Raw genomic sequence first — 576,716 nt, forward strand, 5'->3', positions numbered from 1 at the left:
CTGTTTCCGTTTTGCAGCAATTAGCATTAGAATATAGCTACGTTTCATCATTATTCACAAATCTATTAAGAAATGTGAGTAAATTAGCTTTTTTTCCCAACATGGCCCTGGTTGATCTCTTTTGCTCTGCTGCCACCTGCTGGCCGTTTGTGTAATAAATACAATTTATTCAATCGTTATTTGCAGTTGAGAGGCTGTATTTAAAAAAAAACCCATCTAAAACGTATAAATACGTCTTTGGGACACTTAAACCATTTAAAATAGAACATATTTATAAGTTTTTGGGAGCAAATGAGTTAACAGATTGTTGCTACTTTCAAGCAGGATAAGTATTCTAACTGTAATTTGTCGTGTGGGAATATGAATCTGTTTTACTCAAAGTAACGTCTAATTTCTTTACCTCTTTTCGTATTCCTTCAAAATAATACTTCCACCCTACAGGAAGTTAGAAATTAAGGGGGCGGGTCACTTTGGGTGGAGAGAGAGAGAGAAGGACGCGCGGTAAGAAGCCATCTTGTGACCTCAGAGAACTTTTTGTTTTTTGGCCATACTAAAATTAAGTAATTGCTCCTCCACTACACTAGGTGGCAGCGTCACTCTCATTGTCAGAGAGTGTACAAAGTGTAACTTCTCTGCACAGGTGTACTTACAAGAATTTTGTAAACAAATCATACTATTTATAGACCTGGTGGAAAGTTGGGGAGGGGGGGGGGGGTATTTTCTTCTTCCTGGTGGGCGTAACAAAAACAAACTGAGAAGCGTATTGAGAAGCGACAGCTTGTCATTTTTTTCCCACCGAGAACAAAAGTGTAAGGTTTTGTTTTATTCAACATGATTGCTTGTCTGTGAGTTAAATTTAAGGATTAGGCACACACACACACACAAAGATTAGCATCTAATTTCCATAAATTGTTTTAAAGGGGAGGCACCAGCCAAGGACGAACCAAGAGCACTTTGGTATTAGAAAAAAAAGGTGTACCTGGAGGAGTTTATAGTCTCCTTGTAAAGAAGCCAGTTTTGCTTGATACAGCATGTTTAAAAACACTGTTATGCCACTGACAGTGGTTGGGAATGAAACCTGCACCTTCGTTCTATTAGAATTTTAGTACATACAATACAAAAGCTGGGCAATTGTTCCACAAACGGTCTTTATTCATTCAATGTGTACATGCGGGTATAGTGAAATCATCTGCTAGAATGGGATGCAGGCTAATTTGACTAAAAAAACATCGTGACTCTATAACACACCTTTTGCTCCATCAACAAACACAATATTGATTCATTTGGGAACTATTAAGGTTGGGACGAGAACAAAAACATATCCCATCACACTACGTCATGAGCTAAGAGACAAATACAACAAGAACAATTTTTTTTTCATGTTTTCTTCCAAATACAGCAGTTGATTAATAACAAATATGAGCGTAATAATAGAATGTTTTTTTTTCTTTCACAGACATATGTTTCACAGGCTATTGCATTCCTTCACTTTCCCCCAAACCCCATTACAACCAGTGGAGTTCAAACAGGTAGGACTCATGCAAATGTCACCGTGTGCTCACAGTGGCCGCCAACTAGGACTTCTCGTCACGCTTCTTCTTCTGGAACTTCCTGAATTGCGACTGGATGGCTACGGCCGCCTTCTCAGTCTCTGGGTTTTCCATGTCGATGTCAAAGTCTTCCGGGACGTCCGTCTTGGAAGCCTCTGGAGGGGAAAGGGAAGGAGAAATGTGACACAACAGCATGGCTACGATCACCAACATGTTAGCTTGTTTTATAAAGACTGCCACTGTTGTCATGCCCCCATAAAGTGATCAAGGAGAGACGCAACCGCCGGTGTACTTTCAATCGCTTTGCTGAGCAAACTGTAACACAACAAACACATAATACGAACAGGAACACATACTAAGGCCAGTTAGCTAGTTTACATCCAGCTGCTAACCTGAGCTCACAATAGCCAACACTCCTGTCTCATTCGCTGACTCCCACATCACTCACCAGGCCAGGCCCCACCTTTTGAAGCCACACACTTTCAATGTTACAGATATTATAGAATGCGCGGTGAGAAAGGTGACCGCAAGAGGATAGAAATAATACCTGAACCTCAGATGCACATTTTGATGTTTAACCCATTAAGCCCTAAAGCTTATTTTGAATATCACATATTAATTTCCATCACGAATGATGCATTATCTCATTATTATGCTTTACACTAAACCAAGAAGCATCACTTCCATGTTCAATGAATGCAATCAATTTGCTCTGTGGAATATTTGTGTATATGTACAGTAAAATGAATTTCAAATATAAATGACAATTATTAGAAACAGCAACCACAGCAATTACACAAATGTATATACAGTTACAATCACAATATTGTTAAATTAATATGTCACTGACAGTGTCAATCAAAACAGAGCCTGACCATGCTATGCTAATATAACTACTAGGATCAATGTAAGGTAAAAACGTTTTTTTTTTAAAGAGAGAGAGAGAGAGAAGCTACAATATGAAAAAAAGAGAAAAGCTACAATATAAAAAAAAAAAAAAGTATGCTTTGTTGTATTCTATGTTTGGGCTACTTTAAGTTTTATGGACTGTTAGCATAATATACGAATTGTGAATACATATGGGAAAGGCAGAAAGCATCTGAATGAGTTATGAATCATTTAACAGTGCTGTCATGCAGCACAGCCTTCAACTCATTCCACGTTAATGTATGTAATCATTAATTTCTTATTAAAGATTTCGTGAAGTGTGACAAAAATGTTGACAAAAAAATATTTTTAATGAACTACAGTATATGAGGTTGCGTACTGTATATGAGCTCCCTTCCTTTCATTAATATAAACATACACCATAGCTAAAAAATAAAATAAAAATAAAAATAAACTCACAACAACAAACCACACAAACCTACTTTGTGGCTTTGCTTAGAAAACAATTAAATAGCACACACAAAAAAAAGGTCCATCACCCGTTCATTACCATGGCAGTTGTTTCTCAGGTCAAAGGACACATGATGAAAAATATTTAATCAACTGAAAAATCTGACCAAGACATCTGTGGTCCACACACATTCGGTATCGGGCCGATACCAGTCCTTATTTCAAGATACCATAAATGTATATATATATTTTTTCAGGTACTAGAAATTAGAAGAATAGACAATTGCCATTCATTTCATGCCATTTTAAGGAAAATTGTTATATTAAGATATATACAGTAAGCAGGTGCTCGTACTGTTATCGGTCACACAAAAATAGTGGTGTTAAATGTCTTTAATATATACAAACTGATGATGCCAAACTTTGTGTCCACATTTACTCACAAAAATTGACTAATAAAACGAAACACAAAATGTATTTGGCATCCTCACATCTGAATGTGAATAAGGACTGTAATCCACAATTGCTTCAGCACCAATTAAATGTCATCAATTCCCATTATTGCGCAAGCAGAGCGCATATGTCAGTGTAACTGGGGTCTCTTTAAAGGTCACGGCACACTAACATTTACGCTGTGAATGCCACTGAGGTTTTAACATCTGTCAGTTTGTAGCTCCACCAAGCAGAACCAGGGAGAAATGAGCCTCCATCTACAATATTTGTCCCACAATGATCATGCTGCATGTGTTTTATAAAAATCCTGGCTGACTAATTAAGGAGCAGCAAACAGCGGAAAACACCGAAGTCCATAGAGGGCGAACCTGCTTGCGCATCAACAATGTAGCTAATCCTCCACGATCCCTCATGGCTGCTCCTGATTCTTTCTTTCTTGCTGCTCAAAGGGTGACTCACTAATTAATCACTGTGTCAGGACAAGATTCGAATGCTACATTAATTGCTATTGAATTTTCCACTGTTCCAATGATGGCTGTTTGGAGCCCCAGAAGGAAGCACTGACTATTGAGCCGTGCTCTTCACTGTGACAACACCACACGTACTGTACTTGCGCGTACTTCTCATTTAGAATGCAAACTGGAAATGACCTGCACCTTCAAGTAAAACAAAAACAAAACAAACAAAAATCCCTTTCGTGACAATGACAAAATTTCCATAAGAAATCATGCAAAGAGACATCATTTTTTATTATTATTAAATGTTTTCAATCAGATTTTAACATTACTATCTCTACAAGTATAAAGTTCCAGCTCCCAGTCAGCTGTAGAAAAGATTTTCAAATTCTGCTACTGGTCTATAAATCACTGAATGGTTTGGGCCCTGAATACATAAAAAAAATTCTGATTGAATATAGACCCAATACGGCTCTGAGAACTGCACTTAGTGGAGCCAAGAGTTCGAAGTAAACAAGGTGAAGCAGCATTTAGCTGTTATGCTGCACACAAATTGAATAGCATGCCAACAGAACTGAAGTGTAATGACGAGTGCAAATGATTTTAAAAACTTTGCTTTCTTCCCATAACTTTCATTTAGGTCTTCTAATCATTATTTAAATGTTGTTGTTTTTCCGTTTGGAAATTTTAGAAGGCCTCTGAATGGCGTTAACTGTTATTTTTGTAAGGTGTTTTTTGTTGTCTTGTGTATAAAATATGTGCTATATAAATAAAGCTGCCTTGCTTTTCCAAAGTAAATATTCACATTTCCTGTAATTTTCATGGTTTTACTGATAATATGCAGCCATTCATCCCCAAATCAAAATGTCCTGTCTTTTTTTCCGGAATTATTGTTTCTTCAGAAAAATACATGATCAGGATTTGTCTTTTGGCACAAACATTTATTGTGGCGAAAGTCAGCACTGATAGTCCCATTTGCCATTTTTCATTGTTTTCCAGATTTACCTGAAACCTGAAGATGTGCCCAATAACTCCAAACTCCACCTCTTTTCATATATCAGCCAATCACAGTGGCCATTCGCCTCCCTGCTCTCACACGCAGGTGTTTGTCTACTTTTAAAGGGTTAGGATCACATTTGATTTGCAAATTTGTTAGATTTTTGAGGCATGTTTTTCATGACATTTTGGATAGAATTAGAATTTCCGTGGCATCGGATGTTCCTCTGTGCTTCGACTTTCCTGTGCATCGTGTTGACGAAGGCCTGAGGTAAGTTCTCACTCAGTGACAATGATAAATCGCTCTCACTCTGAGGATGTGCGATTCTCCCCCAACTCAGACGATCAGCCTATTACCTCTGGCAGCACCATCAGTGTCCCTGTCTTCACCTAATGAACGTGTAAAATCGGCTGTCAGAGGGCCATTTGGATCCATCTCCACTTTTCTATAAATGGGGATGTACAGTATGTATGTATAGTGTCGTTTAACCGCCTGAATGCATGCGCCGGGAGATGCACGGCTTTAAGGATTTACTTCAGACATGATTCCCGTGCATGGCGCCAATTTTTCTACCGAGTTGGGCAGATGGAACGGGTTCACAAAGTGACATGATAAGGCCGCGCTCGCTTGGCTGTCTTTCAGGATGTCTTTTAAAAGTGTCTCTGGAGAGGCGTGAAATGTGGGACTTCTTATTGATTTCACCGCTTTAAAAGCAGTTGAGCCATGAGAGGAAGAACGGGTGGGGGTTGGTGGGGGGCGGGCATAAAAGAAAGACTTACAGACCTTGACACAAGTGAGGCAGATTTGGAAAGTCAAAACTCATCTTCAAGTCATATAATGCAAGGTTTGAGACAGTGAGAGGACATTTTTATGTGATTTATTTTTAGTTCCTGTAATGTTGCATCAAGTGCAATGTTAAAGATGACCATTTATACACAGTATATTTACAGGACCGTACCAGGCCATCGAGTGTACTTTACAGGGGAACCTCTTTCCAGAGATGTTGGTCTTTTTTGTGCGTGTTTGGAAACTATTCTTCCCATATAATTTTTTTTTTAAATATAGTTCTACCTTGACTTATCAACGAAATTTGTTTTATGGCCACAGTTGTAATTCAAATCACTTTTTTTTTCCAAATCTTCTTTCCCAAATGAAGGGAAAAGACAAAACACTGAGAATTTTTTAAACAAGAAAAACAGCTCTCTACAGTATTGTACTGTGTAAAAACATACAATAATGACATAATGCACCTTCTGGTGTTTATACATTAGCCACCAGGGGGCAATATAACACATAAAGACATGTTGATGAATGCGAAGAATACAACGCTGCAGTAATATTAGCCATTTAGAATATTAGCCAGTGAGTACTATAGTAATAGTAATTATCTGTCTGTATGTGTTGTGCTGTACTAATAAAGTTTGATTTAATTTGCACAATTGTGTTTTGGACTGGACTGGTTTGAACACCAAAATTTCGACACATACACACGTCAGTGTAGTTTCATAGCTAAAGCAACTGATGGTTTATTCTAAAAAAAATGCAAAATAAAAATAAATAACATGCATACAGAAGGATGCAAGAGTTGACCTCCAAGAAAATAGTAGAATTTCTGGGTATTCCCACACATTAAAAAAAGGCATTGCATGCACAGATGCGTTTGTATATGGAATGCAGGCAGCCCATTTTTGTGTTTCAAGTCAACATGAGCAAACACCGACGCCCTCCAAAATCCTTGAAGTGCCAGTGTGTGTGTGAGAGACCTGCATCGATCAATACGCACATACACACGAAGAAGCGTATTGATTCCTACTGGGGGCTCGGTTGCTCACATCGTGTCAACCTTTACTTTGCTTTCGGGTGGATGCACATGTGTAACCTATGGACTAAATGTGGTGTGTTCAAAGACTCAAAAGCGACTGATGCGAAACGATCTTAAGAGTCCCTCCGAAGTTGTGAAGATGTGATGCATTCAGCACAGCAACAACTGAGTACAGTAAAGCTCATTAAAAAAGGATGCAGGAATTGGGTCATTATCACTGAGAGCCCCACTGCGATCTATTTATAAAAAGAATAACTTTGATCTCTAAAGGTGAGCTAAGTTGAATCAATCCTGGGCCTTTTCAAAAGTGTGGAGGAGGAGGAGCACTTACTCAAGTAGATTTTTGCTGAGACTGTAAAGCAAAAATTAATGACAAGAAAAACTTCTCGTCTTCCATCTCCTGCATGAATTAACAGGGATCATACTATTATCATATGCTGTGGTATCAGTGGTGGCAAGTACAAACGCTCACTGTACTTAAATAGATTTTTAAGATATCTGTACTGAAGTGTTTAGTTTTCTTTTTTTCTGCATTCCTTCCCTACAGTTGAAGACTACGACGGCGTACTAGGGCCACGTATAAATATATAATTTTTTTGTGCCACTTTTTTGTTAAAATTGCAATGTGACAACTTACCCTTGATACAACTAGCCTCGATCTCCCCTAATCTTAAAAAAACATATTTGCGCCACCCGGAAGATGCCGGAACCAATATTTCGTGTTTCCGCGTGGACATTCATTGCTGACGAACGGCAAAGCAGAGCTAATGGAGACTTAAACACGGAAATGTGACGCGCCTGATGGCGAGCCGATCTGTTCGATGGATGCCCAATGCTGGAGGTAACAACAACACAAGTTTACATATCTACCGTTTTGTTAGCATAAAAGTTGAGCCAATGCAAGCTAGGTCTTAAAAAAATATATTTTTGTGCAAGTTTTTCCATTGTGTCAAGTTATCAACATTTGTTGTGTATATAATTGGCAAGGCAAAAAAATAATAATGTTTACTTTTCACTTTCGTACTAGATTACATTTAAGTCTACTTTTATATTTTGAATCAGCATCTTTTTTACGTTTTATAAAAGTATCTTTATTTCAACTTTAAAGAACACAGATTACAGTAAACCCTTACAGTATTGTCTCTGTTAGTGTCGTGTGTCAGTCGGACAGTTGAGTGTGAACTGTAGGTCAGGGAACATATGGTGGACTGTAAATGCACTAAAACCCACAACATCTGGACAGTGCTTGAGATCACCAAAGTCACAGAAAACAACTAAAGTCTTTTGTGTACATAAAGTAGAATAATCAAAGCATTGGCTTTGCACGTTTTGCATTGTTTTCTTTGGCTTATTTGTTGCAGTCATTTTTCCAAATCTAAAAAGGGAGTGTTAAGAGAAGACTGGTCTGATCTTTCACCCCTTCACTCAAAGCAGTATCATTTTCCAGTGTCTTCTGTGTCAGTGACCAATCATAGTAATATATTTTTGTACTTGTAATAAAATTAATAATCATTTGTTGTAACAATCAATGACCAACAGGAGGAATAAAAAAATTGTTTTTAATGATGGTGGCAATACTGAACCATTTTTTGTGTTTTCATGATTTCCTTAAGGGCTTTCTTTTAAAATAACTTTACACTATTCGTAATATGAGCCACGATTGTAATTGCGTGTAGACGGGGGCATTTGTATGTGACATTAAATGTTTGGGGTAAGTAGTTCAGTTAATAAAATAATTATTTGGCAAAGCCCATTCCTGCCAGTATTTCTATGTGTTTTATTTTAAGAAGCCAATGCACCATTGGTTTAAATGCAAGCTAATTGTCAGGTGCTTAGCAGTATGTAAGAGGCCTTCACACCGTTAACAATGATGGAATGTTAAATGCATAGTTACAGTTTATTACGTTATATTTGGAATGCGAGATAACATTTAGTATTTTTATGCAATTCTATGAGTACACTTGATTACTATTGTTGAAGTAAGATGCAAAGAATATCTCGCACATCCTCAGACGATACAAGCACTTGGATTTAAATAGAGCGTCTTGAGGAAGCGATGATGCAGCAAAGTGATAGAGGTTCAATTCCACTGCAACCACTGGATCAATATTCACTTTTGCAAAGTAATCTTCTCCGTCCTGGTGATTCCCAGTACTTCCGTAATGAGGCAAACAGCCTTGCTGTGTAACGGCGGGTCACGCGCTGTGATTGTCTCCTCTCACTTGAATGCTTCCTGTTAAAATAAATATGAATACATTTATATGTTCTACTGTCCTTGAGCCTGCAAGAGGTGATATGGGGTCGAGTTTGAGTGAAAACCACATTGTTAATACTTTTCTCCTCACTTCCCACAAGCATCTCTTTATTAAAAAACAGGACCAGGCATTCGGATGAAGTGGTCTTTCCAGACGTTAAATGAACTGTCAAGGTCAGACAACAAGAGTCGCATGTATACTGGATACTAAATAGTATACATTTCCTTTTCTTTTCTTAACCCTATAAAGCCTGAACCATGAAATATATAAGAGAAAATTCAGATTATTTTCAAATAGAGTAGTTATTGGTCCTTTTGAAAAAGTTTTTTAAATATTTTTAATAACTTTTGATTTGTGTCATATTTGATACATCCGGTCACAATGCTTTAAATGTATCATTTATAACTGTCAAAAATGTAATAATAAACAGACATATCAAACATATTTCCAAAAATCAGAAAAATTATTTCCCACTATTAATAAGTCTCTCCTTTCTCAATTGGGGCGATCTTGCAAGGTCGCTGGAAAAGCCATCAGCTGCATGATACTGCCCTCTAATGGATTATCCGTGCAATGCATGTGTGCATGCATATACGTCAGGGTTTTAATGGGGAAAAATATTATACTCATGAAATAGAGGGCTTAAAATGTCTTGTATTTAATATAATACGGTTGGTATTATAGGTTTAAAGTTTTCAAAAATCCAAGTTTCTGTTTGAAATTGGAAAGCATTCTATGGTCGTTTTTTTTGCTTTTCTGCCTCACAGCTCTGAGGTTCTGAGTTTGAATCTTCTAATGATGTTTTAAACACACGCCAAATAGCACTGCCTTACAGATTGTTTTGCCCTCTTTGCATGAAATGATTATCTGTCTTATTGTCATGGAACAGCAGCACATTCCAAATCACTGCTGTAATTAACAGCACGCTAAATTACAAACGATATTACCAGTCCATGTCTTAGTTTGCTTTGCTTCTGCTTTGTTTTGACAGAGAGATTAACAGTAAACATGATTGGTGAAGTCATTTATTTATTTTTGCTCCCCAAGGCTTGAGCAAATAGAGTAAATCTTTGTCTAATGGTGCACATTCCAATCAGAGGATTTAAAGCTTGAGGGCCATCTCATCATTGTGTCGTGGCGTTTGCGTTATTTTACCCGACTGAGTCACAGCATTATAGCTCAGAGTGATTTATGACAAAACCTTAAAACCCGGCAACGTAAACTAACAAAGGTTACTTCAGAGTAAAATTGACTTTTGTTATGCGGCAGCAGCAGAATACGGGCTGAAAGGTCCCACAGATGCAAAATGTATTTTGCTGAACAATGTGTCATTTGAAATAACGAACAGCGCTCGCAGTAGCCTGCTGACGGATGGCCCAGCTCTCCCCCAACTTCAGGGGACAACATATTACCAGCGAGTGACAGATGGGCTCTTTTTCAAATGTGTGTATTGTGTGTCGCTGACATGTCGACAATGATGTGACACTCTGCTGTGGTCGGTTTGTAATCAGATCTGATGGCAAGCCCGCAGGTCCCGCAGTGTGTGTGTGTGTGTGTGTGTGTGTGTGTGCGTGCGTGCGTGCGTGCGTGCGTGCGTGATGACAGCTGTCCTTCAGCCTGTGTTACTGTCAATCATTGGACGTGTGCCTTTAAAAGCTCATCATGAATACATGAGCCATCATGTTCTATAAACTCTGCTGGACTTATCCTTCTTCCCACTCTATCCGCTCGCTTCATTCAATCATTGCCTGACGTTCCTCTTCCTGCAATCTTCCAGTTATTGCTTTGATTTTGAAAAATGCTGTTAGATATGGGCTCTTTATTGTTAATATCCCGATTTTCGAAATGGAACTTTTAGCATTTTTCACTAATGAAGCGTTTCGGACTTGGGAAAATCGATTTGAACTAGTCGCTAGAGGGACGCCAATCTGCCCGCAAGCAAGATAGAACACCCCAAGATTGCTCAGGGATGTGCCCTGTCACTCTGACATGAGGCCAGCTGCACTCGTGCACAAGGATTATACGAGCTGGAACAAATTCTGGTTCAACTTCTCTGCTACTGTGACTCGTATTGAGACCCTCCTTTACCTATATGTGAACATATTTATTTTAACTATATAAAAATACATACTGGGATTGAATGCCTAGATTCTTAAAATACATAAAAATGTGTCACTGGGATTGTCTCGACACATTTGCAAATATAACACCATATAAGACCAATGGCACGGACTAGTTTTAAACTGAAAGTGACTGTTTTGTAATCAAGAGCAGAGCGCTATTGGGAGTTCGGTTGTTTCTGACTTGGGTGCACTTGCTATGAGCTAAATGATCGGTCAATGCCAAAAGCGACCATAAAGGCCTTGCAATTAACTAGTAATCAGTCACCTTAAGTCAGCTGTGATAGGCTCCTTCTCCCCTATGACCATGAACGAGTGGGGCAGTAAAGAAAATGGATGGATGATGCGAACCATAAGACATTCATTTAGCTGTTCACAAGAAATGGTTGTATTTTTTATTTCATTTAACTCATTAGATAATCTTTTAATTGATATATAGTAGAGCAGATGATTCAGATTATTAGTCAAATAAATAGTTTTTGATTTTTGTATGCATTTTTTTTTAAATTATTTGTATTTATTAATGTTTTCTTTCGAACATGTTATTATAACAGATTCTAACACAACATACTGCATACTAAATTGCAACATCCGAAAAGAAAAAAAAAGCTAACGGGATGAAGCACGTCAGCTTAGTTCATGAGTTCATTGATTACAAATAAATAAATTATAATAAAATATAGTTTTAATGGCAGAATTTTTTTTTTGTTTTATTAAGGCAAACAATTTTACATATTCATTTTGACAGATTGTATTTATTTTTGATCTGGTAGATTCGTGTTTTTTGTTGTTTTAACTTTTTAATGTAAAATGTGATCCTGTATTTTATACATGTTCACGACATGATATGTTTGCATGATATATGTATAAGTATTTTAACCATGTGACACACTTTGTGAGCCTTTTCTATCAAAAGTGCGAAATAAATTTTATATAAAACTTTTCTTCTTGTTGTTTTTACCTCATCTACAAATGACCTGGCCCCTCTGGGGGGAAAACATTGCCCATCCCTGCCTTAGCTAATTAAAAACAAACTAAAATCTGCCACCATCTTCAAAGAGCATTCCCGCACAACTTGCTTCAACCACCACAACACTTCTCACTTCTGCATACCCACCAATAACGCACAATATCTTCTCTTTTCCTCGCCGTTGAATCCAAATGCAACAAAAATTCCTGCTTAAGTGAATCACCATCTTTAACTGTTTTGTTCAACTTTTCAAACTGTCAGGGCGGAATCAAGGTTGTGGAGAGTGTTTCAATAACCCGTTTAACCTCTTGTCGCCTGCATTACCTTATACGTAAAGTAACAACATCTAAAGTGTGCCTAGCGATGTTGCCCACGTGCATTTTATTATTAGATGCTGGTAAGAGATTTGTTGTGTGTGACTTGCTATTTGACCTCATGAATGGGAATGCAGCTTACCTTGTCCTCCGGAGGTTTTGTTGTTGCCAGCAGCAGGCCCAGATCCTTGCCTCTGCGGAGAACAAGCAATCATTTGGTTAGCATTAGTGGTTTGACCTCAACAAGTATACAATAGCTGTAATAAAGCACATTCAAACATCATTGTTAGTTGGCATATTTCCTTTAGTCGGAAAATAAAACCTGAAGATTGAGATGTTTTACAGTCAAGTTATGTTATGCAATTCTGCAGTATTACATTCAAGTTTAGCCATATTGCTAGAAATTGAATTGTATTGAAGTTATGCAAAAAATGGCAACTTTAATTTAGAGCCTAATTTTGCACTCAATGTCCATCTCTTGAAAACATTCTCAACACCAATAGGTTGTGCTATTTGCTTTGCAGGCCAAGCACTCCATAGTACACTATATATACCTGATTGCATCACATTCTGCCCTGTTTGCTTCTCCTCCGCATCTGCTACTTGTTAAATAATTCAGCATCAGTTATCCATCTCTCACAAGTGATGTCCCTGAGCATGTGTTTGCAAATGCTGTGATAGTCCATCTGTCTTCCCGAACACAACTCATAAACAAATTTACCCTGCAAGCCACACATTTTTCAACCAAATTACAATCGTCATGTAAAATTCACTACAACTCAACCAACAATACAGCTGATGGCGTTGGCTGCCAACGAATGAATGATCGGTCAAGTCGAAGAAAGCTTTCACGCAATCAAATTAAAGTTTCTCTCTACTTATCACCAACGTGGACAATTTTATAGCAGTCTGGCCGGCTTGGTTGTCAGTCTGGGTGGGATCAGCAATGAGAGCAGGATCAATACTGTCCCCACCCTTAAAACTTGCTCATAATTGGCACTGGGAAATTGATGGCTAAAAACTCTTCAATTAGAGCGAAAAGAAAACAGGAAAGGAGGCAAAGAGCAGCGGGAAGAACGAACAGTGGATATTCCAATTCTTTAGTCAAACACATCTGTTTGTGACAAAAAAAAAGATTTTTCCAGACCTTCAAATGCCTTTCAGCCAGAAAGAAATATTCCAAAGTGTAGAAGTATCAGTTTAAGATATCTTTGCCACATAAGAAGTACACACATGGACATGAACCATCATTGAGGAAGGGAGTTTCCAATTGCCCACTTCACAGTCATGATCTGTGATCGCATCAATCCATCCATCCATTTCCTTATAAATTAACTTCTACTTACGCAATATCAAAGACTGCGCCTCTCGCTGGACGAATTTAATGAGAGGAGCCGCTTGCATTGGTTGTGAAGCTAGTTGACTGTGTTCACACCCACAACGGCGCTAACCAGCCATTTCAAACTGCTGCATCTGCACAGTTAATAAAGGTTTTATGAAAGGGGACAGTTTGACTTCCATCTTACTGTTATTTGAAAAAATGTGGTAAACTGCATGCAAAGTCGGTAACATTACGTCTATAGTAGTTATGAGTTTTTATTTATTATTTTATTTATTATTTTTTATTTTTTTTTGTTTGTTTTTATTTTTTTTGTTATTTTTTATTTTTTTTTCTTAAGAGCTCAGTATTGTTCATTCGGTAATTTTACCGATTTGACATGTCATCATCATTGCTCTTTTTATTTTTATTTTTTTTTCATTTTGTATGTGGGTGAGTATGTGCATGTGCGTGTGTGTGCATGTGTGCATGCGTGTGAGTGTGTACTCATTAGTTCACCTAAAACCTATTAAAAATCCCATACCGTTCCCCTCAACCGAATACTTCAGAATCCAGCTCGAGTCGTGAGGTTGTCAGGAGACCCGAGGAAGGATCAAAGAAAAGAAAGGAAAGCGAAATCCAGCACCGACCAGACATTACCCACTACCCACCGGATTACCAACCAGAATCTTTCACCAACCCCAGAAACATCTAAATTCCAACAAATTAGGGAGACCTCAAGAGACCAAAGGAGAGACTGAGGAAAGGAAGGAAGTAGTTATGAGTTTGATGTCTAAGATATGTATTAAGATCTGCTGAATACACTTCTTCTAAATAAAAACATAGAATTGTTTATTTGACTATATTGCCGAGATTCCAAACTCAGAACACACTTGGGGGGGATGTTTAAGGCAACCAAATAAAGACGGGGAATGATTCAATTTCAGCTCAATGTATGTGCTCTCACCCTTGGCTGTCACTGCAACCGCGTCGTTGTGATCCCCCATTCGCTCTAACGTTTCCTATTTGTTCATGTCAAGGCTTTAATAGCAGAGGAATCGAGAAGGCATCATAGTATTTGTCCTCTTTTCTCAGCTTGTCTCCCGACATTATTAATTCAACACTTTCAATGCATTTCAAACAGCTTGAGCTGCACTTTGATGCTCGGGGGGTAAGGGGGGGATGAGCTTGGAAGCTTCCTCTTTTTTGTGAGGATTAGATTTTTGTCTTGCTTCTTTTTTTTTTTAACCTGTCAACCATCATTCTTACCAGCTTACTATTTATGAGAGTAAATGAAAGGTGACTTTAATTAGTGTTTTTGTCAATCAGGTCATGATAACTGTATAACTGATATTATTAGTCTCCCCTTGATGCTTGAGCTACGTTTTCGGGAGCTCAATCCCAATGGAAGGGTCCCCCTGGAAGGCCAGGAGGAACGGTACAGCCCGAAGAGACAATGTGGGCTCGCCATCTGCGGAGGAGCCAAGGGGGGTGGGTGCATGGTGACCTGGCAAGAGCCTGATTCTTCAGGTCGAGAAGTACCTTTTCGATAGCTGGGCTCACCTCGACACACAGGTTGTGCTCTTTTCCCAGACCTCTTGACTAATTCAAGGTAATTTGATCCAATTTCAGAAGTGTGTATCAAACCGGCAGCACTTCACATTAATCAATGCCCAAGTAGCTTACAGTTAGGGCTGGGTTTAAAATATCGATATATCGATATCTAATCGATATTGCCTTTCATAGCCCAATATCGATTCATAAAACCCTGTATCGATAAATTTAATACGGCTTTTTCCGGTAAAATTAATGTGCCCTAGGCGAGCACGTACTTGTTCAAAATCTTGTGGTAGTGTTGTTCAAATGTGCCCTTCTGTTAATCAGAGTACCCCAAAAGGAGCCCAGTGCTTACAAAGAAAGGAAATAGCTCAAGCATGAGTTGCTGATTGCTAATTTCACTTTAAAAAATGGGCTGCGTTTTAATGCAAGCGGATCACCGCATCGCGGATCTCGCTCTCGAAAAATACACATATGCAAACACACGCAGTTTAGACAGAAGCACTATGGAAAAGCTTTTCTTTTTGCAGTTTTTGAAATGGCTTACTTTAAGTGAAATTCTGCGTCACATTGGAGCCAAAAGTAGACTCCTGATCGTTTACTGTGCATCTTGCTGCTCTAAATAGGAAATAAGTTATACTACACAATAACTTACACAAGACTACGGACTACTTCTTCTACTTCCATTTGATGGTTGTCAAATACTTTTGGTTCATTAGCGCCCCCTTCTTTAGCATAGATACCTATGGCTTTGAAGAAGGCCACTGGCGGCAATGCATGACTTCTTCTTCTTCTTTCTTATTGCGGTTGGCAGGTGCTTTTGGTGCATTACCGCCACCTTATTCAACGGAGTGCATGCATGTGGCAGTAATTAAACTGTACATTCAATGAAAGAAAAAGCAAAAGACTGAACACAAATACCCCCCAAAAGAAGTAAGGTAAGAAATTGGACATAATTATGCACTATTAGTGTGTCTCTTATGTCAATTTGTTTTATTTATTTATTAACCACTAGAACCTTAGCATATAAACCGTCACAGGAATATGAATGTCCACGTTGTGGGGCAGGTGACATTGAATTTGAGTGTCCCCATTTTTGTGGCTGCTGGCGGCTTATTGTGTATTGTGGGCAATTCAAACCTTGACTCGGGACATTAAGAGTCAGTGCAGAGAATTCTCAAAATATACATCAATAATCATGCACAAAGATGTACATTAGAAAATGCACCAACAGCCGTCACTTACTTTAGGCGTAAAAAGCAGGATTGAAGAGGATTTGACATTCATTAACTCTTGCAAAAACTAGGGTGAGTTGAAACACTGTACTTCCTGTTTTCAATTGTCTACTTTAGTCAAATTTACGAAGTCAAACTAAATAATGTGCCACCATCTAGTGGTTGGCAGTGAAATTACACACAAAATAAACAGGATGCACAACAAAATAGTTGTGAATGTTACAAAAATAAATACATAAATAAACACTTCTTGAGTAAAATTCTAAAAATTAATCATGGATACTCCTCAAGCAACTCGGTAAACGTTACTTATTTTCTAACAAAATGTGTAAGCATTTGTTTCGTATGTATATCAACTGATTTTAAACTGGATGTGTTATCCAGTGGCGGGTTTATTTACTCAACTATAGAGAAGAACAGGCATTTATTCAGGGCATTGTATTTATTTGCTGGGAGGCCTTCGGTTGGACAAACATCTTTAAAATAATATCAAATGTTTTTTGAGGGGTTCTTTTTGCTCAGTTATAATTTAAATTTGCAACTAGTTTAGAAGGGCTAGAAGTCATCTCATCCATCCATATGCGTCTGTCTGTCTATTAAAGAGAAAATGCAGAGGGGGAAAAAAAGAACATAGGCAGTCTGGTTATAAACGTTCTTTCAATTTAAAAGGATGCGCAATGAACAATTAACGGAGACGTGGATTCTAGAGTGAAGGCCAATATTTGCGCTGAACACAACAAAATGAAATTGTGCGGAACCAACAGGAAAACACAAAAGTCACTGACAGTTTTGAGCCCGTTTACTTGAGGACCAATTTCTTTGTGTATTGGTATTTCCTGAAGCATGAGCGGATTGTAGCGCGTTTAAAATGTTGCAACTAAGCTTAACTACAAGCCATAACTTGAGGTCATTTAGTTTACCGAACATGCTCCGTGCATTGAGGTGTTGAGTGAGGACCTCTCGCGCTTATCGAGGCAGGAGGGAGGAAGAAGCGTTCTGCCTCACCAGCTCTGGGACTGAGCCAAGTGTAAATTGCCATAACAGCGCCTTGACGAGCAAGATTACTGAGCCCACACACACACATGCACACTGGCCAACAAATCAGCTCACCTGTCAGAAGAATACACACACACACACATAAGCCGTGAGAAGAACAAATAAGTGCGTGGATGCGAAACCAATCAAGTGGAGGAAAAAGCTGCAATTACACTGATGAGGGTGATGGAGAGCGGTGAAATTCAACTTGAACCTCTCGTTTGTCACGAATGGCATCGAGGGACACAAGGTGCTTTGGGGTAATATCCACACGCACACACATACGTAGCATGAGTCTGGCATGCAGTACAGCCTGCATGAGAACTTGCGCCTCGGGGCTCTCAATTAAAGGGAATATGAAACCACACAAATAAAGGAAATAAATGTGCGCACACAAACAAAGGATGAGTCAAGCACATTTGAAAGAAAAGATGCACTCTGCATGTGCTGCAAGCACGCAGCACATCTGTGCGTATATCTTACCTGACATTCAGACATTCATCAGATGACAACAACATCCACCTCCATTTTTTTTTTTTTACTTTACTATTTGTCCCTTTCTTACTGGATGAAAGCTGCCATCCGCAAATCACCTTGTTTGTTTGTTTGTATGTTTGGTTAAGTGCACTGAAGCACAACAGACTGTTTCAGTGCAATTCCGCTTCAATGAATGCCAAGTACTGTATATGCGCTCATGTCCACCTATCACGCATGAGTTTTGTATTGTAAACAATAGGAGCAGATGAAGCTAACGACAGCGACTCCTTACATGTCCATGTGACTTTTAGGGACGGTTATTTGACCTTTGAGAGGGGGAAATTTTAGGTATCAAAAGTACGGCAACATATCTGCAGTTATCATCAAATCCAATTTACTGCTTTTAATGCCGTTTTTTCCCCCCAATGTAACTTAAATCTAATTTAATGCCCACTCTGTACTGCATATAAACACATGCACACACATATACACCCCTACAGGCATATACTTAGATATTAAGGCTGTCAGTCGATTACATTTAATCGTAAATTAATCGCACGGTTTATCTGCTCTTAATGTAAAGCAAATTATATTTTACAAGTTTTTCATACTCTTGTTAATTAACAAAACAGCGAGCAAATATACCAAATACAAATGTGGTTGTATTTTTTAGTTCCTTGATACAGTAATTTTATAGTAAGTAATTCATAAAGTTACAGTTAACATTTACGGTAAGCATTGAGTCATAGATTTGTGTTGAGTTAATTTTCTGCCACTATGTGGCATTAGTGTTTCATGTTTGATATTGGTGACAGGAACACTACATTTTTCTTTTCAAATTCAGAGCAATTGGTTTTTGGAACATGAAGCAGCTCGTGGACTCCAGGCCATTTGGTTTATTGTAAATTACAACCAGTTCCCAGAGATACATCATTTTAGCACAATTATTTTTGTTAAATTGTGTTAGAGTGACTCCTCTAGACATTGTTTCATGTAAAATAAAGCTTGAACAATTGTATTTAAATTGTTCATGCCTCTCGACATCATATTCAATTTACTGCAGTTGAGTACTCGTTTTGGTATCAGTCGAAAAAAAAGTGGTATCAAACATCCCTAATTCTTTTTATATATGAAAATAATGTGTAAAAATAATCTTATGTGTAATTATGTAATCATATATATAACCTATTAGATTAAGGCTGTGTGCTGTTGTATTTTAGATTCATTGTGCTGGTGTATAAAGGCAAAATTTGAAAAATGTCACTAGCTGCAAAATTGAAAAAGACTACGGATGTAAAAAAAAAAAAATCTGTCCTTGGTTTCATAGCAACATAGTGAATGCATGTTGGTGTGCTTCCCAATGTCTTGTTTCCATGACAGTGACATATTGCATCATACACCATGATGTGTCACTCACCCGACTCAAAAAAGAGGACGTCCAGAATATAACGGGTGCACGAAAAGCCGCCGTGTTACAACTTCCTTCACTCCCCTGCTGCCTCTTCATTTACTCAGCAGCAGCTCACCACCGTGCGAGTGAGTCTGTATGCAGCTCTTCACTACAAGCACTTTGTGTGTAAAACCCTCAACACACATTTATCTGCGTGAGCTGTATTGGCGGTTACATAAAGCATACTGCCATAAAGGCCACAGGGCATCGTGAAACATGGCTAAATCAGTGCTGGATCAATAAGTCCACACTGCATTTTTTTTTTTTTTTTTTTACATCCTCTTCTATTTGTTAAACTCAAGAACAGGAAGTAGTGTAGGTGAGTTCTTATTGTAGTACTGCAAGGAGGTGCAACACTGAATTTCCTCTTACATCTTTATCCTCGGGAAAATGGACTGAATTAAACCATGACGTAATGTTAGCTGCTCACAGTAAAAAGGAGACTTTTCATCTACGAATGACTTTAATAGTCAAAAATGTGTGCGGTCATTCCTAAGAGGTTCAGGCTGAGGAGAATTGTGGGTAACATTTGGGGGGAAATGAGCATACTGTAACAATACGCGGTGTGTGTAGCTATAGTGTCTAAGGGATGTGTAACAGTGTTGATATTTGACCTTAATTTAATCTCACTCGAAGCATAAATCATAAAGTGGACATTTGTGGTGATAGTAATAATTCTGCCACACAGAAGGTGCATTCTTTAGTAGACGTCTTCATCTAATGATGACATCGAGGATCAATCGTCTGATTTCCCCAAAACATTTCTACTTCCTTCCATCTCGCTCCTTTGCAAATCTCCTCCTCCCTCCTTGATGGAATTCTCTGCTAGCATGTAAATAAGAGGAGCGGGGACCTAGGAAAGTGAAATTGGAGAGATGACATGAGCCCCATAATTGGAACTTTCGTCTCCAAGAGCTGCTTTCTGGCAGTCTGAATGTGGCCTCTTACAGGTCAGTCTTGGTACATTGGCACAAATGTATCGTTATGAATGTAATATGCTGTGTAGGTCATCTCAAGTCCACTATACACACCATTCGAGCAGTAAGATCACGCCTCTCACATTTAAAAAAGCAGTTCAGATGTGGAAATTTGGTAGGGAGGGAGACCGGGGCTAGTTGTATCACTTTTTATATTTTTACATATTTCTTACACATCATTCATACATTATATAGAAACAAAATGTATACCAGATGAAAGACCAAAGTCTTAGGTATATTTTTTGTATTCATGTTATTTTCATATTTTGTGTCAGTGCCGAGTTATAAGCCATTAAATAGAGGAAGTGAACATGTGACATGTTGCCCCACCAATGGATAAGTTGTCACACTATATGGGGTAAGATGTCACATTGGATTTTGCAACTAATAAAACAAGGACAACGTTTTCCTGGTTTTCTTTGTTTGTTTGTTTGTTTGTTTTTAAAGCCAGAGACATTGTTTATCATTGATATTGAAAATTTAAGAACAATTCTGGAATATGTAAACAGATTTTTCATTGGCCCATTCTTTGCATACGTGACAAACCCCCAAATGACTGAGACAAGTTGCTCCAAACTACCATTGTGACTAATACTTGCTCTAGTTTAAAGTTAGCTTAAAACAGAGCAGTGACTGAGGCATGACAAGATGCCTGAATCTCTCCTCTAACAAGTCCACATGATTTACTGCTAGAATTTGTCTATATATGACGCCCGTTTCAAAATATATTAAGTTGACATTTTTTACTTTGACTTGTGCAAAACAGATAACTGGCACTCGTCTCAGCTCACAATGTGCTATTCTCTTCTCAGACAGTACACAAACCCTGACCATTTATACAAAGAAAACTGGTTTTCCACTTTTTTGTTGCGCCCTCTGATGGAGAAAAAAATTGCAATGTGACAACTTACCCGTGATACAATTAGCCCGTTCTCCCTATGTATGCACCCCGCTCATCAAAGTAAGGCAACCACTGTCGTGCAACCATGAAGATTGGTCAAAGTGCCTGAACTGAGTCATACAAACTGTGCTCGTTCAATAAAATAAATATTATTTTTTCTTTGAATACAGCCGGTACTAACTGGAAAACATTTTTTAATCCACAGCAATTCCCACTGAGAAAAGAGAAGAGGAGGAGAGAAGCAGCGAAAACACATTACATCGCCTCGTCAAATTATTTTTTCAAACTCCCCGTCTGTTACACAACTTAATGAGCCTTGAAATTGACGAGATTACATTTTATGGTGTTTCTTTCATTAGTGCAAGCTTTGCTTGCGTCTGGGGATTACTTTCCCCCATTTGGGATTGCGGCGATGTTGGGACCTAACAAAGCAGAAGGCGAGGGAGAGATGAAGTTCTGCATGGTCAGGAATCACGATGGCTTCAGGTTCAATCAACCAGTCAATTTACAGAAACCAGTTACCGTGATTCTCACTGACACACTTTTAATCACGAGGTCATTCACTGGGTTTTTAGTTAAGGAACAATAAAACCAATCTGCGGAGAAGCACTACACATGCTTGTTTGTGGTGATTAAAGGAATAGGAATTGGAATTTGGGTGAAGTAAAGTTGGAAGTGGAAACTACAGTCAACAGTTCATCCGTGGTGGGTGGCGGGTGTGAGTGGGGGGCGGGATCAGGGGCTGTGGGCCGGTGGGGCGCGCCGGGCTCCTGGGAATGCTTTCCGGCCGGTGGCCCCCGTGGGGCCCTGGGGGGTTGCGCTTGCCCTGCCCTGGCCGGGGTCGACGGCTCCCTTTTTTGGTGGAGGTTTTCATGCATGCCAGATCCACCACACCAACATCTACCGAAATTCAAACACAATCTGCTTCTTCCTCTGGTCGCTGAGGTGGAGGCTGATGTCTGTAGATCTCACTCTGCTTCATCTATCCTTCCTTCCTTTCTTCAGTCTTTCCTCTGGTCTCTTGAGGTCTTCCTAATTTGTGCTAATTTAGATGTTACTGGGGTTGGTGAAAGATTCTGGTTTGTAACCCAGTCAGTAGTAGGTGGTGTCTGGTCGGTGCTTTTCTTTCTTTTCTTTGATCCTTCCTCGGGTCTCTTGACAACCTCACAACTCTAGCTGGATTCCGAAGTATTCGGTTTAGGTGAACGGTATGGGATTTTTAATAGGTTTTAGGTGAATTAATGAGCACAAACTCACACGCACGCACATATGTACACACGCACACACACGCACAAAAAAGAGAGCGAGAGAGCAATGATGATGACATGTTGAATCGGTAATATTACCGAATGAACAATACTTAGCTCTTTCAGAAAAAAATACATTAAATTCATGTCACACACCACATCAATAAAGTAATCGGTTTCCTTTTGTGTGCTGCTTTACTCATTTGCCATGTTTCGCCATTTGTGTTTACCTCTGTTTGTGTATTTCTGTTGGCTTGCATGCCAGACGCACGGACTTATATACACGTAAATATATGTGTGTATATGTACCTGTATACACTGTGGCATTTTTGCTGGAGTGACAGAAAATAATGTGAAGTCGAAATCACTATTTAGTTTATTCAAGTTAGGCTCGTTTAGCAAGCGGCAACGTAAGATGGCCAGACAGTGAAAGTGGAAGTTTCTCTTAAAAGCTGATCTGTGAAACAATGTTACTAAATTATATTTGTCATTTCATTTATTGACATTTCCAACCGCTCTTGTGACTGCTTTTCCATGATCCCCTTCAGACTCATAGATGGTTGCAGTGGACATTAAATATCCGCGTGACTAAACCAATAAAACGTATCATTTGGATGATGTCAACACTTCTGGTTCATGATCGTAACTAACCAATCACAATTGCTAGTTGATTTGCATGATGTTCAGGTTAAAAATGTTGCATATAAGCTTGGTAAGGTTACAGCACGTTACAGCCATATTATCCTGACGTCCACTTTAACAACTAAAAAAAACTAAAAATAAATCCATGTTGTTCTTTTGTGGGAAAAGAGTCAAAATCAGCAACAACAACAAAAAACACATTTTGCCCAGCAGAACTAATGCGTGTCTGAAGCGGCTACAAAAACAAAAAAGCAACGAACGACATAATCAAGCCCTTCTGAGTTAACCTTTTTACCAGGTAACCCCCACCCACCATCATTGACATCTGAAGTCTCATCATATTTGCTGATTAAGGAGAGCTATTGTTGTCACGTTATCTGGCGAAAACTCACGTTAATGATCCGTCTCACCTCCAGCTCTGGCTGGCCAAGGTGGTCCCTTTTCAACAGCCACAAATATGACCACTTTTCTCTCCCTTCTCGGTGTTGCCATGGCAACAACTTCAGGTGGACGCAATCTGATGAGTGATGACACCATGATGCTGCTTTTATGTCAAAATTGTACAATAAAAATATGACCAATAACGAGAAAGAGCAGAATGCACATTTTGTTGCCATTCTGTCCAAAAGATTATGTTCTTACAGTGTCCAAACTAGTTTCGCATATACTCACTTCCTGTTTATAAGAAGATGAGAGCATTAAAGAACCAATAGGCTTTGAAAGCTTCTTAGTTGGTTAATCTGCAATATCTGATTCATAAGCGATGTTGGCATCGAGCAATGATAGATGTTTTGGCTTCAGCTTCTCCATCTGGATCAGCGATGTTGACCTTTTGGAGAGGCTGGCCTGTTGGCGGTTGAACTCTGCTACTTGCTGCCATCTAGTTCCAGGCGGACATCAGCTGTGAGCAGATCCACGTGACATCATGCTATGTAACAATGCGACCCAGATAACACTCCCGTCTGCTTTTGTGGGCCAAGCAGCAGGAGAGCCCAGGAGTGAACTGTAAGGAGCAAGGTGTTCAAATTAGGGGACTAATTATGAGAAGTGATGATGAATCTGTCCTCTGCCTGTCCTTCCGCGCCAGAGATGTTCACACATGCTGGAGGAGCCCACAGAAAAGCGTCACACGGAAGAAGAAATAGGAATTCAAATAGATACCATAATTCATCTAATCTGTGTATTTTTTTAAATGGACTGTAACTTGGCAGCATACCAAAGCAATAGTAGACCATAATCATTCGTGTTCAATTATTCTCCTCAAAACGTATTCGCTCAAAAGAGGTCGCCAGACTGTGTCATAAGACCAATTCCTCAAAAGCAGCAAAGAAGTGCCACTGTCAAGTCACGTCGAGGTCAAACTTGGCCCAAGACGGCGATGCTTTGAGCACAAGAATAACAATGACAGCAAATATCTGCTGGACATGGGAGTCTAGTAGAATTAACCAAGGAATAACACTCATTCCACCAGATTCTGTCTAGGGTTTTTTCTAGCCTGCCAGGTTCCAGTAGTTTGGGGAATTTGACGTCCATTAATGACCAGAGAGTAAAATAACTGCCAGTAATCGACATAAGAATAATGTTGATACCGGTAAAATATCTTATTTTTTAGCTAAAATAAAAAGCCACAATAAATACCTAGAGTCTAGTGGTTCTTATTTTCATTGCAAATCTCTGTTTATTCAATTTTCATCAACTGATGGGAGAAAATCATGAAATAAAAAAGTTAAATGCACTTTAACAAGTTAATAGCACTTACAGTCACTCTGCTTCTCCATTTAGTTTTCTACAGTAAATAGTTTTACAAAAACTTGCTTCATTTATCCACATTTAAATTCAAACAAAAAACTAACTGGCACACAAAAAAAATTGGGGGGGGGGGGGGTAAATATTGAACATTATTTAGGATTGCCGGCCCGACTCGTTTTAGATACTATTATTGGGACAAATCAATCAACACACCTCAGCTAAAAGGATAAGGATAAAACAGGGTTTTGACGTCCTTGTTTGGGAAGTGCGTTTGCATTCACATATTGAAAGACGGAAGAAAATCTTGTAAATTTCACACGTGTATTGTGGTCATCTGCATTTCTAGTTTTAACTTATGTTATGTACACAGTTTACAATGCCACATTTACGGTCCCACTTTTCCATTACATTAAGTATGTGGTGGACTTCTTTCTTTGTTTTATGTTCCTGCATGTTCTCTTTCTCTAATGACTTTGATTCCCCCTGCCATCCAATTAGCCTTGGCTAGCCCTCGTTGAGGGTTTGATTACCCCGTTAGCCCCACCCTGATCATTCTAGGCTACCCAATCAGTTGTGAACTTGCAAGCTGTTGTGAACTTTCACAATTCGGACTATTTTTGACAAATATGTAAACAGTTGTTTTCCCCAAAAAAAACATTTTTTGGGGGCATCGCGTGCGCTCAAAAGCATCACATTAGAATGAATCAAAACAAAATTCTTATTACATCATCACAGTAGCAGCTCCACTCTGAAGGATCTTAGCGTAACCTTCTTTGTATGTATTTTGGCCACAAATCCCCAAAACAAATCTTTCTCCGGCTTACATCATAAAATCTATTTTTCTGTGCCAGCATCTGTGCATTGAAGTTACTCTTACATAACCAAACTCACTATGAGAGTTAAGAAGGGAAAGGTTGCACATCATTATTTGACATAATCTTGGGATTTACTGGGGCAGAGTTGGTGATGACTGAAGGTATGCAAATGCTTCCCCTGACATCTTTCCACTTGTTCTCACGTTCAAACCCTCTTAGGCTCAAACCTGCTTCTGCAACCTTCCTACTTATTAGCTTGCCCTGCAGTCCCCCGCAGTCTCTGAAGTGCTATTTTCAGCCTCCAATCTCTGGGGTGTGATGCTGTAATGATTTTTAGGTGGGTAAATTTGCAGCATGCAGCAAGAATGTCTCTTCGCTAATTCAGCCGCTTGCAGCCTCCTCAACTTGTAAGGTACATGACTGAAACATTGTTGACAGTCTTCTGCTCTGATTTAATTATAACTGTTTTGATTTTAGTTATAACTGTTTAGATTTAGTCATAATTGCTTTAATTTCCTCAGCAAAGCTTGATGAGTGTAATAATGTGACGGAACGTTTGAAGATTCTTCCTTCCTTTTCCCACGTAATTAGCCATCTGTTTTTTGGGGAGAAAATGTGTTAAAAAGGATTCCTTTGTAAAGTTTTATTTGCTGCAAAGGTGCCATTTTATCTGAGACCTACTATATTTCCACATCAATCGGCCATCTGTCAATGTGTATTGAGTGCTGTCTGTCTTGGCTGAGAAAGAGGGGAGGGGTTTGGGGGGACCGCTATGCTGAAAGTATAAGACGACTGCAAGTGGGAGGGATCGACACACTGGCAAGGGGAACTGCAGCGTTTTGTCTGTAACTTGTCTGTGTCCAGAAATTTCTGTAAAATAAATCCTTCGAAGGACCTGTTCACCGATCTCCAGTCTCTATTCAGAAATCAACATTCTCATTACCCGGAACAATAGGACGAACACGCGGAAAACTTAAGGATCGTTTTCTAACAACATGTACACTGGCTGCTCTGTTGCTGAGCTTGCTGAAATGTGTGATTTACATCGAGTGCGATATGCACTGTGAGCAAAGAAGAGATTTTTAAGGGTGTTAGGAGGAGACGATTTAAATACTAATATTCGACTGCGTTCTGTAATCATTTTGCTTTTTATTGCCAATTTGACACTATTACCTGTCTAGATCAATTTATGTTTGCATGCTTGCTGCTTCCCTATGATATGGATTCATTTATCAGCCACGGCAGGGGAAGCACTCCCAAAGCACTTCACCTGAGTAACAGGCTTAATAGATATGCCTATTTATTTTATTGATTCACTATACATTGTGGATTGCCTGTGCAAGTTGCAGTCCAAGCTGACCAGGCAGGAACAGCATCTTGCATCCCCCCATCATCCCCCCCCCCCCCAGCATGTGCACAGCTTGTGAATTGATGGCTTTATAATAGTAATCAGACTCAGATGCATTATGAAAAAAAAGCCCAAGTCGCTTAACCAGCCAAGTGTGTAATAGAGGCAATTTCAGTGATGCGCAGTTGCAGGTGAGTTTGTCCTCTTCTTTGCTGTGTTGGCTGATGGCGTGATTGGTAATTAGACTCAACCTAATGGGAGTCAATGTTAAGAAACACCAATGAGCTCATGCAGATTGTTTGATCGTGGAAAATGGGAGACTCAAGCTTGACAGTAGGCGTCCTAAAGGGGAAGTCAACCCAAAAAACATTCTGCTTAATATCACATTTGTGGAATTAGAGTTAAGCAGCAAAACCCAGCCCTTTTTATCCATCTGAGGGGGCGGCCATTTTGCCATTTACTGTCGACTGACGATGACATCACAGTTGCTCAGGTCTCAGGTAACAACCAATCACAGCTCAGCTTCAGAAAACAGGTGAGCTGTGATTGGTCATTGCCTGAGCCCAGAGCAGCATTGATGTCATCTTCAGTCGACAGCAAGTGGCAAAATGGCCGCCCCCTGAGATGGACATAAACGGCTGGATTTTGCTGCATAACGCATATTCCACAAATGTAATATTAATCAGAATGTCATGTTTAGACTTGTGGTCATATATAGCATATTATTGTCAAGAAATGTTTTTCGCAGCCCGGGGGCCATTTACTAACCTTGCTCTGCAAAATGAATTCTCGCGGTATTTGTGAGTTCACAAACTCCGGAGAATACATCTTGTACCGAGCCCGTTGATTTCCACCGATCTGAACCACTGGTGGTTCGGAACAATCGCAGAGCGACATTGCAGCTGTGACGAAACCAGAAAGTCAGCGCCGACGCCGGGGAAAACAAACAAACCTAACATGGACGAATGGACGCTGAAATTCAGATTCAGAATCTGAATCTGAATTGGTCAAAACAAACGTGCACAATGTCGCATCGTTCAATCAGCTCTAAGTATTACAGAATGTCCCGCCTTTCCCGAGAAAATCAACTTGGAGCAGTCCCAGATTGATATTGTGGAGAACTCCCTTCAGTGAATCACAATATCAATCTGGAGTATGCAAAGTACCAGGGAGATGAGAAAGATGTCACCAATCTTGCTCACGGGTTAAATAACTTTTCATGTTTAATAAAGATTGGAATGGTTGTACTTTTTTTGTTATAGTTTTTTTCCCCCCTGCATACTCGCAATTTGACCACCATGGATTTGCATATTTATTAGAGCTGTCAAACGATTACATTTTTAATCAGATTAATCACATCTTAGAATTTTGATTAATCACGATTAATCGCTTAATTAAAAAGGCTTTTTTTAAATCAACATTTTTTGCCCGCCAAATTTAAAGAGCACCTGTCAAACACAATGTCACACGCAAACATTTAATAAATGCTTTACTTTAATGTAGTTATGTTTATTGCTCAAACACAACCTGTGATAACTTTAACGTAACCATCCGCTGTCAGGGTCATCTGTGGTCAAAATAATAAATGACTTATGCGATCATTTTTTGTGATTTAGCTAACGCTTTAACTTTGACAGCACTAATATTTAAGGATTTTTCCCCCCAGGTTTCTTTTTAAAATACATGTTGTGTTCTGTTTTACTTTCGGGAGACCCAGTTTATCATGAAAAACTCTTTTTCCAAGAATAAAGGATTTTCACTTTAGCAAATATCTGGAGTTGACTGTATGTGAACCCCTTTTTGTGGAATACTTGATGCGGTCCAGAATCATCCAGACTTTTATCTCCAGCGGACCCCACATAGTTCCAGTATGAGAGCTTTACAGCATATGCATAGTGTCCATAAATGTAATATGTTAAATAATTTAGGGCGTTATTAAAACAGCACAAATGGCATTAAAAAGAAACAAAGACAACTCAATAAAATGCAAACAAGTCTCTGTCCAAAGAGAGCCTCTTGACTGGTGACCAGTCCGGGGTGTTTTGAATTGACTTCCTGAACAGGAAAAACAGTATGCAAAATGTTTGGATGGATGGATCTCAGATTGTGAAGATAATTATTGCATGATATTGATCAAGCATGCTAAACAATAATGGCTGTAGCTCAAATCAAATGCCGTCTGCACATTTGATTCATGAATACCAACAGTCCACTAAAGCACACAAGTCAAGCGGTCTCTCCGGGAGGGATCCATCTGCGTGTTCAATGGCAAATGAAAACGCAACCAGCAATGTGGGAGGCCACGATGACACAATCCACAAAAGTCCCCTAATCTTGCAGAACAGGCTCGAAAGCTGCTTAGCATCTTAACATAGTGACACACCAGTTTCTCTTGGGGCTTTGCCAGTCAGAGACGAGGGCAGAATTATCTTGTGGCCTCCACGGGGACATAAATGCAGATTTCCACCCTCAGATACAATTGGTGGATTAAACGCTTCATGACGCTGGTGGTGAAAGCCATTAATGTCACTCTTTTAATGGGATGGCGAGCAAGTGCTTGAACCCACAGATGAGAAGAGGAAAACAAAGGGATGATTAATGCCCTAAATGTACACTTGTTGAATAATGAGCCAAACCCACATGCGTTGTTTTTTTCCACCCCTGCAGCACTGTAATCAATAAAATAGAAACAGATACGTTTTATGAATGTCCCAAAAGAATGTGCTCATTTGTGCCAACTATCAATGTAATGACCTCACTCTTTACATCCTGTCTAAAATATTTAAAATTAAATAACATTTTCTCTTAAATGTATGGTTCCTGTCTGTATGTTTAATTTAGGCCGGGAACAAAACAAACACAAGGCAGATTCTGAATAACCGGAAAGCTCATCATTAAAAAAAAAAGTTTTCCAGCCAGTCCTGACAATATTGCACACATATAGCAGTAAAACACTCACATTGTATCGTTATTATGATATCCAGCACCAGCACACTCACACACTTCCTTAAGTACGCTTACACAATCTATTGGAATACTCAAATGAAGTCAACTTTATTTATAGAGCAATTTAAAAACAACCAATAGCCGCATACAAAGTGCTGTACATAAAGTAACAATCATACATAATACAAAGACAGTTAAAACAATAAATCAATAACATAAAGACAGCAAATACAACTAGAAAAATTCCCGCGGAAATTTTGAATGGGCCTGCTAACTCTTTTCAATGAGCTGAACAGTTTAAACTTTCAACCATTGAAATCGCTCAAGAAATGTGCAAGTTAACAATAATCAACAGTATGTTACTGCCCCTTTAAGAAACATGCACATTCACGCACACACATTTGATTTTAAGTAATATTTCAATGAGCTGAACAGTTTAAAATTTAAACCATTGAAATCGGTCAAGAAATGTGGAAGTTCAACACAATCAAGTATCTTACTGCCCCTTTACAAAACATGCACATTCACGCACACACATTTGATTTTAAGTTGTGAGGAGACGTCACGCACCAACACTCCATTGATTTGTATAGGATTACGCTCACCTCAAACAAAAGCCTCTCGCGACTTAACGGTTGAAGATGCAGATTCCAGAAATGGCTCGTTAGAACGGCAAGGGTTTGGGGAACGCGAGCATGTTGTCAGATTTTTAATCGGATGAAAAATGACCAAATGAGAGCAGGTTGAAAACTTATGATTGATCGAAAATGAAGAGGGAAAAAACGGCGAAATTAACATGGAGGAGATAGGCGAGAAAGTCCGACTTCTCCTCGCTTAAAGTGAAAATAAAGGTACTAAATGACACCTTAGCCAAATAAAACTTAGTTTTTCAGAAAGCAGAGGCTTGTGGCTACAAAATGTGTGAATTTGATGTCTAGTGAGCAAAGATTGTGGCCATGGTGACGAGTTGAAGTGAAACTTTTGGAAATAGATTTTTTGGTTCCCGTCACTGAAGCCTTAATTGCATATCAGAGTGGCGATTACACTCACTGTCTTTGAACCCGCACAGGGGGAAGAGCTTTCATTCCTTAATATTTTTTTTGACACTGAGCTAAAGATGGGAAAAATTCCAACAAAATGAGCTAAAATTCATATCAATCGGTGAACGTATGCGCGCGCAGCGTGTCTTGGAAAAAGGTGCTCGTTTGGAGTTGATATCCCATTCATTCCTATGGGTTTTTCCTTCCTTGAATTTTGGGTGGTTTTTTGGGAATAGCGTCGCCATGGTAACTGGGAATTCTTATAAAAATAATAGCGCAGCGAGTCAGAGCGAGCCGCATCGTTTGATACCTCATTTGTCCCGGTGCGATCTACGGTTCGGGCCGCATTTTTGCGGAAAAGTCGGTGGAAGAATAAAAAAGAAAAAGAAAAACTAGAAAAATTCCCGCGGAAATTTTGAATGGGCCTGCTAACTCTTTTCAATGAGCTGAACAGTTTAAACTTTCAACCATTGAAATCGGTCAAGAAATGTGCAAGTTAACCAAAATCAACAGTATGTTACTGCCCCTTTAAGAAACATGCACATTCACGCACACACATTTGATTTTAAGTAACATTTCAATGAGCTGAACAGTTTAAAATTTCAACCATTGAAATCGCTCAAGAAATGTAAAAGTTAACCATAATCAAGATCAAATAAAGTATCTTACTGTCCCTTTAAGAAATATGCACATTCACGCACACACATTTGATTTTAACCAACATTTCAATGAGCTGAACAGTTTAAAATTCAAACCATTGAAATCGCTCAAGAAATGTAAAAGTTAACCATAATCAACAATATGTTACTGCCCCTTTAAGAAACATGCACATTCACGCACACACATTTGATTTTAAGTAACATTTCAATGAGCTGAACAGTTTAAAATTCAAACCATTGAAATCGGTCAAGAAATGTGGAATCTACCATAATTAACAGTATCTCACTGCCCCTTTACAAAACATGCACATTCACGCACACACATTTGATTTTAAGTTGTGAGGAGACGTCACGCACCAACACTCCATTGATTTGTATAGGATTACGCTCACCTCAAACAAAAGCCTCTCGCGACTTAACGGTTGAAGATGCAGATTCCAGAAATGGCTCGTTAGAACGGCAAGGGTTTGGGGAACGCGAGCATGTTCTCAGTTTTTTAATCGGATGAAAAATGACCAAATGAGAGCAGGTTGAAAACTTATGATTGATCGAAAATGAAGAGGGAAAAAACGGCGAAATTTACATGGAGGAGATAGGCGCCAAAGTCCGACTTGTCCTCGCTTAAAGTGAAAATAAAGGTACTAAATGACACCTTAGCCAAATAAAACTTAGTTTTTCAGAAAGCAGAGGCTTGTGGCTACAAAATGTGTGAATTTGATGTCTAGTGAGCAAAGATTGTGGCCATGGTGACGAGTTGAAGTGAAACTTTTGGAAATATATTTTTTGGTTCCCGTCACTGAAGCCTTAATTGCATATCAGAGTGGCGATTACACTCACTGTCTTTGAACCCGCACAGGGGGAAGAGCTTTCATTCCTTAATATTTTTTTTGACACTGAGCTAAAGATGGGAAAAATTCCAACAAAATGAGCTAAAATTCATATCAATCGGTTAACGTATGCACGCGCAGCGTCTCTTTGAAAAAGGTGCTTGATGTGTGATTTTGTCTTTCCTTTTCCCATTCATTCCTATGGGACTTTTATTTGGGAGTTTTTTGGGAATAGCGTCGCCATGGTAACTGGGAATTCTTATAAAAATAATGCCGCAGCGAGTCAGATCGAGCCGCATCGTTTGATACCTCATTTGTCCCGGTGCGATGTACGGTACAGGCCGCATTCTTGCGGAAAAACCCGTGGAAGATGATATAATAAGTTGAAAAATAACTAGAAAAATTCCCGCGGAAATTTTGAATGGGCCTGCTAACTCTTGCAACTCTTTTCAATGAGCTGAACAGTTTAAAATTTCAACCGTTGAAATCGCTCAAGAAATGTGCAAGTTAACCATAATCAAGATCAAATAAAGTATCTTACTGCCCCTTTAAGAAACATGCACATTCACACACACACATTTGATTTTAACCAACATTTCAATGAGCTGAACAGTTTAAAATTTAAACCATTGAAATCGCTCAAGAAATGTGGAAGTTATAATCAACTAAAAGTATTACTGCCCCTTTAAGAAACATGCACATTCACGCACACACATTTGATTTTAAGTAACATTTCAATGAGCTGAACAGTTTAAAATTCAAACCATTGAAATCGGTCAAGAAATGTGGAATCTACCATAATTAACAGTATCTCACTGCCCCTTTACAAAACATGCACATTCACGCACACACATTTGATTTTAAGTTGTGAGGAGACGTCACGCACCAACACTCCATTGATTTGTATAGGATTACGCTCACCTCAAACAAAAGCCTCTCGCGACTTAACGGTTGAAGATGCAGATTCCAGAAATGGCTCGTTAGAACGGCAAGGGTTTGGGGAACGCGAGCATGTTCTCAGTTTTTTAATCGGATGAAAAATGACCAAATGAGAGCAGGTTGAAAACTTATGATTGATCGAAAATGAAGAGGGAAAAAACGGCGAAATTAACATGGAGGAGATAGGCGTCAAAGTCCGACTTCTCCTCGCTTAAAGTGAAAATAAAGGTACTAAATGACACCGTAGCCAAATAAAACGTAGTTTTTCAGAAAGCAGAGGCTTGTGGCTACAAAATGTGTGAATTTGATGTCTAGTGAGCAAAGATTGTGGCCATGGTGACGAGTTGAAGTGAAACTTTTGGAAATATATTTTTTGGTTCCCGTCACTGAAGCCTTAATTGCATATCAGAGTGGCGATTACACTCACTGTCTTTGAACCCGCACAGGGGGAAGAGCTTTCATTCCTTAATATTTTTTTTGACACTGAGCTAAAGATGGGAAAAATTCCAACAAAATGAGCTAAAATTCATATCAATCGGTTAACGTATGCACGCGCAGCGTCTCTTTGAAAAAGGTGCTTGATGTGTGATTTTGTCTTTCCTTTTCCCATTCATTCCTATGGGACTTTTATTTGGGAGTTTTTTGGGAATAGCGTCGCCATGGTAACTGGGAATTCTTATAAAAATAATAGCGCAGCGAGTCAGATCGAGCCGCATCGTTTGATACCTCTTTTGTCCCGGTGCGATCTACGGTTCGGGCCCTATTTTTGCGGAAAAGTCGCTGGAAGATGATATAAAAATAATAATATTATTAAACACTTTTCCTGGGTGGATAGTAATATGTGCCTGCTTGCTCCGCAAGCAGCAGCTTCGCTGCTGCTTGCTCCGCTTAGCAGGCCCATAATAAACCCCTTTTCTAGGATAGTAATATGTGCCTGCTTGCTCCGCAAGCAGCAGCTTCGCTGCTGCTTGCTCCGCTTAGCAGGCCCATAACTAGAAAATTCCCGCGGAAATTTTGAATGGGCCTGCTAACTCTTGCAACTCTTTTCAATGAGCAGTTTAAAATTTCAACCGTTGAAATCGCTCAAGAAATGTGGAAGTTATAATCAACTAAAAGTATTACTGCCCCTTTAAGAAACATGCACATTCACGCACATACATTTGATTTTAACTAACATTTCAATGAGCTGAACAGTTTAAAATTTCAACCATTGAAATCGCTCAAGAAATGTAAAAGTTAACCATAATGTACAGTATGTTACTGCCCCTTTAAGAAACATGCACATTCACGCACACACATTTGATTATAACCAACATTTCAATGAGCTGAAAAGTTTAAAATTTAAACCATTGAAATCGCTCAAGAAATGTAAAAGTTAACCATAATCAAGATCAAATAAAGTATCTTACTGTCCCTTTAAGAAATATGCACATTCACGCACACACATTTGATTTTAACCAACATTTCAATGAGCTGAGCAGTTTAAAATTTCAACCATTGAAATCGCTCAAGAAATGTAAAAGTTAACCATAATTAACAGTATGTTACTGCCCCTTTAAGAAACATGCACATTCACGCACACACATTTGATTTTAAGTAACATTTCAATGAGCTGAACAGTTTAAAATTCAAACCATTGAAATCGGTCAAGAAATGTGGAATCTACCATAATTAACAGCATCTCACTGCCCCTTTACAAAACATGCACATTCACGCACACACATTTGATTTTAAGTTGTGAGGAGACGTCACGCACCAACACTCCATTGATTTGTATAGGATTACGCTCACCTCAAACAAAAGCCTCTCGCGACTTAACGGTTGAAGATGCAGATTCCAGAAATGGCTCGTTAGAACGGCAAGGGTTTGGGGAACGCGAGCATGTTCTCAGTTTTTTAATCGGATGAAAAATGACCAAATGAGAGCAGGTTGAAAACTTATGATTGATCGAAAATGAAGAGGCAAAAACGGCGAAAATTACATTGAAAAGAGATCAAAAATGTGCGACTTCTCCTCGCTTAAAGTGAAAATAAAGGTACTAAATGACACCTTAGCCAAATAAAACTTAGTTCTTCAGAAAGCAGAGGCTTGTGGCTACAAAATGTGCGAATTTGATGTCTAGTGAGCAAAGATTGTGGCCATGGTGACGAGTTGAAGTGAAACTTTTGGAAATATATTTTTTGGTTCCCGTCACTCAGACCTTAATTAGTCACACTCTAAATAGGCGACTTTCACCCTTTGCTCACTGTCTTTGAACCCGCACAGGGGGGAGAGCTTTCATTCCTTAATTTTTTTTTTGACACTGAGCTAAAGATGACAAAAATTCCAACAAAATGAGCTAATTTTCATATCGGTCGGTTAATGTATGCGCGCGCAGCGTGTCTTTGAAAAAGGTGCTTGATTGGAGTTGATCTCTTTCGGATTCCCATTCATTCCTATGGGACTTTATTTGGGAGTTTTTTGGGAATAGCGTCGCCATGGTAACTGGGAATTCTTATAAAAATAATAGCGCAGCGAGTCAGATCGAGCCGCATCGTTTGATACCTCTTTTGTCCCGGTGCGATCTACGGTTCGGGCCCTATTTTTGCGGAAAAGTCGCTGGAAGATAATATAAAAATAATACTAGAAAAATTCCCGCGGAAATTTTGAATGGGCCTGCTAACTCTTTTCAATGAGCTGAACAGTTTAAACTTTCAACCATTGAAATCGCTCAAGAAATGTGGAAGTTAACAATAATCAACAGTATGTTACTGCCCCTTTAAGAAACATGCACATTCACGCACACACATTTGATTTTAAGTAACATTTCAATGAGCTGAACAGTTTAAAATTTAAACCATTGAAATCGGTCAAGAAATGTGGAAGTTAACCAAAATCAACAGTATGTTACTGCCCCTTTAAGAAACATGCACATTCACGCACACACATTTGATTTTAAGTAACATTTCAATGAGCTGAACAGTTTAAACTTTCAACCATTGAAATCGGTCAAGAAATGTGCAAGTTAACAATAATCAACAGTATGTTACTGCCCCTTTAAGAAACATGCACATTCACGCACACACATTTGATTTTAAGTAACATTTCAATGAGCTGAACAGTTTAAAATTTAAACCATTGAAATCGGTCAAGAAATGTGGAAGTTCAACACAATCAAGTATCTTACTGCCCCTTTACAAAACATGCACATTCACGCACACACATTTGATTTTAAGTTGTGAGGAGACGTCACGCACCAACACTCCATTGATTTGTATAGGATTACGCTCACCTCAAACAAAAGCCTCTCGCGACTTAACGGTTGAAGATGCAGATTCCAGAAATGGCTCGTTAGAACGGCAAGGGTTTGGGGAACGCGAGCATGTTCTCAGTTTTTTAATCAGATGAAAAATGACCAAATGAGAGCAGGTTGAAAACTTATGATTGATCGAAAATGAAGAGGGAAAAAACGGCGAAATTAACATGGAGGAGATAGGCGTCAAAGTCCGACTTCTCCTCGCTTAAAGTGAAAATAAAGGTACTAAATGACACCGTAGCCAAATAAAACTTAGTTCTTCAGAAAGCAGAGGCTTGTGGCTACAAAATGTGCGAATTTGATGTCTAGTGAGCAAAGATTGTGGCCATGGTGACGAGTTGAAGTGAAACTTTTGGAAATAGATTTTTTGGTTCCCGTCACTGAAGCCTTAATTAGTCACACTCTAAATAGGCGACTTTTCCCCTTTGCTCACTGTCTTTGAACCCTCACAGGGGGGAGAGCTTTCATTCCTTAAATTTTTTTTTGACACTGAGCTAAAGATGACAAAAATTCCAACAAAATGAGCTAATTTTCATATCGGTCGGTTAATGTATGCGCGCGCAGCGTGTCTTTGAAAAAGGTGCTTGATTGGAGTTGATCTCTTTCGGATTCCCATTCATTCCTATGGGACTTTATTTGGGAGTTTTTTGGGAATAGCGTCGCCATGGTAACTGGGAATTCTTATAAAAATAATAGCGCAGCGAGTCAGATCGAGCCGCATCGTTTGATACCTCTTTTGTCCCGGTGCGATCTACGGTTCGGGCCCTATTTTTGCGGAAAAGTCGCTGGAAGATGATATAAAAATAAGAAGAATAATACTAGAAAAATTCCCGCGGAAATTTTGAATGGGCCTGCTAACTCTTTTCAATGAGCCGAACAGTTTAAACTTTCAACCATTGAAATCGGTCAAGAAATGTGGAAGTTAACCATAATCAAGATCAAATAAAGTATCTTACTGTCCCTTTAAGAAATATGCACATTCACGCACACACATTTGATTTTAACCAACATTTCAATGAGCTGAACAGTTTAAAATTTAAACCATTGAAATCGCTCAAGAAATGTGCAAGTTAACCAAAATCAACAGTATGTTACTGCCCCTTTAAGAAACATGCACATTCACGCACACACATTTGATTTTAAGTAACATTTCAATGAGCTGAACAGTTTAAAATTCAAACCATTGAAATCGGTCAAGAAATGTGGAATCTACCATAATTAACAGTATCTCACTGCCCCTTTATAAAACATGCACATTCACGCACACACATTTGATTTTAAGTTGTGAGGAGACGTCACGCACCAACACTCCATTGATTTGTATAGGATTACGCTCACCTCAAACAAAAGCCTCTCGCGACTTAACGGTTGAAGATGCAGATTCCAGACATGGCTTGTTAGAACGGCAAGGGTTTGGGGAACGCGAGCATGTTCTCAGTTTTTTAATCGGATGAAAAATGTTTCTTAATTGGTCCGCTCTAGCTCATGCAATACACACACATGGGATAAAGGATATTTCACTCACTGTCTTTGAACCCGCACAGGGGGGAGAGCTTTCATTCCTTAAATTTTTTTTTGACACTGAGCTAAAGATGACAAAAATTCCAACAAAATGAGCTAAAATTCATATCGGTCGGTTAACGTATGCGCGCGCAGCGTGTCTTTGAAAAAGGGGCTTGATTGGAGTTGATCTCTTTCGGATTCCCATTCATTCCTATGGGACTTTATTTGGGAGTTTTTTGGGAATAGCGTCGCCATGGTAACTGGGAATTCTTATAAAAATAATAGCGCAGCGAGTCAGAGCGAGCCGCATCGTTTGATACCTCATTTGTCCCGGTGCGATCTACGGTTCGGGCCGCATTTTTGCGGAAAAGTCGTGGAATAATAAAAAATAACTAGAAAAATTCCCGCGGAAATTTTGAATGGGCCTGCTAACTCTTTTCAATGAGCTGAACAGTTTAAAATTTAAACCATTGAAATCGGTCAAGAAATGTGCAAGTTAACCAAAATCAACAGTATGTTACTGCCCCTTTAAGAAACATGCACATTCACGCACACACATTTGATTTTAAGTAACATTTCAATGAGCTGAACAGTTTAAAATTCAAACCATTGAAATCGGTCAAGAAATGTGGAATCTACCATAATTAACAGTATCTCACTGCCCCTTTAAGAAACATGCACATTCACGCACACACATTTGATTTTAAGTAACATTTCAATGAGCTGAACAGTTTAAAATTCAAACCATTGAAATCGGTCAAGAAATGTGGAATCTACCATAATTAACAGTATCTCACTGCCCTTTACAAAACATGCACATTCACGCACACACATTTGATTTTAAGTTGTGAGGAGACGTCACGCACCAACACTCCATTGATTTGTATAGGATTACGCTCACCTCAAACAAAAGCCTCTCGCGATTTAACGGTTGAAGATGCAGATTCCAGAAATGGCTCGTTAGAACGGCAAGGGTTTGGGGAACGCGAGCATGTTCTCAGTTTTTTAATCGGATGAAAAATGACCAAATGAGAGCAGGTTGAAAACTTATGATTGATCGAAAATGAAGAGGCAAAAACGGCGAAAATTACATTGAAAAGAGATCAAAAATGTGCGACTTCTCCTCGCTTAAAGTGAAAATAAAGGTACTAAATGACACCTTAGCCAAATAAAACTTAGTTCTTCAGAAAGCAGAGGCTTGTGGCTACAAAATGTGCGAATTTGATGTCTAGTGAGCAAAGATTGTGGCCATGGTGACGAGTTGAAGTGAAACTTTTGGAAATAGATTTTTTGGTTCCCGTCACTGAAGCCTTAATTAGTCACACTCTAAATAGGCGACTTTTCCCCTTTGCTCACTGTCTTTGAACCCTCACAGGGGGGAGAGCTTTCATTCCTTAAAATTTTTTTTGACACTGAGCTAAAGATGACAAAAATTCCAACAAAATGAGCTAATTTTCATATCGGTCGGTTAATGTATGCGCGCGCAGCGTGTCTTTGAAAAAGGTGCTTGATTGGAGTTGATCTCTTTCGGATTCCCATTCATTCCTATGGGACTTTATTTGGGAGTTTTTTGGGAATAGCGTCGCCATGGTAACTGGGAATTCTTATAAAAATAATAGCGCAGCGAGTCAGATCGAGCCGCATCGTTTGATACCTCTTTTGTCCCGGTGCGATCTACGGTTCGGGCCCTATTTTTGCGGAAAAGTCGCTGGAAGATGATATAAAAATAAGAAGAATAATACTAGAAAAATTCCCGCGGAAATTTTGAATGGGCCTGCTAACTCTTTTCAATGAGCTGAACAGTTTAAACTTTCAACCATTGAAATCGGTCTAGAAATGTAAAAGTTAACCAAAATCAACAGTATGTTACTGCCCCTTTAAGAAACATGCACATTCACGCACACACATTTGATTTTAAGTAACATTTCAATGAGCTGAACAGTTTAAAATTTAAACCATTGAAATCGGTCAAGAAATGTGGAAGTTCAACACAATCAAGTATCTTACTGCCCCTTTACAAAACATGCACATTCACGCACACACATTTGATTTTAAGTTGTGAGGAGACGTCACGCACCAACACTCCATTGATTTGTATAGGATTACGCTCACCTCAAACAAAAGCCTCTCGCGACTTAACGGTTGAAGATGCAGATTCCAGAAATGGCTTGTTAGAACGGCAAGGGTTTGGGGAACGCGAGCATGTTCTCAGATTTTTAATCGGATGAAAAATGACCAAATGAGAGCAGGTTGAAAACTTATGATTGATCGAAAATGAAGAGGGAAAAAACGGCGAAATTAACATGGAGGAGATAGGCGAGAAAGTCCGACTTCTCCTCGCTTAAAGTGAAAATAAAGGTACTAAATGACACCTTAGCCAAATAAAACTTAGTTTTTCAGAAAGCAGAGGCTTGTGGCTACAAAATGTGTGAATTTGATGTCTAGTGAGCAAAGATTGTGGCCATGGTGACGAGTTGAAGTGAAACTTTTGGAAATAGATTTTTTGGTTCCCGTCACTGAAGCCTTAATTGCATATCAGAGTGGCGATTACACTCACTGTCTTTGAACCCGCACAGGGGGAAGAGCTTTCATTCCTTAATATTTTTTTTGACACTGAGCTAAAGATGGGAAAAATTCCAACAAAATGAGCTAAAATTCATATCAATCGGTGAACGTATGCGCGCGCAGCGTGTCTTGGAAAAAGGTGCTCGTTTGGAGTTGATATCCCATTCATTCCTATGGGTTTTTCCTTCCTTGAATTTTGGGTGGTTTTTTGGGAATAGCGTCGCCATGGTAACTGGGAATTCTTATAAAAATAATAGCGCAGCGAGTCAGAGCGAGCCGCATCGTTTGATACCTCATTTGTCCCGGTGCGATCTACGGTTCGGGCCGCATTTTTGCGGAAAAGTCGGTGGAAGAATAAAAAAGAAAAAGAAAAATAATAAACCCTTTTCTAGGGTGGATAGTAATATGTGCCTGCTTGCTCCGCAAGCAGCAGCTTCGCTGCTGCTTGCTCCGCTTAGCAGGCCCATAACTAGAAAAATTCCCGCGGAAATTTTGAATGGGCCTGCTAACTCTTTTCAATGAGCTGAACAGTTTAAACTTTCAACCATTGAAATCGCTCAAGAAATGTGGAAGTTAACCAAAATCAACAGTATGTTACTGCCCCTTTAAGAAACATGCACATTCACGCACACACATTTGATTTTAAGTAACATTTCAATGAGCTGAACAGTTTAAAATTTCAACCATTGAAATCGCTCAAGAAATGTAAAAGTTAACCATAATCAAGATCAAATAAAGTATCTTACTGTCCCTTTAAGAAATATGCACATTCACGCACACACATTTGATTTTAACCAACATTTCAATGAGCTGAACAGTTTAAAATTCAAACCATTGAAATCGGTCAAGAAATGTGGAATCTACCATAATTAACAGTATCTCACTGCCCCTTTACAAAACATGCACATTCACGCACACACATTTGATTTTAAGTTGTGAGGAGACGTCACGCACCAACACTCCATTGATTTGTATAGGATTACGCTCACCTCAAACAAAAGCCTCTCGCGACTTAACGGTTGAAGATGCAGATTCCAGAAATGGCTCGTTAGAACGGCAAGGGTTTGGGGAACGCGAGCATGTTCTCAGTTTTTTAATCGGATGAAAAATGACCAAATGAGAGCAGGTTGAAAACTTATGATTGATCGAAAATGAAGAGGGAAAAAACGGCGAAATTAACATGGAGGAGATAGGCGCCAAAGTCCGACTTCTCCTCGCTTAAAGTGAAAATAAAGGTACTAAATGACACCTTAGCCAAATAAAACTTAGTTTTTCAGAAAGCAGAGGCTTGTGGCTACAAAATGTGCGAATTTGAGGTCTAGTGAGCAAAGATTGTGGCCATGGTGACGAGTTGAAGTGAAACTTTTGGAAATAAGATTTTTTGGTTCCCGTCACTGAAGCCTTAATTGCATATCAGAGTGGCGATTACACTCACTGTCTTTGAACCCGCACAGGGGGAAGAGCTTTCATTCCTTAATATTTTTTTTGACACTGAGCTAAAGATGGGAAAAATTCCAACAAAATGAGCTAAAATTCATATCAATCGGTTAACGTATGCACGCGCAGCATCTCTTTGAAAAAGGTGCTTGATGTGTGATTTTGTCTTTCCTTTTCCCATTCATTCCTATGGGACTTTTATTTGGGAGTTTTTTGGGAATAGCGTCGCCATGGTAACTGGGAATTCTTATAAAAATAATAGCGCAGCGAGTCAGAGCGAGCCGCATCGTTTGATACCTCATTTGTCCCGGTGCGATCTACGGTTCGGGCCGCATTTTAGCGGAAAAGTCGTGGAATAATAAAAAATAATAATATACACTTTTCTAGGGTGGATAGTAATATGTGCCTGCTTGCTCCGCAAGCAGCAGCTTCGCTGCTGCTTGCTCCGCTTAGCAGGCCCATAATTAAACCCTTTTTTCTAGGATAGTAATATGTGCCTGCTTGCTCCGCAAGCAGCAGCTTCGCTGCTGCTTGCTCCGCTTAGCAGGCCCATAATAAACCCTTTTCTAGGGTGGATAGTAATATGTGCCTGCTTGCTCCGCAAGCAGCAGCTTCGCTGCTGCTTGCTCCGCTTAGCAGGCCCATAATAAACCCTTTTTTCTAGGATAGTAATATGTGCCTGCTTGCTCCGCAAGCAGCAGCTTCGCTGCTGCTTGCTCCGCTTAGCAGGCCCATAATAAACCCTTTTTCTAGGATAGTAATATGTGCCTGCTTGCTCCGCAAGCAGCAGCTTCGCTGCTGCTTGCTCCGCTTAGCAGGCCCATAATAATATACACTTTTCCTGGGTGGATAGTAATATGTGCCTGCTTGCTCCGCAAGCAGCAGCTTCGCTGCTGCTTGCTCCGCTTAGCAGGCCCATAATAAACCCTTTTCTAGGGTGGATAGTAATATGTGCCTGCTTGCTCCGCAAGCAGCAGCTTCGCTGCTGCTTGCTCCGCTTAGCAGGCCCATAATAAACCCTTTTCTAGGGTGGATAGTAATATGTGCCTGCTTGCTCCGCAAGCAGCAGCTTCGCTGCTGCTTGCTCCGCTTAGCAGGCCCATAATAATAAACCCTTTTCTAGGGTGGATAGTAATATGTGCCTGCTTGCTCCGCTTAGCAGGCCCATAATAAAACTCTAAAGCAATGCAAAGTCTCATGGTGAGTTGAAAGCCCAAAAAGAAACTGGTTTTAAACCATTTTAAAAATATCTGAAATTCTGCCTTCACGAAGAAAATGATGATAATAATAATAATAATAATAATTATTATTATTATTCTGACACACGGCTGCAGTGTCCTTGAGCAAGACACTGATACCCCCAATTTCTCCCAGGATGCTTAAGCAGGTCCTGCTCCAGTGTGTGCCACTGTGATGGGACCAAAAAAAAGGATACATCTTCATCTTTAAGGTGTAGCTCAATTATTATAATTTGTTTTTATTAGATTGCCAAGTGAAACAGTAACTGACTAGATCCAGTAGATGGGGCTGTGCTGGGAAATAAGCCAGTGAGTGTGAGTTCGAAACTGGCATGGAGTTAAAAAGCAAATAGCAAAAAGTTAGTTTAGTTGGTAATTTGTTAATTGTATCTCCTGACTGGCCCTGTGATTGGATGGCAGCCAAAGTGAGCTGCTATAGGCTCCAGCTCACCTGGGACCCTCGTGAGGACAAGTGGCAAAAAAAAAAAAAGTTGGATCTTTCAGTTGACTCTTTAGGGTTCTCCTCATGCCTGACAGTCTTCAACCAGGGCTCCAATTCCCATATAAGCAATGTGTCCGCGGAAATGCGTCCACACAGTCAGTCAAGCGGAACGCTTACATGAAAATATGGTAAATTTAATGTATGAATGGGGCAGCGGGTAATGACTCAATATGGCGGAGTAAGTGTAGCGTTTCATCTTCACACATCTACTCAAGTAAAAGCAGGGGTGAAAGTGGGCCAGAACGGTCCGGAACTGTGTTCCGGTAAAAAAAAATTCTACCCTAACCCAAAAAAATATGATGGCAACTGTCAAAACCCCATGTTAAATAACCTGCCAGGCTGCCACCCAAGAAGAAGAAAAAAAATCTACCAACGTCAGATTTACATACACAACAAGTCCCCAAAAGCGGGCGCATGCGTGGGGCGGCGCGGAGGACGCGTTTGGAGACACGGTGCGATGCGGCGAAAATTCGCATATTCGCCTTGCGGCCTGATAGGCTGAAATATGTGCCACATCGGCTTCAGGGATGACTATGTCACACACAGCGTCCTGTCTGTTGTCACCTGCGTGCAACAACACGGGCAGCCACTTAATACTCCCGTAAAAAAAAAAAAAATCCCCTCCTGCGGGTACAACGCGTGTTTTTCAATAAATACATAATAAAAACACACGTGGGCTTTGTTTTGAAGCTAGAAAAAAGTATTTATCGCGGAGAAGCAAAAGAAAAGCAAGCACTTGCGCTGCATTCAACGACCGCAAACGCAATAGGAAATTTTCAGTTATACATAGATAAAGCTCAAACGACTGAATGTTACTGTTTTTCTGTTTTGTTGCAGATGTTTGAAGTTGAAATATCTGTTTATAAGGAACCTTTTCGAAAAATCGCAACTTTTCCGTTGTAAAAGTTATAGGGGATGCAATTTTTGTACGGGGGTAAATACTTCCCCCTACTTTGGTGTGAACATAGCATAAAGTGCTTCTGAATTGTTCCAGTGTGCTTGTGTAGCGTAATCCGTTTCCAATTATATCTACTATTTATTTATCCCACGGAGTTCTGTCCACCGGCTCCATTCTCTGTGTATCTGACGAGACACGTCGATGTGCGCACGTCTGTGTTTTTGTTATCTGCTATTTTGCACATCATTTAAAATAATTTAAATAAAAACATACTGGATGTGCAGTGACCTTTATGTCAGGGAGTTCCGGCAAGAATTTCTAGCCACTTTCACTGCTAAAAGTAAAAAAGAGTAAAAGTAAAAAGTATTGTGTGGTAAAACTACTCTTAGAAGTATTTTTTTTTCAAAAAGTTACTCAAATAAATGTAACTACTCAAGTAAATGTAACTACTACCCACCTCTGGTACTGAGTAGCCTTCATCATACTGAGAGTTTGTAATATTTCTCCCACTTACGTATTTACTGTAAAGAGATTTTTTTTTTTTTTAGATTAATTTATTATGATTTCGTAATTAATGCATTGTTTTAATCTCGCCTAAAAAATACTGAGGAAAGACCTCAACCACAGGTATTTTTATTTGTTCACATAACATAATTTACTCTTCATTGATTGTCGTTCCACTCACAGTCACTGGTGATAAACTGCAGGAATCATCATTCATTGCAATGTTATGTCAACACAACATACTCAAAAGGATGAAATGTTATTTCCAGTAACGTTATTCCGAGTAACATATTTTATAGTGGAAGCCCTTGATGAGTGCAACAGTGTTATTATGATGTCTAGAAACGGTGTCAGTAGCTTAACCTCTTGTCTGTGCAGAGGGGGGGAAAGGGATTAAAACATCCCAGTCAGCCATTTTCCACTATCTGGAGCAACTGACATTTTTTTCTGTTGTCAGCTCGTTCATTTCTCTTTGACATGCACACGCTGACAGAAGCTTTAGGGACTTGTTCTGTTGGATTTTTAATCGTTTTTGAAGTTGTTGACTTGCTTCTCTGGTAGACACAAACTGGGGGCCTGGGGGGGAGTGGAGTATAATAAAAATTAAAGAATGCACCTTGGGGACCTGGACATTCGGCACAACAGCAAAATCTTATGATGCTCATTATGATAGCTGGACGTATGGGATTTTTTCTAATAGATTTTTGGTGAGCTAACAAATACACGCACGCACGCACATACACATACTCACCCACATACAAAAAAAAAAAAGTATATATATATATATATATATATATATATATATATATATATATATAAAATTAAAATAAAATAAAATAATAAATAAATAAATAATAAAGAGCAATAATGATGACATTTCCGAATGAACTCTTTAAGAAAAAAAAAGAGAAAAAATAAATAAATGAGAGCTGGACGTTTTTTAGAAGATGATGAGGTATTCCTTTAACTATATTCCATTAATGATAACTGTACTACATCATATGGAGGGTGCTTTCTCTTCGATTACCTTATTTAGTTAGTTGGGCGGGGCATAATAATGTAGACGCCTCTGAGCATGATACAGTAAGGGGTAGTCTGAAGTACTCGAAAGTTGAGCCAACCTTTGTTGCTAAGAAACCATTTTCAATGACCATGTGGCTGTGTGAAGCTAAGAGGCACCAAAAAAATAAAAATAAAAATTTCAAGCGTGCAAGCAAAGTCAAATTTAGTACATAAGTACATAATTTGTTTTATACATCAGTACTGTACTGCACTGCAAAATTGGGTGCTAAAGCTAGCAGGAAGGTGCATCATATTAGCGGTGGTGGATAATAAATTAAACATGGTGGTAGCCATGTGGTAAGCTAACCCGGTGGAACAGTTTATCCTATCTACTGTAATTTATTAGTGTACTTTGACTGTATAACAACATAATAAATGTAAGTTCCAACACAGCTCCAGCATCATTGTACATCAAATGTCCAGCATAGATCTACAACCTCTTATTAGGACATGTATCCAGACTAAAGGTCCTCAATGCTAATTCAGAATTGGGTATTTTTATGACTAACCTACAAAGTGGACATCAGGCTTAAAAAATAAAAAATAAAAAATAAAAAAAAATAAAAAAAACGTGTCTTATATTATTGGTGAATTGTGGTGAATCATTAACTCATTCACTGCCATTGACAGCTATAGACGTCAAAAATTCATTTGAACTATTTCTATTAGTTTAAAAATTGTTTTCCATTTTTGTTAACAAGAGTATGAAAACCTAGAAATTATTATTTTTGTACATTTAGAACAGATATAAAATGTATGATTAATCGTGAGTTAACTAGTGAAGTCATGCGATTAATTACGATTACAAATTGTAATCGCCTGATGCCCCTAATTTTAAATATTTTTTTCTTAATTTTTTTTTAAATCTTTTTTTTAAAGAAAAGAATATTAAAAATGAGGGCCGTCAGGCGATTACAATTTTTAATCGTAATTAATCGACTCACGATTAATCACAAATTTTATATCTATTCTAAATGTAAAAAAAATAATAATTTCCAGGTTTTCATACTTCACAAACCTACTCCAGTCTTCCCTACATGGATGGATGGATGGATGGATGGATGGATGGATGGCTGGATGGATGGATGGATGGATAGATGGATGGATGGATGGATGGATGGATGGATGGATGGATGGATGGATGGATGGATGGATGGATGGATGGATGGATGGATGGATGGATGGATGGATGGATGGATGGATGGATGGATACAATTCCATTGAAAAAGAAACAAAGGAAAATATTGAAAAATTAAAATAATCCATAAGTGTGTTGTTGGGGCAATTTTGATGAACCGCTCATTCAAAAAATACCACCTAAAATAATAAAAATAATACCTAATGTTGCTTGTTTTATGAAAGAGAGCGAAGCGTGCCAGATAGGCTGGCGGTGACTCATTCATCTCCAACTTAGTTCCGATTCCTTCTGGTCATGTTTGGAGACTAAACATATTTCAGACATTCATTCAGCATTACTCTGCTCTTCACTGCATAATCATCTCATTCTCACCTCATCCTGCTTGCATTCACACGACATCCACTCTATATGTAACACCTATATTAATCAACAGGAAGTGGCAGCGTCTCTTTACTTTGCATGTTAACGACAAATCAAAGGCTGGCGAATTTGCTGCGGGTGAAAAGGATTCAATTATTCAAACAGCTCCTGTTGTGTGTGTGTGAATGTGTGTGCGCACACCCAGTATGCATCTTTTATTACGCTGCCCAGTGAACAATTTGTTACAAACAGCTTGCGGCGAAGTGTGCTGATGTCTACATTTGCCATTTCAGGTAATGACGGACATACATTCTAATGGAGTTGTGCACCGAAAGTAAAACTGACTCCCGAAGGTTGCTATCCGTGTTACCGCACTTTTCCCCTGACCTGAACCATTTTTTTTTTTTTCTTTGAATTGCACAAAAAATAATAATCCATGAAGTTACAAAATGCTTCCAAAAAAAATTCTACATGAGGAAAGTCTGCAAATTGGATGCAAAAGCATTTTCCGGTTGCAAGCTTCACTTCACTGTATTCCTTCCATCCAAACCCCCAGAAGATTTTCTTGCCATGTATGACTATAATCACATTGCTGCCTCTTTTCTGCAGTAGCTCGCAGACATCTGGCTCTTTGGCTGTAATGAGGGAACACATTTCAAAAGCAAAGTTTGGGTTTTTGCAGCTGTGTTGACATACTGTGCCAGCATCATGTGTTATCAAACACAGACTCAAAATTGGCATTTTTCTTTCAATTTTTGAATTTACCTGCATGTTAAAATATGCCCAGTTAAATAGGGGTTTTCTAAAAGGAATGTACATTTTCCTAATCAACAATGGAAACTATTAACGACTATTTTTTTTAAAATATGGTTTCTAATGATATGTGCGGATCTCTTTCTCTGTTCTGAATGCATATTTCAATGTCAGTGTTTAATTGCATAGATTAATGATGCCCAGAGAACTGATGAAGTCAAATTTCCAATATCGTTATGCTGTACTTTTGACAGCAAATTAGATGAGATGGAATCACTGTCAGCTCCACTGGTTGCTTGAAGCCAGATAGTGCACTCCATTTTGTCTCAATTGCTCCAACACACAAATGATCAATGATTCATTCTACATAATTGTCAACATTTTCAATGATCAAATAATTGACAAAGAAAATATTGCCCAGTGTAAAAATGTAAATGAAAAACAGAGCATCCTTTTCTTTATAACATATAGCTATTTATTTGAGCTATATATAGTATTGAAGTCCATTAGATTTAACAAATGTAGTAACATAGCCAATGTATGTTTCCCTCATATAACCTTGTACTTACATTGTGCAGTAAAATGACACACACACACATACATTCATGTACATACAGTATACACAAACAAGATTATTCTCTCAACTAAAACTCCCATTAAAAAAAATATTCCATGATTATGTTGACGGTTCTGCTTTGTGCAACTCGAGACACTCCTCTCCCCTGAAACCATTCACAGCCAACATTTTCACACATCACTAGAATGCACAGCAACAGCACAAGATGTTCTCAAATGCCCCCCCCCCCCCCCCCCAATTTCTTTTTTTATTCAAATACACCCACTTTGGTGTCAGCAGATACTTGTATGAACAATATTCTAATTCCCTACTGAATGGTATTGTTGCTCTAAAAAAAAATAACTAACTGGTTATACAGTATTTCAGGATGAAGGGGAAACTCGGTAACTGAAAAGTTCTGGTGTCTGATAGACCTTCTTAGACCATCTTGTGACATTGTATTTCAAAAATAATATTCAGAATAAAAACAGCCTGAAAGCAGCAGCAATTGTTTAAGTCACCTTGATTTCGGATCAATCATTGCAAGTGTTAACGTTTGGTGCACAGTCATATGAGTGCAGTTCTACACTACGCTTATTCAACTTGCAATGGTTTCCAGTATCGTCCAAAACAGCTCCCAATAAAGCCCATTGTATCACTTTTTTCCTGGTCAACATGGATCGGCAAAAGAAGCAGCCATGAGATCTGTGCGTAAATCCGATTGAGGAGAGCACACGCGAATGATGCGTCCTAAATAATGTTCCACATGTGAGTAAAACATTAAAAAAGTGGCATCATATGACCGCGAAGAGAAATCGACAATCGCAACAGAAACGCTCAATAATCCTTGCTAATGATGCTTCTTCCACCGTGCGCGCGTTACGTCAAAGCCGTGCGTAATAATCACTCAAAAACGCGTCAAAATAGTCTTACCTCGCTCATGGTGCGCCTTCAGGTGGAGGGTTGGCGGTTCTTTAAAACGGGCTTGGTTTTCGTGGAGAGTGGCTCGCCGCGCGCACGGAAGCTTTTATAAAGTCGTCAAGCCGACTCCTCCGTGTCATCACGTCACGGATAAACCAATAGCAGCGCCGTGGGCGAGCGGGTCTCCCCCCAAGTTACCACCCAACTTCTTCAACTGTTCGTCACGTGGCCGCGGTGGAAGCCCCCTGCCGCGGTGATTGGCCTAAGGGGGGAGGCAAATAGTCATGAATCAGTTGGAAATATGTCACGATAACATTTTCACGCCCACAGCTTTCATTTGTAACAAAAGCTCATTTGTCCTTCCTTTGCAACCGTACTGTTATTAAGATACATATTTCTCTATTAGTCTAATGAGATCCAACCATGCGACGAGCTGTGTCAAATGTGATGCTTTTACAAAAATAATGCTTCCATTTTGGTTGAGGGGTAATTTGACAAAAAGTCTGTTATTATGGTGGTTTTGCTATTACATGCGATCGAGTGGTGGCAGCCCGGGTCGGCAAAGTGTACTCTGCTGGACTAAACCCTTATGAGAAGCATGAGCTTACATTTACAACCTAAATTCAAATATTTTAACCATAAAATAATAGTATTATTATTTTCTTAATTTTCTTATCTTTTCTTGTAACCGCACTGCTTCCAAGCAAAAATGGCGATGCAGCATTTAGCTGTTATGCTACACACAAATGGAATAAGTTGCCAAAAGAAATGAGGTCAGACCCAAGTATGAATGCGTTTAAATCCAGAACATTAAAACTTTTTTCCCCCTCATACCTTTGATTTAGTTTTTAAATCAACTACAATATTTTTTTTTAATGTATTTATTTCCTTTGCTTTTAAATGTCTATAAATCTGTTGTTTTTATATTCTTTCAGTAATTTTAATAAGCTACCTTTGTTCTCAGTTGTTGTGTTGCCTTGTGTTAGGGTTAGGGTTAATTCGGTAGTGGATGTGGCCTTGTCGATTTTTATTTTATTTTTTTATTTTTTTATTTTATTTTTCAGATTTCTCTATGCTAAACTGCCAAGGACCAGTAGAATCAGTATTGATGGCCCATCTGGCTTAAGCTATTAACAATGAGAATGTTTCTATAAATTTGTCGTCATAGGGCCAACAAATTAGCCCTCAATGATGTCAGCATTTTTGTCCTCATATTGATTGTTTAAAGCAAAACTTCACTACAGTTTAAGAACCTCATCTGCCCAGTGACTTAGTTGGGCCATCGTTTTGGAGTCACATTATATCCCAACCGGCTTGTATGCCTATTTTATGAGTATAGCCCACCTTATCTATTCCATTTTGAAGCTGAACCTCCTATTGTGATTTTACATTGTGTGTATTCACTCTGCTTTACATTGTATTACACTGTGTTCCATTCCATTAAGAAATGACATACAGATTGTTCCCTACAATCTAAACCGAGATATCGATAGGAGAGCAGGACCACTCATGCAGAGGTGACTTGTACTGCAGACCAGGTGACATCCCAATGGACTATTGATGGAGTCAGTCGATTAGAAGTGAGGTTCAACATCTTCGAGCGCACCAGCATATCCCTGACTTGTCAATGCGTCTGACAAGCTGGACTTGCTCCTAAAAAAGGCTTTGGGCTCTCCATTCTACAGAAATATTCTTCAAAATTGTTCTGCGGAAATAGTTGAAAGGACAGAAGTTGTTTATTCTTTGCCAAATGTAACAGATGGCAGCAGAGCTTCTATAGTTACCAATGTACAGTACATTTTGTGGCGCTTGCAATGATGGTTTATAACTGTGAAAATGTCCTTCGCGGTACACATCTCATATACTAACTGCAAACATGAAGAACATGTGAGGAGATTGTGTAATCACCCCTAAATCGTACTGTATGTTTCTGCAACCTCTGAAATGTTTTTTTTAAATCGTGAAGATGACAGAATTGAGGAGAGGATCGAAACATATGCCATTACCCAATGGTTGCTTTGAAGTAACATGCACTGGATGCACTGTACAGCGTTTATCTTCAAATAGAATACCGTCCATCTAGCCATGTATCTAACCTATCCAATATGTGCCGGGCAACATAAGCAGAGCTTGTGTAACAGCAGCCATTAGGGGAGGAAGAAATCGAGACGTGAAGAGAGGGGGAAAAAAAGAAATATTGATTTTGTCTTCAGGGAGGCAAACAGCGAAATATTTCAAAACAGGCAGCATTGGTAAGCAAGTGGATTAACGTTTTGGGAAACGGCAGACAGTCCCACAGCAGAGAAGATCGCCACGAGGCAGGTCTCAGCACAGGATTGTATAGCGTGCCAAGTGTATCATGGGAAGACACAAGAGGGGGCACTTCAAGGGAAAAGCGCACAAGCGTTTCTTTCTGCTCTACCTGGTAACTGCCTGATTAAAATAGCTACGTGAACAAAACACACTGCTTATACACTGTAGAGGGAGGAAGCGCTGCTCGGGTCTCTAATGTGATGGAAAATGTTGCATCATTCATCTGATTATTGTTAACAGGAATTGTTTCACTGAGATACGCTCAATGGTAAACAAAGGCAATGTCTCTTTTCATATGTTACCATATAAACTAGGTGAAAAATCCGGGTGACATGATTTGAAGGCTTTTGTGAAAAAGGGGAACAGAAGCCATTTGTTCTGTTTCAACAGCAACATTCACAAAGAAAAGTGTGAACTGTCAGAGTTGTCTGGACTACGGCGGAGCTAGCTGCTAGCCCGCTGCACTGCTAACGTAAGAATTTCACCCCCCGTCACAAATTACCCACAGAATTACTATGAAACACCAACAAAAACATGAATAAAAGTGTTTGTTTTTTTATTATCATCATCATCACTGTATCATAATTTCAGTGAGTGTGCGCGTGCATGTGTGTGTGACGGGATTGGGTGGGGTTTAAGCTACCGCTAATTGCAAATGTTGCCTTTATAAACTTTATTTGTCCTCTTTTTCCATTTCACTTGTTATAACAACAACTACTTTGTTGTGTATCTATCTATCTATCTATCTATCTATCTATCTATCTATCTATCTACTGTATCATGTTCCCATAAGAGACTTTTCAATGTATTTATACTGTATCGCAATGGTAAACTAACGTTATTAAATGCTTAATGATGATTTGGAGTTTCCCTTATTCCTTAGGGAACAAATTATGTTTTTATTTTTAAACCCTGCTTGAATATTCTTACTGCGAAGGTATATTCGTGTCATACCAGTCGCAGCAACCATGTTTTATTTACAGTGTCTTACAGCCAGTAAATATTTGATGACTTAACAATATATGTTTTTATGACTGGTCAAGGCAGAAAGTATGACACCAAGTACTACAGTATATGTGTATGTTTGCAAGCATGTTCATAGTGAGTACATACTATAAGTGCATTCTATGCAGGGTAAAGCAACATTAGCATAAGAAAACTATTGTATGGCACCCTTTGCATGAACAAATAGCATGACAGTCGACAATACTGCCTGGTGAAAACAGATTTGTGCTCAATTGCGTGTCTTCTTTCTGCCGATGTCCCCTACAGTGCACATTATTCTTTACACTCAGCTCCTGTGCCCCAAACTGTGCACGCTGACATTAAATCTGCATCCTTCTCAGCAAATCTGTGTGTAATTACGGCAATAAGTGATGTTAAGGGCTGTGAAGTGTCTTACAATTTAGACTAATCTGAGCTGAGATGCATGGAAACACTAATTCTTTTGAAAGGCCTGAGTATAACCTCGGCTGGGATGGTTTAGAAACTGCTACATTAAGCATTGAAATTGCAGGTTTAAATTATACAGAACAGTATATTATGTCTCGTTATAATTATCATGTATGATATACTGTATAATAATACATACAGTATTGGATGGTGGGTAGCGTGAAATTATATTTTGTGGTTGGTGGGGTTTGATGCACACACAAACACTTGGAACTGAAAAAATGGAAAATAATAGTGGCATACGCACAATGTGTGATAAAGTACTGTAATGTTTTGCTTTGGTAAATGAAGCATGGGTCATATTCAGTAACGCAAATATATTTTATCCATATCATTTAATGGGATCAATAACGGTACGGACACTTGTAAAAAAACAAAAAACAAAAATTTTGATTTATTTTTCTTTAGGCATTCATAGTAAGTGCAGTATTTGTTGACAGAGCCCAGTGAATTACACTTTTTGCACAATATCAAGTTTATCAGCACATTTCATATGGCAAGCATAAACTCAATGTGTTGTTGGATTAAAAGAAAAGATGGCAACACATTTAAAATGCATATTAAAACAAACAATACAATACACTAACCAAATAACAAAAAAAAGCTAGTGAAACGAGATCAGCATTTCGATTACATTTTAAGGGAGATATTATTGGAGATGAGCAGAGTTCCACAGTGTTGGATCAAAATAAGTAAAAGCACCTTCAACTGCATTGCTGGATTGGTCTTGTATTCCAGACAGTCAACACATGCTTTAATCATTGAAGTGTAGGTTGTAGAGTTTCCGCATGTCTTTGAAACACAGTAAAGCAACAAGCTTCAGAAGAGAGTCAGCCTCATTTCCCCTCATATCAAGTTGCTCATTTTGCAAGCCTTGGAGCATTTTATGGCTCAATTGAACATTTCTCATCTTCGCGCGTTTGATTAAAGTACAACCGTGCAGCGCTCACCACAGGCCCATTCCAAATGCAGCTTTTATAATTCAGTGTTATTTTTTTTTTTAAGTCTGCTGCCTTGGCTGAAATACTGTAGAAGAATGAGCTAGAATATGCTTTGATGATACAGTCAATGTAGCAGCAATAATCCGCTCTTCTTTATGCTTGTTTGTGAGTTGGAAAAAAAATATGTTATATGATCATGCTGTAGGAATGTTAACATAAAGTTAGTAGAGGTTCTAATCTACAGTATTTGTTTGTATCGAGTCATGAATGATAGCATTGCCTGAACAGTTTTACGATGGCAAAAGTTTGACTCCAAAACTATTTCTAAGCGTTTCCAAATTTGAATATATGAAACCAACATCCCAGAGTGTTCAACAATGGCACTGCCATTGTATTTCAACTTTAATAGTCCTAGGACTCCTAGAGTGTCAGATCTTGCAGACTTTCCGCGTTTAATCTTCTCCCGCACGCAATCACCAGTGGGAAGGCAGCAACATAATGAAATCTCACACTGGGACAAGCTGACAGCTCCGCCTGCCTGTGATCATCTTCATCATGATCCACTGTCATTGAAAGCCCCCTCCATTCTGACTCCCTTCCCTATTGGTCGGTGTCATCTCTCCTGTGTCATCCCAAACTTCCTGCTGCTGTCACTCACCTCATCACTGTTGGTGTCCTCAGCATCCCAGGGATGCGCTGCCTCCTGTGGTTATGCAGTCCAACTGCATCATATAAACACAGCCAAAGAGAGTGAGATATTAAGCGGTGCACCAACGTCACAATAAGACAGAAATTGTTAAATGAATAGCACTCTACGCTAATCGTTATGGCTTTTAGTCAGATGGATGCAAGGTGGGGAGTGGAATAAAATGTTAAGTGCTCTGAGCTAACAGTCAAGGCATGATCAGATACAATTACATTCAAGAAAATAAATGATAAAATGCATTACTAAAATAGCTCAACATGATGAGATTGACCTTGCTAAATGAGATTTAGTTGGGTGATTTAAAAAAAAAAAATATATATATATATATATACAACAACGTGTGCGTGATTGGAATAACAGTGCATACACAAAAGATGCAGACTGCCATATACAATATGGAATAATATATGAAGCAATTTTTGATGAGGAAATTATTTTTGAAAAATGCCTCAGGTCAGTATTTACATTTACATACCAGGCCACTTGTTGATCAGCAGAAATTGTAGATCAAACTCATTTGTGGCCAAAACACAGATGACAGAAACCAGAAGTCAGATGACAAAGGAAATTGCTCCAAAGATTTCCACTTTGAACCCTGTTACCTTAAGCATTCTTTAATTTTATATCATTCTTGATTTGAGAAGTACAGGTACTGAGCTTTTTGGTACCTCGCACAGTTCAATCTGATATTGTTTAAAGAGGAAGTCAACCCAAAAATGTTATCTACAATAATGTGTTGCAAAGTTAAAGTCTTAACACTGCATTTTGATGAATATTGCGTTAGTGTAATATGAATTAAACAGCAAATTCCATCCAATTTTAACCCTTTCAGACGGCGGCCATTTTGCCACATGTTGTCGATTGAAAATCACAGTTGTTCAGGGCTCAGGTAATGATCAATTGGTGAGCCATGATTGGTCATAAACGCCATTAAATACCACAAATTCTATAAAAGATGGATTGAGAATTAACAAATATTTGAGATTAACTGCTGACAAAGAGAAATCTATAGACCTGGTGGGTGGAGCTAATATAGTAAAAAAAAAAAAAAAAGAAGAAAAAAAAGATCAACTCTAATGCAATGAAAACACAAGGATTATGCACCACCATTTTCAGCATCTTTCATGCAGTAGCAGACAAGTCAAGACAATTCACATCATGTCTCCTCCGCTCCCCACGCACTGCTAATTAGCAGGAATGATGCCAGACAAAGAAAAGTGAGGATCCTCGGTCTTGATGTCTCACACCAGATGAATGTCTTCCAGTCAAAGACAGACAGCAACAAATGAAGTGGCGTCAGTCAGCCTGATTCGCTGTGAGTGAAATTAGTCCTCTTTGGATTCACTTCATCATTCCTTGGCTTGACTCCTGATCAATGCCACCTGTCTTACAAATGTGCTAAGTCATGGAAAAAGAAAAGAATGATTGAAGCTGAATCCATCCTAAGCCAATCTCAATTAGCAGACAAACAAACATTATTAATCATACGGGACAAGTCATATTTTAACATTCTTAACTGGAAAAAAAAAAGTATAAAATCAAGATGCTCAAGAATATGCCCAGAAAATGTGTGCGTGCAATTACGCTGCCCTTGACTCGCCCGAAAGTGCGGAGGCGATCGAGTTTGCCATTTACAGAAAAATGATGTATTTCACGCAAAGAGCAGAGCACAGGCACGTATAAAAGACAGAACCAGGAACGTCCACAATAAAGAGCAGACATGATGAGTCAGTGCTTGATTAGAGCCCAACCAGGAGACCTCTGTCAGCCCTGCAACTTCCAAATCATAAATTAAGCCACTGGATATAAGGATTGCTTTAAGCTGCTGCTGCTGTTGTTTTTTTCACCAGACAAAGCGAAGGGCGTCCTGAGCTTGTGACACAAAAGACTGCAGCAGAGCACAAGGGAACCACAGCAGTTGATCAATACCCAGGAGCATGGAGACTAATGCATGATTAGTCTTTTACTATACGGACATGAAAGAAGGCAGCATAAAGTCTCATTGTGAAATCAGTTCAAGTACAGAGCATGAAACATATGAATAAAATACACCTCTTAGATTGACAACAGTATGCACGCAATGGAAGTGCCCCCCGACTCCAAAAATTGTTCCGCCGCCTCTGTCCGATGCACTTTCAGCCATTTATCTAATGGAGTAAACAGTCAAACACACAAATACAAAATAAAAACACTAGCAAATAGAAAATGCTAATGCTAAATTTGTGGTGAACAGCCATTCATTTGGAACATCAACACATGAATACTACTGTCACAGTGTTTGTGTGTGACTTTCAGCTTGTGTTTTTGTTGTTGTTCTTATTTATGAAAATCACGTAAATTGTATTATCTTTGTCCAGTCTTCACGGTATGATGAACATTTGATGGATTCATTAAACCCATTCCAAGAAAACTAACGTGTGTTTGTCATGCCAGTGGGGGAATTACAGAACGGTGGACCCCAGGCATGAGTGTGGAATGTACTGAAAACAAAGAGTATTTAGTCAACAACAACAAAAGAAGAAAAGAAAAAAAGCTAAACCAGGCAGTTTGACACGGTCAAAGTTACAAGTAACAAGTAACAATATTAGGAATAGCATGACCATAAGTGGGAATATCACATGACTCGGGGACATGGCAGAAGACAGCAACAGAAACAATAAACTTTAAAAAAAACAAAACTATATGAAAAAAAAAAAGGGACTCAGGAAAACCATGAAACAAAACTAAATCCAATCAAAACAAAATCAACAAAAACACAAATCATGACAGGTTCAATTTTCTCAGAATCACTCAGAGAGATGCTTTGCAGGCATACATAAGAAAAGTGTGAGAGCATGTTACAAGTGCATGTTGTGTTTTCATTCCCAGTTTTTCCTTGGTAAGTCAAGGGGGGGGCGGGGTCTTGTTCAGTACACCACAACTGTTTAGTTTTTTTCTGGCAAGTATAAATGACCGAATGTGAACTGACATAACATAGTGAGTCACAAACCGAGTGGCGGAAACGGAGACAGCATGGGATTGGAAATGGCTCTGAGGCAGTAGAATTACTCCGCTCAGCCAGGCAGCAGAATTCGGTCAGTGATGATACCCGTTGCACTGTCGCCAAGGCCACAAAATCCGCCCCATAGAAAAAAAAAAAAAAAGCTTATATCTAGATTTCCTCTTTTTTTTTAGCTCCACAATGAACTGCCCTCATAATGTGCCCGTATTATGTGATGGATTCTTGTTGTATGGATGTTGTCATTCACATTGTTGACAGGTTGCATCAAGGATTTTAGCCCAATCAATGCTAATTGCAGTTAATGACCCCGGACGTAAGACACAGTGGCACAGAGTTCCTTTCACTGAGTGTGAGCTTGAAAGCCGAGGCTGACGCTTGAGAGGATGTGCTAAGTTATTCATCTGTGCTGCTGTTTCGCTTCTAGCCTGGGAGCCCAAACAAAGCAACGGTCACCTAATTGGCCCTGACCGAGGCTAAATCATCCACAATAGAAGTGGCAGAGCTTTTACACATTACTAGGCACTGTTAGGCACCATTATGCATAAAGCTGACAATGCTCCCTCAGAGTTTGTTTCAAAGTCAAGTTGGTGGACGAGCATTCTTAAGTTTAGGGCTAGCACTTTCAGCTGGGTATGATTCAAATCTGTGACATCGCCTGATCAGACATGCGGAATAGTTATGTCAGCTACGTAAATTGGATGCTTTCATAGCAGCATGACAGCAATCAATTTAATAATTAAGATAAATGTGACATTTGTGGGGGGCGCTCCGGGCTCCTGGGTTTGCTCTCTGGCCGGGGTCGACGGCTCCCCTCTTTGGTGGAGGTTCTCATGCATGCCAGATCCACCACACCAGCATCTACTGAAATTCTAACATAATTTATTTCTCCCTCTGGTCGTTGAATCTGTGGAGGCTGGTGTTTGTCGATGTCACTTTGCTTTCTCTATCCTTCCTTCCTCTCTTCAGTTTTTCCTTTGGTCTCTCGAGGTCTCCCTAATTTGTTGGAATTTAGATGGGTCTGGGGTTGGTGAAAGATTCTGGCTTGTAACTCTGTGGGTAGTGGGTGGTGTCTGATCGGTGCTAGATTTCACTTTGCTTCATCTTTCTTTTCTTTGATTCTTCCTCTGGTCTCTTGGCAACTTCACAACTCGGTAGCGGTATTCTGAAGTATTCGGTTAAGGTGAAGGGTATGGGATTTCTAACAGGTTTCAGGTGAAATAATGAGCACAAACTTACGCGCACACGCATGCAGGCGCACACACACACACAAAATGTATATAGATGTACGTATAAAAAAAGAGAGCAACGATGATGACATTTTGAATCGATACTGAACTGAGATAAATGTGACATGCTAGAATGCTTTCCGATGTCATGTACAGTAATTTCGTTTTCTTAGTGTAATACTTCTCAAACTAATTTATAAAACACACAGATACAAACATGTTATGTTTTCTTTCATTTTTTCAGCTTTTTGTTTGTTTGTTTACCGTTTAAAAGTTGAAAGAAATCTCCCTTCTCTCCAGTCCTCTTTCATTTCTCCCACACTTTCATTTCCCTTGGCTCACTCCGCTCCACTCCTCTTTCATTTCTATCACTCCGCTCCACTCCTCTCTTTTCTCTCCACTCCACCATACAACAGTCTCCTATTTCCCTTCGCAAAAACGATCACAAACTCATCCATGTCAGACAGTCTGACCGACAGCGATATGCAGTCACTGAGTGCACCCCCCCCCCACACACACACAGGTTTGTTTTACTATCTTTGTGGGGCCATTTCATTGACATAATGCATTTTCTAGCCCCTTACCCTAACCCCAACCATCAAAAATGATTGCCTACCCCTATTCCTTACCCTAACCTTAACCATAACCATAACCCAATTCAAACCTAAACTCTAAATTCAAGTCTTGACCCTCAAAAGAGGTCTAAACTTGTGGGGCCCAGCCCTGAATCCCTGAAGAAAGCATGATAATAATAATAATAATAATAATAATAATAATAATAATAATAATAATAATAATAATAATAATAATAATAATAATAATAATAATAATAATAATAATAATAATAATAATAATAATAGGGCGGCACGGTGGCTGACTGGTTAGTACGTCCGCCTCCCAGTGCAAAGGTTGTGAGATCAAGTCCGGGCTTCGGCCTTCCTGGGTGGAGTTTGCATGTTCTCCCTGTGCTTGCGTGGGTTTTCTCCGGGTACTCCAGTTTCCTCCCACATTCCAAAAACATGCATGGCAGGTGAATTGGACACTCCAAATTGTCCATAGGTGTGATTGTGAGTATGGTTGTTCGTCTCTGTGTGCCCTGTGATTGGCTGGCAACCAGTTCAGGGTGTACCCCGCCTACTGCCCGAAGCCAGCTGGGATAGGCTCCAGCAACCCCCGTGACCCTTGTGAGGACAAGCGGTACAGAAAATGGATGGATGGATGGATGGATAATAATAATAATAATAATAATAATAATAATAATAATAATAATAATAATAATGTAACTCTATGGAACATAAAACAATATACAGGTAGTCCTCTAGTTATGAAAATCCGAGTTACGAACATTCGCAGATAGACTCATATGGGGAGAGATTTGTCTCAAAAATATACACAGAAATAAAAATATTCACGTGTGTTTCGGATCCACAAACATTTTCTTGATTTTCACCTATTTTTCAGATCCACAAATATATCCGTGATTTTCACATGTCTTTTTTAATTTTGTGTGTGCATTTTCCATGACTTTTGCTTGCGAGTTGTCGAAAGTGCGTTTGTGGATAGTGGCACACGCGCATTTATTTTTGAGACAAACATCACGCTGTTTGGAGATATTCACACAAACACACAATCGCTCAGATATTCACATGCGTCTAAGGCCCGTTCCTCAGCCGTCCACGGGAGGCAGTGTTACTGTCTCCAATGAACGGGAACGAGCTTTCTGTTTCTCGTTTAAAATTGGACATTGAAAAACAGAAATCTGCTGTTAAATTTTCTTCATCTACGCCACTGAAGCAGCAGACTCAATTTCTGTTTCTCAATGTCCAACGAGAAACAGAAACAAACGCACTTTCACCAACTCGCAAGCAAAAGTCATGGAAAATGCACACACAAAATTAAAAAAGACGTGAAAATCGCGAAAATGTTTGTGGATCTGAAAAACACATGAAAATCACAAATTAATTTGTGTGAAAAATTTTTTGACTCCCCATACGATGAGGGCGCAACCGCACCTACTCCACATCTCAACACGGAAATGAGCGGTAGAAGAAAACTACGGAGATTTTTTTCTTTCACATTGACTGCGCCCTGTGCGGTCAGCCATTGCTCATGACAAAAACCGCTGCTGCACGTATATTAAAAATTTCTGATTTGAGGTGGCAAGACATTTATTTGAGAGAGCCCCCTTTTTGAAATAAATGTGCTAATCTTGTTTTGAAACAGCCTGCTGTCATTAATGTGCTCCTCTGCATTATGAAATTATATTAGTGGCCCAATTCCATTTTGTCTATAACTGGTCTTTTTGTGGCATTTGTACATTAAGACAAAATTATGAAAGCTAGGCAATGGTGTACTAAATACTTTCATATGGTATGATTATCACTTTTTGACTGTGCGCCGTTTACAGCTATGCTGTGGACACTAATGAGCAGGAACTGGAAAGCAGACTATAACAAGCCACTTGAGATAGCATGCTGGGCCCCAGAGAGCCATTACCCAAAGTTTCCATTTTAAACATGGACCAAAGAGTGTGGTGACGTAGCCTAAAGCTAATTGCTAACAGGAAGTTGTTATGGTGTCTTGGGAATTGCATTCCTCTTTCATTGTCTCTGATGGTTCATGTACAGTGTGAGGTAGGTACCTTGCTGGTTATATTTGACAAATTGCATGTTGCTTTGACACAGATGGTTGTAGCATAGCTATGCAGTATCCAGTAGACTTAGCAAGAATGCTAACTGTAGCTGTGGATGCTGCTGAAATATTATTGAGAGCTAAGTTTCTTTTTTTTCACTTTTACAGTCCGTTTCTGCCACTAGTAAGTGCAACGTGGAAAACTGTTTGTAGTTTTATCTTCAGTCAGCCTTTATCCTACCTAGCTTAAACAATGACAGCTCTTAGCCGCCAATAGCAGTAAGAGTAAGACAATAAAGCAGGACAATATTAACCATAAATTGAAATAACCTAAGTGCTTTGTGTTCATTATTGATGTGAGATTTCGATAAGAAAATATCGATAATGAGGACAAGTGGTAAGAAATAGAGAAAATAAATGGCAGCCAATGCACCCATGAGCAGTACGTGTAGTGACTCAAAGTGCTAAAATAAATAAATAAATAGATAAAAAGGAAATAAATCATTTATCTGCATTTTTTTAAATCCACATTTGCGCCAAAATGTAATGGTTTCCCTTTAGCTTGTGCGTCTGCCACACCTTTAAAATTGTGTGGAAACATGCCATGCAGGTTTTTGTTTTAACAAACAGACAACCCAATCAACAAACATTGTTTATAAACAAAACAAAAAATGTACACACATTTGCCAATGCCAAGCAAAGCTGACAGCGCACATAAGTCTTGCTGCCCCAAAAATTCTAATTGACTTTCTCTTTTTTGATCAGCGTAAACGACACCTATCGAGTGCCCTGAGTAAGCCCCAGGGAGGTTTAATGTTAAGCACAAGCAGGTCATATAAGAGGCATCTCAGCTTCTGCCTATCTCTGTCAGGCCCACTGGAGGAAATCTAATTTGTTTAATAGCCTGCCGCTTCGACGCCAAGCTTTTGGGTGCGAGGAAACAGAAGGTAGCGATGATGAAAGCTTTGCAGTACAGAGAGAGAGCGAGACAGACAGGGAGGGAGGGAGAGAGAGAGAGAGAGAGAGAGAGAGAGAGAGAGAGAGAGAGAGAGAGAGAGAGAGAGAGAGAGAGAGCAAACACTCTCTTCTCACATTCACTGATGAGTTGTGATTTCCAAAGTCAAGATCTGTGTCAGCCATCTGGTGACAAAGAACAGCACAGAACTATGCCAGGATTCTATTTTCTGTTGTCCATAATTCAAGATTGGATTCCGCATTAGTGTCACAGCTTCATAGATTTACATTTAAATAAGTGCTCTTATCCGGTTTCTGAAAATTCCTCAGAGCCAATTTGCTACAAGATAACCTGTTGGAAACACTTTCTTCTAAAAGCTTTTTTTATATTAAAAAAATAATTTATTTATTTTTTATTATTATTTAAATAAATTCATCCACGAATAGACCGTACACCAGGCTTGCCCAATTCTGGACCTAGAGGTCCTGCTGAAAATTCCTCAGAGCCCATTTGCTACAAGAAAACCTGTTGGGAACACTTTCTTCTCAAAGTTTTTTTTTTAAATACATTTTTAAACATTTTAAAAATGTTTACTATTATTATTATTATTATTATTATTTAAAGAAATAATCCACAAATAGACTGTTTGCCCAATCTCGAGGGTCTGAGTCCTGCAGTGTTTAGATGTTTCCGTACTCCAACACACCTGATTCCTATAGTCAGCTCATCAGAAAGCTCTGCAGAAGCCTGATAACGATCCTGATCTTTAGAATCAGTTTGCGTTGGAGGACGCAAACATCTAAAACCTGGAGGACTCCGGCCCACTGTCATGTTTGGGTTCTGTTTTTCCTTGTGCGTCTCCCTCGGTCTTGTTAAGTGTAATCCTGCCCTTCCTCGTGTCAACCAATCAGTGCCACTTGTGTTAGCCCCAGGTGTGTTGATTCATTGTTGTTTTCCTCCCGTTATGCTGCCAGTTTTTTTGCCCTGTTGTTCCCCCCGTGTTTTGCATTGTTTGCCTTCTTGTAGTTTGTTGTTTTTGTTTCTGGACAGTACATCGTTGACCTCCTTGTTTTTAGTTGAATTCAATCCCTCTTTTGACTGAACCTCTGCCTCCTCGCTCTGCCTACCCGCATTTGGGTCCAGAAAATGGAAATTAATTCAAATAGATTTGCTGATCCCCTAAGGTTTTGTAATTTACTCTTCTTTTTTTTTCTCCCTGTTATATGATATGCATATGAGCTTGTAGCTTCCAACGGAGAACGTGTATCAAGTTCTGCCAAGAGGTTTGACCGTTAAATATTTATGTATCTGCTTTGGGTTGCTGCCCGGTTGATCCTGACCCAGCACCCACTACGCCTCTCCCTGATAGGCTGAGACGTATGCAGCTAATCAATGTTGCCAGAAGAGATCAATCAAATGCGGAAGCGGAGCTCCAATCAGCATATGCATCGGCCTACAAAGAAATGAAAGTGTATTCTCCATTCAACAAAACACACGCCGATGATTGCTTTTTTCTTTCAAGCACTTCCAGGAGGTGACAGATGACGACAAGGCGGTTTCAATAAGGTCGCAGCGTTTCCTCTCATCATTCCGTTTTACCCTTTTGGATAATCATATGTCATGCAAAATCAAATAAACTTGGACCTTGGCTTACTCCTTGGAAATAAATAGCAGAAATATGAGAAACTGCTTGTTTATGTGAGATGCATGTCATTTCCCCTGATGAAACTATGTGACGAATGCCTGGAAGATTCATAGACCTTCATCACCAACACTCCACTCTTCATCCTTCGCCATTATGAAATGCAAATGTTATGTCACCCTCTTCGTGCCGAGATAAATCTGTTGTTGTGTACGGAGATACTCACGACCCTGCCACTGCTCAAACAATCACACTGTGTTGATTTGCACTCCACTGACAGCTTCTCCTCAAGTCCTCCGTGACTTGAACAATGAGTTGGAGGCACATAAAAGAGCGAGAAGCTCATATTTGCTTATGGCTGTCCTGAAAACGCACTTAAACACTGGAACAGTCTTTCCTCTCTGGATTAAATGACGGTGAGATTTACAGTTCAGATGCTGAAATGTGTCTTTGTCTGCCTCAGCATGCTTATAATCAATCCAAGCTAAGAGTAGCACAGAGAGACATGCTCGCCTCCATCAGGGCATCAATCAATGTGTAGCAGAGCCCCCCCCCCCCCTTGCAGTGGCACAGTGATATTCTTAGAAGCCAATTATTGAGCAAGTGAAGACAAGAAAGGAAGAAGGAGCTCCACACGCACACAATATAATAAATTGGCCAGTTTGCTTGTTTCTTTTACTCCTCATTAGCAAGAGGAATGCTGCTGCAAAATCGGTACGTCCACCGTGAACCCGGCTTGGGATATGCTATAAAAAATATATAGTTTTAAAGACACCATTAAAAGATTAGTCATACTCTGGACACATTTCAAGGTCAAATGATGAAAATGACTCAAAAGGTATGATATATTTGCTGTTGTTTTTTTTTTTTTATTTTATGACAAATGTTACATGTACAACATTATTCACACCCTTTTTCAATAACTTGTATAGCCAAGGTTCTAAATTTATATTGGATTTGAAAACTCTATATTGTGAGTACAGGAATTCTTTAGAATTGCGCAAAGGTTTTCCTCAACATTGTCATAAATGATTTATTTTAATATATTGCTCACTTTAAAATATATATTTAAAAAAAAAAACATTAAAATATCCTTGCTTGTGAGTATTTAAAGCTTTCTCTTCTATTTTTCCATTATTCCTTGTCAAAAATAAAATTCAAAATGGTAGTCAACCAGCATCCCGATTCCTGAGCGCGGCTCCTGCTGCTGCTCACCGCTCCCTCGGGGGATGGGTCAAATGCGGAGAAAGAATTTCGCCCCTTTTAGGTGGGTGCGGCAATCAGTGGTACTTTAACATGAAATATGTTTCAAACTGTCGTAACTCTCCGGATGTTCTTAGAGTTCCCATCTGAAAGGCCGACGTGGGCGGGGCCGCTGCTATGTAAGGACAGACTGCTTGACGTTACGACATCAGGGACCTGAGGGACACAAAAAAGGTGGCTTTAGTAGAGAAGGGAAGTATAAAAAGGAAACTCCCTGTCTTGGTTGGTATTTTGTAAAATGTTGAGAGCAGCAGTGAGTCTGGAGATGTTTGAGTTTGTACATCCAGGATAGGTCAACCCAACTCATTAAATCAGTGGTCCAGTTCTTTCAACACGAGCAGACTTAAAAATCTTTCTGTCTCCCTGTTGTGAAGTTGTCCTTCTCTAGCTTACCTTATCAACGCTGGCAAAATCCATCTTGCTATGAATTCCCTTCATTAACTCTTTGTAAACTGCATCTGAAGGGTGGGAGAAAAAGTCATTTAGTCTCCTCTAACCTTCCAGCCGCAGATCAGCTACTTTTATTTTAGGTTTAATGCTTCAGAGGACTTTAGTGTGAACACTAAATTTGCCATCATGGATAGATGGGAATTATTTAGTGTAGATTAATTGGGCCTGTATTATGTCACTGCTGCTCATGCCGCGATGCTTTGGACTAGGGGTGTCAAAATTAGTGCATTAATTTTGAGTTAATTTAAAGTTCCTTTAACGGCGCTATTTTATTTTATTTTTGGGCGATAACCTCCCCTTATCTGGAAAGCCTGTACTGAGTGGATTATGGTCGCAACGCAGCAGACATGTCCACGTCAAAATTTAGCAGTAATAAACTTCATAATAATGCATATCTTTGTTGAGAGTGGGGTCGTCATATTTAACAATTTTAAAAATGTGCAGAATTTCACAAGTTACTTGATGTTAAAGATTAGATAGCCCTTAGTATGAACTGAAAAATGCACTGAGCTGTCACCAACGTCTTACAAATGCAATTATGCCATCTAGTGGCAGAAAAAAATTACCTCAACACAAATCAATATCACACGCTTCAATCTTTTTAATTTTAACTCAATTTTATGATTATGAAATTACTTGTTTTGATCACTAGAAGATGCAGCCATATTTTTATTTTATAGTTCAGCATTTTTTTCCACTTTTATGTTAATTTTTATGTTAGAACAGAGATAAAACTATTGAAGTTTTGCTCTTAATTACGATTACGAAATTTTTAATCGCCTGACACCCCTACTTTTAACACTTGGAAGCATAGAAGAGAGAACAAACAAAAATGGTCAGGGACAACAATTGAATCTGGTTTCCACATGTAATGCAGCAAGTTTGTGCTGGTGCCAGACTTCGGAATAAATACTGCTTTACTTATTTCGTGCCATTTTAGTCTGCCTATGTTGCCTCTCATAAAATGCAGGTCAAATCTTTATGTGTGTACCAGGATTAAAAACTAAACAGAAGAAATATAGAAAGAGACTCAGAACTAATCCGAATTGTTTTCTGGAAATCCGCCTCATTGAGCGTCAAAAAAAGAATCCATCAGAGGTTTAGGAACATTCATTGTATTGGAAAATGACTTGGTTCATAAATGATAATTAACAAGATGTGAATTTGTGACAAGAACTCATTATCAGAGGTGGGTAGTAATGTTTACGTCCTTTTTGGATGAATTGTACTTTGTCAAAGTAGTTTCAATATTACACACTTTCTACCTTTACGTGAGTATTTATTTTAATTTTCATTACATTGACCCACATATGGCTCACTAATTGTATTCTTTATTGTTACTTCTGTGCTATCGATTTACTTTGGTTTGGCAGAGAGATTTCAGCCCTACAATCCAATGTGACCACAAGTAGCATTTGACTCCATTTCACTAATTAAATGGAGCCAGTCAGTCACATGACCACACACACAAGGGGTCCTATTTTCATGCAAAGTGCAAGTCTAAATCAAAGTGCATCTAACTGTGCATGGATGGAGTTTTCTTTCTTTTGGTATGGGTACAATTAGAAAGAACGCCGTTGTGAGAGTGAACACAGCCAACTTATTTTCTGGCCAAAGAAAGCAATTCCACTCATTCCCTTTAAATTCAGCAACAGAGGGGGAAAAAAACAAAACACCCTCGGTTCACTGGAACTCGGTTCATGGTGCAACGCGGTCCAACTTACCAAGCGTCCAAATTAGACTTGCACTCCAAGAGACCAAAGTCTCCGTGGCTCTAAACTGAAAAGTTTGAAAATTGACTTATTTACATGAAGTGTGGCAGAAAACAATGGAGGAAACGTTTTTCCTTAATTTATATTATTTAGTTAAAATACTGTATGTATGTATATATATATATATATATATATATATATATATATATATATATATATATATATATATATATATATATATATATATATATATATATATATATATATATATTAGTATCTTTATTATTATCGTTCGATTTGAATTTGCCGTATTTGCCTACCGGTATTTTATATTTTTGTCTGATATAAATGAGCTGATTAAAAAAAGCAATAAATTTGAACTTGCTCACCACTTGAGCAGTGTTTTACTTTCACTGAATACTTTCAATCTTACTCAAGTAATTATCTGGAGAACTACTTTTTCACTTGACTTGAGCCTTATTATTCTAAAGGAACTGCAAGTCTTACTTGAGTGCCATTTTTGAAACTCACCTGTTGTGCTCACATATCCCAAGTTGACCCTGCCACCTGTGGACTCAGCGGGCAAACTTTGTCCATTGTTTGATTCCGCACACCTGCAATTATCCAAATGCATAAGCAAAGGTCACGTATAGCGCAGAGCCACTTATCTAAGGGAAAGCTTTTGATGCTCCGCAACTAAGGTAGTTTACTATCAGATGTGCTAATGCAACTCCAATGGCCAGTGTACTCCAGGCCAATCAAGTCCAGCTTTGTTTAGTTTTTTTAATAGACCCTTATTCCTGTATAACAGATTGGTGTTGCATATACAAACATCCCTCCTTGGTTAGACAGAACAGTTGCCATGGGTTACCACCTCCACTCACCGTAAACAGTGCTTACTGAAAGGGCCATACTGCTTCGGCATGTCAAATAGTCGGCAATTGCTCACAGAAATCTGTCCAGGAATTATTTTTTTTTCTACGGTCTCCACACAATCTTCACGTCCTGTTTCTCAGAGCCACTCATGTTCCAGGTCACTTGATCCCCGATGCAGGCCTTCGTTCCGAGGGACGCCAACTTGGGGCATGGCGACATCAAGGGCTATATTTAAAAGGGTGCCTGTGAATAATAATATCTGGCGAGCCTCACCGCACACATTGGTTGAGTCCTATTGATTGAATGTAACTTCTGCTCCCCGAAGCAGAAGAATGAGGTGAAACACGTGATTGCCCCTCTGTGTATGTGAAGTGCAGCAATCAGGCTGAGAGATGAGCGTGATTGCAGATCATCTACCAAATGGTGGTTATAGAGAAATCTTGTGTCAGGCCATCGGAGGGCGTGTACGGTATCTCATACCACAGCTTTTGTACCTTGTTCCTCTCATTCAGGGAACCAAAGAAGATATTAATAATGTTCACGTTTAGCAACTTTATATGTGAATTTTCCCTGAAATTTTCAGTTTAATTTTGAGGTTCCACTGTATTCTGGGAGAATGGATAAAACAGTTTATTTTACGAATAAACCGAGTTCAAATTTCACATCATTAGCATTACCGTTTTAAATTGTAATCATCGCTATTTCATTATTTGGCACAAAGTAATCATTTTCCGACTTCCGCCATCCGATGTGTGCCACAACAGCAAACCGATGGGGAAAAAAGAAGACACAAACCGTGGACGTAGTAGCCAAACAAGAAAGGGGACATTACTCTGATGGCAAATAAGAACAACAAGACCTCAGCTGTGCTGCCAACTTTGATGCAATATTTATTGAGCAACTTTCCCGACCCGTGTAACGACAACTTTGAACTCTTGTTATGGACTTGTGTTGATTTTAGGAATATTGTGATCGAGCTGATAACAGTGATTTTCAAAAAGATTCATCTCTAGTTGTGAAGAAACAATTGCCTCACTTGCAGTCATTTATCATGGGCCTTGTTTTTATCATTAAGTGCACTGTCAGTAAGGAACATTTTTTTTACGAGACTCAGTCCTCTCCCTGAAAACACTATAAAATGTCGTTCAGCAGTGGAGAAAAATGCTGACATATATAATGTGCGCTTTATCTGCCTCTTAAAGAAGCCAAAGGCATTCATGTTTATTTAGTGCAAGCTATTTTAAAATCATAATTTATTTGCTTGAGCAACAATAAATGCCCCTTCACTTTTAAGGAAGCTTTATTGAAAATGATTTGCTCCCGCACCTGTTTAAGGAAATACCCAAAGACATTTAAGCTCTTACCTTATTGCGTCTTGTGTGCTTCTCTCTGAAAGGCAAAGAGAGAGATTTTTTTTGTTTTGTTTTGTTTTGTTTTGGGGTTGTTGTTGTTTTTTTAGCACAGAAACTACTGTTACATTGACCATAGAGACACTATGCTATTTCAATGCGTTGAAAAAAGAAACAGGGCCTCCATAAAAGACATCAGAAATTATTAGTTTTGGATTCTGCTCAATAGCCTCCAGTTAGCTGAGTGTTAATGAGTTTTGTAACAAGGCTTGAACATCGTATAACAAGGGTGTAGACAATGTTAGCCCCATGAGACATATAACAATTTTACTGTTGAGGGGAAAGAAACTGCCTTCGCCGTTATATAATACCCCCCCACCACAGCCCCTTGCTCAAGTCTCTGAGGGGAACCAGAGCAGGTTGTTGTATTTTTCCAATAATTGCAAAGCACACATTACTCTCGCGTATGGCTCGATTAAATAGAGCGGCAAAGCACCTTCATTGAGATGCAAAACATTCCTCTTGCATTTCTCCAGCTCAAGCTTTAAAATGTAAGAATCACAGCAATGGTAAACGGAGCACTCGGGAACAGCATCAGCTGCTGGAGATAATCCCTCAGCCTTGAACCACAGCCGTGAGTCCGTTACACTGCTTTCCAATCAGTTACAGGGATTACGACAACTCTTAAATGTGTGACTCAAGGCAATTTTTTTTTTTGTTGTGCTGTGGAGAGACAAGCTTCCCCCCGCCTTCAATGATTCCCTGAGAGTGGACGCTCCACAACCGATTCTGCAACACCCCTACTTCTTGCTGTATATAAACTCCCCAGCTTTATTAGATAGACACTTCCTAAGTATTGACCACCATGTCTGACCACATCACAAATCAGATTTGAAGTTACAGTAGAAGTGTCACAGTGAACAGTGACTTAAAATATCAGTAATGGGGCTTGTAGACTTTCTGTTACAAATTACTTTTTATACAGTGTAGTGTTTTTGTAGTAAAGTGGAATGTATTCAATCATATACCGGTGGTTCTTAACCTGCGTTCAATCGAACCCCTGAGGTTCAGCAGAGGTCAAGACACACACCCGACGCAAATGATAACGCCCCGCTTGGTCATCATTGGCTGCAGGTAATCACGTAACATTGCTTCTTGGCCTAATTTCGTGGACTCAGGAGTCAACTAGTGGCTGTTTTGATGGTACAATATGTTTATTATTGTAATCTCTTCATACTATGTCGAAAGTGGTCGGATGAAAATGTGCAATATGAATTCACATGTATAACGGAACGTATGGTGTTCCACAGGGTTCAATTCTGGGACCTCTGCTGTTTTCATTGTATGTGTCCCCAGAATATTTTCACCGTTTGGAACTTACATCTACAGTTTAAACCATTCATATATCGTCCCCATCTTAAAATAATTGCCTAAGTCGTTTTTTTTTTGTGTGCCTAAATCATCTCCACGTTATGCAAATGGTTACTTTTGTGTTTCCTGAAAAATCTGAGGGAAAAAATACTTAGGCGATTATTTTAAGAAGGCGTCGGCGTATGGGAATCTATGAAGAGACTTCAAATCGCTCTTTGTTGCATCTTGCCCAAAAGTCTCTTGTGTTGATCTCGGGTGACTGCATCGAACCAACCCGGCAGTCATCCTACTTACAAACTTACTTTCATGGAAAAGTATACAGTTCTGCTGACGACTAATGTTCTTTATACAGACAGAAAAAAAAATTACGTGTCCTTGGTGAAGGCCAACATCACAGAGTGTGACCGCCTTGCTTCTTCATTATGCTTTAATCATAGTCTCTGTACAGAAATGAGAAGGGGAGAGGCGATACTTTTTTCTTCCACTCTAAGCAATTCAAAGAAAAGTGCATACTTGCTTGTCTCCTTCTGTACCAGAGGACAAAGCAGATGCCGAGCAGGAAGAGCAGGAGAAGAGCAGTGAGGGAGGACATTACCGCCAACGGGACTGTGCAGTCATCTTCATCTTGCACCACCTCTGCAACTGAGGAGGGAAGGTCACATTGGGAAAGAGATGGCAACTTGTTATTGAGTACGTTTGATCAACTGGATATGAGGAGAAATAGTGTTGCAGCACCGTACAACTGTACAAACCAGAAAAAAAATATGATGCTCTTCCTTGCTGTCTAATTGCCATTTAATTGTAAAAGAAGAAGAAAAAAAGTGCTTTTTCTGGTTTGTTTACTTTTTTTGCGACTTGTTGCTAGGCAGAATTCATGCAGATTGAGCCTACCAGACTCACACATTTTCACCTATTACAGACAGGGCTGGAACATATATGCCCAAGTTTTACTGTAATGACTCTGCCGGTGTCTCACCGACGGTCAGACGAATGCCGCCCATCAGTGGCATGGGGAGGGCGGACACCGAGGCCAGACAGTCAACGCGTGAGCTTTTTGTCGCAGTCATGCTGAGGTTGCTGCTCACAGTGAAGAGGCTCTTTCCCGTCTCTTCGCTGATGAGGTTGTATTCACTCTGGCTCAACTTCACACCATAGAGACAGACAAACACATGATTATTTGCTGCATAGTACCATACTGGAAACATTTTCCTGAACAAATGGCCATGTTCTTATTGAGGCTAATTCTTAATGCTTGTAAAGGTTTAGCACCAGGACACGATGTGAGAGATCCACCCGGTTACTGTAGAGATGTCAATAAACAATGTTGTGTCTTTTAAAACTGCAACAATGGCAAAAATGGGTTTGGGGTTGCAGTCCTTATTATCAATCACCAAAATAACTAATTAATGTTAAGTTAGGGCCATTTACAAATTATGCTAGCATGCTAGTCTTTAGGCTACACCATGACCAAGGTTTTAGCATGCATAGTTTTAGGCTACTTTGTTTTCTCAATGGCTCTGCCTTTGTCAAATGACATGGAAGATTTTTTTATTATTTTTTTTTTTACCAGAGGCGCCACCGGAGAACGGTTCAGCTTTTACCATCCAGAAATAGTGATGTCATTGACCCATTGAGTGTTTGTCGCCTTCATCCTTCAGTCCAGCAAGAGGCAATGCTGCTGGGATCAGTTCATCTGCCACACTGCCGTTAATCGACGTAATTCTGTGGCCAGTGGATGTTGAGACGCAGCAGCAAGGCAGCTGGGCCCATCTGCGGCACCCACGGATCACCGGCTACTTCCTAAGGGCCAACATCCAACCTTGCTTCTTGACATAAATATTCATGTGGCGTAGTTAAGGAGACAAGTGCGGGCCAGCTTTATGCAATCAACAGCCAGATCCACACGATGGAATAAAAGCGGAATTAGACATTTAAAGATGACTAGAATCGCACTCGAAAATATATACATGGCTATCTAACTGAATGTTTGTAAAATCCAGACTTGCTTGTTACTTATTGCATTTCTCCATAATTTGTGTTTCACCACACTCAACAGGTATGTGAGCCGTGTTGTTGCAAAATGTTACTCAGACTTTAGTATGATATCTCATTTTAACTGATAGTGGTGGTATCACAAAAATACATTATCCTTTTTATTTGTTTACCTTTTTACCATTGACTTCCCAATCCAAAGAAGGTTCAGGGTACCATCCCACGGCGTCACACTTAAACTGGACCAGCTGTCCTTTTAAGGCTACCACATTGTCTTCAAAGACTTTCACAGTGCCCTTTTCTGAAATTAAGCAGAACAGGCAGTCACGCTCACACATTTGCATACATGCAGGTGTCATGGTTTTATTTATTTATTTATTTATTAGCCATGTTTGGTAATTTGGCAACTCCAATATTGCAAGTGTGATATGTGATTTCTCTCAGAATGTAGAAATATTTTCAGAATATAGAAATACTTTATTATAGCTAGTGATTTCATATATTGTACCGTAATTTAACCTTGGGTTTTAAAATGACTTTCTACACATCTCATTAAAATCTGTGATGATTCAAGCAAGAATTTGTTATATCATTATTACCCACTGAAGCAAATCAAAAGTCACAATACTAGATTACAAAAGCATCCAGTATTAAATCTATAAAGCAGTATTAAACTTGCAATAATGATGTTCCTTAAAAAGTGTTTGTCACTGACAACATCCGAATGTGTGTAAAAGTTGAGCAGCAGCAGCAGCAGCAGCAGCAGCAGCAGCAGCAGCAGCACCTCGGTAGGCCTGTTCACTTATAGGAAAAAACAGATGTAGTTGATTGATTGAGCACCTTAAAGTGTCAAAAGCCTGACAAATGCTCCTCATCTTTTCCCCCTCATCTAGGACCCTGCCAGCCAAATAAGCCTCTATGGAGTACAGAGGTACAGCGTGTTGTCAGGCAATATGAGTGGCGGAGCCAAATACTATTTGATTGCTGAATTTGGAGCCATAAGGAAAAACATACTCTCCAACTGTAAAACTGTACATTTTCAGTGTGGACTCCAGATGTATTTAGAGGGTGGTGAGAGCAAATGTTGGCACGCAACCAGCAGCTTTTTTCCTAATGACTGATGAGAGGCTGAGGGGCCATTATAACTGAATAAGTCTATATTGCGGTTCATCGTTCGTGCCACTGCTAAATCATAGATTTGTAAGCAATTATGTTGTTGTTGTTTTATAGGTTGTTTTTTTTTACTAGGGATGGGAATCTTTGAATATCTCACGATTCGATTTGATTCCGATTTTTGGGTCTGCGATTCGATTCGGAATCGATTTTCGTATAAGAACTATTTTTGATTCAAAATGATTTGATTGACAATTATTTTTGCTTCAATTTATAGATGTGCAAGGAATTGTAATGATCTACTCCAGTTTGACTCGCTAATGCTGATTAGCGCGCTACTCGCGGCACTTCACTCAAAAGAACGGCTCCACACTGGAAAAAAAAAAACTTTTGTTGGAATAACTTGATCGTGACTTTTTTCCTTCTACTCTCTAATGTGGCTACAACTTAACAGTGTATTAGACCGCGTGGAACCACACTGCCCCTCGGTGGCCAAACCGGGTACAACGAACAGTGCTCCAAATAAAGGCACACACAGACAAAGGCAAGACAGTATAAAATTATTTTAATAAAATTGATTTTGGGACATTTAAAATCGATTCTGAATCGTACTAAATGCGAATTGTGATTCTTATGAGAATCGATTTTTGGGCACACCCCTAGTTTTTACAATGTACATGCATGTCCAAATTTGATTCATTTCATATATTCAGATATTGTCTATATAGTGCAAAATTACCACAGAAATTGTCTTTACTTGGAGTATCGAGGTTTATAACAACATTCCTCACACAACGGAGTCTGATTTCGTGATCTGCGCAGGGGTAGGTTAGACTTTATTTTGGTATTTAAATGCACGGAGCTTGGCGCCGTGGGTTTGAACAGAGCTGACTTGAAACGACGCTTCTCATTCTCTTTAAAATCTGTGTGTGAGAGGCGCACAGTCAAATTAGAAGGAAAAACTGAACTTTCCTTTGGTCTCTTGAGGTCTCCCTAATTTGTTGGAATTCAGATGTTTCTGGGGTTGGTGAAATATTCTGGTTGGTAACCTGGTGGGTAGTAGGTGACGTCTGGTCGGTGCTGGATTTCACTTTTCTTTATTTTCTTTGATCCTTCCTCGGGTCTCCTGACAACTAAACGAATCTAGCTGGATTCTGAAGTATTCGGTTTAGGTAAGCAGTATGGGATTTTTACTAGGTGTTAGGTGAATTAATGAGCACACATTCACACGCACGCACATATACACACTTTTTTTTTTAAAGGAAAAGAATAAGGAAAAACTGATTTGATGGAATCCCTTTAAAATGATGTATCAATAGGTCAGACTTTGAACAAGTTTAAACATGTTAAAAGCGTGTGGGAGGGCTAAACCCTTTTTATTTATTTATTTGTGTTAGTTTTTTTTTTTTTTTTTTTTTTTAAAGAGCTCAGTATTTTTCTTATGATCTCAATAGACGATCACCTATCACAGGTGGGTCAGGAATATACCCCAATGGTAAACAGCATCTCACTATAACACATTGGAAAAGCGATCCATGAGGTTTGTTAATTACTGTCTGCGGAGGATTTTTGTGTCGATATGGTGGGCTGTAATTAGAGAGCGTTGAGGTCTACATTGAGAGAAGTCAACAGCACTGATTAGTTCACATAAGCATTATTAAGATAAAATAAAAAAAAGACCAAGGAAAAGTGGCTGAAGACATCCTCCCTATCTGGACAATTAAAGGCATAGAGGGGGTCTGCAGCAGATTTGTGGCTTCCTTCCAACGTTCTATGTGAGGCTGCAGTACACAAATCATAGACTTGCTGACTGTTAAGTGGACGTGCCAGGATGCACCGTTAATTCCAAGGCTGTGTCAGGTCAGAGCAATCGTCTGCTTCCAGGGGTGTGTGGTGTGTGGCATGGAGGGCGGAGTGCCGTTTCACTAACAGTACTATTAATGAGTGAACATGTCAGCGGGGATTTGCAGTTCTGGCAGGCGATGGAGGCTGTTTTTATAATATATTGGAAAATGTGATGGTTCATTGGCTTCCTCTTGCTATTTTTTTTTTGTGTGTGTTTTTGCAGCAGGGTATTTTTCGCACAGTTTTTTTAATGTATTTATTTTGCTGAGTTCTCAATTTAAGGGCAAGGATGCAAACAAGCAGAAGGATAAGGTCACTGGAGCAAAAGTCCATACAAATCTTGTGGCATTTAATGACTTGTCAACTCATCTGAGATATGCCATTTCCATCAGACTGAATAATGCTGTGTCAGCAACAATAGTCACTATATGTTTCAGGACGTCATTTATTTGTGATTAGAGGAAATATGGTGTATTTTAATCAAGTAGCCTATGTGACTGGATATACAGTATGTAATGATCTATGCACGAGTGTTGTATCATTTTATACTGTATTTAAAAAATAAAAATAAAATAAAAAGGTCACCATTATCACATGGAAAGCAAAACTATTAATAGTATAACAGTCCTTATCTTACAAAACTGTCAATTTACTGTGAGAAAACATTCAGTTGTATTTGCTTGCAGTGAGTTTTGTATAAATTGTATAAAAAAAAATTAAAAATTAAAACGTAAAGGACACCGTTATTAAATTTAATGTACACATTTGACAACTATTTCATAGCTTTATATTTAAAGTGCAAATATTTTGTATAAAAAAAAAGCCATTAAAAAAAACTGTCCTCAAAAAATACTGCTCCCAGTTTTACTTACACTATTATAACCCTAACTACATCTTATGACCATTATTGGTAACTTTAATAGTAGTCAAATACAGAATCATTTTATTGAAAATTTTGATTTCCCTTGAGTAAAAATACAAAGTGTACTATATTCCAAGAAAACAATTCATCTTATGTGCATATAACAATCATTAAAAGGTATTAAAATAGATTGAATTTTTTTTTTTATTATTAAGATTAAATATTGCTACCAGTGTTATAAGCTGCAACACAATTATTAGTATCTTTCAAAACATTTAATTAATTAATTAATTAATTATAACCATCGTCATGGAAAAAGGTTGTTCCTACAATCGAGCAATATCAAAACAAAAGGACAAATACATATTCTAAACAGGACACCATTAATACTGCATGTGCAGTTGTCATCAAAGCCAATTGATATGCTGTACTGTATTCAAATGCTGAATGTATTAGTTGGAATGTTGAGTGGTTGACTTTTTTAAACAAGTGTTATATTTTCTGGAGGAACATTATTTTTAAACACACTGGAGAAAGCCAACGGACTGCAAAATTGAGACGTTTCTTGCAGAATTCAAATGATTTAAGAAACTCAACCTTGGTCATCAGACATTGTGAACATGTTCTGTCATTTAAATTAAAGATGGTGAAGGCCAGTGGCACGGTGGACGACTGGCGAGCACTTTTTTAGTTCTACTTAACCTCACCTGCATTCCATTTGTTCTATTTAAATGTCTCTTTTTGTTATTCCCAACATGCCTCTCTTTCTGTCCACAAAACGGTTATAATTACATGTAATTCTTCAGTTCCTTTCAAAGAAAACGAGAGACAGAGCAGCTTGAAAGGCAAAATGCATGTTTTTCTCTGGCTGAGCTCATATGTTGAAGCAGCAGGAGTGTGTGGGTGGCTCCAATCAAAGCAACATTTGCTACTTTATTTTTCCCTTATCAAGGTTATATTCTGTGTGTTTTGCAACCACTGGCAGTGCAGCAGATTTTTGTGCTTGCAATTTATTCTATATGCAAGAAGACGAGAAGCTGAGGGGAAACCTTTTTATTTTGTTCTGTGGATGACCTTTTTACGTCATCGAGTTCAAGACGACGTCCGGCCGAGTCTTTTCGTAAATATTTGCAAAGCAAGTCGTAAAATTTAAAAGACTTAAGTCTACTCGAGTCTTGTTGTCATGAGACTCGAGTAACGACGTCAAAATGGGTCTGTTAATGTAAACGTGAAAAATATATATTACGAACTGGGGCACAAATCTGATACTGACCTTGAACAAAGAGGCTTGCTGTGTTCTTGTCATTGCCTTCGAGGTTACAGCTAACTTGTCCCTCGTGGAGCCTCTCCGCACTCTTGAGAACAAACACCCAACCATCTCCATTCTGGCTTTTCTCTGCAGTCACGTTTGCGTTGGGGGAGGACAGCATGCCGTGAATTCGGGAGATGGTGACCACCACTGTGTTGTTCAGCTCCCACAGCATAACGTCCCACGTTGCACTCTGGACGCTGCAGGTAAAGCGGGCCTCGTCCCCACTGAGGACAGTCAAGCTGACGGGCGACAGCTTTATAAGAGCGGAAACTGCAGAAGATTCAAAAAAAGGAGAATGCTGAAGTTTAAGAAAAAGGAAAGTAGCTCACATCTTAAGTATTGCATGTTAACTTCTTCACGGGTTCACATGCTAGCGAAATAAGATGTACAGTTAATAAAGGTCTCGTGATTCTTTTCCATTTGTTCCTCTGGGAAAATGTTTTTTATCAATCTGTAACTGGCAAGTATTCTCGAATGGATTAGGAGTCTGAACGCAAGCTTGTATGAACGTGCAAAGAGAGACGTGGACTAATTGGTTTACGCCACCATACTCAGGGTGATGTATAACTCCTTTGCGGTGAACTTGGCCTACAGGATCATAAATTATGCATCCATTTAGGAAATGAGGCCTGAGAAGAAGAAAAAAAAGATCTGGGCCAAACAAACAGTTAGCAATCAGAGAATGGCACATTAATGAGCATCATTTTAACGTGCTCCTATTGGGAATTGCAATGACTACGAATTCCCATGGCCACATGGTACCATCTTGCTGATATTATTTGCGAGGAAATTCATAAAGTGCAACAGGATCATTAGGGGCTCCTCGAACTGGATGGTCTGTGGGTGTAAACAGAAGTCGTGCCGCACTTCAACACAAGCACTCTGGCTGTTAATGCATACAGTATTTTATTGGCCTCCGTGACATCATCATCAACATCACCAGTCAGAGAAGCAGCAGTTTGCTTTATGCTCAACTCTCACCTTGAGTGCTGCACAACAGAAGAACCACAGACAGAACAAAATTGTCCATCATTATGCATTTGAATGGAGGTAATCCATTAATCATAGCAGAAGGGACCTGGAGGGGAAAAAAAACAATCAATGACTGCATAAAAGCATGAAAAGGCATCATATGATTATTTTCATAATAAATAAAAAAAGTCAAACTACACTCTCCAGCCAAAACATTAGGTATGCCTATTTACACGTTAATGAGATCTATTCCAAGAGATGCACCAACATTTCTGACTTAAAAAAATGTTTTCTCAGTTATTATTATGGTAATGTGGTTGTTGATGACTTTGTCTCTCATAGGAGATTTTCTAGAAATGCAAACTGCAAGCACACTATCTGAGAGCATCACTCAAAACTGAGCAATATAATCGGCACAAAGACAGAATTTCTGATCAACACTATGTATTGGGTCATATTAGAAACACTTACAGTGCCAACTGAAGAGACTCATTAGCATAAAGGTAAATCCAATGAGGCAGAAAGTATTACACCATTTAAAGACAGAATAATTACTCAACAATAATAAACCTGGCTATAAAACAATGCATTAAAATAGCGGTTAAACCTGAAGGTTTAATTAAAGCAATGGGAAAATGTGGCCACTTAAAGGACTGTACAGCAAGTCCTATGGGAAAAGTAAAATGAAATGGCGGTTCTCTTAAAATGTTGTTCATCTTAAAAGTAAATTCCATTGCGCTAATGGGAAAGCATTAAATGACATACACAGCATATAATAACTTGTCACTCGGAGAAAGTTTTGTGATTTACTTTTTAATTATAACTATAATTATTTCACATTTGTATAGCCTACATCATTGTTCTATAATTATTTTCCTTTTTGTATTTTATACTTTGGTATAATACAAAGATCAATTAATACAATCTAAACACATTGAAATTTTATTTTACAAAGCTTGACCCAAGGAGAAACTCATTTAAATTCGAATGTGCCTGTACAAATGGTGATAAGTCAACATTCTCGTCTCTTCTAAAGTAAGATTAAATGTGATGACTTACCGCATTGTCATTATGGAGCAGAAGTAATAATCCCACATATTTCAATGGTACCGGAAATTCTTTATGTGTGGGGCTCCGCGACATCACCCAAAAAAGTCCTGTTAAATATTAGCAAAATGAACTTTGCCCAGCAACCCAAACTGATGCAGATACGCACACACACACACACACGCAGTGTAATTCAAACAGCAAACAGTGGCCCTTGTATAGACACACTTCCCACGGTGAACAAAAATAAAACTCAATAAATGAATGGAACACTACAGTGAATAATGATGCCTGTGTATTTTGTACACAATGCTAAAAAAAGTTGAATTAAAAATCCTGATTTGTCAATTTTGCGGCCTCTCTCATATGGGATCTTGCGAGATTGAGAAATGCGAAAGAACAAAGGTTTCTTTGCAGAAGGGAGGAAACGGCCTTCTGCTGTCAAAGAGCACAAACATTGTTCCGCTCAGTGAAGGTCAGTCGGCAAAGTAATATTTACAGCAGAGATGGAGGGTGTGGCTTAGTTTGCTGTGACTTTCTGCTTGTCCCATCAAAGGTGATTTCCCAAGTCGATTTCATGCACTTTGAGGACACTTTGTGTAAGCCCACACTTGAGGGAAAGCACAAGTGAATTGCTCCGAACAGATGCAGTGTGCAGCCTTTTGCCCAATGTGCTAGAATGATGCATGTATATATTAAAACTATGTCCAGATATCGATCCCCTCCAAATAAATGCATTGTACTTTGCATAAAATAACTACAATTCCTTCATCAGAATGAATTTTATGAACCCCCCCCCCCCCCCCCCCCCCCCCCACCACCCACCCCCACCCCCGGCATTACATATTGATTGTTGTATTTCACATCTATCCATCCGTCCATTTTTTATACAGCTTGTCCTCAATGGCAACATGGAGGCTATTCGAGCTCAATTTGGGCAAATGATGGAGTGCACCTTGGATTGGTCGCCAGTCAATTGCAGAAAACTCTCATTTATAGTCACATTCACAATTTGGAGGCTTCTGTTGGTGTTGTTATAATTCAGGAAGAAGCCTCAGTATCCTTAACTCATTCACTGCCATTGACGGCTATAGACGCCAAAAATTAATTTAAACTATTTCTATTAGTTAAAAAAAAAAAAAATCCACTTTTGCTAACAAGAGTATGAAAACCTAGGAATTATTTTTTTTGTAAATTTAGAACAGATATAAAATGTGTGATTAATCGTTAGTTAAGTCATGTGATTAATTAAAAAATGTAATCGCCTGATGGGTCTAATTAAAAAATATATATATTAAAAATAAGGGCCGATTAATCGTAATTAATCGCATGATAATTTTATATCTCTCATAAATGTACATTTAAAAAAAATTATAGGTTTTCATAAAAAAATTAAATGAAAAAATGTTAAACTAATAGAAATTGTTCACATGAATTTTTGACGTCTATAGCCGTCAATGGCAGTGAATGAGTTAATATGCGCAAATTTCACACAGGAAGGCCGCAAGTGATTCTTAACGTGAACCTTGTGGCAGACATGCTAACCACTCGTCCACCGTCACATCCATCTCATTCAAATGTGTCATTGCGTTATTACTTCCTTTTAAAACTAAAGCAGCTGTTTAGTTACATTCAGACAGCATTCAAATATTATTTAATTGTCTTCGCTATAAATTCAAATTTAATAATTTTCTTAGGGCAGGGCCTAGAGACAACATAGGTACGAATGATGATAAAGATAATGAAACCTGCATGGTCCCATCATTCTTGCCAGGCTCTGAATAGTGTTCCATTGATCTATAAATATGCAAATACTTACTAAATATAGCCACTAAATCATGATCTTTTTTTAAAACCACTTTCACTTTATTGCATTTTCCATTTGCATCCATGCCTTAGTCACATATTTCTTTTAAGAAAGTGCATTGTTTCGACAACAGTTTTGTCAGAGGTCATTGTACAGGGTGTCCACAAATTCTGGGTACATAAGGGATTTCACAATGTTATGTATTCATATTAGTTTTCCTCCACAGACTGAAGATGGCTGTCTAAAGAACAAAACGACTTGGCACTCTTAAATAGACGAAAAGGATAGTCTTGCTTAAGAATTTAACTTTCGACCTATTCCATCCAGTTCACCTGAATTTTGCAAAGCACATCAAATTATGCATTGAAAATGATGTAAAACATTACAATTGAATACAATTGTTATGTTTTAAGAAATATGTGGGGTTTTTACCATGTACCCAGACTTTATGGGCACCCAGAGTAGCTTGTAGTCTTTCAGGATGTGCTCATTAGAAATCATAGCTTGTAGTATCCATGCAGTTGTGTGTTTGCATTGTGTCGCTATCACAACTGGAGAGAAAAAAATTAAGAGAGGGAGAATCTCTAACCCCGAAACAGAGCTTGAGGTAACAAGAAATTGTATAGAAGGTCATTTTTTGTCTTTAAATGTAAAACATGCTAAATGTGTTAGTCACAATAACATTAAAGACATTATTTGCAGCACTATGCTACTCTGCACATATGTGTTTGTCCTATAGTAAGTGTCTAAATGTAAAATATAAAAATTCAATCCATCATTGCAGTCAAAAGAGAAGAAGATGATGACTTTTCACTTGACATCTTCAAGCACATGACCAGTGTTTTGTTTTTTGGGGGGGGGGGGGGGGGGGTGGTTCAAGGCGGGTGCAGCGCTGCCTTGGGGGAGGAGTCAAGATGCTGCCCGAAGGAGCCAAAGTGGCCAATGGTCAGGGGTCAGGGACAGATGTCACAGGAGGATCCTTCAGGCTGGACAAACAGAGCAAAACAAAAACGAGGTCACTCATTTCCCAAGTGGATGTGACGGCGGAGGCAGCCGCCACCACTCTGCCAGTGTGCCACCCAATCCAGCCACTCCTCCGCGAGCGCATCCGAATCTCACTTGGCAGCTTCCGCTAACGCACTGTGACAGGGGCTCGCAGGGCTCGGGAGGGATTGCAATTTCTGCAAAGCTCGCTCTTCCAGAACCTGCGTATTTCCTTGAGTGGGTCACAACAGCCCAACATGCAAAGACTGACGAAAAAGAGAAGCTCTGCAGAGTGGGATTATGTGGGATTGTTAGCATCACTGCCTGACAGGAGCCAAAATTGAGACTTTCAATGTTCCGACAGATAATCCGAAAGGCCTGTTTGGGCTCAATGAATCTGCTAGCATGTGAACTTTAGTTTGGTTCCGCTAAGCAAACTGACCGATGCTGAGGGAGACTAATATTAAACACCAATGGCATGTGCCGCAAATAAAATATAAAACTGAACACCCAACAGTCGCGTAATTTGGAGTTCAAACATTTTCCGAAAAAATACAAAATACACGCTAGCGGTGAAACAAGTTCTCGAGTAATTGAAGTGCCTCCATTTTTTAAAAATGCTCACGGATTGTTTTTTCTTACTGGTTAATTAGGTGTGCATGGTCAGGAAGAGTCAAGCTAGCCTTAATAATGTTATGCATGACTGTAACACAGCTTCCAAATAAAATATTCCCAAATGCAGTGCAATGCTTGGTAGGCTTTCATTTTGAAGGTGTTCATGGCAGCGTGTGGGGACATGAAAGCTAACCTGACTCGTCGGAAGACTACAAATTGGATAGTTGAAGCCCAAGTTTAAATTACCATCGCAAACTGTGCCACCAACTTTCAACACGTCATCCTGAAATGATGTTCAAATCGTTAATATTAGGACGTTCATTATTTTATTTTTAATTACACAAGAAATTGTTGCATACGGCACCTGTTCCAATCGTTAGCGCACTTATTGGCTAGCAGCTCGAGCCGCTAGGCGAACGGCCCATATAGGCTGGCAGGATCCGTCTGACTTGTTTTCAAAGGCAGTTTAATATGCGAAAATGATTAGCCCAAAATCTCACTTAATAAAGTTTCTCAAGAAGAAAATACTGCTTTGAGCAGTTTAAATTGGGGGGTGGGGGATAGTTGATTACCTAAAAATTAAAACCAATAGGTCGTCATTATAAAATATTTTCTTTAAGGTCACTCCATTAATGATGCCGTTTTACATCTAAATAATAAAACTGGTTAACTTAAACTCTCTCTCTCTTTTTTTTTTTTTAAGGCTTAATAGTAGCTCCATCGCTCAGTGGATTGCATCTCAGTCAAGGTGTAAACAGTGTGGCCTGTTTGTTCAGGTTCCACTATAATAAGATTAACTATGAAGTCATGGGTAGAAAAAAAAATAAAGACGCAATTACAGTAGGCTAAGTCATGGTAATACATTCAACCCCTGATTATGCATCCAATCAGATTGCTCTGAAGTCACCCATATTATACTCATAGGTAGGGGCACATTTAGCAAAGGCAGAATTTTTTTTATCTGTATCACGGGGTCAGATGTGTAACTAGTGTAGTGGCTCATGATGGTAAATAAAACTCTACTGTCACCCAGTGGTAGGGAACGGGAGATGACGTTTACCTAAAATGGGAGGGCGTCAGTGTGTTCCCTTGACTCAACTACTCAGTCTCTTCTTCCTGTTGGGAGAAACACACTGTTAGATTAATGACAAAGTGGTTAGTGAATTAACAGCCGACTACTGTTAGTCAGAAACTACCTGTGTTTCTTCCAAGTATTCTCCCTGTTGGACACATAGAAGGAGAGCAAAGGGGAAAAAATAAATACAATGTGATGGTGGCACAGGGTTGCATGTTAGTGGTTATTCAATTAATATGTAGAAAAAAATTTGAGGTAAGTCAAAGGCAACATATTTCCACTTGTCTGGTCCACATGCGCTACGTTTGTGTCAACAGTCAAGAGCAGCACAACAAAATGCTGCCACCTGCTTTTAAGGTATCAAAATAGAAAAAAAAAAAAAAACATTGTCCTGGCAATAAAAACCTTCAACAGATATGTAGAAATTGGAGCCTTAGGGGAAAACGAAAAAATAAAGAAGATTTAGTAGTAGGAGTAAGGTATCATTTAATTAATGGACACCAGGATAACTACACTTGTTCTGCAACCAAAAGGTGAAAAACTCAAATGTACGAATGCAATATTATTAAGGACACCATCTGACAACAACAGATACTCCTGAAGGTACACATTTTTGGAATACGCATTGAACACAACCACAGCAAACAAATATCCACAGTACAGGTACCTCTTCGTCAGCGTCAGCCTCTTCTTCCTCCTATCAAAAATAAATCCACACGGTTAAAAATAAATATTTATATATATATATGCATGTTGAAAAGGTCACATTTTCAAAAGCATGGAATGTTACGATCCTGAATAAAAGATACAAAATGTATTGTATTAATGATGCTTGTAGGAATTTATGAATCCAGGTCATGCAGCATCCACACCGACACAGAGGGAAGAATAAAGGACATGATGACTTTTTAAAAAAAGTTTTCTTCGTCAACCTGCAATAAAAAATGGTTTAACAGTGATAAAGGCAATAAAGACCAGAGGAAAGCAGCCAAGCAAAGCAGGGAAGCGTGCGGCCAAAAAAAAACAGGCAAGAATTTGGAATGTCTCAGGAAAGCGCACAACCTTTTTTCAATTTTGTGACTAGTTCAACTCGTATTGGTGAATTTCGATGCATCATAAAGTTGTTGCTTTTTCAATATTGACACCGCAACTTTCCGGAGTGTCTGATGTGTTTGTGTTCAGCAAATTGTCAATCAACATTTAGTAGGAAATCCTAAATAGGTTATAGAGTGTAATGTTTGAACTTGAAGTGGAGGACGAGCACCACTTTGTCTGCAAAAACTTTTCAAACCACGAAGTACAGTACTTAAAACAAGTGATGTTGGATACCACTTTTTTTCTGACCGATACCTGTACGAGTACTGACAGATAATTTCAAAGAAATACTTTTATAAACCAATATAGCACTTATCCTTAAAATTGCATGAAATTAATGACAATTTTCTTTTCTTGTCATTTCTAGTTCCTGATTGTAAAACAGCCACAAGGGGGCAGACGATTGTGAGTATCAAAACTGTGAAATAAGTCCTGGTACAAAACATATCAAATATATGTCAAATGCAGCTGCAGTTTACTTCATTAAATTTCCTAATTAAGAAACTGTTTATATTTGTTGTTCTATGAAATGCTTGAACCGTTTTGTATGGAAACAAACCGTGTTTTAAACTAGTTATTGTATTTGTCATATTACTGCTCACAAATACAATATTAGTAAATTGCAATATAATGCAAGTATATGAAATGATCAAATTACAAAATAAAAAATAAGTCATTAAGTCATTATCTTGTAAATGGTAAGTTGTGCGATTTATATGTTGTCGCTTTTGACAATGATGTCAGATTACAGGTTTTAATAAGATGAGGCATGGTGGAGAAATTTGGGGAAATTCTGATCAACTGGAAAGTGACGGGTGATCGAGGATAAGTAAGATATGAATTAAAGAAGTTGTGTTTCTACCTCAAGCTGCTGTAGCTCCTCCTCCTCCTATAAGGAATAATAACAGATCGCAGGTTAGCAGACTTTGGGGAGCAAAAGAGCAGAGGCACGTACTATCGATAAGTCGTCTACTTAAAAAAAAAAAGATAGGATAGTTGCAGTTGTCAGGACTGAAATGAAGAAGATGATGTTAAAGGGAAAAAGAGGGGAAAAACACAAGTTAACTAAAGTAACGTATAAAGATGAATGGGAGGACGAGAGCAAGACCAAAATCCTCTTAGCCTCAAAAACTGCCAAGAATTCTGTGGCATCAAACTCAGATGTGTGATGACTAGTTCACAGGGATGATGGCCAATGGACAATTACCTCTGACCGCAAATCCTCTTCCTCCTGGGGCAAGCAAACCAAGAGTTGGACATGAGGCCACACACAGCGTGCATGAAGAGGCAGAAACAGGTTGTGTCAATAAAGTTTTGAAAGATACGAGCCGAGCGCTGTAAAATGCGCTTCGAGTACATGCGTTAATTCAGACCTATCGGCCCTTGCATGTCAATTATGCCATTTTAATAGGTATGTGCATATTTAAATAATGTGACTAAATTATACTTTTATTTGCTATACATTTTATTAATAATAGTTGTTGGCATCTTTTTAAACTTGTATGAGTTAAATATGTTAAAAGTTTGCATAAAATATTCCCTGTTAAATGTTGGCAATGGGAACATAATTATTACCATTGCCCTATCTATAGTGGGGGGGTCAAAATCTAAACAAGTCCAGCACCTACAAATAAAGGTTGTGTCCAACCTTAGAGATTCCACCACAAAAAAAGAGAGAAACTAAAAGTTGCAGCCAAAATTGGAGGACCAAAAATAAGAGCACAAAATGTAGATACTAAACTGTCTCAGCTGTGAATTTCTCCACACATTAAAGTGGGTAGTTACAGTTTTTTTTAAATAAATAAATAAATGTCTTACTGTCATATTGGTTAATACTGTCATCAAAAAATATCTGTGGGGGGGGGGGGGGGGGGGGGCAGCCATCTCTGGCTCCATCTAGTGCCTCTAATTTGAATTGCAAGAAATCGAAGACAGAATACAGATCTGACTAGGTAACCATCAACTTTGATCTTCTGCATGGACACCAGAGAGTCTATTTCTGCTTCCATCATGTCAAATTTCTCGCGTGCCAAATTTAAAGGGAATAAGAGGAGCTGCTTCCATTGGCCGTGAAGCTAGTGGGCTGTGTTCACGCCTACACTGGTGCAAACTACCTGTTTCTAAAAGAGCGTGTCTGCTAAAATATCAAAGCAAAGGAAACCCTTCCCATGCTTACAATTAGAACGTGCTAAGCGCCAGACTAATGTTTTTGTTTTGATATTCTAATATTTTCCATAATGGAGAGTAAAGGCCATACTAGAATATGTTAGAATGTCTTTCATCAGTTTATAGGTTAAAAGTAGAACATGCTGCACAATAAAATAGCACAAAGAGGAAGACATTCAGCACGTTGTCATTTTGTGCATTGGAATCAGGGGATTGTTACCTTTTATTTTTTTATTTATTTAACTGAATTAATGTTTTTTCTGCCACACCCCCCCCCTCCACCCCCAGCCCCTCCTCCAAAATGTGACCAAGTAAAGGACAAGCAAATTGGAATTGCATTTCTAGCAACTATGGAAGAAAAAAAATACATACCTGTTCTTCATCTTCCTCTGCATGACCCTGTTAACAGAAAGACAACATGGACTTAGAGAATGAACATTGACCTAACAGAATCACACACAACATGGGATTGGTGATGGCCTTATGAGACGGATAGACAAGGACACAAGGATTTTTTTGATACGACATTATCATCAACTGATTGACAATAAGACATTGAGGAGGAAAAACAAAAGTGAAACAGCGAGAAATCCTGCCACTTTGACTGAAAGAGTAAGAATGTTTGAGGATTGGTTGAAAAAAAAATCCAACTAAAGAGAATTGCTGCGGAGACGTAGTCACCAGGAACCAGGAAACAACAGCTTAGTAAAGAAAAAAAGGACGTTAAAGGGATCTTTGGGATACTGAAAGTGAAGAACATCTTTGGAATGTTTGGTTGAAAAGCAAAATAAAGTTAGAGGTCATCAGTTACTGTATCTTCGGGTTCTTCATCTTCTCCTCCTTCCGTGACTTCGTTTTCCCCAAGCTCTGCTCCAGCTTCCTCCTCGCGACCTTCGCCTTCCTCTGTCTCATCCTCATCTCCATGTGGGTCCCCGTTCCGATCTGCCTCTGGAACCTCCTTTTTTTTTTTTTTTTTTTGGTGAAAACAACAAACTGGTAATCAGGGTAAATACATTAGGTTTGTTAGACAGTAAATGCAAAGTGAGTGGCACACACGTCAACTGGAGACATTCTGGAAATTGAAAAAGAGGCTTTAGTGCACACTAACAAAGAATACAAAACAAAAGTAGAAGCAGATCACGTGAGTACGCCAGATGGTCAGCTTACTTTTATAACCTTGACAATAACATAAAACATTCGTGCATCACATTACATTTTTTTTATCATGGTTAGCTGTCACTCGCATCCCCAAAGGACAACATCGCATGTCATTGCCAACTTGTAGCAATCAAAACAAGTTGATGTGGGTGAAGGGTGTTGGGAAAACAACTCTGCATCATTGTGAGTACAGTGATGGTGTATTTAGTGGTTGTGAATTCAAACGTCTCAGCCACTGAGTAACACAAAAAGAGGAGTTAATGTGAAGACTTGACAGGTGCACCTGAAGGAACGTGAGAGTGTGACAAGACATGAAAGTAAAATGCATCAATAAAACGTTACTATTAAGTCATCCTGGGTTTCCTCTTCATTGGTTTCTTCCGTGTGAGTGCCATTCTCCACAATGTGTTCTTCTTTGTCAGCCTGCAGTGCTTCCTGTGTTGAGGAAAGGATTTATATAAACAGAAAGGCAACATGCTGAGTGTTTGGAAAGTTTGGGAGGAACAGTCCAGTGACTTTAGTCCAGTTCATGAATATGAATGCCTCATATTGATACATTACCAGCTAAGTGAAATGTTAGCCATTTGGAAAGAACATCATTACGTCATTAACCCTATAACGCCAAACGTATTATATTAAATACAAGACATTTTGATAATATTTTTCTGCCATTAAAACCCTGACGTATATGATCTGACGCATGCATTTCACGGATAATCCTTTAGAGGGCAGTATCACCCATTTGATGGCTTTTCCAGCGACCTTACAAGATAGCCCCAATTGAGAAAGAAGAGACACCTGGACTTATTTATAGTGGGAAATGATCTTTCAGATTTTTTGAAATACTAATATGCTTGATATGTCTGTTTATTATTATATTTTTGACAGCTATAAATGTACGAATTTAAAGCACTGTGGCCGGATGTATCAAATATGACACAAATCAAAAGTCATATGTGGAACCAATAACGACTCTATTTTCAAAGAATCCGAATTTTCTCTCATATATTTCAATTTTATGGTTCAGACTTTATAGGGTTAAGAGCGAAAAGTACAGCAGATTTAATTATTTCTTTATTCCAATTTGCTTAACTTGTCAGATGTCTGAAATGAGACGTGTACAGTACTTCATATTTCGCTAAATGTTTCTGTAAATATGTGCATTTCTAGGAAATACTTAAGAATTTGTCTCCGGAGGTAAAGTGGTGTAATATTCTGGTAGTTGTCACGGGAAGCTAACGTGAAGCTAGCATCATGTAACAATAATAATAATGTCTGCAGTATTTAAATATTTCAATGTGGAATTCGGAGACAGTGCACCGGTGACTTGCAATGTCTGCAAATTGAGCATTTCGTGTGGCAGAAATGATAAAACCTTGTTTAACACAACTAATTTGGTATGGCACATGAAAAACTGATGTGCTTAAAAAAAAGGGGGGGGGGGTGTTGAATGTTTTTTGCTCTACTAGACATATAAAAGATGCTGGGATAGTTTTGTTCAGATTTTAAAAATAGATAAATAAAAATTAAGACAATTTGGATGCACTTTCTTCCTCCTCAATACATTGTATCGGATTTCGACTCGGTATTGGCAGATCCTCAAAATCATGTGACTCGGACTCGGGTAAATGTGAACAAGATATCCCTATTCAAAACTGTTTCAAATATTATAAACAGCTCTCGGCATAATGAGGTACGTCAAAAGCAATGCAAACTGCAGTAATACCTCTCTGACAGTGTCAATTAAAATTTATTATTTGATGTCCGTCCTTTTTGTAAAGGTAGACTCCTTGTTACAGCCCCCACTAGATAGTGCTGGTTGACGTAATGTTGTGGTGTTTAGTTAAACATTAAACAAAATGACCATTTTAGGGACCACCAAGGTGTTGAGAGAACAATTGAATACAGAGAGCATGGGGAGAAAAAATTAACTGATGAAAAGAATTAAGAGTCTTGACCTTTGAACCAGGAGGAGGGGCCAATCCCAGGAAGGCATATACAGAGTTATCTTCCTTGGCATCAAAGAATGTCTCATAGTCCTGAATAAAAACATCAAATTATTCATCAACAATTAATCTCATAAATGTACAACGTGAGTGTGAATGAATGACATAATTATCACATTGGTGTTGCTATTTTACACTGACCCCACAGTAGCTCTCTTCATTGAAGATCTGAGGGGGCAATGGGATGCCGTTGGAGGGTTTCTTCTCCTCTGGTACATTCTGTCTCATCCACTTGCGGTTGTCCTCATTGCAGGCGATGTCCAGCTGAGTGTAGTCCACCTTCAATGCTTCCAAGAAGCCCACCACATCTTGTTGCTTCTTCTTGATCTGGAATTACAGGGAACACTTTTGCTTTCTAGGACAAGAGGTCCAGCGCGATATTAAAACAAAGAAAATAATGTAGTGATAAAAGTTTTTGAGTGGTAACTAGAAGTAAGTCAAGTCAAGTCAAGTTTATTTATATAGCCCTGAATCCCAAAAGAGTCTTAAAGGGCTTTACATGCCCACAGTTGACAAATATTAACGACAAGTAAGGTACAGGTACAGGGGTCACCAACTTTAATTTATATTTTTGAAAATTGGGAGCTATTAGTACTGATTAATGCACATACATAACCCTAAAATAACAAATTTGCTTTAGAATAATTAATGGTAATCAAACATCTATGTTTTAAGAGCAGTGATTCCCCACTAATGTGCATGGCGCATTAGTGGGACATGAGCTCAACACGTGTACTGCAAGAAATGATTCAATTTCACTTTTTTTCATTTTTTATTTCTAGCAAAGTCTTATTCTTTCACTTTGAATAATATTTTTTATTATTTATAGTATTTTGGTTAATGTATCAATGTATCATAAAATGCACTTGATGGCAAACGGTAGACCTACATATTGTAATGTATCCACTTGTATTTATGTTGGGTGGGTTACCTGAGATGTTTTTTTTTTCTTCTCTAATGTGTCTTGGCTCGATAAAAGTTGGGAAATGCTGGTTGGGAAGCCCCACCGCAGGCTCTCCCCACTCATGCAAACAGGCCCGTGCACGAACGGGGATCGGGCAACACAACAGCGCTTTCCAAGAGTTTCAGCCGCTTCACACCACAAACTGAAATTATTGCCACAAGTGACCCATTCGCCACTATGAACATTCGGTCCGGCACGGTCCGTAATGAGAACTTGCCTTGCGGGCCTTGGTCAAGTCATTGGGCTTCGCTTGCAAATGTGTTACCAAACATAGACCCATGCCAAATCGTTGAAAGGCGACTGGCGTTGCATTGCGTTTGGGAGAATACAAGCAAAGAAACATCGCTGCAATGAGAATAAAACAATAATAAAGGTCCAAACTTACCGCCGTGGATCCCGATGAGGTGGCGAGAAACACTTTGATAACCATGATGTTGCTATTTTCTTATTAGAGTAAGCAACAAGTATGCTCTTAAGGGAGAAGGTAGCCTCCCTCCTCTATTATTAGAAGTAGCAGCGCCACATGCGCGCACGCACACAATCGCGCGCGCGCGCGCGCACCGCTGAGGCTATTTTTTGCCACCGGGCTCCATCAGTGAACGATTGGTGACTTGTCCCCTGGAGGAGCAGCACTGATTGGCAACTTCAGCTGTCAGTCGGCCATAGGACAGTGAAGTTAGCCTCCAGCTCCTTGCTGAACATACATGGACAGAAATAGCAACGACGAATAGTAAGTCCGTTTTTGTTAATTTCTTTGCTTTTTCTTGCCCGTGTAAGTCACTCGAATTTTCTCTTTGCTTTTTCTTGCCCGTGCAAGACACTCGAATACAAATGTTAAAATGGTGGCCTTTCACTTGTAGCCTAAAGCGCTTTTCTACCTGTTGTGGCCCTCATAACGCTTCACACGGATGACGCAGCATCAGCAGCAACTGGGGGTTCAGTATCTTCCTCAAGGTCACAATTAGGGATGGGGATCAAACCCTCAACCGCTGGGTTGGGAGATGATCACTCTACTGAGCCATGCCAGATTTATTTATTTTTTTCAACACATCCTCATAACAACCCTGTTTTGTGGCTCACAATCACCAAGCCAAGCAAATAACTAATCCATCAGCACTAAATTTTAATATTTGTTCTATGAAATTGTATTGATTTATTCCAATTCCAGCAATCTATTCTCTACATTTAAAATTCTTCACTGCTTAATTTAATAGTGGATATTTTGTCATCAACTCTACTGCTAGAGCTATTTTTCCATGAACGGCTCTGATTGGTCAATCACCGGATGGAGTCACACACTAGGCGTGGTTCCTGCCTCACTTCACCCAGTTCTGTGTCTAGGCTGCTATAAGCATTACCAGCCGAACCTTAACCACAACTCTGAGCCTATAGGCTGTTGTTAAAAAATTGTAGTAAATTATTTTTTAATACAACATACCAAGCAGGATTCAAACCCATTTCCCCACATTTTCACACTCACCGGCGCAGAATTCTTACTTAGTTCTCGCACGACTCACGGCAAAATAGCACTAGGTGGTGAATTGCTGGTCATTTTTGTTTTTCCTGAGAAGTGCAATGGAAACTGGAAGCAGCAGCAGTCAGATAAAGCAAGTTCATGCCAAAATGTTATTCATATCATTGTGTGTGTAGTGCAGTTACTTCTGCCAGATCAGCAGCTTTATTTAAGAAAAATAACAGTCCTTTCATTCCTTTACTGTAATTTACTACATACACATATACCAGAATACACACATGCATTTACAAAGGGAGTGATACGACAGTGAAGGGGCTGCGTAAACAGTCAAACCCTAAACAGTTGGAGGTTGGTTCCTTGCTCAAGGCTCCTGGGCAGTGCCAAGCACATCGTGTTTCCATTGATCCATAGCAAGTCTTCTGCTCTTCTGTATTTTTTTTCTCCTTTAATTTTAAACCTACATCTTTAGGTCCTCAACCCGACAAGTCAAGTCCTTGGTTATATATGTCCTACAAAGGAGTTGGCAACAGTTTGCCATGTCTAAACAGGGTATTTTAGCTATCAGTTCCCCATTCACAACCAAGAGTCAAACTTAAAATTGCTCTTGGACAGAGAAAGAAACTTACAGACACAAGAGAGCTGAGGTAGATGAGGTCAATGGTCAAATTAGACTATCACTAATTTTAACCACTTTTTTTTTTTTTACATGCCAAATGAGTCCTATATGTTTTTAATGTAGGACTCAAAATGGCTGAGGTAGCAAAGTAGAAGGGAAGATTGTCAAGATTATACAATCCATGTCAAAATAATTTTTTAAATAAGCTTAAAACATTCAAGGATCATCTTCTTCAACCCAAGCTATACAAACACAGTAACCTAACAGACGAGGACTGAGGTAGCAGGTGTTATCATTAGTACATTTTTCAGCGCCCTACCAAAATTCAACTGATTCATATTTTTAATAGTAATCAACGCTCCATTGGTAGAGACTATACATGAACACCTTCTCAGGTTCATTAAATGATACCTTGAATACTTGACTTTTTTCGTTGTCCGTGTTGAGGCGATAACATCACAGAATGTCCAATAGTGTTTGTCAAGCTAAATCTTAGCTTTTATTAACCCCTCAAGAGAGTGATTGTGTGCAGGTGTATTCGCATCTAATTTGAAATTGGGAGTGTGCATTTATCATGCTTAGGTTCAGTTTTGATTCCAAGTGAGTAAAAAAAAGAATAAATCCTGATCCTTAAGAATGAACTGCTGTTAAAACCAGCTGGTACAAATTGGTAGCAGGGCAAATACTCAACAGAGTTGAGTAAAAATAGAGCTCAGGTTTGTGAGTCAGCACGGTTTGACTCCAAATCTGAGCCTGGAGGTGGCACTAAAGGGGTCACTTGAGACCGGGGTGTATGGGTCACACGCGGGGAGCCACTGTCTACGGATTCTGATTTCCATGCTGGTGATTTTGAAGAACGTGGTCGACTCAAACTGACCCCTTTCCTCTGTCTCAGTAATTGTCTGTATTGATTTAGGGTCAGCCCGGGGTAGGCTGGTTTCCCCTTATGCAAGTTCTCAACCACTGGTGAGAAAATGTATTTACGTTTTTGGAGTTTGCGTTTCACCACTTTCTTTACAGGTGGCGTTGGGAACCAAACCACCGTATTCTCTTCTTTTTTCACTGGCTGCTCCGGGACCACCTCTGATTTCTTCTCTTCTGACACGTCTTCCTCAGTAATTAATTTACTAACCTCAGGTGGCTCAGTGGTGGCCTCGGTAACCTCTGAAACTAACAAACATTCATGCATGGTCTCGTGTTATTGTGATATGGATTGTGCAAATTGTTGATTGTTTCGTAATGATGTTGGTTTACACTGAGAGACATTAGTAGCTCACCTGGAGTATCGGCCAAGTCACTCCTTGGACCTTCAATTGTGTATGATTCCTGAGGTCCACTCTCCTGGTAAACGCGTCTCTCAGTGGAAGCATTTCCGGCAGATTTGCCACAGGTTTGCAGCTTGTCTTCAGAATCCGAAAGTTCTGACTTCTCATGAATGTCAGACTCACTGCGTGGTGAGGAGACTACTACCTCAGTCTGGACCAACTTGTTCAGTTTGCCTGTGAATGAGAAATTAATTTTGAGATATCACTGACAATATCAACTAACTTGAGTTTTTGGCCTCTCTTTTGTGTACCTCTCTTTTTTGGTTGGTTCTGGAGTCTCAAGGCATAAATATTGTGTATCTCCAGCTCTCTTTTTATGTCCTGTTTGAAAAAACAGTGTATTCTTAATCATCAAACAGATATATTTACTTTTTTAACCTTCCATTTCTGTTGTGGTATTCAATGAATTCTGGCTGAATTGGAACAATAAAAATCGATTTACCCGAGTTTCCTTGGATAACTCATAAACTTGTGTTTGTAGACAGAAAGATGTCTTTCTGGCCGTGTTGATTTTTTTGTGTTCTGTTGCTGCCTGGCGATTGATGGAGCCTCGTAGCAATTTGTTACACCTCTCCAAATCCTGTAACATATCAAGAGAATAATTACTAGAAAGTAATCAAACTAAGTAGTGTTAACATGACTCATTTTACACGCAACAAAACCAGATATGGTATAAGTGAAAAACACTAAATAGCAAGGGGTTTAGTGTCTTGCTCATGAAAACAAATCCAGATTTCCAATTTACTGGTTGGCTGGCGCAAACCACCCTTAAATCACCTTCTCTGCTGCCCTATTCCCGTATGCTCTGTTCTCAATAACTTCATTGCTGGTGAAGTTTTCCAGTATCTGGTACAGCGGTGGTTTTGCATTAGAAGTGCTCCAACACACTCCGCAGTTGACAGTATGGTACATTTCAAAATGTATAGTGCTTCTTAACTCATTCACTGCCATTAACGGCTATAGACGTAAAAAAATCCCTTTGAAGTATTTCTGTTAGTTTTAATTTTTTTTCCAATTTTAACAAAAGTATGAAAATCTAGAAAAAAGTTATTGTACATTTAGAACAGATATAAAATTTGTGATTAATCGTGAGTTAACTATTGAAGTAATGTGATTAATTACAATTGAAAAATGTAATCGCCTGACGACCTCATTTCTAATAATCTTTTTTCTTTTTTTAAATGATCTTTCCCCCCCCCCCACCAATTTTTTTTAAATTAAAATTAGGGCGTCAGGCGATTAAAATGTTTAATTGTAATTAATCGCATGACTTCAATAGTTAACTCATGATTAATCACAAATTTTATATCTGGTCTAAATGTACAATTTTTTTTTTCTTACTCTTGTTAACAAAAATGGAAAAAAAATGTTAAACTAATAGAAATAGTTAAAAATGATTTTTGACTTCTATAGCCGTCAATGGCAGTGAATGAGTTAACCTGGGTTTAATCGAACCCCAGGGCTTGGCAAAGGTCCAGGCACACACCCAAGTCATGATTCGTGATGACACGCCCCGCTTGGCTGTCCTTGACTACAGGGAATTTGGTGCGATCAATCGTCGACTTGTGCCTGTTGTGATGGTACGTCGCGTGATTTCTTTATTATTGTAATGTTGAGCAAAAATGGAGCCTGTTGTTTTCATGGTATCTGATGCCCCATCTTAAGAAATCAGTGGTGATTGTTTTAAAAAAATGCTCTAAAAATGTAGAGTTAAAGGTGAAGTCAAGCCCCCAAAAAAATTCTTAATATGTTCTATGCAGCCCCACTAGTCTAAATACGGTAGTCTGGTTAATATTGTGTTTGTGAAATGTGAGTTAAGCAGCAAAATCCAGCAGTTTTTATCAATTTCAGAAGGCGGCCATTTTTCCACTCACAGCTCAGCCTCAGAAAACAGTTGATCTGTGATTGGTCGTTGCCTGAGCACTGAGCAACTGTGATGTCATCTTCAGTCGACAGCAAGTAGCAAAATGTCTGCCATGCTTCAAAACTCATATACCACAAATGTAATATTAACCAGATCGTTTAGACTAGTGAGGTCACATATAACATATTATTGTCAAGAAATGTTTAAGGTTGACTTCCCCTTGTCATCGTCCAAACTGCATGATTTGCAATGTCAAGTTGAGCAATTCTGGCCCAGCACAACTAGCAAAACTAAAGTGACACTTCCTTGAGTTGCATGGAGCTGGACCACACTCCTAACTCAAAACATTCATATCTCAAATCGGTTTTCCCCATTGAAATGAATGGAAATGCAAATAATCCATTCCTGCTTTTGGTGGAAGCCGTGTGGTTGCACTACTCTTTGTGTGCTGTTTAGTTTGACAGTAACCAGGGGCGGACCGGCCATTGTGAATTTCGTGATTTTCCGGAACCTCCATTTTCGGGCCGTTACCCCCCACCCCTGTCTATCTGTGCGTGCCACTGTCCGCCCACAAAAGACGAATAGTAATGGCTGTATGTAGGCCGGCATCCCCCACATGGTGTGAAGTGAGTTGAGTCACCAGACACCAAGCAGCGCTCGTATTTCAAATTAAAGGGATACTGGACTCATTGAGCCATTTTCAGCAGTAATAAAAAAGTTATTGAATTAATTCTGGACAAAATATTAACTTTTTATTGCGGAAAATGGCTCAATGAGTCAAGTCAAAGCAAACAAAAATGGGCCGATCAATGGGTCTTATCTGCCAAAAAATTGTAACTCATGTCACTCATCTCATGTTAGTACTGTACATGTAAATTAGAAGTCAAATTCTCTAAAAGTTGTCTGAATTTAGTTATTGCCAAATCTTCGTTTCCTTTCTCTCCTGGATGAAGCAGCAGAGACCTTTGCCCCTAATTGCCCCTAGAATCCGCATTGTGACCTTGACAGGCATATGGCAGCTTGTTTGGTGACCTTAAAGGGCACATATGGTTGCCTCCTGTGAATTCTGTCTGTCAACAAGCAGTCACTCAAATGGGATCTGACCAAACTATACTTGAACACCTGAAAATGATACAATCCAAGCAATGTGTCTGCACCTGCAAGCTAAAAATGAAAAATAGCTTCATTAAACAATCTGATATTCATCTTCAATTTTGGTGCGGTTAATGGGTCTGGTACTACCTTCACCTGGTTCTTAACATACATTTATTCGCTTGTCCTTCTCCTGCAGCTCTATGGAGACTTCATTTAGCTTGCGTGAGAGTTCATCCTTCGCCGGCAAGGCCTGCTCCTTGATGACCCTGTGCTGGAGGTTTTGGATCCTGTCTTTAACATTGGTCAGCTCCTTCTCGGTAACCTGTAGCTTCCAGGCTAGGTTGTTACGGCAGGTGCGCGTTCCACAAAGCAACTTTTGCAAGTCTCGGACCTCGCCGTCGTTTTGATTTAGTACCTACGAGGAACAGTTTGTTGTGCAACAATGACTTTTTGCTTCTTCTTTTTTTTAAAGACAATATGGTTTTGTGGTTAACAGTTAATTTACAATGAAAATACTCGCAACCAAACTCTTCCAATTATTTTTTCCCCCCAGATGTGACAGATTTCCGTCACCAACCTCAGAAACTCCCTCCTCAGAATCTTGGAATTGCTGCAGTGCCACTGTGTGGCGATGTTGAACTTTCTTCAACAGCTTGGTCTCTGTCTTGACCTCGACCAGTTGCAGCTTCAGGTCATAGTTCTGGTTTTTCAGCTCGTTTATGCTGTTTGAGTACGATGAATGGATCCTGGCCTTTGTGCCACTATTGATTGGAGGCAACTTCAGCTTTATTTCTGAAAAGCATTCAAGTTGTTGATTTGGATTGGGCCTCTTGCAATGCAGTATATAAAAACCTTTTTATTTGTTATTATATTTTTTAAATATTGCTCTTCATACATTACATTAATTGTTATCAAATCAAGAATGTATTATGTATTTTTAATTTTTTTTTAATGCTCTTTCCACAAATGTTAACGGGTACTTAGATGAGGGCTTCTAGTGCAATGTTTGTTTCCCCCGCCTTAGCCATTCTTGGGGTATTTTTACAATCTTGTTGTAGGACCCTTTCAAATTCAAAACTCCTTGTGTCAAACAGCCCCCGAACATACTTTAACTGAGCCTCCTCCAGGTTTCCACAGGTTTGTATGGTTATGTTTGTATGGTTTGGTTTTGCATCTATAGACAAACTAAGCTAACTTGCCTTTTTTTTTTTTTTTTTCGCTAACTGATGTGAGATATTCTCTCATGAGCAAAACAATACCAGAACAGAACGCTGTACCTACTGTGGAACATGGAGTGGGCTGTTTTGTTTTGAGGCTGCTTTGCTACACCCTGCACAGGGTGCCTTGAACTTGTGGACGGTATAATGACATCTGAAACTATCAAGCCATCCTGGAGAAAAATGACCCAAAACACTGAGACACATAAAAATGGCTAAGAAAAAAAAAACACTGGACTTCGAAAGTGTCTTTGTATGAGCACTGATGTAAATCTTATTGAACATCTGTCAGAGGAGCGTTAACATTAGTCAAGACAAGGTACTGTTCAAACCTGAGACAGCTAGAGCAGTTAATCCACAAGGAGTGGGCCAAAATACTAGTCGATAGGTGCACCAGGCTCATTGAGATACAGATGCAGTGATTGCCTCAAAAGGTTGTGCAACACCATTTAAGGGTACCTCATTTCACAAGTAAATTTTGATTATCTACTTAAATCAGTTTGTAAGATATTTCAGTGACCATTGTGGCTTTCTCTTTATTCAAGGGTACCCACAAATTGAGACGCCTGTTGCATGGTCACTATTTATTTACATTATAATAAAAATTGTTCAAATAAATCAAAATTTTCAGTTTCAGTTTAAAATGGTTCTACAGAGTGTTTCTTTTTTATTATGCTGACTATGTGGCTAGAACACAAGGCAGTTTCTCTTCTTGTCCCCTAACCTTATTGTGTGGAAACACAATAATTGCCTCATCACACCTGCATTAGATTATTATAATTTGCATTGCTAGTTTTGAATGGAAGTCAAGGAAAATTATGTGGAAGGCAAGATGTGGATCGTGGACCTTGAGTTTGACATGTTTTAAGTTATATTACATTATAACAGCATGCGCGTATGTTTTACATTATTACAACAAATGTCCACAATTTGGGTAATTCCAGAATATGGTGATATTTTCTGTAACTGGTCATGTTTCTATTGGTTATGTATAATAGAGACAGTCTTAGGACTTGTTGGTATTATGCATCAGTTATAGTATAGGATTAGCCATTAGCCAAACTATGTATTGTGGAGTCAATACAACCTAATATCTTCATATTGTGTGAGTGTTTTCAGTATTGTGTCACTCAAGCAAACATAACAGTGGTTACAAATGTCATCAGAAAAAAAGACATACCAAACTTTATTTTTATTATTATATAGCTAAATTAGCTTTTGACCAGTTGCCAATGGCTTTAACATGTGAAGCAAATACCTCACACAAACAATGATTTGCTACTCTGATACTTGAAAATTTAATTGAAATAAAGTGTAGCCTAATATTAATTTCAAAGGTTTCACTTAGATTTTTTTTGATGAATGTGTGTAACACAGAAAAAAATTGTGATGTGAAAAATAAATGTCTAACGTTCATGGTTGAGATGGACGATTCACATTAAATTGGGTGTTACCTAAAAATGTTGGTGCCTAAATGATCCATCAATTTTGGAATGACCCGTTTATCACACTATAGGCAACAACGTGTAAAATGAACATACCTTCGGTTTTTTTATATGGATTATATTTCTTGTCCGGACTGCCTTTGTGCGTCTGTGTTTTGGTTTGGAAGACGACGGTGCGTGGCTGTGTGTTGAGTTTGGGCAGAGAAACCGTTTGCGTGTTGCTTTTGCCTCCTACAGCGTCTACCCGTGTCTTGATTGAAAAGGCCCTCTGACTCATCCTCAACGCCTTGTTGCAGACCTCCTCACACCGGGAAAGGGCACGTCGAAGCCGAGAAAAGCGGCCCGAACACGGCATCGCATCTAGCGGAGCACTCGTCAAGGCTGTCACAGGCCGAATGCGACTTGGGTGCCGCTTTCATTGTCGCCAATGATGACGCCACGATCCTCATATCAGAGCACAGAGACAGATGACACCGACAGACATACAGCTGGACGACAGGCGTGACGTCACGGTAGGTGGAAAGAGCTAATGCCGTCCAAAAGTTTGTGAGCGGGTGTGCAGTTCAAATGCAGGCGGGTGGGTGGAAGCATAACAATACGGCTTTAAAGACGAAGTAAACCCAAAAGTATTCTCTACAATATGTTCGATACACTTTCACGAGATGTTGCTTTCGTGGACTATGACTTAAGCAGCAAAATCTACCCCGTTTTTACCATCTCTGGTGACAGTCATTTTGGCACTTGCTGTCAACTGAAAATGACATCACAGTTGCTCAGAGCTCAGGTAACGACCGATAACAGCTTATCATGTTTACTGAGTTTGGTCATGTGACGTTCGTAAATTGTGGGGTAAATGGTTGTTACCTGAGCAATTTGTGTCACTTTCAGTCGACAGCAAGTGGCAAAATGAAAATGGCCTTCCAGAGACCGGACTTATATATGAATGGACTGTCCCAAACATGTGGACGGGACCGGACCCTAGCGCCTTAAGCCAGAGGGTAGCCATCTTACATTGCCACTTTTACTGACAACTTATTTTTGGGGGGCTGAAAACACTGCAATACGTGTTTTACACTCCTGAAAGCCTTGCAAATAAGAGCGGACTGTTTGCATCAACCATTCCGAGTATGTTATCTCAATATCAGCAACAACAAAAAGTTGATTTGGTGTGGGGAATTTCACTATAAAGTAGATTTTTCAGGTAGGCTATCTATTTTAATTGAGCATTATTTATTTTTCCAATGACTTTTTATTCCCTGCTTCTGAACTCATATCCATGGAGGACCAAAACTGCCAAAATTATAAATAAATAAATGACTAAAATAAATAAATAAATAAAAACAGATAAGGATGAATGCAAATCTAAATTGTTTAATTCCAAATTTGCAAAATAGAGGGCAGTGTATTATGCACTCAGCCCTTTTCCTGATTCATGTGCAACAAATGGGTGAATTTCCATTTCCAAAATGGCCACGCCCATGAAACCAGGCTTCCGCTCCCACAAAAACATCCAAGTTCGTGAGTTTCACAGACTCACATAGTGCTGAGCTTGGATAGAAATCCATGTTGGTATAAGCACATTCATCATCATCATGAAATATTGTTAGATTTGATGGGATGTTTAAAATTACTAATAAAAAAAACAAATCAGTAAAACAGAGGAAGTCATTGTTGCCATAAAAACACACCAAGATATACACCCTCAGATTTCATTGCAGCTATAAATTTAAAAGGCTGTCCTGCAAAATTACAAAAATTGAGTTAGCCAGTTATCAGTGACTCAATTATCATTAGCTATATGATTAGCATGGGAACATATTGTTTTAATAGATATTTGATATAAAAGGTTAGCTCCTACAGAAGAACATCATCCATCCACTGTACCACTTTTTCTCACTAGGGTTGTGAGTATGCTGCAGCCTAGTTCAGGGTATACACTGGGTATAAACTATATACTATACAGTATATGGGTATATGCGGGTATACGGTATATACCCACTTCTTTTTCAGTCAGCATTGCGTATACCCACTTCTAAATCCCCCCCAATACACACCATTCAGTTATATACTATGTGAGCCAGATGACACATTTTTTACTCAAGGATGGTCTGTGTCATTTCTTCTAATAAAAATGATCAGTCATATGCCTACTAGTTATTGCAGCAGTGTTACACTACAAGAGCAGATTGTGGTTTTTATAATTTATTTTACATTTTGAGTGATAAAGCATCAAGTAAGATACTTATCACAACATTGGCGTTCCAAATTTGTATAATCATAAATAAATGCTTAGCATAGGTTTGGCATACTGTAGGCCATTGTAACATGTAGTTTAAAGATTGGCACTGTACTTAAAAGGGGGAAAAAAGTAATCACAATAACAATTAGTAAAATTTATTGCACATAAAAGTTAAATACAAATTGTACCATAATACGTGTAAAAAATATATAAAGATGAAAATATATTGAATTTAAGTACAACTGAGCAGTCATTCGTTTGCACACCATGACAGGAAGCCTGTATTTCACAGTCACTGAGTAACAATGACAAACCAACAAAATATGAAAAGCTCTGCTTTATTATGTTTAAAAAAAAAACTGCAACAGCAATGTGAAAAAATAATTTGTGCAATCAAAAATACAATCATATATAACCTAAAATGTACAAAAACGGGGGGGGGGGGGGGGGGATAAATAAATCAAGCAAATAATTGTCACTTACCAGACAAAAGGTGAAAATATGGTTTTAAAAATCTACTTTAGAGCTATGTAAAAATGTGCAAAACTGCCTAAATAGAAATATTTTAGTTTCTCTGTTCCTCAGCACTCTAGGCTGATGTCTTTAAAAATATGTTGTCTTTAAAAAATAAATTAAAATGAAAAAATCTGAATACAGACTGTTGTCTTCAATTGCTCTTGGAGTTGCTTAGTTCACGTATGTCTTAGGACAACTTAGACAACTTACATCTTAGAAAGTACATGGTCAGTTAGCGCCGTACAGCGAATTTGCTGTTCGCCAATATGTATTCTCTATGCCTGTGGGTTACGTATCTTTTTGTATGTGTTGCGACTCAAGTGGAAAAACAGTAAGAACAGACAGCTATCATTTTAATCTAGTAGCTTTTAACTTTAAATTGCCACAGCTGGGCTGGAACATATCCGCCACAACAAACAGGAGGTCACTTAATTATTGTTTTTCATTTGAATGCTTTATGTTTATGGCCTAGAAGTTTTTTTTTGTTTTTTTACTTTACTTTTTACTCCTCTGGAACCTGAAGGTAGTAGTAATTCAATTCGCAATACAAAGTGATTTGCTTCCTTGGTCCATGTCATACCTCTCCACAGTTTCATTGAAATTAATTAGGTAGTTTTTGCATTATCCTGCTCTCAAACAAACCAGGAAGTTAAAAGGGAAGTCAACCCAAAAATATTCTTTGCAATGTTTTATGCGCCTTCACTAATCTAAACATGGCATCCTGATTACTATTGCGTTTGTGGAATATGAATTAAGCAGCAAAATCCACCTGTTTTAAATCCATCTCAGGGGGCGGCCATTTTGCCACTTGCTGTCGAGTAAATATGGCATCACAGTTGCTCATGGCTCAGGTAACGACCAATCAAGGCACATCTGTTTTCTGAGTTTGGTCAGGTGACGTTTGCAAGCTGAGCCGTGATTGGTCGTTACCTGAATCCTGAGCAACTGATGTCATTTTTGGTTGACAGCAAGTGGCAAAATGGCTGAATTTTGCTGCATAATTCATATTCCACAAACACAATTTTCATCAGAATGCTGTGTTTTGACTCGTGGGGGCGTATACAACACTACTGTAAAGAAAAAATGTGGGGGTTGTTGACTTCCCTTTAATGAAGTAATAATATACATATATACAATAAAATGGCTTGTGCCCTAAAGTGTCTTTACACATCCCAGATAAGCAACGGAGTTCAATTGTTACTATTGCTCTAAGTCCATGTAGCGGAATCATTATGTGTTACATCCAAATCCGAGCAGTCACTGGCGGCATCTGGTTGGCTTGCCTGTTCGTCACTCAGATAGAAGTCGTTTATCATTTCAGCAGAACGTCTCCGATTGCGACAGTAGTGCGTTTCCTCTTTGGCAGGCAGGCTTGTGCCTTTGTGATACCTCACGTGCACGCCGCTGTGGGCTGGCTTGCCCAAATGTAGGTTCTTAGTAATTGGGGTGAAGTTGTATTTACGTCGAGCTTTGGGCCGTGAGCATCGTTTTGATTCACGTTGAGAGACCTTTGGCTCGTTAAGAATGCTCGACAAAGAGCATTTTTTGAATGTCCTAATGTCTTTCTGATCTCCTTTCTCCTTTCTCTTTTGTTGTTTTACCTCAACAATCACCACCGCCTCATCCTCTTCCTCATCCACCTCCTCCACCTTCTCTTCTACCTCTTCGTCATCCCTCTCCTCTACCTCCAAACTCTCCTCTACCTCGTCCCTCTCTTCTACCGCTTCTGTCTCCTCAACCTCTCTGTCCTCCTCTACTTCTATGTTCTCCTCTACTTCTATGTTCTCCTCCTCTTCTTCCACCTCATTCTCCTCCTCCCCCAGTTCCTCTACCACCTGCTTTTCATCCTTCTTCCGGTACATCCTCACTGAATCCTCCTCCTCACACACTTCCTCCTCCTCCTCGTACTTCTTCTCCACATGCTCCTTCTCCTCTTCTTCCTCCTCCTCACTTTTCTTCTTCTCATCCCCCTTTTTGTAGTTCTTCTCATCCTCCTTCTTGTAGTTCTTCTCATCCCCCTTCTTGTAGTTCTTCTCATCCCCCTTCTTGTAGTTCTTCTCATCCCCCTTCTTGTAGTTCTTCTCATCCCCCTTCTTGTAGTTCTTCTCAGCATCCACCTCCTCCCACACCTTCTCCTCCTTGTTGTTGTTATCCCCCTCTCCTTCCTCATAGTCCCGCTCCTCCTCTTGTTCCTCTATCATCTCCTCAAATGTTTCTTCTAACCTCGTATCCACTGACTTGTCTTGTTTTCCTTCAGTTTCATCCTCCTCCTCCTCCGCCTCCTGATTTTGGCCCTGGTCCATTCCCTCATCCTCATAATCTTCCTCATCATGTTCCTCCTTTCCCTCATTCCTTCCACTGTTGTTCTCTTCTGACCTCTGGCCCCCGCCTCCATCATTATTCTTCCCCTGATCCTCGTCCTCATCATTTTCATCCTTACGCTTTTGGTTGTACTCATCCTCTTCCTCCTCACCCTCCTCTGACTCCTGTGTTTCCTCTGATGAGTCCAGTCTTTCCTCTTGGCGATAATCGGTATCCTCAAAGGCTGAAATAAAAAATAAAAAATGTTTGTGAATGCACAGATTTTTGTGACATTTTCAAAATTCATCATAATTAAAATGACATCTGTTAGGCTCACCTGCACCTTTCTCAGAATGCCTCCGGTTCTTTCTCCTTTGTTCACTTGTACGAGACTTGCGTGGCACATAATCCTGGAAAACACAAACAGCACTTTCATTTTTACTTTCTTGATATGACTTGACAATTATGGTTATTAATACATGCATACACATAAAATACGAATGAGCCAAAAATCAAGCACTAGTTATTTAAATGGCCTACTGGGCTGCCAGGGCTCTGCCACGTCCGAAACTTCTCATCAGTGTCCGAATTGTCCGACTTGAGTCGACTGCCCGCCTCACTGGTGGATGAGACAATTTCCTCCGTCTGGATCATCTTGCTTTGTTTGGCTGCCAATCACAAATTTGTATCAAACAACACTGGCAACTAATAAGGTAACAAAAATGACGAAACCGAATCTTTATTGAACATTACCTCTTGATCCATGTTTTCGTGATCGGATAATATTAATATTATTAGTCTCTTCTTCGTTTGGTCTGTCCATCTTGAATAAAGAATTAAAGGAGAAAAATACAAATAAATATTGTATGACAACCCAATGTTGTTATCAGTAGTTAAACTATACATTGCCACTCTTCTTTCAACTTACTTGAGTTTTCTTGGATAATTCAGAAACTGCGCATTGTAGACCAAGCGACATCTCATTGGTCTTGGACATTTTTTTGTTTTCTGTTGCTACGTGGCGATTGAGTGAGCCTTGAAGCAACACATTACTCTTCTCCAAGAACTATCATGCATAACGGAAAAAAAGAAAACAAATAAAGAAAAACTAAATCATACAACCATCTCTTAGATTGTTGTAATTTATACTGACCAGAAATTCTAAAGGTTACATCTGCTACCACTCGGCACAAACAAAGAATGGTGGCTAGATGTACTATCATCAGGAATTTATGGGATTCTCATCATTGCAGTTACACACATTAAGACAATGATAGATGAAGACTAGGCATCTACAGTGAGTCAAAGAAGTATTTAGTCCGCCATCGAGTGTGGAAGTTCTCACACTTAAAATGATGACAGACGTCTGTAATTTTCATCACAATTCAACTGTGAGACAGAATGTGGTGGGGGAAAAATCCTGGAAATCACATTGTAGAGTTTTTAATATAACTAACCTGTTAGCATTTTGATTTTATCTGACCACATGAAATTCTCCCGATCCTCTTCTAGATCATCCATACGCTGTCTGGCAAACTTCAGACAGGCCTGGACATTTACTGGAGACACGTCGGGCTCTGCGGGATTTGATTCCCTGTTGGCGTAGTGTGATACACTAATGGTAACCTTTGTTACTTTGGTCCCAATTCTCTGCAGGTCACCAGATCCCCTTGTGTGGTTTTGGGATTTTTACTCACCATTCTCATGATCATTTTTCACCCCATGGGATGAGACCTTGTGTGAAGCCCCAAATCATCCCTTGCGTGTTTATTTACCACCATAATTTACAAATATTCTTTAAAAATCCTATAATGTGATTTCTATTATTTTTTCCCCACGTCTCATAGTTGAAGTGAACCATGATGACAATTAGACCTCCATCATCATTTTAAGTATCAGAACTTGCAATATCGGTGACTAAATGCTTTTTTGCCCCGCTGGACGGTGCCAGCCTGCTGAAGAGGAACAAAAAAATAAATAAAAACATGTCCAGGATCAAGTTGAAGGACATTTTGGTACACTCTGCGGTGGAGTTGTTTGAACAATGCTCCACTCAATGGCCACAACATTAGGTACACCTGCATAATCTACCGGTAATGAAATACAGGAAGGCAAATCAAGGTACGTATACAAATGATAATGAAATAAATTGAAATAACAATTCTCAGCTGTTAGTGATGTAAGTATACCTGTTTGAGACTACGCCAAACATTAAAGTAAGATATTTCCTCAGTAAGCACATTGTAAATAAAAGTAAAGAAACCCCCCCCCCCCCCCCCAACAGAAAATTGGCATTTTCCGAGTAGTTGCCTAAATAACAGTAATCTCAAAAAGGTCAATTATAAGTTAGGAAAGCAAATCAAATGAAAGCAAGACAGTATTATAATTGTAAAGGCACACCGCTCTTGTAGATCTTATTAGATAGTGCAGGTGTACCTAATGTTGTGGCAGGTAGCGTATGTTGGTCATTTCTCCCCAACCTCCCGAGCCATGTTGCTCTTTAAACATACCTGTATCCTCCTGTCTTTCTCTTCCAGCAGCATGGTAAACTCACTGAGCCTGCGGGTGAGTTCCTCCTTCTCCAGAAGGTTAGGGTTCTGGTTGACCCTCCACTGGAGGTGAGTGATCCGGTCTTTGTTGTCCAGCAACTCCCTCTCTGTGCACTGCAGCTTCCTTGCCAGCTTATCACGGCTGGAGCGTGTCTCAGTGAGCAACTTTCGCAGAGCTTTCACTTCATTTCTGTGCTGTTCTTGTATCTAGAAAATCAAAGGAGACGTCTGGGAATATTGACAATCAATGCACACACACCTGCATACCTGAAGCAATGCTGACTTTTGGGAAAAAGGAGACTCATACCATGGGGCGGTCGCCAGTCAATCACAGGCACATACCAAGTGAGAGAACCATTCTCAAATCGCCATAAGTAAGAACTAAATCCATGTGGCCTGCACGGAAGCCTGGCAAGTGAACCACTATCAGTGGCCATTTTATTTTTACAATAATACTGGCTTTGTACTTCTCTATATGCACTAACACTAAGCACATTGGAGTACAAATACTTTGCTATTGTACCAAAGTAGACATTTTTCAAGTATCTGTAACTAACTTGAGTATTCATTTTTCTGAGAACTTTATACTCAAAGCGCTTTAACATTGGCTCCTCATTTTACCTACTGATGGCGCAGCATCAAGAGCAAGTGCGGGTTCAGTATCTTGTTGCTCCAGGGCAATTCAACATGGCCACAAAGGTTTGAAGATCGAATCCACAACCTTGGGGTTGGAGCCGGCCACTCTACCATTGGAGCCATGCAGCCCTTGTAGGATCATACCTCTTTGCAAAAAAAACTGAAATGGGGCATTTTTGACGGCAAGATTCAGAGACGCAAGATATTACCCATCCATAAGAGCTATTTATTTTAATGTTGGCTCTGGTAAAAAAAAATTTTTTTAAAAAGCCTGATTAAAAATTACGAGTGACTAGTTTTCAAAAAATCGTCATCGTAAAAAACAAAACAAAACACTGTTAAGGCTTATTTTAGATTTTGCTTTTATGGTGCTATAGCCGCATTAGAAAAGAAAGCTGTGTAGCCCTACTTAAGCCCCTCCAGCATTTTTTTTTCATATTCTAAAATATGTTGAAAAGTTTTATCCTGGGCCCCCCATGTATCATTTTTTTAAAATGTACTTAACAGTTATGGGTTGTTGTTGTTTTTTTAACTTAAAGTTGCAATATGGAACTTTTTTCCCCAAAAATAACTTTACAATAAGCTTTTTATTTGACCATTTATGACTGAAATGCCTTCTAATTAGTAGATTAACACCTTAGCTGTTCACAATGGGTACTCCTGCAAGCCTCTGGCCAATAGTTTTCAGACTGGATTCGGGTTAGAATTTCCCACGCCCTGTCTGCGAATGTGACGTAAAGTGCGTGGTGGGTATGTGAAAAACGGTATGTGCAGTTTCATTTTTCGTCAGCAGGTAGCAGGAGCGATTTGAAATTGAATATTCTACGTTCAGTAGCTTTGAGTAAAATGAGTTGAATTCTTACACCAAATTTTATCATGGTATTTTTCCACACACATATATAGTTTACTTCTACTTAAATACAGAGTGTGGGTACTTTTGCCCCCTGTTGGTGCATGATGTTTTGTGCCGGGCGCAGTTCCCAGCATCCTGTGTGTGTAAATATGTAGAAAACGCCACCCACCTGAGCAATGCTCCCATCTAAATCTTGGTACTGCTGTAGCGCCACAGTGTGGCGATGCAGAACATTCTTCAACATTTTGTTCTCAGACTTGGAATCTTTCAGCTGCTGTTGTAGCACATAATTCTGGTTCTTTAACTCCTTGATGTTGTTTGCAGACAGCTCCCTCAATTTTGCGGTGTCCCTGATTGGTGGCAACTTCAGCTTCGAGGCTAAACGGATCACATGAGTCACACGATAAAGTTAGTGATGTGAACAGATTTATAGCTAAAGTGCGCCGTGTTTGTTGTTTGAATACCTTCACTTCGCCTGTAAGGATTCAGTTTGTCCTCTTGGGCTTTATATGCATATGACTTAGTTTGCAAAGAGCGTTGGCCGGGGAGGAGTCTGGGCAGAGCGCATGCTTGAGCTGGGTCTTTAATGCACTTTGCTGCATCCCCCTCAGCCCCTGATCGCAATGAAAAGTTCCGCTGGTTCACACTCATCGCTCCCTTGCAGCAGCGTTTTCCTCCCTTCTAGAGACGCATTGCAACAATTCAACGTAGACGCAGGAGCGGGCCAGACGCCAATAAAAAAAATCCACGGCTAACGTTACATGGCTGTGAAGCTCCAAATCCGATTTCGGTGTTGCTTTTAATGACGTCATCGGTTGTAACCTCATATCAGAGCACAGATACAGACGACGCCTATTCTTATTACAGGTGGACGACGCGGGTGACATCATACAGGTAGTATGATGTCAACAGTTGGCGGGTTGCCCTATCTCCTGAATTAAGTCATGTAAAAATTACGCAAAGTTTTTGTGTCAGGATGAACCAATTAAGTAGTCTGCTATTCAAAAAGTAGTGAAACAACGAACTCTTGATATGCATTCAAATGTTTAGGTCAAATTTCACCTGCAAAAGGTTACAAGTGCATTTTAGATTCAAATCAATTCGTTGAAACTATCCCTATTTTTGTGAGTAGTGCTTTTCTCTGAATTTTAGCTCCTCAACATTAAATAGTCTGATTTATGTAGACCTCGACGAAAGCAGACTGATTATCTTTATATTGAACCAAACTTATTTAGTGGAAGCTTAAGAATTGTGAAATAAATCTGAAAATTTTAGTGTATAAAGTTAAGCATTGTCAAATAAAACAGAACATTAAGTAAGGTACAGCAACTCACTCATTCACTGCCAGCCATTTTAGAATTTTTTAAATACCCACGTGATATTATGTTCAATAATTATTTATAAACCAAATCTGCCAAATGACAGAATAGACTATTTTCTGCCTTATCAAATTATTGTATAATTGACAGTAAAAAAAAAAAAAAAGAAGTAGGTTGCACAAAATGCAGCCATTACTTCCATGGACTCTCAAACTGTTTTTGTAAAAAATGTAGCAATGATGTCATCTACTGGTGGTTGTAAAGTTGTTTCTAAGTTTGACATTTACAGTGGAGCAAAATCGGATTCTACCCGTGCACCTGGCCCCGCTGAAAAAAAATTTTTTGTTGACAAGTACACTTGTCAAACACCGTGAATAAGTAGGTTTTTTGCTTATCACACATTATCACTCTCTGCCATCACTGATATAATTTCATGGTAGTCACAAAAAGCCAAAGAAAAAGCTAAACACACTTGGGGCTCTATCCGTGCCCAACATCTGGCACACAAGTGTGGCGTAAATATTTGCAAGAGAGGGCAGCAGGGCTTAGACTAGTAATGTCGCACCACGTGCGCCAAAACTTAGACCTGGTTCATGTGCGCCGGGGTCATATAAAAGATAATGCCCTTGGTCTGCCAGGACGCCCAGCATGGCGCAGAGCCATCTGCCAAATTCCCAAACTCGCAAAACAAAAACTTGTCAACAAATATAGAGCCTTTGGAGTTAATAATATTGGATGCAAACTTAGCTAAAAGTCTAAAGATGTTAACTGACATCTTGCAAGATATAACAAATTTTAAGTTTTATTTTACTTTTGAGGCATACAAAAACATTTTGGGAAAATGAGGATTTGGGTGGTGTCCCACTGAACTAACAATATTATGTTTAGTTGTCATTCCATCATGAAACATGACATCAGTCTGCTCTTACAAGTGTCACAATTATTTAGATTTTAACAAATCCAAACACACACAAATATGCACAGTAAATTAGGGTGACAACTAGCGCTAAAATTAAGAGCGCTAATTGTGACTTTCCTTACTGAAGAGTTGACAACATTGGTCAAAAAATACAAATGTCATCTCCATGATCGTGTGCCACCGAGAGAGGTAAAAAGACCCAGATCAGATTGGAGCGTTTGGTAGTCATATGGTGGATCATCATCATCATCATCATCATCATCATCATCATCTTCCTCTTCTGCACTGACGACTGATTTCCTTGGTGATTGTTTATGAGTCTGACTCTCAAGTGACTTCATTTCCAAACGGCTGTAGGCTGGTTTCCCCAAGTGCAGATTTGTAGTCACTGGCGAGTACAAATACTTACGGCGAACTGGGGTGCATGTGCGTCCTATTTGTTGAGGTGACGTTTTGACGATAGTTTGAGCCAATCTACAAGAGTCTGGATATTTTTGTGAGGGTATCGATTCCTCATATAGCTCCTCTTCCACAGACTGCTGTGACGCATCTGTTGCCTCGTTTCTTTCGCTACAGTCTCCTGCCATTTGGTGATCACTGATTTCCTCAAAGTCTGAAACAGTTTTTTTTTTTTTAAAGGAAGGGTTATTTTTGCAAACATTTGAGGGCAAAGGGAAACAAAAGTCAAATATTTTGTGCATCAACAATTGTATATTGCATATACCGGGTATCCTAAAACTACATAAAGTACCTAAGGTATCCTCAAGTAATGGCCTTAGCCTTAGCCATGTCTCAAGTCACCGGGGCCCTCGGGTCAACAAGCAGGCAGTGCCACTTAAGTAGCTATAATTAAATGATTTATTACATTTATAGTCCTGATTTGGATCGGTTCACCACACAAGGATTTTCTTAGTGTTACCAGCGCCAAGTGTCACACAGGAAGATGAGAGCCAAGATTTTAATCCAGGGAATTTGAATTAAATAGTACAAGATTTAATCATTGTAAATGGGTTTGTTTCAGACAGAAATCCCTACACAAGCATTTGTACATATGAAGGCCTTATCAAACAGCAACCTGATATTTTGTTAAGCCAAGTAAATCATTGCCCCAGCCATTAAGTCTATGAGAAGTTCTATACTGTGCTGATTTGGTATCATTTTTGTATTCTGACCAACAAGTAAAACCCAGCCTCTTTTTTTTTTTTTATTCCTCAGTGAATTTTTAAGAATTTCAATGATGACTTGACTCATCTAAAAAATAAATTGTTGCAAAAGTGCAACATTAACATATTAGTTTGTGTGTGCAAATTGACAAATGTCTTTGGAAATCAATAGCTTACATTTATTAGAGTATTTTTATGTTGAGCACAGTTTAATATTGGTAGCATTGGTGGCTTACCTGTTAAATTATTTGCATGTTCTTTATTCTTCTTAAGGTATTTAACTGCTGCTCCCCCTGGTACATTATCCTGGAAAATAGACAACAAACAATCAGCATTCTATTCCTTAAGATTTTCTCTGCACAAATGACTGGAAAATAACAATTGTATAATTGTGGGTTAAAAGGTGCATTCCAGAAATGAACACGTTTTTGAATCACATACTGCGCTGGTTGGTGTCAGCCATTTTTGCAGCTCATCATCAGACTCAAAAGAGTCTGGCTTGATCGAACTCTCATCCGCACTCACTGGAGAGTCTATTTCTTCAGTCTGGACCATCTTGTTACATGTTTCTGTAAATCAAAAATAACATTAACACCTAATAACACCAGCAAAGTGGAGATGTATGAAGATACTGTACCTTTTTTGTTTGCCAAATGTTCAAATCGCACAGCAGGTAGATTGTACTGTTTTAGATCTTTCTTTTGTTCCTGTTTGAATAAAATAACACCAATTGTGTATTATATTCAATAGCTTGGAATCAGTTTTCTCAGAGTAACTGAGATAAAATTACACATAACCTAATAAAGGTTTTGCGGTGACAACTTGTTTTAACTAACTTGAATTTCTTTGGTTAACTCATAAACTCGTGCTTGCAGACAGTAGAACACGTCGTTGGTCTTGGACATCTTTCTTTCCTCTGCTGCTATGTGGCGATGGAGTGTGCTTTGAAGCAAATTGTTATTCCTCTCTAATTCCTATAACAAAATATTCAACGCAAAGTGGATAAATGAATACAACGATTCTTTAGACACTGCTCAACATTATGAGCACACCTTTTCTGTCCTGTCCAATAAAATGATCTGATTCTGGGTGACTGACAACATTCACATTTTACTAATTTCAGATCAAGTGATTTACAATTATACCCATCACACGCATCCTATAGTGCTGATATGCAGTCTGGTACTCTACCTCCTGAACCCTGCTGCTCTTAAACATACCCATATCAGATTGTTTTTCTCCTTCAGCTCTACAGTAGCTTCATCCAACCTGCGGCCGAGCTCTTCCTTTTCCAGCATGTTGGGATTATGGAAGATCTGCGATTCGAGCTGCAGGATCTTCTCTTTTGAGTCCAACAACTCCTTCTCCGAGTCGTGCAGCTTCTTTGCCAGCGAGCCACAGCTAGAGCGCGTCTTGCCGAGCAACTTGCGTATGGTCTTGACCTCATTCATGTGCTGATTTTGTATCTAGGAAGGAGATGTATTGAGATATTCTGATGAAACTTGCATTTTTGTCTGGAATCGTACAAGGTGTCAGACCTAAGATAAGTTCTCTCATATTGTTTCAGTCGGAATGGAATGTGTCACTATATAAAAAATAATAATAACCCGTCAGCCATATCAGAAAAAACCTTATTACCGCATATCAATCTTTTATTATTTCATTCGTTAGCCTAATAGTATACAGCAAAAGGTGGGAGATTCGAGTCGTAGCTGACTTTTTGACTTGCGATTTAACTTGGCAAAAACTTATGACAAACTCAACTTGACTTTGAGTTCAACTCCATGATTTAACAAGTCATTCTGCTTACATTTGGAAAATCTCTACTTTTTTTTTTAAATATATATATATATATATATAGAGATGATGCTCCAAAAATGAATACTTTTGAATCGGCTATGGCCAGACAGGATATAACTCCATTTAGTTTTTGGCTGTGGGCAGGGATGTGTATTTTACAAAGATCGGGTGTGTATGTATGTCAGACTGATAACTAGAGTCTATTGCTGTAGGTCTGCCATCATTTGAGATACTACCAGGTTTGTACTGTCCTACAACTTTATAAAAGTTACTCTTTTAGCAGCTGTTATGTAGTGGTCATATTTGGACATCACGTGGTATGACCTGAAAAAATATACAAATTTTGTCCAACAAATACATGTGTTCATTATAATTTTACTTGTGTGGCTAGCTAGCTTGTTTTTGTTTAGATAGGCAATTGTTGTGGTGTGAAATTGTTACCATTACGTCTTAATTTATAGCTAATAGTAAAGAATAATAAATATTTCTTCCATCCATCTATCCATTTTCTGAACCGCTTACGCCTCAACAAGGGTCGCGAGGGAGGGTCGCGAGGGTGCTGGAGCCTATCAGCTGTTTTTTTGTGTTTTTATAATTAGCTGTGCTCGGTCTTGTATCATCCCTTTCTGTCAATGACCCATTTAAAGCAGTCATGCTTATTTCACACTTCACATGAAGAATGCTAAATAGTGAGAGTTCGAGAGGGTTGGGTTGATACAGTGATAACCAACCTGAGATAAATTGCCTTCTAATCGATGGTAGTCCTGCACCGCCACAGAGTGGCGATGTAGGACACTCTTCATCACTTTGGACTGCGTCTTGAACACTATCAACTGCAGCTGCAGGTCACCGTTTTGTCTCTTGAGATCTTGAATGTTGAGGTTTGTTGACAGCTCGTAGGCGTTTGGGTTCTCGTTGATCGGAGGCAACTTCAGCCTGAAATCTAAAATGAATGCTGCGTTATGGATAGCATTGACAATGGAAGCTGAAATTCCAAAACGCCGTGTCACATTACCTCCATTCCTTCTATATGGAAGTAGCTTGTCTTCTAAGGTTATGTGTGCATGGCACTTGGTCGGCCCTGTGAAGACTCCAGGCTGAAAGCGCGATGTAGGTGCCTTTCCACTGCACATCGCAGCATTACCTTTCTCCCGAGTCTTCTTCAATGCCAAGTCCGGCAAGTTCCAACTCATTACCTCCTTGCGGTACAAAAGACAACGACTACCTACTTTACATACCACCAAAGCAGCACTTGAAGCTTGAACGCTTACAACCCCCCGAAACCGACTCGAGCCTTTATGTTGTCATGAAGTCAAAACAAAGAGTGAGGCGAAATGTCACTAATGGCCGTAAATGGGTGTGATATCACGTGACCACGTTGCTGACGAAACAAGACGCCAAATTTGTTGTGATTTTAAAACGGACACCTAGATCAGGTCATGAGGCGCGCGGCAGGTAGAACTGTTTAAAAAACAGAATTGTCATTTTATAATTGGATTTATAACTAGATATTTGTTTGTTTTTTGGATAAATTGTGTGAAATTATATGGAATTACATAGTATTGATGTGAAATTATATTGAATGTAATGGGTGTTTTTAATGTGTCTTTGGGACTGAATGAGGATTTTTTTTTGTGGGGAGCGGACCTTTTGGCATGTTGAAAATCATTCCCGGCGAATTGCATGAGCTGAACATAAATCTGCTTGGTTGACTGTGTCATTTTGTGGTGAAACATGTTTTGTTTTTCTTACAATAAATTTTGGTATGTTCGAAATCATTCCTCAAATTAACTGAATGAGCTGATCATTTTGAATTTAAAATGTTGAATATGTTATTAGGAATTTATAGATTTTTTTGTGGGAATTGTAGTTGTGAACATTTTTAACGTTTTGGATGGATGGACAGAATAGGAATGATAGCAATGAATCTGTTTTGTTGAATTAGGAATGAATAGGGGCTTTTTTAGGAATTAGGGAAATTTTTGGTAAATGGGAATTTTTGTCATATTGAAAGTTATTCCAAGATTAATTGAATAAGATGGACATTTAGAATTTGGGAAGGGATCAATGCAAATCTGTTTTATTGAATGTGCCATTGGGATTTTTTTTTTGTGGGATTTTTACAATGAGAAAGTACTTGATATGTAGAAAAGCCTTCCTAAGGCAAAATGAATAAACTTTTAAATCTCAAATGGCAACAATGTGACTCTTTTGTTGAATGCATCGTTGAGAATGAATGGGGAATATTTTGTGGGTCATAAAATTTTTGGTGTATGGGAATTTTTGGCATGTTGACAATTATTCCGAAAGTGAATGTTTTGAAGTTCAACATTGTGTGAAGGTGTTTTCACAAAAAATCTGTCTCAATAAAGAAAGCCTGTTTTTAGATGTTTTTATTAAAACATATGTTTATTAAAAACACACACAATACAATAAATTATGAACTTACAGAACTAACAAAAAGTGCACAATAGTCACAGCTAAATTTACTGCAATTTTTTTCCCATGCCGACCAAGCACATGTAGCTTAACATAAGTGTATTGGGATTTTACAAGTGCCTCTCCAGTTTCTAGCTGAAGGCATGCAGACCCAGTGTTACCACCTTATTGCAAACTACCAACCAGCATGTAATTCCCACTCCACCTGGAAAAGCAAAAGATCTGTGTTAGGATTTGATTGTTTATCCCCCACCCACCACACTCGATGATGCTGAATGGTATTCACAACTGAAATCAATACTCAAAACAACGCAACCGGTGAGATAATTACCTGCAACTCCAGTTGGGAAAGCAACAAGACGTTCAACAGGGGCAATCCATTTACTGGGAACCACCGTCACTGGGTCAGAGTAATACTTCCAAATTAAAGAGATCATCAGAGCAGCCTGACAACAAAAATACATACACAAAGTTAGACCAAGCGCCATCACTTTTTTATTTGTTTACATACGTTCAAATTGGACTACAGTAACTGTACATTTTAATAATTAAAAAATAGTAATAATATAATTAAGTTATTTAGTTAGTTTTTCTGTCTGAAATTATGTTGTCCTACCTGTAGTAGGTAAAAGACTATGTTGACAACCCATTTCATTTTGGCCTGTTGTGCAGTCCTGGATTTCACTGTCAAGAGGAGAAAACAATTTCTTAAGTACTTCACCCGATTTTAATATGGTGTCTGTCTCCAAACAATTGTGTGCAACCTGGGAAGTCGGGCAGTGGTTAAATTCAAGGTCTTGGGAATGACAGGCATGTGATTTGACCAAAGTGAAATTATCTGAAAATTTAGCCGGGGGTCTGGGGGCCGCGGGCACTCAGCTAGGTCCAGAGCTCATGGGTTTTCCGTGTTTTTGAGTACTTTCAATGCACTCAGATGACAAAGAAATAGACAAAACAGCATAAATTTTCAATGTATATTGAACTATCCCATATAAAATTGCAGTTTTAGTCAACTCAAAATCAGTCACATTCAAAAACATTGGACTGCCTTTGCTTTTAAAAACTATCACTGAGAATATCATCATATATATTTACCATGCAATAAATCATTTAATCAATCATTCTTAATTTAATACATAATGCATAACAAAAACATAAAATACCTCATGCAGCAAGCTCTGGTAAAAACACAATCATGCATTCGGATTGACTAAGATCATCTCTGTAACTGCATACATCAAGATAGTCAACATATTGAAACCTGAAAAGTGCAAACATGCAGCATTCATTTGAGTTTGTGTCAATGATTAACCATGTTAAATATTTATGACCATTTTTATTACGTTATAATATTTTCGAAAATTTGATTTCGATTAATTTGAAACGTTTACCACCGACCTCAAAATTCACGACTCTGTCAGCAACTGGTACAGGTTGTTGGGGTGGATCACGTCTCTCTATTACCGCTTCCGATTGTGATGTCAATAAGGGATGGAGGCCGTAAAGTTTTGGGAGTTTTCGTTAGGGCACCGAAACTTCCAGCGATGGAATAATTTGTTGTTCTTGACTGGAGTTCTTTCACGTGTTTTTTGCTCTTTGCGTGACTTTCAAGAGCTTTGAAACCTCTCCCACCATAGTCAATGGTATCATGGCACCAAATGCAAAGCGCTTTCCCGGCACGATCGATCTTCCGAATAAAGTCACTGAACAAATTCGTCACAGTCTTCTTTCCAACATTTGTAGATATATCCTTCTCTAACCAGTCCCATCGAAACTTGTTTTTTACGATCTTGTCAATTTCCTTAACTCGCGGAGCATCTTTGCGTTCGATCACGGACATTTCTTTAAACACCCGGCAAAAACGTCTGAGAAATGAACAATGGCATACTCCTGTGCCTTTATAACAAGCGCGTTTATTGGTCAACAAACAATGGCATACGCCTATGCCTTTATAACAAGCGCTCTTATTGGTCAACACGGAGACTTCCGCCAATCGCAAGATCGGTTTCATTTCAGTTGCGGAAACACTAAAACGGAATGCTGTAGAGAGACGAAATCGGATTTTTTTTTGGGGGGGGAGATAAAAAAAAGCGGAATTCCGCGAATTAGCGGAAAAATCACATGCCTGGAATGAATGAAACGAAAAGTATTACAAAACAGTGCCTTTCCTAACAAGTTAAATTAATTCCGTGACTAGGCTCCTCCTAACTTAATTTATATATAAATTAAATCGATTTTGCCCACTGAAATTAATTGAAATGCCATTAACGGTCTAAAAAAAAAAATCACGTTTTTAATAAAGAAAACAGGCACTGTGTAAAACAACAATAATAACAAATTGATGATGATAATAATAATAATTATGTAAAGAATTGGTTGCATAAAGTGTAATTACTGTAGTAGGCATGTTAGATATGTGCCTTTAAGGAGTTGGGAGTTACAACACGAAAAAAAAAAAAAGTTACTTTGGTCATTCCTACGTTAAATGCATCACAGTATGACAAATTTAAAATTACTAGTTCTTCATCTGAAATTAAATCAAGTGACTATTATTGAGGCTAGACAGAGTTGGAAGGATTTTATCAAGCGCAGTTACCGTGTGTTTTGAGCTTATCCGTCATCTTGTTTATTTTGCGCTCTAACCGGGCATATCTGGCGAATTCATCCATCATATTTATTGAAGACTGCTCTTTCTTCATCGCCTGGGTTTCAGCCCTCATCTCATTCTCTTGTTCAGCATCTTTTTGCACCACCTTAGTTAGCTGGAAAGAGAGATTCGTTTCAAATGAAGCAAGTCAACATTGCCGTTAACATCCCTTTATGATGACAAACAACACACGGAGCCGTATATTATATTTACATGACAGTTATACTTACAAACGAAGAAATGCTCGGCAAGAGTGTTTTCATGAGATTGCAAAGCAAAACCGACAACAGCACGAGAAACCAAGCGTAACCGGCCGCCATGTTAACTGCTGATTTGTCGTCTTCTTCGCAAACGAATTGCGACTCCTGATGCTTCCAATTGGGCGCATCAGCGCCCCTTTGAGGATGGAACGCAATGCTATATTCAGTACTGAAAATGATATTTATATTTTATTACATTACATTGTTTATCAACCTACGTGGCGTGGCCTCATTTTCACTTTTGAGTCTGATTAGGATTGATGGCGTGTGTGTATTGGGGGCTGAATCCATACACATAATATGTTATGTTAGATTAAGAGGTAGAGATAGGATTGCACATTAATGTATTTTCTAAGATAGATAGATCCAAAAGGTACATATATATCCAATGGATAGATCCAAAAGGTACATACATATCCAAAAGGTGAGTGGCATGTGGTCCTGTCCACACAGGTAAGTTGCTATGGTTCAAAAATATGTTGCCTCCTCCTCTAAGCCAATTGGTACAAGAGGGGGGCGGGACATGACGTTTCCTGCTCCGTCGATAGGCTAAGGTTGAAATCACATTGAACATTGATCCAATCCGATTTCGGCTAGTTCTGTTACTCCTTGGACGTTTATTTGAAGTTACAGGCAGAGTGTTTTGGAGGTAAATACCTTCAAGGTGTGGTGTGTGCTGACTTATTTATAAGTGTCAAAGGCTCTCTACAGGCTTGACAATAATGGGAAAAACGAAGGTATGTTACATCCAGCCAACTTGGATATTTATTACCTATATCTCCGTGAGAATGCCTTTTTTTTTTAAGATTAATTTATGTGTATTTCCGCGTCCTCGATCCTCTTGAACCACGCTGAGTTGCGCCTTTTTACTTAATAGGGGTTATGTGTTTTTAAATCCAGTGTGAATGTACTGCTTTTGAAATGTACGTAAGAGCTAACATTAGAGTCCGCAAGGAGACAAAGGGGTGTAACCTCCGTCAGTCGAGGGCTCGAGGCACAGGTTGCCATTTGGGGGAATCGTATCGAAAGATTGTTAGCGAGCATTTGCGTGGTTTGCATGGCATAGTTTATGCTGATTACAAAACAAGCACGACCGACTGCAACGTCAATAAATGCTCGTTAATTACACATTTTGACGTGCACACCGCGCGTCGTGGAGAAAGATTGCTTAAGCGCGTCACCATCGTCCTTTCTCTCCCAGCGCCATGGCAGCCTTAAATAGACACGCCTCTCCTTTTCATAAGCAAAGCCTGTACAGTCACGTCGGGGATCTGTTTTTTCCGCTGGACGATTTTAATCTCTTCGAACGCCGTGAATGCGTGGTAGAAAGGGCACGTTAAGTGTGGCGCGCGTTCGCCTCGCTTTTAAAACTATCGTGCTAAAACTATTCCTTCTTGAATTTTTAATTAGGCTGGAGCGTTTACCTTAAGAAAACATTGCATAATGTCGTTATGACTTTAGGGGAGGGCTAAGTGCCCATCCCCCCTTTTTATATCACACGCCCACTTTAGGTTAGGAGTTTTTTGTTGTTCCTGTTTTTAATATTTTCTTTCTCCCTCCTTCCCTCACAGAACGCAGAGGCTGCTGCAGATTCAAGCCCAGCGGTTAGTAGTGAAGGCTTTCCATTGCAACGCTGTGTTTGTGACAATGGACATTTTGTCTGCTTTTTTTCATCGGGAATTATGTCCTCCATTTTATATATATATATATATATATATATATATATATATATTTATATATATATATATATATATATATATATATATATATATATATATATATATATATATATATATATATATATATATATATATATATATATAAACTAAAGTACACTGATAAAATAATTAAAATAGAAATTCAACCTTCCAGTAGTCTTTACAATATAAACAACACAAAGCAAAACAGGCATTCCATATTGATAGGGATGTTTGATTCCACTTTTTTTCAGAGCGAGTACTTGACTTTTGAGTACTGTAGTCACCGGTACCAAGTACTGTTACCACTAGTACTTTTGATGCATAACGTTTCTATTCTATTTCTCTTTCCATTGACAGATAAATAAAGACCTAGATCCCAATACCGCAATTTTCCTTAAAATTGAATGAAATTAATCGCAATATTCTATTAAATAATCAAATTGAAACAAATATTCCAGTCAACAGAAAAGCAATCAATCAAAATATGTGTTTGTACAGCTTTCTACCTGGTGTCGCAGTTGCGAATACCCGATACCTTGAAAAACACCGGCATGGGCCCGATACCTGTTAGCAGTACTCGCCAATCCCTATATATTGCTAATAGTATTCAAAACAAACAAACAAAAATACTTTATAAAAATCAAATATTGAACTAAGTATAAAGTGTGAATCTCTTTAAATAGAACAAAATAAAATAGAGGTCATATTTCCAGTGCGGTCTGAAAGTCTAGAATAAAGTGCACTATAATTGATTGATTACTTCTTATTAGTTGAATATTTGCAAATGCAGGGCTGGGAGAAAGTTCTGAACTCGTATTCAATGCCAGCAGAATAAAGGTCCTCTGAGGAGCCGATGCAGTTCTTCGAGCAAACTAGTTGAGACTGAATCAATAAACCCTCTGCTGGTTGCAGCAGTTGCTTCAACTGGATCATCTGTCAATTCCACCTAATGAACAATTTTAGTTATCGGATATCAAGCGTATGTTATATCTACACAACATTTGTTTAAACAAACTCTGTGCCCACAGCCTGCAAGCTCTTGCCAAAGCAGCAGGTGGAACTGTTACTATGCGTTAGGTCATTTTAGCCAATCAGAAGTAAGAGAAAGGTCAAAGTTGTCTTCACAGTAATCAGTATTTTTGTTAGCCAAGTATGTAAACTGAATTATTGAGTATTGAGCTCAGTTATGAGCCTGAATTTTCAGATATATTACATTTTCATACAAATCTTACAGTGTACATGTACAAGTTTACTGATTAGTATTTTCTAAATTTGAGTTTTTAAAAAAAAAAATCGCTAAAAGTATACACCATTTACTATTCTAATTCATTAAACAATGCTAATCCATTTTAAAGTTCAAATTAAATGTAATCATCTAACCAACAAACATGGTTAGGAATCTAAATAGGCCAAGTTAAAATCAGACATGTCAGTGTCAGCATTCTCTGCATTCCATCACTGTCGGCTGGAAACCGTGTCCAAATTTGCCCCCCCCCCCCAAAAAAAACAAAAAAAACACACACACAATGTATACTTTTAGAATTTGACTGTTTATTGTCCTTGCACAATCACAATGTACAATAATTCCTTCTTCGTCGTTGTTGTTGTTGTTGTTGTTGTTGTTGTTTTTTTTAACAAATTGTTGACCAACCTTAAGTGTGGAAAATGGCTTACAATTTTGACAATGCAATGTTAATGACTCAACAGGGTTTTCCTGAAAAGTGATGGTTTGAGATGTAAGCATTCAGCCTGACATCAACAATTTGCAACAAAGTTTGCATTACAACTCAATACAATTTTAAACAGTAGCAATTTTACCAGTAACGCTAGTGCTAACACATCATGAGGTTACCTTTCTAGTTCGCCGTTATTATTATTATTATTATTATTATTATTATTATTATTATTGACTACTAAAGTAGGTGATCTATGACTGTCATGGCAATGGAAGATGCTGTTAATCCTTATTTGAAGCCCAGTGGTCTGGCATTTACTATAGTTGTTGTAGTAATTAGGTTGTTTGCGTACTGTCTGTACCTGTTTATTAATCATGCGAGGGAGATCCTTTCGTGCATATCAGCAAAGACGACAGGAACATTGTATTGACAATTTCCTAAACATATTACACAGCTATTCAAAGCAGCACAAAAAGAGAATGCTAATGAAAATGACATTTGTTGTCACGTATACTGTATATATATATATTCTGTCATTAACTAGTGATGTTCTCTTTCAGCCAAAGCGAAAGTCTCTACGATTGCTCGCCGTAAGTTTCCTCTGATATTTCTCTTTAATATACTGCACTGTTGGTGTGGGTTTAACAATCTATTCTGTGTGTGTGTGTTACAGAAAGAGACAGAAACTAAACCAGAGCCAACAAAGAAGGTACAAAATCGAAATCAATAGATCTTAATAATCAAATGAGACTTTATAATTACTAAATGCTTTATTCGTGACTTGGTAGGCACCTAAGAACCAAAAAGGGAAGGAGGTGGCTAAGGAAAGCCCAAAACAGAAGAAAGAGGAACCCCAGGATGAAAAACACGAGGACCCTGCTGAAAATGGGGAGGCCAAAGTTGAAGAGGTAGCTTCAAGTTGAACCCTCAAACAACAATCATGTTTTTTTTTAAAATTGGCAAAAACAGTGCCAACCAAGATGATGGATTTCAACCCCCTTTTGCAGGCTGCTGCAAAAGATGGAAAGGAGGATAAGACCGAAGAGGATAAAACAGATGAGTAGTGTCGCCTCAACTCATCTGCCCGTGTACCTTCTTTAATGTCAAGTGCACATCATGTTTTTAACAGCTACTTTCTTGAGACCGCAGCATTTTTAGGGACGTAAATGCAGAAATACATTTACATTTTTTTCTTCAAATGCCATTTAATTTTATGGCTTCTGTGAAGGGAATGTTTTGACCTCTTTATTTTTTTTTCCCCCATGTCCTCTTTATTTTCCTCACTTGTCAGCTTCTTAATAAGCTTTTTATGATGTAGTCTTCAATCTCCATCAGAAATCTGATGTAAAACTTTTGAGTTAACATGTAACTTCTCAAGGGGTTTGGTAAATTACTGTTTTTAACCATATGTAAAACATGATCCCTTTGGTTGTTAAACTGAATGTTTGAACGTGTGTTTTAGAATGATAATTCTTTTCTTGAGTGTAAAATCTAGATTTTTTTTTTCTTGGTCCTAGAATACCCAGCATGATTGTGTTTGTTGCATCTTAAGATCATGCACACAGGTGCTGTTTACACGTGTCCTCTTCAACAACAAAAATATGATGTTACCATCTATATACATCCAGTGATGGTACACTGTTCTTAGCTATGCTCAATGCTCACTAACTCTGTTGCCACTACTGTCAACAATATGTACATGCTGCATATTTGTGGCTATACTAATTTGTGACTTTGAGACATCTCTACCGATGTACAGTTTTGTTGTTATTGTTCTTTGGGTTTTTTGTTTTTTTTACAGCTAATAAAAAAAGTTCTTTTTACCAAGTTCCAAGATTCCAAGTCTTCTAGTATAGTATTGCAGAATGCATATTAAAATTGTACGGAATTTGTTAATTGTACATTTAACTGTTAACTACTGATCTGTAAGAGCTTGGGGTTTGGAACCAGGGCGTCACCGTTCAAATCCCACAGTAGACAAAATAAAAATAGCAACTAAGTGTTGGAGAGATGCTCATGTGCTACCTGGCTAGTGCAGAGCTGCCTTGAATCACATGGAGCGCAGGTCAGGTGAGTAGATAGGTGAGTATGGCAATATTCATTTCAGCAAGGAACTGTCAGATGCTCAGGGCATTGTGAGCAGACCTGTTGTCATGGTGAAGCACCCAGGGGTTGTTCTTCTGCAACTCTCAACGCTTCTTGAACACTACTTAATGAAGCAAGTGCCGCAGGATCTCTTAGTATAGACATGCTCATTGCTTGTCTGACACAGTAAATCCAAATCTGGGTGCCATGACACAACGGTTGTTCTAAGAGATGATCAGGTGTGCCACGGGAAAATTTCCAATATAACTTTGTTTCTTCAGTATTGATGACAAACGGTGTATTTTTGTCCATCTATCTAACCCGGCGACGTATAGTGACAGATAACAATTAAATGTTTGACCACTAGGTGGCAAAATTTACAGTAAACCTGCCTTTCACTTGTTACCAGTCAAAACAATAAAGTCACGACTGCCTAAATTTCACACAGTAGTCCCATGTGTGATTAAACTGAGACTAGATCATTTATATTTCAATATTTATACTTCTTGTGACATTTTTGTTTGGTGGTGTGCCATCAGTTCCCTGATGTAAAACTGGTAAATTGGCTTATGTTGCTTGGGTTTGAAATGTAGCTCTTTTCTGAGATCACTCTTGGAAATGTTCTGACATATTTGACAAAATATGGTGGCAGAATGTAAACTGTTTATCCCCCTTCTTATATTATAGTCAGTATAATGAAAATTATACAAGAATGCAATTATTTTAAAATGTATGACTGCTCTCCAAAACTGATGTCATACTTGGATGAGAATATAAACTTCACAAAAATACATAAATTGCAATGCAAATGATACCAAAGCGTAAATCAACCTAAATCAGCTCGATATGAATGTTCAATAATCATGACGTCATGCGCCGAACTCGCGACCTTGGTCCAAAACGAAGGGGCGACTGCGTGATTGTCGCCTTGCATTTCAAAGGGAGTGTGTACTAAAAATGTCGTCACGTTGAGCTACGCGTTTATATTTATACAGAGTGTACGAGCAGGTTAGTTTAATTTGGCCGACAACGTGTAGATTTTTGTGTGTGTCTTTTGTTGAGCTCGCTCCTCCCCCCTCTCCCTTTTTCCTGTGTGTGTCTCTGTGGCGGAAGTAAGTTCTATCGCGGAGGCCTCATCCTTCCAATGGCGACTGCGAACAGGCTGAATAGCAAGCGGGAGCAGCCGTGGAGGGGGTCAGACCTGTGTGACCGAAATTAAATAAATATATATCATATTTTGCCGTTATTACAAAGTTAGCCCGACATTGTGTTTCACTCCAAATTACATCCGAGTCAAATGGCCAAAAATCGGAACATTTCGCTTCTCGAAACGGGTAAGCCGCATAAGGAACCCCGATTGATAGCTTAGTTTACTTTGATACCGCTTCTGTTAATTCAATCACACCAATCGCCCCGGTGTCTTTTATTTTCAGAGCTGTATTACTTGATATCTCGCTTCCTAACGACGGGTCCGTGTCGGAGAACGGCTGAGGTAAGCTAGCATGCTTAACTGTTTTGTGTTATATTTTAAAATAGTTGCTTTAGCTCTTTGATAACAGCCTTGGGAGAGGTAATCGCAAATAATTGCCCCATTCCACCCGACTTGCAGGTCCTGGTGAGCGAACTAGAGGAATATCAGGTATGTGTTCTAGCTTCGTGATGTGTGCTCTTGATGCTATCCGATGGTGGTAAATCGGACTTGTTTAGACTCTTAAATCCCTCGGCGTCTCAGCCGTTTGATATCACTAACTTTTTTCTTTTTTTTTTGTACAATCTAAATGTCTAAAGTGCCGGTTTGTGTTGAGTCTCCCGTTTTACTGAGCTCTGTTTTCTACAGCTCTTACCGGGGAGATTGGACTGGCTGGGAAATGAGCACCCGAGAACATATGAAGATGTGGTACGAGTTATTTTGAATTTGTACTATCATTCAATTCATTGTGGGTGAATTGTAGATGTGTCGCGACAGGACAGGATTCCACATTTAGCGCTTGTTTACGCTCTTTGTTCTAATCTCTTTGAAGTACTGTAGGCTTTATTCGAGCCGTGATGTTGTACAAGCTCACAACTTGACCTCTGACATATAACTCGACGTGAATTGAGATAAGATAGCCTCAGACGTTAACGTATTATAAGGTTTTATTTATAATTTAGCCACGACAGTTGTACTGCAGATAGGGTGGGTAGTTTGGCTTCTTTTGCTGGCGAGGCCGCTTCATTGGCCAATCAGAGACTGAGATGCGTCGTCTGCGCGTTGTTTTGCCTGTCACCAGCTCTCTGATTGGTCGATTAAAAGTAAAGATTTTACATAGAGAGCCACGCCTCGCGGAAAAGCTCTTGAGAAGCATAATCGTGACAGTTTCTCGTCCGAGGAAATCTCGTTAAAACAAAACATGATTATAAACATTCTACAGAGAAAACTTGAAATTGGAAGAAAAACAAAGAATCACTTTTCAGCACATCTGATTCCCCATAACTGTAGTGTTAATATTGTGACCAAGACAGTCAGTCTCAATTTTATGTGACTATGAAGAACAATCCAGCTTTTATTTTATTTTTATTTTTATCTTTACAAATCATGTCCAAGCAACTTTCATGCTCTTATGAAAATGGAAAATATCCAATGTGTGTTTCTTCCAAAACACAAGAATAATAAAATCATAGAATCAAAAAAATAAAAAAGGGGTTTAAGATTGTTTTGACACGTTTCCCATTCTGTAATGCAAATAACCAACTTAGTCCAACTCAGTGACTTATTCAGTAAGCACAATGTCAAGCTGCTTTCTCTCCTCTTACCCCCTTACAGGTTGCAGCCAACAGGCATGTTGCACCAGACCATTTGCTACAAATATGTAAGCAGATTGGACCGATTCTTGACAAAGAGGTGCCGTCCTGTGTCCCTGGTGTGCACTCGCTCCTGGGATCTGGAAAGCAGTCGATGCTTAGGACCTCGAAAGGTACCATAGTTGTTTTTTTTTTTTTTTGCTATTTTCTGTAGACTGTCAGCACTGTTTCACTCACTACTACAAACAGCAAGCCTCTTTACCTACATTCTTATAACCAATACAATGTTATCAAATGTAGCTGTGTTTTAAAGCAGAAACAGCACATGGCTGTATGAGAATTTCTGCATTTTACATTTCCAGAATTTGATGGTGTACGGTTGAAAACTTCATCATACGCAGCCCTTCACAGGGGCAGACCACCAGAGAGGCCTTTGAACCACAAGAAACCTCCACATATAGGTAGGTCTGTCCTCCCACTATACTCATCTGCATCTTTTAAAGTGAATGGATGTGCTTGAAAAGGTTCGACATTATTGGTCAATTCACTTGTATTGTTTTAGTACTTCAGTGAGGATAATGTGCACACTTTTTTTTGTTGATGATTTATGGCAAGGGTGGAAGTGGGCAAACTTAAACCAGTCTTGACAATTGGTATACTCAACTGTGTAATTTACTTGCACCAGTCTTGACAAATGATATCAACTGTGTAATTTACTTGCATTTTGTCACTAACACATTCTTAATCAAGTCTTGTGGCAGCCAGGGAGCAGAAGGTTAAGTGAAGTTTCTTCATGATGCCCTACAACATGCTTTCCGACATACAGTGGATATAAAAAATCTACAGCCCCTGTTCAAATGCCAATTATTTTGGGATAAAACAAAAATTAGACCGAGATATTAATGTGAGATATCCTGGGATGACTCTTTTGAAAAATACCTCAAATTATAATTATAAGAGGGTCTGCGCAATTGTGCAGTCACATTTTTCTCGGTTGTTTATTTTTAAATCCTCTTAAAAAAGTTTTTTCTATTGAGTTGTAAAAAAAAAAAAAATCCCCACATTTATGGTGGAAGCAGTTTTGAATTGATTGATCTTGTTTTCATTTTATGTCATAAAAACCTGGGACTTGAACAGTGTTGTGTGAAATCTTTATAGCCGCTGTATCTCCTGCCCACTCCTGTCTCCTTGTTGGTTGGTGTTGCGTCCAGTTTGTAGCCCTCTCTTGAAAGTTTTCATCTTGTCGCTAACAGTGAACGTCTGTCGAGGAAGAGAGCTGACCGGAGCGCAGCGCTACAGTTCAATCAATCTTGTCAGCAACTACGGGCGCATGCATCTGCATCGGCGAATCCTGGGGCATTTGTCTGCTGTGTATTGTATTGCATTTGATCGCACCGGTCTCAGGATCTTCACAGTAAGAAGAAACCTTATATAGTGAAACGCAGCCAATGATTTCTTTGACTGTAACTGTTATTTAAAAATATGAAAATCTCACACCGTAAAAGCATTTTTAATGTTTGCCTTGCCGCCTTATTCGTCAGGGCTCAGATGACTGTTTGGTAAAGATTTGGTCTTCCTTTGACGGGCGACTTCATTCAACATTGCGAGGACACTCTGCTGAAATCACAGACTTGGCCGTCAGCTTTGAGAATACGCTGATTGCTGCGGGAAGTTGTGACAAAACCATCCGTGTGTGGTGCCTTCGTACCTGTGCGCCTGTGGCTGTGCTGCAGGGACACAGTGGATCTATTACCTCCCTTCAGGTGAATTCATACCTCATTTTCAAAACGACACATATCGACATTACTATTGGCCAGCTCTGAGCTTGTTAACCTTTGTTAGTGATCAACATATACAGTGGGTATGGAAAGTTTTCAGTCTTAAATTTGGTTGAATGGTGTCCGTTGGTGGACGGCCATGTTAAAGTTTCTCCCCCATGCTTCATCATTGGGATTGGTTTGGCCACATGCTTTTAATAACTAAGGCCAAAAAGTTCCATCAATCTTATTTCTTATAATCTGGGATTCCTTCATGTGTTTTTTGGTTAACTCTGAGCGGGCTTTAAGATTTTTACACTGAGGAGACTCTTCTGTCAGGCCCCTCTGCCATAAGGCCCTGACTGGTGGAGGGCTCCAGACTCCGTGATGGCTGACTTTCAAGAACTCTGTCCCATTTCCCCACAGTATCTCTGGAGCTGAGCCACGGTGATATTTGTTCTTCTTTACTGCTCTTGTCCTCCGATTGCTCAGTTTGGCCAGCCAGCCAGCCATAGGAAAGAGTCTTCGTCATCCCAAATGTCTGCCATTTAAGGATTATGGAAGTCACGGTGCGCTTAAGAACCTTAAGTGCAGCAGAAATAGTTCTTTAACCATGACCAGATCTGTGCTTTCTCATTCTGAGCTCTTTGGGAACTTCCTTCGCCATCATGAATTGTCATTTTCTCTGGCATGCTGTGAGATGTAAGGCCTCATGGAGGCATGTTATGCCTTTCCCAAACAAGTTCAGTCAATATAATTGTACTCCAATCAAGGTGTAAAACAATCGCAAGGATGATAGCAGAAATATGTGTCACAAGAAAGGGTCTCAGTACTTATGGCCATTACTGTTGTATAATTAATTTTTATATATAATTTTTTTTTGTCAATATGGGGTGCTGTATGTACCTTGATAGAAAATTGAACCTAAAAGATTTTAGCAAGTGGCTGCAGTATGCAGAGTGAAAAATGTATGGTGGTCTGAATACTATGTGTACCCACTGTAAATACTAGTAGTTCCGTAGTTCTTTGCACTGTGCACTTTTTTGTGGCTACTGGCTACAGTTTTTTAATTTTATGCAATTTTATTAAATTTGTGGTGTTTGAATGTTGTTATTTCAGTTTTCACCATTTGCCAAGGGCTCAAAACGTTACATGTTGTCCACTGGTACCGACGCCACAGTATGCTTCTGGCAGTGGGACGTCAATAACATCAATTTTAGGTGAGTGCAGCTTTAAGCTGATATTTTCTTGTGTTCTTTGTGGTCACAAATAATAGAAAACATAAATGAATGACTGGTGGATTAATAAATTAAAATAAGTGCTTTTTGTGTTTCTTGGGGGGCTAGTTTTCATAACAGTTACTGTACTACTTACTGTAAATGGCATGTCTCATCTAAATTATACATATGTACGGTAACGGTATGCCTACGACAAATAGTAAGATGTTCTGTGCTGATTTGACAATTGTGTTTTATAACATCTATAAAGCACCTCTTGAAAGATTCCTGTTCTTCCTGCCATCTTGGGAACCCACGTTTATACAAAAAAAAACATTGTCATATAGGACATTTTGTTTTATGTACCGCTGTCTTTTCGCTGGTCAGTCAGGGAACTTAGCTTCATTGATTGACTACTACGATTCCGTTCATATCACAGTCCATAGATTGAAACGGCTTGAGTAGGGGGGCCTACCACTCGTAAATATTGAACTTGTTTAATATTTAAGGTTTGTCAACTCTGTTATCTGGATGAATCCACGCTCAACACACCTCAGACATAAGCACAATCTCATAGGACAAACTTAAGACATAAGATAGTCAGGCAGTTGACTTCCTTGGCTGGGATTTGGGAAGTAGCAAATTTGGGGCAAAAACCGTCCAATTGTCTTCATTTGTGTAACCAGCCTAACTAAAACTGACTTGACTTGCCTTTGATTTTGACTATAATCCCTTAAAGTGATCGTCCACACAAGTTTGTAGAGCGTCCGAGACCTGGAGTGCAGACTGTGTGCTCCTCATTCAGCCCAGGTAATTGGTTCATTTTCATAATGTCATTTGTAAATTGAGAACTTATCTTATTTCAGGGTGAGACCATGATAAGTGTCCCTTTAACGTCTTTGCAGGTGGACTTTTCTTAGCCACAGGAAGCACTGATGACGTCATCAGAATATATTACGTCGGGAGTGGAAGTCCAGAAAAGATGTCAGAGCTCCATGAGCACACGGTAAGTTGACTTGCCTAAACTTTTGGCTGAATAGGGGCTTTGATTCAACGACCGCAGAATTTGCCTGTTAACTCTATGCATGTTGCTTCCATTTAGGACAAAGTTGACAGCATCCAATTTTGCCACTCAGGTGAAAGGTATGCAATCAATTGATTTTATTTTGAACATCTCACTCGTTGCTTGTGGATATATTTCTCTAATAATTAAAAAGGGCAATGTTTTAAGTTAACTTTACTTGTCAGGTTTGTGAGTGGAAGCCGAGATGGCACCGCAAGGATCTGGAAGCTACATCAGCGCCAGCAGTGGCGATGCATCTTACTGAACATGTCCACCACTCTTCCTGGGTTAGCATGCTGTTTGCTGTCCATTGAAAATAATCTATTAAAATAAACAAATACTAGCAGTCTGGCAGTATTATACAAGTCTTGACTTAAAAATACCCATTTTCATGTTGTATTGTTTTTTTCTTCAGTACCGAGCCAATGAGTGGAGAAGATAGCTACTTCAAGCCCAAAGTCACCATGGTAGCGTGGGATCGCCATGACAATACAGTCATCACCACCGTTAGTAACTATCTGATAAAAGTGTGGAACTCCTACACCGGACAGTTGCTACATGTCCTCAAAGTAATCCTGCACACATTGTTGCACTTAATTATTATAATTGTGACAATCCAGCTAAGCACAATAGAAGTGACTAAAATAAACCTCGTTTTCAGGGCCATGAGGCAGAAGTGTTTGTCCTCGAGCCACACCCCTTCGACGCCCGGATTATTCTGTCAGCAGGCCATGATGGAAATGTCTTCATATGGGACTTGGTGCGAGGGACAAGCACACAGCACTACTTCAACATGGTATGCTACAGAATTTTGATGAAATTACAATCAAGGAAAAACCCTCAAGTCTTTTTCACCTTATATCGATTTGTCTGGTTGCAAAAAATGTGAGGAGGTCCATTTTGGCGTTTAGAAGGTTTATCCTGTGTCAAGAGTTAATCTTCTATATTTGTTTTGATGTGTTCCCCATCCAGATTGAGGGTCAAGGTTACGGAGCAGTTTTTGACTGCAAATTCACTCCTGATGGTCAGCGTTTCGCCTGCACAGACTCTCATGGCCATCTGCTCATCTTTGGCTTTGGTAGCTCAAAACCCTACGAAAAGGCAAGAAAAGCACTCACATTGAAGCACAGTCGCTGTATATAGTTTATATCATGTATGTAGGAATGCCTATTACAGGTTAGCCAGCGTTTAAACTTCAGTCCCCAATGCAAATGTTGTTTAAGTAATGGCTGTTTCTCTTGGTCTTCATACAGCTTCCAGACCAGGTTTTCTTCCACACAGACTACAGACCTTTAATTCGAGATTCCAACGGCTTTGTGCTTGATGAACAGACACAGCAGGCTCCACATCTCATGCCTCCACCTTTTCTAGTGGACGTAGATGGGAACCCCCATCCGCCAAGGTAGACTGACAGTTAGTTGTCTGCCATCAGTATTGTGCCTATATGTGTTTTGACTTCACAAAATGGTCAAAGCATAGAGACTTTTGTATATTTTAAATTTGTGTGGGTTTCCAGGTATCAGCGACTTGTTCCAGGTCGTGAGAACGTTGCAGCTGAACACTTGGTTCCTCAGCTGGGATACGTTGCTACCAGTAAGAACAAAAACAACCATGTGGCTGTGCTAATTTGAACCTGCTGTCTAACCTCACCTTCTTCCGTGGTGACTCTTGTTAAGGTGATGGAGAGGTGGTGGAGCAAGTGATTAGTCAGCAGACTGCAGAAGTCGAGGAGGTTGCCACCAGACGCAGCAGCCTACTCGACGAGGCCATCCGAAATCTTCAGCAACAACAGGAGCGTCGGAACCAGGCTGGCTCAGCTGGAGCTCCTGTAGCTGCACAAGCTGAGGGCCAGGGGGCGGCAATGCCAGCAGCCCCAAGCACACCACGTAGAGGTATGATTACTTGCAGGGTTGGCGCTGGGTCATGAAACGTTTTAGCCAATGTGGCTAAACAGTATAAACATCTCCTAGCCACATTTGAGTGTAGCTAGCCATGACATCACATGTTCATTCAGCGGCAGTGCCGCCTATTTTGCCGCTATCTCACTACGTGCACCACTCATGCATGCACACGCCAGAGACATTGTAGTCCAACTAACAAATACACAACACTTCTGGGAAGATGGAATTTTGGGGGGGGTTCTTGGCATAGCTTGATGGCTAACTGCCCATTGTAGTGGTAGAAATGGGTAAAGTTCTTACAAATAAAAGTGGCAACTGCCAAATCGCCACAGATGAAAGAAATTAAGGAACTTATATACTGTTCCTTGGTTGCATCAGCTCATCACCATTTTAGCCCCACGCAAAAAACAAAACTACAAACAAAAATTGGGACAATTGAGAGGGTGAATAAGTTTCCCGAAATACCTGAGCAATTCTGCACTAAAGTGATCTTGGTCTTTGCACGTTTTTTTTTTACTTCCAGAATGTTTAACGTATTTACAACAACAAAACAAACTCAGATGCTTTTTACCGGTTATTTAAAGTTTAGGAAATGTGTTTTTTTACTTTTATTGGAGTACGATTTTCATTCAATATTCTCAATACATTCGAAGTAAGTACACTTATTTTCCTACATTCAAGTACAGTGTTAATGTTTGAACTGCGCATAATGTTGCAATGGCCTACAATAATAAATACATGTGGGTTTTTTTAGGAATAAAACCTCTACCTCGTTTCTAAGATCAATTAGCAGGGCTGGACTGGCACAAAAAAAAAATCGGCCATGGCATTTTGACTTCGGCCAACCGGCCCGGCCCAGCCAGTCTTGCCTAACATGATAGTTCTGCCAATGATGTTTATTGATGATGTGTCAGTTTGCTATCTATATTCAAAATAGATTCATGGACTGGCTCTTCTAAATTGTGGGCCAGTCTCTTGGAGGAAAATAATCATGAAAAAGCATGCATCATCCCCAAAAGAGGCCGGCCCACCGGGCATCTGCACTGTATGCCAGATGGCCAGTCCAGCCCTGCACTTCGGTCCACTATGCTATTGTATTAAGATTCTAATCCAAATTGTGGAACTTGCAGAGTGCCATTTTTTCCCATCTGTATACCCCTACATTTTGCACATGGAATTTTATTAATACATAAAGTTACGTTTTGTCATGATTACTGCATTATTACATTCAACCGCAGTTGGACGACAAAAGTCGACAATCAATTATGTCATGTAAATCACTGCTGAATTTAAATGGGCAAATTGTGCGCACTTGACGACGCATGAAAATAAAATATACCTGGTTACAAAACGGTCCTGTGATGTTCAACTTCGTGCACATTACCCGGTTCTTCTGCGAACCTGGCCGACTTTCGCTCGTGAAGGCGAACGGGGAGTTTGCACCTTGACTTGGGTTTATTTATTAAATATTTCAATCCTTCTTTTGTTTGTCTAAATGAATACCCCCCGATTTCTGTTTTTTTTCTCTTTTCTGCAGTGTCTGTAACTGATCGCGTGGAAGTGCAGTCTCCTCCTAATGTGGGTTTGCGGCGGAGCGGACAGGTGGAAGGTGTTAGGCAGATGCACCAGAATGCACCTCGCAGTCAGATGGCCACAGAGAGAGACCTACAGGCCTGGAGACGTCGGGTGGTGGTGCCAGAGCTCCCAACGAGCACCTACAGGTAAACAGAATTCAGAAAATTACTGAGAGTTGAACAAACCGGGTAGGCTCTACCTGTTTGAGACATGCTCAGTAAAAAATAATCACTTTGACTAGATGCATTTAAAAATAATTACCAGTATATTTTATTTGTAAATAAGAGTTGCATGTTTTTTGACAGGACAAGGATATACAGTAAACTACATTTATTTTTTAATCCAAAAGGAAAAAAAATACTTCTTTCTTACAAATTTAAATCCAGTGGACCCCAGCATACTCTCGCCCCCCGGTCTTTTAAAATACTTTTATATTCCTTTGTTGTTCTTGCTATCACAGTATAGAATTGATTGAAGCATACTGGTTAAAAGCTTTGAAAAAAGAAATGCTGGTATTTAAAAAAAATTATATTGTGGTGTTTCAAGGTCAAAACTGAAAAACAGGTTAAATTTCTATTTTAGGTTCATATTTTTAAATCTGACTCCAGAGAAATAGTATCTCACCAATAGGGATGGGAATTGATAAGATTTTTATGATTCTGATTATATTTTTAATTCTGCTTAACGATTTGATTCTTTATCGATTATTTTTTTGAAAAAAGGAGAATAAATAGATTAGCATCCACTTTTTTATGTCTTAGTTGTATCTTTAAACAAGAGACACGTTTAAAAGTAACATGGCCTTACAAACCCAACAGTGAAGTTTTCAGAGGTCCACATTCGAGGACTCCTCAATGGGATGCCATGGGGTCTCCAGAAAAAAAAGAAAGATTTGAAAATAAACATTTTAACAACATTAAAAAAATAAAAATAAATATTCTATAGAAATTTACAAACTACTACAACCTAGATTATTTTGTGACAATAATGTCAACTCCAGTAACATTTCAACACTCATATGCACTGAGCACTCAAAAACCCCTCCTCCCTGCCTCAGTCAAAGCACATGCAGCCAGTAGACTGGAGTGTGAGTGCCGTGAGCTGCCTATGAGCAGAGTCAGAAAGTGTGGAAGTAGCGAGTGTTGCTTTTAAGTCATGGTTTGTTCTGTACGTCTTTGCATGTTATGCAACCTTGAAGTTTAGTGAGATACGGGCTTTAACATTAGCAGTTACTAATGGCACGTTTCACATAAAGGCAAACTGGCGCTAATAGTACCTGGTGTGTTGATAGGAGAGAACACTTGCATTGCTGGCGGGCGTTGCTGCTGGGTTGATCCCTCCAGACTTCGGAGCGCTCACAAACACGACAGACAGTAATCACATGCTGTGTGCAAATGCCATTCCATAGTGGTTGCGTTTCCTCCCTTAGCCGAAATATCCGATTTGCAAATATTGCAAGGCGCCCTGTTAGCTTTTCTTGTAAGATGTCACCAAACTTTCGAGCGTGGCGCCATGTTTGTTGCTCGATGCCCTCGTAAATGTTGCGCGCGTGGTGACGCCATCGTCCCAAACGGAACCAATAAGGGAATCGTTAGCAAAAAAAACGGCAAACGATGCCAAGGAATTGAAACACTGGGAGCCGGTCCTCGATTCCCATTCCTACTCACCAGTCATGAACTTCACTGCATGAAATTGAAGAAAATTTAAATGATTTATTAGTAATGTGGGCATTTTGTTAACACCCCTCACCACCACCACCACCACCACTTTTTGGGGTTTTGTAAAAGTTTTATCACCTTTGTTTTTAATGTACAGTATATATATGAACATTCGCATAAATATAATCCTTCTAAAGTGGCCTTCACTTCAGATTTTTGTTGTAATTTGTACTATACATCCATCCATTTTCTATATTGCTTATCCTCACTATGGTCATGTAGGAGAGAGGCGGGGTCCACCCTGCACTGGAGGGCATATGTAGACAAAAAAATCATACTTTCCCATCTAAGGACAATTTAGAGTCATACATGGATGTAACGTGCATGCTTTTTGGAATGCGGGGGAGCAAGCCTGGAGTTACCCCAAGAAAACCCACGCAATCACGGGCAAAAAAATGCTTATCTCACACAGGAGTGCCCAAACCCAGATTCAAATCCCCAATCTCAAAATTGCATGGCAGATGTGTTTAACACTCTTCCTTTGTGCTGCCACTTCAGGTTCAATGGGATATAATTTTTTTTAAACTGCTGTATAGCTACATGTAATACCTATTAATCCTTCACATCTCTATAATTTACAGTGATACTCATCTGATTGTCTTCCAGGGACCAGGTTGACATCAGAGTTGCCAAAGGAGATGAAGAGGTGGCCTTATATAACACGAAGAAGAGACGCATAATGTACAGCAGCTGTCGAGTAGGTTCTAGCTTGGTTCTTTTTGTCTTGTAGATGTCATGGTCAGATTTGCTGCAGCCTTCCCTATTCCCAGCATCTTTGCAGGTTTTTGCTGTTTGTGTCTCAAACTAGGTTAAATATCAAAATTATGACCGATAATAAGTGCATAAAGAATGGCACAACTGCAAAAACATCAATAAAAGTTTTTTATTTCAAATGTTAGGCATAGAATAAAACATCTTAGCAATTAGACAATAAAAACAAATACAATTATTCTCTCGCGACAGCTGATATTGATAGCCTTGTGTAAAATATTAAAATGAATAGAAAATAGGTGTGAAAAGCAGCATGCGTTCCAACCCCTTGTTTGACTTCATAATTGCCTTAGTAGAAATGTGCATTGTCATTTGTGTAGAATCTACTGAGGATGTTTAAGGTCCCATGCCATCAAAAACAATTTCCCCCACTGTTTTATGCATAATATACAGTAATTTCTGGACTATAAAGCGCACCTGACTATAATCTGCGCTAGCTAAATTTGGGGAATATTTGAGTTTGTTACACATACGACGCACCCGACTGTAAGACGTAGGGGTTTTAATGTACCGCACCCTGTTCCCGCTACTTTCTTTTCCGTAATGAGGGCGCAAATTGTCTCGCTCTTGTTCTCTCTCCTACTGTATTTGGGCTCACTTGGTTTGTTTTGCTCTCCCTGACATTTTTGCGCTTCCTTTATAGTGTGTCCCCTTGCGATCTGTTGGATAAGGCGCACCTTTTTAGCGGCTTATAGTCTAGAAATCACTGTAGGTCAAAATGAGTCTTTTACGTGATTTATGTTTGACATCTATGCTGTTTGGTGTTTGCATGCAATAGCCTTTAAAATGACCTGCAAAAAAATTGGTGAATAATTTTTTAGAATTCTTCAGCCCTAATTTGTATCTTTTTTTTAAATTTTCTATCCAGTCGGGACTGATCTCAGTCAAAAGAAATTCATTGTAAAGCGTTAACAAAACTTTCCACATCTTATTTTCTCAGGATGAATCTGATGAGGAGCCTCCTCCTGTAAAGCGAGCACAAAGTCACAGTGACACGCTGGAATTCATCGACCTGTCATGTGAGGAGGGTGAGGAGACTGCGAGCTCTGATGCACACACCGAGGTATCACATTCACCACTCTCTTGTGATGTGTTTTGAGAGGTCATTCATCTGCAGTCAGCCATTGATTTCATTGAATAGTCAATGGCCTCCTCTTTTTGTCTGTTTAGGACAACGACTTGGATGGCAGTGAACTCGACTCATCTAATGAGGAGTGGAATAGTGACAGCCCAAGGTATTTACATTTCTTTGCATTTTACAAATATCCTAACTGTTATATGAAATCATCAACGTTGTCAGGCCTATAGAGTTGTTAGGTTGCAAGCTAAATCCACTGATCTGTTTTCCTCAGCAAGATATACAATGTTGCATAAATTCATTAATATGACTTAACATTTGTGCAGTCACTCGTGCAGTGATTATTCGGACTGGACAGCAGACGCTGGCATCAATCTACAGCCATCGACTCCCTTGTCATCACGTAAACGAGTACAACGCCAGCTCAGCAGTTCAGAAGAGGAGGAGGAGGACAATGAAGAGGAGGAAGAGAAAGAGCAGCAGCCGCAACAGCAGCAGAGTGATGAGGAAGAAAAAACTGGAGCAAAAGGGAAAGAGAAGGCCAAGAAATCCAAGAACAGGTCTCCCAGAGTAAGTTGTGCAGCACTACATAACTGCATTAATTTGTAGGGAAAATCTAAATTTGACTCAAAGTTCTGGTAATGTTACTCACTGTTTTATATATTCTCTCCAATCAGCGGCTAAAAGTCAGACCATCCGTCAACAGAGAAGTCTCTATGGAGTTTCGACCCTCGTTATGGATCACTGATGTTATTCCACGGAAATCTCCTTTTGTTCCCCAGATGGGTGATGAGGTGTGTTTTTAAAAACTAATCTCAACCTCTGAAGCAGAGTAATTTCTGGACTACAAGCCGCTACTTTTTTGTGAGCCCCCAAATACAGTAGGAGAGACAAAACGAGAGCGAGAAAACTTGCACCCTCGTTATGGAAAATAAAGTAGCGGGAACCCGGTGCGGTATAATTAAAAACACCTGCGGCTTACAGTCGGGCGCGGCTTATATGTGTAGTATTCCCCAAATTTGGCTAGCGCGGCTTCGAGTCAGGTGCGCCTTGTAGTCCAGAAATTACTGTATTTCATTCTATTTATTTGTTGGGTACTGCTTCTATTTATTTTCTTGGCTTTACCAGGAATTTGTACTACCTCTCACGTTTGTTGTCCTCTAGCAATATTTGGTAACAGCCAAAACAATAAACCATATCTGTATTTTTTGTTTCTGTTTTAGGTGATTTACTTCCGACAAGGCCACGAGGCTTATGTTGAGGCTGTAAGACGAAGTGATTTGTACCCCATCAATTTAGACAAGCAACCCTGGAAGAAAATGGAGCTGCGGGTACGGCAAATAAGATGAGGACTCTAATGCCGTTAGAAAAATAGACAGTTGTATATGATGAAATGTACCTGGTTTATTCTTGACACTGGTACTCTCCAAATTCTGTTTTATGGTAGTCTTGTAAGAGAAAAAAAATATTGCTTCTTTTCCAGGACCAAGAGTTTGTTAAGATTACTGGAATCAAATATGAAGTATGCCCTCCGACACTCTGCTGTTTGAAACTGAGTCTGATCGACCACGGCACAGGCAAAATCACAGACAAGTCCTTCTCTGTCAAGTAAGTCACTTTTGCCAGGCATCAGGGTAGACGGACAGAAGGAAAATAATAGAAAACTAAGGGAACCTGATAGCCACTTTTGGGTTTATTTTCCTTAATAAATACAACTGATTTCTCTTGACAGGTATCATGATATGCCTGACGTAATAGATTTCCTGGTGCTGAGGCAAAGTTATGATGAGGCACTCCGTCGAAACTGGCAACCAGGTGAGTTGGTTCAACAGCGTGCATCAACCCCTGTACACATAGACTTAGGTTCACACTGCAGGGTATGATTCCCAATTCAGATTTTTAAATCCGATCTTTCTATGTACTTGTTAACTTTACAAGCACAAATACAACTTCTAATGTGAACAGAACGTGTTCGTGATGTGACACATTTGACGTCAAGACACGCGATAGTGTTTACAGAACTATGGCCCAGCGTAAAGGGGTTTATCTTATCACCTCATTTTGACAGAGAAGCGATGCAGAAGGAGGTAGAAATATTTTGGAGGAATGAGGCGATTCTTTTCAATCTCCTCATTTCATGGCCACGTCGACTCAAGATGACTCAAATGTCAACTTTATGTTTCATGTGGGATTATATAAAGTCATATATAAAGTCAATACTGTTGCTCAAAAAAATATTTGCAGATTCACGGGTGATTGCCAGTCTCCCTCCCAAGAACTTCACCCTGCCCGTGCAGAGTGCATATTTGGCTTTTGTTGACGTATAGGTCAGATGTGTACAGATGAGCGTTCATACTGCAGACGCATCGCATACTTATCCAATTTATATCCACATACGAAAGGGGCCCGGGTCGGATTTGAAAAAAAGTCGCATTTATACTGTTCACACTGCATGAAAAAATAAGTGAACATAGTCATAGCTATATTCTGCTCTTTTTGCAGGTGATCGGTTCCGCTCAGTTATAGACGACGCCTGGTGGTTTGGCACCATCGTTTGTCAGGAGCCATACCAGCCAGAATACTCCGACAGTCTCTTCCAGTGCTTTAAAGTCAGGTGTGATAAGCAGACCAATATATTTGCCTGATTAATAAAATAAACATACCCATGTCAGAAACATGAAATCTGTTTCTGTTTTATTAGATGGGACAATGGCGAAAATGAAAAGCTGAGTCCTTGGGATATGGAACCGATTCCCGATGATGGTAATATTCGACTAGACATTTAGCGTGGTACTGTCATCTTTGGTTCTGAAATGTCGAGTCAACAAGTCTGTTTTGCCACCAAATTTTATACAGACACTTCTGATAATTCCTTTTTTGTACAGACACTTCTGATTTTTCCTTATTTTGTTGATATCTCATTCAGTGTCTCTGCTTTGCAGCCGAGCTTCCAGAGACTGAAGGAGGCAGCATCCCTGTTACGGCAGAGGAGATGAGCGAGCTGATGTACAAGCCTCTGAAGGGAGAGTGGGGGGAGAGGAGCCGGAACCAAGAGTGTGAACGAGTCATCGCTGGCATTAGCCAGCTCATCACTGTTGGTGTGTACTTAATACACTTACACTTTTTATGAATTTTGGATTTTACACCTCTAAACGGTCAAGGCGAGACGTAACAAACATGTATTCTGGTCTTTTCATCAGTAGCGGATAGAATGGGACAGATCGTAGCGATACTGTGAAAATGAAAAAACACAGTTCTGGTAATATTCTTGATGCGCATTTGAAAGGACAGAGTTTAGTCAAATATAACACCCAGATTTTTTTGCCTAGTCACTTTGGGTATTTTATCAAGACTCAGAGTGGTGTTCTTAACCACCTAATCGCAATTTTATCAAGGTTAAAAAGCAAAAAAGAGCATCCTATTATTATGTTTAATCTCAAATGCTGCTCAGTATAACTAAATGCCTGTTAAAATGAACTAATTCTCCCTTGTTTAAAAATCATCAAACTAACACTTCTTTCTGTTATTTCGATCACAGAGATTGCTGCTCCTTTTTCTGGCGCTGTAGACCTGATCCAGTATCCCACCTACTGTACTGTGATTGCTTACCCTACTGATCTGGACACCATACGATTTCGACTCATAAACAAATTCTACAGGTCACTCTTGATACTACATAACTTGTGGAAAAATTTACATTTGACTCTGTTCAGATTAATTTTAATGGTTGTTTTTGAGACACTATCCACTGACTGTCCTCTGTTGGTCCACAGACGCCTCTCAGCATTAATTTGGGATGTCAGATACATTGCACACAACGCCCGCACTTTCAACGAGCCAAGGAGCAAGATTGCGCACTCTGCAAAAATCATTACCAATGTCCTGCAGAAATTTGTCAAGTAGGTTCTTGAATTTTATTTTATTGTTAAACAATGTTATTCTAATTATAATTAGCTAATTTTGCGTGACTGTCCTCCTTTCTGCAGTAATCCAAGCTGCACAGACATCATGGAGATATATAATGTTGTTGAAGAACTGGATGAAGATGATGAGGTACATCAACTACCTTTGACTGTTTATACACGTCTCTTCCAGTTATATTACTATACTGCATCCTTTAATTAACTTGAAATATGTACAGTGCTCAACACAAATGAGTACACCCCCGTTTTAAAAGTAAACATCAATTTCTCTGTAAACCCTAAGAACAGATATTCAGAATCAGAAGTTTAATGGTTAGACTCATCTTTGTGCGAATTAATTCTATTACATTTTTAACGTAAAATTTACCTTAGCTGGTGTGTATGCATTTTTTCCAACATTGACCGAATTTGTAAGAAAAAGTGTGTTGGGATTCACTCTTATATTGTGAACTGTATGTTATGTAATGATAAAAAATTAATAAAATAAAAATACAATAGAAGCTTTGAGTGTAGTTTAAAAAAATATATATTTTATTTTTCTCACAGGAAGCAGATACAGAGGCACCAGGACCTTCCTCGGGACACAGGCTGCGCCAGGTAAACATCGTTACCAGTCATCAGTTGAAACGTTGTGAAAGTTATATCACTCTTTAGAAATGATAATGTGGATGGTGTGAATTATGGGCAGATTGGGATGAGAACTTCTTTTAATGACAGGAACCCCTTCTTTACTGTTCGCAGCGCTATGTGGAGGTGCTGCCAGACAGAGATGCTTGGAAGGAGCAGTGCAAAAACCTGTTCAATTACATATTTGAGTGTGAGGACTCTGAGCCGTTCAGACAGCCTGTGGATCCTGAGAACTATCCTGTGAGTAGCATCATTGTAACACTAAAATCAAAGTAATGTGGGCGCTGTACCTCAGTTTCTTCGGTTGGGGTTGAATTCTTACCCGTTTGCTTTATGTTGCCAGGACTACCATGATATCATTGACACACCAATGGACTTTGGCACCGTGAAAAGGACCTTAGAGGAAGAACGTTATGAAAATCCTATAGAGCTTTGCAAAGACACGCGGTTAATATTTGCAAATGCTAAAGCCTACACACCCAATAAACGGTCTAAGGTATGAAGGAAATTTGTTGAAACTAAGATTATTATATTTTTGTTGAAGTGATGTGAATAAGGTCTTTGTGGTAGCGTTTATATTTTCCTTTTGAGAGTGCTAGCCAGACTCAACTTTTTTTCTTTTTTTTTCCCTAGATTTACAGCATGACCTTGAGACTCTCTGCCTTCTTTGAGGAGCAAATCCGAACAATCATATCAGATTACAAAACAGCAGTGAAGAGCAGTGCCAGGCTGCGTCGCAGCCAGCGATTCAAAAAGAAATTGCAGCATGATCCGTCCGTCACAACAAGGTGCGCTTCTTTCCAAAGTTTTGGGCCTGTCTGTCATGTGGAGAGGCATGTGAAAACAATGAAATAACATTGATGTGAGAATATCAATACGCTATTTGAAAATAAGTCCCCTAGTGACTTGGGTAGAGTACACACTTATAAACCAATGCCTTTTTCAGTGGACACTATAAGTACACCTGTCCACTGTCATGCAATACAAAAGCTCTCAGGTGAATCACGCAATTTTACAAAAATGTACTTCAGATAACTTTTTTTTTTTTTTTTATCGGTTGTAATCTTCAGTGGTGTCGAACTGCATTACATTATATTATCTTGGGGGATTTAGAGCGTCACTTCTCAGAATGATGAAGCACGATAACTTAAATGAATGACTCCCTTATAGCATCGCTCATAAGTCAAAGCATCATCTTTGTAAAGATAGAATTTAGTTACATCAATCATCTAAGATTGATCCAAGTAGCGACTGAGCAATTAACGCTGAATATAATTCCTTCATTAATCATTGTCTGATAAGTCGTCTCTTTCCTCATTCAGTCAAAAGAGGGATTCTGTCAAAACTCAGGAAAAAGGGGAGTCTGTGTCCGGGACCAAATCTACCTCAGCCAAAACCTTGGTTCCTGAGCGGGCCAGGAGGACTCAAAGAAGCAGCACTGGTCACATCTCCTCAGAAGATGATTCTGCTTCTAAAGGTGCTTCATCAACAGCAGGTACAAAAGAAATACGGTTTACCCACAGCGTAGATTGTTAAGCAAGTCAGTTGCTTTGCGATGTTTTCTGATGTTTAGATACTGTAGTACATAAATGATTCAGATGCTTACCCATACCCCCCACCCTCCACTCCTCAATTCAACCATGGGAATCATTTCAGAGCTAAGAAGTGTGAAGCTGTAAACCTGCTATACGATAGCGTCTTTAGAGGTCAAGTGTGTGTCATTGTAAGGAATTTCAGAAGTTTCTTCTTCAGAGTCTGACAGTGAACTCAGCGAGTCAGAGGAGGAGACGCGTCCAGGTTCCTCCAAACACCATCAAGGCAAACAGAATGCAAGAGAAAAGAAAAGACAAGTTACAAGAGGCAACTCTTCCAAGCAGCGTAAAAAAAGTCAGTTGTGCCTCTTGTTGGAGAAATAGTGAGTATTTATTACTTTGTAAATAAATGGAAATGTTTTTTTAATTAGTTGCTGAGAGTGACAGTGATGAGAAGGAGGTTGAGGAAGAGGATGAGGAGCCATTTGACAGTGAAGGGGAAGGGCAAGAGAATGGAGAAGCATCTTCCCATTCTTCAGTTCATCGCTATCACAGTAGGGCACCAAATAGCAGAAGTACACGATTGACCAGAAATGCAGCCGCCGCTGCTGCTGCTGCTGACCGAAAGAAGACAGGTAAGCAAGCATTAATCATCCACTGTCTTATGATGAGGCCAAGCGTTATGGTTGTCCTATATTGTGTATGCAGAGGGAAGAGCGGAGATGAATGGTCACACCAGCCGGTCCTCCCGCAGGGACAGTCGTCACCTCCAGGACTCCGACAGAGCCTTTACCCAGGGTTCTGATGAAGAAGATGAGGAAGAAAACACTACCCGCAGACCACTCAAGAGGAAAACAGCAAGGGCAGCTGTCAACAGGATAAAACTTCTTGAAGCATTACATGAGGAAGATGAGGAGGAGGAGGAGGAGGACGACGACGACAAGGAGGACGAAGAGCCAATAAGGAGCCGCCTCCGCAACACTTCCCGGGCCGTCAAACGCACCACAGTGCTTCAGAGCAGTTCTGAGTCAGACGGAGAGCAACAGGGTGGGTAGCTGTATTTTTCATGTACTGAAAGCCCTAGCAGGCTTTGTTTTAGGCGTATTAAGGCAGTTTCCACCACAGTACAGATCAGTTCCGCTCATCAGGGCACTGTTTAAATCCGTAAATCTTTGACCACAATCTTCTTAAGTGCTGGCCGCTTAACAATTTGACACCCTCTGTAGTAATTTTGCTATATCACTGTGTTAGAAATACTGCTTTACAGAGCTTATTAATGCCAACGTTTAAATATGATTCTTTTGTTCTAGCTTCTACAAATTCAAACGAATTGTCTAAAGAATCCCAGGATGAGGAAAATGGCGATGGCAGCAGCTCTTCCAGCTCCTTTCACAATAAGCAGAATGGACATACAAGAACGTCAAACAACACAAAGAGCAATGGTGTGTGTTACTTGAGCTTCATATTTAAAACTCCAGAAGTCGTGTTTACTCAAATTTTTCCTTCGCTTGCAGGAACTTTAACTTGCGTGAATGGACACAGCCCAAAACACAAGTTGGACAGCAGCTCTGAGCAGGAGGAGGAAGCTGCAGAAGAGAGTTGTGGAGATGCGGAGGAGGAACATAATCAAGCAGCTACGCGTCAGAGGCAAAGTAAAAAATCATCCCGAAAGATTAGGATTACCAGTGAGGAGGAGGAGGAAGCGGAAGAGGAGGAGGAGGAAGCGGAAGAGGAGGAGGAGGAGGAGGAGGAGGAGGAGGAGGAGGAGGAGGAGGAAGGGAACATTAAACGAAGAACCACACGACGCCAGCTTCCTGTAAACTCGGATGAAGAGGACAGTCCCCAACAACGGCCACACCAAAATGGAAGAAACAAGGAGGAAACTCCCCTCAAGGACTCTAAAAAGAGTAAAGTGTCGATGTCTAAAAGCCAAGATAAACAAAAACCCGCCTCAGGTCATAAACCAGATGCAGGTGATTCCAAGGTGCTCAGTCGTACTCCGAAGAAATACCACAGAAAAAGACTGAAAAAAGAGGAACAGAGTGAAGCTGAAAGCAGTTGCCCCAGGGATGATTTTGAGAGCAAGAGCAGGAGGCCCACAAGGAACATCAAGTCAAAACGACCTCGGGATGACACATCTGCTTTTAAGAGTTCTGAGCTAGAATGTAAACCCAGGAAGTTGAGGAGCAAACGCTCCACTGGTTCATCGGACGAAGAGTCGGATGAGTCGGACATCGCGTCCAACAAGCGGATTAAACTCCGAGTACTGCCTAAAAAGAAATACATCAGCGACAGCTCTGCTTCTGAGGAAGAATCTGCTAGCCAGAGCAAAATGAGAAACGGGAACAAAGCACGCTCAGTTCAGAGGGAAGACTGCCATAATACGAGCGAGTCGAAGAAAACGTCTCGGAACGAAAGCATGATTCAAACGTCTTCCAAAAGAAAACGAATTTACACCTCAGGATCTGAAGATGAGAAAGAGCCGGCGGCCAAGAACAACAAGAATGTCAAGCGTCCCAAACGGGAAACAAAACAAGACAAGGAAGAGGATGCCGTTTCCCAGTCGAATTCCAGCGAAGAGGAAGTTAATGTTGGCCGCTCGCGGAGAGTGAATAAAAAGCAACAGCCCAAACACAGAACGTGGAAGGAAAGCTGCAGCAGTAATCACAGTTCATACTCTGAAAGTGAGTCGTCGTCCACAGCCAGTGAAAACTCTTATGCCAGCTCAGGGTCCCACAGCAGTCCAAAGAGGAGGAGTCCAAGACAAGCCAGGCAAGGCGAAAGGACTGCCGGTCGCCAATTAAGGCAGCGCCGACCACAAGTAGTTTTGGAGGAAGAGGACAGTGACGAATCAGACAGCAAACCACAGAAAAAGGGCCGCATTAACACCCGGAACCGGGGTAAGCGGACTGTCCTTTATCACGACAGCGAGTGAAGGCTGAAGAGGGATGACAACTTGGGCTGTAAAGACACTTGATGTTATGGTAGCGGCACTGGTTTCCTTGAAAAATGCTGTGAATCTGTTTCTTTCAGGGATATTTATATTTTCTATGAAAAACACATTTATAGATGTAATACAAATTCAAGCATTTGAACTGCTGGTCTTCATGAGGATACAGATCAAAACACCACCTGCCAATCCTGCTTGTTGTGATTGTGGCCGACAGAGTAACATTGCGAGGAATCTTGGGTGCTATCTAATATACCTCTGTTAAATCTAAGCATATTGCTGGCTTGCACTAAGAAACACTGTAAGGAGGTATTTCATACACTAGTTTTGCATTAGAAACTCAGGGGTCAACTAAGTTTACTGTAGTCTTAGATGTGCATTTTTTGTTGGGGGGGGGTATCAAATTCAACAATTCCAGGTGGGCAAACGTCTAAGCACACGCAACTGAGACAAAACCAATTCACATTGTCACTTAAGACTACAGCACTCCTTCGTAAATCCATAATACATGTAATTGTTTTGTCTGTACTATGAATTGATATGAGCCAAATGAATGAAATGTTTCCCCAATAGTTTTTTTTTCTTTAGATTTGTTTTGTATTTGTAAATAGGTGTATGTTTGTGATGAAGAATGAATGGATTGGCCATTAGTCAGTAGCAAGATGTTTATTTAAAAATATATTTTTTATTTTACTTTAAACTTTGTCTTGCCATATGTCACAAATTGGTACCCTTTTTGCCAAGTACAAGTAACCAGATGTACTTGCTGCAAAATACTGTGATTTCTCATATTGGGAAGACGATTAAATTGTCCTGTGTTACTTTCAGTGTTATTTTTTTCCAGGGTTGACTAAAACATGGCTTAGTTTGGTTTATGCAAGATTTCCTTAATGCAGTTGCTTTGATATTTTGCTCAATGGTTTTCGTACTACACCTTAAATAAACAGATTTCAATGGGAAATGAAATGGCGTTGTGTGGTTTTGGCATGTAATCCAGGACTTGATCTCAGTACGAAGATGTCAGGTTGTTTACTCTGTGCACCTATAGTTGCTTAATGCATAAACGGTTAACAATCATGCGCGATATAGGTCATTATTTTACATCTATCCATCCATCTGAACCGTTGTCTTCGGCAGTAGGCACACCTTGATCTGTTTTTTGTTTTGTTTTTTTCAATTTACCTACCATGCATGTTTTTGGAATGTGGGACAAACCCAAGTAACCAACGAAAATCCATACAAGCATAGGGAGAACATGCAAACTCAGTTAACAGCTAAATTCCAAATCACATCTATTAGGCGCAGCGATAATGTACGGTATGCTTCGCTAACAAATTAAATGTTTGCGTGTCTGATGTTAAATTATAAAAACTAAGACTCCTAAATACGTAGTCTTGGCATCAATTATACAATTTCTGTTGTAAAATGTCAAATTTAAACCGCAGCTATTTTACTGTATATTTCAGGGATCCTTTTTAAAGGCTTATTTACGTTTACTAAAAAGAAAAAAGGAAACAGCAATCGTCGCATAGGTTTGACGACATCGTGTTTTCTCTTGACACACTTTCGACACATTTAGTTACTATGCGCATGAAATATATCATGTTTCGTTAACTGGAATGAACATTACAGTTCACAGCACATCTTATATTAATTCGTCTATTTTAATATATTTGTGTTAGTAGTTTTTTGTTTGTTTGTTTTTTCCCGTGGAAATTCGTGCTGTAACGCGTGGTAAAAAACGACAGCAGGAGACCTGTATGTCGTCTGTTTGTTGTGTCCTCCAGTAAATTATCGGAGAGTGTGACATGTGACAAAAGCTGCCTTTTCTACTAACTACAACATTTTAGTGTGTATTGATTGTTATTTGGTATAATGCTTTACGTCACACGATTTCGCTGAATTCGCCTGACTTTTTTAGCTCAAGCTAGCAACAAACCTAGGGTTAGCATGTCCTCTGTCAGTCTCAGTGGGCACAAGAAGCATCAGTAACGGACATCAGCTCATCATCAGGGTAGACGAAAATGTCGGCGAGTAAAAGTTTGCTTTACTGTGTGAAACATAGAGGTTTGTGGACGTCTTTTCGCAAGAATGTCACAACATGGTCACCTGTTGGGGCAGCTTTCAATGCCAAACCCCACAAGAGACTGGAAGTGTTTGAGAAAAATGTGGTGAGTAAAGTACTGTATTGGGAATTTCTGTGCTACCTTCCTATTAAGAGAGACCAATTTCCGCATTTGGTTCTATTTTATTCGTAATGGTTCACGTTAGGGAACCGTGCACTTATTTGTGTTGCAAATAAAGTGAACACCTTTCACAAAGAGGCTTCACATGTTTAAAATGTTGCATATAAAATATAGAATCGCAACATTTTATAGTACACCAACAAACACACCAATCAAATAAATAACTAGAAAATTTTCCGCCAAATCTTAAAAACCAGTCTTACGAGAATGTGGAATGTGTACCAGTGTACAGGTGCAAGAGAAGATTGCAATAGTCCAGATATGGTGACAAGCATGAATTATCATTTCTAGTTCAGAATGAGATAACATGAACTGACTGAGTTTAGAAATAATTTTGACTTACAAAAGAAGGAATGAGTTACACTTTTAATATGATCATGTTCAAGTGCTTGAAACATATCTATATGCTTGCAATGTGTCATTGTAGGGTTTGTTTGGCATACCAGAGCTGAGTTCCCCTGCTGGATTCCAGGTGGCCACAAAAACAGCTCTAAAGAACACTCAGCTGCTGGTTGAAAAAGCATGTACTTCTGCTCCAGGGGTCGAGACAATCACAGCTTTTGACCAGCTCTCTGATGGTCTTTGTAAAGTGGCAGACCTGGTAAGTTCAGCACCAAGTATACTCTCGGCAGGCACGAGTGGTATAACCTTTTGGACCAAAATCAGATTTCAGTCATTTTTTCCCCTCATTCGCTTATTTAAAAAAAAAAAAAAAGAAGAAGAAACTTATTTCATTTTTTTGTATTGTCTTATGGGATTTGCTTTATTACTTTTAATACCAAACAAGCTTTTAGCATGCATTTACAGTTTTTTCTTCATCACTAAGGTAACAGAAATGATGGATTTTTTTTAAGACCTGAAGTTTTCCTGTAAGTTAAACAATATTAAAAATAATTAATATCTCATCTCCTGAAGCAGAAAGAAACATAATTCCAAAAACATTTCAAAGTTTACACCTGTGGCGTTCACACAAACCTAAGTTTATTATTATAAACCTTTAATATATATTTTTCAAAACAAATGTCGCATCTGCGGGTATGTAACTCCAAATATATTTACCTTCAACATTGGAGCGCAGTTGTAATAACCTCAAGGGATCGAGTGGTAATTATTCATGATCCATTCCCTTACAAAGCTGTCAACATTTTCAACATCCTCATTGTCTACAAACATATTCCTTAACAATTTGTCACTGTCGACTTGTTACACTGATTCGAATACCTCCCGCGCCGTCGTCAATCGCGTCATTTATTTCATAACTCCCGCGAATCTGCATCAACCATAAACGCTCGAAAAAAATTCCAGGACATGCTACGAGACCCACGTCACCCTCTCGTGTATGTTCTGATTCATTCGCGGTCATGCGCTCCCGGCTTTAACGGTAAAAGCGCGGTCACGCACTCCCGATCTTAACGGGTTAAACAATTAAAAATCATAAAATTAGCTTTCAAACTGCATTATGGTCTTTTGTCGAAGACTAACTCCTCGATCCTTCCAGCTCTCAGGGTCTTTTCTCATGTAGATATGTAACAGGGATGCAAGGAGACCTCTGCTAAATGTTTGTTTCTTGAAAACACATAACTCGGGTCAAAAGTTTCCAAAAATTCAAGAAATCACTGCTCTTATAACATATAATTGGCACCACGTCTTTGGCCATGTTCAGTACGGTAGATACAAATTTAAGTTGCTAGTTGAGTTGTATATATTTTTTTTTATTAAACACACTGAAGGGGTTAGAAACTTTAAATTGGCAACACAGACTTTAAGCTCCTCTTTGTTCGAATCAATGTTGCTAGTGTTGCATACGTCAGCTTGGACGCGCTGCGAACTAAAGAAGCCAACAAAATAGATTGATAGATACATACGTTGTTCATCCACAAGGGAAATTCATAATGAAAAAATACGGAACTGTTGTGTACAGAATAAAAAGTGAGGTGAATCTGTCCCTCCATTTCCAGGCGGATTTTGTCAAAGTGGCACATCCCGATCCAGTGTACCGCGAGGCTGCAGAAAAGACCTGCATTGAGATTGGCACAGTCGTGGAGAAGTAAAAGAGTAACACACAATCTCATACCATCAGCACTAGTCAGGGAGATGACTATGAAATCCTTCTCATTATGTTTCAGGTTGAACACCAATGTGGAGTTATGCAAGAGTTTGAAGAATTTGCTGGACAGGCCGGACCTTGTGGCTCAGCTGGACCCAGATACAAGGTGCACCGTCATTTGCCCTTTGAACTCTGGTCTTGTTTCACTTATTCTTTTGGAATGTTTAATTTTGGCTTAAAACATTTCATGTCAGTTAAAAGTTTTTTGATGGCAAAAATGTGTCCTTGGAACAGCAACTTAGATGTTCCACTGTACTACGGTTGTGTTTATTATGATTGATACATTTGTTCTCTATTCTTACAATGTGCCTGCCCCAATGTAGTTTACATAGTTAAAAAATAATAATCTTGTATCCCTGTCTTTGCAGGAGAGTTGCAGAGTTATTCTTGTTTGACTTTGAAATCAGCGGAATTCATCTCGATGAGAAACTGGTGAGAGGCTTGTTGCATGTGGAGATGTCATCCAGTCTGTCGCTAGACAGAAATGAAAGACGTTCATCTTTTGTTTTACCTTCGCATTACAGAGAAAAGAGGCAGTTGCTCTCCACGTAAAGCTCTTGGATTTGAACAATGAATTCCTGGTTGGCTCTCACATGCCCAACAGGATCGCAAGATCTTCCATTCCCGAACATCTCCACTTGCTCTTTGCCAGCACAGGAAGTTTTGTGGAAGTTGGTGGTTTACATGCTGACTCTCCGGATGATTTGGTGAGTGACCATAACAATAGCATCAAGAGCAGAACATTACTGTCATTGCTCAGTAGGTGGCGCCTTTGCTTCATAACTCATTCAAGGAGAGCCTTCAAGAACAATGGACAAGCAATCATAAAATACTTTGGAATTTATTGTGTTCAGAACCATTCATGCTGTAAAATTGAATATCCAGTATTTCCAATGAGAAAGTAATTTATTTGTGTTGAGACTTGTCTTAAGAATGTCTCTTGTCATTATTGCACATTTGTAGGTACGAGAAATCGCCTACAGGATTTACCTGTATCCAAACGCAGATCTGATGGAGTGTCTGGAGGAACTCCTGAGATGTAGATACAAGCTGGCCACACTGGTGGGATACGAATCCTATGGTCACAGAGCCTTGAAGGGAACGATGGCAGCAACTCCAGGTTCAGTCATATCTCAGTACAGTTAGTAGGATTTAAGATAATTAGTTTGTGCCTGCAGGAAGAGTCAACATTTTAAATGAGGCGAGCATAGAAATAACCTTCCCGTAAAAGGATTAAGCAGCGTTCCAGACTACCCCTAAATCAGGGGTGGGCAAACTCGGTCCTCAAGGTTTTGGAGGTTTCCTTCTTCCAACACAAGGATCGTCATCAGCCTAATGCAGACCTTGCTGATGAGCTGATCATATGAATCAGCTGAGTTGGAGAAGGGAAAAATCCCCCAAAAAACATGCAGGACTCTGGCCCTCGAGGACCGAGTTTGCCCACCCCTGCCCTAAATTGTTACTAACTTCTTCTCTGCACTTGCAGCCATTTATTAGTACTGCTGTATAGTGAAAATGATTGAAAATGTGATGTTTACTTTGCAAGTGAATTTATAATTCGTGCCCCTACATTTTCTACATGCACCCCTAAAATATCAGGCCACTGTGCTAGTAAAAAAAAAAAAAAAAGAGTTTGTCTGAGGCCCTGTTATGTGTAATTCTTTGCAACTGTCTTTACACTTACAAGCTGCACAGGTATTTAGGGTTTTGGTTATGATTGTGATTGTTTTTGTGTACGTCTTTTTTTTTTTGCATATCTCAGAAACAGTGATGAGGTTTCTTCAGCTGTTAACTGACAAGCTGTCAGACAGGTACAGTTTGAGAATAATATTTATATAATTCATCATTATTTATTATGTAATGTACAGTGGACCCCCACTATTCACAGGGAATAGAGATTCATGACTAGCGAAAATCCGTATATAATTGGCACCCATTATTATGTGCATTGAAAGATATTTTTTTTAAACCCCCAGAAATCTTGGGGGGGGGGGAATTCTGATAAACCACCAATAAGCAATTTCCACAAAAAAGTGGTTAGCTCTCGCCACCACCTAAACACATTTTTATTTTTTATTAAAAAATAAATAAATCTGTGAATAGGTGAATCCACGAGTACCGAGCCGCAAGTGTACGGGGGTCCATTGTATGTGTATAATTTATCTTTGTTTAACTGTAATTGATGAGTTTTGTCCACTTGTTGACAAATTCTCAACAGACAATTCATGATCAGCGCAAACACTAAACAAGAGTACTTAAACGTTCTTGACTTGACAAAGACAATAATGCGTCATTTACTTTGAAGCTATCAGAGAGACATCTTTGTTACAGAAACAGCTGTCACTATGGCGCTCTGCACTTCCGCATCACTGCAAACCACAACTAGAACATTAAAAACGGTGTCATTTACATCACTAATTTGGACTTTTCCTCCAAATGTCACAGAACAGCAAAGGACTTTCAGATGATGAGTGACATGAAGAAAAAACTCAACCCTCGGCATTCAGTGGGTGACATTCTGTTCGCGTTGCAGTCTTATTCCAAGTTCAAATGTTTGTCATCTAAAAGAACTCGCATGATGTTTTGACACAGGAGCTCATGCCGTGGGATCACCCCTTCCTTAGTGGAGTCTTGCGTGCTGAAAGGTTAGGAAACATTGTCATGTCAGTTGTCATGGCAATTGTAATTTCTCAAGCAGGGGATGCTAATGGATGTAGGCGAGAAGCTTGGGAATTTTAATTTAATTTTAACCAGCCCTAATTATATTTTAAGATCTGTTTCCCCATCTTTCTTTTTTTTTCTTTTTCTTTTTTTAACAGTCCTCTGATTTTAATAACCTGTGTTTTCTTCCGGCTCTCACCAGCAATATTACATCAGACTGAGTCTAAATAAAATTTAATTACAGTAGTACTGCCAATTCTTTATGTGTAGTATGGGTGTAGTTTGAGTATTCTCAGTGTCGTTCTTTAACGGGGGGAAATATGGTCATCTCCTGTGTGTGGTTTTGGACTGACTATTTGGAAGGAGAAAGAAAGTCCAGGCTCCACTTGAAAGGTTTCTTCAAGAGCTGCCTTTTGTTGATTTTGTTACTTATTTTCATCCATTACTAATGTTTTAAAGCTGACCATTTTCAAGAACACACACAAAATTCTGTTCATACTGTATATGAATTTCTGGTTCAGGTACAACATCGAACCCAGTCTTTACAGCCCCTACTTTTCTCTGGGGGCCTGCATGGAGGGTTTGAACATTCTCTTCTCTCGGCTCTACGGTGTCTCCCTCATGTCTGAACACCCCAGCGCTGGAGAGGTGTGGAGCGACGACGTGCGCAAATTGGTATGCTGTTGTCTTGTGTGCTAATGGCATGTTGTTGCCTGATGTTTGAATAAACTGCAAGTGTTTGTGCGCGTTTCCAGGCTGTGGTTCATGAAACAGAAGGGTTGCTTGGATATATCTACTGTGACTTTTTCCACCGGCAAGACAAACCTCATCAAGTGAGCATACGCACATACACACTCGGTCTTTTTTGTTTCTTCTACTTCTTGACCGTACTGTCATTACCTCCATCACACTAGAACACAATGGAACCCTTGCATCCACTCCAGAATGCAATTGGTAGTCTTAATATCTTTCAGAGAAAATAGGTAACTAACAAATGGACAAGCACTTTCACTTTTGTTGGAGGAATTGTAGTTTCGCATTTTGTGGAATCAAGATCATAGGCATCCCTCTCAACCCAGAATCCAAATTGCTACAATCTAATCATCTTTTGTCAAAAAAGATAACAAAACAATAAGCATGGTTGCCCGTATACTTCCTCCCCCACATAGGATTGTCACTTCACAATACGGGGTGGTCGCTGGTGCCAGGAAACGGGTCAGTACCAGCTGCCTGTCGTAGTTCTGATGCTGAGCCTGCCCCACCCTACCAGAAGTGCCCCCACCCTGCTATCCCCAGGGATGATGGAGAACCTTTTCCACGAGATGGGTCATGCCATGCATTCAATGCTGGGTCGCACTCGTTACCAGCATGTTACAGGTGAGCTCAGCAGGTGTAAAGTTAAAGCCTTATTTTAAAGCTTTTACATTATGCGCTAACCTGGCAATAGCCACATTGATAATTGTGATTTACTCACGAGAGTTCTCCACAATATCAATCTGGGACTTCTCCACGGTGATTTGCTTTGGAAAGGCGGGACATTCTGTACAATTAAACTTCGATCTGATCTGACGATGTGGCATCTTGTTCACGTTTGTTTTGACTACGGCAACATATGAAAACGTTGTCTTCTGTCTCTATTTTTTTTTGGGGGGGGGGGGCATGAACATCTTTACCAGTTAAAAATGTAATTATTAAGAATTAATTGCAGCGTCCATTCGTCCATGTTAGATTAGTTTGTTTCCCACGGTGTCTGCGCTTCCTGGTTTTGTCACATTTGCATATCCCGCCCCCAAACACAATGTCGCTCTGGGATTGGTCCGAACCGATCGGTGGAAATCAACGGGCTCAGTACAAGATGTATTTTCCGGAATTTGTGAAATCACAAATACCGCCAGAATTCAGCTTGCAGAGCAAGGTTAATTATGTGCGGCCGCAGCATTAGAAAACCCTGCACAATCCAACAGGATAAAAAATTTGGAGGAAGGATTTCTAATTTTAAAAGTTTTGACTAACAGGTATTGATTAAGAATGTTTTTTTTCAATTGTTAGTGTTGATTACAGTGTACAGTGATGGGGACCGGACCGAACCCTGAGTAGCAAAAAAAAAACTGTGTAATTGATGCCCATTGAAATGTATTGGAAGGAAGAAGGAAAAAAAAAAAGTTAACTAATAAAAAAAATCGTCAAAAAATGTTGATGAAAAAATAGAGTTAAAAAAAATATTGAAAAAATAAAATATATATTTACAAAAAACTCCACAAGTAGGTAAGTCCATGGGTGTTAAACTTTGCAGATGTGCACACTACATGATTCTATGGTCCCTTGAGAGCAGCAAGCAAAACGGATCACTTTGTAAAGGCACCATTTTGGATACAGCTCTGCACTTGTATTATGTTATGAATGACGTTTTGGACCTTTCCCCTAACTCTATTTCTGATCCTCCAGGAACTAGATGTGCAACAGATTTCGCAGAAGTGCCCTCCATCCTCATGGAGTACTTTGCCGCCGACTATCGAGTCGTCAGCCAGTTTGCACGTCATTATGAAACTGGACAGGTACACTTGAAACGTATGCACGAGGAACAAGATCTCAAAAGTTTTAAGAAATATATATGTAGACTTACGGTATGCTTTCAATAGAGGATGAACTGTTTCAATGTGTTGTCAGCCTCTGCCTGAGAGTATGGTGACTCGACTGTGTGAGTCCAAGAAGGTGTGCGGTGCCGCAGACACCCGGTTGCAGGTAATACCAAACACACAAACCTAGGCGAAGCCACCTTACAAACTGGCAGAGAATATATTTTTAACGTCTCATTTTTCTGCAGCTTCATCTGCTGCACAATGCACTGTGGGATTGTTAACAGACGATCAATATACTGTACTTCATAATTCAGCATTATTTCTTGTTTTAATGTTAAACATGTTTAATCAATGACGTTTTTGTTGTCTCTGTGCAGATTTTCTATGCTGCGCTGGACCAGATTTACCACGGTAAACCCCAAAATCATTCCACCACTGAAATACTGCAAGAGATGCAGCAGAAGTTCTACGGTTTGCCTTACACACCCAATACAGTACGTTTCAATCTCTCAATAAGGTGTTTGGTGCAAATTCTAGATGTCCTGGACAATTCCGTAGAAAAAAATTATCAAAGAGACTTTATGTAGGTGTAATTGGCCAAGTGACCCAATACTTTTGTCAAAGTAGTGTATTTGTGCTGCAGTGTCACGCAACAAACTATATTGAGGAGTCATAGTGCGGCCTTTTGATGTCGTCTTATTTGATCCCAGCACAGTTCAAAAGATTAAAGCCATAGCCATTTTTTTGAAGATCCGGTAAAACCACAAAGCAGGTCTTTTTTGAATGAGCTCTCCCTTGAGGAAATATTCGAAACTCTTCTTGTTCCTTTAATGGAAAAAAAAAAAGAGCTCAGCATTTCCTCCCACGTTTACAGCTGTGAGCTAGGAGAAGAGGCCAGAAGGGAGAAGAGAATCAAAAACAAAGTTCGTATTGGAGACAGGGAATGGCCTTCATTGTGCGTTTGTTCTGGGTTATAATTACGTGCATCATGAAAAGAGATTACGTTGCTGCTCTATGCCTGTATTTCAGTGTCTGGTCAGTATTTCTTCACCCACGCTTCAGCTCGTGTCTCACTTTTTTCCCCAGATGTTATCTCCACATATAGTGTTTTTAATATAGTGATATGTTTCCCTCTTTTCAAATTGCACTGAAAGGTCTAGCAGACGTTCACCTCGGCCAACCGCAGCAGGATTGTTTTCCCATTTTGAGTTGCACAGCGCAATTGTGGTGTTTCACTCGCTCAAGGATGGGAACAGTGTGGTTTGTAGCTGGCCAAAATGGTGGGCCTCTATCTACGTAGTTAGGCTATAATATAAGCCGCTTTGATGTATTCTAAAAACTTGGAGTAGAGGGTGTCGTTGCAACACACAAGCAGAGACCAGGAGGAACGTAATCAAAGTGGAAAAAACACTCAATAAATGACTTGCAACTTAATCCTTTATTCTATAAATACGTTTTGACTAGAGATGGGATTTGCTGTACATTATAGAAAGAATACTGTCATAATGTGTTATCAAGGATGATGCCAACCATTTCACAATACAGCGATACATCACCATGGTATCCATGTACCTGTGATTGACTAGCTGGGAAAGTGAAAGCAGATTTTGGAACCTCCAATCACACACACGACTTGACCTACGCTTGTGTCTGAAACTTAAATCCACCCATCATCGTAGCTGCGCGCAGGAATGGTAACCTCAGGCAAGTAAACATTAGAGTGGCTAATGGGTTATAGCGAGACAGATTCTAAACATTCTGGCCAGCATGTGTGTAGCTTACAGAGTGGCGCTATCGGTTGCTGGCTGTGTGAGGGAAAGGGAAGATCAGCTGTGAGTAACACGGACCACATGGTCAGCTCTTCGGTTAAACAGCAGCAGACAAGAGTTTATGCTAATATGTGATTCTTTGCTTGAGTGCGCAAGGACACACAGCATTAAAGCCACGTTATCATTGTATAAATTCCCCAGTAGTTCCAACAGTTAGTCGAGACCATAAGACGTTTGAGGAGAAGAACCCCGAGGCAACTGCACACGGGACAGATGAGAGGAACCCTTTTACTGTTTTGGAATTTCCATGTTTTGTCCTTTGAAATGGGAGCCCCCTCCTTGTGTTTTGATGGTTTGTCAGAGTTTCGTTGGAGGAAAAGTGAACAATATAATGATGGCAATAAAGACAGTGGAAACAGCTCTAAGAGATGAGAATGACATCTACACTTTGACTCAATCACAGACTGAGTGGTTTATGTCTCGTCAGTCATGCTTCTCGCGCATTTTGTTTTGCATCCCATCAAAATGTCCTTTTACTTAGTTGTTACGTCTATTCTTCACAGGCGTGGCAGCTGAGATTTAGCCATCTCATTGGTTATGGAGCCAAATACTATTCTTACCTCATGTCCCGAGCTGTGGCCTCCATGGTGTGGAAGCAGTGTTTCCTTCAGGATCCTTTAAACAGGTGAGATGACGGCTTTTGCATCAAAACGCCACTTCAGTGAAGACTAAAGCCTCATCGCCTCTCTCACGTGTCTGTCAGGGACATGGGTGAGCGATACCGTCGAGAGATGCTAGCTCATGGAGGAGCCAAGGAGCCCATGTTGATGGTGGAAGGTAAAACACTCAGTCTCAGATGTGACCACCTTCCCAATGAAATTAAATGAACATGTAACATGTTGGCTTGGCCCTCAGCAAGCATTCCAGTTTCACGTGTGGCCCCGCCCCTTTGCAAAATGAGTTGCCCACCCCTGCCAAGACGTCTTGGTCTTCTGATTAGCCTTACAGGTGTCTTCAAACTTCAAAATACTTTTGAGATGGTCATATAGTCTTTACCTTTTAACGTGCTTGTCTATCATTTTCTTTCCAATCTCCTGAGAAAACCCTGTCCTTTGCTTCCTTTGGTCCATGTTTAGTGTGGCAAACACTGCGTCACTGAAAGGTGACTACTACCCTTTCAATAGGCCAACTGACTGATTACAAGACAAAACATTTGACTAAAACGAATGCACTGAGAGCGTACCATACAACGAATAGTCTATGCCAATTTCGTTTGGCCTATTATTACTATGTTTTTGTTATGAAAGTTGATGTAGTAGTGAGGAAAACGTTTTTTTTTTTATGGAAGTTCAATGAAATCATTCTGATGGAAGATTCTGTAGGTATTGTGTGTGTTTATCAGTTTAAGCCGCACGACTGTTAGACATTTGTTTGAGACATTTACAGATGCTGCGGGTATGTTTTGGCATGCTGTGCTCTGTATTTTGTAGTTGTTCACACTTTGCAATCTTAGTTTACAGGTGGTTTTGTCAGTTCGCAATTGGTGATGATAAATGCCACTTAAGTCTTCAGTCACCACTGTGACAACCACTTACTAATCACAGCTGGTAATTCCAGTGCTACGCAGTTAAGTCACTTCACCACTTTTTTTTTTTAAGAGGAAGATTTTTTAATTTGTTTTGCTTGTGTGAGAATCTTCCAGCTATACAGTGACAAACACCCTGCAGCATTTTGGCGTGTCTCTGTTGGACATTCAAGAAGTTGAGTAGCACTAAGAACAACCACGCCCAATTTCCAAAATGCGTTTGATTGCATGATTTTATCCTTCCACTTTATAGTAAGAAGTAACTTAGATGTAAACAAAGGTCAGCAAATAATTTAGTCCATGACCTTTTTTTAAATTATTATTATTATTATTATTATTTTCTCTGTATAAATAGCCATTGCAGTCTACTTGTTGGGCATACACATTACAGCATTTACAGTTACTGTTTTTTTCCCCCCATGTCAGTGTGAATGGCTTGTTCCTAATGTCCTCTGGCTGTGGCGTGTCAGGACAAGACATGCCAAGGAGAGTAGGGAATTAAGAACAGAAACATCAGCAGATGATTGGGAGTTTTACTTTAAATCTTTTCCACAAGGTTTTCCTCCTCCCTCCTCCAACATTGTGGCCCACTTCGAGCTGCAACCAGACCACCCTTTGCCTCTAAAATGGCGGCCGACTCCTGATCCGATTCTTGTTATTTGCACTGCCATTTGAGCTGCATTTTTTTTTTTTCCAGGGAGCTCTTATCAAACCCTGTGGTTATCTTTCTTAGTAGTTCAATGTCTGTAGTGAGGTATTAGCAGCAGCAATTCATTTGCGTCTGACTTTCATTCTGTGCATCATTTGTCATATTTTGTATGTAAATATTTTGTTGTTCACGCTACAGTAATGCTAAGGTTCATTTCCGGTGTAAAGAGTTTTCTATGGGAGAGTGACAAAGTAACTCTTTGAGACAAAAACGAAGGTCACTGGGAGACTGGAAGAAGGATACACAATCCAGATCCATATAATCTTTAAAAACAAAGGTCCTTGTAAATTGAGGTATGTAGCTTTCTCTTCAGCAAGGCGGCAGAGAGGGCATACCATGGAATAGGGCCGGCCCATCAATGCCTCACCAGGGCTACACGGTTCCGTGTCCTGTATGCTGTTGGCTGTTTTCTACAAGAGACAGTATTGAAATTAAAACCTGCAGAGAAGCATGGAGAAAGAGTGGGAGGGGGTGAAGAGGAAGAAAAGAGGTGATCGAGCGGCTGAATTTATTTATTTTTTGGTGGCTACAGAGTCTGCCTTTATGGCCTGGAACATTCCCATAGCTTTGACCAGTGAGTTCTAAAAACTTGATCTCATGAGTAAAAGGATATAAACACAATTTTGTTTTTGTGCTGTGAAAATAATTAGTAGCAATAATTGATGTTACCTAATCATGTTAAAAGGTTTTTGTGGCTCCTGGTGATTAAAATAAGAGTTTTTTTTTACTGCCTCTATTAGAACCCTTCCTCAATAGTCTGATGGACAAGGGTGTGTTTGGAGGTGCTTAGTCAGCTAAGGAAGCCTCCTGGCTGTGTGTGCACCATTAACCAATGTCTCGCTTCACTTTCCGGGCCTCCTAAGTGTGGTTTTAAGAAATGGTATCAAACTTCAAAGGTGTAATTACGGAGTCTGTGAGCCCATCATTTGCCTGCAGGTTGGACTGAGGTGTAATGTCTTGCCTCTCGACACGTTTCAAATAGTCACAGGGCAGGCAACTCAAAACAGCTATTTGAAGCAGCCACAAATGTGCTTCATCGAACTTTGTTCCGCTGCTTTGCCATCTCCATTTTGTTCATAGTACCGTACATAAAGCTCCAGAGGCTTCGAGGCCGCAACTCAAGTTACTGCATGCTGAGCTTTGCACACATTTTAAATGTATGAGAGCATACGGTTTCCCCTCCAAGCTGCGAGGCCAATTAAAGTTATGAAAGAGGCAGAAACACGGCCAAGCCCAGAGGACTGGGATCCATAGCCAGGTTCAGCCAAGCATTCAGATTGGCTGGATACAATTTTCATAATGTACAGCAGTGACGGCCTTGTTTATTTGTGTTGTGACACACAAATGTATTACCTCTACCAACTGCAAAGGCAAGAGGTAATTATGATACTACGGTGCCCTGACTTATTGCTCGTTCTTATCTGATTGCAAAATCTACTACTTGGCATATTGTGCTCAGAGCCACAAACAAATACTGCGCTCGGCTCTACATTAAAAAAAAAAAAAAAACATTTTTGCCTTGGCGGAGGTCTGCACTCACTTTTATTCATGTTTACTGGAGAACCGAGCTCCTCAGAAAGTTTCCTCCCAGTGGCCAAACTGTTTTGGCAGTATCTAAGATATTTGCAAGCAGTTTCCAAGTGGACCTTCAGCTCTTTTTTTTTTTTTGTCCCCAGAGCGCTCATTATGACGGGCTCAGAGCTGTTAAGCGGCCGCATAGGTCGTCACTGGACTCGATACCCATCTCCCACCACCCTTTTAAGTAAATAAACAAGACATCCAGTGCGCGTGCTCGTAAAACTTCATTTAAAATATCCTCCGCTCGCTTTTAGCAGGAGCGAGCTCAGTTCTCCTTCAGCTTTGCTCAGCGGTGATAAGGAATTTTGGCATTTGCGGCTCTGTGACAGTTCAAAATATTTGTCGTGCATGCATCGGTTTGAGGCAGCTTGTGTGTGGTCAATTTTTAGGCTCCATATTGCTCAACCATCACCCTTACATTGAGCGGATTGTTCTCTTGTTTTGTCTGTTGGCTTCCACACCCCCTTGTTTTCCCCTCAACAATTCAATCAGATCCTGCTGAGTGTTGTTATGGCTCCGAGGTTATCTTGGCATTCTGTTTCTCTCCAAGGAGCTTGTTTATTGAATGCCGAGTCTCAGATCCAGTCCAAGAGCTGGATCAGACATTTTTTTTTAATGCTCATCTTAAAATCGGTGTAATGTAATTGAATGAAATTTACCTCACAGTTAACTTATACAGTAGTGGTGGGTGGTCACCGTCTGCAAGGCCTTCTCTGCTGGCCTAAACACAAACAAATGTACACCTATCAGTGAAAATGTCAACATTTGATCAAGTTAGCCATTTTGCCTACTTGGTGTCACTCGTTAGTTTTACAAAGTCTCTTAAAAATAATGACCTCATTCATAATTTGACAACAAATATTTTTGTGCCTTAAACGTCTTAGGATGCTAGCCACCTATGCTAAAATCGGCTACATCCTTAGTTATCAGATCCTTCAATTCGAACCCCTGAAATGAAAGCACTAATAAATATAATATCGGTTAAGTGTTTTCTGGAAAGAAAGAAAAGACTTAGGTACGATGCTTATTTAAAAATGTGCAGTGTTTTCACTTTTGTGAATGCGGCTCGCGTTTTGACATCATGAGTTTCAGAAAGTCATAGAAGGGGGGAACATCCTTGGAAATGTATTGGTTGATTCATGGATCGAACACCGGTTGCCAATTTTGCCGTTTGGTTCCCTGCTAGAGCAGTGACCTCGAACAGTTGCACATGTACTTAAAATGCCCTTTAAGGGTATTGTGTATTTTAGGTTCTTCCTGAAATTTCACCCAAAAGCCAATCTTTTTTTCCCGAAGTGTATGTGCGCCGCAATTGGCTGATGACCAGACCAGGGTTTACCGCGTCTAATGAGTACAAAGACTAAAGAAAATGGATGGCTGGAAATCACCAGTTGGAATAAAAGCCCTTCTTCCTTTTCAAAGGAGGTCATTTGTGGCCATTGATAGTGGGAATTGATGCTTTTCATGTGGCTGCCTTGGGGGAGGGTGGATGTTCCCCTGGGAGCGGGGCTCATGTGGTCATGGTGGTTCAGGGACCCCGACGTTGTGTATCATCTTGTAGCCAGAGGGCAGGGTGGCGTGGTGGCCCCGTAAGAGTAGACCAGTGTTTCTCGCCGTTGCGCGCCGTAAACCAGTTTCAGCTTCTGTGAAACACTCTTGTGTATGTACATGTGTGTGTGTGTGTGTGTGTGTGTGTGTGTGTGTGTGTGTGTGTGTGTGTGTGTGTGTGTGTGTGTGTGTGTGTGTGTGTGTGTGTGTGTGTGTGTGTGTGTGTGTGTGTGTGTGTGTGTGTTCACCGTGTGAACCTTTTTGCATCTCCAGTCATGCGCGCCTGAGCAGATGTGGGTGTGTGTGTGTGACCCATGCAGGAAACCCAGTCAGGGAGTCGGTGCGGTTAGCGCGTCTATTTACATTGGCAGGTCCACAGGGGGGAAACGAAGCGACTTCAAAGCGAGCGTCCTACTGAAGTGCAAAGCCAGCAAGGGTCGGGGGGGGGGGGGGGTCTTCCACGCATGAGCTCACCTACAAATGTACAAAACACACACCGTACTCGTGTTTACTCTGTCGTGTTATAACAGTCAACTGTCTCATGATCACGTGTTTTGAATTCACTTGTTTGCTATGGACTTTTTGTTTTGGAAGAAAGCATATCAGCAGCCATCGTAAACTGCGGACTGTTGGTACGCATCTATTTGATAAGGTTTCAAAAATAAGATATAAATGCCTCAATGCGTTATTAAATCCTTGAATTCACATGAGTAAAAAGTAAGTGGCGACTGCACTGGGCAATTGGTGACGGTTTTTTTTCTTCTCCTTTCTAGCAGTGATGTGCACTGAGGGCCTTCAAAGCCAAAAGCACTGACCTGCATTTAAAACTTCTATGAAATTGCATACATTTATTCTCAGCATTTTTTTTTTCTTCATTTCATTGCATGTCTTGGCTACGCAGCTTCCTGGCATTTGTGTTGTTTTTTTTTTGTACAATCAGATGTCAACTTCTTCTTGTTTGCCATATCAATGGAAACTTCCTAGAATCTCTAAACCAGGACGATCCCAAATAGACCCAATTGAAATGTGTGTTGTTGTTTTTTTACAAATCTGAACCAATCAACTTTCCGATTCCATAAACAGAGCCAGCTAGAAGGCGTCAGGAGATGTCAGCATTTTCCCATCATGGGAGGGGTTCATACCTACTTTATTTACTTTATGAGAAGCCAATGAGCAAGAAAGGACGACAGATTGAAAATTGAAATAGTGAGCGAAGGCCCACGTATGAAAGGAGTCATAATTCGATGTCCAAAAACTCATGTATTAAAACTCTTTTGTATGTTTTTGTGTCACAGGTATGCTTCAAAGGCGGCCCACCATAGAGGACTTAGTGGAGGCGCTGGTGTCAGAGCTCCAGCCAAACTTTGAGACATTTGTCATGGACTCAGAGAGCTGAAATGTGATTTTTTTAATATATTTTTTTTGCTAGAAGAACAAAATGTATGTAAACTACATTGAGTTGGGGATACATGCAAGGGCTTCTTAATAACTAACGTGTTATTATTAAATGGTAAGAACTTTATATGTTGATGACTTTTTCATGTGTTTGATGGAATATCCGTCCTTCTAATTTCTCTAATTTGATCATCAGCCAATTAAAGTGTACATATGGACAATCATTCACACCTCTAATTGAGATGATTCATGAAGGGGGAGAGCAAGCAAGCTGTACATTTCCACATCATCGTTTTAACTAAATGATTATTTCCCACAAGAAGAGCAATGTTGTTTTTGTTTTTTAATCATATCTACTTTTTTCTTCAATATCTGTACTACTTTAGGAGAGAGCTTATTAAAAGCAGAGGTGACAAAGTACTCCGACTTTTGCCACCTCTAGTTCTCCTTATGAAAAATATAATACGATAGATCAAACAATATTATACCATCTATTGAGGCAGTAACCGTTTTTTTTTTTTCTTCCTTTCTTTGTGGGAAGGGACTTCTCAAATGTTCTCGCATCGTATTTAATTCCACTCCCCGGCTGTAGATAGAAAGAGTTGGAAATCCCCATGACACCTGCATCACTTCAGCACAACTATCCTGTAATTTTAGCACCCGGTGCTAGGTCATGCTAAAGCCATACACAGACACGTGAGCCTGTGCTAGACTTACAAGTAGTTCATATTAACACTTCCATATGGCCATTAGCACCCGAGGTGATTCTGCAGCTACTTCCTGCAACTGTTGACGCCCCGCCACCACTAGCTTTAGCCTAGCACGACTACGGACCGGCAGGTTACAGACGGGCTGCTCTGATTACGAGTGGTGGGAAAGAATAAAGTATACTTATTTAACTGTATTGATGTTGATTTTTTTTTTACGTGTCTATATTTTACTTGACTACTTCTCTGAAGCTGCTTCACTTTTACTTAAGTTAGTTGAGTGAGATTTGGGGGTCTTAGGCGGGGAGTGGTGGCCTCATTTAAGTGAATTATTTGAAGACGGATTCGCCTAAGCCTAAAAAGAGTTTCTGGTTGGTGTTCACATATTCATTTTATCTGAAAGAATCATCTGATAATAATATCATTAGCTAATTTGGCCATTTTATAGCATAAAAGCCTGAGACAACGATGGCTATCTAATAGTGTATTCTATATCATCCTATCCATCCATTTTTCTTCACTTATCCTCACTAGGATCACGTGACCTTGAGCCTATCCCAACCTATTTAGGGCAAGACGCAGAGTACACGGACAGTACACAAGCATTCACACTCATGGACAATTTAGAATTTTCTATTTGCCAAAGTATGATGTTTTTGGAATGTGTGAGGAGGCTGAAGAACTTGGGAGAAAACCCATGCAAGCCGTGGGAGAATTTTTGCAAACTCCTATGGGGAGGCCTGACCCTGGATTTGAACCCTCGACCTCGGAACTGTGAGGTGGATGTCTTTCACTGTGCCGCCATTGCTTATAATAGAGTTAAAAAAAAATCACAAGCACATTTGTGTGTTTTCAGTTTGAGCTGCACCTTTGATTGACAAAGACAGCTCTTGGATTGGTTCTGCTTATTCTGGTGTACCTTACTAGCATGCCCAGTGAGTAGAATAATGACCATTTGTCTGTTCCAGTGTTTTATTTACAAAGGTGTAAAACAAGTACATGGACCATAAACACTACAATACAAATGCAGCACATGATCATCCGCCATGTCTATGTTACAAAAATATGCAGCTATTTACTATTGTACATTATCCACAAGTCACTTGAACATTTGTCCTAATGTGCCTTACTTCTCTTCATGTCACATGTTGCGACTGTACACGCAAACGGCCAGATGTGACATCCTCCATGTTTAAACTTCATTCACCTTCACCTGCTGGACCGGTGGCCACTTCATATCGAGGCTTTTGATTGTCCTTTGTTTGGCATCAGAGGTCAAATGCGGCCTGCGTCCACACCAAGAGAGTACGTCAAATGGGAAGGGAGTGGTGAGTTGAGGCGATTCGTGTGAAAGGAGATCCGGCCGCCGCCGCCGCCGCCTCTTGTTGTCGTTGGGTAGTCCAAGCTGCTGGAAGCCAAAGCAATGCGTGTCATCCTGGAAGACGAAGGCCAACACGCACTGATTAGTAACATAACTAAGCTGTGCCAGACACAGGACCACTTTCAAGTCGGCTCCTCTTTCTTGTACCAGCTGTTCTTCATGCATGCGCATGCCGTCACTTTAGCCTTCTGCCAACAGGACACTTCTTTTTTCAGAGGCACCTTTTCAAGAAATAAATCATCTTTAGCACCCCTGCTATATTGTGGATTTTGAAGCAACTTTTAATGTTTTCTTACAGTGTGCAGGCAGATCGCAATTCAGTGTTGTGTGCCTTTAGTGTAGTATACCTCATTGTGCCACAACATGCCAGGCAGCACTGAAGTCAACTGGAAGACGAGCTGCAAAATGGAACTGAGAGTATTGTTTTCTCTGTTTAACAGTAACTTTTTCATTTTGTGAGCATTCAGCTAGGAGACATATTTTGTTTTATGTGTCCGTTTTGCAGTAAACAGCTTGAAAGCAAGCACTCCTGGCCTCTTATTTGGAGTTTATTTAAAAAAATGAGGGTCTCTATACCGCCGATTTTCAGCCATTGCGTGCGGGTCTGAAATGAATTCTACGCCATAGACAGTGGTTGACTGTATTAAGTTCATGTATGTTTATGCGTGGGGGCAAAGAGGCCGTCGTTCATCTTTAGCATGTTACTCTCACGCTGCAAAAACTAAAATCTTGAGTAAGATATACATTCTTAGATTTAACCAAAATTTGCTTATTTTGATTTGACAAGTTATTTTTTACTTAAAAATGAAATTGTCAGGCAAGATCATTGTGCTTAATTTAAGATACTTACGACTTAATTATCTTATTTGATCAAGCAGTCTTGGCATTGAGTGTTAACAGCCAGTTTTAAGTACTGTGAGGATTAAAACAAGCATTTCCCACATTTTAAGATGACAACTAACCAACATCTAAGACCCTGAACTGGGGTTTCATGAGTTTTCTTATTTTAAGATTTTGCATAATCTAGTAATAAGATAAATGGGGAAAAAATACAAGTATGAAAAGAGACGAGTGCAGTATGGTTAATTTCGTTATATTAACTAGGCTCATTTTTCCTTCTTTCACTACCAGCTCAGTGGTCTAGTGGTAGAGTGCCTACCCCCTCAGACTTGAAGGTTGTGGGTTCAATTCCTGGCTAGAAAATGGGACCCGTTACCTCCCAAGCGTAAGAAAATTAATAAATACTCATGTATTTTAAGAAAATAGTTCTATTAATTACAGCTTGAAAAAAGTCGACATTACTTGTTTTTAGTCTGAAAATGCTATTTTCAAGACCGCAGTGGTTAATATGGGGCTAGTATTATTTTCTTATTTTTCAAAATCTTACAGGTAAATTTAAGTACAATTTTCTCATTCTGTTGGCAGATCATTTTTCTTATTTTACTATATTTTTTTCTGAAATTTTCTCCAGTCCTTTTTGCAGCGCACATACTTTCCCTGTCACTCGGGTCATTTAGCAGTTTGGTCTGAGGCAACTCATGTCACACGTCAATAAAGAGATCTGAAACACTCCAAACGCCATCATCCATAAATCATATTCGAGAGAGGAGGATGCTTCAAGTAAAAGGTCACCTCACTCGCCCTCCCTGGTCGACGGCGTCTGCTCGCTTGCTTTTCTCTCGGGGGAATTCGCCCTCGGGGTGTGCCCTCCCTCCGCTCCATCGTCATCTTCTTCTGAAGCTTCTGGATTCCGGAAACACGCCGAGATGGCCTCCGTGGACCCGGTCTGCGCATGTCCCGCCAATTCGTCGTCCCGCTGCGAGTTTCTGGTAAGCATGGAACAGTCAAACAGAAATTATTGACGCGAATCGGAAGAATGACTCTAACCCTGCTGCGCTTTGGTTTTCAAGCTTTTTTCTTTACTTCAAAGCTTCTAAATAATGTCAAATTGAATCGCAACATAAGTGAGTGCAGAGGAGCTGATGCATAACATTTGAGTTATGTAGTAATGGTAACGACAAACTGTAACTAAAGCCTGACAAGCTTTGTGCTTCTGTAGTCCTTACATATATAGTGATTTGAGTCAAAATGGACTCCACCTGCCTCACTTAGGCATTAGAAACATGTGATTGCGACCAGCCAATCGGTGAAGGGTAACTGAATGAAAATTGGACTGCTACTCTATTATTAACTCATTCACTGCCATTGACGGATATAGACGTCAAAAATTAATTTGAGCTATTTCTATTAGTTTAACATTTTTTCCCATTTTTGTTAACAAGAGTATGAAAACCTAGAATTTTTTTAATTGTACATTTAGAACAGATATAAAATTTGTGATTAATAGTGAGTTAACTAGTGAAGACATGCGATTAATTATGATTAAAAAATGTAATCGCCTGACGGCCCTAATTTTTTATTGTATTTTCTTTTTTTTTTAAAGAAAAAAAAGAAAAGATTATTAAAAACAAAAAATAAAAATAAGATTACTATAAAAATTTTCATAATTTATTGCATGACTTCACTAGTTAACTCACCAATAATCACAAATTGTATATCTGTTCTAAATGTACAGTAAATTTTTTCTAGGTTTTCATACTCTTGTTAACAAAAATGGAAAATAATAGAAATAGTTCAAATGAATTTTTGACGTCTATAGCCGTCAATGGCAGTGAATGAGTTAAAAAATAATTAGGGATGGGCATTTAATAACATTTCTGGACTATGGGTAAAATAGACACAATTTATTGTAAGATGTTTTTAAAACTGTATGTTCAATTAATTAAAACAATATTTTCTATTTAAATAATTATCCAGGTGTGAGCAAAATTTTGTAAGGGCCAGATTTTATTTAAAAACATATGGGCCTGATGATTCATAAAAAATAAAGTAAAATAATTTATTTTAATAATAAATAATCAGTTTAATGAATAAATAAATTTCATTTAAATAATTTTACGGGGGGAAACTGCTAAATATTACAGGACTCTAGATAATGTAAATGGTAAGTGGGCTTGATTTAAGTGCAGAACAGACCGTATGTGGCCTATGGCCCACCCTGCTAGCCTAACCCAATGTATTTTTTTAATAGAATGGGAGACATGTTCTGAACTCCTGTTTCCAGGCCAATGCACTAATTCGTTGGACAGCAAACAATTCCACACAATTCTCAGAATTGGGTGATCAATTCATCATTAAGTTTTTTCTTAGTAATGAAAAGTTGTTGTTTTTTATTGCATTGTACCTTAAAGTCTTTGTCACTGTCAAAAGTTGTCAAAGGTATATTGTACTGTAATAACTAATGTAGGGTGAAGGGAGAGAAAACAAAAGGATTCCAAAGCTCTGCTGAGTCACACAGCGGTCAGATCAGGATTTGCCATTCTGAACTGAACTCAACTGAAACTTGCTGCTAACTGGCTAAACTAGCTTGATGAGCTCTAGTAAACCTCTTTTTATGCTGCAGGCGTGCTTGGTTGCCATCTGACCTGTTATTGAGGCTGGTGTGAGAGCGGAAGTGTGCGTTGTCCATACTGCAGTTCTTCTCGCAGCACAGCGATGGGATCAGGTGGACCGTACCTGAGCAGCGCACAAACAAACAGTACGATGAGGTCATGTGACACATTGAAATCACAAACACTGCTTCAATGTACTATCTGAAAAAAATCAGAGATAATAATTTGAATAACACTGTCAGCTGTATTCATCCACAAATATTTGATTTAAAATTTTCATTTTTAAAATGCGAGACACATGAACTGAAGTTCAAACCCTGGTCCAATATTGAACCCAAATAATGTGCAGGTGTACCTAATGAAGTGGCCGGCGATACGCCGATGTGAGCATTTACTATCCAGCATACCGCATGTGTGTCCGGGCCCGAGGCGACACTGGCAGCAGGCTCCCTGGGGGAAGTCTTGGAGCCAGCGCGGGTCCAGGCAGGGCATCTCGGCCCCGCTGTATGGACAGTCCTCGGACCTCAGAGACGCCGCTGGTTAAACAAGTTGCGCAAACAACAACACGGATGACAGACGATTTAGAAAAGAACTGTGGCATGGTACAGACTTGTTGATTCTACATTGAGCCAACTTTTCGATGTTGTGACTCACCACTGGGCTTTTTCTCCAGCAGCTGCCTCTTACAGTAGATGACGCACAGGACCAGCAGGGCCAGCAGCACCGTGGCCAGAGCGCTGCAGATGACCGCAGCCAGGGCCATATCACGAGGGCTGGTCACCACCGGAGGCAGAGGCACCAGGTTTACTCGCCCGCTGCCTACACACACAGTTTTCAATCCGTGTTCACCCCCTAGTCTCACATTCAATGTAACATGGGCTGATATGTTTTGCGGAACTATTATTGCTTAGCTAAGACACTAAAGGGCTTTCTAGTCTTCTAAGTTGTTTCCATGGCAATGCAGTTGTGATGTCACAGTTTTTTTTCCACCTCTAGGACTACTTTGTGCTACTCACTTTCAATACAGCAATATAATATACAGTTGAAAACTTTTCCTACTCTAGGTCAAATTAAGATGACCAAAATTATTTCTAGTTGATACCAGAAGAATGACAAAATAATTGTTTTCTTTTTTTTTCATCCTAAATTTACATTACATGCGATTACGATGATATCAGAAATAGATTTGTGGAGTTGCACACAAGTTTAAACACCATAGTAATGCCCAGCCATCATAATGCTCAGGAAGGAGATGGCTTCTGTGTTTCCAGAGTTGAAAAAGAACAAAAGCAAACGACCTTGTGGAAATGCTGGCTGAAGATGGTAAGAGTGTGCCATTATCACAGTTAAACAAATACTATACTGAGATGGGCTGAAAGGCCGGTCTGCCAGGAAAATAGACTATAGACGTCAAAAATTAATGTGAAGTATTTCTATTAGTTTAAAAAGAAACAACCTTGAGAACACCCCCATTCCAACTATGAAATACGGGGGTGGCAACATCATGTTTTGTGCCCTGTGGTTGTTTAGCGACTAGTTCAGGGTGTACCCTGCCTACCGCCCAAACACAGCTGGGATAGGCTCCAGCATGCCCACAACCTCAGAGAGGATCAGAAAAAAGAAAAAAAAAGTACCAACTGTTGCATGCCCCATATGTTAAGCTTTTCTGTTTGATGAGTTAGCAGCTCACCTGACTGTGACACATGCCTCTGGCTCCAAAATCTTGTCTCTATATCTTTATCAGTACGGGAAATTGAATTGTGGCGGATGGTTCAGAGAAAGGGTTACTTGAGGTTACATGAGACAGACTCATCAGTTGTACCAAATCAAATTGAGGGAGGCTTTAGAGAGAGTAGAATGTACGTGAAAACCCTCAATGACAACAGTGTTGCTTTTGAGCCACATTCATCTTTAAAAAAAAAAAGGAGCTTGCGCAAGGCAATGGTTCTTTGTTATGTAATATAAACAGTGCTTCCTCCTTTGGCACTTTGTGTATTCAGCTACATACGGGCATCTTAACATTCCTCCTCAAATTAAGTTGTAAAACAAGATTCAGATCTCTGAGACGGCGCACAAGTTAAAGACCTACATCAATCACTATTGGCGCATTTCTGCAGCGAGACGTAACTAAAATAATACATGAATGTGTCGTGATTACGCTCCACGAGTGCCTAATAAAAGATATTGGACTAAGCTGATCAAAGTGGCAAAGTGTCATCCTATTATTTATACGAGAATATCCTCTTGAAAGATGGATCGCTGAACTTTATTTGACAAACGTGTTTGATGTGGCTACTGTCCAGGTCAAATCCAATCCATCCAAGAGGAACATCATCTGTTTTCACAACACAAAAGGAAGTCTGTTATCAGACGCTGAGCAGCTGCAGCAAATAAACACGAGTCCATTGAAGACCGCTCACCTGCTGATTGCATCTCCACACAAACCAACCGACTAAACCCCGCAGTGGTTCTCATGGGCTCCCTCGCCTCCAGTCCGGAGCTTTGATTTGTGCCTTTCACAAACACTTTCAACACAAGTGAGCGCGTTTGACCCTGAACTCTAAAAGACGACCACACATCGCTCGCTTTACGAGGGGTCATTCCTCACGCTAACTCCTTTTGACTTGGTGAACATAGTCGTAAAGGCAACCCTGGAATGTTAGAAGGCTTTTAGCAGTTTAGAATTAAGTCAATCCAGCGCTTACCAACCACAACTTTAACAGTACATCTCCACAATTGAGATACAAGAGGTGTGTAAATAAACATGTCCTCCTGGCATCAATAATCTGCTCAATTTAACATTGGCTTGGAAGCAGGAGTTCAAAATCAAATCTCGCAGATATATCCGTCCAGTCAAAAAATAATATAGGAACGACTAATTGATTGTTATCATTTTTCTGAAGTTGATTAAAACTATACATTATTAATTACCATGTAAACGGCAGACAGAAGATACAATGAAAACAGCAGAGGCCACAGAATTGAGCCCTGTGGAACACCATATGTTCCGTTATACATGTGAATTCATATTGCACATATTCGTCCGACTGCAACCACTTTCTTTTTTTTTTTTGCTAGTCTAGTTAGTATAAAGGGATTACAACAATAATAATAATAATAAATCACACGACGTACCATCACAACAAACGCAAGTCAACTACTGAGTGCACCAAATTCCCTGCAACACAGATGGGCCAAGCAATGATCACCTGCAACCAATGATGGCCATATCATCACAAATGAAATTATTTTATTTTATTATTTGTGTGTGTATTGACCTCCGCCGAACTTCTGGAGTTCGATCGAACCCAGGTTAAGAACCACTGAACTACCATATGGCACTTCTTATTTCCATGATCACTTTGCCAACTTTTTGGAAGTAATGTGTGAGACTTCAATTGATTAACAGATGATACAGTAAAATAGTATCTAAAAGTATCTTTGTGGTGTTTTAGCTTGCGTGGGACCGCTAATACGTTAGCGACTTTGGTAATTGTGCTTTTCAATAGTTTGAAGGCTCTGTTTGGAAGTGGTCTAAGGCCTGGCAATAATGCTTCCTGTAACTTCCCAGTGTGTGTGTGTGTGTGTGTGTGTGTGTCGACATGATTGAGTTTGTGGATGACGTTTGCCGTTTACGTTGATTTGCTCAAACAGAAGCTGCAAGTCTCCTGTTGTTTTTTTTTCTTGTACTTCATGAAAAAGCTGGGACTTCCTCCCTGGAATATATTTACTGTTATACGGCTAGATTTGAAAACCTTTGCCATATTTATGACTCCAACAGAAGCTATAACTCCCTTTGGACTATTGCATAAATCCAGCAACAACCCCTACAGGTCTGACAAATAATGTGTACCTCTGCATGCATTTATGTATCTGTCTGCATGCCAGAGTGCGTTTTCACAGTCTGCTCTGCTCTGCCGTGACAGCGAAAAAGCTCAGCAGATGAAACCCATTAGAGGCTTAAGGAGTCCATAAAACACAATCTTATTTTGACTTGGCCCAAAAAAAAGTCACTGGAGGAAAAGGAGGAGAGAGAAAAGAGGCTTGCTTTAAGATTTACAGTCCACGCCAGAGGGTGGCGGCCTCCCCTGCACAGCTGCAATGCTGCCGCGGGCCAGCCGGGCCTATTAGAATAATCTTGCCTTTCAGTTTTCGCCACCCTTCTCGAGATAACACTGGATGGAAGCGGCGAGGCTTTCAAACATTTGGAAAAGCTCCACTGAGAATCCCTGCAGGAGCTAACGGCCAGCTATGTTCTCACACAATGGCTGTTTTGTTTTGAAGGCCTCCTCCTGTATCACAATTGGACGCTGCATAGCTGGACCGTCAAATATCAATACTGGCCACAACAATAACAAAAGCAAGAGCACACAAAATAGTTTGATTAGATAGCGCCCTCCCCCCCCCGCCCACACTGGTGACTTGAAAACAAAAATGTTAACACGTCCCCGCTAAACCTGGCCAGGATCTCTCTGAAGCAACGATTTGCCAAAACTCTCCTCGGAAACAGCTGCCATCTCCTCTACAAACAGGACGTCACACTCAATTACCGAAGGTTTGAGTTGACTTGCCTCTTTGTTTTATGTGGAAACCTAAAATCATTAACTACCTTTAATCGCTGCAGGAGAGAAGATAATTGAATCTGAGCCCGAGTGGAAAGTTAGCCTTGCTTGACCCCTTGCCTCCTTTTTGTGTGGCCGACATGCACAAATTACTCAAAATAACAAGGTTTCAACCCGGGAGTGGCAATATTAACAAGCGCACGAGTTACTGTCGTTACGTCAAATGCCCCTGAAGTCACACTGTTTGGACTTGAACAAAACTTTGCAAATAGAATGCGACATATACGGTACACAATCTAAAATTGAAAATTTGGGGAAATGAACTCCGCAAGTTTATTCTTATTGTGATGGCACAGACGGTTATCAGCATCTTTAAGAACACACGAATGAAATGTACGTAATTTGGTTATTTCAATGTACAGTTCGATTTTTATAATAACTCTGGGACAAATGTATTCGATTGTTTTGCTATAGGAATAATCGCTTAGAGATGACAACAAAATGGATGCCAACCTGTGTCCATTCAGAAATTACGTTTGACTTTGGAGGTTCCACTGACTGCATCCATGAGAACATGACACAGTATCCCGGTGATGATGAGCCAAATGTGGGACAAGGTAATGGGAAAAGGAAAGGTATTTACATTGAGGCTCATACTGAGGCGGGGGGTCTCCACAGGGTATACACTCCATGTCTTGGAAGCCACTTAATTTTGTCTTCCTATAATATCTGTTGAGAAAACAAACGTGACAAGTGTCAGAATCTTTATAATCACGATCATATCCATGTTTTGTTTTTTTGTGTGTGAGAAGAATCTCTCACCCAGGCAGACACTCGCCACACACGGCATTGCTGGTCGTGGAGCAGTTGCTCTTCTGGAAGCGGTTGATGAGTCCACAGTCCAGACAAGGTTTACACTTCTGGAGACTCTGGTCTTCCTTGAAGCGACTGCTCCTGCACGGCACACACCGGGCATCTTCTCCATAACCGAAGCCACATTCCTGGAGGGATTAAAGAAAGAAACGCACTGGGTAAGAGGTGGGCTTTGGTGCAGCTGGTGAGAAAGGGCCTTCAATGTGGACTACCGGCTGTGCGGAATTGAAGAATGATCTTAGCTCGTGGGATCAGAGGAGAACAATGGCCTGCCTCTTTGGAGAGTCCATCTTACACCGGCAATAATCCCCTTGACTCTCTAAAACTGAATGATCAGCCTTCCCACTTGAAGATCCAGAGCGGTCATACATTTGAATAATAAAGGCCATGAGGAACTCCCACTGTTGTATCATGGCACCTTTATTACAGCGTGTTTGTGCCCTTCTGTCACACACACTGGGTGTCCCGTTGATTGAGAGGCCACCAAGTAAAGGAAACACTTAAAAGGGGAAGTTAACCCCCCAAATAAATGGACAATAATGTGTTCTATGCAGCCCTACTAGTCTAAATATGGTATTCTGGTTAATATTGTGTTAGTGGAATATGAGTTAAGCAGCAAAATCCAGCCGTTTTTAATCCATCTCAGGGGGCGGCCATTTTGCCACTTGCTGCCGACTGAAGATGACATCAATGTTGCTCGGGTCTTGGGTAAAAAAAACAATCACAGCGCTGCTTCAGAAAACAGGTGAGCTCTGAGTGCTTGTTGCCTGAGCCCTGAGCAACTATGATGTCGTCTTCAGTCAACAGCAAGTGGCAAAATGGCCGCCCCCTGAGATGGCTAAAAACGGCCGGATTTTCCTTCATAACTCATATTCCACAAATGCAATATTAATCAGAATGTCGTGTTTAGACTAGTGTGGTCACATATCACTTTAAAGGACACAAGGATTAAAGAGAGAGAAAATACAGTTCTTACTGGTTTTAGTGCGCAACGGCTTCCTGGGCGGAATGATGCTCAGTAACATTATCAGTAATAATTGCTCACTGCTACCAAACAGGCCTCACATTTCCCTTGGCAATGTGCAAGCGATGTGACGACACACCACTGAGTTGGGCGCTCGGGTGATATCATACATTGACAGCTGCCCTGTTGTCCAGCGTTGTAATGTCAAGCTTGGACAACACACAAGGGAAGGAGGCGCTCATATATCATTAAAGTGAAGGTCAGCTTCAAACAGCTCTTCCCTTCTCTCCTCGCCCGTGTCCCATTTCACTGCCCGGGCATGCAGTCTCGATGGAATGTGGGCACAAGACTTTGGTATGGGGGTTGGGGAAGTAAGCTGGCCAGAAATGAAAAGGGATTTTCGAGGCAAAGATGTGACACGGCGATGGCACCACCGAGGAGGAGGAGGAATGCAGCCTTCTGAAAGCAAACACATGCAAGCTCGACACTAAACCCTTGGGGCGAGCCCAGCCGGAGGTGCACCAGCTTAGGATGGACTACTGCAGCTGTTGTTATGAGCGTTCCATATAAGCTCTCGCTGTCCATCAGCGCAAAGAATGAGACAACGAAAGGGTGTGAAACAGAGGGTGACTGATGAGTGATTATGGTCAGAAAAGGCAAAATACAGGATGATGTGTCTGGCTCCAGCTGCTAGGAAACGTGTCTCTGTGCAAGCTGAGGGTAGGGAGGTGCGGCCACGGCTGGTCTTGGGTGGAAAAGTCTTGACTTGTGGGTTTTTACTTCCACTGAGGATTCATGGCTTGGCACAAGCTCGGGCTATGGGGCACCGAATGACAGTACAGGGGCTTCCGTCACATACAGTCGATACAAACAGTGCCCAGTGCACAAGAACAAAAAGAAAATGGAGCCAACTTCTGCTTCTCTGATCCCGGCAGAGCTGAACATCACAAGGAGTGATCAGTGTCCTCTTTCATCGCAGCCAACAAAGGCTGCCAGAACTGACACCCTGCCCTGCAACTCGCAGATATGAAACGACACTCAGAGATGAAAGTGGTCTAAAACAATACAGGATTAGAACTATGTATGGACAAGTATAAGAACTGAAGACGGAATTGAAGGACGGCCTGGTTTGTTATTTACATTCCAGTCTATAAGAGGTGTGTGTTGCGCTCAAATTTTTCCATACACTCATCAAGCATGCCTTTATGGCCCTTGCTTAATGCACCAGCAGCTGGAACAGAAAACGGCCCGAATACAGTTTTAGACAAAAATTATGCAAAAACAAATTATTTTTTTTAAAAATTTGACAATATGTTCTATGCAGCCCCACTAGTCTAAATATGGTATTCTGGTTAATATTGTGTTAGTGGAACATAAGTTAAGCAGCTAAATCCAGCCGTTTATTTCCATCTCAGGGGGCGGCCATTTTGCCACTTGCTGTCGACTGAAGATGACATCAGTGTTGCTCAGGTGGTCTCAGGTAACAACCAATCACAGCGCAGCTTCAGAAAACAGGTGAGCTCTGATTGTTTGTTGCCTGAGCAACGTTGATGTCACCTTCAGTCGAAAGCAAGTGACAAAATGGCCGCCGCCTAACATGGATAAAAACGGCTGGATTTTGCTGCTTAACTCATATTCCAAAAAAAGTAATATGAATGTCATGTTTAGACTAGTTTCTAGTATTGTCAAGAAATGTTTATGGTTGACTTCCACTTTAATGAAAATAAACATTTTCAAGACGTCATAAAACGTCTACGTATGCTTTAATTAAAAAAAATATATATGCAAGGATAGCAACATACCTACAGCCCTGTTGAAATCAACCGGTTTTGGGTGGCTGCTATTGTCTCGTGAAAACGTGCCACTACTTTTGTACTACAGGGTGTGCCAACTGAGCCTTGAATCTGAATTGTATATTCAAAGAAAACGCGCCCATAAAGTCAGCTGAAGCATCGACTGTTAGCGACATGTCATCCTCAAGCAGCTGAATTACACTTGTCAGTTAGTGTGCAGACCTAACAGGTTACTCACCAAAATAAAAAAATCACATGTCGCCCAAAAGGCAACTAAAAAGTGAACAAAGCCATAATATTTGTGCTTTAAAATTCAGGGGTCTATTCCAACTCTGATCGACTAATGAATTCACAAAGACATGTCTCGATACATTTGTCCAGACCGCGTTCTTGTTTGGTCAAGGGCGGCGATATCAACATCAGTGCAGAGGAGGGAGAACAGACTGAAGCATGTTCACACAGAGATATTTGTGAGATTAGCTAGGAATCACATGGGGGGGGGGGGGTCATGTGATCTGGTAATGAAGCAACTGTTAACACAATTGTTAGTTACAGCCGAACCATTCTCCCTGAGAATAAGATATTGCAGTTTTAATATGGCCGTTTTTCATGCTTCTGTTGCTACATAATTGGGTCTTTCACCAAAACAGTCCTTTGCTCTGCCAGTTTGACTGAAAGAGGAAGTCTTAGAGGATTGCTACATACTGCATGTCGACACATCAAAGTAATGTGCCTGCCTTTTTGGAAACTGGCCGTTTTCCAGCCTGCACAAGAAGGAAATTTGTTTCCCTCTCCTTCCCGCTTGACACGTTAAAAAAATAAAAAGATTCCTTCAACAACATGAACGAGGGAATGAAATATGGTTGGGACAAAAAGCTTGTAATGGATGTTGCCTCTCTGTGGGTGGTTCTTTTTGCTACAGTCAGTGTGAAGGGGCTAATTGATGTTTGCCAGCCTCAACGCGGCTTCCAGAGGCAAACTTCCATTGCTAACTGGGGCACATTCCTTTGGGATCTCTATGGCAGCTGCACAGAGGGAATCCAAAAAGTCTGCTTCCCTCCTAAATAGTCACATCTGAATATGGACAGATCGTCTTGGTTACAGAGCCCAAACTAGAGGTTGTTCCTTGGGAAGCTTTCTCTGACGGCAGGCCTGGGGTCTCGGCTGTGAGCCGGCATTCTGCTACCTTCAGAGAAAGAATGAGGCAGCCAATTATTAACCAGGACCCCAGGGTGCGAGCAGCATTCATGCCTGTTAAAGCCGGCAGAGGCACAGGAAGGCTACCTAAACCTATCACAAAGCACAGAGTGTAGGTCCGTTCACACTGGCATTAAAGGCAACTGGGATTAAATGCATGTGTGCAACACATGGCAAGAGTTTATTTTCACCAGGTCTTAATACAGAGGTGCAGCCCAATATGTCTAAGACAGTTTGCTGAGTGTTGTTAAGCTGAGGTTCTTGTGTTTTATGTCGTGCATTCATCTTTAGTTTTTTTTTTTGTCTTATTTACACGTGGGGCCCAAATACTACATACACATCGCAAGCCACATTTATGTACACAATCTAATAAGAAACAATACAAAACATGTACTGTATTAAAAAGATAATTGATTTGTTTCGATTTTTAGATTATTTAAAGAAAAAGTCAGGTCAAAAATGCTATTTACGATGTGTTGTATGCACTCCCACAAGTCTAAATTCTGATTAATATTATGTTTATGGATCATGAATTAAGCAGGAAAATCCACCTGTTTCTATCCATGTCATCTTGATGTCACATGCCGTCACATGCCCAAATCCAGAAAACAGGTGAGCCGTGACGGTTGTTGCCGATATCCGATCAATGACGTCATTAATCGACATTACAGACGTAGTGTATCCTACATACACCCGGAAGTGTTTGTGTGTGTATGTGAACATTTAACCTGATAATGAGCATTATATTAAACTGTTAAGTTAACCAATCAGTCAAAAACGCCCATCTCGACAGTGTATCAACACCGTTGTCGTTACTTCACGTTGACTCGTGACGCCATCCTAGCTGGGCCGCGGAAACGAACTCTCACGGGGGTTAGTTAGCTTAGCGCTAGCTAGTTGCTACGACAGACACGACACAGATGGATGTAAAGCTTTACCAATAGTGAAAAAACTGTCTGGGTTCCGCCAAAGTTAAGTTATTTTCAACTAAAAAGGAAAACCTTTCCATAGGCTACATTAGCGCGTCGGCCGCATACAGTCTCGCTACACTCAGATAGGTTAGCAGCTACATTGTTACTAAAAAAACTAAAATCAAGTTCTGCTCATTTGTTAAGGAATGAATGTTTTATGTTCAAATCCCACTGTTTTAGTTTTTCCTCCTTTCCTTCCATGGGGCATTGCAAATATTACTAAACATTGACAGAAATGTCTGAGAATACTTCTGTTGATGCTCGGAAAACAGTAGTACAATAGTACATACACTAAATAAACACTTCATCTTATGATTGGATCGATGTTTGGTTTATTTAAACTACAAGATTGGCCCCAAAATTCCAAATCGTGTAAAGCCTAAGAAATACAACAGTTGTCAGGCAATAACCAGGCCTGTATTGTTTGCTAGCTTGAGCTTTTTAATTGCCGCTCAGCAGAGCAAAAACATACACATGCGGCATGGACTCTATCTGTTTCCACTCACAACCTAGAATACACTTAGCTCCTCCCTGACATAAAAAGACCCCAGAACAGTCTGGATGTATCACGCCAACATTCTTCTTTGACACCAATTACTACTTCCCTATTATCCAGGGCTTTGGTGCAAACTTGTGGCATCGTGGGGAATTTTAGAAAGAGCACATAAATGCAGATCAGTGAGATTTTCAACCATTAAGTGAGGACAACTTACATTGAATGGAAAAAAAAAAGTGAATTTATACATGGCAAACTGTGAATAGGTGCGGTTCACTGTGCTTGTACTGCAACCACCAGAAGCACTGTTGATTCCGCTTCAACAACCAGTTTGCGATCTAAAAGACGACAATGAGCGATCAATAAAACACTGGGATCTAAAAAGGATGTCTGAACTAAATTCTTCCCTACCAATGAAATCACATGATAAAATAAAAAAATATATTAAGTAATGCAATCACTTCAATCATGACAGGTGGTAAAAATTTACTCCGCTTTCCATCATTGTCGATACTTGCACAAGTCGAGAAATAGCTGCAGCCAGAGAGGAAAGCCTTGACTCGCCAACCTAAGTTGACACTACAGAGGCCTGCCCGTACAAAGCACTCAAATCAATACGCTAACCAACTACAGTGGTGGAAAGAAAAATCCATGACCAACTCTGAAAGCGGCAAGCTTAGGCATGGCTTCAAAAAGCGGAGACAATGAGTTGGAGAAGGGTGACACAGGGAGACGGGAAACAATGGATGCCATTCAGCTGGAGAAGGCGAAAAGTATGGGTGTGACTGAATAAAGACAGGTCGTGTTAATAACAGCTTGGCGGTTCTCCACATGAATGGGAGGAAGTCATTAATAATGTTGTTTGCCTGGATATGATGGATTTTTTTAAACATTCTTTGCATGAACTCAACTGTTTCCTTTTTTTTTTCTTTTACGTGACTAATCCAGCCAACATTTGTTTTGCAGTTAACGGAAGTTGCTAAAGCAGCAGTGTAATGGATCCTGTAGGTGGGATACAAAATAAACAGTCTTCCGGCAAATATTTTAACTCAACTTGTGGTGAGAGAAAACACACACACACACACACACACACACACACACACACACACACACACACACACACACACACACACACACAGGATTTTTTCCCCCCCGACCTTTGATAGCTCCTGTCCTGCATCGCATTGCTTGCAGGGTTTACAATTCCCAAACCGGTCCTTGTACTCCTGCTCTCTGCATTCCCTGCTCTCCTCTTCAGCTCTTGCAGGAATCTGCGCAAGACAGACATCAGGTGGAGGACAGTTAAGAAATGTGTGACTATCATGAACTTTATATATATTTTAAAAAATTTTTTTTTTATCTGACTCAAGCAATGACCCCAATAATGTAATGTGCGGTTTAAGGTATAATGTCATCAAGTCATTAAAATCGATCAACACCGTGTATGGGAAATGCATATGTTTTTTATATTAAGCCTAGTGAGCACACATTTACTGTACTTGAAATGAGAAAAACACTCACCAGAATTGAATATAGGAGCTGTACGGTAATTACAAGAGAAATGGAGTTTTGAATCATCCGGACCATCGTGCTGAGCTACTTCTGTAGCTAGCATCTGAAAAAGAGGCAAAAATATCGTTAGTTGTCTTTCTGTTTTATTCTTACGGGTGGGGAACACTTTCCTCTCAAGGGCCATTTCAGTTTTTAGCAAGTCCTCTGAATGAGGGCTGTGCATACATTTATGAAAAGATAGTATGCAATGATTGAACAAATGTTTCTTTTTTTGTAGATTATAAGTATTGGTGGGTCAGGTCCACGCATATTTGTTTGAGAAATCGTGTGGCGGACTGAATCAACTGCGAGGAAGATGCTGCTGTTCAAGTTCAACTGCAGTCTAAGTATCTTGAAAAAAAAATAAAAACATTTAAATTTCTAATTCACATTACAGACATTAGTCGACGTATTACTAATGGACATCTGCAACCTTAACAAAGCTAAACAATGTGACAAATACAATAGCAGTCCCTTAGATACTTAAAATGTAACTTCAGCACCGAGACTATCACAAGAATAGCATCAAAAGTCAACTTTTTAGTCATTCCTGAGCTAATGTGTTACGAAAGGCTCAATTGTTTTTTCAGTTAGTGCTCGTGTGTTGACATGATTGCAGTGTTCCGCCGCCTACACAAACTCTGTTTTAACCCGAGGCAAGAAAACATTTCAACTCATTTAAACGTCTTACCTGCTAGCTCGACCGGTCCGGAAGGAGGTTCTGTTGTGGTGTCGCTCGCCGGTCAACTCAACACGTCCGCGGAGCAGAAGAGCTCTTCAGTCTCACTCTGCAGTCTGCTGGGCTGCACATGAAAGCAGCAGCCAGGACAAACTCAGCGCCCAGATCAAAGGCGGAGCAGAGCGGGGAGTCCCCTGATTTGAGATCAGCCAGATCACGTGAAGAACTTCAGACGCGGGATTAGTTAACGTCAAGTCTGATCTGAGACCAGCCGTATCACAAAGCTGCCCTGTGATCCAGGCGCATCAAAACGTGTGTCCCGCAGAGAGTTTAGGTCGAGTTGGCAACATGAACAAAAAGTTAGGAGAGTCCGTCAGGGACGTAATTCAGGATTACTTCTCATACACACAACGCACACTTCTGAAATGCCCTCAGTACAACCCCTCACCCCAACCCCGAGTTGTATTAGTATTATTAGTATTATTATCATTATTTTTTTTATTTTTCCTATACACACTACACTGGGGGGTCTTGAATTTACCTTATTCAAACAATTTCGATTGTGTGTGTGAAGTGAGGCAAAGACACTGAGGACAAAGGTTCACCTCTGCTGCAGTAAAAGTAACCAAGTACCATTCATGTCTGGACATGTCCATTCCAGCTAATCATGCCATTATTTGTGCTAATGTCATAAGACATTGCCTAGCCTAAAGCCTACATACACCAAATTATAACATGGTATATTACAAATTATCCATCCGAACATCTTCTATGCCCTTTATCTTTTTTTTGGGTTACACGTATGCTGCAGCCTTTCCTACCTGGTTTGGGTGAGATGCGGGTCAACACCCTGGACTGGTTGCCAGATAATAAACAGCCATTCACGCCTATGAACAATTCACTCTCAACGAACCTAAAATGCCTGGTTTGGGAAAGTAGGATGAAGCCCAATTACTCAGAGAAACCCGACACAACATGCAAACGCCACCTATGGAGGCCGGAGGCAAGATTCGAACACAGAACCTCAGAAATGTGAAGCAGATGTGCTACTGTGTTACCCAAATCAAATCAACAATGTCGTTCAAAAGTTATGCCTCCCCCACCCACTGCATTTTATTTATCGCTAAATGTATACTCTATTTTACTCTACATAGTTGAGATCTGCATTACGCTACATCATCCTGAGTGCTGTTTCAGATATGTTGTTACATGGCTACAGACAAACCACAATAAACAAACTTTTTTTTTTTAATACAGTAAATCAAAGTATTATTACGTTTTTAGGAGCAGTTTTAGTAAGTGTACCAAATCAAATGTGACTGGTGGAAAGTGTCACAACGTGTGAAACGTTCAGAGAGGACATTGATGTTTTGTCTCCATCTGCTGGAATATTGTCATAATTGTTGTCACTGATGTTTTACATTTTCATTCTTATTTGTATTTGTTTGGTTATATTCCCATTACAATTTCGTTTTTATTCGTACTCTTTTGCCAAATCTTATGAACTTGTGTGCCCCCCACCCCCCATGTAAGAATAAACGCAAAATAGGCCTACATGAATCCCATTTAATTACCTTATATTTGATTGTCTGTTCCATACCTTCATTTGCTCGTACTCCATTCAACACGTCTTCATATATGATTATGTACATCACACCTATTATGACAGGCATTGTTGACTTCATCACTTCTGTTGTGCAGGTCACTGTCACTTTAAGAAACTTGCGCTTTTGACAAATGACTGCAGCGTCCATGTGATAATCACGCATACCGGCTCTTGGCTATTTGTCATGAAGTCTGATTTCATGAACCAACCAGAGTTCATGTTGGATGGGATGTCATCCATATGATCGTTCTAGAGCACATTTTACTTCCAAATGCACAGCGGCAGAGGACAGTGCAGAGATGCTGCTGACTTCCTCATGTGAGTGTCCCTTCCCCTCTCTCTCTCTCTTCAATGCGGCAGATGGAAAATGCACGCACCTTGCTGAGGTGACAGATCATGGGAAATGTGTTTAATATCGCAGGGTGTGCGCTTTATCTTAAGCAAACACAACGATTCTCTGGTAAGTTGTGTGATAATTATTAATGTTGCTTTTAGTAATTATGACTGCAGGCTTGATTGGGTTCATATTAGTAGGTATATTTGATGTTTTATGAGGGTCGTTAATTGCCATTGAGTGCTAATGTTGCGTTCTGCACTGTCTGGAAGTGTCCTTGTCTGTACTAGAATTTAAATTATTGTATTATTTTACTGTGTCATCTTCCCTTTGACGAAGATTTCATCATTTCAAAATTGATCTACTGAGTGCGTTGGCATTTGAGCCATATCATAACTTCAAATCCCACAATTCAGCTGTAGGTGATACTTTCTGGTCAGTTTGTGGGGAAAAGATGTCTGGTAAAAATTTAATTGCAATAATTTTCCAGATTAAAATAGGCAAAAGTCCGGGAAAATGTCGTATTTACCTAATAAAAATAATTACCTTTGTTATTTTTAATCCAGAAGACACATATGCTTTTTGGGGGGCTTAAATCTATTAAATAATGAATCTTACACTTTGTGTAAGACTAATTATCAACACATTTTCTCAAGGGAATTGAGTTTTCGATACCAAAGAGTGTGTTGAAACAAGCAGACGCATATTAGCACCACAAAATACATGGTATTTATTTTTGGAAAAGCTTTATTTACACAACTACGCATGCGCACAGCATCCCTAATGGCATCACCGACGTAAAAACAAAAACATCTAACTAGGGAAAAGCGCTCACGCTAAACCGACAATGTGTCGTGCGTGAAGAATTCATTTTCTGCGTGTGGACAATTTCCAATATACAGTTCCGTGAAATTATACATTTGTTTTTGTTTGTTTGTTTTTTAAACCGTGTTTTCCGGACGACACGGAAGTCACTGGGCTTGAACCATCTCGCTTCATAACTACTCCTGAGCGGCTAATTCATTTTTATTCTTAGAACATTGCCTTGGAAGGAGGAGCTATTGTGATGAGAGAAAAACACCATGCCACTTACTATTATCGTTGTTACAACAACGAGTGTTTCCTGGAATACAACCTGGCGCAAAATTGACAACTATTTCAGGGGTCGTTTATCGGTGCACATTGGCCAGACACAAGTGAGTGCTAATGAGATAGCCGGATAACGCTCCTTACAACATAAGAACATCTACCGGTGCACAGTGAAAAAGAGAACTTCGTCGCTCTTTTCTTATTCCAAATTAATTCTCTCTATCTGATTACGTTGTATACTATTCATAGTAAGCATGTTATAACGATTTCATGCACATTAAACGTAGGAGACAGGTGTTTTCATGAAAGTAACGGGATTCTTGATGTGTCGCAGCCCGGATGGAGTATTTATACGCCAAGAACAGAACATAGTCCCATGAAAGTGCCTCTGTGCTGGGACACATAACAGCAACAGCAGCGAGATGGCCAACTGTCAACACCTGTGGTAAGTTAATATAAAACAATGTGCAAATATTGCAGTTGCCGCATGTTGAGAGCTTTGGTCAAATCTCTTTAGGGATGCCAATGCTGGTTCTGGTTCCTCTCTGTGGACTAAGCAGTCATTGCAAGTGAAGTTGAGCGGTCGGTCTCGCTCCTTTATAAGTGTTCGTATTTTTGTCCAATTAGGTCTAATGGACTTCATTATGGCCTTTCAGCTCTCCTTGTGCTGGCTGCCCCACCCACACAAGGAACACAAAGAGACATTTGCCTCTACCCCCTCTTAAAGTGATGGCAAAGTTTCTCATATAAATACCATAAACAAATCACTGTTTTCTTTAAATTACATCACACCTTTCAATGTAGTGGTTGTAAATGCACCAAAATTAAATAAAGCCAAGTGAAAATGTTAGTGTCAATGTTTTGTTTTTTTTAAATCTTTTTTTAGGGATTTTGCCTATTTTTAAATGATAGGACAGCTGGAGTTTGGATAGGAAGCAGGAGTGAGAGAGGGAATGACCTGCAGGAAAGAGCCGCTCGGTCCAGGATTCGAACCGTACACCGGGGTCGCCTGCATTGAGATTACCCCCAGTACATAACGCAGATGCTTGACAACTGGGCCAAACACTGCCCATTGACAATATTTTTTGAGTGACATAGGCACTCAAATCAAAACTAAATTGCACACTTGCCTCTATTGCTTCAAGACACGATTAAGTAACAAACAACTGACGCAATTCTTGAAGATCAAATTTTGGTCAGTTATATAAATTACACAACAAATTATAGGTAATCCCTGCATACTTGCAGTTCGGCTACGGTACATTTTTGTATTTTCCAGTATTAACAACCCCGCCCCCAAACTTTCACAGAATAATAATTAGAGTTAATTTTTATCAGCGTTTTGGAGGTGTTAAAATAAATAATACTCTTTTTTCCCCTCTTCCCCAATGCATTTCAGTGGGCCTCAATTATACACATTTTTTTTCGTTATTCATGGGCTGGCCTGGTCTCGATCCCCTGCGGCGGTGGACTGTACATCCAAATGCATTCACAACACAGGGGTTATGCTGGTAACATGAAAGCGCAGGAGAAAACACAAGCCCCTTTATGATTACAACTACACTAACAGATTATAGTTAGAGAGTGTGCTTTCATGTGACATCTTGTATGCATTTGGGAAGATAGCACGAATCAGCGATGTTAATTCCCTCAATAAAACCTTCAGCTAAACTAACGTCAATAGATCATCAACAGATGGAACTGGTCAGCTGCACATTCTCATGTTACTTCTAACCTTACCTTTGAATCGATATTGACTCAGAACAAGATGCATCTTTCCTGTAAGAGAGCACATTTGATCTTTTGCTTTTGCCACTGCACTTAGTATACGATTTCATTTGAGGAAAACCTCAATGTTATTAGAGCCCAAGCAAAGCATACTGTACTATAAAGAATGAATTTAGCTTGGGAAGAATTGAACAAGTATTTGTTGTTCTCTATAGATTGCACCTTTAAAACTCAATTTTGTTGCTACTATTAAATGTATTCAATTATAAAAACATTCCAAATGTGTCATACGTATAATAAGTACTTTGTACTTTTAGTATGCTTCTAATATTCATGTACTGTTTCCTCACATAAACAATATTAGATGATCTTTTACAATTGCTGAATGTTACACTTCAACATTTACCTCAATATCATCTTTTTTTGTTTTGTTTTAAGGTTGCCTCGGGTGAATGTGCGTCATGACTACTTTGGCCTGAGGTCCTACCAGGTCTCTCCTTTGACATCGCTTGGTGATGTGAAGCAGTTACTCTATGAAGACACAAACCTACCTGTCAGAGAGCAGCGACTCGTTCACAATGGCAAAGTGGTATGTTATTATATCTTTTTTGGGTCTACTATATCCATCAAGCTACTTGCACTCTGCCATGTTGTATATGATGGGGTTCAGAAGGTAAAGCTTTGAATTCATAACTCAAAGCAACACGAACCTTCGGCTGGGTCAACTCAGCAACACTTGGGCATCATCGGTGCGAAATAGTCTGTAGCACGAAAAGTCAGGCCTTAAAAAGAATTGGACCACACACACTCAAAGATATGACGTACTTTTGGACATCAGAAAAACTCTCTGGACCGCACCGACCCCAGCCAGTTATTATCAGCAACTTGGTGCATCCTTTGTCAAATAGAGCAAGCCAAGCAGCTCTTGCAGTTCTTTGTATTACCCGGCATGATGCTAAAGCAACACGCTCGAGCGCTGTTTTCTGGGTTTAGTCACGTGACGTTCACAATGTGAGCCCGAAGGCACTTTGACATCAATTTCAGTCAACAGGATGAAAACGGGTGGATTAATCTGCTTAATGCTCATTCCACAAATGCAACATTAATCAGAATATTGTGTTTAAGACCAGTGAGGCCACATAGAACATTTTATTGAAAAGAACATTTGTGACTTGAATCCCGCTTTAAAGTAATATTGGTCAAAAGTAAGACTGATGTTTCTTGACATGGCTCTGACGGGTGTAGGTTTGATTGATCTCTTATGTAATTTTTTTAAGGGATCATTTTTGTCAGTGCAAGACCCCTATTAATTTTCAATGCTATTTTTTGTATTTTTTCCCCTTGCTATTAAGCAATGATGACCAGTTTATTTATTTATTTATTTAAAAAAAACTGATATAATACTCTCTTCTTCTCCCATTCAGTATGCACAGTTTACAATTCTTTGTTAGTTCTTGGGAAACATCATGTGAGCAGTTCATTTTGAGTGCTGCTCTGTGGTTTTGTCACACTGTACTGGTAAGACTACACCCGTAACAAATGGACAACTGATCTCTCCTTCTGTGATTGGAGATCAACGCCAGCACCAGAAAGCATCCCAGTTTCAATGTCCTCTTATGTAGCTATAGGACAAATTCTGAAATACTCATCTCAAACCATTTTTACTTGACTATAACATTTGTCTGCAGTATACAACAAAATAATTGATATTTTACAGATAAACATCGAGAACACGTATATGTGGCGGGTTTGGGTTCTCATAGTGAGTTAGTGAACATGACTGGGAGCTGACCTCGTGTCTGTAGGCTAAGTTGACAGAAAGCACCAGGTGGTGGCCGCTGCTCGACAGCTCTCCTGATCTCATACGCAAAAATTAGCTGCAGGCCTTGCCTACATACTCCTAATACTACACACCACAAGTTCATGAACCTGCACTTTACACAAGGATTGTACACTCACTAACCACGTCATTAGGTACACCCAGGCTTTAGCATGACACAGTGAACTGAGTAAAACATAATTGAAAAAAATAAAGATAATAGTTCAAATGTATTACATAGTGTTGAATTACTGTTTTTTTTCTGTACTTGCAGAAATAAGAACATACTTGAATTACAAGCAGTAGATAGCCAGTGTGCAATCTAAAAACAAATTGATTCCGCTATCCTTCTGGGGGTGGGGGGGGGGGGGTGTAGGCTGATTGATGACTGTACTGTGGTGTGGCCATGATGAGGGTTATGACTGTGAGGTTTTTGTGTGCACAACACAGTTGGCCACTCACCTAATACTGTATTGTACGTAAGAACTGCTGAGGACAGCGGTTCACACTTTCACCTTGGAAAGCCCATAATAGCGCCATCAATGCCAACTTTCATGCTGCATAATTTTCAATAAGGTGTTTATTAGATCTCATAAAGATGGTCTTTTCTGGATTTCATGAGTGGGTTGGTGAAAAGAGTTGGCAATAAAACAGTAAATGGTAGTGGTAATAAGTTGCGGGTGTACGATTAGTCTTTTTTTTTTTTCCTTTTTTTTTTCCTTTTTTTTTACTTGTCATTGATATAAATCCTGTGTGAACTTCTGTTCTTTGTAGTTGGACGACAGTATGCCGATTGGTGCTTTGGTGCCCACAGGAAGCCCTGAGGTGTCTTTCACACTGGAGGGAAGAGGCCTCAAAGGTGGAGGTAATGCGACAACTGCCTACATGGTTGGGAAGTCTTCCACTTCCTGTAGTGAATGGTGACAGTTTTTCTTTGACAGGGAGATTTGGGCAGACTGCGCCGCCACTGGTTGAATTTCTCAAAGATATCCTGAGAAGGTACCCTGAAGGTGGACAGATTCTGAAAGTAAGTGTCTCAACACATTTACATTAAAAACATTTGAGAAATAACGCAACACCTTTATGTGATACTTTAAAGGAGCTGATTCAAAATGCTGAGGATGCTGGAGCCACCGAAGTCAAGTTCATGTACGATGAGACGGAGTACGGGGTGGAGTCACTGTGGTCACCTGACATGGCTGAGCATCAAGGTCGGTTCTTAGGCGTCAGACTGGTCTGATAATCACTGAGACGGTACTCTAACCGTAAGACATATGTTGTTGCTCTTGTGTGTTTTTCTGCTGTTAAGTATCCTTGAGCATCTGGTCTCTAGCTGATCCTTTGCTCTAGTCTTACCTCATTGTGACCCGAGAGATTTTATACAGAAGCAATTCACTATTAAATTATAGATGCCCAATACGATACAATGTAATATAATAAGATTGGCTCCAGGACTTTGTCCTAATTGCCATTAGTTTGGATTACATTGTCTGGACTTAATCAGCCTTTCCTTCTTCACTATACTCACTTTGAAAATATGTGAGCCTACTGTACTTAACTTATGGTATATCATTATTTTCCCACATTCTTCTTTTTGAGTTCAATCTCCAAATTGATGTGCAACTTTAGAGTAATGTTTTTTCCCCTAGAAAGTTTTTTAAATCCAGCTATTAGGGGTGTATTATCTTAATGGATGGTGCATTCGTGGATTTCCAGGTACGGCGCTGTATGTCTACAATGACGCTGTGTTCACTGCGGAGGACTGGAATGGGATTCAGGAGATAGCCAGGAGCAGAAAGAGAGATGATCCGCTGAAAGTTGGACGATTTGGGATTGGATTCAACTCTGTCTACCACATTTCAGGTTTTTGCTTGGAAAAAAGAAATGTCTTTATTTCTATTTCATTCCTGTATGATAATTACTCTCCAGGGTAGTAAATAAATAGAGGCAGAAACCCTGTGCTCACAAACTGTTTAGCATTTAGAATATTTATTTCCAAGATAATTAACAGTTGTAATATGTATCACCGTATTATACCCCTCTATTTGTTCAGATGTCCCCAGTATATTCAGCGGAGACCAGATTGCCATGCTGGACCCTCACCAGACCCTTTTTGGAGTCAACGAGTCAGGACAGTGTTGGAACTTAAAGACGGACATTAACGAGATCTCCGAATTGTCGGACCAGTTTGCCCCTTATTTCGGGATATTCGGCAGCTGTGAGAAAACCATCAAGGATGGCTGCTTCCCTGGAACACTGTTCCGCTTCCCACTGCGCATAAAACCCTCCCAGCTCAGCAGCAACCTTTATAACAAAGAAAAGGTTTTGGAACTTTTTGAGTCATTCAAAGCTGACGCAGACACAGTGTTGCTCTTCCTGAAGTGCGTTCAGAAGGTCTCTTTGCATGTGCGGGAATCTGATGGCACAGAGCGAATGTTGTTTCAAGTTACAGCTCAAGAAAACACTGATGATAAACTTGAAAGAACAAACTCGTTGAGGACTCTGGCCGAGGCTGTTGACAGCTACGGCAACCATGTTCCCAGTTCCACCATCACCTGTGTCACTTACCAGGTCAGCATAGAGACTCAGGATAAAACCAAGAAAGAGTCTTGGCGGATGAAGTGGCTTGTGTGTAATGGAGTTGGTGGTAGAGGAATGTGTGCTGAGTTGGACTCTCTTGCAGATGACTTAAAGTTCATGCCCACCATTGGCATTGCTCTGCCTCTAATGTTGATGGCCAGAGAGGACGAAGAGGCCGCCTCTGGTTTTTCAGGACGAGCATTTTGCTTCCTTCCCCTCCCACCAGGCGAGGAGAGCGAGACAGGACTTCCCGTACACGTCAGCGGGTTCTTTGGCCTCACCGATAACCGGAGGAGTATCAAGTGGCGGGACGTGGACCAGTGGAGGGATCCAGCTGCCTTATGGAATGAGCTCCTTATAATCACTGTCATCCCTCAGGCTTATTTCATTCTCATCACCGAGGTTATCAAAAGGGTACAGACCAAAACGGACCAAGACTTTCCATTATCCCCGAGAAGGACCTATGTGGCCTGGCCAGACCCAAAGCGGGTCAAATCAAGGTGGAAACCCATCCTACAGCCCATGTTTCATGACCTCCTACGGCACCAAGTCTTCTATTCCCTCAGTGAAAGCTGGGTCAGCTTGGACCAAGCTGTGTTTTCAGAGCTCGACACTGACAAAGACATTTCACAGGCTGTCATTAACTACCTCCAAAGCTCAGGGATGCAGGTAGTGCAGGTGCCTACTGCAGTGGACTCGGTCTTGGTGGCCTACGCTAGTCTCGAGTCCACAGAAGTGAGAAAGATTACGCCACCTTTGCTCCGGCAGCTTGCCAGGAAGTCCAAACACAAAGGGTCCTTAGAGGAGAAGCTGCTGCTATTGGAGTTTGTGCTTAGTGATGCCAATTACAGTGACCTAATAGGACTGGAGCTATTGCCCCTTCAAGATGGAACAGTTGCCTCATTTTCATCCTCTGTCACTGAAAAGGATTCTGTGTACATTGGATCTGCCGAGTACCCCAGGTAACCATGTAGTACTATATCACTAATGCAATACAGTGGTTCCTTGACGTAGGAGGGCCCCAATAAACGTTGTTTTTTTTCTAGTTTGCAGCTGTCAATTATATATATATATTTTGCTTTGTGTTATGAATCAAAATTTAAGTTACATACACTGCTCAAGTGAAGTGAAAAACAATTAAGGTATTGTAATGCATGTGAAAGTCACACACATGGGTATTTCAATTCACTTCAGTGGTTAACATTTTTATATTTGAATTTTTATATTGCATTACGATCTTGGTCAAGGTACAACCTAAACTCATAAGTCAAGGTACCACTGTAAATAATTCAGCTCTTAAGATATGGTACAGTAAGTTAAAAAAAAAACCAGGAATATCTTGTTCTGAAATAATCATATGAATGTTGACTTTGTCATCAGATGTCTGTACCCTGGGCTTGAGAGACGGTTTATTCTGGAAAGTATTAAACCTTCAGTACTGGAGAGACTAAAGGAAGCTGCCAAAAGCAGAGGTAATGTAATATGGTGTTGATTTTATTCACGAAAAGCTTCTATTTATTTTATTTTATTTGTTTTTTTCTGCAACACTATGACAGGAAACACAGTTTTATCCATTTTAATACAAACAAAATATAGTATACAGTAGTATAATTAATGTCACACTTCCAAAATGTGTCACTACAGTTCAGCGGTATCTTTGGGGGTGCTCAGGTACGTAGGTATTTAAGGTGTGTCAAACATTGGCCTTTTTACTACTAACACAAACTAATGCATGGCTGGAAAGGAGCTCTAACTAAATGTTGAGGTTTCTATAGAGAATGAAACCAAGTCGTGTGCATAAATTCTGTAATAGGTGATTATACACAATTTTCATTCTAAGAAAACACTAACACATTTCTGCATTTTGCTCGATGAATTATTGAAAACAATAAATGGTTAGTTTGGAATGTGTGACAGTATTTCAATTTTAGTTGATGCATTGTAATATTATTACAAATTTCATGAACTCGTTAACTATCTTTTTCTTTGTAATTATAACAGGAAGACCCTGTACTCAGCTACAAATGTTGAACCCCGAACGCTCAGCACGACTCATCAAGGAGATCCTATCTACAACTTGGCCAAATCGAGACTTTATTACCCAATGGGAACCTGGAAACCGAGAACTGAAGCATCCAACAGTTTCTTGGTTAAGGATGATTTGGAAGCATCTCTACATACATTTTGCCGATGACCTAAGTACCTTTGATGATATGCCTTTGATTCCGTTTGTGCCACTGGAAGAATACATGGAAAAAGTTCAACTTTTACGCCTCAAATGTCCCTCACCCATCATTCTTGTAGATGAGAACGAAACCCCATTTTCTGAATGCCTTTTTGAAGTTATGGAAAAGCTTGGTGCTGTGGTCATGAAAAAGCTAGATCCATGTTTGCAGCATCCCCAGCTCAAAAATTATGTCCATGCCTGTTCTCCTGGAATGTTGTTGCGAATTATGGATAGATTGTCAATGCAGCGTTTAGTTAGCCAAGTGTCATCTTTCTCTGTCCAAGAGAAGATTACCCTCAGAAACTTCCTATCTGGATTATCCGATGTCACAGAAAAGGAAAAGCACACTCTGCTTGAGCTTTCTATCTTTGAGAGAGTTGGGACCTGTGCAGAAGGTGCTTCAGCTTTTACATCACTAAGAGGGGCCAGAGCGTTGCATCACAGAGCAAAGTACCCACCAGATGTAAAATTATCTCTGTGCCTGGTGGTCTCCCGTGATGAGGAGTCCATTCGCCTCATCAAGAAACTAAAAGTAGCGCAGGTGAAGACAACTGAGTGTTTGAAAATGATCGTTCATGATATTCAGAGTGGATTCTACACACCAGACGAGATAACCAAAATCATGCTCTGGGCACTTAAGCATTTGGCCTTCCTAAAGAATGAAAACTCGTCTGTCATTGGATGGCTTTCTGCCCTTAAATTTATTGAACTGCCTTGTGGAAAGTTAGTGACAGCCACTGAAGTTTTTGATCCAGATCTGGAGATTCTGCAAAATTTGTTTTACAAGGAAGAAGAAACCAGGTTTCCCACTCATGCATTTACCTCATCACCCGATATTCTCCATTCACTACGACAGTTGGGGCTAAGAAATGAAGTCCAACTCAGTGAGAAAGATGTTCTTCAAGTGGCAAAGAAGATAGCGGATTTACAAAGTCAACAGGATCCTGAGTGGGAGTTTGTAATAAAAAAGGCAAAAACACTTTTGCAGATTCTCAACAAACAAACAAAACTGGTGAAATCAACAGATACTCAGGCATCTTTGTTAAAACTCAATTGGGTACCTGTCTGCAAAGAAAGGCCTCCTAACTACCCCCAATCCCTTGCTTGGGTTGGAGATACTCTCAACATCAGCTCTCTGTCTGAGATGTGTAACATATCTCATGCTGTGCTTGTGGGATCTTCTGTTGCTCTGATTGAACACACATCAACTGGTATGAAGAAAGCACTGAAGCTAACTGTGGAGCCACAGGTGGATCAGGTTTTGCAGCATCTAAAAGCTGTGAATGACTGGCATACATCTCAATCCTTCACCGCAGAGGATTGGTATCAGTTCCAGCAGATCCTGTTTGAGATATATGGTTTCATGCAAGCTCATCTTGAGGGTGCCAGAGAAGCAATGACATCATTGACTTTTGATTGGGTGTGGACTGGGAAGACATTCTCACCTCCGAGCCAAACAGTGTTAAAACCCCTGCCCAATTTAGACCTACAGCCATACCTGTACTCTCTTCCAAAAACAATGAGAAAGTTTCACAAGCTTTTCAAGTTTTGTGGTTCACTTGAAGAGGTTTGTCCAAACCATGTGCTAAAAGTACTAACCACCATCCAAAAAAGAAGTGAAGGCGAGATGACGAAGGAGGAAAGCAAGCACGATGTTCTGCTTTTGATCAACATCCTGAGATGGCTTTACAACAACCAAATACATGTTGAGACCAGCTTGCATGTTCCTATTCTTAGTTACAAGGATCCAAGCAAATTGGCAATGAGGCCCATTCATGAATGTACTTACTGTGACATCAAAGTAGACGATTTGAATGACCTACTTGAAGATGGATCAGAGCCTATCATATTGGTCCATGACGACATCCCTATGAAAACTGCGGAGTGGCTAAAAGTGCCATGTTTGAGCACGAGGCTGATAAACCCTGAGAATCTTGGTTTTGAACAATCAGGACAACGGGAACCTCTCACAGTTCGGATAAAAAACATCCTGGAGGAATATCCGTCCGTAGCTGACATTTTTAAAGAGCTTCTCCAGAATGCAGATGATGCAAGCGCAACAGAGTGTAGTTTTCTTATTGACATGAGAAAAAACCTGGACATTCGAGAAAATCTTCTTGACCCGGGCATGATAGTGTGCCATGGACCGTCCTTGTGGTCTTTCAACAACTCGGTCTTCACAGATACAGACTTTCTGAACATTACTCGGTTAGGTGGATCAGTCAAGAGATGTGAGGCAGACAAAGTTGGCAAGTTTGGCTTGGGCTTCAACTCGGTTTATCACGTCAGTGACATCCCCATTATAATGAGCCGAGAGTTCATGATCATGTTCGATCCAAACATCAATCACATTAGCAAACACATCAAAGACAAGTCTAATCCAGGGATCAAAATCAACTGGAGCAAACAACAGAGACGCTTGAGGAAATTCCCGAACCAATTCAAACCTTTCATTAACGTCTTCAATTGCCAACTTCCTCTTGCCCAAGATTTACCATACAAATACAATGGAACATTATTTAGGCTCCCATTCAGAACTGAGCAGGAGGCCTCAGTGAGTGAAATTAGTAGTTTGTACTACAACACCACAGATATCTACTCCCTTGTTGATGAGTTCAGTATATGTGGCCATCGCTTCATTCTGTTCACTCAGCATGTTGGTTGTATGGTCCTAAAATACCTGAAATATGAAGAAACAAATCCGGCTGGAGCTCAAGATGTTGTCACCATAAACAAAAGTGTGTGGTCATCCAAAGCCTCATATGGACCCTTGAGTATCCTCAAATCTGCAGCTAAGGTCATGAAGAAGGTAGCAAGCACCAATAAAGTACCCTCTGATATTCCCAAATCTGGCTGCATTATTCGAGTAATAGTGGAAGAGTTTCATAATGTCTTCAAACGTATCGTTGATCTCCACTCCCCTTTGTTCAGAGGCTCAGAGGAAGATCCAAACCAATATTTTGAATTGGCTGCAAAAGGAATTCAGACAAGAAGGTTAACAGATGAAATGCCCCAGAAGGCAGTTGAGGTCACCAATTGGCTCATTTGCTCATGCATGGATGGAACTGAGGCACTCAAATTTTCACTCAGTGATAGTGGAAAAAGGCTTGGACTTGTGCCTTGTGGAGGAGTGGCTGTTCTACTTACAGAAGAGGAGAACAGAAAATGGACTGTTAGGTCAAATACCATCCCAATTGGAGAGGTGTTCTGCTACTTGCCTCTCAGAATAAAAACCGGCCTACCAGTCCACATTAATGGTTGCTTTGCTGTGACTTCCAACCGTAAAGAAATCTGGAAGACAGACACGAAAGGAAGGTGGAATTCTGTCTTCATGAGACATGTCATTGTCCAGGCGTATTTAGCAGGACTCACAATGCTTCGTCTGATGGCTGAAAGTGGAGAGCTCCTTGACTACAGCTATTACGCGACATGGCCCGATCCAAGTCAGGTTCATGATGACTTCACGCTAGTTAGTCAAGGAGTCTACCAAGAAATAGCTAAAGGAGGTGATGGAGAGCAGGCAAAGTTTTTTTCTGATGGCACAACCTGGGTGTCAATCAAATATGTCAGATTTCTGGATGATTCCCTTCTCTGTAAGCCAGACATCGGTTCTGCCGCTTTCAAGATTTTTTTGAAATATCTGAAAAAGAGTGGCTCACAAAACCTTTGTGCTGTTGAACTACCTGAATGGGTGAAGGAGGGATTTGATGATGCTGGATGTAAAAGAACCTTGATGGACAACACCGTGACAGAGAAGGAGTTCTTCGCAGATGTGTTTTTACCTCACATCCAGGAAATTGAAAAAGATCTTCGAAATCCCTTAATGCTGTATGTCTTGAATGACAGAATGGAAGAATTTGCATCAATTCTCAGGGCAGCTCCTTGTATCCCCTGCTCTGGTCCCAACAAGGAATTAGTTTTACCCTCCCGACTCATTCATCCAGAAGGAAGAGTTGCCAAACTCTACAACACCGATGACGGAAGATTTCCAGCTGGAACTACTAAAGATTACCTCAACCCGGTATGCTTAGTCAAGCTTCTGCAGTTGGGTATGGTGAAGGATGATCTGTCATGGGAAGATTTGCTTGAACGTGCTGAATCAGTCGATGCTTTGAATGAAAGTGATCATACAGCCGCATGCTTCCGCAGCAGTGTGCTGCTCAGCCTCATCGATGAGAAACTGAAGATGAGAGACCCGGGATCACCGGAGTTGCTAGAAAAGCTACGGGACATGAAGTTCCTCCCGTTTCTAACAAGACCTGCAGGGTTCTCACTACCCTGGCATGGTAATAACTTTCCCCCAACGACAATGTTCTCTGCAAGAGAGATCTTCACAACTGAGCATCAGGACATAGTATGTCTGATGAAGACGGTGTTGAATGAGAACTCACCATCTTTCAAAGGTTGTGGTGCAATGTCATTGGCTGTGAAAGACTGCCTTGGCTTAATAAAGAAGCCCTCAGTTGAACTAGTGATCAGTCAATTGAAGAAACTTTCTCAGGCATTTGATGGTGTAACTCTCTATCAAGAAAACATAACAAATGCGTGTTACAAGTATCTGCATGAGGAGATGCTTCAAAGTGAGAAAGCAAAAGAGAAAGTAACTGTGGAACTAAAAACATTTAACTCCATTTTGGTCGAGAACACCTATGTGAATCCCTCCAAAGTTGCATTCCACCTAAATTTTGATGCAGCTCCACACCTTTACCAGCTCCCTAACAAATACAGGAACAGCTGTCGTGAGCTCTTTGAAAATGTTGGCGTACAGCCCAGCTTCACAGTTAATGTATTTTCATCAGTACTTGAAATTATGAAGCAAGACTGTGGGCAAAGGGTTCTCACTGAAGAAAACTTCCAGCTGTGCCGCAGAATTATTAGTGAGGGGATATGGAGCTTGATTCGTGATAAAAGTCAAGAATTCTGCCAAGCCAATTATGGTGCCATTCTTTTACCAGACTCTAATCTGACACTCCAGCCATCAAAATCTCTGTGCTACAATGACTGTCCTTGGATCAAAGTCCGAGACAGCTCCGTAAAGTACTGCCACGGTGATATTCCAAGAGAAGTTGCTGTGAAACTCGGAGCAGTCCCGAAACGTCACAAAGCCTTGGAGAGGTATGCGTCAAATGTTTGTTTCACTGCACCTGGAAGTGAGTTTGGTCAAAAGGAAAAGCTTACAAGTAGAATCAAAAGCATCTTGGATGCATATCCATCTGAGAAAGAGATGCTGAAAGAACTGCTTCAAAATGCAGATGATGCCAAAGCGACTGAAATCTACTTTGTCTTTGATCCCAGAACACACCCCACAGAGAGAATATTTGACGATAAATGGATTCCGATGCAAGGTCCTGCACTTTGCGTGTACAACAATCAGCCTTTCACTGAGGATGACATCAGAGGAATACAAAACCTTGGAAGAGGAACAAAAGAAGTCAATTCTGGAAAAACTGGCCAGTATGGCATAGGATTCAACTCTGTCTATCACATCACAGATTGTCCCTCATTCATCTCAAACAATGACATTCTATGTATATTTGATCCACATGCACAGTATGCACCAGGGGCAACATCTGTGAGTCCCGGAAGAATGTTCAGAGACTTGGACTCCGACTTCCGATCTCAGTTTTCTGACGTCCTTAATCTGTATTTGGGAGCTCATTTTAAATTAGAACGTAGCACAATGTTCAGATTCCCCATCCGCTCTACAGATATGGTGAAGATCTCAGAGATCAGCTCCATCCCAGCGTCAGACAGAATGGTGCAGAACCTCCTGGAAAAGATAAAAAATGATGGTGCAGAGCTTCTGATGTTCCTAAACCACATGGAGAAAATATCTATCTGTGAAGTTAACAATGTAACAGGAGAACTAAAGGTACTCTACTCTGTAACTGCTAAAATAACGGATAGTGATCGCTTAAAACGCAAACAGTTTCATGCCTCTGTCATTGACAGTGTGACCAAAAAGAAGCAGCTCACTGCGATTCCAGTCCAACAGATAACCTACACAATGGACATAGAAGACACAGAAGGTAACCTGACCACATGGATGATCTGCAATCGTTCTGGCTTCCCAAACATTGAACTTGTCTCAAAAGGTGTGATATCAGCTCACAAGAATGAGGACATAACACTATTTCCGCGTGGAGGAGTGGCTGCATGTGTTAGCCACAACTACAAAAGACCCCACAGAGCTTTCTGCTTTCTGCCACTTTCACTCGAAACCGGCCTCCCCTTTCATGTCAACGGGCATTTTGCTCTGGACTCAGCCCGAAGAAACCTGTGGAGAGATGACAATGGGGTTGGGGTGAGGAGTGACTGGAATAATAATTTGATGATGTCGCTAATAGCACCCGCTTGTGTGGAACTGCTCGTTCAGATCAAACGACGATGCTTCCCGGGTCCTGATCCAACTATAACTGTGCTTCATGGAACTCCCCTTCACGTTGCAAAAGATATCTTGAAAAAGTTTTTGTTTTTCTTCCCAGTAAACAGAATTGACATCCAGCCGGATTGGTACTGCTTGGTCAAAGCCATGTACAGCTGTATCCACATGGACATGAAGCGCCTTTTGCCTGTAGTCAGAGCACCACAAATGGACAACTCAGACATGCACTCTGTCATTTATATCTCATGGGCGAACACATCCACTGTGACCAAGGGTCGAGCCTTTTTTGACAATCTGCTACAAGATGAACTCCAGAACCTGAAAAACACAGAGTACAATATCACCTCCCGGAAGTCTGTGGCTGAAAATGTTTACAGGCTGAAAACCTTGCTTCTAGATATCGGTTTCAACCTGGTTCACAGTTGTGATGAGACTGCAAACCTCTACTTATGTTTGGACGACGCAGGGATCGCAGTGAGTTATGTCACACCGGCAGAAGTCCGCAACTTTCTTCACACTTTCTCATCCCCAGACACCTCTTGTCATGTCGGAAAGCTTCCTTGTATCCTTCAACAGTCCAACTACAAACATCTTCATAATTTGAAGCTTATTGTTGACTACTGCTTCAAAGATGTTGAGGTGGATGAAACCATAATTGAAGGCCTACCGCTGTTGCTCACAATGGACAATATTCTTCAAGTCTTTGATTCCAAGAGACAGAAATTTCTAACATCACACCATGAGCTAATTCCATCCAGAAAGGAGATGTTCATAAATACAATGCACCTCAAATACAGCAACGTATTGTTGAATGCGGGACTAGCAAAAATATTTGACATCAGCAGCTTTGGTGACCTTCTGGGATCTGTTGTTCCAAGAGAGTATCGAACAAAGATCCCTGTTAAATGGCGAGACACATACGGAAGTGAATCCTGGCTAAAGGGTGTCTGGAACTTCATCAGTGAGAATGTGGCTGTCAAGGAGGATCAACAGGACATCAAACCAAGTTTTGACACGGTACTTGACATCCTCAAAGACTGGGCACTGCTACCTGGAATCAAATTCATGGCAAGAGATAAGCTAGTTGTTCCCGAGTATGACGTGCTTTTACCTCTGAGTTTGATGAGCATAGCCATCTTTCCACATGGCCAAAATGACAAAATATTCCACACCCTAATGAAAGCAGGGTGCATTCAACTTGCTGTAAACAAAATCTGCGTCAAAGAAAATCCGATCATGCCTTTTCTGTCACAACATACAGCAAACATTGAAAATCCATCAAGTGTTCTGAAAGCACTTGAGTACATGATTCAGACGTCTGCATTCAAGGCAGCAAGTCTGACTGATAAGGACTTTGAGACTCTTCTGTTGTATTTCACCTGCAACCTCGCAAGCCTCACACAACAGGACGCACAGATCTTAAAACTACTCCCATGCTTTAAAGCCGTTAGTGGAAGATACATCAGCATTTCAAATTATGCGTCCACTTATGTGCTTGCGAAAAACATCCCCACTGGAGACATAGAGAAGTGGGCCCACAAAGCCACTTTTGCATTTCTTGCCGATAGCCCACAATTGAGAGAGCTGTACACATTCCTTGGTTGCATGCCAATTGATGACATCCAAATCTATCTTCATCATCTTCTGCCAAAGTTTGAAAGTCTTTCCTACAACGCCAAAGTGGAACACATTGTCTATTTGAAGGATAGACTGTTGTCAATGGAAGAGTCATGTGAGATGAAGGATAATCTGTTTGACAAATTGGAAGGACTGACATTCATCTATGACTACTCAAACAGACTCAGGTCAGCCAAGTTTTTCTTCGATCAAACAGTTAAGGTGTTTGAAGTTATGCTGCCTGCAAAGTCGTTCATACCAAATGATTTCTTCAGGAAAGTTGAGCAGTGGTCAAAACCCAAGAACGGATCATTGTCGCTCGCCCCTTGGATAACCTTCCTGAGGAAAATTGGTTTGAAGCATGAAGTGTCCCAGCAGCAAATTCTTCAGTTTGCAAAAGAGGTCAGCATCAAATCCCAAACAGAGAACTGGACCAACAACAAAGTGCAAAACATCATCGATGTTCTCCTGAATCATATTTTCAAAGAAAGGGTCGACTTGTTTCAAGGTACTTTTCTAAAAGAGTTCTCAATGATACCATTCCTTTGTCCCGAGAGAGCCCCCAAGGAATTGGTCAAGCTTCATTCACAATACCAAGAAATGAGTGGAACACTTCCTCTCATCCGTTTCAGTGGCTCTCAAGTCAATCCTAAATTCAAGCAAACAGATGTAATTCACGTACTCTGGACAGCTTGCCCAATTTTGCCGGAAAAAGCGACCCCTTCAAGCATAAAGGAGCAGGAGGGTAGCACACTAAGTGGACAAGAGCAACTTGATCAAGTGCTGGACATATTAGGTGTCAACTTGGACCCGCCATTGGAAAAAGTAATTAGTAACTGCAAGAATGTCTGCAACATATCCAATCCAGATGATGAAATGGTAAAAACGAGGAACAAAGTTTTGAGGTCCACATATGAGTTTTTAAACTCAGATAAAAGAGATTTTCGCTACCAGCTTCGCGGGGTGGCTTTCGTCATGGTGGAGGATGGTTTCAAGTTGCTGAAACCCGAAGAAGTCGTGATTAATTTGGACAACGAATCTGACTTCAAGCCCTACTTGTACAAATTACCACTGGACCTTGGCACCTTCCATCAACTGTTTAAACTTCTTGGCACGGAGGATGTTGTGTCAACCAAACAATATGTCGAGGTGTTGTGTCGGATCTACAGAAGTTCTGAAGGCAAGCAGCTTGACCCTAATGAAATGAGAACCGTGAAAAGGGCTGTGTCCGGATTGTTCAAGGCTCTTCATAATGAGCCCGTGGAAATGCGGAAAGATCTGGAAAGTCTCCGTGATTTGATCTTTTATCTGCCAAGTCACGATGGAAGATTATCCAAATCCAATAGTTTGGTCTATGATGATGCTCCGCACTACAAGAGTAGAATTCAGGGTAACGTTGGCGTTCAGATGCTTGTGGATCTGAGCCAATGCTATCTGGGCAAAGATCACACTTTCCATACAAAGTTAATCATGTTGCTTCCTCAGAATCTCAGACCAAGACTACTAAGCAGCATTCTTGAAGAGCAACTGGATGAAGATTCCCCTAAAATGTGCCAGTTTGGAGCCCTGTGTTCACTTCAAGGTCGCCTGCAGTTGTTGCTCTCCTCTGAGCAATTTATCACCGGATTGATCCGAATAATGAAGCACGAGAACGACAACGCATACCTTGTGAATGAGGAAAAAGCCATACGGCTGTGCAAAGCACTTTGCGAAGGACTGAAAGTATCTTGCTTTGAGAAACTCCAGACAACCTTGAGAGTAAAAGGATGCAGTCCCATCCCACATAGCCGCAGTGAAACCCTTGCCTTCCTCAAGAGGTACGGCACCGCCGTCATTCACCTCTACATCCAGCATTCAGATAGCAAAGACATCAACTTTCTCTTAGCTCTGGCCATGACTCTCAAGTCCGCTACAGACAATTTGATCTCGGACACCTCGTATCTAATTGCCATGTTGGGCTGCAATGACATCTACAGAATCACAGAGAAGCTGGACAACCTTGGTGTCAAGTATGACTCCACAGAGCCTTCCAAACTTGAGCTACCCCTCCCCGGAACGCCAATTCCTGCTGAGATACATTACACCCTCCTCATGGACCCAATGAATGTTTTCTACCCTGGAGAGTATGTGGGTTATCTCGTTGACTCTGAAGGAGGAGATATATATAGATCCTATCATCCCACGTACACATACGCAATCATCGTTCAGGAAGTAGAAAGAGAAGAGGAGGAAAACGCAATATTCCTGGGAAAGTGTTTCCAGATTGACATCGGTTACAGCGAGTACAAAGTAGTCAGTTCCCTCGACTTGTACAAATTCTCAAGACAAGATGAAAGTGGCAACGTGCGGGAAAGCGGCGCTCCATCGACCCCCACAAGTCCGGACATTCGCACCTCAGGCCAGCAAACGGCCCATCCTCTTTTTGCTAGCAGAGACAACCAGAGACCTCCCACACAAAAACAGTCCCCCAAGAAGATCAAGTTTAATGCTCTGCCGGAGATCCTGAAAGAAGTCACATCAGTAGTTGAGCAGGCTTGGAAACTTCACGAAACCGAGAGAAAGAAAATACTGCGCCGACTGTATCTCAAGTGGCACCCGGACAAAAATGCGGAGAATTTGGACATTGCGACAGAAGTCTTTAAGCATTTGCAGAATGAGATTAATAGAATGGAAAAGCAGTCTTTGGCTGACCAGCAGAATACAGACAGAGCATCAAGGAGACCTTTCTCAACATCCTCCGCTCGCTTCCAGTCAGAGAAGTTCTCCTTCCAAAGGTTTTATTCGTCATGGAACCAGGAGGCAACAAGTCACAAATCAGATAGGCAACACTCCAGAGGAGATTACACAAGCTATGCTGGTTCTCAGTCACACTCTCGCCGCTTTTTCGTGCCACCCACTTTTAAGACGGTCGGAAACCCTGTGGAGGCTCGCAGGTGGTTGAGACAAGCCCGAGCCAACTACTCCGCGGCTCGCAATGACCTCCACAAAAACGCCAACGAGTGGGTCTGCTTTAAATGCTACCTGGCCACAAAGCTCGCACTCATCGCCGCAGACTACGCGGTCCGAGGAAAGTCCGATAAGGACGTGAAGCCGACGGCGCTGGCGCAAAAAGTGGAGGAGTACAACTCTCACTTGTCGGGACTTGCCAGTGATGTTCAGATCCTGGAAGGCTACGGCGTGGACAGTCTGCGAACTCGCTACCCTGATCTTCTGCCTTTTCCACAGATCCCCAATGACAGATTCACGTCGGAAGTGGCCATGAGAGTGATGGAATGTACCGCCAGGATTATCATAAAGCTTGAAAATTTTGTCCAGCAAAAAATGTAAATTGTTATTACAATGTGCACTGATGACCAGTGGATGTGTGCAATATGGAAGTATCAAGCTGGCAACTTATGGTTACCTATGCACTTGTGACTGGGTGTGAAATCATTTGCGGCTCCCAATACCGATCAGGCTGCCACAACGCACATTTACTGTAATAAATGTGCATATACTGTACATATGATTGCCTCAGCAATGTTTTGTTTACCAAAGTTCCCGACGTTGTTGTTTTTTTTTTAATGCTGCTTTTTACTCGATATTTTTTTACAAGATAATATATATATATTTTATTGCCACAGAAACAGGAATGTAAAAGATGTGCTCAAACTGAAAAAAAAATACAGCTTGTCTCTAAGTATTAATTATTGTTATGCAATGTTATGTTTGTTATACTTCTTTTTGTATTATGTTCATTTTGTTTCATTTATGCAGAAGTTGAACATTTATGCAATTATAGTCTTTTATTGTTTATGGATGAAGCACTTTTTAAAAATACATTTGTGGTCTTGCACTTGTCTCATCATCTTGGAATAATCCACTGTGATATTGGTCCTTTTTTTTCATTTTGCTGCAGCAATGTCAAATACAGAAAAGTTGCATAAAGATTTTGTGACTATCAATCATCTTAAATTTACACTGTGCAAAGTACAATGCAGTTGCTTGTACAAGTCATAAAAACAAAACTAAAATCTGTATATAGCAAATTTACCAAATATGGACTACGCTGAGCCTGTAGTTTTATGGAGATGTGCAATTTAGGTCCAGCTATAACATGCAAGATTCTGCACTCGCGTTCTCTGGTTGAGGGAATAAAGAACAGCAATTTTTAATATAAAAGATTATTCACACATCAAACACACTGGTCCTGTATTTTAAAATGTTATGTCATTGTCATCTGCTGAGTTATTACAGGTGATGCTTGAGATGACGCAGTAAAGAGAACTTCATTGAATTAAAGTAGAATTGTGTCATCAATCATACAATTCATAAATGTGGATATACACTGTGCCATCAGAAGGCCTAATAAATTATTTTTTAAACCTTATCTCATTGAATTGCTTGGAAATTCAAACGTTTTGCACCAGAAATTACTTAATTGAGAGAAATGAAGGTTTTGCTGACATTTTTTTTGGTTACTTTCACTGAATTACCAAATAATGTTGATTGCCCCACACAAAGGCTAACTAAATCAAGTTTTCATTAATTAAGAAATTAACTATTCTTCCCAGTTATCTCGGTATTAGTGTTGAAGTAAAATTTTAAGGTAATGGTTTTCAAAATGAACTAATATTCAATCGCCTATATTTGTGGTAAATGAAATGTCCACTAGAGAGCGACAGAGAGCAAACTGGATATCAGGTGTGTTTTTCATACATTTTTGGTCATTTTGATAAAACCATAAATGTAAGTTTGTTGTAATATAGCTACATATGCTACTTTTGGATAAACCTGATATGAAAAGTTCAGCTTTCTTTACATACAATTAAATAATTGTAAAAAAAAAAAAATTGAGACGTCTTAAAAGAATAGCACATTTATTAGATATCCAAAATCAAAAAATACACATTCCACACTTTTTTTTTTTTTAATATGCCAGGTCTAACTGGCACTGTATCACAAAACTGTGCACTTTAACACATTGTCATTACTGTATGTCATTAAATGCACACACAAAATTACAATAATGCTATTTAAAAAAGAAAAGAAAAAGAAATATGACATCATCTTACAACACAAAAAACTTTATTGTTGTTAGTATTTGTCATTGTCTTCTTTGGGGTTGGGGAGGTCTACTTTTCAAACTTAAATCCAAAGTTGAACAAATTTCAAATCCAAAATTTAAATATAACAAGTTTGTTACCTAGCATTTGAGACAGTGACATATTTATAAACCCGATGGCAAAATTACAGTAGGTGCACCTGCATATCTAATCAGATCGAAAATCCGTGACGTATCAAAAATTCGTTTTTTTACAAAGATAATAATTCTCAGTGTCAGAGAGGTATTCATTTAATAAATTCATTAGTACAGTTTTAGTTTACAGTGGGGTCCTGTGACAACAACAGAAAGGTGTTAATCCTCTCTCTCCTATATTGCAAAGTAAGGTAAATACCAGTTCTAAACTGCTCCAAAATGAAAACAACGATAGTAATAATGTCAAATCAATGTAACTGTGTACGCATCATCATTTTCCTTTCATTTTTCCACAATCAAGTAAACATGCGATTTACCAAACCAAAAACACACAAGTTAGGAGCATCAAAATCCAAGATATCACACAACTAATCTGATCTGATATATAGCCAGTACCACCCCCCCCCCCTCACATCACTCCAAGCCCTTTAAATGTGTCACATTTGTATTGCACCACAAGATTATATTGCATAGGATGTAAGCTGTAAAGCAGCTCCTCATTGCCCAGCCATGATACTCGCGCGTGTGCGTGTGCGAATATAGCACATCCTCCAGTAAGCACAACTCCCCCTACTGGTGAGGGGTTGTATCACCGTGATCCACACAAGCTTAAAATGTTTACAAAAAAAAACCAACAACAAACATTTGTGCTTGTCGTCTGTAGGAAGAAACCACACATGTCTTAGCACTCCTGGTTGTCACTGCAAGTGGAGGTGACGCCAGCCTTGGACAGAAAGAGTTTTCCACTGGGACACACGCACACCTCAAAGAGACCCTCGGCATTTCCGGAAACTCCTCCTTGGCTCTGGGGCAGATTGGCCATGCGCACGGTCTCGGCGTCCAGCACCAACTGGACAGCAGAGGAGAGAGGACAGCCGTAAAGAAGATTCATGAATCCGATCACTTTCACATGACATGCTAGCGATGGAAGTGTGTTGTCCTTACCAATCCCACGCTGGACTGCAGGATAACGTCCATGTTGGAAGCCGCTTCAATGTTTCCAGCCAAGGCTTTTAAATGAACTCCCTTTGGAGCGTCCATAGTGAGCGAACGAGTGGGAGACTCCAACCTGAGGATGAAAAGAAAAACATTCCATTATCTTGGACGAGCAGAGTCCATCAATCATGGGCATGTTGGCTTGTTGGACTGACAAGATGACAACGATGTGGACGGAGCGCTCACCTCAGGTCTTTGAAGAGCTCCGACTTGAGAAGGGGAACCTCCACTGAATGTTGGAACAGAGCTCCTTCAGGACCTGAGAGCGAAGGAAAGAAACAACACAGATGGCACTGGTTTTCATACTTTTTATATATTTGATATTTAATACACAGCAATTTGCTCATCAAAGTAAAAAAAAGAAAAGAAAACTGAACGTGTATAAAACTAATGCTGTTTTAGTAATACATATATATATATATTTTTTCTTTAACTCAATTTTGTGAATTATTAGCAATGACTAAAAGATGCAGCCATATTTCTATTAGTTTAACATTTGTTCCACCTTTACGTTAACAAGAGTATGAAAACTTAAAAATATTTGACTACATTTAGAACAGATAAAATTTGTGATTAATTGTGAGTTAACTATCGAAGTCATGTGATTATTTATATCACATTATTATTATTATATATTAATATATATATATATATGTGTGTGTAGATATATATATATATATATATATATATATATATATATATATATATATATATATATATATATATATATATATGTGTGTGTAGATATATATATATATATATGTGTGTGTAGATATATATATATATATATATATATATATATATATATATATATATATATATATATATATATATATATATATATATATATATATATATATATATATAAATATATTTGGGTTTTGGAACACTATTATTCAACCTGAGTTGCCTTGTCAGGCCTGCAGCAATGTTGGGAAGATGAGTGGAGATGACCTCCACTCAGTTTGCCTCAAGCGAACAAGCAGATGCGAGCAGGAGACAAATGAAGGGCGACAGCAGAGTCAATGAAAGAATCGCAATGCAGAGCCAAAAGTGTTTCCTCGGGGTGCACCAGCTTTATTTGGACTACTGCGCTGTGTGCAAGTTAAAGTGACCCCAGGCGCAATGCGGCTCGAGGCTGGCACACCCCTCAACATTAATCAGCCAACACAGTGTGTAAGGTCAGTAACGCAAATGTGTCGATCTGTCTGCCCCTTTTTGAGGCCCGGTAGCTTGCGCAGGATCTTAGCTTGTTTCCAGTATTGCACACTTCTGCGTGGTGATGTCGGTATCTGCTGGAGCCGTTCACCGAGCTCGTTGCCCTAATTACTACCGACAGCACTATATTTATCATATTTTCTCTAATTATTCCTTCAATCCTTGCTATTTCTCTATTTTTCATGCTCCTTTTTCCGGATGTCGCTATCATTCTAATGATATTTATCCACCACCACTTTGTCAGGCTATCATCTGTTGGTCAGTCTGGATCTTGATGTCCCTTGGCCTGGTTGTTCTCAACCACCTTTGGTCTTGTCTGCACCTTGATTCCGGGATCTCTAGTCCATACACTAGTCCTGCTGCATGATTAGAGCTTACCGGCCAAGTTTCTCGATGTCAGCAACTTCTTTAATTTGTCTGTGGATACATGCCACGCAGTGGCTTGTTTTTCCATGATCGTCCATCTGGCTCCTTCTCCTCAATGGGCTTTTTTTAAATTAAATTTTTTACCTGAGGCATTCAGTAAGCAGGTGGTCCCATGTGGGCCATCATCTTGATGTATTCTTGGAGGCCTGTTGTTTCTTCCTGGACAGTGTCCACGACGCTCACTAGTCCACAGCCTCCTCTTTCCACTTTGTGTCGAGCGTCAGGATGCTGGACACAGTGAAACAATGTCGTGCTCGTTCTTGACATACAGCTTGATGTCATCCATGTAGAGGAGGTGGCTGATCGTTGTTCCATTTCTGAACCGGTATCTGAAGCCACTGGTGGTTCTGATCCTACTGAGTGGACTCAGGCCCAGAGCAGCGACCGGGGCAAAGCATCTCCGTGGAACATGGCACATTTGATCGTCGCCTGTGCAACTGGATTTGAGTTGGCCTCTGGAGTTGTATTCCACAGCCTTATTGAGTTCTTGATGATGATTTTTTAGGATCCTGTTGATGTTATACAGTTCCTGGCACTCCAGTATTGAATCTTGGGCTTTCTTCAAGTCATTACCAGGCAGTGCGCAGGTTAGAGCTTCTGGTTTTAAAGTCTTGGCTGCTATATACACACACATAGAGAATGTTTTAATTTAATTTTGGGATGGTTTTTTTGTACCTGTGATGCGCAGTTTGTCTGGTCCAATCACAGCTTGTTTGCCATCTGCAGAGAACAGCATGTTGTCGTCGGTGGCGCTGATGAGCATGTTTGGAGTGTGTCCTTCAGCCTGTTTGGGACCTGCAATGGCATTCAAAATCAGTGGATTAATGTACTGTATGTATATATATATATATATATATATATATATATATATATATATATATATATATATATATATATATATATATATATATATATATATATATATATATATATATATATATATATATATATATATATACAGGAAAATAAAAGAATAAGTACGTGATCATTGGGCCATAATGTTATCCATACAATGAAATATTAAATAAAAATTGAATATCCAACATTCTTTGTATTCAGGTCAGAAAAACAAACTCAAACAGCTCATTGTGTAATGAGCGCTACTTTTTAATGTGATTGTTATTTGTTATGATCAGTGACAAAATGCTCAAAAGAAGAATCACTGACTTTGCTATTGCTGTCATACATGAATGGGCGAGAAATGCACACAGTAAATTTTGTAGTGTACATTTTACTCTTAAAAAGCATCTATTTGGTCCCACTCTAAACAGAGTATAATTTGCACTTGGAATAGAGTAATAAATATTTAGAGTAAATTTTACTAAAATATTTTTTTACTGTGTACGAGAGAATTGGCCTATCCCATGACAAAAAAAATGAGTATAAAAAAATTCACTCAGAAATTCTAAGTACATTTTTTACATTTGACTAATTTATTTTAAAAATATGTTACACAAAGGTTGAAAAACGAACTCACAACCTTCAGCTTGGGAGACTGCGACTCTACCACATGAGCTATGCTACTCCTACTGTTTGGCAACGGTACTGTCTCTTTCTCCCAACCTGAAGTTGTGCTTTAATTTTTTTTTGTTTGTTTGTTTTTTTAAAGTAGTACAATTTAGTCTAAAATTTTTCCATGCAAAATTTACTTAGAATTTCTGAGTGAAAAATCTTTAATTGTTTTTTTCACGGGATAGACAAATTCTCTTTTACACACCAAAAAATAAAGTAAAATTTACAATTATTGTTTTACTCCAAGTGTAAATTTTACATTGAATATTTTACTCTCTTTGAAGTATACATTTTGTGGCGGCCATGGCTCACGGTGTAGAGACGGTCGTCCAGCAACCGGAATGTTGGCTGTTTGATCCCCGCTCTCCCCAAGTCATGTGTCGTCGTGTCCTTGGGCAAGGCACTTCACACACATTGCCTCCAGTGCTACTCTCACTGGTGTATGGAAGGTGCGAATGTTTGGTGGTGGTCGGAGGGGCCGTAGGCGCACACTGGCAGCCTCGCTTCCGTCAGCCTGCCACAGGGCAGCTGTGGCTACTTAACCGCCAACACAGTGTGAATGTGTGAGTGCATGAATAATGTATCCATTGCATTGTAAAGTGTCTTTGAGTGTCTAGAAAAGTGCTATATAAATCTGACGCATTTTTATTATTATCATCATTTTGACTCTTTTTAGAGTCAAGTGTACTCTACAAAATTTACTGTGCATCTTTATTAAATAAAGTTGAGCTGAATTGACTTTATTATAGGTGTGTTTTCTCTCGCTGAACTTCTTACCCACAGACATCCTCCCTGTGACGTCGCCATTTCCATCGCGGGCATTGAGGTAAACTTTTTCCGTATCCGAGTGCACAAGTAGTGGTGAATCCTGGAATGAAAGGAAGTTTGCATCCTCACTATAATAATTTAAGAAAATAAAACTGAAAGTAAAAGGCAGCATTTAAAAGTGAGAGGATTCAAAGATAATGACGTCTATAATATTAGGAAAATGCTGGCATGAGCAAGAGAAGCCGCAACATGTAAGCAACTGCAGCAAAGCATTGCCATGTGCTGCTCGCAGGCGGGCCGTAAACCACGTTTGCACCGCAAACATCCTTGAGGTTCATCTGAAGCTCACTGCAGGAGCACGTGCGCGCGGTGGGAGACTTCGGGAGCTTGGTCGCCATCCAAATTGCCTCGGAGCGCACGGAAAAGACGGTTTTCCAGAAAGCACACATTCCACCAATCGGGCAGGGCGGGGGGGGGGTAGTTGTGTTGGTTAAACACAGACGGAATAATGACAACTTTGCTGGACGGCTTAATTAGCAGGGAGGGAAACGAGAGCAGAGAAAGTTCACATACTTCTCTGGAGTGGATCTCCTCGGCGTAGAGGGGCATCAGGAACTCGGATTCGCCCTGGTCCAACGTCACGCCATCCGAGTGGACTTGCAGGAGGCCCATTCCTTCCTGAGGTCACACAGCGTAAGCTCGCACACAGACATTAATCGACATTGTTCTCATACCGAGTTGAACCGCATGACCCTGAAGATCCAAATGGTGAGGGCCAGGTTGACCACCAGGATGATGATGAGCAGCAGGACAAACAGGTAGAGGCATCGCTTCCGCCAGCCATAGATGCCAACCTTGTAGACGTGCTCGGGCACCGGCCTGGGCACGCTGCTGCCCTCTCCGCTGCTCTCATACTGCTCGCCCACCATCTGCTATCTGATCACCACAACGACAAAACGACATAAACATTTTGTTGCATTTATACCTCTCTAACAGTGTAAAAAAAATAGCGTTAACTCTCAACATATCTTTCTGGAGTGTGGAAGGAAGCCATAGTTACGTGAGAAAATGACCTAAGCATCGGGAGAATGTGCAAAGTCAAAACAGGCCCGAGCCCGGTTTTGAACCCCAAACTTGAGTGCTGTGAAGCTAAAGGGCTAAACATCGTGCTGCACATAATTCTGCATTGTAAAAATTGTGAAAGTAAATTCAGAATTTTTGCAAGAAACTACGTACAGTAATTTCTGGACTATAAGCCGCAAATTTTTTCACTTGCATTCGACTAATACAAAAGTGCGGCTTATCCAACAGATCACAAGGAAGCGCAAAAGCGTCAGGCAGAGCAAAACAAACCAAGTGAGCCCATATACAGTAGGAGAGACAGAATGAGAGAGAGAGACAATTACAATTACGGAAAAGAAAGTAGCGGGAACCCGGTGCAGTAACATTAAAACAGGGCTGCGGCTTATATGTGTAACAAACTCGAGTATTCCCCAAATTTTGCTTGCACGGCTAATAGTCAGGTGCGCCTTATAGTCCAGAAATTACTGTGGTATTAAAAAAATCTTACCATGACAAGTATGATATAAAATTGAAAATAAATAAATGAAATAATATTATTGCGAAAATAAAGGCATCATTTTATGAGGAAAAAGTCATGAAGAATTAAGTTATATTTACGTCATATTTAAGTTTATATTTACTTTTCAATCAAACCCAAAAATTATAAATATTTAAAAAACAATAAAAAAAAAGTGTTGTTAAACCTATAATGTTTTCAGGGGGAAAAATATCACGGAAAAATGGGGAAAATCCAAACATTTTGAGCCCTCTATTTCATGAGTATATATATATATATATATATATATATATATATATTAATTATTTAAATTAAATTAATAAATTCATTGTCAATGTTGGTAATGACCTACTGAAAGAAATTCCTGCAAGAATAAGGTGCAAATAAACGGGGATAATCTATATTGCTAATTGACAATAAATGCAAAAAGGAAAGTATAAGAAATGTAGTGGATTGGCTTGTGTGTTAGCTGGTTCTGCATAGTAAATTAAAAGTGGTAAATCCAAATCGGCATCAGTAAACATGCATTTTTTGGGCAGGAAAAGGAAGCGAAAGAAGCTTTCGAGCCTTCGGAATTGCATTAGTGTGCTCAAAACACACCCAGCGCATATCTGACTCATTGTGCCAATGGAAAGCTTGATAAGCTATTCCAGCAGTTTCACACTAAAAGAGGAAAGTAAAATGGGCTTTATTAGAGCGCAGAGGCGGGCTGGCTCCTGAGCGTCATACAAAGCAAAGTGCACACAACAAGCTGATGCGAAGGCAGATGGAGGTCCAGATGCATCAGCGCAGCCTGGCCTCCAGTCAGCACACTGACAGCATCGCACGCTGTGGCGGCCCCGGGGACACATTTACCTTCAACTCAAACCTATTGGAGCCAAGGACTGCACCAAAGCAAATTTCTTATTTTTTAACAATTCATTTGCATTAAGAAGCACAAATGTACGCGTGTACGATAACTGTACGCCCAGAAAAGAACACGACAATTACAAGAAGCCATAATTAGCCGCGAAAAAGAACTATTATGAGAATCACAATAGCATAAAAATTAAATAAAATTGTATTCACCATTAACTCATTCACTGCCATTGACGGCTATAGACGTCAAAAATTAATTTGAACTATTTCTATTAGTTTCACATTTTTTTCCACTCCTGTTAACAAGAGTATGAAAACCTAGGACATTTTTTATTGTACATATAGAACAGATATAAAATTTGTGATTAAGTAATTAAACAAAAAATAAAATATTATAAAAAAATTAGGGGCGTCAGACGATTACATTTTTTATTTGTAATTAATCGCATGACGTCACTAGTTAACTTATGATTAATCAAACATTTTATATCTGTTCTAAACATACAATATATATTTTTCTAGGTTTTCATACTCTTGCTAACAAAAGTGGAGAAAAAAATGTAAACTGTTAGAAATAGTTCAAATGATTTTTTGTCGTCTATAGACGTCAATGGCAGTGAATGAGTTAAAAAAAATCTTATTTTAAAGAAAAACCGAGAAAAAAAATCTTACAAAATTCTTGAAGAAAGGGTAATAATATTACAATCATAATAAAGCAAAAATGACTAAAGTTATAATATTACATCTTCATAAGCAAAACAAATCAGAATACTATGAGAAAAATATCGCAGCTACTGAATTATTGAAGTGTCGATTTGTTTTGTGAAGGTTGAAATGATAAAATTGCAATAGTGCACTTGAAGTTCCTTGGGAAAAGTTGTAACAGTAACACAAGAAATAAATATGAATTGCAACAACAAAAAAAGCTAATGTAAGAATTAATAATTATTATACCTGGAAAACAACTGTATATAAATCAATCAGGGGAAAGATTTCAATATAACAATTATATAAATTTTGCTGAATGCAGATAGTGCCATCAAAATAGTAAAATTATGAGAATAAACGTGATTTTAGGAGAAAATAGTCATTCTTGCATAAACAAGAAAGCCATCTTAATTGTACCAAAAAATAAAATAAGGTTATCATTTTAGAATCAAAATTGATTACTAATTACAAAAAAAGGCCTAATTCCATGAAAGTTTTTAATATTGCAAGAATGTAGTAATGTATGATTAAGAGAACAAAGGAGTGATTCATCAGCTATTAAGCTTGTAATTTACTAGATAAAAGCATATTTTATGAGCAAAGAAAGAAAGTTGTAATATCCCCTCCTTCGTTCATGTTTTTCCTTTTGATTTTCCTTCTTTTTTTTTTCATCCGAGAAACTCGGGGCGCTGAGTAGCGAACCGCCAGGCTTCCCTTTGGTCATTGTCATTTTTCATGTTTCTCGAACAGGTTGTGTCTGTGAAGACACATTTTTTGTGTGTGTTTATTACATATTTGGCCAATAAATCTGATTCCGATCAAATAATGAGAATACAATTTTAGATGAAAAAAATCAAATAAATATATGTATATGTAATGTAAATAGATGATATTAAAGTTTGTCCGATTGTCGGTACCCGATGTTTTGGCCAATCTTGCGTTTTGCTTCTCCTTCATTAGTAGATCCAAAGTGGAAAACAAAAGTAGACACATAATTGTGTTCCAAGTTAATGATGCGGCTTACAACTTTCGGGTCCACGTAAACGTGTTGATCAGTCCTAATGGAGTCGTTCATTATGATCTTAATGATGAACATGTTTCAAACACTCATCCAGTTCCTTCCACGCACGCGCTCGCAACTTTTCCCTAGCAACCAAACAAAAACAGTCTTTGAGCTGCCCCGGCTGCCAGGAATGCTCAGTCTGAGACACACGAGCTGACGTTTTCAGGGGAAAACTTTTTCCTCAAGTGTATTTTTAAGTACAGTTCGGTTGTTTAAAGGTCAATATTGTATTTTATCTTTTAGAGTATGAAGTAAAAAAAAATTTTTTTTAATGGAATCTTAAGAATTGTTTTTTTGTTTTTCTATATTTAAGCAGAGTGTTCAAACTGCATAATCTTTCACTGACTTACAAAAAAAAAAAAAATCAGGAATAAAAGCGTGCACATTTTTGATGAACACGTGGGCCAAATGTATTTTTTGAGGTAGTACTGAGAGCCACTGGTCAATAGAAAGACAAGGAAAGGATGAAAAATAAAAAATAAATTCTCAAAGTTGTGGGCTCTTTTTTTGTAGAAAGTGCATGTGAAGAACACATCTGCGAAATTTCCTAAATTGAATCTAACTCACTTTCATATTTATAACGTTATGATGTCATTTTCATAAATTGACAACTTTTTCTAATTTTACAACATCAATCTTGTAATATAACATCATTTTATCTTTTTTTTACGTTTTGGTCTTCAGTCACTTTAAAATTTAGAACTTAATTCTCACAACGTCATTCTTAGACGTGAATTTTATTCTTGTTATATTATGACTTTTCCTACTTTATATATTTTTTCATGATTTTCTTCATGTAAAATGTCAACTTTATTGTCAGAACTTTGACTTTGTCCTGTGTAAAAATTTGAATTTCTATATTGCAACTTTTTCCCGTACATAATTTTATTAAACCCAACCTCGCAACTTTATGTGACTTATACAATTTTAAACTAGTAACATTATGATATTAATGTCCCACTCTTGAGACTTTTTTATTGACTTGTTGTTCCAACTTTCTTGAAAATATTTTTGTAACTTCACATTCGTTACATAACATGACTTATTTTTTTTCCCCCCCATAACAATGAAATTGTGACTTTCTTCACATAATGCCAACTTTTTTTTCACAATTTAACAGCTAGCTTTCTTCACATAACCCAACGCAACGTTATGACGTTCTTTGTCTAATGCCTCAACTTTTTCCACACAAGTCTATAATTTCATTCGTGTAACAACGCAACATTTTTCTTTAAATAGTGCGACTTTTGCAAATTTGTAGCAGTAACTTTACAACCTAATAATATGTAATACTGCCATACTTTATTCCTTTTGCCTTACAAGTTGTTCCTCCAAAAATAGGCTATTCTTCATTCTTGCATCTTTTCACTTTTTTTTTTCTCATCACATGACCACTTTATTTACATAATGTTACATCCTTATTCTTGCACACTGCTCAAGACCTCATAATATTACAATGCCACATAGGATAAGGTTAGAACTTTGTCATCATTTTTCCATTCTCCTTCATGTTTATCAACATTAAGCAAAAACTAGACCCGACCTCATGAAGTCCGAAGATAACGTAAGTCTATCCTTAAATCCCAACTAAAACAAAATGAAGAAGTCCTGAAAGGTTTTGGTCCAAACTATTCCCTCACAAGAAGTGCACTTCCCGTCTGTCGCTCTGCTGGCTTACCTTCTATAAATAGAGGACTCTGTGCTGTATTGTATGTACATTTTAGAAAAGGCAACCACAGAAGACACGCACACACATTTATACACGCTCGAGTGGTTCGGCTCATGGGCACGTGAAATAATCAAATCAAACTAGAACTCACGCCGACGCCGCGTTTCGTCAAGTTATTTTAGTATTGCTGCCCTTGTATGGTAACACGTTTAACTCGTGTGCCATCAGAGCTGAGCGCGGAGGTGTCAAAAAAAAAAAGAAGAGGTCAAATGTCACAAAGTGACACACACGAGTTTGGAAAGGGAAAACAAGAGGAGTACTCACCGCGTTCGTGGCGAGGCGCTCGCTCGCTCGCTCTCTCGCCTTCTTTTCTGCCTAAGAGGAACTCGACGGGCAGCGGCGGAGCTCCTCGCACGCGTCTGACAGCCGCTCAACAGCTGCGGCCCATAAAAGCACGTATGCGCCGCGCCTGACACCAGACGGCGCTCCCGCTGCCCGGCGGACCTACTCTGACTCTTACTCTCATACACACCCGAATGTAGGAGAGGGAGAGAGGGAGGGAATGAGGATGGGGGGGGAGGGCATGGATTGTTAACGCATTATTTCACTGATGTTCCTTAAAAATCAGCCGTCCACAACCTTTTTTCTGTTACTCATAAAAGAGCGCCTTAAAAACAACTGAAGCGAAATGTGATAAATGTGTTCATGTAGACAGGCCATAGCTCTGTCTAATAGGAAAGTAGTGATTTGCCGCCATCTTCAGCTGGCGCAACAGGTCGGTGACGCCAGTGATGTGAGTCTGTTCAAATGGGAGCTCACCCATGAAGGGATATTGTGATTTCCTAGAAAATGTCAACATGTGCAGAGATTTATTGAAATAAAGTATTATTTACAGTTCCTTTATCTGAAATCATTTCGATTGATGTCTTTACATAGAATTGTAGAGTAACAGCTTAATGATTACATGGCCGCTAATAATCACTAAAGGGTTAGCTATAGTCAGGACTAGTCATGTTGTTGTTAGCGCCAATAAAGAGTTGTGGTGAATGTTTGTCTTGTGCAAGCCTAAAAATCATGGTGAACTTGCCTTATTGTAACTTCTATAAAATTGGGAGTGCTGCTTCACAATCATCAATCGGCTCAAGACTAAATCAAGCAAATGCCATCAAAATTACTGCTATGAAAGGTTTAATTGGTGATGTTAGTGGTGCTCTTTAAAGCAATAATTATTTGACCTTAAAAATCAACATGATTCTACATTGACATTTGTAACAAGAACAGCTTTAATTGTTGCTATGGCAACTCCGTCATCCACATACTGACGCCGGACACTTGACTCATGTCCTTGCTGTCCCGCCAAGTGTATTTTATGTATATATTTATATTTATATATATATATTAGGGCTGGGAATCTTTGACTGTCTCACGATTCAAGTCCAATTTTTGGATCTGCAATTAGATTCAGAATCAATTATCGATTCAGAACAATTTTAAGATTAAAAATAGCTTGACAATGATTTCTGCTTCAATTTATAGATATGCAAAGAATTGTCATGATCTACTCCAGTCTGACTCGCTAATGCTAATCAGTGCCCTACTCGTGGCACTTTTATCACTCAAAAGAACGACTATTCATACAAAAGGCTTCACCTTAATATCCCACACTGCAAAAAAAAAAAAAAAACTTATTAAAATGACTTGAACATTACTTTTTGCTTCTATGTGGCTACAACCTAACAGTGTATCAGAACGAGCTGAACCACACTGCCCCCAAGTGGCCAAATCGTGTACAACATGAACAGTGCTCCCAATAAAGGCACACACAAACAAGGGCAATACAGTATAAAATCATTGAAATAAAATTGATTTTGGGACATTTAAAATCTATTCTGAATCATACTAAATGAGAATCGCGATTCTTATTAGAACCGATTTTTGGGCACGCCCCTAATATATATACTAAATTGCAAACAAAACAAACGAGGTTTCACAAAACTCGCACCATATTGAGTAATCCAGAAAGGCATCTAAAATTAGCGGACCTAAATGTTTCATTGTTAAAACGAGAACGTAACAGGGCCGTCAATGCTCCCATACGCTGTCCATGTCAGGCGGTTGGCTGAGCAACAACAGCTCGAGGTGACATTCCCAGACAGATTCCTCTGCTGCCTCCAGTGAACATCTGACAGAAGATAAGGCATTCGTTTAGTGATACTGCTTATCAATTTCTTATAGTGACGTGACTGCCGGTGGCTTTAAAGGATAAACGCAGAGCATAAATGATGAAACTTTAAAGAGTTAGAAATGCTCCATCTTGAATTGGAAAGACCACCGGATGTCCCTGTGCGCTTTGATGGCATCTCAGACTGATGCTTGTAACTTTTGTTCAAAGGTTGCGTAAGTGTAGCCTGCTTTGAAAAGTCGTCGAGTGCCTGAAATAAGCAAAAGGCACACAAGGGCAGGCAACATTCCGTTAGCAGGTCGTGTTTAACGTGCAATACCATCATCGCTCACAATATCGTGGTTAACTTACATATCAAACTTCGAAATACCAGCCATTCTCTGTTGCTACTTTTCACATTGTGTATATTGCAGAGGTCGGAAAGTCCTAGCAGGACAGCATCACAAAGTAAGAAAAATTGACTGTGCACCGAGTTGCAAATTGTTTTATTGGCACAGGACAGACACAAGAAGCATAATATTCTTGAAATATTCTTGTTTGCATTATTGTAAGATGAATTTTATGTATTGGGAAAAAAAAACAGCCTAGGATTTGTGTTTTACATTTTATTCAACTTCAATTAGAAAGAGCACATCAAAGGAAACAAACAGGAGAACCTGCAAGAGAGAACAACGGGGCAGGTGAGAAGAGGTTTGAAAAAGAACAAGTGTGGGCCACCCAACCCCACTTTTTTTTTTTAATCAATACCTGATTATGCTTTCTCTGCTGGTACCTCCTCATCTCCCCCCTTGGTGTTACGCGTGTAGATGAGCTGAGCTCTGTGCTTGGAGACCAACTTGATCATGCCTGCAACAACATTTCAAGCGGTTGACTTCCATGTGGACGCATATTGTATGGCGAGCACGTGAGCAGCAACGTCCATTGGGTGATGTCAAATGCATCCCTGGCAGATGCGAGTGCAAAAAGCCGCCAGCAAAGTAGCGTGCATGCATATTTAAGACGTAGGACACGACCAATAAAGTGCTGTGGCAAAAGCTTGAAGTTTTGTTACAATATTGTGGAAATTGAGACCGTGAGCATTACACCTTGAATCCAATTTTTTTGTTTTTGAACGACTTCTCGATAAAAAGACAAGGTAACAATCTTAATTGTACCAACATTGTTCTCAGCACAGGGGGGGTGCAAACTTCGTTTGTGAACAAAAACCTTGGGAGAGCTCGATCCCCCCCCATGGTTTAACAAGGAAAGACATTTTGTCTCGGAGGACGTCCTACTGCGGAACAGTCCAAGCTGAAAGCTCATAAATTTCAACTCCCTCCACAATTTGGAAGTTTATGTTTCACGCCACACAAATTTTGGACAAACGCCATGTGTGACATCAGTGCACTCGCGAAACCTCATTTCAGTCAGCATCACACCGTTAGCTACATGTTCACCTTTTTTCCCGGCAACATTACGGATGTTCAATTTTTCAGACTGATAGCAGTATGAGTACCCAACTCTTGAATTGTCACTTATACCACTAGTATTTCTAATATATAAATATATATATATATATATATTAAAAAAAGATAAATTTAAACACCTACAAAATCCCAATATACCATTTTTCCTTAAAATGTCCACAAAATTAACAGCAATTTTCTATTCTTCTAATTTCCAGCTCCCTAGCAAACATTGTGGATTTTTGTTTTTTCATAAACAAAGGACTTGGATTTGGATCTTCTCATCGGTATCAGGCATTTGAGTCCATCAGTTTGTGCCATTTGACAAAAAAAAACGTGAAGACCAAGCCTGTCATGTCCTCGTGCTTGCTCCAAAATCATCACTTTTTAATAGACCCCGTAAAAAAAATGACATATTTTTCAACCATTAATGTTGCATCATCAACACTTTAGATTAGCCAATAATTTGGAAAAACAACACCCACATGTGACCAAGAGTATAGTTTTTGAAAAAATATGAAATCTGCCAAAATTGTGATTTAGAAGATTTCGCCCGCGATATTACTCTATAAGTAATATGTTGGCAATGTACTTTGAACAATAAAATTTATGAAATTTATTTGTAAAAGTAGAAAAGGTCAAAGTTGGCCAACACCAGTTATTGGATGCTTTCAAAATACTACTTCTAGATGGGCATCACTGCTCTTTTGTGCTTTTCAGTTTAGATTTTTTTTTTAAAGGTGTTATGCTCACCTTTAGCGAGCAGTTCCTGCAGAGCATTCCTGGCCAGGGAGCCACGGATCTTCAGCCTCTCAGATACAACGGCAGGTGTGATGAGCTTGTAGTTGGGAACTTCTTTGTACAGTTTGTCATAGGTGGCCTTGTCGAAGAGGATCAGGTTGTTGAGCTTGTCCCTCACTTTTCCCTTGGACCACTTCTGCTCAAACACACCAAAACATATCAAGCTGAGTGTCGCCAGAAAACAAACAAACATAACCTCACAACGAATCAATACCTTCTTCTTGGCTTTGCCTCCAGACTTGTTGACTGGGTCTTTGTCCTTCTTGGACTTCCCAGCGTCCTTTTTCTTGTCTGTCTTGGGAGGCTAAAAAGTTGGAAATGTTGGTCACAAACTTGCCTGCAATGCTAATTGCAACTATCAGACCAATCAAAAGATGCGTACGGCAAGTTTAGTAGTAACATGTGCAAAAAAAAGCTACATCCGGTTGTAAGAAATGACCTAAAATGCAGCGTGAAATTGTGTGCATTATATCAAACCACTAGTCGATGCTAACGCATACTAGAGCAGCATGGCAAGGCCTTTTGGTGTCCCCGAGAGCATTAATACGCAAAAAATGTACGGGTATCCAAGTGCTAAAACATTCATCAACTAATAACTAAATCAATTTGTCATCGACTAATGCGATCGAACGAGAGATTATTTGGTAGCTATTCGTAGGGCTTAATCTTTCGCAAGGAGTATGAAAGCGTGGCGAAATTAGCACATTAGCTAACGGGCGTCTGCTAATCGTGTTTGAATGTTTGCTTCCACTTTACTGAAATTAAATTAAGTACACTTGTTTCACGGTATAGTTCGACTGTAAATTCACCAGTGGACGCCAGAGAAACCCGTGAATTTGTTCACTTTAAACTCGTTTAAAGCCTCACAAGGCGCCCTCACCATGTTTCCTCGTCAAGATGTCGGAGCGAAAGGAAGTTAGCCCTTGCGAAAACCCCTTTGACAACCCGTATATGGAGAAGTGGAGTAGAGGATTGTGGGAATTTGAGTTCTCTCTCGGTGATAGCGTTTTCTTTTGAAGTTCAATGAATCTGCATAATTAAACAATAATAATTATCTGTACAAAAAAGCACGTATCTAAGAATGACCAAACTAAACGGTGGTAAAATAAAATGTAAAATAATAACAACATTTTAAAGTCCAAAAGTCCCCCACCCTACCCATTGTTATCATCACGTGACCACTGCTGTCAAATGCCGAAGACGTCGCAAAGATGGTGATCTTCAGTGTGTATGTAGTCAACAAGGCTGGAGGTTTAATTTACCAGTATGACAGCTATGTGCCGAGAGCGGAGGCCGAAAAGACGTTTAGTTACCCTTTAGATCTGGTGCTCAAGCATCACGATGAGAAAGTGGTCGTGTCGTTTGGGCAGCGGGACGGAATCAAAGGTAATGTCTCAGATGTTAGCATTTACTAGCATTCATGTTAGCTCGGTCAGATTATTTGCGAATAGAAATATAGTCCAATCAATTTGTAAATGTCGCGTTAAATATTATTGTCTACGTTCCAGAGTTAGCTATATGCTACTGTTATACTTCACTGAACAATATCCTGGCGTAATAATACACTGGTCGTGCGTTATGTGTTACTAAAAATTGCAAAACTGAAGTTATTACACTCATAGACAAAAGCATTGTTGATTTGTCAAAATGGCTGTCAATTAAATGTAATTCCGTATTTTTGTTTTTCTCCTAGTGGGCCATGCAGTGCTCTCCATCAATGGGATCGATGTGATGGGAAAGAGTACAGCAGATGGGAAGGACATTCTGGAATACTTGAAAGATCCTTCTAATTATCCAGTTTCAATTCGATTCGGACGGGCCCGACTCAGCTCCAATGAGAAACTCATGCTGGCGTCTATGTTCCATTCGTAAGTCACACGCTCATAATGTCTTTCTCTACATTAATAATTGTCTCACTTTTGTGTGTCCTTGTTTCCTCCAGGTTGTTTGCTATTGGATCACAGCTGTCTCCAGAGGTTGGAAGTTCTGGGATTGAGATGTTGGAAACAGACGTGTTCAAACTCCACTGTTTCCAGACTCTTACAGGTGGTGCATTAAATTATTCTATCACATTAAAAAAATAAAAACACACACACAAAACTGAACTTTTATGTCCTCTCAGGAATAAAATTCATAGTTCTGGCAGACCCGCGGCAAGCCGGCATTGATGCTCTTCTCAGGAAAATATATGAAATCTATGCAGATTTTGCTCTAAAGAATCCATTCTACTCTCTGGAGATGCCTATCAGGTACACATGTTCACCTTTAACGTTTCGCTCCAATACAACCTGGAATATTGGATTCATTTGACCCATAGTCCTGTTTGGTCACATGTATTGATGATTCAATTTTGTATTTGCAGGTGTGAGCTATTTGATCAGAACTTAAAAAGTGCACTGGAGATTGCGGAGAAGGCTGGTAACTTTGGAGCAGGATCATAAAGCAGAAAATAATCAAACATTCAAACATGAGTTTCTTTGGTTGGTTTATAAATTGTGGTTGTTTGCCGAGTTCCGTTGAGGATACATTGATTAACTGCACTGTACATACATCTTGTTTTGTAAATACTATTAAACTCAAATAATATTTCAAGTGTCACACTTATTTGTAAGATAGCTCATAAAAACAGTGAAAATGGCTGGTATTATTCAAGTCTTTTTTTTGGGGGGGGTAAAAAATAATTAACTAATTTACTGCCATTGACGGCTATAGACGTCAAAAATTCATTTGAACTATTTCTATTAGTTTAACATTTTTTTCTACTTTTGTTAACAAGACTTAGGGAAAAAATATTATACATTTAGACCAGATATAACATTTGTGATTAATCATGAGTTAACTATTGAAGTCATGTGATTAATTAATTTAAACATTTAATTGCCTGACCACCTAATTTTTAATAATCTTTTCTCTTTTTTTTTTAATAATATTTTTTTTTCAAAAAAGAAAAGATTATTAAAAATTAGATCATCAGGCGATTAAAAGTTTTAATTGTAATTAATCGCATGACTTCAATAGTTAACTCCTGATTAATCACACATTTTATATATCAGTTTTAAATGTACAATAAAAACTTTTTTCTAGGTTTTCATACTCTTGTTAACAAAAGTGGAAAAAAATTTAAACTAATAGAAATAGTTCAAATTAATTTTTGACGTCCAAAGCCGTCTGTGGCAGTGAAAGAGTTAAGAGTAGGTTCTGTTGTCATAATAATTAGCTGCTTGAGGAGAAACTTCTCTGGTTGAACCTCCAAAGCTGAACATAAATGTAAGCAAAATGTTACTTACACATTGCCTGTTCAGTTAACGACAGTTTGAGGGGAAAACAAGTAATTGGAAATGAGAACAAGGAACTGATTGTTTGACTCGGGGCTTCCGCTGCATTTCATTCGTTCCCTTGATAAATCACTGATGCAGCGTTGACAGAGTTTAGCATCTTTTTGATAAAAGAATGTCTAAACTTCTTTGAGCTTCATTTTACATGCTGAAAATAATGAGTATAAAAACGTGTTTAAAAAAAACAACTGGATAATACAATAATCACATACAGTATATCTTCTTGTGAGAAATTAAAACTTCTTAGTCAGACTTCTTGGAAACTTGACCCATCTTGGTGCGGATGTTACGCAGCAGGAAGAAGCACACAGCCGTGATGCCGCAGGCAATCTCGGCAACCCAGAAGGCCGTTTCCCAGTTGTGGTGTTTGGCGATGGTGCTGAATGGAAGCCCAGAGAGGAAGCCACCAACTGAGGAGAAAATAATCGTAGTTTTTCACTTTTTAAGACAAAATACTCAAGTTCAAATTCCATATTGCAAAGCACGTCCACTTACTGTTCGCCATGAGGGCCACAATAGCGTGTGACGTCCCACAATAGCTGGACGGAGCGCTCTCATTGGCTATCACACCAAACAAGGCAATTGGCCCGTAGGAGGAGAAACCAAAAGCAGCGCCCAAAAAGAGAATCCACACCTTCAATTGCACACAGTAGACATTAACACCAATGATTTCGCTCGTGATCTCACGCAAAATCTTCACGTTGTGTCATCCATTACCTTCGGGCTGTCTGGGGTGACCGTGACTCTAAACAGATACATGGACACGAACATTCCTGCCATCATAAGGATCAGGATAAAGTGGCGAGGATTGCCATAGCTTTTCATACCTTGCTGTATAGAGAAGACAGATTCGGTCGAGAAGGTTAAAAATAGTGGCTGTGCCTTCACTCATATCCAAGACTAATAAAACCAGCAAAAACCTCTATATATGTGCAGAACAAAAAACGCAAACAATGGGACAGAGGTGTGTGTGGATTGCTAACTCACTTTGGCCACAGCTTTGTCAGACAAAAAACCTGCTGCCAGGCTGCCTAAAAGACCGCCCAACTCCAGGGCGCTCATGTATGAGCTACCTATGAAGAAGAAAGCAATGAACAGTGAAGATGCAGTACTTCTACCACCTTAACATCTGCTCTTCAATGCAACAGTGTCCCTATTTAACTCAGCGTCATTATTGCATACCCATCAGCGTCGACTGTCCCTTGTCCTGAATGAGAAACAGCTGTCCCCAGTCCGTGCAGGCTGTCTTCACCCCAAACACCACCAGATAGGACACGGAAAGGAGCCACAGGTAAGGTGAGAGTAGGAACTGGGACAGGGTGCTCTCATCACTGGAAGACCCTGAAAGTGTCATGTGGATGTAAGAGGTGGAAAATGATGCAAGGGAGAATATCATGGAACAGAATTTCTACCAAAATACGGGAGCTTCACACATGAGGGGCACGCAGGGTGCAAAGTCCACAGAAGGATCGACCTTTAGTCACGAGAGGCACATTGAGTGCAGCAACAGTCACGAATAAACGGAGGGCTCTGCTGTTGACTTTAATCAACATTTACTGGAAAGTTGCCCGTAATGTTCGAGGTTTTCCACCACCGTCAAGATTTCAGCTCAGTGTTCAAAAAGGGTTCATTTCACAAGAGTGTTGTTTTCTCGTGAACTTTTTTGTGATGTCATCATCAAAGAAGGATATCAGTGATGGCCAAGAGGAAAAGTTGTGACAACGGCCTTGCATTGCTACGACAAACGTTTCGTTTCAGGTATCATTCAGACAGATGTGAGGCCATCAGCGTTTAACGGTTTAAGCTAGCAGTGTTTTTGAAGGCTAGCCAATTGAAATTGGTGGAGCGTTGGGAATTTTTCTGTCCCACGCCAGTTTGAAAAGATTTACGGCCCTCACATTGCTCCAAAATGTAGTACATAGAGGTTGGAATCTTTGAATGTCTCACGATTCGATTCCGATATTTGGGTGTGCGATTCGATTCAGAATAGATTTTCGATTAATACCAATTTTTGATTGACAATGATTTTTGCTTCAATTTATAGATGTTCAAGGAATCGTAATGATCTACTCCAGTCTGACTCACAAATGCTAATTAGTGCACTACTCGCGGCACTTTTATCACTCAAAAGAATGGCTCCACGCTGAAAAAACTAACTTTTATTGGAATAACTTGATCGTAACTTTTTCCTTCTACTCTCTAATGTGGCTACAACTTAACACTGTATTAGACCGCGTGGAACCACACTGCCCCTCAGTGGCCAAACCGTGTACAACATTAACAGCGCTCCAAATAAAGGCACACACAGACAAAGGCAAGACAATATAAAATAATTTAAATAAAATCAATTTTGGGACATTTAAAATCGATTCTGAATCGTACTAAATGAGAATGGCGATTCTTATGAGAATCGATTTTTTGGCACACCCCTAGTGGTGCAATCGAATTCATGCTCAAAACAGGATCTGACCTTTGTACTACCACCAATGATGAAAACACGGAACTCCTAGAGCAGGCATTCACGCAAAGCCAGGGAAAGTCTATTCAAAGAGCTGCATTACAACTCAGCCGCAACAAAAGCTTGATTCTGGGGATGCTTCCGAAAGTGATAAAGCTTGATCTGTACCAAGTTCAGGTTGTTCGACCTCAGAATGCCCGGTTTGTGTGAAGCAAGTGTTTTTCCGAGTCACCATACTCACCTCCTTTACTCTTCTTGGCTGCTACTTCAATATTACGCAGCCCCACATCCTTGGGTTCGTTCTTGATGACCAACAGGCAGAAAAAGGACAGCACCACACAGATCAGTCCGGACACGCACAGGATAGTCCTCCAGCTGTAACTCTGGGCCAGCACTGTGGCGATAATAGGGCCCAAGCTGCCCGCCAGATTCATGCTGCATGACAGGATTGCCCACCATGTTCCGAACTGAGAGGGCTCGAACCACTATGAGGAAACATGAAACGATGGCTTTGTCATTCCTGTGATGGACACACTGGATGAAACCATTAGTGTAGGACCTGTTCACACAGGCTGTTAGAGATTTACCGGTAATTTGCATATTTTTAAACCAAAAAAAAAATCGCACAAACATCAAATCCATTTAATGCTTCAGATCTTAACGACCAAATCTAATGAGAAATGCACCCAAAAAAACCCCAGCTTTTAGAATAATGCCGTCAAAGATTTATTAATTGATTTGCCTTATTTTTTTTAACCTTAATTTAAATGCAGGTGTTGAGATTAACGTGATCAAAATACAAAGGAAAAAACATGGACGTTGCGGATGCAGTTAGCAGTGCTGTGTGGCACAAAAATGAGTTAATTACTGGGTCTCATTAATGTACCTTTATGCTGCAATTGGTGAGTACAAAAGATGGAAATATAAAAGGTCTGCAATCATATTCTACGATGCTGCAGTAATGTAACGGTGCAGTACTCGTGTGGCTGCGCTACCTTACGCAGCACCCTGCCACAGGGGGGCCAGCCGAGACCCTGGCCCAAGCCGTTGAGGAACCACAGGCCAGAGAAGACGGCCACAGTGGATGACCAGGAGAAGATCACGTTGATGCCTCCCACCGCAAACAAGCCAACGGAGAAGAGCCAGCGAGCGCTGATCTGGTCTGAAAGCACTCCACTGATGAACTTACTGATAGCGTAGGCCAAAGACTGACTACTGGTTATCATGCCTGAGCAAGCAGAACACACAAACAACACGAGGTTGTGAAACGTGAACGTAGCATGATGGTTCGAAATATATAAGCATAAATCAAATGTGAAGCATACCCAGATCATCCTTGTCCAGTTCAATTTCCTGCATCAGCGAAGGCATCACAAAAGAGAATGTCTTTCTGTTAAAGTAGTAAAGTGTGTAGCCAACAAACATGGCCAAAAATATAGTGCCACGATAGTATCCATAACTTGCTCTAGCCATGACTGCAGATGTAAAAACAAAACAAAAAAGATATATATTTGAAAAGAGAATTCAGAGAGGAGATCAGCAGACGGTGCCTGCCGGTGAACTTTGCTTCAGGATCCACAGTGTAGCAGCAGCCGATGCTTGCAACTAGGGACTGTTTGTATGTAATCTGCACAGGTTAATGGTCAACTTCCAAACACCACAAATGATTTTATCTGGCCTCTTGGTTAGTATTACAAGTAGAGTGTGTTGTCTGTTATGAGAATATAATCCTGAAAAATGATTGGCACTATTTTGCAAAAATATCCTCATTTAACAATGACCTTGTTATATGTTGTCGCTGTTTGCTCAACTGATGTAATGGAAGCCTTGGCCTAACGCAGTTAATCATTTACTACCACTTTATTTTGTTTTTGTTCTTTATGGTACCATAAATCAAAAAAAATTAAAATAAAACTGTTATATTGAATGGGTGTTTTTGCCGCTATGTTTCTAAATTGAATGATGACGTTTGAATGAACTATCGTTGCAGTAACGGTTCCGCATCACGTGAGGCGTGAGCCAATCTGCGCCGTCTATTTGTCGACATTCACCGAGGCGTGTTTGCAATTGGGTAACTTTACGCACGGAATACAGCCGAGTAAACATATTTTTTCGTAACGTAAAACAACACATGCATTTTAACATAACTTCTACATTGAACAACACGATGTTAGTAATTCATAGCGCCCGGTAACGTTTGCTGACTTGCACCAGGTTACAATATTATAACAGCGAGTCGATGCGGACGACGGACGCTTTTTTTTTTTAAACCAATGATATTATGTGCATGAATAACGCCATAAGATTATGCATTTATTTCTATCCTTCAGTTTACTCATCCATCCGTTTTCACTTTTGCTGCCTGGGCGCTGCTTCAGATTTTTCTTCCTCGTTTTTCAATATAAAGGGAGGTCCAACTAGCGCTCTAGTGCACTAGCGTCCCCTATGGAGTCTGGGTTGAAGCACGACACAAGACAAAAACTACTAAAAACTGTATATTACTTACCATTTGAAGTGCTTTTGGCTCCAAGTTTTTTCTCTGGGGAAAAAAATAATATACAAAAAATATATAAATAAAATCTTACAGGCACTTCCTTGCAGTATGTTCATGTGTTTCTATGGAAACAGGACAACATTACCGTAGAGGTCCCTAGAGATGCCTTAATCTCACGCGCCACAGGCTTTCTGGGCAACTTTTTAAAAATACAGTACATTTGACAGTATATTTATTCTTGCGTTAGTTCTATTTTTTATGACCAAAAAATATTTTCCTGTCTCAGCTCCGGACGAAGAAGAAATGGTTTGTACAGTTTTGTGTCCTGCCGTTTTTTGTTTTGTTTTTATTTTATTAGCATTTTATTTTTTGGGGAGGATTTGCTGTGCTATTTATTATGCCATATTTGTTATACAAATAATGTAGGAAAAGATAAGGCATGGTGGGGGGTGATTATAAAACACATTTAAATGTAATAAAAAAAACAAAAAGCATGCATATTATATTATTTTGCTGTACCTAATCATCTATTTAATGGTAGGTAAATGAAAAGTGCTTTATCATAAACATAAAAAAAGGATAAATAATATTGTTTTTAATTTACCGTTGTGCTATTTGATCATTACAACTAACAATAACAATAATATACATCTTAGATTTGTATGCTCATAAATTAAAAGCGGAAAATTGTTCTTATAAAAATAGAAAAAAACTGAGAGACAGGCAATCAACTTCACAAGATGTTAGTGTTCGACAGGGCTGGACTGGCCATCTGGCATACTATACAGGGCAGATGCTCAATGGGTCGGCATCTTTTGGGGCCGATGTGGTGCTATTTAATTATTATTTTCTTCCATTTTACCCCAAGTGACCAACTCACAATTTAGAGGGAGGAGCCCATTAATCCATTGACAATATAGACAGCAAACTAAACCGGTTGGCGGGCCCATGCATCTAAGTCAAAATTCCAGCGCCGCTTTTTTTAAAAAAAAATTTTTTTTTGAGTGACTTATTAGAGAGATGTCTACTTTGCAGAGTGAAACTTCTTCGACTTCAACTTTGAGAAGACAACATCGCTACCGCACACGAGCCCCTTCCTCCCAGGTGGATGAAACCCTGTTTGGAAATAACACACAGGTAAATGTGTGTGTGTGTGTGTGTGTGTGTGTGTGTGAGTGTCCTTTACCTTCTGCATCTGTTAAATGAGTGTGTCTTTGTTGTTTAGACATCATCACATTCAGCCTCGAAGGTAAAGGATGTGCCTGTGCAGAAGCAGACGGACAAGACTATTCAAATTGTCACCAAAGACCTTGTACGCAATCTCAGGTAGGCAATCTCATTGACTTGTTATCAGGCTATAATCTGGCTCCTCGCACATTCCTAGTCAGGTCACCCCGCGAAAAGTTTTGGAAGGATTGTGTGTATATGGGATGAATTAAATCTGTGAATTTCCATTGGGTTCAGTACTTGCTATCTTCCATGATTAATCAGAAAGTATAACTTGCAATTGTGTGCGGCTAGGGTTCCATGCAGTGATCCCTCTGGACAGTCCATCATTTTACCATCAGCTGACTTTGAGAAGATCACCTCGAGAGCCACGGTTCTCTCCAAGGAGGAGAAGAAGGCCTTGAAGGAGAACGAAATGGTAGCAAACATTCTTAAAATGTAAACTTAAACTTAAATGTTAACTAGCTGCGTATTTGATCCTAGCGGGCAGCCGAGGAGAGAAAGCGCCAGATGTTAGAGGCCGACATGTGCCGTCAGGAGAAGCAGGTTCTGAGTGAGGTGGAGGTGGAGGCCCACGAGCGAGCGCAACGTATGCTGGAGCGAGCCAGTACCCTGAGAATGGAGCAGGAGGAGGAGATTAGAGAACTCAACAGGGTAGGAAATGATTGCGTGCACTTAAGGCATCTCTTTGGTGGTTCTGAACGTAATTAAATATGTGTGAACGTAGGGCTGCTCGATTATGAAGAAAATATGAATCACAATTATTTTTGGTAATAATTGAAATCACGATTATTATTTTTGATATAAAACAGGAAAATGTTTAAGCGTAAAAGACCAATGAAATTCTTTGAAACACTGTAATTATTAAAGTTCCTTTTGAATGAAACCAAATGTATCAAATTTGTTATTTTAAAATGTAAAAAAAAAAGTGCAAATGTAAAAATTTTAACAACTCAAACAACAAAAACTTAGTATTAATAATATTTTTTGGATGATTATGCTGATTTTGTAATTGTGGAGTGTAATAATTGATCTATTTGAACGTATTTTCAAGTACGTTCAAACATATTCACAAACATGTTCAAACATACTCGCGAGTACGTTCAAATGTACTTGTACTACAAAAATAGTAAATTTTCTGCTTGTGCAAGCACAAGTCAGCATAATATTAAATCAGAAAAGTTACTTATGATTTTTTTTTAAAATTAATTTTCCAACAAATTGGTATAATGTGGGCCAAATGTTTAAAAAAAAAAGTTGTTTTTTTGCTGATGTGCAAGTAATATCCAATGGTATTATGGGGAAATATGCTGTTTGTAGCATTTAGCCTACAAGCATATTCAAACGTATTTGCAAGTATGTTCGAACATACATTTTTTCTACATACTCACAAGTATGTGAGTGATATTCAAATGAAAGTTAAATACAGTGCGTCCCAACATATTTGCCAGTCAAAACATTTTTTACTCTACATTGGCAGTTCCACTCTTGCTTTAAATGTTTCTTTACCCCAATACAGGTGTATTTAACTTTGAAATACATGCATTTCGATACAATTTCTATTCAACATCTGTGCAATGCGTTTTAATTTATTTATTTAATTAAGAAATCCTCATATTTAAAGCCACTGAATGTAGAATATTCCATTTCGAATCGCTACTGCCATCTGCTGACTAAAACTGAAACTGCACATTCCGTTCTTCACATACACATCACGCACATACGTCATATCCGCAGACAGGGCGCAGGAAATTCTAACCCGAATCCAGTCTGAAAACTATTGGCTAGAGGCTTGCAGGAGTACCCATTGTGAACAGTTAAGGTGTTAATCTACTAATTAGAAGGCATTTCAGTCATAAATGGTCAAATAAAAAGCTTATTGTAAAGTTATTTTTGGGAAAAAAGTTCCATATTGCAACTTTAAGTACAGTGTTAATATTCAAACTGAGCATAATTTTACAGTGAATTAAAATAAAAGAAATATACTTTTTAGAAGGTCGAGAGCAAAAATTTTTTTTGCTTCGGTAGTACTCAAAAAGTTTGAGGCCATTGTCATGTACTGCATGTCTGCGGGCTCCTCAGGCGATTCTTGGTGCTCAGTGCCAAGCCACACGTGACGCCCAAATCCAAGAGAAGAAGCAGATCCAGATGGAGATGCTGGAGGAAGAGAAGCGTCTAGATGCCATGATGGAAGCCGAGCGCCGCAGGCTTCTGGACAGGGTGGAGCAGATTGATGAACTTCGTAAGCAAGAGAGGATCAGGTGAATACTCATCCCAACCACCCTCCCCCCCCCCCCCCCCCAAAAAAAAACATCACCTTTCTCATCCAGATGGCATCAGGAGTGTGTGTTTTGTGCACTCTTCAGTGGGAAACAACAAATCTTCGAGCAGATCCAGCAGCGTCTGGAGGAGAAGTTGGTACAAGAGGAGCTGAAAGAGCAGGAGAAACATCAGACCAGAGAGAAGCAAGTCAGGATCAACATGGAGGAGCTCATGGTACCACAAAAATGAGATGGGCCATAAAATATACAGGTGACTTTTACTGCCTTTATTGTTCCAGGCCCTGGAGAAGAAGAGGGAGGAACAACAGCGTTTGCACCAGGAGGTCATGCGCATAAATTCTGAGACGCTGAGGGCGCAGGAGCTGAAGAGAGAAGAAGAAAAGCTGGCGGACATGAGAGAAATGGAATACATTCAAAACAAATTGGTGCGGGAAATTCTTTTGTACCTTGGTTTTATTGATCAGACGTTTAAGGGGTGCTAATTGGTCACGTTTTACCGCTCAAATAATTTACACGCAAACAAAATAGGAGTTTCAGTTATAATAGGCATCCTGTCAGTTACAGTAGCTAGTAACATGCTAGCTTTAAAACATTAGCATGCTAAAAGTGTTCACAGGTGTGAATGTGAGTTTAAAATGTTTGTCTATACTACGCTGTGTGTCCTCTGTAATTCGCTGGCGCTTTACAAAATGGATGGATGTGCCTTTAACCTCCATGTCTCGCGCAGCAACGAGAGGCTGAGTACGAAGCGGAACAGAAGAGGATAAAGAAGGAGAAGGAGTTGGACATTGCCAGGCTGAGAGCTCAGCAGGAGAGAGCGAGAGACCACAAGGCCGATCAGGTCAGGAATGACAACTTTTGGGGAATATCGCAAACATTTCAACATCGAATGGTTCATTCTCTAAATTAGTGATTTTCAGAGACAGCTAGTGAAAATTTGCGAGGGCCCCTGAAATATTATTTACTCTAAATCCATTTTAAAGTAGAAGTTAACCTTAAACATTTATTGACAATAATATGCTATATGTGACCTCACGAGTCGAAACATGACATTCTGATTATGTAATATTACATTTGTGGAATCCAGCTGTTTTTATCCATCGCAGGGCGGCCATTTTAGCCACTTGCCGTCGACTGAGAAGACGTCACAGTTGCTCAGGCAACGACCAATCACAGCTCACCTGTTTTCTGAAGCTGCGCTGTGATTGGTTGTTACTTGAGACCCGAGCAACATTGATGTCATCTTCAATTGATAGCAAGTGGCAAAATAGCCGCCCCCTTAGATGGATAAAACCAGCTGGATTTTGCTGATTAACTCATATTCCACTAACGTAATATTAACCAGAATACCACATTTAGACTAGTGGGGCTGCGTAGTACAACGGCGTATTAGGGCCTCGTATAAATATATATTTTTTAGAGGGCGGGGGCAATATTCAGAGAACAAAACTCGCAAATTTGCAACTTTATAAAGTAGACTTTATATAGTGGCAGATTTGCGCGAATTTAAAAAAAAAACGTACGAGAAATACACGTAGCATACTACTCGACTGTTTGTGCCAATACTTTTCGGTTGGGTTTCCAAATAAGGAGATAGTAATAGCTTTAGCATCGATGAACCATATCATGTTAAGCATTCGCTCTTTGAACCGTTGTGTACGGCCACTGGCCAGCGACAAAGACGCCTCGCTTTGCGAAGGTCCATACTCGGACGATCAAGGATTTAAGTTAATTTGTTGAAATTTATATTTACTTGTAAATTTATGTTTCCAGAATTATTATTTACACATTTATACATTTTTTTTTTTTTTTTGTACAAGTATCTAAATTGATGTGTCGAATCTGCTGCTCTCCGTCATTCACTTGCATTTACCTATGGTATGCTAGCATCTGATTGGATAGTGTTAGTCAGCTGACAGGGGATCAGGAAGCGTTGTCGCTCTCGCTGCGGTGAATGACGAGTAAAGTTTTCATTTAAGAACAAATCCGTCTCCATTATGCCTTTTAATTTTGTAAACAGTGTCTCATTAACCACTATCGAATCCTCACATGATTAGACTATAGCTACGCTACGTGTATTTCTCGTAAGTTTCGGGGGGGTTCTCGCAAATTTGCTACTTTATATATATATATATATAATATTTTTTTCGGAATATTGCCCCCGCCCTCTAAAAGAATAAAATATTTATACGTGGCCCTAATACGCCGTCGTAGCAAAATACAACAAAATTTTTTGGGTTGACTTCCCCTTTAACTGTCTGTGGATGCATTGGGCAGGATGAGCTGCGTGCTAAGAGGAACCAAGAGACTGCGGACAGAGAATGGAGGAGAAAGGAGAAGGAGTTGGCTGCCAAGAAGGCTCAGGAGGAGGCCTCGCTTCGAGCTGCTCGCCTAGAGCAGGTTCAGCGCAAAGAGCAGCTGCTGTCCATGGAGGCCGGCCGAGAGAAAGCCGACTTCGAGAGGGTCTTAAAGTGAGAGACGACACAACTTGGGTGATTTCTGTCCCCTCCCTCGCTAACGCCGCTTTGTCTCAAATTTAGGGTTCAACAGAAGGCGAGCATCAAACAGAAGGAAGAGGACGAAAAGCAACGTCAGGAAGCGCTCGGCCACGCCGAGGCCATCAGGCGGCAGGTGAAGGAGCTGGGGCAGGCCGTCGTCGCCAAGCGCAAAGAGACCTTGAAGGAGGCGGAGAAACTGAGCGAAGAGGCCCGACAGCGACGCAGACGCATCAGCGATATCAAACAGAAGAAGCTGAAAGAGCTCAAGTAAGTACAGGTGCCACTTGGAGACTTTTCTCAAGGTGTTTGTGGAGATAGAATGTTTTTTTTTTTTTTTGTCCATGTGCAGGGCAACAGGGCTCAGTGAGAAATACTGCAGTGAGGTGGAAAGGAAGGCCTGGTTGCTTTGATCATCAACAAGGAAAATAAATACCTTCAACGTGATCCACAAGTATCACTATTTTTGATCATATGGCGATTGTATCACACCTGAAATCTTCCAGTGGTTTTATGTTTGTAAATAAAAATTCTTCCACTTAACACTTGGTTTCCAATAATATCCGATGAGCGAATAAACAAACTTATTTTGAACAGGGTTTGTTTTGTCTTTTGATGGACTGACTATCATTTCATTTGCTTGTAATGAAACATTCTGATAGGCAGCGCTTTCGGGGTGTCAGAAGCAGAACATTTCTTTTGTTGGCCAATATGGTGGACCCAGGATGAAGAAAAAGCCCTAAAAATTAGCCAGGTATCCCAATTTCAAGTGAGTGATTGAGTATGATAACAACTATATAATCAAAGAAAGTCACAGTAGATAGACTACTTCACTTAAGAAAAACATTATTTTAAATTTGAACTCAAATGGTCCACACAATTTTATTTTCTAAGTCAGACAAAAAACTAGGGATGGGCAAATACAAATAGAAGGTATTGGTACTCACGACCTTTGGTGGCCATTTTACGATAAGGAACTAGAAATTAGAAATATAAGAATAGAAATTGCCAGCAATTTCATGCAATTTTAATATATGCTATATTAGGATTGGCTATATAGGTCTTTCTTTAAAAGTATCTGTAATTCAACAGTTGAATACTCGTAAAAAAAAAGAAAGAAGATTTTTTCGAACAAAACATTAAGTTGGACCATCTTGACAGTTTGACCAAAAAAGTAGTGTTCCCTCACTATTACGAGGTTCACCTTAAGCAGCATCGCTGTTTTGCTGATTTTTTTTTTTTTTTACAGTTGAGTACCTAATTTTTTATATCTATAATAGTGGTCTGAACCAGGGGTCACTAATGTGGTGCCCACAGGCACCAGGCATCCTCCCAAGGACCACATAAATAGCCTGTGGCACTGCTCTAAAAATAGCTCACCATTGAGATTTTCTAGGATTGTTGTAGAAGTGTTCATGTTCAATATAAACACTGACAGTGATTTATAGAAAGTGTGAAAAAAATCTATTAATTTAATACATTTTTAATAATATGTATTTATTTTAAGCTAACTTGTTATTTCAGAAGCGTGTATCAATAATCCATACCCAAGAAGTAGCTCTCAGTTTCAAAAAGGTTGGTGGTGACCCCTTATGAGATTATTAAAAAATAAATAAAAAATGAGAAAATGTCTTGTCTGAGAAAAGTGTATAAAGTGTGTGGTGAGGGTTTAAAAAGATAATTAATGTAAAAAAACAAAACAAAGTTGACTACTTTGTGGATTTCACGTATTGCGGGAATAAAAAAAAATTCTGGGGGGGGGGGGGGGGGAATGTAACAATAAACAAGGGAACACATTTGAATGCACCCCCCCACCCCATGTGGAAACTTTTGCCACACCCACACACGAAACCACATTTCCATAAAGACTGGACATAAAACAGTTCACAATTTTTACGTTTTATTTAGGCTAGTTCCCTTTCAGTTAGGTCATGTTCTTCTACTTTTTCAATGACAAGAGCCCCTTTGCTTATTCATATGTATGACAACAAAAAGGAATGGAACTTATGGAGGGTGACACTTCACACACAGTTCGAGGGATGTAAGGAAGTACATCAAGGTAAATACAGGCTCTTATTTGACACCGTTCTGGATGTGCCGAGACCTATTTTCTTAACCATCTACACATGCAACCTACACATGTGGGTTTCATCGAGCTGTCGTTTGGACCTCAAAAAGTCTTCTTTGTTTTGGGAGGATGAGCGTGACGGACAGATTGGTGTGTGCGTGGGAGCATTTTCTCACCATCTACAATGTTTAAAATCATGTTCACATCTGTACACGCTAAAAAGGAACCAAAAATAAAACGTCATGGTGACCCGAGGGAAACCTCACAACACCTGGCATAAACAGACCTCGGCAGAGGGCTCAGCATAAATACACACACACACACACACGCCTTGTACATGTCTGCGTGGTCCCGCCCCTTGCACATACACAGATACAGTCTCACACAAGCACTGTACACGGCACAAGAGGTCACCTAAACACACGGAGGAGAGCTAACATCTAGCAGGGACCACCCGTACAGGGGGGGGGGGGGGGTTAAACTTCTTATTTAGACCATCATCAGATCACATACACACACACAGTCTCAATCATAAAGTGACATACGTCTGAATGCATTTAAAACTCCATAAAGCTACACACCTGTGCAGAATATACTATGATGACTGTACTTAGTGTTGCTAGGGGTAGCCATCCGAATGGCGATATATGTTCAAATACTCTATGTAACCTTTCTCCTCAAAATATACAATGATCAAATGCATCGTACGGACAAAACGAGACGTTTAAGTTGGTCACATGTTCCATACATCAAAACGTAAGAGCTTCTCTCCACAGGAATTTTCTTCACGAGTGCAAAATCCAATGCTCCTCCCACCTACTTCAAAGTTTGCGCAGCTTCAGCAAGTCCACTTACGACAAAGCATTCAAAGAAAAAAAAAGAAAAAAATGACAGAAACGTTCACAAAAATAATCATCTAAACAAGGGGTCATAAATACGGAATGTGGGGAACGCAAATGTGGTCCAATTTCAGTTCAAACGATACAAATAAAAGTCCTTCATATCATGTACATGTTTTTTCTTCCAACAGAACAACATTGTTGCAACAATAGTAATCATATAAATACAAAATAAAAGTGGGCTGTTGCTTGCTTTTGTGGCCCCTGTTGAGGGTAGAAGACCATGGGAGGCTGGAGAAGAACACAAAGAGAGGGAGTGGATGGGCGAGTGGTGTTGGTAGTGGCTGCTCACATGCCGTATCCAAAGTTGGCCTGCGGTGGCTGCCCGTAGCCCGGTGCCGCCGTGTACCCGTAGCCGTAAGCTTGCTGAGGGGGCACGGCAACATTGGTGCCTGAAGTCAGCATCAGCTGTGGTGTGCCTGACAAGCAAACAGCACAACAATCTTGGGTCAAAAAAAACAACAACTCGCAATGACCATTTTGGGTTAGACTTTGTAATTTTAAGGAAACTTTTGAATTAACATCAGTTCATGCCACTAGTATAAAATATTCATTTTTATTATTTAGTCCTTGAAATTTGTTTCCTAATTAAAAAAATATTCTCATAAACACCTTTTTTTTCATGTCATGCTTTTGGAGTTTTTCAAGGTACAAGCCCACCGCCGTGTAAAAAAAAAAAAGAAAAAAAGAAAAAAAAGAAAGAGAGATATGAATGCACTTCAAATCCCCACCACTCGATGGCGGCAGTGAAGGTCACACAATTCCGCCACCATCAATTCACATTGGTCTCCTTGCAGTGGAAGGACATAATCAGTTTGTGGCAGTAATGCACCATTAAGGTCGTTTTTGCCAACTGCCACAAGAGCCCACAGAAGAAGAAAGGAAGTAATCTTGAGGAAATGTTACGACTGTATTTTCATACAGAACAATACTGTTAAGTGCAATTTTTCCTTTTAAAAACATGCAAAAAATAACTAGTTGTTTTTTTGGGAGGTGTTGGAACAGTTTTGATTGCATTTCAATTGATTTAAATACGGAAAGATGATTTGAGATGCCAATGTTTTGAGATACGAGTGTTATCACAGAACAAATTGTGCTCATATCTCAAGGCACCCCTGTATCACTAATAATAAATACTTTCTATAGCCAGCAAAGGGAAGTTCCACTTCTCAAATTAAAATTAAAATTTCCTCCAAGGTTAGCAAAGGATTTCTCTATTTCTTAAAATTAAAACTTCTTTTCCTTTCGGCTTTTCCCTTCAGGGGTTGCGACAGCGACTCAGTTGCCTCCATCGAACCCTGTCCTCTGCATCCTCTGCTCTCACACCAACTACCTTCATGTCCTCTTTAACTACATCCATAAACCTCCTCTTTGGTCTTCCTCTAGACCTCCTGCCTGGCATTTGGAAACTCAGCCTCCTTCTGCCATTATACTCACTTATCTCTCCTCTGGACATGTCCAAACCTTCTCAGTCTGGCCTCTCTGACTTTATCTCCAAATCCCCTGATGTACTTATTCCTGATTCTATCCATCCTGGTCACTCCCAAAGAGAACCTCAGCATCTTCATCTCTGCCACCTCCAACTCTGCCTCCTGTCTTTTCCTCATCCTGACCATTACCATAGCAAACAAGAAGGGGCTCAGAGCTGATCCCTGATGTAGTCACACCTACAGCACCACTTGAACATGCTTCTCTGCCACACCAGACTTCCTCATACAAAACCACAGTTCCTCTCTGGGCACCCTGTCGTAAGCTTTCTCCAGATCTACAAAGACACAATTGCAGCTCCTTCTGACCTTCTCTGTACTTCTCTATCAACATCCTCAAAGCAAATACTGCATCTGTGGTACTCTTTTTTGCGTGTGTGTATGAGACCATACTGCTGCTCTCAAATCCCTCCCACAGTTTAGCTTCAACTACTCTTTCCCATAGCTTCATCATGTGGCTCATTAGTTTTATCCCTCTGTAGTTGCCACGACTCTGCACGTCTCCCTTGTTCTTAAAAATGGGCACCAGCATACTTCTCCATTCCTCAGGTATCTTCTCACACTATCCAAGATCCTGTTGAACAACCCAGTCAAAAATTCTACTGCTACCTCTCCAAGACACTTCCATACCTCCGAGAGGAGGACCAAGTGCCTTTCCACTCTTCATCGTCTTCAATGCCCTTCTCACTTCATCCTTACTAATCTTTGCGACTTCCTGGTCCACAACAGTCACCTCTTCAGCTCTTCGTTCTCTCTCGTTTTCCTCATTCATCAACTCTTCAAAGTACTCTTTCCATCTTCCCATCACACTACTGGCATCTGTCAACACACTTCCATCCATATCCTTTATGGATATGGGACTGGCACAAGAATGATAATTTATTAATTTTATTAATTTATTTGCTCTATTGGAGTGAAGTATAGAGACTAAGAATATGACATGAAATGGCTCCTTTGTCCAAAAATGGATCAATGATATCTGGCAAAAATTACAAAACAGTTCTTTTGGCCATGAACAGAGGTGGGCATCGAGGACCGGAGTCCTGCAGGTTTTGCATGTTGCCGTTATCTAACACAGCTGATATATGATCAGCCCATCAGCAAGCTATGCATAAGCCTGATAACGATCCTGTTGATTGGAATTAGCTTGTGTTGGAAGTGCGAAACCACCAAAACCTGCAGGACTCCGGCCCTCGAGGACCGAGATTGCCCACCTCTGGCCTAAAAGGTACAATTGATTTTAAACAGTATATTTCTGACGTAGTCAAACAGCTGAAGTTATTCCTCACCTTGGAAAGTTGCATTACATTCCCATTAACAGATCTTAAACGGTTTAAATTTTCCTTTTAAAGTACGACTCCAAATGGCTTGCACACCGCGAGAGTTAACAGCAGTGCTTGGGTTTACCATAAACAATTGGTTGAGATTCTGTGGCCTGCTCCTCCTGTTTCCTCAGGGACTCGGAGGCTTCGAGCTTGTCCACCTGCGGAGAAGAAGAAGAGCGGCGGCGTGAGAAGCAGCTTGCTGGTTTAGCAGCTTGGGCGGAGGCTTTGGAAGACGCCCGGTTTGTAAAAACTGACCTCTGGGTTATTTCACTGGCTGAAGGATGGGACCATTCCTGACAGGCGGAGGAGATGAGCACCGTCCACATTTAAGTGAAAATGTGCAGCTGGAGGTCCTCCATTAACCGATTAAAACCACTACTGTACAACTAGAGCGCTAAAAGCGACTATTGACAGTCTAATTTGCTTTTGTTTAAGGACACAAAGTCTAATGAGAGGTTACGGAGGGGATATATCAGATTATGACAATAATGGTCCCACCCATCCAGCCACCCCAATCATCTACTCTATGATTTTACAGTATGTAGAGAACCAACCTGTCACCAGTACAAACTACCTCTTCTTATTTTAAGCAACTCAAAAAATAAAATAAATAAAATGTGTCCCTAATTAGCTGCATTTCATCATATGTAGTACTTTTTTTTTGTAACTAATGTATTTCAGCAAATCATGGGCAGATTACTTAACTGCAAATGCAGTAGGCCTCTATTATTTGTACATTTGCATTTGTGGAATGAGATTAAACAATATTTCTGGTTTATTACAATTACATTTTTACATTTAACAGTGTTATTCTTTTTACATTTGTATGACTCCTATAAATATTAAAGCGACTTAAAACAAAATATATATATATATTTTTTTTTACATCCATCTGTGGGGCCATACAAAAGCCCCCCCAAAAACACTGCTAAAAGAGACATCTTTAAAGGGATATTATTGTATATTATATTGTGAAAAATTTATCTTTTATGAAATTCTGTGTACAATATTGGTGAGGAAGTGTTGACTGCAAAAGGAAAAAACACACTCTTGTCTTTATGGCATCCGACGCTGGCACTTTGCAGTTTGCATGCTTTTTTTATCTGATTTTTTTAAAATTCTAGATTCAATATGCAAGGTTATTTTAGGTAATGAACATGAATGAAAACACTAAAACTAAAAAATTAAAATAAAATTTCGTTAACTAAATGAAATAAAACAAAAATGCTTTTAAAAAAACGAAAACGAACCGAAACTACATTTTATGTTCACAAAACTAACTATAATTATATCGAACATTTTCTTTGTTTTAGTCTTTGGTAATTAATTTAATGCATGAGCATTTGGGGATGATTTTGAATGTGATTTAAAGTACTGTATATTTATTTAACCAGAATAAGGACATTTGAAAGTGTGTCACACAGAAGTGACGTCATCTAGCAGCAGCCAATAAAAAAGCACTTTCAGATGATGTCACTCCTAGGTGACAATTTTGCGTGCTTGACTTTTGGCTCCAATGGCTCGGCTCGCCTGCTTTTTCATTTAACTGAGCCGAAATGCAACACTAGGTAAGAAATGTTACTTTTTTCATTTTACCATGGTATTTATTAAATATTGCACACAAGTAATACACTTAAATACTAATACACGAAAAAAATACTGCAACTAACTAAACCTAAGTATTTTTGAAATAACTAAAACTAATAAAACAGAACCACCCCAAAAACTAATTACAACTAACTAAATTTAAAAAACAAAACTCGTCATGGTTGTGATATCTGTAATTGCCATTGGTCTAGCAGTATATGTGGCGGGAACAGGACCCAAAAAAAAGCATTACATGTCTCCTTTAAGATAACGTTTTAAACTTCTTTGGGGTCTTTCTGGACTATATAACATTTTTGCCAGGTAGCAGCTGAGCAGCAGAAAATTACCAGCAGAATCAATCTAAAAGAATTAAGCACCAGCAAAACGAGTTAAGAAATGATATGCAACTTGAACAACAGAAGCTTGAACATTGATGAAGTACAGGATATGAGAGGTGAGCGTGTCCCTGTCCTGGTACTGGGTTCAGTTCTCTACATACCGCATGGTACACTAGTGTCAGTCAATCTGCTTGCGCAGGCTCTTGCATTTTGAAAAGAGAAGGGTTGAGAGACATGCGGAAGCAGTAATTTTTCGTTACGCTCCTCTTTAACTATGCGTGAGAAAAAGAAAAGAGAAGCACAGCGCCATAGTGGAGGGAGAGAGGAAGAAGGCAGACAGGATGCTCTTGTGCAGCCACTTGAAGGTTTCCAGAAGCAGGCACAGCCAACAACGATGTCTCCTAGCCCGGTGCTGTGATGTTACCGAGGGAGGGGTAATGCATGCGTGTTGCTTCACACATCATGTAGAGTTACTCATTTGCGTTTCAACTGTTAGACAGTTGTGTTGGGATGTGCAAAAAAAAATAAAAATCACTCTGTGTAACCTGATATATGTGTTTAATGCAATGTTCAAGCATAGGAATCAATTCAAGCATAAAGTAGACAAAGAAATACAAGTGGAAGATATCAGCAAGAAAGAATTGAAACTCATTGTCTATCTGGAGGAAATGCTTTTTAGCTAGTAAGAGGGTGGTGTTGAGAGGGGGCAGCTAAGATCCAGTTTAACATTAGAAGTCATCTAAAAGTATGCAAGAAACAGACCTGACACTGCAAGTAGTGATCCAGAGTGGCACTTTTCACTTATTAATACAAAAGCTTTGCTGGCTGATTTCTGTCAACCTCTGCTAGGAGGTTACGTTTTCATTGGCGTGTGCAGGTATTTTTTATGTACCCATTAAATATTTGTGATAATCAGCAAATTAATTACATAATTAATAGAAAAAAAAACATATTTCCTCAGATAGTTGCCTGGGGAGTATTAAGAGGTAGGGTAGGTGTAAAGCTTTTATAGAGGGAGATGCTTACTAATAATTCTAATTAATACTAACGATACTCAGAGAAAACACAAACTTTTGTTTTTGCTCCTATTTCATGAGGTCAACCTTAAAGATCAAGACATTTTCTGTTTTTAAGTCACCTATCGTTGTCAGCTGTGGGCCTGTGAAGCCCTTCGGAGTCTTGTGGGGAATACAATACAAATGACTTGATTTCACTTATACTGTAGATTTAACACCAATTTAGCTTTGGTTGGTAACTCAATGATTAAAGCCTCATACACAGTATCTGCAGCTGCTTACATGAATTTGTGAAGCTTTGTGAAATCTGTTATAAAATATAACATCTATAACCATTTGAACATGTTGAAATTTTGATAATTTTTTTTTTTTCAATATTTAGGTCTGTTTGCCTGGGACATGATTTTACTCAAAGAACCTCTATTATTTTAGTCTATAGAGTTCATTTTATTATAGCCAAATCACTTACATAATATGCCCACTATTAGATTGTTTGCCTTTTTTTAATTATTATTATTATTATTATTATTATTTAATTTTATTTTAATTATTTTTTTTAGAACAATCCAAACAAAAATCAGTCCAATCTAAACACTTTCTGTGCAACTGCTCCCTAATTTGTAACTCCCTCTAACAGGGCATGCTCTCTTGTCAGGGAACATCAGATAATTTTTGTCTTCATTGTTTTTGCATCAGTTTTACGTACATTAAAATATGTAATCTCAAATGCTGCATACAACTAGAGCAATTTCTCTTAAACTCCACCATAAACTTCCGCTTTGGGATCATAGCCACCTGTCAGTATACTTTTTACTGAGATGCGTCAATTATGGTCAATGCACGCCATGACGAATTGGGGTTACAATGTATGTTAGAGTGTACAAAACTATCTGAGGAAATACAATATGGCCAGCACAGCCAACAGCCCGGCAGCAGACCCCCAAAGATGTGATGTGAAGAGCCTCACTCTGGATTGTGGGGAAATAGTTAAGTGGTCTAGTGAAGATGCAGAGTTGTACACATGAAAGCAGCATAGTGACAAAGTGGGAGGGGGAATCATGCAGTTCCTGCTAATTTGACCCCTCCTAACTACTACAGGTTATAAGACAGCGAGTCAATAAGGACGATTAGGAAATGGATTCAACGTTCACCTTTTCCTTTATCGCATCAACCTGGAAAGGAAATTCAGAGAGGCAACTTAAGGGAAAAAAAGCAAGTGGAATTCTCCCACAGTAGAAATTGACAGTAAGAAACAAGCTAAGAGGGGATTTGACATTAAGACAACAAAATAACACAGAGGGGATGCAGGTAATAATGCCACTTCTGATACAAATGCATACATGAGGCTGCTTTGGTATCCGTAGTTTCATTTAATTGCTGTATTCCTACAGCATTTGTGAGTGAATATTGGTTATTTGAAGGACTTCCGGAAGTCTATGCTAATTTACAATTAGCATGCCAATGTGATTTTAGCATTTGCACTAGCAACCTTTCCAAAATTAATGTGATTAATTTTTTTGTTTTGTCTTTAGTAGCGCAGTCAAGTCCAACTGGGGTGTCATTAAACACTTCAACGCACTCTCGGGCAGAGTCACATACACGTAACCTGCTTGCGCTGCACAAGCAACACAATACATTCATGGTGCTTTCATAATGTTGGTAACTTCTCAGAAAATAAATAAATAAAATAAAAAACAATGTTGGGAACTTGTAAACACACTGTGCCATTCAGCATATTAACCACTTTTCTTCCATTATAATGTTTTTATGATTGAGAAAGCCCAAAAAATATTAAATTTTGATTATTGATTATTTGCCCAGCCCTACTTAATACAATGTTGTTGTAATACTGCATAGACATTAGGGGCGTTTAAAAAAAATCAATTCGGCAATATATCGCAATATTACAGCAATTCGCGTATCGATTCAATATGCAGCCGAATCAATGTGTAAACATTAATTTCTGATGGAAATATTCAACAAAACGTCTTACTTAGGGTTCACACTTTAAGCATGGCAGAATGTTATATTAATGGAACATTAAGCCTTAATATTTTAGTTCAATGCTGTTCAAACATGAAACAGATTGCAACCCGTTTTGTCAAATACAGTGGCTCACAGTTACAAGCCTGAAGTACATTTTCATACAAATCTTAGAGTGCAAATCATGTACAAGTCTAGTGATGAATATTTTCTAAACATGAGTTAAAAAAAAAAATCGCAATAATTGACTTAAAGATTCGTATCGGAATTAATCGGTATCAAATCGAATCGTGACCTATGAATCCTGATGCAGATCGAATCACCATGTAAATTCACAACCCTAATAGATATTTATTTTTCTATTCATGAACTCCGTTTAATTTCCAGCTAACATGAAAAGTGATTAAAACTGACACAAATCTCCTCTGGAGCACATTTGTATGGGAAAGTAGCTTGACTGGATGAAAATCCAAGTGAGAAAGGATAACGCCAGTGACGGCACATGAAGGACATAAGGAAGGAAGATGAGCATAAGGGGAGCAAGAATACACACACATCTGGCGCAGGCATAGGGAACTGTGCTACACAGCCTGATGCTAAACAGTATTTGCAAATAAAATGGCGGGGGTGCTGATGTCTAATCCCTGTTGGTAAAAAAAAAAAAAAAAAACTCCAGCACGCATTGACTATCAAACTATTAATAACTAACATTATTTTCTATTAATGTAGTTAGGTGTGAGTGTTTTCTTGTCTTATATTGTCATTAATACATCTATGGCTGTGTTCACACTCAGGGCATGATTCCGGGATTTTTCGTTAAATCCAATTTTTTACGTGCTGTTCACATTACAAAAATAAATGTGACCCACCTTACTGAGGTACTCCCTCATGACCTGGATGAAGTATGGCATGGAGAAGTCCATGATATTGTGCCTCCAAGCAGTCTCCAGCACCACGTCAGGCCGCAAAAGGTCATAGCAGGTGAACAAGCAGGCAGCGAAACACTCCTTCTTGTCCTCCTCCAGGAACCATGCAAGAAGTTCCTCGGCCAGTTCAATGTCTTTGGATTCGGACGCATACTGCATGGCGTCCTGCACAAGAGTATAAAACACATACATGTTAATGGTTCAGCTGGTGCCAATGTGAAGCTGTGAGCGAAAATATACAGGTCATGTGAGCGTTGCCATAAAGCACCTTGTAGAGCTTGTCTTTCTTGCAAAGCTCAACACTCTGTTTCCAGCGGTTGTTGCCCTTGAAAAGGTAGGCTGCGATCCTTCTGAACTCGATCAACTCGTGCTTCTCTAGGCCTTGGGCCAGCGAGATGTTGTCAAAGTTGTCGTAAGCATCAATGGAAGTGCGTAGTGACTGTATATAAGCAAACAAGATAGATTAAAACAAGTTGAACAAAGAGGGAAGGATTATGCTGTAATGACAGCTACGACAACAGGAAGTTGTTGTGACTTTCGGCATGTCCCCTTCGGGGGGAGTCAGTCAGGTAGTACAAAATACATAAAAGGGAAATAAACAGGCAAATAACATTTAATATAAAAATAAAGAACAATAAATATGCAAAGTTAGAGTGCAAAACAATTCTTTCAGTCAGAGAAACGTCATACCGCATAGTCTTCCTCGATGATGAAGAGATTGTTGAGAGATTCATTGACTGACTTGTTATTGTGATTCTGGACAGACCTCAAATATGGTTTAACCAGGGGTACCTGCTTCACCTGAACAATGAATCACAAATGAAATAATTAATGAATGACTTGACAAAAAAGAGCATCTTTAATGGAGAAATGTCTGTGTAATGCTTTTTACTATTTTCAATGTTAATATTTATATGCAGTTATGCTGTTATATTTAAAAAAAATAGTGGCATGAAAAGAGGAAGCCACTCACTTTGCTGAAAAAATTTACAGCACGTGAGTGGTCCAGTCTTGGGGAGAGAACGATGAGGAGGTCATTTAATAATAAAGGTTTGAACTCCAGGTAAAAGTGGACGGCTTTGTAGTACAGCTCCACATTGGCCACCTAGAGTGAAATGGAAAAGATGGTAGAGGTTTACACACTTCTTTTACAATAAACAAGTTTGTTTCATGCACGAGCCCCACCTTGGTGACAATGTCTTTGAATTGGCCTTCTTTCCAGGCATCAGAAGGATGGTTCATCATGGTGATGATGGCATTGTCATATTCCTCATATTTATCATAGAGGAACACCAGCTCTGCCCAGAGGTGGGCCTGCTCAGCTGCCCTGAGGACCTTAAATTCACATTTATAAATGTTATTGGACCGTACATTAATAGGCATCGCACCATCACATACAGAAAGACTAACGCATCCCCCATCAAGAACATTTCTTTAATTTTTGGTAAACACCAATTTTGTAATGTTGTTAATAAATGATGTGCCGATTCCCTGGTTATACCTTTGGAATGTTCACACGGGACCAAAAGAGCTCCAGGTGCTCCCTCATTTTCTGGGGTTTGAATTTGGAGTAGAGGATGGCCAGCTCTGTGAACATTCCCATGTGAGCCCGCTCCAGTCCCAAAGCAGCCTCCAGCATGGTGATCAGCTCCTCAAAGTAGCCGCGGTCCTGAAGAAATTTAGACAGAAACCCCACTCAAACCTTTTACTTGATTATCAAGGCTTGGTCTATTTATTTAGCTCTAAAATCGCTCTCTTCAACGTTTACATTTAGTACAAAATTGTATGTAAAAAGGATTGTCATGCTTTGTACCTGATAGTAGTTGATGAGTTCCTCCAGCTCATCGGCATGCACAACAATATGCAGGCCGCACATCTGGGCAAGCCTGAACTCTTTCCCATCGACACACGCAAAACACACCTGCAAGTGAGAGAGAATGGACTCAAACAATGGAGAACCATGTTTGCTTTCACTTTAATAATGGATAAAGGCTCAAATCAGAATTCAGTGAATTTGATTAAAAACTAATCTGCCATTTCTCACCTCTTTCCAGGTGCGTGTGCTGTTGGCCTTGCGAGCTCCGTCCACAGCTGCCTGGTACTCTCCCAAGTGCACCAGAGTGGAAGCCAGGCGACCAAAATTAGACACGTTGTTGTAAAGTAGTTTGGCTGCCTCATACATCTTATCGTCATAGCAACGGTCACCCACCTAAAGGAAAGGGAAGGAAAACGAGAATAAATGGACAACAAATGGCAAATTTTGATCGATCCCAGAACCTACTTGTTGGATGTGGGCATTATTGGGTCCATTGATGAACTCTTCCAGCTCGGCAAGGCGGTTGGTCTTTGCCAGAGCAAAGATTAACTCGGTTTCAACATAGGATTCGCGGGCCTTCTTTCGGGCCATCTGCAGAAACTTAACAAGGTCCTCCCAGTTTCCTACACACAGTACAGCACATCATTTTTATTTGACCAAAGTTCTGTTAAAATGATTTTGTGTTTGAAATTCGCACAAACCATGTATTCTTTCAAAAGTTCAAACAAGCAACTATGATTTTAATGTTGGTCTTACCACTCTGAGCTGCAGCTTGTCCCACCTCCATGTAAGCAGAGGGGTCATCAGCCTTGATGTAGGAGTCAATAGCTTCTTTGACCAGACCCTTTTGAAGCTGGGCCTTTGCCAGCTGACTCCATACTGGAGGCTCATTGCAGCGCTCGGCAAACTCATAGGCTCGGTCCAAGTTACCAATGTGCTCAATAAGAACCTAAATATAATAGGACAGTATTCCAATACAATGTACAGGTGAATAAAATCATCAAGCTGAAGTAAATAAAGCATAAAAGTCACTCACCTGCACAGCAGATGTGTTGACATCAAATTTCCTAAAAATAGCAAAAGCCTCCTCAAACAGCTCATTGCTTATGGCAATGTTTGCAATATCTGGAGCATCATAGTTGTCCAGACGGTTAATGTACTCCATGACCCGGGTCCGATCGGCTTTGATCGCTGTCAGGATGAGTAGATTCTGGAGGTTTCTAAAATATGCACAAGCAAAGAAGATTTCAGAGAGATTATTTTTTTTAAGCTTGGTAAAAATAAAAAATTAAATCTCATTATACCTGTGCTCGCTGAAGACGGAGTTATCCAGGACAATTTTCTCCAGAAGCTCAATGAGCTCATTGGGAAGGTCAGCGGTCATAAAAGCTTTCACTGAAACAGACACCTCCTCTGGATCCTGGGTCTCCGTCAGGGCAGTCTGGACAACCTGCATCACAGTAGGACATCAGGCTTCAAGCGCAATGTCGCAACATTCAATGAAAACTATAAGATGGACCCTGTTAAAAAGTGTTGTACAGTAAGTTGTACACCTGAGCAAACAGCAAACTTATTTACTAGATCAGCTTTGATTTTTTACACAATAGATGTGAGACCTGATCAATGAGTGGTCTTCTGTAGTTGTTGGTCTCCAGAAGCACACTTGCCCACAGCTCAGGGTTCTTGCGGCGCACAAGGTAGCGTGACAGACTCTTGAAGAGCGAGTTCTCATTACACACCTAAAACATTGAACACAAATAGGGTAAAAAATAAACAATCATATGGATCCAGGTAATACTTTTGGCCTTCAATGACAACAACTCACATGAATTAGTTCTTGGTCACACTGCCCTCTCTCATAGGCCACACAGGCCAGGTGGGGATCTCTTTTCTCACAGTATTTGCCCACTACACGGCTGTCATAAAAGGGGTTCTCCCTCAGGAAGCGCTCCGGGTTATTGTTGCTGTCTATGTAAATCTTAGCCAGGGCATTGTGGGTAGCAGGCTCCTCACAGCCTTCGTGAATACGAGCCTCCAACCAAGGGAGAAGAAGCTTCAGTCTGTTGGGAAACAGAAAAGGGGTTTTTCATCATTAAGAGAAGGGTTTGGCCAAGGCTAAGTTTCATATTTAAAAAAATGTCACAGCACACCACCCCCCAAAAAATGTCACAAAACGTACAGTACGCTAAAATAAGATCGACCTCCTCTGAATATGGTCACTAATTACATGTTTTAAGTAAAAAGAAGATATCTGGGTCTGTTTAGTTAAACAGACAGCTGTTATTTTGTTATACTTATGGCAACGGGTTTCAGTGATCTCATAGAAGATACTGTACATTTTTCTGCCTATCACTATATGTCACTGGCATAGATAGATACATTGTTTGTAGGAAAATAAACAATTTTAAGACCAATTTAATCAAATGTAATAATTTCCTGCAGCACATCTTATGATCTCTCGCAGCACACCTGTGTGCCATGTAACAGTGGCTGGGAAGCAGTTAGAGACATATTGTTCTTTCAATACATGTCACTTTGCTCCTTCTCTTACCGATTTCTCTTCTCCACTTCAGCAACTAGTTCATCTGTGGAAAACTGCCCTCTTACGACCATGATCAGGTTTTTGATTACATCCTCGGCACAATCGACATCCAGCAAACCTCCAATGACCACAGGGAGACGACTTGGGTTTACCTGCAGAAAATCAGAAATGTGTGGAGTCCGATTTTGGTCACAAAGAACGTAAATGATGACTTGTAAACTCAGAGCAGCATTGTACCTTCTGCACGTAAATCTCAATGTATTTCTGCAGACTGTTGCGGTACAAGTACAGGACCAGATCGTGGACAAAATCAAATCGGTCACACACAATGATCAATGGCAGTTGATCGGTCAACTTGGCTTCCTGCAGAGAACAAAATAGACTTTAATGTATATAGCAAGAAAGGTCTTTAATGTCCCAAGTGTGCAGCTTGCAAGCCATATTTGACCTTGAGGAAGTTCTTCACACGTTCAGGGTCATAGCAGTTGCTCTCTCTGCAGATTCTTTCCACCTCTTTGATTTGGCCTGTCTTGCAGGCAGCCTGAATGTATTTGAAGTGAACCTCTGGGTCCTGGCTGAAGTTGACAATAGAACCCAAGAAGTAGAACAAACCTGAAAGACAAAACCATGTGAAAGGATGACACAAACAGCTCTCTCCAAAACTAACTCTTGCAGTGTACCTTCAAAGCTCTTGAAAGACTCAAAAAGTTCAGTGAGGCTCTGAGTGCTGAGTTGCTCATGGTACTTGGAGGCAACCTGAACGCAAATTTGCAAGTTCTGGCGGATGTTAGCAGAGAGCATGGCCCGAAGACATTCCAAAGAGTCCTCCACTGATAGGGAGCCAAAGAAATTGACTAACCACTATAAGGGCACAAGTAAGTGACAATTAGTATTTTGTAACATATTCGGTCAGTACCAAGCATTTTTATTAGCCAGCTTACCTCTGGGTTGAGGAGGTGTGTGTGCACCACAGCCCGCTTAATGTCATATAGATCAGTATAATGCTCCAGCGCCCTCTGCAGGAGACCAGCCTTCTCACACAGCTGTGCCACATGGGCACGGTCATAATGAGTGAACATCTGGTTGCCCAGAATAGCATCTGCTACCTGCAAAAATCACCAAAGGACTTTAGACACGTCACACTTTTTATTGTTCACATAACTGACCATTTCTGATGACAAAATTAAATGCTTTGGAAATGGGATTACATTCTAAGTGATAAGTCATTCAGTGACACGTTAATTACAGCTACTGGACATGAACATTTTCTTCTCATGTATTTATGTACCTGCGGCGCATGAACCAAATTCATTTCCAGCAGACGTGTCTGCAATGGTCCTTCCATGGGCCTGTTGTTCTTCAGTGCATCCAACAAAAAGGACGTGCATTGCTGGATCAGGTTGTATTCCATGAAAACATCTACAATCTAGACACAAAAGAAACAGCTTAACATTTAATAACAACATCATTTGACCATTTTCATGAACTCAATTATGCCCTTTTATTCAATATTGACTGTTTTTACAGGACACAAAAGCAAGCTATCAATACTGGCTGGCTGTATTGTTGTTTGATTTGTTTGTACCTGTGTAATATCAGCAAGAGGCTCTTCATCCTGCACCAGCATCTGGGAGAACTGAAGTCCTTGTTCAGGGCTGATCCGCATTACATTCCGCAACAAGAAGATCCAGTCTGGAGTGTAACCCACCTTATACAGGAAAAAATGTGTATTATTTTATGAGAGTCAAAATTAATTTTGGTAATGAAATTTGTAATTTTTTAAAAAAATGGATGGAACTAGCCCTATGCATTCAATGATGATTGTATTCGTTCAAAGAAAGACTTTATTTCTAAAATTATATATATGGTAAGGAAGAACATGAAATTAGACAAAAAAACAAACCTTTTTGGCATACAGTACTATCTTCTGGAACTGGCCAGTCTCAGCAAAGCATTGAATGACTTTGTTGGGAACGTTTGCTCTCAGGTACACACTGAGGGCGAGTGTGGGATCTACCGACTTCACCAGGTCTCCAAGCTCCTCTGAGCACTCCAGCTGTAAGCAAAGCAGGACAGATAAATCTGTCAAGAGAGCGCTAAAAGCCTATTCTGGCAGACAAAAGGACTGCCTGCTATAAAACCACCCAGTGAGCAGTGAACAGACCTTGTCTTCTTTCAGCCATTTCTCTAACAGCTGTTTGCGGCCCTGCTGGAGGACCGGCCTACACAACTCTAGAGATTCAAACTTATTGAGCTGGCCTTGATCCAGTAAGATACCAAAATACTGAAGCAATGGTGACCGCTGGCCTGGCTGAGCAGGAACACTCTGGAACCTGCGGATAGTGTCTGGTGTTCGCAGTATACCCTGGTGAAAGACAGACAGAGGGGTGACTACAATAATTAAATCACAATGCAGTGTCTTTATTAAAATTGAGGGCCGATGTTGGCAAGGATGAATGTTGTGATGTCAGAGGTGCAATTAACTCATTCACTGCCATTGACAGCTATAGACGTCAAAAATTCATTTAAACTATTTTTATTAGTTTAACATTTTTTTCCCATTTTTGTTAACGAGAAGAAAAGACCTAGAAACCTAGATTTTTTTTGTACATTTAGAACAGTTGTAAAATTTGTGATTAATCGTGAGTTAACTAGTGAAGTCATGCGATTAATTACAAATTTTAATTGCCTGATGCTCCTAATTTTTAATAATCCTTTATTTAAATTTTTTTATCTTTAAAAAACAACAAATTTTAAAGAAAAAATTATTACAAATTAGGGGCGTCGGGCGATTACAATTTTTAAACGTAATCAATCGCATGACTTCACTAGTTAACTCACGATTAAAAAAAATTTAATTAAAAAAAAACAATTAATAATGTTTTTTTTAAAGAAAAAATTATTAAAAATTAGGAGCGTCGGGCGATTACAATTTTTAAACGTAATTAATCGCATGACTTCACTAGTTAACTCACGATTAATCACAAATTTTATATCTGTTCTAATACCAAAAAAAATCAAGGCTTGCATACTTCTGTTAACAAAAGTGGGCAAAAATGTAAAACTAATAGAAATAGTTCAAATGAATTTTTTACGTCTATAGCCGTCAATGGCAGTGAATGAGTTCATGATTTTGCCTGAGATAAAAAAAAAAAAAAAGTAGCATTTGACCGTACCTTGGGTGCATTGGCTGCCACTTTGGCAGCATCTGAGTAATTCCCTGCAGCAAAGAGGGTGTTAAACTTGCGAGCAAACAATTCCTCAGCACCGGCAAGGTTATTGCGGACAGCCATGCGGAGAGCCAGGTCGGGGTTCTGGAGCACATTGGTGATGTAGGGAATAATGTTCTCCTCTTCTACACACACTGATAACACCTGGGAAAACACATTTTGCACTTCTGAGTTGCATATTTCCTCCAACATTGTTTCCAAACATTTTAATCTGTTTGACATATTCCTAATTTACACCAACACTTTGAATTCTTGCATGCTGTGTCACGTTTTGTGTGTGCAATACACTAAGCTTTACATGGTAGAGGTGCAGGTGAGGTTTAAGAGCAATAACAGGATTAAACTAAAGTCTGCCTGGACAAGCTGAACTCTGTTGCTGTTCCTGTCTCCTTAAAAGTGCTGCTATACTATGGTGCATTTGCAAATATTTCTTCCTATCGATAAATTTTCCTATGCCAATTAGGGGAATGGGTTCTGCCTATCCCAGAAATCTGTGGGAGAAAGGTATACTATCGTCTAAATAGGTACCCAGTCAATCATAACACTCATATAGACAACCATTCTCACAACTTCACAAGCACTTAAATGTGAATAAAGGTTATGCAGATTTTGTCTTCTTTTTTTTTTTTTTTTTTAATACCTGTCCTTTCCTGTTGACCCCGATGATGCCAGCAGTTGGTTCATGAGGGGCAGTGACAAAAATGGTCTCCCCACTAATCCTGTTCATGTAGATACAGGTCCCAGTTTCCAAGTCGTACAGGTGGATGTAGCCATATTTGGTGATGAGAAAGACAACATCTTGCTTGGAGCTTATCTAAAAATACAAACGATAGAAAACACACACACACACACACACACACACACACACACACACACACACACACACACACACACACACACACACACACACACACACACACACACACACACACACACACACACACACACACACACACACACACAGAATACAAAAACCATTACAACATATTGAAAAAAATACGAATCTGTAGTTAATAATGCCAAATAAGGCCTTGTTAGATTCTTGGAGTTAATGCCTTTTACGCAAGACTTTTTAAGGACCCTGATTAACACAACATAAACAGGTTTAGGTTATTATATTTCTTACCTGCATGGCAACAGGGAAGTCATTCTGGGCTTCTGGAGGGAAAAATACATCAACAGCCTTCTTTGGAAATGGCTGGTTCCCGGTTGGTGGAGTGCCGACTTCAATAATATGGAGCTAAAAAGGCCATTAAAAAAATGCATCAACATGCATTTTAATTGCAAGAACATAATTTTGAAAAATTAAAGTGACGTGTCAATCAGGTGAATGCGTGTGATCTTACTTTTCCGCCTGCCTGTCCTCGCACAGCAAAGCAGAACAGAGTTGACTCCTCTGTGTTGTCTTCCATCTTGAATTGTGCAAAACCGGCAGCATGACCTTCAATGGGCTGAGAAACCTTCCTGTCCACCGAGTACAACTGCATTGCTCCAACAACACGATTTTGCTAGAGAACATAAAGCAAAAAATAATAATGTACACAGTGCACAACTTTACTGAACTAATGTTGGAGAACATCATGCAGCTGGGTTAGCACATTGAACACTGAGTAATTACTCCTGCCATTTGTATTACATATTAAAAAATACATACTGATATACAGATGGACAAAAGACTGGTTTTGTAGAAAAGCTGCAGACCACACATTTGGTACCTGTGCTGAAATGCCGATTAGCAGTAACCATTTCTGTTTGGCGTCAGTGCGATAGTTGATGATCTGGCAGCCCGCCAGGCTGGAATGGCGGTCAAAGACTTTGATTGGCTGCGAGTCGCCCTCCATGCTCCAATGGTAGACTGCGTTGTCTGTGACCAGGGCAACGGTGTTGAGGGAGATCCACTTCCAGAAGGTCACGTCATCTGTCATTGTGTGAGCCTTCATCTTGCTCTTCATTTCAATATTGAAGATCTGCAGGGTCTTGGCCGCTGAAAGTATTGAAGTCAAGGTTAGCATTAGTCATTTTTTATTTTTGTTTTACACAACACACTTGCGATAAAAATAACAAGTACTATTTTCTTTTAACATAAAATGGAGTAATCTAGGCTACCACACATCACCCACAGCAGACAATGGGGGGAAGAGGGGACAAATACCATTTGGTAATACCAAATTCCAGTTGTTAGAGTGGGTAGTCGGGGTTGGCTTTCAGTGACAAGAAAGCACTGTACAACAAGGCAGTGTCAAATCAAGAGGCAAGACCAACAAAAGAGCAACCACATTGTGGTACATCTGCATTCAGTGCGTTGACGTGTGCACATTCAAGGCTGAATATGCAAACCCCTGATATAATGTGGACAAACCCACAATTTATGGCTTAAGAGACATCCGCAATCTGTGTTCAGACTGACAAAGCACTGCATATTTATAGGTCTCAATACAGTTATTTTCATTTCATACCGTGGACATGGACATTTATTCCGTTTTATCTGCGGTCAAACCATTCTACTATAGTGAAATTGCCCGACAATATAAGAAGTATTAAATAGGAAGACTCTGGTCTGATCCAGATCTATTAATAGATTATTGTGACAAGCACTTTTGGGTAATTAATGGCATTATAGTATTTTAACTTTTAGCTAGCTTTCTTATACACAATGGGAATACATAGACCAATTGCGTGCATTGTAACGCCTGCTACATGACATGACTGTGCCAATGAAATTATTCAACATTCAGAGCAGCTTTGCTAGTGGAGCAAGATGGTGTGTGTGAAACAAGCAAGCAGTGAGGAAAAAGCAACTTCAATATAAACCTAATTTTGTAGTTTAAGACAAACAAAAAAAGAAAGTATCTGAATTATTTTTTTCAAACATAGTTTATTAAGAAAGAATGCAGCAAATCAAAATGTTCTGTTGTTTTTCTTTAGGTTTCTTCAATATTTACCCAGTCAGTCTTTTAGCATCTATATGAAAGCACCTTCGGGCCGCCTTGTTTAAAAGCATTATGTATTTTATGTTATTCACTGTAGCTTTCTTTGAGCAAACTTTATTTTATTTTTTTAAACAGTGCTTTTCTGTCTGAAATGTGTCTCGTTGCTTCAATTACAAATACACCTGCTGAGCTTCTAGATTTTTTTTTATTCCAATGGTTTTTCTCATTTTGTTTGTCAGATCAACTAAGACGCTCCATCTAAAACAAGCTCTGTGGCTTACCATTTGAGAGAAATAACACAAGTGAGAATGAAATTCTAAAATGAGGGATGTTAGACCTGGTTAAGTCTGAATGCAGATTTGCAAAAGGAGACTACAAAGCACACACAGATGTAATGATGGGAAGGTTACTGGACAGATGCACTAACACCTTCAGAAATATCATCTGCAGTGTTCTTTACGGCCACAAAATATACGGTATGCTGCATAGGCCCAACCAAATCACCGGTGATTTGTAACGTGCGCAGCATCTGAATAAATCATCAGAACTGGATAGATGGTATAGTGTGTGTTTGCGGGGGTCACAAAATCATGATATACTGGCATTCCACTGCTGGACAGTGGAATGCCCAGAAAGCAGTGAAAGGGTCTTTGATGGGGAAGTCAAGTCAGAAACTTTCTTTACAATAACATGTAAGTGCTAGTCAAAAAATTGTGTTCTGATGTTAATATTGCATTTGTGGAGTATGAATTAATCAGGGGAGAAAAAAAAACATCTGTTTTTATCCACCTTGGGTGGCTGCTACTGTGCCTTGTGCTGACACTTGCTGTTGACTGAAAATGACGTCACAGCGCCTTTGAACTGATTCTGGGTTTGGTCATGTGACATTTGCAATTTTATTTCAATCCATATTGAAATGTATGTAACGTCCTCATGGAAACGTTTTAGTTTTTTAGTTTTACATTTAGAGATATTAACACAAATATTAGTTAAAAATAAATAATCTTGTCATATACTGTAGTTGTAGTATATAGTATTAGTACTTGTGTATGGAAATTATATGGTAGCAGTAGCCGTAGTACTATTTTAACAACATTCTTGATGAAATAGAAGACAGAGTAGAAAACATTTCTATCTAGAAAATGGCCTTTCACCTGGAAACTGACAAATATAAAAACACTTAAAAATATTTTAATTCGGAATATCAAATTTTTCAGGAAACACCCTTTTTATCGTTTGCCAAATCAAAGAACTCCCTGAATTTCATGTACACTACATATTCTATATGTATGTGTGTTGTCCATTACAAGTGCTATTTATTTGAACCAAATTCTAAGTCTGTATGTGTTATAGAGTAATGAAACAATATATTTTTATTTAAAAAAACACACAAAAAATCCCATCCGACACTCTTACTTATATGATGCCAGTCTTTTCAATTCAAGCATTCATTACAGCTATGCCCAGTATTGTGCATTCGTGTCAAGGCAAGTGCATACAGGAATACACTTTGACAACTCATGATTGGTAAAATTCAACTCACCGTCTGCAAACATAAGAAAGCATTCAGGAAATGAAAAAAGAGCAAAAGCAAAAATAGACAAAGCATTCATGACAGCATGACTTTATCTCACCATCATTTTTACTGAATAGAAACATACTGTAAATTCACAATGATAAAACTACACATAAATTACACTATTTTACATGTCTGGACAAACAAATGAGGTGGCCTACATGTGAACATCAAAATGGCCAAAGACAGAATAAATTACACCAATGACCCATGTGTACAGGGAAAAGTTTTCAAGTAACTCTGAAACTACTTTGGTTTGCATTTGCTGGCAAATGTATCACAATCCTCTATAAAATAATGCACCATTAGGGATGCCATTTACTTACCTTTAAGGGCAATAACTTTGCTAGCAGGGTTCATGATGGCGCTGTCTGCTGAGATTGGCCTCCGGATGGGGTTGTTGGGATCGGCCATGTCAATAATGACAACCTGAGCCTGCTCACCCACCTTCTCTCTTATACAGATGAACTTATCTGACTCCATTGTCAGAGTGCTGAACCCAATGTTAGCTGGGTTGATGCCCAAGTTCTGGAGCTGGAATGTGAAGACAGTTTGTCTTAGTACAATATAAAAAACAAAACCCCATCAGAGACAGAAGTTATTTCAGTCAGTAAAAGACAGAAATAACTCGTTCAAGATTAAGCAGCGTTATTATTATTATTTTTTTTAAGAACACATTCTCATTTCATGTGTGTTTGCTTCAATTTCACCAAAACTCTGACCGAACATCATACTGTCGATAACATCATCTTGGGAGTGTGCTACTGTCCATGGTTGGTACATGAGTTCATTGGACAGCAACATCAACGTTTTAATAATAATAATAGGGAAATTATGATGCATGGCAACAGTCCACAGTATGTCCAGTCGAATCCATCGTAGTCATTTGCAATCATGGATTTCTACTTAAGTGGGTATTCATTTTTGCAAAATACGCATAGCTCAATTTATCAGCACACTGAGGGTTGTGTGTGTATGGAGGGTAATTAAAAAAAAAAACATTATTCGACAAAACGTTATATTGGGAAAGGCCTCTCAATTTGTGCGCACTGTAGCCAAACCAATCACACAAGTAATATATTACTTGTGTGATGAGTCAAGCAAGAGGCTGCGAAGCCATGTTCATTCAGCTGCTTACTGACTGAAATCATACTGAACCCTCAGTTGAAAGCTTGACTCGTCTCCACTGTCATATGAGGCAGTGAGATTTTGACATCTAAACTTCCGTCCAAATATCTAACGTGAACAAAGATGACTAAACGCGTCTATTTTATTCAAATTGCGTGCTGTAATGAAGCGACTCTTTTACTGAAGCTGATTAGATGACGTGACTGCTAGCATCCCTCACGAACATTGATGACTGCACGAGCCATCATTTAAAAAAATGAAGACGTAAGCATGCCAAAATCATACTAAGACCACGGAAGCCAAATTGCTTAGTAAAATGACTTGTCAATTTCGCTGGTGTCAAAATGTGAATTGTGCTGCGCGGTGTCATCGGTGAAATGAATGAGATGCTATCTTGAAGGCTATTCGTTAGCAGATGCTAAACGGGGGAGGGGAGGTCATTCATTTGCTGCGGGTATTGACGTTAGCTCAGCTAGCGAGCTGTCATAATAACTCCGTTGTGAGGAACTCGATATATTAATAACAGTAGCGCGTTTCGCGTAACTATTAAATGTGCCTACATACCTGAAGGTGCTCCTGGAAGCGGATAGGCAGGATTTGAGACATGGTGTTTTCCTCGGTGTTCTCCAGAGTGCTGAAATGTTAGCCGCCGTGCTAGCTAGCAGAGCAGCAGCACCGCGCTAGCTTACGACCTCCTTTACGCTACGTGTAGGTCGGAGCGAGTCCGTGGAGACAAAACACGATAGAATTGCACTGCTCCTTAAAGTGCCACCCAAACGTTGCGGCTGTAAAGATGCTCAATGGGTCGGAGTCTAGTTTCTGCTCTCCGCGTTGCAAGATGGAAAGCGGCTGTGGTTACGGCTGATCTCCTGTCCAAAATCCGCAATGGCGGCGGAAACGGTTTTGAGTGGCTTCCCGATCCGGAAGCATCAGTCAGTTCTGGAAGGACACTGGCTGCAGACCCGATATATTTTATTGCTATTTTTCCACCTTTCGTTCTTTTAATTACATTACGCACACATATTTGTCACAGGTTCCCGTTTCTACATTTTGTGTGCATCCTATTATTGATTACGGTTTCAGTCCTCAGAGTTAAGGTCGATTCAATTTGCATCTCAAATTCTATAAAGTTCTACAAAATATTCTGGTTACAATTACACCAAAAGGCAAGCAAATCTATTGAGTTCTAACTATCAATATACATGACGTCAGTAAAACTTCAGATCAGAGAGCATACTAAAGATTAGCTCCATAAATGTTTTTGCTTCATCTTGTGATGCCGCCACAAAAATGGATTTCAAACGGCAAGCATGAAACGCGATCAACAAAAACAGAAATGGACTGGTTGCTCAACATAGTCATAGTCAAGTCATGCACATTTACAAAACGGATGCAAATGTAAATGCACATAATCAAAACATTTTAGGAAGCAAAAAGACTCCAGACAAATGCATTTCAAGAAGCAGCTGTATTCGACTATAAAGGCATTTCTAATCCAGTGTCTCTAAGCCGTTTTTATAGTTCAGTGTAAAAAGCCTAGATTCTATTAGAAAAAGCCATAAACCCAAAATAACATCTCATAAGAAAACAATCATCAAAAAGAAAACCAAAATCCCCATTCACCAGTCATTTTAATTAAAATAGAAAAACCAGTTCATTTGCGCTTTCCCTCAAAACAAATAGATAGATTTATCCTTATATATATATATATTTATATTTATTCTCAAGGCAGTTGGTCACGGCCAAATTAATTGACCTATTCATGGCCATGTTTATAAAAAAAAAGAAAAGAAAAAAAAAGTAGAAAATATAGCTAAGAATTGAAAATAACCAGCAGTAATAGTTTAGGACCACTGCACTAGCCAACAACAAATATTTCATTTAGACTGTGGGGGTGGGGTGGGGTTGTCAAGGCAGTGTGGCACATGCTCACACTTGACTCTGGAACAAGTGCAATGCAAAGAGAATACATTTCTCACACGTCATAAAACAACACTCATTCACAGCATTCCGGTTGTCCATTGGCATCCACTTGCTCGTTTCTTCTTCCTGCAGCAGTGAAGGCTTTGTGCTGTGCCGGGAGATGTAAATCCATATGGTGGAAAGACACTGCAGAAGTCAGGGAGTTCAGTTCTCTGTTCTCTTCCTAATTGATTTTCTGTCTTCCAATTAGCATTAAGGGAAATAAACTACCAGTTGGAAGTGTTTATGGCCATTTTTTAGGTTTTGCTGAGAGAAAGCAGAGTAGTAAAATCCCAACATTCCAGCATCTTGCTATTACAGTAAAAACGTGGCAAATACCTTATTCCCTGAATACTGCTTTATCAGTAAATGTGTCTTGTCAGAAGACGCAAGTAGCGGAAAGACTACCGGTATGAAGATTAACAATGACAACAAATCTGTACTGTGGCTGCAGCTGTGAACTCTCAACTGATTCTCATCGAGGACATATTGGAATAGGACACATTAACGGGGGATAGACAAGATCACAATAGAGGTGCGTGATCTTTGAACAAGTTGGATGGTGGCCTGAGGAGGTTCCCTGGGTTACCATTTACATGAAGAGTATCTAGGCATGGTGACATGAAAGCAATGCTTGTGGGAGACAGAAAAAAAAGAAAATGAGAAATCCCTGGGCTACGTTAGAGGTCCCAGCAAGCCTCCATTGATCACATCCCTCTGCTACACCAGGCCTGCGTCAAAACTATGTGCTTCTTTTTTGCAGCTCCTGAATAAAGGCTGTGAGAGGTAGAAGAGGGAAAAACAATTAGGGCCAACATTTTGGTAAGATGTACATTCCTTATTTAAACCGATAATTGTCTACTAGGTTGCCCACTAACGCTGTACTTCAAATAGGCACCCCCTCAAACGTTGTAGTTGTAATTACTTTGGCAAAAGTGGCAACCGCAATGGTGAAATTCAGATTCGTATGAGTGGTATATTCCTTTTGCCAATCCGATGATCAGTAATCATTAATCGGAGCCTTGTATTCTGATTAGAATAAAACTGAATGACCAAACGGAATGAAAATGTTCCATATGAACACATCAACACCTCAATCGGAATAAAAAAGCTCATTCCAAATGGAATTTCATCCGGATACAGGAGGTGGTATATTCCTTTTGCCGATCCATACAAATGTAAACAGTTCTACCAGAACAGCGAGGCTGCCTCCTAACCAAACACCCTACCCCTACCACTAATTAAGATTCCTGGCATTCTGACTCAGAAAAAAAAACTCTATAAAAAAATTTCGCCACAATGAGGGCTCACCTCTGATGATCTCCTCCTTTACTTTTTGAAGTTCTTTCCGCACCTCCTCAAGTATTTCCTTCAGAAAAATCATTAAGAGTCACAGATGAATCTTTGGAGTGCATTGATATAGCAAAAGCAATTGAGGCAGAAAGAGAGGGGGGGAGTAAGAGACGGTGGTTGGTTGGTGGGGCTAGGGGTGTTACAGAGACAGACGAAGAGACAAAGAGAGAGCAATGCTCCCAAATCAAGTTACCTGTTTCATTTTTTCTAAATCTGAGTCTTCTAATCCACTTGTGCCATTACTGTTGTTTGTAGACTTCACCCTGTGCAATGACAGAAAACAAATACAAATTGTATTTTTGCGTATTTAGAAAAAAAGATGCACTAAAAGTAGTTTTGGGGTAACGTCACCATGGTGCTGCCAAAACGAGTGGTACTATTTATTACAAATTGCAGATCGTCGCTGCAAAAATGGACATAAGTGTTTTTCACAGGACAGCGACGACATATACTGTACACACCCACGTGTTGGTCAAGATTGACCTAATTTTAATCACTTTTACATTTGTAAATCTTTCAAATAATCATTGAAACCACAAAGTTGGCAATTTATATTTGTTTAAGGTACTCTACGTGTACTCACGGTAAAACCGTGGCAAAACCAATCCACAACGTGACAGCCACCTATGCAACCGTTAAGGTGGCAGTAATTTAACCAAAAGGGGGCAGCACTGCCCAAAAAGTTCAAACATCAAATACAATAAATACATCCTGCCATAGACGTTAAATATCATAGCAAACACAAAGTGCATTCTTGTGTGCCCTATCAGCTGCAAGCAGGGTTGCCCAGTAGGCAGAAAAAAGTAACGGCAAGCAGACTGAAGGTCACAGTGGAAGGGGTAGTATGTATACCTGGAACTTTGGGACAATAAGGAGGCGGAGTCCATGCTCTTGGGAATGGAGTTATTCCTGTTAGTGAAACATACACACTCTTCCTCTTAGAATGGAAATGGTTGACATTCACTTACTAGCGCACACTCGGGACAATGGTGCAAAAAGCATGCACATATTTGTGAAGTGGCATGCACACTGATGGAGGACAACACTTAGGGGTGAGTTCAAACACACACAATGCTTCAGTGAAACTGATAATGACAGCCTGGTAACACATGGGCCACTAATTACCTGGTCATTGTGGATGACGATTTCTCCCAAGGTCTTCTCGTGATCTCTGACAAAAAAAAGTATGAAATTATGTACATTGCATTATTTTTATTTTTTTTAATGAACAGAGGCAATAGGTTACAAAGATTGGTTTCTCACCACTTTGACCTTGAGGCTCGGAATCCTCCTGTGCAGAAAACAAACAAACAAAAACACCTGCTTAGAGGGTGTCATCCTGCAGCGGAGTTTTGTGCCCAGAGTCAGATTGTATCAGAGCCAATTGTTTGGGGAGGGGGGGCTTCTTTGTTGTCTTGATTTAATTAGTAACCAAGCAGATACGTACATTGTCTTGTGTCTTCGTAGGTACTTTCTCTCCAGTGTCAGCTGCTTTTCTCCTGATGTAAGGAATTCAGTTTTTAAGTCAAAACTCAGTTTACTGTATGCTTCAAGTTATTCACATTATTGTTGTAATTAAAGCACAATTATGACCATAAAATGCTCAAATTATATGTAATAAGTAACAGGAATACATTATTCTAGGGCACATGGAAATATGCAATTTCTTGTGTTCTTGCATCTACCTTCGGGCCAAGATGGCACTCATCTCACCCATCAGGTCGCCACCTCCTCCAATAGAGGAGTTGCTGCTGCGGCTGGCGTCTGCTCTGCCCACTGCAGCTGCAGCAGATCCTTCCTCCTGCTGAGAATACAAAAAAATATATCTATCAATCAATCAAACCACAACTTTTGACATCTTGACACCACCAACAGGCTGCTAAAGGAAAAGCAGTTGGCCAACAAAAAGCAGGACTGTGAGAGTTCGGTTTACTCTAAAATGTTGATTATCTACAATGATAAACATTATTTTGAATTTGATTTTAAAATAGTTTTTTTGTAAAAGAGCATTGTTTTAAAGCTAGATTTAAAAGCATTTATGGTATGTTTTTGTTTGTCACCCTGATAATACTGGTCAACAAACATTTCAGTGCCAAGAAAGAAAGTTTTTTAGGTATTTTGATGTCACTGTATCCAAAAATGACGTTTTTTCCAAATTGGCTCTAGTTTGAGCTATTCAGTGTTTTTTTTTTAATAAACGTGCAAAGTTTGATATTGGTGTTTGTTTTATGCTACAACTTCAAGTCTTTATCTGTCTTTTAAATCACGCCCATACAGTATTATTTTATTTCAATCGTTATGACAGAGTTGTCATATAAGAAGTTTGTTTCCAGATATCTTTGGTCTTGAGTAAACAGCCTCTTAGTTATTACCAATAATGTTAATGAAACCATTAACAGAGTCTTCACCATTGTAGTCCTTGCTTACTTGTGATACTTTGCGAAGCTTCGCTCCTGCCAGGGCAGCAGCCAAGCCGCCGCCACCTCCACCACCACCTAGGATTAATCCATCTGATGGCAAAGGCGGGGGAGGTGGGGGTCCACTGGACGGGGGTCCTGCAGGTGGGGGTCCGGGAGGGGGCGGAACACCAGCGGCTGGAGGCGGCCCAGGTGGTGGTGGAGGTGCCGGTGGAGGAGCAAGGCCCCCGGGGGCCATAGGTGGAGCAGGAGGAATAGGTGCTAAAAAAATGAGATCAAGGTGATGTTAGTGCATGCTTGTGTAACGCGAGTGTGCTCAAGAAAATGGTAAACGTCACTGGTGTCGATTTAGGGTCTATAAAAGGTGGAGGGTCCCTTCGTGACAATTATGAGGACCTACATTTTGGTCCAACGCCACTGGTGAGTCACATAGTCAACAATACATGGATTTTGCAGCCGACTATCGATGATGCGCATTTAGCTTTCATTTCATATTACAGCACGATTCCCATTAGATAACATTTCATACATACTATACAGCAAACCTCCATATAGTCGCCGTTTGGCGGAAATCTTATGTCATGTCCAAATATGGTTACATTTTTCCCCCCTTTACAAATCAATACTAATGGTCCATCTCAACTTTGTGTTATTTTTAGGCAATAGTATCAAATTAAAAGCGGTGAAAACATATTCAAAACATACACTTTGACAATCTTGAACGCAACTTAGGTCTGAGAAATGGTGCAATAACTACTTTGTTCCGCAAAAGCTGCGTGGCATAATTGTCACCTGTAAATAATGTCTGAATGGTTTTGTTTTAGAAAATAATGACTGAAAATAGTAAGGTAAATAGTAAGGTTAGGTACATTTAAGTTGGCTGGTTTAAAATTGATCGCTGGGATGCTTCGTTGCAAAAGGACCCTCGTGAGCGACGAAGGTAAATCTGTGTTGCATATTAATAGCCGCTTAACACGTGGGGTTAGTCGGCTCATTGTTTTATCGCTCATGAATAAAGGTGTTTGTGAAGATGATGCAAGACAGATGTTTGCTTTTATGATGTAGTATTAAAAGGCTTTTCTGCACAGTGGGACTCGACGCGACCAGAGACTTTGAAACGCATGGCTGCTGCTGGCTCAGTTTTTTTGTACCATCTTAATTAATGCCAGCGTGATATATCAGCAATTTTTTTTGCATTTTAAATTAGCGATTACTGTATTTTTGTGTCATGCGTTGATGTTAGTGCACAGTGGTAAATGAAAGCAATATATGGTATAATACAACTCCAACAAAGCTGTTTGGAAAATAACTCAACACACCCACACTCGAAAACTAAATGTATTTGACTGCTCTTATTCTGCTGACCAGACCATTTTTCCTAACCTGCTGCAGCTTGTCTTTCTCTCTCCAATCTCTCTTTTTCCTGGCGCTCTCGCTCCTGTCGCTCCCGTTCTTGCTGTTCCAACTTCTGCTGCTCCAATCTGCAAACACAGAGTCAGTGTCACAACTATGTATGCAGACTCTTAAAGGGACATTCAGTGATCCTTAGCGCCATCTAGTGGTGAACTAATAATTCATTACTTTTAAAAAACGACTGTTGATGTCAATAGTATGTAAAGAAAATGTATTGCATAAATATTCTATATATATATTGCTTTTTTTGGCTTACTTTTAAGCACCAGTATCATCCTAGCTATTGCTAAACTAGCTGTGAGTTCATCTATTCAGTCCAGTGTAAGTTGGCAAACTCCCTTCATTTGTTGCTATGATCGCGTGAAAAGGCCAGCAGCAAAGAACGACAGGCATTCATACACAGCCGAGATGGGTGTACATTGACTGCTTAACAGTTTATATAATGCTCATTAGCTGGTTAACTATTCTTGCACACTTCCGGGCTCTCCCTTGAAGAGCCTGCCACCTGCCTTCACACAACGCTTGCGCACTTCCCACATGCACACATCACAGTCACACACACTCACATCACAGTCACACACACTCGAGTTGCCATTCAGTCGGTATAACAACATTAAATTTGCTCTGATTCATATACAAAACTTCTGATTCAGGGTTATTTTTTATTTTTTTGCATCTCAATTTGAGTCACCAACGATTCACATACAGCTCTACTAACCAGTAATAGTAGCTAATATTATAACTATTAAATCAATGCACATTGCTGGCGCCGAGCCGAAACCTTGTACCTCCAAAATAGTCACAAAACAGTTTGTTCGATCAATAACATTGCATCATCAAAAGAGAGCAAGCCATTTTCTACACTTTAGATTAATAATTAGTAAAAATAAAACCCCCACGGATGAACTGACCAATAGTATATAATTTTTTTTTTGGGGGGGGGGGGGACATTAAATTCACCCAATTGTGATTTATGAAGTTTTGGCCCAACGAAAGCAATATCACATTAGACGCTGGTGCTGACATCATCATGCATCCAATTACAGCATATAAGTGTTAGACACATTACTGTTACGGCTCCAATGCAACAATTTTGTGGTACTTTAGTGTGAAAGAGGCTTAAATTTGAATGTGATCCAAATAAATCCAAACAGACGGACCACTATTAATCCCAGGACTCCCCCCAATGTGATACAATAAACTATTAGCTAACTATCAGCTATTGTCCAACATATTGGACAATGTATGCAACATCCACTGATGTCAGAGTAACTAAAAACAGAAACTGCGCTGACAAGTTCATTATGAAGTATGCAACAACGTACACTGCACAATTTGTGTTATAACTAAGAAGTCCACAGATGGACACTGTGGCCTAATTCGAGCTGCTTCAGTTCTCTTCAACTAAGTCCCCACCACATCTGGCATTCTGCAGTTGTATGCAATACAGTTCACATATAATACAAACAAAGTATACAATCATGACACTGTCTTCGCCATTTAAAACCTTTGCTTCATCAAATAAGGGGAGTGAGTTGATTATGACCAAATTACTTACCACTGTTTCATACTTTTAGTTAAACATAATTCTGATTATGATTTGTGCACTCACCCAACCTAAAACCAGGAGTGTAAATAACATTGACCTGCATGTAAATCTGGTGGATTTTGAAGGTTTTAATAGCAGTGCTTTATTCCTTAAGCCACAGCATGGCAGCAACCAGCAGGACAAACACTGGTTTGACAGACAGTCCCACAGGCCAATCACATACCTTTTAGTCTAAATGGGATTAAATGTTAATGCCAAGTCCGTGCAGGGCAGCATAATGGACTCTATTGGAGGAACAGATAAATGGATGACGAGAAGGTGGGGCTGATGTGAGATGTGTTGGCCTTGCTGTCTATTTAACCTTTAACCTACAGGGGCTGACAGAGTTTAGCAGTGTCAGGCTAATGCCATCAAATCCTGTGCATATGCTTGTGTGCAAAACTGCCAAGAAGACTTACTGCAAAGTTTAGGCTGCTAGAATTGACTATTGTTAAATTAACTCAATAGAGAGAATGCAATCTGTATTTATGACTATGTAGAACAACAGAACATTTATAGCATTTCTTTACCCATCTCATTTACTGGGAGGGGGGAAAATGTGGCATATTAGTTGGACATGTTGTATAACCAACACTGGAATTGGGCCCAGAGCAGATTTATAGGCATTTAAAGAATCCTGCACAGTATATTAAGATCTGGTACGGTCCTCGAGAGCCCCTATCCAGCGTGTTTTCCATTTTTCTCTCCACCAGCACACCTGATTCATGATCAAGATCGTCATCAGGCTTCTGCAAAGCTTGCTGATGAGCTGATCATTGGATTCAGCTGCCTTGGATGAGGGAGACATGGAAAACAGGCTGGATAGAGGATCTCATGAACCGGACTATGGCACCACTGATCTCGTACCTCCTCTGCTGCTCAAGCTCTTCAGGAGGTGAACCATTTGACATCGGCCGCGGAAGGGTTGCATAGCCTGCCAAAATACAATGCACAAAACACAAGTTAAATTTAAAGACGACTTAACATTCGATTCTTTATTTATGGCACTTTGCATATACAGTACTTGCATCTCATTTATTTTGTTCTATTTTTCCTCCATGCTTGAACTAAACTTAACTACCATCCTCGACAAGACATCAATTCCATTCGACAACACATTAATAAATAAAAGCCACTAAGTGGGCAGTTAACAGGACAATTGGAGAAACATTTTTAAGCTGCTTGCAGTAGTGAGAACCAGCACCTGCATCTGCCATGGAGTTGAGCACCTCCAGAGCATGTGTCATGCCATTGGCAAAGAGAGCAGCATCCTCCTTGCTGCCAAAGTTGAGCCCCCAGACCTGCCGGGCATCCCGCCACTGATGGAAATTAGGTGTGGCTTGATTGTATTTCAACCCTCTCACGATTGGACAGTTTATAACCACCTGCACAAAGACACGGACAAAGGATCTATTCAAAAGTCCGACTTACTACTCTCACCAAACAGACAAGGAAAAAAAAGTATGTAGTTTCTGGAAGATTCTTCAGTCATGGTTCATGCATCATGTTTATTCATTCAATCCAGTAGGTGGCGTCAAGCTAATGAATGAGACAGGAAACAATGTGGTTTTGAGTGTTGCCTGAATGTGCTGACATGACATTTCTCTATTTGTTTAACAACCTCTGAATTCCACAGAGCACAGACAAAGAGGAGAGGGTGAGTATTATAGATAGCAAATAGCATTGTGAGGGAAAGAACAGGAAAGATGCATTATTACATAGTTGCCCCTTGGTGATCTCAGAGAGTCGCTACTCTTGGACACACGAGAAGGAAACGATCCGAACTGGACAACGAGCATTTTTCCCCCCAAACTGTCACAGGAAATGCATGAACAGGCCAACTATCTCACAGGAAACATCCTCCACTTTAAGACTCTGTCTCTGGGGAGCACTTTAGTGTGGTGAATGTTTAAACTGAGAGACGCTGAGGCAGCAGGCAGAATGAGAGTGTGGTCAAGAATAGATCCCTCCAAACTCACTTAACCCTTATTACAGAAACTTGATGGCCCATCTTTATCTAATGTTATCTCATGAGTCATGATCTTGTAATAACTTAACCAGTTCGTACTGGAACTGAATGATACATCCTAAAGTCTTTCCATATTAGGTGAAAGACATGCAAAAAGTTAAGTATGGTAAGAAGTGACTTTAAAAGAGCAATGTGTTGGGCTTTAAAACAGTTCAAGCAAAAGACAGACCCTCTTAAATGACAAATCTTACAAAACTGTATGACATCAGATTAATTACATTAATAAATAATTAGAATACAGCTCTTAAGTTACAGCTCACATTTGGTAAAGCAAATTGAAAGAGATTCACACAAATACCACGGCTTCCATGGACATTGTGCTACAAATTGCTCCTTCCTAATTCCCTTATGAAGATTTATAACAAACATGCTGTCAAACAATAGGTTAAAAAGAATTTAAAAAAAGTAGGAACAGAAGCAGACTCATAAATCTTGAAGAAACAAAAGATGGCAAAAATATCCACAAGACAGATTAGTAAATACATTTCACAAGCATGCACAATCATTTAAAATTAGTTAAAAAACAGCCCTCCGTGATTCACTTCACCTGCTGGTCTGTCTGCATCTTGCGTCCCACTATCCGGAAAGCATTGTTGGAGGGGTTGTGATAGATCTGGACTCTGCTGAAGGCCTGGGGTCCAGCACCTGCCGGCATCCACTTCTTATTGCCATCGTCATAGATCATCACAGTGGCGCGAGCCTGGCAGATACTCGACTCACTACAATGACAGACAAAATAAGAGTTCATTCATGTGTGAGTTTGTAGCACCAACGACATACCCATCATAGTCCCAATCTCTGTCCTGACTAGGTTATGTCACGGCCATGCAAATATGTCAAGTTTGTTCCACTGGCCGTCATAAGGGCGGAATTTTCGATACTTCCCATCTCTGCTTGGAATTTATGGAATTGGTTGTACAACTTAAGTGTACCTTGGACATGCATATTACATATGGCCACTGTCCAGCAGATATATGTACTAGACTTTACGCCGATCTGATTGGCTTGATCGATATTTGGCATTTTATGCATGATCGGTGATCGCATGTAATGTCATTATTTGTGCGATCGATCAATGACGTAATTGATCGGATCCGCGGAATAAGAATTAATTACAGCAAAAACAACCTCAATCACTATCTGTGTTTCCCACACTATGTTAATACTTGGGCGGGCCACCCAAGTAAATTGGCCACAACCCGAGAAGTTTTCAAGAAAATTTATTAAAAATATATTTACAAAGAGAAAAAAAAGCCCGTGTCGCGACAAGATGTACCGCATGTAACGTTAGTTCGCCGTCACTCACTTGTGGATCTTGAGGCTAGAGGAGACGTAGTAACAGGACTGAGACCCACCTCCCGTCCAACCCGCCTCCCATCCCCACCACTGGAGTCCACTCACCCAAGTAGATTTCAAATCTGTGGGAAACACTGAATATTAGTGTTGTTCTGATACCGTTTCTTGGCCCCCGATACAGATTCCGATACCCAGCTTTGCAGTATCGGCCGATGCCGATACCATACCGATATCTAAGTCGTCGTTTTTTCTCACATGAAAAAGCTGTCCTGCCATTGGTTCAGAGCACTCAAGGGCCAATAGGATATCTTGGCTTGGCATGCAGTAAACATGTCACACATCAGTGAATGTCGTGCACGAGCAAGACACAAGATTCTGCATCCAAAGTCCTATATTAGTGTTGAAAATAATGGTATTGGCATGTTACTTGTTACTACTCACCGATACCACAGTTTTAATGCAATATCGGGGCCTCTGTCATTACCAGTATTGGTATCGGAACAACACTACTGCATATAGCATTCTTTTTAGCAAAACCCCGGCCACGTGAATGACTGGTGGTGGTGATAATAATAATAATAATAATAATAATAATGCCTTGGATTTATATAGTGCTTTTCTAGACCCTCAAAGACTCTTTACAATGTAATGGCTACACTGTGGTGGCGGTTAAGTAGCCACAGCTGCCCTGGGGCGGGCTGACGAAAGCGTGGCTGCCCGTGTGCACCTACGGCCCCGCCGACCACCACCAAACATTCGCACCAAACATTCACCAGTGTGAGTAGCACTGGAGGCAATATGTGTGAAGTGCCTTACCCAATGTCACGATACATGACTTGGGGAGCGCAGGGGTCGAACGGCCGACCTTCTGGTTACTGAACGACCGTCTCTACACCCTGAGCCATGGCATGGAATTGCGCTACGGCAAGGGTTAGACTGCAGAGTAAATATATAAGTTGATTAACTAAATATAGTTCTCCATCTTCTAATTGAATAGGAACTCAGCATCGACCCCCCCCCCCCCCCCCCCCCAATCGCACTGACTGACCGCAAAAACCCTGAACGTGAATATAGGCTGGTTATTTAAATACGCCATATGCTCCATCTTTTGATCGGATCGGTGTTGGGAAATCTTTTTCTTTAAGTTGCTGATCAGCGATCGGCCCCAAAAATTCTGATTGTGTAAAGCAAAGCTTAGTATGCACATATGTGTCGCTGACCCTGTCCTTCATTTTATGGTATTTTATTAAATCACTCCTTTCTTCCACATTATACATTATACAATACTGTCTGACTTGTTATTACAATAGTGTGTGACTTCTCATTTCTCAGACATTACCCAACCCACATCCTGCACAACCTGGCTAGATCAAACGTTATCACGCAAGTACAATAGAAGAAACTGCTACATTGATATGGCAGTCAAATGAAGAATCATTTGTAACAATCAGTGAAAAGCCAAGAGACAAAACATGGTGTATTATTCTTATTTGGGGGAGTTTGATTCAAAACAAAATCAAAGGCCCAACCGCAGCAGAGGTTGACAAAGACAGGAAATTGTGCAGAGTTCTGGAATCTTCCACGTTTCTACACCCCCCCCCCCTTGCAGAAAAAAAACCATGAAATGTGCTTTGACATATGCAAATAAATGTATTTAAAATTTCCTGCACAACTCCAGACAGACTCACACACGCCACATCAACGCCGACACTCAACAAGTACAGAAAACACAAGGGAATAAAAAAAGATGCGTACATCCACCTTTATTTATTTTACACACACCCTACAACCTTCACCCCCACAGTGCTTTAATCCATCTCTTCCTCCATCTGTCTCATCCATGAAACAATCTGCCACTTCCCTTCCTATGACACAGCACCTAGACCACAACCCACTTCCCACTGCAAACTCCTCCTTATAAGGACTGTTTTGGCCCAATCAATCAATAGTCACTCCCAAACCGTTTGTTGTGACTGCTACAAATGGTAGGTTCATTGTCCTGTCTGTTGGCAGTCTAAAAAAGACGGAAAAGCAAGAATAATATGACTCAATACACTTTTTCCTCCCCAATCATTTCACTGTTGTGCTGTAAATAGAAGGGTTCCAGCATAAGCAGAATGAAAATAACTGCAACAAGCTCATGATACCATTGGCCTTTCAATGTTCAGTGAACACAAGGTTCCATCAGGTTAAAAATTAATTGTGGCTGGAGGATTAAACATCAAAAAATAGTGCTAGGATTCCTGATCGGATGAGCCCCGAGCACAACGTTGATGTGCGGTCAAGGGGAAAGGCTTTTGGGAACTGGGAGGGGACGGACACTTTGGACTGGGAAATGGATGCATTTTTAATGGCATAGAAAGTGATGGCTCAGGGGTGAGACTGAGAGTGCGCAACTGCATTATTGATACAACTACAGACAGAGACTCTAAAAGCTGCTGTGGTGCATGCGCATACGGACGAAGTCATGCCCACACCTTAACACCTGTCAAGGTGCCTATGTGCGATATAATGAGGCACACAGCAGACAGACAACCACTGACTGACTGCATCTGACTACTTAGTGTAGGAGTATTCCTCAGCAGCCATCGTTACATGACATGACATGTCAAATTAAACGTGTTTAAATTGAAATAAACAATCATGTGCCAGGCCACACAGTGACAGTAATGCATATAGTCAACAGGCGATCCCATGAATCCTATGATAAACAATGTTTGTTTTGCGACCAAGTTTGTAACTCAATTTCAATTTCATATCAATATACACTAGGGACGCATCAATCATCATTTTCTGGCCGATCATAAACCTCGATCCTTAAAAAGTCTGACCTACCGATGCAGATTTTAGTAGTATACACAGTCAATGTTGCAATCTTGTTTTGTTGTAAAACTGTGAATACTTTTGAAACAATACAAATGGTTTGTTTTAACAGCACATGAAGTAGTTTTCTCAAATAAAAATGAAAAACCTATTTGTCATCTCACAGCAGAAGACAACAGTGGTTGATAAGATCGCTTTTATTTTAAGGGATCGGGCAAGCATCGATCTCCCAAAATGTAGAAAATCGTGGCCGATCTCGATCGCAGCTGATCCTTGTGTGATTACCTAATGCACACTAAGGAAATTAGGGCTGCAACTAACAATTATTTTAATAATAAATTAATCTGTCGAGTATTCTGCCAATTAAATACATACCATAAAATAAAGTGCATCGGTAACTGTCGCTTTCCTTTTTTCCACTTCAATCAAGCGGTGACGTTCTGAAGTTCGCGTGAAACTCACGTTTTGAAAAAACACTTTGTACATGCCTATAAACTGCCTTCCCAAAACCATCTTCCTTTCAGCAGGTCATGTGATGTGAATAGTAAGTAATGCCATCCCGTTGAAAAATATTTGCACAATTTTCAAGAAAAGTATACAACAGTGTTTTCAAATGCTTGCTTTTACATAGAAATGGCAACACTATTAATAGATTCCAAAAATGATCTTTCAAAAGCTTCTCTTTGTCCCGTTAAAAGAGCCAGGCCCATTTGATCCATTTTAACATTAAAAGTGGAAGAAGGAAAAAAAAACAGTTGAGGTCTTTACTGGTCTTACTTATCCTTCTGAGGATCCTTCGGCAGTGAGGGGTTAACAGGAAACCACAGTGCAAGGCCAGGGAACAGGCCCCGTTGGAAATGTCTGTATATGGGAGTATAAGGCTCTTGTAGCTTTTTGCCACAGCGTTGGCAAGCTCGGTCAGGCCCTCTTGCTCAGTCTCCTCCCTCTCGCTCTCCCTTTCTCCAAATCAAACAATTTAGCAAGATGTGCCGCTTGGTGCTTTCTACGCGTGGAGATCTTATGCAACATGGCAGCACATACTTAAATCAGCTAAATAGACCTGACTAGTAATACTGTATGATAACGGGTTAGTGCACGAGAAGCTCCCAGATTTACGTAACATCAGTAGTGATCGCAAGCATGAGGATTGACATTTTAGATAAAGACAACATACATGAAATACAATTAAGATGGGGTAGACATAGTAGAGACACAAAAGCAGAGGAATACCAATTGCATTGCATCCGTCCCTCTTTATGGCAATTCCTACTCCCTGGGATCATAATGCCACTAAATGAAAAGTCTTCTTGCCCTCACATCAAGAGCCTGGTATTATTTTTTAAATGCTGTCCAGGCTTCAGGGAGTTATTCTATGAAGAATACCCATGTGGAGACTTGTGGGGGTATGCAAACTAAACATTTAGCCAGCAATGCATGATCTATCCATCTATAATGTAGGAAGGAGTCCAGAGCTTGTCCTTGGATCTTTTTCCAGAGATATATTTGTGATGGGGAAATATGTCTCCAGATCCCACAAAGCTTTAACCCCCTTAAAGCTTTATTTATGCTTGGCACGTGCTAGCTCCAAGTGGCAAAATTACGTCCTGTGGACGGTCCGTGCAGAAAACATGACGGTCCGTGCAGAAAACATGACGGATGAATAAACAACAGTGTTTTCTATTTCCCGATTCTTTGTTTTCATTTATTTTGTTAAATGTGGACTATTCACCTCAAATTGTTGATGTAAATAATTTATTGAAAAAATAAAATAAATACATTTTGATCATGTTCAAAATGTCTCTGCGACAAGAAAAATCTTTTGGGAGCAAAAAGAGGGTTTTACAGAATGGAGCAAGAGACTTTGCAACATTTTGTAACGAAGCCGGTAGAAAAAGCAACACTCGCCTGCGCTGCTTCGTGAGATATGGGCTTAAACGACAACTATTAGCAGCTTTTAGCACTAACTTTCCACTCCTTTGCCACCGTTTGGGCACCTTTGGGACGGTATTATGCCATCTCCTGGAGTAGCATGCTAATCTATATACCGTAAATATGTGTAACTTGAAAAAATTAACACAATAAACTTTGCTTACAGGGTGGTGCAGTTTGGCCACTGTCCTCAAATTTCTCTTTCATGAACTTAGTTGAAAAGAGTGTAAGAGAACTGCGTTCTGTACACAATAGTTTTTACTTAATCACTTGAATGAAAACAGCACATAATGTCACTGTGTCATGGCCGTGACCGAAGATCAATAGTTGCAGACAATGCAGTGTCTATTTACGCCACACCTTTTGCTATTTGTGTCCTTAAACTCATCCAACCAGACGTTGTAAAAGATCGGATACTCCTCATTGCCTTCCTCTTTGTGCCTCGTTTCCCCTGGCATGATGATCAATGTGGAGAACGGATGCAGAGTCTTTACAACAGCGAAAAGTCTCTAGCATTGGCGAATCAAAAAGAGCTTTGGCGATAACATCTTCCAACCATTTACAAAACTCTTGCCACGGTTAGCCATTACTAGACTCAAACGCGTTGAATCTTCTCTACTACTTAAAGAGACGATGTGAACAAGAGTACAGAGACAGGGTGCAGTTAAAACCAAGTATTAATCTTACATCAGAACCACAGAGCGATGAAAGAAAAGAAAAGAAAAGAACAGTACAGTACATAGAGTACGAACAGTACATTGTATCATGTACGAGACAATCGTCTCAAGTTGAATACAGTTGACCAGCTTTTCCTCTCTCTCGCTCCCAACCTGTGAAACAAAACTGATAAAGTATCATTGCATGTCAAGCAAACTGACAAACTGTTCCTAAAACTTAACCTCTGAAACTATTTTTGTACTAGTTTAATGGTAGGCATACTTGAACGTTTAGTGACCCACTTTAGAGCTATTGTATTTATTTAAACTCTTTATACTTTGTTTCATTCTTTGAAATTTGGTTGTATCACCAGGTATTTTGATATGGTTAATATTTCACCACTGGATATGCGTTTGCTTTTATTGCATTTCTTATTTATTTCATTGTGTATTCTGCATAAAATGTTTAAAAATGGAGGAAAAGTAAGAAAATTGGCACTATGTAATTAGAAAAATACTATATTGGGATATAAAATGACCTATATTGGCATATAAAACGCTGTCCAAACCGTACAGCACTACTTCCAGGCATCATTATTCAGCTGAAAGCAAAATGATGTTTGAGTGTCACGTGACAAGTGGGAAATTCCTAATAATGGAAGACAAGCTAAGGTCCATTGCAAAAAGAAGTGAGAAGAGGAAGTATATGTTTCAAAGAGGAAATGTGTGAGGGAGAAAAACCCCCATATGTACCTCACCTTCCTCCCAGTTTAACCACAGTGAAACCTGTACTGCACGCTTTGCATCGATTGCTGTATGCTGATGAGAACAAAAATGCTGTTACATGGAGACCAAATCGCACACGTTAGACTGGAGCTGACCATGATGCAAGTCTGGTATTGGGCAGTAAACACAATTAGCATGCTGATGTACACTCGCCAGTATGCTGACCTCTACACTACCCCCGGACCATGTGCACCACTGTGAGCGAAGTCCATCTGCTGCCTTGTAACTCTGATATCAGCCTCTACATTAGGTCGATAAAATGTTTTGTTATATCATTAACCTTGTTAATCCTATTAATGCAGACTTCTGCATTAAGTGTACGTAATTATATAGGATAATTGTGCTCTGTCGCCACCAAATTCATAAAGTAGCACTCTTGTTAAGTGTGAGAAATTAAGCACAATGCATTCTAAGTATGGCTGGGGGGGGTAGACTACCACAAAAAACGGTTGACTAATATTTTGCCCCAAAGCTTTGCAGGAACCATTGTATGCCATACACACTAGTTTCCAGGGCACAATCTGTCCCCTCCGCTTCTCTCAAACACTCATTACCTAACTTTTCACAGTTTATTAGCAGCTTCTCTTGGTGGAAAGTGGACATTGCAGTCAGTGACATTTTCCTTATAGTATTAGGGGTAGCGCTGGACAATTGATCGAAATTCTATCGTGATTTAGATTTTGGATTATCTCTATCTTTAAAACTTAACAATTGAAGAAAAACAATTAATGTGCATAACGGCACGTTGTGAAAGTACCCTGAATTCACCATGTTGCTTGAAGCAAGTCCGGAGCAATTCAATGTGATTCTGTCGTCCACTAAAGCTATTTCATCACACCCCAGTTGGAGTTAACTGTAAAACTAAACACAATGACAACAATTACATCTACTGTATATTTAAACACAAAACATGCTTTGTCATACCAACACACATTTCCGCTTGACATACAAAATTATTAAAATAACAAGATAAAATAAATATGATAAAGAGGGTAATGTAATACTTAAGTTTGAAAATGAAGAATGAAAATGCAAGAGGCTTACATTTCAAATGATATTTTATATAAGTTATTTTATATTTGACAAAAACAATAGTGCTCAACATGAAGGGATGAATGGGCGTTAGGCTATTGTTTTAAGTAATTGAAAAAATAAAGTTTTTAAATCAATGAATAATCATTTTATTAAACGTGACTTCAATCTCAATCAAAATAATCGTGATTATTTTTTCAATAATTTATCATCTTCAAGCCCTAATTAGGGGCATGACTCGTCAGTATCCAGCATAGTTTTTTAGTCTTAAAATTTTTTAGATTAAAAAAATAGGATAATCGATTTTAAAAAGATAAAATAGTCACAACCCTAGTTCTAAAGTTCAATTTACACAACATGCGTCAACCGAAAAAAAATGTTGCTCGTCCCAATTGGAACAATTTGGATGGACTAAAAACATACAATAGGTTTTTCAGACCAGCATCGGGCCTGTTCCAAACAGCTTAAACAGAGACATTTTCTATACTCTGTCAATGTGAGCTTGACGTAATTGAATGCTGATTCGTGACACACTAACACCTGCCCAACAAAATGCACACAAAAAATAAGAAAATACTAACAGCTGTAGACTAGACTAGACTCTAGTCTTTCCAAAACTCTAGTCTTTCCAAAAATAGTGCAACAAAACCAAACAATGTGTAATGACTCAACAAAAAAAAAAAGGAATTTAAAACTTAGCTGGCATTGGACCACATTGACTACGAGATTAAGTAAACTTGGCCAACACGCCAAAAAAACAGGAAAAACGTCATAATACATGCGGCTCCTCTAATGCGAAACCTAAACATGAGATATATTCGCGGGCCAGCAGGCTTCAGGAGAAAATGAAATGGAAAACATTCTGAGAACTGGTGATCCTCGTCATCAAATGATACTGTTAAAATATGAAGTTTATTATCCAGCCAACTGGCGTTTCTATGGAATAAAACAAAATTACAGTATAAGCAAAGGATTCACAGGGAACATTTCCTCCATACGCATTTAAAAAGTATGGACTTCACCGTCTGCTCACTGTAGTCCTTCGTCTGCTCATGCCACTGTCTTTTTGTAATTCACACCAGACTGCAGGCTATTGCGTTCTGTCTTCACGATTCAAATGCACAGAAACAAGGGTGCATACTTTCCAACTATTCTTAGTTCCTCTCACTATATTTGTGTGAATGGACGACGTTAGTCAGCTGAAACGTCTACACTCCAAAAAACTCTCAGCATGTTTGCACACTGACTCATACTCTTACTGGCATTGTTTATGGAGCACCGAGGTAGACCTGAATAGCCCTAAGCGAACATGAGTCTTTTCTGTCCATTTCAAGAGTACACTTTAATTCCCTCCTGCTTCCAAGGAACTAGTGTGTGTGTGTGTGTGTGTGTGTGTGTGTGTGTGTGTGTGTGTGTGTGTGTGTGTGTGTGTGTGTGTGTGTGTGTGTGTGTGTGTGTGTGTGTGTGTGTGTGCATCTGACAAACTCTGCCCATATTTGGAACAAACTCACCTCTGTCCTTCACTATTTGAGCTCAATTCCTTTTACAGGTTGGGGCATAATCCTCTATAGTCTGGACCAGAGGAGTTGGCTGACCTACTGAGGAACAAGCCACTTTCACAGTCTTGTTGCATATTTCCCTTATTTCAACAGTTTCACTATCAACAAAATAAACTATTTGTACAACAAAATCTGAATCAAAAACCAAACCATAGATGCCTTAACACAATCGAATTTTCTCTTCAACTGTAATACCTTTGCTCTGCCAGCAGCGTGTCACCGTAAATAGGTCTGACATGAAACATTGTGACATCAGTCATCGTAAAGGTAATTACAGCAACCTGGTGGCACCAGCTGTTCTTTGGTGAGGTGGTAAGAGTAGTAGTATGCTGGAGGTGTGGTACAGCTACTATTTAGCAACTATTTGGGAGAACATTTAGCATGTCAGTATTATTGTTCAACAATCATTTACTATACATACTGTAACACTACAACCACTACCAAGGCAGCGCATGATTGACTACCAAGTAAAATGCACGTTTCCTTGACAAGTATGTTATATGTACTTAACACTGTCATGCATTGCATGTCATAACACAATTCCTTTAACATGCAGAGAAGCAACTTTCCAAGGCTTAACCTAGTAAACCATGTGAATTAATCAGAAAAAGAACATTTACAGGCCATGTGCTCGGACAGGTTTCGCTTGATTGGAGATTCAGGGAAATGTCCACTCATGGCAGGGTGTTGAGTCCAAGTATAAAATAACAAGGTATCCTGCCTTACGTTATATTGCACTTGAAGTTGTGTTTCTAAAGTCCAAATGGCCATATTGGACATTTTGTATGTTTTTTGTTTTGTTTTTAAAGCTAGCGTTTTATAGAATAATCATAAATGAAGGCAAAGTTCTATTTATTCATTTTTAATAGTGAAAAATACATCCAAGTGCAATTTAAGGCACATTCCCTTCGTTTAAACAGGGAGAGTGGATTACAAAGTAGTATCGGTCAACAATATAGAAAACAATAAGAAAAGCAAGCGAGCCAAGCAACAGCTGTCAAACTACTGTTGCAACTTGCCAGCCAGGCACCTGATGCTAACGCAACAGTTAGCTACTAGCCACCAACGCCGGAGACTTGTACTGTATCGTGCAAATGACGGCGTAATTAACTTGCGGTTTCTTCGCGCCCTAAATTTGCTATTTAACATACTTTCGGGTTGGCATTATGATAATGGTGGTAGAAAATATGTAATTTCAATTAAAATGTAGATAATGCAAGCCAAAATGTCAAAGGGAAGTAGTCAAGCGAGCGTTCATGCCACCATGCAGTCAGAGCTGAAAGTAAAATCCGCCAAGGCTGTTGCATTGGTGTCAATGTATTATTTGGTCAGCTTTATTTTGAAGTTTGCCTTAGCGTGGGTGGCGTGTGTTTGCGCGTTTGCAGCTTCCCTGACATGTCTGAATGACGGCACAGTGTCAGCCTAGCTCGCGCAAGTACACACACCGAGAGGAACTTACTCGTTAACATAATTTTGAATATTTTTGTTTTGGTGGAAAAAGTTAATCTTTTCAAGTCAAAGGTCTCGGGTCCGAGTGAAATCACAAGCCATTGTTGTTAAAGTCCAAGTCGAGTTGCAAGTCTTTTAACATTTTGTCAAGTCAAGTCTAAAGTCATCAAATTCAGGACCTGAGTCACGTGACTCGAGTCCACACATCTGTTTTTTCTCTCCGGATAATCATTAAATTGCCTGCTATTTTGCTGTTCAAAGTTGGACATGCTCCACTTAAACGCGGTTCCAACGAGACTTTTGTGAAAAGTATAATCGATCACCCAAGCCCATTAATGCCACGTCTCAGATAACATTAGCCAGTTAGCATAGCAAATACGGCTTCTCTGTCTTTCTCGCTCGTTAATCAAACCTCATAATCGCTTCGTAAGAATGTCGGTACTTGCAACTTTTATATGCCGCCATGGAAGCTATCATTACTAACTTTAGGAGCGAAAGCGCAACGCGTTTATGTGCAATATTAGCCAGCCAAAGCTCGTTGCTATGCTAGTAGAACCGATCTCGTCTCGACTTGAATACTCGCTTGTAGGTAATGTAAGCATCCCAGCGAAGCTTTTGGGGCTGCCCCCGCCATTCCATTTTTGGAAAAACTTAAAAATCCTTGTTTTAATGAGGCTAAAAATGTACGTGATGTAGACACGCAAACTGTTATGCGAAACTGATTATTTCAAGCCTTGTGTTGGCCGAAAGGTGCGAAGGAGTACCCAGCATTCTTTGAGGTGGCTTTTTTTTAACAGTTATTAATAATTCAGTTTTGGTTAAGTTTTTCAAAGTAGAAGGATTCATTATTTGCATTTACCCACCTTGTTTTCTATTAATTTTCATTGACTACAAGTGGTTCAGATAATGGATGGATAGGTGGATAATAGTTGGCAACGTAAGCTTGTAATGTATGACGACTACATATCATGATTCACTGTTATGTGTTGTACAGGCTGCCACCTAGGGACAGCTGTGTGAAATAAGTATGCAAATAAATGCTTTTGACCGTCAAACAAGCGTTTAAGCAATTATTTTGTTTGCTGTAAGTGACAAATGCCGAGAGACATAGAAAAAAAAAAAAAAGACACGATTCGTCTTCACAATAATATTGTCATATCACCCAGCACTAGTGTTGACCATTTAGCAGATGACAACAGTGACCCAAATGACCCCTTGTCTGAATGATTGAGAACTGTACCATTCAAGCAAACAAAATGGGAACGGAGTCTCAGCAGGACCATAAAGTATTTAGTGCCTTATTGAGCATCCATTATGGCAACAAGAGTCTCTCTTCATAAGATCAAGAAAAAAAGGGCTTAGAACAGAAAATGATTAAAAGGAAGTCAAATTTAAATCTTCATGTTTGTTTCTATATTATCTTTATCTTTTATATTTGATATATCCATATGGGTGACAGCATAAGGAAGCTTCCATTATGTCTCATTAAGCAGTGGACATCAGGAATTCACTGTTCACCATCAATGAAGCCATTAGCAATGCTGATCACACAGTAACTCCCCTTCGCTAGACAGTTGATGGATTGCACTGTTAGATGCAGGCTCGCTATCATCTGAGATGACATCACTACATTTGGTTACAGGAAGAGAGCCGTTTTTCAAAAAACAGTCTACATTAGACACGCCACTGTGGAATCGTTAGTCAATGCAGTCAATGTCTTATGCAATCTACAGATAGACATAACTTAAATTTCTAGTTTAAAAAAATGGCTGGCTTTGTACAAAATTCTCTCATGTGAGACCAGTTAGTGAGAGCAAAACTTAAATAGTATCATACACAACAAACGTAACTGCTAAGAGCCACAATTAAAGAAGGAAAACAGCAGCCGCCACCAAGGAAACAGGACAATAGAAGGTTTTGTATGTTGCGGCAAAGCGTCTAATCCAAGAGGCAGGTCAGTATAATGGCCTATTTATGAGTAGAAAAGGTGGGAGGGACCTAGAGGGTACATGTTTCAGAGAAGGGGGGCTGCAGAATTAGGGTGTTATAGCAAATTCACAGGGCAACAGAGATGAGACTCGCAAGCAGTGTGGTACCTTTTTGAGACAATTTGGCAGCCTAGTTTGAAAGGCATAACATGTAACCTCTCACAATGCATGCTATTAGTTTAAAGCACTAACAGGCGTGACTTGCCACAATGACCTTGCGTGCACTTACAATACAGAATAATGTAGCTATTTTGCTCCTGATGAAAGTTTTCAGTTCCCCAAATGTGATTACGTGATGGGGATTTTTGAAGAAATGTACATTTTGCTTTGAACTTGAGGCCGGCAACTATTTCATGTGTTTTTGTTTTGTTTTTTAGATTTTAAAAAAGGGAACCAATTACCGGTAGGTAGGTATGATAGGTGCTGCTCAGATCAGATTTCAAAAGAAAAATCTGGCTGAGCAAGAGTGTTTTAACAAGTGGAGACATGAAAGACACAAACCTACTGTTAAGGATGTTACACAACCCCAAGAGGTGAACACACCACAATTTCCAAAAACAACGGATGACATCATGTAAGGTTTGGATGTCTATGCACAATGTTGCTAAATGCTGTACAGTACACAAAGCTTCCGGCTTTTTGGGAGTCGGACATTAGGGCAATGATGTTTTGATCGAGGCGCAACAACAATATGGAAATAGCTGCCTTTCTGGCTAATCCTGAGGCAGTTATGCAAAAGCCATGACAGACAAACATGATGCAGACGGAGGAGACCATTTTGGTCCTTATAAAGCTGATCAATAAGACAGTGAGTTAAGAAGTTGGAGGTGCCTATTGGGCATTGCTATTAAAAAGCATAGAGAACTCAATGGGTTAAGAGGATGCATGTGTGTGCACAATCATCACTTAAAACCTGTTTTGTTTTTTTATCCAGTCAATGAATCATGAGTGTGGGCTAGAATCACCTCTCCATTATCGCTGACACATAAAGCAGATCAACGTACTTCCTGTCTGTGGTACTAAACGTAAGGTTTAGTCACAATGTCGGTGGTGTTATAAACACAGACAAACAGGGAGGGACGGAAAGGAGGACAAATATCACTGAAATTCTACATTGCTTTTTGTCAACATGACACAGCTATGCAACTTTAAATTTAGCATTGACGTGACCTGCAGCGAGACAAAGAATGAGTGGAATTGGCAAGAATTGTGTAATGACAGACGGCTGCAAATATGCTTCTTAGCACAATTAAGAGAAAATGTTGCACTTTTGACGTGCTGGCTACAGTTGTGGGTCAACATTTACATTCCACAGAGACAAATGACAAAGACCAAGGCGCTGCATTCCAATCCTCACTTCAACAAGGTATGGTCACACAGAACGGCACACTTCAGCCTGCCCTGAACTGAGCCAACCAAAGCGTGATCGTTAGCGGCTCATGCATTGACGATGAAGTCAGCCAGGATCTTCGAGTGCTATTGTGAATTGCACCACACATTGACCATCGACACTTCATACGTACGTCACATCACAGTAATATGCTTCAACTGGCAAGAGACATTCGGGGCTTTTCCGCCAAATTGGATATGAGGGGACTGGCAATGTGACGAGTGAAAAACGCCGCATCTGCAATCGTCGAGTTGTCAAAAACATCACAATTATCTGCCAAGTAAGTTGTCAACTAGTTTTGCTTATTTTCAACCAGTTTGAGCAATCTGACTGATGATTATTTTATTTTTTTAATATTCATAACGATACGGACATAACAAGTTGGCGTATACTGTACTTTATCATCATGGCTATACACAAGTCACAAACACAACAGTAGTCATAAGTAACAGAAAACAATCCATTCACAGAGTTAGTCAGTAAAGTACTGTCTAAGGAAGCCACATAGGTCCAACGTAAAAGTAAAGTGGTGGGCGACTTCGCCGGAGAGCAAGGTCCGTGTTACAATTACATGACAAGGTGCTTGCCACATAAACGGTAGTTTGCAGCACAGGTATTGCTATTCAATCTGTTGAAGCACAAAATGCTAATTGACTTACAAACTGCAATGTGAACCTGCTTATTTTGCATTTTATCTTGCATATAGTCATTAGCACATTATTTCACACACTTCATTTGTTTCTAATCTATCTGTTACCTTACACACACACTTGTGTATTAGTATTTCTATATTTGAGTACATTAGTTTAAGCAACAGACGTTGTTTACAGCTAAGTTTGTCCCTTCAGTGTAGCCCCTCTTCCCCTCAACAGTTGACATGTTTGCAAAGAACACACATTGTCAATGGTTTTCATTCTCAAGAGCTTTACACTTAAACGCAGGCATGCAATTGTTTCCTGTGTCCTCATTAATAGTTATCACACAAGAAGATAAGTACACAACATCCTGTGCTGCTCCGTGTGTTGTTTGAAGGTTTATAATTTACCGTAACATCAGTGCTAATTTTGATTAGTATGTCTTTCTTTTACTGTATAACAGCAGTTAGGGAGCAGACGTTTATTGTTTAATCCTTTGTTTTACATGTAAATTTGATAGCAAACTTCTGCTGGGAGTGACTTGCAATAACGTTTTTGAACATGAGGTACTATTTGACCTTGCAAGTTGCAACCCGATCAGGTCCATCCTGAAAACATGTTGAGTTTGTTTGCCTTCTACATCACAGTCAGTAACACTGTAAAACTGACCTGAGACGACTCCTGCAATATGACAATTTTAAACTAAATACTGTAGGGCGCAGCCCATCAATAATAAACAATATACAGAATGATCACATATTGAAAAGTTAATAGGTAAAAAAAGACAAGTGGATAAAAAACTGTTTGTCTATTCATCCAGGCGAATTACACTAGTACTGCTCTAACATGTCATTCACAAGCTAACGCACACTTAACGTTCTTGCTTGTTAAACTGGATAATTAATATACACCAGCACCAAGAGAGACTAACATTACCTTTCCTCAATTCAAAACAGAACATCGTAGTGACTTACGGTAATTTCTGGACTACAAGGCGCACCTGACTATAAGCCGCGCTAGCTCAACTTGGGGAATACTCGAGTTTGTTACACATATAAGCCGCACCAGACTGTAAGCAGCAGGTGTTTTAATGTTACCACACCGGGTTACCGCTACTATCTTTTCCATAATGAGGGCGCAAATTGTCTCGTTCTTGTTGGGTCTCTCCTACTGTATATGGGCTCACTTGGTTTGTTTAGCTTTGCCTGATGCTCTTGTGCTTCCTTTATAGTGCGATCTTGTGATCTGATGGATAAGCCGCACCTTTGTATTAGCCAGAGGGTCGAATGCAAGTGAAAAAAGTAGCGGCTTGTAGTCCAGAAACTACTGTACTCCATTGCAAAAACTAATGACCATCACGACCACAAGACAATCAGCCACTGCCTCCGGTTGTAGTTGTCTAAATGCAAATATTAAAATGGACCAGGAGCTACAAGAAAGTGCAGCCTGAACTGTCAGTCTGTCACACAAAAACGATCGGCAATCGCAAGGTCTACTTGTCCACTATACCAGAATGTTGATGAGCCAAGCACAACGTAAGCCATATGAGGTCAAGTGAACACACTAGTGAAAATCATACTGTTTTTACTCACTCACTTAACACACAAGCCATAGAACGGATCGAATGTTTCAATTACGGTAATTACCAAAAATATTACTCTGATCTTAAGTCCTAAAACCATGTGTAAACTGGGTCATAGACTTCACTGTAGTGTTGTTGTTGTTTTTACTGACTGAAACCTGTTCCCTTATCTGTATGTACAGTCATAAGCACTAGTTTTATTGCACTGTCTGTCATGGCATTATGGTGAACGAGTGTTTCTGATATACTTTTGCACCATGGAAATCCTTTAACATAAGTTAATATTTAATAACGAGTCAGAAAATAACATAGCTGAATCTCCTCGTCAAATGCTTCTACAATCGAACATCCGAATAAGAGGGGGAGATTTGAGGCCCTTTGAATATGTCATGCTTGGCTTGGGGGAGCATTTCATGAATAGACGATATGCACAACTATCACTTGGGAGATGAGTGACAACATATCAAGGCCAATGCGGGTCTCCGGGTGAAGATGCCTCGTTGATGGCAGATGCTTTGAAGAAACGGATAAGGCAGGCAGAGGAACGCTTCTGATTTCAAAATACATCAAACCTTGAGCAAGAGTGGAGGGGACTATTTTCAGTGCTATTTTTGACTGCTAAAAGCAATTACTCCACAGTCCAAACAAAGCATCTGAAACACATTTTTGGTGTTGGTAATGTTCCATATCATAAAGAAAAATGAGAATGAATTGGAAATATAAAAAATAATTAGTAATATTACAACAATAACTTCACAATTTTGCAAGACAATAAAGAAGTAATATTACAAAGAAAAGTTTATATTTTAATAGAATCAAGCCATATAACAGCACAAAAATTGTCATTACAAGAAAAAATTTGTAATTTTATGAAAGCGAGGTTAAAAAATGCATGCAAAATTGCACTAAAAAAAACTGCAATACAGCGAGGCCGCGAAAAGTGAACCACGTTATAGCAAGCGAATACTGTATTGTAAAGAAAAAATTGGGGTTGACTTCCCTTTTAAGATGAAAAGGTTCATCTTCTATCGGGTAATATCATAAAATATTTACACTTCTCACGTCTGGTTAGATGATCAAACAAACAAAACAAAAGAAGTGGAGAATATATATATATATATATATATATATATATATATATATATATATATATATATAGTTTGTTTGTTTGATCATCTAACCAGAAGTGTAAATATTTAATGATATTACCCGATATATGTGACCACAGTTGCTGGTCTCAGATTGTTTCATTTGCATTTGTGTGGGAATTTGCCATACACTTGTTTAAAAAGACAATTTTCCCCCCATGTTATTTACGTGTTCTGAACTATTCAAACACATTAAAGATTCAATTTTTATCTGGATCTGTGTCAAAACCTAATAGCTTTCTTCCTTTCAGTGACGTTGCTATTACCTGCATAATCTTAATGTCTAACTGTGTTAAGCAGGTCAACCCCTCCCTGTTTCTGCTGATATCAATGTTATGATTAAATATTTGAAATAACATTTTTAAAAATGCCAGGCCAGCCCATTGTGCTCGAGCCAAGACACACTGGGCCTCTTTGGATTGTGAGTTTTGCTTAGGAACTTTCCTCTCCTACTCTATCCGAGCAAGAGGACCCTGAAGTACTTGGAGGAAAGGTTGTTGGGATTCTAAAAATATTTAAGTTAAATTTGACTTTCCAAAGAGGCCCATTGTTACGAAAAAGACTGGCGCAAGATGTGAGATTTAAAAAAAAAAAAACTAGTCACACAGGTTATCAGACCTGCACTGCACTTCTCAAGATTGTGATATCGCAACAAGCAAGCTTGCAAACTATAAAAGGTTGTTGCTTGCAGCTTCAAAATGAAGGAACATGAAAACCAAATCAGCGCTGAGGCGCTTAAAGTGAGGAGTGGTGGTGGTTTCAAAGCATGTCATTTCCAACTACACAGGCTATGACAGGATGTGGAATTTGAGGACACGAACTTCTTTCCACTGAGCAATTTCATCCCTGCTGCAAACCCCAGAGGGAGCTAAATAGTACAAGGCATGAATGTAATGTGTGCCTATGAAATACACGCCTTGATCTCAACGTGCTTTGCATTTAGGACAATTGGTGACCCTGCAATTGCGGCTTAGGTGTCTTTAGGCAACACACAGACTGCTATAAATGCCCTAAGAAAGGCCAAATGCTATTAAGCATTTTAATGAGACAATCGCAGTCAAATATAGCTCACGCAGAAAGACAATATGGATCGTAATGCATGCAATGTTCATTTGACCTGTTCAACTACTTGAGAGTAGCTTTAGAGCGCTTGAACAGGTAGCGCCGGGCTGTCATTATGCGTACACTTCCTGATTCACACAACATCGACTATAAACTCGCAAAGCTCACAAAAATTCCAACATGTTATTGTCTGCTTAAGTACATTATGTTCTGATTAAATGCGTTTCTAAAAGCAAGAAAGAAGATGTGAGCGCGTTCGCCTTTCGAACGTGACGCAAACAAGCAGAAGCGTGTTCAAAACAGCCAACGGAGCGAGTGCAACGGTTGTCGGTACAAAGCGAATGGTGTCCCAGCGCCTTTGTTAAAACTAATGGCCCAAACACAAGAGTGTAGCCTGGAAACACAATAAAGATGAAGGGATTTGAGTCGCTCTTACCCACCTCATTGTTCGGCCGGAGTGGAGCTCCTCTCCTCGCGGACAACTTTGACTCACTTGAAAGCGGAAGCCAGCGGATTAAAGTCAAACCAGACGAACCAACAACAAAGCTGCGAGAGATGTGTCGAAGTGGGGTGTAAAGTCGCATCTACACCCGCAAACGGGGTAGCAACTAGCGGGATAATCGAAGCACACACTTCGACGATTTCCTGGTTGTGTGGAACTGGGAGAGAAGGGAGGGGGTGGCGGGTGGATACAGTAGCGCAGCGGGCTTGTCAAGTCCAATCACTATCTCACGTTGGTTTCTACGAGCTGAATCTGGGAAAGACGGAAAATAACGACGCTGCTGTATAAGCAAAAAGTTAGCCCTCTTACGAGACGTCGCGACACCAGTCTCGTTTCTACACTTGTGTGCACAAGCCAGACTTTTTATCCGCGGTCGGTCGGTCTGCAACTCATTGGAGTGTGGGCCCAGCCCGCCAGCTTCAAAGAGGACTGTGAGGTCTTGTGCTGCGTTCAGGGCGCCTCTGGGGGGAAAAATAAAATAAGCCGAACACGTTCTTCTTGATCGTACGCAACGCTGTCATTTATAACTGCAATGACTTCAAAGAGAAAAGGGTGTAACGCGCCTATGATACAACCTAATACGAGAGTGTTATTTAAATAAGCATTCTCTGATGAGAGGTACAGTACACCCCATGGGTGAATATAGAGCCCTCATCTCAGTATGATGTGTCAATCAAAACAGATAGACAACACGATTATAATATTGCCCTACTTTCCATTTTCGTAAAGAATACAATTCCATCCGCTCATCCAGTTAAGATCATACATTTGTTACAGTAATCTGATTACATATCTCCTAACAAGGCCATATTTGCGTATTACTTCATTACTTGGATGTTGCTGAGGTGATGTAATAACAATTAAAGCATTTCACAAATTCCTTGCCATATGTCAAAGATGCATGCGTGGAATTATGTCAACGAGCACCACGCATGTTAAGTGGGAGAGCTGGCAAAACTAAACAAAAATCTTAAAATAAGTTAGTGTCTCAACTTGTCTCATAATGGGGTAGATGCCACGGACTTATAGAAATGTTAAATAAAGTGAGAGAGAAAACAAGGGAAAAAAGAGGCCTCCGATTTCCGGGTTTCACACATCAACGTCGTTTCCGTCCACTGACGGCCACGTTCCAACACTTTTTTAAAATTGTATTCTTTATTATTTTAACTTCAAATGTACAACACATATTGGCATAGTACATTGGTAAACATTATATAGAAACGGTAACAGACAAGCTTAGAAAACTCCAAAAACAACATAAAATACATAAAATAAAATAAAGAAGAAAAAAGAGAAAGAAAGAAAGAAAGAAAAAAGGGGGGGGGGCTGGGGATATCAGCAAGGTTAAATTCCTCTAGTAAATCACACAAATTCACTGCATTTTTTTCTTCATACATTTCAAGGATAAAAAATAATGACACAATTCTTTATGAAAAACCTAAAAGTTTGGTTTAGATTTCAAGAATCTATATTTATGTTTAAAAAAAAATTATTACCAAGAATTATGAGTATGTTAATGACCAGGTCATGGAATGACTCTTTTACAGAAATACCATACAAAACATCTTCTTTTGTCAAAAAAGAGAGATTGGGCAATTTAGGGAATAACCAGTCATACAAATCTTCCCAGAAGGCTTTAAAAACTATGCAATCGTAAAATAAATGTTCAGTTGTTTCAATGTCTTCATTACAAAATACACAGTTGTTGTAGTCCAAATTGAAACGCTTTTGTAAAAACTCGGAATAAATATCTTTGATAGCACATTGCAAAGGAACGATATCTAATTATGTTGAGAATGTGAGGAAAAAGTACTTAGATTTTTCTCATGGTCCAGGTTCAACACTAAGATACAGAACACACTAAAAGCATTCCTTCTTTCTAATGGGGAGAGAAGTGGAAGTTGGGATGAGAAAGGAATGCATTACCACTACATGGCATGCGTAAACATCCACAACAAACCCAAATATGCTTTTAGTTCCACTACACGCGCACAGTGCTCTGGCCAACTGTTTGCGGGGTATTCTTGAGCGCTGCTCCAACTGTTAACCCTGCTGTCCACCAAAGCTGTCAAGTAAAGTCAAATTTCTTTCCCATCAGTGAGTGTGCAGTTTCGCAGATGATTGCGTATCAGATCCTGTGTGAGCATGTGCTGAACATGTGCTGGAACATGTTGCCCAAGTTGGTTGAGTTCCCAACTAATATGGCAGCTCTTAAAATATTGAAAGAAAGTCATGCTCTAATTATATGTTTCTCTAGGTACCGCAACTTTATTTTCAGAGCTTGACGTCAGTCGGTCACTCTCTTCGACAACTGGCCGTCTGACAGAAGCTATGGAATGGAAATTTAGAAAAGATATTTGAGCAGGCCAAGGAGCACGTAAGAGATTGTTGTGAAAGTTTGGAATCATTAACAGCTCTGAACTTGTTCAAGTATGCAAGACAACAAATGAAGACCACTGAAAATTCCAGTTAACTCAAAGGTAGCTGATATTAATAATAAGAGATTGCGAAATAGTGTATGAAGAATATTACAGCATGCACCTCTCCCCACCCCCCCACCACCATCTTATACATGTGACTACCACCAACGACAAGGCCGGACTGGAAAATATAATGTATATGCACTATGCTCACAAGATGACAGGCTGAAGCTCTTCTTGACCATACAGGTAAAACTCTTAACTGATTGAATGATAATTCCCCAATCCTCATTCAAACTTTTACATCAAAGTGTATACTTTTACTCCTTTTCGAAAATGTTAGTGTTGTTTTGTTTGTTTTTGTATTGACTGCTTTTTTTTCTATTTACTGTTTGTTATCACATTTAAAATAAAGCCTTCATGTATTAATTAATTAGATAATTAATTAATTAGACATACACACTCACATGTACATCTAAGGACAATTCAAAGTGTTCCGTTAAGCCGACATGAATATTTTCGTAATGTGGGTAGAAGCCGGCGTACCTGTGGAAAACCTGGAGAACATGTCAACTCCACACACGAAGACCAGAGTCGAGTTTTGAATCCTGAACCTTGGAGATGTGAGGCAGACATGCTAACACAAATACCACCATGCAGGATAAAATATTAATCCAAAACTTGTAATGTACTGTATAAGTAAGGCCAATGTAGTGAAGACCACCTTTAGTTGCATAAAGCATCCAGTTTGGTAAAATGGGACCATTCGAGGTATTTTCGAGAGATGACAAATCCAAGTCCAGAAAGTAAAATACCTGCCACAGTTTGGCTTTAGCCACAGGTGGACCAATAGGACCTCTGCTTATTTACGTAAACTGAATTATGATTTGTCAAGTTACTCCGGTTTCCTCCCACTTTCCAAAAACATGCATGGCAGGTGAATTGGACACTCCAAATTGTCCATAGGTGTGATTGTGAGTATGGTTGTTCGTCTCTGTGTGCCCTGCGATTGGCTGGCAACCAGTTCAGGGTGTAACCCGCCTACTGCCCGAAGCCAGCTGGGATAGGCTCCAGCAACCCCTGCGACCCTTGTGAGGACAAACGGTACAGAAAATGGATGGATGGATTTGTCAAGTGCTTTTTTACTCTCTATGTACTACCTCAGGTTTCCACTAGATGTCGTAATCAAACAAGGATTGTAAATATGCACTGCCACCTTGTGTACGTCTGCCACAGTATGCAGTTCACAGGGTGGAGAAACTAAAGTACTAAACCCTTACATTTTCTCAATACACTCAGTCTAGATGTCTTAATTACCCTTTAGTGAATAATGATTATAATTATCCCTAAAAAATATATTGAATGCCCATTTTTATTTTAAATAATGTTGAATCCAATTCAGGATATATAGGGAAGGAGCAGAGGCCAATAAAATCATTTCATTTTTAGTAAAACAACATAAATTTGGGAATTATTGTCCAAGTGTTCATAATTTGTTACAGACTTACAATGCATTACTATTTTAGATATATATATATTTTTTAATCTACGTTTTTTAATTACTGTATAGGTTGTGCACTATCCGGAGCACTATTTTGCTGTACAGTCCATTTGCTTCTTCTTCTGCTTGTAGAGTCATACATCATCATGCGTGTGTTTGCTGTTTATGCCTTTCACCATCCCAGAAAAGTGAGCATTTGAAGGTTTACACATCTTGTTCTCTTCCTCCTGGTGGCTCCTACATTCTGGCCGTGGTTGTGCTTGGAAACAAATCGCGGTGGTGGCTCAGGTTGCTGCGCCACCAATGCCCCAGTGGGGTCTCACATTGCTAGGGCATATAGATGCCTGACCGATTGCTATCATAATCACACTTCCGCCTCTTTGTCATCGCTTACCTACTAAATAAAACATCTATCTTCCTGCTCAGGGACATTCACTACCCAAAATCTGAGGGAAGAAAAAATTATTTTGATGAGACCTTGAATAGTGTCAAACACAAAAATCATTCATTACTACTGTTGGAAATGAAAATATATATTTAAAGTAAAACAAAAGGTTAACTCTTAGTTTTGAAGGCCAAACGGCATTCTTTAATTGCCTGTCATAGTTAAAATATTTCACGCACGCACGCATACAAAAAAAATAAAATATATATATATATATATTTCCAGAGTGAGGGTATCCAATTCATATTTTAATTGCGCCATATATTGTCATTGTGGTGTCCCTCAAAATGCCGTTGTGGCCGTGAAAATTTTGTATATTCACCTCCTCATAATATTATCAAATGTCAGACATTGTACACAATTAGTTATTGCAAGGGTGATTGTCAATGACCCCTACATTTTATTGTGAAGACATTTTAACAAATTTAAATACAAATTTAGTTTCAGAAAATGTCATCCCTGCATTGGTCCTCAGCAGATTGTTGAAATAGTATTCATTTTATGTCGTAGCACAGTACGTAAAAGAGTTCAGGTAGAGTTTGTTGAAAAGTAGTAATAAAAGTTGTTCTGTTCAGCATTGAAGATTACAAAGTAGCCAGAAGAGGCAACAGATGAAGGGTGTGAAGTGACAGTAAGCACATCTGCTTTTATAAATAATGCAGCAGATCTTTAAACGGCAGTTTGTCACATATCGAGCGTTACCCACTGAAATCAAGCCTGACAAATACGATTCCGTCCAGGGAGAGGGGGAAATTGTGACTATGGGAGGAAAGTCATACACATATATACAGATGTCTCAGGAATTAAAGAAGAAAAACAGAATTGGAGCTATGATGACAACCATTTTATTACTAAAATGCAAAATACAGACACCTTCTGGAGACAAATCAAAGCCTTGTTTTCTATGGGCACTGTGTCTTACAATTAGGAAATGTAAAAAAACAAAAATAATGGAAAAAATGTAGAGACAGACCCTGGGGACAATCCACTGGACCCCATCAAGTTCATTTTCCTGTGATGAGAGGATTTCTCAGCACAACAATGACAGAGTCCCCTCTGAGAAACATTTTAGAGATGTAGCGATCCTTATTCACTGGTTTAGACTTCTTCTTTCCTTTGCCACTCTTGGGAACTTCAGTCCACATCTCCTTAACGTTCTCCAAGACCATGTTGCAATGCCTGAAAAATATATCCCAAAACAAGGCTTAAATAGACAACTAAAATAAATTCTACCCCACAAAAAAATGCACGCCATAACACGATGAGTACCTGTCAAAAGCTTTGACTCTCCCAAGCAACTTTTTGTTGTTGCGACAGTTAATGAGGACTTGTGTGTTGTTCTTGACCGACTGGGTGAGCACAGACAGGGGGCCTGTGTTGAATTCCTCCTCTTCACGTTTCTGGAGCTCTTCTGGGGTCATTTCTGACTTGGGCTTGGTCAACAAACTCCTATAATGAATGAATGTTAACCTACTGAAATCTCGATAAAATAGCTTGGACAAAAATACATCTGGTCCGACGATTGACCAATCAGAGCAGTTCACGGCAAAATACTGCTACCAGGAGATTTGCCGGTCATGGCAAAACAACCACTGCTCATGAACAAAGCTCATTGCTAGGCTGTGACGGTGATGTAAACAGCAGAAAATAAAATGTAGCCAAGCCATTACTGCCAGTGTAATCAGAGACAACATACCTAAATCAAGCTATTGTCAGTTCCTAAAACACATAATACACAAACTAACAACAAAATCTTTACAGAAAATGAATAGCAGTAGTAACCATTCGCAGCATTGGCATTCGATAGTAGCATATAGACAAGAACAGAGTCTTGCTGCTTCGAACCTCGAAACTAACGGGTTGTGAGAGTTTATTATTATAAACAAAGCAGGCGTAGGTAAATAGTTAGCATTGATAATAAGACGTGAATGGTATACAACGAGCAGGTTAGCTTCGGCTAAATGGCCTTGGCTAATATGGTTAGCATTGCTAACATTAACGACAAGCGCTACGGTTACAATGTAAGCACTGGTAGAATATCCACTGTGAAAGCCTAGTCTATACCACATCGCCTCCGTGTTTTTATAGACCAAAATACTCACATGATTGCCAATGAATGATTTCCGCCAAACTGCAGTGGTCACGTTCCGAATTACTCCGTAGGCTCAACGATTCCTACTCGCGTGGGAACAGAACTACTTCCGGGTGTTCCGCGCCTGAAATGTGCACAACTTCCGGGTTGTTTCAATACGTCAACATTTGAAAATGTACTGCGTTGCTAACCCCGATCAGACGTACACAAAATGCTGCCAAATTTGGCAATTTTTTGTCTCTCTCAATAATAATAATAATAATAATATTTTTCTGTTCATTATTATTTTCTAGTCAAGTGATTAACAACCTTGGAAGTGGGCACATGACATGAGTGTTGTGAGAGATTTTGCCGCGGGAAATTATCCTCGGCTATCCGTTTTAATTGGTCTGCAAATTATTATTTATGTACTGTACAAGTACTACTACTACTACAAATAAACGTAGCTTTTTTTCATCTATATATGTCCGTAAGGCACTGTACAGTGACTGGTATCATCATTATCATCATCATCATGAACTATTTTAATAAACAGGTTGTGTATATTTTCGTGACTGAAAAAATTTAATTTTCCTTATTGAAACAACCTACTGAGATTAACCCAAAACCATAAAAACAGTGAACAACAAATTTGTCACATACTGAATTTTATTCAGACTGATATATTATTTAAGAAGTGTCTCATGCAGGTTTACTGTTAACATGGATATGAAACATTTAAACCATGAACCCTCAATAATGAAAAACATCGTTACGCCATCCTTACTTTACAGTTTCAATGAAAAATACATGATATATGCAAAACAAATATAATATACTCATGTACTGTAATCCACTACCCATTCAAGTTCATCAAATTAGTTAAAGCATTATAAACTTTCATGCATGAAACAAATTGAATTAAAAAATGTTAAAAGAAAATTTCCCATAAACAACATATCCATGTCAAAGTTATTTTTTTATACAAAATAAAAAAAAATTCACCTGCGTGCAACAAGTTCACATGAAATGATAGGTATTAATGTTTATATACAGAACAATGTACAATGCATTACTTAAGTTACATTCATCATCTCATCATAATTATACGCATATTAATTTTATTGTGAAATTTTGCTCACCAAAGCCTCAATCTGCAAGCCCTTTGTGCTGAGCAGTGGGACAACACATATGACAACACTAAGCCTTCAGTGGGCTGCAAAAAACACTATAAATTATGTATTAATCACTATAGAGTTGAACTAATTTGGTAATGCAGAAGTGCAATTTGTCCATTTCAGATAAGATTTTGCATCATACTCACCTTTAAGATTTTGCAAACATGTTCCTGCCTCATATAGATGCATTGCAATTGACAGCGACCATATACAACTATAACTTTACATAAAGAGTTGTCAATGCCACAAGTGCTTTTTGATTTGAGTATTTTTGCATTTCATAATTCCAAAGTATTTACATGCAGTATTCATGAATAATACATAGAAAAAGGGTAAATATAAAGGCTGTTTTAAGTTTTACTTGATGTCAAAACATAATGGCATAGTCATAATTTGTTATTTAAATCGTATTACATTTTTAGCATTTTTAATTCATTCACTGCCATTGACGGCTATAGACGTCCAAAATTCATTTGAACTATTTCTATTAGTTTAATTTTTTTCCCACTTTTGTTAACAAGAGTATGAAAACCTAGATTTGTTTTATTGTACATTTAGAACAGATATAAAATGTGTGATTAATTGTGAGTTAACTATTAAAGTCATGCGATTAATTCCGATTAAATTTTTAATAGCCTGATGCTCCAATTTTTAAAATCTTTTCTTTTTCTTTTTAATTCATTCACTGACATTGACGGCTATAAACGTCAAAAATTCATTTAAACTATTTCTATTAGTTACATTTTTTCCCACTTTTGTTAACAAGAGTATGAAAACCTATATATTTTTTTATTGTACATTTAAAACAGATATCAAATTTGTGATTAATCGTGAGTTAACTAGTGAAACCATGCGATTAATTAATTAATCGCTTGACGCCCCTAATTTTTAATTATTTAAAAAAATATATATATATTGATATATATATATGTATATTTTTTTTTAAAGAAGAAGAAAATATTATTAAAAACTGGGGGCGTCAGGTGATTAAAATGAATTGTAATTAATCGTGTGACTTCACTCATTAACTCACAAATAAAAACAACAACAACAGATTACTAAAAATTAGGTGTCAATGGCAGTGAATGAATTAATCAAACATTAACAATTGTAGTCATATAAAACAAGTTATAGGCTATACATTTAAAAAAAAAAAAAAAAAAATACATAAGGCCACAATAAATATCTAAACATATAATTGAACAACCTAAAATGTTTTTCTTCTTCTTTTATAACAGTTCTACTGAGGGTTGTTTTCCAACTGTGGGACAGGGACTGTATTAAATGCTCCTGTCCACAAATAGCATGTGTTCCTCGACGAAGGGAGCATAAATCATCCCAGGTTCTGTTCCTTGGAAATTGTCCGTGGAACGTCTTGTTAGTTGACTTTTGAGTCACACCGTGGTATTTTGTTGGAGTAGAACATGTTCGCTTGCCCAGAGATCTCGCTGAGAGGATTGATCCTGCAGAGAACAGGCGCACGTCGGGATGGACGTGGAGTCGATGACAAATTCTCGTCGCCAAGAGTTTTGCTCGCGGCTGAGTCCAATATATGACGTCCCCTGGTGCGTTTGCACAAAGCTGCTCGTACTGGAACTGCCTGGGCTCGGACAGATGGATCGCGATGTGTGTACATGCGACGTGGACAAGCGAGGGTGCATGCTTACGTCATGCTCAGCTTCCAAGTAGTGGGTGCTCACCGGAGTTGCGAGCGGCATCAAGTGTGGTACCGGCCAGTAAAAGGAGCTGGTGGACATCACGCGAACCGCAGCCCCCTTGGATAAAAAGGAGGAGGAGGTTCCAGTTCTGCGCCTGAGCTTCCCCGAAGTGCTGCCGATGAAGACGTTCTCGCTGCACGAGCCCAGCATCCAGTAGCTGCCTTTACCCGGGTCGTCGAAATGGCGCGGCACTTTGACGAAACACTTGTTCAGACTCAAGTTGTGCCGTATTGAGTTTTGCCAGCCACGCCTGTTGTGTCTGTAGAAGGGAAAGTTGTGCATGATGAACTCGTAGATGCCGCTTAGGGTGAGACGTCGTCCCGGACTTTGGCGGATGGCCATCATGATGAGAGCGTTGTAACTAAAAGGTGGTTTGTCTGCTCCAAGGCCAGTTGTGCTGTCTTTATCGTTCCTCGCTGGTTTGGAATCAACCAGTGCTGCCCGGTCCCGATGACTGGATGTATTTGGACGCAACAGGCTGCTGATGCTGAATTTAGACTTGTGGCAGAAACCGTGCGAACTGTTGGCGCTCTCCATGTTTGGGATGAGAAAGTAAATAACAGCGTGGTTGCAAGCAGACGTGTGGTGAGGACAGAGTCTTGATCCAAAGTGGCTCAGGAGACCAAGAGAAAGTACTTTTGTGTGTGTGTGTGTGGGAGGGGGTCAGTGTGCAGTAGCAAATGCGCATGATCACTGACCACTTGTTGCCAACGATTAACCCACCCCGCCCTCACCCGAAAAATACAGACCCAAGCTTGACGAATTTGAGAGCGGTTCCATTAAGCCGTTTTGTATTTTTGAAATTTGAAATTTCGCATTGCATGAATTTTTTTTCTCTCCTTCAAAATTACTATTATTTTATTATCAAAGGGCCTTTGAAGGCCAGGGAAAACACTGGCCATGGGAATGATGTACACCACAATCAAAAATATATTGTTAAATTAATGTATTTCTAGTTTCCAACCCATACATTTTTGGGGGATATTTTTTTCAATACATAATGGCTGATCATTGCATTGTGACGGTGTACCTCCAAGTAATATTCAGTGCATATCATCCACTCAGTTAATCAAGCTAGTCTCATTTGTACGTTTTTCTACATCTCAAGTGTCATTAAACGAGGGGAAAGCAGTTGCTTGTTATGACAGTAGGTCACGAATAAGACAAAAGTATAGCAGTTATTGTCTTTCTAGAAGTAGTAAGTGTCTGATCATGTCAATAAAATTACACAAGCATATGGTTGAAACAACCCATTGTTTTAATAACAAAACTGTGTGAAAATGACAACTGGTAAGAAATAACTAATAAAACACAAATATATATTCACAAAATGTCTGACAAACACACCATACACACTATTCTGTCCATCTATGTCCACAGTGAGGGGCAGTGCAGACGTAGTAAAGTCTCATTGCATCCTGTGTTTGGGGGGGGGGGGGGGGAAGATAATATATGATTAGAATTGAAATCTTGTCTTCACTTAAAGACCACAAAGCATCCCACAGGATAGCCTCTAATAATTGATGACACTGTAATACATATTTGGACCATATCAACTGGGAGATAAGTAAAAATAAAATAAGGAGTTTGATCATTTATCAGTGTTACTGTTAGGGTGCTCATTGTTTATACAGCATTTCAAGTGATTTGGAGGGCATGAATATGGAAACAATGATTACCTCAGCTTTCATGCTGTGTGACTGGAAGAACACTGCCTCCTTGTGACCACATCTAGGGAGAAATACGGTGTAACCGTGCACAGCGTTATAACATGCAAACATTCAGTGATACATACTCTTACTAAACCTAAATAAATATTCGCAGGTACATGAATATACAGTGTACATACATGTAATGGGTATGTCAAAAAGACCTTAGATTGGTTAATAATTTGTAAAAAAAATAACACGGACCCATGCGTGCGGACTGACCAATAATATAGATTTGTTTAGTTTCGGCCTGACACAGCACATACTGTAATCTATATGCATATATATATATATATATATTTTTTTTTAAACAACTAACTTTTATACATTCTTTCCTGACCCATAACTTAGCTTAGCAAATGCAAGAAAATACAATTGAAATAAAAACCAATGTACATTTAAGTGTAACATAAATGAGTATGTGCAAAGATTTCGAACTAAATCATTATTTTCTGTGGCACAGGATAACAAATATTCATATATATATATATATTTTGTCAACATGTAGACATGAAACATAATGTACGTGTGAACAAAAACTACATTTTAGGTGGGACAAATAATAAATAAATTCATAGAAATGCCAGCATGCGTAAGTCTGATCATCAAACGTAATTTCAATATATAATGCATTTCTTTCTGTTCACTACAGTATAAATGGGTGCACTGCACACCACCAGGAGTAAAACTTACTTAGGGCAGGGATGGTCTTCTGTTCTTGGTAACGTTGGATCTTGAGATACATCAGCAATGATTTGGGTCAATTCACTGCAGAAAAGGTAAAAAGAATAATGTAGGTAACTAGGGAACACAATATGTCATTTTTGCAGCCTTAAAAACACATAACAGCTGCATGACATGTTATAACATTGCATCTTATTAACCGGCACACATACATTTGCGCACATTTCCACCATTTTAGCCTCACTGATTCATTTTAATTTCTTTCCATCCATTTTCTGGACCACTTACCCTCTTTACTTTTTTTGCGTTTTATGTGAAGCTATTTTCTTTGTTGTGACTATTGGTTTACTTTGTACAACACTTTGGTACATTGTGTGCGTTTTTAAAGTGCTTAACAAATAAAGTTGGATACAGATTGTAAATAGATACAGCAAGTAATGCAAACTTGGAACTTCTTTTCAAAACAGACGGTTACTTTAAACAAGAAAAAAAACAGCCACTCTAAGAAGTTCACTTAATTTTACACACATCAATATGTCGTTCAAAATGCAACAATGTTCATACTTACTCAACCTCATGGGTTATCTTGTTGACATAAATACAGCTGTTGTCCGCCTCCTGCTGGTAGTCACAATTTCTGCACTGTGAGATTAGAAGATTTCAAAATTCAGAGACTAAAAGTGCCAACTTAATTCCTGATACTTGTATGGCCAAGAAACAACCTTGTGCCTTGCTTAAGGAATTACAACAAAAACTGATATAACACATCTACAGCATAACGTTATTTCTATCTGAAAGCAGTGCAGTAAACTCACAAACTTACCGCGTAGAGTAAGATCCGATTCTCCTTATCTTCTTTTGGATACAGCATATTGTTACTGAAAAAAAAAAAAAGATTTAATAATAAAAGCACTCAATGCAAATATCGATTAAAACTTAGATGCTGTTATTTACGATCCCTTCACGTTGCCCTAACATTTTGTAGCATCGCTAGCTTAACTAAACTCATGTATCACAATCTTACCACTCTTGACAAAATCGGATGCCCACAAAGCCCGGCTCGTACGTCCCGGTTTCCAAGTCCATTGGAATGACTATTGTTTATGGTATAAAAAAAAGAAAAGCAAAGCAAATACAGTACTATCTAAATTTATTTCAGTCTCGGTCTTGACACGCAAAGACGAAACAACGCTTGGAAAGCAGACTAGTGCGCATGCGTGTGTTTGTTGAAGCTTACGTTTTTAGACAGCGCTTCACAGTGGTTGGAGGTGGCACATTCAACGGAAGTCACTTTTTTATTTTTTATTTTTTTAAAACATTGAACTTTATTTAAAAAAATCAACAGTGAGCAAAAACATGTAGAAAACATATACATTCTACAATATAAACAACACAAACACAAAACACGCCAGGGAGGTTACAAAGGATATAGAATAGAAGCTAAACAAAATAAAACCAAGATAAAGTTTAGACAGCTTCTGGATATACACAAGCAGATCATGAGGACAAATAACTGTTTTATAAACACAAAGAACTCAATGAAAATTAGCTTCTTATACATGAATTTGGATCTGTGAATGTAACATTTTGCTAATGTAATAATGTTTATCAAATAAAATTGTGAGTAGTAGGCAGTCTTGTCATGTTCAAATATACCAAATAATACATACCGGTATTTCCAAAATAAAGAAAAGCCTGGTTACATGTGATCCTTGATGAATTGTCAGTTTGCATCAGAACTGCTTTGACCAGAATAAATGGATTTAAGTTTCTCTTGAGTCAATACAAAAACTACAATTAGTATCTAAATATTTATTAAATTTCAGCCAATATATATTGGATGGGTAAAATCTATGCCCCATTTTAAAATAAATGTCTTTAACTTTAGTTGTAATGAAAAATGTATGTGGCAAAAGCCCGGAAGTCACATTTATCGTTTAGAAGTAAACAGTTAAACTTATGCATTATATAATCAATTAAAAACATGCGAAAACCAATTCCTATCTATTTTCTATGCTGTGTTTAAAACAATATTTTTTCAAAGTTCAAAGTTCAAATTCTTTGATAGGGTATATATACAGTATAGGGACTTGTTGTTCCATACAACCGACAGAAGAGATTACACACATCGCTGTCCATAGAACTCTGTCTGTTTGGCAGTATCTGCTGCCTGTTTTATATATATATATATATATTCCACTCTCTCCCCTCCCAAAGCCTGAGCCCTTGATCCTCGAGCTAATTCCATGAATCATCCAAGTCTAAATTCACTGATGGCGCAGCGGCACACAAAGTTGAAAGTTCAGATTGCTAGAATGAGACAAAGGAATCTCTTAAGCAAACAAGATGGAAGGACTCGAACAACACACTGTAAATTACAAAAAGTTTGAGCTATGTGCAAGTAGTCATACAACTCTGGATTCTGGCTGCTGTTTGTCGATAGTGCTCGCCATCTGTGTGCCCTTGCACCAACGACGCACTGTGCCAACTCATCAGAGGGGACTGTCAAGGCTGGCTGACGTCACCCATCAAGCCTGTGTAATCGAAAGAGACGCTAATCCAAAGCCTGATTGTGGGTCGGGGCTGGGAGAGGGAGGACGATGACACAAGGAGGGAAGTTCGAAGGGAGCACATGTTGGAAAAGTTGGATTGAGGCTGTGCAAGTGAGGCAGGTGCTGTCCTAACTGGAGCAAGGCCGTCAGGCACTTCGCCCCCTTGCATCCTCATCTCCTGAGCATCTCTGAAGGTGCGGGACGCCCGCATCCAGGCCTCGTCCTGGACACCAACAGCCTTGCCGAGAGCTCTGCAGAGGGGGAATGTTGCGGGAGCTTCTCCCGTTCTTTTGAACCCCCCATTATGCAAACTCTGCCCACTGTCTTCACCACAGTGGATCTGTGCCAAGATGGAGAAGAAGACAGCTACCTGACAGCAAATGAAGGGTAAGGGGAGGCATGGTTTGTTTTTTATTGGAGGCAGACATCTCCCAACTGACCTTATTTTGAACCCAAATTGGATTGGTCATCCTTCATTCAAAAACTTTTGTTAAACCTAACAATATAGAAAATTATAATCTTTAGTGTAGCACTCCAGAGTAGCCATTATAATAATACTCAATTTATTTTTATTTTTATACACGTCTGCCTTAAAGGTTATGTTTATTTTCTGATTATTGTGTAATTGTGAATAAATGTCCTGCACTCTCCACAAAACTGATTGTTAAAAAAAAGAAAAAAATCAAGTCACGTACTGCAGAGTTTGAAGCATATTTAGTCCATGTAGATTTGATTTTATACAACAAGCTTTGCTGCTAGCAATGTGGAGTGAGTGGAAACACACAGGTGTTCAGAGAGAGTGTATATGAAGGGGATTACATAGAGGCTAAGCTTCTTCATAATAGCTCCTGTAAGTTTCCATCCCAGGTGGCACACAAACAGCTTAGTGTGACACACTTGTCATCGGCATCATATCAGAAATGTTTTTTTGTCGGATTGTGCACGTTCCACAAATGGGTCAAAAATGGCAATGTCCCCTCCAAAGCTGATCCGGTTAGGATGAGAACAGATGAGTGTCCTTGTTTTTAGCCAAGCAGTGTTTCTTCATTTTCTAAATAAATACGTCTGACCTGAAAGCAAACTTCCCCCATCTCATGTTTTATTGAATCAAGTTCACTCTGAGCCTAAGAATCAATACTTGCTTTTTTCAGTCATATTGGGCTTTGTATACATAAATTTTTTGTTTTTGAGTCAGAAACATTCTAAAAATGAACACTCAATATGGATTTACACAATGTTTAAGTGTCAGTGTCATTTAGTGTGCATGTCATGTAATACCTGGCCAGCAGGTAGAGCTGTTTGTCCTGTTGTTGTTGCCCGCAATCGGTTGTTATATTACTAGCATGCTAATAATGTTTCTGTTACACCAGCCATGTTCACATTTTGGCATTTAGCAATTATTAAGCATCTCAGGTACACCAAAAGTGATGGGGATGGTCAAATGACATCTATTTTTTCAAATGCTTAAGCTAACCAAAATGGTTCAACTAAAAGTACACGAATCCCACAGATCAAATTTAGCATTTCTGCGCAGTCCATGCATTCTATTTACATTTAAAAATAAGCATCAGTTCAAATTGTAGGCAATGTTTAACATGGTTACCATGCATGTATTACACAATGACCATTTACATTTTGCAGTGAAAACACAGTATGTGAGGGAAACTAACTAACTAACTAACTAACTAACTAACTAACTAACTAACTAACTAACTAACTAACTAACTAACTAACTATTGCATGTAAGTTTATTTATTTTAATGATGCAATACTGAATATATTTTTTGCAGTTTTTTTTTAGAATGACTTGTTACTATAACACTGTACGTGCATCTGCCATAATAATCCAAAATCATAAAATCATTTTTTTAATCCTCTTTTAAGGACATTTCAATCGTGTTCTGATAATCTAAGGTGCTCTAATTTGTAATATACATGAATTGATCACTTTTTCATTTGCAATAGCTATAAATATCACAATATCTATATTGGTTAAATAGACAGTTAAAAATAAATCTTTCTTAAATCCTACAGCTACTGTAAGTGACGCTCTTACCAAACACCAAAAAGTGCCCAAAGAAGATTCTATATAAAGTAACACTGAGATGAGATTTGTCTTTCAGATGAGATGTCATTAAGGAGTAAGCACGATTTTTAACAGATTGCGTGCTACATCATGACTGAAAGTCAATTGAAGCAAGAGTAAAGCGGGGACAGAGCCAGAGAGCCAGTAATTAAAAATAGAAAGAGAAAAAGTAAGTAGAGGGGGATAAAAAAAAAAGATGATTTCAGACAGATCCTCAGTACTTCTTGACCACCCTCTCATTTTTTTATGGACACCCCAAAGAGAGTGAAGTCATATGGAGCAGGAGTGAAGGATTTTTTTTTAAGCGTCCATTGACGACACCGCGAGCTCCACATCAGGAATCTCTGTGAACTAAAGATAACAGAGGACCTTGGCATGTCGCACATCAACTATCACGTTTGGAGAATGGAGCAAATGTTTGGTGGCAGATGAAACGCAGCCGCCACACTCCCACCCTCAATTTCAGAAGGAGGGCGTGGAGTCCATGTGTTCAGCTTGGCTCACTGTCACAACATGAATTATGAGCAGCAGCAGACATAATCCATTTTTGTGCAAAGCTCTGTTTGACTCTGCGCTAATCTGCAGTGTGTGTGTGTGTGTGTGTGTGTGTGTGTTACAGGAGACACCATGTGATGACACACACATGCAAGCGCAGCCACATAATTCACTTAGTATGGCAGCTTTAGAAATGTAGGAGTGACTGTAAACCTGAGAACATAGAAAACTGTTGACATTTTTTGAAATTTGTGCTATTTATGTTAACGCATTGTATCAAATTACTCTAAATGCATGTCAAGAACCGTGTAAAGAAAGTTTGAAAGATTTGGAAGTGTTTTAATAGAAACTGTCAATGAAATGAGCTTTTCCAAAACGTTTGCAAATTTCATTAAGCAACAAACTTAAACGACACAGTTTTGGGTTAGAGAGCACCCCCCCCCCCCCCCCCAGTGCAGTTATGGATTCTTGGTAATTCCGAAGGGCCCCCAGGAAGACATTCTTTCCAATTATGAAGATTTTTAAGCTTAATTTATAATCATGTGACTGCTTGTTGTTATGTCTGCAACCTTATAAAGATGTTAGAAACAACCTCAGTGAGCCTTATTGCTGCTTTCTTTTGCTGGTGCCAAGATAGTCTTCTGTCAAAGTTTCGACATATAGTAAGTTCACATTATTTATTGTGTGCATAAGTCTACTTTATGCTATACTGTAGTGGTTTTGTTGTGTCTGCAGAGGAATGGAGGAGCCAAGTGGTCAGGGTTCAAACTCCGAAGATCTGCAAAGGAAGGAACAACGATTGCCTTTCCAGGTATCTATCATCTTTAGGCCACTTGCATATCTTGCAGTCGTTTGTGTTTGTGGGTTATATATTTTTTGTCCAATCAGATTTTAGCTTTCATGTGTTGCTATATCAGTGTCGAACTTTCCAATGCCTTCAGACTGAGAATGAATGCACCATACAACAAAAAAAAGACGATATAATTTGTTTTTTAAAATAATCTGAACCAATTAGATTGTGGCGTCAGCATTGTACCATCCTTTGATTGGTTCAGACCGACTTGGGAGTACATGAAGCTGGGAGAGGACATCTAACAGTACTTGAGTTGGGCATGAGGTGGACTTAAAAAAAAAAAAAGGAAAATAAAACTGGACGTTGTGAGGCATAGAAATTGTAATTTTTTTTTAATTGAAAGGATCTTTGTGCAGTTTGTCACTTTTTTTTACTCGCGACTGCCACCTCTGGTCCAAAGCGTAACTGCAGCATCTGTGTCCGGCTCGTTCATGGTGCGTGTGCGAGTACGTGCACCCTCCACCATCCCTGTCAATAGTAACAGAGCTATGACATGGCAGGGTTATTTCTGGCTCTCTTTTAATTCCTTAGCCTGTTTATAACAAATAAATCACAAATTCTAATTTACTCTCAGCTAAAATGACCCATAATGTTACATTCTGCTAAGTGCTCAACCATTCCTTTTCCTCTCCTTCAAGATCTTCCCTGACCCGGTTGAGGTAGTGCTTGACCCGCAGACATCTTTGAACAGCTTGGCTCAGGACCACCAAAGGGAGCGTCTACCCTCCATTGTTGTGGAGCCCACTGAGGTGAGCGAGGTGGAGAGCGGAGAACTGCGCTGGCCCCCAGAAAACGTGGACATGGATGAGGATGAGGAGGACCTCTTCTTGGAGCAGTGCATCCCCCCAGCTAACATTGCTGACTGGGGAGAGGAGGAAGAGGAGGATGGGAAAGAAAGAACATCGGTTATTCTGAGCCAGCAGCAAGGTTTGACACTCATTGGTGAGTTGCATACGTCTGGGTTAGGGGGCTATTCTATAGTCGTTTTTAGGATTGCAGATAAATTGGAGGATACACCCTGGACTAGTTGCCAGCCAATCTGAAAGCCCATTTGAACACACATGGGCAATTTAATCTTGAATTTGTACATTTTTTGGAACATGAGAGAACACTAGAGCACCCAGAAGAAAACTCACACAAGCATGGGGAAACTCCACACAGGAAGGCTAGAGTCAAGACTGAACCTTGAACCTTAGAACTGTGAGGCAGATGTGATAACCACATCCTCGACCATGATACCGGACCATGATTATTTAACTTTTTTTTAAAAATGTTTTCTCCCACACCACAGCTTTTGTGGAGACTTTAATCTCTGAATCAGAATAATTTGGATTTTATTTGATACATTGTGCCATTTCAGACTGAAAATTTTCAGATGGAGGCTCTTTTGTGCTCTCTCCACCATAAACACAGTAGAAAAATGTCAGGATCAGATAGCTAATGCCGACCCGCCTCACTCTCACGAGGAAATAAAGGCGTTGGTGTGCCTTATTTATGTTTTTGGAGCAAATCCCGGGAAAACCAGACTCTGAGGAACTTCAAGCTTTGGACCTTTTTTCACAGTCATGAACATTGGAGGAGGGGATAGAGTTGGGGCAGTTGGGTGTGGGAAAATCCATGACTAACTATCCTTTTCATTTCCTTCGCACTGATGTGGGGGTCAGACAACATCGACTCAGCAACTTCCTGCTTGAACGATGGCTCGTTGCTCCTTAATGTCTGTGACAACTGCATGATAACACAACTGCTAAGATGTCTATCTAAGCTGTTGCGTGGGTGTAATGCGTGCTTGCGGGGGGGGGGGGTTAGACCATGCCCAAGTGCCGTGGGTGAGGATGCAATGGTGCGATTTCTCACACTCTGTGGCCAGTGTGCCAAAAAGTCCATTCACCTACCCAAGAATCAGAAGTGCTTTGACGAAAGTATGGCAAAGTATTGTCTTTCAGCTTCTACCACCAGTTTTTTTTTTTTAATGACCACTTTAACCTTTTCGCCTTTTGCAGACAGCCCTCTGTGATGGTGGTTCTTCAGTCTGCTCTGTGCTCAGCTTTGCCTCGGTAGCCATGCTATATACTTAACGATCTTTTTAAACTGCACTTACTTTGGTGTCGGGTATTCCCGAGGTCTACAGACTACAGGTGGGTGGGAGGCAATCTGTTTGTTTTTTAATTTTATTTTTTATATGAAGTACTTTGTGTTGCTTTAAAAGTATGAAAAGTGCGATACAAATAAAGATTTGATTGATTAATTATTTGAGTTCATTCCAGCGTTTTGTTAAGCATTTCCAGCTGTCCTTAATGATGAAGCCATCTAATTTATTAGTCATTAGTGCTGGCACAGACAGGAACGTTCTGATGTCTAGGAGTTGGGGCACTGGCTTAAGTCCTCTATACACCAATCCGACGTCGGAAGTCAGGTAGTGGCTGGGCGTCGGTATGCGCTGTCTGATTAATGTATGGAACACCTGTTGGCAGAGCATCTGGGTGGTGTTTGCAAACGGATGTAATATGTTGAATCGGCGTCGGACTGTTGTGACATGATCACTCTGATTGGCTGTTAGCTAGCGAATCAGCGCTTGGGGCAAAAACAAGAAGTGACGAATATGGATAAACAGTAAGCGTAGGAAAGTCTTTACAATATCGCCCATTTCACACATTATCACCCTTCGCATTTGGATGTAATTGTCTGGACAGAAGATCGAGGAGATGAATTGTGGTTCAAGAGAGACTGGCATTGTATGACATTACCGTCAAAACTCATTCAAACCCGAAAATGTGTAAATACTGTACTGTACCTGTCGAGCCAGCTCACGCTCACGAATAAGTTGGAATGCAGTTGCAGTCTTTTAACTGAGGCTTTTCTCAACATGCCACGATCTGCTATACTGTACATTCACATAGGAGCGTCCGTTCTCTTAATGTGTCCCACCGGATATCTACCATTTGTTCCTAGTTCCTGCTACTACTCAAAGTACATCTCCATGGCTATTATTTTTTCACAGAGCCTTTTTCTTATTATTTAACTGTTCATGCATTTGCAGCCACTAATAGTAAACATATGGAACATTAAATTCAACAACCATCTTGTTTTCTTTAAGTGTGTTTATAAAGTGTTAAAGTTACATTAACCTTCTGCTTTTCTTTCCTTTAAAAAATAATAATAATAATAATACTCTAACCCCCCCAAATATAACATGGGACCTGTCTAGGGGTATTTATTTTATTTTTTATGCAAGAGCATACAGAAGGCTTTGATGCAGCATTTCATATGGAAAGGTGGCTTAAAGCAATGGTAGTTATAACAATAAACGGCCAGCAGATGGCAGCAGAGTATAAGAGATCAGCCAGGCCCCTGTTGCAACAAGCTCTTTTTGATAGTGTTTTCACCAGCAATGTGAATATCGATGAAACTTAGCTATGTTGTAATGCTAATTGCTACAAAATGGAAACTGATAAAAACGTACTTTTCTCCAATCTTTCTTATGGTAGGTTCCATGTTTTTATAGCAATAGAACACAATATTCTGTGGGCATTGCAAAATCAGTCAAAATCCAATAAAACAGCCGGGAGCAAAGGGGGTTGCTTCAGTGAAAATGGCTGGGAGTGAATGAGTTAAAGGGCGTGTAGATTAAACTATACATCACATTACATTACACTATAAATTGAAAATTATTTCATTGAACTTGGGGTTTGTAGATAAGCAGTTAGGTTTTTCTTCAGCTGCTGTTTGTTGAAGGTCATGACCATTTTTTTCTGTTGGTCCTGTTCCTGCATGTCATGCTTATCGAAGTGGTCCATCTAAAAAAAGTACAGCTTTTTTAAATCTTTGCAGTTTTCACAGTCACTTTCCAATTTTGTGTTTTGCAGACCTACAGTCAGATGCATTTCGAGATGACACCCCCACACTGCCACCAAGCTGTGTTTCGACCCTCAACCGAAACCTCTGAAGACCCTATGAGGAAACAATAATAAGTTGACACTGCCAATGAAAGATTATACGTGTGAGCTGAAAGACTAAATAAACGGCAGTGCTGAAAAAGGAAAATATTTTCAAGTGCTGATAAACAACCAGTGAAGCTCACAGTGAAGCCATAAATGGGCATATCTGCACACTTGGCAACATGCTGATGAAGATAATCACACAAACACATATTGCAAAATGCAATATGTGTTTGTGTGATTCACTGAACATTAAAGTCTGTGTGTGTGTGTGAGAGCGAGTTTATATCACATCATAGGGACCATTTTCTGGGTTTTTACTATCATTGTGGGGACCACGTGTCCTTGTGGGGACATTTTGGTGGTCTCCATGAGTCCAAACCTCTTTTTGAGGGTCAAAACTTGGTTTTAGAGTTTAGGTTTGAATTGGGTTTTGGTTGGGGTTAGGGTAAGGCAGTCAGTTGTGAAGGTTAAGGTTAGGGTAAGGGTCTAGGAAATGCATTATGTCAATGAGATGTCCTCACTAGAAATATATACCCAAAGTGTGTGTCTGTGTGTGTGTATTTCTCAAACTTTTAGCACCTTTGTGTTATGTTTCATTTCCCAAACTCACACTCTTGAACGTCAGTGAGGACATGTTTGCTTTGCATATTATTTTGTACCTTTTACTCAGTTCCCAAAATATCTTTTAGCAAACAGAACTTTTTCATAAACTCTTTTCAACGCAATGGTGACTTCAGTGGATATTTAGAAGAGAATTGTCTTTATTACTCTTTAAAGAGGAAGTCAAGTCAAAAACATTCTTAACAACAATTTGTTCTATGTGTCCCAGTAGTCCAAACACGGCATTGTGATTAATAATATTGTGTTTGTTCAATAAGAATTAAGCAGCAAAATCCACCTGTTTTTATCCATCTTAGGGGGCGGACATTTTGCCACTTGTTGTCAATCGGAAATAACATTGCGGCTCATTTGTTTTCTGTGTTTGGTCATGTGACGTTTGCAAGCTAAAAACGGGTGGATTTTGCTGATGAATTAATATTCCACAAGCACAATATTAATCACAATACTGTGTTTAGACTAGTGCCGCCGCATAGAACATTAAGGATATTTCTCACTTATATTTCCCTTCAAATAGTTATCATAGTATATGAGGTCAACAATTCTAACATTACCATATTTTAAGAACTCATTTTGTCAAAAAAAAAAGGCAGCTAAGGTTAGTAAGCAAATCAGATAAAAGTGAAAACTGTCGTCTTGCATTGTTATGGGCAATCATTTGGTTTTGTGTCTAGGCTGACCTGTGAATAAAATGTACATATGATGGTGTCACTGTATAAAAAATAAAAAATAAATGCATCACTTAAGCATTTTGTCACACTGTCACAATCCATACATTTGAACGTATACTCTAATATATATATATATATATATATATATATATATATATATATATTTTTTTTTAACATAACATATTTTTACTCACATATTAGATTTTTACGGTCTGTATTTTCCCTGTAATTTAATTATTCATTAATGTTACTACTATTTTACAGCCAATACTGTTATTGGATAATGTATGTGTAAGTTGCACAAGTAAACGTGCCTGCTCTTTTCCTATATACTGTATGGTATTTCCAAATTGACTTTGAGTAATTTTTTTCTAAACAACAAATCTTGATATTAAGTAATTAATTAACTATATATATCTGGCTGCTAATTTAATGCCAAATATGACTTTTGGTTTGGCTCATAAATGTGTACATTTGTCTCTAATATTAATGCTTTATCACCATCATACTTACCTCATGTCACTCCTTTTAACATGGTTGCATAAAAAAATGTGTTAGTGTGTGTGCGTGTGTGACTTGCGGTATAAAACATTGCAACAGGAGAAAATCGCATGACATCCACCCAGCTAAGACACGTGTGCAACATTGACAGCCGTGACGCCGTAAGTAAAACATATTAAGACTTTTATTTCAATTTGTGAAACCTTTCATTTGTATTTTTAAATAGAACTGCTGTGATTGAACTATTCTCTTAAGTATTTAGACTGATTAGCAAGTTTTGATCATTTTGATTTGAACTTGTGATAGTTTATCGATGGAAGCCAGAGACTATGCAACACGGATCAACACGCGCATTTTCAAGAATGAAATAAATAAACAAATAAATGAAATGAAATTCCCCACAAACTTCTATATTTCTTTCTCTGTTTTTGATTGACAGTTGAACCTTTAATTTCAGATACCCTTAAAGTTGTACAATCACAGGAGTCGGCCCCGTTACATAGACAAATATCATGGATTAAAAAAAAATAGTAATACTCTGACTGTAAAATGCCTCTTAGCCTAAATAAATCAAGATTTCATTTGAGTAATTTCGTCAGGATCGTACCTCGGTCTTTAATAATTTAGACCGGGGCCAGCTTAGTTCTGGGGGTCGGTATCCGTCCCAACTCATTAAGTTGTGGGGCATTGAAAAGGTTGGGGACAGCATCCATTTCATGAAGCTGCATTGCTAACATTTTGTTTTGAATTTACAGCTTAATCATGCACGACCTCTATTACTGGAGTGAATTGGACAGCGATCCAGACTACAACATCACTTATTACGATTACTATGCCGACAACACGGAGCCAGAGATTCTCCCTGTCCATATCGTGGCTCTGACCTTCTACGCCCTTGTGGTTTTGTTTGGCATTCCTGGAAACGCCATAGTGATTTGGGTGACCGGTTTCAAAATGTCCCTGTCGGTCCCAAACATGTTTTTCCTCAACCTCGCGCTGGCTGACCTCCTGTGTTGCCTCTCACTGCCTCTTCTCATGATGCTTCTCGTCAACCATGACATTTGGGAATTTGGCCCTGTGGCGTGCACTTTTCTCAAAGGCCTCTTCTACTTGGTGAAGTACTGCAGCATCTTGCAGCTCGTCTTCATAAGTCTGGATCGATGGTTGTTGGTGGCCAGGCCCGTGTGGTGCCAAAACCACAGGGGACCCAAGTATGCTGTCCTGGGTTGTATTGCAGTGTGGTGTCTGGCCCTGATAGCAAGCATCCCTGAGTTTGTTTACAATAAGGAGATCACAGTGGGTGTACACAAGCATGAGTGTTTAACGCTTCACAGTGTGCAGAGGCTCAGGCTCATCACAACGCTCCGATTCCTGTTTGAATTCCTCCTGCCGTTCCTCATCATCGGCATCTGCCACTTGATGGTCTACAGGAGAGCCGAAAGTAAAGTGGCAACCTGCAGGACTCGCTCCAAACGGACGCTGAGGGTTACTGTTGCCGTGGTGCTCAGTTTCTTCCTGTGCTGGCTGCCCCTGCATGTTGTCAAATTCTTGGTGTTGGTGATCCCTCGGTATTCCCATCACAATCCGTCCTTGTACATTGCCGAAGTTTTGACCCTATGCCTGCCCTACTTCAACTGCTGCCTCAACCCGCTGCTCTATGTCTGTCTGGGCCGAGGCTTCAAAGACACAATGAACCGCTCCCTGTGCAACATCTTCCACTTAATTAACGAGGACCACACGCCCAGGACCAACATGGCTGTTTAAGAAGGTGCAAGAGTGCGCAGAAATTGACATGGGCCTTTATCAACCGTTGTAATAGATGAGGAGGATTATTCCTTCCTTCAATGAATTACACTGAACAATTATTATGGCTCATTCTTGGGAAAGGAACTAGGAAGCAATCGAACCATGTGACTAAATCCAAGTCAATAAAATGCTATTAAGTAAAAAAAAAAAAAAAAATCAACATCCATGTTTATTGTAAAAAATAATGTCTATTGTGTGTGATTCTATGGAGATTCTCACTGAGAGCATCACAACTATGTATGAACTGATGTCGAGTTATGTATTCAACAAAAACAACAACAACTGAAAACATGTTTTATATTATAGATTTTTCATATTATAGATTTTTCAAAATAGCCATCCTGTGTCTGGTTACTTTTTTGCATACTCTTGAAATTCTTACCTCTGGGAACTCCTTAAAGCCTGTTGGAAAACCCTTTCAGGTGACTACCTTTTGAAGCTCATCGAGAGAATGCCAAGAATGCGCAAAAAAGTAATCAGCATTTATTTATGTATCTATTTTATTATTATTTTTTTTGTTAAGTACATAACTCCAAATGTGTTCGTTAGTTGTCATACATACAATCTACAATGTACACACACACACACACACACATATATATATATATATATATATATATATATATATATATATACAAGCTTACATTGCTAGCTATGGTTGGAAATTTGGCATTTTCCTTCTAAAATATAGAAATCATTATATCAATTAATCCCAGATTTTTTTAATAGTAACTTAAATTTAGAGTTATTTATTACACTACACGGTCAGTAATATTGTAAAGGAAGATTACTTTTTTTATGCAAGTAACTAGTAGGCCTAATATGATATTAAATTTGGGAAGTAACTTGCCCAACACGGTTACATCAAAAAACGTGTGTTCGTGTGTGCATGCGTGTGCATGCGTGTGCATGCGTGTTTCTGTTGTTTTCAATTCATTTTTTTCCCTTTGCACCTTTGTATTGTTGTTTTATTTAATATTATGTAATATATTGTACAGCGTCCTTGAGTGTCAAGAAAGGTGTTTAAATAAAATCTATTATTATTATTATTATTATTATTATTATTATTATTATTATTATTATTATTATTATTATTATTATTTGTGGCTAATAAACTCTCTAAATTGCTTTAAAATGATATAGTTTTTAATGTTTAAAAAAATACTATTTTTTTTATATCTGGCTTCTATTTTAATGTCAAATTTGCCATTCCTTTTGGCTCATACAATTGTAAATCTGATTCTGTTAATGTATGACCACTTGTCAACCAATGAACCTCACCGTGAATGAGTGAGCGAGTGAGCGAGTGAGTGAGTGAGTCTTGCGGTATAAAATGTTGCAAAAGTGGAAAAGCGCATAACTTCCTCCCAGCTAAGTCACAAATGTAACATCAACAACTCTGACGCAGTGAGTAAAACCTTTTTGAAGACGTACATTATTTGTGAAACCTTTGATTTCAAATTTCAAATAGACTTGCTCTTATTGAACTTTTCTCAAAAGTATTTTGACTGTTGAGTAAGTTTTGATTTATTTAGAGTTGTGCATGACAGTTTATTCATGGAAGCCAGAGAGCACAGAACATGGATCTTCTAGCTAAGTCCATCCATCCATCCATGCGTTAACCGAACTTCTTATCACTCCTAAATTGAGTCAACTTCTATATTTTTAAATGAGAATTAAAGTTGTACATTTGGTAATTTGAACAAAATGTTGTCAAAAATATATAAATCAGTGGTGTCCAAACTCGGTTCTCGGGGGCCGGTGTCCAGCAGGTTTTGGATGTTTCCCTGCTCCAACGCACCTGTTCTAATGAACAGGATTCTTATCAGGCGTATGCAGAGCTTGCTGATGAGCTTCAGGTGTGTTGGAGAAGAGAAACATCCAAACCCTGCAGGACTCCGGCTCTCGTTGACCGAGTTTGGACACCACTGGTGTAAATGATATTTTTACGTAATACATTTCTCTTTATAATGAACAACCAACTGTTATCCTTTTAATAATAATAATAATAACAAAAAATATATATTATCCTGCTTGTTTTCCTTCTTAAAGTCACATTGTGCATACTGTCTAGAAACATTTTCAGTGGGCAAATATCAAACGAATATAAATTTAAACTGAATATTTCTTGTGTCAAAAACATAAAGCATTAAATTAAAAAAGGCTTTAACAGCCTTTGTGCAACTTTTCTTGAGCAGCTAGCATTTTAGCAATGCAACATAATAATACAGTATGTTCATAGCTGCGCATTTATTAGTTGAGACCAGCTAACTATGAAAAAGAGTTTTCTAAGTGTCCAAAATGAAATGAAGACATCTCGTGAGGAAACAGTTCAAATGGTAAACTATAAATGATGAATAATGTTGTCATGAGTTTTAGTTGAAGTGATTATATTTCATCAAGCTCAGGAAATAGAATTTTCTTGAATTCTCACTTAAATTGGTGGAAAAAACAATATGAAAACTCTTTTGTTGTAAATATTAGTAGGCTCGGTTAAGCTGTCAGATAATTGCAGCTGATTTAAAAAACATGACTAAGTGGTCTAAATTGCACAACTCACCTTTTGTCAAACTTGAAATAAAATACAGGTTGGGGGCGCGTTGGTTGCAATAACTTTGGGGCCCAAATGATTTAGTAACGGTAACGGACCTTGCGCAAAGCCAGTGAATTTTGACTTGCAAATTGCGATGCGAAAACATTTATTTCGAACCTTGCCGTATGTACCCTGTGACTGGCTGGCCAACAGTCTACAGTGCACACTGCTTACCACACAAAGTGGCGCTTGGCTTCTTCTATTTTTGTTTATTGTTTTTTTTTTATGCGGCCCTTAGAAGAAAACGTTTGGGCACCACCCTCTTAGAAGCTCACCTGTATAACTTCTGCAGGTTTTCTGAAAACATACTAAATGTCTCCTAAAGTTGTGGGGCATAGAAAAGGTTGGGGACAGCATGCATGTCATGAAGCTGCATTGCTAACATTTTGTTTCGAATTTTCAGTTTCATCATGGAGGACCTCTATGACTTCAGTGACATTTATGAAGAATTGAACATCAGTATGCCAGATGGCAACTTCACTTTTCCGAAATTTCCCGATTTTACCAACATGACGCCCAAGATTCAGCCTATCCAGATCGCCGCTCTGACCTTCTACGCCCTTGTGGTTTTGTTTGGCGTTCCTGGAAACGCCATAGTGGTGTGGGTGACCGGTTTCAAAATGCCCCCGTCGGTCCCAGCCATCTTTTTCCTCAACCTCGCGCTGGCTGACCTCCTGTGTTGCCTTTCGCTGCCTCTTCTCATGGTGCCTCTTGCCCACGATGACCACTGGCACTTTGGCCCGATGGCGTGTACGCTGGTCAAAGGCCTCTTCTACTTGGTGATGTATTGCAGCATCTTACAGCTCGTCTTCATAAGTCTGGATCGTTGGTTGTTGGTGGCCAGGCCCGTGTGGTGCCAAAACAAGAGAGGAAAAAAGTACGCAGTCCTGGGTTGTGTTGCAGTGTGGTGTATGGCCTTGATAGCAAGCATCCCTGAGTTTGTGTACAACAAAGAGATTAATGCGGGCGAAGACAAACGTCAGTGTTTGGCGGTTCACAGTGTGCAGAGCGCCTGGCTAGTCACAACACTTCGCTTCCTGCTCGGGTTCCTACTGCCGTTCCTCATCATCGTCATCTGCCACTTGATGGTCTACAGGAGAGCCGAAAGTAGCGTGGCAACCAGGACCAAGAGTCGCTCCAAGCGAATGCTGAAGGTCATCGTTGCCGTGGTGCTCAGCTTCTTCCTGTGCTGGCTGCCCCTGCACATTGTGAACTTCTTTGTTTTGGTGACCCCTCGGCATTCCCCTCACAGCCCATCCGTGTACCTGGCCCATGTTTTGACCCTATGCCTGGCGTACTCCAACAGCTGCCTCAATCCGCTGCTTTATGTGTGTCTGGGCCGAAGCTTCAAGGACACCATTAATCGCTCCCTGTGCAACATCCTCCACTTACTCGGTGAGGACAACATGTCCAAGACCAGCATCGCTACTGTTGTTACCACAAACTCGTCAGGAAAGGAGACGACTAACGTATAAGGGGGCACGGGCCATGACCAACTATCGCAAAGCATGAGGATGATGGGACTTCCTTCCTTCCTTTAATTATTTTAACTGAAATTTTTTTGTGTCATGGCTGATTTTTGGACAAGGAATTTTGCCACGTGCCTCACTGTGAAGCAATAGTTGAATGCATATTAAATGTAGCACATAAAAAGTAATACTGTAGACATATTGTGAGGTTTTTTGGTAAAAACTAATGCAAGTGAGAGCATTTTGAGTTACTTCCTCTATTCTTGTAAGACCATTAAAGTGTTTTTTCTCAAGGTTTAGTTATTTTACTTTATGTTGCCAAGGTTAGAAATCACCCAAAGTTCATTTAATTAAACAAGAATGTTTGTACTATTGAATAATTTTGAGAAAAAAGGATTACGTCGTAAGGAAGAATATCAGTTCAGATTCATAAACACTAGCATTGGCATTTTTTTTTTGCTGTGCTTTTTTTTTAGATTGTCATCATGATTGCTACATATGCAAAAGACCAAATACTTGCGTTATGTCCTCTACTGTTAGGCAATATGAAGCTCAAAACCACAATGAAACTGATTCGTATCGACATCAGTATTTCCACATTAGAAATAGGAAATTACACAAGCTCAAACATTAACAAATAACTTATTCTTAGGTATATGTCAAACTTGGCAGTTCCTGTCTTTAAAAACAGCTGATTATATATATATAGGCTTCGGCCTTCCTGGGTGGAATTTGCGTGTTCTCCCCGTGCTTGCGTGACCGGGTGCTCCGGTTTCCTCCAACATTCAAAAGACATGCATGGCAGGCTAATTGAACACTCCAAATTGTCCGTAGGTGTGGTTGTGAGTGTGGGTGGTTGTTTGTTTGTTTGTGTGCCCTGCGATTGGCTGGCAACCAGTTCAGGGTGTTCCCCGCCTCCTGCCCGAAGCCAGCTGGGATAGGCTCCAGCGCCCCCCGTGACCCTTGTGAGGACAAGCGGTTAAGAAAATGTGTTTGCTTTTTGAATGGAATTACGGAAATTATTCAACTTTTTGAGAAAATGTAAAAAATTTGACGAGCACCTGTATATATATATATATATAGTAGAGGAAAAATGTTTACAACCGCCCCCTCAAAAAAATAAATTAAATAAAATTATATATATATATAGGCTAAAGACTAGTCACACTTGTCAACATAACAAGGTCCAAAACAATTTTATTTTATTAAAAACTACATTCATCCCAAACAAGGCCACATCATGGATATACACTTAGTTACATATTCACATGTGTGTTATCTTGCGTGTGCTTCCCTGTGTTTCAGTCACCGCAGTCATTACTTTTAAATGACTTCTGTTACGATAACTGGCTGGATCCAACAACAACAAAGTCATCAAGTGCAGTCATCACAGACGTAGTGCAATTAGATGTACGTGTTCACATGAGAATTTAGTTAGAGATCTGACAAGAAGCATGACAGTACCTTAAAATAATATAACACATTTTCTGGTAACATGAGACTCGCACAACCCAACAGCGACACAAAAAAACATTATGAGTCCGCCACATTATAGTGTAGTATGTACATTGAAAATGCATGATTTTTACATTTTGCCCTAATCTACAAGCATCTCAAAATAGAGCGTATTATTCAACCATCCATTTTCTATACCCTTTACCGTAATCTCACTAGGGTTGTGGGTTAGCTGGAGGCTATCTCAGTTGACTTTGAACAAGAAACAGGGTACACCCTGGACTGGTTACCAGCTAATCACAGGGCATATATAGACAAACAGCTATTCACACTCACATTCACATCTAAGGACATCTCACAATAATATAGTCTTCAATTCATCTAGCATAGTAACCTAGTTTTCCAATAAGGGAGGAAACTGTAGTACCTGTAGAAAACCCACACAAGCACAGAAAGACCATGCAATTGCAAATTGGGAAGGCCGGAGCCTGGATTCGAACCTGCAACCTCTTAATTGTAAGGTGGATGTGTTCAATACTTGGACACTATACCTCCTGGATTATTATAATCATCATAATGACCGTAAAATCCTGTGAATAATGCACCCATAATAGTATTAATACACCTCCCCGAAATCACCCTTAAAAAACGTTTGTCTTTTTCTGTACTTCTGTGTAATACGTCCCCGATTTGCTGGCATCCTTTATTATGAGAGTGAATAATATGAATAAATAAAGATTCCAAATGTACCAGTTGAGGTACATGCTTATACTGTATATACAGGTTATTTTCAAATCATGCTTTCAAATACTGTACTTTTAATTAAAGTGTGTGTAGCATATTAAATTACGTTGTATGAAATGCGTGATGAAGTAGGGTTTTTTTTCCTTTTCCTTTTAATTTTTTTTAATTTTTACAACCCTTATGCACTGGTTTTGTACTGGTAAACGTCTAAACAATGTGATTTTTTTCCCATTTCTTATCCAGCCTCCTATATAATACCCCTTCCTGATTTGGCATTATTATTATTATTATTATTATAAAAAAGAGGATTTTACCGTATTATTGCGAAGATGGGTTGATTAATATTATTAGTTTTAGTATTAAAATCTACTAAATTCTTATGAGAACGTTCATCAAAGACAGACTGCTGACACATTCTTGCCGTGACCATGATTTGTGAGTGAACAAAATGCAAACACCCCGAAAAATAATGGTTGTTATTTAATTTGAGTCCTAGTTCACAAAATAATAAATCACCAGTTTTGAGTTTTAAGTCAAACCACAGAGTATATTTTCAGGCTTTTAGCAAACTCAAACAAGATTAATGATATGTACGAGTTCAAGAGGCGATGTTTGCCAAGTCTTGAAGTCTTTTTGTGGAGTACTGTGCAAAAGCCTCAGGCCACCCTTTATGTTTTTTGTTCCATCAGTGTTTTAATGACTAAACAGTATGTAAAAAAACAACAGTCAGTCAATTGCAGACCTTTACTTAATGTGTGTATTTGTGCTTATCCGGAGAATAGGTAACAAGACTATGAATGTTTTTTTTTGTTTTTTGTTTTAGCATAATCTGGTACTGTATCTTGTCCTGCTAAAGTATTTACTAAAACGACAAAGATAGTGGTGACATAGGACTTTTGCACAGCATTGTCACAATATTAGTTTCACAGGCTGCCATACACAGTGGGAATTTATGAAGCATTAATGGATGAGCCATGAATAATAATAATTTGTTTAGACATCAGCTCCATAGCAACAATGCAGTCCTCGTCAACATTGTGTAATTTGGCATCACGTCAATTAACGTCACTTAGGGGAAGATGGAGGCCATCAGTTTTGATGTGGATGCTTTTCGGAAACAACCATGACATGTCGGCCTTTAATTAGAGTACAGCGGGGAGGCAGAAAAGCTGCGACCGACAGTGATGTTTTGGTGTTGAAACCAATTCACACGGTGGTCATGACTTTGAGGGATCCCGAGCGGAATCTGAGGATCTTCTTCTTGAGGGCGTGGGAGGCTTTAATCTTGACAAAGGCCTTTGGTTGGGCGGACGGTTTGGCGGCGGCGGCCTGCGCTGTGGGTGAGGATGAAGAGGATGTGGTAGCAAGACGAGGTGGCAGCTGCTGGGGCCACACCAGTCCGCCGCTCTCGTCCGAGTCGCTGGAGAGGGAGCTGGAGGCAGGCGAGTACACCTCGCTCATGCTGGACGAGGACTCGGCGGGGGCGGCTCCCACGTAGGCGTCCTCTCCTTGGCAAAGTGGTGCCCGCTGCTGGAAGTCTGAGTGCCAGCGCTGGGCATGCTGTTGAGGCTGCTGTGGATGATGATGATGATGATGTTGCTGCTGCTGGTGGCCACCAAGACCATGGCGAGCTTTTCGAGGTTGCCTCCTTTGTCCTTGCTCCACGTGGTTTTCCCCTTCGTCTTGACTGAGCTCCAGGTTGGAACACCAACGTCGGTTTGCTTTGTCGTTGCTGTGAATCTTAGCAACTTGACCTTGAGCTTGATCCCCTCGACCTTGATGCCTCTCCGTAGTGCTGTACCTGCGTTCGGGCAGCACCCGCTGGCCAAGGAGGCTGTTCTCTGACTGGGATCGATTGGTTTTACTACTCGACTTTTTGGACCTCTGCTTTTCATTGTGGCCCTTCCTTGAGTTTCTGGACTTGGCGTTGTGGTGGTCCGGAGAGGCCTGGTGGACTTTGGACTGCGCTGGGTTGAAGTGTCTTGGGGAGCGTAAGGGGGCATGGCTGGCCTGCCCTGGGATGTATTGAGCACTTACTAGATTGTGCTTGTGATGGATTGGGGGCTGTGGACAATGCTGGGGGGTTGAGGGTTCACAACAAAGGTTCAGCGCCCCAGCACCGCAGTTGGGGTCCAAGGAGGGCAGGGGTGATGGTAGCCTCCCAGTCAAGGAGTGTGGCTTACACTGGGGGTAGGGCAGCATCAAATAACGCTCCTCTTCCAAAGATGGGGCCTCTCCTCGACAGGACTCACCCTCTGGAAGGTCACAACCCTGAATCGGGTGCTTTGGGTTGGACGAAAGGTCAACTTGAGGGCCTGGATGTCCTTGCTCTGTGCAAAGAGAGGGGCTGTTCCTGTTTAGGGATGCATGTGCAGGGGTAAAGCTGTATGCCGGATCAGGGTTTAGAGTAGTGCGAGGCTGGCACGGCCGTGGTGAAAGTGTGTGACGCTGGACAAGATGATGTATGTAACCCTCCACTCTCATGGCTTGCTGGTAGTCCTCCTCTGTCAGCTGATCCCCCGGATGCTGCTGATGCCGCTCGTCTCGGCTTGGCTCCAGCATCCACGAGTCCACTGGTGTCCCTTCCTCTGCGATTCCCTCCAGAGGTGGGTGGGGGGCAGAAAATGAGCGAGGCAGGCCACATAGAGGGATTGTCATCTCTGAGTCCCCATTCAACACGAGAGGGTCTCCTAATAGAAAAAAAAGTTAAAGTATTAGACTAGGGACCGCTCCCAAGGCCAAAAGAGTTAATAAGCCCCACATCCGACATAATTAAAGTCACGAGGTGTTAAGATGGTGATGACGCAAATTCAATCAACTCTTCTCTTTTCATCAGCCGATCCGGGTCGCTATTTTTGTTATGAAAGCTCATGTATTATGACCAGAGATTAACTGGGTCATTTCCTGGACTAGCCAACCTGCATTTTCACTCACCACAATTTTAATGTCTGATAATAGCAGTTGCACAAGCAATTTCCGCACTTGGTAAAACAGGTCGAAGCACTTCTTTTCAACTGGCGGCGCCCTGTGGCAGGAGAGCTGGTCTTTAGAGTTCATCAACTAAAATGTGAAAAGTTCCAGATCGAGAACAATGAACATTTCTTGAAGCAAAGGTCTGGAAGATCATATAACTGCGGTAGGGCACACACTGTCCTGCCTGTTTTTGACGTCTCCCTCCACCAACACGCCTGATTCGATGAACAGGATCGTTATCAGGCTTTGGCAGAGGGAGACGTCGAAAAAAGGCATGACAGTGGTACTGGAGGACCACGGTTTCCTACCCCTGTCATATCGTGTCTATTTACTGTGATATAGTATTTACAGTCCCCTCCAAAAATATTAGAACGGCAAGGTCAATTCCTTTAATTTTGTTATATACTGAAGACATTTGGGTTTCGGATCAAAATATGAATAATAGAAAATAATTCAGAATTCAAGCTTTTATTTCATGGTATTTACATCGAGATGCGCTTTTGTTTGAACCCACCTGCTTTTCAAGTTAGCAAAAGCATTGGAACAGACATTATTGAATCGACTTACAGTAAATAACATTTAATATTTGGCAAAATATTAAATGTTAAAATAGCGAAGGTTGTGGTAAGAATATACGCGAGCGACACATGTACCACACCAGTCAAATGAATGGGAATGAGGCCTGCCTTTCAATCCATCTTTTGTTAGCATCTTTTTTTTTCCCGCCCTTGTCCTCATTCTGTAGCAACCTGTGACGAGGTGCTTTGAGGAGAATGTAATTTATTTAATTTGTAATAAAGCTGTAACATGAACAAATGTGGGGAATGTGAAGTGCTGTAAAGGAGTTTGTTTATTAGTTAGTTACTGCGCTTGCTCATAAAAAAAACAACAACACTTTGTACTTGCACTTGTCAGAGGTAACAGAGGCATGTTTTATATAAGATGTAGCAACACACACTTAAGGCACATAAAGGAGAAAGGCAGCAGGGTGGTGGTTATTTATTGACAGAAGCCTTATAATGATGTCTACGTGGAACAGGAAACGGTGAAAGAGGACCATGTGTGTTTATTTTCTTACCCACAGACTTGGGCCTTTCATTGGTGTAAGGCCAGGAAGAGACCATCTCTGCGGGCTCCGTGGAACAAGTTCTCCCTTTAGGCGACTGACCTTCACTTGACTCAAAGAAACCTACAAAAAAAAAAAAGTACAGTTTGTGTGAGAGAAGAGAAGGATATTTCATAGCAATCAAACCTACGCTTGCAAGGTGGCCACTAAACAAATATGTAAAAATAGTAGCCAGTAGAAAATGCAAATGAATCATACTTGAACTGGTAACGTGCAAAAGATGAGTTTACATGAACAGCCTGATGATACTTAAATAATGAAATGTAAAACACCGTTTTTTTCCTTGCAAAATCAGTGACTCGTCGTTGGGTATTTTGCTACTACTACTGCTAATACAATATTAAACAAACAAACAAACAATATAAAAAAAAATTAAAAAAATTTCCCCTACTGTTATTTTTTTAAACAAATGCTACTAAATGCTGTAGAGTTAATATGAAAATCAAATCAAGGGATTAAAGAAATGAATAATAATTAGGGCTGTTTGATACAACTTATCTTCAGTTTGATAGCAGTATGAGTACTCAACTGTTGAGGTGATACCAATTGTCAGTGATACCGATGCCAAGTGCCGATACCACTAGTACATTTGATACATATAACTTCTTGTCAAAAAACAATGAAAGATCATTTTAAAGAAAGTCCAATGTGTCCCAATGTAGCATTTTCCTCTAAAATTGCATTAAATACATAGCAATTTTCTATTCTACTAATCTCAAGTTCCTAATCATAAAATGGCCACAAGAGGGCGGTCGATACAGGTATCAGATGACTTCAAGAGTACAAATACTAAATAATAAATAAAGCCAGTTATTGACCCACTACCAGGTACTCGCCCATCCTGAATAATAATTTCAATAGAGTGCTGTGTAGTCCAAAAATCTATCTTTGAAAATGACTTTTATATATATTTATTTATTATTTGTGCAACTAATGTTGACCAAATTATTATATATTTATCATTAGATTGTGCGCGTGTGTCAGTAGCTTGAGCCTGCAGTCCATATAAGATCATGTGCACGCACGGACCAAATAATACGTATTATATTAGCATATTAGGCTGCTGAAAGCCTTCCCCTTGATTACAGGTACCTCAACTAGTCACCTGTGTCTCCTTGAGGGGCATCATGAAGGTCAGTGTCAATGCGCAGCTCTCCCACCTGTTGCTCTAGCGTTTGCACGAGACTCCACGGCGAACTCTGAAGAGCACTCTGAAACAAGAAAAGCACTCTTTGTAGTTTGCATCTCTTTAGTTTGAAAGCCGATGGTGGGAGGAAAACGCTAAAACCATGAAGCATAATGATCAATCACTTCTCTCATTTAAATGTGGAGATGCTAATCAATGAAGCACAACATGTTGGCTTTTGACTGGCACCTGTGGTTTTGTGTTCAAACAGACAGGCTTGAGTCGATAACACAATACAATACTGCACAGTGATAATTTTGTCGACGAAATGTTTTTTTTAAAATGAAAATTGAACCAAAACTAAAATAGAAGCCATTCATTCAGACAATGATGATAACTAAAATTGACTGACAATTTCGTCAATGACTAAAATGAAAACGAAAACAACACAGTGACGAAAATTCACAAAATCCAATCAGAAGAAGAAATGAAACGCGGGTAGAAGAAAACTGTTCACTGCACTTTATTTAATGTTCAAACATGTTTACATTCAGGCAATTATGCTTAAAAAAAAAAAAATATATATATATCATATTTCATATCATTTAAAATTCAAAAACAAAGTTGAATAACGACACCGTTGTGTTAAATGTGTCTTGCGTGTTAAACTGCAGTTACAAATGGCCGTGTTCAAATTTTCTCTATAATAGTTGAAATGTATGCTGAAGGAAAACATCGACTAAATTGACAATTTAGTCGACTATAATTGCTCTTCATTTTGTTGACTAAAATTGGATTAAAACTAAAATACTATCAGATGACTAAATTATGACTAAAATTTTAATTAATTTTAGTCAAAATACTACATAAAAATGTATTTAACTAAGTTAAAATGAACACTTATTCAACGACTGGCGGTCAACAGATACTTGTATAAACACCATATTATTCCAATAATGTTAAACAAGATTATATATAGACTTGCATCATTTTTTGCACAATAAACAATGATGCTTGATTTAAAAATATAAGAACAATTCCGTTTAAAACAAAACCCTAATGACTATAACGGAGAAACAACGGAAAAAGGCAAGACAGCTGGAATTAAGTCAGAGCACAAACGTGGACACATAAAAAAATTTGGACTCCCATCACGTTTTGCTTTTGTGTTTAGTTAGTTTGAGGATTCCCCCCCTCACCCCCCCCCCCCCATTTGCTATTGTGTTTAGTTGCTTTTTGAGATCAGTTATTTGCTGCTGTGTTTCACATATCTGGTCGACTGTTCTGTAGTACAGCAACTTGTCTGCTGACTCTCCTGTACAAGAACACTTACAGTCGACAGGAAACAGTCCGATTGAACATAAATTATTCAAATACATTTGAAAGTGGTTGCAGCAAAATGGGTCTAACTCTTGCACTCATGTTAAGTACATGTGACGCATGTCACGCACTAACCAAAATCAGTTGTCACGCAAGCTTGTCAACATGTGTTAGGCACACCTGCAGCCTGTTCCTCCACGGATTTAGTGAGGAAAAAAAGAAAAGAAATGTAAGTCCAACAAGATACCATCAGGCTACTTGGAAAGGTTAACACAAATTGAGATAATGAGTAAATATCACCATTTCCCCCCAAAATATGTGAGATTTGTGAGAACTGCATATTCACTTCTCACTTCTTCATAAATGTGGTTCACTCATTGTTACATAGAAAACAGTAAATTTGAAAATATCACTTAAAACATGTTAAGTAAAAAAAAGAAAGAAAAAGGTTCCTTTGGGCTAAAGTTTGATCCTGCAATAGATTATTTCTATTCCCATTATTTCCAATGGCTTCAATGGTTTCTAAATAGAAGCAAATGAGAATTTTCTTGCTTGCTTGCTTTTCAAACAATTTCTTACGAAACAGAAGACATTTGATTCGATTTTGGCCGAGTTACACAGACTGCTCGTTATGAGCAAGCCCTCATGACAAAGTGACGTTTTTTTTGTATGACAGTCAGACAACTTCTTCATTGTTTTCTGTTGAAATACGCACACTGTCCACAACATTCAAATGCTCAGCTTTGATCCACAATGCAGAAGAATGCATTTGATAAAATGCTTATCGTGTTGTAGTTTGCACTGCAGCACACTGAGGGCTGTTTGTAGTCCATATTTAGAATTGGAGGAACAAAATATTAGAAACAGCTGTCATTATGACGCAATACAGTCCTACTCCATATTTTGTTAAATTAATCCAAGCACTATCTTTGTACAACTGCTAACTTCTTAACAACATTTATTTTGCTCGGTCAAGTCCAGTAACAATGGCCCTCCTCAGACTGCTGCATGCATGTGATCACCCATAAGTGAATTAAAGGTTGCGCAATGTCAGCATGCCCTCAAATCGACACCATGTTGCAGCTCCTCCAAGTGTGCGCTTCGCTCACGAGAAGAAAACCTCACAACGCATGTAGACGTTGACTTCTTTTGTCTGACACACACCAGCGATGCAAATGCCGCTTAGGGTCAATTGACCCACGCTAACCTATGCTTGCCCAATAACCTTGTCACCCCCCACAAATGCTGTCATTCCTTTTGTCTCAACAAGGGGTGCTTATTGTCTTGGTCCAAACAAAGCTGGATCATCCCTTCCATCAATATGTTCTTGTGTGCAAGAGACCTGAACCTGCGAGCTTTGTTCTTACAATTAAAACCATTGGTAATCGATGAATCAATACTTTAGTTTCACACAATTGATTGCCTTCTTCCACACAGCTCCCACCCCGGTGCTGTTTGTCTGTAAAGCATTTGATGGGGTGCTCCGGCAACGTACTTCATCGCCAGGAGCTTTTAGCAGGCTCCTGTGAGATTATTGTGTATTATTGATGCCCTCACACGGCTTTCACCACACTGTGCGCAATCTATCATTCCCCTTTTACGGCATCCTCAGCCCTGGGATGGTGGGGGATGGGAGCAGACGGATGACAAGCCATCTCACCTAACCATAAAAGCAGCCGCACATAGGGGCCGATCCATGACAACATCGGCACGCTTTGTCTCCACATTCAGAAAGCAGATGAAGATGAGGGGGCAGAGACTAACTGGATATATTAAGATACTACAATGGAAAAAAGAAGAAGCTCACTGCTTGTGCTAGAGGAGACTGAGATCATAAACCAGTCAGTGGTTCATCACCAGGACATAAACATCTACGGAATGGACCAATGAGACAGCCTCACTCCTGGACTCTCTATAATTAAATCAGACAAGGCTGTGGGAGGCCACACACACAACAGGGGGAGCATTTAGTGGTGGGGACAGGCAAACTGTCCATGCAAAGAGAAACGCCCAAATAATAAAAGTGGAGGGTTTGTATCACACAAAGATAGAAAGACAAGAGCTTATACATAAATACACACATACAAGAAGACACTTATTATTTGGTAATGTAACATATTCCAAACTTTTTTCCCATTATTTGACTATGCATTAAAATGCCTAAATCTTAAATTCTTAACCTTGTTGGAGGTATTGACCCCCACCAGTTTACTATGCATGTTCACCGAACCCTTCTTTATTGAAAAATAAAGTAGAAGTAGGTAATTTACTGGTGAACAAAATAAGCAGGGAGTTTCACTGAATCTGGCTCCCTTTACCTTGAATTCAGAAAGTTTTGTGTTCTTGTATTTCTCATCTCCATGCACTTTAACCCATTTGCTCCCAAAAACGTATACATACGTTACATTTTAAACGTTTTAAGTGTCCCAAAGACGTGTTTATACGTTTCTGTGTGTGTTTTTTATTATTATTATGCTAGAGCATACAGAAGGCTTTGATGCAGCCACTCAACTGCAGAGAACAATTGAAGCAATGGTAGTTATTACAAAATAGCCAGTTGGTGGCAGCAGAGCATAAGAGATCAACCAGGGCCAGGTTGCAAACAAGCTGGTTTCCCCACAGTTCTAAACAGATTTGTGAACAATGATGAAACTTAACTATATTGTAATGCTAATTGCTGCAAAACGGAAACAGATAGAAATATACATTTTTTCCTGATGAAAGAAGAGACTCAAATCTTTCTTTTGGTAGGTTCCATGTTTTATAGCAATAGAACACAACATTCTGTGGTCCTTGCACAAATCTGTCAAAATCCAGTAAAACAGCCGGGAGCGAAAGGGGTTGCTTCAGTGGAAATGGCTGTTAGTGAATTTGCTAGATAGCTAGTTGTGATAGAACCAGAATTGCTCATCTTGGCAAATCATGTAGTTAGGATGCTGACTCACTCAACTCAACTCTATATTTATAGAACATTAAAACCACTGTTTTCTCAAGATGGAACCCTGTGGCAGCACTTACAATGAAAACAGCAGCGGCCCCAGAATTGAACCCAGTGGAACACCAAACGTTCCGTTATAAACGTGAACTCACATTGCACATATTCGTCCAACCACTTTGTTTTTTTGCTCGACAATTAGTATGAAGGCATTACAATAATCACCACAACGGTCACATGTCGACTAATGTGTGTCATGACCTCCGCCGAACCCCTGAGACTGACTGGACGAACGACTGGGGTTCGAAAGGCCTCAGGTTAAGAACCACTTGCCTAAACATTAATACCTTGGGCCCTATTTGGGTAGAATGGCGTCGTGCGCTTGGCATAAAAATGAGCACATCTCCATTTTCAGGCAGTGTACAGTTAGAAGTGGGATTTGAACCCCCAACCCTTAGTTACTGGACAATGGACTTTACCAACTGCGCCAGCGGGCAGTTTAAAAAACCTGCAATTGATGATGATTTGTATATAAGGGAGTGGAATGCTAAAAGTAGAATGTCAGTCTCATTGAAAATGGATGGGAGAATTATGATATTATATGTTAAATTGTGCAAAAACAAAAACAAAAAAAGTAAGTTGTGGCTCATGGTGAAATTGGAACGGTGTAAATTGGATGCTTTATGTGGGAGTTAAATGAGTACGAAAAAGTGAGGACATGAAAGAATTGGAATAGCATAAAACGTGTCTTTCTTAATCAGGTAAGAAAACAAGCTTCTTCATTCAAAACAGTGCACAATATGCTGCTTGAGGCTCCGGCTCTTTGATCTCAGGAAGAAAAAAAGACATTGGATCCAAAATTTGCAGACAAATAGAGGCGCCGTGCTGGCGTCACATGTTGGAATTATGGAAGGAGTTGGACAGCAGCCACGCAAGCTGGATTTACAGCGCATCATTTCCTCAAGGTGTGGCTAGTTTGATGATGCTGATGATGCACGATATGCTGCATGATGGTTACAAATGTAAACATAACATGTATTTTTTCGTCTCTTAGCAACATTGTTGCACATTCTAGACACTCTAGCAGTCATTTGCCAGTATGTTAGAATGTGACCCTTATTGTACTCATTTTTCAGGGTGTGCACTTCAAACTGGTCTCTTCAAAGACACATCCATAGATTGAATCACTCGCCAATTCTTTTGTTTCCCCATTTGAACAGTTAATGAGGATTTCCTGTGTGGAGCTTTACCTAACATACGAGTAAGCCCTGTTCACAAAACCACAGTGAATGGCGCTCATTAGCATGCTGTGACTGGGTGCTAATCAAAGGCAGGGAGGAGGGATGTCATGAGAGGCTGTGAAAGGAGTGCGACTTGCCACGCTGCCCTCGCGTGAGTGACAGCTGTGACAGCTCAGCATATTTGTGCAAATATGAGTGCAATGTGATGACTCGGTGTTTGTGCACTTTCCGCAGGGCACTATTTGAATACACAAACAACACTACAAGTCCTTCAGGCTGAATGAATGATGTGCTAACGTCTTATCAGGGCAATCGCTGACCCCCGATCAGCCAGGTAAGATATATGACTCGAGCATGATCTGAATACACTTGTTGGTAGTCCTGTACAATCTGATAAGGGACCATACAGAAATTGTATTAAAAACTTTTAGTGGGAGGGACACAATAAGACACGTACAGAAGTATGCACATCTCATAAGTCAGAGAGTGTGAGGGGTGTTTAACCTCTATTTCATTTCATTGTTTATCATACCATCCACAGTCAGGGTTTCATGAAATAAAAATACGTATTTGCAAATATGTTTGAAGGTATTTGCAAGTACATTTGATGAACGTACTTATAGGCTAAGCATTTTTTCCCCCATAAATCATTTTCCCCATAATTTACTCAACTTGATACATTTTTCCCATAACGCTAATTTCTTAGCATTTAACCTATGTGCATTATATCTTTTTTTTCAAAAATTAAGTAAGCATTGTTTCTTCATAATTTTTATGATTTATTATTATCTGTACAGTGCATGATTTCTGATTCCTGTCATTTCCCCCCATAATGGAATAGGGTATGCACATGCAAAAGTTAATATCCCGTGACATTATGGGAAAAATGGTTTAGCATCTAGTGTAGCTTAATTTACTGGATAATGCCTTTTTCTATGCTTTTGTCACGTCTATCTCATGCACTGATTCACAAGCAAACAACCGATCACAGTGATCAATTGTCACAGACGTCATTTTGCATTCTGCTGATAGACAGCTCATTCATTCAAAACATTTGTAGGAAGCACAAGTGGGGAAAAGTTACAATAATCTTTTAATTGTACACAATTCTGAACATTGCTTTTTATTGATATTTATTCCTGCTTGTATTATGAACAACAATAGCCCTCCAATTAAAATGACCACAGCAGGTCGTTGGCCCTAAAATACGACCCCTCAGGAGGAACACCACATTGGATGGATGAGGTTAATATTTGGGTGTCGGTCAGTTTGTAATTTTCGATTATTTACATAGCCAATAGGGGTCGCTTACATCTAAAACATAATGATTGCTCTTGATTTGGGGCATGTAACGACATCTGTGGACATTTTCTAGGGGAGGACATTTTATTTCATGAAAACCTGACATGGTGACTGGTATGACAAACAGTGACTTCTCTACCATGTTACCATGTTAAATGTGTGCTAAATTGTTAAAATAAAGCTCGTGCATAATATTCATTAGGAATAAGAAAGATTCCATAGTTATGCATGTGCAACTTAAAAGTGTCACACATTTTAACTATATAGTGGCATGGTATCAAAGTGCCCTATAGTTAAACCCGGCTGAAAATCAATAGCATTAAATTGTTTATATTATATATCAATATTGTACACATCAAAGCACATCATCTGGAGCAGTTCTTAAATGAGACAAAAACCGAAACACCTGGAAGCGTTGCAGCCAAGAGAAACGCAATGAAGTGAGAATAATAGACTACTTAGAATAAATTAATAAAAATTCATGAAACAAGTATTAGAATTTAGGTTGTAAATGTAGGTCAGCGCTTTCTAAAGTGTTTAAGCAAGCAAAAAAATCTTTGTTGGCCCTGAAGGTTCACCAGTGGCTACCTAAGACTGTCCAAATAGTCCCAATACTGTACCCCATAGTATGATGCAGTACACGTAATGAAAATATTGTTAAAAATGCCTCTATGAGAGTGTCCATTCTACGTGAGCATTACATTCCTTGTAAAGACTCTCTATTATGACCTTATAAGGTGATGTGCGAGTGCATTGACTGATGAAATAAACGATTGCTATTTGGGCAGCCAAATCATTGCCGTTGCTTCGAGACATGTACGTGTGCCTAACAATACCAATGAGTGGACAAGAGGACAGCTCTTCATGCGTCACCAGCTGCTGTCTGCCGTCTGAACCCTGTCAACACCTCATACTGTAAACCAGCAGCAGAGGTTGGCCTCAGCATGGAGGGGGGGGGGGGGCACTGTGTACACACATACAGTCCCAACACAGCTACACACTGTAAACTACACGGGGAGTTGACTGAATCCAATTCGACTGCTGCCATCTATTCCGTAGGGACATTCCTCGTGAAATTACTCACACGCTTGGGTTGGCATAATAGTTAATAGACATCGATCCACATATGTTGGGTAGAAATTGAAAACAGGAAATCCCCCACTGGCTCCCCCTTATCCTTCAATCCCAAGACCGCCCCTCCTGAGAGAAAGGCATGTCTCCTTGGCAGACCTTGATATAACTGCTTCTCCTCCGTTTGTGATGAGGACAAGCTTTGGCGAGGTGAGGTGGAGACAGCGTGATCACTCATGAGTGGAGACACTTCTTCGTACACTCTGTGCATGCGTCCTAATATCCAATCAGAGGGAAGATTTAGTAAAAACCTCGAGTCGAATGATGGTAGAGCCCAACCTCTGGGAATTTGGCCAACATTTTCTGGATGTTACGTAAAATTCCAACATTTGCCTGAAGAAGGCAAACTCAAATTCAAAACAGTTGTTGATAACGTTGCAGTAGAATGTTGTGACAGCTGTTACGCCTTTCAGTGATTAACTTGTTTGTTTTAAACTTGTCTGACAAAAAAATTGTGTTAGACATCTGCGATGTGACTTAAATTCATTTTAACTAGGGATGTTTGATGCAACTTTTTTCAGATCGATACTAATACGAGTACTCAACTCTTGAGTAGTCACCAATGCTGATACCAAGTACCGATACGACTAATACTTTTCTCCCATAAAACAATGAATATATGCCAATAGACCCTTTTCTCTTAAAAATCCATCAAATTAACGACAATTTTCTATTCTTCTAATGTCTAATTTCTAGTTCCTGATTGTTAAACGGCTATCGCGAAAAAAATAAGGCTGGCATCGGCACTTGCCCACTCCTAATATGAACTGTGTTCACGAGACTGAATTAGTAAATTAGTGTTGCATCTGAAGAAATGTACGATTGTTGATGAGTACAATGTATCCCAATGCACATCTTCTGGATTGCCTCAGATATACATCCATCCTTTTGGGCAAACAGACTACATCCCGGATTGGTCGCCACTCACATTTATTTATTTATTTATTTATTGTTACAGGCAAAATGTTGGTGTAGTGTAAATTTCGCCCGACTTCCGTGCAGGCCATGTAGTTTCGTTTCCCACTCAGTGATGATGTGAATGTGAGTGTTGTCTGTCTCTATATGTGCCTTGTGACTGACTGGTGACCAATCCAAGGTTTAGTCTGCATTTTGTCAGATGTCAGCCGGGAGAGACTTCACCTCCCCGTGACCCTGAACAGGAAAAGCGGTACAGAAAATGGATAGATGGACATTTGATCCAGTTGTCGTTTTGGAACTCACTGGTTTGCTCAGGTGTACCTAATGTTGTGACAGGCCGTGTTCAAGGCCACTATCCTCTCAGCTCGCATCATTATTATTCTGGTCCACATGCATCTATTGTTAGGGCCCCTGGGTGTCGGGAGGAGGAGGGGGAAGGAGGTTGATTTAATTTCTCATTCACCCTCATTTATTTAATAAATGCTTCTTTTTGTTAGAAGGTCCGAACAGTTGGCTGGGAATTACAGTACAGCTATGGGAACAATAACAATGACTGTAATGCTTCTAACAATAGCATATGCACACTGTACTGTACTGATGCTCAGTGGTGCATAAAAGTTGGCGTCTGATGTGCTCCAGGCAAAAATAAATAAATCCTCTCCCCTGCTGTAAAACTCGTGTCTCCCACTTAAATCTTCTTGTTAATCCACTTGAAGCACCTCATCAATTATGACATAAAGAAGTCGACCACAAGCAAACAAATGAAAATCAGTCATGTCTTTATGATGTGGAGAAAGCTGCAATAAGAGTGCGCTTGTAAAGCAGTAAAAGGCACAAAAGTGTATGATGGGGGAACAATGGGCCATTAAATAGTCGGCCTGGGCTCCAAACGGCGGCTGCTCCACCCCCTGATCTGCTCGCCCACAGGCATAAACCTCCAGCCCCAGCGAACAGAGAGCCTATTAATCAAGTTGAGTAACTTTTTTTTTCCCCCTCGCAGAAATGTCTCATTATTCTCCACCAAAGGCAAAAGCGCAATCAAGTAAAAGTCAGCAAGCGGATTACGCAAAGCAAACCATTTGGAGCAAAGTGGGGTAAAGGGTGTGTTTGGACTTCCAAGAATCCAAACAGAGTAAAAATAAATTAAATACAAATAATGATAACTAAAAGTCCTTACCAGCTGGCGCCTCAGTGTCAGGTTATCTTGGCCCCAGCAGCTGAACCAGGACACGTCCCCTGTACTGGGGGGCTCCTGCTGGGGCCGCGGGTCGCCCAGAGCAAGCGCCCCGAGTACCAGCCCCTCCTGACGCTGCTTGCGGAGCTCCAGCTCGCACAAGCCGGCCAGACTGGCCTCCAGACGCTCCTTGGTCCGGCTGCGCTCCACTGTCACGGGGAAAGAGAAGGCGCGGTGCATAGTCCAAATTGCTTCTTGAGAACAGTCACAATAAATAAATACACACACAAAAAAAAGTTTCTTTACGCATCCATTCTCCAAGAGGGTTCTGGGAGCAGCATGCTTCCCCTCATCTTCTATGCGCGATACATTTTCTATTTTTGTAGCTGTCAAACGCGGCCACGGAGCCCCGCCCCTCGCGCAGTCCACGCACGGTCCCATCTGGACCGGGATTGGAGCGCGAGGGGCGGATGGGGGTGTCTGCGAGCCATGGCCGTCCCATCCCCCTTGATTCATTCCAGACTCGGCGACCTCACCCATCTCTTCGTCCCCCCCTAATGGGGAGGGAGAGTGGAATACTTGAGGGGGAGGGCTCCCTCTCGCTCTCACTCTGTAAAAGTGTTAAAAAGAAGAACGCTGGAATCAGAAGAGAGATAAGGCTGCAGGACAAAAATAAAAAAGGCTCTCATGGTTCCAGCAGAGAAGAAGCACATGTTGGTCAAATAAAAGTCAGCACCTGGATTCAACTAAGCAAATAGTTCACATCCTCCCATTGGAAATGCGCTGCACGCATTAATAGCTTTCATCTGGCTGTGAGATGCTTTGAAAATATGTTACTGGACTATGTAGGAGTGAGAAAATTCATAGAGCAATTGGTCTCATAGATAACAATGGGAGCAAATCCAGAATGAAACCATTATAAAATGGTCATTAACAATACAGGCATTAAAAAAAAAAGAAAAAAGTAAATGTATACTATTCGGCGATTAATGGTGGACTTGTGGTTATCACATAATTGTGAGGATATACATAGAAATATGAAAACAAATTCTGAGCAGCCAGGACAGAGACATACATGTACAGTACCTTAAAAAAGTATTCACAACCCTTGATTTTTTTTTTTAACATAACCTTATACAAGCATAAACGGGAGTGTATTTTGTTGACAATTGATGTTGTTCTTACCATAGGTTCGATCGAACCCGAAGTGTTTGGTGAGTCAGTCTCAGGTGTTGAGCGGCGGTCAAGACACACGCCCGAACATCAAATGATTCGCCTTCTTGGCCATCATTGGCTGCAGGTGATCACACTACATTGCTTGGCCTATTTGTACTATAGGGAATTTGGTGCATTCTGTTATCACAGAACAATAATTGTCACTTTTAGCCATATTTTACGGAGCAGCCCGAACGATGAGCTCTATTTTCAGTCCTTTCGTTCATGGCATGCAAGCACATACGCTGAGGTTTGGGGGGGAGGGTCACTGTCTTGCTCAAGGGCATCCCAACAATAGTCAGGATGGGAGCCTAGCATCTCTCCAACAGCGAGTTGTAAATGTTTTTGTCCAGACTTGAACAATCAGCCTCCTGTTCCAAAGTCCAGTTTCTTACAGATGAGCTCCAGCACTGACACCCGTAAATCAATCTAATTTCATGTTGCATGTGCCAACTTGGACTTGTTTGAACTCACGTTGGCTTCACTGCACACAAGCGAGTGGTATGGTCTTTAGGCAAAATGCTGCATTAAGTGGAATTTTTTGAGCCTGGATGTTTATCAAAAAATGTCTCCTGAAAAAATACAAATCCATTGAGAAAACCTGCGGCCTTTTGTTAAACAATATCCTTTCCATGCGCACAATACAAAGAACTCAATAGATTGGCAGTAAACAGCTGCGTTGCCTTAAGAGCGTAACTTGACGCTGCAGCAATTGGAGCACAAAGGCTTCATTTTAGAATATGGAGCGATGTTCAATGTGGTCTGATGAATCCGGAGCGATGGGCACAAAAAGCAGTGATGACTGTCCAAGCTTGTGTTTTCTGATCAGTTGTGCTAAGTGAGCCCTAAAACCGCGGTGTGCTGACTACGTGAAGGATCCGCTGAACGAACAGCGTTTTCTTTTAACAAATGTTCTGTGAAAGGGCAGTTGAAGGAACATGAGACATCATTTTCACACATGCATTGGCTACCACTGAGTCTAGACCTTAACTCCATTGGGAATTTTTGGAATGTGCTGGACAAGACTTTACACAGCACTCCGACATGGACACTCCCACCAGTAATGCGGGGTTGGGGGGGGGGGGGGGGTGGTTGATAGAACGAAATTTTACATGGCATATCTGTTTATTAAAACATTTTACAATTATATTTAATGGTATTTAATTGAATCATCCTATTCAGAATTGAAATGAACTTGTCACATTTTTAATGGTCGAAACTTTATTGGAGCAATGAAGACGGACAATTTGCATTGCTTTCAAAATCAGCATACAAATTATTTTCTTTCAATAGTACTGAGCAAATAATCCCAAACAATCAAGCATGCATTCATTGTCCATATTCTATAGCAGGTTGCATGCCAGTAAACTGGAGCTAATTCTAGCTGGTTTTGAGTGAGAGGGCAGGTTCAACCCTGGACTGGGTCGCCAGCCAATCTCAGGGCGCTATAGGGAATTTGACACACAACCATTCACAGCTATGAACTTAGCTGTACTTGTTTTCATAGCCAGTGCGTGTGCACTCAGCGTAAAAACTGGTGGATCTACATGTTCGTATCGGAGCAAGTCTAGTTGACCTTGTTTTGGGAATGTGCTATGCTTGGCGTTCTGGCAGAGGAAGGGAGTTTTTTCTTTACATGTCCTTGACACACCCTCTAAGTTGGTACCTGAAAGCAAACTGGATTTAAGACCAGGTGAAACCAAGTCCAAGTTGTGGTGCAAATTGAGGCGCAGCCGCACCAATTCTGACCACCTGTGTACTTCCTTATAAAAGTACTTTGTGCACTTCAATCTCCTGCATGGATTCAAGTGAGTCTATTCCTGCTGCATTGTCTTGTGGTTTTTCTTTTTTAAGACAAAAAAAAGTTGTGCTTTACCTTGACTAATTTTGGTGACGACTGCCGCCTTCCTCAGAAGCTGTCAAACTGATAATCGTGATGTGCCTTATCAGCTGATGTTCCTGGGCGTAGTCGGCGTGGCGGAGCTGTCATGTGACGCTCCACGCCGATTACGCCCTCCGTTGCTCGATGATCTCCAAAGAAGTGGATCCCATGTGTGGGAATGTTGAAAAGTTCCTTCGTCCCGGTTTAGTGTGTCCCGTCCCTATTTGCTGATCTCTATTGCTTCTTTTATCCATCATTTGTTTTTTTACGACGTAGTCGGCGTGGAGCGTCACATGACACATGTGAAAAACTGCGTGAAGCCACTTTCATTGGCCGGGTAGTAAGCTGGCTGTGTTCACTCCCACTATGGCGCAAACGTACCTTTCTAACTGCAGCCATTTATAGAAATTACCCCCAAAAAAAGAAACGTCCACTCATGCACACAATATGACTGTGCTTTGCGTGAAATTTGCCCTGGGCATGAAAATAGGGCCCAGAGTGTTCAATGAATCTAACGTGCTGCATGTAGTGGTAAGAATAAGCCCCCCCTCCCCCCTCACAAAAATAAATCCAGTTAAATCTAATAAATATTCTCCAAAAGATATTTGATTCCTGATGTAGTTCAAGTTGTGCTGTAAATGAGGTCATTGACTAGAGATTGAGAGGATTATTGAAAGTGCAAAGCGATATAACAGATGGCCAACGGGGACCCGCTTTGCTATCAACCCCCAAATAACAAAGATTTTGACATGAATATTTTAAAGTTTGTCTTTGTACTGTACTTCTTCTTGGGAAGTGCAGCACTCGATGAATATTTCATCTTCGTCTCCACCGATGCAGCGTTTCAACTCTCCCGAGGTCGCGCTTGTTCAAATGGAGAGAAAGGTCGACACAGAGAGAGCAAATGTATCAGCTTTATATCTTTATTCATACGTTCAGTCTCTACTCCACAAGAACCCGAAAGCCACTTTGTCTTTTAGTCTCTCTGAGGCAGAAAAAAATTATCATAAATCATCAGCAAGTCAAGCAAAGCCTACGCGCAGCGCAGGTTGAGTTTCTTTCTCAAGATCGTGTGTGTGTGTGTTTGCGCACATTGGAGACGCACACACACACACACACACACACACACACACACACACAGCATATACTTACAGTATATATTTATCCTGTGTAGAAATGTTACTAAAATTCTCCTTGGAGAATATCAAAACATTTTCTAAAAAAGAAAGAAAAGTAAACATACAGTAGAACTGTTAATTTAAACCCAATCAGTGGTTATTTCCCATGTTAAAGCAACAATATGTAACAATTTGACCTTAAAGTGGAAGTCAACCTTAAACATTTCTTGACAATAATTTGTTATATGTGACCTTACTAGTCTAAACATGACATTCTGATTAATCTGGTTAATCACCAAAATCGAGCCGTTTTATCCATTTTAGGGGCGGCCATTTTGCCACGTGCTGTCGACTGAAGCTGACATCAATGATACTCAAGTAACAACCAATCACAGCTCAGCTTCAGAAAACAGCCGAGCTGTGATTGGTCGTTGCCTGAGCCCTGAGAACCATTGATGTCATCTTCAGTCGACAGCAAGTGGCAAAATGGCCGCCCCCTGAGATTGATAAAAACGGCTGGATTTGACTTCATAGCTCATATTCCACAAATGTAATATTAATTATTAATGTCATGTTTAGTCGAGCAAGTTCACAAATAAAATATTGTCAACATTTTTTGGGGATTGACTTCCCCTTTGAATGGCATGAGTTATTTTTGAATGGCAGACTGGCTTGTGATAAGCAACCTGTGTATCAGTTATTGCCATGGAGACCACAGATCACGTGATGTAGTGGTCTGTAACGTTTGTGGACCAGCCAGGACATTGCTAACCATACACAAATACATTCATTAGCTTCTTAATGCAGACTTCCACAGTGCCTTGAAGATATATAGTAATGCATTAGCCCGGATTGTTTCTTGCTGTTGCTTTAATAATCTTTTTTTTTTTAAATATATATTACGTGAATGGATGAGTTCAAATTAATACCAACAAGATGTCTGATTCTAATGAAAAATAGCAGCATGAATACAATGTGATGTATAGTGTAGCCAAGTTCAATCAAACGCCTCCATTCTTCTTTTTTTTTTTACTGTTGCTTTAACAAAGGGTGTCATTTAAAAAAATAAAATAATATGCTGAATAACGCCTATGAATGCCATCAAAGCGTTCCACTGCTGTGCACTGACAATACAATCTTTAATACAATGCAGGTACAGTAGCCTATACTATTCAATAGTATAGCTGGAGTAATGGAAATGAGATTTGTTGTAAAAAAATAAATAGAAAAAACAGAGTGATTGAACATAATGGGAGTCATTGAGTCAAAAATTGTCCTTGAAATAAACTCAGTCCGAGTCATACTTGCTATCCAGCTCGATCACTTGAGTGTTTCTTAAACAAAACAACAACAAAGAAAAATCATCTGGAAAGGTAAAAATAGTTCTTAATTCACATTTTTCATGACATTCTGTACCATCATAAAAATGAAGCATAGATTCTCTTTATAACCCTTCAGTGTCATCAAGAATGCCATTGTGGTTTCTCTCTTTCTCTAATATATTGATATTAAAACATGTAGCGGTGTAACACGTAGCAAAATGAACCTTTAAGTGAGCCCCCCACACAGCAGGAGTTCATCCGTTTTACTCACTCACATAAACATTTAAGATTCCTTTTCCTTCCTATACGTCACAAGCACATAGAACACACACAGAGAAGAATGCTGAAATATACTTTTCGGGGGCTCAAGTATTTCTCTTCAAAACCAAAATGAAAATAACAGCGACCGCATCAAAGCTGGAATAAAGTGCTTCTCTTATCTTCTTTATTCAATGATTTGAATACAAGGACGTTTTTGGAGGTTTGGAAGTGCTTTCAGTTTGGCTGAAGTTCAGATAAAAAGGGTTTCTCTTCTAGTCATGCTCTTGAAGCCAAACTACTACACGTGTAATAATACTTCATTGAACATTTAACATGACTATTTCTAGAATTCTTTCATTTGGTTCCGTTCATTCTCATGCTTTCGTGGCATCCCAGACAAACACTTGAAAACAAATTGGCGCACTTGAAACGAAGAGTGTGACATGTTGGGACAAAGCGATTTGTGATGTTACCTCCGGTGGCCATTTTGAATTTGGGGCAAGTGTGACAGTGCCCCAGCAGATCCAGCAGGTGGTGCTATAGTGATTTCAAAAATAAAGAAAACTAAAGCGTTTTAAATATTTAACATGACAAATGAGTGTAACGGCCGTATAAAAACAAAACGTTGAGTTATGGAAAAATTGTTACAAAATAAAAGAATAAAGTTTTAATATTACAAGAATAAAGATAAAATAGCCATAATTTTAAGGAGCTAAAACCAAAATTCTCATAAAAGTATTAATATTTTGTTTTAAGATCATCTAGAGTGCTAATTTTATCCATTCTTATGTTATGTTCATAATATTATGGCTTTATACGTGTAACTATTCATACTGATTTTAGCTTTTCATGTTACTTTATTAAGACTTCATACTCCGAAAGTTTTTTTTTCTCTCTCTCAAAAGTTTACACTTGAATTTTATTTACATTAAATATTTACTTTTTGAGGGAAAATGTTTTACTTTTCTGTGATATAATTTTGAGTACTCATGATTTTATAATTGTTTTCCACATGTAAAATTACAATTTGATTTGATTTGATTGACTTTTTTCTCTTAAAAATGTTTTTTTTTTTAAATAAATTTAATTCTTTCTCCTACTATTCCAACTTTATTCGCATTTAAAAATTCTCGCAGAATTGCAACTTTAGTCAAACAAAATCTTAAGTTTAAAAAAATAATTCTAATACTGTATTCTGACTTTATTCTTGTAATGCAAAATCTGTAATGTGTAAAATATTTTACATTCTTGTGAAATGTGAGTTTTTCCCCTCATACAACTTTATTCTCATATTTATTTTTTCCCTTTACGTTAACACTTTAAAAAATAAAACAAAAAACCTCTATAATACACTGTATAATCTGTACAATTCAATTGCAATCTTAAAATGGGCATTTTCCCTTTCTGTATACATACGATAAATCAAGTCATCTCATAGTCTTTAAAAGTCTGTTTTGGGAATAATGTCCTATGTATTAACTGGGGCACTGCCAACTTGCCATGTATTCATTTATTTTATTTTATTTATTATTTTTTTGCTATTTGGGGCAGGAAAGCTCTGCGCCCCAAGTTATGATGGAAACATTATAGTGAATGTGCCCCGTGCATTACAAATGTATTGTTGGGCTTGGGGAGCAATCATTTTTGGTAGGTAGGAATTCTACCTAGCAACCGTGGCTATTACTTGTGTATAGTGTTAAAGTGTCGAGTGTGTGGTGAAGCACATAGCTGTCTTAAGTGACAGCTACTTTTCCATGGAAAAACACCACTGGTTACAGCAAGTGGATTGATATCACTTTCCAAACTGTTGATTGAAATGTTAGAAGAAGGGTTTGCTTGTAAACTTTAGTGTGTTTGGGGCTAATGCAAGGCTGCCTCCCAAAGCATTTGATTTTTTTTTTTGAAAGGCCGTCTGGCTGCAGGAACTAGGAACGGAAAAAAAACACACGTGTGGAATGGTAAAAATGTCACACCCTATACACTCACACACACGCACACACACACACACGCGTGCGAATATAATCGCACAAATGCAGACTCGTACTTGCACACTGGACATGTCACAGACATATCTGGCATGCATTTTTTTTTAAAGAGGAAAACTTTTTTCTTTAGAAATTCTTTAACAGCTTTAGCGCTCTCATTTCTTATGTACATAAATTAACAATAAATATAGGTAATGCTCATATATTTTGAAATATATATATATATTAAATAATGAAATGCTCTTATATATTTCAAATATAATCATAGAATTCTTTCTAATTTGAAACACTTCTAAAGAGATATAGTCACAGTTTAGTAACAAAACACGTAAGAAGACATCTCCCGACTAGTTTGGCTGCAGTGTCTCTCTTTTTTTTTTTTTTTAAGTCTTCTATTTGGAACATACATTCTATTTCTACATTCGACCATCATTGATTGGGAAATGTTCATTAACACTGTGCAGAAACAAACACTGTCAAAGCAGATTGTGTCGTCTTCATATTTGGCTGTCTGACAGGGAACCAGCCCTGACAAAGACCACTCAGACCAGATTTGCAAGATGATGGTCAAACAAACTGCAGTCGGGTGTCCTCTGCTAAAAGAGACGCTGCAGCGAGGACCTCTAGGGGGACCACGAGGAACAGTCGAGAGAGTAGAAAGACTTAGAACTCTCCAATTGAACCCTGTCGCTCCTCGTCCAGTTGTTTTTGATACACACACACACTGGAATGGGAACCACGTGAATACTGACAGGAGTTGCTGTAAGATGTCTAAACGCATGCAGAAGTGTGAACTCGGTCTCCCTGCCTGATCTCCAGGATGACACACATGGCTTACAGTAGGATGGCGTCGGTGCTGCTGGAGACATCTTTTCAATTCCCGTCTGCGTTCCCGCCCCTCGCCCCTCTTCCTGTTCCCGTTATCTCCCTGCATACAGACTCATAAAAAACAAAAGCGGTCCAATATTGCACAGCATGCCCTCATGGCCTTGTTTGTGGCGACGGGTCAGTGGTAGTGAGTCCTCTTGTCGTCCGTTTCCGAGCTGTAGTCCCTCAATCCGATACCCCGCTGGAGGTTCAGTAGAGAGTCTTTCATCTGATCAGGACGGGAATAAAGAGAAAAGCACCTTAGTGACAATTTCAAGATTTTTGTTTGTTGTTTACATAATAAAAATACCCGTTTGCTGTTTTGAGCTCAGGCCAAAGTATGTCGAATTATGTGGTATACCTAGGACCTAGTGATGGGAAAACGAAGCTTCATGAAGCACTTGTGATATTTTTTGACTCCCCTAGATGGTGCTCTTGGTTTAAATATAAAGGCTAGTGCAAAGGAAATTGATTACATTTCCACTGCATCTTTCAACCAAGAGTGCCATCTAGAGGAGTCAAAAAAGTGCAAGTGCTTCATGAAGCTTCATTTTCCCATAACTACTAGGACCCCCGAAGAGCACTATTGTGCTGGTGTTCCTAATATTATGACCAATGATTGCATATTTATCCATCCATCCATCCTCTACATGGTTCATTCGATGTCAAATCCCCCAATTAGTTAAATCGAGCAGTAATTTCTGAACTACAAGCCGCTACTTTTTTCACTTGCATTCGACCCTGCGGCTAATACAAAGGTGCGGCTTATCCATCAGATCACAGGGGGGCGCACTATAAAGAACGCACAAGAGCGTCAGGCAGAGCAAACCAAACCAAGTGAGCCCATTTACAGTAGGAGAGACAGAATGAGAGCGAGACAATTTGCGCCCTCATTACGAAAAAGAAAGTACCCGGTGCGGTAACATTAAAATACCTGCGGTTTACAGTTGGCTGCGGCTTATATGTGTAATAAACTCAAGTATTCCCCAAATTTAACTAGCGCGGCTTATAGTCAGGAGCACCTTTTTAAAAAAAACTATTTTAATTACTCTACTTGTTGATAGTGATTGCGCAACATTAAATCTCAAATTTCAGGTAAATCGGAACAGGGTTTTAGGAACTACGGTCTACCGAATTTTTATATTTTGGGCAAAAAGGGGGCGTGGCCTTCTTTTGATCCCTTATATCTCAGTAACTGCTAGGTCAAAACGCATTGTTGGAAAGGGAATTCAACAAAATATTCCAAATCTGCTTTAGAACATAGGTCTCAAACTCCGGTCCTCGAGGGCCGCAGTTCTGCATGTTCTAGAGGTTTCCCATCTCCAACACACCTGATTTAAAGGGACAGCTCATCAACAAGCTCTGCAGAAACCTGATACCGATCTGGATCATTTGATTGATTGTGTTGGAAGAGGGAAACTTCTGAAACATGCATCACTGTGGCCCTCGAGGACTTGAGTTTGAGACCAGTGATTTAGAATATTGTTTCTCAGCCCCGGTACTCGAGTACCCCTATCCAGCTTGTTTTCCATGTCTCCCCTGCCAACACAGCTGAAGATCATTATCAGGCTGGATAGGGGTACTCGAGGACCAGGGTTGAGAACCACTGATTTAGATGATTGGTACATATTTGACCAACTTCACCTTTTGACCTATAATTTGACCTTGAAATTAACCTTGTGGATCATGTGACCTTAACTCTTTTACCGCCATAAACGTTAATTTATGTTAAGGAAACGCCCACTGTATACTGCCAATAACGTCAATTGACGTCAACTACGTTTTTTTTTTCTCAATAGGCAGTGAAGTCTTGTGAATGGGATTGTGAAAAGCCCGAAACACCCAGTAACTATGGCCAGCAGATGGCAGGATTGTATCTCTTTTTAATGGGCTCCCGGGTATCAAATTACATGAAAACATGGCGGATATTAGGAAATAGAACGTTTTCATGGATGACGTGAATGATCAAAGTGTTTGTCTCATTAAATCGAATTCACAGAGCGTCACTAAACAAAAAATATTAGTGTCAAAGTCACTGTTGTGCAGAAAATCTTTTCACAAAAAGCTTTTGTTTTCTCCTTATTTTTCTATTTTCGCTTGATGTCACTCAAATGATCTATTTTCAAATGGTGATTACTAAAGAGCGGAATAAGGTAGAAACATACTTTTTTTTTCTAATGAAAGAATGGAATCCAATCTTTCATATGGCATTCACCATGTTTATGTAGTCATAGCACACAATATTCTGTTTGCCTTGAAAGATGAGTGAAAATGCGTGAAATCGTCTGGCACTGTGGGGTTGTTTTTTGGGATTGGCAGTAAAAGAGTTAAAAAAATTGGATTCAAATGTAACATCTCACATCTTCTCTAAAACAAAAAAGTTTCAGAGATGTAAAATGTTCTGCTTAGCAGTAATTAGGAGTCAAAGCAACAATGCCCTCATGATCTATCATTGAATATTGTTGATTATCTGAAGGTACGGATACTTTGACTCCTTATCGCTGCAAAACAAAAACATTGAATGATTGCACATTTGGATTCTTTTTTCAATTCCCTTTCCAACAAAACTTGTTTTTTATTTTATTTTTTATTTTTATTTTTTTAGATTGACCCAGCAGTTTCTGAGATATCAGCGTTCAAAGGAAGGCGGTCATGCCTCTGTTTGCTGAAAATGTCCAAATTTGCCAAGCCATGGCTCCCAAAGCCCTGCTGCGATTCCCCCAAAATTTGAGATTTTGCGTTCAACAAGTACACCAAGTTTCATTAAACTCAAAATCTGCTTGGTTGAACCCACTGGATGATTTGGCATGGAATGAACCGTACCGCTTATCCTGTTCAGGGTGTGCATGTTCTTATTGTGTCAAAAATAAATAACATCCCACTTCAGCGTTACGTTCACAGATTATTCAGTGTGCGAGTACCTGGTCGAGTAGTACCACGGATGACTTGATTATCTCCCGCCACTTCTGCAGCTCGGCGTCATGGAAACGCTGCTGCGCCTCAAGGAGCTGGGCCCACTCCATTTGCGTCTGAGGAAGTTTACTGGGAACACACACAAACGCACATGCACAAACACACTTTAGCAATTAGCGAGGCATGGCCACTGAAGCCTCCGTTCAGTCCAGAAGCCATTCAAGACGCTTAATGGGTTCCGGTCATATTAGTCATTGGTCATACAGTATGTGTTCATGCTATAGTACATATCCATTTGTGTGATTGCCTGCTGGGCAACAATCCAGAACGATATACGTTATGTGTGCGTGCGCGTGTGCCAACCTTTCATGCAGCCGCAGACCTTGCCAGGTAGTTAAAGACTGTGCAGAGTACTCCAGCATCCATAGCTTGTAGAAGAGCATCATATTGAGGAACACCAGCAGGATCAGACTGACAGTGGACAGGAAATAGGATTCAACATTAGTCCAGTAGCAATCACTTTCTTGGGAATGATGTTATGCATATCTGTAAACTAACTTAAAAAAAAATACTTTTGGTTATTGTTGCCCAAGCAAATAAACATACTACATGTACCTTAGACAAATCCTACGGGTCGCAATGAAACGAGAGGAAAGAGGGGTTATACTCAATGGCAACATATATCCTAATAAATTTAAATTTAATCAGATAAAAATATCAGGGAAACAAAGGTTATTAAAAATCATGTTATTAAAAAGGGATTTTAAGAATACTTGTATAGCTAATGACCTGTTTGTATCACTCTGGAATGCAAAATTACATACATGTGAGCAATCCAATACAACAGCTGCATCATAAATTCTGATGTATTTTTCCAAATAGCCAATGTTATTCTCTATTTGAATTACATATGCATGTAGGTGGATAACAGCAATTATTTGAGGAAATTCACCAACTACAATAGCACTCAGTAAAAGCTAATGTTAACCATGCTGGAGATATTATTACAGGATACCAGCAGGTGGTGGTAATGCACATTTACAAACATGTCAACTACACTTTTCTTTTTTTGTATTGTAAATCACTGGACCACGTTGGCCATTTCTCTACTTGCCCTGATGCAAGTAGATGCCCCCCCCCCCTTTTGTTGTTGTTGTCCTTTTTTAAACTGCAAAATAAAAACAATTATAAAAAAAAAAAAGATAATGGACCAACATTTTGCTTGGTGTATTTAGTGAGTATTAATTATTAAGTACTAATTATAAATGTGTTTATTATTGTCATAGTATGGTCCAATATTTCGTATCATATCTAATACAATGCATACATACAGCTCTTGCATTGGATCTCATTAAGTGGAGATCTGTTGTTGATCAAGTTTGCCTTTCAGTTCTGCGGTTCAGGGTTTAAATATCCACTTCTTCTGTGTTGAGTTGAAATGTTCTCCCCGTTCTTGGGTGGATTTTGCACAAGTGCTCTGGCTTCCGCCCACAACCCAAAACATTCATGTTAGCCTAATTAAAGAGTGAAAATCAGTAGTGTCAAACTAATTTTGCGGGCCATATTGCAATCATGGTTTCCCAAAGAGCGCCGTGAGAACAAACCATATCAAGTACATTTATAAACGCTACTGTAGTATAACATAGTGTATAAGGCACACAACAAATTGAAGGATAACTAATTTAAAAATCATAAGTCAATCAAAGTAGTTTCTTTCTTGACCGATTGTTCAATTTATTTAAAATATTGTTAAGTAATGAAAAATGCTTGCAGTATCGCAATGTTATTAATTCATTCACTGCCATTGACGGCTATAGACGTCAACAATTCATTTGAACTATTTCTATTAGTCTAACATTTTTGTCCAGTTTTGTTAACAGGAGTATAAAAACCTAGTAAAAAAATTTTGTACATTTAAAACAGATATAAAATGTGTGATTAATTGTTAGTTAACTAGTGAAGTCGTGCGATTAATTACAATTAAACAATTTAATCGCCTTTAATAATCTTTTCTTTTTTTTTTATAAATAAATATTTTTTTAAATGTCTACGTTTTCATACTCTTATTAACAAAAGTGGGAAATAAATGTTATACTCATAGAAATAGTTAAAATGATATATTTTTTTTACATTTATAGGCGTCAATGGCAGTGAATGAGTTCAAAGTGAAGATAATCAGCAATTTTGGTACACAGTTTAGCATGAACATTTGATTCAATTCAAATGAATTGACTGTCCCTTAGGATTGACATATATGTTCTAATTGGTCCATGGGTGAGGTTGTTCGTCTTTTTGTGTCCTGTTATTATCTGCTGTCGCCCAAAGCCAGGGAAAGGCTGCACCCCATACAATAACCCAATGTGGACAAGCTGTCTAGAAAACGAATGATGGATAAATCATGCAGATATACCGAAAGAAGTGTCTGGCGTGAGTATTTTTCCCAGTGCATGTGTGTTATGATGAGCTAACATACACAAAGCTGATGATGAGCAGCAGTTTGGAGACGCTGTATAGAGCCAATCCTGCGGGCAGGCGACGGTGCTCCGGACTCTGATGTCTGGTCTGCGTGGAGCCCGCTACTTGCTTGATGCGCTGAATCACTTCCTCGTCCGTTGGCGTGGTGACGGGACTGAGGGCTTCATCCATATGCTGGCTGCGCGTGTGGGGCGTCGGCCTCTTCTTCCGCCTCACCGTGGCGTTCTTCCCCACTTTGGCTTTCGGGGAGAGCTGGTGGGCCTCGGTCAGGATCTCCTCCAGTTTGGACAGCTCTGCCTCTGAGAAAGACATGTTCTCGAAGTTTGAGTGTGAATGGTGAGCTGCTCGCTCTGCGAGCTCAGAGATGTAACACTATAAAATAAAATATATGGAGGACTACGACAGTGGTAGATACGTCACATAATATCATAAAACAATGCAAAATATGTGCGTTAGTGGTATAGAGATGACAACAGAGCAATCCATGGAATCATGGCTTCTCTGATTATGATATAGTTCAGGGGTGCCCAAATCCAGTCCTTGTGGGCCACTATCTTGCAAGTTTTTGATGATTCCCTCCGCCTCAACACACCTGATTCAAATGATCAGGATCATCATCAGGCTTCTGCAGTTATCATTTGAATCAGGTGTGTTGGAGGAGGGATGCTTCTGAAAAAAAAATGGACCAGATCTGGACACCCCTAATCTAGTTTGTAATTGCCGAATGAAAGACAGCAAACCTTTTTGGTCTGAGAAAAAAAAATCATGTCTAATAATTAGTTCCAGAATATTAAGCATAATCAGCATAAAATATTAAACATTTCTTTTTTTTTTGTCATGGATAACTTTAGTATGAATAATTGTCTCAGCATTTACAAGAAAAATGCCCCAGCTACCTCAGGCCCTAGAATATGGAATAATGTATCCATTGTGAGACTTCTTTGAGTTTCGCTATATAAATCTGATGCATTATTATTATGATTATTAAATTCAACCCGATTCATTATAAATAATGTTCTTGCTTTGATACTGAAAAAATACTACTAAAGTCAAGCCCATTCATCTTTATTTATATAGTGCGTTTTTAAACAAGATCAATTGAAAGTTTACCCCAGCCGACTGTAAAGATAAGATATCCTATTGGCCCTTGAATACTCTGAACCAATGGCAGGACAGCTTTTTTTATGCCACGAGATGGCATAATTGCATTTGTAAGACATTGATGACGGTTTAGTGCATTTTTCTTTTCATTCTTTTCAAATTAAGAGCTATCTAATCTTTAACATGAAATAACTTCTGCACATTTCAAAAATCGTAAAATACAACTTGACCCCAGTCTCCACAAATATATGCATTATTACAAAATGTATTACTGTTAAATTTTGACGTGGGCGTGTCTGCTGCGTTGCGACTGGAATTCCCCCAGTACCGGCTTTCCAAGGAAGGGGCGGTCATTAATCGTATGTTAAAAAAATGTGTGGCGTTAAAGGAACTTTAACTCAAAATTAACGCACTCATTTTGTAACCCCTAGTTTTGACATTATGAGTTACAATTTTACCGGCATAGACCACTTCACACTTCATGTCTCATGTAATACAACTCAGGTTTACCGAGTTGGCGAAAGTTCTCCTCCAACCCACTCCAGAAGTTTTTCTCGATGAAGCCTTTCACCAATCCCCACGGCTGTTTCCTGAAGCGCAGCTCTGTGGATACCCTACAAGACAAATATAGAAGCAAACTTGATCTGACTGATGCTAACAATGTAGAAACAAGACAACGAAAAGCTATTTGATAATCTCACCGTAAACGACACTTGTTTTTGGCCACCCGGGTGAGCATGTAGCGGTTGAGCGTGTAGAAGTAGTCGTGGTAGGGGACGTCGTGCGTGATGACCTCAGCGTCGATGATGTAACACTCACTCTCCTGACTGGCCTTGTACAGAGTCTGAAAGGTGCGTTTTAGATTTACTGTTGAATATTTTGTAGATTTGATATGCCGACCATACCTGTGTCTCAGTGACTGTGGCTGTCTTGGGGGCGAGAGGGTTTGATAGTGAGATGGTGTACAGGATCTCCCTCGTCTGGTTCCCGGCCTCCTCTTTCTTCCATGGGTGGTAAACCACATCTGAACACACAAAAATGGAAGACAGACCCGTAGATCAATCATTTATGACAGGGTCTGGAGATGGTATAAATAATAGAGATAGGTCGATATGCTTTTTTTCAGGGCCGATACTGATGCCGATTATTAGTAGTCAAGGAGGGCGATAACCAATATTTGAAGCCGATATTAATTTTCAGAAAAAAGTGGGGAAAAAATATTGGTATCAAAAAAATAAAAAAATAAAAATGCCAATCTTGACTTGTTGTAATGCCTTAAAAAAACATGTTAATTGCACACTTTTTCAGACTTTTTAAAATGTAGATTTTTTTTTTTTTAATCTTGACATCCTTTTAAATTTCTAACAAAACGTTCAGTGAGCTTTTAATGTTATCAGTGCGTCTTAAAAAGTTAAATGGAAACTTAAGCAAGTAAATACCACAGCTCTCTATAGTTTTCTACAGTAAATATTTCCCCCCAAATTTAAAAACACCTGAAATCTTAAACTTTCACATTATTATTATTATTATTTGTTTTAATGTCGAACAAAAACAAATGGTACAGAAGGTTCCCAGGGTCAGCAGCATCTGTTATAAAGTTAACTAAAAATTTCAATAAATAGTTCCCTGAGATTAAAATGGTTTTAGATATACAGTGGTACCTTGGAGTTTTGAGAATTGTTCAACCTCCAAAACATTTTTTCTCATAGGAAATAATTTAAATGCAATTAATCCGTTCCCAAGCTCCAAAAAACAGAAAATTCCCATTTTAATTTATATTATTTACATTTACAGTACAGTACAGTACTTAAACAATAAAAATACCTTACCTTGCCTGTTGTGGTGTGATGGCATCAGTGGATGATAAATGCTATGTTAATGATAGCTTTAGTTCAGTGCTGAGTTTGTGTATTTTACATCGGGCATATCAGTAGACTACTAAGCGGTCCTTTACCGATATTTGTCAAAATGCCCAATATCGCTAATAAATAGCATCTTTGCAAAGCTGTCCTTTTTTGTCATTGTTGACCAGACACACATTCCTTGTGTGTTTTTACATACTTGGCCAATAAAGATGATTGAGATTCTGATGAATGCAGACCTGAGAATCGCCGCTGCTCCATGAAATCGCTCATGAACTGTGACTCTGTGAAGAGGATGTCATACAGCTTGTCCACGCTAAACTTGTAGATCTCGTTGATGTGTTGCCTCCCGTTCAGATCCTCGTGGAAGGCCTGAACCTCACCTATCGCAGACACACACAAACATCTATAAGGACAAAGGGACTTAATCCATTAACTCACCAATAAAACCAATTATTTATCTTACATACATTTTGGACCATTCCAGGTTTCCAACGTTGTGGGACAAAGCAAGATCCATAAATGCATGCATGGACGTAACAACTCCCTCAAACAGAATTGGAATGAAGTAGCGCAGATATTGTGAGCCAGCAGACTTTTGATGATGTGTTTGAGTGTTTTTGGTGATGTCTTTCGTCTTTGTCTTTTTGGTTCCTTAGCTGAGGTTTCTCTCAGTGTGTCAAGATTTTCCTTATCCCTACTCTTCCATGCAAGCTGTTCTTCCATGCGTCCGAGGTTAGCTTCCATGCATCCAGCCCTGCGCTCTCAATCAAGGTTTCTCTACATCTTTTCACTGAAGCAACCCGCTTTGCTCCTGGCTGTTTTACGGGATTTTGACCGACTTTGCAAGGTCCACAGAATATTATGTTCTATTGCTATAGATTAGAGTCTCTTCTTTCATCAGGAAAAAAGTTACATTTGTATCTGTTTTGCAGTGATCGGTATTAGGATATAGCTACGTTTCATCATTATTTACAAACCTGTTGAAAACACTGGCAAAAAGAGCTTGTTGCAACATGGCCCTGGCTGATCTCTTATACTCTGCTACCACCTGCTGGTTGTTTTTTTGCAATAACTACCATTGCTTTAAGCAACCTCTTGAAATCATAAGTTGTATCAAAGCCGTCTGTATGAACAAGAATAAAAAAAAAAAAAATATATATATATATATATATATATATATACAAACAACGTATAAATACGTTTTTGGGAGTGAATTGGTTAAATACCATCTGAACCCATCCCTGCTCCGTTACTTTGTATTTTTGTCTATAAAGATCCATCCATCTATCCATCCATCCTGATTTTGAATTGATGGAGTGCAAAAATCATTCACACTCATGTTCAAGTAGCGCGTTTTTGAAACGACAGAGGAAACTGGAATACCAAGAAAACCCCTTCAGGCATGGGGGAACCATGCTAACTCTACAGAGGAAGACTGGAGCTCGGATTAGAACCTCCAACCTTTTCACTGTAAGCCGCATGTGCTACCCACTCACCCACCATGCTGCCGCCAGCGGGCCCTCTATGTCATAATAATAGCTTAGATTTATAGAGCACATTTCAAGTGACCCAATGTCGCTTAACAATAACTCAAGAGACTAATTAAAATCTATGTACAGTTTGAGTGTGCGTGTGTCTTGTGTTAATTCTACTAAATGTGTGCTTTGGTGGTCAGATGGTGGCCAACATCAGTGAATCCTGACGTCACAAATGGTCTTCTGGCTGAATGGAGAAAATTCCCACAGACTGGACCTTTTGACTCTCTCTTCAGACATCGATGACATAATCTGTCCTTTGCACCCACCCTCATCATGTGTCTCTGAAGAGTCGCTGAGCTCCGTGGGGATGTCCTCGTTGTCGTTGAAGTCGAGCGAGGGCGAGGGGACGGGGCCACCAGTCCCGCTGGTGTCATTGGCCTTCTCTTCCATCAGCAGAGGCACAGCTAGCAGCTCGCCATCCGGTTGGCAGTCTGTGAAATCGTCTGTGGGGAGGTCAAACTTTTGGGGGGGGGGGGGCAACAACAACCAGAAGGGTCTTTTATTGGGAATCGGAATGTGGAGTTTCAACAATATTTAATGATGGGTATTCAAATGTGGCCACGCAGCTTACTGTGATGGGCGTGTCATGGTTGATGGTGCTGTTTGGGATGACCTTCTTGTGAAGAAGAGGTGGACTCCCGTCAGGCTTGGCCTCTGCGCTGCTTTTGGACAAGTTGTCGTTGTTCATCTCATTCTCCTCATTCGGAATCTCTTCACTGAAGCTGAAGGTACCACGACGCCATTATAGGGTTAATAAATGAGCACACCAGAAAAAAAAGAAAATGCAGAGAAACTGATGATGCTATGCTTAACAGATGGTTTTTGATCTTTTTTTCCTCCCCACTTTTTGACAATAAGGCGCACTAACTTATCTAATAACTTAACTAATTAAACTTCGATATCTAGCAGAAGGCCGCAAAATATCATCCTGATGGTCAATATAATCCAAATGGTCCCCGGGCCGTGCGTTGGAGACCCCTGCAGTAGAGTGTGGCAATTTAGATTCAGATTTAGCTCATAATATTAATTATATATATTAGGGGTGTGAATTGCCTAGTGGCGATTCGATTCGTATCACGATTCTTAGGTCACGATTCGATTCCATACCGATTAATCCCGATGTGAATAAAAAAAATAATTGTTGCGATTTATTTATTTATTTTACTCAAAATTACAAAATACTAAACAGTAAACTTGTACATGTACACTGTAAGATTTGTATGAACATTTATTTATTTATCTAAAAATTCAGGCTTCGAACTGAGCCACTGCATTTAGCAAACAGGTTGCAGTCTGTTTCATGTTTGAACAGCACTGAAATTAAATACTAAGGCTCCATTAATATAACATTCTTCCATGCTTAATGTGTGAATCCTAACCCTAAATCAGACGTTTTGTTGAACATTCCCATAAAAAATTGATGTTTAAAAATCGATTCTGCCGCATATCGAATCGATTCAAGAATTGCGCGCTGTAATATCGCGATATATTGTCGAATCAATTTTTTTTAACACCCCTAATATATATATATATATATAAGGACAATTATGATTACTGTATTTTTTAACAATATATTACAAATTTCTTTTCTTGCCAAAAGCAAATGTTGGATGGCTAAAAATGTATCAAAAGTGCCTTTTCTTTTTACTACTATTATTCCTCCATACTGTATCATACAAAGAGTTCTTTAATAGGAAAATTGCTTGACCACTGACGTCTCAGTTGGCTAAACCTGTGAAATGCACTCCCTGCTGCAATCTCCCTAAGCTAGCCGCTAGGCAACACAACAGAAAGCATAATAATTACTTGGGGAACAGATTTAAACACAGCTCTGCTGATTTTAATTTAGAAATCCACTTCCCACCTCCCAGTCATTAAAAACCCTTAAGTAAGTGCAAATAAACAGAGAGAAGAGAGGAGGTTGCTAATACTTTCATGGTGCATCTGAATGTGTGCCCTTGTAAACAGCTTTTAATCAATCGGCGTGTAATTTGGATAATTGTTTGCAGCCGTAGCAACCGACTTCCCCGCAGTGCAGCCACACTCACCCCATGGTGTTGAAGTCGTCATCGGGCGGAACATAGTCCTCGTCATCACTGGTCAGGCCGAGCTCGTTGCCGTAGCACTGATGGACAAAGTGCCACAGCTCTTTGGGGCACAGCGGCTGAGAAGAAAGCATAATGCCACGGCAATTACTCATTTTACAGTGGGTGCGTATTTTGTAGAAGATCACAGTATACATCACTTTACATCTTGTAGACTTAGGTAGATGAAAGCATAATTAGAGTGTTGTTGCTTTACCAAGTGGCTAGTAAATGATAGTTTTCATTCTCAATGATTTGACAAATAATGTCGTAAATGTGAAGGTGTAGTGCAGGGTGTGAAAAGTATGGCCCAGGGGGCACAAATGGCCACTTGAATAGCCCGCTGGTATTTTCACATGACCGAGAGTGCTATATTGAAAGTTATTAGCGTACAATTTTTTTTAATTTATAATTTATGTATTATTATTATTTGTTGTTGTTGTTGATTTTGTTGTCAACTGAGCCATTTTTGACTATAATTCTTTAATTAAAATATATTTAATATTATTTTTAAATAATCCTTTATTTTATTGTAAATTATATAAAATAAAATCTTAGTAAAAACATATTTTTACATCTATTAAAATTAGGGGTGTGAATTGCCTAGTACCTGGCGATTCTATTCGTATCACGATTCATAGGTCACGATTCCATTCGATACCGATAAATCCCGATACGAATCTATAAATTGATTATTGCGAAAAAACATTTTTTTAACTCAAATTTAGAAAATACAAATCAGTAAACTTGTACATGTACACTGTAAGATTTGTATGAAAATGTATTTATTTATCTGAAATTTCAGGCTTATAACTGACCAACTGCATTTAACAAACAGGTTGCAGTCTGTTTCATGTTTGAACAGCCCTGAAATAAAATATTAAGGCTTAATGTTCCATTAATATAACATTCTTCCATGCTTAATGTGTGAATACTAACCTTAAGTAAGACGTTTTGTTGAATATTCCCATAAAAAATTGATGTTTAAAAATCGATTCGGCCGCATTTCAAATCGATTCGAGAATCGCGCGCTGTAATATCGCGATATATTGTCGAATCGATTTTTTCTAACACCCCTAATTAAAATGTTTTATTTATAACTTAAAAAATGAAATGTGGCTCTTAAGCATAACAGTATGCCCACTTCTCATTATTGTTTCACTTGCCTGACCTCCATGCATACAGTGTGGGTTCAGTAACCACACGGTGGCAGTGCAAATGCAAGTATGAATGGTTGTCTTTATATGCTCGATAATCAAATGGTGACCAGTCCAGGGCATAGTTTGCATATATTTTTTTTAACCACCACAATACAGCCCATAATCTCAGTTTGTAGTGAAATTGTTTTACCTTGTCAAGCAGCGCATTCTGCCATAGTCTGAACATCATCATGTACGTCCTGTCTCTGGCTCCAAAAGAGGTGAAAAAGTGCTGCAGAGAAAATTTTTAGTTAGGTATGCAGCTGTTAATTAAGCTATTCCGCATAATCCAATGACCACATTATGACCACATTGAGTTCAACACTAAAGGCCCTGTAAGGTAGTGATGGGAAAACGAAGCTTCATGAAGCACTTGAGATATTTTTTGACTCCCCTAGATGGTGCTCTTGGTTTAAATATAAAGGCAAGTGCAAAGGAAATTGATTACATTTCCACTGCATCTGTCAACCAAGAGTGCCATCTAGAGGAGTCAAAAAATATCACAAGTGCTTCATGAAGCTTAATTTCCCCATCACTACTGTAAGGTCCCCAAACTAAATGGACAAAATTCCCATTATTCAAAACTATGCTACTTCATTTCAGTCTCACTTTCGAAGTGTTATTTAAAAATTGTTTGCACCCAAACCTTACCTTCTCATTGTCAGTGCAGACCTGGATGGCGTTGGGAATGAGGCGTGCGGTCTTCTCTTTCGTCATTGAGCAGATGTCTTTTAGCCGCACTGTCAGCTGCACACGTGAAGATGCATAGTATAAGTACTCCAAAAAAACAGCCAACTTTTCCAATGAAATCACACTTAAGCGGGCTCTCTATATGTTGACAGCGCAGCTTTGTGTAGAAACTCTATCAAACTGTCATATCTTGATTTTCGCTCCGACGCAAGCCTCAATGCACTTGTTTGGAATTTGGTTCCAATTTGGTTGCCATGCTGGGTGTTCCGGCGTACGGAGGGTGGGTCGTTTGACAATCGCCTGGCGCACCTGACAATTAAGTGTCTGAAAGTGAACTAAACTTTACGCCTGCTGGAATCACGTCTAAGTATTGGCGCAGGTAGTCTAACAGGATTTTGGTGAATTTAATTGTGGTTCAGGCAGACAGATTCTGAGCACTCCGGACATGTGTGGTGTCTGTCATCATATTTCGTTCATAATTATGACAACAGCATTCATTGAATGCATTACTATTATTATCATTTTTATTATATATATATTAGGGGTGTTTCGGCAATATATCGCGATATAACAGGCCGAATCGATTTTTTTTTTACGGGAATATTCAACAAAACGTCTTACTTAGGGGTTAGGATTCACACATTAAGCATGGAAGAATGTTATATTAATGGAACATCAAGCCTTAATATTTCATTTCAGACTGCAACCTGTTTGCTAAATGAAGTGGCTCAGTTATAAGTCAGAATTTTCAGATAAATACATTTTCATACAAATCTTACAGAGTACATGTGCAAGTTTACTGATAAGTATTTTCTAAATTTGAGTAAAAAAAAAAAAAGTTATCGCAATAATAAATTTATAGATTCTTATCGGTATCAAATCGAATCGTTACCTATGAATCGTGATACGAATCGAATCGCCAAGTACTAGGCAATTCACACCCCTATATATATATCTTTGGAGGACTGCTTATAAAGTCCCTTATAAACATACTTTGTGTGTTTCCATCTCCTGCGTGGACGCCAACAAATCACTTTCTTCTTCTACCAAGTAAACTGTGCCAAGTTGGCTGTGCTCACGCCCACAATGGCGCAAAAAGACCATTTGAAACTACAGGAAGCTGCGCGCTTCTGTGAAAATACCAAAACAAAGTCTAACCTGCCCCTGCACAGATTTCCGCCGCGCCATCGCCTTGCAATGGGAATGAAAATAGAGCTCAGAGAGTGGCATCAAGCATACCAGTGTTTCCCAGCGGAATATGTTGCTATAGAAACAGATCCAGTTCTCGGAGAGGTAGAGTCGTCCCTGTAGGAGGATGTCCCGTTGCAGAGCACACGAGTAGTCTGCATGAAGACATGACACGGCATCAGCACAACACACACCGTTCATCCAATTTCTATACCGCGCATCTAATATTACAATCAGTCCACTTTGTCCATATCCTAAATAGGGATATGAGAGGGAATTGATCCCATGCTAGCTGCATGAAAGTCAGCTATGTCAACCACTGCATTACCCAAAACAAAAATTGGCAATGCTAACTCGTACTGTATAGCTACCATTTCACCTGTGTTGTGTCTGTTTCACATGTGCTAGCTGCTATCTCATCGGGTTGCCTGTCAACAATTTCTCATTATGGGTTCATGTATTTCTTGTCTGTATTTGGAACAGTGGCGTGGATTTAATAATAATAGTTGGAATTGTTGTTTTGGTTGCCATTTGTTAGACATCACAACTATGCAAAATATGCTTGCAGCCAGTTTATGTAAAACCTTTGTAGAAGGACAAGGAACAACCCCATTTTAGCACGTATATGGATTTGCATGTGTAAATCTTAACCACAAAAATGATACATAGATATCTGTAAACAAATCATTTTGGATTTTGTCGTCGTTTTCAGTCTTACAACAATTGTACTTTTTAGCACCACAAGGTCACAGTTTATTCGATGATTTTTTTTTTTTTTTCAGACAATAGCAGCAGTCTTCACGAGGACTGTGAGGCAAGTCAAATTGCGCAAGTTGAAACATGTGACCTTATAATGGCGTAAGGCAATCGTTTCACATGGCGTCTGTGTGTCACTAGCGTCCGCTCACCCACAATGAGTCTCTCTGTGTCAGGTAGCTGCTTGAAGAGTTTCCTGAAGTCCTCATTGCGCTGCTTGTATGTGGGGCTCAGCACCTGCAGGGACGAGCACAGTCAAGACACATTGCTTCGCCATATACACGCGCACACACGCACACACACACACACACACACACACACACACACACACACAAATCGTCATGCTTGCTCGTTCACACACAAGCGTGCTCTCCGTTATGCAGCCCGGTTCATTCTTTTCAAAGCTTGTCAAATCCCTTGTCTGACACGGGTGATGATCAAGATTGGATTTTGACAAGATTGTTTTCATGGATGTTGACTCAATGGCAAGCAGAGTTACACATAAAAAAAGTTGCGTCTTAGTAGAAGCTCAATTCCAAAAACAGCCCACCGCAGATCATTCAATGAACATGCTGCGAGCATCTAAAAGGAGACCCATTCTCAGTTTGGCATCACACAGCAAACTTACGGGCGACACAGGAGCCATAACATTAGGTACACTTGCACAATGGCGCAAAATGAAGGGCTGCTTCAAAATATATCAATATTTGCGTCTGTTTAAAATGACTGTATGTTAATTGCTGCGGGGTTTGCATTACTGAGAGGTGTTTGTTTCATTTAGGTGTCAGACAAAATAGCATTCAAGAACCATGCTTCCATTTGCAGCAGTTTTACACGACTGGGAACTACTACTAATTACAATAAACACAACACTCTTACTTGACTTTTTGTATGGGATTTTATTACATTGTGCAGGTGTAACAAATGCTAAAGCTATACTTGAAAATGTAGCTATGACGAAGGCTTAAAAATAAACTGAGGGGTGCTTGAACTTTTAAACACAAAGGTACAAATTAAATTGATGTTCGATACCACTTTTTTTTCCAGACCGACACCATTACGAGTACTCAACTATTGGGTCGTCACCGATACCAAGTACCGATACCACAAGTACTTTTGATACATAATATGTCCCAAAAATACAATGATAGATAAATTAAATGAAAGACCTATATATCCCAAAATAGCACTTTTCCTTAAAATTGCATTTCTAGTTCCTGACCGTAAAAATGGCCACAAGAGTGCGGCAGATACCAATACCAGATACCATCTTGTGGCCGTTTTACGATGCAAGTACTGATACCGTGAAAGAAGGCCGGGTATTGGCCCAATAACGATAGTACAAATCGTCGCTGCAATGTGAAAAACACTTACATCTATTTTTATTTTATTTTTTACATTTGAATGTTTTTTGGACGCATTCAGTTTCTTCACAAAAACATAAACATGTAAAAAATGACAAAATGGACATAAATGTTTCTCACATAGCGACATTTTTTATATTTTTGTGATGAAACTCAATGCAGACATCCCAACAACATAAAAATGTAAAAATGTGTTTTTCACATAGCAGCGACGACATGTTCTTTTTTTTTTGGCAGTAATATCTTCTAAAGCATAGGTGTCAATATCCGGTCCTCGAGTCCTGCAGGCTTTGGAGGTTTCCCTCTTCCAACACTAGCTGATTCCAATCATCTGGATCATTATCAGGCTTATGCAGAGCTTGCTGATGAGCTGATCATATATGGTGTAAACATCCAAAACCTGCAGGACTGCGGCCCTCCAAGACCGGAGTTTGACACCTATGTTCTAAAGTCTTCATTTTGCTGGCTTGATCTGCCAATCTCATTCTTTGCACAAAGAAGTACCAAATCTCCAAATGTGTGCCAGAGCAAAGGCTCTTGCTGTCTGCGCCAGATGTTTTCCTTCAACAGGAAACCTTAAGGAAAAACAATAGCTGCCATCCCAGCAACAAGATGTATACTGGAACCAAAAAAAAAAAATCCCTTGGATCCAAGCCGGTGGGAAAAGAACATCTCCTTTGACATGCAAGTTTGAATCTTAAAATATGTGCTTTTCTGAGCAGTATGCTAATGATAAACCAGCCCGTGATGACTCCAAACAACAGAGCTCTTTGACCATTCAAATAGTCACAACCATTCCAGTGTATTTATTTATTTGTTAATGGGGAATCACCAGAGACAAAGAGTATACGACAGTACTTATATCTAGCCTCATTTTGGTCCTTCTACAAACAAATTAATCTTTCTAAATCACTAATTCCCCATCCAAACAAGGCTTTATTTACAAAGTAGAGGAGGACTTACTGCAGGAATCTCCTCAGAGCTCCACTCGGGTTCCTGAAGGTCCGAGGTGGCCCAGCCCCACTCCCAGCCCCACTCCCCTCTTGCTGGACCCTGCAGAAGCCACCCTGCCAGGGCCTCATCCAGCTCCAGCACAGCCTCCCAATCCGACATCAAACAATCCTCATCCGGTTCCATGTTCGATCTTTTGTGTCTCATGGATAGAAGCGAATATCCTGCCCGCGACCCCCTGCTACTGATGTTGAAGGGCTTGTCAGTGATTAGTAAAAGTATAGACTAGCTGTTGAGTGTCCGCCCTCTTCTGTGTTTTTGGATTGCTGCTCCCTGTCAATGTTGAGCAGTGGACACACAGGCACGCATCAACCACACGAGCCTTGTGTGTCTCGCTCTCTTCCTTTTTACACACACACAGGGAGAGGAGTTACGGCCGTTGCCCTCGAGTAACCCCGAGCAACAAGTCCTTTATTATCATGGCAGAAGCACCCACCTCCCCACCAACACCACTCCTCTCTCTTATTCCAAGGAAGTGTGTGAGTTGCGCTGCCCGGGTCTGAGAGCGTTGCAATTAGTCTGTTTATGACCCACGGAATGAAGCACGTCAAGAAGTGAAAGAATGGGGAAGGGGCAGGGGGGGGGGGGGGGGGTTGGACATAGCTGAGGATGTTTGGAGAAAACGTGAAGTTTTAAGTCTATCGCAGGGAGTGTTGAGTCTGGCCAAGTGATTGAGTTACAGAGAACAGATGTGAGCATAACCTCCAGTTACCTCTGACTGCAAAACAACACCATCAATCATGACACAGTCGGAACTGGGCTGCAGAACAACACAGCCAGTGTAACATACGTGTGACAAAATGTGAACCAGCAATTCCCTTCAACGATGCTGAGATGTTGTTGTCAAGCCGTTGCGGCAAAAAAAAAAATTGTACAACATTTATAAATATGTTTCTGTGCAGTGGAACCTTTAAAATGGAGGTTTTATGTTTACATCGATGAATTTAACCCAAATATGCCTCATAAATTATTTGAGATAGCTAACCTCTGTCATGTATGACATCACTTTGCTTCAGCCTACTGCTAAGACCTCAGACTATTATTTCAGTTAACGTCTGTGCTACGATGCTGGAACACGTGATTTTTATTCTTCATTATTCACAATTGGAAAAATTGTTTCAGAATCTGAGTCCCAGTTTACCAGAATTTAATTTCATCTAATTGCCGCTCGGATTGGACACTCAATGGCAATGTCTTGGCATAATGAAAATACATAATTAAATAAATATTGCTTTTGCATGCAAACATGGACCAAAGCGATAACATAAGATGCATGATAGTGGGTCCACAATAAGTTATGATGTCGGTTAAATTGGATTTGAAGCACAATGCTATCAAATGCTGCAGAGAACCAACATTGTCACCATGCTCTAAAAACAGTACAAAAAAACAAACAAACATATAAAAAACAAAAAAAAAAAATTGGTTCGACAAGGGACCAACCTGCCACTTGGGTCAACAACCCAATCCATCTCACTCAACTTTTTGCATTAAATGAATAACCCAGAGAGTTGGGTCAAATTGACCCAATTAGCATATGGGTCCCTTTTTGACCCAAATTGTTGTTGTTTTTACCCAACTGTTATTCATTAAATGAAAAAGCTGTGTCAAATGGACTGGGTTGTTTTGACCCACCTTTCGGGGTTAAATAAATAATCATTCATGTGTGGTCATTCATGTGTGAGTTATTCATTTAATACAAAAGGTTGTGTCACAACGACTCAATCCAATTGACATGTTTTGCATTAAATGAATAACACACACATAAATTACTCAATTTTTTTAGGCTTGTTTTCTTCAGAAGGACAATTTTTGTTTTTGTTTTGTGCAAAACAAACCAGAAAGTTGGGTCAGAATGACCCAAGTAGCAGGTCCGCCAATTTTTGACCGAATTTGGGTAATTCAGTTTTGTTTTTAGAGTCTGTGTTTAGAGTGTGTGTGTTTTGTGGGTTATTCATTTAACCCAAAAAGTTGGGTATAATGAATAACCCATAAACATATTTTGGGGGGGGGAATTGTTTTATAGAAAAGAAAACATTTTTTTTTAGGTAGTTAGATATGTTTTGGCTGTTTTGTGAGTTACTTAGTTATTTGACCAACATTTTTTTGGAGGGGTTAAATGAATAACCCAAAAAGTTGGGTCAAATTGTGGCTAAAATTTGAGTTTTGAGGCCACTCATGTATCCACGACACATGATCCCCTTACTGTATGTTAACCTTCAGCGGGCCAGAAAGATGCAACACTTGCGGTTTCTATTTATGATGGCAACGCACATACAATCGTCATGCATAACTTGCTGCAACACTTGACTAAAAATATTTACAAGAATCCAGAGGCAAGCATGCTTATGGGGGGCCACGGCAGTACGAGTCTACCCTTTCATTCCAAGGACTGTAACTGTGACTTCCTGCTGTTGCCAATATGTCTTTTAACCAGTTGCTGTGGACTGGAATTGTAGTAGCAGGAACTGATGGAAAAGTGTTACCTGTTCACATAAAACATGTCTCTCAAGTTGAATGCCTTTCTGGCATGTGGTTAAAAACTTCAGCTGAACTCAGACTGACAGAATAAGTTTTCCTTGGAGATGACTTGCGGCGCCACAGCTCTGAGTGGGCCTTTATTTAAAGCTCATTCAACTCATTGTCCTCCAATAAATCAAATGAAGAACGAGGTCATTGTTTCACCAATGCCGTGTTTAGGTAGTCAGTGAGAGCCAGTATTTATAGATCTGGTTAACCATTAACGCCCTGCACAAACAGACAGGGATGGAAGAGGCTGGTACGGTAAACCAGGGTGGGGTTTGAGTCATTTTAAGGGTGGGGGGGACTGATAAGCTCATCCTTTTTACACAGCGGCTTTTCATTAATATTTGACATAAATCCATTTTATTATTACGTAACGCCAGCAATGTGGGTGGGTGTCAGTGTGGCTACTGACGAAGAACGAGGAAAACCGCTCGCACACTCCATCTTTTTTTGGCAGCCTCAACAGCTCTTCTGCTGTTTTGAGTAACAACCACATGCACTCCCCACCCTTTTGTATTCCCTCTTGTTTGTGCAGCCTGAGGGGCGAGCAGTACAGGAAGGATTCATATAAAGCTTGTGCAGATGAATCCAGCCTTTTAGATTCTCACAACTCTCTCAAGGACAATTTGAAATATAAATAAATGTGCTATTGATATGAGGTGGATGCAAATACAAATACACGGATCACAACACTGAACGCCTTGTTGTATTCATTGAATCGTGGTGTTCTCATAACATCCCCAAAATCTCATGACAAATTTAAAAACAGATTCATCCGTCTCTTTGCACTTGTGTGCAGCTCCAAGCCCAGTTCGTAGGCTTTTAAAACACACACTAAAGTTGAAAAAACTATTACTCAAGCTAGAGGAACTCAAGTTATGTACAATATTGAGCCTGTAATTTTGACACATTTTTAGAAGAAGTGACTATCTAGAGCACCAGCACAGAGGTTTTATTATACAGAAAAGGTCACTTCACAGATGGAAGGCCATGAGCTTTCCACAGATTAGGCTTTGCAGTTTTTCTTAGCATCCCCGGAGTGGCGTTGCAAAATTGAGGCCTGGCAAGAAGTTTAGTTTTTGCGTCAGGCTACTATTATTTTTTCATTGTAATTAATCACATGACTTCAATAATTACCTCACAATTAATCACAAATTTTATATCTGTTCTAAATGTACAATATATAAATATATATAGGTTTTCATTCTCTTATTAACAAAAGTGGAAAAAGTGGAAAACTAATAGAAATAGTTCAAATTAATTTTTGACGTCTATAACCGTCAATGGCAGTGAATGAGTTAACAACCTTGAAGTCGATACAGGTGAAGCTTTATCAGCAGAATCATACTTTTGTTGATGTTGCATTTCAGTAGGTAAAACGTAATTAATTATTTCTTGGCTTGGGCAAATGCCTGCTCTAGGAGTTTGGTGTTTTCATCTTGGTTGAAGTAGCAGTCCTTGTTGCGTGGTTAGCCAACAACAAACATTGTTTCCACACACTTGCCATGGATAAAAAATAAATAAATCCTTTTCGGTCTATAATCCATTGAATACACTACCAAGACAAGATATTTATTTTCAAACTGAAACTTATTTTGAATTTAAACACATTCCAAAAAAGCTGAGACAGGGCCACCTTTTCTTTTAACGACACTCAATAATTTGGGAACAGAGGACACTAATTGCTAACGTTTTGTAAGTGGAGTTCTTTCCCATTCTTGCTTGATGTACAACTTGAGTTGCTCAGCGGTCCCGGGTCTCCTTGGTAGTATTTTGCGCATCATAATATGGCAAACATTTTCAATGGGAAACAGGTCTGGACTGCTGGCAGGCTATTCTAGTACTCACACTCTTACTATGAAGCCACACTGTTGTAATTGTCTTGCTGAAATAAACACGGACATCCCTGAAAAAAGATTTTTGCTTGAATGGCAGCATATGTTGCTCCAAAACCTATATTCAGCATTATTATGGTGCCTTCAGAGATGTGCAAGTTATCTATTCAGTGGACACCTCACAGATGCTGGCTTTTAAGCTTTGTACTGATTGTTTGGCTTTCCAAAACCAATTTGAAAAGGGGACTCGTCAGACCACAGCCCCCATTTCCACATTGTGTCAGTCACTAGAATGAGCTTTTACTTTTGCAACATCGCATTATAGTCCCATGCATCTTCACATGATATTTCACAAGGTTTTATGGGAACTTAAAAATAAAATTGTGATTATTAATAAACAAAACAACCAACGCATATCAAAACAATCCTTCTTGACTTCACTCATTTGCACTTGGCAGAGGGAGTTTATTCTCGGAGGCTCAACTATCATGAGAATAGATGCATGCAAATAGATCCGTCCATCCATCCATCTGCTTATCCTCACTCGGGTTGCGGCCATGCTGGAACCTATCCCACCTGTCTGGGTGAGAGTGACACCCAAACTACTCGCCAGCCAATCGCAGGGCACAAATTGACATACAAGCATTCGCACTCACATTCACACCTATGGACAATTTACAGTGCTCAATCAACCTGCTATGCATGTTTTTGGAACGTGGGAAGAAACCGGAGTACTCAGAAAGAAAAGCTACACAGGCACGGGGAGAAAACGCAAACACCACACAAGAGCCGGCTGGCCGGAAGCTGGATTCGAACTCACAACCACTGCGCTGTGAGGTGAATGTACTAACCACTGTCTCCACTGTATCACCCAAACATGAGTATAAATAGATTTTTTGTTTTGAATTTAGCGACATATAGTAACTAGAACTAATGTGATTTTTTTTAATGTTAGCAACGAATTAATTATACACAAAGACAATCCGCATCATCATTTATTTGCCCTGCAAAGGTTAGTTGTCAGTGTACTGTTAAGAGTGTACGTCAACTCTAAACCACTACTTGTTATGCTGATATTAGTAGAAGACATGTGAGTAGCATGCTTACAATCCAGTGCACTGGCGAGGTATTAAAGAATCTGTTGGGGCTTTTTGGACAAAGCTTTGTTTACGTTATCCACTGCTGTGGCAAATAGCATCCCAGACTCTATTTTTATATGGACACAGACACTTTAAGTCTCATGCTCCATTGCCATGTAATGTAAAGGCATTCAAATCTTGCCCGTAGCCCCCTATTGTTGGATTTGTTTAGTACAGTGAGAACCTCCATGCGTCTGTTGCCACCTGTTGTATACCAGAATTAGAAGTCAGAACAGAAATTCACACTTCTGCAGAATTTAACGCCAACCGTAAATACGTCTGGACATAACCCATTAAGCAATAATTCTCATGCATTTGAAGCTTTCTAAATGAATATACATCCAAACGTGTAATTTGGCATTTCAGCGAGGTGGGAACAGCACTCGGTAAATGAAATGACAAACAGACTGAATAGATTGTTATCATGCTGCCAGCTTGACAGGCCAGAGTGAGCAAAAAAATGCAAGTCATGCTTACTCTCATGATGTGTTGTCTTTCATGCTGGGGAGAGATTGTAAACACATAGGGAATAATAATAATAATAATAATAATAATAATAATAATAATAATAATAATAATATCATCATCATCATCATCATCATTTAAAAGGGATTTTTGTAAAAATATAACAAAACACGTTTTTTGGCCGGGAAGGTTCAAGGCTGAGGAATCAAGTCCAACATTCCTATTCTTGAGCACTGTGTGGGCTTAACCAAAATAACAGGCAGTCAAAAAGTGTGTCAATGGAAGATTTGCCATGAAGCCCATCGGCGCCGTCGCTGTTTTACAGAGTTAGCACACCACCTAGTGGTATGATGAAAAAACTGCAACATTCTATTCGCCTGTTGAATTGACATTTTTTCATTTCCCCCCCACATTGCAGTCGACAATTTCTGAGTAAGAGTCAGAAATATCTAAGATTTATGGAGAACTTGGCAATTCCTGAATGATTCTGTTCTTGATTAAACCCACTGTGACACACTTTGGTTTCATGGCAATTTGCGAAGACTCTGAATTGCCAAAGTGGAACGTCACATACTCTCACAGTCTCACACACATTGCTTCTATGATGATAGAGGAGAGATATGTGTCCACGAAAACAAAAAAGGTTAACTGAAGCACGACTGCGCTTATAAACTCCTTTTATTATGACATGTAAATGTGAATATTTATTTGTCAAATTCTGGAATACATGACAAATGGTGTATTTGCTGGCATGGTACACACTGTACATAAACAGGCCTGGTGTATTTCCAGTAAAAAACAAGGGGCAATCCCTACTAAAATACTACTCTTGTTACTCCTCTTAAAAGTTTTTTTTAATGGGATACTAGACTCATTGAGCCATTTTCAGTAGTAAAAAATTAGTATTTTTTCCAGAATGAATTTGATAACGTCATATTTTTTTTTTGTATAAAATGAATACCTTTAAAAACAAAATGTTCCACTTGCTGTTGACTGAAGATGACAGCACCTGTGCTGAGGAAGTAGGTAACGAGTCACGACCAATCATGGCTCAGTTTGCTGACCAAGCCCAGAAAACAGGTGAGCCACGATTGGTCGTTACCTACTTCCTCAGCACAGGTGATGTCAATTTCAGTCAACAGAAAGTGGATTTTTTTTTTTAAAGGTATTAATTCTACATGAAAAATAATGAAGTTATCAAATTCATTCTGGACAAAATATTAACTTTTTACGGCTGAAACTGGCTCAACGAGTTAAGTACCTTTAATTTTAATCAGATGAATAAATACAGTAGTAGAATCAAGCACAACACGCGTTACTAGTATAAACATAGATCAAAAGCACCTGTTGTTCTTTGTTTCGAAACTGACATGTCAGCAATACACACACATTCGTAAACAACACACAAAAGCACGTCAATGACATATACAGGAAGAAAAGGAGCACTTACGTTATACCAGCTTTGGCTCTTCTGCAGAGGCAAAAAGATAAAAAAAAAAGAGAGAGAAAGGAGATTTTGATTATTGAAATTACGATTTACTCTCCATGCCAGGGATGTGAAAAATGACCAGCACGTGTGAAAGTCAAAGTGTAGCTAGAATACTTGCCCATTCTAAATAAATCTAATGAAAAATGTGTATTTAAAGCTGAAGTCAACGCCAATTTTTTTCTACAATAATATGTTCTATGCCACGCTACTAGTCTAAATATGGTAATCTTTTTCATAATATATAAATAAATAAGTAAGTAAGTAAGTAAGTAAATAAATACATAAATAAATAGATAAATATGTTATTCTGGTTAATATTGTGTTAGTGGAATATGAGTTAAGCAGCAAAATCCAGCCGTTTTTATCCATTTCAGAGGGCGGCCATATTGCTACTTGCTGTCGACTGAAAATGACATCAATGCTGCTCAGGGCTCAGGCAACGACCAATCACAGCTCACCTGTTTTCTGAAGCTGAGCTGTGATTGGTTGTTACCTGAGAAAAATGTAATATTAATCATAATGTCATGTTTAGACTAGCGTGGTCACATATAACATATTATTGTCAAAAAATGTTTAAGATTGACTTCCACTTTAAAATATGTTTACAAGGATAATAATGCTCAGTTTTGATTAACTCTGTCAGAGATGAATACAATTAACAATATGCTTATAATTATGGTTGTAGTTATCAGGTATAATACCTTGATCAAGTTTAATCAAGATGGAACTTTAAAAAAAAAAATAAGAACAGGCTTTGTGATCTTGAGTGTTTATACAGTACAAGAAATATTAGCATTAATTTATTTTTCAAAATCCATGAAAGAAAACTGTGACACCACTGCACCAAAACTCTCTATTATATGCCATAAAAATAAAACATCACCTTTGCATTCTACAAAATCAATGAGTCAACCATGTCAAAAATATGACACTAGCATCATCTAATGGGTTCCAATACAATAAGTGTGTCAGAAATTCTATCCTTGAAATGATGAAGCTAATAATGCTCAGTGCCTTCTGCAAACTACAACCATAATATTGAAAAGAAAAATCATAATAACTCTCTGACAATGTCAATCAAAGCTGAGTATCATTTTATTTACATATTTAATGAGCTCATCCATTAAACTGTGTAGCTGTACCTAATGAGGTGTTCAGTACTATTAAGCCATACAAATACAGTGTACAACATAGTTTCAGAACAGCAGAGGGCAGCAGAATGTCTCAACTTAAATCATCTCAATGACACCATTATTCCCAGCCTTATAAAAGTGACGTTTCAATATGAATCATGCAGGAAATCATTCAGGGGAGCTCCATGGAAGAGATATGGGTAAAAGATAGAGATCCAGTGCATTATTACTTAAACAAACAACAACCTGTAAACAGGAAATCACTCGTAAAATGATCTTTAGAAAGAAAGAAACATACGAAACAAAGAAAAATAAATAAATAAAAATAAACAAACCTTCCAAAGCAAAAAAAAAAAGAAGAAAAGAAGAGTTTTTACAGCAGCTTTGGTTTTATTAGGTTTTTGCAGGCAGGATGATGAGCAGGTCCTTTTGATCTTTTAAACAAAACACGTTACATCATGTGCTAATGTGCTAACGTGCTAACTGCTTTGAAGGACACTGTTGCGTTTCACAATTTGACAAGCAGTCATTTACAGCCATGTCATTTGCCGTAACACGACACTGCTCACTGCTCGCCGAGGCCTGGCTGTGACAATCGCTGGGCTAATGTGGACTAATCTGATTTGAAGGTGACAGAGACACAAGAGAGGAATTACTTGAGGGTGCCGGCTGGATAAAGTGCATGTGTGAGTGCGTGCGTGCGACATGTTTGATGTGGCGAGCGCATGCGACGTTTGACAGCATTGAGACAGTTGGATAGCATGTAGTATGGCGTAGAAAGCAAATGAGACTGCTATGAGATGTGCGGTGGTTTCCATTTCTTCTCATGAAAAATGTGGAGACGAATTCCCTGCCTGCACAGCATTAACTCATTCACTGCCATTGACGGCTATAAACGTCAACAATTCATTTGAACTATTTCTATTAGTTTAACATTTTTTTCCACTTTGGTTAACAAGAGTATGAAAACCTAGAATTTTTTTATTGTACATTTAGAACAGATATGAAATTTGTGATTAATCGCGAGTTAACTAGTGAAGTCATGCGATTAATTACGATTAAAAACTTTAATCGCCTGACACCCCACATTTTTTTATCTTTAAAAAAAATGTTATTTATTCACTGCCATTGACGTCAAAAAATAATTTTAACTAGTTCTATTAGTTTAACATTTTGATCGCACTTTTGTCAACAAGAGTATGAAAACCTAGAATTTTTTATTGTACATTTAGAAACAATATAACATTTGTGATTAATTGTGAGTTAACTAGTGAAGTCATGCGATTAATTGCAATTAAAAAATGTAATCGCCTCTTGCCCCAAATTTTTTATAATCTTTAAAAAATATATATTTATGGCAGTGAATGAGTTAAACATATTTTTATATTTACTAAACACTATTATGTCAAATTTATTTAATTTACTAAAAATTATAAATAGACTGCATTTATGTAGCAAATGCTTTAGGAAGCCTCACAAATCACAGACATATTCATACACCAATGAGAGGCTGCTGCCAGATCCACTGGGAGCAAATTAGGGTTCAGTGTCTTGCTCAAGGACACTTTGACATCAACACAAGAATTGAGGATCAAACCCACAACCTTTGCCTAGGGAGACAACCACTCTAACACTGAAAATATCCTGGAAATAGCCTGGATAATCTGAAAAATAGCTATATTTGTAAAAAGGAAAATAAAAGTGCTTTTACCAGTTGTACTTAAATCACCCGCCATTGCCACTCCAGACTTGGCATATAAATTACAGACGTTAAACGTCCTCAACGTCTTCTATTGGACACACACAAGTCTTGAAATGCTTCTGTGTGTACGAGATTTGTTTGAGGAACAAAGCCGGCTTGAGTTTGCTGACCAAACCTGGAAAACAGGTGTGCCATGATTGGTCGTTACCTACTTCCTCAGCACAGGTGAGGTCATCTTCAGTCAACAGCAAGTGAAAAAGTTTCTTTCTGAAGGTATTAACTGTACAAGAAAAATAATCAAGTTATCAAATAAATTCTGGACCAAATATTATTTTTTTACTGCTGAAAATGGGTCTTCAGTGAGAATCTACAATGAAAATAGTCATGAAAATAAATAAAGAAAGAAAGGTGTGTCCAAACATTTGGCCTGTACTGTAAATGACCCAAAAATCAGACCAAAGTGACACAAAAGCTTGACTTTGGAGTTTTTACTGTTTGTTATTGACATTTATCTGATGCACAATGACAAAATAAAAACGCACGTCTCTGAGCATTCCTCCAAAGCTGGCAAGAATTACACGTCCTTTCACAGGGAGGAAGAACACTGAGATGACTACAGCTATCGCTGAGGATCCTACATTGGCACGTGTACTGAAGAAGAGGGGAGACTAGGGTTCGAGTGGAGAGGAAGGCCAAAAGGTCAGAGGACAACAAGAAGAATGCTTACTTTAATCAGGTTTAGTCTGTCATACTGGAAGAAAATTCAAGAGAAAACATCCAGTGAGTCAAATGAGCACAGACCAGACGAGTGTTGAAAGAAAACCAAGGGTCTAATGCGGTCGTGACGCAGGCCTGAAGTCGATGATGTCACCGCTGGGACCTGCTCGCATGTGACAGACAGGCCGGCGTGATTGTTGGTGTTTGCGCTGGGAGGCAGGGTGCCCCCGTTTGCTGAACATGCTCTTTTATTTGGATTGCATTAGGGTTAGGGTGATCAAGCTCACGTTGCCGGGACGACCTCACGCCATGGCTGGGGTCATGTGACCATTGCTGACTGGCTTACACGAGTGGGGGATTGCGGTTGGGCGGAGGGGGGTAGTTGTTGTGGACGGCTTAGTTTGAGGCACAGAAGTGAGGAGTGATGTAATCATTTGGCATGTGCTTTGTGTTGCGTGTGTGTGTGTGTGTGTGTGTGTGTTACAGTGTGTGTGGAGCAGATTGTGCATTGCAGCAAATAGAGCATCACGAGGCAGCCTTAAAACAACCCTCTTGTTTATGTTTTCAGTGTTGTCTTGATCATTGCATGTTATTTTACAGGCAACATTTTCAACTCTCAGTTTGCCAAGCAACAAGTTGCATTAATGAGGAAAATCCTAGCACAGCATTTCACAAACTAATGTAAATCACATTAGAGAGAAACGTTCATATTTAATCTTGGAATTTTGTAAGAAAATAAATTCCAGTGTGAAACTTTTAATGTATATCACACATTCCCTGGAGGGAGCTAATTTTGCCACAGTTTGGGAACCCTCCGTCGTATAGTATAGGGTGGGTTTGTGAGGATAAGTGTACGCATGCTTGATTTGATTTTGCACCAGTGCTTCAAACATTTGGAACATCTGCACAAGAGCTGTATAACAAATGATTCCATTATCTAGATAATTCTTGTCTAGAAGAAAAGCTAAAAAATTTTTTTTTTTAAAGCTCTGCTGAAATGTCATTTTATAAAATAAAATGTATTTAAAATTATTTGTTTATTTGCTGTATTTAGAGCTAAAAAAAAAACTTTTTTTTTTATTAAAGCTTTTAACTTTTTTTGTCCTAAACTAATTTAAAATGAAACAACACTGAATCCAAAACACAACAAAATATAAATTAAAATACAAAAACAAACAAACAAACAACAACAATTAAACATTTTCCAGATAACTTTTGCTAACTACAACATTGCAAAGTTTCTTTCCAGCATCAAGCAGCAAGAGCGGAATTAGCAGAGATGGAAATTAATGAAGTACAACTACTTTGTTACTTTACTTGAGTAGTTTTTTTCAGTAATTTGTACTTTCCTGAATATTTATTTTTCAAACTACTTTTTACTTTTATCAGTTCCATTTTAACATGAGTATCTGTACTTTTTACATTTTCAAAACAAGGTCGTTACTTTTTGTTTTTAAAGGCATGAAAACGATTAAAATACTTGACCTGGAAGAAAAAGCAGCGTCAATGTATCCTGGCTCCGCCAATAATATGAAGCGTTTCACACGGTCCCGTACATCCCAGCTTGTGATTGGCTCTACGACATGTAATCACATGACGTGCAATTGGCTAGATTAGAACCACCCGCAAATATAAGAGCAATGCGCGCCACCACAACAGAGGATAATCAGAACTTGACGTCTGAGAACCTATTTTTGCTCCATTAGTTAATATCTTTCAAATTGATGTAGGAGGAAACATCCGGTAAAAATACTTTTGACTTCTACTCGTCAAGTACATTTCAGAGCCTGTACTTTTTTACTTTTACTTGAGTAATTATTTGAGTGGATACTTTTACCAAAGTTGTTTTTACACAAGTAATTGTACTTTTACTCAAGTACTTTTCCCATCTCTGGGAATTAGACACACTGGCATCTTCATTAATATCATAGAATACGTTTTCCTTGCAGACTTTACATTCTTGCATTGTATTGCCAATACATTTTAAACGTGTCCAGATAGGCTACATCCTATTTCTCACCAGCGTGTTCATGTTGTCTCTCTTTGCTCTCTCCGTTCCCTCTCCCTCATCTGCCGCCACTTTGACTCCGTGCATGTGCAGCCAGAGACTAATTGACAATCACGTGCGAGCTCTTTGACGCTAGCAACGAGAATGGCTCCCAACGTAGCTGGCTATCGTCGTTTCATTCGTGAAGCGACAGGCACATTACCACCACCGCAAACTACAACCACATTAATACTACATATTGTATAACTCCTGGAAAGTATTCATTCTTATTTCTCTGATCTCATTATATGGTACGGCACTCGCTTTGGTTATCTTTAGTTTGTGCAGAGTAGATGTACATAATGCTGAGGCCAGTGAGTGTAAAAGCATCATCATCAATCAATTAACAAGTGCTACATTGCAAATCACTGCAGAGGAAACACGAGGGAAGGTAGAGGAGGTGAGCGAGCTGTTCATGTTTACATGATGGAGAAGCGGGCTGGTGGCGAGGGTGAGATGTTTCCACAGAGCAGCTCACAAGACATGAGGAGGGACGCAAAGGGGGGGCAGAGGAGCAGGAGGAGGAGCACAGAAACATTTGAAGAACAGAAAGAGTAATGCTTACTTTGGAAAGTCGCTTGTGAGACTAGCATGCAAACAGGAGAAGAAAGAAAGAAAAACAAAATCAGATAAAAAAGATGAACACAAAGAAATTAACACCAAGAAAAAAAAAACAGCTGAAGATAACAGAACTGTCGTCATCAGATGGCACAGGTTATCATGTGACATGTAAGTGGCCAGTAACGCGGAGGGAGGGAGTGCACACTGCGAGTGGATGAATGAACAAAGAGGATGGAAAAATGACAGTAAAGAGTAGACGGACAATGAGCACATGAAAGTGACATGGCTTCGTTAGTGTACATTTCAAACAAACTAGAAAATTCATTTCCCATTTTGAAACTGCTAAATAGCGCATTATGAGAAATCTCTACAATTGTCTCTCTAATGATTGTTTTATTGTCAACGAGTATGTTTACAAGCAGACAATAACCCTTTTAAAACCCGAATATTGGCAATATTTCAGGTTTTGAAAGGCCATGTAAACCCGCGCAAAAACCCAAACATGCATTTATTCTGTTTTTTTTTTTAAACCTGAATAAGACTACTGGGTACCCCTTTCGGAAATTTAATTCTTGTACATATAAACGTATTTGGAATACCTCCATTGAACGGTGCATTAGTTTGCCTTCTGCACAAACGTGCTTCTGGTGAACAACCAACAGAATCAGTGTAAAAGCTGCACAATTAAACTTAAGTGTAAACCCTCAGTCAATACAGGGAAGACGATTCACCAAAACTTCAATATAAATCGTTTTCTATAGAGTACATTATAGTCATGTGTACTCTGGCAGAGTTCCACAATGCTTCTGTTGAGTTGGAATTTTCTGAACGACGACCAGACAACCATTGATCTTGGTTTGTTACGCACATGCTAAATAGAAATGAGGCTAAACAGGTCAAACTTAGCTTCCTCGGACAAAATAATTTAGTTTTTCATAGTCTTCAAATATTTTAGGTGTTTCTTTTTTCCTATCAGGGCAATTTGTCATGAAACCCAGATCAGTTGACCAGCAGTTATGGTTATTCTTCGAGAATAATTTCCTATTTTTGTATAGAGTCTCTAAAAATCTACCCATACTGACCATCGGGTCTCTCACAAAGACTTTTAATTCTCTATTGCTAACGTCGGCCAGATGGGCGTCTCATGTCAAAGTCTTTGATATTCAAAATCTTGACATTTAATTATTTGTAATTTCACTGTGTTATCGGCTGCATTTATTGCAGCTTTTAGATTTGTTTCCTTAAATTAACACAGGTTAACACAACGTCTTAGGAAGTATCAAGACAAAAAAAAAGAAATGAAAAAGCACATTTGTTATGTCACATTTTTAAAATTCAAGATTTCGGACTCTTTAATGTACCGGTAGGCACCTAAAAAAACAGTATACTGTAGTTTCAAATGAGCATATATTTTTGTAAGCAGTTGTTTTGTTGAAACTACCAGACTTCTCCTTTGGACTCCTTAATCCGAATCTGAATTTATATGGTTTGTATACATTTACAGTGTACGACAAATTGCACATAATGTCCCTTGAACTGTCAAAACAGCAACTGTAGGGCGCTAAAATTTGTTCTGTTTCGGAAACAGACTTTGTGTCTCGGGTTAGACAAGCAAACGGCATCACTCACTTTTGAGTTCTTTCCCCCGCTGCGTGCCGACTGCAGTGAGTAGGTCCTCTGGACAACCTGCTCGGGCGTGGAGGGGGACTTGTCCGAGGAGTGGTCCGAGCCCTTCTCCACCATGTTGTCACCTTCCTGGCTCTGTGGTGTGGGCGAGCGCGAGCGTTTGCGCAGGACTGGCGAGCAAGCAGGAGTGCTCTTGTTTGAGTTACTGGCAGTGCTGAAAAGACAAAAGATGGCGAGGAATCAAAATGACATCAAAGAGATACAGTATGAAATCATCAAACGTGTACATCAAGTTGAAAACAAAAGGTTCAAATCTAACTTTTTAATAAAAAAAAATAAATAATAATAATTAAAAAAAAAATAATAATAATAAAATAATAATAATAATAATAATAATAATAAACAAATAAAAAACAAATAAATAAATAAATAAATAAAAATAAATAAATGAATAAATAAATAAAAATAAATAAAAATAAATAAAAATAAATAAAAATAAATAAAAATCTAACTATTCTTAATTTTTAATGAATATATTAGCAAAGATGTAAGCACTTCATCTACATTGAAGACTGCACTACAATTTTTGGTCAGCTAGTGTTACAAACCCGTACAAAATCCGCATGTTCTGTACACCAAAACACTCCAAAATGTCGGCAACAGATGCGGTGGACAGACAATTACGTATCCATTGCATTCATCATCCTGGAGGGACAATTATTGAGTTGTCAACATCAGTGGGGTTTCCTTCCCTCGAAGAGCTCCGCTCACTTACATCACTCAAGGCTTAACAGGCTTGAAGCACCACGTGCAACCTGGTTAATCAAGGCTAAGCTAATACTGGCAACTAGCACCACTAACGACAACAACAACACAGCAGGGAGCAAAACTGATTTAGTATACTATCACACGTTAGAGTTGAGGATCACCACTGCCAATAGGGGTATAACAGAAAGTGCATCGAATTGAATCGTTGCTGAATAGTCATTTATTGGCAAGATATATCTTTGAAGGAAATAACACGTTTACAGTACTTAAAAGTTAAATGACAACAAAAACTCATTGCATCATATCCTCTTTAAGTGAGCTGGACCATATCAAATGGAATCATAATTCCATTGAATCAAACCGAATCGTTCCACTTTAAAATTGCACCGTTCTTGAATCATATCACACCCGTGTATTGAGCTACGTATCAAACTGTCTATTGACAAAACTCAAAATGCAACAAATGAACTAACTCTATTAAGCGCTTGTGTACATTTTGTATAACATTTAAATGACATGCATTTGTAAATATTAGTCCAACCTTAACTGAAACACGAGGCTTTAAAAAAATGAAACCACTATTTTGCAGGAGTGCACCTTTTAGAGTCAATGCAAGGTGTCATGTCGTATCCCTTGGGCTAACGATAGACAGATTGTTATCGCTAACGGAGGCACATGTTGACTTTTACTCTGGGATTTTCTTTAATACCTTCATGAATAGCAATTAAGCTAAGTTCCATTCGAACGGGGCATCTTTGCATTAGGTATCTCTAAACAATCACACACACACACACACACACACACACACAAAAAAACAACTATATTTGCACTCAGCCTGTGTAATTAATGTGATTAGCCACAGTTGATTCATCATTAACAAGGGGTCAAGTACTTTTTCCACTCAGGACCAATAGCTTTGAATTTTTTTTTTAACCTTTAATAAATACAATCATTTTTATTTTATTTTATGCATTTTAATTTTTTTCTGGTCGTTGTTGTCATTTGTTTGATTATCTTCTATCTAAGTGAGGAAACTGCAAAAAAACAAGAATTTGTGAACATACTTTTTCTTCTTACTAAACACTTTTCTTTAAAGATACATATCATTACTTATAAATAATTGCATATGAATTAATGTGTGTAGCAAACTGGTAACGTGAAGATATTAATCAGTACCCAAGACATAACTCTCAGTTTCCAAATGGTAGGTGACCCCTTGCACTAGAGGCTGTAATTCTATTCTAATATTAGCAAAAATCTGTGACACCTGCAATTCTAAACATATTGCCACTGAAAAAAATATTTACCTTCCTTCATCTTGTTACATACATAAATGAAATATCAACTCATCATAGACAGCCATGCCATTGCACCGTGGATACGGAAGTGATGAGTCAACAACTTCCCACACAACATTGAGTGACATCCATAAAAACTCAGATGTAAACTTCTGGTCATTTTTTGGGTGTATTTTATTACATTTGTTACTGAAACAATATAGAGGCTTCACAACTGCACAAGTCAAAGAGAGATGCTGCAGGCCTGCCTGTTTATGCCAACTCCATTTATATGACTACCAACCGCTCTGGTGTTGTGCGGATGATCATGTTCTGTTCACTGTGTACTCACAACGTTGATTAGTGCACAGTGACCTGGTTCGGAGTAGAAAATGCTTCATTTAGATCTGTTAATTGTATATTCGTTGACGAACATAACATTTCTACAGCGTTGCACTTTAGTATTGTAGAACACACAGCCAATAACCACTTCAATAGGTACACAGGCACAAACAAATGAAATCTAATACAAATTATTCTTGTCCCTATCCTGTACTGCTGTACACTATTAGCGTATATTCGTGAATTGTGTTAAGAAAGATAAGACTATTGATTTCACCATAATTTGTCATTAAAATTAAGTGTATAGGTATTTTTATTTTGATTGTTTGTACTAAGCATGTGAAAACAAACAAATTAATTTTCTATGTTGTCCTTTTGGTGTGAATGTGGGTGTAATTGGTTGTTTGTCTATAAGTGTCCTGTGATTGGCTGGCAACCAGTCCAGGACAACTGGGACCCTAGTGAAGATGAACAGTACAGTATAGAAAACTGATGGATAAACATATGTATTTACATTATATGTAATTCATGGCAAGTATGATTAAGGAAAATTGTGGCAAGCTTTCATGATTTTCACACCTGTGAACCGCTGTAATTAATCACATTGTTGGGCTAGACCACTTAAGCCACTTTTCCATTAGTTTCCAGAATGGCCTGGCACCGCATTGCCCCTGCCTGGCTTGGCCTGGCCTCCGTTGTTTCTCCATTACAACAGGCACCAATCAAATGGGCGCGATTGGGGCATGATCAGTTTGCGGGTTTAACCCAGAAGGAAAGCACACGTTTATTGCGATTTACAGCAATACTTAACCATATTGGCAATTTCATATGTACCCGTTGATGAAAGTGAAGCTTGTGGAAAAAATGTATTTATCCAACTAAAGGAGATTTGAATGAGAATGCGAGAGTCTCATCTTTCAATATATCCCATTTTTGTCTTTATTGTGGACCACACAAATGGACACATTGAAAGACGGGACTCGCTCTCATTCATTCCATTCAACTGAATGGATCTGGCGAAAATGTTCCCACATGCTTCACTTATTTGAACTCATATAATTTTTCAAATATTGACTTGAAGCCTGGAAGAACAACAGAATTGTTGTGAGAATGTCACACACATGACGGGAGAATGGCCCTTCTACGACTACTGTTACCACCATGACACAGAAATTCTTGTGCAGGCCTACGAGTTACCCGCAGAAAAGTCATCAGAAATCAATTATTGTATATATAGTTAGATGCTTACACACTATATTGATATTGACATTGTTACTTGTATGATCAATACTCATCCTTGCCAGTGCTGTACAGCTGCACTAATTCACTGGCCTAAAGACAGAGGTCTATATTTAGCTCCAGTGATAGGAAGAAATGCGGACAAATAGCTTAACAATGAAAAAGCCATACTGCTTGGAGCAGTGCCCGCAACTACGCAGTTTACACAAATCTCAACTTCGAGTGAAGATCACTATGGCAACAGTGATTTAAATATTCAGTGTGTGACTAAATATACTCTTCTGGTGTGCTGTCTGAGCAGGAAATACAGCAGGCAAACAAAGTAAGTTGTGAATGTTTTTGAATCTATCAGATATTTTGCACAACTAATGTATGCCCAAAAATATTGAAGTCTCACAGAGCAATGTGAAACATACATTAGTCTAAGTCTCGTCAACAGAGAACATAAAACGACTGCCCATCCATTCTGGGGGTTATATATCAGAGGCTCAACTCATCTGCATGCCATGCACTGCACGGACAGACAGCAGAGGGACTTTCGGGTGTCAGTCACCGGATGCATGTCACACACATCCCCAATAGGTCAAAAAAAGCAAAAGGAAAACAAGCATGTCACTTGCACCACTTTGTTACAGTCTTTCGTCTAAATAAGCTCTAAAGCTCTTAAATCCGACGGGCTCAAGCGGTCCAAACGTTCCGTTCCACAATACCCTCAGAGTTCCGGGCCTTTCTGAGGGGGGCCCTGCTTGTTTTCAGGGTTTTGCTGACCTCTGGAAAACCATCTGGCAAAAGGCCCTTCATCCTGTCGTGGCTGTGAAAGGAGATGTGGGCCGCCATGCTCAGCATCATTGAGTGCACATATTAGTACACTGCAAAAACCAAAATCTTAAGTAAGATATAATTTCTTAAATTTAACCTAAATTTGCTTATTTTGATTTGACAAGTTATTTTTTACTTAAAAATGAAATTGTCAGGCAAGATTATTGTGCTTATTTTAAGATACTTACTACTTAATTATCTTATATGATCAAGCAGTCTTGGCATTGAGTGTTAACAGCCAGTTTTAAGTACTGTGAAGATTAAAACAAGCATTTCCCACATTTTAAGATGACAACTAACAAACATCTAAGGCCCAGAACTGGGGTTTCCTGAGTTTTCTTATTTTAAGATTTGTATGAAAACAGACAAGTGTAATATGGCTAATTTTGTTATATTTAATAAGTTAATTTTGTCCTTCTTTCAGTACCAGCTCAGTGATCTAGTGGTAGAGTGCCTACCCTCAGACTTGAAGGTTGTGGGTTCAATTATTGGCTAGGTCATAACAAAGAAAACGGGACCTGTTACCTCCCTGTTTGACACTCAGGCTAAGTTATCCAAGCATAAAAGAAAATACTCATGTATTTTAAGAAAATAGTTCTATTTATTACAGCTTGAAAAAAGTCGATATTACTGGTTGTCTGAAAATACTATTTTAAAGACTGCAGTAGTTGATATGGGCCTAGTATTATCTATTTATTTTTCAAAATCTTTCAGGTAAATTAAAGTAAAATGTTCTTGTTCTGTTGGCAGATAAATTTGCTTATTTGAAGTAATAATCTTCTTATTTTACTATATTTTTTTCTTAAAATGTCTACAGTCCTTTTTGCAGTGTACTGGAGTCAAGACCACACCAACTGAGACCAAGACATTATCGAGACTAGAGTGTATAGAGACCAAGACCAAGACTTTGGGGGGGTCGAGACCGAGACAAGATCAATACTTTTGGAGGTCGAGACTAAGACAAGACCAAGACTATTAGAGTTTGAAACCGACATAAGACCATGCCTATTGGAGGTTGAGACGGAGACAAGACCAAGACTTTGAAGGTCGAGACAAAGACAAGACCAAGACTATTGGAGGTCGAGACAGAGACCAGACCAAGACTATTAGAGTTTGAGACAGAGACCAGACCAAGGCTATTGGAGTGTGAGACCAAGACAAGACCAGGCCTATTGGAGGTCGAGACAGAGACCAGACCAAGACTATTAGAGTTTGAGACAGAGACCAGACCAAGGCTATTGGAGTGTGAGACCAAGACAAGACCAGGCCTATTGGGGGTTGAAACAGAGAGAAGACCAAGACTATTGGTGGTTGAGACTTTATACATCAACGAAAAAAGATCAGAACAAAATGACCAGCATTTTTTTTTCTAATCACCCCCCCAAACTAATTCTGCTATGCTGTTTCAAATACAATTAAATAAACCTCAAACCTAAGCAAATTTGTTGTTTCACTTCTGATCACAGCAGCACTGGCCTAGTCTTGACGGGTCATGATCAAAAATTCCAGATGCCTTTGATTTTTAGAGGAGACCCTCAAAAAGTAGTTTTGAGACCGGTCTCGAGACCAAGACCGATCTCGAGAACTACAACACTAGCACATGCACATAGAGGACATGATCATGCATGTGCTCACGGGCATGCGTGTATGCCAGCCAATGCATTGCCAAACAAACCCCACATGGTTTTTCATAGAAATTCTACGAAACGCTCCAAACTCAAGCACGTTTGAATCCACAGGCTGTGCACATTATATAACTACAGCTATCATACACCACCCATCCAATCCGAACACGCTCATACTGCAGCTCGCCATACCCCTGGTGAAAGACTCGATCCCTCAACACGTCGCCGTAACAGCCCTCAAGGCAGCGGCAGCCCTCGTTGGCCACGCTGACGCACTCAAACACCACCATGTCCTCGTAGACCAGCCCCAGCAACGAGTTGTTCACCCAGCGAATCATCGCACCACGGATGACGCGCTCTTCTCAAGCCCCTTTTGTCTTTCCGCAAGAATGGAAGCAAACTAGCGCGCAGGGAGGAAAGATGGACGAGGCAGGCAGGGAGATTTTCTTTAGCAGGCTTAGGGCCACTGATCTTCCCCGGCCAGCTCTGATCTCCTAATAACCAGCTTACATCGCCCTTAACGCCGGCTGCCAGAGCAGAGACACTGGGGGTCTGAGAGGCAGGCTGCGCTCCATCCTAAATAGCACATGTTGATTTAGCCTGTCAGGAATCTAATAGGCTGTGCGTGGAGGCAGGTGATTCCCAGCACTAACCTGGTTGTAGCCATGTAGAGAGCCGCTAGATTAGCCCTTTTCAAGCGGCTTCATTCATGCAGCGGCGATGAGGCACAAGAAGAAGAGGAGGAGGAGGAGAGGAGGGGAGAAAACAGAAAGGAGGGAGAACGGGTGCCAGATCATGCCAAGAGGAATGTACGAAAAAAAACGAGCAGAAAGAAAACGTGGCGGCAATGGAAGACGGAAAAAAGAAGCTGCACTGGAGGTCGTCTGGTCTCGCTTTAGCCTTCGCTCTCCTCTTCTTTGTCTAATTGAGGCTGATAGGCTCGGTCGAGCAAGCTGCCATGTTTCATCTTCATCCTTCCTCTTCTTCGCTCTTCTATCCGCTGGATCATCTGCTTGATTGCAGCATCCGGCAGTAGCCGAGCAAGGCTCTTCGATCGCGATTTCTGTTCTCCGTCAAATACGGCGGATGGCTGCATGGAAGGAGAACAACAATGTCTCTCTCTCTCTCTGTCTATCTCTCTCGTTGCATTCCACCTCTTCATGTGGCTGCTGCTACGGCGAGACTGCTGCACGCTCAATTATTCATGTGCTTCATGAATGGAGGAGCTGACATCACCGGCATTCAGGTCACTTTACATTCTGAGCTCCCTCCAAATCAAATCACTTTTTGCTTTGAGGTGACACCCACGTAGGCCAATCTACTTTTTTCCATTGACAATGACGAATTAAAAAGCAGTCCATTAAAAAATATGGACAGCAATCGATCAACCCTTTAATAGGGCACTCATTGAAATAAAGCACTTTTGGCGATAGGAAAAAAAAATACCAATGCTGGAGAAAAATGATTTGCACAAAACATTATTAAGCTTTGTGTCAATAAACTGATAAAAGATGTGAGTCATGTTTTTATTTTGTCTCTAGTCTGAACCATACATGAAATTTAATGGCAAAATTAGGATACAGTACATCACTGCACCTCACATTGACACTTCCATTTCTACCCTACCAAATCACAGTATTGGCAAAAACGGGCTGCAATTAATTTTGCTATGACATCTGATGGCACTTAGGCGTAGAAATCTTTATCACAGCATGAAGCAAACAGGTTAAATAGAGAGTGTTGTTGTATGCAATAGAGCTCTCTAGAGAAAAAGGCTGCTAATCATGTTAACATTGACCTGAAAGAAAGAGTGTGCTCATTGGCGGGAAGAAGGACATGCGAGAAGTTGGCGAGAAAGTAATTTTTTTCATCATTATTATAATCCACAATAGATTTGAATTGTGGTATATTTGTCAAGTTCTCTACTATGTTGCATTCTTTATTTGCGAAAAGGCCTGAATGCTTCAGAGTAGCATTCAAATGTACTTTTGGCAATATTCTCATGATAACTATTGTGCATTAGTGTTTGGTGGTATTCAAATGTTGACACCGTTTTACTGTCTCCTCATTATACTGGGATATACGGTAAAGCAGTCACAATTTTAATATCATATTAGGTCTTTATGCAGTGCATTTAAAAAAATATATGATAGTGTTGAAAGCATCACCGCTGCTATTTTTAGACATCACAGGATATTGTGTTACCATAATACCTCCCAACCCTACTGTGTGTGTATCAATATACTATTAAACTTCCATATAATCCGTTATACAGTAGGCTTACATATTTATTGTAATATTTTTCCTTATGTAATGGCTGGGATAAATTATGCAGTATACGTTCATTCTGAGTAATTATCAAATATGATTCCTTGAAAAAAAAAATCTAATGAGGATGTCACCAAATTAAAAATTTACGAATGAATATATTTTTGTATTCTGCTTGAGTCCAATCACTTGTGAAGCACTGACTCAAAGAAAAGAAAATATGATCCATCATGCATTGTTACAAAATGTTTCCATGTACAATCGCTGGCTAAAGCATTGACAAATGAAACTTACAAAACTTGAGAATCACAAAACTTCTATCAGTCGGTAAAATTGGGTATATTTAAAGATAACTGACCAAAATCCGACTCATTAACAGCCCATTTCATCATAAGATATGAGCCATAACAAAGCTAAGAAATGACACAAATGGTCATATAATCATCATTTATGACAACACACTCCCACACACAAGCACATGCACATACCTAATAACACTAAGACACATGAGGCCAGCTTCTGGAAAGACTTGACCCCACCAAAATGGCGGCCTCGATGGGAATGCTAAGTAGAGGAATGCAGTGGAAACAAAAAGGAGGAAGCTGGGTCCACTGAGCCGAACCGTTATGTGCCCACACGAGCCTGCAGAAGCACACAGCAACTGACCTACTTGGGGCAACTGCTGGTGCACTTGGGGGGCAGGGGGGCGGAAACAGATGGCCAAAATGACCACACACTAACAAAGCTAAACAATAGTAACATACTGTAATTATTGATTAAGAATATTTGATTTGTATATATTTTTTTAATATGAATGCATTTTATTAAAGTAATATTGTCACACCTTAACCGGTGAAATTAGTCCACTTTGATTTAATGGCATAAATTATTATTATTATTATTGTTGGATTATAGTAGCAGTATATTATAATAAATATATGCAAATAAAAATACAACACTTTGACTGAAATGCCTTTCTGCGTCTTTGCGGGTGTGATTGGTGTTATTAATTGAGGCTTATTGTTTCTGTTAGAATTAATAATGACTCCCTCTTTATTTGTCAGTGTAAGTGATTTTGTCACTGCAGGGCTGATGCTAATTCAAAGCCCATATTGTGACTAAGTTGTCGTACAACAGACTATGAGGTAGATGTGTAATTAATATTTACTTTGCATTAATAACATGCAGTTATAAAGAGTAGAGAAATAGCGCTAACAAACGCCTCCATCAGTATAAAGGCGTGTGTGCTTTTTCGAGACTTGTCTTGGCAAAACGAATGGGCCGACGCCTGGCTAACTGGGAAAGGTCTAGCTGCGACTTGGCCGTGCAGTTACCATGGCAGCCGGTCAAGCCATTCATGTTTTCCATCACTTGAACTATTCCCAACTGGAGGGGAGTGTGAGTGTGTGTGTGTGTGTGTGTGTGTGTGTGATGAGAGAATGATACTGCATTTACTTTCACACTTGATTAGCTGGCTACAAAGAGTTTAAGCACACTTTGCTGTGTGGACCAGTCTCTGTGTGGGTTCGTGCCATCTAAAAAGTTTTTTATAGCATGATGTTATTAATTTGAGCATTTAAAAGTGCAATCACTCTGTCTTTGCATTTATCAGTTGAAATTGTCGATTTAAGGCCAAGTGTGTCACCTAACCATTACGTTTCTTCGTCATCATTGTCAATGCATCTACATTAAGGGAACGTGAGCTGACGTGAGACAGGTTAGTTTTACTTTGACTTTGACAACTTCAGATTAGCAGAATTTGCTTAACGGCCACGAGCCTGGTTTTACACTCAACAAACTGATTTGAATTCAGGATCGAAACTGCAGAGGTTATCTCAGGACTTGAAGATGTCAGAGGGGACACGAGGGGACAGGAAGTTGGCAAATGGATTAAAGCCCAGATGGACTCAGCTGCTGCAATCTGCAGAGGATCTGCAGATTGAAACTGGAAGATCTGGCTGAATGACGATGCACCGCGGCATGATTTGAAATACAAGTAGTTTTATAGTCCTTTACAATTATTAATTGTTTATGTAATTCAGAATTTTTTTTAAAATTAAGTTTACACCTGACAAGAATGTGGTCTCTATTTACCAGGGGGCAATTCTAGTAGCGGAAGTTTAGGTGTGACATGGGGTTGGCGGGGTGGCTGTTGGGGGCTTCACGTTTTACAACAAAAAAAAACGTGCATGCAAACACGCTCACAAATAGTCAGTAGCACCTTGGCTTTAATAATATCACATGCCAACCACGTGCTTCTCTCTTTATAATTAAAAAAGGGACGCAGATTGTCTTACTACATATAGCTAAAGGTTACTAACTAGAAAAAAATGGCCGCTAACTTCCATTTAACACCATAAACACTGGCCTAGGGTTATTAATTTAGTTAATTTTGGGGGTGCTTGGATACACATTGGGGTTCTTCTGCGCACACAAAAATGGACTACACACACCTACATATGTTAGTTAGTTAGTTAGCAGGATTATGTAAAAACTACTTTGGAATGACAAAGTTCTACAAAACTACACATGGACTGGACACAGTAAGAAAAGCCGCAAATCACTTCTTAGAAACAGCAGTGGACATTTTTCAACATTATATTTCAGTAAATAAGACATGCATCTTAATGGGAAAAAAAAATCATATCAATCTATCTGGAGCTGATACAAATATGGATGGTTCAACGTTGCTGGAAGTCTAGACTGTATAAGAGATCTTGTATGTTTTTTTTGGCTGTGTGTACTCTAATTTAATGCATTCTTTTTTTATTTTAAATTTATTATTATTATTTTTTCTAAGAGCTCAGTATTGTTCATGGGCGAGCATGTGTATGTGCGTGTGTGTGCGTGCGTGTGAGTGTGTGTGTATTCATTAGTTCACCAAAAACCTATTAAAAAATCCCATACCGTTCACCTAAACCGAACACCGCCGTCAGGAGACCCGAGGAAGGACCAAAGACAAGAAAGGAAAGTGAAATCCAGCATTTAATGCATTCTAATGTGATTGAATCAGAAAAAAAAGACAGCACCGTGCAGTGAGAGAGTAAAGATGACTTGATCTTGTCTAAGTTGAATCTGAATTCAGAATCAGAATTCTTGATTCACAGTTTGAGGTGGTAAACTTCACATCCATATAATCAACCTGGAAACTAAAGTGCAGGACAAAGAACTGACCAACACGTCATCTTCTTCATTTATACTTAATCCTAATACCAATGATAAATGTGCATACAATGTGCTTGTGCTTCCTCTCTGCTAATTTAGAACTACCTCTTCCATCACGAGGCGCTGACCCAACACCCCTCTCTTTCCCAGAGATTGCATTCATAAATACAACATTGATAATGTGGCTGCCATCCATCATGTCCTTGGACGTCAACAACAGGAAGAAAAAAAAGTCCAATATTTGGGAGCGAGAGGGGAGTGTGACGGTGATGACAAATAGTGTGTGGCGATAATGCAGTGGGGACAGCAAGGTAGAGATCAAGAAGTAAAAAAAAGGAGGAAAAAAAGAGTGAGAGAGTTAAGAAAAGATGAGCGGTAGTCATCTGCGTTTTCTGCGGAGACCATGAAGGGAAGCTGGAAGTCCGTTGTGGCCCAGTTTGATGATGTGGTGCTTTATCTTTAAAGCGGCACTCCGTTACAAGCATTCCATTTGTAACAACCGAGTAAAGTCTCACTGGTTGTGCTCTTTTGTTGTTGTTGTGGGCATCTTGCAACTGTGTATTTCATACAAAGAACTTAATCAGTACACGAGAAGCCAACCTGCAGCCTATATAAGAGTGTCTTTTCCTTCTTGCCAATATTTTGAATACTGGCAAGCCTTAGCGGTGTAGGAGCCACAATGAAAAATGAGTCGAAAATAGATCAGAGAGACCGTTTGGAGAAAACACGCCTGAGGATGTTTCTTGCTTCCGTGTGAGGATCTGAAACCGCAGTGTACGTCAGGGGAAGTTTCCAAAGGTTTTTGATGTTTTGCTTGACGGCAGCATTCACAAGTGCACGCATAATGTATATGGAGGGTATGTCTGTACGAAATGCAGCTTCTGAAGAAGAAACGTCAATATTATTCAAATTGACTTCATGCACGAAATTGATCTTTAGGGCAATCATTTTGTGCCAATCTGTGCGCATTGGTGGGCTTTTTTTTTTTTTAGCAGATAGAAGAAGGTAGTTGCGCCATTGTGGGATGGAATGCAGTCGACTCGCGGCCAATCAAAGCAGCCCCCCTCATTCTCTTTAAAATCAGGGCGATCGGTGCTTGATATTGCAGTGCTGTTAAAATATTTTTAACTCATTCACTGCCATTGACGACTATAGACGTCAAAAATTCATGTGAACAATTTCTATTAGTTTAACATTTTTTTCATTTCCTTTATTTTTTATGAAAACCTAGAATTTTTTTATTGTACATTTATAACAGATAGAATTTGTGATTAATCGTGAGTCAACTATTGAAGTCATGCGATTAATTACGATAAAAAATTGTAATCGTCTGACGGCCCTTTTTTTAAATTAGGGGCGTCAGGCGATTAATTTTTTTTATTGTAACTAATCACATGACTTCACTAGTAAATGCTGAGCTAGTAAATGCTGAGCGCACGGGCCCTCAGCCATTAAAGCTTAGAAAATACTCTCTCTACTTTACCTAAAGTCAGCTGTGATAGGCTTCAGCAAATATGCGATCCTAATGAGAATAAGCAGTATAGAATGCTTATGAAACTTCTGTATATATATATATATATATATATATTTATTTATTTTCTGAGGCTCATCCATCTTTAACAAGTGCTATAAGGCCAATGAGAAATATGGTTTAATGTAGGCAATTATTTAACACACTGAACAAAGGTCCTCTGAGCTATATGTTGAATTTAATTGTGATTTGCTGACATCTTTCGTACCTAATGTCAACCCTAACCAGGCCTGGACTGAGTAATCTGTGCGTTTTGGTGCATTCCCGCTTGGGCCAGACTGCAATTATACACTCTTTGGGTCGCTCCTGCAGCCCGCCCATGATTTATTTCCAGCCTGCAGATCCATTTTTAAAAACATTCACATTTGAAATTTTTAATGCTTCAATCAATAGGCCAATATATTAAAATGTACTGACTGCCTACCTTGTACCTAGTGTGTCAACAAGTCACAATAATTTAATACCAGAAGTAGCAAAACCTCAATACACAAATAGAAACAATAACACTGTAACTATATTACACACATTAAAGCGGCAAAACACATTCACAAGTGTTATTAGAAGTAACGACATCAAGCATGATGGGAAAGCCTCCTACGATTACCGCTGGGGAGTACAGTGTTACCTTCCTTAATCTACTCTAACTCAGGCATACCGATGTCAAGATTTTGGTAAAATTCAGACTTTTTCGGCTTCAAGAGGATGATCATTTTATAGGGCGACTGGCCACAACATTATGACTCCTCCCATTCTCCAAGTCAGATGTTGTGCATGAACAACATGTATGTGTGTAAATATTAAGCAGTCCGGTTGTGAAGCTGGGCCACACTACCACGTGAAAAGTATAAGCCCCGATTTTTGCTTTGGCATCCTGTCACTGCCTGGCCTTTGCTAGAGCTGCTGCTATTTGGCTCTGCATGCACAGCATGGAGTTTGTGTGTGCGTGTAGATTGAAGTCACAGCAAATGTCATATCCACTGCAAATATCAACGCGGGGGCATTGCCAAACCCACAGCAATCTTTCTCTCACAGACAAGTACCAACCGACGATTTCTCCACATCACACTGTAGCCTGGCTTTGAAACATCAGCAGATTAAAGGCACAAGAAGCAAAAATGCAAAATATATTTAGATTGGGTCATTGAAATTCTTTGTCCACCTTCTAATTGATAAAGCATCAACAGATGGAATGACCCGGAGGTCACATGCCAACATGGCTGACTGCACCTTCAAGAGCAGAGAGCATCATCATCATCAACGCGCTCTCACGGGAACGAAGGAAAGCACTGTATTATGTTTCGAATGGACTATTTTGAAGCAACGCCCACGCTGATGTCAAGCGGTTGCGGGGTTACTGCATTTTACTTACATAACATGCATTAATAGTAAAAACAAACTAAATACAAATATTTATCTGTTCTAATTAAATCAATGCATTATGTTTCTTACTATTGCAAACACGTTCTTATTAAATGCATGCATACGAGTGACGGTCCAAACAGGTTACACAGATCATTATGAGTGTGAATTCTTTCTTTTTTCCACAAATACCTATATGAATGGTAAGGGTTTGACATTATATTGATACTGTGATGGACTGTATTGTTATCTCTTATAGACGAATATGTAACGAATCGAGGCCTTTTCACACTGCACTTAACGCTTCCAATAGGAAAAAGTGCTAACACAGCAAAATGTTATGTTACTTCCTAGTGGGCTAGTATGCAAGCACTTCCAAATATGGGCAAGATTGCACCGGGACTCTCTCATCAATGTGGGCTACCCCCCCAAATAAAATTTGTTTTATTAGATTAGGTCATGTATTTATCATTCCAAGTTTCATTTGTTTTGACAAAGAGGACACATTGTAGTTATTTTTACTTAGTTTTAATGAACCAATAATAGTTTAATTTCACTGCTCAGTCTGACCAATGCACAGTTGCACACTGGTCAAAATTCACTGTGAAAACTATGAAAAACAATTAATGATTTCAATATTAAATTATTTGGTAAAAGCTACTACAAGCAAAATAAATAAATAAAATAAACGCCTCCTAAAGACTTGATCCTCCAAGTGTATATTCTGAAGCATATACTATAGGCTCACTTAAATATTATAAACATTACACTTACATAAGCATATAGTAATGGATGTAGAAAAATACATCTTACAGCTAGCTCCATTTAATACCTATCATTTGTGCACAGTACTCAGCAGTTATATCATCAGCTTTCCAATTCAATGTTTTTGGATGCTTATACGAGAATTCACAAGATACCTTTGATAATTTGCCATTTGAGGTCAATGTTAAACGTGATATCATAGATGTTTTTTCTCTCTCCCCAATAACACACAATTGCTGTATCAGGATTGTTACCAGTGTTGTCAAATAATCATGACATGACCTGACATGAAAAATTCAATTTACAGGTGCAAATCTGCCATTGACACAAACAACATAAGGGATGTTTGCATCAGTGTCCGAGAGTGGGGATGGCACTAAATCAAGTTGGAGTTGGACCAACTAACTACAAAAGTCCGCACACACAAAAGGTTATACAACTACGGGGCGGCCAGACAGGTCACCCTCCATGTATAAAAGGAAAAGCTAGGGAATGCTAACAGATGGTGCTTCAACTGACTCGAACAGCAGACTAAAGTCTAACAGTGTTTGTGTGGAATGGTTGCCTGAGACACACAAATCATCAAGAACGCCGAGTTTGCTGACACCGCGCAATCAATCTCATTAAGCTCATCAAGTCCTGAGTGGGCACCAAAGAAGCAAGTGGGACACACGTTGCCCAAACTGCTCTCCCTCTCACTATTCTTTTTTTCTCTCCCCCCTGCAGCGCTCTGTAATTTGTCTAAAAATACCACGCAAAGAAGAGGAGGAGGAGGAGCGTAAACAAACAAGGGGAGGAGATGATGAAAGAAAGGAGGGCAGCTGGAAACGAGGGATCGCACACGGCGAGCAAAGGCGGAAAGTGAGCCACCTGGATGCGGATGCGCGCGCCCATGTGAGGGATGACGGCGAGCATGTGCCAGCCCATATTATTATTTTATTTTATTTTTTCAGCCACGTGAGCAGCTCTCCTCAGCTGCTCTGTGCTTATATTGAGCCCACCCGAGGGGAGCAGAGCGAGGTCACCGCTCTCACAGCCGGATAGCAAGCACACAAGTCCGCACTCGATGCGTATAGGCTCAAACACACATTTAAAAGAACCTTATGGCAGGGGTCTCCACCTTCTTGAAGCTGAGAGCTACTTGGGTACTGAGTAAGCAACACATACTTCAAAACGGCTGTGAAAGCTAAACCAAAGGCACGGCAATCAAATTCCTTGATGTATTTAGCACATTTTGCCATCCTGAAGCCAATTCCAAGATGAATTTCATTGTGGACACGTTCATAACGAAGATTTTCACAGAAACACAAAACGTGTACACTACACTTTGAAAATGTGTTTTGTAGTGATGGGAAAATTAAGCTTCATGAATCACTTGTGATATTTTTTGTTTTACTCTCCTAGATGCTGCTCTTGGTTTAAAAATGCAGTGGAAATGTAACCAATTTCCATTTCATTATCCTTTATATTTAAACCAAGAGCACCATTAGGCCTGAATTACTTAATTTAAAAGAGCCAAAAATTGGCACAAAAACAAAAATCAGCTATTCAACAAAATACACGTAAGACGAAGATGACAGCGTTCAACCTTCCTCCCGAAAAAGAAATTAGCAGAAAAATTGGCCTAACTATTTTTCCTCTCTGTTGTAAATTGAAACAAAGACTAAGGACAAGTGTTGGAAAATAGACAAATGTTTTGTCTGTTATTTATATCTTTATTTTTGTAAATGGTAAAGGAGCAAAAAAAAGTTAATTAATTCCACTATATAGCATTTTTAATTCATTGGTCGATTAATCGGGTATACGGATTTTACTCTGCCAAATATTGCGTCAAAATGAATGTGAAGACCGTGACCATGTTAATGACTTGTCATAATAATTGGGAAATTGATAAATATCAATATACAAGATTTTATTTCTCTAAATATCTGCCAGTGTTTACATTTTCAAATGATCCTTACAACAACATTCCTAGGAAATCACAATTGTCCCACCCCTCGTGAGCTCTTTTTCTAACAGGCCCGCTACTTGGTGCTCTCGTGCACTATATTGGTGACCCCTGCCTTATGGCATGCAATCTATTTAATTGTCATTATGCAGTTCAATCAGTCTTGCACAACCACTACATCAGAGGTGTTAACCCTTTAAACCACCACCAGAGTCTCGACTCTGTCTGGGCTGTTCTCTGCAATTCGTACTGCTTCAAACGCGTACATGTGAAAACACAATGAGTATCATGCTCTGCTTTTCTTTTTCCACCTTACCAGGCGAGCTTGAAGCTTTTCATCAGTACAACGAGGTGTGTCTAACGTCCATAGCGTGTTGTGGGCACCGGGCTGCCCGTTGATGCCGCTGCATGCTGACTGACAGCCTCCACAATCCTCACCTCCCATGCACGCAAGGAAAGCAAAGCAAAGCGACAGTCAGTCGACAGGACAGCTGCTTTTCGGGGCCACCAAAATCCACAAGGATTTGCCTTGCTTCCTGTTACATTCTGTGCCGCAGTGCTGTGCGCTTGTGCCAAAAAAATTCACTTTTTTTTTTTTTGTTTTCCCTGAAGAGAAGCAGGTGACCCAGCAGTGCGACGTTCCTGCTGCAATCTACGGCATGAAGTGGAGGAGTTGGAAATTGCACGGAAAAGCAAACACGGTTGATCCGTCTAATATCCAAGTGTGTGGCTGAGAGCGTTCCCAGTTTGCTGGCTCAAACTCTCCCCCATCTCTCCCTCAGCCGCTGCGGATGAAAGCTGCACTTGCTGTGCTCACAGTGAGCAGGCGCAGGATAGCTACCCCCCCCCCCCACCCTCACATCTCTTCCTGTTCTGTCTCTGCCCGCTTCCCTAGATGGCTCCCTTTCTCTTCTCCGCAAGATAAGCCTGGCTGACCCGGAGTGCAGGACGGGAGCGCTGATTGTAGCCGTTGGTCATCCCATCCTCCATGCCGAGTATGAGAAGGGTATTAGGAGCGGGACCTGCAGCAATTCTTCTCTTTTGTTATTGGACTCCAACCTTGCCAAGTGTTAATTACTTAATGTGATCACAACCAGAATAAACAGAACATTTTTGATTGAATTGCTTCAATTAAAAACGGTGTTTGACTCTAAACCAATCAGTTAGCTATATTTGTAAGGGATTAACCTTTACAGCACCGCAGTTGCGCTGCCAAATGAAGCAGTACTTGTTTAATCTGCAGGTCAGAGAAGTCAGAGAGAGAGAAAAAAAATCCAGATTTAAAAAACAACAATGGCCGCAGCGGGTCATGGAGCGACATGTTCTTGTGCTTTAATTCACTCTCAGCACTTGCGAGCAAGTTACTTCTCGTTAGCTGTTAATGAAGCTAATGCATCAATGCTAACTAACTGGCGCACCATGAAATAAAGTTAAAGTCTATTTGAGGGACTATTTAGCATAGACTGATATTGCAACTTTTAGTGGTTAGATTTATTTTTGTCCATCCATTTTCTTTACTGTTTGACTTGGACCTCGCGTACACTGCGTTGGTTGCTAGAAAATCACAAGGCTGAAGCAATGAAGACAAAATGGAGTTAATAGGTGGCAACATCTGTTGATTCAATCTCAGCTTGTTTGTTGGCTAAAGAAGAACTCCCAAATCAGTTGATAGCTTAAGACTAAAGCTTGGTTTATGATTGATGTGTCCACCAGGTCCGCACGACTCCACGTGGCAAAATGGCATCATTTCAGCAGCCATGTATGTCATTGTCATTATAACGCTAGTTATATACAGTACACAACAAAATTTTGCTGGAGCCTATCAATGGATTGATAAATTTTCTACACTGCCTGTCTTTAGTCTAATTGTGCACAGTAAATTCTGTAGAGTAAATTTGATTTTATTTAGAGTGGGACTGAATAGACTCAGTTTTAGAGTAGGCTAATATAAGAGATAAAATAAAGAATTGAAAAAAAAATACATTAAATAAAAGTCACTCAAGGATTTGAGGAACGAACTTACGACCTTCAGTATGGCAGACTGCCACACTACCACCTGAGCTATGCCCTTCCTACTGTTTGTTTATATCCAAGAGGAGACCAAAAACCGTGTTTTGTCTCTTGGAGTTGCGAAGATTCCAGCAGACACGGGTGATATGTCAACACACAGCGGGAGCTGTGTGGCTCTGGGAGTAGATCGGCTGTCTCCCAAGCTGAAGGCCATGAGTACGTTCCTCAACCCTTGAGTGGCTTTTATTTTTTTCAATTCTTTATTTTTTCTAAAACCGAGTATATTTGGTCCCACTCTAAATAGAGTCAAATTTACTGTGCATTGACTATCCGAGTTAACTTTAAATGAGAGGCGGGGTACAACCCTGCACTGGTCATAGGGCCTAATGTTGAATTTGGAATATTAATAGAAAAAAAAATAAAGCATTTATTTACCAATTATAATTATAATTATAATTAATAATTAATTTATAATTTCCAATGGTCAAACACTGTAAGATAATTTACAAAGCAAATCGCTAATCAGATTGTACCATCCTATTATGATCCAGTTAATTGAGTCAAAGGAAGAGGAAGGAGAGACAGCGAGAGACTCTCCAGCCCACATCAGATCAGAACAGACACGAGGCCACCGTCACATTCTATTGTTAGTCAACGGGAAGACAGCAGGGAGAATAAACTGATGAAAAAGGAGGACAAGATGGAAGTGTGACGTAGCGAGAGCTTTCAGCAAGAGCCCAGTAAGTCGTCTCATACAGAGTCCATCTGGTGTCCACCTCGTCGTGGTGCGCCAGCCATGCGTAAGAGAACATACATCCGCCAAAAGGTGCACCTGGTGGCAGTCCTAATTCATGAAGAGAGTGCAAAATAATTGGATGCCATCCTCTTCCTTTAACAAATAAGCAGATCGCCTGTGATATTTACTAAACTTTCAAAAAGGCATTGTATTTCATACCAGTAATATGAAGCCTAAACGTGTTTTGTTCATATTGGTTTGTCTGTAATTTGTCACGTATGTTTCACGTGATGCCAGTTCTGTGTCCAGCATATTGGAGAGTGGTGCTGAATGGACAGCTCCTCCAAAGAGAAGTCAAATCGTCCTAGTCGCTGTATTTTCTCCTTATGATGCCCCCTGCTGGCTAATTTAAAATAAACTATTGTTGAAACCCATTCATCCATTCGTTTTCTAACGTTTTCTAGCTAACTTGGACAATAACTGGTGTCCACCCTTAACTTGTCACCAGCCTATCACACTCAAAGACCAGCAACCATTCAACACTAATTTAGAATCTTTAATGAATTAGCAAAAAACTGGATTGGCTACCAGACCAGTCACAGGGCACAAATGTAAGAATTAAAATCTGAAATGTTAAATTGTCACACATTTGCATGGAATACAATACAGATGTGATTATTCAGCAGTATTCTTAGTATTACTTTCAACCTCATCTAGCCTACATTGTTTATCTTCCATTTGAAACCTAAAAAATATTTCCCGGATAGCCTGGATTAATCCCTACATCATGACTTGCAGGATTGGATTTACTCAGATCACGTGACTGTTCAGGATACATATCAGGGAGACATTGCACATTTGCAGCGTACATAAACGCAAACCTCATGCAAATGGCAAGAATAAGTAACCAATGACAATTCAAGACAAAATGGCCACCGTCTGAAGATTCTTTGCAGATGCAAAACAGAAGATAGCATGATGACAGATGATGATGATGCATGACATAGTCAGAAATTTAAAAAAAAACAGCACGCCATGATCAGGTCTAGCTCCATGTAGAAATTCTAGAGTCAGATGCAGATGGCCTGCTGTGTGAGCGCCACGTGTTGCATGAATAAAAGAACAAAGCACTAACATTAAAGCTCTCATTTTAAAAGGGGCCTTCCATTCCCTGGTTCAGTAGCAGCAGCAGCAAACAAGATGAAAATAGACTCTCAACAAACCCCCATCGCACACTCATCGTAATTATAACACAAAGAGGAACGGGGGAGGAGAAGAGAGGAGGTGAGCATTGGGATTATCAGGATTATTTCAAACAGCATAATGGAGATGTTGACGGAATGGTCCAAAAATGGAGATTAAATACCTGTCGACTGGAAAGTGACAATGCATCTCTTTGAATAGGTTTGTCTCCACTATTAAATAACTAAAAACTAAACTGCCATATTATTTTATTATTATTATTATTATTATTATTATTATTATTATTATTATTATTATTATTATTATTATTATTACATACAGTGATAAATAAAAGCAGATTAAATAGATCACCAAACAGTGAAAAGTTTTTACCACAGGCCACAGCTACCCTTTATTAACCTCATTGGTTATTGTTGCCTACTAATTCCTATTTTAGCACATTATTACTAAGATTGCATTCCTGAACAGTAAAAAAAAAACTAGTTTTAGGGAGTGAATGTAATGCATGGTTAATTTGTCACTTATCAGTTGAACCCAAATGAAGCCTTCAAATGTTGTTATAAAAACATGGATTAACAAATGGTCAAGTGTAGCAAGCTCACGGAATCTGCATGAAAGCATTTTATCATACCAAAACTGTCTTCTTGTTTTAATGACGTGCGTCCACAAAAATGTGTTAGGCACTGTATAGTTAAGACAGAAATGTGTTCATTTGTCACCCTGAACAGAAAATGGATTGATAGGTTAAAAAAATAATTGAACACTCACTTAATATTATATAACGCATACCTGTACTATCTTAAACATAGTACTATGTAGACTATAACAAACATTAAATTATTCATGTTTTTCTGTGTTGTGCTACAGTTTACAATAATGTAGCCATTATGAAGTGTCTTTGAGTGTCCTGAAAAGGGCTACATACTGGTAAATCTGATGTTTTATTATTATTATTATTATTATTATTATTATTATTATTATTATTATTATTATTATTATTATTATTATTATTATTATTAAATACAGCCACCTAGTGGAACGTTGTTATTTATGTGTTTTTTTCCTGAATTTGAAGCGCATTATTTATTGGGGCAATTACAGCATAGAACATTAATTAATGAATTAGGCATAAAGTATAATGCTGAATATAAAACCAGGAGTCATTCCATATACAGTGAACAAAGTGGCAGTACCATTCCCACTATAAATATGTTATATTAGCTTCATTTTTCTGTTTAGGTGACTATGTAATAGGAAAGTCATCATCTTTTCGTTAAAATTACTTTAGAATTATTCCCCACTACTTATTATATTGTTTTGTGATGTGTTTGCTAACGTTCATAGAACTTCAGATGCATTCATATTGTAAGTATTTATGTATTTCTTTTATGTCTTCAGCCTTGCATTAAGTGAGCAGTTTGTTTTTATGATAATTCCTGTCTTTGTTTACCTGCCAGGTACATCAGATGGAAATGCTAATTCTGGTCAAAATCCCTTTGTTGCATCATTTTTTTGGGGGTAAAAGGGTGGTTCTTGATACCAATACATTTAACTACTGCAACTAAAAATACATAAGTTGAGTTAAGCGGTTTTTTTTTTTTTTTTTTGTAACGCACTAAGAAAAAGCTGAATATAAGTATGTGCAAAAATACACTTGAACGGATGAAAGTACTCATATTCAATGTATAAGCTCGTGTGGGTGTGTTTACTGCCTGCCTACACCAAGCCACACCATGCCATGGCCACTGTTTACAATTTGTACCTGCGGCTCAAGCTGTTATGCAGCACATCAGTGAGTCATCACATCATGACCTTGAGCTCCTCCAATTCACCACAACACTGTTCAGAAAAGCCACACAAAATGTATGAGCCTGTTGATCGCCTGAGATCCTATAGTTTTAATCCTATTGCTTCCGGTATTGAACAAGACAATAATAACTTTTACTTCCCACACCATGCAGCATGTTATACGATACATGTAATCCTATTATATATATAATAGTGGTATGGAAGTAGAACGATCAATCATATTCCAAAGGCTAATGGGAAGCAGGCCTGGATGGAAAAATATTGATCAACTTCATTGTGATATTCTCTTCCACTCGACAATCAGGACCCGTCTGCAACATATAGCCTACTGTATCGCACACTGATCCAGTCTGCAGCTTCAAGGCCACATTTGATCTTTTCAGCTCCCTATTTGGACGTTAAAATGTTGCCAAGAACTTAATGCTAACTGACCAAGAAGCAAAAACACTGACTTCAAAATGTGACTTTATCTGGTTGCTATGCCATTATCGCACACAAGGCACCGACAAGGACACCACTTGAGCTATTTTGAACCTCGTGAATGATCCATGTCACTTGCGAAGACAAAGCAACAAGGCCTCGCCACTTTTAAGCGTTTCAGCATTGATTAAATGTTTAAAACCTTCACACTATAAAAAAACAAAAAAAAAAAAAAAAACGGAATTACATAAGCTCAAGAAAGTTCATGTGTTCATTTGTATGGACTGTTCAAAAGTAATTCTGGTGCTTGCTCTGCAAAAACTAGACTATACAGTAAACTGGACTTTATTGGGCCTATGTTATGATTGAACAGCTCTTCAGCTATTTTGCCATTTTCACAACAGCAATATTTCGTACCGTATATTCCCAAGTATAACACACACCCGTATATAATATGTCCTGCCTAAAATCACACTTACAAAAACGTTTTTCTCTGTACTTGTGTATAATATGCGGTCCTCCGATTTGCTGCTAGCTTTTATTATCAGAATGAATGATATACATGAATAAAAATGATTATAAATGCTTTTAAATCCAAGTTGAAAACTACGCTATTTTCCCATACCAACAATAAAGGTCTTTCAAAGCATTTTTAAAAGGATGTTTTCCAAAATCTTGTTCTTGCACTGTGCTGTTTTGGTCATTTTAGCGAGCTGTTTTTTATTTTATTTTATTCCTTACTTTGTCTTGTCTTCAATGTCATCAACTCTGTTATAAAATGTTGTACTTTTAATTACAGTATGTATGAAATGAACTATAATAAAGCTGTCTTGCCTTGCTGGTCAAAACCTAAAGAAAAGACAGTGTTGACACTATATCATGGCCGTCAAAAATATTTGCACTTGGTGAAGCTGCCATACTGTTTACCATACAATGTATGCAACCAATGTGCACACTTTCTTAAATGTAAATCCCAAAGTCTCCTTTTTTTTTCCCCCAATGTGTTATTCACAGCAAATTACAGTAGCTGTTTCAGTTGAGTGTAAATCCTTTTCATTGCTAACAAAATGTCTGCAAGTAAAATTTGCTTTCTTCAAAATGCTGGGCAATCAAGAAACAGGAAGAAAAAAAAAAGTGAAATGCAAAACAATATACACAGCTCATCATCCTCACCGGTCCAAGTTTGACACTCAATCCGACATATCCTACTAAAGCGACATGATTTATAATTCATCACTGTAAATAAAAAGTGAACTAGTTGTGTAAACATGCAAAATGTCGACGCCAAATACATTACAACCTGAAACGAATACTTAGCTCTCAAAGTGCCTCGGCTCTATCATGATCAAAAATCCAGTGCTGGACTAGCTTCTAGGGCTAATTCAATTAGCTAGTTGGATGTTACATTAAACTGTACAGCTCCCTCTAATGGTAGGCCAGAGTACAGTATAGTCTATCGTGTCAAAACCATTTTTCAACAATCAAACTGTGCAAACACAAGACTTGTAAATGTTTCAAGTACAACATATTTGTTTGCTCAATGTGTGGAGTATCATTATATCCTACCTTTGAGGTTTCCATATCAGTTTCTTCCACTTCTTTTGCTTGGCCTATCAGTGAGGGTACAGAAAAGTAAGTGAGAGGCCTTGGTATATTATCATATTTGTGTGAACATAGTGAGAAGCTAGTGTTGACGTGTATACCGTATCATATGAGAACAGTTAAACAAAGGGATCGAAAATGAAAATCACTGCTAAATCACATTGTAGCATCCTTCTTCGAATCGCACCACATATTCAGTGACGTTGCCAGAGGAACAAGACGCAGATTCTCCGTCATCTCTGAGTAAGACTTCGCACACAATGACATGCATTTGTGTGTGCTTAATCGCATGTAGAGTACAAAGTAGCGCAGCTCCTTTCACTCCAATGTCACTGACTCAATAATGGGCGCCCACATGCATCATGAATCACTGTGATCACAGGCCCCACAACTGCTCCTTCACCTATTCCCTCCATGTCATTTTTTTGCGGTGACACTTGACCGTGACATTTGATGCCGCAGTCATAGATGTGTCAACATCTTTAGTGGATTTTACGTAGTGCGCGATTACTTAATCAAGGGTATTTTTCTTTATTGATGAAGACATTGGATAATCTGCAGGGTACATTCATCATATCGCTATTGAAGGATGACACTAACATGTCCCTTTTTGTTCAGGCACGTTGAGGAAAAAATGGCCACTTTGATGCTCATCATCAGAAGGCGGAAAAATGCTGAAGAAAACGTGATTCGTGATCCAGTCTATTTAAGTTCATCCCTGTAGATAATCATGCAAATAGTAGTGTGTGTGTGTGTGCAAAATTAAAACGCATTAACATGTGACCTGACAGTGTAGAAGACTTAAACATCAGCGTGATCAGCATTTACTGCTAAAATGACAAATATTGTGAAGTATACAGTGAGTCACCAGAGACTTAGAGATGACTCAGCAGTGCAGGCACAGGTCATAATGGTCCACTAATACAGAATGCGTATATGAAACACTGTTGATGTCAACAAGACAATGCCGGTGCTCACTGACACTAGGTTACAAATGAAAATCAATGCAGCCTATATTTTAGCTGAATATAATTACATAAAATAAGCAATGCAATAGGAATGGTTAGGATACAATAGATTGTTCATAGACTTTAGATTGGTCAATAATTTAGGGAGAAAAAAAGAGAGAGAAAAAAACATTCACACGTGAATCTAGTATAGATTTGTGAAAGAAAAAAAATAATTTTACTCAAATGTGACCAAGTTTAGATAACCAAAACTATAAAATGTCCTTTCTTTTCATCTTTGTCAGTTAGCATCATACATGAGATTTTAGGGTTCATTTTAAAGGTATTTATTCTGGGATTTTTGTACATACAGTAGGAGGAAAGTCAGTTGTTTGAAAATTATAGTTTACTTTTTACAATATTAGACAATACTTTTAAGACCTTTTTTTTAATCTTGCACTCGACAAATAGGCTATTCCATATAGAAAAAATAAATAAATAAAAACCTAAAACTAATAATAAGACAACTAAAACTAAAATAAAACAAAACATTTTCAAAAAACTAAAAACTAACAAACTAATTGATTAAAAAAAATAGCTAATGAAATAAAATGAAACGGAAATGCTTAAAAAAAACTGAAACTGCATCTTACATTTATAAAACAAAATGACAAAATTACAGTATAATTATAGAAAAATGTCCTTCCTTTTCGTCTTTGCCATTTAATATCATGCCTGAGCTTTAAGGTTATTTTAAATTGAGTATTTTTGTACATCCATCGCTACAGTAAAAGGAAAGTCAGTTGTCTGAGAATTAGAGTTTACTTTACAATATTAGATATTACTTTAGACTTTTTAAATTATCTTGCACTCAACAAATAATCCATATATTTAAATAAAGAACTTAAACTATAATGAATAAAAAACAAATCAAAACTAAACTTAAACAAAATTCCAAGCAAAATGAAACTTAAAAATAATGAGGAAAAAAATCATAAATTATTATAACCTTGATTGTGACATAAGAGGTTTTGTCTCAATACAAATGACATACAGACACTCATAATATTGTGACGATATATAATTCCCTACAATGAGTATTCCATTTGTTTCAGAATTTTAATGTATTCTATTTGCCAGATGACTGCGAAAAGTAAAAAGATCATCCTGCATACATTGCAAAGATACCTTTGAGGCCGATTTAATGCCCGGAGGTAATTTACATGAATCCAAGCAGGAAAGAAAAAAATCATAGCTCATCTACATAGACAATAAATCTTAGCAAATGCATTTCAGAGTACCTGGTGGGGTAGAGTACAGCAGCCAAATGCCAACAAGAAATGACAGATAACACTTTCCTTTTCTCCTAAGGAAATGGAAACTGCATTTTTTTTTTAAAGAATATCTCAAGGGTAATCAGGTTGATCTAATTAGCCAACATAATCATTTAATTCAGAGGAATATTATATGCTGGTCAACATCCATGAAATTTAACATCAGGCATTTTTAGGAAATATTACTCATGACAGCAATACAAACACTCCAGAGGGTTACTGATGCACCAAGGGAACATAAATTCAACCTGACCTTCTGTCTGTGCATGATGAACAGGTGGACACCATCCTGGCCTCTCTTCTCGCTCTCATGGCCTCTCTTCAATCACTTCAATTCTGCTCTTTTGTTATCACTTGTCCAGAAAACACCAGCAAGCCTCATTACATCACAAGTCTCACGGATGCAAAAGTGATGCAACTGTTTCTTCCAAACTGACTGCTCGGAAGCCAGAGAATGTCCAGACAGCAAGGAGGTTTCTGTCTCAGCAAAAACACATCCTAAAAAAGCTTTTGTCGCTCTCTTAAATGTGTCATTAATATAGACAAAATTAAACATCGAGCATCAGAGTTTAAAAAAAGAAATACGTAGCCGGTTTGTCGCTCAGGCGGTGCACAGCCTCATTTCTAAACCCATCGGTTCAAATGTGAGTCGCTGAGGCATGGATGAGCAATCACACGAGGGAGGATGGCTCAAGGATGCGAGTGCTCTGATTGGCTGGCTGGCTATGGTGTGTGTGTGGGAAGTCCCCTTTGGTAGGCTCACAGAGAATGGCTGTGCTAGATAAGGGTGGTCCTTCACCTCCTTTCATCCCCTCCTGCCTCCATCCCACCCGATTCTCTTCCTCACTCTCGCTGCCCTTCCCATCGATGAGCAGCAAAGCGGATGAAACTAGGCTGCGACCGCATCACCAAATTAATCATTTTCAGACATAACTACCTTGGTTAAGCCCGTGACCTAATTTTACCAAGACGGGTTCTTACATCACGGTCATAACATCGTGCTGAGCTTGTGTGCAGCTGCAGCTGGACCCGCTGAGCGAGTGCACGGAGCTCACTGCGGAGGACAAACATTTCCAACAAAACACAGCAGATGTTTCTTAGCATCAACAACTGCTTTTAACAGACATTTATTAGGTAGATCTGAACAAGTGAATGACATCTAACAGCTGAAGGAATTAGGGATGCATTAAAACTACTGGACCAATATCAGGGGGAAAAAATGATGTTATATTCATTGGTCCACTATTATGGAAGCGTATTGCATTCACTTGAAAAATAAATAAAAATAAATAAATAAAACTCCTGTTTTTCGGGCACATTTTTGGGGGGAGCTTTGTTTTTTTATTTTTTTTTATTTTCTGTTTTTCTGATCATTATTTTCTGTTTTACTGAATTTTTTTTTTCTGTCAACGAAAAACAGGCTGAAAAAAATTATTCAGAAAAACAGGAGGAAAAATTACTCAGAAAAACAGAGAAAATAAATAAATACATTTAAAAAAAATATTTTTTTCAAAAAAACTGTTATAGTTATAGTAATTATTTTTTTTACATCTGAAGTCCAAGTGACTTGCTGACTCACTAATAGCGGAAGCGGACACTTTCCCGCACACCTCCATATGCAATAAGATGGTCATGTTTACTTACTGGTTCTCAATAAAGGAATGAATGTGTATACTGTATTGTGGTTTGTTCTCTAATATCTGAGGGGAAAGCCTTAAAAAAATATTCAGAAAAACTGAAAAATTATTATTTTATAAAACAGTGAACAATTACTTAGAAAAACAGAAAAAAAATCTGAAAAACAGAGGACGTTTTTTTTTTCTGTTTAAAAAAACTGGGACAAAATATTCAATATAACAGAAAAAAAATACTCAAGAAAACAAAGCTGCCCCCAAAAATACGTCAGAAAAACGGGACTTTTTTTTTTCAAGTGAATGCAATACTCTTCCGTACACCATCAACAAAATTGTACTGATAATAACAACAAAAATTTATACCGACAATGATCTGTCACTTACAGCTAGTAATGGTGAGCTGTAGGCCCTGTTTTAAAATATTTATATTTGGTTTCCATGACTGTCTTCAGATTGGTTCATGACCCATCTGGTACTGTGCTGAAAAAATATCACCGATCGATCAATTGACTTTGGCAAGTATCGAAATAAGCAGTTTCACATTGCAGTTTACGAACCAAAATTCAGATTTTGTTATTAAAAACACATTGAATAGTAAAACTGAGAATCACAGATTTGAAAGTTTTTCCAATAATTAAACAATTGAAGCTGTCCTCAAAAAGCTTCGCTAGGCTGGACACACACACACGTTAAAGCTAGTGAATGCAGAAAATTCAACTCCGAATCACTACTATCACCAGTGGCAGAAAAATAAAATACACAATACACACATTATGTCACATCCGCAGACAGAGGTCGGAAATTCTAACCCAAATCCAGTCTGAAAACTATTGGCCAGAGGCTTGCAGGAGTAGCCATTGTGAATAGCTATGGTGTTAATCTACTAATTATAAGATTTTTCAGTCATCAATGGTCAAATAATAAGGTTATTGTAAAGATAGTTTGTGCAAATTGTTACATAGAGCAACTTTAAGTTAGTGTGCTGCAAAGCTCTTTTGTCACCTACACGTGGGCGCCAAGATAGTTAGCTCGCTAACAATTAACTTCAGTTTGGCTACTGGTGTGGCTGCACACGCAGCAGAGTCGCTCCTTAGTCAGTAACGATCACCTCCGTGATGGTGAATAACATGATGGGATGACGAGGAAAGACGTAGAAGCCATGCTAATTGCTAAGCTAACCTAAGGCAGACGTGATCGGGAATCACCGGAATTAGGTGCTTTGGAGTATACTTTTCAAAGAAATCTGGCTGGAACAGCATTAAAGCCAATTTTGAACACCAAAATGGCAGGTAATTTAATAAGTGTCTGGAGAGAAAAAATAAATAAATATATATATATATATATCTACACAATAAATATATTTTTTAATTATATTACAGTCGATCATATATTTTGTTTGCTGCCTTTCACAATGTGAGTTTAATAAATAAAAAAATACATATAAAGAAGGAAATTGTTCATTCATAATATTTGTCAGTCGTCATATTTTTATTGTTTAATGAAACCCTTGCTTCAGGTCACTGGGATTAACCTGCAAATAATTGCTCCTCAAAATCAAAGTCGCTCCTTAAATTAAGTCACTCATTTGAAAAAGTCATTTCGAGCCTTGATGGTAATAATCCAGTAATCGTTTAGAGCCATTGTTTGACTTTAAGTTGTCCAAATCCTCTGATTTCAGCATCTCAATAGTAATTATTTTCTGATTTATTTAATTCTTAATCAAAGCATGCTAATTATATTTTGTGTTCAAAGAAAATAAGACATTTGCAAACTTTTACTTCAGAAAAGTATGCTTTTACTTTGGAATCAATAACTGAATCACTTTTAAAAAAAGGTTGGTGATTATAGTATATCACTCCATCTTGTGGGATAATGCTGAATTGTTGTTTATTTTTTATTTATTACTAAACAATATCAAACAAACAGGAATAACTGCTTCATAAACAGTAAAAGGGGAACAAATGGTTTTGTAATAAAAAAATGTAAAAATGTAAATGTAAAATAACATTTGATCCATTTATACAATTAGTCAATGTAATAATGGTTAGAATAATCAATTCTAAAAAATAATCAATAGTGACAGACCCATTGCTTACTGCCAGCTCACCTGATGTGGATTTGTTTTTGTCAGTCTCCAGACTCAAAAGATCAGATTATGCTGACCCCCGTCAGCGGAAGCAAACATCTCTCAAACCTCAGACAAAGATCGATAATACTGCAATCGAGACAGTGGAAGAGCAACGAGGACATTACATCCAAAGACTGAAGAAGAGAGAAAAATCTTTTGACCAAAATCTACAAATATGACAGCATCACAATGACCCCTGACAGTTAGAATGAGGGGTATAGCCTACTATAAACATTGCATACAGTATACAGTATACACCTGACTGAATGCAACCTAGACGTTCCCAGGTACTCTATCATCCACTTCAACATGCATTATTTAGACCTTGTGTTGCTGTAATAAAGTAATCAATCTTTTTGCGGACCACTTAGACCTCAAGTATATGCAGTGAGGTCATAAAGAATGCAGACAACAAATGAGAGGGAAATCCAAACTTGATTTACTTAATAAATATATTTGAGATGAGCTCTTTTTTTCTTCTTTTTTTTTGCAACAGGGAAGGGAAGGGAATATTTCAAAATATAATATTCTAGAATTTTGGCCATTAAAATGGACTATGTGTGTGTCCCTGTAATCACAAAAGAAGAGATTTAACTGTGCCTATTGTTAGGTCAATACATAAAAATATAATTAGCAGTTTGTATATTACCAGCATATTTGCGACGTTCTGATAATTATGGTGCTCTCCTATCTGGGCAAACTGCATAATTTTGGCATTATTTCAAAAATAGTGGAGATGATGTTTCATGCAAGTGCTTGTTCAGTCTGCAGAGGAAATCTCAGTGGAGCCACAAAGATGCTGATGTGGCATTTCTTCGCTGAACGTATTGATATATCAATGCAAACTGAATTCAAGTATTTCAGTGCTTGTTTTATGCAGGATCCATACAACAACAGCTGTTTTCATTGTCTGTTCAGACAAACCTGAACAAATACTGCTTTCATACATATTCACCGGCCAAGACCCAAGATACAGTACCATACTGGGAATACAAAATGTCAAGTCTCTTCCCAACTAATCATCAAATATGCTCACATGCACACACAATCACACAAATATATGCTATAGTAGCAACAATTGACCAGCAGAGAGCAGCAAAACATTGCAATACGTTGACTAAAGCTTAATTTTACACCAGGCAGGGTAACCACAAGGTTCATCATATCTGATCATCACTACCGCCATCACGTCTTGACCTACCTTTTCAGCTTTAACCCCATCACGAGGATACTTCTGGATATATCAGCGGGTGACCTTACACGGGTTCGCTGCCTAACACACTAGAATCTCCACAGCACTGTATCCACAGCTCACAAACCCCCCTTGTTTGTGTTGTTCCAGCAATCAAAGCCAACAATGGCATTCCATGGCTGGCAACTGCATTGAGTCCACAGGCAAAGCACTTTTAGACACATTGCTTGTCACACACAAAGCCATCAATGTGTGTCACACGCGGGATGGGAGGGCCGGTTCGACTTAAATGGGGTGACAACAGCAAAGGCAACCTGGCTGTGCCCTTGCAGCAGTTTAAGGCCAACAACATGATCTGTTTTTGGGGGTCGCAATGGGCACTCACCTGATTTTGTCGGCTGCACTGTCAGACCTGCACACAGACAAACAGGAGAAATACAATTTTATTGGTTTGGAATGGAAAAAGGAGTTCAGAACATTCTATGAGTCTCCTATTTCTTCATCACAAACCATCTGAAGGAAAGTGTATACTGTGTGAGTTAAAAACTTCCAAAACCACCCAGAAAAATAATTCAAGCTAACAACAACAACAAAACCTCACAATTAAATAAATAAATAAATACTCTAATGAAAAGTCCAAAAATGTCAATCTGACTGGCTGTCAGAGGTAAAAAGTAAAGTACCACTGATTGTCACACCCACCTAAGTGGGGCGAAATTCGTTCTCCACATTTGACCTATCCCCTGAGGAAGCGGTGAGCAGCAGCAGGGGCCGCGCTCGGGAATCATTTGGTGATCTAACCTCCCAACTCCAACCCTTAATGCAGAGTGTCAAGCAGGGCGGCAATGGGTCCCATTTTTATAGTCTTCGGTATGACCCGGCCAGTAATTGAACCCACAACCTCTCAGTCTCAGGGCGGATCACTAGGCACTCTTCTTCCCTTTTTTTAAGGGGGCTTCTAAGCAAGACACAATATGATTGGCTGCTTGCAGAGATGAGTAAACGAGCTGCCTCTTTGAAGTTAATTGCCACCGAATTAACGTATTTTTCTCTTTCTTGGTGAGCAGAAAGGAGAGGGGTGAGAGAGGGAGAGAAACAACAGAGGCACTGTGCAAACGTGGAGCCTTTTTGCTGTTAATTAATGTGCATTACCCTTAAAAAAAAAAATGTTCCAGCGGGTACTGGTTAGCTCCAAGGACAACATAAGTAGCCCATGAATCTGTTCTAAAAATAGCAACAGTGATGGGACACTGTGACTTACTAAGAAGAATTAAAACAGAAGAAACGTGTACATATTTATTTATTTATTCTTATCATGTTTAAAAAAAATTCTGTACAAAACAGTCTTAATTTTATTTGTTCAATGGGGAAAAAAATTAAAAGGTAATTTTGTGTAATTTGAATACTGTAATACTGCAATATTTTTGTTCACGGTTCTAATATTGGCCCATGCTTAGTTATGTAACATCATGGTCCATTTTCACATGTATATTTAATATGGAGTGTTTTCGCACATATATGCTGCAATATTATATAATTATAGACTTTGAACTGTAAGTTATGTCGAAGTTTCAACTCTAAGTTCATTTGCAATACCGTCTTTCACTCAATAATTATAAAAACGTCTTTCTAAATAATGACCCAGTGACGTCTCACTAAGCCTCCCAATCTGCGTCATCTTCGCCCATGAGTCATATTACATGTATTTTGCAAAGTCACAATTGTGTTATTATATAAGCTGATACGTGCCGTTAGAAAAGAGGAAGTCCACAAGCACATTCCATCCTGACAATGACAGCAAACCGGACAGCGTCGCTGAGACAGCCGGCAGCAGCAGTACTAATGAGCTGGCAGCCTCCTGCTACTATACCAGAAAATATATGTGCACATAAAGCATTCAGAAAATTGACTGCAGCTAGACAGAGCAACGCAGTAAAGAAATCACGAGAGTGCAGTGAGGCTGACAGAAATGGCGGTGGCAGAGTCCGAAACAGGCAGCAGTGCAGCACCCCCCCCCCCCCCCCCCAAAAAAAAAAGCAGACATGCAGCTGTTTTACCTGCAGAGGAGACATGACATTCCGTGCCCTCTAAAGCCGGCCACAGAACGCCACTCGCCCTGCAAGCAGCTGCCAAAGCCCCTCGCTAGAAGAGAGGAGAGCAGCCAGGCATCCCATGGGTACTGCTCCGAGTTCATGCAAGTAGAGACGGTGCTCGAGCAATGCGTAGGAGGGGAGACTCCGAGAAACAAGCGTGTGGAGAGGAGCACGGAAAAGAATAAGCGAAGGTGTGGTGAGCGGTGCACGGAGTCGAAGACTGTCTACACTGGCTGGTGATACACAGACAATTTTTTTTTAGCATTTCAAAATAACCTCATATTTTGCAGCACTATTTCTGGCATGACATGTTATCTATCTACCAGAACTTTTCTGTATGGTTCCCCAAGGCTAATATGCTTGGAACAGTAGGAAAAAAAATGCACAGGCTTTTGAAAACAATAGGCTAATAAAAAAAATTCCCACCATTAAAAAAAAACTGCAAACCAAAAATTGGAGTATTAACATTCCAGAGTTAAATTATTGGGCGTTAATTTGGGTGTTAAATAGTGCCCAATGTAGGTGTTATTTCACAGAGTTGATCAGTTAGATTAACTCTACATAGTGTGAGATTAACTCCACCTTTGCACCTGCACTTTTTCCTGTTTGAGAAAGACAAATCAGCGCCATTTTCCTCCTCTTCACTGGCAAACAATGACATTCAAACAAAAAGGAGTTTGGGCCCATGAAGTCATTTTTGCTTACAGAAGAGACTGTGGTCGCTAACTTAGAATATCCTTGCAGTCAGGATAAACCTTTAAGGAGTCAAATTAACACCAACTGAGAAAGAAAACAGACGTGCCTGAGAAGAGTTACTACTCTTGTAGTGTTAATATAATTCTGCTTAGTGAGTTAAAATGGATTTTCTCCGAGTGTTAAACATTTAACTAATTTAAAAGTGTTGATTTAACTCTGTAGAGTGTGGCGCTTTATAAACTCAACTTAAAATCAACTTTGTTGGCAGCACTGGACTTTTTGCTGTGTGTACAACTCCACTGAAAAATAAATTAAATTTTTTGAGAGGGGATCACGAAACTGACATAATGTTGCACAAGTGTACACACCCTGTTATAATTTTGGGGTGTGGCTGTGTTCAGAATGAATCACATCAAGATCATATTAAATAGGAGTAAGCCCACACATCCCACCATTTGAAGTTCAGATGTTCTAGTAGGCTTTTCTTGACATACTTTTTGCATCAATCGGAAGCCAGAACTGGTATTTGGAACTGTTCATAATTTTAATGGTGTTCTTTTTCAATCTTGGTTTCATCAGACCAAAACAATATTTTCCAAACACACTTTAACTTACAGGACCAGTGACCCACTCCACCACAGGGTCAAACTCCAGTCCAGTTTAACATGCAGGACAACACGCCTGATTCAAATGATCAGGATTGTTGTCAGGCTCCTGCATAGTTTGCTGATAAGATGAACATTTGAGGTGTGTTGGAGGAGGGAACCATTCTAAAACATGCATGATTCCGGCTGTTGAGGACCTTAGGTTGACACCTGTGCACTGCACCATCAGTGACTACCTACATACTTAAATAGCTCTTATTGTTTTTGATTTAAAAAAAAACAAAAAACATACAGATTTGTGTTAAACACATCATAGCAGAGTAATTGGTGAGCTGTAAAGACATATTCAGAGAAAAAACATTTAATTGTTTGGCTGGGAAGAGGATGTGCCCTCTAGTGGACATTGTGGGAAAGAATGTCTAATAATGATAGTATTAGTTGTATGCATTTAGTCATTACTCTCATCATGAAAGTGTGCATGTGCCCCATAGGATAGGACTAAAAATGAAGACACAATCAAAACACACTGAAAATAATTTCAAACATTTTGCTCACCTCTCCTCTCTGAATGGAGTCAAGAAACGAGTGGCGTCATCTTCATGGCTACTTTGTTGGCTGCTTTGCTGGCTGCTCTGCTGGCTGCTGCAGTCACACAAGAGAGTTCAGTTATTCACCTAAAGCATACATGGCATACTTGCACCTACAAACAAGAAGCACAGCTGGGAAATGAAAAGAAATGTACAGCATAGCATCTAGGACACGGACAATTATATTAACGACACTTTGTCCCAGTTATGAATGTAGGATCATTTTGCATCGCGGCATGTTTTGGTCCGGTGGGGCAAAAGTGTAGCATTATCCATCACGCTGCCCTAAATGTGTTGCTGTTACAGCTGGATCGGCTGAACACCACGCCACAAATGTCTTACGCTGACTAACGTGCGTAGATGCATCTAATGCACTATAATGGGACAACTCTGCAAAACCAAGGACATAGGTTACAAAATTACATGCTTTTCCAACAAAATCAACATAAATAATAGTAAAAATAGAGGAATGTTGAATATAATTTTTTTCCTAAATACAAAGTAGGATTTTATATAACAGAATTTGGCAACTTGTTCAAATTTGAGGTTCTTTACATGCACATATCCTGTATTGACACAAGAGGGGGCTACATGACATCTATGACGAAGACTATACTGTAAGTAGCCTACTTGTGCTGCAAAAAATATAAATAAATAAATAAAAAGGCTAAAGCCAAAAAATAAGAAGTAGGAAATGCTCCACATGAGTATGAGCATGTGTCAATATGTGGAAGTGCTTAATTATGCTACATTAAAAGAAGATTGTTTTTATGACCCCTTAAACAAATCATAATTGTATCATACACTACTCTAATTCCATGAACAAAATATCTACAATGACTGATGAATAATTCAACAATCACACAAGTATGTTGAAAGAAAAATAAACTTATTTCATAGAAGAGTGAAATCTGTTGTCGTGTGTCAAAGTTCAGGGCAGTCACAAAAATCCCAACAACACATATGCAGACAATTGAAATATTTTATAGTTGAGTGATTGATTGGAATGTTAGACTGCAACCATCCTGCTTAGGTTGGTACATGCAACATACAAAAATTAAGATCAGTTAGAACATTTCTCATGAACGTGCTAATGAGTTCTTAAAGCAGTTAAGTTAAACTGGGCAATATCCACGAAGATCTCCTCCTGGCATTCTTATTCGATTCAATACAGCAATGGTAGCAAAACAGGAGTAACATACATTCAAAGAGAACATTTCCCATTCATTAAAAATCTAACATTTATATATTCATTAAAACTAAATAAATAAATACATTTATTGACTGCTAATTTTCCTACTGTCCATCAAGGTAAATGAGTAAAACGGCAATTCCTAGTTTAATTAGTGTGCAGCTTAATCAACAAGAGTACACATCAACCTACAATATATGAAATGCAAATCGTTTTTTTAAATTTCAATCAACCACAAATGGATCCACTTGAGTGTCACACGTGTCCACTCACTGCCATGCATGGACCCATGCCCATTTGCCTCTCATTCAGGCATTCATTCATTGTCTAATGTCAGCTGCAAACCTCATTATTAATTATTTTCAGACAATAATGTAGTTATACAAACAAACAAAGCACCAGCTGGTCACCTGCTCTGGTTTCGCTTCACATCTTCCAGGTTGTTGTCGCATTTAGTGAAGCCTTCCAGCATTTTAGGCAACTTGATGATGTCTGCCCAGTACCTTACGCTCTAAGTTGTGGGCACAAGTTGCATCCTGGTGTTAAAGCCTTGCCTGTTTAACAAAGTGAACTTTTACTGAATACAAAACTGGTGCTTGTAAGTCATTTCTGATCCTGAGTCTGTGGCTGGGTCAGTCAAGTGAGTCTTTTAAACAACATTAGCTATTGTGTGGTTAATGTGACCTTCCTGTTGATGGACTAGTAATGAATGTTTAATCAAAGTGCTCAATCATCTGCTTTTTTGTTTGTTTGGAATCACTACTGCACAAGTGGATCTATAATACATTTCAAAATCGTTATAAGATAAAGCAAAGCACTATTCTTTTAAATTAAACCTGTGTTTAAAAATTGAAATAAAAATGTGTAGAGTTTTAGGGCAATGAAAGTCAAGGGAAAATGCAGTCCAAGATGTCCAAATCCCGCTACAGGACTTCACTGTCTCGTCCCAGACAAGCAGTCTTACCTCATACTGTAAACTCCACTCATTCGCTAGGAGAGATGTAACTAAAACCTGACATGTTGGATTAACACTAATGTAACCAATGAGGAAAAGGGGAAAAAAGTTTGGCGCATATAAAAAAAAAACAGTATAGCCTGCTCATTACAAAAGAGATTGCATGATATAAAAGTACAGCCGAACAATCATATTTCATACCATTACAATTGAAAATAACCAATAATTTGACTCAATTACCGTTTGACCAATGCCTACCCACGTGGTCCCACAGAACTAAGGTTCAAAACCCTTAATGTAGTTTAAATACTTACAGTTTGGTCAATTTCTGAATCCTCACTCTGTCTACAAGAGCAACCCTTGTAAAGCAATAGGGCCAAGTATCCCATTAACTATAAGTACTCGTAATGTTTGCATATTAACTGGGCAGCTTAAAGACCAGTCCGTTTAGGTGAAAGTACATAATCATGCAAACCTAGTCCAACAGTTTGGACACTGCTAGAAAACGGTTTACGTTTGACTTATTTGCACCCAGAAAATGTATTTGATGTATTTCTAATCTCATAATTATATTTTGTTTTAGAATTAGTGTTATTCTCTTATCTGTTACTCTCTAAGATTGAACTAGACGACGGTGGGCACTTGTCATTTGTAGTTGTAGTCAATGTTCTGAGTTTGATTGATAATCACTGGCTTTTTTTTTTTGTCACATATTGCAAATATATTAGATTAGTATGGCCCAAAAGAAAGCGCAAACTCCTCGCGAGTGTTATTAGCCGTCTTGAAGCACTTCATTGTCGGTTGTGATCCTTATACACCAGAAGAAGAAGGATGAGAGGAGGCCATTAAAAGCCCCAAAAGGTGTTTAGCGCAATTTGAGCAAATGCGCTGACTTGGGTTTTCCCCGCTGGCAAGGCTGCTTTGAAGCACCTTATTCTCGGCCGGGATCCTGCCAACACATTACAGAAAAGGGGGTGATAATCACACCGGGATAGGTGAAAAGTCTGCTTGGTAGGGCTTTGCAGATCGATCCTAGTATCATATCGATACCAAAGAGCTAGTATCGATCCTTTCCCACCAGTAAAAAAAAAAAAAAAAAAAAAAAGGAGGAGTGTACATGTCGTCCTTCACTGCATGCCTACGCACCCTTGTTTACGTTCACCAATGATATTGCGGTTCACAAAGGATAGTGTAGCTGTTGCACAGGGATTTGCAAGCAAACACGTTTGTTAAACACACATAATAAGCTTGTTGTTGGGACGAAAGATTATTCAATGGGAAACTTTTTCAACAGAGTCACTGAACAGATAAAAAAATAGTACCTGTTTCCTGTTAACTTCTGGTACAAATAGATTGTAAACAGGCCTCGAAAGATATGAGAGCAAAAAAAAAAAAAAAAAAACGCTAGCAAAGCTGACTGGGGAATTTTTTTTTTGCATGCACAGCGGTACAAAGTGTTCTCACAATTGTACATCGCGAAACCATTAATATGTGGATAATTTATGACACTCCTACATCACTGGATTCATGAAGAAATATGCTGTCTTAATGGCACAGTGCTGTCTGTATAAGTACTAAACCGAAAAAAGATGAGACTCCAAGGTGAGGTGAAGCAGGTTTGTACTGATGCTCCACTGGATATAATGACAGTTTCATCCTCAGAAATGACGCCTCTGGAGACATGGAGTCTTGGATAAAGACAAGCTACTGAAGGTGTGAGCAATGAACCAATTCCTGTAATTGGCCTCGGAGGATTTAGCAGAGCTACCTGGCACATATTACATATATCTCCTCAAACAAGACTGGTGGCGAACTACTGTCGAAAATGTATTGACCCTTGTTCTCGGGCTTGATTGTCTCAGTTGAATGATGTCATCTATTTTATCTTAATTTGTGTGATTTCAAATGCTTGCATGAAGGTTGCTTTGGGATCCAAAGTGGAATGTCTCATCAATAGTTCATTATGGAGAAAAAAACAGAGACTGGATTGGTTTACCTTATCTTCTGAAATGATGTCATCGTTTCAAATAAGACCACATGTTTACCTGCTCATTTCCAGACAACTTCCAAGAGGCCAAATATTAAGATAAGATTATCTGATGCAAGAATTATGCCACTGCTTAAAAGGCAAACCTAAAATTGCAAATGGCTATGCTCTTGGATTTCAAAAACCTGTCTGCAAAGAGAAATGTACAGATCAGTACTGATCAAAAATACAATATTTTCTGCACCCAAATATATCTGGCGAACCAAACAATCTTCAAAATCCTGAATTGTTGATTACAAAAGTTCATTGAGCAGCGCAGCATCATAATATCAACTGGTATAATATTCATTGCCTTGAACTGAACAAAATCCTCTAAGTAGGAGTAGGCGACCCTCATCCTCGAGAGCCCCAGTCCAGAGCTGATCATTTGAATCATCTGTGTTGGAGGATGGTGACATGCGGCTCTCGAGGACTAGGGTTGCCTACCCCTGCTCTAAGTCATTGGTCTCAAACGCAGGTACTCGAGGCCTGCAGTTCTGCATGTTTTAAGGTTTCCCTCCCCCAACACACGTCAATCAAATGATAAGGATCATTGTCAGGTTTCTGCTGAGCTTGCTGATGAGCTGATCCTTTGAATAATTTGTGCTGGGAGAGGGAAACCTCTAAAGCATGCAGGACTGTGGCCCTTGAGGACCTGAGTTTGCGACCTATGCTCTAATTAGTGGTGTTTGATAAAAAAAAAATAAAAAAAACTCAAGGCTGATCTTCTAAATAAATTAGTGGCATATGGTACTCTGTAACATAGTAATGAATTAGCATATGCTCTGAAGCAGCATGGATGAAGGTCATGAATGCAGCAGTAGTGGGAAAAGGAAAGTTATATCGGGAAAGCTCATACCAACCTGCTCTCACTGCCTTGCTCCTTCTTCTCTCTGACTTTCAGCCACTTCCTTAACAGGAAGCGCTTCCGGCGTGGGGAGGCACTGGGCGTAGAGCAGCGAGACCACGAAGACGCTCCGTCTTCATCACTTGATGGCGTGATCTCAATGGATGGCAGTTGAAGGTATTCCTTGGAGCCGGAGCGCGAACGAGCCTTGAGGTGACCGCCGCTGAGCTGCCCACTTTCCAGTGCCCTCTCGCTGGGGACGTTTCTCATGCGGCGCATCTTGAAGCGTTTGCGGCGGAGCGTCGGCGTCGAGGAGCTGGATCGCATGGAGCAATCGGACACGGGGTTGTTACCTCCATCGGAATATACCGGGGCATCGTTTGGAACGCTCACTTGGAGCGAAGGTGGTCTGAGTGTGTCACTCATGGTAACTATGATAATCCAGGAATGACTGCAATGCCACTCGGAGGTTTAGAGACTCCTGAAGAACTGAAAGAAGCAGGCGCAATGTATATCCTTGCCAATTTGGAGATCCTCACGCTTCCTAGTTCTCCTAGTGCTCTGCGCAAGTCTTTGTCAAATGCCAGCCTGTAGACTGAAGTATTGGCTGAGGAGTCCTGATAGCTGCTATCTGGGGTCTTATAGTCTGTTTAATGATATGCATCTATTTTGTGGGTGGCTCGCTTACAGACTGAAGAGCAATCATAGGGTACAAAACTCAACCTCGCAGGCTTGGGAGGAGAAGGCTGTATTAGATAACAAATGGGACTTTTGTTCTGAGCAGCAGATGAAACATGTATAAGGCATGTCAGGGAGTGTAACCCAACTCCCCTGTTTTTTTCTGGGGACCTGCAGGCCAAATTACACACACTGCCTTTGGTTAAGACCTCGCTGCCAAAAGCTGTCACCTTTGCTTATTCGGGTAACAGTAATGCGGAAGGCACCGCTAATACAATTCTCGCTGGAGTTTAAAGTCAGTGAGGTGGTTTGATGAGGTTATTGTGATGTTGATGCTGGTTGTTGCAGGGCTGCGCTTGAGGTCCGGTCTTGCACTCCAGGGTATCATTGTCTCCACGCAGTTACAGCCTAAGGGTTAGAGGGAGGTGATAGGACTGCAGGGTTCAGGCAAGCCTGAGTGTGATGATGGCCAAGTTAAGCAACCGATAACACACACAGCACACAAAGACAGCCACACACGCACACAAGTTGACACCATTAATTCAATCACAGAAAAGAAGGCAGCACTGTTGTGAATGGATGTAAAAAGCTATTTAAAGCCACCACCATGCACCAGCCCAAATGTATAAGCTCCCTAACCACTGTCTTCCTTACAAGTTTATTATAACCAGAGCTGGGCAAAACCTTCGTTACATTGGCCCATCGTTGACGGATGCCCATTTGACGAGTTTGTCCACATTTTCGGTCAGTGCTTTATGTAAAAATACACAGAATGAGAAGGACCGTCTGTGCTAATCGATTGACGTGAAGGCGCTTCAGTTGGTGTTCAGTTTGTGTATTTTTTCGCCAAAAGATGGGCATCCATTAATGACGGGCCCATGTTGTGATGTTTTGGCACAGCTGATTATAACTATAAAATAATTACAATTTTTACTAAAAAAATTTAAAAATTTAAACTCAAGAATAGAAAAAAAATCAAGAATACCCACTAAAAGATGTACTGGAGCATATACAGATATAAATTATATAATTATTTAACATAAATATTAATTATAAATTATTATTAAAGAGATGGGCAAGTATCGATTCCAAGTATCGGCACCGGGCTAGTAACCAGCGTTATAATACATTTTCGGTTCTTGCGCCTCTTGTGGCCATTTTATAATCAGGAACAAGAAATTGGAAGATTAGAGAGAGTGTTTTTTGGGAGGGCGAAATCTTATGTATCAAAAGTAGCTACTACTGGTATCGGTACTTGGTATCGATATCGATGAAAAATTAAGAGTTGAGAATTCGTACTGATGGTAATCTGAAAAATCAAACATCCTTTATCTATTTTATTTTTGAGATGAAAACTAATCCTTGCAAATGAAAATTGACAACTACCGGTAGTCAAAATGAGACTAAAAGACCAAAAATTAAGCCAGATTTTTATTTTTATTTTTCAAATTATATGTTGAAGAATTTTAAAGATCATCAAACTCTTGCTATCGTTCAAATCTAATAGGATTTTCGGCCAGAAATTCAAAGCAGGAGCCATGACATAGGAAAGAAAAGGAAGTGACAGCAAACATGCAAACCATCTTTTATGCATGGTTGCGGGCAAAACGCCAATACACACTCCCTGTGACCTGGAGGCTGGAGTGTGGAAGCAGGAAAACATCATGAATAAATCATGGCCATACAACGTTTCCCATTGCAGCCTCGCACGTTCTGGCAGCTTTGGGTCATAGTGTGCCATTTCCAGGCTCAAATAAGGTGAGCTGTGAAAGAATGTAGTTTAGTGTGTTCAAGCTACTTCAATAAGTTTTGATGAGTTGGTTATTTTGCAATTAATTATGAGGCAAAGTTCATTAAAAAAAAAAGATACGAGGTTTTATAGCAAGAGACGGCGTACCTGTGCATACGAGCACCCCATAATAATATTAAAAAGCAGAACGGACAGCAGAAGGAAGCCGAGCAGTCTCGCCATCTTGTGTCGGCGCAGCTTGAGAACTTTGTCATGCATACATTAATAGCGTGAACAGATGGACCTACCACGGAGGAGCTTTGCTGTTACAGCTGTAACTGAGATGACAGTTACCTCTCCGTAGCGGATACACGGTGTAGGACAGAATAGACATTGATTGCTTTGAACACATCATTACTGATCATCAAAGTTGAACTTAATTGTTCAGCGCATTTCTATTCTTAGCAGCGTGTCGCTTTCAGAGATTAGGGAGGCATGCAAACGCTGATAGAACCTATGACAAATTGGGATGAGCCCAATTAACCATCAAAATGGGCCTGCAATGTACATATTTGAAACTGGACAAATATGGTGTACAAAGTACATGTTCAAAGATCATTTTGAATGATGCTGAGTGATACTGTTCCACTCCAGTCCTGTAGGTGGCAATCATTCATATTACAGCCACACTAAAATGCTCTCGACAGCTCCAGTTCCTTGATCTGGTGGACCACGAGTTAGCCCCGATACAAATAGAGGACAACACTAATAAATTAAATGTGTTCTAGAGATTGCTGTGTTTTTTTGTTTTTTTTGTTTTTTAGGTACGATACCGGTATCGATTGTTAGTAGTCAAGGACCTCAATCAGTATTTGGAGCATATTTATTTGCAGTAAACCAATAATAAAAAAAAAAGGTTAAAAAAATGTATATTAAAATGTATATTAAAATGTCATAATAATACAAACTCAAACATTTGATTAAAATGTCTTAAGGAATGTTTATAACAGCCTTTCAGATTTACAACATGTTAAAGTTTTTTCCGCGACCCTTGTGAGGAATAAGCGAAAATGAATTGCTGGATGTATATTTTTATTTAAACATTCTAACAAAAACTACAGGAATGTCCCAGGCTAAAAACATGTCTTAGAAAGTTCGATGAAAACTTAAACAAGTAAATAGCACCCTTTAGTTAGTTTTCTACAATAAAGTTTTCCAACATTTCTGTCGAATTGGAAGGTTAATTTTACACTTATGTAGAAGTTAAATTTAAACAAAAAGTAAAAGTGAAGGGAGTTCCCAGGCTTAGTAGCATCTCTTAAGAAGTTACCTGAACATATAATTCAATAAATAATTCTCTGGAGTTTACCCAATTTTAAGATCATCTTATTGGCCGACAGATTGTTCATTTATTTATTTATTTATTTATTTTAAAGGCCAATGCCGATATGCATCAAAATGTCAAAATTAAGTATGATACGCTATGATGGGACACAACGTGTGCTAACTGTAGCCAAACACATAATAAAAAAAAAATCATTTATTTAAATTCTGAATATGGTGTTCTTCTTCAGTGTAAGAGAACGCAGTGCTCTGAGACAACAACTATTTGGCTGCAGGGTCATTGGTAGATTCATTGCTTTAATCATTGCTGAAATGACCAAAGTGGGACAAAAGTTATGTGTTGAGGCCAAGCTCATTGGTCATTGACTACCAGTGCAAACTAGCATCTGGTGAAACTTTTACTTTGACACTACAAGCAAAGGGCTATCATATATACATATATATATATATATATATATATATATATATATATATATATATATATATATATATATATATATATATATATATATATGTTTCCAACAGTATTGAAGGAGTTCCTAAAGGTGAGAATGCCAAGAGTGTGTAAAGCAGTAATCAGAGCAGAGGGTGGCTATTTTGAAGAAACTGGAATCTAAATTATGTTATTTTAGGATGAGATTTAGGCGCAATAGACTTTTTTTTTTTTTAAAGTATTTACAATCCCTGATATTATTTCTAAAATGTGAGCCATAAATCATTGAGCCACATGTTAATATTTAATACAAGCTCAAAGCTTGCTCCCAAATGTTGACGATGATGTATTATAAAGCACCAAAGTCACTCACACTGCAAAGGTTTTAGGGCATTCTATACGCATTGCTGTTCCCACCATGTAAACATCTGCCAACTTAAAAATGCATGCATTCATCTTTTATTTAGAAACTTCTAAGAATAGGTTTTTAACACTATGGAAAAGGCACTCTTCCATGGTGAAGTACATTGGTGTAAAACTGAATAGTGAGGAAAAAAAACAAATTTTGCTACTGCAGATCTTAACTGTGATGAAACAATTTAAGACGTGTTGTCCCCCAAAACAGAAGCATGGCGTTGTACTCTGGCCAAAGACCAATAGATGATTGCAGAGGACATGACATATTTACATGTCCAAACCAATAAAAATGCATAATTTGGATAATGTCAACACTTCTGGTTCATGATTGACCAAGCTAACCAGTCACAATTGCAAGTTGATTTGCATGATGTTCATGTTAAAAATGTTACATATATAAGCTTGGTAAGTTTACAACACATTACAGCCGTCCATTATAAACATATAAAAATTTTGACAACCCCCCCCCCAAAAAATAAAATAAAAAATCTTTGTTGTTCATATGTGGGAAAAAGAGTCAAAATCAGTAAATAGTCAAAATCAGTAAATAATAATAATAATAATAATAATAATAATAATAATAATATTAATAATAATTGCGTAGTAAAAAAAAATCAGGGTTTGAAGGGGTTAAAAAAAACATCGCTAATGAAAAAAAAATTTAAAGAAAAAAAAAGAAAACTAGCTGAAATGGCCTTTTACCTTTATGTAACTGTAATTATAATGAAAATATTCTTCTGTGTAAGTGATATCATGCATGATCTTTTGGGGGGGAAATGGGGGGGGTATTGCAAACATAATAAAATAAAACAATAAAAAGAAGGAAGGTTGATAGGGGAGAATCCCGTTAAGCACACCCCACACTACAAGATAATCATTTTGAGCCTTGACTGACATGGGTTGGGAGGGAGGAATTCGGCTCAAAATCAGACCGATTATTTTTATGTGTAATGGGTTTAAATTCAGATACATTATAATCTGGGGTGCACATAAGTGGTGCATTGGTACGCATCACATGCATACTGGAAATTGAAAACTGCACCCAGTCTGTCACCATTCTTTTGCACACCAAACACTTTTTGTGCAGGTGGGCGGGGGGAGGAAACCGATCATGTTTGAAGGACAATTTTGTTGTCTCATTCGTGAACAACGTGTTCAAACCAATGACTGGAATCGCTTCATGAAATGATTTGTTCGTTTCTCAGTTTAGCTGAACCCAGCCGCATGGATGCCACCAACTGCCCGGCAAACTGCGACACGCGTGATGCTACGGTGGTGAAGCCTGGCCGGGACAAGTGTGCACATCCTTCTTAATATAGCTGGGGATGTATTCTGAATTAACCAATCATGTTCAAACTCATTTAATTTAAATCAACACACGCCTGCCACCACCTGATAACCCCCTCAAATGTGCAGACTTTTTGATTTCACTTTTTGACTTCATATTTTGTATGTTATGCATCACATTAATGTTGGAAAGAGTTTTGAAATGATTGATCTCGGTCTCATATTTTTCATAATCGCAAAAATTTTGGGGTTTTTAGGCTTTTTGTATCCTGAATTATGGTTATACACTGACATCGAAAGGGACAAGACACCACCAAATGTAACTCATTTCCTTATTACTGCTCATACTTTCCAATGAAAGCTGGTCAGTGTTAACATCATCAGGCCCTAAAAGATCAACAAATTGACAGGAGATGAAACAAAAAAAAAGTCACAAGATGAAAAGGCCAAATTATTCAATTTGCTCTGCATGAAGATAAAGCAGAAAGATAAGCAGTGAATTTGTCTGAAGTAGGTCAATTAAACTCCAGTTTTACAACAATGAGTCGACATTAAGTGATGTTGGGTAAATAACAAACAAGACATCTACAGTAGATCTGAGGTGTCATGGAGTCACCATGATTACGGTAATGGGCAGATAATTGTACTATTTTAACATGTCACCAATCTCAAATTTGACCCAAAAATGAAGATGATGCATGGAATTTCAACAGATACAGTTGAAAAATGTACTGCAAACATGATAACGATTCAAACTTTTATAGCTGTGCTACCATTTTGTGGGCAAGTAATGTAAACACCAACAGGTGGCTTTGATGAACACAAGAGTAATCATCAAGTCTTCAGAACAGAAAGTCCTAATCTGGGACCAGATGTTCACATCTGCCTATTATCATATAAAATAAATAAGTCACAGTAGAGAGTTCTGTGAATCTAGTGTTGTAACAGATGGCTGGAAGTTTCTCACAGAGTTCAGACAAATTAGCCATTACGACAAAGGACCAGAGGCGATGGCAGTAATTTGTGTCTGGGCTACAAATAAAATAAAAAATAAAAGTTGAATGTGAAAAGGTAAACCAATAGCACTCAATAAATAAAATAAATTGAAATACCTTTGTTTTGTATGGAGGACTTAAAGTAAGCTCCTGCTAACAATATTGGTACTCAACAGACCCAATCAAAGTAATTCCTTCCCGGCACCCATTCAACAAGCTCAATTGGCCGTAAAAATCCTTGTCATGGTGCATGACTAACTACACAGATGTTCAGCCGGCGTTGAATTACAGATGGCTTTTCTGCCTGGGGAGCCTCGAGTTGTCGCAAGCTTGCCATTTATGCCAACGTAATGAAAGAGATCAATGATGGACAAGCAAACATTACACTATTCTCTCGAGCTTGTGGACTGTCATTTCCCATCTTGGGTGATCCATCTACTGAAAAAAAACAAACTGAAAAGCCCAAATGTAAAATCTAATCTCCTACAATCACTGCTGTCACTTGCACCAGTGAGCTGCTTTATTTACAAATGTCATTTCCTAGTGGGTAAAAGGCAATTTTCCCAGGTCTCAAAACAGCTGAGAAGAAAAGGGCTGTCGGGGAGCGTGACTTGCATTCAGAGTGGTTTTATTTGAGAGAGGAAACCCTCAAACCAAAGCCAAGCAAAAACAAGAGCAGTGCTAAGTGTACTAACGAGCAAGACTTTTCACAGAAACAAAATCTCCAGAACAGCCCATGCTGAGGATGTTGCAGGCTTTCAGCTCCTCTGTGAAGGCACTGTGACATAAAACCGTTACCGTCATTAAAACTCTGTGGGACCATGAGTAAAATGAGTGAGTGCTGAGAGTTTAGCAGTCACAATACTCTTATTGTGCATCAAAACAATATTTATCTTCTGTCATTTAATAGGCATCTTGAAGCCTTTTTACCATGGATTAAAAAAATATATATCTAAATGTGCAGTGAAGACAGAAGACAAGAGTATGGGACAGAAAAAAAAAGAGAAATGTTTCACTGAAAAAAGAATCAATTTTACTGAAGGCTCACCGAAAGCTTCAGTATATTCAAGAGACAACTATGTCTTCAGCATTTCATCTTAAAAGTTCCAATTAGTGACTACAAAGTCAATGTACTTTGTATTATGACTTGACAACTGTTGATCGTCCATGGTGACAGGCATAACAATCCGGAAATTGTTACAGAGAGGCAACAAAGTAAATACGTGCATTCAATAGGTGGACACCACAACTGGTGAGCTAACAAATACACGCACGCACGCACGCACGCACGCACGCACATACACATACTCACCCACATACAAAAAAAATATACATATATATATCCATCCATCCATCCATCCATTTTCTGTACCGCTTGTCCTCACAAGGGTCGCAGGGGTTGCTGGAGCCTATCCCAGCTGGCTTCGGGCAGTAGGCGGGGTACACCCTGAACTAGTTGCCAGCCAATCGCAGGGCACACAGAGACGAACAACCATACTCACAATCACACCTATGGACAATTTGGAGTGTCCAATTCACCTGCCATGCATGTTTTTGGAAAGTGGGAGGAAACCGGAGTACCCGGAGAAAACCCACGCAAGCACGGGGAGAACATGCAAACTCCACCCAGGAAGGCCGAAGCCCTATATATATATATATATTTTAAAAAAAAAAAGAAAAAAAAAAGAGCAATGATGATGACATTACCAAATGAACAATACTGTGAGCTCTTTAAAAAACAAAACAAAAAAAAACAATTATATAAAAAAAATTATATATAAAAAAAAAAATAGGTGGACACCACAACTGGCTCCTCTGAGAGTCTCCTGCCAAACATCACAATGTACATCCCTTTCCATTCTTTGACTCTTCATTGGTTACGCTTTTTTTTCCAAGCACATATAATTACGTTGACGTGAACACTGCCGCGTGCTGTAATTAGCTTCATCAAAACAACCCCAAGAAAGAAACATTTTTATTGATTTGATGAAGTCCAGTTTCCGTCCTGCTACTTTAAAATAACTTTTGTTGCAATCATCACAACGGTAAATGACAACAATGATGATGTGCTTATTAGTGTGAGTGTGGTTTGAAGTGATGTTGAACAGGACTTCGTCCGATTAAACATCATAATCTCTATAAAATCGGACATTAATAAGGCTTAGGAGTGATTACGTTGTGCAAGTGGTCATAATACCAGCTGTTTATTTAAATGGCAAATTAGGGGTCTCATGCGTTGGGTTTATGCAAATAGGTTGTATGAAAAGGCTCTCGTAGCAAATGTAAGTCACATCACTTTCAAGCAAAGTAAGCCACATTATACTCACCATTACGATAAACAATATGATATTTTAATTTAGTTTAAAGTTAAAATTAAAAAAAATTGTATTTATCTGGGAAAATGTCACATGATAAACATGATGAATTTCACATTTTAAAGTGATAATATTGATGTTATAACGTGATAAGTTTGGCGTCTGCATTAAACTGAACAAAATGAAGGAATTCCGTTCAGTTAAGGTCTCGGGTGTAGTTGATGTATATTTTTGTGTCTTTTTTTCATGCTTTTTAAAACACTTAATTATTTATGTATTTCATAGTAGTATAGAAGAGCGCAGTCCCAAGTAAAATTGATCGACACGAAAAGTACTCTGACAGTTCTTTTTTGCCGTATAAATTAGAGTTACTAGCTACGTAACGATAATGTGCTTCCCTAATATTGTAAAAAAAAAAATTAAATAAGGACAAGTGTTTAAAACTACTCAAGAGATTTAAAAGAAGACACACATACTACTGGGAATTGTTAGCATTGTTCTGCCGAACACGGAAGCCAAATATAATAATAATAATAATAATGCTACGGATTTATATCACGTTTTAACATAATTTATCATGTAAACAGACAGAAAAATCCAGACAATAACTGTATATATAAATGAATATTGTATTAATATGGATTTATTTGTCTTCATTAGTATATTTTGTATTAGATTGCTGCAAAAGTAAAAAAGCAATCAAGTTAAATTACTTCAATATTTTTGTAGTTGGATTACTTTTCCAACTGCATTTTATTTTTTTGAAGGGTAAGTAAAAACTTTTTTTTTTTATAGAAAGCTTCACAAATCTGGTGATATTGACCTTTTTCTTTCTGTTGTGGTAGCAAACGTGTGTGTGCGTGAGTCTGTTCATGTGCGTGTGCGTGTGCGTGTGTATAAAAATGTATGTTATACTTGTATGTTTGTCATGTTATTAAAGCATATTAAACTGTTGCACAACAATTTGTATATTTAAACGGAGATGGCTAGCACACAAGCAAGGCCTGACAGCCACTATGCTTGACCTTTTCAGCATCTGTGAGCAGGAAGGGTTAAAGTTCACAGACAAACCATGTGGGAGGCCTGTCTGCCGTCGCGTGCTGGTGTGAGTAATTGCGACTTTGCACACCCACTGAGTGTGGCTTTTTATGCATGCCACTTCTTCAGTTCTATACAAAATTCAGACAATGTCACCATTGATGGAGAAGTGGCACAGAAACTTTCCAGTCAAACCATTAGCATGTTTAGCATGGTTAGTGAGAGGCATCAGACTATGGAGGGGCACACTTTCTCATAATGACAACAACCTCAACTTACTCGCAGACAAATACTACACTTCCTCTATCATTGGACTGCAGTTAGGCCTACCCAATAAATGACAGTGTGGGTCATTCATGAGAATAAATAAATGCCTTGCAACTCAAGCTAGTACTTTTTCTATGAATCACGCTACCACATGTCAGGTGCAGTCCACGTGCAAAGCAGACATGGCAACTGAAAAGCTTTTAGAGTGGAGTTATGCCATGTGTCCAGAATAAAAATGAGATGAAATTAAATTAAATAAAAAATGAAATGACTTTGGAGCAGGCTTTGTTGTTTCAGACCCCATTCAGTGACATCGGGCCATTTAGACTGGACATTTCGAAAATGTGGAAATTACTACCTCCAAGACCAAACCACACTTAACCTTGAAAAAGTTGCTAGAATTTTGCCTTAATACCACACATTTTCAATTGATGGGACCGTTTGACAGGCAAAAACATAACTTGCACATGGAGGACATTGAAACGATGTATGTGAGCTCCATTAAGGGAAAGATTTCAAGTCATTCATTAATACAGACATGTTAAAAAGGGAATTTTACAGTTGCTCGAGATGTGATTAAAACCAGTGGAGTTTATCCTGACATCATAATAAGAATGGGACTGTTGACTTTTCCTCATGTTTACCCATTTGTTTTACGCTAATACATAAGCTAATCATGTACAGGAGCTAATGTGTGATAAGAGTGCAGTTGCAACAAGCATCTACTGCCAGGGAGAGGAATTCCGGGTAGATGGTGTGGTTGTAATGTGCAGTCACTGAGAGTAATTCATGGCACACACTCAGTAACTATGTCTGCCATTCAAAGACACCCACATTGCTGCCAAATGTGCTGCTTATAAAATCCCATCTCAGTTATTCATTAGCTCACATGGAAGGGTCACACACTTTACAACAAGATCATAAAGGCTGACCCCAATTTCTCAGCGATCACTTTTCAATGACTAAATTACTATTTTCATCATCTGAACTGTGTGTGTACCATGCCATTATAAATATGGGGCAAACAAGTATTTAGTCTTTATTATTTACTTTTTATTTTGTTGGTTGTTCCTATTATACTGCTTATATTTAAAAAGCCCGAACCATGAAATAAATGAGAGAAAATTCAGATTCTTTGTAAATACAGGGAGTCCTCAAGTTACGGCGTAGTTTCGTTCCTACGCTGGCGATGTAACCCAAATTTCGACTTAAGTTGGATTTCCCTGTCGATATTTACACCAAGATAGTTTGTACAGTAATTTAAAAAACATATTTTGGCGACACGGAAGAACCAATATTTCGTGTTCCCGGACATTCATTGCTGACGGACGGCAGAGCGGAGTTATAAACATAGAAATGTGACGCGCCTGATGACAAGGCGACCTGCTCGATAACATCTGTTGAGGGAGGTAACAACAACACAACTTTAGATACATTTAAAATGCCGTGATTACTGCGGGAATTTAACAAAAAAGAAGGTGCTATGGACGAGGCACGGGCGCCGTAAAGTCGAAACGACGTAGGTTGCGTACGACGTAACTCGAGGACTCCTTGTAGAGTAGTTATTGGTCCTTTTGAACAAACAAGCATTGGGTTTTTTTTTAAATCTACTTCCACATATGACTTTTGATTTGTGTCATATTTGATGCATCCGGTCACAATGCTTTAAATCCGTACATTTATAACTGTCAAAAATATTATAATAAAGATACTTATCGAACATATTAGTATTTCCAAAAATCAGAAAGAACATTTCCTACTATTAATAAGTCCAGGTGTCTCTCCTTTCTCAATTGGGGCGATCTTGCAAGGCCACTAGAAAAGCCATCAGCTGCATGATACTGCCCTCTAATGGATTATCCGTGCAATGCATGTGTCCGTCATACACGTCAGGGTTTTAATGGGAAAAAATATATTATACTCATGAATTAGAGGGCTCAAAATGTCTTGCATTTAACATGATCCTTTTGGCTTCATAGAGTTAATATGAGTATATAGTGTAATTCGTACTGCTGATGTAACAATCTAATTTTCCTCAAAGAATGAATACAATATCGATCCATTTGTCTATCATTTAACAGCCTTACTTTCTTTGCAATATAGCACTACTCGATGATTAAATACACTGCAAAGCCATACACACCATACATTTAAGTTCTATCCCATCTCTGTAGCTATTGCCCAAGGCTCTCCTGGGCTCAGTGTGCAATGTTTCATGGCCTTGGATATAACATTGCTGCTGTGTTCTCCACAGAGAGTAGGGAAGGAATCTCTAAGCAAAAACAGGAGAGAAAACGCAAGCTTTGGTTTCCAGGTAAAATAAGAAGAAATACAAGGTTTCCCTTTATTTCTTATTTTCTGCGAACTGCTGCATGATTCCATGAACAAAGACAGAGTTGATGGTCCAATTCTGTAGCTGGCTGTAGAGAATGTCGGAGCACCATCAGCACCCACTGGTCTCTGGTTATTATTTTCATTTATTTGAGGTACTCAAGCGCCCCTAAAAAAGGACTAAATACACCTACGGTCTGCTCTAAGTTTGACAAACCCCTCGCCAAATCAGTTCTAGCAGTTTCAAACAATAAAGCAAACGCTATGCCGCGAGTGTTCCGGTAAACAAACCAGATTACATTTTCACTTCATTGAATCACTTTCAGAAAAGGTGGAAAAGAAAATGGAAATGTCAAGAAAATGGACATAGAATGTATGACAAATAGAAGATGTTGAAGAAGCCGCATGCAGTTTGCAAAAGTCACATCCTCGTCATCTGCCATTTACTTTAAGCTGCAACTCTAGGCTGGATGATAAATAATGTGCGGATGTTATTTTCTGCTTCCTTCACCCCTTTACTAATTTATGGAGAGACACATTTGTATAGGATTTGCCAACAAAGATTTGAGGTCACGAAAGAACAGTTCAAAGTGACAGCTCAGTTTCCACAGCAACAACAAGACATTTGATTGCTTCTATATTTAATCTGCCTTTAGTCAAAGTTTCAAGTTCACCTCTTAAACTAATTGTGTTTGTTTTTTTTGTATATAAAAAGTCTGGTAAAACTCTTACAAAGTTAGATTTGCACATTAAGACTAGACTAAGTGCAATTTCTGTAGAAATTGCTTGGGAATGCTGAAAGCTGAATGCTAACAGCTGAATGCTAAATTGAATGCTTATTAAGGAAATCGAAAAAGATAGATTATGTGAAAATTACAAAGTATTAGTTGGAGTTGAAAGATAAATGAATAAAAATAACACCTGAACTGCAATCTGCCAAAGGTATATACCCCAATAGGTGTGAATTTTTGAAGCAAGTCGGAAGTATGATGTGGGAGTTGTGATTATGATTATATTGGCACTTTATATTGTTTTTAATCATAGATTAATGTAGATTTTGGTTTTAGTTTGTATAGAAAATAAACTTTACCAACACTGTCTGTACGTTATGATGAACTCTGAACAGTCTAAACACAGCTCACATCCCTTCTTAGAGGGAGAACAGTCCAATGCTTAGTGAATTATGCTTCCTTTCCTTCGTCCGTTGATCAGTAGTTCCACCCCTAAGATTTAAACTGTATGAATTAATATGTCTGTCTAAGGTTTTAGAAGTGCTTCCCTAAAGGGCGCAATCAGCTCTTCATTTGATGACTCTGTCACCCGGTGAATAAATCATTTTGTGGATTTTGGGGGGGGATTTCAATTTATGCAGAAAATGTTGCTGAATATGTTAAACTTTTATTCGTTTGTCTCCAGAGCCGCATACGCAGAGAGACAAGCTGCTGTCTGCACATTGCTAAAAAATATTATTTAATAATTGGGTTGGAAGTCACATATCGAATGTGTAAAACTTGAATATATGACAGCAATTCCGACCTTATGGCAAACTTTGAGAACAAATAACTCTCTAAATTACACGAGCAGCGAGATCATGGATCAAAGCAAAATGAAGCAAAGATTTACACCAAGATATTGACAGGACTGTCACCACAATCCACTGCACATTCATTATAAGAATTCAGACAGAAAACAACCTCAGCAAGATGTCAGGCAATAAAGAACCACAAAGTCATCGCTTGCTATACACGGCATCAACAATTTAATCGTGCAGTCAGTGTCTGTACTTTACGATAATAAAGAGACTCTCAAGTGTCTGACCTTCACAAATTGTCCTTGTTAAAATGCTTTACTTGCCTTTATGATATCAATTACAATAATTAAAAAGCAGGATCTGCTCTCTGTATATGCACCGAATGAAGTCCATTCCAATTACAATTGCAATTAATAAGGCTTATACAGATTGGGTGCTAAGAGGGGTTCCCATTGGGCTCCTTCCCAGTTAGGAAAAACAAATCAGCGTTCAAACAGCTACAAGTAGTTAATTATTGTGCTGAGGCTTTCCATATGCAGCCTAAGAAAAAAGAGATTCCATTTCTCTCAAAGGACCTCAGCACCACAATCTGCTCATAAGTCACAGGTGGAGAAAGGATTGTGTTTTGATTGCAATGAATGTGCTCTGTTGAGTTTTTCTGAATCTGTTGGTTCTGTTATTATAGAATCATTCGCTAAATTGAACAAACTCCCCGACTAAAGTGTGCTATTGATTAATGGTTGATAAACAAACAAGACGTCAATGACAAAGTTAGTTGAGAAGCGAGACGGAAGCCATTCATCATGTGAGTTACTTGCAGCATTTACTGCCCGTAGTTATTGCTGGCTTTTGAAAAATGTATTTAAAGTTGTCCATAAAGCTTTCAATTTATCCAGCATATTTGCACCCTTCTGGTGAGTGTGTCAGACGCGTGTAGTAAAAACAAGGTTTTCATATATTATGTGTTTTCTTCTGAATTGATGAATTTAACTGTCCATGCAAATGAGGCTTTTTGTAACATAACAAAAGTTTGGGGAAGCGTGAAAGTGGGTCTAGCAGTCATGATTGATGTCACGCACAGATGCAGCCTTGCTCAAAAAGCTTGCCTCCTGTTTTTGAAAGAATTTGCTTTCACTGTGGATTTTCATGTAGTCTACAATAAACTATCAACCAAGTGTTTATTTTAAAATTTCCCCAGTCAGCACGCACCTGCTTTTGGTTGCTGCACCAACAAATGGAGTGAAATACGAAAGATTAAAAAATGTAGGGTGTGTCAGAAACAGCTGGAAAAGCAAGAAAAATAAGATTAAAAAGTATTTTGAAATTGTTTTTGTTGGTCTTGCCGCCACCCTCACCCCTGTTTTTCATTTTATCGTTTATGATCAGGTTGGCATGTGACTGGTTAACACGTCCGCCTCCCAGTGCAGCGGATGTGAGATCGAGTCCCGTTTTCGGCCTTCCTGGGCGGAGTTTGCATGTTCTCCCCGTGCTCGCGTGGGTTTTCTCCGGTTTCCTCCCACATTCCAAAGACATGCATGGCAGGTTAAATGAACACTCCAAATTGTCCATAGGTGTGGAGGGTTGTTTGTCTCTGTGTGCCCTGTGATTGGCTGGCAAGGACCGTAGCCAGCTGGGATAGGCTCCAGCGCCCCCCGTGACCCTTGTGAGGACAAGCGGTTAAGAAAATGGATGGATGTTTTCATGCTGTACAAACATTGGCATTGACACACATTGTGTTGATGAACTAAGATTAGTATCATGAAAGTAAGGGATTGGGAGTCACCAGGGAAAACTTCCTTTAAAAGGAAAAAAAAAAATAGACAGTCCTTCAATAAATACGGCTACATAGGTCGTTTTGAAAAGGTGCCAAATTACGACCATAAGTGTTACGTATTTTAGTTTAGCGACCTCTATCAGGCATGTTAAATAGCGCAAAAATCCAAAAGAAAGATTAGAACCCGGTCCGTCTGGTCCAAAGATAAGTGTTTATCTGACTGAGGTATTTGGCCAGGGATTGCTTAAGTGTACTGTATAACCTCACTGAAGCATCATCCTAACCTGTGACGGTGAATTGACATACATGTAAACAAAAACACTAAACTCATTACCGGCCTTTTAGCTCGGTAAGATAAACGTTTGTCTTCCGGCCAGACGACACAGGTTCGACACTTTTTTTCGCTATTTGACATGGCTGATACAACATGGCCGATAGAGGTCGCTAAAATACAATACGGAACACTTGATCGTATTTTGTTGCATGGTAAAACGACCAATATGGTCGTTATTGTTGGAGGACGTGTTGAAAAAAAAAAGTGCTACTTATAGCTTGCACAGGTCTGCGAAAATACCAACACTTAATCTAGCCCGCTCATGTGCAGATTTAGACCACATCTCGTGCCAGACTTGCACTAGGAACATAAATAGAGCCAAAGACGGTCACAGACATTTTGGGGGCCAGGGGGCTAAAGTGACAGTGATTATTATGATGATGATGATGATGATGATGATGATGATGATGATGATGATGAAGATGATGATGATGAAGATGATGATGATGATTCTTCTTCTTCTTTTATTTTATTTTATTTTATTTTATTAACTAGGAGCACAGTGGCCTCTATCCTGAAATTTTTGTGACAGAAGTAAAACATGTATGGCTACAAACTGCAAGCCAATTTTCAAAGTAAATATTCACTCCGCTTATTTGCATTATACTACTGATGAATCGACTGAAGCGTGAAGCAGATGTTTATCAACCACATAAGAAATATTCAAGACACAGAATAAAAAATAAATAATTCAGCAAATGTATTGGTTGTAGGCCTACATGTGCAAGTACTTACACTGTCTCAATTTTTAGGAGCAAAATGCAACTATTTGGGGGCAGTCTGGTATGTACTGTACATTTAATGAACAGTCCCACATTTTTGCATCCATTTTTGGGAGAAATTCAAGCTCTTTTTTTTTTTAAATCGAGTACTAAATAACTCTTTTGTATTAATAGAGGTAAACCACACAGCAGAACGTGGTGAGTAATTATGGGGCACATGTAACCTGTCCAGTTAACAAAACGAGTTGCAATTATGGCCTTCAGCATGCATGAACATCTGCTGCACTGCCCCTTGAAGCAGCAGCATCTGGCCAGTTTAATGTTATTATGTTATGTTATTCTATAGCTCTCCCTGGCACACATTCAAAAAGCCAAGAGCTGGAGGTGACTAAATGAGTACTGTACATTATACATGTGTAACGGCTGTGTAATGGCTCTTAATAATCACAATTTACTTTCATTCAAAGTTCATGATGACAGAAACAAATTATGCATCACACTTGCAAGTTGTTTACATATTTCCCAGAAGCAAAGTCAACTCCAGTGCCAGAGCAAAGGGAGTACTGCTTGCATTTGCAGTTAACTAAATGACACAGATGAACTGATATAAAACAACACTTGCAGTGTCAAAGTGAACTGGGCAAGGGGCAAGATATGCCCTGGATTGATTGCCAGCCAATTGCATGGCATAAATAGATCGCAAATCCATTCATACTCACATTCTGACCCCTGTACAATTAGTCTTTTTGGAGCATGGGAGGAAGCCATACTTCCTGAGCTGAGATTTGACGTCTATCTCGACTGTAGAGGCGGGTAATCTAAACACTTGCTAAAACTCCAATTCATTAACTTCAGCAGTAAAACTATATGCATAATGGCTATAGAGCTGAATATGACAACTTTCACAATGTAGAAAGACTAGTCCGCTGCACAGCCTGTAGAAAATGACTCAGAAGTGACATTAAAAAGGCTGAACATTTGCAAAGGTGCATAAAAGAATGGAATGGGAAAAGGTCATGTGGTCTGACGAGTCCAGATTTACACTTGACCAGAGATGGTTGCACCAAATTAAAGGATCGATCAGAAGAAGACCCATGCATGTTGATATAAAATATAACTTCTTAATACTTGGGAAGAATCAACTCTATATTTTATATCTGAATTCATGCCAATATGTCAGGGACTGTTGAGTCATACTGCAATTTATTACTAAAGCAAATCTCTAGGTCTGAACACAAAACGGGGTCAATGCGGCTTCCATTAACACCTCCTAATACCAGTAAAGTATGCCAAGTACGCTAAGCTTTTGTAGCCTTTCATTTTTATGCGGGGGTGGGCATGCAGGCGATTAGTGCAGGAATGTTAATAAAGGTTGTTTATTAACAGAGAGATTATTAAAGGGATCGACTTCGAACAGGCAGCTGGAGTGTTCGTTTCTATTAAACAGTATGGAACCCAATGTGAGGAAAGACACTAGCGTGTAAGATTACAAATTAGCACATGCTCACAGTTTGACTCTTTTAGGCATACGAGAAAAAAGATATCTTGTTCACATGGTAATTGTATCAAGATAATGCTAATATTTATATTGTTCCACAAATAAATAATGATAATAACAATATTACATATTTAAAAAAAATAATTATAATATATACTGACCAGCCACAATATTATGACCACTTGCACAATTGAATATGTCAGCGGTTTTCAACTTTTATTTAGGCAAGGCACCCATTTTACAAAAGTGAACTCTAATAGCACACTCAAAAAAAGAAAAGAAAAGAAAAAATGAATACTAAAATAATGACGATCTTTATTTATCCAATACTCAATTTATATATATATATAGCAACTTGCATGGGTAGACACGGTTTTATTGCATTTTCTGCTACCTCAAGGAGGAGGATTCAATTTTTCTGGATGTCACTATATTTAGCTGGAATAGATAGACGAACAAAGGTATATTTGTAATCAATAAATATACATTTTCTTAAATAATAAAGTGAAATTGGATAATTCCGCCATTGATGCTACCCTGGTGGGCCATGGCACACTGGTCAGCACCCCACACAACACCTGGTATGTACATGATTTATTTGATTTCTAAATAGGAATCATCTTATGGAACAATGTTAATTAAAAAAAAATCAAAGAATCCAATTAAAAAAAATTTTTTTAAAGAATGAATAAATCCATTTTATTAAAGAAATATGAACAAGATTAAGTTGGAAAGTTATGCCATTGTCATTTTTGTTGTTACGAATGTCAGAAATCAAATTATAAACCGAGTACATATGTGACTCTGAGACGAGCTGTCACAATTTTATTTAGGTTTTTGTTAGTTTTTTTTTTTAATTACTTTAGCTTGTAACTGAACTCTGGGGAGAATTGGGGCAGAGACAAAACAACTTCTTTCTGCTTCTTTTCATTCAACACTGAATATTGTTTTATATTGTATTTTCTTTCTTTTATAAATGAATGAAAACAAATATTTAATTGAATTGAAATATGTTAACAGCAGGCATCAAATCCTCTGAATCATTGTATTTGAACGATCGAGCTGGGGGGGGGGGGTATTGCTGGGGTGTCAGTCAAAACTCCAAGTGCATAACTAGTGTTCCGCGTTTAAAGGGAGCCGCTTCGACTGGCCATAATTGAAGTCGGCCGTGACCACTTCCAGAGTGGCGAAGCCCTTCGTCTTCTTTGTCATCTGCGAATTACCAACAGCAGTCTAATCCGAGAGATACGCTGCACAACAAGATTTACGCTGGTCATGAAAACAGTACCCAAGCAACAACAATTAAATGCTCTTTCATATGTGATTTGAAGATCAATGATGCAGAGGCGGAACTTCCGCCTACATGTGCAACGGATTTCCACCTTATGCTGTGGATGGATATGACTTTTTTTTTTCTACTGTATGTGCATCGGTTCAATAAAGCAAACGTTGATTAACAGATGGTATCGAACCTCATTATGCGATATTTATCACAATATTATGGGGAGGTTGGCAATATTAAATATTAAAGGCTGTATAAAACTCATTGTTAAAAAAAAGCTCATATTAAAAAAATTAAAATAAACAATATTGTGTTTTTGTACATAATAACAGCAATGACAAAGAAATAGGCTTGGCCAGTCATGTGCTCCTGCTCCTAATAGCTCAGCGGCGCAAATGTTCATGGTCTTTGTAGTTCACAATGCTGTATTCGGCTGAAGTGGGCAAAAAGTAATGTTTTTGACGGATATGTTGAAAAATATTTGCTGGCATTACTGATTTACGGTAGTGATAACCCCCGCAGTTTGTCTGCATGGTTAGAACATAGTTTTGTCCATGTGAGCAATAATCAGACCAGCTTTTCCCTTTGGACTATTTAATTTGCTTGTGTGCATGTGGTTTCTAGAACAAAACACTTCAAATACATTTGAACAGTTGCATGTAAATGTCTATGCAATGCCAATTAAATGAGGTCATACATAGTTCAAATAATACAGGTAACATGAAACTCAATGTCTAATAACACGTGACTTGAGGCACACATTGTGAATCCAGCCAATTTGTGGAGGAACACCAACGTGTTACTTTCCCTTCATCAGGCCATTAGCGCAGGTCTTAGATGGCCAAAAACCTGCCTGATTAAAATTTAATTACACTAATAAGATAACCACCAAAAGGTGCTGGAACTGGACAAATGGAAAACAACCTTTTTTTAATAGATGTGCTGCTTTAAATGTCGTGACATGACAAAGATGATATCATGGCAATTTTGATATCACAATGTCACAATATTTCCGTTATCATGTCATCACTACTGTACAGTAGAACTAATAACATATGTTGCAACCTAAAGGTGGGAAATCGCTTTAGAAACACCACTCCCCCCTCCGATTAAAATGCGGACTTGTTAATCAGGTCAAATCAACATTCTGATTGAAGCTTTGTTATGAGGATCATGGTAAGTATGTGTGCGTGTGCATGTCTGAGGACACACTGTATTGTTTTGGGAGCAAACTTCCCTAGATTGAAAAACTGTCTGATTTGTATTTTCTTAAGGAAATCAAACAATATGCGTCCAACCGTGTCCGATGTTTGGGAGAAGCTAGAACATTGTGTGGAGACTTTTATCAAAAGAAAGGATGGCCTGTATCCAAGTCACCTGATGCTAATCCTCAGTTACTAACAGAGCACAAAGTAGGGGGGTGGGGGGGGGGGCACTTAGTTAATGTATTCTTCTTTCAAGGCAAATCACATTTATAAAAGTAGACACTCCATTATTTTTCTCCAAGTCCCAACTATTGGTTCGTGTACTGCAGAGGAAAACACCACTGACTTTATTTATGGCTGTTGGCAGGTGAGAAACACTGCACCCTTCATCTTTACCTCAGAATACCTGACTGCTTACGAGCACCTTTATCTCAAGCCTCCCGACAAGTCAAATAAGTCCACTCAGTTTCGGTGCTGATGAGGTGGCGATCGGGTCAAAAGTACTTCTGAGCTATCGCATCCCTCCTGACACTGCCTAAACATTGAATGAAAGCGTCACATTTGGCTTATTGGCTCATTCACTCAAGCACATGCAGGCAGGACAAATGTATGCGACATGCAGCTTTGTATTGCTATTAAAAAGCTGTCAACGAGAGGTGGCATGATACGTTACCTTGCTGTGGAGTGGAGTCAAAGATCATACTGCCATCTGTCAAGCAGGTTTACAAAAGGAAGTCAGGCTACCTCTTCTTCCTCCGTCCCTTTACATGAGAGGAGAGAAGTGTACTTCCAGCTGAGGGTTTCCTCGTTCAGGCTGGAGCCGAGACAGAAGGATGCTCTCCGTGAGGAATCACAACCTCCTCCTGCTCCCGTTACTGCCCATGCACAATATCCACCCACCCCCCCTCCCCTCTCACCATTTCTCAGCTCCCTCTCTCCCTCTACTTCCTCATCCTGCTCCACTTGGACTGACTCACTCACTCATAGGCGTGCATTCACTGAGGCAACCACAGAGCAGCGCACTGTGCTGTACACACACAATCATATGCAAATAGCAAAAGGCAGACAACAACACTCCTGTTAGCTCAGTTATCTACAATCCTCTTGTACACTGGAACACGTGTTCGGGTTAAAATGGATGCCTGGAAATTGGGATGGTTAAAAATTGCAGACAATTTGAACAGAGCTTTATTTCATGTTTTGCATTTCCTTTTTTTTTTTGGTTCTTTTTTTGAGAGAGAGCTCAGTATTGTTCATTCGGTAATTTTACCGATTCGACATGTCATCATCATTGCTCCCTCTCTTTTTTTTTCTCTTTTTTTTATTTTTTTGTATGTGCGTGAGAATGTGCATGTGCGGGCAAGTGTGTGCATACGTGCGTGCGTGTGAGTGTGTGCTCATTAATTCAACCTAAAACCTATTAACCCATTCACTGCTATTGACGGCTAGCGACATCAGAAATTCATTTGAACTATTTCTATTAGTTTAACATTTTTTTCCCACTTTTCTTAACAAGAGTATGAAAATCTAGAAAACAAATTATTGTACATTTAGAACAGATATAAAATGTGTGATTAATCGTGAGTTAACTATTAAAGTCATGCAATTAATTATAGTTTAAAAAAAATGTATCGCCTGACGCGATTTAAAAAAAGAAAAGATTATTAAAAATTAGGGGCGTCAGACGATTAAAAAATGTAATCGCAATTGAATCGCATGACTTCACTAGTTAACTCACGATTAATCACAAATTTTATATCTGTTCTAAATGAACAGTAAAACAATTCTAGATTTTCATACTCTTGTTGACAAAAGTGGAAAAAAACTAATAGAAATAGTTCAAATACATTTTTGACGTCTATAGCAGTCAATGGCAGTGAATTAGTTAAAAATCCCACACCGTTCATCTAAACCAAACACTTCGGAATCCAGCTAGAGACGTGAGGTTGTCAGGAGACCCGAGGAAGGATCAAAGAAAAGAAAGGAAAGTGAAATCCAGCACCGACCAGACATCACCTACTACCCACCGGGTTACCAACCAGAATCTTTCACCAACCCCAGAAACATCTAAATTCCAACAAATTAGGGACACCTCAAGAGATCAAAGGAAAGACTGAGGAAAGGAAGGCAGGAAGGCTAGCTGAAGAATGTTTTGCATTTCCTGTGCAATTAAAACTGATTCTGAATGGATTGCCGGAAAAACACACACCCACACACAAAAAAAAACAGACTCAATGCGTATGGAGGTAATAAAAACAGCAACAAAGCAGATGTTATGACTCATCTTTCATAAAAGAAGAATTCCCTGTGCTGGCACCAAAATGTGATACATTAGCCTATACGTTATGTGTACATGCGCTCGGAGCTGGTGTGTGTGCAAGATCGGATTGGATGCACTGTAGGGATGTGCTATTTTGAGCTGCTCAGTTGTGATGCATAATCATAGAATGAGGAGAATCTCCCCTAAAAGTACACCACTCGCACCCTCCCTTTCACTCCCCTCCACATCCCCACTGGTTTTCTCTCCGTGCAGAAAATGTCCACGCTTTAAGGGGATAACAGCAGGAGGGAGTCGAAGAGCAAGCGGTGGAGTTGTCTTGTCGATAAAAATAGTCATGCAGTGACCTGAGCCATTGGCTAGGGTCCACCTGGCAGCTTAATAACAGGTTGACTAAGAGCACGTTTCCTTTCTTTTAAAAAAAAAATGAAGTTCAACACTTAAATGTTCAATTAACAAGCCGTTACATTCACGTTGGATGTTGAATTGTTGTAATTTAATCAGTTCTTGGGGCCTTGTGTTCAGCTTGTTTAAGCTACTCTTGGGTCAAATTCTTTGGAAATCTGACGTTTACTATAATGGCTATTAGATGAAACACTGTTATATCCAGAGGTGGGCACATTAACTCATTCACTGCCATTGACGACTATAGACGTCAAAAATTCATGTGAACTATTTCTTTTTTTTTTCATTAATTTTTTTATGAACAAATATTTAAAAAAAAAATGTATTGTACATTTATAACAGATATAAAATTTGTGATTAATCGTGAGTCAATTATTGAAGTCATGCGATTAATTACGATAAAAAAATGTAAACGTCTGACGCCCCTCATTTTTTATATATTTTTTTTAATTAGGGGCCTCAGGCGATATTTTTTTTTAAATTGTAATTAATCACATGACTTCACTAGTTAACTAACAATTAATCACAAATTGTATATCTGTTCTGAATGTACAATTAAAAAAATTCTAGGTTTTCATACTCTTGTTAGCAAAAGTGGAAACGAATGTTATACTAATAGAAATAGTTCAAATGAATTTTTGACGTCTATAGCTGTCAATGGCAGTGAATGAGATAATGAATTTTGAGCCTCTGTCATTCGCTAATCGTCAACAGTCGGGACGCCCTTCCGTCAGTTTTAATATTTCAAGCCGAATCGAACTGTATCGTCAATCTACCCATCCGTTATTTTACCTGGGCTTCCGTTATTGCTAAACGACAGCCGCTATTTTAGGGCTGAGGGTAATTTTCATGGCCGCAGTCCATCAATAGTCATAAGCAAAGCAGCTGCCCTTTAATCTGAGGATTATCTCAAGGTCACCTGTTGGCATTTTTATTGGCGAGAGTCTCAAAGCACATTAACATTCTGCTCAAATACTCATGGCCTCATTTGTCCTGATGAATAAAAGCATAGAACCTGCAAGCTTCCAATTAAATGACTGAAGCTGATATCGGACATTAAATACCTTGTGTGAAGGCTGAATTCAATGAAAGAAAAGGCCATACTTGAGTAGGACTTTATATCTTTTCAATATGATTTTCATTTTATGATGTGTCAGCAGGATTTTGGACGGAATGTATTTTAAGAAGGAAATGTTAATCTTTATACTTTCCCAAGAACGAGTTTCAGTTTTATAATGGGCTTAGTCTATACATTAAGACGTCAATTCTCTAAATGGGGGGGGGGGGGGGTATGTTTTGATGGTGCGGTGCGGTGGCTAATCATCTTTTTAGGGCTGCTTTTCTTTTGCTGGACCTGGGAAACTTTGCTTCGCCTTGTGTTTCTGGACAGAGCACTAAAATGCTTTTTAAATAGTTAAATACCACTGCTAAGTAATTAATTTAATTAGTTAGTCATTAATAATTTTGTGATTGATTAGGTTTTTTTCCATTGCCTATTCAAAATGAAGTTTTCACAATACATTTTGGAACTAATTAGCACAAATATAATTGATCTGGATGTGATATTTAGTTTTCAAATCCAAACAAATCAGACCACAACACAAAATAGTCTGTGTTTGTATTTAGTGGCTTCAGTGTAAATCGAATATACTTGTCTGCCTGTTCACCCTGATAATTAACAAATGATCTGATTAATATTTTTCTGCTCCACTTGTGGGAGAGAAGGTCACCGTTGTCTACCGCTTGTCATCTCACATGTTTCATTATAATGTACTCTGTGTAATTAACCTTTAAAGTGCTGATGATAATGTGCCTCACATTTCACGCCAACGCATACATGAGGTCAAAGCAACAACAATGTGATTATTTTTCAAGATTTATATTTTGGAATATGATAATTAGATTGAAAGCAATACCAAGTATGTTTGCATATTATTTCACATTTCGACATGTTGTCCCGTCTCAGAAAGCTATATATTGCAATAAAGAAGAAAAGAAAAATAAATAAAAGATAAGCAGTGATTATTTTTTGAACCCCTATGTGGTGGACAATTTCAAGAATATTATATTTATATTCAATAAGTGCCAATTCTAATAGCATTGCTTGCTTCTGCCATTTTTTGTGTGCATATTGTTTGCTTAGAATCTGACAGGATTTTCAAACTGAGGATGTTAGTGACACGTTTGGCATTTGGAAATTTAGCACATGTTGATATTTGCACTGAAAGCGGGTGCATAGCTGATTTTTTTTTAAAAGGTTACCACGTAGAACATTTTGCTTGCTTGAATCCACGTGAATGCGTCCATACAAAAAAAAAGTGGCATGACTTACTATTCTAGCCACAAAATCTCAGAAGCATATCAACTTGGGTGGATGGATGTACTGTGAATCAATCACTTAGACTGCAGACTGCTGCGTATTTCCTGTTTGTGAATGTTGCTCTGTTCGCTTATGGTCAAATGTTGTACAGTCTAATCCTTAAATCGCTGTGCTTACAGTACAAGCATCGCCTCCTGCCCCCGCCCGGTTTGGGGGGGCTCCTCTTAACTCACTGCACTAGGTTTGCACAATACACTTTTATAGACATATAGCGCACATAACACACTTGGGGGGGGGGCTGAAAACACAGTCTTCGCCCTACAACTCCCATCCAATTTTAATGCACCACACAACTGTGGGAGGGGTGCAATCGGTTGGGGGCCGCAGTATAGAGCAGTGCTGCGGTCCCCTGTCCTTGTCCCCGCCCCCCACCTCCCCTATTTATTTATTTTAATGCACCACATACACTCACTGACATGCCTGGGAGGCATGTCCCTAATCTATCAATTTTGGGCTGTATTTTTTTAGTGCTGCCGTCATTCCTAATTTTTACCAGTTTTGCTGTACATAGGTCTTAATATGAAAAGAACACGAGTATGGTGTGTTGCCAGTAAAGTTACGTCATTTTACAATGTGCATCCGTATTGGGTTTAACAAAATAAAAGCTTTCAACGTTGTGCAAAGGAGTCACTGTAACACAATTTACAATGCCTATATTTGTGGGGACTGTAGTCAAGTTATGCTTTACAGTTTTTAAAATGTGCAGAATTTCACAAGGTACTTCATGTTAAAAATTTGTTAGCTCTTAATATGAAAAGAAAAATAAGCATTGTCTTACAAACGCAATTATGCTTTGTAGTTTCAGCAAAATGACCAATACAAATCAATGTCACACGTTTTTTTTTTACAGTATAGTACCTATTTTAAATTTTAAATTTCTTTATGAGTTGAAATGAAATTACTGAATCTATGACATTTCTATAAGGTTAACATTTCTTCCCACTTTTATGTTACCAAGAGTGTGAACATTTTTAAAAACATATTGTACATTTCATTAAAAATGTATATATATAATAAAATATAAAATGTGCGATTAATTTGTGATGAATCGTGAGTTAATTATTGAAGTCATGCGAATAACTACGATCAAAATTTTTTATCAACTGACAGCTCTACTTTCTTGTAATGAAAGAAAACATTTACATAAATAGAAAAAGTCAAACTTTCATTTCAGCCTGGGGTAGGCAGTGCCTACCTTGCCGTCCCTGACCGCACGTCACTGTTGTGAAGGCATTCTGCCACCTTCCACCACTCAACCACTCTTAGCGCAAGTTATAGTGAAAAGAAATTCAAGATCTGGCCAATACAGGAAATACTTTTCCATGGCCAACCTTACAGAAGCCAAAAGGGGAAGGCTTCAAGACCCTCGGGAAAGCAGCAACTGAAGGACTTGGTAGTCATGTCCATGGGTTCCAGACTTCATAGAATGAGTTTTCATCAAAATACCAAAACTTATAGTTATACTGTTTGTATACTGTATATTTTTGTGAACTGTATATTTTTGCCCAAATAGTAATTTACTTAGCATAACATGACTGTAACCACTAATTGGTGAAACCCATTTAATTGTCAAATGATTATTAAATATTAAAATCACACATAAGACACTTATTAATTTTTACAAAACAAAAAAAATGCCACTGTCAGAATACTTCTGAAAGAAACTGTAGGCTACGCCATCATTTGGGTTTGACCAGATGAGATCATTGCCATTTAACAACATAATTTGACTTAACCACTGCGTTACATCGATTAAATAAAAACTACTGTAGGCTACACAAGCTAGAACTTTAATAATTACAATGTGTGCTTTTTCCTACCATAACATTTGTCTTAAAATGTGTGCGTGTGTTCATGTTGAAACTGTAGTTGTGTTTCTGTTAGGAGTGAACAATCGTTTTGTTTTTTTGTAACTAAACTTTGAAATGAAGTATGACATGTATGTCTAATAAGTTCTTTCAAAATATGAAATGAGTTAAATTCAAGGATTAAATCATTGGAGAATTTTAAGCCTTGAAGGAGATGAAGAGTAATGCTGTTGTGCCACCATGTGGACAAAAGTCTCCATCACAACAACAGGGTTTACATCAGCATGCACAATTTCACTTACAACATAACAGTCCCTAATTTAGGACTAATTGTATACCTTACCTTATACCTTTCCAGAAAAATGTTGGGGCAAATAACACAAAAGGGATGTGACACTATTTTTTTGTTATTGAATTCAATGTTTTATTTATACATTCAACTGAATATAATTGTAATAATTGTAATAACTGCACGGGAACACTGTGGTCAGAGTTAACAATCATCAGGCACTTTGGCAAAATAAATCCTGTACTGTTTTACTTTGGTAAACTGGAATTAAAATGACTAGATTTGACTGGTCTATAATAATTTATACTTGCCTTGCCATGTGGCACATAAGCAGATTTTTAAAGCACAGCATTGCCTCTACTCAATATGCTCACTAATTGGACTGGAGTCTACTTTTCATTGGTGGATAATTAATGTGGCACTTGAGTGTGAACTAAGGAAATAACTCTGGTGGGGCTTTGCTGAGCCACGACCCAAGAGACTCTGTGGTTTACCTTGAGTCTGCATAGGAAGGAGATATAAAAGGAGAAGGAGACTAAATCAATGCCCCTGCATTTGCTCATTAACCAAAGACCTTGGCAGGGTCAGCTTCTAAGAAGACACCCTTGGGGAGCCTGAGTTGCGCAGTGAGGCTGGAGATGCCCATATACTGTCCACTGTGGGCTATTTCAGGCTCTGAACTTTAGGTGGCTCAGCTCCTGAACAGAATGTCAAGTAACATTATATGCTGTACATACATAAAACAATCCTTACTGAAATACTTCTGTTTTCAAACTAGGGCTCTCACTATTGAATATTTTGAGAATTGATTAATCTACTGATTATTCGATTGATTAATCAATCGATTAATCTATTGATTATTCGATTGATTGATCAATCGATTAATCTATTGATTATTCAATTGATTAATCGACTCAGCATATTCATATTTTTTTTAATTCAAGTGTGTCACAAAAGCATTTTTTCCTTGACTACTGTTTATTAACCAGTGATTGGTGTTTATTTCGTACTTCATATTCGTAAAGTGATTTAAAAGGGGGGCGGGGGTGGGGGATTGATTTATGTTGTACCATGTTACTGGTTCGGTCATTGTTTTCCAAAGTCAAAACAGACGTTTGCAAATGTCTTATTTTGATTAAATACAGAAGATAATCACTCCTTTTCACGAAGGACTACAGGAATCTGTTAACAATTACTGCTGATATGCTGAAATCAGGATATGGTCAATTAAAAAAAAAATCTCTAAGCGATTACGCGATTATTAAAATAGTTTTCAATTAATTTGATAATCGATTACTTGTCGATTATGTGATTAATTTTGACAGCTCTATTTCAACCTACATTTTAAAATCAGGTGAATAGTGCAACATTCTGCCAGCAAATATACAGTGGCAAAACTTACATACAATAAAGTAAATAAATGCCACATGCCAAATGGTCGCATTCTTTTTACCCCACTAGGAAAACCTAACCACCTGCCCCATCACGAGGCACGGGGTGATATAAAATAAATGTAATAAAAATGATAATGTGTTAAATGAATTGATTTCTAAAATGATTTAGAGGGTTTGATACACGCTGTTGTCATATTTATTAATTAAACGGTAACACTACCTGCGCCAATATCTAGACATGGTATTAGCAGGCATAAATTTAGCCTCTAAATTGTCAAGTGTGCCAGAGGCGTGTCAAAGGAAAAGGAAATTATGCCGGAACACCCAGAAAGTTGCAGAATTTCATACGGAAATGACAGCATTTCATAATAAATCCTTCCATCCACTTTTTGGTACCACTCGTCATTCGGTCGCAGATGAACGGGCGGCTATCTGAGCAGACTTGTAACATCATGTAGTGGTCGCCACCCTAACCCTAACCCTGAAAGTATCAATTAACCTAACATGCATTTGTTTGGAATGTCGGAGGAAACCAGAGTACAAACCTCAGCTCTATGAGGTAGATGTATGCAGTCTGATTATTTACAGTCAAGTGAAAACAATAATGCCACTATTAATGCCTCTGACACACACACACACACACACACACACACCCACACACGCACGCACACGCACTCCCACGCACACCCACACACGCATACACGCACGCACGCACACATTTAGGCCTTTACTATGACATATGGCATAACATAATGCTGAATAACTTGCGATCTTTTGCGATCCAATAAAGGGCTCAATTTTATAATCTCTCAGGCTGCAATTTGTTAACTGGTCTGCCAGTTAGACGCCAAGAGAACACAGTAAATTCAAGCAGGATTATGGCTTTTGTTGTTTGGATTATATGAATCTAATTACCTTGCAGAGGGCTTAACTGACTCTGTGGCTTATCAGCTTGATTTCCTACGCTGTCACTGACTGCCAGGCCAATTGCTAGTTTCTTCAGAAAAGAGCAGATTAAAGCGAAAATGTAATTATTAAAAGGAAATGAATTTGACCCATAATAAAATCAAAATGGAAGAGAATAAATAAGTGTAGGTCCACTTGTCATAGGGACATAATAATAACCTTATATTTGATGTTTGGGAGTGCAGTTAATTGGCTTTTTTATTTATTTTTATAAATATTAGTATGTAATGCAATACAAAAGAAAAAGATGAAGATTAAACATTTCAACTTCCATCACAATGTACTGTACAGTACTCAAGCAGCCATATTTAACTCATTCACTCCCAGCCATTTTCACTGAAGCAACCCCCTTCGCTCCCAGCTGGTTTACTGGATTTTGGCTGATTTTGCAAGGCCCACAGAATATTGTGTTCTATTGCTATAAAAAACATGAAACCCAGCAAAAGACAGATTAAAGTCTCTTCTTTCATCAGGAAAAAATATATATTTCTATTTGTTTCCGTTTTGCAGCAATTAGCATTAGAATATAGCTAAGTTTCATCATTATTCACAAATCAGTTTAGAACAGTGGGTAAAAGAGCTTTTTTGCAGCATGGCCTTGGTTGAGTTCTTATACTCTGCTGCCACCTGCTGGCTGTTTTTGTAATAACTACCATTGCTTCAAGCATTATCTTCAGTTCAGAGGCTGTATCAAAGCCTTCTGGATTCTCTAGCATACAAAAACATTTTAATTTTATTTTTTTACGTATAAATACGTCTTTGGGAGCATGGTCATATTTAATATAAAACATATTTATACGTTTTTGGGAGCAAATGAGTTAAATGTTTTCCTAGAAATCTGTTATAAGTAAATCGAATTAAATTATGCTACAACATAAAAAACAAACAAACAAAAAAAACAATAGCAACCAAGGATATGTCCTTATATAAGCATAACAAGACATAAACTCTTCACTTAATTTACATTACGATTACATTACACATAACGAGTATGACTTGAAAATTCCTAATGTTGTTTGGATGATTTTGAGCGCAACTGTATGCAGTGTTTCTTAACATGGGCCTGATCGAACCCCAGGGGTTCGGTGAGTGAGTCACAGGAATTCGGCGAATGCCAAGACACACACCCGACTCAAATGAATCGTGATGATATGCCCTGCTTGGCCATCATTGGCTGCAGGTGATCACGCTACTTTCCTTGGCCTGTCTGTGCTGCAAGTAATTTCAACTTGTAGCTGTTGTGATGGTACATCTTGTGATTTCTTTATTTCTGTAATCTTTTCATACTATCAACTATGTTGAGCAAAAAAAAGAAAAGAAGAAAGTGTTTGGACGAATAAGTGCAATATGATTTCACATGTAGTATGGAATGTGTGGTGTTCTACAGGGTTCAATTCTGGGGCCTCGTTGTATTTGCTGCCCCTGGGTTCCATCTTAAGAAAACATCAGTGGTTGTTTTAAAGTGATCTAAAAATATTGAGTTGAGTGATGGGAGTCAGCGTCCTACTGCATGATTTGCAATGCCAAGTCAAGCAATTCTACTTTAACACAACTAGCTATCTAGCTAAACTGAAGGAACACTTCTTTAAACCGCAACAATACAAGAAGTCAATGTTTTTTAAATTCAAGGTGAAAAGAGCTGGATTCCCTTAAAAGGCGACTCTCCCTGTTCATTTTGTTCACCAATAAACCCTATACCTATGTCTAGATTTGAAAAAATTAATAAATCATATTTTATGTTTCAGTAGAGAAGGGTTCGGTGAATGCACGTAGGAAAGTGTGGGGTTCAGTACCTCCAACAAGGTTAAGAACCACTCATACAGAGTATATAATGTCAATACAGTAGATCAATATCATGTAAAAGGCCTACTGTCAATAAAGAAGTACAAATAATTTAACTTTTGTTTTCTTTACATAATAATACACATTACACAAGTAGCCAAAAAAAAATTGCATTTATCATCATATTTTCAGTTAAACTCTTCTCTGTTCCCATAATGACCTGTTAGCAAGTTTGTCAAACAATCCAGGACGCGGGAAGACTGAAAATGCATCATCAGACTTTCCTTTCTCAGCATGTTGGTGATCACAGCTTTTGCAGGGATGAAAGGAAAAGATCAATTTCTCGACCGAGATGTGCCGCTTCTTCATTTAGTAGTCAGAGCTTTGACTTGAGTCCTCATTAGTGCGCTCATGCAGACGCAGTATTCACACCGTCATGCATACACATTCGCACACATGCAAGACAAGAGTGTCGGAATCAGCTGCAGTTGCAAACTGACACAAATGATTCAAACAACTCATTCGCTTGCCATATCAAATGCGACCTAATTAGAGACATTCACTACCTGCTTGTGTGGAGCTCAAAGGGACGTTTTCTTCTTGCCAACATTTCATCAGTAGGAACAAGAACATCGACGCAGTAAATTTGGATACTTTCTCAGCTGATCATGCGTTTCTGGATTTTGAATGAATTTCTGCTGTTATTTCCAGCAAGGGAAGTATTTTATCAATTGCGAACAATGAATAATATATCACAGTTGTTCACTGTTTGCACCAACATCAGAAATTCGGAATTCAGCGGAATTAAACGCAAGAAGAAGAAGCAGAGAAGGTACCCTACTAAACTGCAGTACTAGTAATTGCTACTAATGTGTTGCTGCTCCATGTGTGTTAAAGTAGCAGGTGTAGGAAGGTTTCTATTTTTTTTTTTTTTTTTAAGAGCTCAGTATTGTTCATTCGTAAATGTCATCATCATTGCTCTTTTTTTTATATATATATATATATATATATATATATATATATATATATATATATATAAAAATTGTATGTGTATGTGCGTGTGTGCGTGCGTGCGTGCGTGCGTGTATTTGTTAGCTCACCAAAAACCTATAAGAAAAAAATCCCATACCGTTCACCTAAACCGAACACCGTTGTCAGGAGACCCGAGGGGACCAAAGAAAACAAAGGAAAGTGAAATCCAGCACCGACCAGACACCACCCACCGGGCCACCCACCAGAATTCTTCCCCAACCCCAGAAACATCTAAATTCCAACAAATCCAAAAAAAAATTAATCAGGGAGACCTCAAGAGACCGAAGGAGAGACTGTGGAAAGGAAGGAAGGACAGACGAAGCCGAGTGAGATCCACAGACACCAGCCTCCACCAATTCAATGACCTGGAAGGTTTCTATTTGTCGTAAAGCTCAAGGGACAAACACACCAAATGGCAAAATTTAGGTGTGATGCTTCCCTTAAATCCTGAACAGGAAAAGCGAGCGGTATAGAAAATGGATGAATGATTGTAAAAGACTTTCTTATAACACTTGCTTTAAAACACCTAAATACAAATCTTTGTTGGGTCGGGAGGTGTGATGAGAAATGGTAGAGAAGCCGTTTTCACACGGTGAAGCACTGCTGCCTCCACTGGGACCATCATCCATTTGTGGAGGCAATCAGCATCTTCGAACACCCCATATAACATAAAACCAATTAAATGACATGCTATAGTCTAATTCAAAATGATGTGTGGTAGCAGAATGCAAGTCACGGCTGCTTATCAAAGATTGATTAACAGAAATCAATTGCGCTTGGCGTTAAAATGATACATTTATTGACCGTTTCATTTGGTGCACCTGTAAAAAATGAATCTAATGCTACCTAATGCAAGAACTGTACTATGATGTGTTGTGACTGAAAGTGGTAAAGAGTTGACTTCCAAGTAAATTTGATCAAATGTAAAGACGGTTTTAAATAATATTCTTAATTGTAATAGAAAGGTAGAGATCCATTTTTATAGTACAACCAAAATAAGGATAAGAGGTTCGGAAAATGGATGGACAGCTAGAATAAAAAAATAAAATAAAATATAAAAAAGTACATATTGTAGAAATCCCTGAATCTAATTTGTCAGGATTGTACAATAGTGTTCTAACAGCCAATTATCAAAATGAAGTTCTCCTACTGATGATAAACGTGGCTTCCAGATACTGCCAAATGGATTCACAGGCGTACATATATTGAATGTCTTTCCTCATTTCCATCCTCTGCATTTTAAAAACAATTTTTTTTCCCATTTCGCACATTAAAATATGATCCCCAAGCAGAACAAAGTATCCTCAGCCCAAAAGCTTTCTTTAGAAAGCACATGCTTTGTCAGATCGTTAGCCCCTTGAAGATACAGAACACCATCACTGAGCTGTGTAATCTGGCCCTGACACAGTTGGCCAGGATCACAAGAGAACTCTCCAACATTGTCTGATAGGAGTTTCAGAAGAGAAAGAGATATAGAAACCAAATCAGTACATCAGATACTTCGTATTAGGCTTCAATATGATTTTGATTGATTGTGACAGCTCAACAGTGCCATGCAATAGTATTTTTCTTCATTGAGTTGAATGCAAATTTGAATCAAAGCACAGTATTGCTGAAAACTGCTGTTTCAGAAATAAAAAAAACCTCAAGACTCTTTCACAAAAACATATAACATTATTGGATTGTGAGAAGTGTACTCACACCTACTTAATTCCGGTGCTAAACGCGCTAGCCGTGCTAATCTTAGGTTATCTTCGAAATTAGCATGTAGCTTATCTATGTATAGACTAGGTAACGATTACAGGTTCAGACTAGACTACGAGAGCGGAGGAGGGCTCCTCTTTGTACTTTGACTGAGAAAAAAAAAAGGCTTAAACATGGGCTAGTCAATCTGCTGATGGGTGGTTGTGTTATTACTTGCTATCTTGGTTGACAGTTCAACAGCTGTACTCACCAGGTACACTAACTTCAGGCTTTTTAAAATGCTTTATTTAAACTTTAAAAGATAAGGCAATTAAAAAAATTCTGAAAACAATTAATCATGTTTTTATGCTGTAGGTGGGCAGTCTCACGAAATTATTTTTGGCATTTTACTGTCCACAATTTAGGTGTTCATGACAGCACAAGGTGAGTAAGGCCTATGTTTGACACATACATCCATAGCACTCACAATTTGCTACACGAGGTGGAACGGAAATATCTGTGTTGACCTGTCATAAGTATCTATCATCTTATACTGGGAGAACCCTTACCGCCTGCTTGGAGGGCAATCCCCAGTTAAGTCAATACTCCTGATGACTCTTCCACCTTCAGGTGAGGAATGAGAAAGTCTTGTCCTCAGCAATATATGTGCATGAGTAACAAAGTAGTACACACCTGACAACAATTATCCACAGGTGAATGTTCCCGCTGAGATGCAGAGCTGCTTTGTATGCACAGTTGCTCCCGACAACCCACACTACTTCTTTCTCTGATAAACCTAGAGGGAGCTTCCATCATGTCTTCACTTCTTTTTTTTTTTGTATTGGTGAGGAAATTTAAGTATTACTTTAGTATACTTTTCTGCTGCACTTGCATGACAGAGCTTAAGTTTTTCAAGCTGACTTCAATCCATGAGGAAAAATGAACTCTGATGGAGCTGCTGAAAGTGGAAGTTCCTCAAGTTGTACAGTTTGATTTTTTTTTTTTTTGGAGGGAAAAGGCACCTCAAAAGTTGTGTAAAACTTTGGAACTGTCAGTGCAAGTAGCTTTCCTTATGGGAGCTTGGTTAGCGAGAATTAAAAGAATGATTCTGTTTGTTTTGAATTTTTTTGTTGTTCTTAGAAGAATGAAAACAAGTTACATGGGTTAACTCATGCGCTGCCATTGACGGCTATAGACGTCAAAAATTCATTTGAACTATTTCTATTTAACATTTTTCCCACTTTTGTTAACAAAAGTATGAAAACCTAGAAAAAAATGTTTTTATTGTACATTTAGAACAGATATAAAATTTGCAATTAATTGTGAGTTAACTATTGAAGTCATGCGATTAATTAGAATTAAAAACATTTAATCGCCTGATACGATTAAAAAAAAGATAATAAAAAATTATTAAAAAATAAATAAAAATTAGCGGCGTCAGGCGATTACATTTTCTTATCTTAATTAATCGCATGGCTTCACTAGTTAACTCACGATTAATCACAAATTTTATATCTGTTATAAAAAAAATCCTAGGTTTTCATACTCTTGTTAACAAAAGTGGGGAACAATTTTTAAACTAATAGAAATAGTTCAAATTAATTTTTGACATCTATAGCTGTCAAATGCAGTGAATAAGCAGACTGATGTTGAAAGCAGTCACTTGCCAAAGGTAGAATGACTTGAAATTGTTCATTTAGATGCAACCCGGCAGCTATGGCGAACTAGTGGTTAGAACGTGTGCCACACTGTCGAGAGGTTCTGGGTTTGAATCTTGGATCAGTGAAGTTTTCCTACCTATACTTGCGCAACTTCCTCCCATATTCCCAAAATGTGCATGTTAGGTTAACTGAAGACTCTAAATTGTCCATATGTGTAAATGTGTTTGTGAATGGTTGACTGTTTGGATGCAGCCAGACTTGGCTGTGCTTTGCCGTTCACCAAAAGTCAGCTGTGATGGGCTCCCGCAGAACAAGTGCAAAAGAAAATTAATGTTTTCTTGAATTAGGCACATGTCAGAATGATAGCTGGTTTACAATTTAAGCATGAGAAAGCAGACCAGCTATTGCTCATCAGTGTGAAGAAAACTCAAGATTTAAAGTGGAGCAATGAAGGAATGTCAAAAATAGCATGCCATTAACTTCTCTGTGGATTCATGGCGACACCATAATTGGATAAGTTGTCAGAGTGAGATAGACTGACGACACGGGTCACAGGGCAACATTCATTACATACCAAGGTCGGCTTTTCCATTTCAATGCCCGGAGGACAATAAACCATCACGTTAGAAAATAAATTATCGAGTTTTAAACAAAGAGATTAGATATCTGGTTATGAAGATGTCAATCAACATTTTTAAATGAATACAAGCAGAACTTAATGGCATAGTCCAGTTGCATCATCAGGTTCCACCAGAGGGAGCTTTAAGCAAAGCCACTCATACACAGCTGAGTCCATTCACCTCAATGAGAGCCAAGCACAAAAATGATCTGATGGAGACTCAATATAGCAGAAGAAATCACCTGGCAGTGGTTTGTCTTTATTGGAAAGCGCAAACTGAGTTACTGTGTTTATTATCTTGAATTATTTATAATTAAGTCACCTCACTACAGGCTCCACTCATGTTGATACATCTCACCTCCAATACTGAGCATTATTGTGTATTATAAAATATATTCGCAGCGCATAAAAAGTGTGCATTTAATTACGAGGTCCTATAATAAATATTTAAATAAATATTAGAGGTGTCAGTCGATATTTTTTTTTTAATAGTAGTTAATCGCATGACTTCAATAATTAACTGAAGATTAATCGAAAAATAATTACACATTTTATCTCAATTTATTTCTAAATTTATAATAAAGTGTACAATATGCTTTTCTAATTTTTCATACTCTTATTAACATAAAAGTGGGAAGAAATGTTAACGTAATAGAAATATGGCTTTACTGCTTGCCTAGCCTGAGCCGCTCTGCTCTAACGAGCCAAGAAAGAGCTATTTTTTTGGAGTTGCTGAATAAAATACGCCTCACATCTAAAGATCAAGTGGCTTGGGGTCACTCCAACTGACAAGACGGCTCTTGGCTCTTACAGAGTTTGAGAGTGCCAAGGACACGTCTTGGAGAGCCGGCGCAACCTAGCTCGTTGCTAACGGCTAACCGAGTGCGTTCTTCAAAGCAGTGAAGCGGTGAAAGTGCTACACAGTCCAAAGCGTCATGACTGGAATTCCCTTCAGTCGAGGCTTTCCAAATAAGGTGGCAGTCGTCCATCCAGCGTTAATTAGTGCCGTTAAAGGCACTTTAAGTTAACGCGAGTGGGAAAAAATAAATAAAATGGGCCCGTACAAAAGACACAAATGGAAAAAAAAGAAGAATTGAAGAAATGTAATGTTGAACAGGACATACAACTTTAACTTGAGAACAAGTTTGAATATGAATCAGTATCAGTCCGTGGTGAATCTGCTCCTAGTCAATTTGACAAAAAACAAAAACAAAACTGAAACCTACATAGAAAAAAACAATCAAGAATACCCACCTCTGATGCTCACTGAACTGAGCAGCAGTATGACACGCCAACAGGTCATAGAATTTGACCTCCAAAATTTGGTATAACATTTAAGAGATATTTTTTCCCATTCATTTTCGCTGTTGGTTTATAAATAAATATGTTGCTTCTACTGTAGCCTACTTATTAAGAGTGCAGCCCTGCTAAGAATTGATACATGTACTGTATCTTCACATTTGGATTAATTAGACTTTAATTCATAATTAATGAACAATAATATCCCCCCCATTACATTTGGTTGATGGTGAAATGATGACTGCAACAGTATTTTATATTGTCTAACATCCACAAAGCTAGCCAAAGTGTAAATAAAACACTATATAAATTGGCATACCGCAGCTGCCAGCCGACGATAACGTTGCAGCATATGCATGCATTTATAGGTGTGTGTGGCTGGGGTGTGTGTATGTGTGTGTTTATGATGCTGTTGTCACACGTGGCCAATCATGTGAAACAATGGAGGCCAGGAGCAGAGTGTATACGAATATAATCTGGTCTTCAATGTGATGTTGTTTAAAACACATACTGCATTAAAAAAAAAAATCATAAAGAAAACAGCGTTATTTTGTGGTATTTCTGCTTCAAATAAACACAACTAGATATGATCTAAGAGTCAACACAATACAATACAAAACGACACATTTGGAGGTTCTTGTAAGTACATTTTAGTGGATAAAGTACATTATTACTCCATTAAATTCAGTGTGTGTCATATTTTGGTACTTTTTGGACTATGTCAAAATGGACCTGTGTTAAAATGCATTCATTATTCTGTTAACAAGCGTGTAGATGATGTAGATTGCGGGGTGGGGGAAATAGTTTCCAGATGCAGAGATTCTTCTTCTTTATTAGACGACACAAGAGTTAGAGAAACTACTGTAAAAAAAACAAAAAACATTTAGCCGACAAATGGTCATGATACGGAATGATGAACACTTATTTGAGCATTGGAGTGTATACATTTAGTATGGTACTAATGATTTCATAAAAACTGAAATGTGTCAGGAAATAAATCGAATGCATATTGGGAAACAAGTCTAGATAATTTTACCAATTATCTGTCACATCATATTATTGCACCTCTCGAGTTGAGATAACTACATGTCAAAAACACAACTGTAATAATATCAAATTGTGCATTGCATCACGTGATATCAAGCACACAAAAGCAACAAAAATACTTGTCTTTGCTTGCAAGCTATTAAATTAGCTTATTAGATAGAGTTACATGTTATCACTATTTTACAAACAATATTTTCCAAATAGCTCAATAATGTATAGTACATACCTAAACTCGAGCAGAAAGAAAGGGAATTTATACTAATTGCCTATGAGCTGTATATGTATAATCTATACATATATCGTATAGTTTATATCCATATATTCAGGGCCAAGCTAACAAAAGGGTAATTTGGGATTATTTAGCTTTAATGAACCTTACCTCGATAAATTGTTTCAGATTGAACGGGGAATTCTTGCAGGCGGCTAGCTCGTGGATTTTAGGTTTACACAGGACACAATGCATTCGCCATGAATTGTTCTTCAAGCCGACCAAGGTGAACATTTCCCGCAGGTAAGGCCATGGTTGGGCGGACTTAGTAGCCAGCCGACTTGCTAGCTCTCTCAGAGCCGCGTCCATAACGTTGATAGTTTCAATCTCGTTTCAACTTGGACACTCTCCATCGCGTCATCTCATAGGTTGAGATAGAGCCTATCACAAGCGGGGATATTGGTGACCGTGTGTAACGCTTCATATGATTGGCCGAGCCAGGAACGTTGACTGGCGTTTTCGCGCTCCTCTTTTTAATCGTTGTCGTGCACGTGAAACAAAAGTAACGAGTAACGACCCTCTGTTTTGAAAATGTATCGAGTAAAAAGTACATTTACTACTGTTTTTAAAATGTAACGGATAAAAGTCAAAAGTATGTGAATTACAAAGTACTGGAAAAAAGTACTCAAGTACAGTAACAATGAAACAGTGAATCTGGAAGAAAAATAAGTTATACTATAGTATTTGTAAGATTGTAACAGCCAAAAAAAAGACACCAAAACTCCAAGTAGGTTGTCATTGAATATTTTATTTGCAAATGAAAGAGTAATAACTCATAAGTCGTAAAAATATACATTTTTAAAATTGTGATATTTACATGGATTGTTTTGTCATCAATCAAATGAAGAATTCTGCACGGTTACTCAAAATAGAACAACAGCAGAAACAAAATGAATGATTGCCAAAGGAAACCAAAGTGTCTTGCATGTCCCCAAAGTAACGCTGTGCCAAGCGTGTCTGCCCCTGACGCTTATGCTATGTCGTCGAGGAGAAACAGCCGACAACACACATCCCACACAGACCCATGTTGAGTGTAGCACACGCAAAAGTGCAAAGTACATGAATGAAAACGACAAAAAAAAAAACGACAAAAATAAAGCTTCATGAATTTTTCTGTGAATATATTTACAATTGTAGAGTTTTTTTTAATTAAATTCCTTATCCAAATACAGGTATGATACATCAAAGCAAAGCATTCTCATTCCTTTGCTCAGTTTCTTATGACATGCAGGTTCCTTCGCATCCCTTTTCCAGGGTGACTTCAGCACCGTCCGCCATTTTTGGGGAAAATGCATCACATTCCGGGGCCCAAAAGTCTGAGCATCATTTCGCTCTGCCCTCAAATCAGAATAAAACACCTTTAAAACAAACGTAAAAACATTGTGGCTATCACACAGCACAAGTTAACGTAATACTTGAGTGTCGATGATGAGACAATACACATACACTGTCGATGGAATGCTGTTCTAAAAGATGATACAGAGTGTGTGTGCGTGTGGTCTTTATTCCCCTACTGAGCTAATGGAAATCTGTTAAAAGAAAGCGCCGCACATGAGAGGACGAAGTCAGGGATCTGCCACCTGAGTCAAAGCGCTCGGAGGAGTTTTCACAGCTGGAAGACTTGCCTCCATTCCAGCACCTCCACCGTTGCTGCTGCTATTGTTGCTTTCATCGGAGGCGGAGGGAATTTCAATGTCAAGAGCCTTGGCTCGATATCAATCGCGTTAAGAGAAGTGCCTGCTGATTCCCAGCGCTGCAGTGCTCTGACAGACTCTTGTGACAACCAATGTCTTGGAGGATGCGCCGTTGTTGAAACGCAACGGCTGTCTGCGAGTGCCTGTGTGTTTTGTTACTGTGGGTACAATTCAAACCACCATACTGAAGTGTGTGTTAGCACCTGTGTGCTTGTGGAAATTAGGGCTGGGTTTAAAAAAAGGGAATAATCAATATTGAATCGATTTTCCTTTTTGAGCCCAATTTGGGAAAAAAACATGAATCGATTATTTAAATATACATTTTTTTCCCTATAAATTCTTAAGAAAATATCATTTTAAAAGCCAATTGTTTTGTATCTTAGTGTTTGTTTGAAATTTACTGTTAAAGTATGTTCTTACATTTATGAAAGACCTGATTTACTGCACTCGAAGACAAAAAATGCAGTTATTTGGACAAAAGTAGCAGGACAGCAAGGAGTAGTTATAACCGCTTCCAGTCTTCTGGTAAAGACAGATTTCACAGTATCTCTGCCAGAAAAATAAGAATTTCCAATCTCAAGTGCATTGGGACACAATCGGAATTACTCTCAACTAATCTGATGCTACACTGTGAATTTTTTTTCTGTTGGACAAGGACCATATTAGTCTTTTATGTACCTTTAGCTCATTGCCGTGCTTGAGATCCGACATCAGGAGTTTCAAATGAGACGTTTCCTACTTCCAAGCAGCATCCGATTGACAGAGATTTAAGAAGTGGAGCCCAATTTCGCTATTACATGAATTGATCAAGAGGTCGGCGGCGTCCCAAGACTTTTGTCCACATGCAAATTGCTTAATATAGTATTTGCATGTGCATAATATTCTCATGTATGTGCACCCGTGGTCAAATGTAAAAACATGAAGCCCAGTTATGAATTATGTACACGCTTGTCTCAACACACCCCTCCCCCACGAGCGAAAACATGGCTGCCGCTTGCGAGGCCAGCTTCGATTGACTTTGGAGTCCAAATGAAAATAAATACTGTCAGTCTGCATTCATGTCATTGTTAAATAAAGGCTACTTAGCCTGTCTACATCCCCTCTCATTCTCTGAATGGCTAACAGTAGAGCGTGTGGGTGTGGCCCGAGGGTTTATACTGTATTAACATGCACGCGCCCCTCCACCGTACACACTCACACGCATATTCACATGCGCACACACACTAGCTTCCCTGGTCAGATACGAACTGCTGTCTATAGTTGAATATAAAAGGCATCTCTCCCACTCCCTTCACAGGCAAGTCAGATGGGAAGCCCCACGTGTGAAGACAAAGTACATGTTTATTGATTTAGAACACAAAACATGTCTTGAATTCACCATTGAGTTTTCCATTTGACTTTTACCGGCGTAGGGAGCCAATCACCCCTCACATACCCTAATTTATGAAATTAAATGACATCATGTGCATATATCTATCTGTATGTACAATACAAAACAATACTGATTACATAATGTACAGTACATTGTCCCGTGGCATGGGATTGCTCTCTCACAATGGATATTTTGCATTGCTCTCAAGTCTCCACTTTGTGATGCCGGGGCGACTTATTGAAGCGGCATCGATATTTGCCGCAATTGACCTTCTGGGCCGTTGAGACGGTGTGCTGAAGATAAGGAAAAAGAAAGAACGTGTGAAAAGGAATAAGGGATTGCAAAGGCACACTGATAGAAAAGCTACTTGCTCTATTTTAAGCTACGTTCAATCAAACTGCACTGGGTCTGTGACTATGTGACAAAAGGGGCATCGGCTGATAACCGATAACAATAACACACCAGCACCCGCTGATTCATTCAGACAGCAATGGAGTGCCGCTCCATTATTACGGAGTCCTGACAATGATACCATACATACATTTTCCCACTGAAGTGATCATACCGAACAGTCCTTTTATCTGGCTTAATTGAAGCCAGACTTGTCTCCTCTTTGGGTTTTCTTCACTAATCCACAGCATAATATAGCAAAAATATGTAAGGTATTGCACAGACTGAAGGAAGCGGACGAGAGCAGATGCGTCAAGAAGCTGACAGAGGCAAAAGATTTCGTAGCAGGCTGGCTTGCTAACGTGCCTAACAACAGAGTAGCATCTCAATTCCTGGCAATGAGTCTGATGCTTGTGCGAAAAAAGTAGCTCCATGAAAATGAAAAACTGCTGAGGAAATTTCTTTCATTAACATTTATCATGGGGTATTACGTGGTCCCGAGTGCTGAAGCTCACAAATCTCTCATCATGTTAGGATCTGTCTATTTTCTTGATTTGGTGAGTTTTACTTGGGAGGGCTTCACAGCAACCATACAAAGCAACACACTCGGTTGCTGCCTGGTGTGCTAGGCTAGCATGTCCTTAAATTGCCTCCCATAGCATCTTCCAAAACTTTCAGGTGGTGTCTTTTCCTGCTTTTCATCAATTTGTCTACAGTATTACTTCTGATGTAATCAATACAGTGGAACTGTGCCGTTATACTTAGGGTGACCAGATTTTCCAAATTAAAAACAGAGACAGTTACATTTCAAATAAATTTCACCAAATTTAATCGCTAGTCAATCTTCGTTAACAGGGGGGGGTGAAAAACGAGTGACGGGGTTTGGGGGTGGGGGCTGTGGGCGATCGCTAATGCTAAATGCTACCTTGGTGCTAAACAATCTATGCACTCACTATTATCCAATCTTTTGGCGGCCATAGTGGATAGTAGAACTACATTTCCCATGATTCACGATTTGCCTGCTACCGATTAGATCCGCAGGTAAATAGGAATACAATTAACAGTTACATTCCCTTTTAAAAGGCTTATCATAGGAATTGCTATGGTAACTGTGTAATCGATAGACGAATGGCAAAAACACACAATATCCTGCGCAATATCGGAACAAAACAATGAGTTTGGTGAAATCCGCCGTTTTGCCAGAACCAAGGTTCAAAAACAGGATGTCTGGTCACCCTAATTATACTGAAAGACGTAACAATTATAAATAATAGAAAACTATAATGCTCAGTTCATCTTCGTTAGGAATCTCTTCATGTCTTACTACAAGAGTGAAAACAGGTAGCAGAAGTAGAGATAACACCAGCAAGAGAGTGCACAAGCACCCCAAACTAGGCAAAGTTTTATGCGCTTATTATTCAGTACTTTTCTGGGAATGAAAACAATGACATCCTCAGCATCAATCACACATTCATGGTGACACATTTTGGTTCGACTTCTAAAATGCAGCACATAAACAGACAAACAAACAAGCAGAACAAAATAACCCCATTTTAGAGATTGACGACACTACTTATGACCACACTGTCTGTCAACCTTTCGGCCAGCTCGAATAAAAGAAACACATAAAACCGGGACGGAGAAAAAAAATACTCAACTTGAGCTAATAGATGCTTATTCCCTATATTGAAAGCATGGTCTGTCTATAGGTGTAGAATATGTATTTAAAAGACGTAAGGTATTCAGAACCAGAAAAGAGGTGAAGACTCCACTGATGTGACTCCATTGTTAGTCCTACATCCTTATACCTGAAGTTTGCCCTGCTGGTGGTAAAGCAGATTGGCTGTTCAGTCAGATGAGTGAGTCAAAGTAGGTTCCTCGTGGGTTTCTCATGAAAGAGGCTGATGATAAACACACAAATACACACACACACACACACACACACTGAAATACTGTGCCTGTCCGCACGAATGGGCACAATTGGGTCAACCCACGGGTGGCAAATGGGGTCTGTGGTTTTGGATCTGGTGCTGGAAGAAGATGACATCACCCTCCTGCTGGAGAAGAAAATATCTGCAGTCGCCATCTCGTACATCTGATGGTGGGAGGGGGGCTACTTCTACTATCACTCAGCTTTGAATGTTTCATCCGCGTTTTACCCCTTCGCTCCGTTACATGCCTAAAATTTTGATTAGATAAATACTCGATAAGGGGGTCCCTCCAGCTTGCCGCACACGGTGCTTCCTTCCTTGAGTCATATGACACAAACAGTGCCTCGTCTCTGATGTTGTTTTTCCCCCCTTTTATGCAATTCAGTAGAGGGCAAGCATTTCATATTTCCCTTTTAAGTATGCATTCATTAGAAGTACTTTTGGACTTATAGTATTGAATTTTTAATTACATCCTTTTAACTAGTTGCATTTCTTTGTTTATGGAAGAGTCTTAGCCTTTGGGAAGGGGGTTCAAGGTTGTGGGGTAGGTCTGGGAGTCTGGCATGGATGCAGGAAGGAGTTAACTTGCAGTCCTACACAGTCTGAAAGGCCTTGGTCTGGGCGGGGACCATGAGGGTCGGGGGTGTCGGTCCAGACAAATTCCTGGAGTTGTATTTGGGAGTGGTAGGGGGCTCGGGGGTCTTGGACGGCACCACTGTTGTGTAGGCCATAGGGGACTGGGGATAGCCCGGAGGGTGTCCGTTTTCCTTCAGTGCTGCAACTGCAGGTGGGCGGGGGCGGTGGCCGCGCTGGGCGCTGTTGTGTACCATTGACTGGGTGGAGGAGGCACCTGAGCGCGAGCTGCCAGAGCGGGACGAGGACAGGGAGTTGGGTTTTACCAGCTTTGCCTTTGGAGCCTCGGCATCCTCTCTGGACAAAAACACAAGCACATGACAAATATTGCAAATCTCAAAAAATTCAGTACTTCTCTCACAACGTTGTAAATATCTTCTGAAGAAATGTGATATTTTCCTGCAATATAAAGTAAATAGTCAGCGTACAGCCTGTGTAAATGTGTAAATTTGCTGTCCCCTCAAAATACTGTAACTCAACACACACTCATTGATATCTAAACCACTGGCAACAAAAATGAGTACACCCCAAAGGGAACATTTCCATGCTGACTTATTATATAGTCACAGGCATGAATGAGAAGTAGGTGTGTTAAATTTGGCGTTACACTCTGGGGATCGGAAAAAAGTAATTGTTGCTCTACATTAACTCATTCACTGCCATTGACGGCTATTGACGTCAAAAATTAATTTAAACTATTTCTGTTAGTTTAACATTTTTCCCACTTTTGTTAACAATAGTATGAAAACCTATAATTTTTTTATTGTACATTTAGAACAGATATAAAATGTATAATTAATCGTGAGTTAACTATTGAAGTTATGCGATTACAATTAAAAATGTTAATCAACTGACGCGATTTAAAAAAAGAGAAAAGATTATTAAAAAATTAACAGCGCCAGGCGATTATATTTTTTAATCGTAATTAATTGTATGACTTCACGAGTTAACTTGTGATTAATCACAAATGTAATATCTGTTCTAAATGTACAATTAAAAAATTGTAGGTTTTCATACTCTTACAAAAGTGTAAAAAAAAAAAAGTTAAACTAATAGAAATAGGTCAAATGAATATTTGACGTCTATAACTGTCAATGGCAGTGAATGAGTTAAGATGGGGAAAAAAACTGAAACTTTTCTTTCTTTTGGTATTTTGCTGGACTAGCACAGATAGAAGAGGGCGTTTGCCACACTGGGCGCCGTTGTGGGAGGGAATGCAGCCGACTTCTGGCCAATCGATGCAGCTCCCCTCATTCATACATTTAAATTCAGTGCAGAGAGAGGCGCACAGTTTACATGGCGGAATTATCGCGCCCATAGTCGGAGATCGTCGTGCGTAAAGTCAATTTACAATAAAAGGTACCGCAAGAAGATCTCCACTTGCGGATGATGTAGTCGGGCGCGCATGTGACATTGTCACCCCGATCATGCATCCGTGGGTGAAAAACAAATATAATATTTTAAATGTTTATCAGGCACTGACATCACATCAGCATTTGTGCGCATTGTGAGGCTCATTCAAGCATCTGTATCGTGCTTATGAGGGATTAGTGTCGGCTTTTCCACAGAAAGTCAAAAACCTCTCATGTATAAAACGTTGATGGAAAACATATCTGGAAAAAATCTTAGAAGCAGAAAAATATATAAATAAAGCTAAAGTAATGGCTTGGGTTTGTCATAAAGCTCACACCCAAGTGGTTGTGGTCTGTCATTGCCACTTCTCACATGGCATACAAGTAGAAAACACTTCATCTCATCTGCATTATTTACTGAAAGCTGGCCCCCCAACATGCTACATTATTCATGACTACATTAGTGAATGTGCACCTACACCGGCACAAATCAGTCACAATTTTGTTTTGTTTTTTAATGTCATTTGGTTTCTGCAGGCGGACACATCTGCAAAAGCTCCCTATCAATATTGACATAAACAGTGAAATGTATATTGTGTACAAATAACAAATACAATTGCCATACTTTTTCAGGCATCGGTTTGAGGTGTAGCTTTTTTTTAAGTGTACAACACGTGAAAATTAATTGAAATTTTTTGTCTATTCGAACAGAGGTGACTATTTAAGGAAATACATTATGTCCCCAATACTGTCATCAAAGCCCTCTATTGAACATGCCTGTTCGAACACACACACACACAAAGAGAAGTAAAAGTCAGTGAAATTGAGGCAGAACAAACCTTATCTCATTTGGAGTTTCCTCTTCCTCATACTTCTTCTTCTCTTTCGTTCGGAAGACAAGCCAGATAATTAATATGACGATGAGCACACCCAGGGAAATTCCCACTACTGCGCCTGCAACCTTGCCCATATCCCTCACATCTGCCAAAAAAACAAAACAAAACAGATTCCATTAGAAACATTGGGTGCCACTAATTCCTCAAGAACTAGAAATTTTTAGGCTTTAATGAAAAATAAAAATAAATAAATAAAATAAAAATAAAAATAAAGAGAGCAATAATGATGACATGTCAAATCGGTAAAATTACCGAATGAACTGAGCTCTCCAGAAAAAATAAAATTGGCCCCAAAAAAAATCATCCAAAATGGGGGAGTGTTAGCCATTAGTTTATGAGAAAAAAAATACAATTTGGCACAATGTATAGACTTTTACTGGTAGTATAGGGTTATGTAAAGGGTGTATATTGATTATAATACGATATCTAATCAACGTTTTAGCTTTAACATGGGTAACATTGGTAGTTTGTTCCACACGGGTTTTTGGAGCGCTGGACATCTTGGTTATTTTCTTTTTTATATCCTTGGAGCCTCTGAAGTTTCACTAAGTATGTTCCGTAAAGTGTGATAGACCTTACGCGCCGCAATGCTGAAATTGGCTCCACAATAACATTAATTTGGCTACTTACCACCAAGAATCATAACAAGATCATGAGTGGATTTTTTCCAAATCATATCGGGTTAACTGGTAAAGAACTAGCAAATGGCCATAGAGAAAAATAAACAAGTTGTCTTGTTTTGTTAAAAATGGGTTCTCCAGACAACAAGAAATTGTATTTTTGTCAGCTCATTGATATTTCACAATGCTTATGCGGGTCTTTTTATTAATTTTTTTGTTCTTTGTTTCATTCTTTGGAAGGCTCAAACCAACGTGCCTATGTGGCGGCCATGTTAAGGACTTTGACGTTCCCGTCAAGGCAATGCATTTAATTGTTAAAATAATTCTCCATTTTATTAGAGAGAGGTATTCACTCTTTCAATATATTTAACATTGTGATTCTTTTTCAGTAGTGGGCTATAGAAGAGCACAGCATCATACAATACTTACAAATATTTGTGATATTTTCCTTCAATGAGTTAACATACACTTAAAAATAACCAAACCAAATTGCCATCAGTACAATTTCTAATATTATTTTATCAATTGACTGCAAACAGGCGATTATACTTTGCTGTATAACAACAGAGTTCACCAATTTCGGGTTATAGATGTTTCCGCCTACAAACACACCTGATACAAAGATCAGGATCGTTATCAGGCATGCTGATGAGCTGATTATATGAATCAGGTGTGCTCGTGGGCAGAAACATCTAAAACCTGCAGCACTCCGGACTTCGAGGACCGGGATTGGTGACCCCTTGCTGTATACCCTTAAATCAAATTTACCATGATGTAAATCAAAACAGTTTGCACGGCGCTACAAGACGTGTCAATTTGTTTACTTGTGACCTCAACCGCCCAGCTTCTCTAGAAATGTATTAGCGTGACAGTGAAACACAGGCGGCGACTAGTAACCACCGGTTCGTTCAGTGCAGTCCCCTGTGTTGGTGCATTGGGAACGTGTAAAGGGGGTGTGGAAACAGAGAGGGGGAAATAAATGTATTTCCATCTGCAGTTTGAAACAATAGCCATCAGTCAGTGTGACAGGTGGAGGTGAGGTGAATGCTGCAGTGATTTGCTAGTTGAACCCCCTCTCACCCTTCAAACACTCACGCTGCATTGTGACTTCAATGGTGCAGTTCTCTTCGCCCACGTCATTGCTGGCTGTGCATCTGTAGACACCTGTGCTGTCCATGGTGAGGTTTCTCAGGGTCACGAGTTCAGGGTTCTTCAGATCTGGACAGAAGAGAATGGTACAAACCCATTTAAAAGTGTTGCTTATGATCCGGAGTACCAAGTAAGTATGAACTTGATCACATTGATATATAGAATAATACCTGAAAGTTTGAAAATATCAGTTTAGACTAAACGTTGCTAATGACATTGGACAGAGGCAATAAAGTGGAGTCTTTAAGTTACGGCGGAGTTCCGTTCCTACGGTGGCGATGTAAACCAAATTTCGATTTAAGTCGGATTTCACCGTTAAAGTCGATATTTACATCAAAATACTTTGTACAGTAAGTTTAGAAAAACATATTTGCGCAACCCGGAAGATGCTGGAACCAATATTTCGTGTTTCCGCACCGACATTTATTGCTGACGTGCCTGATTTTGAGCCGACCTGCTAGATGGACATCCGTTGCTGGAGGTAACAACAACACAACTTTAAATAGCTTTAAAATGGCATGATTACTGTGGGAAATTAACGACAAAGAAGGTGCTACGGACGAGGCACGGGAACGTAACTCGAGGACTCCCTGTATTATTCTTTTTAAAAACCAAACCCCCCAAAAAAAGAAGATTCAATAGTATGGGGATTTGCTCTATTTGTTTTTAAGGGGGTAAAACAGCAGCGTTCTTAAAGAAACAACATGCAATCTCGTCATTCACCAGATGTATTCAAGAGTTTTGATCGTCCCTTTAGGAACGCTACGGAAACTTACCTTGCTTTGTTTATAAGCCTTTTACATTGCTCAGCAGAGAGCCAGCCACCATTCTACGTCACTACGCACTGAATGCGTTGCGACGTAAATAACAATGGAGGCGTACGTCCAAATATTTTTTTTTACAAAATGTATTAAACTGGAAAGGATTTTTGAAAAATGAATCTCATAGTTATGTTAGTAACAACCAAATAAATAGGCTAATATAGAGCTTGTCATGACAGTTGGGATTCCTTTTAATCTGTTTTGAGATGAAATCTTCACTAACCTAAGCTGTTTTTTTCCCCTTTAAAACAATTGAAAATAGAACGAATCCCCATACTATATAATTTACCTTTTTTTATCGGTTTGTTTTTTTCAAAAGAATAATAGTCCTCGAGTTACGTTGTTTCAATTTACGTCGCCCGTGCCTCGTCCGTAGCACCTTCTTTTTCGTTATTTTCCCACAGTAATGTTGCCATTTTAAAGTTATTTAAAGTTGTGTTGTTGTTACCTCCAGCAACGGACATCCATCTAGCAGGTCGGCTCGAAATCAGGAGAGAGGTCATAAGGAAAATCTGCCCATACCTTTGTCCTTGCCTTCCTAGGCCATCTAAAAAATCTCATTCCTTTATTTCTTGCTATACGACACATCAGAGGTCTTCAACCACAGGTATACCACTTAATTGGACCGGACCACAGCGGGCTGCGCCGTTGAAAGAATACAAAACGGACTGTACTTCCGGTCTATTTATTATCCGCGGCTAAAATATATTTTATATTTATTCATATCTATATATATATAAAAATATTTTAGTTTGAAAAGTAATTATTTCTGTTACAGATGTCTATAATCTTCACACATGTCAAGATGCTAAATTTTCTGTCACGTAGCGCTGATACTAAGTCCACAAGCTAGCAAAATGAGTAAAAAAAAAAAAGACCAATTTAGAGAGAGAGCATATGACTAAGAATAAAGAGGAAGGTGCATTCACACACAATAGCAAAATACCTACTACTAGTTTTTTTGTTGCTTGTATCATTCATGTTAAGCGTTACCATAGTGACCGTTATTGTTTGTTTGTGCTGCTCGTATAGGTACATAAAATACATGGTGAATTTGCGTTTGTTGTTGTAGCACTTTATTAATGAGCTCCCCGACCCACCACCCGCACGTGGTTGCTGGTCCGTGAAAGTTATGGTCTTGTATGAACTGGTCCATGATGGGAAAAACTGTTATTATGCACTGTTATTATAGATGAATACTGTTAGGAGTTTGAAGAAAATCAATATTTGATTCCAGAGTCCAGCAAAAAAGAGCTTATCGACAGATGCTACAATGCGAGCACACCCTCTCCCCCTCCTAAACAGTCAAAGAGGCTTAATTATAAGCAGACAATGTAGAAAGAAGTAACTGATGATTTGGGTTTATGCTGTAAAATATTTGTGTTGCTATTGAGTGGCATAGACGTTGTCTAGTTATTCTCCATTCCAGGATGAATGCCATGCAGTATCCACAGTATGTTAAATTAGCTCCTTTCAACTTAGTCTGTAAGCTTTCATGTATAATTCACTTGGACTATGAGCTATCGTATCAGTGTCATAGATATCTTCATTTCATCAAGACCAATCCTCATGTATATATAATTTGCTGCTGCGGATTACAAGTGGAAATCATCCTTGGGAGAAAAAAAAAAGTTCTGTATGCTTAATTTGAAGCACAGCTATTTTTTGCTATCAAGTGGGGGTAGGAGTAGTGCAAAGCATGTAAGTCATGCGGAATCAATGACCTAATTGTGACAATTGAAATGCTCTGAGCTCAGCGCTGCATCTTATTATGCAGCCCTTGATGGCATTACAAACATTACTTGTAACTTATATGAAAGGATAAAAAAGAAGAAGAAGACTTCACTGGATAAATGAAGGCAGTAAAAAGCGCTGTTATGAAAAGGGATCCTTATAGCACATCTCTGTAGACATCTTTAGTGGGGTTAAACGGTCATTATTTTTCTTACCTATCAGTGCCAGGTTTGGCAGTTTGCCCAGGCTCTTGCCTTTGTCTAGCACTCGCTCCCACTTGTAGTTGATGGGGTCAGTACCGTCGCTAGACTTGCAGTGCAGTTTGACGTCACTACCTTCTAGGAGGTCGCCGTCCATCCAACATTTGGGCGTCGAGGGTTTCACTGGGATAATGGCAAAGGGACAACTGGTATGACAAACATCAGATTTAGCAAGATGGAGTTGATATAATTTTTTCATTAGAGGGTGAATGGAAGCTTGCTGAAATTGCCAATATGTGCTGATGTGAATCTGTGATCACAATCTCTATCTGCACTTTTTTATTAGAGTGTATATTTTTAAGTTATATACAGTATATCCTATGGTGCATCATCCAGTTCAATTTATTCATTCCTAGAGGGTGTGGCCTCATCCAAGTCACTGGTGAGCTGGATTTACCACTAATATATATTTCTTATAGTATGGGAGAAAGGTGGAGCACACAGAGAAAACCCACACAAGCACAGGGAAAACATGCAACTTCTACACAAGAATGCTTGAGCCGAGCATTGTAATATTAATCTGGTAATATTAATACATAACAGAAGGTCCTGTGCAATCAATCAAGTTTCTACAATACTGTACTTAATTCATTTAATAAAGGACATCCAGCATGTTTAAAAATATCTATATCCTGCTTCGTAGCAATGAATTTAATTATATAAAATAAAATAATAAAAAGGAAAACGCTGAATGATAATCATATTATTAATTTAGTAGGAAATAATAATAATAATAATAATAATAATAATAATAATAATAATAATAATATGAAGAAAAAAACAATATAAAAAAATGATATACGAAGACCTGGTGATATTTCATGATATTTAAATTTTAAATGAAATTATCTCGCAGTGTCACTGGCAGATTTTTCTAAATATTAAATAAAAGATGTTTCACCAATTTTTTATCTAAAAATAAATAAATAAACAAATAAATCATAACATTTGGTACATGTACTCTAAGTCCGATATGTGACCTATATGTTCATCAACCAAACTTAGAAATGTATATTTATTTTTAGCTGCAGCGGCCAGGTCCTCTTGTTGATATATTTGGCAGCTGAAAACAGATACAACATAACTCAAAAATGTAACACCAGTTATGTTCTGTTATGAACCTGTAAAATGTGAACATGTTCCAAATTTTTGTGGAAGCATCAAGACTATAGTCCAACGTATCCATCGGTGATAAAAGTGAAGCAGTACACATTTTACTCATTGCGGTGACCCGGCACCGACCCATTTCCCAGGCTGCCTTGTGAGCTGATCAGAATGCTTGCAGTTACTCTCATCGCTTAAGCTCTATTTTTTTCCACTCGCACAAAACCCATAGATATATAAATAGCACGAGTGGAAGCAAAGGAGTTTAAATATGTAACAAACAGTTTGACTTTGTCAATATTTATCCATAAATGAGGAATAGAAGGGCTCAGTTGGAGACTACAGAGAATTTAAGCAGAGTCTACGGAGACTTGTTCAACGTGACTGCTAAGCTGGCTGTGAATGTCCTTTTCTATTTTTTTCTTCCTGCCACAGCTCAAAGGTTTCAGTCCAGCAGCTCAACACAGAGAACACAGAAGAGAAGTGCTGGATGCTGCTGAAACGTGCACTGCCTCTCCGTCTTTAAACACACCGGATGGCTTTGCTGAGCTATAAAAAAACGAAAATAGCTTGGCTTCCATCCCAGCAGTGTATTTTTAGATCAGTGGCGAGCTATTTTTAAACGGCCCTTTTCTATTTTGTCGTAGTCGCAGTGTCGGCTTTTCTGCGTTTGGCTGGGGCTGATTGTCTGCAGAGCTGCAGCATGTCGCTAAAGGGAGCTTGTATGTCGACTCATTGTCTGTTTACAAAACACAACAATTTGAAAGTGGTTAAATAGTGAATGTTTTTACTTGTTAGCATTTTCCAAGCAATCAATCATTCAATTAATTTTTTCAACGAACAATCTATTTCCAAAATAATTGATAATCGCATCTATTGAAGGGTGTTTAAACGGCTGGACACCAGATAATAACAGGGCATATAGAGAAACAGACAAGCATTTACAGTCACATTCACACAATTTATTTCACCCATCCATCAATTCCACATACTGCTTGTGCTCATTAGGCTTACAGGTGAGCATTTGGGGTGAATCATCTTTTATAGCCTACGCTTCAGTCTTGGGGAGTAACGAATTATGTCATGGGATTTTGTAATCTTATTACATAATTTATGAAACTGTAATCTGTTATATTACAGAGCGAACTTTTTATAATTACAATTTTATTTACATTTGAATAATCGCCCCAAAAACTCTGATCATGATTCTTCTTTTTCTTCCTTTTTTTTTTTTATCTTCTGCGTTTGCCCCTTCTAAAGCAGACGCTTCTCAATCACAAGTTGTGATTGGCTGTCCCGCTCCTCTTAATGGACTTGTTATGGTTACAACAGTCACCTGCAAGTTTGCAACACTGAGTTGAAAATACAGTAAGCACTTCGGAGAGAAAAAAAGATAAGAAGCCCGAACTTATAGCAGTGCAAAGACGGTTTGTCGGCAGTAGAGGTGCTACGGTGCCTCAGAGAGACCACATTTCGCAAACCTAGCAAGGAATAGCAGGAGTGGCTAACAAGAGCGCAGTGTTGCCAACTTCCCAATAAGGAAAGTAGCTATAGGCAACCTAAAAATCGCGAGAAGACGCTAAATAAAGTCATTGCCTAATTTTTAGAATTGGCAATTTGCATGTAATAGTAATGGCCGCTGTAGGAGAGAGGAATAAAATCGTGAGAGAGGCAAAAAGTCACTAAAGCACACCAGAAAAAAAGTCACTAGATTTATCGCTAGTTGCTTTTAGGGAAAAAAAGTCACCAAGAGTCTTTGGAAAGTTGCCAGATCTAAAGGAAAAAGTCGTTAATTTGGCAACACTGGTAGTAATCCCAGTTGCACATACACATGCATCTACTACTGAACGGCTCACAACATACAGGACATGCACGCACTCACGTTTCCACATTTAAATCCACAATAAGGTTTGCTTTTGGAAACTGGCTCATACAAACAATCATTCACAATTCACAGAAGGCAGGTGCATAAACAACCTGCTGGCACCAAGCCTATTATCTTGGGGAGCCAAATGCAAATGTCCGTCTCTCTCTCAAAATCGAAAGTGTCACCACAAAAGCTGAGGGCAATTTGTAAAAACAGAGGCACTAACTCACTGAAATGTCTTTATGGAAGAGAGATGAGAGCGAGTGGATTAACAGACTGTTCTATTAGAAAACCAATAACCGCGGGCCGAACTAATCTCCCATGATGTTTTAATAAATCGCCAGCTTTTCCGTCACTTCGATGATCTCACACTTCCCGCCGGACTTTGTGCTTGGCTTGAGTGGTAGGCCTGCTACACCCTTTTGCCGATCGTCCTTCAGAATTGTATTGCTATGAGCAGGCAAGAAGGAACATTTTCACTGAGCTAGCGCTAAAGCTTGTTGGATAAACGAGGAAAATAAAAATAATGAAAAATAGAGGGATGAAATAGACAATAATGGATTCGCTGAGGATTAGGAGGCCAAAACAAGCTTCCTCCCCCCAACATAATTTGTGTAAATAATTTTCCTAAGAAGCTTATATGGGGGTTTAAGGGAAGTCAGTTGTAATTATAGACTTTCGCCTTAAACATAGGGCACATTTTCCTCAAAAGTACACACAATGCATACACTTGCAAAGTTACATTTGTTGAAAATCAAACTCATAAATCAGTTGCATGTTTCTGGTCTCACCTCATCAACGAGCTAAAAGAAGAATCCAATCAGTCAGTTTGAATCAAATTGAATCATTAAATCAGTCAGCATGGCAAGGAAATGTGTTAGGCTAATGACCCATTAGTGAGGTCTGTGTGTGTACAGCCAGCAACATGAGCGTCTGGGTGTGTGTGTGTGTGTGTGTGTGTTAGGACCCTTACCCAGCACATTGAGGTTGACTTGGCTCCAGTGGTACTTCCCTCCAGTCTTGACCTTGCAGTAGTACTCCCCGGAGTCAGTCAGCAGCAGGTCACTGATCAGCAGGGAGGCGTCACCCCCCAGGTACTCCCCAGCAAAGGACAGGCGGCTGGCATCAGTGCTCGTCGCCTCGTAGGTGAACACGTGGCCACCGAAGAATGTAATGATCTAGAAATATTGAAGAGAGACACATCAGAGAGTGTCATTAATGTTGCTTAGTGAGCTGTGTTCGAGCCTTCGCAAGCAAATTTAGCTAAATGGTCCCCAACCACTGACCATACATATGGAACGTCCTCATCTTCATTTTTGCATTTTAGGTCTATGGGAGTTTTCAAGGGATTTTATTTGGAGTGAGATCATCTAACCACTGGTGTTTTTCATTTTGTCACTGTTTTAATGCCGGATAAATTAAGTTACTTAGGGATGGAATTTCGGAACAGATTGCTGGTGGGCATGTTGCACGTGATTTACTCGAACTGTAATCTTTTACTAAGATCCCAAACAGTGTTTGCTAAATTGCATGTAACCTACATGATGTTGGCAAAACAAAACAATGGATATGTAATATAAAATTTAACAGCACAATATTCACTCTTATTTTTCTCCTTTTGTGTTGAGTTCAAATAACGCTTCTGACAAGCAGGATGACCGAGATCTTTTTATCCTTAAGACCACTTAATCAGGAATTATAAATCAGGAAGAGCCCAGCTTGTGGTCTCCGTGGTGAGTGTTTTGCACACGGAATCCTGACAGCACATATCCCATGTTTAAAAATAATAATCAATATTTAGAATTGTCCACGATGGAACATTTGGGAGAACACCCCCAGTGCAAAATATTTGAAGTGATGGAATTGGAAGTGTTAGTGGAAGAGGCACAGGGGTGGGGGTGCGAGTGTTGGAACTCGGCCATCCGTGGCCTGAAAATACACTGATGTGTGAAACCCGGAAGTTGGAAGTCCGTGGCATCTACCTCATAGGATGGAAGCCGTGCTTTGTTTCAATTAATTCGCCCTGCGTGCTTGGCAATTGGATGTCACTGTACAGATATGGGGCCAACCTGCGTAACAGTGTTTGAAACTTGGAACTTTATGGTCACAATGCGCTAAAATGACCAATGCAGACGCACACAAATGCAGAGTTGAAAGGAGTCTTGTCGGGGTATATGGTCATACACAGTAGGAAAAAAATATATAAAGGTTGTATGGCATGATTGCTGACTGTGACTGGCTCCTAGTCAGCCTTTAAGAACATTCACAAGGTTAAAATTTGTATTAATAAATACATAATGATGCTGTTGTGTAGGCATGATAACACATTTTCGGCACTCAAAGAGAGTTCTGTTCTGTTAGAGTGCCGAATACCGGTCGGAATGCTTCCATGTGTGCTAATTTGAAAAATGCAATTCCTTAACAGTAAACACAAACGTGAAGCTCCTGGAATCAGGATGAATCGTTTAAACTGGGAAAATCAGTTTAATCTGAGATAGGAGTATCTTGTTATACCTGTTTTGTTTTTTTACTCGATATTCAGACCCAGAGATTACTTCCACTCTTTTATTTTTTTATTTTTTTTTATCTGACTGTCAACTTCAAGCCATCACCTTTGTGTGTATCATGTTGAATACAAAAATGTTAATATGAACAAAAGTTGCCGTTACAATTTAACTGTTGAACAGTTCAAAGAAAAGTGACAATTTCCGTCTCTCTATCTCTATCTGCTGTAAATCTCTACAAGTCTCTCCTTCTGGCTGCATGCATGGCCACAAACACAAACACAGCTGTCACAGTGGCCTATTACTCAGGGCGAGTGAGAGCCTGCAGATGGGATCCACTAAGTGCCGGTGCCACAGCGCATCACTGGCGACCAAACAGGCGCCACCTGCCGTGACCACAGGTGACGACTGGCCGCTTATATCCACCAAATGCCCAGAAAAATACGCACACTAAAAATCAGATCCTGGATACTAATTGGTGAACTGTACATTACAGAGTCACAGTTTCACAGAAACAACGACCATTAAGCATATCGTATACCTCTTGTTTATTTTATGGCTCTTGCACATTTACTGCTCACAGGCATCTGAAAAATAATTTACTATCTTTGGGCACAGATGCAAAGATACATACTATAGAACGCGAGAACATCAAAGTGCCAGTTAAGGGAATTTTTGCAAAATGGCTACAGGCTGTTGTTTTAAAACTGCAATGACGACATGCTGACATGGAGGGTTTACGTCCTCTGCAGGCTTTTTCAACATTTTTACTTGGGAAAAAAATACAGAAATGTAATTCATTTAAATTGATGCAGATAGTTAGCCTTTAAATTTATACAGAAATGAAATGCTTATGCAAAAAATAAAATAACAAATTATTATCATTATTATTATTATTATAATTATTATTAATAATAATAATAATAATCACATATATTTAGAGTCACACTAAAAAGTACAATTACAAAAATGTAAAAATAAATAACAATAATCCGTTAAGAGACAAAGTTACAATGCAGTACTGCAAAAGATTTCAATAATTGCATATTACAACAAATTTGCCCCCTCCCTTTTAAAATTAAGATTTTCCAATACTGTACTAAAGTACAATGGTTTCTCCTAGGGGTGCAACGATTGATCGGCTGGACGATTTATCGGCCCTGATTTCCTTAGTTTTGGGGGATCGGTGATCGTCTTTTCCTTTTTCTCTGCCCTCTTCTGCTGAGATGACAATAGGCTTTTCATTTTTATTTCAGAGAACTACTTACTTTGCAACCCGTTTATATTATTTCACAGATATTGTTCAATGTTTTCCAATTAAATAAGATTAGAACTCTGGAAGTATATGATTCTTGTTATGAAAAAAATCTAAATCGGCCAAAATCTGGATTAGCAGGTCAGAATTTTTTAAAGATCAGAGATCGGCCAGAAAATTGTGATCGGTGAACCCCTAGTTTCTCCTCAATATGCAAATATTATTCTTGTTGTAATACAATAACATTAGTAAATTGGAAAATAAACCCCAAAACAATTATTGTAAGAATGTGAAAAGTTCTACAATACTACAAAATTAAAGACATTTCAGTTCTTTCTCAAAAGGTTCATTAAAATAGACTTTATTTTGTATTTTATTTTTTTCAAATTTACCAGCTCTTTTGTTGCAATATTTAGACTATATATGGTTATTATTATTTTAATTTTAGCTTGTTTCTAATAGTTTTTAAAATATAATTTGAATGAATGTGCATCTCGGAATATTCATAATGACCTCTGAATCTATACTTAATGTATAAGAATAAATTAAGCTTTAAGGTAAATGGCCTCTTTGTAGGTTATGTCAATGGTTTTAAAATTGTAATATTGCTTGAAATGTTGTTTTGATGATGACACCAAACAGACACTTCATGGGGTACACGTACAAAATATAAATATGGTCATTGATTGCCACTGTCTGAGAGTAGTAGTATTTCTGTAAATATTCATTTTTTGTTTTATTGTTATTGTGGTTTTCAGTGGTGTAAAACTGCCTTGCATTATACTAAGAACATTTAGCAATATTATGTAGCTGGAGGCACTTCTTTTCCAGTGCAAACTACAACCCTGACAACAAATTGAAATAAACTGATACAGTTCTTACATTTGATTATGCACGCCTAATGTTGTGATAGATGAGTGTATTTTGGTGAGTGAGAGCGTGGCCTTGAGCCTGTGGTCTGGCCCCTCAATGATCCGAACAAGCGTAACCTGCACAATAGCTAAGAGGGGCTAAATGTTGCAGAATGCACTTTCTCTTTCTGACAATACAAAAGGATGATTTATTCATTCGGCTACAGGCGCAGTCTCTTCAACCTAATCAAATTTTCAGATGTTTGATTTTAATTAATGGCGCCTTCAATGTTATCTTCCCGTTAAATATTCATCGCAATGTGGCAGCCCCCCCCACCCTGAATCATTAAAGCTTCAGACAGACGCTTTCATTCGACAACTCTGTTCCCTCCTTCCTGTTCTCTTCCTGCTCTTTTCTTTCTCACTGTGTTGCACTTCCATGTGCTAACGCATCAGGACACAAACAAACGACTTCCAAATGGAGTATAGAAGAAATCACCTCAATTCCTCCACAAGACAGCCAGTAAGATTTCACACACTGATGTTGTGTTTAGTTTGTGTGCAGAAGGTTTCTAAACTCAGGACTGCTCAGGTTCTCTAAGATAAAACAAACCATTGTGTCATTGCTCAAGGTTGGAAGATATCAGAGCCTATACTGAAGTATTAATCATTTTTCTTTAACATTTTTGAAAACTGCTTTTTGGCCATGCACAGCAGAATGCATTCCGTTCTATGATACAGCACAAAAACAATAATTCACAAGTCAAGTAATGTAAAGTGAATTCATTTCTTTCAGACTCAAACATGTTGCCATTATTAAGTCTCTCAATGCAAAACACATATAACTGTCATGGGTCAACAGATTACTAATAAAAGATCAAATTTTGAAATCCTTCTTACGTGACAGGTAGACTATAACACCTTTCCTGTGACATTTTGGATATTTTAATACACGTGGGTAAAATTTGACATAAATGCCTTATTTTGTTAAAATCTCTGCAACATATCAAGATACGTGCATGTGCTGCAAGAAGAACAGCAGAATAAATCAGACTGATGAAATCATTGCCTGGAGACAGCGTTTGGGTCTCAGCACATCCATTATGATTCTATTATGATATGTTCGTACATACTAACAAGGGTCAAAATGTCACCAACATTGAAGCTCATGTTGATGTTTGGCCTGCAGCATAAACAAAAAATGTTTTATAATCCCACTAGAAATGAAATCAAGCTTGTTTTCAAGTCATTAACAGTCACTCTTCTTCACTCGTCCTCTTTTCGATACAGATTCCTCTCCAGACTCAGTGTAGTGAACTGTCCCTCACCTGCAATGCACCTTTATGATATTAACATTATAATACTGCTGCCTCTCCAAATATTTAAATGGCACTAAGTGGCTCCATTGACAACAGTCTTTCATTACTTATGCAAAACAAACAAAGGAATACGATAACTGTTATTTGCATTTTTGCATTCATTTTGACAGCAAAAATCTATATTTGGCAGCCGCGTCGTTTCTCCCAGCACGTAGATATTTATTGATTCATTTTATGAACTGCTTCTCCTCACTAGGGTCACAGGTGTGCTGGAGCCTATCCCAGCTGACTTTGGACGAGAGGTGGGGTACACACTGAACTGGGCACAAATAAGCATTTGTACTCACATTCACATGTACGGACAATTTAGAGTTTGGAATTAAACCACCATGTTTTTGGAATGTGGGAGAAAAGTGGGTATTTAATTATATATAAACTCAGTCATAATGGATTTGTGGTGTACTGTATTTTTTTTGGGAGTGTGATTTTTTTAAATGACATTGTTCCACAATGTTTAGAAATTTAAATAGACAATACATGAATGAATCAAAATGAGAAATAATGTATCAAATCGTCCATTCTATAATTTAATTGTGGAATCTAATATTAATATTAGGCCTTCATCTATTTAATTAGTAGTTGCATTTTTATGATATTTAAAGGGATCAACCCCCCCCCCCCCCCAAAAAAAAATATTGACATTAATATGTTTTATGCAGCCCCAAATACGGTATTCCAGTTATTATTGTGTTAGTGGAATACAAATTTATTTTAGTTAACTAAAACTAACGAAAACACTAAAGCTAAAATTCAAAAAACTTTTTCGTTAACGAAATAAAATAAAAACAAAAATACTTAAAAAAATAAAAACTAACTAAAACTACATTTTATGTTACAAAACTAACTAAAACAAACTATAATTATAGCAAAAATGTCCTTTGTTTTAGTATTTGGTCATTTATTTAATGCATGAGCCTTTGGGGATGATTTTAAATCTGATTTTAAGTAGATTTATTTTGATATTAACCGGTGTAAAGACATTTGAAAGTGTGTCACACAAAAGTGACGTCATCTAGCAGCAGCCAATAGAAAAGCACCTTCAGATGACGTAGCTCCCATGGTGTTTTTTTTTAAACATTGCACACAAGTAATACACATTAAAAAAAAACTAAAACCAATACTAAAACTAACTAAAACTAAATTAAAACTAAGCATTTATGATATAACTAAAACTAATCAAAAGTAACAGAACCACCTTGAAAACGAATTTAAAAAAAATACATTTAAAAGCCAAAACTCCAAACGAAATAAAAACTAACTAAAATGAAAAATTCTAAACTATAATAACCCAGGTGGAATATGAGTTAAGCAGCAAAATTCAGCTGTTTTTATCCATATCAGAAGGCGGCCATTTTGCCACTTGATAGATAAAAAGGGCTGGAATTTGCTGCATAACTCATATTCCACACATGTAAAATTAATCAGAATGTCATGTTTAGACCAGTGAGGTCACAAATAACATGTTATTGTCAAGAAATGTTGAAGGTTGTCTTCCACATTCTGTGCTAAATTGTGAAAAAAAACGGCTAATAAATATGTCTTCTCACCACTTTCTGTTTGGAGTTTGGTTTCTGCAGGAGCCACTCAATGTCAATGGAGCCAGATGATTGGAACTGGTGGTGGCAAGGTAAAGTGGCGTTGTCCCCGACTACCTTCTTCATCTCGGTCTGGGCACCTCCTGACAGCGGACAGAGGAGAACTGGAGGCAGAGAGAGAAAAAGAAGAGACAAATGTCAGCTCGCTCACAAAGTGGAAGACACGACACAGAGCTTGCAAATTGGATCGAAAAGTTTGCATTGAGAGAAAACGGTGACAGAAGGCACACAGAGAGCTGAGACGTCGGATCTCAATTACTGTCAGGAAGAAGCTGAAATGTGGAAAAAGATGACAAGATGCAATTGTTTTCACATAGCCATTTAGGCATTCTTATGTAAGCATTAAAGCAACAGTAATTTGATTTATTTTTCTACAGCACTCCACTGAAGCGTCATTAACTTCAACATATATTTGTAAAACGCCCCAAAAATGGCCCAAAAGTACAACAAGAAGCCAGTGGATAAAAGACACACAGTATGGCATGCTTCGCAGTTTCCAGGTACAATTCCGAATGGGGGCATCATTTGCAGGAAAGAATCACCCATTCAAATGAATAAGCCACAAATCCTGATGCTAACGATGGTTAGCACTTGATTGGGGATTTCCAGATCCCAGATGTTCAGGATCAACAAACAAACACCGAAGCTGGCTCTTCCCCACATTCATGACTTTTCTTGGCGTGTCATCAAATTAACACGTCTAAAAATTGCAAAGTACTTCTCCCTGTTAATTCAACTAAATCCAAGGAATACTTTCAATAGCAACGTGACCATTTTAGTGGTATTTAGCAGTGGAACTTAATTGGTGGATATTTTTCAGCTGAAAGATGTCAGCTAATCGAAATGTTGCCTTTGTGGATGAGTAATCACACTATTGATAGGTTTCAGTGTAGTGCTTGCAATTTATAGCAATTGATATCCAAAATCTCGTGTGGATCATACACAGAAATGAGTGATTTATATAGTCCATCCATTTAAATACAACTTTTTAGTCAAATTATGCTAATTAATGTCTGTATATGAGAATGTCATAAGAAACATGTTCAAAATGCTTTAATTTGTAGGTGTTTTTTGACCAGATTTTCAATATAACACAAACATGTTCCCCACACAAAAACTCAATTTCTCTGGAACCCTTCACCTGATTTTCAAAATTGTTGGCGTGTTGTATTCAAGTTAAAGTGGCCATTTCCAATCAGATTTTGCATGGCAGATTTTCATTTTGCTACTTTAAACCAAAGTCCTAGATAAGCTTTATTTTCCCACTTAATACAAATAAAACAAACCCCAGGCTACTCTGTGAAGTGCTCACGTTGCAGTAAAAAGCAAACGTCTCTATAAATACGCATGTGTGTGTGTGTGTGTGTGTGTGTTTAATGAGTGACTGTGGGCACCGGGTGCCAGGTTGTCGCGCCGTAAGTCTCCGTCAGGGAGCAGCAGTTCTAATTTACAACAGAACGTGGGACTGCATGGTGTGCTTCAATAGAATTAGCCAGAGGCGTCACAGAGGTGTGTTGAAAATCGTTTTTGTGCATCCAGAGGGTGTGTCCCACTACTGAGATAGTGGACTACTAACACCTGGTAGCCTATAAAGATTGTTAAAATCATGCAGAGCTCCAGTGGGCTCATGCTCTAAAATGCGACAAGATATTTTTGTGTCTTCAACATTTAACTTAACTACCTGCCTTTAATTTAATTTCAGTGTGAGTCAACAGTTTGTGGGGCTTGTGAGCGCTTAAAAATAAAGTTATCCGCCCTAGCAGATGATCATTTGGTTTCAGGCTGTATATGTTAAGTATAAGCAACTCCTTTTTTCATTAATATGCTGATTAATGGTTCCTCCTGTTGGCAAAGAACAAATAACCAAGGAGGAGGAAAAACTGCTGGAAACATTTTATGTCTTGCTAATTTTGCCCTATGGCCAGAATTCCTTACAAGCTGCACAGTGCAGTGTTATTTCTTTTTTTTCTTTTTTTTTTTATGCATTTATCAATTTTCATTAGCAAATGTTGTAAAAAGTATAGGAATTCAGTAAACCAAGAGTTACCATTGTGCCCCCCCAAGGACCACATAAGTTGCAGTAAAAAAATAAAATAAAAATGGCAGCAGTGATTGCACATTATTTCCTTGGAATGTTTTAAAAGTGATCATTTGAAAATGTATGAGATTTACAGAAATTAAATGTCGCATATTAATATTTATCTGTTTCCTAATTACTTTGGGAAACCATTAACATGGTCATGTGTTTCCATACTCACCCCCAAGGTTCTTATTGTTACTTACCCCTTTAAAGGAGCCCAGATTAAGCCTTGTTTTTCTCCCCTACCTCCTTCCTGATGTTTCCATTTTCTTACATCCAAGAAACTCGGGCCACTAATTAGCGAACCGCCGGGCTTCCCCTTCCGTCTCCCTCTGTTGGTCATTGCTATTTTTGTGGTTGTTAAGGCATACTTAGCCAATAAATCCACCTTTCCACCAAATAATCCACCTTTTTCCAAATTGTACGATTGGATCGGTAAATCATGACCGAGCTTCTCTTGCTGTGTTTGTTGGAAGTAGCATGAAATCTGTCAGCTTCTTAGTTAGCCATCATAGCAGCATGATAGTGTGTATTGAACTTATGACGGAAACCATGCTTGATGTAAAACTGTCAAAGTCTGAGAATGCTTCAGGACCCAATGGGCACCTGTCCACTCGAGCAGTCCCACAAGTGAGCTCTGGCCCAATGAAAATGTCAGCTCAGTGCTGCAAAGCCAAAGTGTCAGCGCTGACGCAGGACACAAAGGAGAAGAGCAGCCGTCCATAAACAGCTTCTTCAAGCATGCGCAGGCCATCGTTTGCTTGCTTTCAGCAGTTTTTTGAGTTTTGTTGCATCTCTGTTTGCTTTTTTTTTTTGCAGTACAGTCACTGTCAATCCAGCTGAAAAGAGAAAGAATACTTGACAGCGGAGACTTTTTTTTGTCTCTCTTGACAGGAACAGTTTCTGATGTCCTGCTGTTATTGGACCTTTAAATTACCAGTCAGCAGAAAATATGGGACATCCATTCCCTGTGTGGATGTCTATGACTTTTTGATGCGGTGTCATTCCTCCTCTGGGTTTCGGGTTCCTATATTTCTAAAAATATGGGTTTATGTGTGTGCAGTGGATTGAACATAACAGTAGAGGTTAATGGTTGATGGTGGGGGTCTCGATGCTGTGTCGACTGTCTTCCCTTGACTCCTCAGTCTGTAATCAGCCAAGTACGTCAGGGACTCAGTGCGGAATCCCGCAGTGTGCCAAAGGCCTGATAAGAGCCCTCTGTGCCCCCTTTTCACCTCCCGCTCTGACTGTAGGCTCTGTATTATCCAGAAGTCTCCCAATAGATATGGCATGGTTGACTGGATAAAGTGGGGGTATGGTAATCTTTTTCCAACGTGACAGTAAAACAATTTCCCTGAACCAACTTTTCAAAAGACCCTCAAACAAGAAAAATCAAGGTCAGCTCCTTCACGGTCATTTTAAAATGACATTGACCATAACATTAAACACAGCTGTAAAATCCAATAGAACCCAACAGCAGATCTGTATCAAAACGTTTGCTTTTCAAATGTAATATTTACTCACTTTAAATAAATTATCCACAAAACCTTGGCTGTAGATGACCACACCAAATGCTTTATACTTAGTTTTGTTCAGAATTGATCATCAACGGAATTTTCATCAAATTCAACACCTTATTGATAAGTGAATGTTGTCTTTGAGATTCGCTAGTCAATATGAAATTAAGGCAATTGTTCCAAAGTTTTGTGCAGCATTAAAAGATCAAGCATCCAGATCTTTTCACTCCTTCAAAATTGTTTACGGAAACCTGGTCAGCTAGCTTAATTGTGAAATCAAAAGCTGACAGACAATCTAAATAGCATGGCAATGAACATGTCTGAGAGGAAAATATAGCAGTTCGGTTATTTTAAAGACAAGGTTTTTGTTTGATACAGCTCATGTATTAGCTGTCATTATCTGCTGCATCCACTGCATGCTGATGCCGAAAATATTTTTTGACAGAAATAAATCACACTATTTGCCAGGAGGGAGTTGGCAGACAAGTGAGAAGTGAGGGGGTTTGGTCGGTATATAATCACCTCTCCCCAGTTTGCCAGTTATTTATGGTGGGGAGGGAGGGAGGCTTTTGTGCTGTGGAATGACTGACGCCACGCTGCCAAAATAAGCTCGCTTTGATGCGAGTTTGCGCTCACTTTGGCCTCTTTCATAGTGTACACAGCTGGGACAGTTGGACTGCTGGACCCCATCATTTGTGTCAACAGCACTTGATGCTGAATTTCCCCGTTGTGGCATCTTTGCACACACAGTATATCAAACTATGACAGCTTTCGAAACAGCAGTCTCTAGGAAACCTAAAAACAGTAGCAACACACTCAGTAGTTTGTACTGTGTATTTCCTGTAAGGTGTAAGGATTGTGGTGTACATGTAACTGTTTAAAAAATAAAAAAAAGTTTTTTGTATACAGTACTTTGTTACATGCTACAGAAGTGCAATATTATTCATTGAAAGTAGCAACAGCAAAATGGTAGAAATACAATCGGCTCTTTTTGTGGCTTGCACAGCAACACTTCATAGTCACATTTGACCTTTACAATCTGGCCAATGTAGAGGCGATACAGGACTGTACAAGGGGCAAATGATGGAACTGATTCCCATATATTTATTGATTGATGATGTGACTGCTGACGAAAGCAGAAGGATGAATTCGGAAGTGTTTCAAGCAATATTATATGCTTGTATTCAGCCTAATGCTTCAGAACTTATTGGATGGCGCTTCACAGTGCAGATGGACAATGATCCGAAGGGTACTATGGAAGCAACCAGATTTTGTTTTAAGACAAACAAATGGAGTTTTATGCATTGGACAAGTCAATCACGTGATCTGAATTCGACTGAGGATGTATTTCACTTGCTGAAGACAAAACTGAAGGGAAAAATGCCTTAAGAACGAGCTTCTGGTGATGTTTATACGTTTCACACTTCAGGTTGTAATTGACTGCAAAGGATTTGCAACCAAGTATTAAAAAAAGAAAGTTTGCGTTATTAAGTATTATTTCATCCCATTGCTTTTGATTTCTTAAAGAGTGGAAGGCATATAATGTCACTGTCAGCAGGAAATGCTGTATTTTACCCAAATATGATACATTTCACATTTTGCTTCACAAATCAATACAATTGGTCTGTCCTCACATTAAGTACTATTTGTAACAAATAACAAATCTCTTAACATTCTCGAATGTCAAAATGTCTAATTAGTGCTCTGTTCTGAGAAAGACGTAAAGCATAATTGTCGGAAGGCGTCGGCATGACCGCTAACCTGGACTAACTCGGAAAGATATGTTTTTATTTTAATTTTTTAAAGCTGTCTTCTTTTCCCTTCGGCTTGTCCTGTTAGGGGTCACCAAGGAATGATTCTTTGTCATCCTCTTATGCAGCACCAACTGTCGTCATGTTTTCCCTCACTATATCTATTAACCTTCTCTTAAGTCTTTCTTCAGCTCTTTTGCCTGGCAACTCTAACCTCATCATCTTTCTGCCAATATACAGTCCTCACTATCTTTCATCTAGTGTAAATCTGCTCTCTCTTGTCTGTCCCCAAAACATCTAACCTTGGTCGTCCCTCTGATGAGCTCATTTCTAATCCTGTCCAGCTCAGCCTCATGTTTTTTTGAACGTAACTTTCAATTTATGACAATATTATAGCCTCCAAATTGTAATTTGCGACACTGCTTCTGTTCACTTTGATTTACTTTCGCCAAAACAACCATAAAACAGACATTTAACTTTAATGCACGCACACTCATGCTGATGATGACAGGAGCGCAACAGATTGCAAATGATACAGAAATTATAGACTGAACTTTGTACCTTATTATAAATTTATATAATGATTATTTAATTGTAAAAACGTTTATTTTCAATCCTCCTGATAGTCATTTTTAGAAAATGCCTTTTAACCAAACAGCCCATTTCTGTCATCACAACCATCATGCTGTTATAAATGGATGACATCGAATGACGCATCTACATTGAGTGAATATCAAGTCTATACGGAAAATAGAAAGGCTTGACTTTAAATATCATATATCACAGTGTGAAATGGAACAAAAAGATGCTAAATGAGTAAAAGACCAGCCGGGCGTTTTAAATAGGCTGTAAAAAGTGGACATATCTTGTGAAAAGACAATGCCTCCTTACCAGATTAAAATGCAATAACTTAGATTGTAAAGCATATAATATTACCTAAATATTATTAGTAAGGACTTAAATATGTTTATGTTTATCAAAACTTTATGTGATTTTTTTCAGTGTTATATTATAATCAGCCCCCCAAGATTACGTGAGTTGCTATCAGATACTACATAGAGTTTCTCTCAGCTTGTCTCAGCAAACAACAGGCTACCTCCAACTGTTTCTCTCCTCGATTCAACTCATTATTCCAATAGGCACCAACATGTAATGGGGTTACTTGCCACCTTTCCACACACAGCCTTTTATGAAAATCAGTGATGTAGTTTGCGTGTGATCCTGCTAATTTACCCAGCTAACCATTACCAGTACCATTTATTATAAAACATAATGTAGTCATTGTCATGTTAGTGAATTTGCGTGTCTTTATCAGATTCCACAAGGACAAGTAAAAGTTCAACTAAATGGATGTGGTTATGTTGAGGGAGAAAGTCAAATGTCGAGAAGAATTGTGAATACTTCCATGTCCCAAGCTATGTCTACTTAAACTATGGCGCAGATTTGAATGGCCATTTGAGTCCGAGGTTAGGATTTCCTAACAATAAATTAGGAACAGTCGCAAACAACAAACGGAAAACTGCTTCTATGCACAAGGTTTGCAAAGCGCGAGAGAAAGGGGAATAGACACAAAGGGTGGAAAAAGGGAGGAACCGACTTCTATGAATAGGCCCTAGGGGGAGTTGTGCTCCAGTAAATCTGCCTCACAGAGCCCTGCAATCTTATTATAGTGTGACCAGAGAGACAGACAGACAGACAGATGGAATGACAGGGCAGGCCTGGATCTTTCACACTGCCTAAAGTCAAGCTCCATATCCCCTCAGTCAGCAGCGAGTGGATGCGGCCCGCGCCAACTCCAAAGCTCATGACCTCTGGTGCGCTCGTACATCAAAGACGGCGAGCTACCGGGAGGAGGGTGGACGGTGCAAGGTCTGACTTCCTGCAGACCTTTTCAAAGTCACAAGTGTGGAGGGAGAATTCCTCCATCACAAAGGGAGGATTTGGACACAGGTTAGTAGACACAAAAGGAGGAATGGGACAAAGGCGTCATGCGTGACAACACTTAGGCGTCAGAAAGACTTTTCCTGCCTATCTGCATAATGGAAACGTAGGGGTAAAACAGCGCCTTCGCCGCTGTATTCTGTGATTTAGAGTGCAGCTGTCACAGTCACATTTGCACGACTCACTTTTCTCATCTCCTTCCATCAGCACCTCCATGCTTGTTAGCAGAGAGGAGACATTTGGAAAGGCTGCCTTCATCAAAAAGTCTACCGTGACCTAAATTAGAGATTCAAAGGGCAAACATTAGGTCCTATAAATACCGCTATTGTGGCTGCAAGTTACACCTTACATCCTCCTGTTCCCTCTCTCGCTGCTGTTATCTTCACGGGATTTCAGACAGCACTGCTTGAAAGGGAGAAAAGTCTTTAGATGTCTCAGCAGACAGCAGGCTGCCTCCAGTTGTTAGTGTGCAGTGCAAAACCAAGCCGCATGCTCGTTCTGTAAGACTTCTCCTTTTTCATCTGGGCTCTGCTTCTTTTTTTAATTAGAGCTTCTAAAAGGTTAAGTCTCTTAAATGTACTCGGTTACTGTGCACCATTAAAACACATGTTTTGCATATGACCTGCTACTTGTGGCTCCGTGATTCAACTTGTGAAATTGCTTGAGTAAAAATCAAACGTTTTGTATTTCTTTCATTGGAGACTGGCTCGTTGATGGGATCAGGTCTCAAAACCCTCCTTGCCTAGCTAGCGCTAGCTGTTCCACCTTTTGTCGTTAACAACATATAAAGTCCCAAACAATGAATGGACAGGTCAAAATGAACAGATAACACCTGTTATTAATGAATCAGTTAAATTCCAAATTACAACGTACATTATAAATTTAATAGAGGACATTTTACTCTAAAAAGGCTTTATTCGGTCCCACTCTAAACAGAGTTTACACTTGGAAGAGAGTCAAATAATAATTAAAAAAAACAACAAAAACACTCTCAAGGATCGAGGAACGATCTCGCAACCTTCAGCATGGAATGCAGCCACTCTACCACCTGAGCCATGTGAGACGTATTGTTAGTTTACATATTGCTGATGTGTTCAAAAGGAAACCAAAAATGGATGTATGAGGATTCTACCTGACACCTGCGATACATTGACACAGAGCAGGAGTGGAATGGGTCAGTGGTTAGATTGGCTAGCTCCCAACCTGAAGGTTGTGTCATCGTTCCTCAACTGTTAAGTTTTTTTCAATATATATTTTACTCTCTTCAGATTATAACGTTTACTTTGTTTACCGAATATAGTCTTTAAAATTTACTCGACAAAATTTACTATGTAATTCTCACAACATTGTGACTTAATTCTTGCAATATTTTCATAAACAAACGCCCATGTGAGGTGCGTAAAAATAGCCTCATCGTCATTTTCATGCAAGTGTGCGCGTCACAATTTGTGGATGGAGTGTTCCACAAAGATACACGATCGCGGTGCAAGGCAGTCTCCAATTTTCCACGTCACAAGATCTTGCCGTTTATCTGTATAAACAAATGTTGCATGCCATCTCTCATGTATGTACATATACCCCAGTGAGTCTTGGGTCTGTGATGTCAAGGACTGATATTAATGGGAATGTGTGGAGCTGCTTCGATTGGTCGGCTGCGTTTCATCTCAGAACGGCCCACAACTGCACAAAACACCCTATTCTATCTGTGCTAGTCAAGCAAAATACCCCGCAAAAAGAAAACTCCACCCATGTGCACAGTTATATGCTTTTGACTTTCGCTGGGCATGAAAATAGGGCCCCTCATTTTCATAAGGAAAAAAACCCTCCAGATATTACTCTTGTTAAACGATGTAAATAAATGCTATACATCCGAGTGAGATAACAGGTATACTAGGGCAGGTGAGTTATTGACCCAATCAAATCAATACACGTACCTCAACGGACTATTAGAGTCAGAAGTAACAGTTTCTTCCTTTCCAGCGTCAAAATGGAACAAGTGTGTTCTCAAGCTGTAGAAGTCAAGTGTCAAGGGTATAAAAGTAGTACCACTATGCTTCCATTACTTAAAGGTACACTTCATACAATTTTCAAATTATATGTGAAAAAATATCTTCCAAGTGCAGGCTTTCCTCCTCATATTAACCTTAGCCCAGACATTTCTCAGAGCTGTGACTAGAGAGGAAAAGAAGGAATGCAATCATTCTCAAGATAATCCCTTGAAACGGCAAGAAAGAGGTGCAGGTGAAAGGGAAAAGCCAAGAAAGACCATTGAGAATGGGAAAAAAAGGCGGGGATGAAACACCTCAGATGCCGGAATAATGTGAGATGTTCACCTTGCGTTGCTCTTGTGCCTTCATTAGCATCACTTTCAAGCTGCGGCAGTGCTGTAATGTTGTGCGAGAGCAACGCCATCCTGTCCTCACATTCCCACACTGGATACAAAATTAGTTCCACGACAGCCATTTTTATTGTGCCCCAAGTATTCAGCTTTTTTTCTCTTTGCAAATTAGGGGAATGCAGGAATAAGATGGCGAAGGGAAGTTAATTACACCATTCCCCATGGGAGGGAAGGGCAGTAAAAGCTGCTTACAGTGCTATACACATTGTATCAGCACTGTATCTGCTGGAGCCTCCCACACTCTTGGGTGGAGCTGTCCAAAATGCTACAGCTGCTCCATAAATCTTCTGCTTTTAGACTTATTTTCCCCCTTTTGCGTAATGGTCCAAAAACACAATTGAAATAGATGATATTTTAAGTTTCTGATAAATTGGTTCTTCAATTAATCCTGCAAATTCAAGTTAACTTGGGTTCATTTTAGTGAATTTTAAAAAACGTTTTGTAGTAATGTTGAAGTAAAACATGCAGAAACAGAGAAAAAGAAAGTAAGGATGAAAGAAAAAGTAAACATAAAATCACCCTTAAAAAAAAGCTACATAATATTTTTATGTCAAGCGGTTTCATGCAATTTCATTTTGCTAGTTTAACGCAATCACACTATCTTAATTGCAAATTAACAGTTTCATGGAACATCTTGACATAAAATATATTAAGTAAAGTCAGCTTTTTTTTGACTGAATAAAGTAGTACTGTTCTGATAAAATTGCACTGTAACAAATTGACTGTAGAATTTACAGGAAAAACCTGGCAAAAAAGTTGCCAGCTAATTCTTGTAAAATCTCAGTACATTACTGTATTATTATTATTTTTTTTTTACAAGTATTTACTTTACACAAATTACAGTTACTTACTGTGTTTACTTTTACAGCAATTCACTGTAAACTAGTTTCTTGTATTCTACGTAATTGACAGTAATTTACTGGCAACTTTAGTTCCATTTCCTTAACTGCTCTTTCCTCAAAAGAGTCGCTGGAGCCTATCCCAGCTGGCTTCGGGCAGTAGGCGGGGTACACCCTGAACTGGCTGCCAGCCAATCGCAGGGCACACAGAGACAAACAACCATTCACACTCACAATCACACCTGTTGGTTTTTCTAGGATTGTAATTGACATTAACCACACTTCTTCCATTTACTTGGTCACACTGCTTCAAACATTTGATTGGTCTGGCCAATGTGAACATTGTCTGTTGGCCAAAATCATGTCTCCAGTTTTCAATCCCAGATGGATTTGTGCATTTATTTATTTATTATTCTTCCCTTCAATGTGGCTGCATGATTGACGGGCTGTTAAATGGTCTGTTTTGCAGCAGATAACATTTCTCACTTTCATGGAGCACGTTCGGTATAGTTTATTGACTGCATGTTAAATAGACGACTTATGAAACTATGAACATATTTTAATGTATATAAAGTAAAAAAATATATATATATAGACTCTGGCAGGTTCATTCATTCATTGGGTTTCAAAATGAGAAATCAGAAGTTTCTCTCTAAACATCTCCAAATTCCATGAAAGAAATATTTTTACAACATATATAAAATTTGGTTCACTTTTGCCAAAAGAACATCCCTTATACTCCTGCTCGGTGTGTTTTCTGTATTCATAAGTATTCAATAAGGCTGAGCTTATTTCTCGGTCTGAGTGGCATGAAGTTCTTTTTGTTGGCAAGGGTTTAAGAGTAAGGGAAAATATTCGTCATGCAACTCTAGCCGCAGTGTGCAACTTTTAAACCCTGAGAAAAGTTGCTCTTTTGGAGAGTAAATTTTTTTGTTCAACCCCTGCATGCCTGACAGATGGTACAGTGCAAAAGAATGTGAGCAGTATTCATTAACGCACGCTAGAAGACAGCTTTGCCTGCTGCTGATCAGCTTAAATCTATCCTGTTGGGCATCAATATATATGGTGTACATCAGCAAAGCGCTGCCGGTGGGCGGGACAGATGGTGCTCGCTCAGATATAAGCAGCCGTAATGCTCGCAAAAGCGCATGCAAACAACCTTCCTCCTCAGGTAAAGTACAGATCAGGACACGACGCAACTTCTCGAAATACCCCCCCCCACCCCCCCTCCCCACGCTCATTATTTATGTGTTCTAATCACAATTTGTGGCTGGCAAGCATGAGAGTGAAGCCCTCTCACGTTGTTGGCACACACCGAGACATGGGCACTGACCTCAGCGGATCAATACTTAATAAGCTTTTGTTCTGCCAAGTCCATTTTGCTGCAATCCGCAATTTTTTTTTTTTTTATGTCCATTAGGTTGAAAATAGAGCTGACTAGGTGTATGACCACAGGAAGTGGAAGGCAGCGTTCTCACCCACATTCTTGCTCATGATGGATGCTTCACAATAAGGTGGGATAAATGAAAAGTTTGAATTCTCGCCACCTCATGCGCTATAAAGGCATTACATGCCTGATTTATTAAGTGTAATGCAATACACTACTCCATTTGAGGGGTTCAAATAAACATTTAACAGTCTGTGTAAAAACTACAAAGCGTACATGGTTACATTTGATAGTACATGATGAAGAAGGAGTGATGGTGCAATAGCAAGCAAGCCCAGAGTGCTTCATGTGGTTCAAGGCTCGTCTCAGGTGGTAATAGGCTGCATGTTAATTATATTCTTATAAAAACACTCCACCATAATAACAAGTAAGAACCGCTTCTAGTTAATAGGTGACATTTGGCTCCACATTCTGGACTCTGAATCTGTGGAATGTAGTCCAATTGTCCTAGGCTGCAAGAACAAATCATAGTTTGCTTAGTTTTTTTAATTAATGACATATGAGGCCCTATTTTTTTTTATTATTATTTTGCCTAAGTCTAACGCAAAGAGCAGTTTAACAATGTTCATGAGTGGAGTTTTCTTTCTTTTGGTATGGTCGCAAATTGGCCCAGAGAGATTAAACTGGTGCGCACAAAGTACATTTGTCTTGCCTTTAAGGCTTTTTACATATGAATAAGTTCATACCTTCAAATAATAATGTTCAAAATATGTCTATGTCATTAAAAAGGGTTTACTAATTGTTTGGATGGATGATTAAAATTGTATTTACATTTAAAGAAAAATTTGGCTTTGCCAAAAAATGTCCGTCGAGCAGTATGGAAAATGTTATCCAGTGTCATCCACTTTTAATTATCAGGCAGGAATGCATTAAGTGCCATTTTATTATACTTTATACATATGATTATGGACATTAATGCTTATTGTGGTCGAAATGTTGTCGTAAAGATTTTGGAGATTGACTTTATTTTTGTATTTACAATTTTCACCACGTGCTTATGAAGACAATTAAACACGCTGCAACGAGGGTCTTCATTTGTGGTTTATCTCGGTGTCACTGACATCTCAGTTGAAAACACTACAGCGTTTATACAGGTAAACTGCAAGTTCCCCCCTTGCCGATGTTGTAGGTGTTTGTGGATGTGACGTGGGGAATTGGAAACTATCACCCACCACCCCAGTAGTGACGGGCGGTTTGGGTGGATGATTAAAATATTTTTAAGATAATAATGATTATAATTTCATCAATGAACTGATTTCTACAATGATTCAGAGGGATTGTCCCATGCTGTTGTCATATTTATGAATGGAATACGCTAACATCCACCACACACGTCCACAAAGCTTGGAAACTGTTTGCCTGCGTCTCTATCTAATCCACCAAAATCACGTTCATCCATCTGCACCATAAGTTAGACGTGGTTTTACCCAGTCTAAAATCTAGAGGCGCCAAAATAGGGTCCATAGCGTCAGCATTCCTAACTATGTGGCCCAGTGGGTGGTGTCTGGTCGGTGCTGGATTTCACCTTCCTTGGTTTTCTTTGGTCCCCTCGGGTCTCCTGACGGCGGTGTTCAGTTTAGGTGAACGGTATGGGATTTTTTCTAATAGGTTTTTGGTGAGCTAACAAATACACGCACGCACGCACGCACATACACATACTCACCCACATACAAAAAAAAAAAAATATATATATATATATATATATTTATTTTTTTTAAAAAAGGAAAAAATAAAATAAAATAAAATAAAAAAAATTTAAAAAAGCATTCCTAACTATGTCATGCTAGTATGCTCTAACACTAATTACAAAATCAATTACACACAATAACTTGTCTCTGTTTGTCTTGTCTTTTGTTATTTCTGAAAAAACAACAGCAGAGAACGTCATCATGCCTTCCTCGCCTTTCTCCACACATGGTTTAAATTCCATTGTTGACGTCAGCATCAATATTTGCCACTATCACATGAAAAACACGTATCTCCGATCTCCATCAATTTTGTGAGTTTTCATTTCAGCCGAAAATCCCCAAGCACCTACCAAACAAACAATACTGTACTTGTGTTACATTTTGATAGCAACGATCAATCTTCTTCATGTCTTCTTCATGTCTCTCTGCACACATGGATTTGATTCCATTTCATAGGTCAGTGTGATTATTCGTCACTCTCCAAAGTCGTACTTCAACTGGGCTTGGACGGTGAAGACTGTCTCTCTAATTTACTTCCCTGAATCCACGTGAGAGATGGAACTGAATACGGCAGAGCAGCTCCCATGTTGAACATTTCAGCAGCTAATTGAAAACAGACGGGACGCCGCTCCACCTCGCCATCCGCCCATCTCTGCTGCTCACTGCATCAATGACATATTAGCGACGTCGCCCATCTAATGGCATGCATATGACGTTTCATATCACTAAATCAGTGAGGGGGGATAATACCAATGGAGCCTTCCACGGGAATGAGAGCATTCTCTTGTTACAGCTGTGTCACACTGCAGCTGCGGAGGACAAAGAGGTAACCTATCTATCTGGGAAAAACAGAATGATGGCTGTACCATTTCCCCAGAGGTGAGCGGATGCCATGTGTGTTTTGGCAGCTGTGTACTGAGAGGTGTTGACTTGTGGGCCAGCTGACAGAGTGGCAGTGGCTACATGACGGCTGCGGAGGTCAAGCTGGGCTGCAAAGCTTCCAGGAAAGGCATCACCTTGACTCATTTAGCAGGGCTAATGGAGCAACCACCATCTGTCCTTTTGTTTTGTCCATCCACACAGGACTCTCGTTTATTCACCTGCAAGATGTATGGGGTATAAATATGGATCACTGCTTTAGTCAAGGGGAGTGTTCAGCTGCATATCTTGTAAATCATAGAGGAGAACTCGAAGTGATTGTGGTTTTTGTTTATAACCCAAGGAACTACAGCTATTACTAGGAACATTTAACGCATTACATATTACTAGTTACTAGCGGTGTAAAAAAAAAGAAGATGTTTTGGACAGGAAAATCCTTTTTGATTCAAAGGATGCGAGTGCAACAAACTGAACCAAATCAAATCGTTGCGCTTTGAAATATATTGAGATGCGTATCAAATTGTCTTTTATTGGCAAGGTATAGCTTATTAGGAAATGGCACTTTAACGGTACTGACAAGTTAATTCAACTGTATGTAAAATGGCAACCAAAAAGTAGGAGTGTAACCGGAAAATCGTATTGTGATTTAAAAGATGTGAGGGCATCGAATTGAGCCAAATCGTTCCACTTTGAAATATATACATATTGAATTGTCTTTTGTTGGATATATATGGCACATTTACAGTACTGACAAGTTAATTTGAATGTATGTAGCCCCTTCAGACCCGCATTTTTTCTGCTGAGCAAAATGTATTTATTTTTGCTGATTTTGACTCTTATCCCACCTAAGAACATTATGGAAATGTTTTTTGGGGGGTTATCTCATGTTATAGTGGACGCCAGGATAATATGGCTGTAGCGTGTTGTAATCCTATAAGTTTATATGCAACATTCTTCAACATGAACATCATGCAAATCAACTTGCGATTGTGATTGGTTATGTGAGATCCAATCATGAACTAGAGGTGTTGACATCATCCAAATTATGCGTTTTATTGGTTTAGACATGTGACTATGTTATGTCCACTGGGACATGACATATGGGTCTGAAGGGGACAACGAGAAAGTAATTGCATCATACCCTCTCGAACTGAGCCGTACCATATCAAATCGAATTGTACTCCCACCGAGTCGCACTGTCCTTGAATCGTTTTGCACCCCATGTATCAAAAACCGTATTGAATCGTCTTTTGTGGAGAGATGAACGTGCCTACCAGTTACCCTCTTTTAAAAGTAATTAGTTACACACTAAACCCAGTTTATTTGCTGGGGATAAGTATTGATCCTTGCTGTAAAAAAATAAAAATAATTATGTTTATAATTTACTATATTAATGGTTGAATCTGTAAAAAAAAGAAGAAGTATGAAACAAATCCAAGAAAGAAACACTCATTCAAACATACATACGCTTGTCCTTTGAGTCCTAGCCTGCACAAACACACACCCACACACGCGCGCACACATCTCCAGAGTCTAGAAAAGGAATGTCCACATGGCCTCATCGCAAGGGTGGAAAGAAGATTGAAACCAGATGAATGGAGCTCTGGCACAGCCTGCTCACCGGGCCCATATTTCACTCCCCAAAGTCTGATTAAAACGAGGCGAGGCACGAGCTGGGCCAAGGCGGCTTATTGTGGCTCTGAGAAGGACAATTGCTTGCAGTGACACCACAGGCAGAAGAAACAGGCCGAAGGTCACACCTTAAGTCCGCACAATTTGTTCACACTGTCCAAGTAGAGGTTTCCTTAGTAAAGCAAAACTCTCATATAACATCAACAAACAGAACCTCCTTTAAACGTCAACTTGATGTTTAAAGGAAGAATTGGTTGTATTCATTTTGGGGCTTAAGCAGCGGAGAAGGTCTAATTAGGACAGTGATCTGGAAACTGTTAACTGGAGAACCAAAGAAAATGAGGGCAAACCGCAAGAAAACATTGTTGCAATGCACATACAGTACACCAGTCCAAACATAACTATTACACTACATTACAGTATATGACCCACATCAATCGTCATCGATTACATATTTTTGTGGTAATTTCACTTTCAAAATGATTATTCCATGTTTCATTCATTGATTAAACTGATTTAGGATTCATCAAGATTGTATCCAATTTTGAATGACATACATTTTTATGTGCAACACTGAATCTTAGATAATGTGTGTGTGTGTGTTTGTGCTCATTAAGCAAAACATGGAGAAGTTAGTTTGAACTTTGCACTACATCGAGAGTTAGTTTTAATATTCAGACTCCTTCACATGAACATCATAGTAGCGAGTGCAAACCTCTATCACATAAGAGATCTGTATAAAGCATGGTAGCACTCCTGTGTCCATGTTCTTGGGTCAATGTGACCCGTTCTAAAGTTTAATCATTAACTCATTCACTCCCAGCCATTTTCACTAAAGCAACCCCTTTCACTCCTGGCTGTTTTTTTTACTGGATTTTGACTGATTTTGCAAGGCCCACAGAATATTGTCTTATATTGCTATAAAAACATGGAACCTACCTAAAGAAAGATTAGAGTCTCTTCTTTCATCAGGAAAAAAAAGTAGATTTGTATCTGTTTCCGTTTTGCAGAAATTAGCATTAGAATATAGCTAAGTATCATCATTATTCACAAACCTGTTCAAAACACTGGCAAAAAGAGCTTGTTGCAACATGGCCTTGGTTGATCTCTTATACTCTGCTTACACCTGCTGGCCGTCTTTTGTAATAACTACCATTGCTTTAAGCGACCTCTTCAGGTCAGAGGCATAATGCAATGCAAAGTTTCTAATATTTAAAAAACAAAAATTGAAAAAACGAAGGCCAGCAAGTTTTCTTTTTCTATATTTCCAAAAGGGTCATTTTGACCTGCAACATCACAGGAGGGTTAAGAAAATAGTATTATGTTGTCATGCGTTGATCTGTGCAGATGAAAAGATGTCAGAGCGTTAAATGACTCCCTCCTGTCTTAACTTATTAGTAGGCTGCCAGGCTCAGGATCAGACGTGTGGCATCTCGCCATGGGTGGTGTCACAGGTCATGTGACATGTTTGCGAGTGTGTGCACTGGCGGGGGTGTCATTTGCGCGTTTTGGATATGTATATAGGGACAAGCCTTGAGGGAGTCTGGCTACTTTGAGTGTGTGAAGCCTAACACATGTGCAAGTGTGACTGAGAGATTAGCGGTGTTTTCATTGACTGTCTGTGTGCCGTCTGTCGTGCGTATGAACTCCATACTGTTTGGTCTGTTCGCAGCTGATTGGCCCTGCATGCGCCTCTGTGCCAAATATATTCCTCATCTACATCCCCTTGACATTTTGGCTATGTTACAATCACAAGCAGTTGTGGTACAAGTAAATAAAAGTCAGTTCATTTCATTGCCCATTTTGGTCAACGGAAGGTTAATCTCATTAACCGTGTGCTAAACGGCATGCTTGGGCACCATCTGACAAGATGTAGACAAGTTAATTAAAAGAGAAACTAAAAAGAAGAAAATTATTTTGTGGAGAGCAGAGTTCTGCTGTAGCACGTGACTAATAACAAAACCACAAGTGTTTCAAACTAACCTACGGCAACAGTTGTGGTTTACTAACAATGAAAGGCCTTATTAAAACAAGCCTTGGCACACAATTGCTGTTTGTCAACAAGCAGACTAATTGCTTTCAAACAAAGCTACATAACAGAGCATGTGAATAAAAGACTGTGTATGCAAATGTCTCAGGACAAAATTGTACAATATTGAATTTGTAATACCATCATATTTTTGTGTGACATACAACTGTAAATTTTTTTAGAAGTGGTGTATAAATTACTAATGACATAATAAAAAAAAATATATATATATGTGTGTGTGTGTGAAGTTTGGTGAGCTATTTTTTCTTTTTCAAGGGTTGGATCTTATAAAGTGGTACTGAGCTGATGTATTCGTGTTTTTATTATAGTTACTTAATATAGCTACTTTAGCTAATTACTAGACCTGTGATTGGCTGGTGACCAGTTCAGGGCGTATCCCACCTCTCAACCAAAGTCAGCTGGGATACCCCACAACCCCAGAAAAGTAATGTATGGATATATATAATTACTATTGTGATTATTAAGGCAGTTAAACCAAGACATGATCATTTTATAAATAATAGGGATGGGCGAGTACCAATACCAGGTACTCACGAAGGGGCCTCTTATGGCCTCTTTAATTAGTAATTAGAAGAAAGAAAATTGTCATTAGTTTTATGCAATTTTAAGGAAATTCCTATATTGGGATATATAGGTCTTTCTTTATTGTATGTATGTATGTTATGCGGTATCGGTATTTGGTATTGGTTTGAAGAAAAGTGGTATTGAAGATCCCTACTAAATAATGAATGAAGTTACTCTTATTGCAAAGTATTTTCACAGTGTGTGTCTTGGAGAAGCTGGGTTAAGGCAAATAATAGTCATGGAAATAAATTATATAATACAATGGAAAAAAATGTACCCAATTATTTTATTAACATTATGTGCTATTGTTACATGTACACTGGCCCACCACATAAAGATGAAACATATCTTCTAGTTTAAGCGGTTCATATACTTAAAAGTACGTCAAAGGGCATAAAAGTTGAGGCGGTGGAAACATTTGTAATTCAGATGACGACAAAACATTTCAGCTTCATCCACCCCCTCTAAAAACATTTAAATACAGTACACAGCGTGACGTAGGATTTGCATCAAGAAGACTTACGGCCTGAAACGTGTAATGTGAATGTACAAGAACGCTACCTCCGCATCATCTCCGTGTGCATACGAGGAGGCGAAGTAGCTGTGCAAGTAGCCTGCTAGCTGCCTACCCTGTGGGCACCACTGGCGGCTGCGGCCTCCCTCCAGATGAATCATAAACAACTCCCTCGGCCTCCGTGACTTAATCCCCTGTGACATCGCCACAGGGAAACGGCAGAAACGAGAGAGGAGAGAAAAGAAAACAATGCCCATGCTAACTTTCAAGTGAATTAAACATTGGAATGAATGTGTATGAGGTGTATCCGAGGATATGTCACGGAGGTGAGGTCGTAATTTAACAGATGATAGCGTATGGTTGCAGGGGTGGACATTTGGAGTTTAATTTTGGCCTTAATAAAAGCAGGAGTCACTTCATGTCATGCTCTACCTTCCCGCCTCGTCTCTTTGTTCATGTGTGCATTATGTAAATGGGGCTTTCATTTAAATATGGCCACACAGCTTGAATTTGTGAAAGAGACAGAGGGTGGCAGCTAAGGCCATCATCAAAAATCGTGCTTCTTTATCCCCTGAAGAAAGCAGCTAATTGATTTATTTTAGGAAGCAGAATCTGGAATCTTCTGGTTAGACATGCTATGTTTTATCCTCCAGGCTTCTTCAGCACACAGGCAACTTTTTTTCTTTTTTTTTAAGAGAATGAAATCAAGAATCAGAAGTAGGCAGCTTGCTTGAACCAAGCCAAGGTGCTGCACTTGTGTTCTCTGAAAGTTTCTAAAATGATTTGCTAGCACTTTTTCGGCTTGTGCTGATACAAGTAGCTTTTGTGTTTGAGATTAATGAAAGATGTTTTGCTCTTTGGCATTTTAGATCCCACGCAAAGGTTAAAAACAGCCCCCGACCAGCAAAAGGTTTATGTGACGTGCCGCCGACAAGGTTCTGCTCACTACGAGAAACAATTCTGTCTTGTAAAGCTCTGCTGTATTTTGTAGGTTATGATTTTTTTTCCAATTACATCTGTCTCTGTATTTCTGCTGGAGACAAGGTTCATTTCAGTCTGCACAATAAAAGCCACCTGATGAAATGTTACAGTACGTATAAAGCATTTTACTGTTTCTGCGGGTGGCTGCAAGGTTTTGGAGCGCTCATGTGGTAAATAAGAAGAAGCATTTTTTATATATGTATTTATGCCAACTGGTGCGTCACAACTGCATGTTGTTAACGGAACACAAGGCCATGACCCCACATTATACTGCACATCCAAATATACTATTTAGCTATATATATATATATATATATATATATATATACACGCCCATTCCTAATTCATCCCTCCCTCCATTATTCCATCCATCCATCCAACCATTATCTGAACCTTTCGATCTCAATTAATTCTGATGTGAAATGTTAACCTGGCGGTAAACTAGCACCTCGGAATGTTTTCAACCATTGATAGGTTTAACCGCATTTTATGGCCACCTTTGCCAAACAAGTGTCACCTGACCAGCGATCAAGGCCGCTGTGCTTTATAGCTGTGATAAGATTTACCAAAAAGAAGAAAAAAAAAACAGCAAGAAAGCCACATGCTGAACAACACCAGTGAACCTCGAATAGGGTCCATTTTTGACAATATGTACAAGAAACATGAAATATTGTAGAGCGCGTTGACCAAATGTGTCTATGGTTAAAAATAAGTTTCAAATATAAGCATTAAAACAAATACTGGACTCCTTTTTAACTGTCTTACACTGTCAAGTCCACGCTCTAGACTAAACACAGCAGTGGAAACAAAATCAGTCCCCTGCATCGTACATTCATTTGTAACGGTTTATTCCGCCCAGTGTAGCCATTCAGGTAGAATTTGTCTCCTGTCATCCTTTCTGGATTAGCCACTTATCAGTATGACGAGTAAAGAGGTCAAAAGAAAGATTTTCTTTGTCATCTTGCTGATATTAATACTTTCATTAGGAATGCCTGCCTGTCAGTGATGCAGCATGACACGTATGGCTCCGCATGAGAAGCCAGGCTAATAATGGGATAAAGGGAAAGGTTAAATTGGAGAGAGCCAGAGCTGCCACGTAATCTCAGTGCGTTTGTGTACAAACACTATACAGAGCAATATGTTGAGTGTCTTTTCTATGATCATACAGCAAAAGTGTTGCCCCCTAATGTAATCGAGTGAGTCAGCAGTACATTGAGGAAGGCAATGTATGATGATTACGTGATGGAGAAAATATTTCCTTTTGCTTTAATGAGCAAAAGAGTTTAGCCCGGAGCGAGGTCTTTTGGAGAATTGCACAATGTCCCCTTCGCTTTCCCCATACCCCAACATACTTAATTACACACCGGGAAGCACTAGCGTAGACATTGCTGAGATTATGCATGTCTAGCACATTCCTGACACACACACATGTGCACGCACGCTTGCACGAGGGAGTAATGCTCGCCTAAGCATTGTGCCACCACCTCGACCTTCAAGCCCCAATGTTCTTCGTCCCTGAGGTGTCCTTGATGACTCCCAGTGCAGAGTGAGAGGGGGCGGAAGGAGCATCCGCATGATAGTCGGGATTTAACGGGAGAATGGGTGGAGCGAGGTGAGCGGGGGGCGGGGCGGGGGTTCTCACATCCTAGCTTGCCATACTGAAAATACCAAGTGTCCTCTGGCTCTGATGTTGCAGCTCTACTGAGAATTAAGCGAACGCATCTCACATGTTAATGTTCTCGGTAATACAGCTAATTTAGATTCCGAACACAGCCCTTTCATCCGCTAGCTACCCAATACAGTATATGTCGATTACCTCAGTAGCAAAGAAACAAATGAAGGGAAAAGCCTAATGGCATTTGAAAGGCCGAAGCCAGTGAATTCTTGAAAAACCTTGCAGATTAAAAGACGGTCAGTGAACGTCTGCGCTCCAGTTGGCTGATTGATGCTGCAGCGCTACTGGGCTTTAGCGCTGCTGAGTTTTAGCGGGAATTAGCTATAATGTCATTCTGTATGCTAACCAGAATGTCAGTAGCATTTCATTGGCCCAATCACGTGATGGCTATGTTATTGAATGCCGAAAACATCCATAAGCTTTTGCATTTGATGATATAACGACTGGACTGATGGTTGATTTTCAGGTGGACTGTACTATTCATAGAGTGACCAGATGTCCCGTATAAATGGGTCAATCCCGATTTTGAGCCTTGTGTCCCGGGTCCCACAATTTTGTTACACCGTGTCCCGATATTTTTTTCTTCTTCTTTTTTTTTGTCCAGTCAGCAAGCCAATTGTTTGGGCCTATGTATGCCAATGACACCGTTGTCATAACAATTAATATGATAGTCCAATTAAAACCAATTAAAACTGAATTAACTGTGAAATTCCTTCCTACTTACTTTCACATTCACATTTGCGTCACACCGGAACTAGCTTTCGTGTTTAAGAATCATGGGAAATGTCAGACTGAATGCGAGCTGAACGTTTCTGGCGGCATATTTCCAATGTTACGGTGTGGGAGATAAATTGTGCTAATGTAGTTATCCCTGAAATAAAATTGCACCCCTTTGTTATATTCAATGATCGATAGCTGCATGGAGAAGAAAATGAAACCAAGTATTGTCCTCACTCACATTCGGCAGTTGACTCTAGGTGTGTTCAATGACCACTCACACAGTAGGACATCTCATACATCCATAGAAATACTCATTCAATGCACCACCTGGGAACAGCAAAAATCGGGATTGACATGTCAGGCTTTTTAAAAATCGGCAGGGCTGGACTGGCTAGCTGACAAAAAGGGCAGACGCCCGGTGGGCCAGCGTCTTTTGGAGCCAAAGCAGTGCTTTTTAAGTTATTATTTGCCTCCATTTTACCCCAAGAGACTGGCCCACAATTTAGAGGGACTAGCCCATTAATCAATTTTGAATATAGACAGCAAACTGAGCCAACATCAGTCAATATCAGTGGCAGAACAATGTGTTAGACAGGTACGGTCAGGAATCGGGCCGGGCCAGTGGGCATAAGTAAAAATGCCACGGCTGATTTTTTTGTGCCAGTCCAGCCCTGAAAATCAGGGATCGGTGATGAGCCATACAATTGTGATTGGTGTACCCCTATTCACCAGATTGACTAGCGATTCATTTTGATATAAATAGTACCTAGTGTGAATTTATTGTATAATTAATTTTCAGATAAATTGTAGTGTCCCGGTTTTTAATTTTGAAAATCTGGTCACCCTAACTATTCACAACTTCATCTTTGCTAGAAAACATGAATAATTTCCTTCTGTACCCATGCACCATTAGTGACTCAAACAGTGAAGAGTTAAAATAATATCATGTTTACACACAAACAAGGCCTCCACAGAAGTGCAAAGAGGCCAAATGGCTGTGCTAACTAGCACATCAACCAAGAAAAGCACAACATGTAAGCAATACAAGAATTCCTGCTTGAAAAAAACATTTTAATTTTTTTAGTGTCACGTTTCATAGCTGGATTCCAACAGTGGCTGTCGGACTGATTTCCACCTAATAGCCCATTCACATCAAGTTGAATGGAATAGGGTGCAGTTCTTTTGTCAGCCTGGACAGGATAACTGGCATAGAAAAAAGGGATAATGATGCTACTTATAATAATTTTTTAATGATTATTATAGTTCACTTTTCATACATAATCCTGCTCAATTCTCATGACAACAGTATTCTGGATGTCAAACGGTTGATTGTGCCAATTTTGGGATACAGCTACGGTACGCTGGCAAAAGACTGAGTTTGAGCATGTGCCGTTGTAAATGGACCGTCCTCTGCTGCTAATGGACTGCTCCACTGCTCCAAAGTTTCATTACTGCCACGAGTTCTACTTAATGAAGAGGAAGGAAAAGTGCACAGTGGATGAAAGTGCATCTTTCACCTCCCAAAAATGTTGTTTTCATTATTATCACATATAAAAAGCCTTTCTGCAGTCCACTTCAAAGTTTTATAGCCCTCCAGTGGTGCAACCCCAGCTGACATGGGATGCATTATGTATTTGTATTTCCTCTGCAATACAATCAAGAAAGCATCAGTCTATGGAGGCAAAAGGTGGCGCCCAGGGATTTAGCCCGAGAATAAAATATTCAGAGGTTAGAGGTCAAATCAGTCACAGCTGCTCTGGAGTCCATGGTCGATGGGCTCGTGGGACACGTGGACACTAACCAGACACGCACATTCGTTCTCTTTCAAACACATACATACTCATGCAAAGCCAAAAAGGGGCATTTTATGCAGCACACATGATGTAAAGCAATCAACAAAGTGAATGAATTAAAGTAGGCCGCAAAGAGTTATAGTCATCCTGCTGTGTTAAGTTGCTATTGCTATGTTCCCCGTGGCTACAGATTCTTGCATGGGGGTATTTAGCATTTAGCATAAACACAAAGACAGACATTACTTACCAAGCTCTTTCATATCTTATATCATCAAATTCATTCAGGTAGCTGTTTGATGATAATACAAGGTGAGATAGGTATCAAGTGATTGCTTATAAAAAAGACATATTTCACATATGAGCGATATACCTGAGTCAGGGTAAGACTTCAATGAAGCCACTTTGGTTTAATATTCCTCACGGGAAAAATATATCATCCATCCATCCATTCATCTCGACTTTACTTACTTACTGTTAATTTCCCACTTCAAAAGAAACTGAGAAAACTATGACACGTTCAACGGCTGGATCACATTCACACTAAAATCAATGCAAGAGAAAGAGGTTCTACTGTATTCACCTCGTGGCATGTGGCTGGCTGTAAGAAAATAAACCCCCCGCAGCAAAGTGGAGAATGTTGTAGACTATAAAACGGCACTAGATCGCCACAGCAACAGATCAAGATAACATTAGGACATGTATATTATTGTCATTGCTAGCCGTTTATTATTAAAAGTTACAATATTGAATCAGCCTGAACAATAAACAATCAGCAGTGGTTTGTGTTGTTCATATGGTTTTGAGTCATTATGCTTGGAATCCTGGCTGAACAGGTACTGTAAAGAGTACTTTGCATAGTTAGGCGGATTGATGCAAGATTATAATAGCATGGCATTTGGCACATAGTTGGAAAACAGAGGAATAATTCTAGCTATAGGACCATTGCAGATTTTACTCCTGACCCAAATGGCAGCCATTAAAAAAAAAGAAAGATTGTATTCTTTGGTTTACAGTCCATCTCCAGTTTAGCTTTTTGTATCCAAACATATGTTTTCTGACTCAAATATTACAATAAAACCAATATTAAAAACATATTTACAATTCTTTATCAGCATTGTAGGTGAAGTAAACATTCAGATGTTAGGAAATATGAAGTTTCTGGAGGCCATTTAGGAAAATGATCAAATGGAGATAGAAACTATTTGTGATGTGTGGCTGTTGACGTCATAAAGGACCCTTTTGCAATTCATGACTTTAAGAGAACATGCTATCCTAGTATTTTTAGCATGTTGGAGGATGCAAACTGACTTTGCACCAACCTTTAATCTATTTTTTTTTATATAATTACCAACTAGATAAGAAAAATGCTGAAATGTGTCAACTGGATACTTTTAGATTTGATAGGTTTTTATTTTTGTCAGCTGACTGTGAAATGCGCCCTCACTGGAAAATGACGAAGATGCTGAAGCCTGGTTACAGACAGCCTATAAGCCTCCCTTTGGCTTAGGCCAACAGTCAAGTTTCCAAACCTCTGGTGCAAAATTTTCAACAATCATTCAGAGGAAACTGCAGCTCCGCTGTCAGCGGTTAGACAGATGCTACAGGAATCTGAAGAAAGAGCCAAACGGGAATGTGTTGTTCAAATGGAGTGGATAAAAAAGAAAGAAAAAAAAAACAGTATATGAGGTTTCCACTTTCAGGAAATGAAATGGTTGTTTTTGTAAACAGACCTCCGAGTCTCACAGGAAACATTCGAGTGCTTCAATCCCAGACACATGCGGACAAAATGCAGCGGTGCTTTTCTTTCTATTGCGCACGCACACACACTCACACACACACGCACACGCACACAAAGACACACGACCTCCCCCTCCTGTCATCCTGGTCGACCCTTTGCATCTATGACCAACAGTGACATTCCTCACTCGGGCTGTCTGAGCTCTGTTTGGATTAGCTGAGAGGGAGCAGAACCCCCATTCAGTCCCATTGGCTGGAGCACACCGCACGTCCGCCTGCTGCTGGCTTGCACACACACACACACAGATCCCCAAACCTCATGTGCACGCCACAGAGGTGAGTACATCTCCTCAGAAGTCCATGTATATACACACACAACCGCTCACACTCGGACGGGCTAGTCATGTGGCCTTATACAGGCATGGCGGCGACCCATTGCCTTTCATGGGAGCTGACTCCATGACATCCACTCCTCCGGCTCTGTGTTCACTGCAGGGGTGGGGGTGTGGAGATAAAAAGCTGGATGAGGGTGAGCGAATAAAGGAGAGTGAGAGAGAACAGGATCGGGAATGTGATGAAAGCAAGAAGGAAGCAAAGGGGATGAAGTGTACTCTCACACTGTTTAGGTTGCGGACGTCTGGCACTCGACTCTTCTCGCAAAGCCCTCACTTCACCTGCGAAACTCATGCTGAATGACGACAGCGGAATATACAGCTCAGCTTCTAAAAGCTTAACCTAATGCACAACTAAATCCTGTCTCCGTCTTCATAAACACGCCGTCCTCCATTCACAGGCGAGCGCCGTTTGACACGTTACATAGAAAGGGTTGTTTTGCACGTAAGCAGTCACATTGTAATGCAGGATAAAAGAACAAAAAAACAAAAAAAAAGATTTACACAGACATCAGTCATGAAGCAGCAATTAGACCCGACACTTGTAGCTCTAACATGAAACAGTAAAAGAAAAATAGGAGCTAATCAGCAACCTGTTAAAACCATCCGGCCTGTTTAAAAATGCCAATAACGACTAAAGTAATGGGGGTAATTGATGACAGTTACAAAGAATGCTGATGCTAGATCATTCCAAATAATTTAAAAGATGGTAAAATCTGCTCATCTGCACATGGATATGTACTTTAATGCCTTTGACAACATTGATGGACTAGAATGTGAAGTTTACAATGAGATAAGAGTGATGTCACATGATTTCGGACCCGTCGACATGGGTGGGCATTGGGGGTCTGTGCCCGCCCTGGCAGTCAGCCGTGCCCGCCCTAGCTGTGAGGTCTCGCCAACTATCTATTCTTCATTGTACTATGATGTGTGTATGTTGTTGGTTTTCACTGTTTTGTTTTTGTACCACTTAGTGGTATGTTAAACATTTTCTGTAAGCCTGTAAGCTTCATTTGTTAATAAAGGGAAAAAAACCCCGGAAACTTTTGCCAATGGGGTAGATGCGTTCCAACACACATATATATATATCCATCCATCCATTTTCTTAACCACTTGTCCTCACAAGGGTCGCTGGGGTTGCTGGAGCCTATCCCAGCTGGCTTCGGGCAGTAGGCGGGGTACACCCTGAACTGGTTGCCAGCCAATTGCACGGCACACAGAGACGAACAACCATACTCACAATCACACCTATGGACAATTTGGAGTGTACAATCAACCTGCCATGCATGTCTTTGGAATTTGGGAGGAAACCGGAGCACCCGGAGAAAACCCACGCAAGCACGAGGAGAACATGCAAAGTCCATCCAGGAAGGCCGAAGCCCGGACTCGATCTCATTTAGGAAAAAAACTTTCTTTATAGAAAAAAAGTATGAAAATATGAACAGACTCTTTCCTGACAACAAACACACTAATTCATTTAACTTGGTTCTCAATAAATCAATATTTGCCGCTACACTAAGCAGTACTAAATTACATACGCATAGAAAAGATATTCATCATTAAACAGGGCTGTTACATTGTGAATTAATGTGAAATATTAGCCAATTTCATTTTAATTATTACATGACTCGAATGTAAATCATGACAAGGGCATTAATAAGGAAGGCTATGAGTATACAAAAAAGTCACCTAACAATATGTGCATTTTATCTGTGAGCAATGACAATGTTAGACTGTTGTTGAATGTTAAAAAATCGCCCATGTGTATCTTATTAAATTTTCCTTAAAAATAGTATCTAAAAACGTGCACCCACATCTTTTTCATGCTTGCCGGTGCTGAATTGACATCAGAGCTACACACACATTTATAATTAGAATGGTGCCACTTCAGAGCACAATCCTTATGGTTCCGTGTTAAAGAAAGATTTTTATGATGGCATATCCTTGTTTTGCGGCTCCGACAGGAGATTTTGGTTGAATAAACAGTAAGACTCAGGTCCTCCCGCATGACTCAGGGGAGTCATCTCCGCCTCATAACGAATGAATGAGCGGGGCTAAGGCTGGTGCACATATGCACAACACGACAGGGACGCTGTTAACAGTGGAGCAAGGTTGGAGGGAATTCACAGTCTTTAATATTGATTCTAAGTTTAAGCATTAGAACGCGCGTTTAAAGCGTTGCTCATTGAGGCGGGTGGAGGAGAAAAGTACATTGCTGACCACAGTGTTGCATATGTATGATGCATAACAGTCAGCCAAGTGGGTGTGAGATGACGTCCCAAATGAGTCACCGGACAGGGTGGAGCTGTTCTGAATGCTGTGGTGGAGAACAAGCGTTGTCCAGCTCAAACAGCTGCCAATACCCTCCCCATTTGCTGTCAAGAGCCCAGATGATAACAGTGACTGGAATAAATAGCGAGGTCATAACTTGGGGTTGCAGAACAACCGTTCTAAAGTGCAACCATCTTTGTACCACGGGCCGCTCTCGAGCGTACCGGCGTTATACTTCACGCTGAGCTCTCCGAGCCCTCCAGGAAAATAATGCATGTTTCCATCAGTAATGCTACACTGCAGTGCTCTGCGCCCACCAGCGCCAGTATCCACCTCCCCCCACTGCTTCAATGCACCCAAGACCCAATCCATCATTCCCGAGTATGTTGGCCTCAAGGCATTGCCTGAGAGCTCTCTCAACCCCTCCCTCGCTGCTTCTCCCAAATGTAATGAGTGGGAGATACAAAAAGAGGAGAAGTCAAATAGGGTGCCAAGCAGAGGAGGAGGTGAGTCATGGACACAACCACAAGGTGATGGACTGTGAAGGAGACAGGAGGGTGTGGTGCAATGGGGTGACGGGAGGCCAACACTGCTCAGTTCTGTGCTGTCATGACCAACTACTTTTACATTTGCAGTTTTGTTTTCAATCACAATGTAGTGTATGGCTGCTCTAAAAGTGTGCATATGATCCCTATCGGTACCTCTACCAAATCCATATCCATATCTTAATTTCAATAATCTTTTTATCGAGGGATGTTTGACACCACTTTTTTCAGACGGATACCAGTATGAGTATTCAACTCTTGAGTAGTCACAGATACCAAGTACCAATACCACAAATATGTTTAATATATAAAATTTCCCCCCAAAAAACACAATGCAAGAAAATTTAAAGAAAGACTCATATATCTCAATATAGCCTTTTCCTTAATTAATGGCAATTATGGTCCTGATCGTGACTAAATAGCCACCCAGTATCAGCCACAATTGCAACTACCAAATAAGTACCGCACCTTCTTGCCCACCCCTAATTTTTACACAGATGTATGTAGCAAACTAGTCAGGAAATTGTCCTGTCTGCTGACTAATCATAATGGATGTTTTACATTAAGTAACCTGCTGACATAGCTAATAATTGCACGACGATTCGTGTACTCTTGCTAAAGGATTCATATTATTCTTGTTGTCTTTTTGAGGCACGATTGAATTAATAACTGAATTGAATTAATAACTTCACCTCCAGCATGCTAGCAAAAATATAGTATGGGGCTACAATTAAAATCCAATGCGCCATGCTTTTTCACTTTTTTTTTTTTTCATATACAAACAAGTCAATGAACATATTTTCTCCTTTTACTTGAAGAATAATAACATGTCGAATTTTATAATCTTATGTCATTCTCCGTGTATACAATGATTAATTAAGTACATTACTGCTTATTGTTGATGTTGACGACGAGTCCTCAAAAGTCAACACAGGGAGTCCTAGAGTTGCGAACGAGTTTCGTTCCTTACGCTGACGATGCAACCCGAATTTTGACTTAAGTCAGATTTGACAGTTAAAAACGATATTTACATAAAAATACAAAAAACACATTTGTGCCACCAGGAAGATGCCGTAACTAATATTTTGTGTATCTGCATGGACATTCATTGCTGACAGACAGCAAAGCGGAGCTAATGGAAACTTAAACACGGAAATGTGACGTGCCTGATGGCGAGCCGACCTGCTTGATGGACGCCCATTGCTGGAGATAACAACAACACAACTTTAAATAACTTTAAAATGGCGTGCTTACTGTGGGAAATTAACGCAAAACAAGGTGCTACGGATGAGCCACGGGCATCGTATAGTCGAAACGTCGTAACTCGAAGGCTCCCTGTGCTGTACATACCTGCCTTGTTAGTTTCAAAGTGCATCATGTTGATAGCATACATTTCTGCTTGCCACAATTACTGGTAACATTTTCTTACTTTTCTTAACAGTTAAGTATTGGGGGAGGTCCACATTCTTCTCATTCCTTGATTTTGTTCTACCCCCCCCCCCCCTATTGACTCCATATTTTCTACTTCCTATTTGTCTTTACTGTTACTCCTCCAATAGTGCCTCCCTTCTCTCATTAGGACCCCCCCCCCTCTCTGTTATCAACTCTCAGCCTTTTATCTATCCCCCGTTCCACTTGCTCCCGTCCACTGTCTCATTAGCTGACAGCTACTACAGAACTCCTATGAGAGGCCAGATGAGACCCATATAGTGCGGTGACCTTCGTTTCACACGGGGGCCACTATCAGTGACAAGCAATCAGACGTATTGCCAACAAACGTGTGTACACACATACACACTCGAAGCAAAAACTATACGTAGCACAACGCTGTCTCACACACACATGCGTTCCGAAACCTCATGGTGTGTGTCAGCAGCCTTCAACCAGCTATTGGCCAGGGTTAGAGGTGACACATCCAGTGGAAAAGAAATCACAGCCATCTTGGCCTCCACCCTGCTTTCTGCCCCGTTTGATCACATGGCCTTTTACACAGATGAAGGGGAGGGCCTTCCGAGGCCAGGAGTCCTTGAGACGCATGCACACATAACACACACTCTTGGGCCATGCAGTAAATAACGCCCATCAACCTGTGTTTTAATCAGCCTCAGGGACGCATGGCTGCACCAGGCCATCCGTCATTGACGCGGTGCGTGCTGTCGAACACGACCCAGAAAGTCAGCGACCAGACCCTTGGGTTGACCCTCCAAGGCATAATTGTGGCAAGTTAGCAAAATGCCAGCCCATAAACCCTGGGCATGAAATAAGCAGCAGTCGAGAGAAGTAACAACCTTGCGAGTGGACATATTTGCAAGATGAATGCGGGCAGTGGACCCTCTCGATCTATCCTCGGCAGATCAATTGCTGGAAGTCAAACTACTACCTCTTACCACTGTCTACCTGCGATTTAGTTGAATCAGCACAATAAGATGGATGGCACAATAAGGCTTCACAACAACCTCTGCTGAGATGAAATGCCGGATTTGGAAGGAAGCTGCAGACAAGATGATGATTGCTAATTGTCATGATTGGCTTTCCTGCTTTACAACAAGGCTGCAAGTTTAACATAGCAAAAATGACAAAATACTCTGGCTAATGTGGTGATTCCATTTTAATAAGAAAATATGTTTTGTGCATCACGGCACAAGGGAAAAAATGGACAAATAGGAGGAGGAGATACATGGCAAGTGTGATTAAACATAACGCCATCAAGGGAACATTTGATATCTTTGGTTTTGGGGTAGTGGGACTGAGATTAAGGTTGCACACATGTACAGTGTGCCAAAGAGAGATGAGTCTTGGCTGTGCCAAGCAGTCTCACATCTTGCTGCACGCTGCAAGGGCCAGACATGCCATATTCCTTGCATGTCACCAAACATCTGGCGCCCAAATGCATCGCAACTCATCAGCGTCTGAGAAACCTGATTCCTCCAGCCCATTGCCTCCCTCTCATCTAATTCTCAGCAGCACCAAATTCATCGGACAGTTCTTAAAATTATTTCAGAACACTTCTTTATCGAAAAAGAAAGTGTGATTCCACACACCCAAATTCAAGACATAGGAAGAGGAGCCTTTTCATCTAATTGGGCTCTCTTCAGCTTAAATTCAGAAATAATTGTGTTCTTGTATTCCCCGTCTCCATGCACCTTAAGGAATTGTTCATTTAGTTTTGTTAGAAAGCTTGTGCTGGACTAGAATTGCTCAACTTGGCATTGCAATTCATGCAGTTAAGACACTGACTCCCATCATTCAACTCAACTTTATATTTATAGTATACAGCACTTTAAAACAACCACCGCTGTTTTCTTTAGATGGAACCCGGGACAGCAGATACAATAAACAACAGAGGCCCCAGGATTGAACTTTGTGGAACACCATACGTTCCGTTATACAATTTATAACTGAAATTATGATTCGATTTTCAACTTTTTTTTGTTGTCATTTTACATACATTTGAAGGAACTTGTCGGTACTGGAAAAGTACAATTTCCTTCTAAGAGTATCTCCAATAAAATATGATTTGATACGTATCTCGATATGTTTCAAAGTGGAACGATTAGATTTGGTTGAGTTCGATGTCCTTGCATCTTTTAAATCAATGTTCAGTTTTTCTGTTCCACTTCTACATTTTACACTATCATTGAGTAAATCTGATTAGATTAACAAATGAAAAGCTTGGGAGATGTTGTTGAGCTCTCAGAAAAAAAGTGCCACCTGCAGATAGAAAACCATGTATGTATGACCACGTCATGATGTCATGTGGCTGGTTTACCACTCCCTCCACCCTGGCTGGCAAAATAAAAAAGGAAGGCGATCGAGTTATTGCTGACCGCCATTTCTCAGGTTCTCCAATCCTCTGATCTCTGGCCGGCCTCTCAATAAATAACAGAACACGCCTTGAGGTTTACAGACTCTCCGACTCCTTCCTCACAGAGAGGCATGGATGGAAGCTGTAAGGCTCGTCTTCGATGGCTCTCTCGGTGAGTCAAGAACACGCACAACAAAAATCATCCTTTTATCAGTCATGTCTGATCCTAAGGCTGAGCTGTCATTGTCAATTTGCATTCCTTGCCATTTCACCAAGACAAGCTAACAACGCAATAGATGCTGAAAACTGGGCTGTTATCATCTTTTGTTAATTAACTATAGAGGTTCTGACATTTAAAAAAAATGATTTAGCCATTTACAAAAAATCTGTGTTGTCTAACGAGTCCTTCTGTGCATGAGCCAGCCCCGCTCTGACCTGTCTATGACCAGCATGACAGTGTGAGGATGCCAGGCTCAATCTGAGGGTAATGGGGGGGTGGGGGGGGTGTCTCTCTTGCTCGAATGGATCATCGCGCTCCAGCTCCCCGGATGAGGCGAGAAATAATTTGTAGGGACAGGCAGAGTCTCAAAGAAGACAAAGATTCAATTGGATGGCCGGCGTCCCAAACAGATGAAATTTAACTCGTTGGGAAACATCACGACTCCTTTCTAAAGAGTCGAAAGCCCACAAGAAATCATCTCACGGGTCCAATTCATTAGCTAATTGCATTGCTGAAAATTCAACACACAGTCACCTCTGTCTTAACTACCTGTGATCATTTGTAGCCAGCAGGATCCAAAGACGCACATTCTGTTGAAGGCAGAGCAAAAGAGGTCGGGCAGCTGTTAAACAAGCTAATTAACATAAACTCTAATAGGCCAGAAGGATGTGCGGGGAGACGAGGATTAACACTTTAAACCATTAAAGCCCTCTGTCATTAGTGTTCACTGCCTCTTGCTTTACCGTGCTGGTGATTATGCTCCTTCGGGTTACAGCTAAGTATAGCCGAGTGATGGATGGATGGATCGACAACAAGAACAATGCATCATCATCACAGTCATCTACAATCCACATAAAGGAAATATGTGCACTGGCACATAACACGCACTGTTTTTACCGCCAGCAAGGTCAAAAGCAAAAAGTACAGTATTTTCTTTTGATTGCTGTTTGTTTGATTGGATTACTCAAAAACAACAAAACAGATTTACATTAAGCTTTATGGAGCTTTACCACATTTGGCATGTAGATTAGATCTGTTTGCTGTGTTTCCTCAAATCGTGTCCGTCCCTCTATTAGATATATCTAGAAAGTAGACCATCCGACAATGTATCTCCCAATTTGTCGGTTGGTGCATCTTCTGATGAAGACAAGTAAATGCTTCCCTCAAATAATCAATTTTCCCCCCAGGAAAAAAACTAGCAGATAAACACTTGTGTTTGCATATAAATGTCAAACAATCACAGGTAATGAAACTTTTATACTGTCTTGGTAATTTGATACGATTCCTGCATCTCAGGAATGATTATTGTTTTGTTCTCGTCTCTGAATAGACCTTATACAGAGAAACCATGGGTGGGCAGCAGCAATAGACGGAAGGAAACAGTACGTGAAAATTTCATTGACCATGGCCAGGAACATGAGTTGAATTGGAATTAAGGTCGGAAGAAGAAAAAAAAATGTCAGCAGTTTCTTTCTGAAAACAACCAGAATCAATGGGAAATTAATCACTACTGCTGCATCTAAACAAAACAATGGAGAAAAAAAATCTCTTAAATAAAGTGCAGATCAGTCTGTACAGTACCTTAATAAAGTTTGTTTTCTAATGCATGTCATCATGTTAGTGTTGGCCATAGAGAGAACTCACTTGGGTGTAAACGCGAACACACACACACACACACACACACACACACACACCCACACACACACACACACACCCACACCCACACACACATTGACAATTCAATTCCACACCCTCTCCCCTGATGATTCTAAGCCTCACTTAATGTGATCGAGGGTCTCTAGGTATTTTAATTGTGCTCATTTGGTGTGACTCATTGGGAGATTATGAATTACCCTTTAACAGCCACATGTCTGCTAATGTTTCCTTTTTTGAATCTGCTGTCAAAGTGTATTTTTTGAAGGACACATACAAGGCTATCTGTCTGTCTGTCTGTCTATAAATCTCTTCGATTATTTACATTTTCCAATGGTAACGTACAATATTCCAAGCAAATCACAATGTCCCATCACTGGTGAACTATTATTGGACCAGCCCCGGCCACGGACACAACTGTCGTGTTTCCTGTTGTACCCTGTTTTGTATTGTCTTTATTAAAGACAGAATGTGTTAACGCGCCATTTAGTGGTAAACTAATGAATTATTCATTCATTTTAGAAGCTATTGATTTCAATAATATGCCCAAAAAAGTTATATTACATCAACTTACTTAAAATAAAAAAATAAAAATATATAATCGTAGGTTGTAGGTTACATAGGTCGCACAGCGCCTAAGAAGAGGCTGACAAGTTTCACCATCATCTTTCTGCTCGACGGAGAAGAATTTTGCAAATATAATAATTGGTGGTAGGTTTGCAAAATGTGGTCTCTGAGGCACCGTAGTGCACATACTTCAGAACGCACGCATTTTAAACTTAGGTCGCTGGATTTTACTAGTTCACTACTAGACGGCATTCAATTCTAAACACTGTACCATTAAGGACGGTAAATTCAAGAAGTATGTCCAAAAATGTTGATCTTGCACACCAGAACTCAACCTCAATAGATTCCTGGGATATTATGGACCACCTCATTAGACATCATCACCACTAAACAACAATGTGCCATGTAAGGCACGTAATTGCTCACGTTTGCTCAAATCACTTTTGTATAACATCTTTGGCGCATCTGTCCACCCTTGCTGCGGTCGTAAATAACTCATCCCCTCGAAGGAAGGGACAGGCTAATGAAGTCAACTGTAAGCCACTGCACTGCGTAACTCACTGAAGCTGGCTTGCCGGCCGCGGCACAGGACTGCGACTCACCATGGTGCTCTGTGCTTCGCTTTGGCTTATACCGCAGCGGCGTAGATCCGTTCATGAATCAGTCAGATCATGCTGCTTTTAACTTGCGTGCTCGCCTTTGCCTCACGCTCACTCTTCACGCAGCAGAGCTTGCTTGCCAGCGCAGTCATTAGAAGACTGTTGATAGGACTTGGAGGTAAAATGCAATGGACATTAAGCAGGCAGATAACAGGAGCCTCCGCAGTGTAAGGTCCCGCCTTCTTAACGCATGCCACACTATCATCTTGATGTCTTTGTGCCATAACATTGTTCCCTAGTTTGGAAAGTGAGGTAAATCGGATTCAGAAAACAAGTGGATTAACTTAATCACCCCTCGGCTTTGACAATGACCTTCGCTTCAGAGGCATAATAAGGATTAGTTAGAAGTGCAAGGACATATGCCACGCAGAAGAAAAAGATTAGAGTTCTCCCGTGACAGCGTGATTGAAATGTGCTATTCACCATTCCTTCAATGCGAGGGGCTGTGATAAAAGGGCAGCAGGAGATGCATCATAATCACAAACGGCTATGATCTCCAAACGGGATATTTGTAAGCGAGACAATGAAACACTGTCAACGGTGTCATCTCTGATAAGATACCAAATGTTAGCATACATAAATTTAGCCAGACAAACCATAATAGCATCACATAAAGACGAAAGGGAGGAAGTTTACATTAGTGCAATTGATTCCAGGCTTTCTGACGTATATCCTCTGTTTCTGTCATTACCGCAAGCAAATGGCCTAATATTTCTTATAAGCCTTGCTGCTTTATTGATCAGCTGAACAGGAAGGAAGTTATTCTTGGGATGGTATGAAAGACAACACTAGCAAGCCGCTGCACGGCGCACGGTTCAATAGGGCATTATCATAGACAAGGTTATGTAAATTGATAACATGCGGTAACCTTCGGCATGACTTCTGGGAAAGGTGAGGTCAGGTGGGAATGTGAGGTCGCAGCAGGCAAATGGAGCAAACAAGATCTCCAATGGATGACGGCCAATGATCGCCAATGACTGGGCCGGCAGATCAGTCAGTCACACACTTGAGGAAGTGATCAAACCGTCGGAGAGAGATATGTTTTTTTGTTTTTGGTTTTTAACAAAATATAGCCTGGGAAAACAAGCGTGCAATGTGCTGAGGTGGATTCACTGTGGGACATAGTTGTCCATCACTGCTAGGATCAGGATTCATGCCAGTTACAGAAGGAAAATGATGCATCTGTGTGTGCACCTGATGTATCAGTAGATACAGTATGTATGCAGATTTTAAGCCCGGAAAGATTCAAAACTGTTTCACCTGCAGCTAGGGGTGCAGCAGGAGGCTGCAGATACTGAATGTTGCAATCTCTTAAATGCACACATTGCTTTGCGTATTCCACTTCCTGTCAGATCCAGACTTTCTCTCTTCTTACCCTTTATGCTTCGTTTTCTCTTCTTTTTGTATCGCTGCCTCTGTCCTTACCCCTGGAGACTAAAGTTTCACTTTCAGAGGAATGACATTAAAATATGGTGACTGCGGTTACATAACGGGAATGGTTACTTGAGCAACGTCTTCATCTGTTTATGTGAATATCAGCTCCAAGAGTCTCTGCTTATGTGCAAGGTACCTATGAGTGTGAACTCTGGTGAGCTTGGCTGAATTTGGTATTAGCTGATCAACTGGGATTCCAAACCATGGTCAGGGAGAGTCCTCATTAACTCAAAAGTTTAACATGAAATTAGAAAAATTAACACGCAAGCTAACGTTACCTTTTCTTGCTGCTGTGTTTTAGCTCTGGCCACTACGTAAGTGCACTCCACAGTCTCCAATTGATGATGTGACCCTTAGTATGGCCAGGAATAAATTGCTTATCTTGACTTTGGCAAATACTGTAGCCATGTTCCAATAAATACAGGAAACGCTTGTTCTCCTTCATCTTGTTTTTGATGTGTTTTCCAGTTTTCTGTGATGCTACTTTGATGTAGATAACCAACTGCAACAAACGAGGCGAGCCAATGGGAAACGGTCTTGTGGCATGCCTATTAATCAATTAGTTAATCAATCAGGTTTGGGCTAGATGCTTTAGCTACTACTCTGACAAAAAGAAATGATGTTTTGGGTTCACACTATAAACTGTATAAACTATGTAAGTTGAGCAGAAGCCTTTTTAGCAGCAAAGTGGAGACCAATACTTCCTTTCATTATAATTTCTTCTACGTGGAATGAGCAGGTGTAAGAGTTAGTTCATGTCCATATGTACATGCAGTTAATGCTGAATCATTCGGGATAACCTGTTGACATGTTTGAGCGGACAGAGTTACTCACGTATACATGGTCATTGTGCCCCCATTTGAAAGTGCAACACATGAGATGTCATTACTCAAATAGATGTATTTTTTATTTTAACTTTCTATGTTCAATAAGTCATATTTATGTCACTCATCATGCTAAATAAAGTAGTCAGTTTCCTCCTCGCTCCAAAAGTGTGGTTCTTTGTTACATCGTCATGTTTGTTTACATCTGCTTGAGTATTTCCAGTGGGTTGCACACCAGATGCACGGACTTATATACACATATATACAGTATGTGTTTATAGATATACACGGTGGCATTTTCACCGTAGAGAAAGATAACATGAAAACGTCATGGAGAAATCAAAATTCAGATGAGTATTCAAATGAGACTTATTTTGCATGTGGGATGCCGCCGCACACACAAGTGGTTTCCGTACTAAAAAGACCAAGATTCCTTGTGAATAGAAGTGAGTGAAGAAGAAGAAGAAGAATAGAGCATGCACAGAAGATAAAACAATGCCCTGTTCAATTGTGGTATTCTGAATGCATTTAGATGAACAAGAATTCCGGTTACAAAAGGCGTAAGCCAGGGCCAGGGATCTTATTTGTTCGTTTTTTTTAAACCTGAATAAGAGCATATTTGTGTTTTTGCACACGTTTACATGGCCTTTCAAAACTTTAATATTGGCAATATTCTGAGTTTAAAAGAGTTACTGACTGCATGTAAACTTACTCAGTGATGCATCTAACTGTTAAACATATCTCAAATGCTGCCTCTCAAACTGGCAATGAGGGAGAAAGCTGTTAGTTGCGACGGCAGCACAAACAAATCAACATTTGTAATTTTCTTTCTGTCTACTGCACTTCCTCCTCTCATTCATTTCCATTGCTCCTGTATGATTGAATGTTTATTACTCTGCATTTCCACTTGGCAATAGCACCTTTCACTTGGATGCAATCCTGTACAGCAATATCTGTACTATGTGTTGAAAACCTGTCTCTCTTAGACACACACCTCAGCAGAGGCTCAACGGCAATGAGTTAACTTTCTTGAAAGAGCAATGTAACCAGATTGATTGGACCACTACTGCACAATGCTGACTCGCCCTGTATCTTACCAGCAAGATAGGGATACCGAATTGGCGGCCACAAGACGCTCATAAAGGGGTCCCATCTGTACCTTTCTCTTATATGGGCTGCTTCTCCCTAAGTCTCTATGTCAGTGCAAGGTCATCCAGCAAGGGGAAGCGGGTATCGGAGAAGCAATGATGGGGCGTTGAGAAGGTGAAAGCTCACCTGAAGCAGCTTCACTAAATGAGTGTGAACAAACAAGGACCCTAGAGTAGAGGGCTGGATGTGATTAGTAATCTGTCCCCATGGAGATGGCGTGTAGAGATGATGGTGAGGATTGTTACTGGAGACTGAAGGCAGCAGGTGACGTGCATCAGAAAGACTTGAGGGTGTGGATACACTTTTTTTTTTGTCCAAAATGAGCCCAATGTTACCATGACAGAGCTGTTGTGAGGGTTCTGTGGGACACTGGGGAGGATGATGGATGATCCCTCATCATTGTACACACATACACGTGCATGAACGCACGCACACTTACACACACGAACCCTATAGCCGAATAATGCAGTTGGACTTCCTATGCCCAGTGTGTCTTGCATGCTTTTCTTGCTTTGAGCAGAGAGAGAAAAAAAAGTTTGAATATTGTCAATCTAGTGATCGTGGTTGTGTTGACTGGTATACGTTGTCTTGGTTGACAATTCAACAGCTGTAAACAAGACAATCCACTCACCAGAAATGCCAAATTCCACGCTTCCCATTCCCCAAGCCTGCTCCTTTTTAGTTTGGGCCTAGCATTGGAAGCTGGCTGTGTTGCATACCTCCCGGTGCCACAGACCACAATGAAATTGTCCCAAATTGTCTTTTTTATTAATTTACCACGCTGTGTGTGTGTTTTTTAAACTTTATTTGGTGTGTGTCTGCTTGTACTGCTCCTACGAGTTATTTAGTAGTTCATTCTCAATGCTGATTGGCTGTCGGCGAGCACCACTGCCAAAAGTTCACATGAGCAAACCACAGAGAATTTGGTGAAGGAGCACAATTGTTGCATCGCCCATTACACAATCACACGTAACCACGCAAATTACACTGACTATATTTGGAAGTGCGCCACCAGAATTGCCCAGCTTGTTTTCGGTCATTTATATAGTGGTAGTTTGAACTCTGAAGATTTTTTTGACACTGTAGTGCACCTGAATGCTTTGACGGTCGTACGATAATAAACCTGTACAGTTAATATAGGTGTGGGAAAAAACTGTATTCCACTGTATCCATAAAAATGTGTACATAATGACAGGGCTTGTTCTTCAATGTCTTCACATTAGTGTTTGTGGATGCATGTACCAGCACATATGTGCACAGACTCCACACACACATACAAGGATGTGCTCACATGAGGCCATATGGGGATAAACCAATAAAGGTATGCTCACACGTGCTTTCAGTGATTTATTGGTGTCTACGTGTGTTATAATTAATCAGGGGCATAAGCACTCCAGATGCAGATATTTGCATGTTTTTTTTTCTACACACACTCAAAGAACACACAGTCCTGGCTTCATTACGACTGCAGCCCAGGCTAATGCCACAAGATCAATGACAGACCCGCTCTCTCCTCTTATTTCTGTGACCCAAAAGCATGAAAGTGCTTCCATGCAGAGCACCCTGCAGCGCTTATTCCTTCCATGACAGAGCAGCAGACTCTGGAAAAAAAAGCCCCTCAGGTCATTCTACTGTTAACGCCCTGTCCATCGACGACTTCCCCACCAACCAACATACCATTGATCATTACACCAGTCGTTAGAGTTAGTAGGATTACAGGCAATTATATAAACAGTTGATGACGGGAAAAATATGTAACCAGTAATTCTTCTAGAATAGTTAATTTCCACACTTCTGTGAAGCAATATGGCTCATTTTAATTTTAATCAGTAAATTTTGCACCTTCAATAAGCTGAATGCCACGTTGGCAAAGCAATGTAATAAGTTAAACGCAAGCTCTTAAGCATCTGGGATCTGATTACGACATATTTACAGTAACTGTAAAAGATTACAGATGTCCTCTTTTTGGGTAGAATCAGATTACTGTAATTCCATTACATCTAATCAAATACTCCTCCTCGGGCCCTGTTGAGCACACTGAAAAGTTCACTCTTGACTTTCCTCATGCAGATGCAGGCCTATGTGGGCAGTGAAGGAGAAATATGGTCGATCTCTGGTGAGCAAAGCACGTATAGCTGAGTGGCCATCCATCATGACCCTGAGGCGGAGAGCTACAGTATACGCGCCCTGCCCGCTCAGACCTCTCATCTCATCCGAGGGCGAGGGGGTCGGGGAGGTGGAGGACAGTAAGAGGAAGGGTGAATTCCCTCGGGATAAGAGGGAGGGTGTCATGTAAAAGCCAAAGTGGGAAAGGGGAGAATGTCTGACCAGTGAGATTGATGAACTACGCTTTTGCACTTGTATTTGTTTTTCCTGGAGCACAATACACAGCTGTACTTTTGCTATGATTACTTGTAGTCAAGCCAAGACTGGGAGTCACAATATTAGGATGAATGACCATGCAGGTGGGTCCTCTGAAACATAATTCATACCTCTATTACCTCTTAATATGTCCCCAAACAATGACCAGATGAGGTGCAAACAAATGAAGCAAGTCAATAAGTGGGATGATTTCAGAGTCTTTCATACCAAACGTCTAGTCAGATATTTCTAGACTTTATTTGTACCCGGGATCAGAAAAGGCCCTTCTCAAACTCTTTCCACAGATTAGTCATTCATAAGTAATCATCCAAAATGTCTTGGTAAAATCAACAATGTTCAGTGGACCCTACGTCCAAAAAAACATGATGTGTCCCTATGTTCAACAAAAAAATATTACGCCTCCTGTTTTTTTTCTTGAAATTGGCTGTTCTCATCACCAACCTTTCTCTGACATGACTTCCATTTAATGTCACTTCAGCATTAAACTTTTCTGAATGCTTTCATGAGGCCATAAGTGATTAAAAAACACACATACAAAATGTCCAGGGCAACGATACAGCAAAAATGGTGGGGGCTGCACTAACATTAAACTTTGACATCAAGTAAGGGGCCGCAACAGATTATCCTGAGGGCCACAAATGGCCCCTGAGCCGTGATTTTGAGATAACTGTTACACAGTATCTTACATAACCTTGACTGTGAGAATGAAAGGCTTAACTTGTTTTGATTTTTCTCTGACTTTTTTGTATATATTTACTTTAATAATGTGATGCCACAAATATGGAAATATGAAGATCCAGAAATTGAACTTGCTCTAACAAAGGAAAGTGGTAGGCATGACTCTGTCTTGGCTATTCAGCATAATATGAGAGTCAAGTCAACCATTTGTTGAAAATAAAAATAACACAGCTAGTTAGCTTTTTTTTTTAATATATATATATTACTGGACCATTGCTCTTACCGCCAGCACAATGCATCAAGCCCACGACACCAGACGCTTGCCATCTGCCCCACTGGCATGGCTTCTCTGCGGTTAAGGCAGAGACTCTGCCTCTCCAAATTTGCCATGTGGTATCTGTCTAGGCTTCTTGCCTGGATTCTTATTTTAACCTTTGCATGCTCATCACCACATTTGTTGTGCCTCATCAAGGGGTGATTACTTTTCTTTATCTGTCTGATTATTTCTTACAGTGTTGATTTGTGTTTGGACTTGACAGTATATGATGATAGCATCATCGCATCTCATTCAGTGTAATTTGACAGAAAAAAAAGCATGTGAAATGACATCTCTGGTTATTTCAGCCAGTGGCGGACAAACAGGCTCAACTGTCCGTGCAGCTCTTTTTGCTGCATGTGCACTTTTTCCAGCGTCCTTGCCACTGTGCATCTTTTGTGTCCTGTAACTGAAAACTGTCAGCTCTGTCATTCTGCCTCTTCAGAAACATCCACACAAAGAGCAAATGTAATCCCCTCATATTGATCTGGTCATGTGGCAAAGTCGAACACTGGGATGTGGGGGAAAGAAATTACAAAAGTGATGAACCAGGTGTGCAGTGTGATGTCATTAATTGTGGCAGCCACATACTGTAGCTCAAGTTTCAGGAGACGGGCATTGATTTCGGGCAAATCTGTCCAGACATCTCCTCTTTCCGGTTCAGTACACCTTTCCTTAGCTAATGAGCATTGCCTGTCGAGTGAGACGTTCTTTTTCATGCCACGTGTCAGAAAACACTGCTGATACATTACCAGGGAGGAGAGATGAAGGCGGGAGGATGTGAAGGGGAGAAAAGTATGATGACTAAGCCTGAGCTTTAAGAAAGACAACGATGTCCCCTAATCCTTTCTGAGCAGCCATAAGCCTTCCGTTATCACTCGTTAGAATTGTGCATCCCTTAAACACATTAATGCAGGCCTTAATACTACCCTCCTTTGTACAGCATGGTTGGCTGCTTATTGGCTAAAAAAGAAATAACATGCACGCTGATTTTTTCATTTTATTGTCTAACTATTGCAGTGAGTCTACTCAATCCCTGCTGGTATAATATAGGCTGACAGAAACAAAGATGATTACTAAAAAGATATGTTAAAAAAATGTTTTCTCTCTTGTACGACTGGGATTACATCGCTCTCAAGCTGCAGCGTACGCCGCCTTGATGGCTGGCCTTCAGCAGCCCTACATCCTCTCAGTCTGTCAACCAGCAAAAGCTCTTTTAGCACTATGAATAACTTATAACATAAAATAAACACTGTAAATACCCAGGTCAACAAGACACATAGGCAAAGAAATGAAAGTGGCTCAATCCTGGAAATGTAACCAAGTACTGCAAGTGTGTTTTTACTTTGCAGTTTTGAGCTTTTGTTAAATGGGCAATGTCATTTACAGGGGCCTACTGTGCTTGCATGAGTTATTGCAAATAATGCACACATAATGCAAGTATACAATACTGTGCAAAGACAACGCTAGCATTCATGTTTTTAGGACAATCCATTGTTCTATGGGGTTCCATATAATTATTTTTATTTCAAGGTGGGTTCTGTCCATCCACCCATTTTCTACACCGCTGATATACCATCGATTTTCTACACCGGGCCGGAGGAGCTGGAGCTTATCTTCGATGACTTTGGGTGAAAGGCAGACTACACCCTGATTTGGACAGCAGTCAATCAAAGGACACAGAGGCAGACAACCATTCACACTCACATTCACACCGTCACTGAGCAGGAAATGAATCCACGCAGCCTGCACGGATGTCAGATGCACCACTACACCATTAGGGACTGAGAAGCAGGATACTCTAATTGATAGATAGATAGATAGATAGATAGATAGATAGATAGATAGATAGATAGATAGATAGATAGATAGATAGATAGATAGATAGATAGATAGATAGATAGATAGATAGATAGATAGATAGATAGATAGATAGATAGATAGATAGATAGATAGATAGATAGATAGATAGATAGATATTAGGGATGGGCGAGTACTTACTGGGCCAATACCCAGTCTTATTTCAAAGTATTGGTGTGATGGCAGCCGATACCATGTGGCCATTTTATAATCAGAATAGAAAATCTCCATTTCATGCAATTTTAAGGAAACATGCCATACAGGGATATTTAAGTATTTCTTTAAAAGTATCGGTGACTTGAGTACTCGTACTGGTATTAGTCTGAAAAAGAAAGTGGCATCAAACAACCCTAATGTACAGTACAGTACTATATACAGTGTGTGTGTATATATATATATATATATATATATATATATATATATATATATATATATATATATATATATATATATATATATATATATATATATATATATATATATATATATATATATATATATATATATATATATATATATATATATATATTAGAGATTTAGAGATGTGCCTTTATATTTAAATAAATGATTATGGAATATATTCTACTATCTCTATAATCTATCTATCCATTGTTTCTTATAGGATTGAATTGCTCAAACATCATGATGCACAACACTGTTGATGCCCACCAATTGCCACTATTGTTTCTCTCCACTCCTGTCGGTAGTGACCAAGTATACACGGTATACATTTGTTCAATTGTTACACTGACTAGATGGAAGTATAGCCACTGGGCCACCACAACAGCATAAAAGGGCAGGGGTGTCTTGTTCTGCATTCTGACTGCAGAATGGTGAAGATGCTTGCTGTTTGCTGAGACAGCAGATGACTTTCCTTGCTCTTTCAGCCATTCACTGAACCAAAGCAGGGTAGACTTAATTGCCTCATTAGCAAAAGGGGCCAGTGAGGAGTCGGCATCTTCCACACGGTTCAATGTTAAATGTGCAACTGAGAGGATGAGGTCAAAAGCGTAAGTAGCATGTGTTGTTCTTAGATGTAGAAGAATGTTGTTTTACTTTATGACGGGTAACCGGTTATTTATTATATATTTTTCATTTGTTTTTAATTCCACAATGCAACACATCATGCGCTTGCTCTGAGGTTAACTCCCCAAATGGTCTATTTTTAAGCTTGAATCCATCTAGAAAGCAGTGTCATCATGCCAACAAATTATTTTAAGAGCTTGATTGTGCAGACTGCTACAGTATTTCCTCCTACACAGCATATTTGGGCTGTGGACAGTAAATCAAACCAAACGTTAACACTCTGGATTCCCCTCTTAAAAACGACATACAAAATAAAAATGATGTCCACGGCTGGGAGGAAATGTGAAGTCATTTTTGTTTAAATATTTTTGAGCGAGACATGAAATATAGGAATAGAGCCCGGTTTCCAAAAACAGTCCAGCATAATACTTCTATTTCAGTGACTAGCAAAAAAGTCATTAAATCTAAAAGGTCATACTGTGAGTGGCATGTAGTATGTAGTCTCCAGCTCTTGCCTGTCTGATACGGTGAAAAACATCTGACAAGCTCCAGTATTGCCCAGATATAGTTTGGTAGGCTTCTGTTGGTGATTTGTCACCTGGCTTGGTCATGGAATGTTACATGTATCGAACTTGATATAAAAACTTACAGTATTATGAAATTTTAGAAATTATTTAAAATGAACTATTTAAAATGTTTAATTCATGAACAGAAAAAAAAGTGTAAAGATTTAATTTTGTCTCACTGCCAGCCGAGTTAAAACGGATCTTTGACATCTATAGCTGTCAATGTCAATGAATGTAACTGAAAAAAAAATGTTTTTATGTAAATGGTCTCTTAGCGAAGAGTCTGATTAAAGATTAAATTATCCTAAAATATTTTCATGTAATAGCTATGCACTGGTGCCTTCCTCTATGTTATGATTGGTGTCCTGTCTGACTTGTTAGGTTTTGTTTGCACCTGTACTCGTCATCCTGTTCCCTTGTGTCATCCAATCATCTCCCCCAGCCACTGTCTTGTCCAGGTGTCTCTCAGTTGGCTTGTATTTAGTTCCCTGGTTTTGTTCAGTCTGGGTTGGATCATTGTCGCTGTCACCACTGGTGTTTTGGTTGTTACTTTGATTTTTGGTCTTTTCAGATCTTTGTTTATTTAGAGTTACCCAGTACCCCTGTTAGTGTTTTTGTAAAATACATTATGTTTAGTAGAACATGCATCCATGCCGTGTTTCTACTGCCTCTCTGCATTTGGGTCCTCCACTCCGTTTCGTGTCAGAGTCAACTTCAACTGTGACACACTACTTGAGAAAATGAGACTTCCCTCAGTAAAAGCGTCATGTAATATATCATATGTAACATCCCTAGGGTGTGTACTTAAAGCCTGCGGACTATACAGTCATTACCGCTAGGCTGCATTTAAAAAATGCACAGCTACACATCTGCATGGGCAGTATAGCATTAAGACTCCATTTCATCAACCAGTCATGTCTAACGAGTTGGAAAATCCAAAGATGTTTGCGCCATCTGTTCTGTAGCACTTTTCTGGAAAGAAGGGAAAAAGATACAGTGTATGACCAGACTCTGCACTCCCAAATAAATTACTTGTATCTCCTACACAAACATACTGCTCATTCTTAACCCCATAGCTGACAGAAGAGCATTGCACTCCTGACTGTGTAACACCGAGGGGAATACCGCAATCATTGGTATTACATACCTAATAATTGAGTCTTGTAATTAATCACTGACAGCCAGTTAACAAGGTTTATGCTGTGGTATGATAGGCCAAATTGCTGGCATTGTGGTTAGCTAATTAAACCGTCCATCCATCAAATACTCTACCTTGCACTCTGAGAGAGCAAGGCTTTACCACCAATTGGACTGCTTCACAGTTCCCTAATGTCAAATGTGTGAGGTGCGCTTATGGTGACTTTTTCAAATCAGTGATTAATAAAAAATAACCCCATATACGGTACAGCCACCACTTCAAATAGCAGCGTGGGAGAACTGGACTAAAGAGTAATCTATATTAAGCCACTATTGTAACTGTTGTGACAGTGCAAAACATGCATTTGTCATTTGACAAAGAGTGGTGGGAGGAATACAAAGAAACAGTGTATCATATTTGGAAATAAATATTGACGGATTGTTTTAGTGTGTGCAGGGATGGAGTGGCCATCGGGAATTTTGAAAGTTCCTCAAATGGCCAGGCCATTTTAGGTCAGTTAAGCCCCGATAAATATGAATTAATTATTGAATGGGGAGTGCCCAATAGTAATCACTGGTCGGCTGCCCTGTGGACAAGATTTGTTGCGGGCGGAAATATAAATTGGACACTACAGAGTTATTTTACAAAGCCACTGTACATATTCCTAAGTTATGACAGCATAAACTATTTTTCCACAAAGCAAAATTCTTCAAACAGAAAACACAATCCAGCCTCATATTTAATACAAATACTTGTAACCAAACTCAACCGATGACCAAGTCTTGCCATGTTGTTTTAAGCCTTGTGCATATAACTGGTTGTTTAAGCCTTACGCAGGTAACTGGTTTATCTTCCGGCTCCGCCACACTAATCAATGACTACTGAACGCCTTCCACCGCCTATCAGACACCATCAATCTTACAGTCCTTCCTTTGCTGCGGTCGAAGATAAATGTCTGAAGGGCAGAAAGGTTTCTCCTGATTAAAGCCATAAATGCTTTAGGCAAGAGTGGCAAGCAAAGGAGGAAATGGAGTGAGACAATGGAGCAAACAGGGTTCAAAACACCTAATGGAGTGTCCTGCTTGCTGGGCTAATAGACTGCTTCAAATTGAAAGGAACAGCAGGCGCCTAAACAGAGCGCCGTGGAACATTTCCTCCAGTTCATTCAGCCACAAACCAATTGGGAAAGCAAAAGGAGAGGAAAAAGACACGCCTGGGTTGCTATTGTTTGGTGCAGTACTGGTTGCTTTGATTGTTCTGCAATCAATCCTGGCCATTGACTAACATCCGAATAGACAGAAAAGCCAATGCTTCATGTAGCTTCGTGTGCCAAAATGGAGTGAATGCGGTAACATTTTAAAATGTATTCTGTCTCCATTATCATGCTTCAAGAATAATGGTTGAAGACCCCCTGTGGTCTCTGCCTGGCTGTAGGCGATGATCTCTTGCTGATTTGTATCCCAGCAGCTCGCTTTAATATCCACATGGATATCTGGACATGATAATCAATAATCACAGCATGGAACCAGCCTCCCTACTGGCCGGAGTCTGACAGGTGCGCCTCATAACCAATTAAAAGTGCTTAGCTGCTAGTAAAAAAACATAAACTATTGGCAGATTGGTTACTGGTGTGCACCCTGTCACCCATTGGAAAAGGGCAAGAGTACCGACAGGGATTTGGGACCCATGAAATAAAATATTACTTTGGGTCCCACCATTTCATGCAGCAAATTGAAAATAGCCTACAATTTTCTTGGACCCCTGTCAGTCACGGGCCTTAGAATCTTAATCACTTTTTCTCCCCCTTAGAGCGCCACTGGGAACTTGTACCCAGCAAACATGGAGTTCAGGCTCTTATGGTGATGTAAACATAGAATTGATTGTGCCCTGAAGCAATTGGGGCATAAATAGAGTAGACTACCTGGCTGCTACCAGTAAGGGTGCTGTTAATTCAGTCACAACTAGTTTGCAATCGAAAGAAGAACGGGACGTTAAGCTACATTCAGTCATTCACAATGATTTTCTGCATGAAATGATCTACACTGGTGGGCTTTTACCAATAATGCTGACATTTCAACAAGCTGTTTTATGTTTTGGAGATACAAGCACATATTTTTGCACAAGCTACTATACAGTAGATGTGGTATTTGGATTTTCCCCTCATTAGCTTGTTGTCTCCATGATGTCCCCACAATACAGCATCTCATAGACTCCAAGCTCACTGTGAGCAATAAAGATTTATCCTTTTAAGCTGTTTATTCTCCAGCACAGTTGGATTGCACAATTAACTGCACTGAGAATAGATTCAAAGAGATTTACAGCGAACATACATTAGATGAAAATGCTGCGTTTGCATTAGCAGTTATTACTGAGAAAGTTCTTAGAGTTTTGTGATTACGATGTGTTTATATTTATAAAGAAATTGCTATAAAAGACACATTATGCAAGGTGTTTACAACTGGTATCAACTTAGCTGCTTCAGGCAAAGAGCACTTTAGTTGTGTTGGTCAAAGATTGAATGTTGTTTACTGCAATGTCAATAACTGGGAGCAAATCCACAGTGGGGTGAATCAGCACAAGACAATTCCATGCTCCGCTTCACAGACTGCAACAGCGTTTATTCATGATTTGATCTTAGTATTGCTTACATAAAACAATCAATAGACCTTAATTAAAATAGGAATAAAACAAAAACAACAACACATTTTCTCTGTAAATCCAAGTACATGTTGACTGTGAAACGTAACCTCATGGTTGTATAGGAATTAGATGGAACACAGTCAACCCTTGCTTAGATTGTGTCTGCCAGAAAAGCAATAAAAGAAAGGTTGAATTGATTTTATTTGTAATTGATGTTTGCTTAATGCATGAGTAGCGCTACCAAGTGTACTGTTGACTGATACGTGCTACATCTACCACATCTGTCTTCTGATTTGTATCCACCACGTCAGGCTGGTTGCCTATCACTGGTTCATCAGTCTTGATCTATAAATCCCACAGGATCTTGGCCTGGTTGTTCGCAACCACCTTCAGTGGTACACTATCCCTGCTTACTTGTTACTATGTAAGTCTTCTGCAAGCATTTACACCCTGCTGTGATATGCTGCACTGTCTCTGGGGCTTCTTTGCACAACTTGCACCTGGGGTCCTGTCTAATGTGGTAGACCACAGCCACTGGCATGTTTTCTTGATGTCAGCCACTTTTTTAATCTGTTGGTGGCACATGCCATGCAGGGGCTTATCATGCCATAACAGTCCATCTGGCTCCTTCTCCTTACTGGGCTTCTGTAACCTGAGGCATTCAGCAGGTTGTGCCTTTGGGGCCATCATCGTGAAGTAATCTTGAAGGTCTGTTGTTTCATCCTTCATAGTGTCCATAATCCTCACTAGTGCACGGCATCCCTCTTTCCACTGCGTACAGGCTCAGGATGCTGGACTTGGGGTGTCTTGATATCAGTGTTTTGTATCTATTTCTGTGGCCAGGGTATTATGCCAACGGGGTATCTGATCTGGGTCTTATTTTGCCGTTCTCGGTGGCGTTCAAATCCTGGTCAGGGCAAAGGGTAACTTCCAGGTGCGTCCATGCATGTGAGTCCTCAGGTAGGATCCTTCATGCTGTATGCTAATATCTCGGATGAGTGATACAAATAATGATTGAGTCATCCCGGCTTGAACGTTGTACAGCAATTACTAGTACTAGTACTACACCAACAACAACGCCTACAACTACTACTACTACTACTACTGCTACCAGTAGTGCTAATGACAGTAGTAAGAGAAGTAACAGTCGAAGCGATACATTCATTCTTCAACAAGCAGTGCCACAGTGCGTTAGCATGTATTTCAAGGATAAGTTGAAAGGAAAATCTCAAGTGCCACTTTTCAATATTTATGGCCTCGAGCAGATGACCTCACATTTTTTCAAGAAAATAGAAAGCCGTATTTGCATTTGCTCCATTGAATTTCATGGCTATTCTCTACTGCAAATAAATCAAAATGCCTCCCTTTGGAGGGAGTGTCCGGGTCTATAAAGCTTATATGGAACTGGGGCCCTATATTTCTATAGGGCTGTTTAACGGGTCATGTGCACTCATTTTAAGTTATTCGGCTCTGAACCTGCATAGGCAGTTTCTTATTCCAAGTGGTTGATGATGAAAATATTTAGTAAGATTTTCTGAGGCCAAATAATGAACTCATGTATGCTGTGTTTGTCTACTGGATTCTATCAAAAACAGTCTATACCGGACTGATCTGCTACATTTACTTTTATGTTGTCAGTGATGGTAATTCTTGGTCTGGGTTGGATTTTGGTGTCAAATGAGGCATCAACAGTATGTTCATGGCCCCAGTATGGAAGCAGAAAGGCAGTATTTACATTTTTGAAGTAAATAACAAGCTGAAGTTAGCTTCTATTTGGATTTCAACAAATAACCTCGTACACCATCTCCAAATTCCCACCACAATCAAATTTGAGACTTCACTGTACATTATGAAACCTTCTGGGTGTCTGTTTATTTTTTGTATTTCGTTTACTTCCAATGGGAAAAATTACTGTCAAATTATATATCGTCTCTGGACAGATCATGGTCAATATAAGAGCTACCACTGTAACACTATCTTGATTAGTGCTGTTAATGAGTTTGGGTTGGTAGTCTATTGCTTTGCTGGCCAAAAAGAAACCTTTTTTTTTAATTGTTTATATCATTTAATATCATCTGTTGTAACAACCACAAAATCTGCCTGGCTTCATTATCACTCCTTTATTTACAAACTTTTTACTGGAGGACAGACAGGATCAGGCTGTTAGAGAAGGAGAAACCAGTAGTCTCTCAATATGTGTATATATTTCTTATAAAGAACCTATCCTGGATTGTTTGTGTACAGCATAACAGCATTCTAGTGAGGTGATGTCATGTGTGGCCTGCACACATGCGGCTCATTGAATGTGAATGCAAGTCTCCCCAGAACATCTGTCAAAGATTAGCAGTGAAGTGAAATAGGCAGTTCCTGTTCTTACGTTTTGGAATAATCTGGCAGTCATTTTCCGAGTGAAGGATGAAAAAGCCTGGCAAGTTTATCAGTCAGAAACATAGCAGCAACCCAACTCTGTTAATGCATGTTCCTTGTGTTTTACAAGCGCCGTGTGACAAAAGGCCAACACAGATGAGGAGCTGGGAGAACTTGATTAGGGGGATGTTGAACACCCCAGCAAGATGGTGAGAAAATGTCAAAAACAAGATTGTATACAGCCGACAAATTCACTATATACTAACTCCACCGTCGTGACCTTTATTATTACCTCCCATGTCTCTAATCGTGGCAAGACCTTCAGCTCGCACAAGTAAAAACACTAACTGAACATTTCAATTTACAAGCATTCTAATCATGGGAGCCGGCTTGCAGCGACAGAATAAAGAGGACAGACCTTCGGACTAAAAGCACCACAATCAATGAAACATGAAGAAGCCCTCAGGTACAGAAAATTCATCTGTAAGGCTCTTCAGTCACCCTTGATGAAGAGCGGTTCCTAGTCCACATTTCCGTGCCCTTGCAGAGACCTTCAGATGTGACACTTTTACACTGAGTACGACAATCCTCACATAATAATATCTGCTTTACACGGTGCCCTGCATGTTATATGATCTAGAAAAGTGGTTCTTAGCCTTGTTAGAGGAGTGAACCCAACCAGTTTCCTATGCACATTGACCGAACCCTTCATTATTAGAAAATAAAGTATGACTTTTTTTTTCTTCAAAATTCAAGACATAGGTATAGGGTTTACTGGTAAACAAAAATGAGCATGTAGCGGTTTCATTGAATCTGACTCTCTTTACCTTGAATTCAGAAATAATTGCGTTCATGTATTACCCATCTCCATGCAGCTTAAGGAAGTGTTCCTGTAGTTTTGCTAGATAGCTCTTTGTGCTGGACTAGAATTGCTCAACTTGACATTTCAATTCATGCAGTTAGGATGCTGACTCACATCACTCAACTCAACTCTATATTTAAAGAGAACTTTAAAACAACCCAAGGGCAGCAGATGCAATGAAAACAACAGATGCCCTAGAATTAAACCGTGTGGAACACCATACGTTCCGTTTCAATGTGAATTCAAATTCAGTCAAAAGTCGACTACAAATTACTTGCAGCACAGGCGAAACCCCTGAGACCACTGGGGTTCAACGAACTCGGGTTAAGAACCACTGATGTACGAAGAAAGACTGGAAAGAATGTATTTTAACAAATTGGTGCAATGTAAGCACAGCTGTTGCCCTGTTTCTCCATCTATATCTGCATTGCACTACACGCTCCTGGATGAAAACACAGGATATTGATTCTTGGGATGATTTGCATTGTCTGTTCATTGTGTATGTGAGTGTGTGTGTGAGATTTGCCTCTGCATCATCAAGTGCAAATTAATTGTGCCTGCCAATTAAAGTGAGAGTGGAAGCCATTTGAGGGTTTACGCTACTGCAACGTGATATGAAGGTTAATACCATTTCCATTTAGCTCGCCACCTGACTGACAAATGCCTTAAATATCTTACAGTGTGCGTCTTACAAAGCATATCTGGCAAATTCTACACCTAGTGGCGATTTTTCAAAGCATATTCAGCAAAATAAGAAGTTCCGCAGTGTCCAACGCTAAATGATCAAAACAGAACCCCTAATGCTTGGTAACTAGACGTCAAAAAGCTGTGGTTTTGTGGAAATGTCAGACGTCGGCGGCCGTGTGTGTGTATGTGTGGGAGTGTGATTCAGGCGCAAACACATCAAGATGTCACTTCATAACCTCTGGCTCAGGAGGCTCCTGTCATCTTCACATTTCTGATATCCTCGGCCTAGCCCTGCAGACACGCTAAATATAGAATGGGGACAAAATTTGCTGTTTGTAGCCACTGCTGTGCTCATCTGCATCTAACACAAGCTGTGTGCCTTGACACCGCCATCTTCCCAAAGAGTCATGCATGCAGACAAGATCTTCCCAGGCCACTAATTCTAATAGGGATGTTCGTTACCATTTGTTTTCAGACCGATACCGAGACAAGTATTCAACTCTTCAACACTTCAATCCCTTAGAAAACAATGTCAATCAAATGAATAAATTACATAATTACATGTTTTATTCAAATGTAAAGGGAATGATGCATAACATTTTAGGGGTGCACAGATTACAATCTTCTGGCCGATCTTCAATCTTTTAAAAAGTCTGATCTGCCGATCCCAATTTTTTTCATAACAAGCAGCATACACATTCAGAGTTCCAATCTTATTTTATTGGAAAACATTGAACAAAATCTGTGAAATAATATAAACGGGTTGTTTTAACTGCACATTAAGTAGTTCTCTCAAATAAAAATGAAAAATCTATTAGTCATCTAAGCAAAAGAGGACAGTGGCTGATTATTATTATTTTTTAGACCTCTGAGGAGGGAGATGAGATCGCTGGAAAAGATTGGTTTATATTTAAGGGATCGGCTGATTCTCGATCCCCCAAAATTAAGGAAATTGGGGCCGATAAATCGGCCGACCGATCAATCAATGTGCTGCTATAAAATTTCCAAAACAATGACAGATATTTATTAAGAAAGACCCATATATACCAAAAGAGCATTTTCCTTAAAATTGCATAAAATTAATTGAAATTGTTTATTGTTCTTGATCATAGCCACAAGAGGGTTGCCTATACTGGTATCGGTTGATGTCACCAGTACCGATACCATGAAATAAGATGAGGCCTGGTATAACCCGATACCGATATCTGGTATTGGTACGCCGATGAATTCTACCATCAGACTGCACCCGCCTGATTGCAGGCACTGGCTCTCCTTAAAAGATCGACACACGCATCTCATTCTTCCCAATTACATTTCTGTCAAGTGTGTTATAGAGTGTTATTACGTCTTGGAAAGTCATTCCCTCATTCCCAATCAGTCGCTGGAGGACAGATGGCAACTCCATTGTCGGTCCGCTTTACCTGCGCGAGTCAAGCCCTGCAGCGGGTGGAGTTACTTGATTTGACCTTGTTTCGCATTTTGTATGTGCCAAAATACAAAAGGGAGTTATGAAGCCTGCTGAGGCAATTAATTGCAATGATTATCTATAATGGCACCAGTGGAAATTACATCGGCAACAGATATTAAATGAAGGAAATTTTGCTACTTGCAAGGATGTAACCAAATAGAAAAGGAAAGAGCCCTGATTAATGAAAATTGATTCTGTTAAACTTCATCTCCTTGCATGGTCTCTTAGTTGAGCTTTAAATGCATTCATGCTGACACTATTACAGGCGGGGGGAAAAAATCTTTAAGTCACAGCAAAGCATATATAGTTCGATATATCACTTTAGTCAGGAAAAAATATGTTTTTGCTGACATGCTTGAATGTGAGACACATAAAGTAAGATGGAACTTTACTGTACTTTTGGGCTTTTAAAATTCCCAAGGAGTAGAATTGTCTCACTGAAAAAAAGAAGAAAAAATAGGAGAAAAAAAGTTGTCTAATATGACTATATGGGGGTGTGTTAAGAAAATCCGTCCAATCCGAACCACTTATTCCTCACAAGGGTCGTGGGTGTTTAGAAAATAATACATTTTAAAAAGTATACGTGGTATGATCCCAAACACTCATCAGTTTAGTTTATGTTCATAATATTACAACTTTATTGTGGTAAAAAAAAAATCTTAATTTTGGTAAATTATTCTCATAAAATTAAGTAAACGTCATTCTTAAGATTTCATTCTTGTAATATTTTTGACTTTTTGTAAAATTACTACTTTAATAAATGATGTGTTGCCATATTAATGTTATTATTAAATATGATGACTTTCTTTTCATTAAATTCCAAACACATTTTTTAAACTGTAACTTTCTTTCTTGTAAAATTCTGTCAGCATTTTCATACATTTGTACATTTACTCTCATATAATGACAACTTTATTTAATATTACTATCACATTATTATGACTTTAAACTAATTATAGTATCATTTTAAAACTTAATTCTCTCATATAATTCAATGTTACAGTTGTAGTAATGTGGGGATTTGAACGCCGAACGTCTCAACTGTAAGTCAGACCTGATAAACACTACTTCATTGCACTACCATCAGTGAAGCCCGAATTTTTTTCAAAAAGGGAGATGAAGCCGCAATATATTTCTATATAAAATGAGAGTGTGCCATCAGTGTTATCAAGTTCTCATCAGTAGGTCACTATGATCATCGTTAAGTTGAGTTACAATCCCCTAATAGCCAAACATAACAGGCCTGATGAGGTAAACCAAAAAATGTGCTTGTATGCAAAGTGTACAAGCAGAGTCAGCTCCTCCCGTTCGTTAAAGTGCAGTCCCGGCGACCATCTCCACTGGACACGTTTGGGAGCATGCAAAAGCCTCAGCACGTCACCATATGTACAGTTGTATTGCCTTCAATTGCAGCTTCTCTTTATCTCTTCATCTCTCATAAGTAATTGCAACCAAACCCACATTGCGTCCATTGTGAGTAACTGAGCATAATGCATGTACAGTATATACATAGCTAATTTACAGCAACAATAAAAAATAAACAAAGCATTCACTGTACACCTAAACTAAAGGTATGAAATTTTAAACACAAAGCCTGCGGTCTATTGATTCCTCTCCAAACTGCAAGTGTCCCACACTCCAGCAAGACTTTTGGAGTCCGACCAGACAAAATAAGCCTGCAGAACTTCGGTGGTCTAACAGAAAACACACAGGGGATTCCAAACTTTTGCACGAACAAAGAAACCCTGTCTTGTTCATACACTCGTGTTGCATAGTTTTAGGTTTAAATCACGCCAATTCCCAAATTGGGACTTTCTTCTCATTTGACTGCAGGTGATGAAACAGAAATGGGAGGAGGTATGAGACATCTTACTGGAAGTCTGTTTTTACACTGTCTCACTGGGCTACATTAACTCCCAGCCAGAAGAGTCATAGTGGAATTAAAGAGTCCTTAATTGAGTTCAGAGCCTGTATTACTACAATGAGTAGTAGTGTTCATGTACAATGGAAGAGCAGTGTTGGTAAAAAAAAAATTAAATGCAGCCATATTGCAGTGAGAAAGAACAAAGAGACTGGAATTATTTTGTCATCATTATAATTAAGAATATACCTAACTAGGAAAACTGTCATAAAACTGACCATACCTCAATATTTTTTTATTTTTCCTGTCTGGGAAAACGGGGTTCAAACTACATAAAATGGCACAAATGGGCAAACCAAATGATCATTTTTAGCCAGTAAAAAGACACTGTCATTATATCAAAAACGAATTTATAAGGGAGGGGTCAAGCTAACTTTTTAGGGGGCTCCACTAATTGTGTGTTTCCATCACTCAAATACTGTATATGTGTACTCTTACTACGGAAATAGAAGGCACACGGCAGAAGAAAAATAATTATTTATATTTTCAGTGACATCATTTGTCTGGTGCCAGATGTGTTGTCAAGGACTCGCTCATTATACAAAGAGAAATAAATGAATAAAATCACGACATGCACGAGGAGAATATTCCGTTTCGCCTTTGTCTCATTAAATAGTAAATAAAAGAACAAGGTGAAGCGACTTACCCAGAAACAAATAGCGAAATGTTGCAGACATCGCGGCTGGAAATCCCACATACAAGAAAAGGAGGTGGAAACAATGCGCTGAGGACGCCGTCACATTCACACACGAATGGCGAATTAGACGAGAGCGAATGTCGGCAAAAGAGCACAAAAATGTTGACACGGGGACATCATGTGTCTCCACGAGCCTTCGATGTCATCATTCTCATGCACGCGCGCACACACTTGGCCCCCGATCAAAGTTGTTCCCTCTCCCGCAATCAGAAAGCTGCGTGGTGGTTGTGGCGTGGGACGTGTCGTGTGCGGGGTCTGCTCGGTCTCCTCCTCACACGAGGCTCTCCTCCTTTGGCTCCTCCGCTGCACAAAAATACCAGCGAGGAGGAGGAGGAGGGCGAATAGGTGCATGATGATGCTGAAGGATGCATGGAGACCTCTAGAGTCTGAACTTCTCTACGACGCATCCTGCACAACTGGATATCATGTTGGCTGTTTTAAGGGTTGTTGAATTATTATAGTGGCTTGTAATGTAAACTTAAGTGATGGGACCGGGTTTATTTAGAAAGGTATAATTAAACACTATGTCGATTATTTCACCTGATTGTGGTAGTAGCAGGGGTGAAAGGGGTTAGAATTTCTTGCCAAAACGGACTGATTTATTGTATTTGTTTGGGTTGGGTTTGGGGTTCAGTTGAATTGCTCTTCAAACCATCGGCATGCAAAAATAAAATCATTTTTGGTACAGTTACACGGTACACACAATAAAACACAACAGGTATTTCACGTGCATTAGTTACTGTAATATGATTGTAACAAGGCATGCATGAGAAACAGATTTTCATTCAAAAAAATTGTTTTTTCAATGTGGAAAATAACAGTTAACAGAAAACACCACTAACCCCAATCTCCATCTCCTAATAATATTTTCCCTCACATCTAAATGCAAAACCTCAATTTGAATGACTTGACAACGTAAATGAAGAACATAAGAGGCACATTAGAATGGAAGATTATGTAAACATGGACTTTTTAATAATAATAATTATAATAAAGATTTAAATAAGTAACATCATTTAATAAACATAAGTCAAAATGACTCTTACACATGTAAATAAAATCCATTGTGAAGATAAAGTAAACATTGACTTGTTTTAAATTATAAGGAAATAAATAAGTAGCCTAACTTAAATTATCAAAAATAAGTCAAAACCTAACCTCCCTATCAAAGCAAAATAAAATAAAATAAATAAATAATAAAAAACACACACACTCCTTTTTGTGTATGGGTAAAATAATTTGGTCAATTTTCCGTTGCATTTTCCTTTTCTATCGCATTAGTTCAACAAGTTGTTCTCGTTTGTTTGTTTTTTCCCCCAGAAACAAAACACGTTGTGCATTCGAACCAATCAGAGCTCAGCAACTATCCACGCTGATCACGTGTCATTCGCCAATTGAGCGTGGTGGTTTGCTGCGCACGCACGCATGCGCACGTCAGACAGAACTCCGTGGAATATGAATAAATAAATAATAAATATCGGTGGAAACTGATTACGCTACACAAGGACATTGGAAAGATTCAGAAGCACTTTATTAGACTTGTTATTGTTCACACTTGTGTATGTAAATCTGACGTTAGTAGATGCCGGTGTGGCAGCCTGGCAGGTTATTAAACAGGGTTTGTTTTTTTACAGTTGCGTTGCCGCCTGAAGAACCGTTCCAAATATTTTTACCGGAACTGCGTTCCGGACAGTTCCGGCCCACTTTCACCCTTGGGTAGTAGAGCATTACTGAGAGGGATTATAGTGGTGTTGCGACCTACTACTATACCTCACTTCCAATGAAGTTGGAACATTGCGTAAAAATGTTTAAAAACAGAATACAATGATTTACAAATTATGTTCAACCTTTCTACAAAGACAAGATGGCAGATGGGCCGCATAAATGCTGGAGGACCAACACACTTCCTAACCAGATGTTTAACAAAAATGCTATTTTAAATACGTACAATTACATGCTCTTAATATATTTCATTTTGCATCATACATACTTCATGGTATGTATAAAATATCTACTTTCCTAACTCAACAACAAAGGGTTTGAAGCAAACAATACTTTTTTCCCCCCAGTGCATGTCTCCCTTACACGAAAATTACCATTCAAGGACGGCACAAAACTGCTGAACAACAAACCAACTTTAAGTGCGAGAACTCATTATGTGCATTTTTCTCATTCACATTTGTAATATTTTTTTAGGTAGCCCATGTTTGTCCTGCTATCATTCCCCCAAAAAATATTCGGTCTACTCACATTGTACTACAGAGCGCAGTTTTTCTTACCTCATTTGAAATCATGTCTTCATTTGTTAACTGTGGCTGTTGCTTTAAGATCCTGCACGTACACGCACACGCACCATGAACGAGAACGACACAGATGCTGCAGTTACGCTTTGCGCCAGAGGTGGCAGACACGAGTAAAAAAGGGACAAACTGCACAAAGATCCTTTAAGTAGATGCGTATAATATACTTAAGTGTAGGGTGACCAAACCTCCTCTTTTTGGGGGGACATTTGGGAGGACAGACCATTTTCTTACGTCCTGTTTGGGTGTCCGGGGTTTATTTCAATTCATGAAAATGTCCGGTTGTCATTGCGTGACTAATAGGAAAGTACACTGTGTAACTGCGACCGGCACCACAATTTCAAGGCCGTGGCAAGTGTCCTCTTTTTTTTTTTAATGGAAATATGGTCACCCTACTTTAGTGGGTCAAGTGAAATGATGTGATAGGCAAGATCTGGCACCTGGTCCTAGACTTGATTACCTATGTTAAAAAAACAGCAAGCAATAAACTTCACTTTTAATTGGCAATGTGAGGAAGCTATCGTTTAAAAAAAAAAGAAAAAGTTTTTTATTTTAGGTGTTAGTAGTGGTGGAAAATTAAACTTCCTGAGAGCAAATGCATGTAAAAGCGATATTACGTGCCATACCAAGATAAGTGGCAGTATTGATTGATGCCATCAGTGAAGTCTTCAATTTAGCTAAATGAGCATCGACCCGAGCTCGATTACGGTTCATAAAAAAAACCCATATATGTTCCCTTATTATTCATAATCAAAATGATTTTGATCGAAATTTTGCTAAATGCGTGAATGTAAATTGCCGTTATGTACTGTATAAATGTTTTTCCATCTAATTCTGTTACTTGTTTTGAAAGAGCGTAATAGCATGGGATTCAACCTCAGTTTTACTCCACTTGTGTTTTTAAATTGTTAAATCCCAATAGAAGCAATCTCAAGGTACTTACAGAATGGATCAAGAGTAGTAACCACATTAAAGAGACCCAACAGATCTCCCGCATGAGCAGCCAATTTGGTAACAGAGGCAGTTCTTTAAAAGAACAATAATAATTCAACATGGGGGAAGCCATTTCTCTCGACTAGCCTCGTTGTTGTTGTTTGTTGTGAACGAGACAGCCCTTATGCTAAGCTAATGATGACAAATTGATACATGATCAAACAATAAAATGTGGGAGATGTAAAATATTTTCTCTGTGACACTGATGCCATATTATTGCTAGAAGATCAGAAAATGCACTTACAAATGATATTACCATCCTTGCATGATAGTCACCTGGTAACTTTTTTTCAACCATCCATTATCTGCCGCTAATTCGGGCCCCCAGGCACTCAGTTACTGCATACATATACATGTACCTACATGAGATACAGTATAAGGCAAGATAACATTTATCAGTCCCACAATGGGGGCATTTGTAATATACTTACAGTTTAGGCCTATGTATCAAATATATATACTGTATGTAAAATATTTCCGTACAGCATAATAAATGTGAGCATACTCACATGGCTGCTTGGCTTTTTTTTGGGTCAAAATCCTTATATGTGAATCATAAATTGCCTCTTTATATATTTGTTTATTTATTTACTTGTTTAGTCATTTAAATCAGAGAAGATTAACCAAAAATGTTGCATGTTGTAATTTCAAACGGCTCCCTATATTCTCCAAGGCTATTTATAGTTTACAAGCTGAGATGACGCATGCTTGTGATCAAAGGCATTTTAATATATCAGTTTGAAACCAGGTTGTATTTTTATGTTTATGTCTCATTTTGGGATGATCAACCCTTCCATTTACAAAAAAAATTACACATTTTATTTGCCTCGTCCTCTCTCAACTTGTTTAATGATTTTAAAAAGAGAAAAAAGGGGTCAATGGAAATAGTCTAATCTAGGTAGAGAGATGTTCTCTACTCTCAGAACTTGAAAGAATGTAATCCCCCTCTACAGTTTCCCAACAATCGACAGAAATAACAAAAGGCTCCTCACTCCCCGGTGGCCTCTCTTCTGTTTCTCTCTCTCTCTCTCTTTCTCTCCCTCCTCAAGTGGCCTGCTCTTCAGCCTCAGCACCAGCCTTCCTCCATTCCTTTCCGTTCCAATAACTAGATAGCTTGAAACAACGTCTTGTGTGCGCTCACTCACAAGGCACACAAAGCAACATGCACACAGACATCACTTGATGGGAGACAGAGCGACAAATACGCAACATAATTCAAGGTGTCGTAGCAAGAGGAAGATAAGATGCAGCAAAGTGGTGCCTTCGGTCCTGCATACCACTGACAACACACTCCTCTGTGTCACCCCCCCCCCCCCCATTGCCCCCCACCCCCTTCTCCTTGGTTGATTTTTCTGTGGATTTCTCTGGATTTAAAAAGGTCACAGCAGAAAACCTGTATCAAAGCGTAGTAAAGCCAACAGAACCACTTCAGAACTGACGTCAAAAGATGATGGATGACCCATTTTAAAAGACGTTTGTCCTGCAATTGTAACTGTTATGAAGGTTCCAATCAAAAACAAAAGCAAACACCTGAATGAAAATTGTTTTTTGCAATGTTTCCCTAAAAGCAGCAGACTCATGGTAAAGTACAGCACATCTCCCCAAAAAGTTATACAGTTTAGCAACAAAGCCAATGTGTAGGGAGAAATATGCCTCAAAACTCAGACAAATAATATCTCGTTTAATTTTCAACATGCATTGTTGGTGACATTGTGAAAAAAATACTCATTTTATTTTTTTAATAACGAAGGATCGTGAATGCGCATAGGAAACTGGTGATGTTCAGTACCTTCAACAAGGTTAAGAGCCACTGCGTTAGCTCATGACTGCTCTTTTAAAAGATGACCTCACTTTAGTGAAAATGGACGGCAGGTGGACATGGAACATGACACCGGCTCATTGTTGATTGTAGCTTATTGTAGTTGAGCCGCATATATCACTTGCAGTCCAGTTGGTGCCATGAGAGGCAACCTGTCTATGTTTGGTGGCTTGGCCTTAGTGTATGATATAGCACCCCAATGCAGATGGCATCACAGATGGCTGATATTTATACCACAGGGCTTTGAAAAGTCACCAGTGTGAAAACTGCTCTTTCTCCCAGCACAACACACATTCTGAATGTCCATTTATGAGACACTCAAGGAGTTAGTTTAGTTACAATAGTTTACCCAATGACTTCATTTTTTCTTTATGTAGGTTTTTAGGTGAGTTCTGACTGACCACCTAACTTGTGTTAATTGGTCTATGATATTGGGGGACACATGGTTCCATCCGGGTATATGCGCAACTTGTTTCTGCATTCAAAAAAAATGTGCAAGAGAATGGCAAAGGGGAACTTTAAATGCCCTTCAATGTGTATATATTTTAACATAAGAAGTTATAACAATACAACCGAAGTTGACAATAGCCTAGGTTTAGGCGTTGTTCGTGGAATCATTGAGCTGGTTGAAGAGAAAATGCTGTTGGCAAATTAAGTTCCATGGTTACTTTCAAGTGTTGAGCTGATATTTAAACCATTTGCTGTCAAGTTATTGGAAAAAAAAATCCAAATCCAAAATGGCTTACAGTTTAGCTAAGAGCGTTCCTGCTTTTTGTTGTTTCAATGGATTTGCAATTGGGTTCACAGCAACAAAAGGGCCGGCACTTCATCCAGTGTATTTGTGGTGCAGAGTAGCAGTATCTGCCTCATGATGACATCATGTGGATGTGTTAGCGCTTTGCTGATCCGCCCTACAAACACACACACATAGCACATTAGGATATCTGGCCTCGGTCACCTCCCTGCACCGGCCTCAGGGAACGAGAAATGGATAGTTAAAAGGATTCTTGAGTAACAACATGGATGTGGAAGAAAATTGTTTTGTTTCGGCCATCCCTATTTTTAGGCACCAGTGTGATGCGTCACCGTTAGTGTTTCGTGGCTCACAGATCCTTCATAATTTGATGAGGGAGAGGGCGGGCCCCACAAGAGATTTATGGCGAGCATCTAGATGCAGCATTGACCACTTGGCTTATAGATTCAAATTGGATGTTTGTTTATGGGGTAGTAAGGCAGCTTCCCTCTCTCGTACCACCAAGCACCACAAAAAAAAAAAAACATTCACACTGTCATTGAGCCAAACAAAGAAATTAACTTCTGGTCACTGTTCTTTTTTCATTTTTTGTTTCTCTTTAAAAATGACAAACTGATGCACAGCCACACACCACAAAGATCTTAGTTGTTTTTATGAACTCATTCACTGCCATTGACGGCTATAGACATAAAAAATTAATTTGAACTATTTCTATTAGTTTAACATTTATTCCACTTTTGTTAACAAGAGTATGAAAACCTAGAATTGTTTTTATTGTATTAGAACAGATATAAAATTTGTGATTATTCGTGAGTTAACTAGTGAAGTCATGCGATTAATTACGATTAAAAATGGTAAACGCCTGATTAATATTTTTTTCTTTAAAAAAATGTTTATAAAAAAATTGAAATAAATATATTACAATTATTTTAAAAAAATTAAAGAAAAAAATATAAAACATTAGGGGTGTCGGTTGATTAATTTTTTTTATCATAATTAATCGCATGACTTCACTATTTAACTCATGATTAATCACACATTTTATATCTGTTCTAAATGTACAAAAAACAATTCTAGGTTTTCCTACTCTTGTTAACAAAAGTGGAGAAAAAAAATTAACTAAAATAAATAATTCAAATGAATGTATGACGTCTATAGTCGTCAATGGCAGTGAATGAGTTAAGCACAGACTGTTACATTGAAATGGAAATGAATTGTTTGTGAATGTAGGTAACCTAATTGTATCTCACCGAGGAATCTTCCCATTGATTTTACTGCATATGTAGTCTACAGTATCCTGTATAGGTAAAGTACCGTAATAAAGTGCGGTCAAAAACGTTCACGTTCCTGGTACAGTCTCTCAGGGCCTGAAGTGGGACACCAACATCATTTTCATCCTTACAAACGCCCAACAGACCATGTACTTCCTGTGGCTTCTGCGGCAGCACAGCCTGCCACAGGAGCTAACTGAGACAGTTCTACACAGCAGTCATTGCATCAGTCCTGTGTTCCTTCATCACAGTGTGGTTTGATGCTGCCACAAAAAAAGGAAAAAAAAATCAAACTGCATCAGACAGTTAGGTATACCGAAAAATATCATTAGTGCCCCCCTACTCACTCTTGAGAACTTGTATGCTGCAAGAAAAAAGACAACGGCAGACAAATCCTCTTGGACCCTCCACATCCGGGTCACTACCTCCTCCAGCTCCCTCCCTCAGGTAAAAATATGCACACTATAACCAGCAGAGATTCTTCCCTCTTTCCATCAATTCCTTAAACAGTTGACTAACAATTCCATAGTGACACCTTGAAACTGTTTGCCAGTTTTGCACTTCTTTTTGTGACAGTTTTACTGTATTGATTATGGTAGCGTTGGCTCACTGCAAATTTATATAATTGTCATTGATCAATATTCCACAGTACAGTCCTTGAGGCGGCCGTGGCTTAGGGTGTAGAGACGGTCGTTTAGTAACCAAAAGGTTGGCTGTTCGATCCCCGCTCTCCCCAAGTCATGTGTTGTTGTGTCCTTGGGCAAGGCAATTTGCACACATTGTCTCAAGTGCTACTCTCACCGGTGTATGGAAGGTGCGAGTGGTCGGAGGGGCCGTAGGCGCACACTGGCAGTCACGCTTCCGTCAGCCTGCCCCAGGGCAGCTGTGGCTACTTAAGTAGCTTACCGCCACCACAGTGTGAATGTTTGAGTGCATAAATAATGTATCCATTGTAGAGCGTCTGAGTGTCTAGAAAAGCGCTATATAAATCTGATGCATTATTATTATTAGTCCTAGAAACTTTAAAGTGCTCGAGGACTTTCTGCTTCATTGCTCATTAAAATTTGTATCAAAATGACTGCACTACTGGTCACTTTATCTCTGCATCGTTTGCACTGCTGTCATTGGTTAGTACTACAGCACTAATGGTCCCCTTAGACTATGTAAAGACTCTTCGTGCTTATGTGTCACATCTTTCTTTGTCATAGTTGCTTGCTACTGCAATACTAGTTTAGCTCATACGACCAAAGACACATTCCATGTGCGTTTTTACATAAGTGGCAAATAAAGATTATTTCATTTTACGGTTGTTTCAACCAGAGTGCATTTCTGACATGAAGGTGTATGAATGACAAACTAAGTGGATGAAAACTTTATTGACCTCAAATGTTCCATGGAAGAAATTATCACAATGTAATAATGCTGCAAACATTGCTTTTTAAATGACTCGTTGACAACATTGCATATCAAATTGAAAAGGAAAAAAAATTATCATTTTTGCTGTTCCTGAAGAAGAAAAGGGGCCTTTGCCCGTTTTAGACAACTTCCTGTCATGTCCTGTTCCACATGATCCAGTGAGCGCAGCACTCGTCTTCTTGTACTGCAAAGCCCAGCAAGTTCAAAAGTGGATGTTCCCCTTCAATTTATTTATGAGTGTTTCGTTGGGAACATGATGTAGGGGGAAGATAAGTCTTTAGAATTTTTTTATCGTGCTCTAATTAGAGACGAGACCCGACTGAATTGAATTCAGGAAACCAACAGCGCATAGTTCCCGTGTACATCCGTTGGTGTGTGTCTGGGGTGAGTTGGCAAGTGATGAGCTGAGAGGGGATGATTGAGCAGTTCAGCAAGTAAATGAATTTATCAACCCAAGTGAGAATAAATGGTTGGGTAAACCAAACACACCAGGATGCGACATATGACTGATCGTTGTTTATCTTAAATTGCATGACTGTCTTTGGGAAAGGTGATAATGTTAAATTGTGACCTAGCCCGATTGAGGATAAACAGATCAATCATGTTGGAATGCAATTTCCACCACCTTGCATGCTGCATTAGAATGCATTGCCTCAATACCAACAGGAGTTGGAAAATGCTGTATCCTACTGAATCTGTAGCTTTGGTAAAAATAAATAAATTAAAAAAGTCAAATGGATTTTTAATGAAATGTGAGTGTCTGGCCAAAATGAAGACATCCAAGTACTGAAATCTAACAGGGCTGATACCATCATCCATCCAACCATTAATTTATGGATTCTTCTCAGGGTCACAGATGAGCTGGAGTCTATAATAGAGTGTACAGAGTGTAGTTCAGAAAACTTGATTCATTTCATTTGACACTTGAAAGCAGCAAATTTGAGTAACATGAATTCACATGTTACGGAATGTTTGGTGTTCCACAGGGTTCAATTCTGGAGCCTCAGCTGTTTTCATTGTATCTGCTGCCCCTCGGTTCAATCTTAAGAAAACACAGGTGGTTGTTTTAAAGTGCTCTATAACTATAGAGTTGAGTTGAGTTGAGGGGTGGTAGTCCGCGTCCTAACTGCATGATTTGCAATGCCAAGTTGAGCAATTTTAATCCAGCACAGATAGCTTTCTAGCAAAACTAAAGGAGCTGTAGAAAACTTCCTTAAGCTGCATAGAGATGGGGAATAGAAGAACACAACGCTTTCTCATTTCAAAGTGAAGAGAGACAAGATTCCATGAAAAGGCTGCTCTCCCTGCTCATTATGTTCACCAAAAATCTGATTGTATTTTTCAATGAACATGGGCTAGGAAACTGGTGGGGTTCAGTGCCTCCATAATGGTTAGGAAGTGATGCACTAATAAGGCTAGGAGAAGTGCTTTATACACATTTCATTGATCTGTGGCAGCCATGCGTAGATAGTCGGCCTTATTTGTTTGCTAACTAAGTAAAAAAATTCCCAAAGTCTCCTTTGTAATGTCATGCACATTCTTCGCTGGGTGATTCTTTGGTCAGGTTTACCTCAGAAATACACTTGATGGCAACTGTGATTGCCTAGCCTTAAACATATTTTTTTAATTTTGCCATTCAACGTTAGTTAAAGTACCCCTGATTGACACACACACATAGGTGCGGCAAAATTCTTTTTCTGCATTTGACCCATTTCCTGAGGAAGTGGTGAGCAGCAGCAGGGGCCATGGGAATCATTTGGTGATCTAACACCCCAAGTCCAACCCTTAATGCTGAGTGTCAAGCAGGTTTTTGGTATGACCCGGCCGGTGACTGAACCCACGACGTCCCAGTCTCAGGGCGGACACTCTACCACTAGTCCACTGAGCTGCCTTTAGCAAAACTGTTAAAACAAACAGAAAAACAAAAAACAGAAACAAGTTAAAATGGTAAAATTATTTATCAATTGCTAATTATAAGATAATTAATTATTACCTATTACAGATTGTAGTGCACCTTAGGTTAATCTTGAAGTTTGACCTAAAAGCCAAATATCCATAATTTTTGTGAGAAGTGTTTGTAAACTGTCATATTGAATATGGGTCACTTAAAAAGAAAATAAATCAGAATTGACGCCTGTAGTGTTAACCCTAGCTACCGATTTTTCACAGCAAAAGGTGCTGATTGGTATGTCCGACAAGTTAAAAGCTTGTCAAGATGGATCTGTGTGATTATTCTCATGGCTGCAGCTACTTAGCAGGGTAAGGGGATTTTACGCAACCTCACAGAACCAAGAAAAATAGATGATTTGTCTTTGATTTAAAACGTAAATTGAAGGCCTCCTATGTTATTGATTGCTATGCCTCTTCAGGTTTATCAGCAAGGGGTGGGGAGCTTGTGACCCTTTTGTTAGGAAAACAAAGACAAGTCGATTGGCACAGAAGACAGGCTAGACAAGAGGGTATGTTTCTCAGGGTGTTTGGTTTTAGGGTTCATTCCATCTAATATTTTTAGTACTACTCTTTACTTGATACTCTTTTTGAATTATCAACAGATTGCGTACCATTTTTTGACAAAGGGTGGCTAGGAGAATTTATTTTCTCAACTAGCAATGGGTGAAGGTGAGATCTTCATTCAACATACTTTTGTAATACAATGAAATAATGCTATGTAAAGAATATTCCTGTTCTGAAAAAAAACATCATAGAACATTCTGTGATTGTTTTACTTTTGTCATCAACAAAATATTGAATTTCTATTTTGAAGTTGTTCTGTAAATAGTTTTCAAATAAACAATAAATGTAGCAACTATTCAATCCATGTCAAATTCAGATTAAAAATAATATACCGATTTAAGCCCTCACCCATTTCTGGTTAAACGACGCCCACTTCTGGTGTATGCCCCGCCCACTTAGATAGGTGAATTATAAAGGACAATCTCTGTTTGAGGGAATATAGCAGTAATTTTTGGATAAAAACACAACTTCTAAACTGACAGTAGAGCCTGCACTCGAATATTACATAGAGTACATTAAATTTATAATACATACTGTAACCCAGAATTTTGTTCCAAAATGATACTGTATTAACGGTTGGCTTTTGTCCTTCAACAAAGCTGTTTCATTTGTCTGCTAAAGACTGGAAGGATGCTTCCCACTCCCCTAAGGACCTCTCAGGCAGCAGAGCTTGCAAGGTCAAATATGTCATTACATGTATTATTCTCACCAAGCATATCACTTTATTTCAATTTATAGGCATGAAATGATCTATTATGGAGGAGGCCTAATGTCTTACATAGACAATTACACACTTGCGACAGGAAAAAAGCAGTTATATCACAACACTCTCAAGAAGACAATGATGAAAAATCATTACCACGTGTTTATCTATATCTCAATTTCTCTATACTATAATATAATACTGCAGGAACATGGAATGTGTTAATAGGGTTTTAACAGGTATTTTCATGAACAAATCCTTTTCAAAAAAGAAATGGGGGAAACGGTATTGGTCACAGCTTTTTCTACACTCAAAGCTGGGGACTATAGTAAAGCCCAGCCAATTTTCCAGACCGACTATGTGCTGAGGCGTGACCGATGCAGCCGCCAGTGAAGCATGATCATTTCTTTGACAAGTCCTAGCAAGAAAGAATGACAAGAAATGAAAAATTCAACACAAAGGAAGGTGGGCCCTATTGGGTATTATGGATCATGTGACACACATCTGACTGTGTAAGGGTGTTTAATTTTTTCTTTTTTTTCTTTTGTAAATCAAGATCACAGGAAGTTACCCTGATAAAATGTCAGTGATGCATAAATGCCTCAGTGCCTTCGTGCAGTGGCCGTATTATTTAATGAAGAAAATGACATTAGGCATAATACTGAAGATTGCCAGGAGCAGAGATAATAATATAACACCCATTAATTTTGCATACCATTTATTATGTTCAGGGGATGGAGCACACCTGCACAGTCTTAGGAAGAAAGCTGGACCACACCCTGACTGCCACTGTACGCGAGCCACTACACAACCAATGACTTTCACATATACTGTACAATTTAGTTGTGTAATGTTATTCAAACTGTAGGAAGCTTAAGCATATTTTCTTGGTGGAAGGTTTTACAAAGCTCAGAGTGCTTTAGAGCAGTGATTCAAAATGACTGTGACAGGGGAACATGATGTGCTGTGAGAAATCATCAGGTGTACCGCTGGAAATGATCCAATTTCACTTCTTCACTTCACTGTCACTTTTGTCACGTGAGTCACGTGGCACATTGCACACCTGAGAGAGAAATTGAGAGGCAAACACCTACTACTTTTCTCGTCATTGCCTACATTTCCACATTTTAAATGTACTTTTGTTTTTCCTTTTTTGACACTGGAAGTGAAGAAGCGCAAATTTTGAGGCAAAGCTGCAAGCTTTGGCCGCATCACCAGCTAAGCTTCTCAGCTGTTTGGCTTTCCCATTTCCTTTGCATCCAAAGCATATTATAAAATACACCCCATAGCATGGTTGTGTTTGGCCAATTAGCCCATTTAGAATTAGCCCTAAGCAGCTTGCTAATCACGGCAGCCCCGTATCTAGTCGCGATCCACCTCGGTCTACTGAACGATCCCGCACTTTAGTCATAGGGGACTCCATCACAACTGAGTGAGGCGTTTCTATGGAGGATTCTGCATTGACCAACTGGGCATGAGACACTGAGGTTAGTACGAACCAACATTGTACAGCACCATAATATACATTACATGTAAATGTTGCCAACTTGGCCTGGTCAACCTGAATCGGGGATTCTTCCATCTGGGTAAACTTCCCAAAGATTCATATTTTATTTTTTCACCAACTGGGTTTTTGAGTTTTTCCTTGCCTAGACAAAAGGATGGTGCCGTTCATTGACAATTGTTCCGCATATCCTTATTAGGGTCACGGTTGTACTGCATCCTATAACCTGACTTTGGGTAAGAGGCGGGATACCACGCACCCTGAACTGGATGACAGCCATTCACAATCCAATTTCACCTAATTGATCAAAATAAATACATTGAGATGAAGTTATCATCATTTCAGTATGTATACTATTTGTGACATTTTTTGTTTGGTTGGGTGCCTTGAGATTTTTCTAATGTCAAATATGTGCCACTCACTGTCCAATAAAGGTAGAGGGAAAAAAAATACCAAAACCATAGAAAAAAAGGTCAATGTCAGATGACATCATATGACACCAGTCAAATAAATGTTGAAAGTCAACATGTTCAAATAAGTTCATACACACTCACATACACACATTGAACAAAGAACAACCCAAACCAAAGCCCTCGATATTTTCATAAACAGTCGATTGTCTACCAAAACATAAACATACAGTACATAAACCATCAGCTCTGACATATGCAAATGAACATATTTATTTATTTAGGCAGGTTATGCACTTCTGGAGCAAAGGCAAGTTCAACCTAAAATGTTGTATTGGACAAGTTGGTGAGGTCAAAGTGGGAAGTGTGGCATTAAGGCTACAAAGCATTCTCATGACGCTCACAGTAGAATAAAAAAGAAAAAATGGAACGCAAAGGCACAAGGTGAAGACATGAATCATGTTAACTGTCTCACAGCACACACATCTCCACCTTTATCCTTAGCTTTCGGACAAATACCAGTTTTCATTTGTCACTGGAGCTGGAAATGGATCTCTGTGGATCAGTCTTCTCTGATGAAAGCGCAAACACGTTTCATCCTAGCTGGCCATTTAAGGAAAATCACAATAACTTCAGCTCAAGGCCTTGGAGGGGCTTTTCTTACGTCTGTCTTGATTCTCTGCCTCCTTCCTCACTGAAAACGTTATTCATGGTGGTCTTAAGTTGTTCTGATGGAATCCAGCATTGCGCGCAACCAATCACAGCTTGGTTCCGAGTGAGTCACGATGAGAGATGTTCCACCTGAAACTAACTAGCTTGAGCAGAGAAGCACACTTAACTGCTGGTCTCCTGGGAAGGCATCGCTGCATGGCCGCTCGATGGGCCAACTTGCAACTGCAGTTTCCAATAACACAGGTAATGAATATGATAATAGAAGTCTCAAGTGTCAATCATGTCTGGATCAAGTAATGTCACATCGACTATATGGAAGCTATCAAGCCGACTGAGTCGATGTAAACGCTCCAGAGAGGTGCACTGATGAACACAATCAAACACAGCTACCAGTCCCCGCATCCTCTGGGATGCTTTGCAGCTACTCGAAATAAAGATTGTCTCCAACCTCTTGCGACAAAAATAGTTTGCAATTTCCATTTATTCAAATGCGCTAGCCTCACAGAAATCTAACAGAATGCATTTACTTCACATGCAAGCATATTTCGGAGAAGATGGTGGTCTCTGAAATAGCTAGAGCCTATCCGAAGGGGGATAGAATCAGTTTTAGAGATTGTGTGGAACAGACTTCAAGCACGATTACACAAATGATTGTACCAATTTAGCCGTAGTGGCAATAAGGACCTCCTTGCAATGGCAAAAGTTCCTGGGGAACAAATATGTTAGTAAACAACAGCTTAACTTACATCATTTCACAACTTCTGCACATTTAACTTCAAAGACAAAAAAAAGGACTAAATCTATTTGTCATCTGTCCACCACCATAACCACAAGAGCAAAATAAAATGTAAAAAAAAAAAGAAATTATACTTCAAATAACATTAAAAAATGCGCACACACGTACGGAAGCATGGACGTGCCAAAGTAAAGTTTTTGACTATTTGACTACTTATTTATTTGACGTGTCTCTCTCTCTCTCTCTCTCTCTCTCTCTCTATATATATATATATATATATATATATATATATATATATATATATATGTTCAAGTTTGCAAATATGTTCGAATGTAGTACGTTTGAAAATGAAGTCAGTAAACATTATTTATTCATAATTTTTATGCTTTATTATTATGTCTGCAGTGCATGATTTCCATTCGGCATCCCCCCCATAAGGCCACAGCATATGTGAATGTGAATATTAATACCCCTTGGTAATATAGGGGAAAAATGCTGACGGGAAATGATGCATTAATTAACATAATCACGATTTTTTTTTTTTTACTTATAGTTTTTTTGTGTAGTTCTGTGGATCCCTGCACTCTCTTTCTTCAACTGTTGCTTCCAGTACGACGTGAGCATTCTGCCACCATCATTTGTGCGCAACTGAAGTGACACCAACATCAAATTGTTCGATGAGAGCATTAGTCAGTGTTGCTGTGTCTGTGTTATGCTGAATTTGGAGGCTTTAGACTTTAGGAAGTTAGCATTTCATTTGTACACTATTGTGTGACATTCTAATTGAAGATTTGCATTTCAAACATACAGTTTATATAAAGGATGAACAAAACTTTGTGTGTCTGGGACCAGACTAAGACTGACTTGTATCTGTACTTTATTTTGGACAAGAAGTCAGTTTGGGACAATCACCTCTGACCATAAATCAGACAACATTTTTACTGAAAATTTTCTTTCAAAAGTGCAACCCCCATCCCCATCATCATCATCATCCAGTGATTGCAGTTGTAGAATCCTAGTCATTAGTATGTAAAAGTATAACAAAGTCGACATTGGCCTCGATTAATCTTTTTAATATTTAAATATGTGTCAATGAAATCTGACCCAGGGAAAATGAATAGAATACAATTAAAGTATAGCTTTTAAGTTGAGCGCACTGTGGCCGGTGTGAGTCCGACATTATGATAGTTTTAACTTAAACGTCCGCAGTGTTGTTGTACAAGACATGACATCACACTAGATACTGCTGCTTTGCACAGACATGATTGTGCATTGTGCATTAGGCTGGAGGTACTGTGTGCTCAACACCAATGTATACTTAGCAATAAAATACAGCTTTTGACACATTCTCACATTTAATGAGCTTGGACACTAAAGTGAGTTTTCGTAAGAAACAAATTACAAGCTAGCATGCAGCTGTCACTTTGTTTTAGTCAGGATGGCCACCCACTAAATATCAAGCGGCTCATTACAGCATCGAGAACTGCTGAACATGAAATAAATAGATTTAATGTACTGCAAATAATTCTGGTCTCGATTGGATATTGATGTTGTGTTGGAGGATGTGTAAAGGTTTTGATGTGGCAGCGTGCATAATGGCGATACTCCTACATTATACATATGCTGTTATTGTCGATGTCATATTTTATGGTGCGTCTCTATTTTATGTTGAAATTCAGTTTTCTCAATGTAGTCTGATAAGATAAGGTTGAACATTTTTTATTTTCCTTTATTTTTTATTTTTTATACATGACATGCCTGGTGGGGGTGGTTGCCATTTACGCATGACTGAACCGGTCCGCTCAACGTAGAGTCAGCTTCTGTGCTGAAGATGGATAAATGGGCTCCATTTAATGATTCTCACACAAGAAGCCAAACAAGTAAATGAAAAGGCAAAAAGGTTCTCTGTATCTGCGTTGTGCTGCAATTCAATTTGATCCTCTTCCAAGTCTGTGAGTGCTTCGCGGCCATTTTATTGCAAACACAAGTTTTAAGTTCCGACGTGAATAAGACTGCATGATTTGTTAGTCTTGCTAAATGAATTTGTTGGGTTGATTCCAGCTGCGTGTCCGCTCGCTCTTTGCACAATGTCACATTTTTTAGCTCTCCATTTTCAGTACAGTTAAAATTATCTGCTCTCTCTCTTTCTCTCTCTTGCTGTGTGCATGAGTACATCCACTGCTAGACTGTAAAAGATGAAGGTGACTCTACAGGTCACAAGCATCTCTTTTTATGGACATGCACATTTCAGGAATGCTGCATTTACACTGCAGGACTAAAGTTGGGGTTACAATATATGGTTGACTGGGCACAATTGTGTTTTGTCTTTTTGACCCCGAGAAAAACAATACAAAAATGTGTCATGGCATGGTAAAGAGAAATAATGTCTGAAAGCGGATAACATGATCTTAGACTCAGTTTTAAAATGTGAATAAAAATTGGTACCAGGCCTTCTTCCGATGTGGATAAAAATTGGATATAAATCAGATACTGTACTTTATCTGCCAATGCAGCTGCACCATAAACAGATCAGATATACCATTTTCAATGGTCTGATGCCACACACCCATTTTTCACACACGTCTAACCACATAATGCAAATAATTGCAAGTTCTACGTAATAAATAGTCCACTTCAACAAAAGCATAGAGTGTCTAAATATGGTACATTAAAGGTGCACAGACTACTAAAGAAGAAAAAAATGACTGCTGATGGCAGTCAGTGGAGAAATCCCGACGTAACAAGCAGTTAAAGTATCCAGGGTACGTCAAATTAGGCCAAATAAACGGCCTGTAAAGTGTATGAAATGGCCCAGTAATAATCAGATGTATGCAATAAATACATCCTGAATGTGTGCATGAAATGAATGTATTTTTTTTAAATAAATAAATAATAATAATTGGAGCTGAAAAAAAAGGTTTGAGTGATTAACAGTGATGCTAGTTTTAGAAACAAAGGGATTTAAATAAAACACATTCTACATCAGCCGCACAGCCTGGCGTCAAATAGTAGCCATGACAACAAGAATCAAATAAGAAAAACAAGATCAACCCTCTATTTTCATTTTTTTTTTCTTCTAGCTAACAGTTTCACGACATTGTTACCAGTGTGACAGCCCCCAAAGTGTTTTTTGAGTAACAACAATCACAAGGTTCTATTGTTCATGTGTGGGTGCCTCTCATCACATGTCCTAAAAACAATTCTATTAAGCAAATCTGGATTTTTAATATATATATGATTCAAAGTGAAACAAGCCACTCCGTTTCTTTTCTCATCCTTTGATTGGATAGAGAAGAGTCAGGGGTCAAAGAGAAATGAAAATATATGAAATGTGCTTTTACAAAACAATACGTGTGAAGACGGAGGTTTGAAAGGAGGAATTCTTTCAGGCATGTGAGAGTGACGAGGCAGCTGCTTGTAGTGCTGGACGCTGCTGGTGGTGCTTGCTCAGAGCAAGAGGTGCACTTCTCTCATCTGCATTAACGCCGCAATGTCAGTGAGGACTACATCACTGAGTGTATGAAAGTAGCTCTTCATCGTTCATGCAAGAAACTATTTCACAGACTGGCAACGCAGCTATTTTTTATTTTTTTTAATCTTCTGCCTGAGCATAGTGTTGCTGTCCTGTGAAAAACACTTATGTCCATTTTTGTCGTTTTATTTGTTTTTATTTTTTACATTTTTTTAAGAAGCTGAACGCAGACATCTAAAAAATGTAAATGACAGGATCGTTACCACTCTTGTAGAAATGTAACCCAAAAACTGATTGCATCCTAACTGCACTTTTTCTGCTCTTGATTGATACAATGGAAGCGCCTGAGATGGGGGGCAAACGTGGCATACATAACGCAAAGAAAGATGTCATCATATTGTGTTGAAAGCAGTAAAACTCCATATGTCATATGCTTTGTCACTTGTTATCAAAATTAAGGTAATTGACCTTGACTTGAAAGCGCTTTCCTACCTTAAAGGTAATCAAAATGCTTTTACTCAGTCACCTCATTCACACAGTCACGCAATGATTCATGGAATTTAAAGTCGCGAAAAGGAAAAGTAACCGCTTATTCACACTGAAATTGCAGCACCAGGAGCAAGGACACGAACTTCATTGTATGCTTCACTATTGCCAGTGGTGAACTTCTTTCAATGTCCTGTTAATTAAAAAAATGGTCAATTGACACACCAAAGAGAAGTGCGTTGAGTGTTGACAATGTTTTCATTGGTGTATTAATGTGTGCATTGTCATCAGCTTAGCTTTTTGGGATTCCTCTTGAAAAAAAAAATACTTATGCATTACATGGAGAAAAAAATTGCAGCATCAAAAATTGCTAACAAACCATGGCACACAATCAAAAATGGTACAAATGGATGGATAACGAAAAATAAGCTCCTTGACAGAGGTAACAATAGGAGGAGGCAAAACATAGGATCAAGGCCTAGCACCAGCTGTTAAAAATAGCTGCCCTTCCTGGCATGTTCCATACCTTCCAGCAGTTCACTTCCTAATAATAGTAAATATACACACACATGGCTGAAGGCCACTGCAAACATGGTGTGGAGAGAGAGCGGTAGAGCAACATGCCCAGAGGACAGTAGGCGCTAGGGTTATGGTAATTCTTTTGGAAGACAAGCTTCCTCCTCAGGACATGCCGCTCACTTCTCGCAGTCCCTTAGTCGTGTTTAATGAGCTCCAACAGACAGGAATTGAGTGCAAGGAGAGGAGGCACGAGGCAAAAGATGGCATGGTGATAGATCGCCCGCTTGCCCACTGCAAACAAAAACCCTTTCCAGAAACAATATAAAAAGTAGATTGTCAGCATTTGACAATGCAAGCGTCCAAATGATGGGAGGAACAGCAAAATGGGGGGCAGTAAGCACAGCATCTGCCTATTAGGTCTCCTAATTGGTGTGCTGTGCAACTACAGTGGAGCCGAGTTTAAAGTGTACACAACTCGTTTTGCAATACTAGTTGACCTCTATGGTTATTATATTATATTAACAATAATCATAATCTATCAATGATTATTATATTGGAACACAAAAACGATTGGGGCCTTGTTGGTAGTCCGTGCGCATGGGTGGAGCTTTTTTTCTTTTGGTACGGTATTTTTGTAGATGGGTGCAGGTAAGAAAGGGGTGTTTTGCCATTGTGGGAGTGAACCCAGCCGGTTTGTTTCCCGGCCAATGGAAACAGTTCCCCTCATTCCCTTTGACATTGCGGAATCAGAAATAGGCTCGCTGGAGCCCATACAGAGGATTAAAGTACGGTTATAAAGGAACTGCAAACAGACCTCCTCTACATATCTGTGCCAAGGCCCAGCGTGGTGTTTCAGTATAATTAAGATGATGATAATAATAATAATTTATTCAATTAATTGATTTCTACAATGATGGATAGGGTTCGACGCAAGCTGTTGTCATCTATTTGAATGCAATACACCACACCTGTTTGCCTCCGCCTTGATCAAATTCACCAAAATCATTAGTTCCACTGTGCTCTTATTACTCGCATTGAAAAGCATAATTATTGCGGCAGTCGTGATCAAGGTGACACAGACGGAAAAGTCCACTAAATGATTGATGATTGTGGCAACAATGGGTGCAATGGCACATAGACCTTTTATATTCATTAAATACTTCCCTTACTTAGGATAAGCTGTTTTCTTGCCAGAGTCATTATACTTGCAGATCACTGGCATCGTGCATGCAGAAACCCATTTTACATATCTGGCCGCTGTGGCGGAATATCCTGTGTTGATGTTTGTGATAAATATGTAGTGTGTTGGCTTTTTTTCCCCCCTATGCAAAAAAGTCTGAACATGATAAACATGAAAGTTGTGCTTGAAGGGTCATTGTCTTCCAGATCTAACCTGAGTGATGCTCCTTGAAGTCACAGTGGCTTTTGTGTGATTCAGCAAACAAATTACTCAAAATGTGACAGGACGAAAACAAAAAAGATGAGGTCCTACCAGAGCAAAGAATGGAGGCGCTCAGACAAATGGGCTTCCATACGCTATTTGGAAGCAAAGAGCATCATTCAAGCACAACTGATGAGATCTGGAATGTAGTAGAAAACCAATACAGCCAATGATATGGTTTGCTATGCTAACATGCTATGCTAGCATGAAACGATATGGCTCCTTATGTCATTGTGAGATTATGCAGGAGGATATCCAATGTTGAGTTAAGACTGTACTGTATTGTTGTGGTCTCACAAACACTCTATCATTCTGTTTGCATTCTTTCTCATATTAATTACACAAAATTGGCATCACTATATGATCACAGTGGGAGGCAAGTGTATGTCTTCTAAGGAGGTTTGCATTGTTGGAATTATACCCAAAATCCAACACATTATGGAATATGGAATATTTCTGCCTATAGATGGAATCAACCCACCACCATCTCCCCCCAGTGCCCATGTCATAATCCAGTCAATTCAAGTGGCTAATTGGCCAAGAAAAGCAGCAGAATATTGAATAGTGGCCGTGTCAAACTTTGGAATTGGAAAGGGGGTCAAGTGGAAAAGTCATCTTGACGCACGCACCAATAGGGCCGCTTTAAAAGTGATTATTCTCATATCATTTCTTCCTGTGCTAAGATGTGGTCAGTCACCAGAACCACGCTAATGACCGAGTTAAACTCCGGAACAAATATGAGGAGTGTCTCAGCATTCCAAATATAGACACACAAGATTGTAACATGGAACCTAGAAACTAATTAAAGTTTGCCCAAGTGACATGCAGCGCTATGAAAGCATCCAAGTGAGACATTTTCTCCTCATTATGCCGTGAGGGGGGGTTTCCACTATGAGCCGCACTTTGTGTCTCATTGTATTGGACCAACGCCAGACACAATAGCTTGTCTTTATCTAGGATTTTGTTTGACATCTGAGGAGGAAGGGAGCCGAAGAGACATTGCAAAGTAAACCAAATCTCCTTAGAAAATCAAGGCTGCTTGACTTTCTTGTGGCTCAGAGGCTGGCTAAAGGGGGCTGATGTTTAAAAATAACACCTTGCCAGACTCATGACCCATATTTTCCTCAAAAATAACTCCCTATAAGACCCGAAATTGAGAACATGGGAGTTAGAAATCAAATCGGTTTTGCATCTCAGTCACAGTCTGGAATGCCTCACCCTGCAGTGAAGAAAGAAAGAGTTTTATCAGATATTTTTAATTAGCCATTGTGCCCCCTGATTCATGGGGTTATTATAATACGACCCTCATCACACTATAAATCTGAAGTCTCTTTTTTTTTTTTACTGTTGATCTTTAAAGTTCCTGCTTGACCTTTCTACCTGTAAGAATTTACATATGAGGCAGTTTCTGTAACACTTGAATAGCTTTTCTTCATTAGACAGTAGTATAGTTACAGCCATCACCTTCATAATTACTGAAGTACACCATGTAAACACCTCCTTTGTCATTTCAATTAACTACACATAATGCCATCAAACTGCCAATGAATGTCACCAGAATGAAAAGGTGTTCATGAGGGAATGATAAATACTTCACGTAGGAAAAAAAATCCTGGCAGGTGAGAACTTAGAAAAGAATACTGCATGCACTAATAAATGCACATCTCGTTCCATTTCTCAATCTGTTCAGCAACAATGGAGCTGAAGGCATTCCCTAGGTTTGCTATCCTATGCATGCATGTGTGCAGCAGGATTAGATAGACTTTTACTTGGTTGGGAACTACTTGACTACATTTTTTTTAATGATGTATAGCGATTCTTCCCATCCATCCATCCATCCATTTTCTACAGTGCTGATTAGGGCCACTGTGCGGCCATTCTTCCAAACATATTCAAATTACATTATGGATAGAAGACATTTATTCGTATTTGTTTTGTATGCTGTGTCCATGTTGTGTAATTGTATGAATTAAAGTGCACTGTATAGGTCCAATCCTTTTGCCTCATGCCACTGTTCAATGAAAAGTGTCATGGTCAGGTTTATTGCACCTTCTGCCATCTAATCAAATAGCATCTAATTGTTTTACCTGTCACTACATGTCACTGGCATATATAGATGAACAAAAATATATTTGTGAAATTATTTTATGGCACAATAGCGTGGCAGAGCAAAAAGGTTGGAAATCATCCTGGTCTATGGGATGTGCTAAGCTAAGTTGGTGCATCCACGTTCATATTTTGTTTGGCAGCAGTCCAATTAGCCACAGCCCTTAATTGTCTGTTGCTTAGAAAGCGATAGCCCTACTGTTTATAATTGCAAACAATATTTTTGTGAAATCTTATCTGAGCTGATATTGATGCAGGAGCCAAAAGTTGTCATAATACCAATTTCGTTTGAATCTGTTCCAGATTTTGCAGTTGGCAGCGGTTTCAAATTAGCATGGGAAATCCCATTTAACAAGTTTAGATGCTTATATCTTGGCCAAATTTCCTCTCAGTAGGTTGTAACTGGCAATAATTGATATACAGTGGTGCCTTGAGATACGAGTTTAATTTATACCTTGACCAGGCTCGTAACGCAAAACACCCGTATCATGTTTCCCATGTATCATGTTTTGTGTTAATTAATGAGAAAAATACTTGCCTCGACCTTGAAATGGTGGTACCAGTGGCAGTTACACAGTGTACTTCACCTCCTATTAGTTACGCAATGCCAACCAGACATTTTCATGAATTTATAAAACCCCCGGACGTAAGAAATCGGCCTGTCCTCTCAAAAGTTCTCCCAAAAGAGGAGGTTTGGTCACCCTCCTGTATAATATTATTCTTAACAAAAAAATTACGTTAGTGACATAATTGAATTGAATTAAAAATAATTAAAACTTTTTTGTCACACTTCCTTGTTGTGAAATGAGTTGAATCATCTGCCATCATATCGAGCTCTCAACTTTGCGCCTGTAAGCAAAACAAAACAAAAACAAAAAAAAGCAGCGACCCGGATTTCGAAAACGTGTAAATCAGGTCACAGGTTTCTCAAGGCACCACTGTATTCTTAGAACATTTTATGGCCTTTGATTTATGATTAATTACTTAAATCTATTTGAATTTGGTTTCAATAGTCATTGTAACAGTCGACTAAGAAATTCCATTTCCATCTTGTTGCCCCAAACTCAGCAGGACAAACTACTTGTACGTTCAATGAAAAAGTGAATTTGGAAACAGTTCATTTGGAAACAGTGTATGCCCATCTTTAGGGAGTCCCCTACACCTGTTTGGTATAAGACCCAAGAGAAAACATCCCAGCTACAAGTAGAGCGCAGACTTATGTGATGTATCTTGATGTATCTACCGTGAGCACGTATAGGAATTGAAAGCATGTTCAGTGTGCTGTGTTATGTAAATGATTCCTTGTGGGCTGCTGCATGTCACATCTAATATTGAAATAGTGACAAACATAATCCTGTTGCTACAATGGCAATAATGCTGCGGATGACAAATGAAAAAGACGTCCGGCACATTCAGTGTTTTACATGCAGGTGAATACAGACAGAGTGGCAGTTCTTACAATTAAACATCCAAGAAAAGAGAGCGAAAAAACTACCAACAAAGCCACAAAACCCCCGCAGACACAATATGTGCAGCCTGTCATGAGACCAGCGCTGAATTCACTGCTTTCAGATACCTGAACGAATTGCTGAGAAGCAGCTCGCTGGCGTTCGAGCCGTATCTTCACTCTGCAGTACCCCCGACGACACGCCGAGCCAACTTAGAGATTTCAGTAAGCGAGTCACTTGCTAATGAGAGCTGCCGGCACCGGACACTTATATAAACGCCTCGTGGCGTTTAGGAGATCAAAAGGTAAACAAAACAGATGAGTTTGACACGCTGAAAAGAAAATCACAAGCCACTTTATTAGGTTCCACAGAAATCACTTGTTAACACCTTGTCATCTCAATTGTTAATGAGCTACTGTGTATGTTTTAAGAACAATATTCATGTATTGCCACCGTTGGTTTCTACGGTATGTAACATTGGTACTTGGTTTGACAACATGCTGTACATGAGTGAAATGTGGGTGAATGCTGCTCATACACAATGCAGTCCCTATACTCTCGCCACCAGCTTTGAACAGGCTGCTTATTGTATATTAATGCTCTTTGATATGCAAGTATTCCACACAACACTGTGTGCACGCCAGTACCAAGTCAGCAGAAGGTCATATTGTTGTTATACATTCAAACATGACGGCAAAACATAATGACATGCAGGATATGACAGTTGAGTAAACATGACATGAATTGAAAATAATTCATCCTTATCAACACCACGAAGAAAAATAAATGGACGTGAACTTTTCATCCAATTTTATTTCTGTGGTAAAACTATGACTCTGTCATTGTATTTATTTGATTCATGTCTGTCAGTGATGAAATAGTTTTACTACTTACTACTACTACTACTACTATTACTACTATTGGTTAACAGAGCTTTCGAGTGCCAAGTCGTTAAGATCGTTGCTTGTCACCGTCTGGAGCCCGATTCAAGTCGTGTTGCTGTCATGAATGAAAAGTAGGATGAGATATATTCATCAACGAGTCGTGAAGGAGGCTAAACAAGACGTAAAGAAAATGCTGGTCACTTGACGATAACGATAATTACATCTATTGTGCCATATGATATGATATGATATGGTAAAATTTCTCTTCATCTTTCATTCACAAATGTCACAAAATTGCTTCTACTCAGCTCATTCACCTGTCCAAGTGTGGCAGTTTTGACTTCTGTACCTGCATTTGCCACCTCTGCTAAAATGTCATCAGTTGTCTTTGACTTACACTACACTAAAATAAGACTAAAATGCTTAGACTTTCAGTCGGCGAAGACCTGACTAGACTAGACACGAACATGACTAAAACTGATAAAAACTAAAATGACAGCTTGACACAAGGACTACGAGACTAAAACTAAAATAGGCGGCCAAAACAACACTATAGTTTCAAACCACTGACCAGCAGCAAAAAGTGACGGGAAAATAAATAAATAAACAATCAAAGTACCCGTCACAGCAAGAGGACTAGGCCTATATAATAATAATATTTTTTAAAAAGCTGCAAAAAGGTGACTTTTTATTTCACTTTTGATTTATTCAGTCACATTATTTGGTCAAATTCTGAACCATGACAGGTGGTTCAACATCAGAAGCTCCCCCGTGTATTTTCTACAAATTACTCTACGCGTGAAATTTTCAGCTGAGTTGAACACCTCTCCCTCCAACCGACTCCATCATACGTCCAGCGGCCAGCCAATCAACTTCCTGCATTCTACAATGTCACTGTTATCATATTTGCCCCTCTTCAAATTGTCACTTTTAACCTGCCTCTTCCTCAATGGTGTCAACCCAGAACAACCACTCGGTGCTCGGTTTACACTCTACTGAGCCGATGTCATCACTCTTGCATATCTTGCCAGGTAGAATTGGCCTCTTTTTCTCCTTCCTGTTGTTCAACCGCTAAAAATAAAGCCCCCTTTTGTGGAACTGCCACAAGGCTCCAGTCTGGTCCTCCACAGGGCTTAGAACCTCACTTCCTGACAAACACAATCCACTTGCAGGAGTTAGTCATGTGCAGATGTACAAACATGTCAGACACACTGCTGTTTTTGAGAGTGTGCAAGTAAGAGAAAACACAAGCTTGCGTGACAAAGACATATTTTTTTTCCTTGGGACATGCTGGGTCCAAAAAATACATCTATAACTCAACAACGAATATTTGAATTTGACAAGTCTGTAAGGCTAGGGCTAACATGCGTTAGAATATAGGGTCACACTTTACATACTGATCAAACTACCCACTGTGCTTATTACTGAGGTAATACTGTGTAGTAACGCCCAGATATTGACAGTAACAGCCTCTCGCCACACCTAGTCACTCAAAATACAATATAGGTCCTAGACAACGCAATCTTATTATTATTATGACTATGAATTCCATAGGGGCAAATGGAATAAAAAAATAAATTTAAAAAAGGGCGATCAGCCCATTCTAATGAAAATCGGTCTCATGAATATTACATCACTCCTCTAAAAAACCTTGTTAGTTAATGACCTTATCAGGGACCATAACCTTAATGTGATTGGTCTAAAACCAAATGAGTTATTACCACTAATCGAGTTGTCTTTTCCAAACTTTGTAAGTTCACATGTAACATGACTAATTTCTGAACCTGCTTTTAAATATAGCTCTAGCTCTAACAATGACTTCAAAATATTTGAGGTTCTCGTTATGCATCAATGCTGTTTTGTCTCGCATTTATCTACCGTCCCACTGGTCCTTACTCTGGCATTTTAAATGAATCTCCTGAATTTCTAACATGACTCACACAGATACTAGATTAATCATGGGTGTCTTCAATATTCATTTGAACTCCCCATCCGAACCTTTTAGCACGGTGTTTCAAACAATAATTGATACTTTCATTTTCACGCAGCTAACAGATAAACCGACTCATAATGGTAATACTTTAGATTCGGTACTAACCCTGAGGCATCTCAACCTCAAATGTAATGGTGCTGTTGTATTGTATGCCACTGTAATGGCTGACCAATACGTCATCAAATTTTAAGTCTTAACCCATTGTCATCATTCTGACCACAACCAATGCTATAATTGCGCTCTCTGAGCTATTGCCCTTGCCAACTGCTTCTTTTCCTTCTTATTTTAGTCTGATTGATAATCTCAAGAATGATAGCATAATTAAGACTTAAAACCTGTTTTAAAAGACTTACTCCATGGTCTCTAGGATAATCTGTCAATAAAAATAACCCAAAATACTTATTTGATACAGTAGCAATGCTGCCGACGTTCAATAGCTCCACCATTTAATTGATGATTTCATGCAAAGTTTTTCCTCAAAAGACTGATTTTATTAGAAAGGAGATTAAGGACACCTTGCCTAAAACCCACTTGAATTCTCCATTTAGAAAAATATATTACATTTAGGACAATGTAACCATAATTTTTGAAACACCTCTTATGTATAATGCCATTAGATTCCATAGGAAATACCCATTAAATGTATAGCATAGCATTGCGTACAGTGGTAAAAAAAAATAATAATAATAATAATAAAAAAAAAGATTTTAGATTTGGCTTGCCTTATGATCGTCATTGATTTTGAATGAATGAACAGACTGAACAAGCCAAGTTTGAACAGATTTGCCTGTTTGGTTGCTTGGCTTAAATGGAACCTACAGGCAAGAACTTGAGAGTATAAGACAATGCTGTGTTTGGGACTTTTTCAATAATGGATTGCCGGGCGGCTTCTTCTCACAGAGCAGAGTTGTCATATAGCAGTAAAGCCCACTCAAAGTGCTGAATGATGCAGTAGTGTGGCTGGATTAGTCATTTAAATTTAAGAAAAGGTCATAATGC

At 39.3% G+C, this 576,716-nt stretch overlaps 27 protein-coding genes, 1 long non-coding RNA gene and 1 pseudogene across 61 annotated transcripts; 9 read left to right on the forward strand and 20 right to left on the reverse strand.

Moving 5' to 3' along the window:
- Positions 1-1,129: 1,129 nt before the first annotated feature.
- On the reverse strand, positions 1,130-50,334 carry pcp4b (Purkinje cell protein 4b). The gene is made up of 3 exons (XM_086081575.1): positions 50,181-50,334; positions 12,417-12,468; positions 1,130-1,705 (listed from the first exon to the last, which is right to left on the reverse strand). The coding sequence occupies exons 1-3, from the start codon at positions 50,187-50,189 to the stop codon at positions 1,575-1,577; spliced, it is 192 nt and encodes a 63-aa protein (XP_085937701.1). The 5' UTR covers positions 50,190-50,334; the 3' UTR covers positions 1,130-1,574.
- A 15,540-nt stretch (positions 50,335-65,874) lies between these two features.
- Positions 65,875-81,306, reverse strand: igsf5b (immunoglobulin superfamily, member 5b). 2 transcript variants are annotated; one of them, XM_086080538.1, is made up of 10 exons: positions 81,212-81,306; positions 80,162-80,258; positions 79,142-79,450; positions 74,222-74,349; positions 73,033-73,198; positions 72,570-72,698; positions 70,701-70,725; positions 68,992-69,074; positions 66,692-66,756; positions 65,875-66,454 (listed from the first exon to the last, which is right to left on the reverse strand). In XM_086080538.1, exons 1-10 carry the CDS (start codon positions 81,293-81,295, stop codon positions 66,344-66,346), a joined length of 1,197 nt encoding a protein of 398 aa, XP_085936664.1. In that variant the 5' UTR covers positions 81,296-81,306; the 3' UTR covers positions 65,875-66,343. The 2 variants fall into 2 exon arrangements, with proteins under 2 accessions (XP_085936664.1, XP_085936666.1); XM_086080540.1 differs by lacking the exon at positions 66,692-66,756.
- Positions 81,307-83,869: 2,563 nt separating this feature from the next.
- Positions 83,870-93,602, reverse strand: sh3bgr (SH3 domain binding glutamate-rich protein). Of its 14 annotated transcripts, XM_086081319.1 has the most exons (12): positions 93,455-93,602; positions 92,247-92,432; positions 92,058-92,138; positions 90,442-90,534; positions 89,753-89,899; positions 89,314-89,340; positions 87,983-88,006; positions 87,638-87,664; positions 86,348-86,377; positions 85,802-85,825; positions 85,666-85,721; positions 83,870-83,992 (listed from the first exon to the last, which is right to left on the reverse strand). In XM_086081319.1, the coding sequence occupies exons 1-11, from the start codon at positions 93,497-93,499 to the stop codon at positions 85,704-85,706; spliced, it is 702 nt and encodes a 233-aa protein (XP_085937445.1). In that variant the 5' UTR covers positions 93,500-93,602; the 3' UTR covers positions 83,870-83,992; positions 85,666-85,703. The 14 variants fall into 14 exon arrangements, with proteins under 14 accessions (XP_085937445.1, XP_085937453.1, XP_085937456.1 ...); XM_086081327.1 differs by lacking the exon at positions 90,442-90,534; XM_086081330.1 differs by lacking the exon at positions 89,753-89,899.
- A 1,105-nt stretch (positions 93,603-94,707) lies between these two features.
- On the reverse strand, positions 94,708-102,587 carry LOC147171008 (uncharacterized). The gene is made up of 7 exons (XM_086081164.1): positions 102,202-102,587; positions 100,021-100,235; positions 99,613-99,858; positions 96,927-97,064; positions 96,736-96,805; positions 96,437-96,658; positions 94,708-96,329 (listed from the first exon to the last, which is right to left on the reverse strand). Exons 1-7 carry the CDS (start codon positions 102,458-102,460, stop codon positions 95,872-95,874), a joined length of 1,608 nt encoding a protein of 535 aa, XP_085937290.1. The 5' UTR covers positions 102,461-102,587; the 3' UTR covers positions 94,708-95,871.
- A 2,302-nt stretch (positions 102,588-104,889) lies between these two features.
- Positions 104,890-113,149, reverse strand: LOC147171009 (uncharacterized). Its single transcript, XM_086081166.1, has 9 exons — positions 111,664-113,149; positions 111,369-111,577; positions 109,672-109,917; positions 108,090-108,227; positions 107,915-107,984; positions 107,702-107,829; positions 107,499-107,571; positions 106,978-107,405; positions 104,890-106,926 (listed from the first exon to the last, which is right to left on the reverse strand). The coding sequence occupies exons 1-9, from the start codon at positions 111,848-111,850 to the stop codon at positions 106,069-106,071; spliced, it is 2,337 nt and encodes a 778-aa protein (XP_085937292.1). The 5' UTR covers positions 111,851-113,149; the 3' UTR covers positions 104,890-106,068.
- Positions 113,150-113,304: 155 nt separating this feature from the next.
- LOC147171010 (uncharacterized) lies at positions 113,305-117,764 on the reverse strand. The gene is made up of 8 exons (XM_086081165.1): positions 117,416-117,764; positions 117,132-117,343; positions 115,821-116,066; positions 115,437-115,574; positions 115,238-115,307; positions 115,042-115,169; positions 114,837-114,906; positions 113,305-114,050 (listed from the first exon to the last, which is right to left on the reverse strand). Exons 1-8 carry the CDS (start codon positions 117,591-117,593, stop codon positions 113,596-113,598), a joined length of 1,497 nt encoding a protein of 498 aa, XP_085937291.1. The 5' UTR covers positions 117,594-117,764; the 3' UTR covers positions 113,305-113,595.
- A 1,012-nt stretch (positions 117,765-118,776) lies between these two features.
- Positions 118,777-121,868, reverse strand: get1 (guided entry of tail-anchored proteins factor 1). Its single transcript, XM_086079698.1, has 5 exons — positions 121,717-121,868; positions 121,436-121,601; positions 119,456-119,523; positions 119,171-119,285; positions 118,777-119,044 (listed from the first exon to the last, which is right to left on the reverse strand). Exons 1-5 carry the CDS (start codon positions 121,804-121,806, stop codon positions 118,971-118,973), a joined length of 513 nt encoding a protein of 170 aa, XP_085935824.1. The 5' UTR covers positions 121,807-121,868; the 3' UTR covers positions 118,777-118,970.
- A 458-nt stretch (positions 121,869-122,326) lies between these two features.
- On the forward strand, positions 122,327-126,949 carry hmgn1a (high mobility group nucleosome binding domain 1a). Its single transcript, XM_086079709.1, has 6 exons — positions 122,327-122,483; positions 123,318-123,350; positions 125,683-125,712; positions 125,796-125,831; positions 125,911-126,030; positions 126,130-126,949. The coding sequence occupies exons 1-6, from the start codon at positions 122,469-122,471 to the stop codon at positions 126,184-126,186; spliced, it is 291 nt and encodes a 96-aa protein (XP_085935835.1). The 5' UTR covers positions 122,327-122,468; the 3' UTR covers positions 126,187-126,949.
- Positions 126,950-128,286: 1,337 nt separating this feature from the next.
- Positions 128,287-151,066, forward strand: brwd1 (bromodomain and WD repeat domain containing 1). 2 transcript variants are annotated; one of them, XM_086080293.1, is made up of 44 exons: positions 128,287-128,541; positions 128,641-128,699; positions 128,817-128,846; positions 129,045-129,104; positions 130,011-130,161; positions 130,351-130,449; positions 131,242-131,402; positions 131,530-131,751; positions 132,865-132,965; positions 133,702-133,772; positions 133,868-133,968; positions 134,065-134,105; positions 134,211-134,312; positions 134,441-134,594; positions 134,687-134,821; positions 134,998-135,126; positions 135,279-135,427; positions 135,542-135,618; positions 135,702-135,917; positions 137,464-137,647; positions 139,826-139,916; positions 140,931-141,053; positions 141,161-141,225; positions 141,395-141,638; positions 141,746-141,862; positions 142,292-142,399; positions 142,552-142,676; positions 142,801-142,883; positions 143,571-143,682; positions 143,770-143,831; positions 144,011-144,166; positions 144,607-144,727; positions 144,842-144,967; positions 145,055-145,121; positions 145,538-145,588; positions 145,733-145,858; positions 145,962-146,114; positions 146,252-146,406; positions 146,941-147,113; positions 147,359-147,505; positions 147,582-147,785; positions 147,859-148,197; positions 148,461-148,592; positions 148,665-151,066. In XM_086080293.1, the coding sequence occupies exons 1-44, from the start codon at positions 128,505-128,507 to the stop codon at positions 150,083-150,085; spliced, it is 6,780 nt and encodes a 2,259-aa protein (XP_085936419.1). In that variant the 5' UTR covers positions 128,287-128,504; the 3' UTR covers positions 150,086-151,066. The 2 variants fall into 2 exon arrangements, with proteins under 2 accessions (XP_085936419.1, XP_085936420.1); XM_086080294.1 differs by having other exon boundaries at positions 147,371-147,505.
- Positions 151,067-151,640: 574 nt separating this feature from the next.
- LOC147171014 (mitochondrial intermediate peptidase-like) lies at positions 151,641-169,160 on the forward strand. 2 transcript variants are annotated; one of them, XM_086081359.1, is made up of 19 exons: positions 151,641-152,271; positions 152,774-152,947; positions 154,305-154,393; positions 154,473-154,559; positions 154,822-154,885; positions 154,978-155,160; positions 155,417-155,573; positions 156,216-156,264; positions 156,899-156,959; positions 157,046-157,098; positions 157,636-157,789; positions 157,870-157,947; positions 158,284-158,491; positions 159,560-159,669; positions 159,782-159,856; positions 160,071-160,187; positions 162,026-162,147; positions 162,226-162,299; positions 168,178-169,159. In XM_086081359.1, exons 1-19 carry the CDS (start codon positions 152,125-152,127, stop codon positions 168,276-168,278), a joined length of 2,103 nt encoding a protein of 700 aa, XP_085937485.1. In that variant the 5' UTR covers positions 151,641-152,124; the 3' UTR covers positions 168,279-169,159. The 2 variants fall into 2 exon arrangements, with proteins under 2 accessions (XP_085937485.1, XP_085937486.1); XM_086081360.1 differs by lacking the exons at positions 156,899-156,959; positions 157,046-157,098 and having other exon boundaries at positions 168,178-169,160.
- Positions 169,161-169,944: 784 nt separating this feature from the next.
- Positions 169,945-187,098, reverse strand: tnfrsf19 (tumor necrosis factor receptor superfamily, member 19). Its single transcript, XM_086081264.1, has 10 exons — positions 186,916-187,098; positions 186,195-186,288; positions 185,831-185,944; positions 179,202-179,380; positions 179,023-179,108; positions 174,472-174,636; positions 174,225-174,353; positions 173,851-173,941; positions 171,998-172,191; positions 169,945-170,419 (listed from the first exon to the last, which is right to left on the reverse strand). The coding sequence occupies exons 2-9, from the start codon at positions 186,258-186,260 to the stop codon at positions 171,999-172,001; spliced, it is 1,023 nt and encodes a 340-aa protein (XP_085937390.1). The 5' UTR covers positions 186,261-186,288; positions 186,916-187,098; the 3' UTR covers positions 169,945-170,419; position 171,998.
- A 1,585-nt stretch (positions 187,099-188,683) lies between these two features.
- Positions 188,684-210,215, forward strand: sacs (sacsin molecular chaperone). Of its 4 annotated transcripts, none has more exons than XM_086080921.1 (11): positions 188,684-188,827; positions 190,267-190,377; positions 192,099-192,249; positions 194,254-194,344; positions 194,421-194,506; positions 194,579-194,690; positions 195,196-195,342; positions 195,533-197,021; positions 197,440-197,531; positions 197,704-197,730; positions 198,061-210,215. In XM_086080921.1, exons 2-11 carry the CDS (start codon positions 190,355-190,357, stop codon positions 209,613-209,615), a joined length of 13,773 nt encoding a protein of 4,590 aa, XP_085937047.1. In that variant the 5' UTR covers positions 188,684-188,827; positions 190,267-190,354; the 3' UTR covers positions 209,616-210,215. The 4 variants fall into 4 exon arrangements, with proteins under 4 accessions (XP_085937047.1, XP_085937048.1, XP_085937046.1 ...); XM_086080922.1 differs by lacking the exon at positions 188,684-188,827 and adding an exon at positions 188,831-188,969; XM_086080920.1 differs by lacking the exon at positions 188,684-188,827 and adding an exon at positions 189,884-190,039.
- A 1,118-nt stretch (positions 210,216-211,333) lies between these two features.
- On the reverse strand, positions 211,334-222,845 carry sgcg (sarcoglycan, gamma). The gene is made up of 8 exons (XM_086080560.1): positions 222,649-222,845; positions 217,182-217,383; positions 217,021-217,125; positions 216,457-216,547; positions 214,843-214,962; positions 212,710-212,782; positions 212,473-212,596; positions 211,334-212,377 (listed from the first exon to the last, which is right to left on the reverse strand). The coding sequence occupies exons 2-8, from the start codon at positions 217,374-217,376 to the stop codon at positions 212,210-212,212; spliced, it is 876 nt and encodes a 291-aa protein (XP_085936686.1). The 5' UTR covers positions 217,377-217,383; positions 222,649-222,845; the 3' UTR covers positions 211,334-212,209.
- Positions 222,846-224,974: 2,129 nt separating this feature from the next.
- On the reverse strand, positions 224,975-227,706 carry rps25 (ribosomal protein S25). The gene is made up of 5 exons (XM_086080608.1): positions 227,633-227,706; positions 226,967-227,056; positions 226,705-226,888; positions 225,254-225,352; positions 224,975-225,162 (listed from the first exon to the last, which is right to left on the reverse strand). The coding sequence occupies exons 1-4, from the start codon at positions 227,633-227,635 to the stop codon at positions 225,258-225,260; spliced, it is 372 nt and encodes a 123-aa protein (XP_085936734.1). The 5' UTR covers positions 227,636-227,706; the 3' UTR covers positions 224,975-225,162; positions 225,254-225,257.
- Positions 227,707-227,943: 237 nt separating this feature from the next.
- trappc4 (trafficking protein particle complex subunit 4) lies at positions 227,944-229,344 on the forward strand. The gene is made up of 5 exons (XM_086081358.1): positions 227,944-228,138; positions 228,446-228,620; positions 228,695-228,798; positions 228,875-229,001; positions 229,115-229,344. The coding sequence occupies exons 1-5, from the start codon at positions 227,964-227,966 to the stop codon at positions 229,191-229,193; spliced, it is 660 nt and encodes a 219-aa protein (XP_085937484.1). The 5' UTR covers positions 227,944-227,963; the 3' UTR covers positions 229,194-229,344.
- On the reverse strand, positions 229,221-234,935 carry slc37a4a (solute carrier family 37 member 4a). Its single transcript, XM_086081357.1, has 8 exons — positions 233,871-234,935; positions 233,541-233,773; positions 232,787-233,030; positions 231,270-231,428; positions 231,075-231,160; positions 230,805-230,918; positions 230,583-230,721; positions 229,221-230,497 (listed from the first exon to the last, which is right to left on the reverse strand). The coding sequence occupies exons 1-8, from the start codon at positions 234,016-234,018 to the stop codon at positions 230,331-230,333; spliced, it is 1,290 nt and encodes a 429-aa protein (XP_085937483.1). The 5' UTR covers positions 234,019-234,935; the 3' UTR covers positions 229,221-230,330.
- A 292-nt stretch (positions 234,936-235,227) lies between these two features.
- On the forward strand, positions 235,228-241,571 carry cfap45 (cilia and flagella associated protein 45). The gene is made up of 12 exons (XM_086079870.1): positions 235,228-235,345; positions 236,075-236,176; positions 236,265-236,365; positions 236,561-236,684; positions 236,750-236,920; positions 238,349-238,527; positions 238,633-238,762; positions 238,827-238,973; positions 239,276-239,389; positions 240,826-241,019; positions 241,089-241,313; positions 241,396-241,571. Exons 1-12 carry the CDS (start codon positions 235,298-235,300, stop codon positions 241,454-241,456), a joined length of 1,596 nt encoding a protein of 531 aa, XP_085935996.1. The 5' UTR covers positions 235,228-235,297; the 3' UTR covers positions 241,457-241,571.
- A 1,355-nt stretch (positions 241,572-242,926) lies between these two features.
- On the reverse strand, positions 242,927-266,815 carry LOC147171022 (clathrin heavy chain 1-like). Of its 3 annotated transcripts, XM_086079869.1 has the most exons (34): positions 266,459-266,815; positions 265,093-265,300; positions 261,976-262,244; positions 261,607-261,768; positions 261,387-261,500; positions 260,901-261,074; positions 260,207-260,404; positions 259,195-259,395; positions 258,934-259,086; positions 258,616-258,738; positions 258,319-258,456; positions 257,972-258,136; positions 257,711-257,891; positions 257,479-257,642; positions 257,268-257,393; positions 257,040-257,182; positions 256,314-256,548; positions 256,105-256,227; positions 255,793-255,938; positions 255,525-255,708; positions 255,245-255,437; positions 254,954-255,111; positions 254,717-254,881; positions 254,486-254,593; positions 254,174-254,341; positions 253,858-254,007; positions 253,646-253,777; positions 253,363-253,473; positions 252,941-253,111; positions 252,616-252,837; positions 250,915-250,935; positions 247,078-247,115; positions 246,905-246,980; positions 242,927-244,429 (listed from the first exon to the last, which is right to left on the reverse strand). In XM_086079869.1, exons 1-33 carry the CDS (start codon positions 266,498-266,500, stop codon positions 246,950-246,952), a joined length of 4,917 nt encoding a protein of 1,638 aa, XP_085935995.1. In that variant the 5' UTR covers positions 266,501-266,815; the 3' UTR covers positions 242,927-244,429; positions 246,905-246,949. The 3 variants fall into 3 exon arrangements, with proteins under 3 accessions (XP_085935995.1, XP_085935993.1, XP_085935994.1); XM_086079867.1 differs by lacking the exon at positions 247,078-247,115; XM_086079868.1 differs by lacking the exons at positions 247,078-247,115; positions 250,915-250,935.
- A 528-nt stretch (positions 266,816-267,343) lies between these two features.
- On the reverse strand, positions 267,344-296,949 carry vaspb (vasodilator stimulated phosphoprotein b). 3 transcript variants are annotated; one of them, XM_086081272.1, is made up of 14 exons: positions 296,428-296,949; positions 277,204-277,375; positions 275,832-276,012; positions 275,495-275,561; positions 273,010-273,107; positions 271,637-271,887; positions 270,895-271,013; positions 270,657-270,708; positions 270,473-270,500; positions 270,335-270,380; positions 270,062-270,118; positions 269,403-269,472; positions 269,168-269,225; positions 267,344-268,633 (listed from the first exon to the last, which is right to left on the reverse strand). In XM_086081272.1, the coding sequence occupies exons 2-14, from the start codon at positions 277,339-277,341 to the stop codon at positions 268,599-268,601; spliced, it is 1,200 nt and encodes a 399-aa protein (XP_085937398.1). In that variant the 5' UTR covers positions 277,342-277,375; positions 296,428-296,949; the 3' UTR covers positions 267,344-268,598. The 3 variants fall into 3 exon arrangements, with proteins under 3 accessions (XP_085937398.1, XP_085937397.1, XP_085937399.1); XM_086081271.1 differs by having other exon boundaries at positions 296,432-296,945; XM_086081273.1 differs by lacking the exon at positions 270,062-270,118 and having other exon boundaries at positions 296,432-296,947.
- Positions 296,950-301,688: 4,739 nt separating this feature from the next.
- On the reverse strand, positions 301,689-303,086 carry snrpd2 (small nuclear ribonucleoprotein D2 polypeptide). Its single transcript, XM_086080572.1, has 3 exons — positions 302,962-303,086; positions 302,129-302,308; positions 301,689-302,038 (listed from the first exon to the last, which is right to left on the reverse strand). Coding segments are annotated over exons 1-3 (357 nt in total). The 5' UTR covers positions 302,964-303,086; the 3' UTR covers positions 301,689-301,863.
- A 982-nt stretch (positions 303,087-304,068) lies between these two features.
- Positions 304,069-306,363, reverse strand: LOC147171025 (uncharacterized; annotated as a pseudogene).
- A 698-nt stretch (positions 306,364-307,061) lies between these two features.
- On the reverse strand, positions 307,062-309,438 carry polr2i (RNA polymerase II subunit I). The gene is made up of 6 exons (XM_086080809.1): positions 309,244-309,438; positions 309,043-309,097; positions 308,788-308,861; positions 308,229-308,303; positions 307,506-307,557; positions 307,062-307,244 (listed from the first exon to the last, which is right to left on the reverse strand). Exons 1-6 carry the CDS (start codon positions 309,303-309,305, stop codon positions 307,182-307,184), a joined length of 381 nt encoding a protein of 126 aa, XP_085936935.1. The 5' UTR covers positions 309,306-309,438; the 3' UTR covers positions 307,062-307,181.
- A 1,367-nt stretch (positions 309,439-310,805) lies between these two features.
- lbhl (LBH regulator of WNT signaling pathway, like) lies at positions 310,806-319,510 on the forward strand. The gene is made up of 4 exons (XM_086081031.1): positions 310,806-311,158; positions 314,088-314,163; positions 314,844-315,147; positions 318,072-319,510. The coding sequence occupies exons 1-4, from the start codon at positions 311,076-311,078 to the stop codon at positions 318,149-318,151; spliced, it is 543 nt and encodes a 180-aa protein (XP_085937157.1). The 5' UTR covers positions 310,806-311,075; the 3' UTR covers positions 318,152-319,510.
- On the reverse strand, positions 314,523-317,197 carry LOC147171028 (uncharacterized). Its single transcript, XR_015095599.1, has 2 exons — positions 317,000-317,197; positions 314,523-315,067 (listed from the first exon to the last, which is right to left on the reverse strand). It is a non-coding gene; the product is annotated as an uncharacterized LOC147171028 (long non-coding RNA).
- A 139-nt stretch (positions 319,511-319,649) lies between the features above and the next one.
- Positions 319,650-322,081, forward strand: LOC147171029 (C5a anaphylatoxin chemotactic receptor 1-like). Its single transcript, XM_086081030.1, has one exon. The coding sequence runs from the start codon at positions 320,699-320,701 to the stop codon at positions 321,698-321,700; it is 1,002 nt and encodes a 333-aa protein (XP_085937156.1). The 5' UTR covers positions 319,650-320,698; the 3' UTR covers positions 321,701-322,081.
- A 1,036-nt stretch (positions 322,082-323,117) lies between these two features.
- On the forward strand, positions 323,118-326,097 carry LOC147171030 (C5a anaphylatoxin chemotactic receptor 1-like). Its single transcript, XM_086079841.1, has 2 exons — positions 323,118-323,149; positions 324,739-326,097. Exon 2 carries the CDS (start codon positions 324,746-324,748, stop codon positions 325,808-325,810), a length of 1,065 nt encoding a protein of 354 aa, XP_085935967.1. The 5' UTR covers positions 323,118-323,149; positions 324,739-324,745; the 3' UTR covers positions 325,811-326,097.
- Positions 326,098-326,984: 887 nt separating this feature from the next.
- LOC147171031 (dapper homolog 3-like) lies at positions 326,985-343,539 on the reverse strand. The gene is made up of 4 exons (XM_086079840.1): positions 343,253-343,539; positions 333,208-333,313; positions 332,055-332,165; positions 326,985-330,693 (listed from the first exon to the last, which is right to left on the reverse strand). Exons 1-4 carry the CDS (start codon positions 343,487-343,489, stop codon positions 329,210-329,212), a joined length of 1,938 nt encoding a protein of 645 aa, XP_085935966.1. The 5' UTR covers positions 343,490-343,539; the 3' UTR covers positions 326,985-329,209.
- A 3,714-nt stretch (positions 343,540-347,253) lies between these two features.
- On the reverse strand, positions 347,254-448,437 carry gramd1bb (GRAM domain containing 1Bb). 11 transcript variants are annotated; one of them, XM_086079828.1, is made up of 24 exons: positions 448,299-448,437; positions 426,462-427,531; positions 421,394-421,480; positions 417,830-417,856; positions 385,327-385,537; positions 383,702-383,722; positions 381,100-381,123; positions 377,499-377,519; positions 376,061-376,084; positions 367,861-367,945; positions 367,004-367,107; positions 365,726-365,821; positions 365,226-365,306; positions 363,840-363,955; positions 362,363-362,513; positions 362,058-362,250; positions 360,490-360,633; positions 359,294-359,412; positions 359,090-359,232; positions 358,899-359,002; positions 357,286-357,586; positions 355,176-355,283; positions 354,821-354,941; positions 347,254-352,128 (listed from the first exon to the last, which is right to left on the reverse strand). In XM_086079828.1, the coding sequence occupies exons 2-24, from the start codon at positions 426,869-426,871 to the stop codon at positions 352,039-352,041; spliced, it is 2,781 nt and encodes a 926-aa protein (XP_085935954.1). In that variant the 5' UTR covers positions 426,872-427,531; positions 448,299-448,437; the 3' UTR covers positions 347,254-352,038. The 11 variants fall into 11 exon arrangements, with proteins under 11 accessions (XP_085935954.1, XP_085935955.1, XP_085935956.1 ...); XM_086079829.1 differs by lacking the exon at positions 381,100-381,123 and having other exon boundaries at positions 448,299-448,436; XM_086079830.1 differs by lacking the exons at positions 381,100-381,123; positions 383,702-383,722 and having other exon boundaries at positions 448,299-448,436.
- An 18,839-nt stretch (positions 448,438-467,276) lies between these two features.
- Positions 467,277-548,556, reverse strand: clmpb (CXADR like membrane protein b). Its single transcript, XM_086081292.1, has 7 exons — positions 548,226-548,556; positions 489,896-490,047; positions 483,333-483,537; positions 479,344-479,511; positions 476,520-476,642; positions 474,748-474,889; positions 467,277-472,853 (listed from the first exon to the last, which is right to left on the reverse strand). Exons 1-7 carry the CDS (start codon positions 548,254-548,256, stop codon positions 472,517-472,519), a joined length of 1,158 nt encoding a protein of 385 aa, XP_085937418.1. The 5' UTR covers positions 548,257-548,556; the 3' UTR covers positions 467,277-472,516.
- Between the last annotated feature and the right edge of the window lie 28,160 nt (positions 548,557-576,716).

This window comes from Leptonotus elevatus, chromosome 7 (genome assembly GCF_054856555.1).
Source record: "Leptonotus elevatus isolate MCC_2025b chromosome 7, RoL_Lele_1.0, whole genome shotgun sequence".
Lineage (NCBI taxonomy): Eukaryota > Metazoa > Chordata > Actinopteri > Syngnathiformes > Syngnathidae > Leptonotus > Leptonotus elevatus.

Excerpts from the sequence above, each read along its gene's own strand:
- LOC147171010 (XM_086081165.1), bottom strand. The coding sequence starts at position 117,593 with ATGAGTTGGAACTTGCCGGACTTGGCATTGAAGAAGACTCGGGAGAAA. Across the intron at positions 117,344-117,415 it reads TCCATATAGAAGGAATGGAG|ATTTCAGGCTGAAGTTGCCT; the intron begins GTAATGTGACAC and ends CATTCATTTTAG. Across the intron at positions 115,308-115,436 it reads AGTTAACCAAAGAAATTCAA|GAACAAAAGAAAGATCTAAA; the intron begins GTTAGTTAAAAC and ends TTATTCAAACAG.
- gramd1bb (XM_086079828.1), bottom strand. The coding sequence starts at position 426,871 with ATGAGTGACACACTCAGACCACCTTCGCTCCAAGTGAGCGTTCCAAAC. Across the intron at positions 385,538-417,829 it reads AGTGCAGCCGACAAAATCAG|CACTGCCAGTAACTCAAACA; the intron begins GTGAGTGCCCAT and ends TTGTCTTTTCAG. Across the intron at positions 357,587-358,898 it reads GGAGAACTTTCGCCAACTCG|AGGCAGAGCTGTCCAAACTG; the intron begins GTAAACCTGAGT and ends TGTCTTTCTCAG.
- hmgn1a (XM_086079709.1), top strand. Across the intron at positions 123,351-125,682 it reads CTGCAGATTCAAGCCCAGCG|CCAAAGCGAAAGTCTCTACG; the intron begins GTTAGTAGTGAA and ends GTTCTCTTTCAG. Across the intron at positions 125,713-125,795 it reads AGTCTCTACGATTGCTCGCC|AAAGAGACAGAAACTAAACC; the intron begins GTAAGTTTCCTC and ends TGTGTGTTACAG.
- get1 (XM_086079698.1), bottom strand. The coding sequence starts at position 121,806 with ATGGCGGCCGGTTACGCTTGGTTTCTCGTGCTGTTGTCGGTTTTGCTT. Across the intron at positions 119,524-121,435 it reads GGATAAGCTCAAAACACACG|TGAAATCCAGGACTGCACAA; the intron begins GTAACTGCGCTT and ends TCCTCTTGACAG. Across the intron at positions 119,286-119,455 it reads TAGTCTTTTACCTACTACAG|GCTGCTCTGATGATCTCTTT; the intron begins GTAGGACAACAT and ends TTTTGTTGTCAG.
- trappc4 (XM_086081358.1), top strand. The coding sequence starts at position 227,964 with ATGGTGATCTTCAGTGTGTATGTAGTCAACAAGGCTGGAGGTTTAATT. Across the intron at positions 228,139-228,445 it reads GCAGCGGGACGGAATCAAAG|TGGGCCATGCAGTGCTCTCC; the intron begins GTAATGTCTCAG and ends TTTTTCTCCTAG. Across the intron at positions 228,621-228,694 it reads CTGGCGTCTATGTTCCATTC|GTTGTTTGCTATTGGATCAC; the intron begins GTAAGTCACACG and ends TGTTTCCTCCAG.
- lbhl (XM_086081031.1), top strand. The coding sequence starts at position 311,076 with ATGCAAACTCTGCCCACTGTCTTCACCACAGTGGATCTGTGCCAAGAT. Across the intron at positions 311,159-314,087 it reads TACCTGACAGCAAATGAAGG|AGGAATGGAGGAGCCAAGTG; the intron begins GTAAGGGGAGGC and ends TTGTGTCTGCAG. Across the intron at positions 314,164-314,843 it reads AACAACGATTGCCTTTCCAG|ATCTTCCCTGACCCGGTTGA; the intron begins GTATCTATCATC and ends CTCTCCTTCAAG.
- LOC147171014 (XM_086081359.1), top strand. The coding sequence starts at position 152,125 with ATGTCGGCGAGTAAAAGTTTGCTTTACTGTGTGAAACATAGAGGTTTG. Across the intron at positions 152,272-152,773 it reads AAGTGTTTGAGAAAAATGTG|GGTTTGTTTGGCATACCAGA; the intron begins GTGAGTAAAGTA and ends GTGTCATTGTAG. Across the intron at positions 160,188-162,025 it reads TGCCTTACACACCCAATACA|GCGTGGCAGCTGAGATTTAG; the intron begins GTACGTTTCAAT and ends TATTCTTCACAG.
- LOC147171008 (XM_086081164.1), bottom strand. The coding sequence starts at position 102,460 with ATGCCGTGTTCGGGCCGCTTTTCTCGGCTTCGACGTGCCCTTTCCCGG. Across the intron at positions 97,065-99,612 it reads AGAAGGACAAGCGAATAAAT|GATTTGGAGAGGTGTAACAA; the intron begins GTATGTTAAGAA and ends GATATGTTACAG. Across the intron at positions 96,659-96,735 it reads GAACCAACCAAAAAAGAGAG|GCAAACTGAACAAGTTGGTC; the intron begins GTACACAAAAGA and ends TCTCATTCACAG.
- brwd1 (XM_086080293.1), top strand. The coding sequence starts at position 128,505 with ATGGCCAAAAATCGGAACATTTCGCTTCTCGAAACGG. Across the intron at positions 141,226-141,394 it reads TGGAATAGTGACAGCCCAAG|TCACTCGTGCAGTGATTATT; the intron begins GTATTTACATTT and ends ACATTTGTGCAG. Across the intron at positions 141,639-141,745 it reads CCAAGAACAGGTCTCCCAGA|CGGCTAAAAGTCAGACCATC; the intron begins GTAAGTTGTGCA and ends CTCTCCAATCAG.
- vaspb (XM_086081271.1), bottom strand. Across the intron at positions 273,108-275,494 it reads GAGCTTGAGCAGCAGAGGAG|ATTGGAGCAGCAGAAGTTGG; the intron begins GTACGAGATCAG and ends CTGTGTTTGCAG. Across the intron at positions 268,634-269,167 it reads AAAGGAGGAGATCATCAGAG|CCTTTATTCAGGAGCTGCAA; the intron begins GTGAGCCCTCAT and ends TACCTCTCACAG.
- cfap45 (XM_086079870.1), top strand. The coding sequence starts at position 235,298 with ATGACCAAAAAATATTTTCCTGTCTCAGCTCCGGACGAAGAAGAAATG. Across the intron at positions 239,390-240,825 it reads GAGACCACAAGGCCGATCAG|GATGAGCTGCGTGCTAAGAG; the intron begins GTCAGGAATGAC and ends TGCATTGGGCAG. Across the intron at positions 241,020-241,088 it reads GACTTCGAGAGGGTCTTAAA|GGTTCAACAGAAGGCGAGCA; the intron begins GTGAGAGACGAC and ends TCTCAAATTTAG.
- clmpb (XM_086081292.1), bottom strand. The coding sequence starts at position 548,256 with ATGTCTGCAACATTTCGCTATTTGTTTCTGG. Across the intron at positions 479,512-483,332 it reads AGTCAACCTCAATGTGCTGG|TGAAACCCTCGACGCCCAAA; the intron begins GTAAGGGTCCTA and ends CCATTATCCCAG. Across the intron at positions 476,643-479,343 it reads GCCAAACCTGGCACTGATAG|ATCTGAAGAACCCTGAACTC; the intron begins GTAAGAAAAATA and ends TCTTCTGTCCAG.
- polr2i (XM_086080809.1), bottom strand. The coding sequence starts at position 309,305 with ATGGACTTGGAAACCGGGACGTACGAGCCGGGCTTTGTGGGCATCCGA. Across the intron at positions 309,098-309,243 it reads ATCCGATTTTGTCAAGAGTG|TAACAATATGCTGTATCCAA; the intron begins GTAAGATTGTGA and ends TTTTTTTTTCAG. Across the intron at positions 307,245-307,505 it reads CACACAGCATGAAAGCTGAG|GATGCAATGAGACTTTACTA; the intron begins GTAATCATTGTT and ends CCCCAAACACAG.
- LOC147171030 (XM_086079841.1), top strand. The coding sequence starts at position 324,746 with ATGGAGGACCTCTATGACTTCAGTGACATTTATGAAGAATTGAACATC.
- LOC147171009 (XM_086081166.1), bottom strand. The coding sequence starts at position 111,850 with ATGAGTGTGAACCAGCGGAACTTTTCATTGCGATCAGGGGCTGAGGGG. Across the intron at positions 111,578-111,663 it reads TCCTTACAGGCGAAGTGAAG|CCTCGAAGCTGAAGTTGCCA; the intron begins GTATTCAAACAA and ends TGATCCGTTTAG. Across the intron at positions 106,927-106,977 it reads AGGAGAAGGTGTGGGAGGAG|GGGGATGAGAAGAACTACAA; the intron begins GTGGATGCTGAG and ends AACTACAAGAAG.
- igsf5b (XM_086080538.1), bottom strand. The coding sequence starts at position 81,295 with ATGTCGCGGAGCCCCACACATAAAGAATTTCCGGTACCATTGAAATAT. Across the intron at positions 79,451-80,161 it reads TCTGTTGTGCAGCACTCAAG|TTTCCGCTCTTATAAAGCTG; the intron begins GTGAGAGTTGAG and ends AATCTTCTGCAG. Across the intron at positions 66,455-66,691 it reads ATTTTGCCAGCGTTGATAAG|GTCCCTGATGTCGTAACGTC; the intron begins GTAAGCTAGAGA and ends TGTGTCCCTCAG.
- sacs (XM_086080921.1), top strand. The coding sequence starts at position 190,355 with ATGGCCAACTGTCAACACCTGTG. Across the intron at positions 190,378-192,098 it reads GCCAACTGTCAACACCTGTG|GTTGCCTCGGGTGAATGTGC; the intron begins GTAAGTTAATAT and ends TTTTGTTTTAAG. Across the intron at positions 197,532-197,703 it reads GGAAGCTGCCAAAAGCAGAG|TTCAGCGGTATCTTTGGGGG; the intron begins GTAATGTAATAT and ends GTGTCACTACAG.
- snrpd2 (XM_086080572.1), bottom strand. Across the intron at positions 302,039-302,128 it reads AGAGTCAAAGCTTTTGACAG|GCATTGCAACATGGTCTTGG; the intron begins GTACTCATCGTG and ends TATATTTTTCAG.
- rps25 (XM_086080608.1), bottom strand. Across the intron at positions 226,889-226,966 it reads GAGGCAAAGCCAAGAAGAAG|AAGTGGTCCAAGGGAAAAGT; the intron begins GTATTGATTCGT and ends GTGTTTGAGCAG. Across the intron at positions 225,353-226,704 it reads GCAGGAACTGCTCGCTAAAG|GCATGATCAAGTTGGTCTCC; the intron begins GTGAGCATAACA and ends ATGTTGTTGCAG.
- LOC147171022 (XM_086079867.1), bottom strand. The coding sequence starts at position 266,500 with ATGTCTCAAATCCTGCCTATCCGCTTCCAGGAGCACCTTCAG. Across the intron at positions 261,769-261,975 it reads TAATCGGCATTTCAGCACAG|CAAAATCGTGTTGTTGGAGC; the intron begins GTACCAAATGTG and ends TATGTTCTCTAG. Across the intron at positions 256,228-256,313 it reads GTGACCAAGAACTAATTCAT|GTGTGTAATGAGAACTCGCT; the intron begins GTGAGTTGTTGT and ends TCAATGTTTTAG.
- tnfrsf19 (XM_086081264.1), bottom strand. The coding sequence starts at position 186,260 with ATGGTCCGGATGATTCAAAACTCCATTTCTCTTGTAATTACCGTACAG. Across the intron at positions 174,637-179,022 it reads GCCTCAGTATGAGCCTCAAT|GCAGCGGGCGAGTAAACCTG; the intron begins GTAAATACCTTT and ends CTGTGTGTGTAG. Across the intron at positions 172,192-173,850 it reads CACACCAGCCTCAATAACAG|AAACTCGCAGCGGGACGACG; the intron begins GTCAGATGGCAA and ends CATGCTTACCAG.
- sgcg (XM_086080560.1), bottom strand. The coding sequence starts at position 217,376 with ATGGTGGGCGAGCAGTATGAGAGCAGCGGAGAGGGCAGCAGCGTGCCC. Across the intron at positions 214,963-216,456 it reads CACAGGGAGGATGTCTGTGG|GTCCCAAACAGGCTGAAGGA; the intron begins GTAAGAAGTTCA and ends ATGCCATTGCAG. Across the intron at positions 212,783-214,842 it reads AGACAAACTGCGCATCACAG|GTCCTGAAGGAGCTCTGTTC; the intron begins GTACAAAAAAAC and ends CTTCGCTCTCAG.
- LOC147171029 (XM_086081030.1), top strand. The coding sequence starts at position 320,699 with ATGCACGACCTCTATTACTGGAGTGAATTGGACAGCGATCCAGACTAC.
- sh3bgr (XM_086081319.1), bottom strand. The coding sequence starts at position 93,499 with ATGGTTATCAAAGTGTTTCTCGCCACCTCATCGGGATCCACGGCG. Across the intron at positions 90,535-92,057 it reads CCCCTCCTCCTGGTTCAAAG|GAAGCACTGCAGGCTGACAA; the intron begins GTCAAGACTCTT and ends TCCTCAACACAG. Across the intron at positions 88,007-89,313 it reads CAGAGGAAGATGAAGAACAG|GAGGAAGAGGATTTGCGGTC; the intron begins GTATGTATTTTT and ends TGCTTGCCCCAG.
- pcp4b (XM_086081575.1), bottom strand. Across the intron at positions 1,706-12,416 it reads CAAAACCTCCGGAGGACAAG|AGGCTTCCAAGACGGACGTC; the intron begins GTAAGCTGCATT and ends TTTCCCCTCCAG.
- slc37a4a (XM_086081357.1), bottom strand. The coding sequence starts at position 234,018 with ATGGCTAGAGCAAGTTATGGATACTATCGTGGCACTATATTTTTGGCC. Across the intron at positions 233,031-233,540 it reads GTGGCAGGGTGCTGCGTAAG|TGGTTCGAGCCCTCTCAGTT; the intron begins GTAGCGCAGCCA and ends GTTTCCTCATAG. Across the intron at positions 230,722-230,804 it reads TCACCCCAGACAGCCCGAAG|GTGTGGATTCTCTTTTTGGG; the intron begins GTAATGGATGAC and ends GTGCAATTGAAG.
- LOC147171031 (XM_086079840.1), bottom strand. The coding sequence starts at position 343,489 with ATGCACCGCGCCTTCTCTTTCCCCGTGACAGTGGAGCGCAGCCGGACC. Across the intron at positions 332,166-333,207 it reads TGCCCCTCAAGGAGACACAG|GTTTCTTTGAGTCAAGTGAA; the intron begins GTGACTAGTTGA and ends TTTTTTTTGTAG. Across the intron at positions 330,694-332,054 it reads TGAAAGGCCCAAGTCTGTGG|GAGACCCTCTCGTGTTGAAT; the intron begins GTAAGAAAATAA and ends TTTTTCTATTAG.